This window comes from Notechis scutatus, chromosome 2 (genome assembly GCF_049901735.1).
Source record: "Notechis scutatus isolate UNSWTSFEM ecotype Mainland chromosome 2, rNotScu1.2, whole genome shotgun sequence".
In the NCBI taxonomy this organism is placed as follows: domain Eukaryota; kingdom Metazoa; phylum Chordata; class Lepidosauria; order Squamata; family Elapidae; genus Notechis; species Notechis scutatus.
Window position 1 is genome coordinate 40,714,548 of NC_142010.1, and position 576,716 is coordinate 41,291,263.

A 576,716-nucleotide genomic window follows, 5' to 3' on the forward strand; every position below is an offset into this window, starting at 1 on the left:
GATTGTTATATGATTTCATCTTCCCCCATTGACCTTGCTTGTCAGACGTTGGCTGAAACTGTTACAAATGGTGATCACATGACCCTGGAAACCATCATAAATACATGTCGGCTTCCAAACGTCCCAATTTTGATCATGTGACTGTGGGGATACTGCAATGGTTGCAACTGGGATGGCTAGTTTCATGTTTTCAGTGCTGTTGTAACATCAAATGCTTGCTTAATGAATGGTTATAAGTCAAGGACTACCTGTGGAGCTGTTGTGATAAAAGATCAGCCCACCAAATGGCCTTCTTTTTGGACACAGCAATTGCCTTGTGTTTTTGTTGAAATAGCATTTTTAATTATTCTGAAACTCAGATTGAAAAGTAGGTCCAAATTTCTGCTTGTTCATTTACCAGCCACTAGTCCTATTGCTGCTGCTTTCTTCTCCCTTTGAACACTTTGCAGAGTCTTTACCTGTGTTACGTGCGTGTGAAGAACTGCTTCTAGCTTTAGGAGTGCAGAATAATGTTGTGCATTTTAATTATGGATTGCATTGAGAAAATCCATGGAGGCTTCAGGGAAAGCTTTGAGACCTGTTGGTGAATTCAGTCCATTTTCTATGTTAGTCAGCTAAAAATTTCAGAACATATCTAATAAAGGGTTTAGCATTCTTCCCCCCCTCCCCATTATCAGTGACTTCAACATATTAGAACTCAGTAGCAATTTGTGTTAGCAGTAGCAATAGCACTTAGACTTATATACTGCTTTATAGTGCTCTACAGCCCTCTCTAAGCAGTTTATGGAGTCAGCATATTGCCCCCAACAATTTGGGTCGTCATTTTACCCACCTCGGAAGGATGGAAGGCTGAGTCAACCTTGAGCCTGGTGGGATTTGAACTACCAAATTATAGGCAGCTGGCTGCAGAAGTAGCTTGCAGTACTGCACTCTAACCACTGCGCCACAGAGGCTCCTTAGGTTGTATAGGGTGATATTTTGTGTGTTCTATTCTGCCAATAACATGCAAACTAAAACTGCTGAGTACCTACTAAATTGCATTTGCAAATATCTCAGGGAGATTAGTTGTCATTGAAAGCACAGCAATTAATGCCAATCATTAAAGCAGTGAAGTGCAGTTTCATGAATTGTAATCAAATTAGAACAGTGAGGATGCAAAATGCTATTTCTGAATAATATTTGGTTCCTTCTGTGGAGTATACTTTAAGGGGAATAGATGATTATTCCAGCAAGTATTCATTTATATCTGTTGGATATAAATTTATTTGACAGTAACTATTCTTATTAAGATACAATTCATTTTCTGTATTAAGATGCTCAGAAACTTTGCTTTCTTTGACATCTGACTTACTAATTTTAAGGTCAATAGCTTTCAGTTTATAGCTGTTCAACTATAATTCTAGGGCAGAGACTATTTTATGATAAACTAAAAAAAGATATCTGCAGTGTCTCCACTTTTTAAAAATTATAGTTTATTGAGGAAAATCACCCAAAATAGACAAGAGGTGTGTGTGTGTGTGTGTGTGTGTGTGTGTGTGTGTGTGTGTGTGTGTATGTATATGTATGTATGTATGTATGTATGTATGTATGTATGTATGTACACATACACATACACATACACATACACATACACATACACATATACATATACATATGTCTCACTCTTCCCAAATTTTCTTAAATGTTGGTAACTTGGAGAATTATTTTAGCAATCAGGATAAATTTCATACCACTGTGTTAACTGCACTCACGTCCTGACCCTTTGTAACAAGCAAAAAGATAAAAGTATTGTAGATGGGGATGTTCCTTGCAGATCAGTCGTGTCTTACAATAGATCAAAAAAAGACTTCTGTGTGGTAGCCATTAAATTACAGCAGCAAATAAAATCCCACATTCCTTCTAGGAAATTGAAATAAAGATAAATTGGGTTAAAGTAGAAATGGGTTTCTATATGTGAAATCTGAAAGCTCAATTCTAATAATGAAATTAAATTCACAGGCTAAACACGTGCCTAGAAATATCATCCAGTCCTTAGTTCTATTAAGCATATGCTTGTTCTAACAGGCAGATCTTAGCAATCTACAAAAAAAGTAAATCCCACTTGTCTGACATTGATCCTCTTCAATTTACTCAGTTCAAAATAATGTTCACTTATTGGTGAAATTATTATTGAAGTTTATGTTAAATATCTGGGTAGCAGACACTTATGCATGCTCTGCAAGTTTTGAGGAAATGAGCTAGGTGTCCATTGCAGGCCACATACCCCAGATATCATTTTTAATGCCACCACTTAGTTTTTCCTTGGCAACTGTTGAACTTCTTCTCTGTGTTCTTTTGCTTTCTCTGTTTTTGTGTTTCTGATTATCCCATTCTGATTCTTCAACTTGCCAAGTCATGATAGTGTTGGAAGAAATGTCCATCTGGGTTCAGTTCCAAGTGGGGAGAAAGGAACTGGAAACATGGAGGCTGCTTGGAAGGATGATTTAATGGAGCAGAACTATTAAGCACATGGTCCCGGTGCAGCTGAACACATGGAGTGGAGAGTGAGTGTTATTTATACCCTCTCTTGGACTTTGAACTTGAACTTCTTGTTCCTGTGGCAAGGGCATGTATCCTATTGGTTGTCAGACTCCCAGGGGTGGGGGTCTTAGCTAACTTTGTAGGCTGTCTGTGTCCCAGGCTTGGTTGAATCTTGCTGGTGCTTGGTTGTGCCATGTGGCGAGCTAGATAATCCTGGAGGATGAACGTCTTTTGTTTTGTAGATAGGCTGGCACCAAAATATAAACGGGGCAGGGAGCTGGGGCTGAGTCTCTGTTTCCTTTGAGATTTTTATTTCTCTTTTAGGGGAAATATTCTGCCTTTTTAATATTTCCTGGCATATTTTATTCTTCTAGGAGAGGTGGGTGCTAACTTTCTTCAGTATGGAATTGTGTCGCTTTATTAACACTGAGACAAACTGGTGCTTTATTATGCAGTCTGCTAGCACCTAGACCAGTGGTGGTTAAACATTTCGGCACTGAGTGCCAAAATGGGAGCGCACATGCAGGGAAGCACCGGAAACTGGAAGAGCAGCTCCCCGACATGCACACACGGCTGATGGCTGGTATGCCCAGAGAGATGGCTCTGCATGCCATTTCTGGCATGCGTGGCCTAGGTTCGTCATCACGGACCTAGACCTTTTACATACTATCTTTGTAGTAGAGGTGACACTTTAGTAGTAGACACTTTGTAGGACAGTTTCTGACAGAACAGTAAAATTGTTTCTTCTAATGGCTGCTGTTCATGAGTTTGCGGTTGTACAGTTGTTGATTTTTCTACCCTAAGAAATCCTTTCAAGTTTTACACTGTTGGTATTTAGTTGAAAAATAGACACAAATTCATAGAGTTGCCATGGAAATGAATCTTTAGAAGTCATATCAATTTTAAACATAGCCCACTGATTGGTGAAATTCCTCAGATGAGCTATAACCACATCTTTAGCCATCTTAGATTTTAGCTGGCTTGTTGTGACTTCAGAGTTTCAGTCAAGTGTTAGTGGCTGCAGACCTGAACTGCTGCAGGGACCTTGACATGTTCAGTCTGGTCTAAAAAGGAGGGGGATATTCAATTGCTGACTATCTCTGAGATCTATCTCTATCTCTGGAGGAAGTGAAGTGGCTGCTGGGCTCAACTGTTGCACTTTTTGCTGAAGCTTCCTCTTCTGCTGCTGTCCCATACTGCTGTGCCAGAGCCACTAAAACTTGAGAGCAGGCTAGTTTTTTTTTCCCCCCAAAGAAAGGCAGAATAAGTGTTGTTGTAAAATGTTCTTATCATTTAGCATCTAAACAGGTTGTTGTTGCTTTTTTCAAAAAAACAGAGTTCGGATTCTGGGGATATGTTATCTTACAAATGAACCAGAAGAGTAAGTTCCTAGGAATGATGGATTCTCCTAAATGCTGCTGCGAGAGCCCAGGATGGGTGTTCTTGACCTAAACTCGAGGCTTCCTTCACCCCCACTGCAGGCCTTCGCCCCCAGATCCATCATTTGGTGGCAGACCCAACTACATCCAAGATGTAGTCTCCATTGCCATCAGACAGGGCCCAGCAGAAGGGCTGCTATGAATTTTTTGATCCTCAAACAGGGCCCAGCCCCCCTTTGCTGGCCTACTACAAGCCAGATCCCCCAGAGGGGACTGCTTCACCCACATGAGCGCAAGGCCCCTTCTGGGGGGGGCACTAGAGCAGGGAGACTATACAGAACCATTGGAACATAGCCACTCTCCTTCTCTGCTTCTGAACGGGAGGAGGGAGAAATCTGGGACCCCAACCTCTCTGAGGAAGAGGAAGATCTGCTACCCGATCAACCCCCATCAGCCACAAACCAGCTTTATTCAAGCCTCCCCTCCACAAGGCACTGGTTACTGCCCAGTGTCCCCAGAGGAGGCTGCCCCCGAACCTCAGGTGGTACAGTCGGGATCCAGGGATTCCTTCTTCTCCAAAAACATAGTCCACTCGAAGGTCTTTCCATCACCCAGTTTTTCTGGATCTGATCAGAATTAATTCGCCTCTCCTGCCGCAGGCCCCTACCCATCTTCATATGACAGACAGTTTTACAATGTGGGCCCTTCCTTCCTGCTGCTCTTACAGTTCTCTCTGTAGACACTCCAATTGTGGCTTCCTTCTCCTTGGGCACTCCAACTGAGCCTGAGGATGTACTTTAGGCAGGGGACAAACGTGCCGAGCAGACATTAAAATGTAACCACCAGGCCTCTGCTTCGGCTCTCTGGACGTCGACTGCTGCATCGTTTTTCACAGGTCCTCTATCCGCTGGCTGCACCAGCTACAAGACCGTATATCTCCATCAGACTTGAGATCGCATCAAGATCTCAATAAGATTATAGCAGCAGCAGAATTCACGGGGACACCACCCTAACTTCCGCCAGTTCTCCTCCAGGGCCATGGCTTCGTCTGTGGCAGGAAGGAGACTGCTATGGTTACAAATTTGGCAGCAAAGCCTCAGTGCAAGTGGAAGCTGGCTTCAGACCCCAGCACCAGTGAGAAGCTGTTCGATGATGCTCTCGATCCATTCATCATCAAAACGAGGGTCAAAGGAAAAGTTCCTTCCTCGCCAGGCTGGAGGGCAGACTTCTATCCTGCCCCTTACCTGCCACCTCCATTTAGGCGCAAAATTACTTCTTGCTTCTCCAGGCTGCAGAGAGCATATTCCCAGCGCAAAGAGCAACCCGCCCTGACATACCGGACAGACAACAACAAACTGCAGGTAAACGGCTCTTTCGTGGGGGGAAGGGGTTGTTCATTCCGTCGCTCTAAATAATCCCTCGTTCTTCCCATCGGAGGTCATTTGGCCTTCTTCTCATCCAAATGGGAGGAGTCAACAACGGACGCCTGGGTACTCAATACAGTAAGGTCAAGGTTACAACTAAACTTTCTATCATCACCCCCAGGAAATGTTCTGCTCTGCCCCATCTCGCGGGACAATTAAAAAAAGGGGCCCTTATGGAATCGTCTATTCAACACCTAGTTGACATAACAGCCATTCAACCAGTCCCTGAACTCCAACGGGGACGTTGGTTTTATTCTCGGCTTTTTGTTGTCCCCAAGGCCTGGTGGGGGGGTGGCGAGCTATTCTCAACCTAACATTTCTGAATGCATTTATGCCATTCAGGCACCTTAAAATGCAGATGCTGCATTCTATTCTAGAGAGTGATCGGGAGGGCTATCTCCTCCCTTCCATTGAACTTACGACCCATTGGCAGCTCCTCAGGTTCTGTTATAATGAGGGACACTACCAATACAGGACCTTGGCCCTTGGCCTTTCTTCAGCCCCCCAGATCATTTACTAAGTTGGTGGCAACCTTGCCAGCCCTTATTAGGGCAATCCCAGTAAGAGTCCAGTGTTACCTGGATGATATACTGGTCCAGTCATCTTCCCCATCTAGGGCAGCAGAAGATTTGGATATCACCATTCAAGTTCTCCAAGAGCACGGCTTCTCTGTCAAAGAGGCCAAAAAAGCCACTTTACTCCCACCAATTTCTTACTCCATCTGGGAGTTGTATTAGATACTTTTTCCTGCAAGGTGTCCTTGTCCCAGGAATGTCAGGAGATATCAGTTAATTGGCCATATAAAAGCTAACCCTAGAGTGCCCCTGGCTACATTTTCCAAGCTCCTGGGGAAAATGATATCATGCATTAATACAGTGCCATGGGTGAGATTCCATTCCAGGTCGCTCCAATGGTTTCTTCTATCTTATCAGAAGACAGGTAGGAGTTGTTCCTCTTTTAGGTCAGATTAACTCCGTTGGTCCTTAAATCTTTTCGATGGGGGTCATCTGAGACGTTTTCCATGGGACTCTTCTTCAAGGAACTGGACAGATTAGTGCTGACCACAGATGCCAGTCTGTATGTCTGGGGAGCCCACCTTCAATCCAGGGTGGTCCAGGGACCATGGTCCCAGGCAAATAATATTAATTGGCTAGAGATTTGAGTGGTCCATTTGGCCCTGACACAATTAGAGGATGCTGTCTCAGATAGGGACATCCTGATCTTGACAAGGTGATAACCAAGGCACATTTTAACTGCCAAGGCGGGACACATTCAGGACCCCTGATGTTAGAGGCAGATCAACTCTGCTTATGGACAGAGATACACCAGGTATCGCTCAGAGCTGAGCTCATTGCAGGTGGGGCCAATGTTGAGACTGACTGGCTTAGCAGAGCCACCACTGACCAGGCAGAGTGGTGTTTGCACCCCAATTTATTTCAGGAGCTGTTGGAGTGCTTCGGATTGCCAGCAGTGGATCTCCTCGCTTCTCAGGACAACACGCAACTCCTGAGGTCCTACTCCAGGTGTGCGGTTCCGGGGGTGGAGGGAATGAACGCTTTACACAGCCCTTGGCCACGGGAACTCCTGTATGCCTTTCCTCCTCTGCCCCTGATTCCAAGGGTCTTCCAGAAACTGTGGGCAGAAGAGCAGAACTTATACTTGCAGCCCTCACTGTTCCAGGAGGCCATGGTTCGCAGACTTAGTAAACCGTTCCATCTCCAGTCCTGGGAGGATTCTGGTAGACAGAGTGTCGCTCAGACAGGGGCCAATATTGCTTCCAGAGCCCCAGTGGCTTTAGTTGGTCATCTGGAGATTGAGCGGGGATCCCTGCTCCGGAACTATCATTCCTCCAGAGTAATAAGAACTATCCAAGCCTCCAGGGGACCCTCCACCAACTGCATTTATGATGCAACCTGGAAGGCTTTCAGCGATTGGTGTCATAAGTATAACATTGCCCCTTCCGGGGCCTTAATTGCCAGATGTTGGACTTCCTCCAAGAGAGCCTAGACTTTCACCTAACACTCTGCGGAGGCAGGTTGCAGCCTTTCCCTCTGTTCTATCCTTGGGGGGAGTGGAATCTTTGTCTAGACATCCCATGGTCCACAGGTTTCTGAAACCTGAGGCCTCCAGTGGTCATTGAGATCCCACATGGGACTTCTTTAAAGTACTGCAGTTGCTGACTAAGGCCCCATTTGAACCACTGAGGTCAATTCCCTTGCAGTTTTTTGTCTTGTTAAGGTGGCATTTCTGGTAGCGATCACCCCTTCTAGAAGGATTTTGGTCCTGGCAGCCTTGTCTGTCAGGAAAGACATCTAGACCCTACCTGTTGTACCTAGATTAATACTGGGTTCCTAAAATCCCAACACATAATGTTACCTGATTTCTGTCCCCTTCCGTTCCACAACTTAGAGCGCAAGTGGCACTCCCTAGATATTAGCAGGGCACTTCAAATTTACATCAGACGTCCCTCTACTTTTAGCAAAACTGAGGCTATGTTTGTGTCCTTTCCCCTTCCCATTGGGGACAACAAAGCCTCTCCTCCCACCTTGAGTAGGTGGATCATGGCATGCATCACACAGGCCTTCTAACCAGAGCCCTTCCAGTACCCCAGGGCCTAATGACACACTCTGCTAGGAGTGCCTCGACTTCAGCTGCCTGGGCCACCCAGACACCCCTAGTGGAGAATTATAGAGCGGCTACATGGACCTCCCCATTTCTGTTCATCAGACATTACTGTCTGGACTCCTATGTCTCAAGGAGTGTGGCTTTTGGCAGATAGTTGCTTCAGTGAGTGGTTCCAACTTCGGAGAGACTTGCCAGATGAGGACTCTCCTGTGGACATGCGGGCTTTGGTATGTCCCATCCTGGGCTCTCGCAACAGCATTTAGGAGAATGGGTGTTGGTAAATTTACTTGAGAACGCACTTTCTATAGATGCTGCTAGAGAGCCCAGCCCCTCCCTTATTTCATCCGGACTATGGTAAAATGTGTTACTGTTAATGTTTAAAGTTTCTGTTTGGCTTTCAGAGACACTTCTTACAGTCTGTCAAGTACCTTCGCCAAAGTGGGGGGAAATTCCCACAGGCAGTCCTTTTTATACAAGACAGACCCAGCTTGATGATGTCATCAGGAGGAGTTAAACCCATCCTGGGCTCTCTAGCAGCATCTATAGAAAGGGCGTTCTCAGGTAAATTTACCAACGCCCATTATGCAAAAATAATCCAGTAACCTATGTAGCATCAGATTTTTTCAAGAGTTACATATAATGTAGCAATGATTAAGTCTGCCATTCAAGTAAGTTCAGTGGGATTTTCTATTGAGTAGACTTAAGGAAATTGAATTCCAAGGCAAATGATATTATAGCAATGTGCAGCTTTAATGTCATGAATAACAAACTAGTGAATCAAGCCAAGCAGTGATTTCTCTAGCGGCCGATTCCTAAAAGTAGAAACAGACTTGTTGCAGAATGATATATATACCTTCAGCTTCCTCTTACCTGACATTGAAAATGGATGTGTGATTCTGAGACTTGGCTTAAACAGCATGTCTTTATAATCATGATAAGTCGAAAGTGTTTTGGTGAAGGACTGCTCTCTGATTCATTCATTCTTCATAAAATCCACAAGAAGCCATTCAGCTGCGAACTCTTGGAAAATTTTATGACCTCCTTTCCCCTTCCTGCTGATGTAGCTTCCTGTGTAATCCATCTCTCTGCTTATTATTTAGCACAAGGGACTCGGAATCCCATGTGGAAGATCTGTACAACTGCAGAGTCAGCTTTATTATGGTCAGAATAAATATTACAAGACAAGGTCTCAAAGGGCTCTTATTACTTTGATTTGGCATTATCAGTGACAGAAATACTTGGGTTGCGCTCTTGCTCATTTTAGCATGTAATAAAACAAGCAAGCTAGGTATCTCAGGACTGACATATTGCCTATGCAAAAACCTCCTGCTGTTAACATCTGATTAATTTACTGGATCACACCTATAGAAAACTTCATTTGTTGGATTACTTATTTATGTGTGGCTATATGTAAACCACAGACTTTAGAGATGATAAAATATGAGTATAGAATTCTATATATTAATTATTTGCCATTACTTATTGCTTTTCTATTGCTTTACGATGCTTACCCTGGAAGGAAATAGTGTGGTTACTGTGTGTGCATGTGTGTATAATCAAAAGACTTAAATGCTTGCTGTGAATAATGTACATTCCATAAGTTTCAGTGGGTCTGTTCTAAATCTAGCTGCAAGCTATAACATTACATTTGAAAGGCTCACTAGCATAGTGATGGCTAACTATGGCACGCATGCCAGAGGTAGCACACAGAGCCCTCTCTGTGGGCACACGAGCCATTGCCCCAGCTCAGCTCTGCTGTGCATGCACATGCACCTCCTGCCGGCCAGCTGGTCTTCAGGTTAGGGGGGACATGGGGGACATGCGCGCATTGCATTTTGGGGATGCTTTGGGCACTCAGTGCTAAAAAGGTTAGCCATCACTGCACTGGCACAATGAAGTATAATCATGCAGTATAGCTCACTGCAAAAGTAATACAGTTAAAAAATAATTTTGAAATAATTGCACCCTTTATTTCTATTCTAGACAGTCATTTCAAAAGACTTTCATACTATTTTAAAAATCAAACAAAACATATACCTCCCTGTTTAGCCATCTTTTCCCTCAAACGTAGAAACAGCAGTGTAGTTTGAACTGAGTTTACCCCAATTGTCCTTTTCTCTGTCCTTGAAATTTGCAATGCCAAAGAAGAGAATCATCTAACAAGTACTTGAAAATATTTTTAAAAGATTTGCTCTTTTCCTCCCGTGATATTGGCAGCATGAATAGTGACAAGCTCAACAATGATAATGACTATCAATTTACAGTTCAATTCCAGACACACAGAAGTAATCAGTTCTGTGCCATTTGATTCAGTAATGACAGTAATTTACAGACAGTCTCACTTGTTTTGACAAATAGCATTGCACATCACATCAAGTCGTTCCTATCTGATTTTCACTTACAAATTTTCCTCCATATTTTAATTATTTTTGGTAACATGAAAAAAGAGGGGGGGAGGATTTTGCTTGTGTCTGCTTTTTAATCAGAACATATTGGTTAATAGCCTTTATAACATAATCCCTGTTTCAAATATCTTTGGAATACCATATCACATTAAATTTGTCAAGTCCAGCCCAGCCTTTCAGTAACTTTGAATGTGTCTGTTTTTTCTAATAAGCATACCATAATTTACTTTTTTTGCCTTTGTGTGGTATGATGGGGGAAATGTCTGCTGTTTCTTTTGTTTCCATAACATGGCTTGAGGAGTCTCTATTTCTCTCTCAAATCTTGTGCCAAAGGAAAAGTTTTACAAGCGGGAGGGCTTTTCAGCCAACATTATGCTCTTTGGAGATTCCTCTCTTGCTTACAGGTTCTTTAAACCACACCTTAAATGACATAAAGTTTCTCATTTCTGTCAAATTATTTGAAACTGTCAGAAAACTTGGAAAAAGAGATGGAAGGGGGGGAGAAGACTTATTCTTGATTTATTTGATTCAGAATCAGTCAGAATTAAGACTCTTTTTCTTTAGCGTTTCATATTTTATGGTCAACCCAAACTGGAATGGTTAGTGAAGATTTTTCATATCAGATCAGAAAAATCTGGCTGAGAACTTTCTGTACTTCCCCCACCCCAAGCAGTTCTCATAGCTTATGTGATCTACACGTATTAGAATGGCATGGTGACCTTGATGTATGCCACTGTTCTGTCTTTCATTATCCCATCTCCTGATTAGTGATCTGCATCCTCTCTGCCATCGACTGTGCAATTAAAAACCCAAGGGAAGACATAATTTGGGAAACTACTGCATAGAACCTTTTCACATCAGCTGGACAAACTGCAGAAGGATGGAGAAATACCTAAATGAAAACAAACAAACCCAACCTCAGCACTTTGTAGTGATAAGTTTCAAAAAATTCCAAAGAAATCTGAAGAAAATTTGACAGCATTCCAATAATGGAATGATAAATCCAAAGACTTTTTAATGGGTGAGGAGAAATTACAGATTTTGGTCTGTTACTAATAACAACAGATTTGTAGAATGTTCTATCTAGTTTCTCCATGCTGGTGGCATTTTTTTTATATGATGATTTTTTTTCCTAGTAATGCTCAATTTGTCATCTTTGACATTTTTTTTTTCTGGGCAAAATCCTTTTCCCCACCCCAAAACAAATCTTTGAAGATGAACGACTTTTTTTAACATGTTAAGAAATAATTGTGATTCACACAGATCATGAATAGTTAACTTATTCTAAATTTTCTCTGTAAAATGTCTCTCCTTATTGCTTTTGATTTGACTTTTTTTTTTTGCATTTCCTGTAACTTTTACTGTTTATTCAATCATTTTATTGTTCATTTTAAAACATATTAACAATTTATCATACATAAAAATAACAAAAAACTTTAAACAAAAATAAAATACATAAAAACCATATACAAAACAAGTTTAATTACAATTATAACCCAGGTTCACTTGATTTTGTAAAGTTTTTAAAAGAAAAACTTTACAAAAGCTTTGAATATTAACTAAGCCTGTCGAAAAAAATTTCTCAAATGGAAAGATAATGTGACAGTTTCTGATTAATCAGATATTTAACTTTCTGAAAAATGGCTAAAACTCTGAAACACAATCTTTTATATCTGGAATAATACTATGGTTCTTTTTATTTCCTAGGGATTTATTTTTTTGTGGGGGATAGGGTTTGTTAGAGCACAAACAATCTTTTTTTTTTTGAACATGTAAAATGTAATATCTCTTTTTTGTAATATATTTTATGGAACCGTTTTGTAATATTTTATGGAACCATTTAAAATATAAGTTAAAAGTTCACCAGTTAAGAGTTTCGGTTTGTCGGCCACGAGCGGTAGGGATTCGCGAAGCTGCGCGATCCCTCGCCGCTAGCCGCTTTGGGGCTCCGATCCGGACGGGTGTGGAGCAAGGCTGCCCTGCAGGGGTAGCTGAAGGTAAGGGGATCCGGAGGAAGGGTCTGGGGTGTTGCAGACCCCTCCCTGGCCGGCAGAACCCCTTTACCAGGACGGTGCAGCGGCGGTCCGTAATGGCCGCCACAAAGAAGTCGGCAGCCGGGCAAGTATGCGCAGGAGGAAGAAGGGAAAGTTATTAAAAGTGAAAGTTATTCTTGGTCGACCCAGGGCTTTGAGATTCATCTAATTTAATTCCTGGAAAAGATGGTTTTTTGATGATTTTTTCCACAAGAGAAAAAAGCGGCAATTTTTGAGGTGCTGAAAGGAAAGTTTACTCTCCTCCCGACGGAATTAAGCCGAAGGGAGAGGACAAAGAAAATATATAAATCTGGATCTTGTTGGAGGAGATGCCTTAAAGACTTGAGGACAGAAACATAATTTTAAAAAGGCTTTAAAATACACATTTGGACTCTCTTTTTTTTTGTTTGATACCACCCCTGGAAGAGGAAGGGGAAATTTGGCTTGCTTGGATTTATTGAGGATTGTGGACTTTGGGATTGTTTTACCTTTCTCTCTGAATATCTGGTTGGTGTAAGAAGAAAGAGGAATAAAGAAAAGTAAAGATTTATTTATAATGGCTTTTCCTTCTGAGGACCTGAGGGATGAATATGAGCAAACAAAAGCAGCCTGTAAAGATGGTATGGAAAAAGCTTTTCTATTTCTAGAAATGGCGCTGGTTAATTACCAACAGACAATGAAACAGATGGAAACAGAAGAACAACAACAAGAAAAAGACGAAGACGCCATCTTTATTGAATTTCAAAACTTATCTAAGAAAGAAGGAAGGAAGAGACCAGGGAAAATGAAGGACTTAAGATCTAAAAAACATTTGAGAAAGAGGAAAATATGATGCAAAGTAAATATAATGATAGCAAACAAGAGAGAAAGGGAACACAACAGAGAAGGGATCCCAGCAAGGCAGAGGTTAGAAGAAGAAGGGCGGGTAGGAAGATTTGGTGGGGGAAGAAAGAAAGGGAAAGGCGGAGAAAAGCCTCAAAGTTTTAAAATTGGATGGGAGAAGAGGAATTTTTTAGGGACAAAAGATGAAATATAAACTTCTGTAAGAAAGATTCTGCTAGGTACAGAAGATGGTATTGTAACATTTATATTTGAAATAGTAAATTAGAATGGTTTAAGATTTAATAAGAAATTAAAATGTTGAAGTTTTTGTAATAATGATTGATTTTTAAAATGTAATAAAATATTGAAGGAAAGGAGGATACAATGTATTTAAACATTTTTGGTGGATAGAATGTACCAAGCAGAACCGAATTGGGTATTTGTTATGTTGAATGTTAATTTTACTAACTAAGGGGGAGGATAGAAAGGCATCATACTCTGATTAGTGATTTCAGGAGAAATTCTTTTTATTATAAGAAGAGATAGAGGGATAATGAATGGGCAAAAGATATAAATATAATGATTTAATTAAGATGGATTAAATAAGATAGAATTGTGAAGAGTGAAATGCGCTGCCCATACAAAGAGAGGTAACTGGGGCCAAGGTACTTTACTAAAAGATTTTTATATGTTTGTTTGTGTTTGTTTGTGTTTTATGAGAATATTGGGGAAATTTTTGTGGAAATACAGGAAAGATTTAAATATGTAATGATTTGTTTGTTGTTGAAATTAATAAAACTTGTTTAAAAAAAAAAAAAGTTCACCAGTTAAAATATAAAAATCTCCTACATAATAAACTACACAGCATCTCTAGTTTTACTTATTTTACTACTCATTTTTAAAGTCACTTTAGTTATTTTTACCTATAAAATACTTTTAATACACCAAATAACAAAGCTGAGAAATAAAAGTTCATTTGGAAGCATACTTGAAATCGTTCTATGATGTCAAGTTACCTATTAGAATCAATCTGTGTTCTTTTGGTTTTAATTGTCTTCTCTATTATATTATCATTTACTTTATTATATTTTTTATTTAATAAGCAAATTTAAATATCCAATCATTTTTTATTTTGTTTACCATCTACAAGCATTTTTATTTGTTGTGGCATAGTTCGTCAAAATATCAACAGCTCACTTGATATCAGTATATCTATCATTGATGGTTTTGATTGATTTTGTTGTAATGCTCTATATTCTTTGAGGATGCAGCCATTGCCACTTTGAATTGTGTAACTGGATCACTGTAAAAGCACCTAATTGAATGATCAAAATAAGATTAAAGATACTAATCATAGTAATTAAATCAACAAAGAGCTCTTTAGAACACAATGCATTTAATGTTGAAAGGTGTTTGGGTGAATATGAAACTTCCAACTTTCTAAAACTCTTATTATTTACTTTTAGAAGTCAGAATCCTTCTTCCATTTCATTCATTTGATAAATCAAAACCCTGGTGAAAATCTTGCTTCTCTTCTTTGACCCAAAGAAATGACCTTTTTTTTTGCTTGTTGGCTTTGTCTTTCATGTGGTATTTATTACAATTAGAAATAACTTGAAATAACTTGAATTGAGTCCATTTATGTTATTATGTAAAAAAATACAATTGGAATTGAATCCCCTCGCTTTCATGATCATCAAAATAACTCAGTGCTATCAGTTGTCTGCAGTCAATAATAACTGAGGTTATTCAAAAAATAATACAACCAAGTTTCATAAGCTTATGAGAGCTGAAGAAATCCCCTTTTATACCTTCTTTGAAGAGTCCTTTTATAAACATAAATATCATGGGGTCAGGAACAGCTCAGCAGCAGTGATCTTGTGATATTTTCCCAGGTAGTCAGGTTTAATGACATTTGAAAGAGCTAACTGGACTGGGTAGTAAGAGAGAGAGATGGAGAGACAGACATATGGCAGCAAAGGTATGGGATTTGCTACCTACTGTGTTTGTTCATGTTTAATCTTGGCAAAATAAAAGGAAATAGTGCTTATAGGATAGCTTGTTTCCAATATCTTTTGCATCTGAATTCCTTCTCTCAAACAGGAAACCCAGCCTACCTTATTTATAAAATAACAAATATCTTTCAGAGCATGATTTCAAAGGCATAAAATACTTTTAATCACTTCATATAACAATGTAATTATTTTTCTCCTCATTCCTCAAAAATAATGTAGTCTAAAGAACAAAGACACAATATGATTATTTCAGTGAAGTTCTTAAAAGTAGTTTCAGATTGTGTCATATTGTATGGATAAAGCATATTAGCAAGTGACTTAACAGATACAGGTTGTTGTGCATCTCAGCTACTGAGAATAATGAGACTACCTAATAATAAATTGTATCTCTTTTCTGGAAACAGAAAGTTGTTATTTCTTCTCTCTTTTTCTCTTAAACTTTCTATTGTGTTCATTTCCAATATACAGTAAGTAACTTTGACACACAAGGTACTTCTTCTAAACCAGATGTCTCCTAGTTGAGAATAATGGAACCATACCTATTTAGGGTCTATAGTTATAATGAAAATTAGGCTGCAAAATAAATAAATAAATAAAATAACAATAGATGCTACTTTTCTCATAATTGAAAAGATTTCAAATAAAATTAAAAATAAATAAATAATTAAAATATATAAATTAATTTAAATTTTTAATTTAAAAGATTAAGCTTTTAAAAAGCCACCCCTATAATCAAGAAGTGTGATTACAGCAAGCATGTGCAACAAAATGTAGTCAAACATCACCAATATAATTATCCATAACTATAATGCATAAGAAAACATGTTATGTATAGGTCATCAGACTGAATAACCTATTAATGTATTAGTGAGAAAAGACTTAAGGTATATATATCAATACTGCCATTTTTAACACACATCCATGATAACTTACCTATAATGTGCACAAAACACAGATTTTGTTCCCCTTAAATTTAAAACAAAACAGTGCATCAGCTGTTTCAAGCAGGGGATGGTTTATCTGAAAAAATAACAAGAACCTAAGAGTATTTGGCTTGTTCAGGTATACTTTGGCTATCGGAAGACAGCAGAATTCAACAGCAGCTTCTTGGGTTGCAATAATTTGATGGCCTTTAGACAGAGGCAAAGAAATTCAGATGCCATCTAGGGGTCGTCCAAATTAATTTCAATCAATTCATTAAAAGAGTTATTTTAGAAAAAAAAAACATTTATAAATATTTTCTATATCTTTGTTCTCTGTTCTGAACTTAATCATGCATTTAGTCAGAGTATAGACCATCTCTTATGCCCACAGACTTAAAGGCTCACTTGTGAAATTAACTCTTTTTCTTGGCTACCTGCCCAAAACAATACAAAAATAAAAGAAGTTTCTGCTTGGCAAAATGAGCATTAGCCAAAGAAAGAAAGAGGTGCTGCCCAGAAGAGAGAGCCTACTTAGGAAACTATCTATCATCTACCTACCTACCTACCCATCCATCCATCCATCCATCTATCAATCATCTATCTGCCATAATTTATACTTAATTTGTATTAATTTTATCATCATACACAAAACAAAAGTGCAACCAAGAGTCATGTACCTTCTCTTGATCAGGAGCTCTTCTATTTATCCCTGAAGTGGTAAAAGGACAGAAGAATTGAAACAGGTTCCTCAAACCAAGAAATTCAACTACTTAGCCTGGAAAGACAGGAGGAGTGAGGGGGAAAAAAATATCTCATGGTTGATCTGTCAGTGTCTGTTTTGGATATAAGAGAGAGACAAGAGAAACTCTCCCATCCTTTCAAGATGGTTACTTTAGCTAGAATTCTACTATGTTTTGTGTCATCAGTTTGCTCACCTGGTTTGTTACAGCATTACCTTCATGGGAATGTGTGGTGTCCAGGCAGCAAGAGCTCCTTGAACCAGCTAGGTCAAGGACTGCATCTTAGCAATGTCCTGATTGGTTATGCAGGGAGATAAGGTGAGTGTGGGAATGGGATTTATGCAGAGCAGGAAGCTGTATGAAAACTGGCAGATGAATTGCACTGCAATTCAGATGTTAGAAGCAGCAGAGAAATTCACCTGGAGATCTGCAATGAACTGGGTCCATTACAGAACATTGTCAAGACTTTCTTCTTATTTTAGGAAAACAGGGAGAGCATCATTTGTCTGATAAAAATGGTACATGAAGAGTTCAACGGCCAACCAGAGGAAGGAGTTTCTAGAATTCAGCAACTTCCATCATGCTGAATATTTGGTCAACCAAACCCATCATTTTTATAACACATCAGATCTTATACTTTTGAATCTACATTGCTTCTAATTGGCTCCGTTGTCTACTGGGATGCCTAAACAAGTACTTCAGAATCGCCCAGACAAAATAATGTCTGATGTCCAATATCTTGCAGTGATTGTAGGCAGCTCAGATTTCAAATGCAAGCTAAAATGGTTACTGAACTATACAGCCCTTGAGCCCATGATGTGCTACTTTGGGGATGGCAGCAGTTTGCTAGTGCATCTTGGTCACAACTGCTATTACATGTCATGCCTAGGAAATATATACACAAACACACAGACAAAATACAGATGCAAACGCCCCTATGTACATAACTATAGAGTAGAAATGTCAAACTCAGGGCTTGCAGTCCAGATCTGGCCCACGGGATGCTTAGATCTGGTCCATGGGGCTGCCCTGGAGACAGTAAAGGACCAGCCTGCAGTGTCTATGCCAGCAAAAATGAAGCTCAGGAGGGCCACATGCAGCTCTCCCAAGCTCTGTTTTTGCTGGCAGAGGGTTGCAGGAGGCCGTTGCAGCTGAAAATTAAGATCAGGAGCCCATTTTCACTGGCAGAGCACTCGGGCCACCATTGGTGTCCACAACATGAGTGACGTCAAGCTGGTCACACCCACCCTGGCCACACCCACCCTGGCCAAGATCAAAGACAACCCTGATGGGGCCCTCAATGAAATCGAGTTTGACACCCCTGCTATAGTAAAAAGTCTCCCAAATAAGTAAGCAGGACTAAGTTGGAACAGATGTTCTTGGTCGATTGAAAAGGCAGTGGAAGTTGAGAGGGGGAATCCAACTTACTTTCTTTTTAAAATGGAGTCAAAGCTGAAATAATCTTTTAAAAAGATGATTGGATCTATAGAGGTTTTCCACCAATCACCACTTATTAGCCAAAGCAGCAGTCCAATATTCAGCTTAATGGTCCTTTGTGGTAGTTTTTTCCTTTCTTTTTCCATAGTGCATTCTCTGGTCTTTTATCCAATAGTAGTTAAATCCATAATGCTTCCTCTGCTGCTTAAATGCCTCTTGCTTTATTGCAGAACTCCACACAGATCATCCATCTATTCATAATTTAAATGCAAAAAATGATGCTTTTAAATCTTTCTAGGCCAGGATGTCAAACTAAGTTTCATTGAGGGCCGCATCAGGGCTGTGGTTGACCTTGGGAGGCCGGACGGGTATGGCCGACTGGGTGGATATGGCAACTGGGTGGGCATGGCTAGATTGATGCCATTCCCCAAACTGCTGGCATGTTTCCTCTATGCACTGAGTAGACCGAGCTGAAGCCATGCTGGCCTGATGTTTCCTCTTCGCACTGGGTAGACTGGGCTGAAGTCATGCAGGCCAGCCCTTAGATTTTCCAATATGGCCCCGTCGGCCAGATCTGACCACATCATGGGCTGCATCTGGCCTGCAGGCCTTCTTCTTTTACATCCCTGTTTTATTACATATAATTCAAACAATTGAACTAGAGATAAAATAAAACTTTCTAAATCTGATATAAAAGCATGGAAAAGTGTTCCACCAATCTAGAAATTGTTTTTTTTCTTAGCTCTTGATTGATGTTTAGCTATGTGGAAATTTGATAGATCTTGGTATAAGTTTTTAACATTTAGGTAGACTAATGTGGTAAATAGAGGTAAAGATCATTTTGGGCTTAAAGTTATGGAGCCCTTCAATAGAGGTGGAAAAATAACCCAAAACCAAAATCACTACTTGATTTTGTAATATAGATTTCTTAAAAGTGGTGGGATGTATTCCCTCAATTATCTTCTGCATTAACATGCTAAAACTGTATCTTGCTTATATATGTAAAGTTGGTAAAGATTGATGTGTTTCAATCTTAGGCAGCATTATTGTAAGAATGTTTCAATAACTCACATATAGTAGAAATCTTGGGAGATTGTTTATGTGAGTATATTTTATGGGTTTTACCCTTTACTGAATCTAAAGTTTTTCCTTTTATATAGGTAATTTCATTGTCTCTCAAACAGACTATAGGAACAGGAGCAGAAAATGAAATTTGCCTCGTGGGGACATTGATTTAGGTTTCACAGACCACTTAGGGAAGAAATTAGGATCCTGCACTTCTACAAGTCAAATAATATTGGATCACTATTTGCTACATGATTAAAATTGATTTGACTCATTTTTATTACTATTCGTTCCTCTCTCACTCTTTACCACAACCTCATCTTCTCAGGTTTCCCGTCTAGACTGATGTATTGAATGCTGATTATATGATAACTGATTCCTGTTTTTTTCATAGGATATTTTACTTCTTAGTAATACAAAAATACAAAAAAAAATATTTTCACAGTAGTTTTATTAAACATTTCAATTAAAAAGATAAAAAACTACTACGAACTTCAAAAAATAAATGAACAAAAGTAAAAAACAGAAATAAATAAAAATAGAAATAAATAAAAATTAAGAACATAATAAAGAAAAGGAGCTAAAGAAAAGGGTAAACCAGCATAATATTTCTTTTTTTTACTTTTAACAATCTTGATCTTTAATCACTTCACATAATGTCCTAGTACTTGATTTATTTTCATATTTGCTTTGTCCCTTCTCACAAAATTCTCTAAATATAACAAATCTCTTTCCTAAATGCAATGTAGGTTATCTTTTGTATTATTGTTTATATATTCATTTTAATGATTAAGACATCAGTTCATCTCATTTGTATATCCAAAGTAAGATTTCTTCCCCTTATCTATCACCTTTGTAGCCTGTTGATTTTAAACCCACTTTTGAATTAGTCTCAGTCAGAGGTGGTATTCAGCAGATTCTGACCAGTTCTGGAGAACTGGTAGCGGAAATTTCAGAGAACTGGCAAATACCACCTCTGACTGGCCCCGCCCCATCTATTCTCTGCCTCCCGAGTCCCAGCTGTTTGGTTGGGTCTTCTTTTGTTGCCCTGCAAAGGAGCTGGAAAGCAGGTTAGCGGGGTGGCAAGAAAATGGAGATTTTGCAGTATCCTTCCCCTACCATGCCTACCAAGCCATGCCACACCCACCAAGCCATGCCCACTCAGAACCGGTAGTAAAAAAATTTGAATCCCACCACTGGTCCCAGTGTTATCTAATATTATTTGTTCCTCTTTCATAACAGTTTTTAAACATAGTCTATCTATAATGGCTGACACTTTTAAAATTAACTTTAGGGTCTATTGTATAAAAATATAATTCTATGTTAGATGATGTTGTAATTGTCCTTATATTTGCTACAAAGAAAATCAGAAGCTGCTTTCTATTTCTTTTTCTTCTTTCTTTCTGCATTTTTTCTTTTTTCCACTTTCTATCAGTTTTGTTATTTTTCATGTTTTCGTGTTAAATATACACACAAACACACTCTGTGTGTGTGTGTGTGTGTGTGTGTGTGTACATGTGTGTGCATTTTTTTTAAATAAAAAGCATTTTCCCCATAGGAAAGATTGTTATAATTATTATCAACTTTTTATTTCAAATTTGTCTGTACCCTTAGTCTGTTTGTAATTTTCCAAAATTAGCATTTTCATCATGCTTTCGCCATTTAAAAAAAAAACTTTTGTTTAAAAGTTTGAAGGAAAAGATTGAAGGAAACTCACTCGGTTTTGTGAAACTTTTGTATCCTAAGTTCCTAATAACTCAAAAGCAGTTAATAAGCAATTTCCAAAAGTTATTAGAAAAGGAAGTATGTAATCCCTGTATCCATAAAGGTGTCCAACTGCACTTTGAACAGAGATGGTCATTCCCTTATCTCTGAGAACTTTAAATGTGTTGGAGATTGCTGTCTTGCAATCTCTTCACAAGGAATAACCAACTATTTTGAGTTCTTGTGAGTAATGTCAAGTCCTCGCCTCATCAGAGAAAAATTACAAAGACCCAATCTACTCTCCATCTCTTCATTCTGTCACGGCGATCAGCTTTGCTTCTGTTCATCATTCCTTCCACAGAAGACATGGTAGATGAGTTTCGTCAAATAGAAAATGTTAAGGTCTCTTTTTTACAAAGTAATATGTGGTTATTATTTTTATGAAGTCTGTCAGCTTGTGGTTGTATATCCATGCATTTAATTACTTTAAGCTTATTTTCTTCCCCCCCAAAAAAACCCCACTAATAATTTAATAAATGTATTTTCTTTTTCCATTCATAGACAAATATATGATACTAATACCTTGTGAGAAAGCCCGATATAAGAAGAAAGTTCTACACAGAGATAAAGAAGGTCAGAGACTGGTGAGTGGAAGCTAACTCTTGAGTAAAAAAGACTGAGGGTAACACTTTTCAAATCTCTAAAGAACTGTCACACATAGGAAAACCATGACCATTTTTTTTGCCATGTCAAAATGCAGAAAGGAATAATACTCTTAAACTGTACCGCACTGATTCTAATGGAATGTTAGAGAAAGCTTTCTAACAGAAATAGATATTCAGCAGTGGTTACTTAACGAGATGACAGTCTTCATACAGATTAAGTATGTTCAAATGAGTTAGACAGCTATTTCTCGTAGATATTTTGGGTTGAGTTACAACAGTGATCTATGAGTTGGCCATGCTGTTCTTCAGATTCTATGAAATTGTAAAGTGCTTTAAAGAATTCAGTATCTACTATTCTGGATAAGAGAGGAAATAATTTCAGTAATAAAATGGGCATTGCACAGAGCAGAATAGAACATGTTTTCGCATAGTATCAATTAAGAATTATATTACTTTCATGATATATCTCTTTCTGTAGGATCAGTTGGACTTTGATGTCAAGTCTGATTTCTGTCTCTCAGTAGGACTTGGATGTGCTATTCAACTTTCATTCAGTTTTCTTTATGTGATGCTTGGATTTTGTTGAGTTCTGTGGGCTTCTTCTTTTCAGGGTCTTTCCTGGTTGGAGACATTGCATCCTCAACCAGAAAGATTTATTTCCAATTGTAGGTTCATCCTGCTAAGGAAAGAAAGAAAAGTAGAAACTATTTTTCTTCATCATCTGAATAGCTTTGAATGTTACTGAAAGCTAGGATGACAGGGACACTTCAGAATGTAGAGTCACCTGTTTTATTTTTGCCTTGTCTTTGTTTTGTTTTTGTTTTATTTTTCTTCTGAGTCCTGTGAACACTGAGATTTTCCTTATGTGTCATTGTCTATGGCAGCAAATGTGATATTTAGACCACAGATTTACAGTGCAGAAGAGGGAGCAAGATTCCCCGTCTTTCATTTATCTTATAGTCATTATTAATAGATACATATGTAATTTAACTATTATATGTATAGATGAAGTACTGCAACCAAAGTAACATTATTTGTCATTCCTTCAAGCATTCTTCATGGACTTACATATGCAGTAAAGCTTTTATCCTTCTAATGGTGCCAAAAGAAATGTGACCGAATGGAATCTGAAAAGATTTGAAGATAAAACCTCTTTAAAGGTCAACCCAATTAAGACCAATTTTGACCAAGAGAAAATAGATGCTATTATTGGAAATATTCATTGCAGTGCAGTTAAGTGGCATTCTACTTACCATTTATATTTTGAAAAAACTAATTTGAGAAATGTCTAGTCTCTTAAATCTTAGTAATGACTACAGATATTATTTGGAAAAAGTAGTCTCTCAGTCACAAATTAGAGAACAATAATTAAGTAATAATGGACGTGGTTTTGAAAAGGGAAGAAGCAAACAAGAAATAATATATATTTAGCAGAGTCCTGCCCACCTAGCAGTTTGAAAGCATGCAAACACCAGTAGACTAATAGGTAACATTTCACTGGGAAGGTAACAGCATTCCATGCAATTTTGGCTATAGCCATGTTGGCCACATGACTGGAAATCTCTTGGACAATTTTGGCTCCCTCAGCCAAGAAACAAAGATGAGCATCATGTTTTACTTTTTTTTTTAGCAGAGTCTAAGCCAGAATAAAAACGTTTTAAAGATAATCTACAGTGTCTAAGATCCTATAGATTCTATATTCTATAAACCATCCTGGTTCTCACAGTTGCTTCCTTGATGCCTCCATAAACTAAATGTTGTTCAGCTTTCTTGCTTTTGCACCTGTTTTTGGAAGGTACCAAACCTTTTATATATTCATGTTTATTAATATTCATATTGTTTATCTAAAGGAATTGGTAGCTGCAAAATGTCTGGTAACAAACTTTGGTGCACACTGCTTATTTCACAGGGAACTATTTTTGAGGCATTAAATTGGAAAGAATTAGCTGAAACATGTACTCAAAAATGATTGCAAATATAATTAGCTCTACATGCATTCACATACCACAGGGCAGAATTACTTTGCAGATATTAATGTTTAAACAGATAAATGGTTCTGCGCTGACCAGTGAACAGAAACATCGAGTTACATTGTACCTCTTTTAACAAAGAATGTAAGAAAAGGAGTGAAAAGATATTATTGTGGTTCTTACATTCCATGCACGTTGCTGATCTGGATAAGTCTTTATGTTTGGTTAGTTTGTCTTTTCAGTGTTTTTGACAAATCAGTTCGCAGGTTCACCTTTAAGTGTTTATTGGGAACATAACGGCTTCTAATTAGATATGCTGTACACAATATACTTATTGTGGGATAGAGGGGACCAAGGATGGTAATTTGGGATGGAGAGGACCAAGAAAAAGAAAAAGAAATATCTGAACCAAAGTTACTGGTAACAATAAAATAAAATGAAAGGTTCAAATAAATATATAAACATAGTCAAGATGCTACAATCCATACTATTAATGTTCCTTTGATGTTTTCCAGGAACTGTCTGATACTTTCTATAGCCTTTTATGAAAAAGGAAAAAGGAAATTTATAAATTCCTAAAGTTTGCCACTCTATCTTGTAAATGAATACTAAATAGGCAAACAATAGAGAAACTTCCTCAGCTCAGCTAACATCCTGACCTTTGGTACACCTGGCCAGGTTTGTGTAGAAGATTGGCTCTCCATCCACAATTAAATAATCAATGAGAGTAACTCCATTATAAGCTGAATGTGCAATATAGGGAAACTGAGGCCACTGAAGCGCCAATGCTCAAACACTGGGGGCACAGCACAGGGATCAGGAACACAATATCAATATGAACACTAAGGCTGCTATCCCAAAGCCAAATTGCTCTGTCTCCTGCTATGACTTTGCCTTCCCATCAATAAAAAAATGACATTACCATTCTGGCTCCTCTTCCTTCCCACCACCACACCATCCTCTCTGATCCTGGTTAATTCAGTGTCAAGTCAGAAGACTTCATCATACCACAAGAAACCATATTTCTCTCAACCAAATGACTTCTGGAGCAGTTCTGCCTTATACTCCATTTATACTTATACTTATATCCAGCTCACATTCTTCCAATAATCTACTACTTTCCCCAGCCATCACTCCTCCTTCTCTTGAATGGTGAGAATAGGTGTGGTGCAAAATTCCTATAGAACATTCACTCAGTGGAACATAAACAGTAGAACATAAAAAGATAAAATGGACAAAATGACCATTGATCTTCATAACCAATCTCAAGGCAGTCACAGAATTAAGACCCACTCCGCCTGAAAGATTGCCAGCTCCCGCGTTGGCTCACAGATACACATAGTCTTCAAAAATCCAAATCAGACTGCATCTGATTACCAGCATCATCAACTTCCCAGCTGAAAGACCAGTCCAAAACAAGCACCCCATTATCATTTTTGTGGCTGTTGCCTGCATTAAAAACATCAAGTCCTCTGTGTTACTGAAGAATGTGCAGTAGCTGAGCAGTGATGATTCAGAGAAAGTCACTTCACAGTGCTTTTACATTCCTCTCTAAGCGGTTTACAGAGTCAACATATTGCCCCCAACAATTTGGGTCCTCATTTTTACCCACTTTGGAAGGATGGGAGGCTGAGTCAACCTTGAGCCTTGTGAGATTTGAACTGCCAAACTGCAGGCAGCCGGCAGTCAGCAGAAGTAGCCTGTGGTACTGCACTCTAACCACTGCGCCACCACGGCTCATGCTTTGTGGTCCACCAGAGTTGCACCAATCTCTGACACCAATCAAATCAAAAGGTTCCCAATCCAACAACAAAACCTCTGCAACTTATACCAACTCTCCCTAACACAGTGAAAACAAAATGTGCCCTGAGCCCTGCATAAAAAAACATTTACCTTCATTACCATAACTGGAAACTGGAAAAAAACGGAATAACACAGTTGTGATTTGGTGTTCAGATTAAGATGGTACTTTCAAGTGAATTTGACAGCCGCTGATTTAAAATGTTTTACAACAGCTTTGCTAATGTGAACCTGCATGGCTTTTGTGTTGTAAATATTTTAGATGCTGTAAATATTCCATTTACAGGCTTATCTTTGTTTCCTGGAAATATTACATTGCTTCTGTTGGTGCACATGCTCATCCAGTTCTAATTATGTCTGACCTAGATATGTTGACTGCAAAGGAGCAGCTGGTCTACACAGTCAGACTATTCCTCAGAAGTCTTTTTACTATTAACCTATTTTTGTGGCATACAGAAATGAGCCAAAATATTTTAGTGCATTTTGGTGGAAAATGAATCTTCATATTTACATGTATTTTCATGACCACAGTTAATACAGCAGCATGAATACCAAAGGCAACATTTATACTGCTGGCTATAAAAAGCAAAAGAACTTCATATGCTGTCAGGTTTTTGAATCATGGCAAAAAGTCAACTGCAAGTAACTGTTAAATCTTAAAATTAGTTTTTTCCTATCAGTCCTAATAAGATCCCACAATTGTGGGATCACAATTTAATTCTGGATTGTTTTTCCTGTAGCATTTTTTTCTATTGTACTGTAGCTACTCTGTAATTACAATTCATTTTTAACTCCATGCACTTACTGAATGTAGCCCATTGGCTATAAGAATTTCCTGTTGTAGTTCTGGGTATTCATTGACTTGTCTAGCAAATGAGGGGCCATGTATTTTGGAAGTTATGTGGAAATTGGATTGTTTTAAATAGAAAAATCCTTGTTTACAAAATGCTTGTTTCTTGTGGTGTGCTTTGTTCACATAATTCAGGAATTAAAAAAGAGCAGAAGCAAAAGGTTTGTTTAAGAAATGTTTTCTTTGTAGCAAGATTTCAAAGCAAAGACAAGTAAATTCCCTACAATTTCCTTGGAAAGAGTAACAAGATAACTGCTGGCAGTAAATATTGCCTTCATCTGCATTGTATTTCGGCCCTACTATAAATCTATACATATTTCCAAGCCAATTTAAAATATTAAATTTGGTAGAACTAAAGGAGGAGGATTTAAATTTGGTCAGGCAGTTTTTCTGTTTCCCATTGCATCTTTTCAGCCCTTCAGAGTAATTTGAGACTTTCAAGGACCTGAGATTATATCGAGTTCTGTCAAGCTCTCCATGATCCTTTGTGAGACACTTTTGCAGTTGGACTGTTTAATTTGTAGAAGAGTCTAGATCCTCTTGGATTACTTTAAGTTGTTCAGGACAAGGACAAAGAATGTAAACAAGGTGCTTGGAATAGTTTTCCAACCATCTCTTTGGTGAATTCCTTTAGTTTGCTAAAGGAGACTATATCAAGACGCCCCCCTAAAAAAAAAAAATATTGGACTCATTCAGTCTGAGTAGTCATGGGACTCTATCTAATGTCTCCTTCCTGGGCCATATGCCTAAGTATAAGTAGTAGCAATAGCACTTATACTTATATACCACTTTACAGTGCTTTACAGCCCCCTCTCTAAGCGGTTTACAGAGTTAGCATATTGTCCCTACAATTTGGGTCCTCATTTTACCCACCTCAGAAGGATGGGAGGCTGAGTCAACCTTGAGCCTGATGAGATTTGAACTGCCAAATTGCAGGCAGCCAGCAGTCAGCAGAAGTAGCCTGCACTACTGCACTCTAACCACTGGGCCACTGTGGCTCAAGATAGTAGCTCTTCTGATGCAGATATGATGAAATCTATAACTCATACAGCAGAGGTCTTCAAACTTGACAGCTTTAAGACTTGTGGACTTCAACTCCCAGAATTCCTCCTCCAGTCATGTTAGCTCAATGCTGAGTTGATAGATGACATCAACTCTCTGTGACTTACTAACTGGCCCATCTGTCCATGTGTAGTGGTTTCGTGAAAGGAAACTTTGTGAAGCTCACCTGGTTGACCTTCCATTCTTGAGCAGCTGCTGAGTAATTCTCACACAAAATAGGAGAGCCCTTATGATTCATTAGTGTGACATTCTACTAATTTCTGCAACATTTCAGTTTTAGTGAGAATCAGATATTTCCCTTCTATAGTTGCCTATCTTTCTTTAAAGGCTTAAAATAGACACCTTGATCACTTATTATTATGTTTCTTAATATGATTTGATTGCTTATTGTACCCTTTGACTACTATTAAGTATTATACCTATGATTCTTGACGAATGTATTTTTTTTCTTTTTTCTTTAATGTACACTGAGAACATTTGCACCAAAACAAATTCCTTGTGTGTCCAATCACACATGGCCAATAAATAATTCTATTCTATTCTATTCTATTCTATTCTATTCTATTCTATTCTATTCTATTCTATTCTATTCTATTCTATTCCCTGTCCCATTCTTTGCCCATTTTCATACACAGCCAATGATTACAATGCTGGGGTTTCAGTTAGAAAACCTAGCTGGATCAAACACAATATGCTTATACAAGCCCATATATAACATGCATGCCCCAAAAGCATACTACTGTTTTTCCTTAAAGAGTGTTATGTAGGTGGGTTTACAAAAGAAGATATAATGTACATAAGTAAAATGCAAAGGTGCACATGTATGCACAGCTGTGTTTCAAGCAAAGCTGTTGGTAATGTGGTTATACATTGAAAGAATGTTTATCCAGTACTGTTGGGCTTGTTGTATTTTTTTTTTTTGTAAACAATTTTATTGGTTTTTAAAGAAAACAAAACAAACAAAACATAAAAACATCCAGCTTTCTTCCATAAATATACAAGCAGTGTGTCGGTTGGTTTACCAATTTTTTTGTGCATCCATTTCGTAGTCTCAATTACAGTTACATCACATAATAACTCATATTATCAATCAAAGATTAAATACCCTAGTATCACTATTAAACAATCATTTGACTAGGGCTTGTTGTATTTCTATGTACATGCTTTGAATGCTGTTGGGCATGTAAATATGTCAGCTTAGTTCAGGGGTCCCCAACCACCGGTCCGCGGACCGGTCCCGGTCCGCGGAACAAGTCCTACCGGGCCGCTGGTTGCTGGGCGCCGCCATCTTTTTTTGATGAAAAAGTGCTTCCGGTGAGCTTTTCCGGGTAGAAAGCTCACCGGAAGCACTTTTTCATCAAAAAGAATGGCAGCGCCAGTGCTTCCGGTGAGCTTTTCCGGGTAGAAAGCCTTTTTTGACATCACCGGAAGCACTTTTTCATCAAAAAAAGATGGCGGCGCCCAGCTGATGCCGGTACCGGGCCGTGGCATAAAAAAGGTTGGGGATCACTGGCTTAGTTGGTAAAGATTTTAATACATTCTAAGTACGTTGTACATTGAAAAGCTTATTTTTGTCTTTTAACATTGATTCTTGTGTTTTGTTATTAATAGCAGATGCTGCCAAAAAAAACCCTATACAAGTAATCTTCATTTATTGGTCACTCATTCAGTGACTGTTCAAAGTCAGGACAGCGCTAACAAAATCAAGTTTAGGGTCAGTTCACAGTGGCCATGCTTCACAGTGCTTCACAGTGTTCCTCAGTCATATGATCACCATTACAGTCAGTATGTATACATGTTATTCTGACCTGTGGGGTCAGAGAAATTAGAATGGAAAGAATTGCAAGAGAGTACGCTGATTGCTCTTCTGCATATCAAAAGCAATGCCAGCAATCAAGACTGGGAGCCATGAATATGCTACAGTCTGTCTGCTATATGGAAGGGGTGGGTGGGGAGAAAAAAAAACAAGTGCAATTTGTAAGCAGCCTCTCCATTGCTTGTTTCTTTCTCCCCACAGGATAAAGGATTGGAGAGGAAGGGATTGCAAGAGAGTAACAATTCTAATTTCTGGGCACAATTTTTATATATTTTCCTATTCTATTACCATCCTGTTTCCTAATTGAAAAGATTTGTTCAGGTTTGGTTCAGCTTTGTTCAGAATGTTGCACAGTGGACTTTATAATCTGGAGAGGTCCTCCCAAATTTTAACGACCTAAGATCAAACCTTTCCCAGAAGCCTCATTTTTTGTTCCAACCTGAACAAAGTTCCTGTTCCTGCCTGAAGTCTTTTTAAATAAAATGGGATACAATGTTAACATTAAATACATTAATGTATTTCTCAGACATGATGTGATTTCTTGGGAGGAAATTGACTAAAATTCAAGATAGTAGTATATGGGATGTAATCCTATTGGGTTATTTTTATTGCCTGTTTCTAGTTATGAAAGTAATCAATCACCTCTCTCTCTTACATACACAGATACAATGAAATTATTGTATCAAATTGTACAGTGAAAATTTGTAATGTTTCAAGCTTCTTTTAAGAAGTGGTGTATGAAGTCCATTTTTTCATGGTAATTTTGCCACAGTGGCAAATACAGAAGTGCTCTAACAAATTACTCAAAACACCATTATGTGGTATCATTTCCCGATCATTAAAGAAAATATGGCTTACATGAGAAGAAGCTAAATAAAAGCAGGAATATCCTTTGTGGCAAAAAAAAAAAAAAGTGCTTAGACTTCAGTCTGGGGAAGTGATGGAAGAATCTATTATAATTTAATTTAAGTATGTTCTAGCAGTGTAATATGATTAGAGTCTCTCTTGACATTGGAACTTTGCTTCTTGATACCTTTATATAATCTATCATACTGGCTGCTCAACCCAGTGGTTCTGACAGCATGATCTGAATCTGGCAATAAGTTTCTTTTGGCTGCCTTGCTGACTTTGTATTGCTTCTCACTGTTATACTTCAGCTGTCCATCCTTTCCAGGGAAAGAGGTAGAAATGATGTAACATTACTACTGTTACTAAAATGGGAAAAGGAACTGCTGTAATGATCAGTTCCAGTGGTTTTAGCATGCATCAGATAAAGATTCCCCCCCACACACACACATGATAGCCTTGTTATCTGATAGGTTCTAAATGGAGCAGATAGTTCTCTAAGCTTCCTTAATGGAATTAGATAGTTGTGCATTAATGTAGCAAGCATTAATAAACTGCTCCGTGATGCTTATGTGATTGAGTATGTCTGCTTTTTCTTTTTAATTTTAGTCTTTCGGTCAGACCCATACTCAGAGTTTGTGATGGCTCTATGGTTACATAATGTTTGGCTGAGAAAGGTCAAAATGAGGCCTTGTTTTCCTCACATTGACTTTCTGTTAGATTTTCCAAAAGAACAAGCATATTTAGGCATAAATGTAAATTGCTGTAGGGAAAATGTCTGATTCTCTGCTTAGAGAAAAACATCTTTCTATTTAATAAGTACAAGATAGGAAAAACTGAATTGAACTGGCAGAGATTTGATCAAATTCCAATGGGCACTGAATGCAAAAGTGGTAGCTAGTATGCAAAGTGGATAACTAGTATGCACAAATACATGGAGATACTTGGAATGATAGTAATATATGTGATAGGTAATATATATGAGGAAACAATGATTAAATAAGAGTAAATGATTTGAAAGAATTCCAAACTATTGGAATATCATTAACGCACATTCATATCCTTAAATTCTAATTTCAGTGTAAGAATCTGGTCCACCATAGGAATAATTCCTAATCAGGAAGGCAACAATGGATATGCATATTAGGTCTTGTAATTTTAGTTGTGTTTTCAATTAAGAAGAATGACAAGCAACTTTAAAAAACTGAAGAGTCCAATAGACCCCTAAAAGATATTTTTGTTTAATTCAACTTTTTAAATCATACAAAATATTTTGTATTTTACAGTACTTTTTTTAAAAAAAATTAAGAACTTTTGATTTTGCAATAAAAGATACTTTGGTATTCTTTTTTCAGAGTTCTTCCAGCTTATTCAAGTATGTGTGTTTGTGTATTTGAATGCTATTCCTGAATTGCCGTTAAACAATGCAATTGTTAAGACCTAACTGGTATAATTGAGTCTTCTAGAGCAGCGGTCGTCAACTGGTGGGCCGCGGCCCACTGGTGGGCCATGGAAGAATTTTGGTGGGCCACAGAAAAAATGGCCCCCAAAAGCAATTAATCTAGGCCGCACAGTTCTTGCACTTCCCGGCTCTCCGAGGGACCCCGGAGTCAGGCCCCTGAGATGCACATGCCAACCAGTTCCTACACCCAGCGGCGGTGGCAACAGCAATCCCCCTGTCCCAGAGCCCGCTGTCAGCTCTTCCCCATTAGTTCTCCAGCTTTGAATTGCTCCCAGCTCTTTCTCTTTCCTCCCGCTCACCCACGTGCAGGCAGGAAAGGAAAGGGAGACGGAGCCATGCACAGCTCTCCCCTTTTCCAGCCCTTGCTGCCTCTCCCAACATCGAAGCCTCAGAGACGCAGGCAAAGCCGCTGCAGCGGTAGCATCCTGAGTTGCCTTAGCATGCCCGGTTAGTTAAGAATTGCCCTACCCAGAGAAGGAAGTGGTCACTGGAAGAGGACGAGGCAGTAGTGGAAAAGCAAGCAACTCGGGGCACTACTGCTGTGGCGGCTTTGCCTGCATTTCTGAGGCTTCAATGTTGGGAGAGGCAGAAAGGGCTGGAAAAGGGGAGGGCTGTGCACAGCTCTGTCTCCCTTTCCTGCCTGCATGTGGGCGTGGGGGAGGAGAGGAAAGAGAGAGAGCTGGGAGAAATTCAAACCTAGAAAACTAATGGGGAGAGCTGACAGTGGGCACTGGGGGAGGGGACTGTTGTTGCCGCCACCGCCGTGTATGGGAGCAAGCATCTCAGGGACCTGAACCGGGAGGCATGGGAACTGCAAGTGGGAGAATTTCATGATTTTGAAGAACTCCTGGAACACAGTAGATTGGTGTTTTGTAGGTCTCAGTGAAAGAGTGAGCTTTGTTTCATCTCCTTTCCTCCCCTGGTAATGTGAGAGGTGCTTTCTCTCTCCCCTCACCCCCAAATAATCACTGGCTGTGGCTAGATTTGGCAGCGAAGTGCTAAAGCAAGCAAAGTGCCCCCCAGGGACACCTTTCCTTGCCTGACTCCAGGTGATGCTGGAAGAGCCCCCCTCCCCAGCTTTTCCTCGGCTGCAGATCTGAGCCTCTCAATCCTCCACCCAGGATCTGAAAGGAGCTCCCACTTTCTCCCCCTCCCCTCCCCCAATTAATCACCAAGAACGGCAGTCTTTCTGCAGGCAGATGCCTGCTGAGAAGCCCCTGGAGTGGCAGCCAAGGGGTGCTGCCCCCCAAGGAGAGCAAAGTCCCCTTTCTGCCTCTGCTTCTCCCAGCGGCAGTTGCCACGAGGCCCCTCAGCTCAGACAGACACACACACACACACACACACACACACACACACCGCCCGCTCTTCTGTCTCTTTGGAAGGTGTTATGTGGGGGGAAGGCTTCCAGCCCGGAACATTATATTTTGTTATCATTAAGCACTTACATTTTTGTTACAATTAAATAAGTGTGTGTGTGTGTGTGTATCATGTATGTATGTATGTGTGTGTGTATATATATACATATATGTGTGTGTGTATATATATATATATATATATATATATATATATATATATATATATATATATATATATATATATATGTGTTTTCTGAGGTTCTCGCGGGTATTTGTATGTGGATCTTTGGTTATTCGGGTTTTCTCCGCGTAAGATTGGAAGTATCTAGGCAACGTTTCGATGATGAATGAGACTTCATCGAAACGTTGCCTAGATACTTCCAATCTTACGTGGGAGAAAACCCGAATAACCAAAGATCCATCCATATATATATATATATATATATATATATATATATATATATATATATATATATATATATATATATATATATATATTCTTAAGTTTCGGGTACTTACATGTATGTTATTCAGTTTTGTTCGATATTTTCCCACGCCATTATAGTTGTGCTTTTAAAGTTGTAGCAACGTTTCGGCAGAATCTCATCTGCCATCATCAGGCTTCTGTATAGTGTTCATCATGTATAGTGTTCTGTATAGTGTCCACAGATGAACACTATACAGAAGCCTGATGATGGCAGATAAGAAATTCTGCAGAATGCAGTGTATATAATATAATCACAACTACATATGACGTGGAAAATACCGTAATTAAATTAATGCCATACATGTAAGTATCATAATAATGTATATATAATACACACACACACACACACACACGTGTGTGTGTGTGTGTGTGTGTGTGTGTATAAAATATTTATATTTAACATAAAAATTATATTAAATATGTTAGCTTTTTTAAAAAATTCATATTAGTGGTCCTCGGGATTTAAAAGTATGAGTTTGGTGGTCCCTGAGATCCAAAAGTTTGGCGACCCCTGTTCTAGAGTTTTAAAAGCTTCTAATAATAAGGGTCAAGGGAAGAAAATAATGCTTTAACTGAATACATTTCTATTCTACTGTTGGGTACATTAAATTCCTTTTGTAATTTTTCAGTTTTGAAGATATCATTGAATATGAACTGGTCAAGACTCCCCTTTTCTCCTCATGACTTCTCTCTCTTTTCCTATTTAACATCTTGGATAAGGTGATCCACCAGATTGGGGTGAGATATCATCAATATGCAGATAACACCCAGTTTTATATCTTTACTCCAGGCCCCTTGAGTGATGGTGTGGATGTGCTACCCCTGTTCTGGAGGCTATTCTAGTCTGGATGGTGCAATGGGATGAAACAGATTCCAACTCCTAGGAAAATGGAGTAGATGCTGTTTGAACCTTCTGGAGACAAGGTTCTTTCATCTCTAGTTCTGCATGAAGCAGCACTACCCCAGACAGATATGTGTGCAATCTGAGTCCATCTAGACCAGGGCTGTCAAACTCCTGGTCCACGGGCTGGATGTGTCACACACTGACCATGCCCATGTCCAGTTTAGCGAAGGAGAAAAAAAGTCCCGATATGTCTCACATGATACCACCATGATGACATGAGTTTCACACCCCTGATCTAGACTCACAGATCCTGCTTGAAAAGTTGGTGGCAGTTGTGACTAGGAGAGACTATACTATAACACACTCCACATGGGGCTCTCCTTGAAGAGCATTCAACTGATACAAAATGTGGCTGCATGGGTAATGAATAGTGCCAGCTACATGGTGTATTTAACACCACTTACTCCATGAGCTGCACTAGTGGAGGATATATTTTCTATTACAATTCATGGTTCGGGTTATCACCATTAAAGACCTACATAGCTTGACACCTCATTACCTGAGGGACCATCTTTTTCCAAGAGTTTATACCCAACCAGCTCGATCCAAAAATCTAAAATTGGATATGTATTTTGTGTTGATTCAGTAGAATATTTGGAAGTGGTTTTCTTTTTTCATATTATGGGATCTTGAATCTATAACCTAGAGGATTTTTTTTAAAAAAATGTGTTTGGATGGAATTGATTAAATACTTTAAAAATGGTGAGAAATTTAAAGAACAAAAAGCAGTGAGAACTGGTATATGAACATGACAGAAACAAGCATCATTTGAAACGGTAGGAAAATTTTAAGACTATGGAGGAATATCCTGTATGATGTTGGTGAAAACTGGGTTTAGCAATATTTCCTTTTCTTTTTCTCATATCATGCCCTTTGTGTTTATTTGTTTTGGGCTTTATGTTTCTTATTCATTTTCTGAACTTTACATTATATTACCTTGAAAAGAAATATCATGTAAGGACTGTTATATAAGAATATATTTGCATTTTTGTAACTTAGGAAAAAGAGATTGTTCATATTATATAGAATGCCTTTTCAAAAAAAAGTTTATTTTAAGCCTTAAGTGTAGCTTATATTTTCTTTGCTCCAACTCTTCTACATTGTCTCATATTAATTAATGCAATGGAGGCGGGGGGAAGAAATCTAGTATAGGGGCTGCATCATTCCAGCCTGCAATTTGGGTCAATGAATTATTAATTATTTGACTAGTATAACATCAGCTCTTCAGAACTCAATATAAATGTAAAAAGCTCACCTTATCAGTCATAATCTAAGAAGCAGCAGTAATGCAATTCTTACCATTTAGCACTTTGTGGCATCATGAAAAGGAATAGGATATTTGTTCGCTAAACTCTGAAATGTAACACAAAGTAAGGAAGTGTTTTCCCTCTCATCTGCAGAAATGTTGTAAAAAAGACCAATTTTTGTGGGTTTCGCTAGGTATTAAAAGGTGGAGATTTGCAGAGAAAGATAGACTTGAGAAATGAGTAGACTTGTTTCTCTGAAGGAACCAAGTGCTTTGCAGCATCCTTACTACCCTATTTATGAAGAAAAAAAGAGATACAACCAAAGACTTCAGACATACTAAACAATAAGAATACTGACCATAGGGGGGAAAAAATCAATGCTATTGTAAGTAATTTGCAAATTTTCTTTTCGCTTTGGTAAGTTTTTTGTAAGATAAATTTTGCTTAGAGTTCTTGATATTTTCTGTAGCTAATCAAAATGGAAACTTCATTTCCACCTTCCTCTTATTAATAAAGTTTAGCAGAATCAAATTTTAGTCAAATTAGTTTAAGTACTAAAATTACACTTTCAAACAGGTTTGAAATATATAGTTTTTTAATTCCTTAATGTATTTAATTTCTTACATAGTAGTTCATAACAATAGTGAAATGCCTAAAAACTCATCATATTTCTAGCTTGTGTAAATATTTATTTGGAGATACACTGAGTTAAAAAAAAACCTTCTTTTTTAAAAGTTACTCTAAATTTAATTTTAAATTTCAAAGTTTGCAGGAATTTGTTATGAAGATAAAGAATTAAAATTACATTTACCCAAATACCATAAAGTATGTCCCATTAATTTCATTGGAACTATAAGATTGTAAGATAGTTGTCTAAGTAATCAGCATGTTTGCTTTCTTGTAAAATATAAAAAATAATTTAGTTTTTCACACTATCACACTTTTTATGTCAAAGTGTGATATGATAATATTGGGAGTGTTTTGAATTTTAAAGAGTAAAATGTTAATAGCATTCACTTTATGTTATTCGAATTGTATTTGTTTTTATGAAAGAACAGTCTAACAAATCTTACTATGTTTACAATAAAGCAGTTGTTAATACTTATAAAAATGCCCAAATATGAACCATATAAAATTTAACCAAGCATAGTAAAATACTCTGAAAACTCCCCCGATAAACAAATTTTCTTTTTCATTTTTGAGATCTTAAAGTGATACTCTTTCTATAACAGCTTTAGAATTTCCAATGAATGGAAATCCCAGTTCACCAAATAAAAAATATCAGATTTTTGAATTTTCATTTAAAAGCTCTATTTAGAAATGTGGCAAATTGAGAAAATTGTGCAGTTTGCTCAAACTTGGAATGTATGGGCTCATTTAGTTGAGCATATGACCATTACTATTCACTTCTTCCTCTGATTTTATAATGTATGGTCCTCCTCATTACAAGGTTTTAAAATAATGCTTAGTTTTATTACTATTTTTTAAACTTGGAACTGCTTTCTGTTTTTGGAAATCTTCACTCCATTGGAAAAGAAACTATTCTTTTTAATACATTGTTCTTCTGTATTTTCCCCAAAGCATTATGAGTTTATTTTTGGAATAAAAATCTTTCAAGTATTCTGCATTATTTTGCATTATTTTTCTACTCAATGAAACTGAAACACACAGCAGTCTGCTGCTTTCTCTTCTTTATATGTATAAAATGTCATTTTATATTTTAAAAGAAACAGGATTTGTAGAATCTCTTTTATTATTTGATTCTTGATATCATGATTTTTCAGTCATAATATTTAGCTTAAAATACAATGCAAACAGGTGTTCAGTCAGTATATGAAAAAAACACCTTTCTTTGTACATTTTTGACTTGACTGCATGTTTGTGTATGTGTGTTTGAGTGTGTGTTTTAGAAATGACAATTTTTCTTCTGAAGATAAGTAACAAATAATTTTTAAAAATTAAATTAGGTATTAGGATTATTTTAATACATTTTGAGAGAAAGACAAGACCACTGTAATTGAAATTACATTTCTTTTCCCCCCAGTCTATATACTTCTTACCTGAGGATATATAGTACTTTTTAGGCTAAAGAGCAGTACTTTTAGCTAAAGATATTATAAGCAAAAAAAAAATGAACAACAAAAAAAGTAAAGAAAACCACGATCAATTAATCAATGTTTATTTGGTCATGCAACAGTAAATAACAAAAACCCACAAAAGTTATATATCAGCTTTGTTTCCTGCAATCTAATTCAGCAGCAATTTGAACTCACTGAAAACATTGACTGCATTAGTCACTTTTAAGGAAGCTTTTTAGAGAATATAGTTCAGATTTAGTAAACTGCTGCATACAAATTACAAAAATTTGCCATGATAGATCGTAGCATACAAAATTTTGGAATATGGCATTAATGTTCTTTGACCTCAGAAAACACACATATTTGGATACAGGCTACATAGTTCAAATTATTGCCCTTCATGGGGAATGTAATGAGAAGATAATTATAATGAAATAACCATCAATTAACCAATTAATTATTATTTCTAAATTTACAACATGAGCAGAGAATATTTGTAAACCTATAGACATGCCTTTCCATGTTTCATTGGCATGTGACTGTCTAAAAACCCTGATAATTCCAAAATATGTCTTTTTAGAAGAACTGTTATTGAACAGAAAACCCTTTTCTTTTTCCAAGTGGAAATATCAAAAGGGGGGTATTTTGTCTATCCATTTAGTGTATAAGGAAGACTTATTTATAATATTAAGAATACTTTGTTATTTAAGAATGAATAAAAAAGATCTATTTTAAGCAGCAGAATAAAATAATCCTTTTGTTCTTGATAGTCAATAAAAAGAAAATTACATTATCTGAGAACTGGAATTTGATGTGTTTCTTCTACTTAAGGTAAATGTGGATAGGAAGATCTCAACATGAGCCAGAAAATGAATGTATCCATATTTTAGAAGAAGTAAAAGTAATGTTTGTTTTATAATGTAATTGTATGTATGGAGCAATTGTGAGCAATCCTGGCTTCTTCTTTGCTCCCGAGAAGAATTCAAATGGTTAATCCAATTGTCATTTGCTCTTTCTGCCATGCAAAGCCATTTTGCCCTCTATGCAAAGCCATTTTCAGTCAACTTTGCTTCAGCCACCACTGCATTCCCATCCATTTTCTGAAACATTTAAAAGATAAAGATCAACCTGACCTCGGGGCATGCTGTTCCAGAATAATGAGGCTGCTATGGGAATCTCATTCCAGGGATCCTGCCTACCTGTTCTCTTGCAAATTGGACACATATAACATCTGCTTCCGATAAGACAATATGTTGGGTGGTTGGATTCTATCCTAAATTATAAAGGCTAATCAAGATAACTACCAGCATCTTGAACTGAGTCCCAAAGTCTACTGACCATCAGTGCTGCTCCTCAAAATAGGAGGAATTATCTGGTGCCAGTTAGCAAATGACACCATCATTCTGTACCAGTTGAAGTATCCAAGTTATCGTCAAGAGAAATCCCACATAAAGTGAATGTGCTTAGCATGAATGACTGTCTTCAGCACCCTGAGCCAGGCAAACAAACAACTGCCTTTTCAAGTCAAAGCGTTCCCTGGTTTCTGTTCCCGTGGGAGTTGTAAATCCAGAATAACTCCATATTGTTTACCAATTTTTTCAAAGGATACAAAGTTCCCTGTAGAATACTTGATGAACATGTATGGAACCAAAGGGTTTTATTCCTTTCTGCTGGAATCCAGTTGGAATTATAATCAGAGAATAAGACATCCTAGAATATATCCTTGATTAAGTTTCTCTGGGACCTACTAATGTAATTTGCTGTATAACAAACCTATACTTTTGATATATTAAAATAGCTTATGTACCTGCAGAATCGCCTTTACTAAATATTTTCCTTGCTGGCAGTATCCAAGATATATCATCTTCCAGTTGTACTTTATCAATTTCTGCATAAGTAAATGTAGTAAAAATAATGGAGCATACAGTAAGTTAGTCCAAAGAAATTAATCCCTTGGACTTCACTAGGACTATTCAAAACAAGAGTGACAAATATGTCTCCTTGATTTCATTGAGTTTACCCCAAAACATGACTTCATTGATAAGTGGCTTTCCATTTCACTGTCACGTTTCCAAAATTAGACTGAAAGTCCTTGAAATGTTCTACAAAATACATTTAAAACTGATCAAGCACATAACACTTGTTCTTATTAGTGTCTGTCGCTTTTGATAGACTAAATATTATAATGCATCATGTTCTGTGAAAGAAAATTGTTTCTGTGGTTACTAAGTTTCTTCTCTCAAATTATCTTTTATGCTTGAAATAAATACAGTATATAGCAGATATTTGAAAGAAAAATAGTTTTATATATTGTTTTACAGGATTGTCAGGGAGCAAATAGTGACATATTAAAGGTATCTTTTATTGTATGTTTTCAAAATACTTTGTATAGTTTTGTTTTTATACTTTTGGAATTGTAAGCCACCCAAAGTCATTGAGTGAGATTGGCTGATATAGAAATTGTATAAATCAATCAATTTTTACTTTGGGTCCTCTTTTAGACAATTCTGCTATTTCAAGAATATTAATATGGAAGTGCATGCAGCCATCTTGATAGTAATTTTCAATAATGAAACTTTAAGTTGCCCTTTTGCTTTCTAATTCCTGTGAATGATAGAATTTGTGTCTCTATGTGTACAATATTTTCAACTTTTTAAAATTATTAGTTTGCAAATGAAAAAGATCATATCTTTAGTTCCTTTTATTTAATACATCATGTATCTTTTCAAAGCTACACATCTTGTGTGATCCTTACTGAGGTTTAACCATATCATAATTGCTTTGTGCACAGTATGATTTTGTCATGGTCAATTCTAAGAAAGAAACTTGAAAAGTTTTGAAGGTTTGAAAATGATAAAAACACCATTTTTGAAAGCTCTCGTCAGAGTTGTTATTTCATTAAAATGATCAACAGAAATTTACATTCTAATCTTTCTTTATAATATACAAGTTTACATTTTATTTTTTATGACAACTTACCAACAAATAATAAAAAGTCTCCCCACTGCATATATGAAATAGTGTGTAGATTGTATTTTTTAAAATAATACATGCTAGACTTTTTTTGTGTGTCTTTGAGTCTGTGTTGATGCTTGCCAAGTGCATGAACTAGATTCTGCAGTTTTCTTGGCAGTAATGGCAAAATGTAGCTTGTTCTTGCTTCTTTCTTCCTAGAGTTGAGAGAGAGAGATTCACCCAGGGTGAGAACTCAGAATGTTTCTAGCTTGGTGCCTTAATCGCTATACCATTACAGTCAGCCAAACTAAATTGGCATTCAATGCATTTTATTTTTTCATTTGATTTATATCCCACCTTTATTATTTTATGAAAAATTCAAGGCATTGAATGTAGCTAATATTCCTTCCTCCTCGTATTTGCCCCACAACAGTAAATGTGTGAGATGGGTTGAGCTGAGAGAGAGTGACTAGCCCAAAGTCACCCAGCCAACTTTCATGCCTAAGGCAGGACTAGAACTTGCTGTCTCCCACTTTCTAACTTGGAGTCTTAACCACTAGACCAAGCTGGCTTTTATACATATACAAATACGCACACATATACATATGTATTATATACATCTACAGTACATAAATATATACAGTACATATACATATACACATTCATACATACATACATACATACACTTACAGCCCCTCATTATATATTTCCTTGAAATTTCTAGAGGTCTTTTGACATTTACAGGAACTGTTTCTATTACTAATATTAATTTTCATAATTTTCTTTCACTTTTTTCAGCTTTAATGTAATATACATTTCCTCGATTGTTCCTACATCTTAGCTACAGATACTGAGTACAGTACTGGAAGCATAACTGAAAAGTTATAATCCTAGGAAATATCAATGGTCTTTTCTTTTTTTCTTTTCCTTTTGTTCTGCAAAAGAAAACAAGCTCTAGATGTAAAGTATTAGAACTTCACTGAGAGCGAAGAACATCTGCTTGACTATAATAATTGTATCAAGCCTACAGATTTTTCTCTCTGTGATAATATAACATCTGGTTTGGCACTAGGAGAAAGCATTTTCTGAGGGTTACAAATTATTTTGGGAATTGAAAGGGAAGGTAGGAGGCCCAGCTGCAAAACAGAAAGAAGAAAGCGCTATCGTTTATTCTTACGTTGTTACTTATATTAGGATAACCTTACAGACCATGTGTCTTAGTTGGCTTTGTATGAAGGTAGTTTACTTTGGAGTAGTGTGCAATATGGGGATGAAATTTGGAACTTTAAAATTTTTTGTTAACTTTAATCAATGGCACTGCATTGAAAATTAATTATCAGCATTTGGAAGGGCTATTTTGCAAAGCTCATTGTCATGAGAAAAGCATCCCACCTCGAAATAACTGGAGCTTCCAAAAGGCTTCATGTGGCTGTTTGCATAGCTTTTTAAGTTGTTTCACATTCCTGTTTGTTCCTAATCTCAATGGAAGTGTTACCTGTGCATGTATGTAATTTGTCCTGCTAAAGCAGGGGTCTCAAATTCAAGGCCTGTGGGCCAAATCAGGCCCACGATATGGTTGGATCTGGCCCACGGGGCTGTCCTGGTCTAACCAATGCAAAGAGGAAAGAGTGGGCCAACCTGGCTTCAGCCTAGTTTATCCAATGCAAAGAGAAAACTTGCCAGCAGTTTGGAGAGTGGCGTCAAACTAGCCACACCCACCCAGTTGGCCACTCCCACCCAGCCCACCAAGGTCAACCACAGCCCTGATGCGGCCCTCAATGAAATTGAGTTTAACACAGTCTGAGTTTAACACTAGTTCATTCAAATGTTGTTGCAGGATTTAATTTCATTTCTTTGTTATGTTGCACAGTATTAACATTCATGAATTTCGTGGTCCAGTGTGACCTACCTCAGAGGGCTGACATCTCCATGTTTTGAAATTAAAACAAATAAACATGAATATATCCCAGAAAGGAGAATAAAACAGAAAGAGAATGAAACAATGAGTCAGTATGACTGCAGATTGATATTTTAGTATTGAGACAGAGACACCACAGAGTTGAAATCTTGAAAGCTATAAAACTGAAAAATGGATGCAGAAAACAACTATTTTTTTTCCCCACAGCATTGAATAAATCCATCTGGTAACTATTTTGAAATTGGAGTATGTTTGCAGTTTTGACATTGTTTGTACTGTATTGTTGTGTTTTTTTAATTACTGTTCATTCTTTTATTTTTATGTTTATAACCATATGTCATCAGTCCAATGTCACTGTTTGTGAAATGGATGTCCAAATAAATCATCTAAATAAATAATGCTATTAAGAGAATTGCAGCAGGCTTTGCGTAATGCTGAAAGTTGTACTGAATTCAAGAGAAGCTATGGTTGTAGAAAAAGAAAAGGGATTAAATCACTGGAATTAAGAATTCTAGGTCAGCCAAAGAAAAAGATAACTGACTGTTTACTTTGAGTAGTTGCTTATCAGAATTAAGTAAGAGGCCATAGACAATAGCTCAAGATTTAGAATAGCATATTACAGGTATTCCTTGACTTACAACCACACCTGAGCCCAAAATTTCTGTTGCTAAGTGAGAGAGATGTTAATTGAGTTTCGCCCCATTTTATGACCTTTCTTGTCATTGTTTTAAATGAATCTGGCTTCCCCATTGTTGTTAACATGGTTGTTAAGTGAATCTGGCTTCCCCATTGACTTTGCTTATCAAAAAATCTCAAATGGTGGGACATTGCAAACACCATAAGTTTAAGTCAGTTGCCAAGCATCCAAATTTTAATCACATGACCATGCGGATGCTGCAGTGGTTTGTAAGTATGAAAAACAGTCACTTTTTTCAGTGCTATTGTAACTTCAAACGATCAGTAAATGAATGGTCAATTGTATTACTATATGCCTGTAGTAGTATAATGTTGCCTTGTTTTTCTTTCCTTTCTGTGGTCCAGAAAGTAAAAGATAGAATATTGTCTATGGAGACTCTCAGTCATTCAGGTCATGGCTGTCCCAAATACGCTTTTTTTTTCAAGAGGCAACTGGACTTCCTTGTTTTTTTCCTTTGAAAACTATTTGCTTCTCATCCAAGAAACTTCTTCAGCTCTGACTTGATGGATCCTTCCATTCCCCACCATTCAGTCAGAGCTGAAGAAGCTTCTTGGATGAGAAGCAAAATGTCTGCAAAAGGAAAAAAAACCCAAGAAAGTCCAGTTTGCCTCTTGAAAAAACACCTTTGACTGATTTTACAATTAAAAACAGATCTACAATACATACACAAAAAACAAGGCCTTGACAAGGCCAAGAAAAGAAAGAAAGAGAGAGATGTAAAAAGAAAGAGAAAGGGAAGAAAAAAGAAAGAGAAATGAAAAAGAAGCATTTAAAAATGTTTTTAATTGTAAAATTTAAAAGAAAAAAGAAAAAACACCTTTGGGACAAGGTAGAATATTGGCATATTTTAAAATAACACATTCGCTGCTGGAAATAGTCCTGCTATATTTCTTATTCTATTAACCCCATTATTTTTCCTTCAGTAGTTTTTTTTTTTTTGCTCAGAAGATGCAGTTTACAAACAATAACAATCTACTGTATGCATAATTAATTTGCTGTAGCTTTTCTATAGGAAAAATTTGAGCAAATTAGACTAAGTGATTCTTTAAAAAAATGGTGAAAAAAACAGAAACTTTGCAGGTAGGAGAATCTGACAATTACAATTGTAGATCCTTGGAGACAATGGCACTATGCTATCATTATGTGGCAGTAAAAATCCAAGAAGTAAACTTCTCTATTTGTTTCATCTAATGTTTCTTTCTTCTGGGTTTCCTCTTCCCCTCCACATCCTCCTTCACGTCCACCCACTCCTCCTCCTTTTTGCATTTTAAAGCTGAAAAAAATTAAGAAACCATGTTTTTGATGATTGTGATCATGTCATAAGGAAACACATAAAGGTTTCAGGATCTTTATCCCAAGTATTGGCTACCACAATGTAGTTGTTGAGTTGTTTCTTCCTGCACAGGACTGAACCTAGTAAGTTTCACTGAGCTTAGCAGGTCATACAAATAAAGTTTAGGGTTGTGCTGTGAAAATATTTTCAGGCTTAGTTTCTCAAGAGTAAATTCATATTTATCTGGTAACTCTGTTCTATAAAATCCTTTTATAGAATTTCAGGGCAAATAACAAATGACCTTCATATTTATGATAGTGATTCTTCTAGCCATATTATAATGTACAATAACGCTGTAATGTAATATTTAAAGGTAAAAATACTTAGAAGCTCAAATCCCTGAGCTATTAAAAATGTGGGGGGAAAACCTTTAAAAGTCCTTTACTTTCCCCAGTCATAACTCATATTACTAAATCCAGTGTCACTTTTAGCAGTTGTACTGTGAGGCATTGCACTCACAAGTTCATATAACAAAGTGTAGTACAAGGAGAAATGTGTTTTAGTTGGCTTTTTGCAGAGACTGACATTGATTAGGTCTGAGAGGTTGTGACTGGCCCAAAGTCATCCAGCTGGCCTTGTTTCTTAAAGGAGGACTAGAACCTGTATCTCCCTGCTTGAAGACCATCACCATGATGGTTCTCTACATTATAAAGTCCATTATACATTTAAAATAATGTTTTTGTTGTTTTAAAAACTGCTCAACATTGATATACATAAAATTAAAATGTACAAAGGTGTCAAGTATTATTTTGTGGTCTTGTCCAGAAAGTGCAAAATAAATGCAAATTTATGCAAACTGAGAATGTTATATGTGTGCTCACTCTTTCAACTGAAGAATATAAGAAAATCAATATTTGTTTTCCATTTTATAGAGCAAAGAATATAAAGGCAAAGAAAAGTAGACTAAAATGCAAAACAAAAAAATGAAATACAGTTTTTACAAGTCAACTAGGAAAATGGTAGTATCTTCAAAAAAGCTCTCTTGACTGAAAAAACGAAGGCGAGTATGTCATTGTTTTAAATAAGCAAAGATTATCCAATGACAAGAAGGTTTTCTCAAATTACAGACGTATGATCTCTCATGTAATAGCCAATCAGGAAGGCCAAGAATGATGAGTAAAAATTCTGGAAATTTTAGTCCTCACTTCTGAAGAGTATCAAAGTGGGGAAGTTTGAAGAAGACCCTTTAAAGGTTGCTTTTCTAGATCTTATTTTTGGTAAAGCAAAGAAAAATTTTATTCCAGATTTGACCTGGATGTCCTTAGCTTGTATTACATAAGCAGTATGCTGCTGTAAGTACTATGGTTCCTTGGACATCATATTCTTCCAATTTTTGTTTCTTTGATTGTTGCAGACCAGGTGGTTCATTTTTTATTGGGTTGAGTACAGAGGTGGTATTCAGCAAGTTCTGACCAGTTCTGGAGAACCGGTAGCGGAAATTTTGAGTAGTTCGGAGAACCGGCAAATACCACCTCTGACTGGAGATTTTACAGTATCCTTCCTCTGCCATGCCCACCAAGCCACACCCACAGAACTGGTAGTAAAAATAAATAAATGAATCTCACCATTGGTTGAGTATAAGTTTCAGTGAATCACCTTCCCCGTATTTCAGTCAAGTTTTCTTTGCAGCTGGTTGTTTGAATTTCAGAGCAATCAGTATGGAACTCCACATGGGCCATGCATGCAGATGCAACTTGCCACCCCAGTTGCAAAATCCTTTAGGTTAAGAATGGATAGAAGTAGTTTACATGCCATGTTAGAAACATGTACCTAGTGAGTTAATTAAAAAGTATTAAATCAGCTAACAACTTTTTGAAAAACTGTTGAGTTAACAATATTAGTAGTTTGAAACTAATCCTTCCACATACACCCCCCCAAAAAGGATCAAATTGAAGTAAATGGTATTTCCAATAATGTTCAAGATAGGGTGAAATTGACTATTATATCAAGAAGACTGAAAGGTCTCATTCTTTAGTTTCATGTCTGTTGGACATCTTCCAAGTGTCAGAGAAGAAAATGTATTCTCCCGATATGACTCAGACGTTTAATTACAGGTAATCCTCAACTTATGACAACAGTTGGGACCATAATTACTTTTATTAAGCAAGGCAGTTTTTAAATGAGTCATGCCTGATTTTACCACTGTTGTGGTAATTTTTTTTGCCACTGTTGTTAAAGAAATCACTGCACAAATCACTGAAGTTGTTAAGTGAAATATACAATCATCAAATGAATCCAGCTCTCCTCATTGACTTTGTTCTTGAGAAGCCAGCTGGGAAGCTCATAAATGGTGATTATATTATTCTGGAATTCTGTAGTTATTGCAAATATGTGCCAGTTACCACGTGCATGATTTTTGATTCCTGACCATGGGGATACTGTAATTGTCATAGCTATGATAACCAGTCATAACTCGCTTTTTTCAGTGCCGTTGTAACTTTGAACAATTGTGAAAATGAATAGTTGGTCCCAAGTTAAGCACTACCTGTGTTCTACATTGCTTGTAGAATCAACATATGTATGGCAATCTCTCTGTTCAAAAAAAATTCCTTTCAAAATAGAAAGAAGTGCAGACAAATGTGCTCATGCCATGCATATGTTGAATACCAAGGAGCTCTGCTTTGCCAAAAAATTGAGGAGTACAGAATATGGATATGAAATGTTGAGATAATACCTACCGACCTCTCCCTCTCTCTCTCCCTCTCCCTCTCTCTCTCTCTCTCTCTCCTCAAATTATTCAGCTTTGAAAAAAGCTAACTGACTTAACGTTTGCAAAGGAGAAATGATTATATTTTATTCCACTACTTTAATCTAAAAATTCACACTAATTTCCCAATGCTTATGGTGTTACTACTACTGATTTTGCAAAGCTGATATCAAAGCCTACAGAAGGTTGTGCTTCTTTTTAAATTTTGCACCAAGATTACAATGATCTCAAAGTTACATTTCCCTTGGGTCCAATTACAAAAGTTCATAGGGTTGCTTTTATTGTTCTTTCTCTTGATGCCTTTTTAATGAGGCCTCCCAATAACTAGCAAGCACTATACTTTTCTGGTACTCCTGTCTGCTGTCTTCAAGCATGCATTATTAAACCAAATGGGAATTGATTTATGAATTAAATATTAGAAAATATTGTATAAAATAAGATGTAGTGGGCATATATGACATATAATTTCCATTTGAAGGAGAAAAATAATGTTACTTGCTAATGGAAAAGCTTTGAAAAAAATGTTATGTGACTATGTTTAATAAAGATTGTAAAAGTGGTAGTGTTGATTGTAATAAAGTATGCTTAGAAAACTGCTCTTCCCCAAAAGTTCAGAATGTTCTATAAACTGAAATTCATTATTTTCCTGCCTAAAATCTACATTGTTGGGAAAGGAATCCCAATCCCAATGATCTTCATTGGAGTCACTCCTCACTTGATGGATTGATGTAGGAGTGCTAATGGTGAGAGGAGCAATAAATAAATATGTAGAAGGGTATTTTTGTTTTAAATGAGAAATACTGATGATACTTTGTGTTAATCTTTATTATAATTGTATTTGTCATACATTTGCTTCAGACATGTATGCTAATCTATTCTATTTTGTAAAACAATGAGAATTCCTTTGTCTCCTGTCTGAAGATGCAGTATCTAAAACAGTTTGAAAGCAACAGCAACATGAATAGCAATACAGAACTTTTTCCAACAGGGCTTACCTTTCTCAAGTACAAGGCATCACACAATTTCTAGAAAGTGATGTATTATGTAGACAGTGGCATGAAATAGTTGTTCTTTGATTTATTAATTTATTAGGCATATATGCCATCCAATCATGTCTGACTGAGTGTTTACAACCTATAAACAATAATGGAATTTCAAACAAATTTTTACTAAGATGAATAATTGCAAAAGTTCAACATGTCTCACAATGTTCCCGGCTCTGTGAAAAGACAGAGGTGAAAATTTCAGTTGTTAAACAAGAAGAAAGTTTGCAAGAATTGTATTTCTCTGTTTCCTGCCAAATGTATTACCTAACAGGATACTGATTTGGTCCCGTCAATCAGGCAACAAGGTATTGCTCTAGAGCTCGAGATTTTCTTCCTTCCCACTTCCGTTTGCATCATCACAGTATCATAACGGTCCTTTGGAAAGGATGGCAAAAGTTGTCACACTTATGACTGTTGCAAGACACCCATCAGGCTGTGGATGTGCTGCCCTTAAGTTATGTCTTTATAGTATGATCCAGAGGTTTCCTTCCAACTCTCACATCTGTGATTCTATAATTCAGTCTCTGTTGACTGAGATTTTTTTAAAAAAATCTATAATTATTCACCCAATTTCTTTTCCATTAAGGTTAATTATTGAAACTATAATTCTTTTTTAGAAAGAGAAAGCAGATTCTAAATGACATTCAGATCAAGGAATTTATGAATAATGCCCATGTTACAGGCTTTGGAGGGTTCTTGCATAGCATGTGAAACACTTCTTGTGATTCCTTCCCTTTTTTTCTTCAGGAAGCAAAGGAAAACAATCCTGTAATGCTGATTCTAAGCAGTATTCTACTCTGCCTGCTTTCCTTCCTTTTATTATTGATAAGCTGTAGGGAAAAAAACCATTTGTAAATCAGCAGCTGAACTGATATATGGCTGTTCTCATGTTTGTAAACTATGTATCTCTCTACTAGTTAAAGAAATGTTCCTGTTCCAGGAAAATTCTGTGTTGTTTTGTATATAATCTAAATTGCCAGCTACATACGACTATTACACTAGCCAGCATTTGTTCTGTTACTTGGGTTGGCAGCAAGTCTGTCATTTTTGGCAGAACATGGGCAAACATTTGTTTGGTTTATTTCACAGAAACCATCTCACTTTGTAGAACGATCTTACAGAACATACCAACTTTCAATTCTGTGTGCTCATTGAACCAGCAGCAAACCTCCTGGTGTCCATCTAAATATTAATTGGATTATCAGCCATTACACTGTTATTCCCCCTGACTCTTCGTGTCTTACTGCTTATTTACTGCTATTCAGCAGTAGTTCCCCTTTCCTAGGGAATATGTATATCCATTTTACTTTCAAGGCTTTGCATCAACTACAAAGAATAGTGTGTCTGACGGAATGCTAGTGAGTCAGATGTGACTGCATGATGTCACAGCAATACCTGAGAACATTTCCATCAACTAAAGGAGGTCATTTCTAATCCTATGGAAGTTTGAGCATCAACCTAGGCAAATGTCATCTGAGATATATCATTGGCCTGTAAGAAGTTAAGTCAGAAGACAAAAAGGTACAAACTATCCCACAAATGCAACCTCTAACCATCAAGAAGGAACAGTTGGCCAGTTCAATATAAACAGTTAATGTGTTGGCCTATGAGTGGAAAGATGAAGGTTCTAGTCTATCCTCAACCAAGGACATTCATGGATTATTTGGGATAAGTCATTCTCAGTCAGTCCAACTTATTTCAAAGAATTGTTCTTCTGGGGTAAAATAGTCTGAGGGACTGTTGTATTTGAGCTCTTGAAGGAAAGAAAAAATATAACTAACAAACATTTTTTTTAAAAAAAATCACCCCATTCTTATGAAATAATAGCTGCAAGGAAGCATTACAGTAAATATATTTAGCTACTTGACCCATGCTATTTTTTATTATCTGGAAGCAACATGCTTGTATAGAAGCTGCCCTAGGACAAATAAAATTGAATTGGTATAATAAATACATTTTGTGGTGAGAAACTAAGCATTCAGAGAAAGCATAAAAGGTCTCAAATTCTTCTAACAGAACAGAAAACTAAGCCATAGTTACCTATCAATGACTTAGCATGTACTCAATTATCCTACGTGATTTAAACTTATTCACTCTTCCTGTATAATACAATTAAATAGAAATTTGTGCTAAATTCATTATGTCATTCATGACAGCTTCAGTCTCTAATCCTCTAAAAATAGTTCGTTATTTTTATACCATTAAATATATTGTAAATTATGTAAAAGTGGATGATCTGTTATAAATTGCAAGCTGATTTGTTCTGTCGTGAGGTAAATAGCCATTTCTTGAAATTTCAACAATTCTCTGATTTGCTGTAGTTTAGATTTTGGTAAATATTTTACTTTTGATAAGCTATTTCAAAAGTGTATCTTTGATTACATTATCATATTCAGAGTGGGTGTATGATAGGTTTATTATACATCATGACATCTGTGAATTCTTCAAAGTGTCAATGTCAATTTCAATTTAATAGAGATAATCTCAATACATATCACTTTATGGAGAATGTAGCTTCAAACTTTTTGAAGTATGTTTGAGAATTTTTACTGCGGTAGCTTCATTGATTGAGGTCTAAAGTTGGAACAGCCTACTTGTACATGTAATTATAAAAATGATTTTGTTAAAAAGATAGTTTTCCCCACTTTATTTCAGGACTTTTAAACAGATTCATTGACTTTTATAAGGAAAATAAAGAAGTTAAGAATTTAATTTAAAATTTTATTGTTAGTAGCAGAACTTAGAAAAATGCATTGGTTAGACTGAGTGATTATAGTTACTTGGACTCCCTGCATCTAGGATCTTTTAATCTTTGGTCTGGGGTAGAGTTGCAACCATTTGATACTGGTGCATAATCTGGGGGTTGTCTTAGATTTACAATTCTGCTCAAAAAACAAGTGGCACTTGTAGGTAGAAGAGCCTTGCATAGAATCTTCTGTGCCAATTTCTAGATTGAGAGGGCCCTTCAGTAGTTACTCATACCCTTCAGTGTACTCTATATGGGACAGCCCTTGAAGATCTCTCATAAGCAACAACTGGTCCAGAATGCAGTAGCATAGTTTATGGGTTGCTCATACCATGATATGATTTTGTCTCAGCATAAGTCCACACAAAAATCATCACAACGATAAAATCCCCAATTATAACTTCAAAAAAGGCAACTATGATCTTATAAACAATGATCTCTCGACCCTTGATTGGCAATTTCTATTCACTGGATGCAATACTGTTGAAGACCATTACAACATATCTTTACTTGAAGTCAAAAGAGTCATCAAAGTATATGTATCATTAACAACTCCCAAAACCAGAAAAAACAAATTACCCATAACAATAAGGAAGCTTCAATCCCAAAAGAGATCATTTTGGTGGAAAAACAAATCTGGTCATGTTGCCAACTTCAAAAGCTGATACAAAAATGTATGCCACCAGATAAAAACTGAATGCACCAATTATCACATTAAACAAGAAGAAAACCTATGCACCAATTCCACCCGCGCTTTCTACAATTTTGTAAACAACAAACTAAAAGACTCAAGGTCCATCCCATCCCTGAAAGGACCTAATGGTAAAGGCTGCAACAATGACACTATTAAAGCCAACCTCTTTAACACCTTCTTTAGCTCAGTATTTTTAAAGCAATGGATCATGCCCAGTATTTCCTAGTCGAACCACAGACAACTACAACGATCTAATACATATCAATTTTACAGAAGACAATGTTTGAAAAGCACTGCACAATCTAAAACCATATCTATCTATTGGACCTACTTCTTAAATATGTACCTACTTCTTAAAAAAGCTATCCACTGCCATAGCCGAACCTATAAGGATAATCTTTGAAAAATCTTTCAGGACCAACTCCTTGCCAAAATTATGGTCACAAGCCATGGTCATCCCCATCTTCAAAAAGGGAGACCCCAGCCTAGTTGAAAATTACAGACCGATCTCTTTATTGTTGCATCACCTGTAAAGTCGTAGAATCAATTATAAACCAATCCATCATCCTCCACTTAGAAACAACCTACTCTCTAATAAACAATTTGGTTTCAGGAAAAAACTATCCTGCAATCTGCAACTCTTACACTGCAAAAACATATGGACTACACAACTCGATCAGGGGAAAGCAATAGACACAATCTACATAGACTTCTGTAAAGCCTTTGATTCAGTGGTACACAACAAACTACTCCTAAAACTAAAATCTCATGGTATCTCTGGACATCTTCATAACTGGATAGAAGCATTCCTGTCAAAAAGACAACAAATGGTCAAAATTTGGGAGCGTCCTATCAAATTCTGTACCTATCAACAGTGGAGTCCTCCAAGGCAGTGTTCTAGGACCAACTCTTTTCATACTCTACATAAATGACCTCTGTGATCATATCAAGAGCAACTGCGTTCTCTTTGCTAATGATGTAAAGCTATTCAACCCTACAGACAATACTGCTACCCTTCAAAAAGGCCTTGACTATGTATCAAAATGGTCAAACAAATGGCAACTTCAAATCTCAACAGATAAATGCTCTGTCCTACATGTTGCCAAAAAATATCAGAAAATAAAATACAGGCTGAATAGTTAAGACCATGTTGATGATCCAAACTCTGTCAAGGATCTTGGAGTACTCATCTCTAATGATCTAAGTGCTAGAGCCCACTGTAACTACATAGCCAAAAAGGCGTTAAGAGTTGTTAACCTAATGTTACATAGCTTTTTCTCTGGTAATATTACACTAATAACTAGAGCATACAAAATATTTTCTAGACCAATACTCGAATACAGCTCATCAGTCTGGAACCCACATTATGTATCTGATATTAACACAGTTGAGAAAGTTAAGAAATATTTCAAAAGAAGAGTTCTCCACTCCTCTACTCATTGCAGAATATCTTATGCCACCAGACTCGAAATTCTAGACCTAGAAAACCTAGAACTACACCGCCTTCGGTCCGATCTAAATATAGTATATAAAATCATACATTGCAATGTCCTACCTGTCAATGAATACTTCAGCTTCAACCATAACAATACAAGAGCAAACAATAGATACAAACTCAAGGTTAATGGCACCAAACTTGATTGCAAGAAATATGATTTCAGCAACAGAGTGGTCAATGTCTGGAATACTCTACCAGACTCTGTGGTTTCTTCCCCAAACCCCAAAAACTTTAACCTTAGACTGTCTACTGTTGACCTCACCCCTTTCCTAAGAGGTCTGTAGGGGGTGTGCATAAGCGCACCAATATGCCTACCATCCCTGTCCTATTGTTTCTTTTATTTTTTTATTTTTCTTTTATATATATAAAACACACACACATACATACATACATATATTTGTTTTCTGAGGTTTTCGCAGGTATTTGTATGTGGATCTTTGGTTATTCGGGTTTTCTCCCACGTAAAATTGGAAGTATCTAGGCGACGTTTCGATGAAGTCTCATTCATCATCTTCAGGCTTGTGTCTTCGGCTTTGTACTTCTCAGAGTAATGTGAGCTTGCAGCTGCTTCTTCCTTTTAACTGCTAGTGGGGGTGTGACTTGATTGGGTGGGGGCTTGGCTGTGTTCTGATTGGCTGGGGATGTGTTCTCATTGGTTGGGGGTTTGGCTGGTTCTGATTGGTTGGGGGGGTTGGCTGTGTTCTGATTGGCTGCGGGTGTGTTCTGTTCAGGTGGGGGCTTGGTTGTGCTCAGGTTAGTCTTAGTTGCTGGGGGATTTGAGCTGGTGAGCTGTGATCCTGCTGTTTGGCTTCGCGTTCATGGTCGTGCCACATCTTCATGGTGGGCATCAGTTCGCTTCATGTATGGGTCGGAGGGGTTTGAAGTGGGTAGTGATGCAGCTGCAGTACGGCTTCTGGTCCGTGGTCGTGTCTCATCTTCTGTGTGGGTGTGAGTCTGCTTTCTACGTGGAAATGTGGTAGCATCTTGTGTGGCCCTCGTGCATGTGGGTCTGGTGTCATTCTTCATGTTAGGTAGTCGTTTGTTCATGAGGGCGGGTTTCCAAATGGCTGGTAGGTGGGAGGTATCATCTCGTTTATTTATGCTGTGTGGGCGTTTTTCTATCTCTATGGCTTCTCTGATTATTCTGTTGTTGAAGTGTTCGGTTTTGGCAATAGTTCTGGTATTTTTAAAGTCAATGACTTTTAAACTCCCCAGAGCTACTTGACCTGTTTTTGGAGTTTTGACAGCCACGCACACACGCACGCGCACACACACACACACACACACACACACACACACACCCTTCTAACCCTGCTGGAGCAGGGGGTTGGACTAGAAGATGACCTCTGAGATCCCTTGCAGGCCAACCCTAGATTGCTGTGCTGTTTCAAAGAGTCTTCTGAAGTTTGTGTCCTTCCTCCTTTCTTTTTCTCTTTCCCTTGCTCCCTCCTTCCATGTATCTATCCATCCATATATCTCATTCACTTTGTCCTCTATGTTTCTTTCTCTCTCTCTCTCTCTTTCTGTCCCTTCCACCCCCCTCTTTCTTTGTCTATCCCTTTTCTTCCTTTCTCTTCCTTTCTCTCTCCTCTTTTCTTTCTTTCCCTTTTCTCTTTCTTTTTCTTGTCTCTTCCTTCTCTCTCTCTCTTTTTCTCTCCCTCCCTCCCTTCATATCCCATTCATTTTCTCCTCCCTCCCTCCCTCTTTCTTTCTCTCTCTTTCCCTCTCTTTCTGTCCCTTCCTTCCATCACCCTTTCTTTGTCTATTCCTTTTCTTCCTTTCTCTTCCTTCCTTTCTCTTTTTTCTTTCTTTCCTTTTTCTTTCTTTACTTTCTTGTCTGTTCCTTCTCTTTCTCTTTCCCTCTCTTTGTCTCTCTCTTTCCCCCTCTCTCTTTACCTCTCTCTCCCTCTTTGCCTCTCTCCCTTTTTTCCCTCTTTCTCTCTGTCTCTTTCTTTCTCTTTTCCTCTCTCTCTCTTCCTTTTTCTCTCTTTCCCTCTCTTTCTATCCCTTCCCTTCCTCCTCCCCTCTCTTCTTCTAAAGCTTGGAGAGGAGACCCATCTGAAACAAACACAACACACACACATGCTTCCAAGCACTTGATAGCATCGCTCGTTACGTGGTTTTTTTCCTGGCCAGTCTCCGATCCTGCATTGCCTGAAAAAGCCAGCAGGTCCAGCAAAGGAGACGTGGGCGCGACTTCCTCCCCTCCTGCTTTTAGGGAAAGTTAAGGGCTGGGAAATTCAAGCATGGCGTGTGCTGCAACCTCGCCTTGCTCCCCCGCTGGCATCTCTGGGCTAGGCAGCTTGTTTTTGGCTTTCCTGACTGCCTGAAACCTTACCTTCCTCTCGCCCTTGTCACAAGATGCCTGCAGCCACCATGTTTTTTCCCCTTGTGAATGGACTCCAGCTGCACCCCGCACCCCCCCCCCCAAAAAAAAACACCTGGCAGCTGCAGGCATTTGTGACAAGGGCAACAAGAAACCTCCAGACACCGCTGTTTTGCTGGCTGGAACTGAGCCGGGAGCGACGGCTGGAGGGTTCTCCTGCCAGCAAAAAGGTGGTGATTGGAGTCTTCGTGGTGGGGACATGGGGACATGGCGAAACTCAGAAGGCAGCTCCTGCACCCTGCCTGTCACTTTTTGGTCCCTCCCTCCACATTGAAGTACCTTAAAGAGACAGGCTGGGGTGGCTGCCTTCCGAGCAGCAGCAGAGCAAAGTGAAGGGAGGCAGAAAAGTTCACCCAAATCTTCTCCTCCTTCTCGGAAGAGCAATGCATCTCACAGTGCCACAGGGATTTGCCCATGTGCCATCTTCTCGCAGAAGGCCCCGTCCTCACGTGTGCACATGTGAGATCCCGGGACCTTCTGCTAGGAGATGGCACATGAGCTACTGGCTCAGTTCAAGCTGGGAAAGAAGCAGCTGGGACTCACTGCCCTGTTCTTTGCACTGGGGGTGCACCTCATTGCCTGCTGTGCCAGAGTGGAGGTGAGCCCAGTAGCTCTCAGCCCTGGCTTGCCTTCCCTGATGCTATGCCGCCTGGGTGATGCGAACCCAAGCAGCATAGCATTGTGCTCCCTGGTCGCCCCCCACCTCTGCTTCTAACAGGCAAGGCAGCTGCGGAGAATCCAGGTGGGACCTAAGCAGTGATGGGTCAGCCCCGGCTCAACTTCCTCTCAGCCACCAGGAAGCCAGGCAAGTGGAGTGGGGTGGGAGCTTGCTAGGCCATGAGTGCCATATGGAGTTGTGGTGTTGGTAGCTAAGCAAGCCAGGTAAGGGGGGGAAGTTTGCTAGGATGGGATCACTGAGGGCAGCGGTGGCATGGCAGAGGCAGCCTAGGCCGGCCTGGGAGTCAGGACTCATCCAGGGCTTGTGGCAGCAAGGGTGATGGTGGCGGTGGAGGCGTGGTGGTAGTGGCCTAGGCCAACCCAGGAGTTGGGACTAAACTGGGGCTGGTGGTAGCAGGGGCATGTAGGTGACCCGGGCTTGTAAAGCCTCACTCACCTAGGGAGATCAGATGGTGGAAGGCTGGCTGGCTGGCTGACTGGCTGCTGCTGCTGCTGCTGGAAGCGATGGCAGTGGGCGGGAAAATGTGGGAAATGATATAGCGCAGTGATCCCCAACCTTTTTTACGCCGCGGCCCGGTACTGGCATCAGCTGGCCGCCGCGGCCCGGTACCGGCATCAGCTGGGCGCCGCCATCTTTTTTTGATGAAAAAGTGCTTCCGGTGAGCTTTCTACCGGAAAAGCTCACGGAAGCGCTGGTGCTGCCATCTTTTTTGATGAAAACGTGCTTCCGGTGAGCTTTCTACCCGGAAAAGCTCACCGGAAGCACTTTTTAATCAAAAAAAGATGGCGGAGCCCAGCAAGCCAGCGGCCCGGTAGGACTTGTTCCGCGGACCGGTACCGGTCCGTGGACCGGTGGTTGGGGACCCCTGATATAGCGCACATGTGCTATAAGGAGTGACTTGGGTGGGGTAGGTGCAGGAGAATGCCATCAGTGATTGTCATGCATGCACACGATGTCATGAATGCGCAATAAGGACTGACTGGGCAGGGAATGGAGGAGCGGGTGGAGCGGGGCGCAACCTGCCAGGGGCCTGTTTTACTGGTTCTCTGAACTACCAGGAATCGTAACAACTGGTTCTAGTGAACCACTGCGAACCGGTCGAATCCCACCCCTGTATCTGATCAGTATTAGAATTGTTTAATTTATTTTTTAAGGTATCTCAATGACTAGTTTCACCCAGTTACCTGTGACCTAGCTTTTTTTTTTCTTATAGAACCATCCATATATTTCTAGGAATTGCACTTCATTAAAATATTTTCCTTATTTCTTCAGAATTTATGCAAAGGAAAATATTGTGAAGAAACCATTTTGCAGTCTCATCATTCGCATATGAACTAATCTGTATTAATTTCATATTCCTACACTTTTCTAACTTTTTAATAGTTTTTGTACATATTTATTCCTACATGAACACTGATTTGATTTTACACTCTCAATGTTCACTCATCCTAATTTATTACAGGCTACTCTATTCACCAGAACAATTTCCCTTTACTTCTTGAACAGTTAGATTAATATTGTAGGGATATTGGAGGTTTATCTAGAGACACATTTGAGATGCTATTCTAAGTCTAAGTGCTTTGTTGATAATCTTGAATCCATTTTTTGCTCAAAATACTTTGGTTGTGCAGTTGGCTGTTATGATTTACAACAAAGAGGCTATTTCCCAGTATTTACTACAATCTGTTATAGAGTACAGCAGTTTGTTGTTTATCTTGAATTTTATGAGTTGTACTGTAAATGCCTCTCTGCTTGCTGGAATCATTTTTGGTTTTTAAATAATTGACAATAATTCCTTTGAAATTAACTCTTGGGGTTGCTTACTGTTTTGTTCTCTTCAAAATTTGCAGTTCCCTGCTTTATTTATCACTAAAAGTTGTTTGTAATATTGATGTCTTTCTCATACTCATACAGATAGCTTGCAACCTTCATTGAGATTTCCATGTTTTCTTTATTGTGGTAGTGATTCTGTGTTTAGGACTACACCTAAACACAGAATCTACCTACCTCTCTGCCTCTCTCTTTGATCTTATTCTATTGTTTACAATATTTCTGATATCATAATTGGGAAGTAGTTAACTTCTCCAGAGGCAGTAGGAATTGTTAGGTCATGAAATTAAGCAGCTTCTCACTGTGCTGTTTGGGCTTCTTAATTTCTGTTTCTTCTTTTATTGTGTTATCTTGCTGTCCAATGTTAAGACTATAAAACTTCACAGATTCACTGCCAGTCATATTTAGAATACAATGCTACCTTAATTGAATGGATTCCCATGTGTTAGATTTGGGATGCAATGAACAATATTTGTAACTAAATGTAATGACTATTTTACATAATCCCAAAAATAAGATTATGTTAATTTTATAAGATTTACTATTAACAAATCCATGCTGATTTTTGTTTCAAATCTGCTTTCAGGGAGCTAGAGCATTCTCAGGAATTGATGTGGTTACATGAAAAGTGCTTTCACCACTTTTGAAAGACACAGACATTAGTTTCCCTAATACATCATTTTCCAGGAATTCTCAACAATAATCCATAGAAGTCTAACTTTCAATAAGTTATTTGATAAACTGTAGCTCATTCAAAGTATTTCTTGATTATGTTTGTCTTGGTCTGAAGATGGTTCTTTTGTTTGCTTGTCACAATTATCTGGTCAACGTATCCTTTTTATTATTATGAATACTATAAACCTGCTTTTTCTTTATGTTGATAAAGATTCTCAGTCATCCAGGTAGAGTTGTCTGGAAGTTGAGTCATGGCAACTGAATTTCTTTTCTTTTTTGGATAAGCAGCAAATCTTATCAATAGGAAAAGAAGTCTGATTCTTCTTTCTTTTAATTTGAACATACTTAATAGACAAGAAAAACTGGTTCCCTGCTAGAAACTGGGAGACAGAGTAGAAGCTGGCAGCCAAACTAGGCACTAAGGCAGCTGAGTGTCCTTGAGCTAGAGCTCAGCCTAGGAAGGAAGCACTGGCAAACCACTTCTGAAATCTTGCCAAGAAATCTCCAAAGATGTGTCTAGGAAGTTGCCAGAAGTCAGCACTTACTTGAAGGCACACACAGAATAAGTCATTTTTGTTACACTTATCCTTTACCACAGAGTCCCCCAATGTTTCTGGATTTGCGGACCAGCAGGTGGGGAGGGAATGGTTCGCACAAGTGATTGGCAAGCATGTGTGTGTGTACAGCTCCATTTGCATGAGTCACATGCCTGTGTGCCTGCCACACACACAAAATGAGCATGCGCACATGCGCTCGCCTGCTGCTTATGCAAGTGAGGATGTGCATGTATACGCTCATCGGTGGTTTCCTCAGTCCAATTGCAAACCCCTCATATCCACTAGTGGGCCATGGCCCACAAGTTGGGAGCCTCTGCTTTATCACATTAGAGTATTGTGAATTTAATTTTTTAACACAAAATGCACAACTTTAGGCAAGAATTTTTCCTTGATGACCTATATTTCTTTCCATCTCATGTCCTCTCCTGTTTTCCAATGTTCATTTTTTAGCAAGTGTTGCCTTCTGATTTTCATGTTAGGCTTGTTTGCAATAGTGCTTTTGGTAACTCCATTTTTAATAACCTCATAATCTTTAGCTCCTATTCCCATGGCTTCTACTACCATGGCATCTTAGTTTTCTTTGTTCTGCATTTATTAATATCAGCTATCGTGGTTGATTACACTTAGTGTTTGTTTCTCTTAAAAGGATGTATTATAGTATTAGATGGCCCCTTTTCTCAGTGTCCCTGCTGTTTCCACTTTCTCAGCCAAGTCTTCCCTACTAAGTGGTTTCAAATCATACTTAACCAACAGTTGTTTGCTTTCCCTGATCCTGTAAGAAAATTATTGCCAATAAACAAGTGAATATTTTTAGAAATCAATATGCTTTGCCAAGTTTGCCTCCCAACAGATGTTGACATAATTAAAGTCTCCCATTACAACTTGTTCCTCTCCTCTTCTCTCCACTTTTCCCATGGAAACAATGATTCCTGCCTAAGAAAACAGATCTTTAGAGGACATGCCCAAAAGGCCACTATCAAATATTGTTGGTAGGGAAAAATAGCACCACAATAGTTTTTCTTCTCTTTACCATTCAGCAGCAGTATTACAGCTTAGCAAAGTCATTTAATCTTACAAACTGTTGTTAGATGTTCTTTACCTCATCACATTTTATGTCACAAATGTTGAGTATTTAACCTAGTGTTGAATGTTGAACAGTCTTCAACTTAAGATATAATGGAGCCTAGAATTTTTATCATAATCATTCCAGTTATATGTTGAGGCACCATGTCACCAAACTCAATTTTTTATGATAGTTGCAATATGAGTCACCATGGATGTAAAGTGTATCATATGGTCATTAAGCAAGTACATTATTCTGAATAGGATTTTTTTATGGCCAGAAACTGGTAAAAGTCATTCATAACATCGTGTATAGTCATAACTTTGAGGATAGATTGTAAGTAGCTTTTTAAAAATCTGTCATAATTTCAGATGGTTGCTAAATGACCAGTCATCAGCTAAGGACTGCCTGTATCCCTTTCTCAATAGGAATGACCATGCCAGGACAAAAACTGTTTGTATTAATTTGACTGTCTTGCCTTGTAGAAGGTCTACATTATTCTACTTAGAGGAGAGTAAAATTCTCCCAAAGGGAGACTTTCTCAATTCTTATATATCACTACACTACATTGTGCAGTTCTATTTACATTGAAGCAATCTAATTCACTCACAGTATACATTTTAACAGTATGCAATCTTTGGTACTGCATTTTCCCTTTCTGAAAGGAATAATGGAAGCACTGGTTTATATTACCTTTTCTTTTAAGAAAAGTGGTTTTGATGGAGTTTATGAATGTTATTAACACGTATACCAAATTATGGTATGTCATGCTGTACTGTGGGTATTTTTTTTAACCTTGTAAATGGTTGGTATTTTTATAACAATATAATGCTATAAATTCAACTAATATAACAATTTTGGATTTTACTGAGGGAGAACAGTACAATAGATTTGATTGAGTTGACTTATAGTCTGGATACTGAAGTAGCAACTAAGGAAGAGTACAATGTTACTACCTTTCTCTTATTTACATGATGTATAATGCTTCCAGTTATTTTCTTTGTAAATTACCATGGGAAAATCAACCAACCACCAGGAATATTTATTTACATCTAGCTCTTACAAAGCTTATTTAGCACCTCTTTCCTTTTCTATCAGTTGTAATCTTTAGCTTCAGATGGCATCTCATGACAGATACTATGGAGCAACTAAGTCCCATACAATTCTGTTCCTGACTTAATGCTCCAACATTTTCTTTTGTTTGGTGAAGGCTTTCAAATCTAAAAGAATGCAAATGACCAGCTGGCTGCAAGGAATATAAATCTTTCCATTCCCAACCATCCAGTGAGAGCTGAGGAAGCTTCTTGGATGAGAAGCGAAACATCTTCAAAGAAAAATCTGAAACTCCAATTGCCTCTTGAAAAACACCTTTGGGACAACCACAACTTGGATGACTGAGAATCTGCATAGACAACTTTCAAATCTAAGCATACAAGGTTTCTCAGCTGGGTCAGCTTTTGAGAATTACAATAAGATAATTATTAGCATGCTTTGGGTGCTGTCAGCTAAGCGATGCTAGTTGGTAGGACTTAGAAGATATGCCTTTGGTGCCATACCAGTGCCCTTATGGAACATCCTCCCTCTGAAGAACAGGCCAGAACCTCTTTCGTATGGCCTTAAATACCTGGCTGTGTGCTCAGACCAGGGGCCTTGAATGTGTGAAGGACCTGTTTCTTAATTGTATTAGTGAGTATGAGTTATTTATTTATCATATTTAGAGCCTACCAATCTCCCTCAAAATGTGGACTCTACATAAAGCACACAATATTGTAAAATACATGAGTTGTATTTTAATTTTTTATTATTGCAATTGTTTTTACTTTATTTTAATTTTGTTTGCAGTCCAAAGTTTCCTGTTGAGGTGAGCAGCTATACAAATTGAATGAATTATCCATAAGCAAACAAAACATATACCATTTCATCAGAGGTGGTATTCAGCAGGTTCTGACCAGTTCTGGAGAACTGGTAGCAGAAATTTTGAGTAGTTCGGAGAACCAACAAACCACTTCTGACTGGAGATTTTACAGTATCCTTCCCCTGCCATGCCCACCAAGCCACGCCCATAGAACCGGTAGTAAAACAAATTGAATCCCACCACTGCATTTCATCCTTTCTGTGCAGCAATATTAAAGGAAAACAGTATGTAATCGGATAAGCGCACCAACGTGCCTACCGTCCCTGTCCTATTGTTTCTCTTATTCTTTTATTTTTCTTATATGTAACCATTTCATGTATTCACAACTATGTATACATTTATACTTATTATCTTGTAAACAATTGGCAAATCAAATAAATAAATAAATAAATAAATAAATAAATAAATAAATAAATAAATGTATACATACTCACATATGAATGAACATGCATGCACATGCTCCCACACACAAAATAAATACCCATATAGACATTTTTATACTATTATCCAATATACTTTGCAAATCAAAGTCACTGGATGAGGGAAGATGGATGGATGGAGCATCCTTCAAACAAATGTAGACAAATCTAGCCATCTTTATAATGTTATCAATACGCTCTATTTTATTTGTTTAAAACCTAATATCATTGGGTGTTGTGAGTATGCCATAATATTAGACTTTATTCCCCTTTAGATTTTTTCTTCTTTAAAGGCTCATATGGATATAATTTTATAATAGTATTCTTCAAAAAATACAGGCCTGATGGGAAAAGTTCTAAAAATCAGCCTTAAGATGTTATGTTGTCAGTCTGTGTCACTGCACTCATAGATCAAAAGGAAGTAATCTTTCTAGCAGTATCTTGGAAATGATATACCCAGTATGAGATGCAGTAACTTGTACACATATGTTTAATTGTTACACAGTGGGATGCCTAGTATTTGATAGGAAGGAAGGAAGACCACAATTCTTCTAAAATCCAAATGGAGAGATGGATTATGAAAAAAAAAATCTTGGTCTCAACTGAAATACTATAGCAAAAGTCAGAATGAAATATAAGTATCTGATAAAATTATTGTTTCATGTATAACCTTATTATAATAAAGTGAAAATTAGATTCTCTTGCTTAGGTGGAAGTTTGACTACATTAAAAAGCAATATAAATAGAATGTATATTAAATCTTTTCATACTTATTTAAAATATCAAACATCTATTGTTGAATATGATGGAAATAGGAAAGTGTTGTGGCTAATGGATTTTATAATATTGTAAATATGAATCTTCTTTACTTCCTCTTTTACCACATTGGGTGTTGAGAGAGTAAATATGAATACATACACAATTTCCTTTATATATTCATTGTCAATAATTCACACATCGATGCTATGAATATTTTTTTAAATGAAACAGCTGCTTTAATCTTAACCATAAATATTCCATTATTGTTTTGACTGTATTCTCTTTTGAAACTGTTCTTGAAGTATTCTGAACTTAAAATATATCCAGAATGTTTAGAAAAAGATTAGAATATTTCCAGTAAGGTAGAGGAGTAACCCATTTTGCAGAGCCAGAGAATTTGGTGGAGATATTGAAGGCTAATGACTGCCTACCTTTGAGAAAAAATTAGTCAGGACAGTTAAAATGTATTTAACAAAACAGCTCTGCACATTTTGAAGCTCCTTGAACAAAATCTGAAAAATGTAACCCAGCAAATAAAGAGGACAATAAATTTCATTCCACCTGTCCACCCACCTACCCAAAAAATCCTAGTTTTTGCAAAAACACACTTCTTTGGATATTTGCTTGAAGCTTCATTTTAATGCCATGGGCAGCTTTTGCAATCTGCAAAGTTCAGCAAACCAAAAGAAAAACCATCATAGTATTTGCATTTTAGCAGTCTGAACAGGTGCAGCAATGCTATCAGTTGGACCTGGCAGCTCTCCAGTTTTTTTTTTTTTAAAGAGATGACAGATTGGGGATACCAATATTACATTACAACATGTGGATGTTAACTTCTGTCTAGCAAAGACTTTAAAAGCAGCCATAAATTTGCTTTCCAGGTAGGCAGTAGTTAGTCTTAATTGACTTCCTCAGGCTCCTTCTCCTTTTCACAATTAGTATGAGCCAATGGAGGCAAAGATTTAATAATTTGATGGGTGCTGTTTTAATAACCAATGTGTTCTCCAAATTTTGTATAGCTTGGAAGAATTAAAATGGTATAAAAGACAATTGTGGAATGTTTGGAATACTTACAACAGCCATAAAAGAGATTGCGGTTTGGATGAGAAGGTCATTAAATTATGCATTTCTTGTTCTACCGATTAATCATCTGGAATTGTTTCATAAACCTTATTCATGGGAAGCAAAATGTTTCCTTACTATGAGCTGTAGAAATAGGGCCTTCCTATTTGCTTTCTTTGTGCTGAATATATACTGTAAAGGTGCGTATCTAGCATTCATAAATGCAAGTTCCAGACAAAGATCCCATAGGTTTTAGATTAATCGTGACTGCACCGTTTAGCATTCTCTTTCTCCACCTTTTAGATAATTTCACTTGTTATAATGAGACACGGAAGAGAATATTAAAATCAGGTAAATGCCTGTCAAAAGGCTTATAAAAATGTTCAACACAACATATTTTTTTAGTGTTACATCTTATTATTTTAGTGAACAAGGCTTTCCGTTGATCCTGTAATTTAGATATCCTAGAACTGGATAGGAGATGGAAAAGAGATCAGTTAATGAATGGAAATAATTAATGCCAGAGAGTATATAAAACTGTCAAGCCAAATGAAAAGAATATAGTTTACTTTTAAAAAAAATTAATCAGATGTGCATCTGCTGATTTTTTTTTTCAGTATGAAAATAACAGCTCTTCTATGTGTTAAGCTGAAAAGGCTTCTAATCTTTTACCTATTTGTTCAAATTACATGACTTGTTTGGGGAAAAAATGAAGTTTGGATCCACCTATGAACATTTCTTTTACTTAGTTATGTAACTTTCACAACAAATGGCAACATATAGCTGATCTTAGAAAAAGTAAGTTCAGATAGTCCTTAACTTACAGCAGTTCATATAGTGACTGTTTCAAATTACAATAACAGTAATTTATTACTATTTTCACACTTAAAACTGTTGCAGCATCCTCATTGTCAGATGATCAAAATGCAAACACATGGCAACTGAATTCATATTTATGATAGTTGCAATACTCCAGGTTCATGTGATCACCTTTTGCAGCCTCTGACAATGTCAATGGGGAAGCCAGATTCACACAACAATCACGCTACTAATCTAACAAGAACAATAATTCACTTAAGAGCTATGGTAAAAAAAGATCATAAAATGGGGCAAAATTCACTGAACAACTGTCTTGCTTAGTAACAGAAATTTTAGGCTGCATTGTGGTTGTATGTCAAGGACTATCTGTAATACTGGACTCAGGTGGTATTTAGTGAGATAACAACATGAAATCCCAAGTCTTTTACTATACTGGAAAATTGTGGCAAAAAAACCCTAACATTCTGGAAGAAAATAGTTGCAATTACTTTCATATTACAAAAGAAAATATTTTTATAGCAATAGCAAAACCTTTATCCAAGTTTTTTTTCACAAAATAGCAAAATCTTTATAGACTTCTATACCGCTTTATAGCCCTGTCTAAGCGGCTTACAGAGTCAGCATATTTCCCCCAACAATTTGGGTCCTCATTTTACCCACCTCAGAAGGATGGAAGGCTGAATTAACTTTGAGCCTGATGGGATTTGAACTGCCAAATTGTAGGCAGCTGGCTGCAGAAGTAGCTTGCAGTACTGCACTCTAACCACTGTGCCACAAAGGCTCCGTTTAGTCACCAGGAATCAAGGTGATAAATATAGCTGTCAGAGAAGAGACAAAAAATGGGAACTTCATTTGGAGGTAACTAAAATAATCAGATGAAAAATCCAATTTGTGGTAGGTAGTGCTAAAATTATTCTTGATTTTGTGAAAAAAAACTTGGATAAAGGTTTTGCAGAGCAATAAACTGATTAAATTGGGATATTTTAATGGCATAGAATTTAAATATTAGGCAAGCAAGTACATTCCACAGTTACACTTAAGTAGATTTCTTCCTCCATTGCTCCTATTTTTAACTATTTCAAAATAATGAATAAAATAAATTAGAATAAATTAGGAGAAAGATTGATAAAAATTATAGAAAATAATTCACTTTGCTAATTTTGGCACTGGTTTTAATTTGTAAAATTTCATTAGCAGACTCAGAATAAGGAATGCTATCACAGACTGTAACTTATTTTTAGGCAGGCTGTTCTCCAGAAACTGACATAAAAGCTCTTGAAGAAGACATTGCACAAATAAATACTATATCCATGTAAGTCTACCTCAGGAATGTATACAGGGATAAAGATATTTAATATTATACTTAATAGTTTTCTTAAACACTTCATTTGGCCTGATAGTAAAATGCATTATTGATTTAATTGTACTACACTAAACTAACTTTTAATGTATTGACTTGATTCCTTTCTGTATTTAAGAGAGAGAAAATATTTGATTCCGAGCTTAACTCAGAAGTCTATTTATGTCTATAAACCCAAAGATATTTTACAGTAAATAATTCAGCAAAAAACTGTAAAGAGAATCCGTATATTCTGTTTTATTATTATAATCCTTTCTAGTTTTTTTGTCCTGTTGATATGTGGGAGAGAAACTGCACTGATACATTAAGGGACAAGCAATTTTTGTTCAGATAAATATATTTAAACAAGGACAGGGCCATTCTGAAGAACTGCAACAAAAATCTTTGGCCATTCCTATTTTTCTCTTTGGTTATCTCTTCATCATTAATGCAACAATGAAGCTTCCTTCTTAAAAATATTGTATCTTCTTGTAGACCGAGTTACTTCTTTGCTAAGATAATTTAATTAAAAAAGACAAAGGTGAACAAAAAAAGAAACCACTTAAATATATTTATAGATTATTTAAAAAGTTTCAGTATTAAAAATATTAGGGAATTTTCAAATAATACATATTTTCTAATTCATTGTGGTGATCAAAACCATTGCATAAGGTTGGTTGCTATGTTACCAGTTGAAATGACTGGAGTTTTGTTATATAAATACATTTTATTTATTGTCTCTCTAAAGAATTATAAATGCATTTTTCCTCAACCTATTTTATTAAACTAACGGAAAAAAAACCCCATGCAGATCATAAAGGCATTTGTTCAATGACATACATATCAGCCTCCTGCATATAAAATGTATTCTGTTCAAGATATTCTTTTATTGTGTTAGGTGGTACTATGTTTTCCTGAAATTAAGATCTATCCTGAAAATAAGCTCTAGCATGCTTTTATATGTGGGCCTAATATAAGCCCTACCTCCCAAAATAAGCCCTACCTAAGAGCCTTCACAGCTGGCTGGTTGCTCGTGATGGTATGGCCATGAGGTGAGGGGGGGAGTGGTGGAGCTGCCCCCTACGCCCTGCACCAGCTTACCTCAAGGCCCCTGCAGCCAGGCCATCTATGCCTCAATACCTGCCTCATGGCAGCAGCACCATCTATATACAGCAGGAGCCCACATGGCCACCGGCCCACTTTTTCTGCTTGCTCGCACTGCGGTGATGCCACAGCAGCAAGGTGAGTCAGGTGTTGGGGCCTGAGATAAGCCAATGAGGGCTTTGAGATAAGCTGCTGAGGTTGCATGGAATAGCTGCACACTCCCACCTTTCCTCATGGCTGTGGCACTGGTGTGCTGCCTGTCCAATTGGGCCTCCTGCCCCATCACAAGCAAGCAGAAGTTGGTCTCCCATTCATGGGGGGAAATAAGACACTCCAGAAAATAAGCTCTAATTCTTATTTTGGGGCCTAAAAAAAAATAAGACCCAGTTTATTTTCAGGGAAACAGGTACTTAAATAGTTAGGGGGAAAAAAACATTTGCAGCTGAAATCCTCCAAAATTCTAAGCAAATTGGCAATGTTTAAACCAATGTTTGTTTATTTAAAATAGAGGAGGACTTTGGATGTATATTATTTATTGTTGCTTGTATACATTTTTAAAAATGTTTAATTTCCATAAGATGAACAGTTTGAAAAACAAGAAATTAGAAATTTAAGTTTCTATGGTATTTGTTTTTTTAGCCTGGATATTCAAGTTTTATATAGTCTTTGACATTTGAAATGCCTTTGAGATTTTTTTTTGAAAAAAACAAGGACCAAAAACCAAGATCCACAGCATGTCATATATAATAAGCAACAATATAGTATAAGTTGACAATATTTTTTTCATTCATTAAATTTGAAAATATAATTTACTTTATAGAAAAAAAGTATGTAGGTATATACTATAGGTATAACAGTTTTAAAATACTGTAACATTAGAAATTTTATAGGGGGGAAAACAGTTCATCATAGATTATAGATGCTTGTGTCCACACTTTTACCTTGCTTTCTTTGTTGTCATGGCTTATGTGACCTGGGTACAAGATGTAAAAATAAAACATGTTTAGGATTCTGCCAATCATAGCAAAACAACACTTATTAAAATAGTGCTTCTGTCGCTTCATGACTATTCAAAATGTATTAAGAATCAGTATATAAATATCAAGTACACTTTAGCATTTCTCTAACTGATTATATGCAAAGATTTTAGCATTATAAAATGTAACCTCAACATAAGTTACAAATGTGGAATAGGTGGCAAAACTTTTTTATTTACATTTGTAATTTCTATGCTTTAAAATATGTTTAAAGCCAGATTAGCACACAGTGTTACAAATATTTTCCCAATACCAGTATATTGATTCTGTAGAAGTGATGGGGAATTGTGATGGAATACAGATGGATTCCAAGCTTATTATGACTCTGATATATTGCTCTATCATTGTTAAAAATTAGAATTTAAAATCAATCCTGGAAATATTGCACTGTTTCAAATATTTCATCTGCATATCTTGGGGTTGAGATGTGGGGAAAAAAACCTCTCTTTCTATAATTACATGATCTATGGAGATGGATATAATGGGAAATACTGCTGCCATAATAAAATTTCTAAATTTAGTTCCCTTTAGAGGAAAGTATCATAGTTTACCTATAATTGTTCCCGTGCATCCTTAAATGTGTTATACAAAACTACATAGATACAAGATTCTAATGCTTCTGTGATTTTACTGCTCATATTTCAAGTTGAATAAATATACCAGATAGTGTTCCAAAGGTCAATAATTAATTAAATAAGGAAAGAAAAACTAATGTAATAATTTTATTCTTAACATCTATATTTGAAAAAGTGCAAAGGAATAAATATTAGAACTTGTTATTAAATTATCAGTAATATTTATTGTAGTAATAAGCACAAATAGCAGAGGAAATTAAAGCAATTGTGAATAAGGTGTATTATAGTGTAGCTATTGCTTTATTTTATTTTTTCTTAATGTACAAAATGATTTTCAAAGGCCTTATGATTGTATTACTAGGGCTCTGAAATTTAATTAGATGTTAAAGTATCTGTTAATGTATCTGCTAAGATTTTATAATTTAGAAACAATGTTAGCAAATTCCATCTTTTTCATTTTATTATATTTGGGGAAAAAATGAAATGTGGTATTTATTCTTTTGTAGCTTTCAACATTAATAAGATACAAGACCATATGCATGCCTGATTATCAATATACTTTTATTCATTTATTTTATTTTTGCAATTTATCCACCCAATCCTCATGCTCTTTGTATAAATAGTGTGTAGAATAATAAAATATATTCAAATATTTGAGATTAACTAGAGATTACATAGAGAATAACCAATGGTGTGTAATCTCTATCAAGTCTTTAAAAATCTAATTTAAAAAATAAACCATTTTTATCATCTTCTTTTATACATAAGATGATTCTATAGCTTATTAGATAAATACTATTTATATTACATGCTACTGAATGATTTTTAGACTCATCATGTTATTCACATTTGTAGTCCCGGCAGAATAGTTTCTTGGATTTCTTTCACAGTTTCCTACCATTTACTGGTAGTGAAATATGGGCAAAAAAAGGATGGTAGCTTTTTTCTGTCACGGTTACTCCAATTCCAGTTTATCTATTGTAGGTAGGTAGATAGGTAGGAAGAAAGAAAGAAGGAAGGAAGGAAGGAAGGAAGGAAGGAAGGAAGGAAGGAAGGAAGGAGGGAGGGAGGGAGGGAGGGAAGGAAGGAAGGAAGGAAGGATGAAAGGAAGGTTGCAAGCTATTTGTGATGACCCGGGGCATGGCACAAAGGTAACACAGCCAGAGAATAAGTAGAGATCCATTATTAGCTCCAACTTTGCCCCCAATGTTCCGGTTACCTTCCGGTCTGGAGAAAAACTCCCCCAGGAACCTGCAAGTACCTTTGGCTGCAGATATTACAATCCAAAATGGTGTAAACAGAAAACTTTAAACTATAGATCCAACAAAGCAAGATAAGGTAATAAATCCAGCAGAGTTCCAGAAGTGAAGTAACACAGCATTAAATCCAACCAGTTGGGAGGATGCCAGGAACTAAAATAACAGCAGCCAACATTAGATAAACTCAAGGTTTGTTCCCAACAAATGCCCCTCCCAATTGGTCCTTTAAACTCCCTTCCCAGGTGTGCCTTGCGAAGGGAATCAGAGCCCTTTCCCACCTTGAAAGCCACGCAACCCATGCTGCTCTCTTCTCTGTTCTTCCCTGCATGGCCTAGGATGAAGAGGGGGTGGGCCTTGGTCTTCCTATAAATCCTCTTCTCCCTTGTCTATCTCTCACCTGCTCCACCCAGCCAGACTTTGCCCTTCCCCAGTTTTCTCCAGAGTCAACAGAGCCATTCTCCCGCTCCCTGACAGCTGTTCATCTTCCTCCTCGGATTCAGACTCTGATGACACTATCCCAAAGATTTTTATAAAAGCCTAATGGAAGAATTTAAGCAGGCTAACATTTTACCAAACTGGAGTATGGCTAGGGTGACATGTTCCACTTGGGCAGGATGTTATTGCTCTACAAAAGTAATCTTCTCAATGGATCGTCCTTATTTCTTATAACGTTTGTGTATTTTGGCTGTAAGACTCTTCCTTAGTCTTTTATTTGTGAAATTTAGCAAGCAATTTGTTCTCTGCAGATTTATTTCTCCCTGTGAACATGAAAGGGAGAGAGTAGTAGTACAGAGAAAAAGAAAGGGTAACAGGCTTCAACAATGAGTTTTTTATTGAATTATCTTGTTTGGGAAGAACTTCTTAATTTTTTTAGATAAAACAATAGAGTAAATCTAAATACTTAATACTTTATATTATATATTATTTATTTATTTATTTATAATTTATATGTCAGGGAATTGCGCAGCCAGTATCCCAATGGAGTCAGAGACGCTAACGTGAACTTGCACTTTTATATAAATAAATAAATAAACAAAGAAATAAATAAATTTACAGAGAATAAGATAGCAAACAGGAGCATCAGGTAAATCAACACAGCAGGAACATCACAAGGTAAATTACAGAGAGCACACACAGAGGAAAAAGGTGGGAAACAAGGAAATTCCCCCTTTTCACTCACAGCAACCAATCACAGCAACCAATCACACCTCAGGTTGCCTCATGTAGTGACCAACCAATTAACTATAAATGTGTGTTCTTATTCATTGCATAACCCTTCACTGCTCCAGCTATTAAACTTTAGATATTAAATATATTAAATCTTAATATATTATTAATTCTATTTTTATACCATTTTCCCCATGTAGGAGCCTATAACAACATAGAAAACAACAACAAAAAGTCCAATAAAACAATTGAATATTATGATCAGCTATAGAAACAACTGTTCTAAAAGACAATGGAATATTAATGTTAAAATGATTTACAAAAGCATTTTATAATTCAATCTAGTTTTAGAGAAAGAATAATCATAACTTAGCTATTGCTTAAAACATGTGGGTGAGCTACTGTATTCCAAAGTCCATTATCAAGACACTGCCACAAGAAGGTCACATTCCTGGACACCACACCACTCCTAGACTTGACGCTAAGAGCTAAACCTATTGAAGAGGGAGGATTTGTTTTGATGTCAATGAAAATATTTACAAAATTGTCCCCTTTCTTTGACCAAATCTTATGGCTTTATGTTTGAAATTACTGCTTTAGAAACTTTAAAAAATCACAAATGTATTATTTTATCTGATGAATATTTCATCATATAGTCTGGCAGATTGGTTTGTCTCTTACCAAGAAATGCCTAACTGCAGCAGCTAAAACACATTGGATGTGTTACATCTGTCACCACTACAGAGACAAAAATAAAGCCTGTAATTACAATATGGAAGAAACAAATCATGCTGCAATTACTCACAAAAGGATATGTAACAGACTGTAAAACTGTTGGCATTTTTATTCTTTCATTTTTACAAACCATTGTGCTAGATCCAGTGAAGTATGAATAGCACTAGGCAAATTGGTCAGGAAACAACAAACTAATTATTTATCAGTAAGAAAAAGTAATCAGCTGCTGATAACCATTGTTCATCACTTCATGTTGTTGTTTTTTTTTTTACACAAGATGGTGATAACTTGTCCAGTGAAAGATTATTCTAAAATTCTATCTGAAGGATGATTTGGCTGAGAGGGCCATTAACCAGAAAAAAACTATATTAACTATGTAAAATGCTTTTAAGAGCTAGGGAAACAGAAGCAGACTTGTTTTTATGACTTGAGACTAGAATGTAATTCAAGCATCAGCCATTTAAAATCCACATGATAATACAGACACATTACATTAACTATGTTCATGTATATACACATTAACTACGTGAATACCTATTGATTTTTTTTAAAAAATGTTTGGTTTAGTTTGATATTAAAGCTAATTATAAAGAGAGGATAGTACATGAGTGATTGTGTTGTTTCAGGCAGTGCTTACTGTACTGCTTAAACCAGGTGTAGGTATAAAGGTAGTGAACAGTTTTCAATAAGGTGGATGGATTTGTTTAGGATATCAATGAATATATCAACTGAGATTTCTAAAAGGCCAAGTTGAAATGACATTAAAATCATCTTAAAAATTGTCCAGTGAGCCGTGATGGCACAGTGGTTAGAATGCAGTATTGCAAGCTAATTTTGCCACTGACAGCAGTTCAGTTCTGACCAACTCAAGATTGACTCAGCTTTCCATCCTTCCAAGGTCAGTAAAATGAGGGCCCAGGTTGTCGGAGGCAATATATTGACTCTGTAAACAGCTTAGAGAGGACTGTAAAGCACTATGAAGCAGTATATAAGTCTAAGTGCTATTGCTATTTACATCTATAAATATGCCTTCAGACCTATGTAATGTGTATGAAGAACAAATGTATACTCTTCACAATGAACAATTGCCTTATGAAGAATTTATTGAATGGAAGGGGTTTGAAGTTATAGTAATGAAAAAAATTGTTTGAACTAAGAGCACATAATGGATCCACTCCCCTCCATCCAAAAGAGACAGAATATAAGAATTCTATTGACATGGTATCATTAAGTTCAAAGTCTGACATGACAAGTTTGTTGTTCTTTCTCTAACTTTTTATGGATTATTCATTGTGATGAGTTGGCTTAGCATTGCCAGATTTTTTTAAAAAAAATGCCATTTCAATGTTTTTTTAATATATCTATTTATATGGAAAATGTAGACCTCCCATGCTTTGTAGCACTTACCCTTAAATTAGTTACAGTAAACATGAGGGAGTGGATAGTTTCTTAATTTGGTAAATAAATAAATAAAATAAATATATAGAAATAAATAAAAAGTAATAATGCTATAAAGATTTAAACAGATAATCCTTACTTAATGACCATTCATTCAGCCATTGCTTGAAATTTAATGGTACATATGCCCAGTCCCCAATTTATGGTTGTTGCAGCAGCCCCTGTAGTCGGATGATCAAAATTCATCCATATTATGACTGAAGGGGGTGCTTCAACTCCCCCAACCCCCAATTATCCTTCCGTCCCCATCTTTGCCCTTTTGGCCACCTTGTACAATGGAACTGTTCTGTGGTGGAGGTGCTGTGCCTGAAGTATTTGATACCTTCTAAAATATTGTGAGTAATCTGCTCACCATTTTCCAGATCTTATGCACCATTCTTGTGTTGCTTCAGAACTTCCAAGGCCTTCCAATGCATCATGAGAATGGCATGGATGATTTGGAGAATGGTGAGTGCTGTTTTCCCACCAGGTTTCAGATAGCTCAGAAGCCTTCTGAAACATCATGAGAATGATGCATATTATTTGGATGGTACAAGTTGAGAATTGAGAATAAGGCCTGGCGCAGTGAGCAGGTGCCTTACATAGGACCAGACCAGGCATGCTTCATGAGCAGTAGGAGGAAGATAGTAAAGTTCACCTAGATGCAGCATGGCCTGTGGAATGCAGGGTGGCAGGGACTTTGGCTGTGGCACTGGGTTGACTGGTTGTGGGTGGAGCTTCAAGCAACAGAAACTGCCACGATTGCCATCACTAAGCAATGCAGTCATGCGATATTGTGATTTGTAGCTACACGGTGAATTGATGGAAATTCTGGTCCCAATTACCATTGTAATTTGAGAACTATCTTTAGTGGATATAAACAAAGTAGCATTAAAATTACTTAGTTTGTAAACTAAAATGGCAAAAAAGTTATATAAAAGAGGAAGATTTTATGAGGAATGGAATTAAAGAGTTTCTACAAAGCTTCCATTACTGTTGGGAAATGGAGTTCTTAGAGAGGGTATTCTCATTTGATAATCTATCATATTGTTTCTCTAGCTTTTATGCGTTGTTCATTATGTTCATGTGTTGTTCATTATGTTCATGGGGTGAACGTATTAAAATTAGTAAGGCCTTAAAGTTCAAAGTTAAAATTCTGGATTATACCTAAGTATGAAGAAAACTTGGAAATTATCTGAAAGATTATCTGTGTGCATCCCCCATGCTAAGAGCCATAAAAATATGAAGATAAAATACAGGCATAGAATTTGTACTTGTTTTGTAAAGAAATGTTTTTTGTTTTTTAAAGAGAATATAATTGCTCTGACATATAACATTGTCACAATTTACTTAGTATAAAAGTAAAAAGTTAGGTGGTTAATTGGAGGCTTGCTAACAAACTTTACCAAGATGATTTGGGGGGAACTTTGGAGGATCTGTAATTTTCCAAACATTGATCTAGCAGCTTTCCAGCACCTCCAGAAGCTGGTAATTGGATTTGCAGACCGTCACATGAGATATAAACTAAACAAAATGAACACAACTTCATCACCTTTTAACAGTAACTGAAATGTGGCAGCCTTGAGTTTCAAGAACTGTTTTAAAAAAATCACAAGCCTTGCAAAGTAAGCAGAAAAATAATACCCTTTTCACAGGTATTTCACATAGCGACATAGAGTTTGCAATTTTTTGATCTTTCAAAAACAACAAAATCATTGTTTTTAAAAACCATTATTCTTCACCATTTAGATTTTCGGAGTTGTTTATTCTTAAAATCAGTTCCTTTAAGAGATTTTATACTCCAAAATCTCTTCATTAGAATAATACCACCAAACCAATTCTAGAGTGTCAGCACTTTTTTTTTAACCTTCTAAGTACCAATCGGATGAATGATATCCTGTGGTGAAGAAAATTACACATATTTAATACCTAAGGCAAGTGTATTGCAGTCTCAGCATCAGTTTAAATTATTATATTGTTTCTTTTAGCCAAAGGGAGTGTTAACACTTTTCTGTTATCAGCCAAAGTAATAAATTATTTCCTGCATCTGTACAAGGGCAAGCTCAAGAGATCATTTCATTTACAGAATTAAAGAATAAACAATCCACTTGCTGATTTATTGCATATTTATTGTTCCCCATTTTTATTACCTGTTTCATGGGATTGTATGTGAATTCCACACTTTAGACATTGTTATAGAGTTCTCAGATCAAAATATTTGTTGTTTGTTTAAAAATAAATTTAAAGCCAATCCTTGGTTGTATAAACAGAAGCATAGAATCAAAATCATGTGAATTATTAGTATGATTTATAAAGCCTTAGACCACACGTGGAATACTGCATCCAGTTTTGGTCACCACACTACAAAAATATGTTGGAACTTTGGAAAAAGTGCAGAGAAGAGCAACAAGATAATTAAAGGCCTGGGGACTAAAATCTATGAAGAACAGTTGAAGTATTTGGGTTTGGCTAGACTAGAGAAAAGGGATGAAGTTGGGGGTACTCAATCACTGGAGGTTTTTAAGAAGAGACTGAACTTGTCTGAAATGGTATTGGGTCTCCTGCTTGATCAGGGGGCTTGATTAGATAGACCTCCAAGGTCCCTTCCAACCCTATTCTATTCTTGTTCTATAATATAAATAAGGGAACGTTGTCTGTCATTTTCTGTATTTCTTAAAATACCTGAGCATCTGAACATTTCTCAGAAAATTTTTTAATGTTGAAAAGACACTGAGTTTTTGTAATGGAGGTCTAATGAAAATGTTTATTCTTACTTTGATGGATCTGGAGGGTGTTCTGAATGCCTGTGGATAGTTTTCCGTGTTGCCTGTTGGGAATATTATGAGCACCTGAGTTGATACGTGTAATACAGAGATGTGTTTCAGAATTGATATAATCACTGCCAGTTCTTAGAGCAAAATCATCCAGTTGTGTATCAGAGAGTTGCGAGTGATAAAAGAAATTGAAGTCAGCTGTAGCTCGTATTCTTGTAGAAATCCAGAAGATCCTGTTCATGTTGGCCTTTTGTAAGGAATTAAAGACCTTGCTGCTCCCCAAGATATTGGGGTCAAATAATTAGGTTCTGCTATTTTCTCTTTTTAATGAGTTCTGTAATGTTTGTAACCTTAAATAATGGCTATTATTGTTTTTAACCTATGACTTTTATGAGATAGGTGACCATATAAATCAATCAAATAAATAAAATGCAAGTGGATGAATTTTTAGGACAGGTCAGATTGAACTGACAGTGTGGATTATCCAGAATATATTTTAATTCTTAATCTATGGCAGTGGAGGCACTAAAGAATCCTTATTCATTTTTATTTGTTTGGCTCTCACATAGAATGATAGGCTTAGAGCTGGAAAGCTTTTAGTCCAACCTTCTGCCCAAGGCAGGAGACTTTAGTGTTGCTTTTCTCAGCTACATGGATCTCCTTCTCTTAATAGTGAGAAATAGAAACCAAAAGAATTGTGCATACAGGGAGTAATATGCATCTTTTTATAGAAGAAGTTTGCAAGATCCAATGATAGATACTCTAAATATAGAAAAGTTCATAATAATTTTGAAAGTTTAAAAAACGGGTCAAAGAGGCAATCTATGTCAAAATTGAACAGCCTTCTCTCAACAGTGGGGAAGGGATACAACATCATCTATCTCCAATCTGCAACACAGTCCTTTGAACAGTTCTAAGAAAGCTCTACACCCATTTGCACTGCTCAGGACACAGATAAACCTCCAAGTGTTTCAAGGACCCTCTAAAAGGATGCAAATTGCTGTCTGCAAGGAGTATAAATCCTTCCATTCCCATCATCCAGTCAGAGATGAAGAAGTTTCTTGAATGAGAAGTGAAATGTCTTCAAAGAAAAACCAGAAAGTCCAGTTGCCTCTTGAAAAGCACCTTTGGGAGAACCATGACCTGGATGACTGAGAAGCTCCATAGACATTCATAATAACCATTTTTCCTATTAAACTGGACTTTTTGGCACACAGGTCTTTGAGATGAAGACAGGATGTGTGGAGAGATTACCACCTACTTACTTGACCATTGTCCTAGTGAGGCTCCTTATTCTCTCCTTCAAAGCCATTCCCTGTGTCTTCTATATTGCCCAGGAGAAATTTACTCTTTTACAATGCCTTTTGTTCATTGTTTTTAGTATTTTAGTTCCATTTTAATTTAAGCTTTATTTACTTACTTACTTAGTAGTCCTTTGTATTACTACAATACAGTGAATGAATGTTTATATTCTAGTTTTTTTTAACTATCCTGAATACTTGCTGAAATATAAAGATTTGCTGGTGGCAATGATGATGATGATGGGTGATAGCAGTAGTAATAGCAATAATATTTGCTGGTGTCCACATGAGCATATTATTTTCATACAAATAATGATGATTGCTATTGTTTCATTTTTATTTTAAAAGTTAATTGCTGACATGTAGTAAATATGAGATTAATATATTTTGTATGTAAAGAGATTGGGGAAATCTCTGTTGAGCTTTTCACTGCACTATATTAAACACTGCTTCATTTTTTTTCTTCATTTTGTCACATACAACTTACATAATAATTGTTCTTGAATATGACACATTTATTCTCACACCTATTCCTCTTATTTTCTTACCTCTGCTCAAATTATCTTCGCTGTTTGCTGTTTTAATGATTTATTGAAGCTTTTCTAGAAGCAATAGAACAGGAAAAAATTAAATCCAACAAGCAAGAGTAACTTAAAATTAAATAGAGTTTAAAATCATAAAATGTTGCATGAAAAATAACTGCTACATAAATATGTGAACTATGTTTTTGAACTGATCGTCAATAAGGATGAATGATGAATCATCTACCCCTGAACAAAGCATTACAGAATACAGTCCTCAGCTAATTTTCTTGCTACTGGATTCAGGCTTTGTGCTGGAGATGTATTGTGTTCCTAACTTAGAATGTGTGTGTTCAAAAATATTTTAGGCCACCTTTAACAGTACAAGCCTCAACGATTCTCAGAAACAGTGTTAATGACCAGATGACTGCAAGGAATGTAAATCCTTCCATCTTCCATCATTCAGTCAAAACTGAAAAAGCTTCTTGGATGAGAAGTGAAACAACTTCAAGGAAAAGCAAAGAAAGTCCAGTTGCCTTTTGAAAATACACCTTTGGGACAACCATGACATGGATGTCTGAGAATCTCCATAGACATTTAACAATACAGCCTTCATAATTTGGATTTTATAACCATAAAACCTGAATATCTAAAAATCAATAAATGCCAGTAACAATGCCAATTACAGGCAATGTTGAATATTTAGCATTGTAAACAGTTACATATGAAATATAAGAAAACAATGGTGACAAGAAATTTTCAGAGGTTTCTTAAAGAGTTATGAGAAATTTATCGAAGCCAAAGGACTAATCTTTGTATTACGATTATCTTCAAGACAACTAATTGTACCTTTAATTCCTAATCTTAAAGATTAAGATAAAAGTTGGTGTAATCCTTTCTATTTCATTAGGAATAAAATAGCAGAGCAATGGAAAGCAGAATAGTTAAATAAATCAGTGTCAGCAAAATGCATCCTTTTCTTATCTTTGAACAGAATTCAGCTTGTAAATGGAACCATCAGAACACAGGAGAGATTCACTCTCTCTTATTGTAGCCATGGTAGTACATGCATAAAGGAGGGATTTACCATTTGTTGTTCTTTAAAATTAAAATTATTGCATTTTATAATAAAACATAATGCAGTATACAGTCCCATAAAACAAAAGCATAGAAAAAAAGGATTATTCATTTCAATGTATGTGTTTTTTAAATACCATATATTGCACAATATGATAGTTGTACTTTGTGAGATACTGTCCTAAAGTTAATATTACATGCCCTTCTTGGACTACTTTTAATTAGTTGATATATTTTAATAAATACTTTGGGCAGGGGGCAGAGTCATTTTTCTCTTTCTTCTCATTTTTCCCTATTTAAACCTAGGGTAGGGGAACTTGTTCCATGGTGTTGAGGGAAATAATTAAATAGTAACTGTCCAAAAGAGAGTTTTTAATACTACAAGATGTATTCTAAATCTGAGCAATTTGGGACTTTCTTAGCAACAGACTAAAAAGAAGGGATCTTACTAAGACAAAATATTCTGGTTATGAGAAAAATCATTTTTCATCAGTTACTTTCTTTCTTCAGTGCAACAGGCAGTAGTTTCAGGCTGAGCAAAGATTATTTTAATTTAGGGGATAAATGACTGCCACCTACCAAACCTGTAAAAAGAAAACCTGTAAAGTCTTGGTGCTCTCTGAGCTTGGTTGTTTGCTTGCAGGTGTTTTGTTACTTAACCAGGTAAACATCATCAAGTGCTAACAAGTTCAGTGCAAGCCCCACTCCTTTCTAGCACTGAAAATGTGTAATGATCAGCATAGGACTGTTTGAATCAAATTTGTAACAACATAAGAAAAAAATAATGTTTTTGTCTTGTCTGATATATTATCACTTATTCCATCCCATCATATCCAATCAACTGTTATTAAAGTTCTCTACATTTGCTACCATCTCCACATTGTGTGTATTTCAACTCTCTCTGATTTTCTCTTAACATCTCGTGCATGCAATATTTTTTCTCAGATACATTTCTTGAAAATCTTTATCATTTAAAATAGTACTTAATTTGATAAGTGAAACATTAACAAGATTTACTATGAACACTTTATTTGGAATGGGTGAGGGAGTGCTATTGGTAGAATCTGGCCTCATGCTTTTAGTGTTATTGATATATGGTACATGTATATGTACCAATGTCCTAAATAAAAAAAAGTTGAATAACGTAGAAGTAGTTCAGCTGTTTTTACATTACAATCGAAAAATAGAGTATTTGTACTCTTCCATGTCATGTGCCATAGCTCTTTTATATGGGATCTTGCAAGTTGTTTTTATGATAAATTTATCTCTGAATCTCAACAGCACCTGGCATTCCTTTACTTTGGGATATAATTTTCCTATGAAAAAACAGCTCCAAAAATAAAGACCTTCTGGTTATTGCTTAGGAGAGCATATTTTTGCTCCTTTGTACAGTCCACCATTCTCTTGTAGTAAGTGGTATAGAGAGATTAATGTTCATGGCTGTGTTATTCGGTGATAATTTATCACTTTGCTATCAGTTCTACATTGCCCTGAATTTTTGTTTACAAGATGTAACTAATAACAATCTAGATTCCTTGCATTTAGAAAAATATAGAGCACAAAAAGATCTTCTGTTCACATCTTTGTGAAAATTACCACCAAGTCTACAGGGCAATTCTTGAGTGGAGCAGAAAATAATGTTTCCTTCATGAACTAACATATAAATACAACCCAAAGCTGCCTGCCATGTTTTTACTTTTCACTGCCCAGTGTATCCATTGGTTTAGAAAGTCCTTTTTTGTATGCTGAGGTCTCATCAATTTATATGGAGAGCTAAGCTGCTCTGATATATTGAAGGAAATAAAAATCTGCAATAACAAGTTTTGAAGAACGGCACTGAAATACAGTCAAATCATGGCAATGTCTGAAAAGCTCAGTTTAGGGAGGGATCTGAAATCCTCCATTGTGTAGTTAGAGGCATCACCTGAACCTCTTTATGTTCAGGCTTGGCAAAAAATTATCAATATCCAGACACTAAATCCTTAGTTCAGTTCTTACCTTGACAGAAAACTCACCGACCCAGTTCTGCTAAATAAGAATTAAACCTTAGAGATAACAGATAATTGCTAATCACAAAGCAGAGACCTCAGAGATTTTCTGTATTCTTAAGGGTAAACTCTGAGTTTCTTCTTCCAGTCATTCCAAATTAACAGTTAGTTGACAGACATTTAGTGGCCTAGGTTACTGAAACATGTTTATAACATATCAGTCTCTAGATAGAGAACTGCTGGTTCCTGCCTCAGCAGTCTCAGGCCTTACACACCTTCATTTTCTGTTTAAGGAAGCCTAGCATGAAGCTACATAAACATTGTTGGAAGAAATGTCCATCTGGGTTCAGTTCCAAGTGAAGAAAGAAAGAAAGAAGAAAGACACTGGAAACATGGAGACTGTTGGGAGGATAGTTTTAATGGTGGAACACGACCACATGGTTTGAGGTTCTGGGCAAAAAAGGGCACATGGGTGAGAGAGGGAGAGAGATTTATACTCTCTGTTGGGCTTTGAACTTACTTCCTGTTCCTGTGCCAAGAAAAGTATCCTGATTGGTAGTCAAATTTCCATGGGGCCATGTAGGGATAACTTTGTAGGTAGTCTTGAGTCCCAAGCTTGGTTGAATCTTGCTGGGTGATGCAAACTTCTCAGGTGCCATGTGGTGAGATGGGTAGAGGGCTAATCCTATCATATCCTGAGGGCCATGTCTTAATCACATAACCCGTGAGCTGAAGAGGGGGCAGGGAACTGCAGGAAGCTGCTGGAAGCTGCTTTGTCTTTAAAAACATGTTTCTCCTTTTCTCATCCAGGGAAATATAATATTCTGCCTTTTTAATATTTCTAGAATATTTCATTCTTCTAGAGAGGGAGTGGGTGCTAATTTTCTACAACATTACCAAATCCGGGCCACATAGTCACATAAATTTAAACCATAATGTAGATATTTGCAGGATTGTTTAGACACTACGTCTAGCCTTGGTATTGAACAAACCCAGAATTGATTCTATCAGCAATTCAAAATTTAAAATTTATAAACTATGGATTATTGTTCAATTATGAGTTATATATAGAATTGCCCCAAAACATCTTGCTATAGATTAAACCAAAAATGTCCTTAACCCCTGACTTATTGATGAATGTAGTGCAAACTGTCCACAGGACAAGAAAGGTAATGAACTATTTTCACAATTGCTGGTAGAATAGAACACTATTTCAATCTAACAACATCTAATAAGTCTGCAATCAAACCTTACATTTTACTGTTTGTGGGATATAAATACATCCTTTCCAATGTTAAGAAAGAAGCAAGCACTAACTTCAAAGCACCTATCATTTTGTGGACCAGGGATCCTACATAAGTGTTTTCGTGTTCCACCCACTCAATTTCATTTTCAGTTTTTACTGCAGTCAGGAGCCAAGACTAATTACCTAATTATACCTGAACAGAGTATTGCAACCTATTTTTGTGATACATTGTTTAAATTACCAAAAATTCAGCATTAGCTGAGTTGAATATTATTTTTGTTCAATGTACAACTTTTCTAAATTATCCTTCAATGTATCTGCAGTTAGAATGTCTTGCTTGGCTTTCATTATCTGAGAGCATGAATGGATATCTATTGTTCATAAGGAAGTGCATGCTAATCACATGAAGATTTTTGATTGTACCTATAGTCTGGTTTTCAACTTTTTAATATTTTATAGATAATGAATTATTGCATGTTTATTCTGCTATAAGCAATACTTGCTTTTCATAAAATAAAACCCATTTCTTGTGCCTTTTGAAGCAATAGATCAAAAGCAGGAATAAAGAATATTGTAGGGGACAAATGTTATCATTTATTGAATGCATAATATACTTTATTTGTTGGGAAAATGAAATGCTCCTGTAAATAACTATTTTAAACTTTTATTACTCATATATCCCAATAACTTGAATGGTATCATGTCTTTGGTTAATAAAACCTTTTCTGTTCCTCTAATTTGGAGCTGGAAATTAAATACAAATTAAGAGCCTTTGTGTGCATAAAAAGAAAAGCACCTATTGTGTAGTAATTTGGAAGCAAGGGCAGTGATCAAGTGAGTGAATGGTTACAGAGTAAATGAGCTTCTGTTCTAAATACTGTTTATTGCAGCTAATTACAATGTTTCATGAAGACATCTCAGTGCAAATTAATGTGATGCCAGTAGCTCTCTTACTGCCTCAGCTCCTACACAGACAAGTATCCTCACTGTCCTTGTATTCAACCTTTATGTTAAGGAATTATGCAAGCTCCTAATTGTGAATTTCATTCTCTCTCCTCTCCTTGCTTCTTTACACTGACAACACTGTTAATTCTCACTCTAACCTGCCTTTGGTTTTCCTTGAAACCTCCTTTAGCTGAATCCCAACATTCAAAGAGATTGAAAATGAACTAAAATGGTGTCCTTTTTCACAGAGATGTTACCAGTGTAAATCCAAAATTAATGGTTTTTCAGAAGAACGTAATAAAGTATAAATAGTTTAAATAGTTAGGCATTTATTTTAATCCCTGACTTCCTGGATTTATAACAAGTGCAAAGTTATAGCCCAGACAATCAACAGATGTCTAGATAGTTAGACACTATTTGAGTCTGTTAAGCTAGCAAAGCATTTGAAAATCTGGATAATTTGTAACTATTCACTCAGTACCAACTATTCCTCTGGAATTTAAGTTGCTGCGAGACTTGATTTATAATATGGACACTAGGAGGAGTAAGAACCTCACACTAACAATTAAGTTCTTACCTTGGTACAATAGATTATAAAACATCTAAATTTTAGTCAATATAATTGCCTACAAAGCTCAGCAAGCCTTTTTAATCCTAAAATTGCAAAGTGTGCCCACAACAATGATAGAAAATAGATATCAACAAATCTCTGTTGAAAAAAGTTTTGCCCTCATGGTTACTCTCAGGTTCAGCATTTACTATGTTATCTTCCATTCTGCTCATTATATTTATAAATCCATGAGAAGTAGATTGAAAACAGGTGGGCAATCTCTCACCTCAGTTGAACTGCAGAAAAAATGCTTTATTTTATCTTATTTCACCAAGCATAGGTTGTTTTTTTTGTTGTTGTTTTTTTGCACATGCTGCTCAAGAGGGTCATCATGTGGAAATAGTACAAGATGTGGGGGGTAGATGAATTAAGAGTTGTATTTTTAATTTTTTTCTAATATTAATGGAAGTAACAGACTATGGTTATTCATATTTAATAAATAAACTTTCTAGATTTGCCAGTTGCAAAGGGAAAATTCCTACAGTCATTATATTGATTAATGCTAAAGAACCTTCTGTTGTTTGGCATTCACCTTTGCTGCATAGTGTTAACATGCTAACAAAGTCACAGAATCCATAGGATGCTAAGAGTTATCTGCGATCAACTGTATCCGTTATCAGATTTAAGGTGCCAGAGTTAAAACATTTTCAAAGGACTTTTTGGGGGTACTGGAAAAGATTCCCTTGTAGTTAATTTAAAAAAAAAAAAAACATTGTCACTTTACCAAGCCCCTGCATAATGCTTTATCACAGTCCTAAGACATGTCTGTATTATATACTGTCATCATTGTCTGAGTCCACTGGGAGACAGGGAAAATACCAATGGCATATTTTGTTTTGGTACTTTGAAACAGTAAGTATGTGAGAAGGGAAAGCAATTATAAAAGCAGAGCAATCACTTAAATATTGAAAATTTTAAGACTATGACTGTATTAAGAATTCTAAGTAATTGTTGATTCCAATGTGTCTTGCAAAAATATCTTTCAATAATATAACAATTAATTGATATATTGAATATTAATCAACCATTAATGATTGCCAGAATGTTTAAATCAGAACTTAAAAGTAACGAAGCATTAAAAAAAAGTCTCTTTTACTTTAGTTCAGTTTCTTAATGGCCATGGATATAAATTCAGAGATATTAAAGCTAGATATTGTAGCTAGTACATATTTCTTGTATCGTTTATTGAAAAATGAAATGTGAGAGTGTAAAACCAACAGTAGGTAAGTTATCTAGAAACAGACTCCTGATCATCACAAACTGAGGACATTGAGACTCCAGTCTTGTGATTAGATGGTTTATAAAACCACTAGAAGCTATAATTTTCTTAGTTTGTTGTTGGGAGATTATAACAGTGTAATTTAGCCATAGTTTCTGGTGTAAACCAGAGGTTGGGAAATTCTGGGGATTGAAGTCCATGCATCTTGAAGTAGCAAGATTAGGAATACCTGGCGTAGAGATATGCATTAAGATAAACTACTGGAGCTTAACAAATTATGGTTAATTAACAATTATTTTAAACAGGATGTACTGTATAGAATCACTTTTTTAAATTGTTACCTTTTGATTTTCTTTGTTTTAAACTATTTGATGCAAATGATTGGAATAATGCAGCAGCTTCTTTAATATTATTTACAGGATACAAAAACAAATTAATATAAATTGGTATATTTCTGTAACAGGATTTTTTTTAATGATACTTTAATAAAAGTTAAATGTGCCGTGATAATGTGTATCATTTTGGTTCAGAGACACTCTTTCCCTTGACATGGTTGATTGGCTCCAGAATACTTATGCCACTGAGGTTCTTGGTGATCTCTTGCTGATTCATTCACTGCGGAGACTTCAACAGCTTTTTCTGGAAGTGTGCTCTTCCAGGTTGATCCCTTGTAGTTGGAATTAAGAAGTCCATCTTGATTCTTCTCTCTTCCTCTCCCATATATGCTCTTCTAAACCTTATCCAAACAGCAGAGCACAGAGAAGATACTCCATGATCACAAACTCCCATGATCCTTTCTAGCCTTTCTAGTGAAAAGGTAGTTTAACCAGGGTAACTTGTTTTTGCTTTTGGCAAGTAGCATTTACACTTGTGGTTTCCGGGCTAGGAATAGGTCTTTGAAAAGCAAGGCCAGGGTGGGCTGCAACCAGTTTAACAACTGGTTCGGTGAACGCGCACTTCGAAGGACACAAATAAAGCAACAAATTTCTTAAGTATTTAATACATACTTTAAAAAAAAAAACTCCAAGAGAAATAAGGGAAAAAGACTAAACCAAGCTACATTTAGTTTCAAAATTGAAATAAGAAAATATTTACATCCAAAGGGCCACCAAAGATATAAACTGGTGGTGGAGATTATTTGACATGACTGAACTGCAATTCTGTCCAAATAAAAAGGAAATACAATTAATCACACATTCTTGAGAACTCAGTCTAGAGATATTGAACTTACAATGACAGAGTTGTGTTTCTCTGGAAACAGCAGATGTACTATTTCTTAATCACTGGATATATAAATAACTGCTGTGACAAAGGCAATTTGTCTTCTGGATAGTATTTCTGCTACACAAAATCACAGATTTGCTTTCTATGTTGGGCTATCTTTTATTATTATTTTACATCCAAATCTATTTCTGCTGAGCCCTTGAAGATTGGAATGTGTCAACATAATTTTAATTCATTTTTGTTGATTGCATATATTTCCTGCTTTTTAAAGTTATGGTATTGGCCTTCAAGAGGCTAAATGCTTTGGGATTGTTAAACTTCAAAACTCTTTTATATACTTTTTAATTTAAAATAAGCAAATAACCTAAGAAAGTATACAGTACAGGTTACAGATTGGCACTTCCTTTGAAATGAACCTCATCTTTTTTTATCTTGTATGGACCAAAAAAATGTCTTGGCCTTCTGACCCTGCAGAATTGCCAGGATTCCTCATTTTGATTTTGGAGCTGGAGGAGGCCATGGATCCACCCATAAAACTAGGGAGATTTCTGTCTAATCTATAGGAATCTCTCTAGCAAGGGCCATTAGGAGATAGATAGATAGATAGATAGATAGATAGATAGATAGATAGATAGATAGATAGATAGATAGATAGATGATAGATAGATAGATAGATAGATTTGTTTTCTTAAGTTTTCGCGGGTACTTACATGTATGGTATTCAGCTTTGTACGGGTATTTTCCCACGTCATTATAGTTGTGCTTTTAAAGTTGTAGCAATGTTTCGGCAGAATCTCATCTGCCATCATCAGGCTTCTGTATTGTGTCCGTCTGTGAGTCAGACTTTTACAGTTGTTTCAGTTTTAAATTTGGGGCTACCCTACTGCTGTGCCGGACTGGTTTTTTCTTCATCCTGATTGATTGGGAGTCTTGGTCTGTGTTTATTGGTCTTGGAGTTTGCTGTGTTCTGCTTGATTGGTGTTTCTAATATCTTCTGTCTGTGGCTTTTTTTGTGTTTTGATTGGCTGGCAACATTGTGTTCCTGTATTGGAGGCTTTTAGTGCAGCTTGGCTCCAAGTAAATGGACAGCTATCATTTCTTAGGAAGCTAGGTTTCATCTGGGTGCCTGGTTGGGGTGTGTTTGAGCTGGAGGTATCGGGGGGGGATCTGTTTGTGCCCAGGTGTTTGCCTGGCTAGTGGTGTGGAGATTTTTTTGTTTGTGAGTGCAGGCTTCCAAATAATTGACAGTCTGGTGGAATCATCTCTTCTATTCATGCTTCCAGGTCTTTTTTTCAATCTCTATGGATTCTCTGATAATTCTGTGGCTGGGGTTTTCTATAGTGGCTAGGGTTTTGGTGCCATTGAAGTTGATCCTATGACCTGTGGCTTTCATGTGTTGGACTAGTGAGGAAGTGTGTTCCAGCTTTTTTACTGCATTTTTGTATTCATCCAGGTGGGTACTTATTCTTCTATTGGTCTGTCCAATGTATGTGGCCGGGCATGATGCACAGGGGACTTCGTATATGCCTTGGTTTTCCAGGTCAATTTTATCTTTGGGGTTTCTAAGGACACACACACACACACACACACACACACACACACACAGTCTTGATGTGATACCTGTGTAGTATCTTACTGATTTTTTCTGTAGTACCTCTTATGTAGGGCAGGACAGCTGTTCCATAGGTCTGTTCATCTTCTATGTCTCAATTATGTCTCAGTGTGTTTTTGTGGATCAAACCGGTGATTTTGCTTTTGTGGAAGCTGTTGGCTGTCAGTACTTTAGTCAGGGTGCATAGTTCAGTCTTTATGTGTGTCTTGTCTGCCAGGTGTTTGGTTCTAGCAATTAGTGTTTTGGCCACGGAGTTTATCTGTGCTGGGTGGTGATGGGATTGGGCATTGAGGTAGCAGTTGGTGTGTGTTTTCTTCTGGTATATGGTGTGTCCTAGTGTGCAATCTGTTTTTTTGTAGATTAGCACATCTAGGAATGGTAGTTGTTTGTTTGTTTCCGTTTCCATAGTGAACTTGATTTTGGGGTGTGTGCTCTTTAGGTGTGTTAGGAAATTGTTTAGGTTTTCTTTTCCATGGGGCCAAATCACAAATGTGTCATCGATGTATCTTAACCATAGTTTGGGTTTGTGGGTGGCATTAGCCAGGGCTCTGGATTCAAATTCTTCCATGAACAGGTTTGCAATGACGGGTGACAGTGGTGATCCCATAGGGGCTCCTTCAATGCTTGTATCTTTGTCCTTTGTATATGAAATATGTGTTGGTTAAGCAGTGTTCTGTTAGTTTCATGAGGTGTTTAGCTGGTTGGTATTTATTTTTGATGATTTCAAGAGTTTCTTTTATCGGGACTTGAGTGAATAGTGAAACCACGTCGAAACTTACAAGCAGATCTTCTTGTTCCACGTGTAGATCTTTGATCATTTCCAAGAAGTGGTATGAGTTTTGTACATGTGAAGCTGCTGTTTCAGCATGGGGCTGTAGCTGTTTTGCTAAGTGTTTAGCTAGGTTTTGTAGTGGTGCTCCTCTGGAGCTGACTATGGGTCTGAGAGGTATGCCTTCTTTGTGTATTTTTGGGAGGCCATATAGTTTGGGGCATCTGGAAGATTTTTCTCTTGGGATGATCGTCTGTTGGATCTCTTTGCTCATGTGGCTGGTTATAATTTTCTTCTTGGTTAATTTTTCCAGATATGTGGTTGGGTCCATGTTTATGGGTTTGTATGTGGAGTCTTGGAGTAGGTCTGTCAATTTTGTTTCGTAGTCTTTTCTATCCATTACTACTGTGGCATTCCCTTTGTCTGCTGGAAGTATGATTATGCTGCTATCCTTTTTTAGGGCTTACAGCGCTTTTAGTTTTTCTTTGTGCAGGTTGCTTTTGGGTGGTTTGCTTGTGAATAGAATGTTAGTAACTTGGTGTCTTATTCTATCAGCTTCATCTGTATTTAATTTAGTTAGGCTGGATTCTACTGCGCATATGATGGATTCTGTGGGGATTTTTTTGGGTGCTATAGCATAATTGAATCCTTTGGTTAGGACATCTTTTTCTGTTTTGGTGAGTTCTCTGTTGGAAACGTTATATACTAATTGTTTCAGGTGTTGTTGTGAGTTGTTGGGGGCTTTCTTGTCATGTTCTAATTTCTTTAGTTTCTTCAAGAGTTTGTCATTTTTGTAAGTGGTTTCAGTTTCAGCTCTCCAAGTTGTAAGTTGTTTTATCTTGTCCCAAAGTAGAGGGTGGATTTTGCTGCTCAATTCCAGGTGTAGTGCTAGCAAATCTTTGTTTAACTGATCCAATTGGATTCTCTTTCTGTGGAGCTTGTTCCTGAGTAGAGCCATTTGAGTTCTTTTCAGGATACGTTTAGTAGCTACTGTGCTGTGATGAAATGTTAATTTGAAGCAGGTTGGTGTTGCATTGTTGTCTCTGCAGCTGCGTAGCAGTGTATATTCATTCTTAAGTTTTCGCGGGTATTTTTATGTATGGTATTCAGCTTTGTTCAGGTATTTTCCCACGTCATTATAGTTGTGCTTTTAAAGTTGTAGCGACGTTTCGGAAGAATCTCATCTGCCATCATCACAGATGAACACAATACACAAGACTGATGATGGCAGATGAGATTCTGCCAAAACATCGCTACAACTTTAAAAGCACAACTATAATGACGTGGGAAAATACCTGAACAAAGCTGAACGCCATACATACATACATACATACATACATACATAGTATATATCTCCCTATAAATATCTCCATATAGATATATATATGTATATGTATACATCCATATATATATATATCCACACATACACACACACACACTGTTCAAAAAAATAAAGGGAACACAAAAATAAGACATCCTAGATCTGAATGAATGAAATATTCCTATTAAATACTTTGTTCATTACATAGTTGAATGTGCTGACAACAAAATCACACAAAAATTATCAATGGAAATCAAATTTAGCAACCCATGGAGGTCTTGATTTGGAGTTACACTCAAAATTAAAGTGGAAAAAAACACTACAGGGTGATCCAACTTTGATGTAATGTCCTTAAAACAAGTCAAAATGAGGCTCAGTAGTGTGTGTGGCCTCCACGTACCTGTATGACCTTCCTACAATGCCTGGGCATGCTCCTGATGAGCTGGCAGATCATCTCCTGAAGGATCTCCTCCCACACCTGGACTAAAGCATCCCCCAACTCCTGGACAGTCTGTGGTGCAACGTGGCATTGGTGGATGGAGCAAGACATGATGTCCCAGATGTGCTCAATTAGATTCAGGTCTGGGGAACGGGCGGGCCAGTCCATAGCATCAGTGCCTTCGTCTTGCAGGAACTGCTGACACACTCCAGCCACATGAGGTCTAGCATTGTCGTGTATTAAAAGGAACCCAGGGCCAACCGTACCAGCATATGGTCTCACAAGGGGTCTGAGGATCTCATCTCGGTACCTAATGGCAGTCAGGCTTCCTCTGGTGAGCACATGGAGGGCTGTGCGGCCCCCTAAAGAAATGCCACCCCACACCATTACTGACCCACTGCCAAACCAGTCATGCTGGAGGATGTTGCAGGCAGTGGAACGTTCTCCACGGAGTCTCCAGACCCTGTCACGTCTGTCACATGTGCTCAGTGTGAACCTGCTTTGATCTATGAAGAGCACAGGGTGCCAGTGGTGAATTTGCCAATCTTGGTGTTCTCTGGCAAATGCCAAACGTCCTGCACGGTGTTGGGCTTTAAGCACCTGTGGACGTCGGGCCCTCATACCACCCTCATGGAGTCTGTTTCTGACCATTTGAGCAGCCACATGCACATTTGTGGCCCGCTGGAGGTCATTTTGCAGGGCTCTTGCAGTGCTCCTCCTGTCCCTCCTTGCACAAAGGTGGAGGTAGCGGTCCTGATGCTGGGTTGTTGCCTTCCTACAGCCTCCTCCATGTCTCCTGATGTACTGACCTGTCTCCTGGTAGCACCTCCATGCTCTGGACACTACGCTGACAGACACAGCAAACCTTCTTGCCACAGCTCGCATTGATGTGCCATCCTGGATGAGCTGCACTACCTGAGCCACTTGTGTGGGTTGTAGACTCTGTCTCAGGCTACCACTAGAATGAAAGCACCACCAGCATTCAAAAGTGACCAAACCATCAGCCAGAAAGCATAGGAACTGAGAAGTGGTCTGTGGTCACCACCTGCAGAACCACTCCTTTATTGGGGATGTCTTGCTAACTGCCTCTGCTTTCCACCTGTTGTCTATTCCATTTGCACAACAGCATGTGAAATTGATTGTCAATCAGTGTTGCTACCTAAGTGGACAGTTTGTTTTCACAGAAGTGTGATTGACTTGGAGTTACATTGTGTTGTTTAAGTGTTCCCTTTATTTTTTTGAGCAGTGTATATATATCCATATCTATATCCTTCTCTCACTCTCACTCTCTCTCGCTCTCTCTTACTTTCTTTCTCTCACTCTCGATACAAGGTAATCATTGTTTAAACATGCAGGATCTTATTTATTAAACTAAGACTGTAAATTGTGCTTTGAAAGTAAATAACTAAAAGAGTACTGTGTAAGAGAGATTGAACCAGAATGCCTTTGATAAGTTAATAACTTTGCTGCATTAGTTTGTTTATTACATTTGTGTGTACATCTTGTCTAGATTTTTGCACTAATTTAAGCTTCCATGCACTCTTCCAGAAACAAAATGCAAAGAATGTGTTGGTGTATAAAGTATACCAACATATGGTTAAGAATAGCAACACTTAGCACTTAGACTTGTGTATCGCTTTACAGTGCTTTATAGCCCTTTCTAAGCAGTTTACAGAGTCAGCATATTGCCCCCAACAATTTGGGTCCTCATTTTATTGACCACAGAAGGATGGAAGGCTGAGTCAACCTTGAGCCTGGTGAGATTTGAACTGCCAAATTGCAGTCAGCAGAAGTAGCCTGCAGTAATACACTTTAACCACTGCGCCACCATGGCTCATATGGCCACAACAAGCAGATCAAGTGTAATTGTACAGATGTATTACTACTTCCACCACCATTTCCAAAAGCAATGCTAAAATATAAAGGATTCCAAACTATGAATCTTTGTATTGTATTAAACAGGTTCTTTTTTTTTCTTCTAATGAATAACCATGGAATTGTTTTATATGAATTTAATTTCAGTTTATTTATGGTCATTGAAGACAATTTTTCTACCAACACCTTGTGTAGTAAGTGTTATTCCTTTACTATTATTTGTATAATACTCTTCATTTTACAGTAAAGAGACAGAAAGAAAAAAAATATAATTCAAATTTGAATATGATGTTGAATACAATAAACGAATATTGGTAACAAAAACAAAAAATCAATAGAATTGTTGAGTAAAATGTATACAAAATCTATTGATAAATACGCAAAGTATTCATAAATCATATTAGCCAGCCAAACCACTCTAAAATGTTTTGGATAATAAATACAATATAAAAAAAGGTAAACTCATGAAACTTTTTAATAATCAAGGCATCGTCAGAAAGCAAAATCTCTTCCTTGTCATATCATACACTGGATGTATGGAGAGAAAAAAAATTTTTTGCACTGTTTGATAGTGTCAAAAAATTGAGACTGATGATTTTAGTCTACAAGATTCCACTGATCAGGACATGAGTATAATTAATATTTAAAAATGATAAAATATTAAAATGTTTCCAGTCCAGCTCTATTTATATGGAATAACTGGAATAGCTGTTCTCCAATTTGTTACTGCATAGTACAGGACACAATACTAAGTACTAAGTACCTAAACAGGTTGTGCTTGTTTTCTTCGTTGCTGGATTTAACTCAATGTAAACACATGAAAATTTTAGACATTTATTTATTTGTTTGTTTGTTTGTTTGTTTGTTTTGTCAAACACTTACAATATAATAGAAATAAGAATAAACATAAATATAAATACATGAAATAGGAACTAATTATTGGGGACAATAGGACAGGGACAGTAGGCACAATTGTGCACTTATGCATGCCCCTTACAGACCTCTTAGGAATGGGGTAAGGTCAATAGAGATTAGTTTGAGGGTAAAGGAGTGGGGGTTTGAGCATGTGACAACAGAATCATGTAGTGAGTTGCTGACATTGACCACTCTGTTGCTGAAATCATACTTCCTGCAATCAAGTCATCCAAACCACCATCACTCAAAACTAGGCACGCATGTCCCTAACTACCTCATTTCCAACTACAACTGGCCTTAAATGCAAGCTACTCAATGCAAGAAGCCTTGTGAATATAATACCTGAATTTCTCCTCTTACTAAATATGGCTAAATTCGACATCATATTTGTGTGTGAAACATGGCTTAATGTATCTCTCCCTGACTCCATTACCACAGTAAGAGACTATCATGTTTACCGATCAAATTGTGAAATCCGTAGAGGAGGTGGTGTTGCTATCTTCTATAAAAAGTCCTTACATCTAAAAAACATCCAAGTTACCCAAGAGCTTGCTCTTCCTGAGACCATCATCTGTGAACTCTCCTTAAATAACACATTTTGATTCTTACTATGTTACAGAGCCCCTGATTATGACATCGAACATGTAAACAAGCTAAATTCACTACTAACAAAGGCAACATCCTGCCCATACGCTTTTATCTTTCTTGGTGACTTCAATCTACCTCACATTAATTGGACCCTAAACAAATGTAAAACTGAACCCATACATGCAACCTTCTACAATGCAGTAACAAACCTGGGACTGGAACAACTAGTAACCAAGAATACTAGACTTAACAACTGCCTCGATCTCATCTTCTGCAATAGTTTGAATTCAATTTGCGGAATACAAATTAACTCTTTTCCAACAGTGACTACAGCATGATTGACTTTTGTCTCAACATACGTCCACACAAAAATCAACACGACAATGTGATCCCCAATTATAACTTCAAAAAAGGCAACTATGATCTTATAGACAATAATCTCTCTTCTCTTGATTGGCAATATCTATTCACTGGATGCAATACTGTTGAAGACCATTACAACATATTTTTACTTGAAGTCAAAAGAGTCATCAAACTATTTTTACCAATAACAACTCCAAAAAACAGAAAAAACAGATTACCCATAACAATAAGGAAGCTTCAATCCAAAAAGAGATCACTTTGGCGGAAAAACAAATCTGGTCACATTGCCAACTTCAAAAGCCGGTACAAAAATTTATGCCACCAGATAAAGACTGAATGCACCAATTATCACATTAAACAAGAGGAAAACCTTCTATGCACCAATTCCACCCGCACTTTCTACAATTTTGTAAACACAAACTAAAAGACTCAAGGTCCATCCCATCCCTGAAAGGACCTAATGGTAAAGACTGTAATGATGACACCATTAAAGCCAACCTCTTTAACACATTCTTTGGCTCAGTATTTGTAAACAGCAATGGATCATGCCCAATATTTCCTAGTCAAACCACAGACAACTACAATGATCGAATACATATCGATTTTACAGAAGACAATTTTGAAAAAGCACTACGCAATCTAAAACCATCTCTATCTTTTGGACCAAGCGGAATATGTGCGTACTTCTTATAAAAGCTAATCGCTGCCATAGCCGAACCTCTAAGCATAATCTTTGAAAAATCTTTCAGGACCAGCTCCTTGCCAAAATTATGGTCACAAGCCATGGTCATCCCCATCTTCAAAAAGAGAGACCCCAGCCTAGTTGAAAATTATAGACCAATCTCTTTATGCTGCATCAGCTGTAAATTCATGGAATCAATTATTAACCAATCCATTATCCTCCACTTAGAGACAAACAACCTACTCTCTAATAAACAATTTGGTTTCAGTCCAGAAATATTTCACAAGAAGAGTTCTCCACTCCTCTACTCATTGCAGAATATCTTATGCCACCAGACTCGAAATTCTAGACCTAGAAAACCTAGAACTACGTCGCCTTCAGTCCAATCTAAGTATAGTATATAAAATCATACATTGCAATGTCCTACCTGTCAGTGAATACTTCAGCTTCAACCATAACAATACAAGAGCAAACAATAGATACAAACTCAAGGTTAATGGCACCAAACTTGATTGCAAGAAATATGACTTCAGCAACAGAGTGATCAATGTCTGGAATACTCTACCTGACTCTGTGGTTTCTTCCCCAAACCCCAAAAAAGTTAACCTTAGACTTTCTACTATTGACCTCACCCCTTTCCTAAGAGGTCTGTAGGGGACGTGTCTACTGTCCCTGTCCTATTTTTTATTTTATTTTTCTTATATGTATCCATGTATTCATAACTATGTTTTTACTTATGCCTATTATCTTGTAAGCAATTGACAAACCAAATAAAATAAAATAAAAAATAAAATAAAAAGTTTGGAGTGTTTTACATTAAGTTTACAATAGTGGAACAAATAGGAGAATACCATATATACAGTATATACACATTTATCATTATCTCACAATCCAAAATAACTCTAGTGATTTACAGTGCATAAATACCTTTACACTTTATTCTAATGCTTGTGGCTAATTGGGCCTATACAAATATTTCAATCCTTTTATTTTTCTTCTAGCATTCATCTTCTGTGTACCTTGTCAATTAATAAATCCAAAACAATTAACTCTCTGTAATTCTGTATTTGTTTTGTGGATATCTTCCAGAAGCATATTTTATAAATGCTTATGTTTTGAACACTGTAGTCATCACTGATTACTGGAAATATATTGGACAACAATTAGACATTCATTTCTGCTTACTGTGTCAAGTCAGCAAATAATTTCATACAACAAAGAGCACATTATTAAAGTTTGAAAACAACAGAAGTAGCAAATGTAGAGTAATAACTTTTGATTAAATTATTGGTGCTTTCATGAAATACAGAAACTTTTCCATCTCATAATTTTATCTAAATAGTTATCATTTTGGGGTAATGGATAGTTTAAATTCATAGGTAGGAAGATAATATAAATAATACAGAAGAGATCATTATTCATATTACCATTGGCTCGCACTGAGCTGCCAATATGCATTCAGTTTTATTTGGCATATGACCGTATTCTGCTTTTCATAATATGTTGCTATTAGTTATGAAACTGAAATATTTTTATGTTATTTGTACATTTGGTTCAGCTATAATTGAGCAAAATTAATACTCTTCCCATAAGCACAAAACTGCTTGGAAGTTTCCCAGGACCGGTGCAGCGGCGGTCCGTAATGGCCGCCACAAAGAAGCTGGCAGCCGGGTAAGAATGCGCAGGAGGAAGTGGAGAAAGTGCTTGAGAGGAGAAAGTTTTTCTTGGCTCCTAGGACTCTAAGACATATTTAATAAAATTCCTGAAAAGTATGACTTTCTGAATAATACCTGCCAGAAGAGGAAAAAGCGGCTGTTTGATGGTGCTGAAAGGATAGCTTTCCTCTTTTCCTACGGAATAAATAACTGGATATTAAGAAACCTATTTTTTTTAGGTGAAAATTGGTTTTAAGCGATGAGTGGGAAGAGAGAGGATTAAAAGAAAATATTTGTATGCTAAGATTTTGTTGGAGCAGATGCCTTAAGGATTTGAAGACTAGAATATATTGCAATAAGATTTTAAACAGATTTGGACTTTCTTTCTCTTTGATTGATACTACCCCAGAAGGAGAAAGTGAGAACTCTGCCTTGGTTTGGACTGACTGATAGCTTTGGGACTGTTTATTTATTTTATTTTATTTTCTTTTGAATATTCTGGTTGTTGTAAGAAGAAAGAAGGGGAAAAGAAAAGAAAAGATTTATAATGGCTCTTTCTGTTGAGGAACTAAGAAAAGAATATGAACAAGCAAAAAAAAATGGTAAAGATAGTGTGGAAGAAGCTTTCCTTTTTTAGAAATGGCGCTTACTAACTATCAACAAACATTACAACAGATGAAGACAGCAGAGGAACAAGAAAGAAAGGAAGGAGCCATTTTTAATGAATCTCAGAATTTGATCAAGAAAGAAGGAAGAGAGAAAAGAAGAAAACTAAAGGACTTAAGATCTAAAAAAACATTTAAGAAAGGGAAAATAAGGTGCAAAACCAATATGATGATAGTAAACAAAAGGAAAAGGAATACGAAGAGAAGGGAAGCCGGTAAGGCAGAGGCTAGAAGAAGGGGGGGTAGAAAGGTTTGTTGGGAGAAGAAAGAAAGGGAAAAGGTGGAGAAAAGCTACAATGTTTTGAAATTAAATGAAAAAAAGGAATTTTTATGGATAATGGATAAAGTATAATTTTTTTAAAAAAAAAGATTTTGCAAGGTACATAAGATGAGATGGTAGTATTGTAATGGTTTAAGAGTTGATAAGAAATTAAAATGTTAAAATGTTTAAAAATGATTGGCTTTAAAATTTAATAATAGAGGAGGTTTAGAATACTGTTTTAATTAAAGAGTTTAATAAGATTATGGTATTGATGTTATTATAAAATTTTTATTATAGTATCTTTTTTAATATTTGGATTTATTGTCTAATTATGTATTTAATTATTTTGGATGTATTAGTTAGATAGAATGTACCAAGCAAAATCGGATTGGGTATTGGATATTATTCTAAAGATTAATTTGATTAACTTAGGGGGAGATAGAAAGGCATCATACTCTGATTAATGATTTCAGGAGAAACTTATTTTCTTCTTTTTATAAGGAATGAGACAAAGGGATGATAAAAATGGACAAAAGATACAAATATAATGATTCAAACTAAGATGATTAATTAAGATAGAATTAAGAAGGGTGAAATATGTGGAGAAGTTAATATAGAAGGCTTAGAATGGTAAATAAAATAAGTAATGATATGTAAGATGAGCATGAATATAATTGAAGTCCATGAAGAGAGAGACACCTGGGTCCAAGTACTTTCCTAAAAGATTTTTTTTATGCTTTGTGTGTTGTGTGTATATGTTTTTTTGGGGGAGAATTAGTAAAAACTTGTAGAAATATAGAATGAGAATAATGGTAACTAAGTCAGAAAGAAATAGATGAAATAATAATAATGATATTGAATAAGAGTAAAGAGAAGTAAAGAGAAATTGAATAAGAGGTTTTGGTATGTTATATGGAAATGGTTTAAAACAGAATCATAATTTATCTGACTTGTTAAATTTACAATGAAAAAGGTTTAAACATGTAATGAATAATGATAATTTGTGTGTTTTAAAATTAATAAAACTTGTTTTTTTTTTTAAAAAAAACTGCTTGGAAGTCACAGTTCATTAAAAGATGTATGTTATATTTGAAAATTCATTCTAATATAACTATCGGGCTTTTTATTTCATATTTCATTTATACCACTGAAAATAGCTGACAGATTTGTGGCTTGCATCAGCCATCTTATTCAACCATGACATTATTTATGTAATACCTATACAGTAATACATGAAAAGAAAAGTTTTGCATTTGTGTTATATTATTCAAAGTTATGTTAGTCAGGGTACCATCATTTTTAGATTGAGTTTGTCAATACTCTCCACAGAGGTTTGGAAATCAAATTTCAAATTCAAATAAATGAAGAAGGAAATAGTACGCATTCATCTTTATGCCCACAGAAGTCTTTTCAAATTTAGATTACAATAAGCATTTTCTTGAAAGCTTCAAGAAAACAGAGCTACCTTGTCCAAAATTCTTGTTCATGTATTTCTTTGTAATTGGACAGCTAAACTGATGGATGAGTGAACAATTTATTACTTTTATAGGATTATTTGTTATTGTTTGTCAATATTAATACCAAATCCTAGAATCTGTATTATGCATAATGTTAGCATTTTAACAAATACATTTTAAGACAAAATACCATGGAGAACAATTATTATTCAGTAATAGCACAAGATCGTATTGTCTAAAGATTTGGCTCTGCTGTCTTGCTTGGGACTCACAAGGAGCAGACAGCTATGGGATTGATTTGTCACCTAAAAGCTCTACCGCTGCCTTTTAATTAATCATAATGTTGGAATTTAGCTATTTTTGCCTCTTGTAAACATTTTAATACAGTTTTTATGTCTGGATACTTTACTTGTACACCTCTCACAATTCCTTTGTGAGGGAGATGAGCAGTTTCAAAATTTGATGCATAAATGAATAGCAATATCACTTAGATTTATATACTGCTTCACAGCCTTCTCTAAGCAGTTTACAGAGTCAGCATATTGTCCCAACAATCTGGGTCCTCATTTTACCCACCTCGGAAGGATGGAAGGTTGAGTCAACCTTGAGGTGGTGAGACTGGAACAATCGGCAGTCAGCAGAAGTAGCCTGCAGTACTGTATTCTAACCACTGCGCCACCATGGATCATGGTGAATACCTGAATACCTTACAAGTTCATGAATATATTCTTAGAAACCCATTGGGATAAACATTGTTATATTTTCATATCTTGAACAGAAAAATATTTTTGAGTCTATAAATATTTTTTCTATAGAAATAGTTTAATGAACTGAATATTTAAGTAATAAATTATTATTATTGTTGTCATTTTTTATTTAGAAAACTTGTTTAAGAAGGTGACCAAATGTTTAATGTTGCTTCTAATATTTCATACTTTCCTATTTACTATTGATATCTCAGCAGATTCCTACAAGGCAATAATAACAATAGGACTTGTATTCACAACCTAATATTGCTAGCAAGTCATCTGTAATGGTTTCTCCAACAAAGATAAAACAATGAAATAATATAAAATACATGTTAAAGCTTCTATTTTAAAAAAATAGGTATCACATATCCAGCTTTCAGAGTGAAGACAATTCTGCTGACCATGAAGAAAAATAAATAGCGATATAAATAAATTCTGTCAAAGATCTTTCTTCATCTCTTTGTTTCAATAGATGCAATTTTGTTCTATGAAATTTTATATATTGCCACAATACTTTTCTATACAGCAGCATTCCCTTATCTATAACCTTCAGCCAGAATGAAAATATTCATTATAAGCTTGAGTGTGTGTGTGTGTGTGTGTGTGTGTGTGTGTGTGTGTGTGTGTTTATAGTCTTCTATTATACTGGAGCAATTGAATACAAAGTTCAGTACCTTAAAGAAAATAGGTTAGAGGAGTCTACTAAGATTTCCATCATTCTAAAATAAGTACCAAAAAAACCTGCAGTATTCCATTTTATTTGCATATGAGATTATACCAAGTAATGCCCATCTCCCTGCAAAAGATGAAAAATATAGTAAGGTACTATTATTCTTTCCAGCAATGGCTTTTCCTCCCAATTAGGTTCATGGAAATATATTGAGGCAAGCACAGTGAGACTTACTTTTAAAAAAAATCAGATTGAAATCATGTACATAACTTTAAACATGCAGTTTTTAAGAGAGTGCATTGATATGAAAGAAGTTATTTAAAAAAACTTCTCAGCAGCTGAAATTGTCTAAATTATAAGTGGATTTGAATCAATAGTGAGATTGGATTCAAAACTTATATTATGGATTTTATACCATGGTATTTTGTTTGTTGGATAGAATAGCATCTGTCTGTGGAACTGATAATTTAACCTGGAATTAAATCTCAGGACTGTTCCACAAGGTTGGCAGATTTGCTGGAGCAAATTTGGACTATGAGAGAACAGCAAAGGAAAATAATGGGACACATAGACAAAAAGGAAAGAAAGAAAAAAAGGAAAAGGAAGGAAGGAAGGAAGGAAGGAAGAAAGAAAGAAAGAAAGAAAGAAAGAAAGAAAGAAAGAAAGAAAGAAAGAAAGAAAGAAAGAAAGAAAGGAAAGGAAGGAAGGAAGGAAGGAAGGAAGGAAGGAAGAAAGAAAGAAAGAAAGAAAGAAAGAAAGAAAGAAAGAAAGAAAGAAAGAAAGAAAGAAAGAAAGAAAGAAAGAAAGAAAGAAAAGAGGGCATCTAACTGAGGTGATACAATTCACTTAGAAAGACTTATTACATCTGTCAAAACCAGGGTTGGGATTCAAATTTTTAACAACTGGTTCTGTGGGCATGGCTAAAGTGGTGGGTGTGGCTTGGTGGTCATGTTATTGGCTGGGTGTGGCCAACTCAATATCACTCACATCGAGGCACGCATCTCCTCTCCTGGCCTCTCATGACTGTGGGGATGCTGCAACAGTCATGTGAAAAATGGTTATGTCACTTTTTTCAGTGCCATTGTAACTTGAATGGTCACTCAACACAAGCAAAGTACCAGCAAAGGAGGGGGGAAAAACTCCAGAGACGTTCCTGAGACAGGAAGTCTAGTCCTGCCAAGAATGTAATAAGGGTTAACAGAGAGGCAGTTTCTTTAAGCAACACCATAATGTTTCCTTCCTGCCTTCCTTACAGGATTTGGCCAGTAATTTCTTCTAACAACCATTTCTCCGAACTGCTTAGAATGTTAACAACCGGTTCTAGCAAATAGGTGCAAACTGGTAGAATCCCACCCCTGGTCAAAACTGAGAGCCAGCATGGGGTAGTGGTTAAGGCACCAAGCTAGAAACCTGCAGACTGTGAGTTGTAGTCCTACCTTAGGCATGAAAACTGGCTGGGTCACTTTGGACCAGTCATTTTCTCTCAATCCAATCATTCTCATAGGATTGTGGATAAAAAAAGTAGGAAGAAGTATTATGAATGTTCACTATCTTGAGAGAAATAAAATATTACTTTTTTAATAAGAAATATTACTTTTTTAATAAAGTAATAATAAATCAAAATCAAAATATTTTTTTTAAAATGATACTTACAAACTGAGCATGAGTCCTTTATTGATTAATATCCTTTGCATTTGATGTTAGAAACAATATCAATATATACATAAATTCTTGTGGCAATAATTGTGATATAGTTTATTCTTTGTTCTTTTAAATAAGTAAGCTGTTCAGAAATATAAATACCTTCAATGCAGATGCTAAGCTGAGCTTCTTCAATTGAATTAGTACTAGGATTAAAATAGATGAATTGCTTTTGGGAACTAGGGATTATAGTAGCATAGAATGGGTATACATTTCTATTCATTGCCTAGATTGGAAGGATGGGAGGCTATATACATTTTTAAAATAAATAAAAAACAAAATATTTTTAAATAATCTTAGACTTTTGACTTGTAGTTTCCCCCTGTAAAGTTCAGTTAGAATTTTTTTCTAATGTAGGCAAATTAATCAGAAAGATGAGATTAATGTGGTTAATATGCTATTTCCAAAGGCTTAGTGTTTGAAAAGGAATTATACTGGGAATGGGGAGTGTGGGGATGGAAAGTAAGGCAGAATACACCTTAGTCACAAGGGAATGTAAACCATATTAAAGAGATGATGAGCTATTGATCTCCTCAGGGAATCTTCTGAAAACTCCATCTGAAAATGCTGTTAAAAAAACACTCTCTGTGTGTGTGAGAGAGAGAGGGAGGGAGGGAGAGAGGGAGGGAGAGGGGGCGCACAGTCTGTCAAAACTATCAGGCATCCTGAAACAAATTAAAACATTTCTTTCTTGGCCTTATTTTCTTCCATACTGAAAGGTTGGTTTTGTGTATGTGTGATGGAAGAGCAGAGAAGGAACAATGGAATGGCTTATTGACTGTCCTGATGACTATATTGGAAATACATGATGGGGCATCTGTTTTGAATAGTCATTCCACCATTTCTATATTCTATCTACAAACCACAAAGAAGCACTGGTCAGTGAGCTCTTATTCCTCCTATTCCAGCAATCTTACCAGAAGAAACCCTAATGGTAGGTGTTTTCTCATAGTCATTAGGGAAACAACAGGCAAATACTTTGAAAATATGTGATTTAAAACAAGCTCTTTCCAGTCTATATATTGCTCATTTGAATAATTTAACTTCAGCATCCATCAGGAAAGTGATTTTCTCAATGTCAAATTACAAAGCTATTGTATAATACAGAAAGATAATAAATTTCATCCTCTATGAGTCTGTAGAGTTTCTCAGTCATGGTTGTCCCAAAGGTGCTTTTTCAGGAGGAAACTGGATTTTCTTGTTTTTTCCTTTTGAAGATGTTTTCATCTTCTTGGATGAGAATCGAAACGTCTTTAAAAGAAAAAAAACAAGAAAGTCCAGTTGCCTCCTGAAAAAGCACCTTTGGGACTTCCATCCTCTATGAAAGCAGCATCTCTTCTGTTCCTTGCTCAACCCCCATCAAAGTTGAAAGCTACAGATCTTATTGATATTAATACTAAAGCCAACTCTATGGAAAAGTCAGATATTGCTCATTCCAATGATTTCTTTATTGACCATTGATCATATCCCACATAATTCAAATACATGGGATCTTTAGGATTAATCAATTAATTTGATCTTCAATCAAGGGACTGTCACCTAAACCAGGGGTCGCCAACCTTTTCAACTTCAGGGACCACCAAACTCTTAATTTTAGATCTTGAGGACCTCTAATACGATTTTTTTAAAAAAAAGATAATATATTTAATATAAAATTTTTATTTTTTATATTAAATATAAATTTAATGTTAAAAAATAATTTTTATTATACACACACACACACACACATATAAATGCTTACTTAATTATAACAAATTTGTAAATGCTTAATCATAACTATGGGGCAGAGCGAAGGGAAAGGAGGGGCCTCTTTTATCCTTTGGGGGAGAAGAGGGAGGATTTAAGAAGCCACATGGTGCCTGGAGGCTGGGAAGATCTGGACAGGGAGGAACAGGCTCCCGCTCAAATGGAAGAAAATCAGAGCCATCTCATATCTCCCCCAAGTCAGAGGAAACCTCTCCCTCCTTTGCCAGGTGTGGCTGCCTGGAGTTGGGGGAGGGAAGGAGGGCCGGGCTGGAATTGCCGACAGGCTCCTAATAACCAGGCAACACCCCCCTTCAGCCTCCACATAAGAAAAGGGCTCCCCGAGGCTAAGCCCCAGGTTTCTGCTATCGCTTCCAAGCAGAGAAGGATCCCTCCCTGTGTGGAGGCTGAAGGGGGGGGTATTGAGTCCAGAAAAGCTGGAGCTCTCACCTGCACAAACAGGTTGGTTATTAGGAGCCTGTCTTCCTCAGCGCTCTTTTGGTCTGGGCATTTGGTCTCTCCCCCCCACCCCATGCCAAAGAAAGCCAGCTGGGCTTCTCCTTCCCTCCTATCCTATCCTTCCCCCCATTCAATCTTACTTCGGGACAGAGGAGAGCGCACTGGAAACGTGTGTTGGCTTTTCCAACATGCCTTTCTCCAGCGCTCTCTCTCAATTCACATTCCACCAGGCCTGGCTTGCTGAGGGGGAAGAGCAGCCCTGATGTCACATGTGTCCCCTTCCTTATTTCTTTCATTTTTATTTTAACAATATTCTCCAGGCCCTTTTATGATCAACAGGATGAAGTTGTCCCCATATTCATCTGACTAATAGAAGAAGGTTATGAAAAAATGCCTTTTAGATATCTGCTAAAGGGTATCCAGTGATGATTTGGTATCAAAATGCCAGGAGTTCATTGTGAGAATGACCTAGGGACCAGTTTGGCCCTACAAGAGCCCTAACCAAAGCAGCCATGCACAACAAAGACATTAAACTCTCCTTGTGGTTCCACTAAAACAGGCTAATATATACACTTTCTGACAATTCTTGTGACCCTTTATCATAGCTTAATGTGAAATCCAAAAAGAATTAGGCACGCACTAGATCACTAAATCATATAATCACTTGTGCAGTTAGAAAGAAGTCAAGAATTTTCTGAATTACAGCAAGGCTGTCAAACTCAAAGCCTGCGGGTAAGATTTCGCCCTTGGGGTGCTTAGAACTTGCCCATGGGGCTGCCCTGGAAACAGTAAAGGACCAGCCCGCAGTGTCTCTGCCAGCGAAAATGGAGCTTGGGAGGGCTGTGCACTTCCTCCTTGAGCTCTGTTTTCATTGGCAGAAGGTTGCAGGAGGCCATCACAGCCAGAAACGGAGCTTGGGAGCCTGTTTTCCTAGCAGAGCCCTCAGTCCACCACAGGTGCTTCCAGAAAAAGTGACATCAAGCTGGTCATGCCCACCCTGGCCATGTGCCCCAGCCCCGCCCAAGGTCAAACACAACCCTGATGCGGCCCTTAATGAAATTGAGTTTGACACCTCTGGTTTACAATATACAGAAGAAAAGTCAGATTTGTACATAATATGTAACATAGTTCCCTCATGTAATTTTCTCAGATCTTGGATTGCATACAGCTTTTTAAGAGACAAATGAATAGATTCCACTAGGATGAAATCTGTAATAAAACTGCACTACATCATTCAAGACTTTAATAGATGATTGAAACATTTTTTTTTTGTCAAGAGGTTTCAGTTCTGTTTGATAATTACTTTTGTAAAGCTCAATCTGGAACATACCAGACTGAAGGCATTTGGACTGTTAATAGGAATCAAATATTATTTCATGGGCAGATGTCCTAAATATTTAGAGGGGAAGAAAGGGGGCATGCTAAAATGATGCAAAATATATGAGTCCATGTTATCCATATACTGTAATTTTCCATGGATTCTGTTTTCCATGGTTACTGCCATTTGTCAGAAATGGTGTAGGATCTCTCACTTGAGTGGGAAGTTGGACTAGATGACCTACAAGGTTCCTTCCAACTCTGATTATCTGTTATGTTATTAATATTATTTGGGGTTATATCCATTTTCCGCCTTTAAAGCATGGGAAATTATGCTTCCAATTTTTGCTTATATTTCATGTCTTTGATGTATCTGGCTTCAGAATTGGAAAGAGGTTTGTAGATTATAGAAGCCCTTGGTGCCTCACATCTCTGTTTATTTAACAACTTATTTTGCTTGTTTTGAAGCCAAAAGATATATAAAGATTTTAATAACCTAGGAGTATTCAGCACCAAAATAATAATCCAATCACCACTCATGTTGCTTAAGAAATCTTAGCCTTCTGCACCTATCCATGCATTGAACTCAGATGTCTGCAAGAATATTTTCATGTGTGAAATCAGTCTGGCAAGAAGCTTGACAATGGAAGAGCCCAGCTTAGGAGGAAGACAAGATTGGTCTAGTGGTTAAGGCACCAGGCTAAAAACCCAGATATGGTGAGTTCTAATTCCACCTTAGACATGAAGCTAGCTAGGTAACCTTGGGCCAATCATTTTCTCTCAGCCCTAGGAAGTAGGCAATGGCAAAACCACACCTGAATCTTGCCAAGCAAACTGCAACAGCAGTTGCCAGGAGTCAAGGCTATCTCAAAGGCACATATACACACAATTTGCATACACATATGCAAAAGCTTTGTCCAAGCAGACATCCAAATCAAATACCTGAATGTGAACATTCTGCTACATGTTTTTACAGCTGCCTTCCCTCAAGTAAAAAAAAGAATATCATAAAAGCATAGACACTCTTTGCCCTGACTCGAACTTCCTTCATACTATAGTTGTTTCATAGCAACCAAAAAACTATTTTCTCTTCCCCCTCTTCTTTTTGTCTAAATTGCACTCATCCACAAATTGGACTTTAGTTTTTATTTTGAAAAGTGACAATTTCCAGACAAATTGAATTTACCGTTTCTTCCACACAATTGCTGTCAGATCCTGACAGGAGTTAGAAACAGCTGGGCAATAGGTTTGAAAAGATTTTCACAAAGGAAGAAAAATAGTAAGAGGATGGATTTGACAATATTATACCACTGGGTTCATGGAAATACACAATACAGAATAACTTTATCTGATAATGATGATTACACTTTTATTAAAAGTAAGCTAATACATTATATAAATTAAAGTGGATGCTGATGAATTCCTTTTTTTTTTTTTTTTGCATTCTTTCCGCTTAGTTTGATAGAAAATTCATTGAATATTTTGCTTATCCTTAGCCCTAAGTTAAAGAATATGAACAAAAATACAAGCTTATTGCATAGAGGATTTCCAAATCTAGGGAGGGTCTATGTAAGTGCTATAAAGTCATTTGTAAGCTAGAAATACATCTATACATCTGTAGGTGTGTGTTTATCTGTAATGTAAGTACAGTTTTTGTTTTGAATTTGCAAATTGTGTTTGTGAGTTCCTTGGTGGTCTCTGAGTTTGGTTATTTTCTTGCAGATATGTCATTACTCAGCTATGTAACATCATCACTGTACACTGAAGGTATTAACTAATTGGATAATGACACATTAGAAAACAGACAGGCTCAGCGACCACCAAGGATTTTTATTTCAACCCAGAACTACAAATATTCTCCTCTATTGGTTAATTGTGCTTGTGTTTCAAAGTGGCAGAGAAAGTACTGTATGTGTGGGCTCCAACTTTTCTCCATACATTTGTGGATTCCCACTTGTAAGACAGTATTTCCTACTTTTTATTGTTCTGTTTTTAATTTTCTTGTCTTGATGTAAGTATTGCAAGTATGACAAAGTTGCTATGCATTCCTAAACAATACTATACTAAATAAATTATACTAGGACCATGTCTTGTTTTTTTTCTTCCTTCTTTTTATCCTACTTAAGTTTTCCAGGAACTAAATTGTTCACTTGAACCTCTTAGTAATCTTATTTAATCTCACATAATGTAAAACATTACCTGATGGATTTTATTTAGCAAATTCACTTTGGCTGTTATGTACAAGTGTCTTGAATTGAGGAAGTTAGTTGAATAATGCCTTACTTGGTGTCATTAAAAGAAACTTGTGAGCACTATTACTCTTATCACAATTAGAAACAATTGTTATATACATTTAGAAAACATGAGTGTTTCATAAAATCAAGAATGGGCCATGCTGTGCTTAGCATACATAATGAAATATTGTTGAAAGTGACTATAATAGGGGCAATAATAAACCAAATTATATTTAGTACTATCTGTCCCTAAATACCAAATTGCTTTTTAAATATTAACTAAGGCTTTGTACACCCCTGTGGAGTAGGTAATTATCACTGCTGCAACCATTTTGCACATGAGACAGAAGAGATTAATGGCCCTGTATGTTACAAATAGGAAACAAAGCAGACTGTTTATGTAAGGAGGTTCAAATTTCCTTTTTAATAAGATTTTTATAAAGGCCTCGGAATATTTTAAGTTGTGAATCTGTCCTTCCCCTATCTTTTTATTTTGAATTGGTAATTAAGCGAGGTGGGTTTGTGAGCTGCAGAGTCCTTGTAGGTTATTATCAATTTATGTAAATATTTCTAATTTCATTAAGAGATTTTTGTCAGAACAGCAGATACTGTTAAAATCTTTTAACAGTAAAATCTCACTGTTGCTTTACCCTCATATTAATGGTTCAGTTGTGCATTTATACTGAAAGAGACAAATAGAAGAGTCCAGCTTAGTCAGTTGTTCCAATTTTACTGAATTTCACTTTTATTTTTTTTCAGTTTAGTTTAGTTTACTTTATTGTCATTGCACCTCATGCAACGAAATTAAATACCATCTTCAGTGTACATTATGACTGAAAATAAACACAAATACACATCCTTCACATTCTATACATTGAATTGAAAACCCCTGATATTGCATTAATATTGCACTATACAGTAGAATTCAATAGAGTTACTGCCCTGGGATAGAAGCTGTTTTTCAGTCACCTCATTTCAACGTTAACTCAATTCTAATAATTTTCTTTTTTTCACCCAACAGACCTCAGTAGCAATTGGTATAAGTTTTAAAAATAAGTACATAAGTAAAATGATAATTATGCCTATGGTGACGTTGATGTATGGCTATATATCAGGTCTATGTATATCTACTTTGAACCCCACTATATTGGATCATTTATTATTACTGTCATAGATTCAATGTAACAAGCATACACAGTTTCCTTCTTAGCTTTTTATTATCTCTTTGAATAAAGTGTAAATGTGATTTATCTCTATGTGTTTATTGATTATTGATTCATCTGAATGCCAAGCTTTCTAGAATTTCTGAAATCCATATCCTTATAGTATTAGCTTCTTCAAGCATTATTTCTACTGTATAGGAGAGGAATACTAATTAAGCAGTAAAAATGAATCTTTACATAATATATAAGTGACCTATTTCAGTTCCAAGTCAGCAGAGATTATGTTCAGATCATCATTTCAAATTTGTGGTTTTTAATATTTTATTTTAACTGCATACATTTAGAAGTTGGTTGCCCAGTTTGGGAAAATCACCTTCAGTACAACTGTCAGATCATTTGGTAGATGAAACAGCAAAATTAAACAGGTGATATAAAGAGAAGTTCAAATTTGACTAATTGAAAACTATAATCGCCATGATTTTATTCAAGAATATGTCAAACACTGAGCCATGATTGTAATACTTCCTAAAATGAAACTGGAAAAAAAATCTAATTTAGCAAAAACTAATATCTACTAACTTATATCATCCTAATACACTGTTTCTGAAACTTGTCATTACTAATAATCCCATTTTTATGATATAATAATAGTCATTTTATGATATAATAATATTTCATTGAGTTAGGATTAGGCAAGCAATACAGTATATTTATTTATTGTTAATAGTCACATTGTAATGTATGTATTAACCAAAACAATGAGAGAACTTCACAACTTTATGAAATAAAATTATTACATTAGAAATAAAAATGAACTTTAAAACTATATATTTTATTGGCAAGAACAAGGTTACTTACTTTTGCATAAATCCTTTAGTCAGAATTAACATTTTTGAGGCAGCCATTTTCATATACTACTTACAGCTTTACCCATTTCAGTTGCATTAATAGCCTCAATACACAAAATATATTTTTATCAAAGCAAATTACAAACTTTATGAACATTTTTGACAATAATGGGTTTTAGAGCAGGGCTCACCAACCTTTTGGACCTCAGGGACCTCCAAACTCATAACTTTAAATCCCATAGACCAGAGACCCTGGGAAAATCCCCAAAAAAGTCTGCAGGAAAGTTCCCTACCCCATTTTCCTACCGATCAATCATTCTTTATTTGGGATCGCAGGATACCGTCTCCAGCTCCGGTCTTGTGGGGGAGAGAGAGTCTTTTGGCTTCATGCAAGGAAAGCAGCAGAAGCACGCAAGTAAAGCAGCACAAGTCTTTCTTTCTCTCCCCCAAACTCCACCAGAAATGAATCTTTGTGAGACTTGTTCTGCTGGCACAGCCTCTTGGAGCAGAATGCCTTGCAGGATCCCAAAGACTCATTTTTGGTGGAGTTTGGGGGAGAGAAAGAAAGACTTGTGCTGCTTTACTTGCGTGCAACCAAAAGCATAAGAAGAAAGAAGTGGAAAGAAGCAGCCCAATGGCCAGGCCAGGCACGTGGGGTGAGTGGGGCAAGTCCCCCCCTCTGCCCTTCCCCTTTCCCTCATTACCGAGTGTTGTTCACAATGCAAACGACGCAAGTCTTGTGTTCCCATGGGCCATGTGGGCGGCGCAGCCTTGTGTTTCCACATAGCCTGGATTAATTGCTTTGGGGGGTGTTTTGGGGTGCCATTTCTCTGCGGACCACCAAAATTTTCTCGCAGACCACCAGTGGTCACCAGCCCACTGGTTGGTGACCACTGTTTTAAAGGATAAATGTTTGTAAAAGAGATAGCTGTATATAGAAATGTCAGAAAGTAACGTTCTATTATACCAATAATACCTTATGGAATACAATATTGTTGGCATTTCAAAAAACTTTTGTGCCTCTGCTATAGAAGGGAAGGAAACAAAAGTCAATTTGTAAGTTTAGCAATATTCAAAAGTCTGCACTCAACTACCATGCCTAGGGCAATTTTGTGACTCCCCATAAGAGGATGGATATAGGTTTCATAACCACTGCCTTAGTGTGCTAAGTATTATATCATTGCAGTTTCTACCAGGGAATATTGGAAATGTGAATTATTAAAACTCTCACTATCAATCTGCAATCTCAATTGGTAAAAGCTTCTTGAGCTTCTTGACCCATTAGACTTATAAAGAATGTACCGTATTAAATACTGAAGCTTGAACAGATTTTGCTAATTTATTTTGTATCATTTAATTACACTGTTAATCACTTTATTCACTTAGTCTATCACTATATAAGTGTATACATGCCACACACAGAGAGACAAAAATAAAATTGAGTTCATTTGATTCACTTGGTTTTTCTATCTAACAATTTATGCTATAATCAATATCATTTAACTTTATCATATCCTCAAAATGACGCTATAGGGCAGAGGTGTCAAACTCAAGGATGTGGCCCACAGGGTGCTTAGATCTGGCCCATGGGTCCACCCTGGAAATAGCAAAGGACTGGCCCGCGGTGCCTCTGCCAGTAAAGAGGCTCCATTTTCAATGGCAGAGGGTTGCAGGAGGCCATTGCAGCTGAAAATGGAGCTCGCAAGCCTGTTTTCATTGACAGAGCACTCAGGCCCCCATAGGTTCCCCCAACATGAGTGATGTTGAGCTAACCATGCCCATCCTGGCCATCAAACACTATACCGAAGTGGCCCTCAATGAAATCGAGTTTGACATACCAGAACAACTAGACACAAGGACAGTGTTTTCCTCCATGCCATCACTCAGCTAAACAACTAATTCCCACAACACTGTCAAACTATTTATTAAGACTGTATTGCTATTATTCTTCTCATCTTTCTTATTACCTGTCTCCTTTCCTACTTATGACTATAACTTAGTTGTTTATATATTTACAATTTATACTGTTTTATTTAATTTCCTAGTATGATTTATGTTGAGTGCTTATTTAGTATCCTATGGCTATCATTAGGTGTTGTATCTTATGGTTTATGATGAATGCATTTTTATGATGACTATGGTCATGATTTATCCCTTATAGCTTTTATATACACTGAGCGTATGCACCAAAGGCAAATTCCAAGTGTGTCCAATCACACTTGGCCAATAAAGAATTCTATTCTATTCTATTCTATTCTATTCTATTCTATTCTATTCTATTCTATTCTATTCTATTCTATTCTATTCTATTCTATTTATAATTTGAGCCCAATATTCTATAATGATTTTGCCACAATAGTACAGCACCAAAAGCTCTAATGGTTTCTTGTTCATTTTCCAGTGTATTTTCTACAATGACAATCAGCTCATGGTTTATTCTAATATTTGTTTGTTCAATTAATTTTTATGCCACTCCTCCAGAATACTTGCAAATATAATTTTTAAACAGCCGAAGAATGCAAATAATAACATCAAGGCATTCTATTTTTTTCACAGCAATTGAAGAATTGTGGTAATATTTTCATTTTACTCCTGTTATATAAGGGTCCTTATTATTTTTATAGGCTACCAGATAAATATGTTCCACGTGCAGCTATCATTGTGCTCTTTCAACAACTATCCAATTTTTCTTTACTATCTTAATTGATATCTGAAAATTAAATTGAGTTGGAAACTTAAAATCTAACCAGAAATATATGTTTGATAGTAACCTCTTCCAAATTTAGCATTAATACTTCATTAGTGTTTTATTGCATTTTTACATTTTATCATTTTTTTAAAATCATGTTTGTTAATGCTTCAACTTTAACATTTGTTATTTGTCCTAATCCTAAGAATGAAAGATGATGATGATGATAGTGGTGGTGGTTTATTATACACTAACTCTTTTTCTAAAGAATGCAGTGTCAGGAAAAAAATAAACAAATGATAGGGCATTATTAGAATAAATGTTATTTCCATTTATAGAGTAAAATAAGTTTTTCTTAGTAAATTCTTACTACTCATCACCAAGACTCCACCCATTCTCAATTCAGGAAATAGTAAGATTGCATCATGCACATTTCAGGGGAAAATACCATGGAGAGTTCCCTGCAGTAGTTAAATCAGGCTAGAGAAAAGATAGTAAAGACAATATTCATTTTAATTTCAGAGATTTATATAATCAACTATTATATGTCCATAGCAAGATTACAATATTACTGAAATTCATTAGCTGTGCCCTATCTATCTATCTATCTATCTATCTATCTATCTCTTTGCAATGTGTTTGCTTTAATTAACAATCAGCCTTTTAAATTCTTGATCATTGAATGAGCCCTCTATTTGACTATCCCTTAACAGGGATTACAGTATATGTTTGTATGTGTGCAAGGTCTTCAAACGTGTGTTTTTGATTCATGTGCTAATTGTTCAGGTCCTTGGGGGAGGGGAAGGAGTACAGAGCAGCAGAGTACTGTATTTCCTGATTAATGCTGCTGTATGCTGAGACACACAGGACTCAGAAGAGAGCGGTTCGGCTTCTCCAGTCCCAGCTGAGAATATGGTTCCATTATCTCCCAGCTGCATAGACAATCCATAAGGGCCTGTTCTGCCTGGTTGATCAGGGAAGGGGAAGCAGTGGCTGAGTGCTGAGATCTTTGTTTGATTTGCTGGAACATGTAAAAGAGAAACTGGGACATTGTATTTTAGAGTTCTGTAAGTACAATTTTTTCCTTTGGAGCTGCACATGAATGTGATTTTTGCCTACTACGTTTAATGTTCTCCTCCACGGGACTTTGTGAAATTTAACAGGCATGATGGAAGGTAATCTGTTTACAAACTGTAACTTCCTTTGCCTGTGTGGGTATGAGACAATTGATTTATGTAAGCAGATAAGTTCAAACCCATTTTTAAAATGGATTTGTATATGAGAGAGAAAGTTTTATAGAATTGCATTATTTCGTGTTTTACTTTATAATATGGTTTGCATGTTTTCCACTCCAAACATCTGGATGGTCTTTTTTCCCCCCTCTGCTATTTATAAAGTAAGGAAATGACATTAAAAACACCTATTTTTGCAAATAGAAGAATCAGAAAGTCTTTGGCATGTCAATGGCCTGTAATTCCCCTAAAATAATATTAAACCTATTTCAGATTGAGGGAGGTAAAATATTGATAAACTTAATTGTTTTGATCAATACTATATAGCTAAATGTCAGAACAGTTATTGCATGCATTACTACACACGTGTAGTAGAAGTGTGTGAAATTGGGAACCATTGGTACAGCTGGAAAATGTTTTACTGTATAAAACAGAATAGTCAAAATAACAGTGTAACATGACTCTTGTATTTCATCTGCAATTTTAGCAGTCCATATGGGTAATTGATTTTTTTTTAAATGTGCCTCGTGCATTTTTTTCCCCACATTTTGCTGTTTCTCAACAGTAGTTGACCCTAAATTATGTGGTCTACTTATGTACTCAGTTCTGATACCGGAACTCAATTTGGTGAATAGAGTTCTAATCCAAGCCATTCCTGTTGAAAAAACCCGAGCATTTCAAATAAGAAGTTGAATGAAACCATGTGGTGTCTTTTTCCGCCTTTCTCGAATAGGTAGTAAGTTTCAAAAAGAGCAAAACCACAAGCTGTGAAGTATGAAAGTGCCTTACTGCTGAGGATAGAGTATGTTCTCATTAGATTTGGTTGATGTGAATTGTGTGTGAGAGAGAGCAGAATGCTGCAATAGATAGTTAACAATAGTTGTAAAGAAAACATCTTTCTAGCCTTGGGGTGTTGGGAGTAAAATAAAGGAATGGGAAGTGGAAGAAATGGCTCACAATGAGTACAGTTTCTCTCTTTTTGCTTTCAAGTTATTGCAGCTTTCAGGTTTATATTGATGTTTCAGTTTAGACCTCTGTCTTCATGGAAAGTGCTGGTCTGAATTAAGTTTGGAAAATTTATAGAAAGATACTCATGGAGTTTTCTCTTTTGATTTAAGTTTATAACAAATTCTAATTTGTTATATAACAAATTTTAATTATACTAGCATATCTGACTGGGTATCTCATCTGTGTCTATTAAGGAATAAATCCATCAGATTTAATAATGGAAATTATAATTACTAAACATGTATGGTATAGGTTGCTATGTTATTTTACTAGCCTTCACAAATCTGATTTCTGCTTTTTACCAGTATCTAGTTTTCTCGTTATATGGATGAAAAAGAATGTAGTGTATGTGGGTGAGAACACTACTAATGGTGACAAAAGCTGATAGAATGCTTCAGAGAGTACAAACAAAACTAATGACTTTTCATGACTTTTCATTATGTTTAAGCATAATTTCTTTTAATGAAAAGAGTAACACTGTTAGGGCTTTCAATGCATTTAGCCCAATGACCTTAAAAACTTTACATGGCTTTCTAATTGCTTGGAACAATTTGAAGATCTATGCTTCTGATTCCATTATTATATGAATGAAAATCTGATATAGGTGTCAGCTGCAAAGAACTACCCTAGAAAACACTGAATAGCTCTGATGGGATTAAAAGCTATGCTGTTCATTATGCATTGTGTATAAAATAGCTGACGTTAGAGACTGCCAGCAAAACCTTATTGTATCAGATAAAGGAAAACAGAACAATATTTGAATCAGCATCAAATACTGAGAAATGTATATCGGGCTGAGCAGTGATTTGAAAGAAAACTGTTGAATCAGCAGAATTTCAGAACGTTCTCCCCCATGGCAGGATCATATTAGCATGTGTATCAGTATAAATCTCTGCAGTAGCAGAAATAAATGTTTGCATATCTTAGTAGGAAAATGATCCAAGCAACCATTTTCAGATAACATAACCCTGTTATCACATGCTTGTAAAAACAACAGATTCTTGTGGCACCTTAAAGGCAAATACACTTATTATGGAATAAAACATGGTATGTGTCAATTCAAATAATTCACTCCAGCCCACAATAGCTTAAGCTGCATTTCTTATTCCTTTAAGATGCCACAATAATCATTTAGGTGGTAATTTTAACATAAGGAGAGGCCGGGGAATATGTATGGTCAAGAACAATGCTATTCATAGTGTTTTGTAAAATTTAACTTTTATCTTACATTTGGATTTCATATTCTATGTCTGCTATGTCTTTAATAACACCCCCCCCCAAAAAAAAAACCTGGGAATTTGTGTTGTTTATTAATCAACATTCCTCAGCATGATGGCTATAAAATTGAAGGTGTGCCTGCTGACTCCTACATTACATCACAGATGCCTATTTTTATTACTTTGTTCACAATTTAATATCAGCATTTGAACCTTTTAAATATAACAGTGCTGCTCCCAAGAAAAGTCTAATAGTTGTAGGAATTAAGTCACAATCCAATGGCCAGGCCTATAGAAATGGTAAAGAAGACCCATGAAAAGGATAGTGCATGCTTGATAACCTTCTCCCTAACACCCTATTTGCTTTATGCTGAACAAATTGTTATTTTTAATGGCCAATTTCTTTATAGCATGCTTTATAGACAAGTGTTATATGCAACTTTCAGTAATTCTTACTGTTACTTACATGTTGGTTTTCAAAAGAAACTTGAATTCTACACTTGCCAGAAAAGCATATCTCTTTATTTAAAGAAAAGCCCTAGCTTCTTTTCCTTCTTTCTAATGTCAGTGCAAATATGTAATGGCTTTTAGATGTCAACCCAACCTTAAAACAGCATGTTTGAGAATTCAGGACACAGAAGCAGAATGAATTGTTGTTCTTTAATGTTTTGCACTTCGGTTCATCTTATTGAAAAATTCTTCTATTCTCAGCTAAGTACACAGCTAAGGAGCTCTGCTTGCATTAAAACCTGAACTTGTAAGAGTTTGTGTTTTATTTATTGTAACGACCATGAGGAAAGAAAAATATTTTTCATTTATACTGTACCCAGATTATTTGGAAAAGAGAAACTGAAAAAAACAACAACCATATACTGTAGTGTAGTTTTATTTTTTAATGGCATATCAATATCTTCCAAAGTTCAAGATGCATATTACTTATGGAATTGATTTTGGAAATGATCTTTTACTCGTTCCTATGAAAAGAAGCTTTATTTTCCCAGTTCAGTAAATCAGATTTGTTCAGAATTCTAGCTTATGGCAAACAAGTATCAAACTAGTTTCCATTACCAATCATGCCTGCTTGCTTTTCTCTGCAAGAATATAAAGTTATATGAACCTCAAAAAGTCCCCTGTGTCTTGATTACCATGACAAGTAATCCAGGTTACCTTTCTTATCTATTATATATCCCTTTGAAAAAAATTAAGAAATATAATTGTGTCTTCTGGGTCTTTTTTGAAAGAGAGGGATTGGGGAGAGAAAGGAGCAAACACTAGAGCTCCTGGCTTGTAAATAATGGCAGAGGTCTTCTGTAGTCATTCCCTTGGGCTAAATGCTGTTCATTCAAAGTAGGCCATTTTAACTTGCTAGGATAAGCAATCCCATCTGTTGTTCAAATGAAAGTACTCTATGTGTGTATCATCATCATCATCAACAACAACAACAACAACAATCATCTCCATTTAATTACCCCATAATCACTTGTGGAGTGAATGGAGCTGAATGTTTACAGGCCAGATGCCCTTCCTGTCGCCAGTGCAGAGTTATATTCAGCAGATATAGTCTCATCCATGCCCAGAGAGAGAAATATCTGCCTCTACCTAGGATTGAACTCACAGCTTCCTGATTGTGAGGTGAGAGCTCCACCTTTAGGCCACCACACCACTCGTGTTACACCACTATGATTTATGGTTTATGTTAAATGTTGGACTTACAAGAAACAGAAATATGACTTACATTCATGTTCAAGTAGGAGAAGCTTCCTGGCTGACTTTGGGCCAGTCTTTTTCTCAGGGCAGCCTATCTCAGAGGACTGTTGTGAGGAAAAAACAGAAGGAGGAGGGCGAAGTGCATTTCTTTGTGTTGCTTAAGAAAGATGGGCTAGGCATCTAATAAGACAAGGAAAACATTTTTTGTATAATATTCGGAACATGATCATGAGCATTAGTTAGCACAGGGATGTCCAACTCAAAGTCAGGGGGCTGGATCTGGCCAGCGGGGTTTCCCTGGAAACAGTGAAGGACTGGCCCACGGTGACTCTGCCAGTGAAAATGGAGCTCATATCCTGACTATATCATACCCTCATTCTGAAGAAGGCATGGGCAAAAGGAAAAAGAGGAAGTTAATAGAATTTGAGGTGCAAATTAGTGCAATCATAAAGCTTGTGTCAGTCTTATTCCGCAGGGTTCTTCTGAAATTTGTTTTGGGTTGATTTTCAAATAAGGACATCAAAAGAACCTTGCTGGACTAGGGTTTAGCAAGCAAAGAAAACAAGCAAAGAAAACATGCAAATTTGGCATGAAGCATTTTGTACAGTCCAAAAATTAAGTGAATAGTCTGCCTGGTTCATTTATTTCAAATCCCTGGAATCCTTTGAAACTTGTAGTTGTTACAATTCTTTACATGTGTTTATGGCAGACCTATTTCTCGAAGCATCAGATGTAAAAATGCTAATATATCTCTTTGGACTCCTATTTCTAAGCACAATTTACTTTGAATTATATCAGTAGAAATTAGGAGAACATATGTTCCAAATGTATTTAAAGTTATATTACAAACATTTTTCCATGGAATGCATTATTGATGTAGAGAGAAAGAAAAAAGGCATGCACATCTGTTGATTAAAACAATGGGCACTCAAAATTGTGATTTTTCGAAAAAGGGAACACCTTCTTGAAGACAATAGCATTAATATAATGACCAAGAAAAGAATCCATTGCTTCCTACAAAAATAAATATTTCTAGAATTGTATCAGTATTATGAGCTACTAAAATGATTAGATTTCTCTCTTCCCTCCCTCTCTATTTTTGATGAGAATTACAAGGGCAAATAGTGTCCCTGATTATCCATGATATGATATCCATGCCATAATCTATCGAGCCAGGAGATAGTTAAATATTTTATGTAATACAGCATATGATTAGAATAGAATAGAATAGAATAGAATAGAATAGAATAGAATAGAATAGAATAGAATAGAATAGAATAGAATAGAATAGAATAGAATAGAATAACAGAGTTTGAAGGGACGTTGGAGATCTTTTAGTCCAACCCACTGCTTAGGCAGGAAACCCTACACCACTTCAGACGAATGGTTATCCAACATATTTTTAAAAACTTCCAGTGTTGGAGCATTCACAACTTCTGGAGGCAAGCTGTTCCACTGATATTAACATCATTTACTTGTGTTTTGTAAATATGAATATATTTGATGGGCAGTAGCCTACCAATTAAATGCAAGTACTGATTTAGGTTAATCTAGTAAGTTTTCTTTCTAATGCTTCTGTTCTTTCCATCAAATTAATTTTCATGATAACACACTTGTTTACATAGCAGTCTCCACATTCTTTAAACTATCATGTGCAAATCTGATTTCTTTAGATCTGTAGCTCTGGATTGAGAACTTTATATTGATTGCATTTTGTCTTGTGTCCTGAAACAATCACTCAAAATGTTTTCAGTATTGCTTAATATTTACCAACCAAGCATTTGTACTAAAATATCTAAAATAAAAGGTAAGGATCAGAATTAAGATCTCTATGTGGAAAATTGAGAAAAAAGTTTAACACCCTTTTTCTGTTCACATGCTTGCTTTCTAAAAGAAGGGAAGACTGAAAAGGAGCAAGTTAGAGGCTGTGCCTAGAATGTTTTTTTCCCCCCGCAAGAAAACACTTGTGATTTAATGTTGAGAAGAAAGAATAAGAAGTATTGCAAAGAAATAAGTTATCTGTTACGATGACACACAAAATGTGATGGAGCTCAAACAATTAGGAAATCCCATTATTTCAGACAATTGGCAAGGGAAAGTCAGGAAGATTTAAGATTCTCCAGAAAGAAGCCCTTATATCAATGGGGAAGGCCTTTAAATATTTGGCAGAACATTTGCTGCTGTCCAGTAAAATGTACTGGCACTGTAAACAAGATGTGAAGAAGGCCAAAAAAGCAAGCTCTCATTGTGACTGGATGAAATTCAGGAAAAACATTCCCAAAAATGAAAAGGATGTGTAATAGTGAAGGAAAAAAATATCAACAAAATTGCAGGACGAGCTGTCATGCTTTCTGGTAAGTGGCCAAATAAATTACTATAAAACTTAAAATAGCTCACAGTGTAAAAGAGATATTTGGAGATATTGTCACCTGTAGTGATTTTTGATGACTGAGCACCTTAATAGCATCACAATGCAAGCTTTAAAACAGACCGCTATTTTCTAGGAAATTATTAGAATCACAGTAGGAATATAAGAAAGTGTCAGTCTTCTTTCTGGGCCAAATGCTTGTTTCATAGTTTTTACTAAATGACAATTATTCAGTAAAGGAGAAGTTAGGAAAGTAGGTAATTGCATCCATGTATCTAATGCTGTTTTCATTGAAGTGTTGAATGCAGTTCTAAAAATTCAAGCAAAAGTGGAACACCTATAAGTTGTAGAGGTTTATCAAAACAATCCTTGTTTCTGTGCATGTGATGTGTTGTGAAAAACACTACGTGGATTCCTCTGGTCCCTAGGAACTGAATACGACTCGTGGGAATTTCCATCTTTTTTTAATTAGTTGTAGTCAAGGAAAAGCGGTTAGCTTACATTTTTCTGGGTATGTATGTTCAGGCACTACCCTTGGTTGAGTGAGGGTGATAAATTCAGGGTGGAGATAGGCCAGCTATTGTTTTGGGACCAGGAGCACTCCCCAAATAAACTTGCTTCTTAACTGAACAATGTGCTCTCTTATTTATTATCATTTTCTATTTGATATTTCCTGTTTCTATGCTCATGCTCTTTATCTATCATAACTTATCCTGGACCATATTTCTATATCCTAATTTTGCTGAATTTGCTAAATTCTTAATCTTGTATGATTGTATCTTGGTTCTAATCAAACACTACAATTTTCTAGTTTATACTCCAGTTCCATAACTTACGCTTACATGCCCAATTGACTCTAATCAAATCTAGCTGTTCTTAACCAATTCATCATTTAGTCTTCTATAATTCTTCATTATTCTACATCTCACCTTTGACCTATTCCCTTTATTCTTAATAGATGCCTGACTTCACATTGGCAGAAGTATGAATGAATTTTTTTTTTGTTATTATGGTCAATCACTGCAAAGGGCAATGCATCAACCTAGCTAGGAGAAATGGCCTGCATTGTTTATAATTTGTTAAGAATTGGCAGTAAACAACTGGTTTAGTAGGAAAAGTAAATTCCAAAACTCACCCTGTATTAAGAATCCTCTCCTTCAATATTAATTTTTCTTGATTGTATCCCAGAAAGGAGATAATAAATGAGTTTGCTTAAGAAAGATGTTTGGTAAATGACACAATGTTTTTACTTAATTTAATGCTGAAAATTAAGAGTTTGACCTCAGAATTATTTATTGATATAGAGAGTAAAAAGATACTCTTCTTTGAAATGATATTTTCTGTGACATAATCCAAGTAAACCAAAGGTAAATTATAGTTATTGAAATATTATCTTTTGTAACAAGGTCTGCTCTAGTCATTTGATAGACCTATTGAGTTCTAGACAACCTATTGGGTTGTTCTTTGGGGAATTGGTACATGATTCAACTGAAAGGTTGGTTACCACCTAAATAAGAGGACGAATGTGGTGTTGAATTGAATTGTGTCTGTACAATCTGTCTCTCTTGTGTGTCTCAGAAGCCCTCTGATTTTTGGAGGAGCCTTTGGTGATGAAATAGTATTAGAGATGTCTAGAACATTGGAGATAAACAAAAAATGAATATGAGCATGAGTAAGAACTTCCTTAACAATTTCTGCATGGTGATAAGGATGGCAAAACTGCTGTGGTTAGCTGGCAGCAGGTGTGGACAGCTGAGGAGAGTGAGGACTCAGATGAGGGGCCAGGACCATTAGGGAGTGGATTGCTGCCTTCAGAGATTGTGGGGGCTGGCAGCAGCGATGAGGAGGTTCCCGAGGAGCCTGTGCCAAATGCGTGTGCACTCAGGGCTGCTCATAGGAAAGAAAAGCTGCAGCAGCACGGGCAACTTGGGAGTAAGGCTGCAAGGTAATGGCCCCTCCTTCAAGAAGATAAAAGCCAGCTGTGAATCAGACGTTCTTTGTAGGCAAAAATATTTCGAAACTCCAGCCTCGTGGACATTGCAGTATCTTAAGTTGGTATTTGAAGACTCTTGTGTTGTAAAATATTTCTTATCTGTTATTCTTGGCAGCCTCGCACAGTTTTGGCAAGGCTTGTGTTTATCAAAGTTAATTAGTTTGCAGCAGCTTTTTAACCGGGGATTCGTAAGAATCATTAAAAGGTTTCTGTTCCCTTTGGTTCATGTTTGTTTTATTGGAAAAGGGTTTGGGTCAGAACAGAAACATAGCTATTTCTCTTATAGTATCCATAAGGAGCTAAACAATGGCCCTGTTTAGGGTGATCCAGTCCCTCCTGGATAAGGAGGAGCTATGTAAAGTCTTAACAGGGCCACTTGTGAAGTTTATTCTAGACACCTGAAGTTAAATTTGCTTGGATTCATTCTGATGAACAGGTCACTTGCAGTGCAGTTTTGTCTGGTTATCTGGGAGGAGATCAAACCTGTGGATCCTTGGAACTACAAGTTAGAATAGAATAACAGAGTTGGAAAGGACCTTGGAGATTTTCTAGTCCATCCCTGCTTAGGCAGGAAACCCTATACCACTTCAGACAAATGGTTGTTCAATCTCTTCTTAAAAACTTCCAGTGTTGGAAAATTTTTTATTTCTGGAGGCAAATTGTTCCACTGATTAATTGTTCTGTCAGGAAAATTCTTCTTAATTCTATGTTGCTTCTCTCCTTAATTAGTTTCCATCCATTACTTCTTGTCCTGCCCTCAGGTGCTTTGGAGAATAGTTTGACTCCCTCTTCTTTGTGGCAGCGCCTGAGATACTGGAACATTGCTATCATGTCACCCATAGTCCTTCTTTTCATTAAACTAGACATGCCCAATTCCAGCAGCTGTTTCTTTATATGTTTTAGCCTCCAGTCCTCTAATCATATTTGTTTTGTTTATGGTAGTTATCTGTGCTGTAGAACCTGTCCTACCTGGTTGATAAAGAACTCACGTAGATGGCAAATGGTTGGGTCTATGCAGTAGTCCCTATTTTGGGGGGCACCATGGATCAGTTCTGTGGAGGGTGGGTTTTCTGCAGACTGGGGGGAAAATAGTTTTGTGTGCTGTCTGGATCCCACATGTGCATAGATGGGGCTTTGCTTGCTTGTGCAGCCTGGTTCCTGGTGGGTTGCATCCACGGCCCAGGGATTGGGGACCTCTGCAGTAATGAATGCTTCTCTGGGGAGAGAAGAGACCCTGAGTCATTTTATTCATGAGATAGACAGCATATAAATTTAAAAAATAAAAATAAATGGTTCCATAAACCAAAAGGAGATACACCTTTATTTAAGAGACCTTTACTAGACCCAAGCAATCTTGACTTCTTCACAGTGACTCATGTCTTAGTAACATTCTCTTTGGATTTTTATTACATTCTCTACTTGGAGCTATCCTTAAAGAGTACTGGGAAATTGCAGCTGATTCAGAATGCAGCCACATGAGCAGTCTTTGTCATTCTTATTCAGCACTTCTGCTCTGTGAGTTGCACTGGCTCCAACTAGGCTTCTGAGTGTCCCAAAGGTGCTTTTTCAAGAGGCAACTGGACTTTCTTGTTTTTCTTTGAAGATGTTTCACTTCTCATCTAAGCTGAAGAAACTTCTTGGATGAGCAGTGAAACATCTTTAAACAAAAACAAAAAAGTCCAGTTGCCTCTCAAAAGAGCACCTTTGAACAACTATGAACTGGATGACTGAGAATCTCCATAAACATTTAGGCTTCTGTGTATGATCTGGTTATTACCTATAAAGCCCTACAAGGCAAAAAGTTACATCTTTCTCCTGTTTTTTTTTCCCCCAACCCACCAAGTCTAGTAGAGAGGATGTGCTTTGGGTCTCTTTTATCAAACAGTATCATATTGTTGGACTCTAGAATTGTGCCTTCTGAGTTACAGTACTTGCCTTATGAAACAGTACCTCCATGGAGATTTAGATGTCCCAACTGTGTTAGCCTTTTGTAATGTGCTGAACTTTTGCTGTTTCCAGGTTATGGCTTATCCTTGGATGAAACAGGAAATGTTGTGTGTTTTGTTTGTTTTTAATCCTGCCCATAGTCACTTGTATGAAATGGGCAGTTAGCTAGCTAAACAAACAAACAAACAAACAAACAAATAAATAAATAAATAAATCTTGAAACAAACTACAAGAGTATACAAACATTATATTTAGCATGATACAGCATTAGCAATAGCAATAGAATTTAGACTTGTATACTGCCCTATAGTGCTTTACAGCACTCTCTGGGCAGTGTACAAAGTCAGCATAATCTGGGTCCTCATTTTATTGACCTTGGAAGGGTGCAATATGAGTCAATCTCAAGCCTCCATCAGTATCGAACTCCAGGCTGTGGGCAGAGGTAGCCTACAATACTGCATTCCTACCCTTGTGCCTCCAGGACTCCATTAGAAAGCTGTTTGATGCCACATACATCTAAAGCACTGGCATATGTATTTCTTTGTGGGATAGTAATGCCCATGTACAAGATGTTTTATATTATGTGATTTCTTTAATTTAAGATGTGAGTATTAAAGCAAGAAACTCTGGTTCTTGACAGGTTTTATGTTATGTATGAAAAAAAAATAACAGTTGGTGAGTCTGACCAGTTTTCCATGAATGTTGGTTACTGAACTAGAAATAATAACTAAGAGCTCTAGGTTTGATTTGTTCAAACAAAAGAGAAAGAAAATGGAGCTATAGTTAATAAAGAGCTGGGGGGGGTCATCCCAATCTGTCAAATAATGTTCAGCAAACAGTTCAGTGAAGTAATCATGTTAAAGGTTACTGGTGTGGGGATAGCAAGCGAATTGTCTTGCTGAGCAGGGCAGGCTAAGTGGTACTGTACTGCTCTAAAAATAGAAATAGCATAATTATTGCTTGTCTGTACAAATCAAGTAGTGTTCCTGACAGAATAGAGGAAATAGAATGGCAAAGTTTCATTAAAGTCTGGCAAAAAAGTCCATCCTTCTATCTATACTTTTAAATTCTATTTTGTATAACTAAAATTAAATGCATTAATTGTTTTGATGCTAAAAATAAACATACAAACCTGTATAGCATTTCCTTCTTTCCTCTTAGCTATTCAGTAATGAGAACCTGTTTGGTGTAGTTGGTTAAGGCACTAGGCTAGAAACCAGGTGATTGAATTCTAGTCCTATCTTAGGCACGAAGCCAGCTGGGTGACCATAGTCACTCTTTGTTATTTGTAGGAAGCAGGCAATGGCAAAATCCTTCTGAAATCTTTTTTTTTTAAAACCTATAGGGGACAAATCCAGGTAATTGCCAAGAATCAGATTACAGATTAACAGAGTTGGAAGGGACCTTCTAGGTCATCAAGTGCAACCCCCTGCCCAAGCAGGAGACCCTACACCACTTCTGACAAATGGCAGTACAATCTTTTCTTGAAAACCTCCAGTGATGAAGCTCCCACAACTTGAAAAAGCAAGTCGTACCATTGGTCGATTGTTCTCACTGTCAGAAATTTTTTCCTTATTTTTAGGTTGAATCTTTCCTTGATCAGTTTCCATCCATTATTCCTTGTCTGGCCTTCAGGTGCCTTGGAAAATAGCTTGACCTCTTCCTCTCTCTGGCAGCCCAACAAATATTGGAAGACTGCTATCATGTCTCCCTCTTCAACTAGACTAGCCATGCGCGGTTCAACCCTGACAAAGACACAAACAAAGCATGTTAATATTATACATTTTATTTTCTGGTGTTAATGCATAATTTTAGATAATTTATTCTTTTAATAGATTAAGATGTATAATAGTTTTTGGTCAGGAAGTTTGTGCTGAAAAAATACATTTAAGCTGCAGTACCTAAGCATGAAGGAAAGGATTGTTTACTTGAACTTCCCATATAAATGAACTGCCAGTCAGAGCACAGCACCCTCTTCCTCAATCCTCTATAATTTGCATGGGAGAAAACATGTTCCTAACAATAGTATTGAAAAACAATCATGTGATATAATTAATGAAATAAAAAAAACTCAGAAGTTGCTCTCTCTGAGATATCCTGAATTTTGAGCATTAGTTTTGGATCTCACCCTTCTGGATTCTGGATTCTGTCCCATTCTTGTTTTTGTGGCCTGCTTTGTTTTAATAACTTCACATTGTCAAAATGGTTGGACAACTAAGTTCTTAATTTGATTTTCCCCCCATTTTTGAGACCTGATGGTATCTAGCCCATGTTAGAAATCTAATCTTTTCAAAAAGTGGAGGGAGATATGGAACTTGATTTGAAGATGGTGATCTACTGCTTCTAATGATTTCTTGCCTGCCTCAAGCCCAGTTTCTGTGCACTGTTTAGCCATTTTTTCCTCAAAGCATTGTGGTTCTTCTTTCAAAGGCAATGAATTTTGATCCACTTCAATGTTGTTCATAACATATTAACGTTGTATTTATATTCTGCTATATTCAGGTTATTGATGTCCTTGTTAGGTTTGAGAAATCTCATCTTAAGCACTCTGTTATTAAAGCAAGACTTACACTAATTTGCCCCGTTCAGTTATTTGCCTGCCCTATGTTATCCTTTGAGGCTGCTTTTCTTCTCAATGTAGGAAAGAATAATTAATGTCAAAGAGAAAACGAAGGAGAGAAAGCTCCTGCCATATCTATGGCTTTTTTATAGAGAAAAAACATAAGACATCCATATATTGCTAGTAATTGAACCATCTAGTGACATCTAGAATACTTTATTAATATATCACCTTATTAAGTTATACACAATATGAACAAACTCAGTATCTACTAGAGGCATGGTAGTTATTTATATAATGAGCTTACTATAAATGAATTGACTTCTCCGTGGTCTAATCGTGCTGCTCTTGTCAATGGTACCACATAAATTGGAATTTACATCCTTAGGGACTGTCAAGAGATGGGTAGAATTAAATGATCTGAATATGAACCCCTTTTTCCCAACCCACACCAATGGGAAAAAATGATGTTGACAACATTAAAAATAAACAGTGCTTGCATAAGTCAGATGGGAATGTCAGCATATGAAAATCAGATTACTTGTTTTGGAAGTTATTGCATCATTTATGTTGCTTGTGTAAAGATGGCAATTATCAGAAACTTTATCTCAAGAGATTTCACACAATACAACACCCAGGACACTAATATTATTCCTTGCAAGAGTTGTGGAGCACTTTCTTTTAAGGAGACACTTTGTCTAACCATCTTCCGCTGTTGTTTCAGCTGACATAATTTCGGAACTTTGTACCAAATCACATAGTTAATATGTCTGTTTTTCTTTTCTTTTTGCTATCTGAGAAGTGCTTTCTCTGTAGTTTTGGGAAAACTGTAGAATAAATTTCTTAGCAAGATATGCCATGCCTGATGCATATGAATAAGACTTTGTCATTGTGAGACCATATTAGGTGTTCACATTTTTTCTATTACATGTTGTCAGCACTGTAATATTAAATGCTATTGTTACAGATTAATAATCTAGGGATTCTCAACTTTCTAAAATGTAATATGGCATGAGGTAATATCCCTTTTCCTTGCCAGTCTGACTGTGCCAGAGTCTCTGCTCAGATCATATTTATGCTTAACAGAGAGAATTTTGGGGGTGGTGGGAGGAATAACTTGTAGTCTAATTATTCATCTCATCAACTATAATCAGAGGCAAGCTTTATAACAGAAAAAGATTCTCCATGTTCCCTTTAATATTCAGTAACATGGCAGTCTTTATGCTAAACTGAAATCAAGATTCTTCCCAGGCCTTACATTCTATATCAGGGGTGTCAAACTCATGTCATCATGGCATTGTCACGTGATGTATGACGACTTTTTTCCCTCTTTGCTAAACCGGGCATGGGCATGGGCGTCAGATGTCTGACTTTGAAATTTGTCATTTTTGTTCCCATCATAGATATATTCTCTGTAGGTAAAATAGTGTAAATATATTTGTTTTGTCTCCATATCACATATGAGATGACCTGCACCTGCTTGAGAATCTGCACTGTCAAGCTTCCCAATTAAAAAAAATATTTATTTTCCTTCTGCTGAAATACATATTTCATTGCCATAAGTGACAACTGAGAAGCTGGGTGTGACACTTCATTTCTTCCTTGTGCAATGATACAGTGACAGCTAGTTGTCGGTGGAAAGAAAAGTTTCCACTATTAAAATTCTTCCAGCATAATGGGAATAACCTCTGGGCAGAGGGAAATGCTGGGCCACCCAGTATTTTGCAGACTGTTATTATCTATGTTTAAAGAAATTCCTCTTAATTTACACTTCTTATTACACTGATAATAACTTTGTTAGAAATGTCACAAAAACTATATATGCTTTGAGTTATATACATGACTGTGTGGCTGTATTTCACTGAGAAGTTATGACTTGTAACTTGGAAATAATGAAAAGTTGCATTATTATGTTATATTTCTAAAACATGGTTTAACATAATAACAGCCCCTTGCTCAGGCAGGAATCCCTATACCATTTCATGCAAATGGTTGTCCAATCTCTTCTTTAAAACATCCAGTGTTGGAGCAACCACAACTTCTGGAGGCCAGTTGTTTCATTGATTAATTGTTCTACATTTCTCCCTAGGTTTAGGAACTGTGCTCACCTAACTCAGTAAGCTCTACTTGAACAAACTATATTATGGCTTTGCAAGTTGTCTCAACCCAGCCATTGAACAGTTTAGGTATTTTGGTCAGATCAGATAAGGATTGATTGTTCTTCCAAGCCAAATTTGTACCACAATGTATCCATATTACCAAAACAAATCAAAAGTTACCATTATTTTTCATCTGAGCATCCAACATCTTAGAACATGGGTGTCAAATTCACATCATCATGGCGGCATCACATGACGCATTGGGACTTTCATCCCATTTGCTAGACTCGGCGTGGGTGTGGCCAGCACGTGATGCATCCAGCCTGCAGGTCAGGAGTTTAACAGCCCTTTCATATAATAATGAGGTCAGAAAGCATATTTCAGACTAGTGTTCCTGGGTGAAGAAGTTTGAAAGTTGAAGTACATACAATTGGTTACCAAGATTGAAAAATACTGTTTTAAAGCATATTTTAGAGCTCAAATGCATATCCAGTACACTGAGTTCTAGTTTTCTGAGATGCATTACTTGATACACAGTATTGGATTTGAGAAAGAAATCAAATTAGTGCTTTCTTCCCCCCACCCCCGCTCCTCCTCCTCCTCCTCCTCCTCCTCCTCCTTTTTTGTTTAGTGTGGTAAGTTGGAGGTGCCACAATTTCATAATGTTTGAATAAACAGTTCTGTAACTTTCTCACTTAGGTTTCTTGGTCTTTTCATAAATAGGAAGACAGTTTGTTCCCTTTTAAAATAGAAATTGTTGGTTAGATGTTACATGGGTCAGGAATTCGGTTTCCATCTTTTGCTCTCTTGCACAAATGCAAATACTTTTTATACTATCTATATATACTGTCGTACTGTAAATTTTTACTATTTTGTTCTATGCCTTCTATATATTACACTTAATTTTGGTTAAAATTGTGAATTTTTTTGCAAAGTCTTTGCTGTCTGATAGTAAATGTAAGTTTAATTTCTTAATATTTTTTTCTTGCCGATTCTACTTTTTTATAAATGTCTATTTGTGTACCATGTAGAAGCAGAAACTACATTCTTGATATGCTTGCAGAATATTCTTTAATCCATAAAAGTTATGGTGCAGAGTCAGAAATGTGTATGGTTACTAACAAACTGCTGTGTCTTCTTTTGTTTTCCTTCATACATGATACTTCAAGTAGCTTCTTTGAAGGTCACAGTCATTTTAAATTAATATTCAATCTCCATCATTCCCTTATTTTTTTATTTTTTAATTAATTGTGTACATAATGTTCCAAGATAAACTGGAACATGTGCCTTGCTGTGGTCTTGTCCCAACTGTACTGATTACAAATTTCTTTCTCTTTTGCGCAGAAAATAAAAATGTAATTATGCAGGATAGTTGCATAGGTATAGTGGTTAAAGTGGTTACACATAGTTGATGTAGTGGTTAAAGACACAAGGCTAGAAACTGAGAGGCTGTGTCTTCTAATTCTGCCTAAGGTATGAAACCAGCTACTGCCTTTGGGTCAGTCATTCTCTCTCTGCCCTAGGAAGCAAGAAAGGCAAACTATTTCTGAAAAACCTTGCAAGAAAGCTGCATGATTAGATTGACCTGAAAGTGTGTTTGTGTAAGTAAATAAATAAATAAATAAATAAATAATACATACATACATACATACATACATACATACATAAATACATATATACATATATACACATACATACACATACATAAATACACACACACACACACACATATACACACACACTTATGCTTATACACGCAGCAAGTACTTGTACACATATCTCCCAAGATTTCTGGTACCAAACAAATGTAATATTTGATTGATTGATTGATTAAGGTACTGCCTGACTCTCAAAACATTGTGAACATCTTGCATTATCTCTGAATGCATTACAAATGAAAATAAAATAAAATACTACAAAATGGTTAAAGAAGACATAAGACATAAAGCATATAAAAAATATGAATAAAGACCCATCAGGGCTTCTCTGGAGCAACACCACGGTTACTTTAACACTTAAATAGTTATCATCCAATTAAATCCTAGCATGGGGCAAGACATTGCTGAAAGTGGAATGTTAACATAGATAACGTAATTTCTTGATGCGCATATACAAAATGAAGGAAGTCTCTCTTCTAATTTTGCTGTTAAAGTTTGCCATTTTTCCTTTTTCACTTTTCACTGCAGATGGATAGGCAAGTTTCAGTTGATGGGATGTTGTCTATCTCTGCTTCAGAAAGTAAAAGCAGGTGGGCTAATGATACTGTCACTGCTGAAGCAGAACTGGTGAGAAGATAATGAGAGCAGAATTGGAATAGAGATCACTCATATCTGCTGCATTGAAAACGTTTGTCAGCTAAACTAATCGTATTCCCAGATAATTCCATAATGTTAAATGAATGAAAAATGGGGAAAATATTTTGTTATATCTTGGTTTTTTTCCTCCTTACAAAGCATAGTAATTGGTTAAAATACTTTTTATCATCTGAACAGGTTGACTTTCAGGTGTCAACCTGCAAAGCACAGGAACCAATAAACAGATATGTTAAAATCTGGGTCTCTGAAATCTATAGCCTTTCTTTTCCCCTAAGTGAATAAGTACCGTATTTATCGGCGTATAACACGCACTTTTTCCCCCTGAAAATAGGGGGCAAATGATGTATGCGTGTTATACGCCGATATATATGTTAAGAAGCCTTCGGTGAATGCTGCTGGGATCGGGGATCAAGGACACAAATGAAAGAAGGGGAGGGAGGAAGCAACCGAAGCCTGTCCTTCTCTCTGGGTCAGCTCTCTCAGTCGCTGTCTCGCTCCTCCACCAGCACAGGAAGAAACTGCTTCAAAGAAGCGGGGGCTTTTCCTGTCGCCTTTCTCCCCCACCCCGTCCGCCCGCCCGCCCGCCCGCCGTGCTCCGTTCTGCCTGCCTGCCTGCCTTCGTTAATGGTTGAATCGGAACAGCTTCGGCTGAGTAAAGAGCGAATAGTTATTATTCTCAGCCGAAGCTGCTCCCAAACAACCAGAAACTAAGGCAGGCAGGCAGGCAGGCAGAATGGGACACTGTGGATTGAAGCGCCGCGCGTGGGGTGGGAGTGGGGTGAAATTTCCCTCTTAAAATGAAGATGCGTGTTATACGCCTGTGCGTGTTATACGCCGATAAATACGGTATATATGCATACGAACCAATCAATATTCAGTGACATTTTAAATCAAGAGTCATGGACAATATTTGTTTGGTCATATGGTAGCATTGTTTTTCAGTTCTGAGTATTGGAAATGTATTGCTGTCGATTGACTGATTGATTATATACCATCAAGTCTGTGACAACTCTTAGCAAGCCCATATAAAAGACCACGTCTGTGCTTATCTGTCTTCCAAGTGGCTCAATTGCCAATGAAATTCCCTGTCATTTCCAATCAGTCCTCTCTTCCCTTTTCCCTTTCCAATTGTATAGAAAAATTATTTTATCCCAGAATTTGCACTTAGAATAGATTATTATTGTACAAAAGAGTATCAACAGACTGAACATTATATGTAAATTTAGGACTAGGCATTTCTAGAGATATTTGCAACAGCTTAAATAGATTAACACTGACAATGCCTTGGAAAATAAAGTGTGAAGCAAAGGAACTGTTCAAATAATTTATTAAATTTATCAATCTTTTTATGTTGTTATTGTAGCTTTAAATACTTCTACCTCTGGGACATTTTAAATCTGATGTTTTTAAATTATATCATTTATTTGTTTACTTTTATTTGATTTATATTTAACATTGTATGGAATTTTGCCTGGAAAATCATTAGTTAATGTATCTTAGAAATAAACAACAAAATAGGTCAGTATTGATTTATTTTTAAAAAGGATTATCTAAAAAAGTTTTGTTTAGGTTAATACTACTAAACAGAAGTAAATACTACTATTTTTCAAAAATAGACTGGACAATGGTTTGACAAGGATGGTATAACATCTGAGGGCCTTTCCCTCCCTATGATTCTATGTCTTTATGTAGTTACATTTAGGATTAACATTCACCGCACTGTTTATATATTAAAATTTAGTAAGTGGAATATACTGAATGCAGGAACATTTTATTACATCACAAAATTAGATCATAAAACTTGATGCAATTTGAGAATACAGCAAAATCTCATATAATTGTATCAGCTACTTGTTTCATTGTCATTGTCTAAACATAGTTTGGATTTATAGCTTGGGCACAGGATTCAATAATTATATACGGTTTTAAGGGCCTTTGTCTTTTAGGAAAAAATTAAATACCGTTGGTCTGAATGCCCAGACAGTTTATTTATTAAGGATTGGATTACCTGGAAGGACAATACCTTGTAGAATCTACACCTTACAGGCAGTGGTGGGATTCAAAAATTTTTACTACCAGTTCTGTGGGTGTGGCTTAGTGGGCATGGCAAGGGAAGGATACTGTAAAATCTCTAGTCAGAGGTGGTATTTGCCGGTTTTCCAAACTATTCTAAATTTCTGCTACCGGTTCTCCAGAACTGGTCAAAACCTGCTGAATACCACCTCTGCTTACTGGGGTGTTAAACTGGTGGCCAGCGGGCCAGATGTATCACATACAGGACACACCCATCCCAGCTCCACAAAGGCAAAATATATCACAATACATCATGTGACGCGATCAAGTTTGACACCCATGCCTTAGAAAATCATGTTCCAAATCTTTCAATTTCATCAGTATTACAAGGCGTCATCTGTGCAAAAGGGTTATCTCATCACGTATACTATCCATGACTGCAGGAAAAAAGAACATTGAAATGTGTTCGAGAGAAAGTCCAGCAACATTGGGGAAGGATAACATATTGTAAATATTGTGCAGATTGCCGTTTCTTTCATTTAGTATATAGTCAGTGGGGCAGCACAAGGTTGCTCTGTAGTTCCATATTCTCTAAACTTTCCTGGTCTCCTGCTTATCAAATATCATGGTTAAAAGGATTAGAAGATATGTCCAGATGGAACAACATGGTTGGCTACATTATTGTACCATTTGCTTTGGAAGATGTGTCACAATGAAAAAAATGATATTGTAAGAAATACACTGATTTTGAACTAGAAAGATTCAATGAATTACCAAGCTCTGTTTTTTATGGTAGGTAGCCCAACCTCCAATCCGATTGTCTTCTTTAATATAAGTGAACATTTATATAGGCTACAGTGTCATTTAGAAAAGAAGCTAGACTGATATTTTCACAGCAAACAATTTAGTAGCTTTGAGTATAAAAATCCATTTGCCAAAATAAATGATTAATTTCTGAAGAATCTTTTTCAAAACATAATTTGATTTTTAAAGAACGAAAGGACCACAAAAAAAAGAAAATGAGAAATATATAATGGATGGAAACTAAAATATCAATAAATAAAGAAAATTTACAGTTCTCATAAAATTTTAGATTTGTTATTTCATTCTTTAAATAATTGAATATATAAAACTAAACTCATTATAACATATTGAGCAATAACTGTAAATCACCACAAACCTCTAAATATTAATATTTACATTGAATTGTCAACACTATTTCTCATAAAAATTGTTCATAAAATAAATGATCATGTTTTTATGAAAGAAAAAAAACATGCTAAAAGCAATCAATAAAGACAATATCAAGTTCCCTCTTGTTTTATCTGAACTGGTGATTACATCAAATACAGAATATAGAATAACAGAGTTGGAAGAGACCTTGGACAGCCTATGACAGCCTCTCAAATATTGGAAGACTGCTGTCATGTCACCTCTTGTTCTTCTGTTCATTAGACAAGACATACCCAATGCCCTTGCAAAACAACAGAGAAGTAATAATAATACTAACAGTATGCAGCCAGTAGAAGGAGAAATAAGCGATAATAAAAGGATAAATAATACTACAGCCATACTCAATGGGTTAATATATATATGTATTAGACAGAACTTAGTAGTCACCGTATATTGTCAAATACGAGAATTAGGTTTTCAGCTAAGTGATGACACAAGGGAAAAACTGTCTCTGTGCCGAGTTGTCTTGACGTGCAATGTCCTATAGTGCTGTCCTGAGGGAAGAAGTTGAAACAGTTTGTGTCCAAGATGTAAAGGGTATGCAGATATCTTCTCAGCCCTCCTGACCCACACAATATATCTATGGAAGGCAGGATGGTTGCAAATATTCTTTCTGCAGTCTTAACTATAAGTTGAAGTCTTTACCTGTCCTGCTTGCTTGCTGTAGAGAACCAGACAGTTATAGAAGTACAAATAAAAGACTCAATAATTCCTCTGTAAAACTATTATCAGCATTCTGGGGATCATTTGATGCAAGAAGAACATTCTTTGTTGTGTCTTTTTAATGATGGTTCTGGTGTTAAGCCTTCATTTCAAGTCCTGGGAGATTATAGAACCCCAAAACTTGAAGGGTTCCATTGCTGACACCGTACTGTTGAATATAGTTAGAGGGGGTAACATGGAAAGGCTCCTCCTAAAATACAGTTTTAAGCATATTCTGCTCCTGACTGTTACAACTGTACCACAGAAGATTAAAAAAAAACCCTATTCCCTAGGTATTTGAAGAACTAGTTTGTTTGTTAGATATTTATCTAAGAACCAATCCCGTTTTTTAGAAATTTTCTTAGAAAATGCCCCTATTTTGGATTTTTTAATAATTTATAAGGAATTGCTTTTCAATGCAAAATGGACTATGCACATCTGATTTGAATCAAGGAAAGGATCACTGCATCTTCCAAATATAATAAAATAGGAAGATTGTATGCTGTTTTGTGAGCATGTAGTACAGCTTCTCAAACATTTATTCAGATTTGATATACTGTAGATGGTATATAAATTTGGAGTCAAAATACCTCATATCACACTTTTTGCTTATGCTATTAGATTTGGATATACAACCCTCTAATCTCTACACTGTACTCTTCCTGTTATGTTCTTGTGCAGTGTATAGATTTGTAGCAACAACTCTCTATCCATGGTAGATTATTGGAGATTTTTCATATGTCGGATATTGATATAGTATCAAAGGTTGTTTTAAAGTCTACATATAATTGTGTGTATGAACTGTAGATATAGTTATCAACTAGATCAGGGGTGTCAACTCAAGGCCTGTGGGCCGGATCCGGTGGGCCCACCCTGGAAACAATGAAGGACCTTCCCACACTGCCTCTGCCAATGACGTGGCCCTCCCTGGCTCCATTTTCAGCTGCAACAGCCTCCTGCAACCCTCTGCCAGTGTCAACAAAGCCTGGGTAGGCCTCATGCGGGCTACTCAAGTTCTATTTTAGCTGGCAGATGGCTCCCGGAGGCTGTCGCAGCTGAAAACAGAGCTCGGGTGGGCCATTACGGCTGAAAACAGAGCCTCGATGAGTGTTGTGGTTTGCTGGCAGCAGGTGCGGATGGCTGAGGTCTTGGAGAGCAAGGACTCAGATGAGGGGCCTGCATGTGATGCAGGGATGGGGCCAGGACCATCAGGGAGTGCAATGCTGTCTTCAGAGATTATGGAGACTGGCAGCAGTGATGAAGAGGTCCCTGAGGAGCCTGTGCCCAGTGCACGTGCGCGCAGGGCTGCTCAAAGGAAAGAGCAGCTGCAGCAGCACAGGCAACTCAGGAGTAAGGCTGCAAGGTAATGGCCCCTTCCTTAAGAGATAAAAGCCAGCTGAAAAACTGGAGTTCTTTGCGGGAAGCAAAGAAGTTTTTGCACTCAAGCCTTGTGGACGTTTGGAGTATCTCGGTTGGTGTTTGGAGACTCTTTGTGTTTGAAATATTTCTTAGCAACTTTATCTAGTATTCTTGGCAGCCTTGCACAACCTTGGCAAGGCTCGTTCTTATCAGAGACAATTAGTTTGAAACAGCCTTTTAACTGTGAAGAAATGGAATTCATAAAGAATCATTACAAGGTTTTGCTGTTACCTCTGTTTCATGTTTGTTTCCTTGGAACAAGATTTGGGTCAGAACAATGAGTGACATCAAGCTGGCCATGCCTCCTGAGATCAAACATAACCCTGATGTGGCCCTCAATGAAATCAAGTTTGACACCCCTGAGCTAGATGTTGGGGGAGGATGCAGTGATATAAAGTTGATCTTCCTTCTCAAATGCCTGCTTCTCGAGCCAATTGTGTAGATTCCTGAAGGGATGCATTTTGAACCATGTATTGTTTATATATAGATGTATAAGTCTGTAATTGGTAGGAAATGGCCTATCACTTTTTAAAAAGATGGTCACAATAATTGCTTCACCCCAGTGCTCTGGAATCATCTGAGATATGATTAAAAGAAAGGAGATATCCATGGATTAGAATCCACTGATCTGTACTGATCTTAATTCTTTCGCCTGAAATTAAATTGTTTCGGGGGTTTGTTTTTTGTTTATTAATAAAGTAAGGGTTTTTTTGGGAAAGGGGGGAGTGGTGGGGATAGGTTGGGGGGGGGGGGGGGGGGGGGGGGGGGGGGGGGGGGTTTTGTTTTGTGGTTGGTGTGTGTTTGGCTGGTAACTTCCAGACATAACTGATTGGTCCATTTAAGGCTCAGGTTCCCATCAACAGCACTGGAAAACTGGAAAAACAATGCCCCGAATAAAGCAACTAAAAATAAGCAGTCAGTGCTCATTCTCCGTTTTGGTAATATTCCAGAATGATTAATGCTGAAGGACAGATTGGTTCATAATTGATTGTTTAGACTTTGGAGGCTGACCAAAATGTAAATTGTTCAAGGAGAGCTCCATGAAAAGCACCATTTAAAAGAGAGGTCCTTGTTTATAGGTCATTTGGGCCAAGCACAGGCCAGTTAAATTAAACAGGGAATCCCTGGAAATCAGTGGGAAGAGAGGTAGTGCCATTTATCATCAGGATATTGATGAAAGTGCCTATGTAGGTCATCCTAATTAGCTCCCAGGTGGGCATTAACATTCCTTCAGTTATTACTTGTTCCTGTGTATATTGGCCTATGAGATAGGTATTATACCCAACCACTACATTTAAAAGTTTTCCACTCTGTCTATAAAGATGTAAGGATACCAAATAAATACCAATTGATGCATAATATTACAGTTTGCTTTCAATTTAAAAGCACAGCTACCACAGCATAAAAAGGGATTTGAATTACATTAACATGTGTTTTGATTTAAGTAAATATACCTTCCATAGCCCAGCCCTCTCTTTTGCTTGCAAATCAATGTCACAATTAACAAGCAGGCCACCAGATCAGATATGTTTCAAGACCCATCTATGAAGGATGTGTATTTGGTGGAACCATAAAAGGGTTCTCTTGGTAGTGGCTCCTTCACTGTGAACCATAATTTCTCTCGATGTACAGCTGGACCCACTTTGCTGCTACTCCAAATCACCTGGTCTATGTGGTTTCGTCAGCAAGTTAAGGATCATTAATGAAAATAAATCTGATTGTGTTGCTGCTGCCATAGTGTATGTGTAATGGGTTATAGTTTCTATATAGGGGATTTTTAATGTTGTGAGCTACTCAGAGTCACCTGTGGAGAGTTTTATATGGGTGACCATATAATACATTTTGTTGATAAATAATCTGATTTCTACTCATCATTACTATGACTGTATAAAATGCTTTGTGTAAATTTGAAACCAAAAAGGAGACATCAAGGGAGTATATGTGTGTGTGTGTGTGTGTGTGTGTGTGTGTGTGTGTGTGTGTGTGTGTCATATTTGTAGATTTTCATGGATACAGGTATTTAGGTTTAGGTGTGTTCGGGTCTTTTTCCATGTAAGATTAAGAGTATCTTGGCGACGTTCGGCGAGGTCCCACTCGCCATCCTCAGGCTGGTGCTTTCGGCTTCGTGCCAGTGCAAGCAGTGTGTGATCGGAGCTGCCGTCTCTATAAATACTGATGGTGGGGGCTGGTGTGCTGGGCTGGTTGGGTGTGCTGCTGCCTCTGATTGGTTGATGGAGTTGATATTGGTATAATGGGCCTTGTGAGTTTTGTTGTGGAGATATCCTGGATCTTGTGCTGTAATCTCCTGGGTCGTTTGTTTTGTGGTGATCTTTTTTCCATTAGCCTCTCATGTTTTAACGGCTTGGGTAATGGGTTGTGTGATGGGCTTGCGAGTTCTTCTGTTGCGGTATCCTGGGTCCTGCATTGTAATCTCCTGGGTCATTTGTGTTTTGGTCTCTTTTCCATTAGCCTCCTGTGTAGTAACAGCTTGGGTAATGGGTTGTGTGATGACCTTGTGAGACTTATTGCTGTGGTATCCTTGGACTTGTGCTGTGATATCCTGGGTCATTTGCTGTGTTGCAACTTCTTGAGTTCTTGTGGTGTAATTTCCTGAGTTTTCTGATGTGATATCCTGAGCAGGTAGCTGTGATGTAGCATTCTGGGTTTTAGTCTGGCTTCGAGTTTGGGGTCTGGGACTGTGTTCTTCGCATGTGTCAGCTTGTTTGGTTTTGGGGTCGGGGGTGCGACAGCTGGTGAAGCAGCCGTGGTCTGTGTTCTGGATGGTGGTTGTCCTTCGTTTATAGGATGCGCTTGGGCCTGGGTCTGATGAGGGGGATTGGTGGTGGTGTCCCATGTTGCCACTATAGAAAACCCCAGCTACAGAATTATCAGAGAAGCCATAGAGATTGAAAAAAGACCTGAAAGCATGAATAGAAGAGATGACTCCACCAGACTGTCAATTATTTGGAAGCCTGCACTCACAAACAAAAAAATGTCCACACCACTAGCCAGGCAAACACCAGGGCGCAAACAGATCCCCCCTGATACCTCCAGCTCAAACATACCCCAACCAGGCACCCAGATGAAATCTAGCTTCCTGATAAATGATAGCTGTCCATTTACTCAGAGCCAAGCCACACTAAAAGCCTCAAATACAGGAAACACAATGTTGCCAGCCAATCAAGACAAAAAAAGCTACAAAACAGACAGAAGATATTAGAAACAATCAAGCAGAACACAGCAAACTCCAAGACCAATAAACACAGACCAAGACTCCCAACCAATCAGGATGAAGAAAAAACCATTCTGGCACAGCAGTAGGATAGCACCAAATTTAAAACAGAAATGGCTGTGAAAGCCTGACTCACAGACGAACACTATACAGAAGCCTGATGATGGCAGATGAGATTCTGCTGAAACGTTGCTACAACTTTAAAAGCACAACTATAATGACATGGGAAAATACCCAACAAATTTGAATACCATATATATATATATATATATATATATATATATATATATATATATATATATATATATATATATATATATATATGTGTGTGTGTGTGTGTGTGTGTGTGTGTGTGTGTGTGTGTATGTGTGTATATATATATATATATATATATATATATATATATATATATATATATATATATATATATATATATGTGTGTGTGTGTGTGTGTGTGTGTGTGTATGTCTATATATGTGTCTATGTCTATATATGTGTCTATGTATGTATGTATGTATGTATGTATGTATATATATATATATATTTGTTTTCTTAAGTTTTCGCGGTACTTACATGTATGGTGTTCGGCTTGGTTCGGGTATTTTCCCACGTCATTGTAGTTCTTTTAAAGTTGTAGCAACGTTTCAGCAGAATCTCATCTGCCATCATCAGGCTTCTGTATTGTGTCCGTCTGTGGGTCAGACTTTTACAGTGGTTTCAGATTTAAATTTGGGGCAGCCTATTGCTGTGCCAGAATGGTTTTTTCTTCATCCTGATTGGTTGGGAGTCTTGGTCTGTGTTTATTGGTCTCGAGTTTGCTGTGTTCTGCTTGATGGGTGTCTCTGATATCTTCTGTCTGTTTTTTGGCTCTTTTGTATCTTGATTGGCTGGCAGCATTGTGTTACTTTAATGGAGGCCTTTAGTGCAGCTTGGCTTCGGGTAAATGGACGGCTATCATTAGGCTATCATGTGTCCTAGATGTACTAATCTACAAAAAAACAGATGGCACACTAGAACACACCATATACCAGAAGAAAACACACACCAACCGCTACCTCAACGCCCAATCCCACCACCACCCAGCACAGATAAACTCCGTGGCTAAAACACTAATTACCAGAACCAAACGCCTGGCAGACAAGACACACATTAAGGCTGAACTATGCACCCTGACTAAAGTACTGACAGCCAACGGCTTCCACAAAAGCAAAATCACCAGCTTGATCCACAAAAACACACTGAAACATAATAGAGACCCAGAAGATGAACAGACCTATGGAACAGCTGTCCTGCCCTACATAAGAGGTACTACAGACAAAATTAGTAAGGTACTACACAGACATCACATCAGGACTGCCTTCAAAACAGACAGAAAAATAGCAGCCATCCTTAGCAACCCCAAAGATAAAATTGACCTGGAAAACCAAGGCATATCGAAGTCCCTGTGCATCATGCCCGGCCACATACATTGGACAGACCAATAGAAGAATAAGTACCCGCCTGGATGAACACAAAAATGCAGTCAAAAAGCTGGAACACACTTCCTCACTAGTCCAACACATGGAAGCTACAGGTCATAGCATCAACTTCAATGGCACCAAAACCCTGGCCACTATGGAAAACCCTAGCCACAGAGTCATCAGAGAAGCCATAGAGATTGAAAAAGACCAGAAAGCATGAACAGAAGAGATGATTCCACCAGGCTGTCAATCATTTGGAAGCCTGCACTCACAAACAAAAATCTCCACACCACAAGCCAGGCAAACACCTGGGCACAAACAGATCCCCCTGATACTTCCAGCTCAAACACACCCCCAACCAGGCACCCAGATGAAACCCAGCTTCCTAACTAATGATAGCCGTCCATTTAGCCGAAGCCAAGCTGCACTAAAGGCCTCCATTAAAGTAACACAATGCTGCCAGCCAATCAAGATACAAAAAGAGCCAAAAACAGACAGAAGATATCAGAGACACCCATCAAGCAGAACACAGCAAACTCCGAGACCAATAAACACAGACCAAGACTCCCAACCAATCAGGATGAAGAAAAACTATTCTGGCACAGCAATAGGCTGCCCCAAATTTAAATCTGAAACCACTGTAAAAGTCTGACCCACAGACGGACAACAATACAGAAGCCTGATGATGGCAGATGAGATTCTGCTGAAACGTTGCTACAACTTTAAAAGAACTACAATGACGTGGGAAAATACCCAAACCATGGCAGATGAGATTCTGCCGAAACGCTATGCGCTTTCGGATGCTTGTTGGATGCAGCGAAGGCGCCTCTGGCTTCCTGGATCCCCTGCGTCGCTCTCGCTTCATCCCGCCGCCTCGCTCCGCCCGAGGCTGCAGCCTTCCTGCTCTTCCCACGGCCCTGGCACTCTGCCCTGCCGCTGCAGCCCCGGGATTTCTGGAGGGCGTTTCCGGTGGTGGTGGGGGTCGCCTTATACGCCGGGTCGTCTTATACGCCGGCAAATACGGTATATGTGTGTGTGTGTGTGTGTGTGTGTGTGTGTGTGTGTGTATATATATATATATATATATATATATATATATATCTATATATATATATAGATATAGATATAGATAGATATAGATATAGATATATGTCTATTTATGTATATATATGTTTTCTGAGGTTTTCACGGGTATTTGTATGTGGATCTTTGGTTATTCGGGTTTTCTCCCACGTAAAATTGGAAGAGTCTTGGCGACATTTTGACGGTCTCATTCGTCATCTTCAGGCTTGTGTCTTCTGCTTTGTGCTTCTCGGAATAATGTGAGCTTGCAGCTGCTTCTTCCAAATCAGAACACAGCCAAACCCCCAACCAATGAGAACACACCCCCACCCAATCAGAACACAGCCAAGCCCCCACCCAATCAAGTCACACCCCCACTAGCAGTTAAAAGGAAGAAGCAGCTGCAAGCTCACACTACTCTGAGAAGCACAGAGCCGAAGACACAAGCCTGAAGATGATGAATGAGACTTCATCGAAACATTGCCTAGATACTTCCAATTTTACGCGGGAGAAAACCCGAATAACCAAAGATCCCCCCCCATATATGTGTGTGTGTGTGTGTGTGTGTGTGTGTGTGTGTGTGTTTTCTTAAGTTTTCGCGGGTACTTACATGTATGGCATTCAGCTTTGTTTGGGTATTTTCCCACGTCATTATAGTTTACTATAGTTTACATTATAGTTTACAAAGCTGAAGGCCATACATGTAAGTACCATGAAAACTTAAGAAAACAAATTATATATATATATATATATATATATATATATATATATATATATATATATATATATATATATATATATATATATCATATCATATCATATCATATCATATCATATCATATCATATCATATCATATCATATCCTATAGGTAGCCCAGAACTATAGGTAAAGTATTTAAGTAAGGTAAGACTTAGAATGAATTGATAGTGGCAAACAGTGCTAAAGTAACAAAAAGCTTCTTTAGATATGCTAAAAAATAAAAGAAAGGGGAAAAATCAGTATACCAGCACATATATTACCAGTGAAGATGGTAAAATGCTAATAAAGGAAGAAATGTGTTATTGAGCCTTAAGCAGGATTTAGACAAGCTGGAGCAGGTTCACAGATTGCCAGCAAAGAAGGGACTAGAAATCCTAAGTCCTATGAAGAAATTGAAGGAGCTTGCCTTCTTGAGAAGACCAAATAATGGTTTTATTTTAAGGAGAATCAATCCTTTTCAAATACCTGAAAGGATGTTACACAGAAGAAGGTCAGGATTTATTTTCTATAATTTGAGTTCAGGACATGGAACGATAGATTTAAGTTACAGGGAGGCAGATTCTTATTGAATGGTAGAAAGAAGAAAAAAAACCTCAGCAGTTCAACAGAATCAATTACTAAGGCAGGGATTTTCTGGATGTTCTCAAGGGTAGGAGATACAGCTTTCTTCCCCTCCATTCCCTCCTTTCTGTTTTAATTCTAGAGATCTCCCACTGCTCTGGAATTACAATGATTTAATAAGTGCTTTCCACATGTCTGGGTCCAGTTATCACCTCTCATCTAACTCTTGATTGACTCCAGCCAGATATTCAGAGGAGCTACTTGAAGATGTGATTACAGAAAAATAGATTTCTACCATGAGTATGAGTATGTATAAATGAATAAAAGGCATTGTATGCAGCAAATTGAAAGTACCCAGCTTCAGATCTCCTGTTTACTTAGCAGTTCGTGTAGATGCTGAAAAGCATTGAAGGCAGAATGGAATTGCCTTACAGGTGAAACTCGAAAAATTAGAATATCGTGCAAAATTCATTTATTTCAGTAATGCAACTTAAAAGGTGAAACTAATATATGAGATAGACTCATTACATGCAAAGCAAGATAGTTCAAGCCGTGATTTGTTGTAATTGAGATGATTGTGCTTTACAGCTTATGAAAAACCCAAATCCACAATCTCAGAAAATTAGAATATTGTGAAAAGGTTCAATATTCTAGGCTCAAAGTGTCCCACTCTAATCAGCTAATTAAGCCATAACACCTGCAAAGGGTTCCTGAGCCTTTAAATGGTCTTTCAGTCAGGTTCAGCAGGAATCACAATCATGGGAAAGACTGCTGACCTGACAGTTGTGCAGAAAACCATCATTGACACCCTCCATCAGGAGGGAAAGCCTTAAAAGGTAATTGCAAAATAAGTTGGATGTTCCCAAAGTGCTGTATCAAAGCATATTAACAGAAAGTTATGTGGAAAGGAAAAGTGTGGAAGAAAAAGGTGCACAAGCAGCAGGGATGACCGCAGCCTGGAGAGGATTGTCAGGAAAAGGCCATTCAAAAGTGTTGGGGACTTTCACAAGGAGTGGACTGAGGCTGGAGTCAGTGCATCAAGAACCACCACACGGATCCTGGACATGGGCTTCAAATGTCATATTCTTTTTGTCAAGCCACTCCTCAACAACAAACAACATCAGAAGTATCTTACCTGGGCTAAAGAAAAACAGAACTGGTCTGTTGTTCAGTGGTCCAAAGTCCTCTTTTCTGATGAGAGCAACTTTTGTATCTCATTTGGAAACCAAGGACCCAGAGTCTGGAGGAAGAATAGAGAGGCACATATTGCAAGATGCTTGAAGTCCAGTGTGAAGTTTCCACAGACTGTGTTGATTTGGGGAGCCATGTCATCTGCTGGTGTTGGTCCACTATGCTTCATTAAGTCCAGGGTCAACGCAGCCATCTACCAGGAGATTTTGGAGCACTTCATGCTTCCTTCCGCAGACGAGCTTTATGGGGATGCTGACTTCATTTTTCAGCAGGACTTGGCACCTGCTCGCACTGCCAAAAGCACCAAAACCTGGTTCAATGACCATGGGATTACTGTGCTTGATTGGCCAATAAACTCGTCTGACCTGAACCCCATAGAGAATCTATGGGGCATTGTCAAGAGAAGGAGGAGAGACATGAGACCGAACAATTCAGAAGAGCTGAAGGCTGCTATTGAAGCATTCTGGTCTTCCATAACACCTCAGCAGTGCCACAGGCTGATAGCTTCCATGCCACATTGAGGCAGTAATTGATGCAAAAGGGGCTTAAACCAAGTACTGAGTACATATGCATGCTTATACTTTTCAGAGGTCCGATATTGTTCTATGTACAATCCTTGTTTTATTGATTGCATGTCATATTCTAATTTTCTGACATTGTGGATTTCATGAACTATAAGCCATAGTCATCACAATTATGACAAATCACGGCTTGAACTATCTTGCTTTGCATGTAATGAGTCTATCTCATATATTAGGTTCACCTTTTAAGTTGCATTAGTGAAATAAATGAACTTTTGCATGATATTCTAATTTTTTGAGTTTCACCAGTGTAATGGTTCCTATTTTGAGTAATAACTGCATCCAAAAAGCATTATGTGAAATCTACCTGAAAGATAGGGACAGAATCACTGCAAAAAATATTATTTTGGTAATATCGCTCTTGCTGTTGTTATTATTTTCCTCTCCTACTTTGTTTTCATGATTTGGACTGTGAGTTGTTTTAATTCTGTTGTTTCTGCTGTAATATCATAACTGGGAGTAGCATGTTTACATCAGGATAAAAATCAAATAAACATCGCTCATGTCCTTAGTTCTCTACAGAAAGATACTACAGTCAAAGCTACAGAAAACTATTAAGAATTAGTAGTCACTTTCCTTCTATTGGTTCCCAACTAACCTCTGCTAGTGTCAGATTTTTTAAGCATTTATTAGTGTCAGACTTGAAACCAAAAGTCATTCTTTCCCAAGCATGATTTTTTACAGTATTCTCTTTAGTAAGATTTATAGAAATTGATCAACAGAGTTAAAAGAATTCAAGTAACTGAGTTACTTTTAATTAAGAAACAATATAACTCCATACAATAGGATGGAAGGATATGTGTTTGTGATGGTTGTTATTATTTCAACAGCCTTCTGAGGAACTGGAAAGGATGTGAGACTCTTTATGACAATGGGAGAAGTTTGTTTATAGAAGAGTCTTTTAAATCTCTATTTATCTGGGAACCATATATTACAAATAGAATGAGCAATTGCAGAATCCATCCTGTAGCCTTCCCAGGGCCAATTTGAATATGTCAAGTTTTCTTGATTCCTCCAGGGCTCCCTACAAGTTGAAAAGTCATCACTCCTTTTTACTAAGCATGGAAGGTTAGAGATTGACATTGACCTGTCCACTTCTGATATCACATGAACACTTCATTAGAAGAGGTCTAATAATACATGCATTCCCTCCGGATGGCATTAATGATTTGCTTCTTTGTGTACTTATATGTGTGTTCCTTCAAGCATATCTTGTCTCCTGGTGACTGCTTGGACTAGTCCCTGCATTATGCTTGACAAGATTTCAAAAGTGGGGTTTTCCTAAGAATGACTGGCTTAAAGTCACCCAACCATGCCAAAAGCAAGACTAGATCTCATGATCTCCAGGTGTCTATCCTAATGCCTTAATCACTGCACCAAACTGGCTCTATTTATGATAGAGACAACTCTAATAACATTGCAGTAAAAAGTTATAAGTCATTCAGAAAAGATCATCAGGGAATTTATCAAACTTACTTCTCCGATTAGCTTGTCCACATAACTCAGCTGACACAAATTGCAAAGGAAAACAGTTTAAGTTATCCAGAAAAGTTAGCAGACATTACCACTATGATCTCTATATTAAGGAAATGTTCATGCTGATCCCAGTGTAAGAGATTGCACATACATGCAAAGAAATAAAAATGATTAATATACATTACTTCAAAACCCAGGAAGTTATGTAATCAAATTTTTTTAAAGAGGAGATGTGACTATAAAATTATGCAGTGAAAAGACTTTCACTGCAACATGTATTATTGCACATATGGGCTTGTATTATTCCTTATCAGACTCAAATAAAATCATCTTCTACCTGTCCTCTAGCACAATCCTTGTTATTTTAGGTCTGGTATTCACCATAGACTACAAAGCCATCTCTGAAACAGGTTGGAAATTATGCTTAAGAGTGATTCTGTTAATTAACTCAGCAAGACTACCTCTTCCCTTTCCTAAATTTAATTTCAAATAAATATTCTTTAAAAACAAAATGTCATTTTTGTTCCCAGATCATAGTAACACAGTCCTGTCTGGGAGGCTATATGCTGTTGCTCACCACTGCTCTAAATTAGTGGGGAGATTTGAGACATCCCTCCCCATACCTTCCTGATCAGAATAAAGGAGCAAATGGATTACAGTATTTATGTTAATGGCTTACTTATAGCTGTTAAGCATCCATTATAGCCATCAGAGATGAAACATGACTTAATACCATCTTAAATCATAATGCTTTTCATGGCAGACAATGAACAGGTCAGGTACCGAATGCTGATGTATCAAATGCAAATGTAGAAATGGAAACAAATAGTAGAGTTGATCTTCCTAATTGCATATATCCTTCAACCAATTTTCTGATAGTTGTTGGGGAGACCTCTGTTACTGAGCAATTATTGTTTAAGAAATATTGAAAGCAGACTTCTCTAAATATAAAATTGCATTTTGCAATTGTGCATAAAATGAAGTCAAAGGAACCAAATTGTCCAGCTATTTGGACTAAACTTTACATTCTTTAAAATAAAACAATTATATAAATGCTTTCAAATGACAGATTTTGCAAGTATTATCAACTATACAAATTAAAATATTTGTAACATTACCCTGTTATCTTTAATATCACATTAGTGATAAGTACAAACTGTTATACTAGAATGCTGACAGAGATGACATACATGCACGCATACAGAGATATGAATATTATGAATTGTATATTTCTAAAGTAGAAATTAATGTTCTAATCATATTAAATTCTCTGTTTTTTTAAAAAAACTATAATGTTATTTGTACTCTTTCTGTTTAGTTCAACCTTTCTAATAATTCTATTTCCTTCCTTCTTTTCTGCTGCTGAATTTGTGTCTCATTTCTCTTGATTTCTATTTCCCTTTTTTCTATCTTCTCCCGTGTATATTTTTATCCAGCCTTTTAAATTATCTCTACCACAGGTTTCTATTCTGCTTCTAGATTTCCCTTTGATAATCTCCACTTCCTGTCTTCTTTAATATCGATTCTCACTCATGCCGCCCAGTCATTCCTAATGATTTTTGACATTTTTAAGAGTAGAATGCTTCCTCTTGCACACTACATTATGCGTCTCCCTTGGCAGGATACAAGTAACTCCCATTGAAATAATTGGGAGTTATTTGTAATCCTGTAAGGAGGAAAAACATTAAGCCATCTGAAATGGACGCAGAGATATTGGGCACAATGGGCTGCAGTTTAAAAGGCTAAGTAAGTTCTTTCTTGGGGACAAGTGAATGAATATAAAGTTGCTTCTATGCAAGAGTCTAACTAAATCAATCAATTTGAAAGCAAGGAGGGGGAATTCCTTGGTCAAATTACTTGGTGCCGTCCACACTGATTTTTCCCCTTCCTTCCTTTTTCCATGTGGCATTTGATATTTTTTGGTTGCTAGCTTTAGATGGCTTGATTTAATGGTACTTAAATTATTGACATCTTCACATACGGTGGGTATTCGTTTCTTTCAATTCTCACATTTTGTGCTTATTGGCAGAATGGCTTCTAACTGAAGATAAATTCATATTTGTGACAGTTTGATGTAGAAAAGAAAAAAAATAGTTTGATTTTTGTCATGTGTTGATGTTCTTTTATTCCAGCTAATTAGAAATTTATTTCACTGCCAGGGAAACACTTTGTGGTTGACCTCCTACATTGTTGTTTTGGTTTCGATCTACCAACAGAGATGAATCTATATAAATAGGTAACTTTACCGTAACACAGAGCCTTTGTATACCTGAGCTACAATTAATTTCTAAAAGGTGCAGTGTCCCCTATTTAAGATATGATGTCTAGTTCCTGAAATGGTGACTTCACAGGCCTTTTGTATGAAAATATGCTCTTTATTTGCAAGATGCCACCTTCTATATATAAAAAGAATATTCTATAATTTCTGTTCGAAATAATATTCTACTCCAATTTTCAGACATTTTATTGTTGGGTGTTTAAAAGAAGAAACCAAGAAATTACTGAAAATCTAGAATTGTGATATTGATGCAAGTTGTTTGAAATTTCTATGCAGTTCAGCAGATCATTACATGAATCAGCACCCACATTTTCTGGTCTTCTTTGAAAATGAGGTTGCAGTTTCTTTCCTTGTTCTGCTTGTCACTGACAGCTGACAAATTTTCAGCAGCTTGATAACTCATCTGTATTAGAAAGAGTTCTATGATAAAGTAAGCAAGCCAATTTGGTTTAGCAGTTAAAAAAATCAGACTGGAAGACCGTGAGTTCAAGTCCTGCCTTACCCATGAAAGCTGGCAGGGTGACTTTGGGCCAGTCAATTTCTCTCAGTCCAACCTACCACAAGGGATTGTGGTGGAGAAAATAAGATGAGGAAGGTGTGTTGAATATGTTCTTTCTGCCTTGAGCTATTTGTAAAAATAATAAAGGCGGGATACAAATAAATACATAACTTGCTTTATTCTTTGTATCATGCACAATCACATAGTGTACTTTGACTTTTTAACCAAATATTTTTTTCTCTACAAATGAAACAGATTTTAAAAATAATGCTACAAGGACTCAATTCATAATACTACAAAATCTGCATGCATAACATGAACATACTGAAGCATATTTTAAGCTTTATTGTAAAATGCATTTTGCTTCCATTTTGTAATTTCTTGTATTTTCTATGTATAAAACAATTCATTTATGCAAAGGACAAGGAAGTGGAAACGAAAACATTGGCTTTGTGGAATTAACGTGTTTATGGGCAGTTATGCATCATAAGCACATTTCTGCTTATTGTGTTTTGTTTTGTGCCGAGTATCTCAGATGAAATCAATTCCTAATGTGGTATATCAATCTGGATTCAAATTACAAAATATACTTCAGGCAGACTATACATTTTAGTAGCTCTTCTCTCTAGCTTTTTAAAGTAGCTGTATCTTTATCCAAGATTCTGAAGTTGCTTTCTGCAGCTGAGAAACTTTGTAGGAAGTGGGACAAAACTGAAGGACAGTGCAAGTTTTCAAGTGCTTTGACTCCAACTTAGATTGCAAGTTTATTCAGATAAAGCAGGAATACTCTCAAAATTTGATCTTGGCATTTTCCAAAGAACTTCTGATGTTTTCCTGCCCTTTTGTTTGGGCAAGCCCACTGTGGGCTGTTGTGGCACCACAACATTTGAGAATTGTGGTATACCAATTAACAATGTGGGATATTAATTTACATCAATTATTTACTATAATAATTACTTTTAGAAATATTAAATAAAACCACTCCTCCATCCCATGCACATTTTGCTACCTTGCTCTTCATCTTGATCAATTTTATTCTTTTTAATTTAAATTTAATGTCTCTATTGTTTTAATGTTTTATGAGTGGTGTGGTAGCCTAGTGGTAAAGACAGTGACCTCCTACTTGGAATGTTGAGAGTTCAATTCTAGATAGTGGTAGATATTTCTAAATAAATAGCCCTACCCTACTCCCAGTATTCTACCTACCTACCAGTTAAAAAGCATACAAATGCAAATACATAAATAAGTACCACTTCGGTAGGAAGGTAATAACGTTCTGTGCAACTTGGCATATAGCATCATGACCTTAGAAGCATCTTCAGACAATTGCCTAAGAAGCGGAGATGAATACCTCCCCCTACAGCTGGACACAACTGGATAGGGAAAACTTTTACCTTTACTTTTAAACCAAGTAAGTTATTATTAATTTATGTAATTTCTATGGCTGCCCATCTCCACCAAGTTAGTTGTATTCATGGGACAAATACATGTTAATGATTGTAGTTCTGCAATGTTTGAAAAGCTCTGAAAGAAAAAAGTATTTCGTTTTCTTTCCAATACTTTCTGAGTTGTAAGGTAATAAAATGCAAAAATTGTAAGTAAGAAGGGCAAGCTCATTATATAAATGTTCACTTGACTTTATATTTCAGTTAATGTGTCCATTTGATTTACTGTGGAAGCATAGAGTAATACTTATAACTCTCTGCTTAATGTGTAGGAGAGAAAGAATTCTATTAATGCCTAATTGCTATCAATTTGGGGATGATATGGCTCATCTAGAGAATTCAAAAAGTAGAAAACAAGTGCATATATTACTTTTGTTTTCTTTTCAAATCTAGTTTCCTGCTACAGTTGTAATAATTGACTTCATTCACTGGAGAAAGAAAAACTGCAATTGCTGATGAAATAGGCCTATTTTTCCAAATCTTATATCACTTATTTTTTGTGGGGAAAAAAACTTAGTAGGTTTGTGCATTAAATTATACATTTGTACTGAATAACTCAGTGCTTGTGCAAAGGAGAAACCACTGAGTCAAATAGTGCTGTTGATACTGAATGGTTTCACAGTTATATTAATGGTATGTTTTTTGTTCGATGACAAAACAGTGGTCTGTGTTGAACCAACATTTGTCCACCAAAATCTGGATTAATGTTGATGTTGCAAAAATTATTCTGCAGAATAAACATTGCACAATAGATAGGCCAAAGGATGCTGGGAGATAAATTCCAACAATTTACTTTTAATCTCCACTGCTCTGGAAAGCTTATTTTCTCAGTAAGAGGAAATACACAGATTTCTAAGTGCCATTAGTTTGAAAAATTAAGGGTGAATATCTTTTTGTGTAAGGCAAGTAAAACCTTAATGGCATCTGAGGATTAATAAAGAACTAAGCTTCTAGCAGAACCTTCAGTCTTTGATAAAATACAAAGTTTTCCTTCATTCTTTTCATTTGTTAGATACATGTCACTTTTCCTTTAAGAAGTCAAATCACTTTACATACCATGAGAATCTGAATTTAAATCACACAAATTAGGAGAGCTGTGAGAAGCAGATCTATATGTATGCATCTGTATGTACTGGTTGATAGCCTCATTGTGTCATGGGATCAAGACAAGTACAATAGTACTGTTCCTTTAATATTCTTTATAGAGTTCATTAATATACTTACGATCACAGTTGAGCCCAAAATTTCTGTTGCTAAGTGAGACATTTCTTGAGTGAATTTTGCCCCATCTTGCCACATTTGTTAAGTGAATCACTGAAGGTGTTCATTTGGTAGCACAGTTGTTAAGTGAATATGGCTTCCCCATTGACTTTGCTTGTCAGAAGGTTGGAAAAAGGGATCACATGACCTTGGAACATTGCAGTCATTTTGATCACCTGATGTGATGACCCATGGAAGCAACACAGCAGGAAAGAAGGCTTAGCTTCCTTTTATTGCTCCAACTTTCCCCAGAAGTCCCACCATTCACTGCAAGTCCAGAGCCCATTCTAAACATAGTTCCTGGTGCTATTAGTCCAGAAAACAGTTCTGAGAACAGCCACAGTTCAGGGAATTTGGTTCCATGGAATCTTCATCACAGGAAGAGTTCCCAGGGACTGTAGTACCATCTGGAGTAGAACTGTGTTGCTGTGAACTTGCATATAGCCAGGCCAGGCAAGCAGAGCAAGGCAGCCAAGGCAAGCAGGGCAAGGCACAGCAAAGTATCCAGACATCAGTAACAACACATAAGTCTGGAAAAAGGCAATGTTTGTTCCTGACAAGTGCCCCTTCCAATGGCATCTCTTTAAATTTCATTCTCCAGATTACCCTTGTGAAGAGGGCCATGGCGTCCTCCTCCCAAGTCATCAAGTCGCCCTGTCTGATCCCACATCTTCTCCATTCTTCATGATCGGTGATCAGGGGGAAGTAATTGCTTGGTGCCAGAGCTCCTTCACTCTACTGCCTGCCCTCTCCTCCCCACTTGCTTGGTCGTCCTGTGCCCTCTCTCCTTTGCTGGTGACCTTTCCCAGGCCTGAGGGACCTGGGACTGCCTCCTCCTCCTCCTCTGGTCATTCCTCCATTGGCCCTAACTCCGTCTTGTCCTCCTCCTCGGACCCAGGCTCTGAAGGGCCATAACAGATGTCCTTGGGGATATTGTAATGGTCGTAAGTGTGAAAACTAGTCACACTTTATAACACTTTACAAAATAGTCACACTGTTACAACAGTGTGGTTGTAATTCAAATAGCCAGTAAATGAACTGTTGGAAGTCAAGGACTACCTGTATTTGTGTGATTCTGCTTGATTGCAGTTGATATTCCATTTGCCATTCTTCAGATGTTTTATTGAAACTGTGGAGAACAATAAGAGACACATTCTCCTTAAATGTCCTACTTAGTAACCACAAACATTTTTTTCTTCCTAGTAATACAAAGTCAAATTTACCATATTCTGGGTTGCTTTTTGTAACCTTCTTTCCAACCCCAGCTATTTTACAACTGTGGAGCAGTAGTTGTTTCCCACTCCACCTTTATTCCAGAGCTATAGAATGACATTCCATGTGATCGAGACTTGATTCAAAAAGGAATGTCAGGAAAATAAGGGGAAGATTTAATCTTTGACTTTAAAAAAAATGAATTTAAATTTATTGCATTATTTACTTAAGTTACTTAATGTGAGACTGCATGATCAGTGGGATATCCTGTAAAAGCTGCCAGTTCCGCCCTAAACTTGTCAATTTTCTTTGAGTAGTTGGTTGTATTATAATATTAGAAGTTATTGCAATAGATGTCTCTAGAAATAAATAGAGGATCTGGACTTCTTTATGAAATCTGAAAGGATATTCTCAGCTTGACAAGTGTTGGAAACAACTGCAATATGCTTTTGCTTTTGGCAGCTGCCAACATACTGGAAATTCAGACTGACTTGAACAAGGGAAGCTTTCCTAGGTTTTAAAATAATTTCAAATTATTTATATACAGTATATTAAAAAATCATCGCTTTGTAGTTGGTTTTATTACCATGTCCTGTATTATAATTTGAAGAACTTCTGGATGCTACTTGATGCACAGCCTGTGTTTTAATACCAGTTTTGTAGATGAAAGGAATCTGGTATGGAATGTAAAGTTTTCTTTTGTGTTGTTCGGCGAGAGCTTTTTAGATAATTTCATCACTAACAGTCTTTCAAAGGAAACAAGGCAGTCTGTCTTATTATTATGTTTTTTATTACCACTGTTTGTTTTTTAGTTTCTGTAATGGAAAAAAATCTGAAAAGGAATAAAGCTGAGAGATATTTTTTTTTTTTAAATGGAAACAGTTTCCCATTTCCAATGGGAAAATAGCTTTTCCTTTATAAGAACTTTGAAGTTTTCCAGGATGGTGTATAAAGAAAGCTGATAAGAAGAAGTAAAAATAGTGAGTTTCTTTAAAAAAAATTGCTCATTTTTTTGCTTTGAATATGCACAATGGACATTCTATTACAGTATATAATTTTCTTCTTCATCCAAAGCTATTTTTTGCTTCATCATATTCACAGTATAACTCAATCATTTGTCTTCTTTCCAAGCAGCTTCCATATTCTTAACTAATGTCCATTTTTCCTGCTGGGATATGAATTTGTGGTCTCATTAGCTTTTGTATAGGACTTGATCTTTCCTTTATATATTCATCAGAAAAAAACAGATTCATTCTTTTTTCATGTTTTCTTCTTTCACTTTTATTTTCTTTCATCAGAAAAAAACAGATCAGTCATTAATTTAGATTTATGTTGATCTCATCTGTACCATTAGCCATTGACTTGACTCAAACCATCTAACCTTAATCATCCTTAAACCATAAGCAGTATTCCCTACTAAACTTAAAGATAGTTATATCATATTTTAGCCAGTATGCCATAAATGCAACAAAGTCCAGTTTTACGTCAAGCATATTCATGGTACACCATGCATTGCCTGACATATCAGTCTAGAAACTGCTGGTTGTTTGATCAGGATAACAGAATAATAATAATAGCAATTACACTCCATTCTGTCCATGGCTCATGAGATGAAACTACTTGGACCCAGTAGCAAACAAGAAGTCATAAAAATATAACAGAGTGGAGAAGAAAAATAAAGGCAGGTTTGGAAAACCTGACAACAGATAAGCAGGGAGAGGAAGGCAAGAGAGAGAAACTATAGTTGCAGAACAGAGATGAAAGACCAACGCAGGTGCAGTGGAGATTAGAAAAGATTGGATTTGTTGAGAAACTGGATAGAAGGCATTATGCATAAGGTAAGAAGAAAGAAAAACACAGTAATAACAGTCATGACAGCAGGCAGAAGAAACTTGATCAAGAAGTTACAAGGAAAGAGAATATTTTTTAAAAAAAAATAGAGTCATGGAACAGAAAAAGCAGTAGGGGAGCAGAATGGGGACATTTTTAGGTGCTATTGTGGAGTACATCCAAGCTTTTGTATCTGATTGTACACAGGCTAGAGATTGAACATTGCTTTCAATAGAATTAGTGATACCGAACAAATAGAAACTACTAGCCAGGCAAGGAAAAGAGATCAAGCAGGGAGTTAGCCCAGTGGTGGGATTCAATTTTTTTTACTACCGGTTCTGTGGGTGTGGCTTGGTGGGCATGGCAGGGGAAGGATACTGTAAAATGTCCAGTTCTCAGAACTACTCAAAATTTCCGCTGCCGGTTCTCCCGAACTGGTCAGAACCTGCTGAATACCACTCTGAGTTAACCTTGAATCTTTGCATAACCACAAAAGACCTATGGCTGACCTTCCCCACTGAGTTCCATGATACCTTTTCTGATTGTTCCCAAGAGAAGTCAGGCAGACTGAAAAGATTCTTGTATTATAGGAAGAATTCAATAAAGTAGTCAACTTGAACCCCTTGTGTGTGAATCTGGTTGCTTGCACCTAACCAAGAAGTACCTTTACGATGTAGCTGACAGAAAAATATAATATTTTGGAATACCTGATGTAAAATGAAAGCATCCTTGTCTAAAGTATGAATCAGAATCTAATATTAATACTTATATTCAATTAGTTCCACTTGTTGCATCTTTAAAGGGGGGGGAGTATATTTGGGGATAAATAGAACAAAGTACTTGTCTGCAGGACAGTTGATCTCTCCTGTTCTAGAAAAATAAACCACTTCTGTATCATGCCAGGAAAACATCTGAGATGTATCTATATTAGTGACAGAACTTAGTCAAACATGAAGGGGTTTTTCCCAATTTATTGCCCTCTGGAAGTTTTGAAATATTACTCCAATCATCCTCCAAGCAGATTCATGTTGAGTAAGACTAATGAGAATTGTAATTAAATACTTTTGGAATCAGATCTGAGCAATCTATAAATAACCATAACAAAATAGTATAGTAGTTATATACAAAAGAAAAATTAATTTTTAAATTGCCAGTTTGTTGTCAGTTTTGTCAATAAAGAACTTGGAAGAGATATTGGAAATATATGCATTGCAGGATCTTTTCTAGGATCTCATTGTTTCTAGCTTAGGACTGAATTTCATGACAACTGAAATTCAGCTAAGAAATGTCCTGCAATGAGAGGAAAAATTCCCATACTTAAAAATAAAGAATATGACATCCAAACTGAGTGGGAAATGAGTTTTGGCTGGTGTCTCTTAAATGTGGGGTCACAATAAAGTGAAATCATATTCTGGAATGAACAAGATGACCAATAATTTAGTAGATATTTTCATGAATGAAGGCAAATATATATATTTCCCAGGATAATGTTGCAAAATCCATTCTGGGTAGGTCAGCAGGACCAGAGGATTAGTCTTCCAAGCTTTCGAACCCATGATGCAGCCCATCCTCAGGGAACTTCTCTCTACCAGAGTGTGTTCTTTGGGTTATTCTCTGTGATATTTATATGGTGCCTTGTGTATCCCTTTTTAGTTGTTGATTGGGATGTTGATGGCCAGCTATTAAAGCAGGGGTGGGCTTCAAATTTTTTAGCAAGGAACTCTCTGCCCTAATGACTGGCTGGATGGTCATGTGACTGGATGGGTGTGGCCAACTCTACATCACTTCTTTGCCCTAATTACCTAAAAAAAGATATATACAAAAAATGTGTTTATTATTTCATGCATTTAATACTTAAATAAAAGACTGGGTGAAACCAGGTGTAATGGTGGTTGTGAGAGGGATCTTAGAGTCTTAGTGGAGTTTCTGGTGAGTTAAGTGATTCTAATTATTTGGGAATTAATCCCCTAGTGGTTATGTTGTCTGATTTTCTCAACGGCTGTCCCTCGAAAGCACTGAGTGAATGGTTTATCTAGCTAGCAACATTTTTACCAGGTGTGAAATGCTCTTGGTTGAATATCCAGAATTCAATTAAGCCTATTAAGAGCTTTCCCTTTCTGCTTGTCTTTCTGAGGTTATTGAGGGCTCTTTGAGACCTGCAGAGTCTTAACTAAAGGCTTTCCTGAGCCCCTGCAAGCCCCCAGCAGCCCACCCCTGAGTCATTGGCTGTTGTTTCCTTGTGCTGTCAAGCCTCCTAAAATAGTGGTAAATCAGTACTCTTGCTGATTGATGAGGGGCCTCCTATCCAGGCTTTAATCACTTCCCTGACTATGTTTGTATCTGCTCATCCAATAATCTTAGTACCTGCAAAATTGAATTTATGCCCTTTTTCTTTGCAATGTGTGTCTACCAATGAGTTTTGGTCTCCTTGTCTGACCACTTGCTTGTGTTCTTGCAATCCAATGGTTACTTCCTCCCCATCGGTTCTACATAGTCACTGGAGGAATCCATGCAGGGAATCTAGTAGATTACATTGGAAATATATTTCAGCTCCGAGCAATCTTTATAATGCATAATTTGTCCTCATATGACAGTTTCTGGGCAGTGTGTGATGTCTACCTGCAGATCTCAGAAGTTGCATTCTACTGCTTCCGAAATGTTTTTGATGTATGGCAGGGTGTGCCAAGTAGTGGTCTTGTACCTTGTTTCTTCCTTTCTCTCCCTACTATGTTGCACAAACATCTTGTAACAAATGCTTATCGTATATATTTTCTCCATTTAAATGTCTTCCTCTTTGCACAGCCTACAGAACTTAATAAAGGAAGCTGTTTATGTATAAATATGCTGTGCAATATTTAGCATCTCGGACACTTTCTTTGTGTATAATTTTGATTAAATGTAACTTGGAATAAGATAGTAAGCTATTTCATGACAATGAAAGTGACTCCAGGTTGATTCCAGAGTGCTCTATCTCTTGTGTGTTCTTTTTCCTTTCCTCTCCTTTCAAAAGAAATGTGAATGTAATTTTTGAAATGGCATTTTTAATGAAATTTTAATCTGTCAAATCTCTTAGAATACTTTCTCTAGGGTTGACTTAAAGTCAATTATTTTTTATAAAAGATGAAGAACTAATTATAGTACAATAAGGATACATTCTTTTTTGATATAATATGTACATGTGTCATAAAAACTCTGCAAATACTTACCTTTTAGAGAGTATAGTTCAAACTGAAAATGTGAATCTATTACCCTTTTAAAGATTACTTTGTAATATTACTACAGCTTTTCATTAAGAACACATTTTTAATTTCCCTAGAAAATACATAATACACCTTCTGCTTTTCAACGAACTCAGTGGAATAACAGAAGACTAAATTATGGCTTCATTCTTGGTTTCATGTGAGGATACAGTCATCGGGGATTTAAGATGGATTTAAATGGTCAGGATTAAATAGATAAGGGTGATATTAGTTCTTTGCTTTCTTTTTAATTGCCATATAACCAGAACTACATGGAACAAATCAAATTAAGTAGTGAAAAAAAGATTTCATTCTTAGTGGATGAAATGCAGCATTTTATAAGAAATCCAGGTAAAATAGTAGGACTCCTTCTCCTTTCTCCTACTTCCTGAAATTATTCCAATCTGTGTAGCAGATATTTGAGAGTGGTCAGGAGAGAGAAGCAGATATTCTCTTACTAGTTCTGCTAACAGAAGTAATTTCATCCATCGGTGGGGGGAAGCCTCTTTGAATTTCATCCAGTGTCTTCCCTACTGCTAGGCAAGAATCTCAGACCTGATCTTTCCTTCAGACATAGTCTGTAAGGATTGGTACCATTTTGATTTTTAAAGTACTGTGCATTTGTAATCATAACTTTTTGGTAAGTTATTAGCTTAATAACTAATTAATAATTAATGACCTCTGTGATCATATTAAGAGCAACTGCATTCTCTTCGCTGACTATGTAAAGCTATTCAACACCACAGACAATACTGTTACCCTTCAAAAAGACCTCAACTATGTATCAGAATGGTCAAACAAATGGCAACTTCAAATCTCAACAAATAAATGCTCTGTCTTACATATTGGCAAAAAAAATAATCACAAAATAAAATACTAGCTGAATAGTCAAGACCTTGTTGATGATCCAAACTCTGTCAAGGACCTTGGAGTACTCATCTCTAATGATCTAAGTGCTAGAGCCCACTGTAACTACATAGCCTAAAAGGCATTAAGAGTTGTTAACCTAATCTTACGTAGCTTTTTCTCTGGTAATATCACACTACTAACTAGAGCATAAAAAACATTTGCTAAACCAATACTCGAATACAGCTCATCAGTCTGGAACCCACATTACGTATCTGATATTAACATAATTGAGAAAGTCCAGAAATATTTCACAAGAAGAGTTCTACACTCCTCTACTCGTTGCAGAATACCTTATGCCACCAGACTTGAAATTCTAGACCTAGAAAACCTAGAACTACACCGCCTTTGGTCCGATCTAAGTATAGTATATAAAATCATACATTGCAATATCCTACCGGTCAATGAATACTTCAGCTTCAACCATAACAATACAAGAGCAAACAATAGATACAAGCTCAAGTGTTAATCGCACCAAACTTGATTGCAGGAAATATGATTTCAGCAACAGAGTAGTCAATGTCTGGAATACTCTACCTGCCTCTGGTTTCTTCCCCAAACCCCAAAAACTTTAACCTTAGACTGTCTACTATTGACCTCACCCCTTTCCTAAGAGGTCTGTAGGGGGCACGCAGAAGCACACCAACGTGCTTACCGTCCCTGTCCTATTGTTTCTTTTATTTTTCTTATTTGTATCCATGTATTCATAACTATGTTTTTACTTATACTTATTATCTTGTAAGCAATTGACAAACCAATTAAAATAAATAAAAAAATAAAATAAATAAAATAAATTTTGGTTGGTAAGTTATTAGCTTACTTAGTTGTGTGGCATACATGGTTTTCTTTCTCCCAACCAATTCTAAAACCCAAAGACAGTCTCTTTATTTCACGCATCCTCTTTAAAATCATTTCCAGCAAAGTGCTGGTGAAGAAGGGAGATTCAGCAATGAGTACCTGTCAAGTTCAAATGTCTGTTTTTCCTCAGTATTTAGAGCAGTGCTGGACAGGGATTTTGCTAACTGTTGTGTTAGCAGGTACTAGAGACAACAGCAACTAAAATATCTCTTCTTCCCTTATGTCTTATTAGACATTTCCTAATAAGACTAGTTGCACTACAACTTGTGTTATACTTTGATTACACATTTTGTCTTCTTTTCTACATGTGAGAAAAACCACTTGCTGGTTATTTTTAGAAATAGAAAAAGGAAAGAATTTTTTTAATATAACTTTTTATATTTTTAGCTTTGCTGAGCTAAAGAAGAGTTCCTTCTCCTTTGAACACCATCCATTAATGGAAAGGGGAGATGTCAATTGAATAAAGAATTGGCAGCATAAAACATTGAATCTCAAATGCTGCTAATGTGATTGCTGTACACATCCATATATATTTATCCTTTATGATTCTCTATAAAATGTTTATTTTGGCTATTTTAAAAAGAAAGGTGCCTCCATATTGTACCACGTGTGGTTTACATAATAAGTGTAATTGTTCATAAAAACCTTTGGAAATGGATGTTTTAAGGTCAGAGATGCAGAAAGTTTACACAAGGGAATAAATGCCATGTCAGCTTGAAATCCTTGCATGTGCTTTGTTCCCATTTCTTATCATCTTATAGATCAGAGCACCCAACATGGCAGGAAAATGTTGGGTCTGTTTTCCTTTAGATTTAAAACAATATATCAAAATTTCTGACGACAAATGTTGCTGCTCTTCCAACTACCTGCCATTTCAGCATATCTGAAATGACCTTGCCCTACATGGCTCCTAACTTTCTTGGAAAATAAACAAGGTTAGGACCATCAGCTCCTACTCTGTTTCCCCCGAAAAGAAGACATTCTAAAAATAAGGCCTAGCATGTTTTTACGTATGTGCCTAATATAAGCCTTATCCCCAAAATAATCCCTTCTTAAGAGCCTGCACAGCCGGCCCATTCAATCTGGTTGCTCATGGTGCCGCCTCCATGAGGCGGGGTGGTGGTGGAGCTGCCCCACAAGCCCCACATTGGCTTACCTCAGGGCCCCCGCAACCAGGCCATCCATACCCCGAGACCTACATTGCGGCAGCAGCACCGGCAGCCACGTGCAGCAGGACCCGGTAATTTTCTTAACAGCCCCTTGTCTGTTTTTTTTAACCACTTTTTTTTTTTTCTTTTAATGTGAAAGAAATGATCAGAGGAGAAATCCTCTTTCAAACTCCTGTTCTAGAGTTTACTGGCTCTATTCTGAGAGCAATCACAGTGATCAAGATTTTGAGAGGGCTACTTCACTATCTCTTGTCTACCCTAGGCATATCACAAGATTCAGGAAATGGGTGGTGATCAGCATTTAATTAAAACCCTGTTTGTGGCATGTTTGTAAAGCAAATGCAAACTAAGTTGAAATCCACTGATATTAGTGTAGTAGTTGCAATGAATTGGCAGTCTTCAGAACCCTAATATCTATAGGTAGGTATCACAATGATAAATTTAAACTGTTGCAGACTGCCAATATTGTTAATTTATCATTTTTTGGTTTTATAAGTCTCCGCATATGTATTCTGAAATCTGATCTCAGTGCTATCCAGACTACTCTAGAGGAGCCTTTTTCAACCTGTTTACCCTGGAGTTGCTTTTGAAATAATGTTTAGGGGGTCAGACAATTCCTGTATAAAAAAGTCACACAAAAATAAAAAGTCACCATAGAATTAACTTCTGGCCTGTACAATCCATATTTTACAAATTTTACGTTATGGCTTGTAAAATGTCCCACCACTGTGCTAACATTGTGAAGTGCAAAAAGACCTCCAAAATATAAAGTTTGTATCTCCCAAACATGATCTCTGGTAGAACCAGCAGCAATTTCTCAAGAGACCTTAGTGCATGTCTATGGAATACTAGAGAAAAGCTAGTGTAGAGGTTGAGAGGAGATTCAGCAAATTATCTCGTTCCAGAGACTATGTTCTGTCTTACAGAATTTGGCTGAACAGTCAGCAGAATGAAAGATGGAGAGAAGCAGGATCCTGGGATTAGAAATTGGCTTCAGTTGATCTGCAGTAATGGGGAAGGCTGACACTGCCCTTCTGATGGTTCTTACAGAAAACAGATGGCACACATTTCTTAATGTCATGGCAGTCCAAAAACTCACATGATTTTTTTTTCAGCTTAATCTTCAATAAACATCTGATTGAACAAATTGAAATGCTTCTCTCTTTCTCCTAATCCTCTTGGGCTAAAATTCTTTGCAAACCATTGGGAGATGACATTATTTAATTATTCTTTAATTTTCATGGAAGAAAATTTCATTGTTATCACTGGGATTTAGTTTTCTGTAAGCTTATAATAACAGAAATAGAACCACTTAATTATTCCTTAGAAAAGTGTGTAGAACATTTCAACGTTAACATGAGAAACATTATTAGTTTTATTTAGGCTGATCTTTTGCTTGTCTTCTAGTTAGATGGTTAATGTATTCTTTATTCTCTGCCATCCAAAGCATACTTCATTAAATGCTTCTTTATTTTGCATTTAGTAGAATTAGTACATCAGTGACCTCCAAAGGAAAACAAAGTAGACACGTAACAGCTGCTAAGAAACATATTCTCATTTTCAATTCTTTAGATGTGACTCTAAGCATAACTTATGGAATGATAGCAGAAATGGACAGGGCAAGCTCTAGACTATATATGCACAGATCTCCATGACAAACTGCTTTGCTTCTCTTTATAACTGGAAAAATAGAATTACCCATGTTGCTTCTTTCTGTGTCTTACGCTTCAAGTTCTTAGAGTCAACTTTCCTGATCAAAATCCAATTATAGACAAAGGTGCCTTTCAAAACAATTTGTTACAGCTGAATGGAATTGCCAAAAGGTTAGAAAACTATCGGCACAAGCATGAGAGCAGCTTTAGATTCAGATTGTATTTAGATCCTTTTTCAGCTCTTCAAATGATCTGTAAGTATAAAGACGTTGACTTCCCAGATTTAGAAAGTTTTAATCCCTGTCTTTGGCATTGTTCATAGTCACTACAGCTAGGTAGTGTGCTTTGGGATTCTTAAGTTATGAAAATCTGAAAAGAAAACCATGCATTGGTTATTGGTGGCTGTCTGGAAATTATTTAAGTAAAATTAAATTAAAACAAAAGTGTAATGTCTACTAAAATTGTAACAAGTGTACTGGCAATAGCAGTATTTTTTACTTGAAAAGAATGAGCATCTTTCTAAAAGAAATGTAAAGGAAACAATCTGGTATAAGTTGTACTTTAAAAATAATGGGTGAGGAGCTCTTGATTCATAGAAAAAATATGATTCAGGGCACGCATAGCCATTGAGATATTGTCAGAAATACCTTAAATCAAGCATTTATTTATTTACATCTAATCTTTATTATTTTTATAAATAACTCAAGGCAGTGAACATACCTAATACTCTTTTTTTCTCCTATTTTCCCCACAACAACTTGTGAGATGAATTGCGCTAAGAGAGAGTGCCTGCCATAAAGTCACCCAGTGGCTTTCATCCTTAAAGTAGGACTAGAACTCACAGTCTCCTGGTTCCTAGGCCAACACTTTAAACACACTGGCTATCCAGGGATCAGTCACCTGCTGTAGAAACCCCAGAGAAATAAGCAGTTGCCTTAAGGTGTTCCTGAGAAGTATCTTTATGTGCAACAACATATATTCCAAACCAGTGGTGTGATTCAAATTTTTTTACTACCGGTTCTGTGGGCGTGGCTTGATGGGCTTGGCAGAGGAAGGATACTATAAAATCTATAGGCAGAGGTGGTATTTGCCAGTTCTCTGAACTACTCAAAAATTCCGCTATTGGTTCTCCAGAACTGGTCAGAACCTGCTGAATACCACCTCTGTTCCAAACCACATTTTGCTTTTTATAGATACTGTAAATAACTTTATTAAGTAACTATATTAAATATGTCTAAGACTTGATACATGGCAAACAGTATCAAGATTGGGACTGTAGGCTATATGTATTTTTCCTTTGAATTGAAGTTCTGTGTCCTCCCAATTTCTAGGAGCTGAACCTTAATTTCAATTTTCTGTGTATATGTAATTTAAAAAAAAAGTAATTTTGGTTTAGTAATGAAATGATTTTTTTTCCATGGGTAGGACAAAAAGAAGCTTGTTAAACAGCCAACTGAGAGGAGCTAAATTGTTACAGAGAAGAGCTTTAATTAGAAAAAATAATGTCTTTTAAGAGGCCACAATTGCAACTTTTAATTGTTGAACTGTACACATTACTAATACACACACACACACACACACACACACACACTATACTGTACATGTGTTGAGCATTTTACTGTCAATTTTCCCACTAATGGTAAATCCAAAAATGGTAAATCCAAAAACTCAGGAGTGATGTGAAAGCAGTTCAGTGACTGAATGCAGTAATTCACAATTGTTTTCTTAGTAGAAGCCTGGATTGGGCCTCTCCAGTTGCATAAGCCTGAAACTGGCTTGTATAATTGTTCACAGTTTTTTCAGTCATGGTAAGGAGAATTCAGCAAAAAATGAAATCTGGTCTTAAAACCCAGTTAGGCTATCCCCAACTGTTTGCAGATAATAAGACTTGATTTCCATATACTAAGTACCCTTTTGCTTCATAGTCCAAAATTTTTTATATTGTTGAATCCTTCAAAATCAAATATTACACCATCTTTTAAAGAGAGGGAAATTCACTGGATGAATGCAGTAGTACTGTTCTAGTCTAAGTGTCTTAATCTCTCCAAGATGTGACTAATAAAATAATCCAAAATTAGCTAAGATATAAGACTTAGTCAAGTGTTGTATTTGTAAAGGCTGGAGCTTGGAAAATGTAAACCTTTACTCTCAGCCACTCCATTCATAAACCATCTATAAAAATAACACTGTCCATGGTCTACTAATAAGGAGAGGCTGTCTGGAGTATCAATAATTTTCCCTTCATTCTGGAGAGATTACACTGACTCAGATCCAGCATCCAGTGGTGATTCTGCTTACAAAGCTGTCAAAATCCAGAAAGGTGTCCACTCACCATGGAATATATAGGAAACATTGCTAAAATCAAGATTTAGTTGTGGGAATAAAAATTAATATTAAATAACAAAGGATTACTGTTCTACCAACATCAGCGACAATGTTTCGGAATCTCACATTTCTTGTACACCAAGGAAGCTTCTTTTTTAGAGATACATATGTCAGGTATTGTTTTCAAGAAGACATGAAAACCTGTGTTCCATCTTTTAAAAGTTTAACTCCTGATGTAATGTTACATGATTCTTTGATAATAATCTCGTTCAGCAATGGGATTGACTTAAATTCCTATATCACTGGATCCTGTGGTGATAATAGCTGTCAAAGAGATTCTGTCGGACTCATAATAGCTTGTGTCATATAACATACAGTATATTATTACAGTTAGGACTATTCCTACAGTAGTTCAATGACATTTGTGATGATAATTGCACTTTTGAAACATGTAAGTAATAACAGAATTGTGGCTTTTCAGCTGCGGAAGCGGAGAAATGGAAGTTCAACTCTTCCTTCCTGCTGTGATCATGACAGATATCTCACAAAATATTGTCTTTGGACAAAGACAGATGCTTTGAGTGGGAATTTTTTTTGATGGGGTCATATTTATTCCTACAGTTGCAATTTCTGCACTAAAAATGTTCATTTATACAAGTAATGCATATAGCCCTAAAATTTTGATGCCATTTGTTTTATTTATTTATTTATTTATTTGATTTGTCAATTGTTTACAAGATAATAAGTACAAGTGTATACATAGTTGTGAATATATGAAATGGGTACATATAAGAAAAATAAAAGAATAAGAGAAACAATAGGACAGGGACGGTAGGCACGTTGGTGCGCTTTATGCAGCCCCCTACAGACCTCTTAGGAAAGGGGTGAGGTCAATAGTAGACAGTCTAAGGTTAAAGTTTTTGGGGTTTGGGAAGAGACTACAGAGTCGGGTAGAGTATTCCAGACATTGACCACTCTATTGCTGAAGTCGTATTTCCTGCAATCAAGTTTGGTGCGGTTTACTTTGAGTTTGTATCTGTTGTGTGCTCTTGTGTTGTTATGGTTAAAGCTGAAGTATTCATTGACAGGTAGGACATTGCAATGTATGATTTTATATACCATGCTTAAGTCGGACCGAAGACGGCGAATTCGAGGTTTTCTAGTTTTAGAATTTCGAGTCTGGTGGCGTAAGGTATTCTATAACGGGTAGAAGAGTGGAGAACTCTTCTTGTGAAATACTTCTGGACTTTCTCAATTGTGTTAATATCACATACGTGATAAGGATTCCAGACTGATGAACTGTATTCGAGTATTGGTCTAGCAAATGTTTTGTATGCTCTGGTTAGTAGTGAGATATTACCAGAGAAAAAGCAACGTAGGATTAGGTTAACAACTCTTAATGCCTTTTTGGCTATGTAGTTGCAGTGAGCTCTAGCACTTAGATCATTAGAGGTGAGTATTCCCAGGTCCTTTACAGAGCTTGGGTCATCAACAAGATCTTGACTATTCAGCTTGTATTTTATTTTCTGATTTTTTTTACCAATATGTAAGACAGAGCATTTATTTGTTGAGATTTGGAGTTGCCATATGTTAGACCATTCAGATACATAGTCTAGATCTTTTTGAAGGGTAGTAGTATTGTCTGTGGTATTGAATAGCTTTACATCATCAGCGAAGAGAACGCAATTGCTCTTGATATGATCACAAAGGTCGTTTATGTAGATTATGAAGAGAGTTGGTCCTAGAACACTGCCTTGGGGAACACCACTATTGACAGGTACTGGATTTGATAGGGCGTTCCCAATTTTGACCATTTGTTGTCTGTTTGACAGGAATGCTTCTATCCAGTTATTCAGTTGTCCAGAGATACCATAAGATTTTATTTTTAGGAGTAGTTTGTCGTGTACCACTGAATCAAAGGCTTTGCAGAAGTCTATGTAGATTGCGTCTATTGCTTTGCCCTGGTCGAGTTGAGTAGTCCATATGTTTTTGCAGTGTAAGAGTTGCAGATTACAGGATAGTTTTTTTCTGAAACCAAATTGTTTATTGGAGAGTAGGTTGTTGGTCTCTAAATGGAGGATGATGGATTGGTTAATAATTGATTCCATGACTTTACAGGTGACGCAGCATAAGGAGATTGGTCTGTAATTTTCAACTAGGCTTGGGTCTCCCTTTTTGAAGATGGGAATGACTGTGGCTTGTAACCATAGGTTGGGCAAGGAGCTGGTTCTGAAAGATCTTTCAAAGATTATGCTTAGAGGTTTGGCTATGGCAGCGGATAGTTTTCTTAAGAAGTAGGCACATATTCCATCCGGTCCAATAGATAGAGATGGTTTTAGGTTGCGTAGTGCTTTTTCAACGTTGTCTACTGTAAAATCGATATGTATTAGATCATTATTGTTGTCTGTGGTACGGCTAGGAAACATTGGGCATGATCCATTACTGTTTACAAACACTGAGCCGAAGAATGTGTTAAAGATGTTGGCTTTAATGGTGTCGTCGCTGCAGTCTTTACCATCAGGTCCTATCAAGGGAGGGATGGACCTTGAGTCTTTTAGTTTGTTGTTTACAAAATTGTAAAAAGCACGGGTGGAATTGGTGCTTAGAAGGTTTTCCTCTTGTTTAATGTGGTAATTGGTGCATTCGGTCTTTATCTGGTGGCATAAATTTTTATATCGGTTTTTGAAATTAGCAACGTGACCAGATTTGTTTTTCCGCCAGAGTGATCTCTTTTGGATTGAAGTTTCCTTATTGATATGGGTAATCTGCTTTTTTGTTTTGTTTTTGGAGTTGTTGTTGGAACATATAGTTTGATGACTCTTTTGACTTCAAGTAAAAATATGTTGTAATGGTCTTCAACAGTATTGCATCCAGTGAATAGAGATTGCCAATCGAGGGATGAGAGATCGTTATCTATAAGATCATAGTTGCCTTTTTGAAGTTACAACTAGGGATGACATCATTGTGGTGATTTTTGTGTGGACGTATGTTGAGGCAAAAGTCAATCATATTGTGATCACTACTGGAAAAGGGTTCTTTGGTTTGTATTCGGTAAATTAAATTCAAACTATTGCAGAAGATGAGATCGAGGCAGTTGTTCAGTCTAGTGTTGTTGGTTACTAGTTGTTCAAGACCTAGATTTGTAATAGCATTGAAGAAGGTTGTGTGTATGATTTCAGTTGTACAATCATTTAGGGTCCAGTCAATATGAGGTAGATTGAAATCTCCAAGAAAGATAAAAGGGTATGGGCAGGATGTAGCCCATGTTAGTAGTGTATTTAGCTTGTTTACATGTTCGATGTCATAATCAGGTGCTCTGTAACATAGTAAGAATCGAATTGTGATATTTAAGGATAGTTCACAGATGATGGTTTCAGGAAGGGCAAGCTCCTGGGTAACTTGGATATTTTTAGATGTAAGGATTTTTTATAGAATATAGCAACACCACCTCCTCGACGATTTTCACGATCTGATCGGTAAACATGATAGTCTCTTACTGTGGTAATGGAGTCGGGAGAGATGCATTGAGCCATGTTTCACAGACAAATATAATGTCGAAGTTAGCCATATTTAAGAGGATGAGAAATTCAGGTATTTTATTCACGAGGCTTCTTGCATTGAGTAGTTTGCATTTAAGTCCGGGAGCAGTTGGGATTGAGGTAGTTGGGGCGTGCGTGCCTAGTCTTGAGTGATGGTGGGTGGTGGGTAGTTTTGGGTGATGGTGGGTGGTGGTAGGTGGTTGAGGTAGGGTAGTGGTTGAGGGTAAAAGTTGGGTATTGGGTTGCGTGTCTTACTTTTGATGCAGTCAGCATGGTAGTCAATGTACAGGTCCTTCTCTCCGTTGTCTAGACGGGTTTTGAGTTCGATGCGGAGTGCACGGGAGCGGGCACGTTGCTGTATGGTTAAGTCAGGCGGCAACGGAGGTTTTTGTGGTTGGTGTTGGTTTTGGCGAGTGAGTTTATAGTGTAAATGAGTTTACGTTTGCTTGATTCATTTTTGCAAATGATCCTGCACAAGCGTGGGGCCACAGAGCCGTCTCTATTTTTAAGCTCTCGGTCAATGCGGGAAATGTCAAGTATTTCATCGCCGGAGATGGTTGATGCTTGGTAATCTCTGATGATGTTTCGGACAGTTGTGATGTCATCATTGACAATGCTGTCTTCTAGTCCAAATAAGATGGCGTTTGGACGTTTCCGTTCACGCTCAACAGCTTCTCTGATGAGGATTGGGATATCAATATTTGTCTGGGTTGCGTTTATTTGTGGATTGGGTTTTGGATTGGATTGTGGTTGTTGGGTGGAGATGTGGTTTGTGGCTATTTGATGTTCAGGTTTTTGTGTTGTGTCTTTTTTTCAAGGTTGGTTATTCTTTCTTTTACGGCGTCCAGGGATGCTAATATGGTGTTGAGGGATGTTTTAATGGTTTCGATGGTTGAGGATGTTTCAATGGTTTCAATGTTTGGGGATGTTTTGATGGTTTCGGCGGTATCATCTCTTTTAGACAGATCTAGTTTGGATATGCATATTTTGCAGAAATATGGAAACTCATTGGATGATTCTAGGTATCGAATCATTTGCTCAGGTAATCCCAAGCAGTCATGGTGGGTGTATTTTTACACAGAGAACATTTGATGGAGTATTTATTATCTATTAGATTTTTGCAGCATTTAAGGCATGTGCAGGAGTCTTGAAGTTCATTGGTGCAGGAGTCTTGTAGTTCATTGGTGGGGATTGTCTTCTCATTGAGTTGTGGTTTGAGGTAGGATTTTCTTTTTGGCATGGTAATATTGGTAAAATAGTACGTTGATTGAATTAATTAAATGAACAATTTAGGGTAATCTATATAGTCAATATTACATCAAACAATATCAAACAATCTATTGTAGTAATCTCTCAAGTCAGATAGTATTTCTAAGCAACAATCAGCCTGGTCAATTAATTACTCTAATCACTAGTCAATTATTTACACTAATCATTACTCACACTGTTCATTTAAATCCACTAAATCAAAGATTTTACTATTCAATTAAATTGCATGGATTTTGGTCTTTTAAACTAGTCAGTAATCATACTATTTGTACTAAACACTCTAATCACACTAATTTGGTATGCCTGTTGCACTAAGAGTTGACAATTGCAGGCAGTTGCAGTCTTTAACAAGTTATCTATCCAACTCATAATATAGTATATTGTAATCATTATATTTAAAATGTCCATTTCTATTGATATACAATTTTCTGCTTATCTTCAGTCAGCTTAATTACTATAGATGGGAGAATACTGACATATATTGGGTTCTTTTCAAACAACTTCTCCAATTCTCAAGATAGGAAATATTTTCACATGTCAGGACATTGAACCCAACTTTAGCAGAGATTGAGCAATGTTAACATATAAAAGCAGGCAAGTTCCTCTCATAATATCATGCCACTTTCTATTAGATATGCTGTTTGTCTTAAACACCGGACATTAGGAAGATGGATTTCTAACAAGAACATAGGATTAGATTGTTTTATTTATTGTTAATCTAAACTTTCTTAACACAAATATTTTAAAAGATGTGTATGTTTTACGTCAAATATCATGCACACAATTTAATGCATTAAAAAGGATCTCCAGTTATGATGTTTGAAACAATGTCTAATGGATTTAATAGAGCAGGCATGCTGAAGTGAAGTGAAGTGAAGTGAAGACCATAAGAGGCAGGGAAAATATATACACACACACATATTCAAGACAATATGTATTCACAGTCACCCAGGGCTACAGAATAGAGTCATACTTTGCTGAAAATACATTATCTCCAGACAAATAGCTAAAACAATTCAAGTGATTTGCCACCTTGCTGAACCTTTCCCCTAGCTGCCCTGGAGGTCTACTGGACCGACAGCCAACTGTCATGCGAAAGGTTTTAGTTACAGTGGAGCGATTAATCTCAGGCTATCTCTGTAGCTTCAGACCATGAGCAATGAGGAGAGGACGCCCAAGCTCTCAGAGTGAAAAGGGAGGGATATAGAGCCACCCATAATTGCTCACCCTGAGGGGCATTTGTCATCCTGGAGGGACTTGCCATCTGTCCTTGTTAACATTTGTTTCCTGGAACAGTTAGCAAATTCAAAGGTGTCAAAAGATAAAAGAGGTAGAGATCAACATTTAGTGGATTTAACAATTAATTCTAGAATTGTTACTGGATCAGTGACTTGACCCAGAATTTAATAGTGCAGCTTTGAGGTCAGGAGCATGGCATGGGGTAGAGAGCTAATTCCAAAGAGCATCTAATTTTTTTTTTTTTTTAAATGTGATATTCTTTCTTCTATTCTCACAGTAACTCACAAATGCATTTTTTAAAAAGAAAAGTGACATGATTTGAGGGCTGTGGTTTCTTCTATAGCTCCAAGCAACTTGAAAGTAATTGATGTGTCTGCTGCAGTAAAATCTGTGTAAAATCTGTGGCAGATTTTACTTTTATTCCAGTTGTTTTCATCTCTTTTCCTTTAGGTGTAAATTTGTTTTAAATCAAGGGGAAAAGCAGAGAGTCTCAAAGAGCATAAGGAGCTGTAATCCTAAATCTTATTGTAATACTGCTCTTTCTATTCCTACAGATTAAAGATCGGATATAACTTAAAAGAAGCAGCATTCTAATCACTACATATTGGACGTGGGTCTCCTTTGACATCAGAAACCGAAAATGAGGTTGCCATGGGAACTACTCGTACTGCAATCGTTCATGTTGTGCCTTGCAGGTAATGTGTCATTTTTAAAACTTTTTCCCTCTCGTTTATTTCTGATTTTTAAATGCCACTGTAATATTACACATTCATTCCAAAGGCCACTGTGCTTTGTATGTGAATGATACAGCAGCAACAATAGCTGTCTTCCTAGCTTGCATTTAACTAAAATGGTTGAATTGATTCCACAATGCTTTTAACTTCTTTCTTTTATTACTGCTAGTATTTTCCATGCTTAGTTCAAGGTGCTTCAAAGTTCAACCATTCTATTTGGTTTTGTGTGTGTAAATTTAGAGTGGTTTGTTGATAGCAGCTGTTCTCTATCCCATCCTAAACACTCCAACTATAAGAAAGCACTTTTTAAAGAAACTAGAGTTTGACTGGTTTTTTTTATTATGTCTGATTGTGAATAGTGTAACTACAAAGTGAATAATAAAATACAGAAATGGAATCCCTGATCCTTGTTTTCTGTTAATTTGGAGACTTTGATATTTTTTTCTCTCTCAGCCTTCATCTCCCTTTTTATATAAAGCTTCCCTATACTTGCATGTGTTTGATGGAAATAAGGATTTATTAAAATTTTAATATGTGGTGTGCAGTTTTTACATAATGAGGGGTGAGATTCATGTGGTGGTCAGAAATGTTGATCCTTTAAGCTGCACTGGGTTTTTAAACTTCGCAAAAACAAATCAAAACAATTTTTGAGGGGGAAAAAGACTGAGTTAATTGTGATAGGTACCTGCAGCAAACCATGATTTCATTAAAAAGACATTACAGAGTGACAATGCAAGCTCCATCTCATATGTATTTGAAAAGAATATTGATGAAAAGAGCAGAATTACCATTATTTTGCTACACACAAAAATAGTTATAGCACTTAAACCTATATACCACTCCACAGTGCTTTACAGCCCTCTTTAAGTGGTTTACAGTCAGCAAATTGCCCACAACAATCTGGATCCTCATTTTATTGACCTTGGAAGGATAGAAGGCTGAGTCAACCTTGAGTCTGATGAGATTCAAACTGCTGGCAGCCAGCAGTCACCAGAAGTAGCCTGCAGTTCTGCATTCTAACCGTCTCCTGTCTAGACAGAAAAATAGCAGCCATCCTTAGAAACCCCAAAGATAAAATTGACCTGGAAAACCAAGGCATATACGAAGTCCCCTGTGCATCATGCCCGGCCACATACATTGGACAGACCAATAGAAGAATAAGTACCCGCCTGGATGAACACAAAAATGCAGTCAAAAAGCTGGAACACACTTCCTCACTAGTCCAACACATGGAAGCCACAGGTCATAGCATCAACTTCAATGGCACCAAAACCCTAGCCACTATAGAAAACCCCAGCCACAGAATCATCAGAGAAGCCATAGAGATTGAAAAAAGACCAGAAAGCATGAATAGAAGAGATGATTCCACCAGACTGTCAATCATTTGGAAGCCTGCACTCACAAACAAAAAAATCTCCACACCACTAGCCAGACAAGCACTTGGGCACAAACAGATCCCCCCTGATACCTCCAGCTCAAACACACCCCAACCAGGCACCCAGATGAAACCTAGCTTCCTAACTAATGATAGCCGTCCGTTTACCCGGAGCCAAGCTGCACTAAAGGCCTCCAATAAAGTAACACAATGTTGCCAGCCAATCAAGATACAAAAAGAGCCAAAAAACAGACAGAAGATATTAGAAACACCAATCAAGCAGAGCACAGCAAACTCCAAGACCAATAAACACAGACCAAGACTCCCAACCAATCAGGATAAAGAAAAAACCATTCTGGCACAGCAATAGGCTGCCCCAAATTTAAATCTGAAACCACTGTAAAAGTCTGACTCACAGATGAACACTATACAGAAGCCTGATGATGGCAGATGAGATTCTGCCGAAACGTTGCTACAACTTTAAAAGCACAACTACAATGACGTGGGAAAATACCCGAACAAAGCTGAATGACACACACACACACACACACACACACACACACACACACACAATACATACATATATATATATATATATATATATATATATATATATATATATATATATATATATCTTCTCTTTAAGAACTTAGTGTGTATTTTAAGAATGTACCAAGCAGAACTCGAGTGAGAGTTATGTGTTATATCGAATGTTATAATTGTAAAGGCATAATTGAAGTTTATATAAGAGTTGAATGGACAAAAATTAAAAGATACAAAGGTGTCATACTCCAATCAGTAACTACAGGGAAAATTTTTGCTTAATGAGAAAAGAAAATATGAAATTGAAACAGGATAGACAAAAGTATAAATATAATGATTAGAAAGATATTGAAGCTTAGAAAAAGATATATATAACTGAATTTAGAAAGGAATGAGATAATTCAAAGCAAAGTTGAGAAAACCAAGGGAAGCGAAAAATTATTGAGAAAATGTTAAAATAGTAATGAGATATGGAATAGAACACAAAGACGAATATGAAATTGAGTTTGTGTCTTTATGGAGAAGGGATTACCCAGGACCATGCTATTCTCAAAAAACATTGTTTTACTTGTATTATGTTTTGTGAAAACCCAAATAAAATTTTTACAAAAAAAAAAAAAAAAATGACATCAACTTTCTTCAAGAAGTCATACTTCTCTTTACAGCAAGCAAGCCAGTAACAACGTTTGAATGGAAAGATGGCACAAAAAGTTGATATTTGTCATAAAAAGCAAACTTTTAAAAACGGAAGCTCTGCCAAGCAGCCCTCTATAACTAACAAGTGGCTGGTTCATTGCTTATGCTGGTTCATTGCTTATTTGCTATGATATGGTTTTCAGATTGTAAATGGTTCAGTTAAAACTTGTGTTAAGCAAAAAAAAAAAGTATATTGTGTGTTTTACTACTTGATACTTAGCATTTGGGAAGGCAAGCAAATTGTTTATGAAGTTCATGAAGTGATAGCTGGGGTTTTTTTTGTACTGTCCAATGTGAGGCCCATCTGAGCAGTAATGACAAAAGTTTTTAAGAAGAGATTAGACAACCATGTGTCTGAAATGGTGTACAGTTTCTTGCTTGAGAAGGTTGGACTAGAAGATGTCCACAATCTCTTTCAACTCTGTTATTCTGTTCTGAACTGGTTTTGTGCTTTTTCTCTTTCATATTGTACTTAACAGTGCCTTTTCACATGAGCAAGTTTTTAAATATATTTTTCCTACCTTTTAAGCTACATTAAACATATTTTGCTAAATGCACATATGTAAATGAAAAATATAGTGATTTTATTAGTCTATTAAAGTTAACTGTCAACTTAAATTTAAAAAGAAATCCCCCCCTTAATCGCAAGTTGCTGCTTAGTATTTATATTAGTGGAACCAACATTTCTTCAATGTAGTTTTTAAAAAGAAAGATTCTGCTGTTCTCCATTCTGTCCATTTTGTAATATGTGATGGGGTTTTGCTAAGTGGTATTAATTTTTTTGCTTGACAGCAGTTCAAGTAGATAATTTGTTTAAAAGATGTCTTACAGCACAGAGAGGTTATGGTTATACTAACATTACAATTTCTAAAATTGTATGTCTCAACCTTCTGCATATATACACTAAGTAATTGTGTGGTTAAGTTTATACTCTAACAAAATCTGAGCATTTTTAACTATCTTTTCATTCCAAGATAAATGATTGAATGAATGATAGCATGGCAATTTTTTCTACATGGATTTTACTGTCTCATATTTTAGAAACATAAGCAAAATTTAAATAACTGACTGTCTTTCCAAGAGAAACAATTTCAAATTCATTTTTTTAATTAACTTTTAAATAATTGCAGAAACTATTTTGGTTTACAGAACTTTCATGATTTTACACAACTTTTCTGCATGTTACATATCTTTATTTTATTTTTTTATTTGTTTGTCAAACATGTACAAGATAACAAGTATAGGTATGAACATAAACATGAACAAAAGAACTAAATACAGAAAAATGGGGACAGTAAGACAGGGAAAGCAGGCACACTGGTGCGCTTATGCATGCCCCCTTTAAGGACCTCTTAAGAATGGGGTGAGGTCTATGGTAGACAGTTTGGCATTGACTACTCTGTTGCTGAAGTCATATTTTCTGTAATCGAGTTTGAAGTGGTTTACCTTGAGTTTGTATTGATTGTTTGCCCGTGTATTATTGTTATGTATTAAATACTAACTTTATGGTTTGTTGAACTATCCTTTTATATATAAACAGCAAACATTTATCTCCTTTTTGTGGACATCCTTATCATAGTTAGTATACTGTAAATTTAAAACTTAACCAAAAGTATAAAATATTTCCAGAAGTCCATTTACTACTGCCTTTTAATTACCGAGCATTTGAACACGAAAAATGCTTATGTCTCTGAATAAATGCTCTGTCTTTTCCCTTCTAATTAGAATATTAATATACATTTGCTTGTCCTAACAATACTTAATGCATAAATTAGTCTATAGTGAGAGGATATTTATCCAAGGCCATAGATCATTCCTTCATTGCTGGTTAGCATCCTCCTATTTCAGTGTTCAGTATTTCCAGACAGGAATTGTCTTCCTCCCTCCCTTGAATCTGACATACAATGCAACAAACTCTGTCACAAAGAGGTGATAGGGCAGGAGAGATACACCATGGAAGAAGCATTATACAAAGCGAAAGAACTATGACAGCTGCAGCTATAATGAATGTTCTGTGATTGGTTTCAAGTTCAGGCAGGTGAGATGGGAAGCTGTTCAGGGTGAGTTGTTAAATGGATAGATTTAAGCTCAGGCAGTGAAGGAAGAAGAAGAATGTTAGATTACTCAGGCAGGTGGCATATGAATGAGCTGAGGGATTTGCTTCTGGTTTCACTCTCTTTCAAAATCAGCAAATGGGAGAAGACTTTAATTATGAATCTGAAATAGGTTGGATCCTTGCTGCAAAAGGCTTTGTGTGTGTGTCAAGTACAACATTAAATAAAGCAAGCTTTAAAAAAAGTGAATAATCAAAACCTTTGCTTCCCCCCTCCCCCTGTGGGGTAGCACATTGAGAGGAAAAAATGCCTTCTGCAAGTACGTTATTACTTAAGTTTGTTCCTATAGAGGAGAAATGTAAAAATAAAGGCATATCCAAAGGGCACTATAAAATTCTAATTGCTGGCTTATTCATTTTAAATAATCAGTTTTAATTCCACTATTTGACCAAGCTCTGTTTAAAATTAGAAATGAATTATAAAAAAAACAATGCACTCAGTATTTCAAAGAGCAATAAAGTTAAGACTGTGAGCCCTAGCTTTAATTGCTTGTACTTTGCCCAAAAGAAGAAATGTTATTAAGGAGGCAAAGTGACTAGATTTAGAAACTAAAGAAAGGTGTCTTGCAAAGTTCAAATTAGCCAGTTTTGAAACCTTTGATATGTTCTAATAAAAATATTTTTCTTAGTATGGTTTTTGATTTTTTTTCTCATGGAAATCTGTGTGTCAAATTCAGGGAAATGTATCACTGATAGTTATGATTTAAAACAAAGTAGGGCAACTCTTTCTTTTGTCAAAGACCACATTCTATTTAGAGTAACCTGATAGGTCCTGTGTTAAAAAAAATAAAAATAAACTCCATGAAGGCACTTGTTATTTCTCTGACATTTGTTTTTTTCTCCTTCCCTTTTCCTTTTTTCCCTCTCATTCTCTTACTGACGTTCTCTTTCATGTAGCAAGCCACAGGAACAAGGAAAAACTGTTATCAAAGTCTCAATTGATCTCTTCATCTTTTTTTTCATAGGCAGAGTGCTCCATACAATTCCATAAACAGTTTTTTAGAGTTTCAGATTTCTTACCCTTTTCCCTGTCTTTAAACAGCATGGGTTGGATTTGTTTTTCCTCAGAGCCACTCCAGTATCAGGAAGAGTTCTGGGCTATGCAGCACATCAGATTCAATCTTCAAAAGGCACTTTAGCATATCTAGCAGCAAAACACCTGTCTACAGTGTCCTGGAATAGCATAGTGCTTTTTTTTTTTTTACACAGCTGCTTTAAAGGGTTGCAAACAGATGTGATCTTTTCATTCCTGTATGTTCTGAAGAATCTTTGGGAGATCATATCTCAAATATGCACAATACTTGTTTTAAATTAAATGGAGGAACTATTGGCTCATAAACCTTTCTTATGGTGATCTGGTGCTATCTTTTATGCTCTCCTGCCTGTGGTTTCTAGTTCAGCTTAGCAGCAGTCAGAGTGGTTTATACATTCTCTTGAAGTCTCATAGCAAAGTGCCACATTATATGTTCCCATGTACAGGGTTTTATAGAACTTGGAGGATGAGAAATTTCTCCTTTATCCCTTCCTGCAAGCTACTACTGGTAGTACCTAAAGCTAATTCAATAAAAGTAATGATCCAAGTGTGAAGATATATGAGTTCATTTCCTGGTAGAGGGTTTGAATCCCAGAAAATACCATCTGACTGCCTTTGATGATTCCTAATAAGGTTGAATGGAATAACAGGGTACCTCTTGGTGACAAGATTAATTTAGGTAGCATAATGTGTCAACTCATAAAACATTCCTATGCCTGTTTTAGTAGTTCCCATTAAAAAGGGGGGGAGAGGAAGAAAATATGGAACAGCAGTGCAGCATTTTGAAAGCGAAAATACATTCCAACTCTTATCTTTAAAATATTGTAACTAAAATACCAGAGCTTTTGCCCGCAAATATATTTAATTGGAGGATGTGAATGATGACACCCAGCCCATGAATGTGCTCAATTGGAGAATCTGGTTTATGAGACCCCCAGGGGGGAGGGGGAAAACAGGGTCACAGGTGACTGTAAATTATGTATGCCAGAGTTGGCTTCATACAGGTCAGTGCCAGTATGTCACCTCTAATAAATCCTTTGAAGTTTTTTGAAGTTTTTTGAAGTTTAGCTCGAGAATCATGATTTAATTAGGGCGATTGCTGGAATCCTGACATAATGAATATAAACTAAATGAACATTCACCCCAATTTCTTCTAGATGAGCATCCTGTGAATAGAATTTCACTAATGGGATCTCTTGTTCCAATCATAAATAGAGAAAGAAGATAAGACACATCCATTCTCACCAAAAAATGAACTTGTCATCCTAATCTTTTCTCTCTTTAATTTTGTATTTGAACATAATGTTCTGTTCCCTTGTTTAGCGCTTAATTAAAATGCATTCAACAGATTGTGTTCTTTGTTTAATGTATTTTAATGTGTGCATCAAATATTGTGGCACTTTCTGAAATTAAGCAATAGTTTTTTGCAGAGAATGTTGGCTCATAATTGCACTAACTTTCAAAAAGTTTTGTTGTAAATTATGATAAAACAAAACACAAATAATTCATTTAGATGTTTTTATTTTATGCTACTTTTGTTGATTAACAATAAAATGTAGTTTTGCCATCATAAATAATTTAGACACACCAGTAGTTAAACAGTCTATATCATATTAATTAGACTCCAAAGCAAGGCAGACATTGTAGCCATTTATAATTGAGTACTGCCTAAGTTGCTAATCAATGAAAGAGGCAACTAATTAACAAGCTAGCAGTCACCAGTGGAATAGAACTTGGAAATTTCTAACTTAATTAAGCATCTAAGGTGTCTAAGGCAAAAAAAAAAAAAAAAGAACTTCTTTGGAAAAAAGTATTATAATTTTAAAAGTATTAAAATTAAAGCAATAGCAGGTAAACTTATATATCACTTCACAGTGCTTTACAGCCCTTTCTAATAAGTTTACAGTCAGCATATTGCCTCCAATAATCTGGGTCCTCATTTTACCAACTTGGAAGGATGGAAGGCTGAGTCAACCTTGAGTTGGTGAGAATCGAATTGCCAAACTGTAGGCAATTAGTCGTCAGCAGAATTAGCCTGCAGTACTGCATTCTAACCACTGCATCACCAAACAGGGGACAGAATTATGAAAGGCTTTGCTATTTGAAAAGGACAATATGTATTTTGCATTCCTATTTCATTCTGTTTTGAAAATTAGAACAATTAAGATATATTGATACTGTACATCAGTATAATTAACTTAAACTATAACCCAACCGAAGTATGTCCAACTTAAGTACATTCTTTAGATGTATCATGTTTTGTATAATTCTACATGTGAATAAATATACTTATCTCATAAAAAACTTTTCTTAAGTAGTTTCATTGTAATTAAATGTCCAAAGGTTACTGTGGATAGTTGTATCCTTACAAGTATGAATTCATTTCTCTTAGCAACTGCAGATAGTTTTAAAGCAGTAGTAGTTATATAATAGGAGCGGTTTGATCTCTTTGTTCAGCAATCCCACAAGTCATTAAGAAAGATTTAAAATATTATGAATATAGAATATTGAAGAGTTAAAACTATGAATAATTGCTGCATATATATTGAAAATGGTTTGTTACCAGCCATGTCTTAAGTATGTATTTCTCCACTAACAGGCAGGCCACAAAATCTGTGCAAACAAGGTAGCATAATATTAAGAAACATAGAATGTTTTGAATCAAAAGAAAAATGGTCAGAAAATGTTTTTTTTTTTTAAGGTGGTAGTTTACACACACACACACACACACACACACACACACTTTTGGTTCTAACTAAAGGTATAAGTACAAATGGAGTTGTATATGTATCCGTTGAGGAAAGGCAGTGGTTTGTTAAGCAAATCAGAAAAGAATGGTGTGTGAAGAAATGTTTCTTTATGACAAAAGATAAAGGAACTTTTTTTTGTACATGCAGAGCTGTAGTTTAATATACTGGGGAAAGAGGATTTAAAATGCACAAGTACATTTTCTAACAAGCTGGGGACAACTCAGTGATAACAAAAAACACTGAATAATATTAGTCTGAGTTCTTTTATTACATTATTCTGGCTATCCTCTACAATATATAGAGAAATCCTCCCATATTTGTCCCAGACGTAGTGGAGAACGCTTGTGGTGAGATATAGTCACTTTTCTGTGCTTCTCCCAAATTATACAACACTTCTTTCAGGGTGCTGCTGTTCTGGCCAGTTGCCTTATGGAACAGTTTTATTGTTCAACAGGGTTTATTTTATCTTTTATGGCTGCTTTATCAATTTGCTGTATTTTATTTATTTGATAACTATGCCTAGCAGCAAAATATTAATTTACAGTAAACAATGGTCTTTATTTTGCCTTTGACTCTTTCTGTTTTGCAAAGTCTGGTCATTCAATCACTTTAGTTTTGCTATTAATTTAGAATCGCAACATCTCTGGAAATGATATCTTGAAAATAATATTTTGGATGGGAAAACTAAAGATATATAAACATATAATCAATATTCATTTTGGCACAGTGGTTTGCTACATTGACATCACTTTATTGCAATCATTTCCTTGCATATATTCTTATAAATAGGTTCTTTTTTCATAAATTATCATGTTTGGTATAATAAGTGTGTAGGTGTAATTTGACAGACAGTAATTATAACACATTTATATGAAATGTTTTTAAAACTTTGGTGCAAGATAGTTTTTTAGTAATTATTATTGTATATGTTGAAGCTGAATCAAGAACAGCTCTACCAATATTTAGACAAAAGGTCATAAATAGGTTCTTTATAATAGTTCTAGTACTATGGGAATGTATACTATAGGAATATAGAACAAAGGGTTATTTGCAGCTTCACTGTGCATTTTCTAAATTAACAGCTTTAAATTTTTCACTCTTATCACACACATTGACATAGAGACATGTACGTGAATTCTCCCATGCACACACATCTACACATAGCCCAACTCAAAGACTAGGTTGGAGTGAGTAAGCAAGTGCGTAAATAAATAAATAAATACATACATACATACATACATACATACATACATACATACATACATACATACATACATACATACATAAATGTGTCTGTGTAAATAAAAAGAAATAAATACCATAAATCATTACAATGAACAAGAAGGCCTGAATGGAAGGTCTGGAGAAGTGATTCAGATAAAGAAGTGTCAGCCCTCCCAAGTAAACCAGAAAGGAGACATAACTAAATGAACTAATTCTACTTTACTGTAAGTCTACATTAACAGAATCTTGCAAGTTTAAAAATTGCACTTTTTCCTTTACCACTTTTAACTGCTTTTTCCTGTAAGGTGGACTCTTCCTAAGTTTCTTTCTATGGCTTAAGCAGCTTGGAGGCTCCTATCTGTTTTGTCTGATTATTTCCTAGACAGTATCTCTTCCCCTCATTCCCCAAAGTCATTTACACATTCCATTACAGGAAGAGAATGAAAGAAGTATCTTCCATCTGATGAGAGCCAGGAAAAGATTCTTCTCTGTAATGGCACTTACCCTTTGAAACTTCATCCTCCCTGAGGTTAGATTGGCCCCAGCTCTAATGGCCTTTAAGAAGTCATTAAAGAAATGGTGGTGCCATTAGGCTTAGAGATCCAGTGGAGGTGGGGAGCCTGTAAGATGACTGTATTGTTTGTCAACTGTTGGTTGGCACTCTCTCATGTTTTTAAATGTTTTGGGTTAATTTTTCCTTTAATTGTTTTACATTCATTTGAGTTTGTGGTTTTGTTGTTATTAACTTGTGGGTAACTTGGAATCATATATATGAGTGGGCATCTATATAAATTGAAATAAATAAATGCCTATTTTGATCCCATGTCTATCAAATCTACTTATATAGAAAATATGCTCTAGGCAGGATTGATAAAAATGAAGCAAGAAAATTGAAAGTTTCAAATTTCGTTATAAAGTGAAAATTGTTTTGTTAGCTAACAATAAAGAACACTTTAAAAAACCCTATTGAAAGTTAAAAAAAGATCAAGGTTATGATTAAATATTAAGAGAAAGATAATGTCAGTCTGTATGCCCAATTGATTTATGATTGATGGAGAAATATGAAAGTGGTAGATAGCTTTGTTTTCTTTGGCTCATTAATATATAAAGGTAGAAAAATGTTGGAAGATTAATTTGTGGGGGAAAAAATAATGACAAATATACAGAAGATAATTAAAGTAGCGGCCTTTCTTACATAGTGTACAACTATGAAAAGTGGACACTGAGAAAGAATAACAAAAGGTATGACTTTGAACTATGGATTTGAAAAGGGTTCATAATGTTGCTGTAGACTACAAGAAGGCCCATTAATCAATCCTGGGCCAAATAAAGACTAATTGTCTTCTCTCAAGGCATTGATCAACAAGTGGAAACTAACATACCTTGGGTATATGAAGTGAACAGATGATTAATTGCATCAAGAAAAACAATTATGCTTAACAGGTTCAAGGGAAGTAAAAGAAGAGGAAGGCAGATGGATGGAATCAAAAAGATTATTGCAAGGTCCTTTGAATTGCTCTAGATTATTATTAGAGATAGGTCAATGTGGAAACTTATAGATGGAACAGGATGACTACCGGATCCCAAAGAAAAGAGAAAATGGAAACTAATACTCTTTCTGAATTACAGTAAAAAAAAAAAAAAAAAAAACAAGAACAGGAAGATAATAATTAAGCACAAGGCCATGCACATAATACACAACATGCTAAAACTTTTTTAAAAATTGCCCCATGAAGCAGTGATGCTGATTGACTTTCTCATCTAAAAGGGCCTTCTCCATGGTGGCTCCCTCTCTCTGGAACATCATTCCCCCAGAGATTAGAATGGTCCCCACTCTAATACTCTTCCAGAAGACGCTGAAGACCTGGTTCTGCCAACAGGCATGGGGAACCCAGAGTGGGATGGAGCCCATTAAATGGCTCATGTGATATGCTGTCGCCAGGGCAGGGGGTGGCGGGTAGGGGATAATTTTATTATATTAATTTATTTTATTCTTTTTTATTAATTTTATTGTTTTAAATGAGGTTTTATATTCTAAGCCGCCTTGAGTAGCCATGTGCTATATAGGTGGCAATAGAAATTCAATAAATGAATAAAATGAATAAATAAATAAAAAGAATGTCTACTTATTTGAAGAGGACAGGTATGTGGCCCACCAATAATGGTTATTTGTTTGTTGACCTCTGTTTCTTCCTTTAGTACAAAAGAGTGTTTAAGATATTGGACTAGAACCTGGAAAGTTTAACTCCCCAGCAAAAATTCAAGCTCAGTGGGTGACTTTGGAACAATAAATCTCTCCTAGCCTAATCTATGTCAAAGGGTGTGGTAGGGAAAAATAAGGGAATGTATGTTATATGTATTTTGCCTTGAGCTTTTGAATAAAAGGCAGAATATAAATTAGATAGTAGGTGAGATAGGTAGATGGAATGATTGGAAAGATCTGATCACAATATTTAGTATTATTTCAGATTATTTAAGTAGGAGATTTGGGAGTGTATTGTACAACACAATTAGACTGGGGATACTTCACATTTGTTCATTATTGTTCGAGTCATTTGCAGTCATTCAAAGAGAAACTCTTGAAGTTATGCAGCACAAATGCATTTATTCCTGTGGCAGTGAAATAAAAGATGCACAGTGTATTCCATTGTAGTTGATGAGTTAAATTATTTAAATTATGCTTAAAGTTAACAGAAAGTTTGTTTAAAATGAATTGTTATGCCAGTAGCTGCCTCTGGTTTTATTTCCAGTGATAGAAATTACAGGATCACACAATGTATTTCCCCCCCTCTAAGTTAAAGCTGAATGGAAATGGAATAAGTTTTATAACAAAACTGCACTTCTTGGTTATTTTAGAAAATACAGAAGTTCAAATGAATGTTTAAATATTTAGAAATTTACTGAAAGACCAATGACATAGAAATAATATAATTACATGTATTACTAGGTTACATTCTAGGAATCTACTAATATTATATTTAGAAATATACCAGAGCTGATAAAATGAAGATGTTTGTAGAAACAAAAATATCTCTAGAACCCTCCTTATAATATATTTCAGAAAATTCCCAAAGTTGTTATAATATTAAAGAAGTTTCTGATGAATTTTTTTTTTCAAGCTCAGGAATTATAAGTAGTTTTCATACTGCCAAACCCAGTGAATGTTTTCAAGCTTCGTATCTTTATTTCTTGAAATATCAACCCTTTAACCAAACAGTTATAATTTATTTCTGTTACAGTGAAATGAAAGATGCATAGTATATTAATTAAGTTATGATTAATTGCTTGATTTCAAAATTTGAACTAAGACCAGTGACAAGGATTGTACCTTGCAAAACTATATCGGTGTTTGTATCTTTGAATTCTCTGAGCCTATACCAAAGGGACAGCTTACAACATTAAACAGCATGGGGCTGGGCAACCTTTTATGCTTTAAACTTTAAATAACTAAAACTGATGAAATGGGACCAAGAGGTTATGTTCATGAAAGTGGCAAAAGAGATAAGACAGGATATTGCCTTCCTGCCCCCTGATTGTCATAGAAATAAGATCCTCTGTACTATCTAGCTTTCCAGAGTGACCTTGATAGATTATTCACCTTCAGCACTACAGTAAAAAAGGGGTTATACAAGATACAAATTGAGGACAAGAGGAAGTTCGTGTCCATGAATACACAACAATAACTTCAGGGTTTCCTATCCTGCCCTTCATTTTATTTAAAAATAAGAGCAATAAGTTTAGAACAAAATTCTAACATTCCTAGGTACAAATGGAATGTGTTTTTTTTTTAAAACAAATTTTATTGATTTTAAAGACAAACAAAACATAAAACATCAAAGTATAAAACCTCCTTTCTCAAAAATTACTTATAAGTTTTAACAAGGCAAATAAGGCATTGTTTTTTAAAGCATAGTTCCACATTATCACATTTCCATTTAAACACATATATATCTTTTCCAAATTTCTCATTATTTCTCCCTTCACTTTTATTCAATTATATTTCTTTCTATCAAGGTTTTATTAATTCTCCATCAAGCATAAACACACAAAATACAGAACATAAAACAAAACATAAAAAGATAAAACCTTCTTAATTATTATTTATACATGTCTTTTCCAAATTTCTCTAGCTTTATTCCTCCAAGGTTTTATTAATTCACGATCAAAACATAGCTAACCAAAACACAAAACATAAAACATAAAACTTCTTTTGAAAAGTGGCTTAGCCCCGGGTTACATCTTTTTTGACAGACCTAAATCAAGTTCGTGCTCACCTTATATACCATTCATATCTTATTAACCATTCTATATTTTCTATATAACTTCTCCCTTCTTTTCACTCTCTTAGTTATATTTTGTTTATTTCATCTTATTTCAGAATCATTATGTTTGTATCTTTTGTCTGTTCTTTTCCAATCATCTATTTATCTCTTCTCTTTAGCAAAAAAATTTCCCCTATAATCACTTTTAAGGTGTGACGCCTTTCCCTAAAGTAACACTTAAAATAATACATAATTTCTATCCTGATTCTGCTTAGTACATTCTACATGTTGCATTTTGAAAAGAAAAAGAATAATAAACTTATAATATAATTAAATATATAATTTCCATTCTAATTCTAATTCTATTAATAGTATAACTAAACATTAATCATTTTACACATTCTCTTTGATATTTTATTAAATATTGAAATCTATCATTATAAAACATTTTAATATTTTAATATTTTGTTAAATCTTATAATATTCCAATGGACTATTTCAAATGCAAATACTACAATACTATCTTATGTACTCTTGCAGAATCTTTCTTAAATTATACATCGTTTATCCTTTATCTCTAAAAAAAATATCTTGTTCCAGACCGTGGCTTTTTTTCCTTTTTTCCCTCCCTTTCTTCTCCAGTCTGATCTCCCCCCCCCCTTCTTCTAACCTCTACCTTTTTAGCTTCCCCTCTCTGTTGTAATTCTCTTTTCAATTGCTTTCTAACATTATACCTTTTTTTCACCTTATTTTTCTTTTTCTTGGTTGTTTTATTGAATCTTAAATTCTCATTTTTCCTTCCTCTCTTCCTATTTTCTTTCTTAATTAAATTTTTTGTCCATTAAAAATGGCTTCCTTTTCTTCTTCTTCTCCTTCTCCTTCTTCATCAAGTATTTGCTGGTACGTAGAAACCGCCATTTCTAAAAAGTGGAAGACAGCTCCCAATGAATTCTTGCCATTTGGTTCTCTTTCTTTTAATTTTTCATATTCCATTTTTAGTTGATCCAGAGATGGTGCCATTGTAAATTTTTAAGAACAACCCAGATGTTTTTAGTCTTAAGGTAATTTGCAAATGTCAAAGTTATCAAACAATCCAAACAGCCAGAAATTATTTCCTCTTCTTCTCTTTGCAACTTTTCCTCCTGGGGCAAAATCCCAAATATATTTTAAAGCCGTATTACAATTAGTTGTTGGTCTTATAATCTTCAAAGCGTCTCCTCCAACCAGTTTTAAAAGATTTTTTTTTTTTTTAGTCCTCTCCTTCCCACTTATAACAAAGAGCTTGTTTTTACCTTAAAGCAGCAGGTTTTCCAGTGCTCATTTGCTTTCTCCGTAAGGAAGGGGAGTGAACTTTCCTTCAGCACTTTCGCCGTTTTAAGAACTTCTTTTGGAAACAAATGTATCAATCCAAAAGTCAGGTTTCCAGGGTGTTTAAAAGTATCTTAATGTCCTGGTTCAGCCAAGAAAACTTCTCCTTCTGATTCTTCCTCCTGCACAACTCTTATCCGGTTGAAGATTCCTATGTGGCTGCCATCTCTGACAGCCGCTCCACCGCCTCAGGAAAAAGGAGTCTAGCCGGCTGGGGAAAGGGGGTGCGATATCCCCAGACCCCTGCCCGGATCTCCTCTGTCTTCCGCTGCCTCTTCGGGGCAGCGACAACCCCCAAATCCAATTGGATCGGGGGTACCTCAGCGGCGAGCGCAGCAGGGACCTGCAGAGAAGCGGATTCCTGCCGCCGCCGAAGCCTTGCAACCGGAAGAGTGGAATGTGTGTTTTAAAGGCAACATGCACGAGCATGTGTAGATTGTGCACACCACCTAGGCTATGTTTGCTAATTTTAATTTTTTGTTACTGTTTTGTGTGACTGAATGCCCCAATTGTTTAGTTAGCACCTGATTAAATAAAAAGTGAAGCTAATTCCATCATCATTAAACATACTGAGCAAATCCAGTTGTATTTTGTGTGGTAACAGCTGGGGAAGAAATACAAAACCTCAAATCTACTAGCTTTAAGCTGAAGATATGGGTGAGGGAGGGATGTTTTTTAAGCAGCATGAGCACAAATCTATGACCTCACACCATTCACATTATTTCAGCACTATATTTGTTAGGATCAAAAAAATGAGAAGACTGTGGAAAAGGTCCAGTTGAAGAACAATTTATTTTATTTATTTATCTATTTATGTCCTGCCTTTATTATTTTTATAAATAACTCAAGGTGGCGAACACAAATAATATTCTTTCCTCCTCCTATTTTTCATCACAAAATAAAAACCCCAACTCTGTGAGGTGAATTGGGCTGAGAGAGGATGATTAGTCCAAAGTCACCCAGCTGGATTTCATAATAGGGGGGGAAATCTTCTGTCAATTATGGGAAAAGAGATATTCCTGTCATTACCTCACATCATCCACTGCCTCTATAAAATTTTACGTCCAGAGTCACCTTACTGGTGACTTGGGCAGCATATAAATTTAATAAGTAAATACTAATTTCTGTTTGATATGCCATAATTTACATTGCTAGGTATTCTCAACAGCCACTAAATACTGAATGAAAAATGCAATAATATTGATGAAAAAAGTTTTGATTACTATATATATGATTGTATAGTCAGCAGGTAATTAGGTTCAGCTAGAAAAGGAAAAGAGATATCTGGTGGAGACAGAGGAGTTTCTGAAGATAAATTGAAGAACATATCCCATTTGTACTACAAGTCTTATAAACTCCACGGTTGCAGACAAAATCAAGTTGTTAATGAAATAAGCTTAGAGCAATAAGTGAGTAAAATAAGTGTAAAAAAAAGAAAGAACTGAAATACGAATGTTCATTTCAACTCAAAATGAGGTATGGGTTATTTTCAAAAGATGTTAATAAAATATACGGAAAGCGTTCAGAAAAGTATTTCATAGGTGGTATATGTATAAATGTCACTACTTTAATCTCTGAGGATATTTTAAATTGAATCAAGGATTTATAAAACCATAGTTTCAAGCAGTGCTTTCTTCTGTAAAACAGAAGGGATTATTATATAGGTCACCTTGTGGCCTTCAAATAAATAAATACTCTAGTCTATATTTTTAGTATGCCTTTATTTCCCACTTCCAGGTCTGAAGTCTCTTCTAATATATGTTAACCTCCCTGCCCAATTAAGAGAAATAGAACATCACTTTTTTTGCTCAAGTGTTAAAGATGCTTGCTGTGCTTAGGTTTTGGTCAGAAGTATGAATGAAATGTAGCCTTTGATTGTAGGTTTTTAGATGTGTGTGTCATGAAGTTATTTTATGTCTGAATACTTGCTGTTAGCAGTCTGAAATACTTAAGAAAAGTTTATTCCGTATAAAATAAGCCATGTGAAGAGAGGAAGAACAGACTCTCTGTAGCATCCAGCAGTTAATCATCCTAGGAAATAGGATGGAACCAAAATAGGAGGAAACCAAGGTTTGTGCAATTCAGATAATATGATTCAAGGTCAATTAGTTACCTCCAGTATAATTGATCATTAGATCAAAAGCACATGTACACATGTAGGTCACTGAATGAGTTGTAATATTGCATGCACTGTGTTTTAATAATTCATTACAGTGTTGATCTTCCTTCTGTGGAAGTAAAACAATCAGCAAGTAAAAATTATGCTAGGTTTCTTTTCAGACAATGCTGTACTAGCTGGAACACTCAATTGCTCAGCCATCTGTGAACTGACCCACAATGGACTTAGCTCATCAAGAGAAAACAATAAAATGGAATACCATAGATATTTGCTGACTTCAACAGTTTTTGCATATCATTGTGCTGATAAGAAAAAAAAACCCCACAAGTTTGATTTGGATAACCTGAAAAATCAGCCTAAGGAAGACAGGATAAAATCTTGTTCTACACATATAGAGGCCTCTTGGCAAGACTGCTAGTACATTCCTTTGAATTGAAGGTTATCACTCTAGTAGAGCTGATAACTCATATTTATATAAGCATCCAATTTAGGAGGGTTTAAAATTATGCTTAAATTATGTTGTAGATTCTTGAAGATGCTTGGACAGTACCCCTTTGATACTTGTCTGAAATAGGAATCGACACATCATACTTCAAGTTCACATACAATTGGTTTCAAAGTTGTGTAGTTAAAAATATATTTAAAAAGATAAAAACACAAACTTGGTGAGATTGAAAGAGTTAGAGTCACATATGTGGTCCATAAGAAGAAAAAGGCATTAAAGGAAGTATATAAGGCAGCAGGGAAAAAGCCATTGTGAGTACAGAAGATAAAAAGATGAGATTTGAGTTTGAAGAAGATGACTTCATTGATGTAGCATATGTAGCAAAAGCTTGAAGCAGACAAGAAGAAACAAAGCATTAGAAATACAGGAGAATTTTAAGCAGTTTTCAAACTCTCTGCTCCAAGTTAATACCCAGGATTTCACTTGCATGCCCACTGCTTTCCTTAGCAAGATGAAAATGCAAAATAAAAGTTTCTAAGTTTTATTTAAGCAAGATAATACTTACATCTTGAATGTACCATTTATTTAAAAAAATTCATTCATTTTGGTTTTATATCCCATATGCAGATAATCCTTGACTTACAACAGTTCACTTAGTGACCATTCAAAGTTACAATGGCAACTGAAGAAAGTTACTTATGACCATTGTTCACACTTATGACCATTGCAGCATCTCCATGGTCATGTAATTTACATTCGGGTGCTTGACAACTGGTTCACATTTATGATGGTTGCAGTGTCCTGGAGTCATGTGATCACCTTTTGCAACCCTCTGATGAGCAAACTCAATGGGGAAGCCAGGTTCATTTAACAACCATGTTACTAATTGAACAACTGCAGTTATTCACTTAACAAATGTGGCAAGAAAAGTTGTAAAATGGAGCAAAGTTCACTTAACAAATGTTTCACTAAAGCAACAGAAATTTTTAGCTCAATTGTGGTTGCAAATTGAGGACTACCTGTATAGAGGAGAACTGTGTTAGACTCTGGTAGGCAAAAATCAGGAGAAGTCTGATCATATATTATCCGACTAAGACATTTTATGGTGTGGCAGAAGCTTTTGTGACCAACAGCTCAGGTTCATGGAGTTGTTAACATGATTTAAACTGGAAGAAAACAAGGGAGAGGGTGGAATAGAAGACAGCAATATGCATATATTCAAACATATTTAGGCATCTGATGAATTACCATTTATTAAATGTTAAAACCCATTGAATTTTATTAAGACATTTTGTGAAAGTCTGAAACCTTTCTATGTTTATGAGTTCATCAATCACTTGCTTTGTTGTGTTGTTAAAAAACCTTTCCTCCCCAAAAAATGTTCCCTTTGAGATCTGCAGTAGAGGGTCCTGGGAGGATGAAATACAACAATATTACTTTGTCCTTGTTTTTAGTTTTAATGTCAAATCTGAATCCATTAATTATTTTGTGAAAAGTTATACTCTCTCCTCTGCAGAATCTAGATTGCTGGCAGATGATAACATGTACCACAATAGAGAAAGAACATGGTGTGTGTGTGTGTGTGTGTGTGTGTGTGTGTGTGTGTGTATCTCTGTGTGTCTGTGTGATTGTTGGGACCTATGTGCTGCTGTTGGTGTGGATGCAGGGACAAGGAAACATCTGAGTAGATTTGTGTCCGGATTTGGTTTCCATATAGGCATCATTGTCTTGTTTCTTGTTTCTTTGGGAACCCTGCTTCAAGTTGGATGGTTGTACAAAAATAACATGTGATTTTACCAAATAAGCCTAATCCCTGAAACAGTTGTAGTTTCTACCATCATTTATTTCATCAAGTTTTTATTTGCATTTAAAGAGCTGAAATCATAAGATTTAGCCCTTCGAGAGCAAAACTGGATAAAGACATTTCCACTTAAGGAAAGCAAGCAAAACTGTAGCCCCAGTCCTTGTCGAAGATTAATAATATGAGAAGGTGCTCAGAGGCCAAGAGATTCGAGCAAAACACTGAGGTGTGCAGAAAGGAAAAAATGAAATGGAGACAAGGCACATAATATTTGTAACACCACATCAGCAGTTACATCATCATTTACTTTCCTCAACCTAATGCAAGATAATCTCCCAATTGAGCACTTTGTGGTTTCGGTGAAAATTAGAAGTTTCCAGACTTTTGCATTGAAAATTGTCCTCAATGAAAATATGAAGAGGAAAGAAAGGTAAATGTTATATCAAAACAGCAGTTTCCACCCAAATCAAAACAGAGTAATTGACTGCAGTGTTCAGAGAAGGATTGGACAAAAACAAAAAAAAAGAAACATGGCTTGGGGATTTAACTTCTGCACCTGTGTCAGTACTCTGTAGTTATGGCTGTTATTTAAAAGTCAGCCACATGACCACAGCACCGTCATGTCACATTCACACTTTTAAGAAATATAGTTGCTGTATCAACTGTTTTACAGTTGTATACATCAAATTCCAGGACATGTCATTTGGCATACAGTGTTGCAGCTGCAGTTGGAACTGGTTCTGTTGTGGGAACAGAATGCTGTTAACAGACAGTATATGTGCAGTTCAAAATGACAGAATAATGTGTTGCAGAATTTACAGTTGCCAGAACTTATTCTATCACATTATTCATTGTGTTTCTGTAGGTAGTGAGCGTGGAATTCTTGGCCTCCTTTCTTTTATGTGTTCCTCTAATATAGAGTAAATTTTTTGATAAATACCACATTTTTAAGAAATAAGATTTTGTTATCACTGTCCTTATATATACAGTAGTCCTCACTTACTGACGATTGGTTCAGCAACCATTCAAAATTATTAATAAGGAGACTTAACAATCAATCCTCAAAGTTGCAGCTATTGCAGCATGCCTATGGTCACATGATGGTGATTTGAGCACTTGGCAACGAGCATACATTTACAATGGTTATAATGTCCCTTGGTCATGTGATCACTATCTGTCATCTTTCAGTAGGCTTCTGACAAAGTCAATGGGGAAAGCTGGCAGGAAGTTGCAAATCACAGTCATGCGATGTTGTGTTTAATGATCCACATAGGTGTGTTTTTTCACGTTAAAGTTGTCTTATTCAAAAGTAAAAATATTCATTGAATTATTTTTTTTGGTATTTCTACTTTTGCCTTCATAAATATGATTAAAGCTTGTGGATTCTTTGGTTTAATTGTTTCTTTTTTTTTTTTTTTTGTAAATTTTATTTGAGTTTTCACAAAGAGAAAAAAAATACAAATAAAACATCTCTTTTGAGAGCAGCATAATCCCGGGTTACATTTCTTCGTACAGACACAAATTCAGGTTCATGCTCATTTTTATATTCTATTCCATATCTTATTACTATTTTACATTTTCTGCATAGCTTCTCCCCTCTTTTAATTTTCTCAATTTTATTTTAATTATCTCATCTCAATTCAAATCATTGTATTTATATTTTTTATCTGTCCTGTTTCAATTATCTATTATCTTTTCTCATTAAACAAAATTTCTCCTGTAGTTACTGATTGGAGTATGACGCCTTTATGTCTTTTCCCTAAAATTGTAACATTCAATATAATACATAACTTCCATTCGGATTCTGCTTGGTATATTCTTAAAATACACACTGTATTCTTAAAAAAAGAAAAAAAATATATAAATGTATATAATTAAAACAACATTCCATTCCAATTCAATTCTATCATTAATTAATATTCATTAAAGTCTTAACATCTTTAACATTACTTTTCAATTAAATATCATACTTCTATGGGAACAATTATAAGCTTTCCATAGTTAATCCCCCCCCCCTTCACTTATACTTTATAAAACATTAACTAATTAAAATGTTCCCGTTCCTTCCTAATTCAATTTTCTCATTTATTTTATTTCACTTATTTTATTCACAAACATTTCACTAAATTACACTAATTATTTTATCCCTCATTTTAATCATACGTTGTTTCCAATTTTCTAAAGTTATTTCTATTACTAATATAACAATACAATCTTATGTACCTTTACAGAATCCCTTTTTCAGTTAGATTTTCACCCATTATCTCTAAATAGGTCCTGTTTCTCTATATCTTGCTCCGGTCCTTTGTAACTTCTTTTCCTTTCCTTCTTCCCTCTCTTCTTCTCTCTCCCCTTTTTACCCCCTTGTCTCTCTACCTCTATTTCTCTCTTCTGTATTCCCCTTTTCTGTTGCTTTCCAGTATTATACTTATTTTTCAAATTATTTTTCTTTTCTTTGGTTGTTTTTTTAAGTCTTAAATTCTCCATTCTCTTTCCCCCCCTTTCCTTTTTCTTCCCCACATAGAATTACTTGTTCATTAAAGATGGCTTCTTCTTTGTCCCAGTTTCTTGTTTTGCAGTCTTTTCTTGTTGTTTCTCATAGTTCCAAATCTCCATTTCTAAGAATTGAAAGACGAAGCCAAAAGAACCCTTCCCTTCTTGTGCATCTTCTTTGTACTTTTTAAGTTCCATTTTCAATTCATCCAGCAGTGGTGCCATTGTATAAATTTTTAAACAACCACCCGATTGATTTTAGTCATTCAAATATAATAACCAAAAATCCAAAGATCACCAAATAATCCAAATACATGCAAACTGTTTCTTTTTTGCTCTTTTTTTCCCACTTTCTCTTCCTGGGGTTACTATTTAGTTGCAAAGTTTCAGTTAAAATGTATCTTTTAGAAGTCTTGTTGAAGTTTTACTTTAGATTCTTTTTAATTCCAGGCAGTCTCCTCCCTCTTCCAGATCCTGCCCTTATTCTTTTTCTCTCCTTTCCTGCTTATGAAAAAGAAAGTTTTTAATGTCCAAAAATCTATTATCCCTTTGGCATTTTGTTTTATTTTCAGCTTAATTGCCTATTGATGTCAAAGTGGATTTTTCCGATTTCTTATTTAAGTCTCTTAGTTGTCAGTGTAGGGAAGGAGAGAGAAGAAAAAAAAAAGCCAAACCTTTCCCTTTTCACTTTCCTTCGCTGCTTCTGACTCTTCTTTGGGAGCGATGTTATTTTTTGTAAGTTTAAATTCCAGGATACCTTAGTTGTTGCTTTTACAATTTAACCCGGTCAGCCAAAACTTTCACTTCTTATCTTCCTCCTGCACATTCTTTTCCGGTCGAGTTCTTCTTTCTGGTGGCCATTTCTGACCACCGCTACAACCGCCTTCGGGAAAGGGAGTAATGTCCAGCTGAGGAGGAGAGATGCGGCTCTCCTCAACCCTGCTGGCAGTCTCCCCCCTCTTCACCTCCTCTATGGGGTGGCTTAGCCCTGAAACCAGCCGGCTCGGGGCGCTCCAGCGGCGAGCCCAGACAGAAACTGCACACAATCGCAGATTTCTGTCTGTCGCCGAAGCCCTTCAAACCAGAAGTCGGTTTAATTGTTTCTAATATGGACAGTGAAGAAGCCCATGCCAAGAAGATGGAATTGTTGCTTGCCTAAAGACATCTTGGCTCAGCGGCAGTCCCAGGATTAGCTGGATGGGATCATTCTCTGAAATATGCCTGTTGTTTTAGATCAGGGGTCCTCAAACTACAGCCCCTGGCCTGGATACAGCAATTTATCCAGGTTGTGCATCATTCAGAGCTGGGACACACGCTGAGCTGTGTGTCGGAGTGCCAGTCTGTCTGTCTGTCTGCCTGCTGATGTCAGTGGGAAAGTTGGTTCCATATTACATGGCTTTAATCACAGGACTGGTCCATTGGTTGTCTCAGAGCAGCTCCTCCACCTGGGTGCACCTGCCTGCTGGAGAGGTGGGGCTGGAAATCTCTGCCATAAAGGGTGGTACAAGAAGTGGTGAAAGGAGTATAACTATAACTTTTATAACTGGGCTGCCATGTTCACTATGATGATAATTACAATTTTGATATGATATATTGTATTGATCTTATTTGTTTAATGTGTTTGAATTCTGTAATTGCAAACTGCCCTGGAATTGGAGCAACTAGCCAGTATATAACTAGGTGAAAATAAATAAATGAATAAAGTTGTCCTTATGTTTGGTAGAACATCAGAGTGGGCCACAAAATTTAAGTCTAGGTTGCAATTAAAGAGATAGGGTTTCTTACTTGAAAAGCACATTCAAGATCCTCATCCATTTGTTTCTTTTTGAAAAGAAAAAAAAAACCCTCCAAAAATTCAGATAACAGATAAACAGAGTTGGAAGGGACTTTGTAGGTCATCTAGTCATCTAGTTAGCGCTATTGAGCCTTGTTTCACCCAGTCTATATGTGTGTACTTTTGGTTTTTCTTGCCTAAGTGTAGGACTTTACTTTTCTCTACATTGAATTTCATTTTGTTCAATATGGCCCAGTGTTCTAGTCTGTCAAGATCCATCTGGATCTTGAGCCTATCTTCTTGGGTGTTAGCTATTCCTGCCAGCTTAGTATTAACTGCAAATTTGGTAAGTTCCCCTTCTATTCCCTCATCTAAGTCCTTAATGACGATATTGAAGAGTACTGGGCCTAAGACAGAACCTTGTGGTTCCCCACTGCCTACTTCCCTCCATGTAGACTTAGACCCATTAAGGACGACTGATTGAGTACGGTTTGTCAGCCAGTTGCAAATCCATCTGGTGGTGGTATTTTTCTTTCAGCTTTTTAAGTTGGGCAGGCAATATTTTACTGAGTGAGGATTTCTCTAAATTCTAAAATTTCAGTATGTCTCCCTTGGTCAATAGGTGAGAGAAAATATTGCTGTAGTTTTTTCAATTTTCAAGTATAATTATTGTACTTTGAAATTATTCAGCAACTATAGGTAGTGAAAATATTCTCCATTTTCTGGCAGAAGTATATTGCTGTTAAGTTCTTTTAAAAGCTTCCATTCATTCTTCAACTGCTCAGCTACCTTTTCATTCTCTCTCCACTCACTATTGAGTTTTCTGCTTTCAGCTCCAAGCAAATGATTGGAAAATAGGTGTTGTTACCAAACTGAACTGAATGTGTTTGGATTTGTTTTTCTTTGCTTAATCAATCTGCTCTAATTTTATAGACCATAAAGTCTCTCCTTGAGCAGCAGCATCTTTTGTGGCTGAGAAGGCTTGCAGGCATTATGTGGGAAAAGGGGTGGGTACTGAAATTACCAATGCCCAGAATGCCTCTGAATAGCTTTATGTGATTCACACACATTATTTTAAATTAAGAAGGCAAACCTATGCCTACCTTATTTATTATAGTTGCTTGGACTGCCAGGTTATAAACCAAAATTATTATACTAAAATGAAGCAAAACTGGTATTAGTTATCATTAGTTACTCATTTTCCAGATTAAATATGAGTACCAGTATTTGACTCCAGTAGTGGATGAATAAATAAGCTGTAAGGAGTAACAAACTTGCTAATTCTGGACAGATAAAGATTTGGTGTAGAACAGGGTATCAAGCTCAATTTCATTGAGGGCTGCATCAGGGTTGTGTTTGACCTTGGGTAGCCAGGGAGGGCATGGCCAGCTCAACATCACTTGTGTTAGGGGAAACTGCAGGGCTCCTGCAGTGCTCTGCCTGTGAAAAATGGAATTTGGAAGGGCCACAAGCGACCCTCCTGAGCTCCATTTTCACTAGCAGAGGCACCACGGGCTGGTCCTTCACTGTTTCAATGGTGACCCCCGCAGGCCAGATATGATATACGGATTCAGCCCATGGGACTTGTGTTTGCCACCCCTGGGGTAGAGATTAGGCTAGAAAACAGGGCACTCTGAGTTCTAAACCTGCATTAATCACAAGGCCAGCTGAGTGATCTTGGGCTTTCAGTCTCTCAGTCCTAAGAAAGAGGCAATAGCAATCATTTCTGAAAATTTGCAAAGAAAACTTTAGGGACTACTCCCAGCAGCTGCCAGGAATCAACAATGACTTGAAAGGACAAAAAAAAACAAAAACCTACCAGACTTCTGCCATAGTTCTTCTGCCATAGTTCTCAGTTGAGACAATGATAGATAATAGGATAACATGAAATTTAGGATGCATTTCAGATATGAGAAACCCAGTATATTTACATAAACTGTTTTGGCTGGGTATATTTATATGTATCAAATGCTTCCAGCTCAATATAGGGTAGAATCCTATAAATCAAGATATTTTGTCAATCTAAAGTCCAGTAAAATAAAGCATGCAGAATTTACTGCAATTGTGTTCCTGCAAAAATAAAATTTTTGTGATTACTTGTAGTTCATACTTGATCAAATAGATCAGGACTGGAAGCTGGCTTCCTTTTTAGAACAGCCTTTGACATATTTTTGAATAGTACATATTACTATTATCAGAATGGCTGCATTCAAAATACAACTTCAACATATTATTTCATTGTGCTACAGGTAGTTATTTAATACCATCAATTTACAAAAGGCAATTTATTCTTTTTCTCATGCTGTTAAAGCAAATTGGGATGTAATTAGATTTATATATTGAATAATCTCATTTGCATATCCAATTAATTCTTCCTGTTTTAATTTGCTAAGCTTGAACTCACATTAGTAGTAAAAATAATATTTAAATGATCAAGAATTCATCCTACCTTTTTTATAATTCATTCAAGATTGTAATTTGAACTCTAATTCTTCTATTGCCCCTTTTTTCTAAATCTTGAAAGTTATTATACAATAAGTGAAAATAATTTTAAAAATTAAAGAAGTAATTTAACCTGACCAAAACTAATATATTATAAATTATATTATTTAAACCATCAGCCTTCATGTAATTATGATTCAAGCATACAACATGTCTCATTTTATTTAACAAGTATAATGTCCAACTTGCCTATTTTATGCTCACACTGCAGTAGGTATTTTTCTTCACATATAAAAGTTGTATTAGTTATACATTTCATAATAGTGATATTTTGCACTTAAAAACAAAACACAATAAATATGTTTTATTACATTATCCTACAGTATCTGACCCAAGATTTTTATCAAAGTCAGGAAGTAACCCATTGAATTTCTTGTCTTAATCTCTATTTGAAGATGGCCCAGTATCAATAAATAAAAATTTAGTAGTTTTTTCAGTTAGTCAGAAAAGATCAATTTTGATCCTCTGTACAGTCCTTAATAGTGTTTCTTAACTTCAGCAAATGTAAGATGTGTGGACTTAAACTTCAAGAATTCCGCAGACAACCATCCTGCTGGGGAATTCTGGAAGTTGAAGTCAACAAATCTTAAACTTGCTAAGTTGGGCAGCCATATAAATTTGTTTAATAAATAAATACTGTTTTCACATATCTGTTCAGGATAATATATTTGTTTGGCAGAACAGTGCATGTATCTGCTAGTTGGTTAGTTGCAGGCATCTTTTTTGGTTTGAAAATTATCTCTAGAGTAGATATTTTAGCTTGCATAGAATCACAAACATATATGTTGTATAAAAGACTGCTTCAATTGTATTTGATACCCATTAGTCTGAAAGAAAAAGGAAGTACATAAGAGCCCTGGTGGCGCAGTAATTAGAATGAAGTACTGCAGGCTACTTCTGCTGACTGTCACTTGCCTGCAATTTGGCTCACCAGGCTCAAGGTTGACTCAGCCTTCCATCTTTCCAAGATCGGTAAAATGAGGACCCAAATTGTTGGGGCAATATGTTGGTTCTGTAAACCGCTTAGAGAGGGCTATAAAAGCACTGTGAAGTGTTATATAAGTCTAAATGCTATTGCTATATATTATATCTTAATGAACATGATCTGACCAGTGGATTGGAATTGATGGATATATGCATGGAAGTTAAGAGGTACAATTATTGATGTCGTCTAGGTGGTGTCACATGTAGATATGTGTGAAGGTAGGGATTATTTTGATGATAAAATAGATGTCTGAACCTAACCATGATGATGCCAATGACAAAATCTTCATTGTGATATAATGATGGCAGCTCCACCTTTTATAATTGCTCTGCTGTCTCTCTGCCTCTGCCTGTCTCTGTCTGTCTGTCTGTCACACACACACACACACACACACACACACACACACAAAAAAAAAACCAACATTAAGTTTTGCATCATGTTGCAACATACATTTTGTTAGCTAGACTCTAGATGCCCATGGACGGTAGTAGTTTTATATACACTCTAGTGAACACGCTAATGAATGGCAGAGATAAATTGAGGGAAAGAACATATTACATTCTGAATGAATGTGATCCACTGGGACAGATTACTCTATTGTCTGACCTAAATGGATAGATGTAAACCATATCAAAGTTACAGAAAAAAGTCTGTGGCCTATTTGGCCAGAAATGTGTGAGAATGAAAGTTGCTCTCTGGTGACTCAAACATAATAGTTACAGAAAACCAAGGCAAAGGTGGGAAAAAGAAATGTAACATTATGCAAATACAAAATATTACAAGTGTATTTGCAGTTTAAATGTGACTCCTATATATGTAATTGACAGAGTTCAAAAAATTAAAATCATTGCTGCTTTATGTCCCACCTTTTTCAGAGTTCACCTTTTTTTCTCTGATCTTACTTCAATTTTGTTTCTGTTGCCTTTACTTTAGGTGTTAATGATGATACGGGTATCCTTTGTGTGGAAATTCTTAGCAAATAAAAAGGAATATGGAGCTTCCTAAATGATAAGGTTGTGTTGAGAGCCAGATTTAAGGGCTAAATATCATTTTGAACATACATGGGCACTCACATTGCACCTGGAGTCTTGAGGCATTCCTGACAGGTATGCCTGCTAGCCCACATCCAGTTTGAATCCCATGTTACTCTTCAAATCTGAAACTCTTCACATTTCTAATAAATAATTAGCATAAGGCAAACAGAAGAACCTGCTCTTGGCAAACGAGAATTACAATATCTCTGAACCTGGCTTCAGGGAATGGTATAGAACAGAAAGAGGAATAGTGTTTTTAATCTGAAAAGAAATCTATCTCATTGTTTCAGTGGAAATAAATCTTTTAATTAAATTAACCCTAGGAATCCATTGGTGGTTTGCAGAGTGTCTAGAAATCTAAAATTCTCTTATTCTAACCATCATCTCTTTTTTATTCTGATGTTTAATAGAGCCAGTCATAGAAACTCTGGAGACAGGAACTTGAGTACAAAATATTCTTGGCAAGCTCAGTGAGATGTTAGGAGTCCCTTGAAAGTAATTAATGTTGAGAAACTGCAACTAGTAGTTTTAAGTAACCATCAACAGCTATCTGTAATGTTGGAAGTGATCATTTATAGAACTGTACAGTATTTTTTTCCATTTAGTACCCTAGATATTTTTATATCCCGTTTTACTGTCTATCATAGACTGATAATAACAAACTCAGCAACAATAAAATAAAATAAAATGGAATAAAATAGAACTTCAATTCAAAATAAATTCTACGCTTTAAGAAACACTAGCAGAGAAAGTATTCCCCTAGTATTTCCTTAGTTTTAAGCTTCATGTTTTGAAAAATTACACATGTAATTCCACTTTAACTAGATTTCATTAGACTAGAGCAAGTATAATCCAACATAAAAACATAAGTGGTGCCGTGCTTAAATCATACCACTCAACCACCTACTCCAGTAGGCTGTTCTCACTGTAGCCAACACAAGAAGGTTCAGTACCTTCCCAATGGATGGTCTTGAGAGGTAGTCATCACGGCTAAGAGCCATTCATCTTCATGTCTTCCATCAATCAATCAAAGCCTTTTTTGAAGCCAGCCAAGTGAGTAGCCAACATCTTTTGTTAGTGAGTTCAAGCTTTTATCTGCTTGTCACAAGAATATACAAATTCCAAAATTTGTCTGTATTTTAATTGGATAGACATAATCTGAACACATCCATTTCACTCCTATCTCCCTTGACTAATGTCTTGCTTTCTCTTAAAACATTTATAAAATAAATAATAAAAGTACTTGTGCACTATTATCAGATAAAAACCATTTTCAGTTAATTGCTGGAAGGGACATAAATATATCAATTTATGTGCATACAATGTCATTCTAGGCCTGTAAGGACAAGGAACTATAACACACTCATAAAATTAGGGATGTGTCATATCCTAAAAATAATTTGAGTGTTTAGATGTATTTATTTTTAAGATATTTTGAGAAATTACTTCATAGGAATTGCAGTTACCCAGTCAGCATAGTTTCCATATGTAAATTAGGTTATTTCATTGTAATAAAAATAATTGAAGCTGAAAATAAACTATCATGAGTTTTCCCTCATATAGAAGTGAAGGTGGGATTAAATTACCTCTTTCAAATACTCATTTTCTTAGTTTCCATTTTTAAAAAAAGAAAAGGAAAAGTGCACTTTTTCCCCCCCTCAAAGACATGATATTTTTAAATTGTCTTATGTTTATATGTTAAGCACTATGCAGAAGCATAAACACTCAGACCAGAAACATATATTGAGAATCCCATGCTTTATTTCCATGCTAATTTTTTCCCCTTGAGCTACTCCTACTCAAATACATCAAAGGACAATATTTATTACTTTTGATTGAAATTCGAGTCCATGGCTTCTGAGAAATTGGAAACCTGCTGATTTACCTCCAAGTATGCATTATTTAACTGTTACTTCATTTTAGAAGGGTGATATGCAGCACATGTGAAAATAAAATACACACTTATTACTGTTTCAATGAAAATGGTGCATTGTTTTCAAACCGTGTTTGGTATTTTCTAAAGAAATATGCCAACTCCTATGCATTGGATCCTTTAATAGGCAGCCTCTTAAGGTTTAGTCTGATCGCTATCTGTGCTTTGCATTTCAATATCAATGTGTTTTATTTACTAAGGTTCTTATATTTGAGCATTTCCCAGCTCAACATCTCTCACCGTAGCATCAAAACAAACTTTTCCTCAAGAGAACAACTAGCTACACTTCATCTCCTGAGATGCAATTATTCCATGTTTGTCCTTAATACCCTTGGGATATGATGATGCAGCAGACTCCCTTTGTTCAGCCAAACACAGTCATCTCTTTGTTTGTTAGTGCTGTAAATACTAATTCATGCAGGTTTGCATCACACCTAAATGTACTTTGACAGCCTGCTAGCTGTGCTGAGCAAATTTCTCTATAAAAGTTCTTTTAGCTATCTACTTGCAACTATAACTGTGAAGGCTGAGAAAGGCGGATATGAAGATGTGTGACAATTTCTGTATCTAGAGTTGATTTTTCAAGGGTTCTGTTACATGTAATACTCAACTTACAGCAGTTCATTTAGTGACCATTCAGAGTTACAACAGCACCAGTGGTGGTATTCAGTGAACTGGTAGCAAGAATTTGGTGTGGGTCACCGAACCAGTAGTAAGTTCTGGCTGGCCATGCTCCACCACCCGGTCGCCCTCCCACCCAATGCTCGCTCACCCCGCCCTCCTGACATTCGCCTAAGGTATTTCTTTCTCTTTTTTTCCCTCCCGACAATCAGCTGTAGATAAGATCAGCTTTGCCGGGATTTCCCTTGCTGAGGCCCAGGAAGGCAAAAAATGGAGGGAGGAGCTCAGCCCCCCCCCCCTCCATTTTTTGCCTTCCAGAGCCCCAGAGGTGCCTTAGGGGAGCAAAAATGCCCCCAGAGGCTTCTCTGAGGCTAGGAAGCTCCCAAAACGGAGCTTGGAGGGGTGCTGCGTGCCCCTCCCATGCTCTTTTCCTTTTCTTCCAGAGTCCCAGAGGAGGTTTAGGGAGCAAAAACGACCCCCAGAGGCTTCTCTGAGGCTAGGAAGCTCCCAAAATGGAGCTCTGGAGGGGTGTTACGTGCCCCTCCCATGCTCTGTTCCTTTTCTTCCAGAGCCCCAGAGGAGCTTTAGGGGAGCAAAAACAACACACCCAGAGGCTCCTCTATGGCTAGGAAGCTCCCCAAAATGGGTTGGGGCTGCAAAAAAAGCCACGCCCACCCAGTCACATGGCCATGCCCACCAAACCATGCCCACAGAACCGGTAGTAAAAGTTTTTGAATCCTACCACTGAACAGCACTGAAAACAAAAACTTGTGACTTTTTTTCATACTTAACGTCCATTGCAGCATCCCCATGGTCACGTGATCAAAATTCAGATGCTTGGCAACTTGCTCATATTTATGAGCCAGGGTCATGTAATCCCATTTTGTAATCTTCTCACAAGCAAAGAAAATGGGAAACTCAGATTCACTTAATAGTGATTCACTTAACAACTGCGACAACAAAGGTAATAAAATGGGGCAAAACTCACTTAGTAAATGTCCCACTTAGCAACAGAGATGTGAGACTCAAGTGTGATCCCAGGAGATGTGCCTTCTCTGCCGTGGTATCTCCCTTATGGAATATTATTCCCTCCCAAAATTACTTTAGTTCCATCTCTTTGCAAAAAGCCCTCAAGGCCTTTCTGTGTAATCAGGCCTGAGGCTCCCAGGCAACTTGCTTAGAGAATATCCTTAAATGACAAAATTGACAGTATACATATATCCACAATAGAACTTTAATTAAATTCAAACAAGAATGGCTCCCTTATGTACAATTTATCACAGAGAAAGGCTGATTTAAACATCTGAAATATGTTTTTATGACTCATATAAGAACTACCAGCTATTACTAATGTTTCAATTGCTAATTTCGAGTATCTAAACTCTGGCTGGTATTTGGGGCTATAAATGGAAATCTTTCAGTAAAAAGCACTTTACTTTTTCGTTTTTTATTCAAATGTAGCAGTCCTTTTTGTATCAACTTGCACTTGCTTTGTTTTTTTCAATATTTTAACAATAAACACATAGACAAAAAGTTAAAGAATATAGCAATAAACAAATTGGTGTAACATGTATTTATTTTAAAAGTGAAGAACAACACCTTGAAACTGCTGAGTACTCTAGTTCTTAGGTAAAATGAATGAAACAAAAACAGAAAAGAATTATTCAGAGAGTGGGTATTCTTACCGAATTGTCTTACTCTATTCTGCTGATGAATTCATAAAGCATATCACAGAAGCATTAACAATTACAAATGCTTTCATCTGCTTGTCACAAGAACATGAAAATGAAAAGAGTCCATGGTACTTCAAAGAGAAGATTAATGTTATAGTCGGTAATAAACTAAAGTCTAGAATAATAATCCAATGTTTGAAAGAAAACATTTAACTGTATGGAGTGTCTTATGTTAAGTGGAAATATAAAGTAAGAAAACCCAGAAACAAGAAGCAGAAACAAAGGTGGCTTTTAGGACAGAGTAAACTGTCTTGGTAGAGAAATAGTAGAGAGGTACTACTTCATCTTAGTAAAGTTTGAGTTGGATTTAGAAATCAACAGGGAGCTATTTATTCAATATATTATATATAAACAAAGCTTACTTTTACAAATATTTTGCAGAAAAGTAATAGCATATTCCCAGAATAATTCCCAGAATTTATTTAGTTTTATGTCTGTATGGTGAAGTCCACTACTTAACTACAGGCAAAGTTCTATAGAGATTCTCAGTCATCCAGGACATGGTTGTCCCAAAAGTGCTTTTTCAAGGGGCAACTAGACTTTTGCCTCTTCCAGTTGCCTCTTGAAATAGCACCTTTGTGACTGCAGATGATGTTCTTCTGCACTCTGAATACATTTATAAACAAAAACATTGTGACAAAGACTAACATTATCCTTCTTATTCTATTTTAATGTTTATACTTCCAACTCTGCCCTTGCTTATAGATAATGCAAATATTGAACATCAGACCAAACAATAATTTCAGCCTTTGAAAATGCTGAGTAGTCTATTTGGCAAAAAAATAAATAAGCAAAAACAAAGAAAAGAATTACCCTTTGTGTTGTGCTTGATGCAACATGATGCACCATATTGTCTAAAGCAGGGGTGTCGAACTGGATTTCTTCAAGGGCCAGCTCCACGGGCCCGGGGGGGAGATGGGATGGATGACTCTTGCAGCACTTTGCTGGCAAAAACGGGGCACACATCACAAAGTGCTGCAGGAGGCTGTCCAAGCCAAAAATGGGCCATGGGGAGACTGTGCACACCCCCACAACCTATTCTGGCTGCCAGAGGCACCATGAGCTGGTCCTTTGTTGTTTCCAGGCCGGCCTGAGGGCCAGATTTAAGCACCCCACTGGCCGAATCCATCCTTCAGGCCTTGAGTTTGACAACCCTGGTCTAAGGTCTATAAAGGGCTGCAATTAATGATAATTTAATTTGGTGAAATAATAAAATAAGTTTTGAGCTGCATGTTAATACTGCCTTGTCATCAATAATGAGCACGTTAAAGGAAAAGCTGCAATACATTTCTTGTAAAAATGTGGCAGTGTGGAGAAATCCTTTTTTTTTTTTGCCTTTTTAAAACAATTATCCATAAATATGTCCTGGTAGAAATAGGTCATTGCCATTGATTTATATACCAAAGACTTTGTTGCTTTTTTCTCCAGCGGGTTTCTTTGTTCTATATCCTGAAAAATGCGAGTAGCTTTGTAAGGATATTTCTTTTAAAAAAAAATCTATTCATATATAATCTGGGACAGGAGAAAAATTATAAAAATAGGTCAGTGTTCCCCAATTATCTCAGAATATAATGAATGATATATACCTAATAATAGATATAAGTGTCTGTTATTTTATCAATAATAAATGTTATTATAAAATTGTTCTTAATTGTTATTCCCAATTTAGAGTTGAAATGAGGGGATAAATCTGAAATTCCAAAAGCAGAAAACAATTAAGGGTACAAAGCCTGATTTTAAAACTATTCAAACTGTTGCTGTTTTTCTGTGGACTATAATTCTTATGTGAGATTTAGGGCAGTTCTACAACATCACTGTGTCTTTTAAAAGCAATTTAAGGTTGGTCAGCTTTTGTTCCTCGAAATGATGTCGAAATGCAATAGATACCATTTTTATTCTCTCTCCTTGAGCAACAGGGAAGCACAAAGATTGACATGCAGTCAGTTTTATTCTTTTGGGTGTTAACTTCTGTGATGATTCTGCCCCAAAGCCAGAATGCTGCAAAGTCACACAGCTGCCATCCTTAAGCAGTGGTGGGATTAAAAAAAAATTTTTTACTGCTGTTTCTGTGGGTGTGGCTTGATGGGCATGGTGTGGCTTAGTGGGCATGGCTTGGTGGGCGTGGCAGAGGAAGGATACTGCAAAATCTCCATTCCCTCCCCACCCCACCCCACTAACCTGCTTTCCAGCTCTGTTCTCCTGTGCAGAGCAACAAAAGAAGACCCAGCCGATCAGCTGGGACTCGGGAGGCAGACAATCGATAGGGGTGGGGCCAGTCAGAAGTGGTATTTGCTGGTTTTCTGAACTACTCAAAATTTCCGCTACTGGTTCTCCAGAACAGGTCAGAACCTGCTGAATACCACCTCTGCCCTTAAGCTACATTTTATTTATTTATTTGTTTGTTTGTTTGTTTATTCGAGTGGTTATTAGATAATATTAATACATGAAATGGATACATATAAGAAATAAAAAGAAACAATAGGACAGGGATGGTAGGCACGTTGGTGTGCTTATGCACGCCCCCTACAGACCTCTTAGGAAAGGGGTGAGGTCAATAGTAGACAGTTTAAGGTTAAAGTTTTCGGGTTTGGGGAAGAAACCACAGAGTCAGGTAGAGTATTTCAGACATTGACCACTCTGTTGCTGAAGTCGTATTTCCTGCAATCAAGTTTGGTGTGGTTTACCTTGAGTTTGTATCTGTTGTATGCTCTTGTATTGTTATGGTTGAAGCTGAAGTATTCATTGAAGGGTAGGACATTGCAATATATAATTTTATGTACTATACTTAGATCGGACCGAAGACGGCATAATTCAAGGTTGTCTAGGTCTAAAATTTCAAGTTTGGTGGCATAAGGTATTCTGCAACAAGTAGAGGAGTGTAGAACTATTCTTGTGAAATATTTCTGGACTCAACTGTATTAATATCAGATATGTAATGCGGGTTCCAGACTGATGAGCTGTATTGGAGTATTGGTCTAGCAAATGTTTTGTATGCTCTAGTTAGTAGTGTAATATTACCAGAGAAAAAGCCACATAAGATTAGGTTAACAACTCTTAATGCCTTTTTGGCTATGTAGTTACAGTGGACTTGTTAGTGTTTGGGGATTAACCCCTAGCAGAGTATTGCAGCAGTAGTCAAACCAGGCAGCCAAAACGAGAGTGGAAGGGCCCCAGAGTATACACACACTGAACACAAACACTTCTTTGTAGTTTAAATAGTTTTTAATCCATTTAGAGTTTAAAGCATTGTCATTCAGTCCATTAAGTCATTCACAGTATTTCCATCCAGTAAGACTCACTAGTATAGTCCAAGTTAAGAGTCCTTGCAATATCTTTATCAGCCGATAAAGATATCTTCTCCTCCTCCGGTGCCTCTCTCCAGAGGAACAATCGCTGGATATTCAACAAGACGCTCAAACAGTAGAACAGTTGAATTCAGCAGTAAATCAGCAAAACAGTAGCAGACAGGAACATCTCAGTCACAGGCACAGTCACAGTAACACAGAGGCAGTCGCAGTAAGACACAGTTAGTCACAGCAAGCTTTCCAGCTTCTAATGCTTCCTTATATTGTAACTTCTAACCGCACCCTTAATCGGCTAATGCCTGCAGCATTGTGCTTAAAGTGATAAGCACTTAAACCATGATATCTAAGTTTTATATATTTATTCACCCAAACCATATTTGGTATCAATGTTATACCTAACAGGACTCTAGCACTTAGATCATTAGAGATGAGTACTCCAAGGTCCTTGACAGAGTTTGGATCATCAACAAGGTCTTGACTCTTCAGCTTGTATTTTATTTTGTGATATTTTTTTTTGCCAATATGTAAGACAGAGCATTTATTTGTTGAGATTTGAAGTTGCCATTTGTTTGACCATTCTGATACATAGTCGAGGTCTTTTTGAAGGGTAGCAGTATTGCCAGTGGTGTTGAATAGCTTTACATCATCAGCGAAGAGAACACAGTTGCTCTTGATATGATCACAGAGGTCATTTATGTAGAGTATGAAGAGAGTTGGTCCTAGAACACTGCCTTGGGGGACACCATTGTTAACAGGTACAGGATTTGATAGGACACTCCCAATTTTGACCATTTGTTGTCTGTTTGACAGGAATGCTTCTATCCAGTTATGCAGGTGTCCAGAGATACCATAAGATTTTAGTTTTAGTAGTAGCTTGTCATGTACCACTGAATCAAAGGCTTTACAGAAGTCTATGTAGATTGCGTCTATTGCTTTGCCCTGATCGAGTTGTGTAGTCCATATGTTTTTGCAGTGTAAGAGTTGCAGATTACAGGATAGTTTTTTTCTGAAACCAAATTGTTTGTTAGAACAATTTAAAAGAGACCCAATGCATTGAGTCTCTAAGGAAATGAGAAAGGCTGATTAGAGTGCAGGAATCAGGTTAAGACACAATGGGGAAAAGCCTTCCCCTCAAATTCTATATCCCATTCTATAGAATATTGTCTCCTTTATTATTCTGGATGGGCCTGAATGAGCAGAAATCAGTTACACAGTGGTAAACATTGTAGGCTAACTCTGCCCTACTGTCAGGAGTTTGATCCTGATGGGGCTGAAGGTTGACTCAGCCTTCCATCTTTCTGAGGTCAGTAGAATGAGGACCTAGATTATGGGGGGAGGGGGCAATATGCTGACTTTGTAAACCACTTGGAGAGTGCTATAAAACAACCTTGAGCGGTATTTAAGTCTAAGTGCCATTGTCATTGCCTAAGTGTCAAGTGAGGCAGTTGGGATATGGAACAGCCTGCATTCAGCCATGGCTTTCTAGATCCATACCAAACCAATTAGTTTGGATGTTTTCACTGTTTTTATTGTTTGTACTGTTTTATTTTACAGTTTTTAAACATTTTTAATATTTTAATTGTAATATTTTTTTGAATTGTAAGCCATCCAAGGTAATTGCCTGAGATTTGCTGCCATAGAAATTGAACAAATAAATAAATAAATATTCTTTCTGTTACCTAATAAGACAATCTGGCCCATAGAAAAATAATCCTATAGGAGAAAGAAAGGTGTTTAAGCTGGAAATCTTAAAATTACCTGAAAACTTAGAAGAATTGGAGAGGATTTTGAGAGAGGAGGTGCAATCGCCAAAATAACCTAAGATAGATCTAACTAGCAGTGAGGATTTGCATAGATTTATTTAGTAAAGAGCAATATTGGCTGGTTATCCTAATATGAACTGAGCAGTTTTTTCCCCTTTTCTATTGCGTTGTTATGTCGCGTCGAGCGACCGGTCTGTTGTTTCGATCTTCTGGCTTGATTGCTGAATTCCCCTCAGGAAGCGATTTGACAGGACCCTCTCAAGGGTGAAACTTGGCGTAGCCCTCGCAAGGGCGAAATTTAGCATAACCTTAGAAAGGGTAAGGTTAGGCAGGACTCTCGCAAGAGTGAGTGCCAAGCACAAAGAAAGAAAACACGAAACAAAAGATTTCTTCAGGTGAGGCAGCACATCGCCTGGGGCAGATGGAATTGTCCCGGCTGCGCCTGAGACAGATGGGATTGTTCAGGCAGCCCCGATTGCTTTGCGCTGTCCCCTTTTATTGTACTGAATCAAAGAGGGGGTGCAGGGGGATAGCAGGAAGACAAAGAAGTTACAAAGTTAATCTTTGAGACCAGGCTACGTGATACAAGTAACGAACTTTGTGACTGATAAACATGTTTTTTACTGAATACACATCTTTTATCTGACACAGACCTCTGTGAAATTATTCTTATCAGCTCCTTTTTCCTGTCAGCTTAGTGAACTTTGCTCTGAGAGGTATACGTGTTAGGCAAGATTTGTTTTATGGAAAAATACCAAGACAGAATAGCCACAATTCCTCCTTTTCTTTATTTTTGTGCTCAAGATTCTAGGTAGAGTCCTTTCTCCTCTTGAGTAGTCCCATAAGGTGGCAACAAACCCTTCGGTTTGTTGATGCCTTGCAGAACCAACTCATACGAGGAAAAGTCCTCATCCCCCAAATCATGGCTTGGCAGAGTTAACAAAACTTCTTTGGGAGAAAAGGAGTTATTAGTGTCTATTTCTTCCTCTGACTCTTGGTCAGAGTACCATTCCAGCAAAGGTTTTTTGACAAGGTCTTTTGATTCAATGATAGATGTGAGAAAGCTAACTGATTTTTGAGTATTGTTAACTTCATTATCAAGTGTATTCAAACGATCAGTTTTAGATGAATCATTAAGTGTAATTGCTAGCAATGTGTAAGAAGAATTGACCAACTGTACTAATGGATTCACCTGAATATTGGGTTTTTGTAGAAAGGTTGATTTTAAATTGGGATTGGGACCAACATCATAATTAGACATGGATATCGAGAGACGAATTGTAAAAATATTCCCTTCATCTCCTTGACCATCCCACTGACGTCCTCCCCAAGTAAACCCAACCATCCATTGTTTTTTTTGCAAGTGTCTTTCCTTGTGCAGTAAAAGTGATTCTGAGTGGATTTATTCTCTGTCCACAACAAGGCCATGAAGAGCAGGAATGCTTTGCTTGGGCACGGGTAATATGAATATAGTCATTTTTGGTAGGTGCTTCCCACCAGATATGACCTGTGGATACACAACTCCATTTTTTACAATATCTGTCAACTACCCCACCGCAGGCAGAACGAGAAGTACCAGTATTGTGAGCAGGGCAAAAATATAGTCTATAGTTGTCAGCAGGTGCTGGAGAACAGGAGCCTTGCTTGTCCCATGTATCAGCTTGCAATTTTTTGTCTGCAAATTTTTCTACTTCTGTTCCCATTTCAGCAAAATCCATGAAAAGCTGAGGAAACCATGGCCATCGAGTATAGTTAGTGGTGGTATTTAAAATTTTTCCTTGAAAGTCAAGGATAGTCCATGTATAAGTTTGAGGTTGATGTTCATTTGTAGAAGATGGTTGTATGCTTCGAGGAGTGCGATGATAGCCAAATCGTGGAATAGCATGAGATGCAGACTGCTTAGAGATGGAGTTGTCAGCAATGAAGGCAGGATACCGAAGATGGCGAGCTCGAATGAGAGCTGTAGTCTTGCGATGAGTGTCATCATGGATGAGGTAGCGTCTTCGCACAACAGGTGGTTTGTAGCGATCAGGAACCCAGGAAAATGGATGATGCCAAATGCAGTTGGTGACATCACAGGGTGGAAAGCAGCAACGAAGATGCCATCGTAGTTTGTCTCCAGGAAAAGTTGTCTCAGAATTAGCTTGAGATGGCAATGTAAGTAAAACAGAAGATAGTGGAGAAGATGCCACTGAAGGAGTGGAAAGCAATATAACAGTGTGATTGAAATAGGTATGATTGTGAAAAAATCCTAAGCAAGAATAGGAACCTATAGTAAGCTGAGTGACATGTATAGTTAAAAATATTAAACAAGGAGAATAGTAATAGTGAACAGTTATGTCAGAAGTAGGAGAAAGGAAACTACCGTTGTGTTGGAAAACATAATTACATGCAGGAATGAGATTATCTTTAAAAACAAAGGTAACAGTGTCAGCAAGGAAAGCAAAAATAGCATCAGGAGATGCCCTAAATTGAGAAAAGACAGGAAGTATTGATATCAGAAGAAAGATTAGGGTTAGAGTCAGGTTTGCCATGGTAAGGTCTGACACAGCGAGCAGGAACCCAAAGCACTCGATCAGGAAGTTGGACAGCAGCGTAACCTTTTCCCCAGGTGATGAGCTGTGCAGGACCTTTCCACGCAGGATCTGGAAGCTGTCTGAAATAAACAAGAGGACGGGAAGAGGGAACTACTGGCTTGGTGAAGTGGCGAGAAGCCGCCGTGGCAGGAGGAGAGCCAGTAATATTGAGAAAGTTAAGAGTATACAGACAAACATTTAAGATATTTTGCAACGTTGGGAGGTTCGGGGGGCCTGAGCCTTTTTTCCCCAAATGCCGATCAAGGGCTTGTTTCAAAGTTAGGTGCGATCTCTCCACAATCGCTTGACCTTGGCTGTTGAAGGGCAAGCCAAACTTATGTGTGATGGCCCACTTATGACAAAACTCAGCAAAGGGAGAACTGACAGAAGCAGGACCATTATCTGTTTTGAGAATTTTTGGACATCCCAACGTTACGAATGATCGAATACAGTGATTAATAACATTTTTTGTAGCCTCTCCTCTTTGCAATGTTGCTATAATAAACCCTGAATAAGTATCTACTGATACATGAATGTATTTCCAGGGAGCAAAGGGAGGATAATGAGTGACATCCATTTGCCACGTATCACAGGCTTGAGTACCCCTAGGATTAACGCCTTCAGGGATACCTTTGGCCTGCAAGCTACATGTTGGACATTGTTGAATTATTGCTGTGGCTTCTTGATATGTAATTCCAAATTGTCGCACTAGGGCTTTCCTGTTTTGATGAAAATAATCATGACTCTCCCCAGGTGAAAGCTGTTGGAGAAGGGGAGAGGAGGCCATAATTTTACAAGCCTCGTCTGCCATATGATTGCCTTCTGCTAGGAATCCAGGCAATTGCTGATGACTTCTGATATGGGCTACAAATAAAGGTTTCTCTCGCTTTTTCAGCAGTGTCTGAAGCTGTAAAAAAAGTGTCATGAGAGAGGGAGGGGTAACAGGAGAAATATATGCATCAAAAATATGAGCAACCATCTGAGTAACATACATGCTATCAGATATTACATTTAAAGATTGTTGTGAAAAAAGAGACAACACCAATAAGAAAGCAGCTAATTCAGCTTGTTGTGCTGATGATTGTGAAGTAGTTAAACGTTTATGCCATTGAGCATTTTCATACCATGTACATGCTCCAATATTTTTTGAACCATCAGTAAATACAGTTAAGCCTTCCTTCAATGGCTGTTGGACAAAAGGTGATTGTAAAACAAAAGGAACTGTCCTCAACACCTGCAATCGTGAATCAGAGGGAAGGTGGCACGACACTTGGCCACACCAATCTTCCAACGTGTCCTGCAGTGTTGTGGAAGTCTGAAAAAGAGGTTCCCATTGAGTGATCTTAAAAGGAATATACAATGTAAAAATATCCATTCCCATCAAGGCTTTGGTTCTCTTACGCCCTTTTTCTATAAGAGAAGCCATTTGCGCTGCTCTAGTAAAAATAGATGTTTTTGGAGTGTGTGGTAGGTGTAGCCATTCCAAGATATGAAGATTTTTTGTATTAGATATTTGAACAATTATTGCAGTCAGTAGTTGATGAGTAGAAAGGATAGCAAGAGAAGGTGGTGTGTCTGTGAGTGCACGGTTTACCCATTGGGTTGCTAGGGCTGTGTTTACTTGTTTTAAAGCTTCTAGATGCTGATCTGAAAGATAGACCTTATCTGCAGGATTTTTCAATCCTACTAGTGCTTGAAAGAGTGGTGATAGCATCTGTGTGGTTAGAGCAAGATATGGTCTAGCCCAGTTAATAACCCCCAAGCACTGCTGTAATTGAACCAGCGTTGTTGGCTGTGGAAGTGTGAGTGAAGGAATGTGTGGAGATGCTGTAGAAGCTAAAACCTTGTGACCTAAATATTGCATTGGGTAGTGAGACTGGATTTTTTCAGGTGCTATATGTAACCCTGCTTTTGCTAATGTGGTCAAGAGGATCGGGAAAGTTTTTTGAACCGTCCCCTTTGGCCCATCAGCAGCAATTAAGATATCATCCATGTAATGATATACAAGAAAATTTGGAAATTGAGATCTATAAGGACGCAGAGCCTCATTGACAAAAAATTGACACATAGTTGGTGAATTCAGCATACCTTGTGGAAGAACTTTCCATTGATACCTAGATGTGGGTTTAGAGTTGTTAAACTCTGGTACTGTAAATGCAAAAATGATCCTATCTTTTTGTGCTAGAGGTATGGAAAAGAAACAGTCCTTTAAATCTATTATTATGAGATCAAATCCAGCTGGGATCAAATTAGGATTAGGCAGACCACACTGCAGTGGTCCCATGGGTTGAATAATAAAATTTATGGCTCTGAGATCATTAAGGAGACGCCATTTGCCAGATTTCTTTTTAATTACAAAGACTGGGGTGTTATAAGGACTGGTGGATGGTTCAATATGTCCTTCTATTAACTGTTGATGGACAAGAAGATGTAAAGCCTCCAATTTTTCTTTGGTGAGAGGCCATTGATCCACCCAAACAGGAATAGAGGTTTTAAGAGTAAGAGATAAAGGAGAAATAGACATTTGGATAGAAAAACTATGGTATCTGAATATAAGCCTGAAATTGAGAAAGTAAATCACGTCCCCAGAGATTGCATTGTAGAGGAAGAATATAGGGTTTAAGATAAGCAGTTAAGGTAGAATGCTCAGTAGAAGCAGAAAGCCAATGAGAGCTGACCTTAGCAGCTTGTGCCCCACCTACGCCCTGCACTGAAGAAGCTTCTGTGAGAGACCAAGAAGAGGGCCATTCAGAGGAACGAATAACAGAAACATCTGCACTGGTGTCAATCAGACCTTCAAAAATTCGACCATTGAGTGTAACAGAAAGAGTTGGTTTTGAAGCTTGAACAGGCTGCTGTAATGCAAACAAAGAAAGAGGTTCAAAAAGAGGCAAAATTATAAGTGTTGCCACTACTGTCCCCTTTTTTAAAGAAAAGCAACGATCTCCTATTGCAGCCAAAGCAAGATTATTAAGAGCAGAAGAATCATATAAGTAAGGAGCTGCAACCACACCCTCTATTGTAAGAGAAGAATTGGGAATAAGCAAGACAGGTGTGGAAGGAGGTAGAGGTTTGAGAAGCGTTGTAGTTAAAGGAAGAGTAAGAACAGCACCAGGATCATCATACACAAGATCCTCTAACAGCACCACAGGAAATGTTGTGACAGGTAATTCAGCCTTTGTGGCGGGGCTAGCTGAAGACCCCTCAATTAGTTTCCCGAAGGCTGAGAGGGAGAAGGATTAGAACGACATTGTGAAGCCCAATGATAGCCTTTCCTGCAGCGAGGACAGATAGTTTTTGGCTTAGATAAGGAAGATGGACCTCTGGTTTGGCCACGAAGAACAGCTCCACCTCCTGGCATACGACATTGATTTTTAAAATGTCCTGGCTTGCCACAGTTAAAACAATTGCCATTGCGTGTTACAGCAAAAGCATCAGGAGGAGAAGTGGAAACAGAATTAGAATTTGGTAATGAAGCAGTGATTGCAGTAGCAAGCATATCCATTTTATGAGTAGTTGTTCCTACAATTCTACAGAGTTGTAAAAACTCAGCCAATGTCACTCCTGGCTTATTAGCGACTGGCTGTAGAATTTTTTGACAATCCTGATTTGCATTAGAAAAAGCCAATTTTATAAGTAATTCTTGTTTAGCAACAGAATTATCTATCTGTCTATCTAGGGCTGTCTGAAGCCGACTGATGAATGAAGCATATGGCTCATCAGGACCTTGCATAATTTTTAAAAATGCTTGAGTGGACTGCGAATCTGAATCATCCACTCGCTTTAAAGCATTCATAGCACACATATGAATAATGGCAAAACTGCGACGGGGAGAATTTTGTTGTTGTGCTAGAGTGGAGGATTGACCTTTCCCCAGTAAATGATCTACAGTTACTCCAGCAGGCAAACCCCTACGAATTTCAGTCTCAATACCTTTTTCATATTCAGATTGCCACACAACATATTGCGCTGGAGTCATAAGCATAGAAAAAAGCATTTTCCAATCATACAATAACATAACTGTATTAGCTGTAACCAAAGAATCAAGTATTCCCCTAGTAAAAGGAGAATGTAATCCATAAGTTGTAACTGCATCTTTTATATTTTTTAAAACTTTAAACTCAATGTTACTATGAACATTGCCTCCTGCTGCTCCAGGGATGATAGTCATAGGATAAGCAGAAGGATCTTCTGTTTCTAAAGACAGAGGTGATGACAGAAGATTAGTTATAATTCCTCCCACAGGTTTCATAGGGGAAGAGTCAGGAAGAGAAGAAGGAGAGGAAGGAGGAGGGGAAGAAATGTCAGGATAAGGAGGTGGTAAAGAAGAAATTGTATCAAGATGAGCCTCAAGAGGCTTAGAAGTTTTTGAATGAGAAGAAGGGGAATCAGAGGAAACAGGAGAAAAAGATGTTTCAGGAAGACTAGAAGAAGGATAAACAATTGTTATAGCAGCCATTATCACTCTCCAAGAGATAAGTATATCCATGGGAGCTCTGGGAATTTCATGTAAATATTTTCCTGATTTTTCCCATAAAGAATGGCTAAGAGTTCCAACAGATGGATAGGCTGGACAGTGCGCCTCAATGTAAATTATAAATTTATTTAAAGATTTTTTTGAAATAGGGTACACAGTGGTACCATTGATTTTCTGAAAGGAATTAGCCTTCTTCACTAAATTATAAAAGATCGTCCCTTTGCCCTGACGAAACTTTGAAGTGAGGAGCCCATTACTTACGTCGTACGAAACCTATGCCAGGTGCGTAGAAATGGGAGTGAAGGCGATGCACCTCTAGACAGAAGTCACACCGTGGAACCAGAAAATCGAAGAGATCCCGGACGAATCAAGGGATCCTGGACGAGCCCCCAGCTGTCGCGTCGAGCGACCGGTCTGTTGTTTCGATCTTCTGGCTTGATTGCTGAATTCCCCTCAGGAAGCGATTTGACAGGACCCTCTCAAGGGTGAAACTTGGCGTAGCCCTCGCAAGGGCGAAATTTAGCATAACCTTAGAAAGGGTAAGGTTAGGCAGGACTCTCGCAAGAGTGAGTGCCAAGCACAAAGAAAGAAAACACGAAACAAAAGATTTCTTCAGGTGAGGCAGCACATCACCTGGGGCAGATGGAATTGTCCCGGCTGCGCCTGAGACAGATGGGATTGTTCAGGCAGCCCCGATTGCTTTGCGCTGTCCCCTTTTATTGTACTGAATCAAAGAGGGGGTGCAGGGGGATAGCAGGAAGACAAAAAAGTTACAAAGTTAATCTTTGAGACCAGGCTACGTGATACAAGTAACGAACTTTGTGACTGATAAACATGTTTTTACTGAATACACATCTTTTATCTGACACAGACCTCTGTGAAATTTGTCTTATCAGCTCCTTTTTCCTGTCAGCTTAGTGAACTTTGCTCTGAGAGGTATACGTGTTAGGCAAGATTTGTTTTATGGAAAAATACCAAGACAGAATAGCCACATTGTTATACATCTTGATTTCAATACAGTGGTGTTAACATAATTAAAAATTATTGACATTTAGATATTTAGAGAAGAAAAAAAGATAGACTATCAATATTACATTTTGGATATCAGTACTGCAAGTGATGAAATGATGCAAGGCTGAGTCAATTTTCAGCCAGTGAGAATTGAACTGCCAAACTGCAGTCAGCTGGCAGTCAGCAGAAGTAGCCTGCAGTGTACTGAATTCTAACCAATGCGCCCTCATGGCTCAAAAATGGGGGAGGGGGAATCATTTTTTTCTCCATTGTACTATGTATGTCTTTTCAATATTTGAGGGAGGGAGTTCATAATTTTCCTTTAGGATATAACTTGGTATAAGTTTATAAATTTCATCAATAATTATTCTCACTGTTATGTTGTAACCATTCTTCAAAGTTTTGCATCCCTTTTATCATATAGGGTTTTTTTGTGTGTGTTTCTGTGCCATAACTAAGTAAAAGTTTATATATGAGGCTGCGCAGTTCTGATGTATACCATATAGTTAATTCAAAGGGAGCTTGAAAACTCTTGAAGTGTTCCAGGACAAGTCCAAAGAACATTGCCCAAGAGAAGCCCAGGTTTGAGTGTAGCCAAGACCATAAAGAAGACATGGTGCCATGGGATATTTTCTACTCCGTACAAATGAAACTTCAGGTTTCAGGTTGAAGATGACAAAAAACAGCTCATTCTGCTTTCTAAGGAAGAGGGTGGAATCTTGTTCTAGGCTGGGGAAAAAGTTAGTATAGAATTCTTTGGGAGTAAATCTGTTTTTGGAGTATTGCTAAAATAGTGGGACTTTATTTTTAATATATAAATTGCAAGGTGAATTCCAAGAGTATTGTACAATACTTGTGGCGGTGGGGGAAAATAGGATTGTTTTATGCACTGAATATTTCCTAATCTTGGTAGTCCTGGTAAACCTCTTTCTTTCTTTGAGCTCATCTGTCTGCAAACTGATTAATAATAACTGTAAACATCTTCTCCCCTAGTATATTTGATCATCTAAAAAGGATCAGATCACATAATCTGTACAGTGCTACTGGGGTATCCATAATTGTCATTTCTTTCTTATTCTTGTTTTGCCTAGGGTACTAATTGATGCAAAACAAATTGGTATAGATCAAGAAAAAAAAATGGATAGGTGTAGAACATAGTCAGTGATTATAAAATCTACATCTGCTTATTCTCCGTACCCTAAGGTAATAAAAAATTAAAACTCTGTGTAATTATATCCACATTGATCTATGCAGCAATACTAAAAAGTTTTACACTAAGTGGCAGTAACAATTGAGCAAATTTTCCTAGAAGTCATCATTGACTTAGCAGTTAAAAAGGGAATGAAGGAGTCTTCTCAAGAATCATCATGGCCGTCAGTTAACATAGACATAATTAAAATTTTTCCATGTTAGGTCCTTTGAGGTAGGCAAGGCCAGAAAATCAATTCTACAAGTGTGATTGGAAGTATGTTTATTGATATAGATTATAATAGAGAATCCTGAAAGCCTGAGTTTTGATTCCCTTCCCTTCCTCTTATATTCCAGGAAGTTAGTCAGAGCCAGTCTGATTTTTCCGTTAATGTTTCCTTTATTTGCCCGGCTTAAAGAATGCTTCTTTACAAGTTGTGACCATACCTGCATATTTTTTCCCAATCCTTAGTTTTTCTACATTGTGCCAGATTAAATGAAATGAGCAGTAGAAAAGGACAAGATTCAACTTACTCCAGTGGGAAAACAATGTTTTGGGACACCAGTCAATTTCCTTTCTAATAATGATGAACAGAGCACATCAGAGTGGCTAAAGCAGAAATTCTTCTATATGTTGAATGAAGGTTTTGAGGAAGGTAGGAACCTGCTGAAAATGACCTTCCAAGTAAACCTGAACTAGATAGTGCATGGATCTTTTCATAAATTCAGATAAAAACCCACTGTTTCAGCTTTGATGTGGCTATCAAACCATTTGTGCTCGGATTTTGAATGAAAACAGCTAAAGGAATTTATCCTTGTTATTCATAAAGATGTAAAGTTATCCACAAGGCTCCTGAAACAGATTACATTTTAAATTAACATTTTAGGCAATAGAGCCCAATTCATTCATTCATTCTTTCTTTCATTCAATTTGTGTGGTGAAGTAAGAGGCTCAAAGAGACCCTACCTTGCTTTGGGAATGGGTGGAAGTATTTTCTGACTTTCAAGATTGATATCAGCCAGATAATCTAGAATCAACAGAAAACACAACAAGATGGATTAATTCCTCTTTAAGATTACATTAACATTAAGGAGAAACTCTCTGACAGTAAGAACAATCAACCAATGGAACACCTTGCCCTTGGAAGTTGTGGGAGCGCCATCACTTGATACTTTCAAGAAGAGATTGGACTGCCATTTGTCAGAAATTTTGTAGGGTCTCCTGCTTTGGGGGAGGGGGGGTGGACTAGATGACCTACAAGGTACCTTCCAACTCTGATTATCTGTTATCTGTTATCTAACAGAATCCTGCAAGCCTGAGAGGTATTTCTCTCTCTCCATCCTAACCCCTTTGAATCCCCAAAATTAATTAGGGACAATTCTGGCCCTATTGTCCTACCTGTGGATGTCAGATCCCTGTTCCTGATACTGTCATTCAGCTGGGGGGAAAGGGGGAATGTAGTATTTAGATGTATTATGTGGTTTATTGCTTTCTTCCTTGCTTGTAACTTTTCATTTTATAACATTTATCCTGGTGCCTGGGCACCTTGAGATTTTCTCACCTTTTGAGGAATATGAAGGGAGGGGGAGGCCACTGTGGATTGTTTCATTCTGAAAGGCAGCAGAAGATGACCCTGGGAACGCTGGCTTATCAGGATCCCAGGACTGCCATTACAATAACATCTCAACATCTGTAGATTGTTCGTATCCATATCGGGACTGAAGGGAGGGGTCTCTAATTCCTATTATTCTAGCTGTATTGCCTGAGGGAGCTCAGACTCGGCTTTTCCTTTGTCTTGCTATCACTCCTGCTCAATAAAAGGTTATTTATTGAAATGCCAGAGTTTCAAGAGTCTTTACTTTCTTGAGTAAGGAGAAGAGGCAGGACTTTACAGTGGGTTAAGCTGTCTTTTATCTGACTGTTTCTTTGGTTGTGTCTCATTGCATGATGACTCAAGGTCATTCCCACATACCATTCATTATTACATTGCCTCTTCTACTGGATCTAACTGGTCAAGTAGATAAAATGAGTAGATGGTCCTAAAAGTAACATGGTCCCAAGGAAAACTTTAAACCAGTACCTTGCATTGAACCTGAAAGCACGCTGGCAACCAATGCATTAACTGTATTGGTTCAATAGACATAGGTTGTACAAAAGTCCTTCTAGCCACAACTGCCATCCACTCTTTGAGCAAAGGGAACTTGAGAAGGGAACTTCTGCCCAGCCCAGTCAGGTTCATGATGGCCTCTTGAAAAAGTGATGAAATACCATCTCTTTAACCCAGGAAGCTTTATTTATTTATTTTTATTTATTTATTTATTTATTTTTGTCAAAAACTTACAATATAACAGAAACAAGAATAAACATAAGTTTAAATACAAGAAATAGGAACTAATAATTGGGGACAATAGGACAGGGACGGTAGGCACGATTGTGCGCTTATGCACGCCCCTTACAGACCTCTTAGGAATGGGCTGAGGTCAATAGAGGTTAGTTTGAGGGTAAAGGAGTGGGGGTTTGAGCAGGTGACAACAGAATCAGGTAGTGAGTTCCAGACATTGACCACTCTGTTGCTCAAATCATACTTCCTGCAATCGAGTTTGGAGTGGTTTACATTTAGTTTATATCTATTGTGTGCTCTTGTGTTGTTGTGTTTAAAGCTGAAATATTCATTAACTGGTAAGACATTGTAACATATGATTTTACATACTATGCTTAAGTCTAATCTTAGTCGGCGTAGTTCAAGGTTGTCTAAGCCAAGAATCTCAAGTCTGGTGCTGTTGTGAACAGAGAAATGTTCTTCTGGTAAAATACTTTTGGACTCCCACAATTGTATTTATGTCAGATATACAGTGCGGATTCTAGACAGCAGAGCTGAATTCAAGTGTTGGTCTAGCAAAGGTTTTGAATGCCCTAGTTAGCAAAACAGTATTACCAGAGGAGAAGCTTCGTAAAATTAAATTTACAACTCTTAAAGCCTTTTTGGCAATACTGTTGCAGTGATCTTTGGAGCTTAGATCATTCAATATAAGAACACCAAAGTCCCTGACAAAGTAAAGGTCATCGACAAGGTCCTATCTGCCTAGATTGTATTTGGTATATAGATTTTTTTTACCAATGTGTAGGACAGAGCATTTGTTAGTAGATATTTGGAGTTGCCGATTGTTAGACCATTCAAACACATGATCAAGGTCTTTTTGAAGGACGGTAGTGTTGACGGTGGTGTTGAATAGTTTTACATCATGAGAGAAGAGGACGCAGTTGCTAATAAGGTGATTACAAAGGTCATTTATATAGAGTGTAAAGAGTGTGGGTCCTAGAACGCTCCCTTGTGGGACACCGCTGATAACTGGTGCCGGGTTTGATAGGGCATTTCCTATTCTTACTATTTGTTGCCTGTTTGACAGGAAGGCAATAATCCACTTGTGAAGGGATCTAGAAATGCTGTAAGAATTTAATTTTAATTGTAGTTTGTCATGTACTACTGAGTCAAATGTTTTGCAGAAGTCAATGTAAATTACATCTATTGCTTTACCCTGGTCAAGAAATGTAGTCCATATGTTTTTGCAGTGTAGAAGTTGCGAATTGAAGGACAATTTTTTTTCTGAAACCAAATTGTTTATTGGAGAGTAAGTTGTTAGATTCTAGGTGGAAGGTAATGCATTGAATAATAATTGATTCCATAACTTTGCACATGACACAACACAATGAGATTGGTCTGTAGTTTCCAAACAAGCAAGGGTCATCTTTTTTAAAAATAGGGATGACCGTTGCTAAAGACCATAGGTATGGTAAAGAGCTGGTTCTGAATGACAACTCATATATTATGCTTAGTGGTTCTGCTATGGTAGTAGAGAGCTTTTTTAAGAAGAATGCACATAAGCCATCAGCGCCAATAGATAAGGATGGTTTAAGGTGGTGTAGTGCATTTTCTACATTATCTTCAGTAAAATCAATGTGTAGATTGTTGCAGTTAGTTGTTGTACAATTAGGAAATGTGGGGCATGAGCCATTACTGTTAACAAAGACTGAACTGAGGAATGTGTTGAAGAGGCTTGCCTTAACAGCTTCATCGCTATAGTCTTTCCCATTAGGACCTTTTAGAGGTGGGATGGTTTTTGAGTCTTTAAGTTTGGTGTTTACAAAGTTGTATGAGTGTTGTATGAAAGGATTGTCTGCAATAAAAAGCAAGTTTCTGAGGCATTGTCCTAAGCCTCTCATAGGGAATCCCAAGCCCAGCCACAGCGTCTGCCAACAACAGGCACTGAAGTTGGAAGGTCCAAAAATGGTAACACAGAGTTCTCTGCAAGATAGAGAAGCCTCCAGTTGACTTGAAGGAAGAAGACTAGAACATTAATGCAAGTCTAGATGTGCAGTGCTTGCCTAAGACACAGGGAAATATGTGTTGTAAGGTAAATATTGTCTGATGCTGGAAATAATTATTTTGCTTCTGGTTTGATTCCCTGTATCTGTCTATACTATTTGCCTCTTAGACGGATTTCAGTCTTCATTTTTTTACTTGACTTGGTTGTCATGTACTACATGATTGAATTTCTGGCTAGACCTGTTGAACTGCCATTAACTCAGTTTAAGAAACCCATTAGACTGTTGCTGTCTCTTTGCTTATGGTGAATATTTGAAGACTGCAGGATAACTCTGCTATAGTTTTAATCTTTCATTTGCCTACTCAGTTTTGACATCTTTCCCTGAGACGAATGGGTCAGCCAATACATAGATCTTTGTTTCAATGAAAACATTACAATTTCCTTACCCTCATCATCTTTTTAATCTGTTTTCTATAGCCTGCCACTCCCCCCATCTTTGCTACCAATTCACCACTTTCCCTTGTCACTTCTACATCTTCCCCTTCCCTTAACCTTGTTTCTCCACCTCTTCACTGTTGCAGGATGTCTGCTTCTCCCAAAACAAAGAGGTAGGTCAGTTACATGTGTACCAATGGGTCAGTGGAATATGCAAATTTGAGGCATTTTTTTTAGTCTAGACACTACTAATGAACATAATTGATTGGCCAAGAAAGTAAAAACTAGCTTTAAATCATTTTTATCCTTTAAAAATTGAGTCTTCTGGAGGCAAAATCATACATAGCACCCATGGCTTCTACTTCACTGATCTGATTTTATATTTGCTCAAGATCTAGTTCAGATCTTTTACTGAAGAGTGAAAGCTCAGATAATTCACTGGTATCTTTTTCATGCAAGTCAAAACAAATCAAAACACTAGAAAGAATAAATCAGTATACTCTCTGGAGCTAAGACATAAATGGTGTCACATGGGAAACATTTTTGTCTAGGGACAGAAATACTTTTCAAAGTCAGTATCTTTATCTAGACAGATAATCCTATCCTGCCCTTGTTAGATGCATCTACAGTTTATTCCTGGTTATTCTTGGTTGTGTTTTTCAACCTACTGTCTTCTACTACTTGTAAACTGGAGATATGTTTTTAATGATCCAGATTAAATGCAGAGGTTCCAAAATCCTAATCCCAAAGGAGATGTCCCATTTCTGCAAAGTTAATTTGCTTCTTGCTAGAAAAGTACAGAACAAGATGAAGTGTTTGAATGCTTTTGATTTTCCTCTAGATTGCAAAAATGTTGGTCAGTGAATTAAGTTAGTTTCCTGACAATATTAGGGTGTAGTATTTCCATGAATGAATCTTCCATAGAGAGCATCAAGGACTCTGATTTCACCCTGCAGGTTTGTGCTAATTCTCTCCCAGCTGGGCTGTGGCAATCTTTTAACCCTGCAGCTTGACAGTTTGCCAAAAGCCAGCCCTGCCTGCTGGCTCAGTGTCTTTTCTGCCATCCTGAAGCTGTGAAACCTCCAGAGCCTTGCCCAGGGCTCAGAGTCTCTTGCAAGCAGACTTGCTTTTTTCTCTTCTCTTTCTTCTCACAAAAATAAATGTGATAAAGCAAGGATGTGGGGGGGATGCAGGCAGGAGGTTGATCTGTAAGTTCCTTGGTCAACCATGGAGACCTCAGGCTGACTGCTCAACTGTATAATCTGCCATGTGGATGGTTACAGCCTATAGTCCTAGCTCTGAGGGTTTGAAAAATAGCAAACATGGTTGCATGGGAGGATCTTTATTTATTTACACATATGTATGTTTTGAAAAAAAAAGTTATTACCCTTCAGTTTGGGGTGGGGCAATTTTCAACAGACTGTAACACTGATTGTCATGGCTGTATCTTACCTATCCAAGTTTCATGTGCTGGAAAAGCAAAAGCAGTTTACTTTTCCCCCCCTAGAATTGTGGCAGTAGTATTAATTAATTTTCACAGTGCTAATGACAAGCATAAACAGTGTTATTATTTTGCATCACTGAGAACAGTACTTTCAAGAAGAAATTAAAACCAGGAACAAGTCTGCTGTTCTCCTTTTTAGTATTATATTGTAAATATATTGGATACTGTAGATTAAAAAATATTCTCTTATTGCCACATTAGAAAACAAGCAAGTGTTTATAATGATTGTGGTTATTATTTGTTAGCAAAGTGACATAAATACTGGTGCATCAGCACTACTAAAATAATTTCATCTGACTTTCATTACTGTGTTTGCAGAAATAATTCTATAAAAACTAACCTGTAGCTGAAGATAAAATCGGGCAATATGTCCAAATCGATAGAAGTGTGCAACTTGCTTTTTAATTGTGAGGTGAAATAGGATAATTATATTTGTATGTGTTGATCAAATAAAATGCCTTTGGATGCTTAAGATTTGTTCTATTACAATCTTCTTGGACAAAAAGAAAAATGGGTTGAATTAAAGGTTATGGAATATTGCTTAAGGTAACATCTTGTTATTACATATTTTCATTACGTCTTAACATGTTTATGCTGAAATAAATTTCCATCATGTAAAGGCATTAACTTTTCCATTTTGCCCAAGTATAAAATCATTCATTGTCAGCTTACTTCTTCTTCCTTCCAATCTATCATGGTTTGCCAATGCCTGCTTCCTAGAGCTAAGAAAAAGTGACTGGGCCGTGGTTACCCAGCTAGCTTCATCTCTAAGGCAGAACTCACAGTCTTCTTTTTTCTAACTTGATGACTTAACCACTACACCAAACTGTTTTTTTTCCCAATGATAAGCACAATCTTAAGTGAGCTAAAGTTCACTTTATGAGAGGCAGGGAGTAACTAGAGATATGCAGAAGTTAACAATGACTAGAAGAAAGAAATAAACTAATTTGTTTGAATTTTTTAAATATAATGTTATATAGTGTGTTGTTTTCTTGAGAATTCTATATCTTATATTGTGAAGGTCTTAACAATTGTTCCTGTTTGAAACCTCTCATGAATATGTGTGTATCCATGTCTTAGCTATGAATTAATGTTTTAAAGAACTGAAAAAAATTGCAATTTCTCTCATTCTTTATCTTTGTGTGGAATTCACAGAACAATTTTACATAATTCATTCATATGTGATGTTTTGACTTCTTCACGCCAGATGGCTAACAGGTGCATGTCGTGTAAGATTTTATGTTTAATACTGATTCTCACCATCTGAGATTTTTAAATCCCCAAATAGATAGAATAATGTACCAGCTTTTCTTGCAAAAGGACTGTATGGCTGCCGATTAAACAAATTATGAACTTGGTTATCTCAAACACACAGTGGTAGTAATTAGAGAGGCTGGGAAAAGGAGAAGAATAATCAATTAAATAATGCTAATTGGACATTGTTATCATTTATCCTCTTTTTCCTTTTTCCTTTATTCTAACAGCTGCTGTAGGATTTTTCATATATGTTAGATGATGCAGTTTGTTTGCTTAAAACAAAGTAATAGGTTCTTTCTATATTAAGAAAATAATTCTGTTGTTTTTTAAAAGGGTATGCGTCAGTGGTATTTTAATGGCTAATCTGCTAACATGTCAGACTCAAATGAGTTTGATTATTTTAATTTTTCCTCTTTTTTAGCTATTTATGTTCGTGATGAGTATCTTTGTCACAACTGCCAATATTTTTTTTGAATCCTAAATCTTTTATCTATGGTATGTCTATAGTATTCAGATTTGAAACAATTTCTGCTATGTCTTTCAAGTGAAATTTGGTCTCCATTAGATAAGTGTTATTGTTATAATTCACCAATTGTAATATGCTACATGCAACTGATACACAACCTGATATTTGTGTGCAAAGCTAGGGAATTATCTTATTTTTAAAATAATTGTCTGTTCTAATAATGGTATGTTGTTGTTATACATAAAAATAATACCTTGATTTTATCCTGAAACTCTCAGTTCATTGCAGCAAAAAAAGAAAAAAAGAAACTATAAAGAAAAATGATATAAAACCTTGCTCCAATGGATCCCTTTTTCTTCTATTTTGCAAATATTGCCTTATTCCAGTTATGACAGCCCTCTGGGTATTTCCTCTACAACTAGTTGACAAAAGCAAGAGATATTCATTTTTATTACTGTGCTTTTCTGATACAGTCAGCCATCTGTTATGGATGCTTCTAGACAGGCAAACCTCAAGTGGTCCTCAGTAGATCGCAATGTACACACCAATAACTATAACCTAATATATTTTCCTCTGATACAGAAGGAACATTTGACTCCATTCCTGAACAAAACCCAACTCCTTCTTTCCCTTGAGATTAAATAACCAGGAAAGAGTTTGTTCTAGTCTTTTGGTTTTTTTTAAATAATCCCTGGGAAACAAAAAGAGAAGTTTCATATTCCAGAATCAATCACATATAGACCTTTAGGTGCCTGAGTAGGTCAGACTGAATGTGTCAGTTTACTATATTTTACTTTGGATGTGCTCAAAGCCATGTCTGATTTCTTTCAAACAATTTACTCTGAAAATGTGTCTTTTGTACACCATGAATTAATTGTGATTTATAAGAAATACAGTATATTGTTTTACTACACCTAAATGTTGGAACCCAAAAGTTGTCTAAATCTGAAGGGTGCAATTGTTTTATTTATAGTTATTTGCATAATAAGCAGTAGTACTTATGCTTTAAGTCCATAAAATCTAAATGCCAGTACTCTGTTTATTGTAGATGATAACATACTGCATGGACCAGTTTTTATCCAGGAACCAAGCAGCGTGATTTTTGCACTTGACTCTGAGGAAAAAAAAGTTAAACTGAACTGCGAAGTAAAAGGAAATCCTAAGCCAACCATAAGGTAAACTGTAACTTTATCAACAATTTTGTCAATATCCTACAGCATCCAATAATGTGTCTATGCCAATCAGGCCTCCATGAAGCAGCCCTATTTTTTATACAATCCTACTTTTTATAAAATAAAATCTGAAATCTTATGTTACTGTGAAATGCCATAAGAGATTCACAGAAATGACAACAACTCCTATGACTGCTGGAATTCAATGACATTTTGTCAGTCTCACACAATATCTCAAGAGTTCAATAATATTTTAGCTATCAGTTGGAAGTGTGCCCAGATTTTCCCAACCCATTGAGGTATTTTACAGTTGACTAGAATCAAGTTTCCAGTTGATAAGAAAAGTTTGCTCATTTCTGTTCTATAGTAATCAAGAGAGATTCTATTACTTAAGTAGCTCCTGCTGGTAGGAGTAGATACTAGGATTAACTGAGCATCTGCAAATTTGCTCCTTTCCTTGTTTCCGTGTCTTATATGCACAATTTTGATCCTATATAGTGTTTTATTCTTTTGCTGAAGTCATGTTCTTAATGACACATTTTTAGTGAAATCTAAAGTCTTTAGGAGAGCATTTTGCTATAGTGGTTATGTTACCAGGATAGAAACCAGGGATCTGAGAGTTTTAGTCCTGTTTTAGGCATGAAAGTCAGTTGGGTGACTTTGGGCCTGCCCATAATGTCAGGCTCAGGCAACAGGCTAGTCAGGCAGTTCCTGTTCAACCAATGGGTCAACACTCAGGAAATCCAAAAATGTTGATCCTGCATTTGTGGGGAAATGTTAGAAAGGGAAAAAAACTGTTTTATTCTTTTGCTGAAGTCATGTTCTAATGGCAGGATTTTAGACACTAATGTGAAAGGGACAAACTTGATTTTAAATAAAACAAATGTATGTAAATGACAACATAATGAGGTAGTAGATATAAAGAATTTATTTCTTAATATGTGGTATTGGGCTAGGATATTTAGTTCTAGAATGGTACAACAGTGGTGTAAATAATATTTCAGCTATTGTAATGTGTAACATTTTAGATTTTAGGAAATCATAATTGCCTGCTTGTTAGGAAGTAAAAAATGCATTTTTGTTGTATGTCTTCTTTTTGAATACACAAACAAATATTTAAGTGAAAAAATTTAAATTACCGTCTCTTTTGGAATATAGGTGGAAGTTAAATGGAACCATTGTTGACATTGGTATGGATTACCGCTACAGTGTGGTTGAAGGCAGCTTGTTGATCAATAATCCCAATAAAACTCAAGATGCTGGAACATACCAGTGCATAGCAACAAATTCATTTGGAACAATTGTTAGCCAAGAAACTAAACTGCAATTTGCTTGTAAGTAGAAATTATATAATATGTCATATACTGCTTTATTATAACATAATATTGGGAAAAGCTATAACATTAGCTATGTTGGAATAATATTTGTTATTTTATTTAGAATGTGTCCTGATTTGGAGAATAAATTCTTAAATTGGTTCAGAAATATATTTTGATAGGTTTTATTTTGGCTAAAAGAGTAGTAAATGTTGATAATTTTTTTAGTTGGGTAGAAAAGAAGAAAGATCTATCACTATAGATCTGATAAGCTTGTACTGTTTAACATCTTAAGCTTCTGAAGATTTCAAATGTGCATGAGTGCTCTCTCTCATTCTCTCCCCCCCCTCTCAATTTACACAATACTTCATAAAATTACCAACAATTCAGTGATAATAATTTGGGCCTTTAGTAGGTCACTTAAAGGTTATCTCTTTCAAATGTCTTCTCTGCTGTCCCAAGGTGTAATTATATTATAGGGGATAGATATAATCAACTTACAGAGGAAATGGGATGCATAAATATTTAATAAAGTAAGAAAAATAAAGAAAAGTATTGAACTATAAATACTGTGTTGATTTTCAATGAGGAAAGTAGGAATCAAAAGAGGCTGTTTTTTTAAATGTTGAATCAAGCTTAGAGGTATGGAACTGAATAATATGTTCAGGAGATATGCCCAATAAATAGAACAGTACAGATAGTGTAATGAAATGTCTTGTTTTATACTTCAAGGAGAGCAAATTAATGAATGCTATCTCCATTAAGTAGAATTTTAGATAGGTTCAGATTCAGAATGTTGTAGAGATTCATTATATCACATTAAGCTGCAATAGATTTGTTAGATACAAATTATATGAATACAACAATTTCATCTTCTTATACCATTTACAGTTTAGTGTTGTGTTAACCTAGCCATTTAGTAATTTAAAAATAATAAATATCTGAGGCACCATTTACATAGTGTTTATGTAGTTTGAGCACGAATTCTAAGACCTTGCTAGAAGAGGAAAAGGAGAAGAAGCAGCAGCAGCTAAAATGCTCTTGGACTTCAGAAAACAAACAAGCACTTTCCACATAACATCCCAGGTGTTGATAAGAAAGGCAAAAAGTATGTATAGTGGACTTTACAGTACTTGGAGACATCAGAATAGAAGAGGAGGACCTGGAGAAAATCACAAAATACAAATACTTGCAAATAGAAGTAGAACAAAAGAAAGCAAAATTAATACCAATAGTAATAGGTGTCTTGAGTGCAATCCAAAAACTTCTGGAATACCACCTGAACACCATTGGCATTGACAAAATCACCCTCAGTCAATTTGCAAATGGCAGCTTTATTCAGAACAGCTTGCATCATGCAACAATACCTTTAAACACCAAATAATAATTCTGCCTATCCCAGGCCCTAAGGATGGACTGAATAAGTGAATAAAAATGCCAGATAGAATACAATAGAATAGAATTCTTTATTGGTCAAGTGTGATTGGACACACAAGAAATTTGTCTTGGTGCAAATGCTCTGAGTGTACATAAAAGAAAAGATACATTCGTCAAGAGTCAAGAATCATAAGGTACAACACTTAATAATAGTCATCGGGGACAATAAGCAAACAAATCATACTAGGAAACAATCAATATAAATCATAAGGATACAAGCGTCAAAGTTACAGTCATACAGTCACAAGTGGGAAGGGATGGGTGATAAGGAATGATGAGAAGATTAATACTAATAGTAGTGCAGACTTAGTAAATAGTGTTTACTAACACTATTTTGACAGTGTTGAGGGAATTATTTGTTTAGCAGAGTGATAGCATTCAGGGAAAAAACTGTTCTTGTGTCTAGTTCTGGTGTGCAGTGCTCTATAGCGTCATTTTGAGGGAAGGAGTTGAAACAGTTTATGTCCGGGATGTGAGGGGTCTGTAAATATTTTCACAGCCCTCTTTTTGACTCGTGCAGTGTACAGGTCCTTAATAGAAGGCAGAGTGGTGGTAATTGTTTTTTCTACCAAACCAGACAGTTATAGAGGTGCAGATGACATACTCAATAATTCCTCTGTAGAACTGTATCAGCAGCTCCTTGGGCAGTTTGAGTTTTCTGAATTGGCGCAGAAAGAACATTCTTTTTTGTGCTTTTCTGATGATGTTTTTGATGTTAGGTGTCCATTTTAGGTCGTGTGATATAATAGAACCTAGAAATTTGAAGGTCTGTACTGTTGATACTGTGTTGTCTAAGAGGTGGTAGTATGGGAGAGTTTCTCCTAAAGTCTACCACCATTTCTACGGTTTTGAGTGTGTTCAGCTCCAGATTGTTCCAGTTACACCACGAGGCAAGTTGTACAACCTCCTATCTGTATGCAGATTCATCGGTGTCTCGAATAAGACAAATCACTGTTGTATCATTTAAATCTGGTCTAAACATCTGGCTAACTGTGACTAACCATAACAGTTCATCTTTTTATAGTATTTTAAGGCATAAAAATCACACAATTTATTTATTTTTTCTATATTTTATTAAAGAAAAAGAAGCTTAGCTAAAAACCAACCCACCAGATGCCCAGAATGACTAAGGATCTTTTTTCATACATTTTGATGATGAAAATATGCTAAAATCAATTTTACACAATTGTTTCACTGCTGGTAAATGTTTGGAGACATTATGCTTCCTGTGCTTATATATTCTTACGCTGAAATTGCTGTCAATAATCACTATGTGATATGATTGATTGATTGATTATGTGCCATCAAGTCAGTATTGAATTTTAGTGATAACATAGATCGATTTTCTCCATGATGATCTGTCCTAGCCTAATCTTTCTGGACTTCCAGTGGTGCACCCAACATTCCTCTAAGTCTGTCAAAGTGAATGGAAGCAATTCTCATACTGCATGAATTATATTAACTTAATAATTAAAATTATCATTTCATTTTTAAATAATTTCCTTAACTATTTATTGAAATAAATAAACATAGATAAACAGCTTCATGTGAGGAGCCAGGTATTTTTTCTAGAAAAAGGAAGAAGTAATCTAAAATAGTAGCAACATCTGAGGAGGAAGACATGAGAAGATCATCAGTGCATCTTCTGATTGCATGTAAATTTTGTGATCTTTGCATCCTTTCATTTTTGGGGGGCTTTGCTCCCTAGAGAAAGGAGAAAGGGCAGAATTGGGGTATGCAAAGTCCTTGGGTCTAGTAATCTATTCTCCCTTCAGGGTAACAGAAAATAAAAGTTATTATGGCACTATCACCTTTGGAGCTTCAGGTTCATCTGACAGATTTACAAAAGGACACATCTTTTTCATCTTACACACATTCTATGAAACTAAATGAGACTGAAGGACCTGGTAATGCTTAGCCTTGAGAAAAGATGATTCAGATAGCACTTTTCAAATACCTCATACAGAAAAGGTCAAGACCATTTCAATTTTGTTTCAGAGCCCAGGTAATGGAACAATGGATTTAAACTGAAGGAAAACAGATTGTGATTGGATATTAGGGATTTTTTTTTCTAATAATAAGAGCATTCATTAAGTGGAACCAGTTACCCATCGAACCCTTTATTGTCTGTGTTCAAGTTGACACTGAACAACTGTCTGTCTGAGATGCTTTAATCAGGGTTAGGACTCACTGGGCAAGATTCCCGTTTTTGACTTGATTGCCCCTCTGCTTGGAAGTTAAAGGATTGCAGCCTAAAGATCTGGGTAGTTGTGGAGAATTCATAAAGTTGCAGATTTCCCTTGAGACATGGATGGTTTATTACATGGTTTCTGAATGATATACTTTAATTTGTCCTTGGTAAAAATAATTTTATGAAGAAGATAACCTTATAACATTAATACTGCAGCTTCAAGGCTGGCACTTTCTGGTGAAGAGACCTATTTTGTTTACTTTTTTCCTTGCTTGATGATGTCAGGCTGCTAACTGCCTTATGACAGAAATCACAGAGTTGGAAGCTAAGCTTGTTTTAATTTGTGAGCACTGCTCACTGAAGTCTCTCTTATTCTTAACTGTGGTACTGTTTTAGTCCAAGATCTCTGATAGCTGACCAAATATCTACTGTTTAATTTTATTTTAATTAAGAAAATTGTCTTTTATAAGCAACAATATTTTAGTTTCCTAGTAATGAAGTAGCAAGTGGCAACTCTTATGACCAACAAAACATTTAACCAAAGTAACACATCTTGATTTAAATTAGTATGGGGGAGATAAATAACTCTTTTGAAGTTTGCTCTGTTCCTTCCTCCAAGAAAAAGCAAAAACGGGATAACATAAACGTAACAAGAGAAATGTCTGAAGCATTCTATATGGACTGCATGTATTTCATACATTTTGCTTTTAAAAAGCAAAGGTAATAAGGTCTCATAATGCATCCTTTCCTCACTGACTCACAAGTTAGATATAACCAACATTACTAAAATGAAATCAGCTGTAAATGATGTTTTGTAGAAGGCATTGCAAGTCGAAGCTGACTTCTAAAGGGAAAGTTTTTCCTTGCAGAACTGCAATTTTACAGGCTTAGCATTGAGGAAACCCAAACCCTTCCCATAAAGGCATCCAGTACAAATTGTAAAATGGAAAAATAATGAAATTTGTGTCACAATGCAAAAGTCAGCCTTTAATACTGCATCCCGTTGCTAGGTACAATTACTGAAATCATGGACTTTGTATTGTGATATCATGCTTGTACGTTTTGTTATTTGCCGACCTTGGATGCCTGTGATTTCCTACTGTTAGCTTGAAATAGGACACTATGACTTCCTACGGTTAGCTTGAAATAGTTTTGACAATGTTGTTTATCTTTAATAACTGTCCATGGATTTTTATTTCTATTTTTACAAAAACACTGAATTCTTTTACTGCTACTCAGGATGATCTTCACTGGCTGTTGTTAATCAACCCTGACCTATTGAAACAGTCAGGCATTGTTTCCACCATGACTTAGTTTATCCATGAAGTTTGAAAAATAAGAATTCGTTTTGGCTTAGAATCAGTGCTTTTTTGTTATTTTCTCCTAAGACTAAATGGTTCCATTTTGAAGGCAAGGGTTTCATTTGGCATATTGACACTGTGCCTTTTAAACTGTTGCTGTCCCACCTCCATGACGGCTGGCGTCAAACCAGCCTAAGAAAATTCTATTTTGATTGAAATGCTTTGGCAGCAACTTGTCAAGTGTTCAATCCAAATTGTTTGCTGCTATGGTTCTCCATTGCTGGGAAACGTGACATTCTGAAGCATCTGTTTGCAAAGAAATCAGAATAGCTTAGCAATCTATTCCTGATATATGTTCAGGTTACAAACTAATGTTAGTGCAAATGCTAAATTTCTGCCTCCAAGTTGTTGCCACGTCCTAACAATGTTTTTTTTTCCATTGCTGCTTGACATGATAGTTGCCCTTTAAAATAGAATCAAATGTTATAATGCATTTTCCTTTCTTTCTTTTTTTTTTTTTTTTTTTGAGTTTTGTATTTTAACTTTCTGAATAAAAATAAAAAGTTGATAGCAAAAAAAAGTTACATGCAAAAAGTAATGAATTACTTTTTGTAATGAAAAAGTAATGAATTACCTATGAATTTGAAAGTAAAAAGGTCTAGTATTTCTTGCCGTGCTAAAAATACTATTGCTAATCAGAAGTACATGGAAAAAAGAATTCATATCTAATTCATTGGTTTGATATTTACTGAGAATCTAAAACATAAAAGCATTGTTTTTAGTTGGATAAACTACTGTATTTCAGAAATAAAACCTAGATAAATTATGCATAGAAGTGGACTGCTTAAAACCCAGGCTAACAGCAAGTCAAAATGGACTGAACTTCATTTGTTCTGAGTTATGTACTGTCCATCTTATATAGTAAGATGATTGCTGGAACTATAAATTATACACAGAAAACCAGGGGTGGGATGCTACTGGTTCGGCCCAGTTCTATAGAACCGGTAGCTGCGAAGAGCAGCTGACACCGAACCAGTTCAGTGTTTGGCCCACCCACCTGCCCAGGCTCTAGGCTATCCTTTATTCCCTGCTTTTCCCTCCTCAGCTGCTTTTCACAGCACAGCTGAGGTTGAAGAAGGAGGAAACAAGAGGATTTTCAAACACTGTGCATCCGCGTGGAGCGCTTGTCAGCTGTCCAGGCAGCACAACTGATTTCTTGCAAAGGCTGCATACACACGTAGTTCGGAGAACCGGAAAATCGCTCCACTGGATGGCCCCTCCCCTCCCTGCCCACTCATTCCTCACCTGGCATGCCAGCCATCCAACTTGCCTAGTTTGGTAAGCTGCTATTTTTCCTTTTGTTTTCCTAACCATCAGCTGTTCTGCTCTGCCAGGAGATATAGATTAGCTAGAAAGCAGGAGATCCTTGGATTTCTTGCTTTCTAGCTAATCTAAAAGCAGAGCAAACCTTCCTTAGGACTGAAGATTCTACTTTGCAGTGCAAACTCAGGTAGCCGATTCGAGATAGATAGATCTCTAAGTGAATCTGTGATTCTGGGAGCAACTCAAACTGCCTGCCTGCTTTGCCTAGTTTTGGGTAAAAGTTGCTTTTTTTAATAAAAAAAAATTCAATATTTACATACATGGTGTGTAGTGAGTTAATTTGTGAGTTTGGTTGCTAGCAAATTTTATGTGGCAGACTCAGGTAGCCAATTGGAGAAAGATAGATCTCTAAGTGAATCTGAGATTCTGTGAGCAATTCAATCTGCCTGCCTGCTTTGCCTGCTTTTGGGTAAAAGTTGCTTTTTTTAAAAAAAATCAATATTTACATAAATATTTATAATATTTACATAGAAGCCATGGCCACCAAGTCACATGACCACCAAGCCACACTCACAAATTAGGCCACACCCACAGAACCGGTTGTTAAGAAATTTGAATCCCACCCCTGCAGAAAACCGATTGGCAAATTCGTTCTTGTAAAGAACTATGCAATTTTGAATTGCCTCTTTTCTTTGCATCATTTTCTGCATTTTCTGCCAGAGTTCCTGATGTGCATACTGACAATTGTGCATATTTGTCTGATCCTGAAAAACATACTGCCTGACAATGCATTTCAACATATTGTAACTATTTAAAACTGTATAGTTATACTGGACAGTGATTCAGTTAAGTTCATGCTAAAGCATTGTTGTCCCAAAGGTGCTTTTTCAAAGGGCAAATGGACTTTGTTTCCTTCAAGATGGTTCACTTCTCATCCAAGAAGCTTCTTCAGTTCTTTGTTTCTCCAAAACAAATTTTGAAAAGCACTACCATGGTTTTGGGGGTTTTGTTTTTCACTGGGCCTTTCTCGCTCCGCCCGTAATCAGTATTATTTTTCGAATGGAACAACTATAACCTGAGGGCTGGGTGCGGGGGCCGGGCCTGGGGGGGGGGGGGCTTTTTTAGTTTTCTTTTTTTTTGGTTCACAACACTGGTTGAAAATCTCTATAGACTTGGCCCCTATGTATAGACCCAATCTATAGAGAATCACTGTAGACATAGACACTGGCCCAATGTCTGATTTTTTTTTCAACACAGACCGCCCTGCCCTTGAATGGCTGGGTGGACGGGACATTAACATTTGAACCGCTATAACTCCATGTATTTGCCATATGCTAAGTAAAATAAATAAATCTATAGACATAAAGTATTGTTAGCATATTTGAAGCAAGATTTATGCTAATTTAATATTTTAGCTGATTCACGCTCTTTGAACTGGCATACAACTATTCTCTTTGGCTTGGCCTTTTATCTGTTGTGAGAGTGAATACTGCCTGTTGGTATTGCAGCACAATTTCTCTATAGCTCTATAATTGTTGGCTTTATTCTAGGGCAAGTATGTCAAACTCAAGGCCCAGGGGCCGGATCCGGCCCACGGGGTGCTTAGATTTGGCCCACAGGGCCACACTGGAAACAGCAAAGGACTGGCCCGCAGGGCCTCTGCCAGTGAAAATGGAGCTTGGGAGGGCTACATGCAACCCTCCCAAGCTCTATTTTCACTGGCAGAGGGTTGCAGGAGACCGTCACAGTTGAAAACGGAGCTTGGGAGCTCATTTTTTATGGCAGAGCACTTGGGCAACCACAGAGCCCCTGACATGAGTGACGTCGAGCTGGCCATGCCTACCCTTGCCCCCCCAAGGTCAAACACAAACCCTGATGTGGCCCTCAATGAAATTGAGTTTGACACTCCTATTCTAGGGGGATTATTCATCAACTGGTAGTGTTTGTTTAGAAACATATGAGGTTAGATATAGACTGTGTTTATGTGTCTGCCTGAAAAAGTCCTTGCAATCTTTTGGGACTTCAGAAGTGGTTTGCCACTGTTTTCTTCCTAAAGCTGAAAGAGAGTGACTGGCTCAAGGTCACTGAGCTGGCTTTGCAACTAAAGGGGGATTATAATTCAGTTTCCTGGGTTCTAGTCTAGTGTGTTTAAAGTTTGATTTTTTTTAATTACAAAAGGAAGTTGTTGGTTTAAATTTATTGGCAGATTTTCCAGAATACACACACACACACACACACACACACACACACACACACACACAACTATATAAAACTATATACAGGGGTGGGATTCTACCAGTTCACACCTATTCGCTAGAACCGGTTGTTAACATTCTAAGCAGTTCGGAGAACCGATCGTTAGAAGAAATTACTGGCCTAATCCTGTAAGGAAGGCAGGAAGGAAACATTCTGGTGTTGCTTACAGAAACTGCCTCTCCGTTAACCCTTCTTACATGACTAGACTTCCTGTCTCTGGAACGTCTCTGGAGTTTTTTCCCCTTCCTTTGCTGGTACTTTGCTTGTGTGGAGTGACCATTCAAAGTTACAATGGCACTGAAAAAAGTGACTTATGACCATTTTTCACACTGTTGCAGCATCCCCACAGTCATGAGAGGCCAGGTGAGGAGATGCATGCCTCGATGTGAGTGATATTGAGTTGGCCACGCCCAGCCAATAACATGACCACCAAGCCATGTCCACCCAGTCACATGACCACCAAGCCATGCCCACCAACTAAGCCACGCCCACAGAACCAGTTGTTAAAAAATTGAATCCCACTCCTGACTATATATAAGTTGTAGCAACGTTTCGGCAGAATCTCATCTGCCATAATCAGGCTTCTGTATTGTGTTCGTCTGTTCGTCTGACTCACAGACAACGTCGCTACAACTTTAAAAGCACAACTATAATGATGTGGGAAAAAACTTAAGAAAACTATATATAACTATATATAACTATAATAAATTATATAACTATAACTTTAACTACACTATAACGATAACTATACACACAGAATGCCCAGGAAGAACAAAATGCTGATACAAATGATAATTTAGTAGTCTAAATAAAAAGCTAATTGGAGAAAAAATGATTTCCACATTCTTACTTTAAAAACAGGCACACCCATGCAGAGAAGAAAATAACAGCCAACAATGCACTTTGCTTTAAACTATAAGATAGTTCATCCATACATAATGAAAAAAATATCCTGATTCAAAGACAAAGTATCACAAACTTGGTAGGACTACTGAAATGCTAGTATTGATTCATCTAATGATTTCTTTTGAAAAATTTTATTATTGTGGATGATTGACATTGGCTTATTTGTTTTATCTGATGAATGTTGTCGGTGCAAAATTTTGTTCATCACTGTTTATTGAGCTGTCATTGTTTGAGAGACTTGATTGAAAAAGCTACTGAACTTTTTGAAGTACTGTTCTCTGGAACTAGCATGTTTCAAAGGCTAAACAACTGATCTAGGAACATTTTGCAAATTACAAATGCAGTTGATAAGCAAAGGGTTCACCAAAACAGTTTTTATAGGAAACAACCCCATCCCCACGTTATTACGTAGCCTTGGAGAAAGATAAATTTATTGCAAACTGACAAGATTTGCCATGAAGAGCTAAGAAATTAATTCATATGTTAGAAATGTGGACATTCAGTGTAGTAAATGGAAAGAATTAGGAATAGGGGAAACAAGATTGTTGCAAATATAAGGAAATAATAAGGCTAAATAGACTGTGAGGAAGATAGTGCAAGAACTGTGGAGTCCTTGGTATTTTCTAAGTGGTTGTTTGCTTGTGGATGTTTCATTAGTCAACTAGGTAACATCATCAGAGTGTTTGGCATTTGATAATGAAACATCAAATAACCAAGTTAAAACAACCAGGAATTCCCAAGGAAGAAGGGCCGGTAGGCAACGGAGAGCGTCCCGTAGCTCCGGAAGCAGCCTAGAGACGCGCCCGGGAAGAGGCGCAGATGCTGCCTTGTAGTCCCCAAACCAACTCCAAACGCGAACGTGTTCCAAAAGCGAAGCCGGTCCCTAAAGAGCCAGAAAGCAGCAAGGGCGCCAGGTGGAAAGGACAGGGTCACGATCACACGGAGATGCCCAGAGAGCGGAGCGCACATAACTAAAGGCGGCGCACGCAGTTGGTTTGGGGACTACAAGGCAGCATCTGCGCCTCTTCCCAGGCGCGTCTCTAGGCTGCTTCCGGAGCTACGGGACGCTCTCCGTTGCCTACCGGCCCTTCTTCCTTGGGCTCCCTGCCATGGGGTACACCCACTTCCTCCTGCAAATTACGCCTCGCAACTCTTCTCTCCCTTTCCTCTCGCTCCAAAAAGATTGCCATCATATCCCGCCGATTTGGGCTTCCAGCCACGTTGTGATCCACGAGTGAGGTTGCCATCTCGGATGGAGGCATCGCAGTCTCCCTCTCTTGCTCGCTCTGAACTTCGCGCGGACCAAAATAAAAAGATTGCCCGCCGTCATGTTTGGAGCTGCCACTTTCACGTTTGGAGCTCCAAATGGCGGCACTCCAAACACGGAAGCGGCAGCTCCAAACGTGGCAGCGGAATGGGCAGAAGGGAAAGCAACAGCGGCGGGTGCCAAAGATGTCTGCAGCAAAGGTGGGAGTAGGGAGCTCTCTGCGCTTCGCCATGATCACCCGTTAGGAGCGGCTGTTGGCAAGGATGCAAGGGGAGGAATTAAGTCACCCCCCGAAAAGACGGCCTAGCCGTTTTTTCAGGGCTCAAAAAACAATAAGGCCCAGCCTTATTATGTGAGAAACACGGTAGATGGGAGAACCTGGTCCATGACAATGCAAGGTAGGAAAGGGAAAGAGTTGAATTGCTTTTTTGAAGTACATTTTTAAGGAACCTTTCCAGCTGGTGTGTGTATGTTTGTTTGTGAGTGAGGGGAGAGGGAAACTGATTTGTTAGCTAGCCTGTCAGGACAGTGGAGTTCATTTCACTTGAGTTCTGTCCTACAGTTGTGCTGTTTTAAGTCTGAGCAGTTGTATGGTTATTGTGTCAGTGTGCAATAAAGCGAGCCTCTTTCTATCTATCGCTAACCAAAGTCTTATACTTTTATTACAGTATTAAATTCAGGGAGGAGAGAAGTTCTCTCCTGGTGAAAAGTTTAGCTTACAAGGTTATTTGAAGTGATTTGAATAGAAGCTTTGGGAAGTTCTCTAGAGAACCAGCTTCTTCAGTTTAGGATGAAATACTATATGAAACAAACCAGGGTTATTAAGGACAAGATTATTAAGGGCAAACCGAGGACAATTAACCAGTGAAACAGCTTGCCTTCAGACATTGTGGGTGCTTGCTTCATGACTGGAGGTTTTTAAGAAGAGAGTAGATAATCACTTGTCTGAAATGGTATAGGATCTCCTGCTTGAGCAGGGGTGTGGAGTAGAAGACCCCCAAGTTCCCTTCCAGTTCTGTTCTACTCTACTCTATTCTGGAACAATTATTTCATTGAAATAAAATTAACCCTGTTATCCTCATGCATTTGTAGACAATAACTATGGAAAGTGGTAAAGATGACTTTTAATAACAATTCCCTGCTATTTATGCTTATATTGTGACCCTAATTAAGACAATGTCCTTTTTAAATATACTGATCATTGGAGGAAATATCTACTTGCCAGGTATTTTCACATTTACTCCAGAGATTATTTCATAGTCAGATCAAAATACATATCAAATTCTGTACCTGTCAACAGTGGTGTCCCCAAGGCAGTGTTCTAGGACCAACTCTCTTCATACTCTACATAAATGACCTCTGTGATCATATTAAGAGCAACTGCGTTCTCTTCGCTGATGATGTAAAGCTATTCAACACCACAGACGATACTGCTACCCTCCAAAAAGACCTTGACTATGTATCAGAATGGTCAATCAAATGGCAACTTCAAATCTCAACAAATAAATGCTCTGTCTTACATATTGGCAAAAAAAATCAGAAAATAAAATACAAGCTAAATAATCAAGACCTTGTTGAGGATCCAAACTTTGTCAAGGATCTTGGAGTACTCATCTCTCATGATCTAAGTGCTAGAGCCCACTGTAACTACATAGCCAAAAAGGCATTAAGAGTTGTTAATCCAATCCTACGTAGCTTCTTCTCTGTTAATATCACACTACTAACTAGAGCATACAAAACTTTTGCTAGACCTATACTCCAATACAGCTCATCAGTATGGAACCCATATCATGTATCTGATATTAACTCAATTGAAAAAGTCCAGAAATATTTCACAAGAAGAGTTCTCTGCTCCTCTACTCATTGCAGAATACCTTATGCCACCAGACTTGAAACTCTAGACCTAGAAAACCTAGAACTACGCCGCCTCCGGTCGGATCTAAATATAGTATATAAAATCATACATTGCAATGTCCTACCTGCAAATAAAGACTTCAGCTTCAATCATAACAATACAAGAGCACACAATAGATACAAACTCAAGGTTAACCAAACCAAAATTGACTGCAGAAAATACGACTTCAGCAACAGAGTGGTCAATGTCTGGAATACTCTACCTGACTCTGTGGTTTCTTCTTCAAACCCCAAAAACTTTAACCTTAGACTGTCTACTATTGACCTCATCCCCTTCCTAAGAGGGCGTGCATAAGTGCAGCAATTGTGCCTACCGTCCCTGTCCTATTGTTTCTTTTTATTTTTCTTATAAGTATCTATCTCATGTATTCAAAACTATGTTTATTCTTAAAGCTGTATCTTGTAAGCGATTGACAAATCAAATAAATTCTAAATATAAAAGTACGCAATGGCTTTATTTGGAATATACTGTATTTGCCTTGTATGTGAATATCCAAAAGAAAAAGGAGAATGGAGAAAGGTGTTTTTCCTCAGGTTATTCATCATTTGTTTGTCTGTGAAGATTGAGAGTAGCTTCAGAGAAAATATAGTGTAGTTTGGCTCTGTGTGGTATGTTTTGCAATCTCTCTTAAATGTTATAATAACTATTGTAATAAAAACTTGCTTGTATAAGCATTTGCTGATGATATAGTATTTTTCTTAGAGGAACCAGATGAAACTGGGATTGCGTTAATAAAAGAAATAGAAGAATTTGGCATTATAGCGGGGCTTAAAATAAATAAAAACAAAATGAAGATATTAACTAAAAATATGACAGATAAACAAAAAAAGGAATTAGAAGAAAGATTGGGAATGCAAATAGTTAAAAAAGTAAAATATCTTGGTATTTGGCTAACATCAAGATGTTCCTCAATTAAAGAAAATAACTACAACAAATTAATGATACAAAAAAAAGGAATTAGAAATATGGGGAAAACTTCAAATTTTATTAATGGGAAGAATTGCAGCAGTTAAAATGTCTATACTACAAAAAATACTATATCTATTCCAAACTGTACCAGTAAAATTAGATAATTTTTTTTTTGGGGGGGGGAATTGGATAAAATAATAGCTAAATTTGTTTGGGCTGGGGAAAATCTAGAATTAAAATGAAATTGTTGCCAGATAAAAGAGAGAGGGGTGGTTTTGGACTTCAAGATTGGGAAACGTATTATCAGGCGGCAGCTATGGTATGGATAAAAGATTGGATCAATTTAGAGAACAAAAGAATACTATTAATAGAAGGACATGATCTGCAAAGAGGGTGGCATAGTTTTTTATGGGAAGGGAAAAATAAACAACATGCTATTTTTAAAGGCACCAAATTAGGAATGCACCTATCCAAATTTGGAATAAAATCAAGAGGAACCACTATACTAAAATACCAGGTTGGCTGTCAACAATGGAGGCATTAATATACCCGAATACAATGGAACTGGCTAAAATGAGGAAATTGCTCGACAAACCAAACAAGGAAGATTAAAAACAATACAGGAGTTAAAACAACAGAACAGATACATATGGTGGCCATATATGCAAATACAGGCATGGTATAGAAAAGACAAAGAAGAATATGGATTTCATTTGGACAAACAACAATTAGATAAAAGTTTACAAGGAACAGAAAAAAGATGATATCCAAATTATATAACTTCCTTTTAAATTTCAAAATGGAAGAAAAAATAGTTAAAGAAATGATGGAAGCCTGGGAGAAAAATAATATAGAACTGGAACATTGGGAAAGAATGTTAGGGACACATTATAGTCTAACACTATCTACAGCATATAGAGAAAATACGTATAAAATGTTTTATAGGTGGCATCTATCCCCCGCCAGACTGGCAAAAATGTTTGTAAATCAAAATCTGGAATGCTGGAAATGCAAGAAAGAAAGAGGTACATACTTTCATATGTGGTGGACCTGCCCGAAAGTTTAAAAATATTGGAATAAGATTCGAATTTGGCTGGAAGAAATAATAAAACAAAAAATTGAATTTCAACCAGAATTATTTTTATTGGGCATAATAAAAGGAAAATATAGTAAAACCGATAGATATATCATTCTACATATAATAACTGCTGCTAGGATCTCATATGCACAACACTGGAAACAGGGAGATACACCACAAGAGGGAGCAGTGATAAAGAAAATATTAGATTGCACAGAAATGGCAGGCTGACCTTAGAATTAAAAGATAAGAGGAATCGATATATTACTCAGTCTGGGACACCTGGTATGCATGGTTTGAGAATAGGGGGAAAAGTAGTATTGTAATTAAGTAAAGGATATTAAGTTATATATACTGAATGTAGAATCAACAGAAAATATATTATGTAATGAGTGGTATAAATATGGAATAAGAACTAGTGACTTAATAGGAAAAGTAATATGTAATAATTGTAATGTAATAGGAAACTAACTATAAGAATAAGATTAAGAAATGTAAATAATGTCTTCAATTGTGTATTTTTTCTGTTTTTAAACTGTTTAAAAAAACCAAATAGCTTGTTTTAAAAAAACGTGCTTGTATAAATAATCAAATCAAAATGTATGAACAGACTTCTGCTAATTAATTGAGACACCTTTGCACCAATTTCTGTTCACTCTCTTGAAATGTGAGCTGTCCCAAGCTTATGTTGACAGCATTTAAGTGACTGTTCAAATGATATTCATCCAATTTAAGTTTTTAATATTTTCACCTGTTAACTTGCTCTTCCTAGTAGTGGTGCATGCAGCAATGTAGCCAGCTATACCATAAATAAGACCAATGCATTACAGATATGACCCAGCATCTAAAATCTATCTGTCTGCCTGCCTGTCTGTCTGTATATCCATCCATCCATCCATCTATCCATCTATCCATCCATCCATCTATCTTCAGGTAACTAAATGTGGTAAATTAGGTATGATTACTCCTTCCTCTTCCTATTTTCCTCACAACAACCTGTGAGGTGAGCTGAGAGAAAGTGACTGGTCCAAAGTCATGCAGCCGAGACTTTCATGCCTAAGGCAGGACTAGACCTCACAATCTTCTGTTTTCTATCCTGGAGCCTTAAGTACCAGGCCAAACTAAACTATTTAATTCTTAGTTTTGCAAGCCAGTTCTGACAATATTCCTGTTTCACAGCAACAACAATAAGTAGTATAGACTCAAGTTTCCATTCAACTGAAAAGGAAGGTCATACTTGCAAATAAGGTTTAGCTAATTACTGCTGTTATAATTACTCATTTCCTTTTTCATTAGTTAATACAGACAGTTATTATGGATAAGAAAAAATAAATAAACGGTTAAGTGCTTTTCTCTGGGATAATGTTCTTTTCAAATAAAACCATGCTCAGTTAATATTAAAAAGAATAATGTGTAGAAGCAGCATTGTGCAGTAAATAAGGGTTCAAGTCAAATAATAACTTTTGTGAACAGAAGGCATTCATAAACTGGCGTTTTTTCACAGAAGTTGATTTATGGCACTATACATGTTTCATTGCTTGTGCCAGTAATCTCTTTCTGTATCTCAATAGTCAAATATACTCAGCAATTTGACCTTTTGTGACCTACCAGCATTTGTCACTTGCTCAATTTCTATTTATCAACTGTATTTATGAATTATCCATTGGTCTCTATAGCATCTCAAAAATCATTTCTGTAAGCCCCGAGCTATAGCATCATTATGAATGCTGAGTAAAAGGCAGCTTGCATCTAAATTCCCACATACACATGGTAATTAAAAGGCTATGATTCTTCTCCCTCCTTCTCTAGGGAATATAATAAAATGTGACATCTCCGTGTATAAATGGAAGTGACTGGGAAATCCAAACAGCCTGGACTATGCAAGTCAGTGTGGTCAGGAATAGAGCAGCTTATATACTTCTGCACAATGTGACTACTACTATCACCATTATTACCATATCAATTTCTATTCTACCAATAAGTTAGTCAAGACAGTCCGCTGTACTTACAAGAATAATTTTGTTTAGCTTGATTTAATCTGAAAAAAACCCTCTTAAATAACTCAATGCATCAAAAGTGATATGCTGATAAAAATAACACACTGCATTAAAAAACAGAGTCTGAATGGATTATTCTTGTTTTGATAAGATATTTATGTTGAAAAGGAGGAAAAGCCTCTAAGAAGCCTCTGGACAAGTCAATTATTTTCTGAAAATCAGATCATTTCTTAAATTTGATAAAAAGAGAGTTACTTGCATTGTTAGAAAAACACAATTAACTCTTGTTTCACAGTATCGTTTAAAAAGGGGGGGAGAATCCACAATGGAAATATATTTGAAACACATATTTCTTTTTGTTGTTGTTGTTGTTTTCAAAAAGACCCTCAAGTAGAATAAAAAGCTGATGCGATCAAGCAAGATGGGAAAAGGTGTAAAACACTTACCTATTTGATGTGGTAGCAACAGTTTCATAACTGGGTCAAAGACATCAATTTGAGGTGAAATTGGAACTTATAATGATCAATCATTGGACAAATAATAGTCATGAACAAAGAGTAAGAGTAGCAGAACACCTTAGGACCTAGGAGAAAGAAACAAGGATCAAAATATTAAGACTGAAGACTTGTGTCAGAATTAAGGAAGAAATTGAGGATTGGATGTAGAAACAAAACAGAAGACAGAGTAAAAGGCCAATGAAAACATAAACAAAGTTTCTCAGTGGCAGCAAATTTTAAGAGGTATGGTCTCCAATGGATTATGAAAGAGAAAGAGAAGAAGAAAAAGATTTTTTATAATCATTTTTGTCAAGAAGGTTGTTTCTATATTTCCTCTAACTATAGAAATCTCAATACTATATAAAAATATTGCAAAATAATCATTGTAGGCAGGGGCTTGTCAAGACCAGCACACAAAGTTTCACTGATTATTACAAAAAAAAAAGCAGCAATAAAAGTAGAAGAATCAGTCTCAGAATCTGAATAATGAATAAACTTCCCAGACATATTCATTCATTCATTCATTCATTCATTCATTCATTCAAATATTTCTGGCTGAAGGCCCAATATCTTCAGAGCAGGTATGAAAAATATTTCCAGGACTGACCTCAAAAACCAGTGAGAGACAATGGAGAGAATATTTATCCTGCTGTTTAGAAATATATTGAAAGGCAGGGAGAGTTTTGTGGACATTTAAAAACACATTTTCTTTCATGCTGTAATTTACATGTCCTTTGTCTGTTGCACAATGTAAAACCACTTTGAATACATCACCAAGGAAAAGGAAGGGTTAGAGGAGAAAAAGATCATAAGTTTCTTGCATTTTGCCGAAAGAACCACTTTGTTGCTGCTCCTTTCACAATTTCTCTATTTTCTTTAAACTGAGGCATTATATAAAAACACAAGTATGAACTGGATTTTCAAAATGTCTTTTATTTAGCCTGGCACAACAGATAATAAACTTTTGTAACTGCTAGCAAGTTTCTCTTTTTCTGTATCACTGAATTGATTCTTTTGCTTCTTTGGCTCCAAGAAATAAATGTAGCATTGAGAAGAAGGCAGAATATGTTGAGCTAATCACTCTTGTCCTAGAATAGAGGTGTCAAACTCAAGGTGCTTAGATCTGGCTCGCGGGACCAGACTGGAAATATCAAAGGATTGGCCCGTGGTGCCTCAGCCAGCCAAAATGGGGCACAGGGGGGCTATGCGTTGCTCCTGTGGCCTGTTTTTGAGTGCTGCAAGAGGCATCCATCCTGTCCATCCCATCCTCCCTTCACCCCACCCAGAAGATGATCTGGCCCTTGAAGAAATCCAGTTTGAAATCCCTGACATAGAGTTTCAGCTTGTTCCTCTAACTAATAGACAACATAAGTTAGTTTCTTCTATTCATTATGAATTGTAACTATAGAGATTGGTTCATCTTGATATCATGGACCATGAATTATGGACTTCCTAGAACTGTTGGGTTGTTTTCCTCATCTTGGTTACCATGCCATAGGCATGTAAATAACAAGTTGGTTGGTTAGTTGGTTGGTTACATTCAATAGATTATCTTCATTGGGACCCTGTTTTATTTACTCCGACTGTTATAAGAGTCATGGTGGTACAATGATTAGAATGCAGTACTGCAGACTACTTCTGCTGACTGCCAGCTGCCAGCAGTTTGGCAGTTCAAATCTCACCAGGCTCAAGGTTGACTCAGCCTTCTATCCTTCTGAGGTGGGTAAAATGAAGACCCAAATTGTTGGAGGCAGTATGCTGACTCTGTAAATTGCTTAGAGAAGGCTGTAAAGTACTGTGTCATGGTATATACAGTAAGTCTAAATGCTATTGCTATAAATCATACATTAATGCTTATTTCTAAAGAGAAAAGAAAACATTACAAATCATCAAAACCATTGGTCCCCAACCTTTTTTGTACCAGGGACCAGTTTCACGCAGAAACACTTTTTCAAGGACCGGGGGAGGAGTCCGAGTTTGGTGGTTTGCTTGCAGACATTTCATTACCTGACTAGTAACATCTGATGTTGTTACCTAGTCGGGTAATAAAACCTCTGCCAGCAAACCACCAAATTCAGGGAGCGCCAATGCCTCCTCATTGCAACCCTGAGCGACAGATATTCTCTTCTATTGGGACATTTAAAACGGAGGGTTTCAGCTGCAGATTCAGGAACTGCGCCGGGCTGAGGAGTGCCTTCAAAACTGAGCACTGGGCGGCGGCGGCCCACGGCTGTCTCCGTGGCTCAGGACAAGTCCCTGCAGGACGGCTGAAAAGCCCCACCTCTCGGCCCTGCCTCCTTCAGCCCCATCCCTCAGGTGTCTCCCTCCCTCCCTCAGCTTCATCCCTCAGGTGTCTGCCTCGTTCCTCAGTCGCTCTCTCGCTCCTCCACCAGCCCAGGAAGAAACTGCTTCAAAGAAGCCGGCAGGGTGGCTTTTCCTGTTGGCGCAGCTCTTCTGAAGCTCCCGTTCACCCCCACCCCGCCACCCTCGGTTCAATCCAGTGCTCCGTTCTGCCTGCCTGCCTGCCTTGGTTTCTGATTGTTTCGGAGCAGCTTCGGCTGAGTAAAAGAGGCGAATAGTTATTATTCTCAGCCAAAGCTGCTCCGAAACTACCAGAAACGAAGGCAGGCAGGCAGGCAGAACGGAGCACTGGATTGAACCGAGGGCGGCGGGGTGGGGGTGAACGGGCGCTTCGGAGGAGCTGCGCCGACAGGAAAAGCCACCCTGCCAGCTTCTTTGAAGCAGTTTCTTCCTGGGCTGGTGGAGGAGCGAGAGAGCGACTGAGAGAGGAACGAGGCGGGAGGAAACCGAAGCCACTGAGCCGGAGAGTAGGACAGGCTTTGGTTGCTTCCTCCCTCCCCTTCTTTCATTTGTGTCCTTGATCCCTGATCCCAGCAGCATTCACCGAAGGCGAAGAAAGCCGCCTTTTTTTTTTTAATTTTCTTTGCGGCCCGGTACAAAGTGATCCACGGACCGGTACCGGTCCGCGGCCTGGTGGTTGGGGACCCCTGATCTAAACTACTAAACTGTGTTAAATGTCTATGGAGATTCTCAATCATCCAGGTCATGGTTGTGCAAAGGTGCTTTTTCGAGAGGCAACTGGACTTTGTTTTTCCTTGAAGATGTTTCGCTTCACATTCAAGAAGCTTCTTCAGTTCTGACTGAATGGTGGGGAATGAAAGGATTTATAGAGTGCTAACAACCAGATGACTACAAAGAATATAAATTCTTCCATTCCTCACTATTCAGTCAGAACTGAAGAAGTGTCTTGGATTTGTTGTCTTCAAGGAAAGAAAAAGTCCAGTTGCCTCTTGAAAAAGCATATTTGGGACTAAACTATGCTAATGCAATTTGACTGCCATCCTGGTATAATCATTCTATAATGTTAAATGACTAAAGCAGAGGTTCATTTGGCCCTGTTGTGGTCCGCCAGCAGCCTGCAGAGCTGGCAGCAGAGTCGGACAGTGGGGAGGGATCTGTATCTGACACAGAAATAAGGCCAGGGCCATCTGAGAGTTATGTACTGACTCCGGAGCCTCCAGAATCTTACATCAGTGAGGCAGAGGAACAGGGGGAGCCTGTTCCTAGTGCACGCTTGCGCAAAGCTGGTAGAAGGCAAGAACATTTAAGACAAAAGGGGCAACTCGGGAGTAAGGCTTGGAGATGATTGGCTCCTCCCATAAGACATTAAGGAGGAGCAAAGGGACATGAGCCTTTGCAGGAGGCAACTTTGTTCATTCTAGTCAATTTAATCTTTGAAGTTCTGTGTTGACTTTGTGCTCCGTTTGGCCTTGTACAGCTAATTGGCAATTTAGTCTTTGGCAGCATTTCAAGGGAGATAAAGGTGGGTGCTTATCAGCCTTATCCCGGAAGACTGTGGCAGACTTCTGTTGGACTATTCATAAACTGTTTGGGACTCATTACCAGCTGTGAATGCATATAATTCACAGCTGTTGAAATAAAAAAGAAGGTTTTTGGGAACAGCGTGTGTTTGTTACTGTCTCAGGAAGCCTTGGTCAGAACAGTCCCCGAGAAATAAACATAGCATTGAGCATGGAAACTAATCAAGAAGAAAACCAACCTAGAAGAAAGGAGAAATTTCCTGACTGAACAATTAATCAGTGGAACATGTTGCATCCAGAAGTTGTGGGTGCTCTAACACTGGAGATTTTTAAGAAGAGATTAGACAGCCATTTGTCTGAAATGGTACAGAATTTCCTGCTTGAGCAGGAGATTGGACTAGAAGACCTCCAAGGTCCCTTCCAACTCTGTTATTCTGTAAGTAGGTAGAATATATTGAACTTTTACAGAGTTTTATTTGCTACATATATGTTTTCCTTGGCAAATGTCCCTTAGTCCAACTGGTTAAGACAGAAGATGATACCCACCAATTTCATGTCCTGAAAATTAGAGCCACAACAGTAGAGCAAAGCCAACTAATTTAATTCCAAATAAATATAGCTAAGTAGGGGTACTGTCTAATGTCTTTATATAAGCTTACAAAACACCTCCCCAGATGTTCAGGTACAATTTTGTAGTTTAATGAAGTTCTTTAACCTCCATTAAAATGTAAAACATGATACAACTCTTCCAAAAAAGGTTTGTCCCTTGCGATAGGGTGCTGTCGTAAATCATTTGAAGGATCAAGTCCCTCTGAGCCTTTCCAAAAATTGCTTGCTGCAAACTGTAAAATGAAATCAAGATTGGGGAAAATATAGTTTTATCCCAAGATTTTTTTTTCTCAGTGTTGTCTAGGAAACATTTATTCAGGATTCATTCATTATTCATGTATCATCACACAGGCATTTTGAAGATTAAATGCAGAGAAAGACAAAGCTCATGGTAGCACAGATGGCACAGGTGAAATGTGAACAGCTAAGGAGTTGTAAAGAACATGTGAGAATGAATTGTGCTTGGAAATCAGCTGCTTTGGGAATTCCAGGAGTCCAAAACTAACACTTAGTTAATAGCATAATGCCAAGAGAGACCTGTGTTGTTAGCAATGCATAACATCAGGGATTACACACTATCACAAACGTGCTTGATAGAAACAGGCAGACAAGGCAAAGTTTTGTTTTGCTGTTGAAAGCCTTTTAAAGAGTTTACAAAGGAGATTGGGAAAAGGCAAGTTGAAAAAAAAAAGAAAATTAACATCTGAAGCCTTTTGTTCTATTACAAAGAAGGGCAAAAACAGAGAAACTTGATCTCAGCTGTACTGTACTGTAGCATATCTCCCATCTCTGCCATGAAAAGAATCCCACGTGGTTCTAAAGAGTATGTGCAACAAAGGGACAAACTGTATTTTTAGGTGATACACAATCAGTAGGTTTTGCCTATAAAATTAATTTCACTATAATATTCCAATTAGTATTCAGTCAGATTCAGCTTTATTCTTCTTAATACAGAATGTGGAGATAATATCACTGGCCTATTTTGCAGTCAGAACTCCTGAGGTTAAGATGTTAGGTCAACAAATGGCGCAGGGTACTCTTAATTAAGAATTGGATAATTACTGGGCTAAATCAATTTTGAGTGTCCTCAGACAAAAGAACATTTCTTCCTGTTCATGAATTAATCTGCAGTTTTTAAACAGTCACCAAAATGTGAACTGAAAGTATGTGTTTATGTATTTATGAGAGTTACATGTGGCCTATTTTATGCACAATAATTTATATAGCTCGCTATGAGCGCCAATAAAAATATACAGATAAAACAATAGATCCACAAAACAGCATCACATTTACCACAATGACACCATGACATTGCTCATTTGCTTGGGCCTTCATGACTTCCAGAAGGCAAAAATATAGAAGGTCTCCAAAACTTAGGAGACACAGGTCATCCACAGAGAAGACACATTTCTTAAGCCCCATCAGATGACAGCATTTCGGAAAAGGGTACAGGAAAGAAAGGAAAACCTTCTTCCCCTTCAAACTGTGTATTTATAAGTCCCTTTCACATATAATAAATATGACCTACACTCTGCATTAAACTTAAGAACATTAAATCCTTCAGATATCCCTATAATATTCTGTAATTCTCTATACTTCAAAGTTACCATTCTGATCAACAAAAGTTTTCCTGGTTTTTTCCCCATTATTTTCCTTAAAAGCATTTCACGGACAACTTGAAATCAGGAGAACATTTATGCTGTTCCATAAGTTGATTTCTAAGCTGCGCAATTGCAATGATATATATTGCTGTTGAGGATCCCTTTGGAATAATCATAGTAATTTTATGTGACATGTCATTATAATGCAAAAGAGAAATGTGTTTTCTCTACTCTTTTCAACTATATTGGCATATTCCACCATATTGAAAATATAATTTTCATTTATGTAGAGATATGTAATCTTAACATTTTATTGTTCAGGGTATAATAAGAGAATCTTGAAAGACCAACGGAGGCTCTTACTCTCCTCCTTTATACCAAAAGTATCAAGTGGGGAAATCTTGACTTTTTCCCTAATCTCCTCTTGTCATTGTTTCCATAAATGGTTGAATTCCTTATCCAACGCTATATGCATACTTTTCTGCAAGGTCATTGAGCCATATATAATAATAAAGTTCAGTATGTAAAAGTAAAAACCACAGCATTCATAATGGTGACTACAGCAACCATGTCAAACACGCATCTCTATTAAATTGAATTTAGGTATTTTGTATGCAACATTCACATTAGAATAAGCAATGCATGTAACATCCCCTTTGTTCAAGATTATTTCCAAAATTTCAAAAAGCTGCTCTCAAAATTAAAGTTGTAGCATGAGAGGAATGGATTGATGTTCCCTACAGTTCTTGCCCCAAAATAACATTCAGAATATGGCATTCTCATATATAGTATCTCCTTTCAAATATAGCAAAAGGTTGGGCATCATAACTAACCATATAAATGCACTCTAATATTAAAAGTAATCTGCTAATTTGGAAAGTGCATGCACATTGAATGTGAGAATTATCTAGTAAAATCATGATGATTAACTCATCTCTGAAAAAAATAAATTAAGCCAATAACTGAAGTTTAAGGCCATAACTGAGGTTTGTTTTTTCAAACCTAACCTCCAGTCTTAAATTTGTACTAGAAACACATTTGGCTAGTTGTATTATAAAATTGCCCAAAGAAACTTTGATTGTAGCATTTCTGCTGAATTCGTTTATATATGGAACCAGTCAAGAGCTATATAATATGTGTTATAGTTTTGTTTCAAATAATTCCAGGGATTGCAGGAATAAACTATCAATTTTAAACTGGTAATGGGAATGAATGGTCATTGTGTTTATATGTGCTATTTGAGATACATAGCCTAAATGGGATTTCTTTGTCCAGTATCATAAAAGCAAAGCTGCAAATACTTGAAGTATTTTGGTGTGCATGGTTATCAAAAAAAAAAAAAAAAAACCCGCAAAAAACAACAATGTGATTTATGTCTCTCTCTCTGTAAAAATCACAACTTTAGCTTTGTGAAAGTTTAACTCCAATCAGAAAATTTGACAAACAAATTTAAGACTAACATCTCTTTCACAAGGCAGCAGAAAAGTGTCATTGGCTTGTCTGGGAGTCTGCATAAAAATGTAGCATTGAAAAATGCTGACTATAGTTTCAACCTGCACTCTGTCTCTGCTATGAAGCTAAGTAGAAGTTTTATCTGTGTGAGAAATTGCAGAGGAGAAAGACAGAATAGGGGGATGCCTCCTTTGGTTCCAGTAACTGGCAGCAGAAGACCTGGGTGGTTTCTCCTGTTCCTTTTCCAATCACATTGTGTGTTCATGTCGTGGAATCAAAGGATTCATACTAAAAGTTTCTCCCACTTTTCTCCCTAAATTTAATTTTCTACCCATAGCAAAAAAAAAAAAAAAAAGGCAGAGAGAAAAAATATATTGCCCTATACTTTTCTTGCAATGGAGAATAGGATAAGTAGGTTTTAGCTGTCAATTATCTGATCCCACCATGGATCAGAGAATTCACACAATGGAATTGGAAAACTGGCATGCATAGGCAGAAGAACTGCCAATGGCTTCAGGGAGGAGGTTTATGATAATTCATCCAGGCCAACTCACTATGGGACTACTCACTGCGAGACAACAGTTACACTAATATCAAAGAAATGGTGAAATAGAATCATTAAAAAAAAGAATGCAAAAGGAGGGACAATGAAATGTGCATGACAAAAATTAATATATATTAATTTTTATATACAATTGAATTTAATTGAAATAATTAAATTCAATTGTTAACTTGTCCTGCAACAAGAACAACAATTATCCCATGGTGACTTGGCCATGTCAAGTTGTCCCACAGCAAGTTGGCCATGGTGAATTGGCCATGATGAATTGGCGGCTCTGATGAGTTGGACACAGAAAGTTGGCTATGGCAAGTTGTCCCATTCTGTCAGGGGAGGAGGGTTAGAAGAAGACTCGTGGGTCTTCTGTGGTAATGTTATTTACTGTGGTAATCTTATTTACAGTTCATTTGCTGTCAAAGAGCAAATGGCCCTGACAATCAGTAGCCAGGCCCCCTTTGGAAATTGAAAAAATAATCTCATTTTCTAAGCAATAGCAAGAAAGAGGTGTCTGCCTTCGTAGTGCCTTCATAGTGTTCTGGAAGCAGGTTGAAGATGTGCACATGTTCATGTTTATTTATTTATTAGAATTTGTCAAAAATGAGAACAAGAATAAATGAATAAAAATACAATTACAGGGTTGATAGGCACGTTAGTGCACTTATGCACGCCCCCTCTACTAACCACTTAAGAATGATGTAGGGTCCACAGAAGTCAATTTGTGACTGGAACTCTGAAAATTTGTAGTTGAAACAACTGAATCAGGTAGAGCATTCCAGACTTTGACTACTCTATTACAGAAATCATATCTTTTTTACAATCAAGTTTAGAACAATTTATATTGAGTTTAAAGCGGTTGTTAGTGCACATAGCATTGCGATTAAAGCAGAAAAAAGTCATTTATAGGTAAAACATTAGGTTTTACTGCAAGTGACATAGTTCTAAATTATCCAAATCGAGAATTTCGAGTCTAGCAGCAGAAGGAATTATATTGTGTACAGAAGAGTGCAAGACTTTTTTCATGAAATAATTCTGAAACCACTCAAGTGTACTGATGTCAGATACACACATGAAACTGTTTCCATGACCCATGCTTTCCCTCCCAAGACCAGAAAGCCATGCTGTTCCCAAGTCATACCAATCATGATAAAACTTATGGGGGCTATCAGGAACCACAAAACAGAATGATCACTGCTTCTGTATTTATACTTTATATTTAACCTCAAAGAAAGGAATTCCTCAGAGGGTTTTCACAGTTCCTGTCTTTATCAACTAATATTCCCTCAAAGAAAATTAATCAAGGCACTCTGAGATTTCCATTGCCTTTGGCTATTTCTGCTTGCTTTCTTGCACTTATTTAGTAGAAACAGATTTGATTGTCATTTGATTTTTATAAAAATACTGACTTTCAGGACTTTGTAGGGTTTGGGTGATGACCAAATTAATTAATTTTGGTATAGCAATTGCTAATACATTTTCTCAATTAACAAATATATTTGGAAACAAATAAAGGTGGGTGTAAGAGTTATTCTTAGTTACTTTGGATATTGGAACTGTTATCCATGTAATTGAAGTTAACAAATCTCCCAAAATAGGTTTTCCTATTTTTACTCCAACATATTATTTCTCTTTTTTTAATACATATCTAAAATGTAGCCTGATGGTAGCCTGATAGCGAGTTTAGATTTGCTTAGTAACTCAGTGGGAGATTTCCAGGAAATTCCTGTAGAATGGGTACTGATAAAATATCCCAGGAGAAATCCATGGCAAACCACATCCATATTCTTGCCAAGAAAAAAAAAAAACCTGCGGGAATGTGCTCATATATTTACCAGAAGTCAAGCTTGTCTTGGAAGAAAGTTTACTTTATACAAATGGTTTATTTTTATTTATTTATTTTTTGTAACATGGGATTCTGCTGAAATTTTCAGTTAAACAAATTGCCATCACTTATAGGAAAAGATGGATTTAGTTCACCACATATTTAACCTTGTATTTGAACAAAGCTTTTAGGCTCAGCTAGAGATTGGGATAAAGCGTTTCAAAATCCAGTTGCCTACTGGGTTCAATTTGAGTGTAATTGGTTGATTGCACTAAAACCTTGGCAAGTCTTTCTTTCCTCAGGGGTCTATTTCATTGTCAACTGTTAACACTACAAAATACCTAAGGAAAGAAGAGATGTGTAAAATATTTCAAATTCAGAACAAGTTGTTCTGGTTCCACTGAGTACTAGAAAAGCCATTTTTAGCTTGGAACCCTTCCATTAAAGTTAAAACAATGTCAAAACATCTCCAGTGAGATTGGAACAACCTGTTTCAACCATGAAGCCTCTGTTTGAGGTGTGAAATATTTTGCACATCTTTTATATAAAGTATTAAGTTGTACACACTAGGACATGAGCAAGGAAAAACATACGAGAGTCTTGCTTTTAAAATAGTATGTAAGTAATGTGGCTATATATATGAAGAATATATGTCAGCTCAATTCATATTCAATAAGAAACATGTTTAATTTATATAATTTAAGTTTGTGTGTGTGTGTGTGTGTGTGTGTGTGTGTGTGTATGCTGTCTGAGCTTAGTTATTTGCTTGAAGACCTTTCATTACCCAACTGTGTAACATCATCAGTGAATGTAGGATTATTGGCTTGAAGAAACTGATAAATCACTGTGATGCTTCATTTTGGTTTCCTAGTTCATACAGTCAGGGGTGGGATTCAAATTTCTTAACAACCGGTTCTGTGGGCATGGCTTAATTTGTGGGTGTGGCTTGCTGGCTGGGTGTAGCTTGGTGGTCATGTGACTGGCTGGGCATGGCTTGGTCATGTAATTGTGTGGGCATGACCAACTCAATGTCACTCACATCAAGGAATGCCTTGCCTGGCCCCTTCCCTCCCAGCCATTCGTTGTCACACCCAGCCTCAACTTTATAGTTCTGTAAAAATGTTGTTCACCATTTTTTGACTTTATTATCTACATCAGTGGTTGCCAACTGATGGGCTGCGGCCCACTGGTGGGCCATGAGAAAATGTTGGTGGGCTGCAGAGAAATCTCACCCCCAGAGCACCCCCCAAAGCAATTAATCCAGGCTGCGCAGAAACACAAGGCTGCGCAGCCCACATGGCCTGCAGGAACCCTCCCCACCCACTCACTCCTTGCCTGGCAAACTTGCTTGCTAAATTGATATTTTTCCTTTTTACGACCATCAGCTGTTCTGCTGTGCTGGGAAATTTAGCTTAGTTAGGAAACAGAAAATGGTTGGATTTCTTGCTTTCTAGCTAGTCTTTAGATCTTCAGCTCTGCTTTTAAGCACAGCCAAACCTCCCTTAGCACTGAAGGTTCTATTATTCAATGCAGACTCATGGCAAGCATATTTGAGAGACTGAGCTAGCCGATGGAAAATAGATAGATCACTGAATGATTCTGTGAGCAACTCAATCTGCCTGCCTGCTTTGCCTGATTTTGGGTAAAAGTTGCTCTTTTTATATATAAAAAATTAAATATTTATATAAATATTTATAATATTTACATACAAGCCATGCCCAGCCAGTCACATGACCATCAAGCCACATCCACAAATTTGGCCATGCCCACAGAACTGGTTAGTGGTCCCTGGGATTTAAAATTATGAGTTTGGTGGTCCCTGAGGTCCAAAAGGTTGGTGACCCCAGATCTACATACTTTAGATGTACTTTCATGGACCACTGAAAGGAGGAAATGGCTCGCATGCTTTGCTTAAGAATGTGATAGGCAACAGGCTTTTAAGGGGCTACCAGAAAGAAGGGTGGCAAACTCATGTTTTCCAAAGCACCAGAAGGCAAACAAGAAGCAATGGATGGAAACTGAACAAAGAGAGAAGCAACCTAAAACTAAGAAGAAACTTCCTGACAGTGAGAACAATTAACCAATGGAACTACCTGTCTCCAGAAGTTATGGGTGCTCAATCACTGGAAGTTTTTAAGAAAAGACTGGACAGCCATTTCTCTGAAATGGTATAGGGTTCACCCAAGGCTCCTTATAAGTGTTGTTCTGTTATTCTGACACCTCTCCCAGGACCTCTACTCAGAGTTTGGCATCCTCAGTTTTCCTGCCTGAAGTCCCTTTCAACTCTGTTAAACACACATGTATTTATGCTCTGGACTATAGACATGTAAACCCTGAAAAATACCTGGGCAAAAGAAATGCAATAAAATCACTCTAAGTGTAGGGTCAGTGCAAAATATTAATATATGGTAAATAATGGTACAATTAAAAATAATATCACTTTTTTTTCTCTTCCCTCCTTCCTTCCTATTTCTTTTTCTTTTTCTTTCTCTCTCTCTCTCTCTCTCTCTTTCCTTTCTTTCTTCCTTCCTTCCTTTCTCTCCCGCTTTCTTTCTTGCTCTTTCTTTCTCTCTCCTTCCTTCCTTCCTTCCTTCCTTCCTTCCTTCCTTCCTTCCTTCCTTCCTTCCTTTCTTTCTTTCTTTCTTTCTTTCTTTCTTTCTTTCTTTCTTTCTTTCTTTCTTTCTTTCTTTCTTTCTCTCTTTCTTTCTTTCTCTTTCTTTGTTTCTCTCCCTTCCTCTTTCTTTCTTTCTCTTTCTTCTCTCTCTCTCTCTCTCTCTCTCTCTCTCTCTCACACACACACACACACACACACACACACAGAGGGGGGAGAGAGAGTGCATCCTGAAAACGCATCAGTGGTGGGGAATTTCCTTGGGCAGCTTCGGGGGCAGCGGCACCGGGGTCTTCCCCCAGCCAGATTTAGCAGCATCCGGGGGAGAAAGAGAATGTTCCCTCTCCCTATCTTCCCCTCACTCTCCCCCTCTCTGACTCTGTCTCTCTGTCTCTCTCTCTCTTTTTTCTCTTTCTCTCTCTCTCTTTCTCAAAGTTACAGCTGGGCCAAGCCAGCAATCTCTCCTTTCTCTCCTTTCTTCATTTTGGAATCCAGACTGAGCGATCCTTCTCCACCTTCTCCTTTCATAACTGGCGGCTTTGAGGGGTGGGGTTACACATGCACGGGGAAACAAATACTCCTCAAGTGAGTAGATGCCCACCTCGCGCCCGGTTTTTCTGTGCTTTGGCATTCACTTGAGGAGCATTTCCCCATGCATGTGCAGCTCCCACCACAGCTGCCGGTCATGAGAGGAGGAGGAGGAGAAGGGTTGCCCGAAGGGACACTTCCACCGTGGCTGGCGATCGTTGTTCAGCCAGTCTGGATTCCAAAATGAAGAAATGAAAGAAGTAGTGAAGAACACCAAGGAGAGCTTGCTCTCTGGCTTGGCCCACCAGCGGCTTTGAGGGACACACACACACACACACACACACACACACACAGGAGGGGAGAGAGATGGCATTGCATCCTGGAAACGTGCCAGTGGTGGGGAATTTCCTTGGGCAGCTTCGGAAGCAGGCAGCAGAGCACACCAGGATGTTCCCCTAGCCGGATCCAGCAGCACCAGGGGGAGAAAGAGAACGTTCCCTTCTCTCCCGGCCAGCGCTGCCATGGCCTTGCAGTGGGGGGGGCAGCTAGCTAGGTTGCGGCGAAGCAATCCAGGCAAGCCCAGGGAGTGGAGGAGGGACAGTGCAGCAGCCTAGGCTGGTCCAGGAGTCGACTCGACCGGGGCTTGCTTGTAGGCTCACTCACCCAGTGAGATCAGGGCCGCGGTGGAATGCAGTCAGCAATGGCAGGCAAAGGCTGGTTAGCAATGGCGGACGAGATGAGGAATAACTGGGCAGGGTGTGGGTGGGAAGGAAGGGGTGGGGACAGCCAGATTTACCATTTCTCTGAACTGCACAGAATCATAACAACTGGTTCTGCCGAACCGGTCCAATCCCACCCCTGCATACAGTCCAATTATGTTTTCCTTTTTAATATTATCAGATTTGCCATTCCAGTCTCCCATCATAAGCTGTACATCTTTCTTAAACATCCTGTAAATTTCAGGTTTAAGTTGACTATATAAAAGTCATCTCCCCTTCTGCATTAGTGGTTGGAGCATCAATTTGGGTAATTGGTTGTTCACAGTGTTCAGCTAATATTATTTGGTAATTGGTTGCACTATGCCTAACTATTGTCCTTGCTATATCCTTCCTGACCATAAAAGCAGTATATTCCTTCTTCAATTTTAATGCACAAGTAGTAAGCAGTATCATTTTTGTTTTGAAAGTGTTCAGTTCAAATCCATTTCAATCTGCTCATATGTAAGATGTCCATTTGTAGTTGATCCATCTTTCACTCTGCTGAGCTATTTTCATGTTTCTTCCCATAGTAACTCTCTTTCCAGTTTCAGTTTTTTTCCTATATAGCAACATCAGTAACTAGGCATCCTGAAGGCTTTAACTCATCCATGTCATAAATATCATTAATAATCTAAAAGGTCTTAGCTCCTTCTCAGTACCATATTAAGGGCCATCCAACCTTAGGGGCCCACCATCCAATACTATATCATCAATTGTTTTATTTGTTTTATCCATATGGTTTTCTTGGTAAAATACAGGAGTCATTTATTATTGCTCTCTCCCATGTATTCTCCCATGGAGTATGAAATGAAGTTTTTGGCTACAGTGATCATCTGTCTCCACCATGTTCTTATTTCTTTGTTGTCTGATTTAGGTTCCTTCCTATTTTAGTTAGGATCCTATCTGCTGGAATTCTGTATTTGTGTCATATACTCCCAAAATTGATAAAGTAGAATATTTCTAACTCAGGGTTGAAATAGGGTGTCCTTGTGCCCTCTAAAGTGTTTGTTTACTTGCAGACATTTCATTATCCAAACTAAGTAATATCATCAGTGCTGATAGGAAGTGTGGTTTGCTTTCATTTTATATTCTAATGACTTGCCCAGTTAGTATTGATGGGAACGATCTTGGTGATTCTTTGAGGGGTTGTTTACTGATAGCTTGTTTTGAATGGGGCATTGTTTACTTCTTGATTGTTGGATTGATGTTAATCTTGGTGTTAATCTATGCTCATTTGAGTGTTGATTGCTGGTGGGAGCTGTTTTGGTGTTTTTGTTTCCTTTCTAGCTTGTTGATTGTCTCTTTTGCATCACCCAGAGATGTTGTTTATATCTGTGTTTATTGGTGGCCAATTAGTCTGAGTTCCAAGCTTCCAGGAATTTTTTTAGAGTTTTTGGACATGGCTTGGTCTAGGATCTTCACAGTTTCCTGTTTGAAAATATGGTTAAGTCTATCTATATGTTGTAAAATTAAAGAATTTTCCTCATTCATTCTTCTGAACTGCTAGTTGATGTTCATGTTTGTTCTATGTAGTGGCTGTTGCAGGCTTTACACTGTATGTTGTAGATGATTCCTGGTTTTTTCCCCCTTCTGAAGCATTCTTTGCTCATCCCTATTATGAACTCTCTCATTACCACAATGAGACAGCAGAGCAGGACTCGGGGAAGTAGATTTTCCACAACTTGTACCAAAATTTGTAGTTATTTTTCTCTGAAACAGAAACATCTTGATAATATTATTATTGTTTGTATGACATTTGAAAACCTAAACTTGAGTGTAACTATTTAAATCAGTGTGAAGTTTATTGGTAATCAGTGAAAAAAATACATTTTAAAATGATATCAGAGATTTTTACTTTGCACTTTTGAACAACTCAGAAAGGACTGGACATGGAAAATGTAGTTCAGGAATGAGCTTATTTAAAATATCAGTCTAAAATTCAAAGACTAAACAAAGAAAGGACAAGGAGTTAAAGATGAAGACAATTTTTAGGCTGTTTCTAATTCATTGCATTACACACTAAGAATTGTGTAAAGACTTGAAAAGGAAAGACCTTGGGAAATAATTTACATAATTATTATACAATATTATATTCGTTGCATCTCTGGATTCTTGACATGTCTATGGATTCTTATGTCATGTCCTGTCAGTTTCAACTTTTTTGATAGGCAAGGAAGGTAATTTCCAATAGATAATCATTTTTTCTCAAGTGTTTATATTTATGATGTTAGGTTTTTTTAAATTTAACTCTGTTCTCTTTATAAATCCTACTGTTTTCTAATAGTTTTAATTGTATTTTTATGTAATTGTAGTCAGCCATTACCTGAATTCTAGTTATACACTAGAATTCAAAGGGTTATCCCAATACAGATTTGGCACTGATGTTCTACATTCTGGTTAACTACTTCTCTATTTCTAATCAGACTAATGCAGAATCTTTTTCTCTCTTCCTACTCAGCAAAGGTTCTGTGGAGAATGTCCTCATTCTGCCATTGCTGTTTTGTGATAAAGAAATCCTTGTTCTTGTATTAAAAAGTAATAAACACCTTGAGTCAAGCTTGACTCCAGGTGAGTACACGAACACATTCATGCAGTTTTCTTGGCAACAGTAAATTCTATTTTCCAGGGTTTCAATAAATCCATGTGGGACATAGATTTTATCTCAAACAGAATGTATTTAATTTATCTTTGTAGGCTTTTTTTGTTTTTAAATTGACATACATCATCCAATAAATAAGGAAAGTAAAATATTTCTATGAAACACAAAAATAAAATAAGATTATAAGATAAATGAAACAAAATGAAATAGAGAAAGATGAATTGAAAATGACTAGTTCAGGTGAAATATTATTATTCCAAGTAAACCATTTTGAATATTGAGATTATTAGGATTAAGTTTCCTGTGATGAAACCATCTCATATTATAGCTAGAAATAGATAAACAGGAGAGTTAATGTTTATGGTTATTACTTAACTTGGACAAATGTCATCATAAACTATCTTTACATCTTTTGGAAATTAAACAGAATCTAGCAACACCCTAAGAGAGTACATCATTCTGATCATATGAAAGATAGTTGAGGTAAAAAGAGTCAGTATGGCCTGGTTATTGAGTCAATAAAATACATTTGACCTGCAGATTCCAACAAGATTGACAGGGAAGAAGCCTGTGGGGTGTTGTTTCAATGACTCCTAAATTAGAGTGACAAACCCTTTGCAGAGCATTATAGCATGCCAGCATCAAAACTCTTGGAAAATTTGGTATGGTGATATCTAACAGGCTGGCGACTGGCAATATGGTTGCTGAGAAGACATCATGTATAATTTGGTGTACCATATATCACACAAGTACCTTCCTGCATAAGCAATATTTCAGTTTTTATATTTTATTATCTTTACTGGCTAATTTTATTGATAACACATATAAGAAATGCCCACAAAATATCATAGAAAAGATTATGAAACAAGAAAATGCTTTAGATATATAACTGTGAAATTAAGAAATGAAGGGGCATTGAATCTAATTTTGATACCTTGGTATTTTATTTTCCCATTCTTAGGGGAAAATATGTACATTTGCTTAATGTGGATAGAATTTCCCATTCAATCAACTGAAACTGTGATAAACTTACATCCCCAGTAATAAAGGAAATCAAAGAAATCTTCCAGAGATTAAATATAGAGTTTCTGGTTCCTACATATATGTTATCTGGTTTTAATTATTTAATGCAACTATATTATTTATTACTTGATTTTAATATCTGTAAAAAGAAATGCATATAGAAATGAATCTATAAAATAATTTTAATGTCCTTAAATTTATCTTTTTTTTTTTTTTAATATTAAAGGAATTTCAACCAGTGCAGTTACAAAACTTGTGGATCAAGAGTTTTTAATAGTGGAAAAGTAATTCATGATAAATAATTTCCAAAAGTGAGGTGGAATTTCTTAAAAACTTTGTGTCAATAAGTTACTTTGAGTTTGGTGGAATCCCTTAACTCCAAACTGCTCCACTTGTGAGTTTGTTGCAGAAACATCAGCCCCTGCAGTTTACTCATGAGGAGCACAAGTGGGAAATTTCCAGAGCTGCCAACAGTTATTGAGAGTTGGGTAGCATTCAACTTTAATAAATTATTATTATATTTATTATCTGTTTACAACAATGCAAAATCACACCTGCCAGTTTTTAAGCTGGTATTGGCCTTCATTATGCATTGAGCTCTTCCTAAGAATCTTGGATGTCAGAATATATTGGTGTAGAATATGTCCAGATCCAAACTGCATAGCATTTTATAATTGACAGATGGAGATGTTATGTAATAAAATAAAATAAATGCAATCCATTGAAAATAGAAAACTAATCACAGGAATGTCTGGCCAATTGACAATGTTTTTTAAAATGTGCTAAAAGTTAGGGAGACTGAAAAGAACATGAATTAATATTTTATGTTCATAGGGCAGACATTAATATATGAGCTAGCTTGTTCAGGAGATGAATTAACTAAACTTAGATAAATAGCATTAAGATGAAGTTATAGGTCTGCTGAACATATTTTTTTTTAATTCAAGAATCTGACTATTACTGATTTTCTGACAAAAATAATGCCTCTGAGGACCGAGATATAACCATTAAAAATAGTAATACTAATAGAAGGGGGAAATCAACAGAGATCCAGGAAAATATAGGCCAGATGGTACAACATCTGTTATGGAAAAAATGGTAAAAAGTGTTATTAATGAGAAAATAATTACATGTCGAAGAGCAAGCTTTCTTGAAAAAGAATCAATGTATGTTTTCAATGGTACATCATATTTTACAAACTTTCTAGACATTTTTAGAGTTTCATCAAGTATGTGTACAAAAATGATCCCAATAGACTTTGGATGCTCAAAAAAATCTTTGACAAAAATTCTCTCACAAAAGTGTCTTTAATTCAGAGATAAGAATTCCAGGGTCAGCCAGCTGGTTTTGTACTTGAGTCAGAACTAGAATTCACAGCCTCTGGGATTCTGGCCAAGTGCCAATATAGATAGCCCTTCTTTTTGCAACTGTATTGTTCGTTTGTAGTTACGATGGTGGTGAAAAAGTAACTTTATGATCAATTCTCACATATGTGATCTTTGAAGTATGTAAAGCAAGGAAAATCTGAAGTAAGATCATAAGGTTACAATCACGGTTTGACTTAGTAACCACTTCACTTAATGACAAAGGTGTTTGTCATAATTGATTGCTAAATGAGGACTATATGTACACCAAACTGGTATTCTCTCTCTCTCTAAATCTAGATAATTTAAACTGCAAATAGCAATAGAGCATGCAAATGATACAATTCTGTATGTACAAATTACAATGTTCCAAATGTATGTTTCTTTTCAAATATTAGTGAAAACTTCCATAGAGTTTGGAAAAATTAGGCCAGTAAATTAACTTGAGAAGTGCTTTATGTTGATAATAAAATCAGACCCTTTGGGTAATATCCTTTGCAGAGACAATGTTCTTTTCATTAAGTCTATTACAAGTTAATCTTCGATAGTGCTATTATGTATTTAGGTGAGCAATTATGTGAATGTGTCAATTTACCTTTGCTAAAGTTAATATGTTGTTCACATAACTTATTACTTATTAATGTGTCCGTTCTTAGAATTTGGAAGTCGTGGTTTATATTTTAGCAGATTTTCTGGAGCCAGAAATTATTTTAAACAAACCTTTGCTTAGTGCAGTGTGTGATTGAACTTCCTGCCCCATCCCTTGTGATTAGTAATTTTATCCTAATTCCTTTTAATATGTCAAAAAGCAGGAAAAAAAAAGGGAAAGAGTCTTTTTAGACAAGCACATGGTGTTCTTTAAATTTCAGTGGTTTGGGTGTTTTTTTAGTTACAATGCTTTTTTTTTTTTTGTAAATTAAGTTGTGTTTGTTGACAATATATACAGTAAACGTAAAGGTTCCCCTCGCACATACGTGCCAGTCGTTTCCGGATCTAGGGGGTGGTGCTCATCTCCGTTACAAAGCTGAAGAGCCAGCGCTGTCCAAAGACGTCTCCATGGTCATGTGGCCGGTATGACTAACCACCAAAAGCAAATGGAATGCTGTTACCTACTAAAGTGGTCCCTATTTTTCCACTTGCATTTTTGCATGCTTTCAAACTGCTAGGTTGGCAGAAGCTGGGAGAAGTAACTGGAGCTCACTCCATTATGAGGCACTACGGATTCAAACCGCTGACCTGCTGACCTTTCTGATCGACAAGTTCAGCATCTTAGCCACTGAGCCACCCTAACCCTAACCCTAACCCTAACTCTTTCTATATATCTATCTTGTAATATATACCGTAAACTTAGCTTAAGAAGCTGCACAAAGATTTCTATACAGATTTTGTCCATAAGGACTTGGCTAAACTATCACCCTCCTTTTCCTTCTGATTCATACAGGTGCTCTCTATCTCAACTTTGATATGTTCCCTCTCTTTGATACTTACAATACTTTCATTACTCAGACTTGTTTTTGACCTAGAGAAAAGAAAAAAAACAGAAAAGAAAACAACTTTGTTTGTTTGTTTGTTTGCCCAGTCTGTGATTTCCAAATGCTGTCGCCTTTATCTACTAGGAGTTTCTCTGCACAGCTGTCTTTCAAATCGTTCTTGATTCAGCTGCAGATGCCTTACCCTGTTATGCTTAGATTCTCAAGGACTTCCACACCACACAGCATATATACATCACCAGCAATGTTCATTGACCAGTAATAACTTCTGTTATTACTTCTGTTGCCCAGCACTCTTTTATATATATATATATATATACATAGTTCCACAAAAAGGCAAATATATTTGCTGTCAAATGGCTTAAATAAGCAGGAAGTTTCTAGGTCGGGGCTGTCAAACATGCAGCCTGGATACGTCACATGCCAGCCATGCACCCACCCGATTTAGCATAGGGGGAAAAAGTCGTGATACGTAACATGATGCCACCATGATGACATGAGTTTGACACCCCTATTCTAGGTTGTATAACAGTTTTCCTGATGCTGTCAAGAAGGGGGGGGGAGTGTAATTTTGAGATCATTTTGTAACATACATTTTCATCAGTTATCTCATCCTACCTCATATCCAGAGACAGAGGATTATAAATGAACATTTATTTATTTATTTTATTTGTTTTTGTCAAGTAATTATAAGATAACAGGTATAAGTATAACACAGTTATGAATACATGAAATGGATACATATAAGAAAAATAAAAAGAAACAATAGGACAGGGACGGTAGGCACATTGGTGCGCTTATGCACGCCCCCTACAGACCTCTTAGGAAAGGGTTGAGGTCAATAGTAGATGCATCTTCCTTTACCTCTGTTGAATGTAGACTTTCCTACAACTTAAAGGTTAACCAAATCTTTGGGCTAGTTTCAAAATTGCAAGCTTTTCTAGTATCTTTAAAATCAACTTTTGGACATCTCTGACTGAACACCAATTAAGATCTTAAGAAACAGAAAGTCAGTTGATTGGCTTGTGGTTTTCTTAATTGTTCCACTATAGCTTATATATAAATCTGTACACTTCAATAAAATAATTATTTTTATTAGAATAAACTTCAGATACACCCTCTAGGTTTACTTACACAGGTAAGTTTCTATCACTTCTCAACATCAGAGTCAAAAACTTTTTTTTTTTTTAATTAGAGGTAACAATTTTTCATGGAAGATTTTTATAACTCCAAGATCTCTGGTATTAGAGAATATTGCTCTTTTGAGATTATAATTCCATTGTATATCATTCCAATTATAAACCACTTGTATCTCATGCGACAAATTTTGAATTAGAAATAGCAGGGTAATAATATCTAATATTTTTGCTGTAAGGCAGAATATTAATCATGTTTGCTTTCATAAATCTGGATTTAACAATGTGTAAAGAATTGATCTATCTCAGTTTTCTCTCTTAGGGTACTAACATGATGTATAATTATCTGCTATTTAAGCATATAAGAATATAAGGAACTCAATTTATAATACAGTTGGAATACATAAGAATGGAGTAGTTCAAGCATGAATGTATAAGTTCTTGTACAGCAAGCCTCTTTAAATATGTATAAAGAATTGTTCATGCATAGTGGCCCTTGTTTCTTTTACAATAACATAATTTTATTAAGGATTATATTAAACATATAACAGAAATACAAAATACAAAAATACAAAAAAAACAAAATACAAAAAACTATTACAATAATGCATAAAAGAATAAAGAAGAAAATTAAAAAGTGAAAACCTCCCTAAAAAAAAAGAAATGTGAAATATAAGAATAAGCTTCTCCCTTTATCCCCATCAAGTATATTCAACATTAACAACTTATTGTTTCTTGAAATACAACCAAATACCTCTTCATTCCATACCTCACCCCATTTTCTATTAACTGGTCTCTAATTTTTCACCTCTCCTTATTAGTCAACAGAGATCCAGGAGAAATTATCAAAAATACTAATGACATAAGTGTGCAATCCTCCTTTCCATTTGGTTTCCCTTATATCTCTCTTAACAATTAAACATTGTAAAAAAGACATTAAAAACTATTAAGTATTACCAGAAATAAATAAGTCCTTTTTAGAAATAAAAAAAATCAATCCATTACACCATTAGATGTTTCCAAACTAAAAATTACTCAGTGGCATTTGTTTTCCTTTGCAAAATAAATGTTGCTATAGAATGTGCAGCAGATACCTTTGAAAACAAATTCATCATGTAATCCAGGTAAACATATCTACTAAGAACCGTATCCTACCCAATTCAGTTGGGCTTACTTCTGCTGACAGTTCAAGTCTCACTGGCTCAAGGTTGACTTGGCCTTCCATCCTTTTGAGGTCGATAAAATAAGGACCCAGATTGTTGGGGGCAATATGCTGTCTGTAAACCACTCAGAGAGGGCTGAAAAGCACAGTGAAGTGGCATATAAGTCTAAGTGCTATTGCTATGACTTGTGAATATAGGATTTTGACACGAATAGCTAATCCACACACAATTTCCCTTAATATCTATAGTTCTGATCACTGAATTACTTCTGTAGTTCTGATCACTGAATTACTTTAATAACTTGGTTATCAAAGAATATAATTCAATATACTAGAAGTTCTTGTCAACCAAATGATTTCATTCCATGTTTTTGTTTTGGTCATGCATTGATACCTTTAAACATGCAGTTTTCATATGCTTCTAAGCTAATTCCCTGCCTTTTTTCTTTTCCCTACATTTAACCCCTCACTCCTGTTAACCTACTTAGGAAATTTAAACTATAATATGGAATATTATATCTTATAGGAAGGACAGTCTTGCTCTCAGTTATTGCTCCCTGTATCTTGAAATGCAGTTATTTAGTTCAACAACTTTAATATTTCCTGCCTGTACCAACTTTACTGTGACTCCTAGGCTGCATAATACTAGAAAATCAAATTAAAATCATTAAGACTGAAGACCTATAATCAAATATTGAAAACCTATAATCAAATATCTTCCAAATTGCATTATTCATCAGAATCACTATTAAATAGTAAGGTAAAACATGGCTAAGGATGCTGAATGTATTTTGGCAAATTATATTTTCTGATTGGCAAGCAATGAAATGTTTTTGTTTTTTTTTAGGATACCCATAGTTTGACAACTATACTTAGTTTGTTAAATATGGTGTAGTAAAAAGCCAGAATTACACTACCTGAGGAGATGGTAAATTAAAGCAGAAATTGGCTATAAGCTATTGGGGGTATTTTGTAATATCCAGTCATAGTTTGATTTTTAAGCTTGCCAGAAACCATGATCTAACGCCAAAGAATTTTTCAGTAAGACTAACTACTCTCTTATATCCTGTATAAATTTGTTACTGTTACAAGAGGTGTAACATTCAAAAATAATTCCCAACTTTCTATAAAATATTTTCATAGATGTTTTTTTTTTTTTTACCAAAAAACCCCCTATGAAAATATTTTATAGAAGGTTGGGAATAATTTTAGCAAAGTATATGCGGACATTAACAGGATCATAATAGAAAGAAAAAAAGAAGCAAGGAAACTGGAGTTTATCAGTTTCCCCTTAAGTATGAACCAGGAACCAGGTTGATGCTGTCAGCTTAATAACTTTCAGACAAAAGAAAATATGAAGCCATGAAATAAAGTTGGCATTTGAATTCCAGCTGCTGTCAATTTAATAACTCCTCTTAAGAAAAGACAACAGAAAGAAGAAAATGTTTTATGCTCTAGGAATAGCTGATGGTAAATACCGCAACATTCAAATTAAAATGTAGTAGTTTCTCAATCCAACAGAAGTAAACAAAATAAAATTTATAAACTGTTCTAAATGCAATAGTAAAATACTAAGAAATCTTATTAAAACTAATTAATAAGGAATATGAGTCTCCAGCCCTACTTTATTACTGAATTCGTTAACCTGGGGATCTTTTTAAAGGATTTGCTTTTTCCCCCCTAGTCTGTTCGCATGATAGGCTGATAATTTGTTTCTAGTAAACCATGAATATTTGCATTCCTCCTCCACTCCTCACATCACAGTCCTGCTTTGCCTATTTTGCGAGTGTGTTATGACTTTGCACATACATATGGAAGGGGCAGGGCTTATTTTGCAATAGTGAATTAGGTGACGAAATTATTCAATTAGTGCTTCTGAACAAAACATCCATAGTCAGCAACATCACATGAGTGGCTGGTTGTATTAAGTTTAATTTCTTTCTTTCTCTGAACTCCTACAGTGACACATCTGAAAATTTAGAATAAATCCTATATCAGCCAAAGTAAATGCTATTTTTTTTACTGTTCAAGCTGCAACTGGCAATTATTATTTTCACAGAAAGATATCTATACAGAGATTTTAATCAAGGATGATCTATTTCAGTCCAGGAAATATCTGAGGAATAATAAGAGTACTTGCTGCAAAGTCAAGAATTTTTGAGTTGACTTTATAACAAAAGTAACTTAAATAAGTCATCTAGAGAAGTTTGATGGAAATATGCAGAAAATGTTAACCTAGGCAAAAGGGGCTGAAACTGGTTTTAAATCCAGACTAACAAGATAATATGTGGAAGTGGGTGAAGTAGGGAGAAGGAGGAAGGGAGGGAGGGAGGAAGAGGAGGACAATCAGACTTGCAACATTTTATTATTATAGCCAATGTCAATAAAAGTAGTTTTAGCTTTCTTGTGGAGTCTATTTCCTGACCTGATCTATCCAATGTGGCTGAGAACAAGAGAAAATAAGAGTTTCTAGTCAAAAGAGGATTCAACTTCACATGAGTACAATATAAACCTTTGCAGCAATGTACTCTTATACCTTTCATCATAAAGTTATAAAGCTCTTATAAATTAATTAACTTGGCCTCTTCAGAGGCAGTAATAGTTAGAGCATCATTACACTCATCATTTGAAATGAGCAAACCTTGACCCAGAAAAGTAAAATAACTTACCTAGGTCAGATATCAGTCAATTGAGTAAATCAATGGTTTTTCTGACTGCACCTATATCATAGTCTCTGACAGCTTCAGGTAAAATACTGATAACTTGCATGATAAGTATGAACAGCCATAATACAACTTTTCAGAATAACTAAAAATGCTTCATCATAGCTTTAATTAATAGCATAGAAAATATATTTGAATTTAAATTCAATCCTCTAATTTAGAGTGAAATCAAGTGTTTATACTTCAATAATAAATTAGTGCCAAGGGCGGCTTCTTACAGTATAATTTTGTACATCGGTAAATGTACTAAAGTATAGCTGTAGCTAAAGTGAGGATCAAGGGCAGGCAATCTCATCTTTCTATTTCACTAAACTTTTCCAAGGTTATATAAGGACAAAAGGAGAAAGAAAAAAGTTAGGCCATCAGCTGCATGTGTTATGTGACATATTGAAATTATTATTTAAAAAAAATGTGGAATTCATTGTGACAGGTACAATTTTTTTCCTTGCAAAAATTGCTGGCAAAATAACCGCCCCCCTATTTTTATTGTACATAACTAGGTCAATTAAAGATCAGATAAAGTTATATAAAGATGTATGGGTGGATTATTTTTTTTTATCATCTCATACAGTTCTTCATTCAAAGTAAAATTGGAGTGTTTAATTCTCAATTTTTGTTCAAGAGGTACTCAATGAAAGAGAAGGATTTTATGGTTGTTTTTCAAATGATAGTGGGTATCAGTTAGCTGAAGCCCCAAATTTTCTTATATTTAGAAAAAATAATCTAACCTAATACATTTCAACCTTGGAGGTTGATGTTTGACAAAGCAAAACAGCACTGGAGTGGTTTAACATAAAGTCTTGATGACTGTGATTCTGAATTGGATTAGTGTTACACTGCTGGTTTGGATATAAGGTTTGGATTAGTGTTACACTGCTGAAGAATATAAGATTTGAAGAGGCTGTATCCCAATATTAAGTGGGCTACATTTGGAATCATGTATTCAGGTCTGGTCACTACATAGAGTGCTGAGGCACTAGAAAGATTGAGGTAACATGAAATGGCAATTTCCCAGAAAGGAGAGATCACATTTCAAGGAGCAAAGAGAAAAGAAGAAATACAAGTTGGAGCTGGAGAAGATGAGAGTTAGGATAGCCACACTCTATAAATTCTCTGGGTATATCCATCAGGGTGATAGTAGTAAAGATTTAGTCTGGCAAGATTCTGCCTTTAGTATGTGATGTTCTATGTCAACTCACATCGTCATGGCGGCATCACAATTCCCCCCCCCTTTGTTTAAACCAGGCATGGGCATGGCCAGTGTGTGATGCATCTGGCCTGTGGGCCACAAGTTTGACAGCCCTGTTCGATGTCATTCTTGGACTGGGCCTGACATTTGAGCAGCAACAAAGAAGATAAGGGGTCTGGAGCTTAATATCAACACATAAAACATTCCTATGCCTATTTTAGTAGTTGCCATAAAAAGGAGGAAAGCAAAACTGACATTCCAACCCTTATCTTTAAAAGATTGTAACTAAAACACCAGAGTTTTTGCCCCCAAATATATTTAATTGGAGAACATAAATGATGACACCAGCCTGTGAACGTGCTCAATTGGGGAATCTGGTTTATGAGACACCCAGAGGGGAGGGGGAAAACAGGGTTACAGATAACTGTAAATTACATATGCCAGAGTTGGCTTCATACAGGGCAGTACCAGTATGTCACCTCTAATGAATCCTTTGAAGTTTATTGAAGTTTGGCTGGAGAATCATGATTTAATTAGAGCAATTGTTGGAATCCTGACATTTAAATCCTATGAATAATGGCTAAACTATGTTTAGCTTAATGAAGAGAAGACTGAGTGGAGACATGATAGTAGTCTTCTAGTACTTGAAAGGTTGCCACAGGCAAGAGGGTGATGATTTAGTCTCCATAACATCTGAAGGCAGAACAAGAAGCAATGGGTGGAAACTCATCAGAAGGAGATCCAACTTGGAAATAAGGAAGAATTAACTGAGAACTATTAAACAGTGGAATAGCCTGTTTCCCAAAACTATATTCCACCCCTGGAAGTTTTCAACAAAAAAATGGACAACCATTTATCTGAGATGGTATGAAGACTCCTGTCTTTAGCACAGAATTGGCTTCCAAGGTCCATTCCAGCCCTATAATTCTATTACTCTTACTGAAATGGTTGCACTTTATTGATTATATATTTAGCTTGGCTTGCTCAGTTACTTTTCTTTATTTCCTTCCCTGCTCCACTATTTTGTACTTTATTAAACATCTTTCTGTATAATTCATATTTTCCAATTTACCTTAAAGAAATCCCACTTCTGCTGTGTACCTTCCTTGATGAATACTCTTGAGAAGTGCCTCTCTCTCAGCTTCAGTCCCCCAGCAGCAATATGGGGATAATAGCATTGACTTACCTTTAAGCCTGCTGTAAGATTACTGAGTTAATGAATATGAAGTGTTCTTCTCTCTCTTAAGTGCCATTCAAATGTTAATTATTATTATTGCACTGTGTCAGCTACTGCTCCGTTTATTTATTTATTTTTGTTTCATATTAAGTTTTATAAACTCATTGTATTGCATCTGGTGTATCATTTCATAACACAAACAACAGCAACAAATGCAGTAAATTTCTCCTCTACAAATTCCCACAGCATCAAAAATATGCATCAATTTGGAAGATTCCCTGCAGTAAACATTCTGGTCATGGATAGATGTGGAATTTGTGGGTAGAGAAAAACAATTGGTCTTGAGAAACTAGCAGTCTCCTTCTGGACAGCTCCCATTGCTTACTTTTGCTGTCCTTGATAAGCTATGTTTGCCTTCATCTATTTCTGCTTTCTCTAAATGCATTATAGATCTTTCAAAATGTACAATGATCTGTTCAGTCTGAGGTCTACTACTATATTTTATGGCTTTGATGACACTTCTTCATTCACTTTCTAGTCTGTTTGAGAAATATGTCCTTGGTTCGGTTTCTTCCTTGCGTGTTTTATCAACTCTTACAGGTAGTCCTCGACTTACGATCACAGTTGAGCCCAAAATTTCTGTTCCTAAATGAGACATTTGTTAAGTGAGTTTTGCCTCATTTTATGACATTTCTTGCCATGGTTGTTAAGTGAATTACAGCAGTTGATAAATTAGTACCACTGTTGTTAAGTGAATCTGGCTTCCCCATTGATTTTGCTTATCAAAAGATTGCAAAAGGTGATCACATGACCTTGGGACACAGCAGTGGTCATAAGTATGGACTAGTTGCAAGCATCTGAATTTTATAACTTTAAACGGTCACTAAATGAACTGTTGTAAGTCAAGGACTACCTGTACTATGTCTGTTATTAGTAAGTCAATAATATTGGTAGTGTGTTGCCCTATCCTCTTTTTGTGCTGATGGTAGCTACTGTTATTGTTCTGTTTAGGTAGTGTATACTTCTATAAACTTAATGTTCTTTGAGTTTTTTCTTTGTACTGACAATAGTAGTTCATTAAACTCTTTATTCTCTGTCCACAAATATTATTTTTATAGTGCTGTTGGTATATAACTAATCTTTGCTTGATATCCCATTGTTTTAATCTTTACCTGCATTTTTATTGATCTTTTCTACATTGAGTATTACATTCAGTAGTGGTGATTTTCTTTTTTTGTTTCTTTTTCAATGTTTAAGTGTTGGAGTTATATTTGTTATTATTCTGACTTGCTTAGTCAAACACATTTTTAACCATAGAATGGAAAATCCTAGATCTACTTAGGAGAAAAGAAGATTTCTTTGATCTTTATCTAGGTACTTCTAAAATTTTCCAGACTTTGCTTGAAGTCACCAATATAGTCACCAATTGTTTATTATAGATTCTCCTCTTCTCTACTTTCTGGTATGCCCAGTTTCCACATTTTATTTTGAATTTTACTATCAGTAAAATCATCCTAGCATGAATTTGCTTGTTCTTTCCTGTTCACTCCTTAAGTACAAAAACTGGACTTTTGGAGAAGCAGTGACACTTTATCCATGGAATCTTTGGTGTTCTCTGAGTCTTGTTCTTGCAGACATTTCATTATCCAACTAGGTAACATCTTCAGTGCTAGAAGGGAGTAGAGTTTGCTGTCTATTTATATGCAATGGCTTGTCCTATCATTCATAGAAAGAGTATTGTTCTTGGAAGTTCCTTGATTAAGTTGTTGATTACTGTTGTACTGTTATAACAGCTTAATGTAGATATGACCAAGAAGAAAACAACACTTCCATCAATACTGATAGGGCAAGGCACTATCTATAAATAGAGAACAAACCACTTTCAGCACTGAAGATGTTACCTAGTTGGGTAATGAAGCATCTGTATAATAAAACAACCAAGCTCAGAGAGCACCAAGGACTCCATGTTCAAACCTCAGTTACAGGTATTCACTTGTGTTGGACTCTATCTTTCATCTTTTAATTAAAGGATTGTATTGATAGCTTTGCTTCTTGCTTTTGATTAGCTGTCCCTCCCCTTTCTTGTGTGATTCATGGAACATGGGACAGCAACAGACTTTCTCAGTTGTAGCCCCCTCTGTATGGGGCATTCTCCTCCTGCAAGTTTGGATGGCTCCTCCTCTACAAGTATTTGAAAAATTAATCCAAGCAACGTTTTTCTGGTGAGTGTGTGTTCCTTAGCTAAATTGAACAGTGCGTGTTTAAGTGTGTGTGTGTGTGTGTGTGTGTGTGTGTTTTAGTACACCCCTCTGGATTTCTTGTACCCTTCCAAGAATCCATTTATATTGCAGAATATAAACTGTATATAATATATAACTATTGTAAGTAAATAAATAAATAAAAATATTGTGTAGCCTGGCTGCAGGTTTTATATTGCCTCTGATTGTTTACCACATCCTTTTTCTGCTTTTCTCATTACTCCTGACAGTTGTCCTCCAATACTTTGCTCTTTATTAATTCTACCACCCTATTTTTCTCTGCCTTAACCTTGATTTGTTTCACTTACTATGTGTGCATCTATGTATTATAGTTATATCCATCTGGACTCCCTTTGTGTGTTAAGCTTTGAGTTAATTGGCTTGATTTGATCTCAGCATGTTGCTGAATTCTGGCACAATGACCTATAAACCATAGTTGATAGCTTTCATTTTGGCTGAACTCAGTCAATTATACTTTATTTCAATAATTTTTGCTTACAAAATAAAGCATAATCTTTTCCCCCCATAGTTGGCCTGGACTTTCTGTCTGTCATCTCTCTCTCTCTCTCTCTCTCTCTCTCTATCTATCTATCTATCTATCTATCTATCTATCTATCTATCTATCTATCTATCTATCTCACTTACTTACTTACTTACTTACTTACTTACTTACTTACTTACTTATCTATCACATTTATAAAACTGCTCATCATACAGAACATAACTTTGGCTGGTATACAATAAAAACAGATCATTAAAAGGAATCTAACAATTTAAAAAAGCATTCAACAATTAAAAACACCAGTCAAAGTTACCAATAACAGAGTAGCAGAGAGAGTAGCATCATAGGTAATGCAACAGTCTCACTAACTCACCACTTCCTTGAGTGTCCCAAGCCTGATGACACAGCCATTTTTAAGGGACTTCCAGAAGGATGCGGGCGATGGGGCCAATCTCACTTTGGGGAAAATAATGTTCCACGAGGTCAGAATCACAGCAGAAAAAGCCCATCTTGAAGGTCCAACCAATGTAACCCCTTAGCAGACAAGACCCATAGTGGAGTCCTAATGGGACAGGAAAATGTAATTGTGTGAAGGTGGTCCCTCAAGTAATCTGGCCCCGTGCCATGAAGCACTATAAAATTCAGAAACAGCATCTTGAATTGGACTCAAAAGCAAACTGACAACTAAGGCAATTCATGGAACAGAGGTATAATGGGTGCTATTCTAGTAGCCCACACCACTCTATTTTGTACCATCTGAATATTCAAAATACTCTGCAAGGGCAACCCCAAATACAGTGTAAAGTTTTACCTCCCGTAGATTTTCTGTGAGAGGTCTAATCCAATTAAACCTTTATCAACCCTCTTGTTCCAAGCAGCCACCAAGGTATGCAGGAGACTAGCAGGAACAATCGTCAGACCCCTCTGAAGCCCAACAGGTCCACCTGATTAAAAAAAAGGTAAAGATGAAATGGTAAAGATCATCCTGTGGGAGTAAAATGATTCAAATCAAGTCATATCATTTATTATTGCAGTCTAAGAACAATACACTGTATATACACAATAAATAATTAAATTAAATTAAATTAAACCAGCAGCAAGGTGGGTAGACTCAATAAAAAATATGATCACTGCACCGTTGGAGGCACCAAAGATCCAGGTTAGGGATAGATAATTATGGAGAAAATCCATCTATGTTGTCACTAAGAGTAGACAACAACTTGATATAGAATCAGTTTTTCAAACTAGAGGAAGACTAGTGCAGACTAGAAGCCTAAGTGCTGAAAGTGAACAATAGAAAGCTATACAAAACAGCAAAGTTTGAAAGTGCTCAAAACAACTTGAATACATAAAATCCCGAGCCATAAAAGATCTAAAATTAGTGCTAAATTAAAGGGAGAAAATAGCTTATAAGCACTAAGAGTCATCTAATTAGAAAATAGAAATTAAGACTCATAGGTTAAAATTTAGAATTAAAGGTTGGGATAAAAATAGCGGTTTCAAGTTACTCTATTTAAAATGTTTACAAGTCCGCACACAGACAAATTTGTCTCTGGGGTGGTCATACATACACATATGTATACCTAATACCATTTCAGACTCTGAATAAATATAGAAAGGCTACGTAGCCTGGAACTCCATCAATATCCTGAAGTTGGCACAGCATTAACTACAAGCTACATGAATATAAATTGCTATCTAGCTGGGCCAGAATCCATCCTGTTTTATATGATACACAAAATTTCACAATGCTGTGCATTGTCATTTGAAGGGAATCAAGAAGTATGCAAACAGCAACCAGGATACTCATGCAAAAACCTAGCAATGAAATCATCATGCGCATTTTAATAAAATGGGAAGTAGAGATAGACATGTGTTATAGTTTCAACCTGCCCAGTAGCATATGGGCACTATCTCTCTACCAAAGAGAGTTTCTTATATATCAAGAATAACCAAGCCAAAATAAAACCTGAGCTGTCAGCTTTCCAGCTGGCAAACTCAGAGTTTTTAATGGCTGAACCATTGCACCCCTTTTTAGGGTATAGAGCCAATGGGAGAGAAAAGCTTGACTGTAAAGGAGCTGGGCTAAAGGCTTGGGTTCAAATACTTTAAGTAATGAGCGCTACTGGGATGTGTGTGAGAATAAAAAAAAAGGAGAAATTGAGAATAGAACTTGAGAATAAGAGACAAGCTGCCCCGTGCAATCTGAGCGAAGTGATCCACATGGACCTTTCTGGAGGTAGAAGTCTTGAGGATTTCACAGGTTTGCCTTCTGATAATTGATACCAATGTTTTGTAATTGGAATTGTCTACTATAGCTGAAATTGTGGAAGAGTCATCAATAGCAATAGCGCTTAGACTTATATACCGCTTCACTGTGCTTTACAGCCCTCTCTGAGCAGTTTATAGAATCAACATATTACTCCTAACAATCTGGGTTCTCATTTTACCGAACTTGGAAGAATGGAAAGCTGAGTCAACCTTGAGCCACTTTGAATCTAACTGCTGGCAGCTGGCAGAAGTAGCCTGCAGTACTGCATTCGAACCCCTGTGACACCACAGCTCAGACTACTATTATTATAGGTTACATAATATTGAATCTCTAAATATTCTAACCATCATTCCCAAAACTTGAGACTATTACATTAATTAATGGTTCTTAGTTTAGTGTGATGTATGAATCTAGCAAAATAATATAATGTGAAAATATTTCTAAGGTAGATTGATTGTTGAAAGTTGGAAAATGAATGTTTTGGCTAATTTTTTCATCTATAAAATAGGGGAAATAAACTCCTGCTTCACAGCAATATTATAAAGATGAAAATGAAAAAAACAGTAAAATACATTTGTAAATTAAACATTTACATATTTATATTAGGAAATGCTATTTTCAGTAGCTTCAGAAGAGGTTAACAGATGAGAACTTAAACCAAACACAAAGAATTGTAAAGACTCAGTTTGTGTTCCATAATTACAAATTGTAAAAGAATAAGCTGTCTGTATATGTGAGGTTGTTTACTGAGAAATTGTTGGTCTACAAAGAAAGCACAATTAGGCTCATACAGATATTGTCCTGTCAAAAATCAATATTAACTGTGTTTTTATTTCAGCAGTATGATTCCTAATTGCAAAGTTCTAAAAGAACACAATCCTAAACTATTATAAAACAGAAACCATGCTAGAGTGCTCAAGATACACACATATTTTTCTTCAATCAAAGCAGGTGGTTTTTTTTGCATTAACTGTCTAAAATATCTATTTTTATCTTAATTTCAGGCTATAAAGAGTTTTCTGCTTCTAAAGCTAGTTTTTACTTGTTTGGTTGTTTGATCACTTTCAATCTCCATTAGCTGATGGAAGTTGTTTTTACAGGACTGTTTGGAAGTAACTGTTTCTTAGAGCAGGGGTCCCCAACCGCCGGTCCGCGGACCGGTACCGGGCCGCGGAACAACCCTTACCGGGCCGCTGGTTGCTGGGCGCCGCCATCTTTTTTGTAAAAAGCGCTTCTGGTGAGCTTTTCCGGGTAGAAAGCTCACCGGAAGCGCTGTTTCGTCATAAAAGATGGCGGCGCCAGCGCTGGTGAGCTTTTCCGGTAGAAAGCCATTTCTACCCGAAAAAGCTCACCAGAAGCGCTGCGCTATCTTTTTATGACGAAACAGCTCTTCCGGTGACGCCACCGGAGCGCCTTTTCGCCATAAAAGATGGCGGCGCCCAGTTGACGCTGGGCCGGTCAGCGCGCCCAGCTGATGTCGGAACCGGGCCGCGGCATCGAAAAGGTTGGGGATCCCTGTCTTAGAGTTCCTGTAAGTTCATGCTGGTGTCATCAGTGATAGTACCTAGATATTGTGTCTTCCATGAACTTTTTTTTCAATTACTTTCAATTTTTCCAAACATCAGGCTTTTTTCAGTGACTCTTTCCTTCACATTATATAAAATAAATCCATTGTTACTGCTTCCAGTGAGTAGTCTGGTTAAACTTAGTGGGGTTTTTTTTCTCTCAGTCTAAGATGTTACCAACAATTTTCTCCAGCATCTTAGTGTATCTTTGACAGCCATTATATTTCAGTTGGAAAAATCATGGCTTTGACATTATGTACAATCTTTGTTGGTATCTCTGAAGTTTAATATATCTATTGTCATAGCCTTTCTATCAAATATCAACTCTTTCATGTTGTCTGTACATTTTGGTAGGCTTAAGAAAATCAAGTCTGTTAGTATCTCCCCCTTTTTCTTCTTTTGTATTCAGTTGATATAATCTTAGATTTTGTTTTTAAAATTGAGCACTAGCTTGGATTTTGCATTCTTTTCTTTCACTTTCAGGAAGACATTTTAAGTCAATTGGGACCATGAAATCAGTATTCATACTATAGCTGAGATTGCTAATATTTCTTCCAGGAATTTTAATTCTAACCTACATTTCTTCTAGGCTAACTTTCTTTTTTGTATTTTAAGTAAATAAGACAATATGTAAACTTGCAAGGGGGCATAATGGCTCAACAGTTCCTGCCAACCTAGCAGTTCAAACATATGCAAATGTAAGTAGATAAATAGGTATCATTTCAGTGGGAAGGTAACAGCATTCTGTGTGCCTCAGCGTATAATCTGGGCAGCCACATGACCATGGAAATGTCTTCAGACAGTGCTGGCTCCCTCGGCTAAGAAATAGAGATAAACACTATCTCCCAGAGTTAGACATGACTGAGGAAACAATTATCTTTTACGTAAACTTGCTACATTTGTTTTTCAATGCTGACCTATTTAGCTGCTTATTCTACAGTGAGTGTTGTATCTTGCTAAACATGCAAATTCTTCAGTGGCCCACATTTTAAGGAACTATTCATTATTTACTGTAGTCTACATAGACAAAGGCCTTTGTCTAATCAGTAAAATATCTTTTGATTTTTCGTGACACAACTCGTAAGCCTTTTTCTTCATTTATTATTCTTAAAATTATTCTTCAATAATTTTCCATATTCTACTTCTCCATATCATTTCAACATACAGTTAAATGATCACAATAACACCTGTTGGTTTGCCTTGAATTCAGATTGAGATTATTTTATTGTGAGTTGGGTTGGGCTCGGTTGGATTGGGTCAGATCAGATCAGGTTGGACTTGACTTGGTTTTATCCCAGCACCAACTTTTTATTTATTTATTTATTTATTTATTTGATTTGCCAATTGTTTACAAGATAATAAGTATAAGTGTATACATAGTTAGTTAGTTAGTTAGTTAGTTAGTTATTTGATTTACCAATTGTTTACAAGATAATAAGTATAAGTGTATACATAGTTAGTTAGTTAACTTAGTTAGCTATACATTTATTTTATTTATTTTATTATTTTATTTTACTTTATTTTGCCTTGACATTTACATTCTGATAACATTGATTCATGGTATGTGTGTGAGAGAGGGAGGGAGGGAGGGAGGGAGGGAGGGAGATCAGGCCAACTACAGGGAAAAAAGAGAATCAAACTTTCTTTTTTCTTCTGTATTGCATTATATCCTAATAGTTATGACTAGATAATAGAACCATAAACTAATAGAAAAGTGGACCACGTTTGCTTTCTAAGAACCAAATTAATTTTAAATAAAGCCTTTCTCTTCCTTATAAGAACATATAATAATATTTTATTATACAGGTGAAACTCAAAAAATTAGAATATTGTGTAAAAGTTCATTTATTTCAGTAATGCAACTTAAAAGGTGAAACTAACATATGAGATAGGCTCATTACATGCAAAGCACGATAGTTCAAGCCGTGATTTGTCATAATTGAGATGATTATGCCCTACAGCTCATGAAAACCCAAAATCCACAATCTCAGAAAATTAGAATATTACATGCAATCAATAAAACAAGGATTGTACATAGAACAATATCGGACCTCTGAAAAGTATAAGCATGCCTATGTACTCAGTACTTGGTTTGGGCCCCTTTTGCAGCAATTACTGCCTCAATGCGGCGTGGCATACAAGCTATCAGCTTGTGGCACTGCTGAGGTGTTATGGAAGATCAGGATGCTTCAATAGCGGCCTTCAGCTCTTCTGCATTGTTCGGTCTCATGTCTCTCATCTTTCTCTTGGCAATGCCCCATAGATTCCCTATGGGATTCAGGTCAGGTGAGTTTGCTGGCCAATCAAGCACAATAATCCCATGGTCATTGAACCAGGTTTTGGTGCTTTTGGCAGTGTGGGCAGGTGCCAAGTCCTGCTGGAAAATGAAGTCAGCATCCACATAAAGCTCATCTGCAGAAGGAAGCATGAAGTGCTCCAAAATCTGCTGGTAGACGGCTGTGTTGACTCTGGACTTAATGAAGCACAGTGGACCAACACCAGCAGATGACACGGCTCCCCAAATCAACACAGACTGTGGAAACTTCACACTGGACTTCAAGCATCTTGCAGTATGTGCCTCTCCATTCTTCCTCCAGACTCTGGATCCTTGGTTTCCAAATGAGATGCAAAAGTTGCTCTCATCAGAAAAGAGAACTTTGGACCACTGAGCAACAGACCAGTTCTTTGTTTCTTTAGCCCAGGTAAGATGCTTCTGACATTATTGTTGTTCAGGAGCGGCTTGACAAGAGGAATACGACATTTGAAGCCCATGTCCAGGATCCGTCTGTGTGTGGTGGCTCTTGATGCACTGACTGCAGCCTCAGTCCACTCCTTGTGAAAGTCCCCAACACTTTTGAATGGCCTTTTCTTGACAATCCTTTCCAGGCTGCGGTCATCCCTGCTGTTTGTGCACCTTTTTCTTCCACACTTTTCTCTTCCACATAACTTTCTATTAATGTGCTTTGATACAGCACTTTGGGAACACCCAACTTCATTTGCAATTACCTTTTGAGGCTTTCCCTCGTTATGGAGGGTGTCAATGATGGTTTTCTTCACAACTGTCAGGTCAGCAGTCTTTCCATGATTGTGATTCCTACTGAACCAGACTGAAAGACCATTTAAAGGCTCAGGAACCCTTTGCAGGTGTTACGGTTTAATTAGCTGATTAGAGTGGGACACTTTGAGCCTAGAATATTGAACCTTTTCACAATATTCTAATTTTCTGAGATTGTGGATTTGGGGTTTTCATGAGCTGTAAGCCACAATCATCTCAATTATGACAAATCACAGCTTGAACTAGCTTGTTTTGCATGTAATGAGTCTATCTCATATATTAGGTTCACCTTTTAAGTTGCATTACTGAAATAAATGAACTTTTGCACGATATTCTAATTTTTTGAGTTTCACCTGTACTATAAGGAAGAGAAAGGAGTCAGTTGAACTAAAGATAGGTCAATTTTATCTACCTACCTTCCTCTGGGACATTGTCATGGGGGGCGGGGAAGCCTCCTCTTTCCTTATAAAACTCTTTAAATTAAATTAAATTGCCTCAGAGGAAAAATGAAGCTTGGGAGTTGGAGATCTTTTCATTGAGTGAGCAGTTGGCAGGTAAAAGATTAATCAGTTTGTGCTTCCACCCACCCACCTTCTTTCTGCAAAAGAAAACAAGATGCAGCTACAGCATTCATATTAGCATAACTTAGAGACCCTATTTTCAGATCACATTAATATCCTTGTATGTGATTAATTATAAGCAAAGAACCATTGTGAATTCTAAAAAAAAAACCAAAATGTTCTCGTTCAGAGGGGGAAAGTACATGGAATGATGGTGTGGGTTTTTGATGTTATTATAAGGGCAATTTTTAATAAATTTTTAATAAGAAAAAATAGAAAGGGGTGAAAATCAAACTGTAATATTTCACCTTTGTAACTATATAATTGCTTTCCAGCTGTTTGGTATATTTATCTCTTGTATGTTTTCTGGGTTTTCTGCTAGGCTGAACAACAATTTTGCAATCAGCAACAATAGCTTGGATGCTCTGTTTTTTTAACTGTAAATGTAAAATTAAGTTATTGTATATGATAGTTGCTTGAGTTGTAGAAATTCTTACTTTGAATTTTCTTGGCAGCTCAGGTTGCTGATCAATGGGCTGGTGAGCCATGGGCTGGTTCACCAGTTATAACCTAAGCAATTAATAACCATAAGCTTAATGCTCAACAAGAAGGAGAAGAAATCTCTTCAAATACCTAATGTTGGGGAGTGGAGATTGTTGTTGAATATCAAGTTTACCATCTTGCATGTTATTAAAGGTGGGAAAGATACGTGTAGTATAACAGGTTTCTAACTGCATCAACTCATCAAACTTACAATGGATCGAAAGTATGAACACATAACTTTTTTGTTGTGGCTGTGAATTCTTGGGGCCATTTTCTGATGATAAAGCACAAAGGAACTTGAATTTCAACCTTTTCTTTTATATGCAGTTAACTTGACATTAGTGTTCATTTTCAGGCTTTTTAAAGTTCTGCTATATACAGATAACCATTTTCATAAGCCCGTTAACCATCACAGAAAGGTAATTTTCTATGAGTTCCACTTTCAAGTGATAAACAACAAAAACATTCAACATAAGACATTAGAGGCTGAAATAGCTAATAACACCTAAGTAGATTAAATTGCTATTTACTATTATTATATTCAATTAGAAGCTTGAACAGAGCTTTGTTTGGTTTCTAAGGTATCCTTATATTTTTGATGTGTTGAGGATATTCTTGTGGGGAAAGAAGTAGAAAAGTCCATCAATAGAAATTGCCAAACTGCCAGTTATTATCATTGAATTGGCTTCTGAGTTGGGTTATGAGCCAGTTCAGATTTGATATACACCTTGCATTTGACAGTTATGAAATCACTGTTCTATACTAATCACAGCTCATCTAGAACTTCATAGAATAGAAGAGGTCAATAAAGATGGACAGTGATACTGAAAATACACTTCTGTTAGAAATTGCTAGAGCAAATATGTAGTTAAGAAAGGAAAAAGGCATGGGATATGCTTTCAAACACTTGTGCAATTTTATGTGGAAGACATTCCTTATCTGCTGCTGAATAGAATGATTCTAAATTTATTTATTCTAATCCTAAATTAATTTATATATGATTTATATAGCCACCCATCACAGACAAGTGACTCTATGTAGCTTACAAAAATTAAAATACAGAAAAGCCATCACACATAACACCCTGGTGCCCAAGGATAAATAATAATCCCACTCTCAGACATCCCCAAATTAATAAAACAGTGTAAATTTGAATTGAGCATTCATGAAACTTCTGAATAGCAATATCCAGATCATCACTATGCAATTAGACAAGAGCTATAATGCAATCTTGCACAATATTGAGAGAATATTTATTTTTGTTGGTTGCATAGTCAGCCAGATGCTTAGACTGGATTTGGCATTTTTATCTATTAAGCCCTTCCCAAACACCTGGGATATGCAGATGTTGTTGCTTATGTGTGTTAAAAGCATTGTTGCAGGATGTAAACTGTTCCAAGTAATGCAACTGATGGTGATTTTGTCAGTGCTGGTGGTATTTATTATTTTGGTTGGTCTCACAGACAGATGTTTAGATTGGATTTGGCATTTTTATCTATCTATTGAGTCCTTCCCAAGGATCTGGGATAGACAGGAGTTGTTATTATTATGATTGGTCACCCAGATAATCAGATGTTTAGTCAGAATTTGGATTTTTTATTCACCTGTTATTACAGTCACAAAAATATGACATGACAGCTGCCAGTTCTTTAGCTGGTGTTTGCCTCCATACCCATCACGTTCTTCCCAAGAACCTAGAATTTCATAATTCAGCATAACATATCTGCATATCCAAGCACTGTGGCTTTTTCAATTGACAGATAGAAATTTTGTCAATGCACAGATTTTCTAAGTGCTGTCTAAGATTTTTGGTATGACAGCCAGTGTGCCAATATTATTATCCTCAGTGTGCTACTTGTATGCTCTGAAAAAAGATAAGAGCTATGCCAGAAGTTCATACATGACATGTCTCATCAGAGGAGCTGGATGAAGAATCTCTCTCTCAGAAATAATATGAGGAGATGACAATTTACAGAAACCCAGAAATTAGTAATCACCTGGGTCAACAAGGATCACGCTAGCTTTTGGCGTTCCAAGACATCTATTGATAAATGTGCTACAGGATTCAGGATTGCTGGCTGAGCAATCAAAGCCAGCCAGATGCAGGACCATTGGAAGAAAAGATGTCTTACGTGTTGCAAATATTCAACAATTGAATACAAAGAAATAATGATCTAGCCCAATGAGAAAAATAAAAAATGAAGGCCAATGAGAAGAGGATATCTGAAATAAATTTTGCGCAGAGTACTGTGATCTGGAAAAAAAATAGAAAAATTTAGAAAATACTGAAACATTTCTATAATAGGGAATATTGTAATTCTGGATTTCCTGAATTAAACATGATGTCTTCAAGATCCCATCAAAATATACTGGTATGTTTACAAAATACTTTAAACTTAGTGATCAAATGAGGCAGAAAACATAACTGTTTATCACAGAAGCCAGTTGAAATGAACTGATCAGAGAGAAGACCCTGGATTAGAGGACATCCTTCTGGAAAGAAGATCTACTCCCACATTGTGCACAGATGTAATTCAGTGTAAACAATATTCTGCCCTTCTTATTTTGAAACTGATTGTAATAACATGTAATCATATATTTATTTGTCTGTCCCTAACAGATCTTGAAAATTTCAAAACCAGGACAAGGAGTACAGTTTCAGTCCGACAAGGACAGGGAATGGTGTTGCTTTGTGGGCCACCACCACATTCCGGAGGTGAGGAACCAAATTGTTTTCGATCTAAACTATTCAAGTTTTTCAAAAGCAGAACATGCAAGTTCATATGGTAATTCTACATATTAATCATGTGCAGTTAAGGCTTATTTAAAGGAATAAGCTTTACTTATCTGTAAATTGTGTCCTCATATTGACATTGGTTCAGTAGGAATAAGGTTGAGAAGGTTTGGATTCAAATGTGGACAGATCTCAGCAGACATCTTAACTTTTTATATGAACCAGATTGTTAGTGCAATAATATGTATGCTTTGTATGAGCGTAGTGTCATACATGGATGTAAATATTGTGTTTTGTTATATTATATGAATCTAGTTATTAAATAATGATAAATGTAGTATTCTTAGGAGTAAAAACCTTTAATTCTATTCAGTGATGCTTTGTAATAATATGTATTCATATTTCTAGCATTTTGACCATTACTATTTATTTGACTTAGTGTATGGGATGCAGTATTTTAGGTGTTAGTATCTGGTATCTGACCTCATGATTTAACCAGATAATCAATTGTACAAATATTTAGTCAAATGGTGGGGTGCAGTTTAGCAGCAGAAACAAATCTGTTAATAATTATTTGAGTTGCACTCAAGTTGGGTTGGTTTTTTTTTAAAAGCATCACTTCCAAATACATGTATCTTCATAATTGATGATACTCTTGTCTTCCTTCACCTTTTCACTGATGAGTTTTCTTAACTGCAGGACTGTTTATAATTCCACAATCTTTTACTTCTTTTTCTACTGTAAACTTCCCTTTGATATCTTTTGCCATTGACATTTGTCAAGTGGACAGAATATTCATGCCTCTCTACTACTAACATGTTTTTGATGTTATGTAGAAAACCTTTTATTTTGTATTCATCATTTCCCACTAGACTATTTTTGTATAATTATTACACTGCTTTTAAAGATATGCTAATAGTTTCTTTGCTACTCATATAAAAAGAGCAAGGTAAAATGAGGTCTTTAAAATGGACGTCCTGAGAGAGTTGTACATAAAGGTATGGTATAACTACAGGTTCTGTTGCTCTGTGTCATGCGCACAAGTCGCACAAGTGCAATTTACAACCTGCTGAGCTGCCCAGATAGCTGAGCGCTACGTGCATGTGCGCAGTGGTTAGAAAAGCCCCTTTTTTCCTACTTTTTCAACTGTAGCTGTGTCACGCAAAACAGCTGCAGTTGAAAAAACAGGAAATAAAGGTCAGGTAACAGCCCGGGCAGGCGGGTGGGCCAAAATAGCAGCAGACATAGAACCGGTTCTATGAATGCTCTCTGTCTGCTGCTCTTCAGAACTACCGGTTCTACAGAGGTGGACAGAACCGGTAGAATCCCACCCTTGTGAACATACCTTTGTTATTAACTTACTAGCAAGTAATCAGCCTTTGGTTTCTAAAATTGAGCAAGCAAGTATATATATTTATATGAACTTCCTGTTTAAATACTTGTTTCTGAAACAAGTAAATATATTGGTGATTCTGCAATTTTTTCCTCTCTTTTAAATACAGTCTGTGCTGCAAACTGACTTTGAACCATCCGGCATGGCAGAAACTTTTCTTTTGACCATTGTTATGAGGAAGTCTATATAAGTGTGTATATACTTAAAAATCAGTTAAGCTGACAAATTTTGTATAGAGTCAGGTTCCAGTATTTAGGTTCCAATCAACAATATGATATATATTCATAAATCATTATTCTTCTGCTATTAGTTATTAATTATTTATTGCACATGAGTTTTTGTCTTAAAAACAAAAAACAGTTAAGTAAAATACTAAAATGTTTTCAAGAACAGGAAAAAAATCAAAATGCAGGAAGGGAGGGAGGGAGGAATGATTTCTGATGCTCTCCGTCAGCTTTGCACAAGAAAATTGGGGAAGCCAGCAGGAAATTGGAAGTTACTTTTGCTCCAACTCCTTTTCTGCATATCTATTTCCCTTTTTAGGTAAGGAAGTATCTCTGAAACAATGATCCAATGAATCATGGGTTCTTTATTATATCTATCTATACTCTAATATATCTATTCCAAATATGACTGTGGTTTCTTTGTTGCAGAGATAACTTGGAAGATTAGATGATAGATGGATGGATGGATAGATGGATGGATGGATGGATGGATGGATGGGACAAGAAAGACAGACAGACACACCGACCGACCAGGCCAACTATGGGGAAGAATATGTTTTATTTTGAAAGCAAAAATTATTGAAATAAAATATAATTGACAGAGTTCAGCCAACATGAAAGCTATCAAATAGATACTGTAGATAGAGAGATAGATAGGTAAAATTTATGTATATAATATACATGATTAACATAAATTGTTGGTCTATTGGCAGATGGGGAAAGGTTTTTCTCTACATTCATAGAGATGTAATTGTGCTGCAACTATAAACGTCATTGAAAATAGGAAGAAAGCAGATTTCTGCATTAGTGAAAGGAAGCTGAGAAGTTTTGGTTCTTGTGGTTTTCTTGTGGTAGCAAAATTACTTTCTATTTTTGAAGTGAAAAGCTGTGCAGTGTAAATTGAGCTTGTGCATGGCCTGTTGTTACTGCTGTTTAGGTGTTGTGAGAAGAAATATTAAGTGTAAATTTATTCCAACTGATAACTCAGTAACACCAGCACAACGTGCCTGATTTTTTTTCTCCCTAACATGGCTTGGCAGTTGTGAAATAAGTATCAATCTTTCCAGAAAGGAAATCCACTGGATTACACCTTTAACTGTCTCCTCATTGCATGCAAAATCTGACCATATCCTCTTGCATCTAACTCTGACACAAACATGACCTGCTGATATTTTTTTTTCTGCCTTCTCTATAACATTGCCCTACCGGTGGAAGAAATAGTAATAAAATGATACCATTTGCCTGCAAGCAAGAACTGGTGGGACTACAAAATGGACAAAGTAATAGAAAATGAAGAAGTTAATGTTCTCTGGGACATTAATATTCAAACAGACAGGTACCTGCTATATAACACCCTAGGTATAACAATTCTTGATAAGAATGGCAAAATGTGTGGATAGTTCATGTGGAGTATCTGTAGACAACAGAATAGAAGTGAAAGAACTGGAGAAGATCCCAAAATGCAAAGGTCTGCAGATAGAAGTAGAATGAATGTGGCAAAAGAAAGCAAAATGGTACCAATAATAATAGGTACTTTCGATACAAAACACATAGAGCATTACCTGAATATCATCAGGATTGACAAAATTAACATCAGTCAATTACAAAAGGCAACTTTACTTGGAATAACTTACATCCTTTGTGTCTATACCTTTAACACCATCAAACATCATCAAATTGGGAAGGACTAGCAATAGCACTAGATTTATATACTGCTTCACAGTGCTTTATAGCACTGTCTGGGTGATTTACAGAGTCAGCATATCATCGCCAAGAGTCTGGGTCCTCATTTTACCAACCTTGAAAGGATGGAAGGCTGAGTCAACCTTGAGACAGTCAGACATTGTTGAAAAAGCACTGCACAATCTAAAACCATCTCTAGCTATTGGACCAGACGGAATATGTGCCTACTTCTTAAAAAAGCTACCCACTGCCATAGCCGAACCTCTAAGCATAATCTTTGAAAAATCTTTCAGGATCGTCTTCTTGCCAAAACTATGGTCACAAGCCACAGTCATCCCCATCTTCAAAAAGGGAGACCCCAGCCTAGTTGAAAATTACAGACCAATCTCCTTATGCTGCATCACCTGTAAAGTCATGGAATCAATTATTAACCAATCCATCATCCTCCACTTAGAAACAAACAACCTACTCTCTAATAAACAATTTGGTTTCAGAAAAAAAACTATCCTGCAATCTGCAACTCTTACACTGCAAAAACACATGGACTACACAACTCGATCAGGGCAAAGCAATAGGTGTAATATACATAGACTTCTGTAAAGCCTTTGATTCAGTGGTACACAACAAACTACTAAAACTAAAATCTGATGGTATCTCTGGACACCTGCATTACTGGATAGAAGCATTCCTGTCAAACAGACAACAAATGGTCAAAATTTGAAGCGTCCTATCAAATTCTGTACCTGTCAACAGTAGTGTCCCCCAAGGCAGTGTTCTAGGACCAACACTTTTCATACTCTACATAAATGACCTCTGTGATCATATCAAGAGCAACTGCGTTCTCTTCACTGATGATGTAAAGCTATTCAACACCACAGACAATACTGCTACCTTCAAAAAGACCTTGAATATGTATCAGAATGGTCAAACAAATGGCAACTTCAAATCTCAAAAATAAATGCTCTGTCCTACATATTGGCAAAAAAATAATAATCAGAAAATAAAATACAGGCTGAATAGTCAAGACCTTGTTGATGATCCAAACTCTGTCAAGGATCTTGGAGTACTCATCTCTAATGACCTAAGTGCTAGAGTCCACTGTAACTACATAGCCAAAAAGGTGTTAAGAGTTGTTAACCTAATCTTACGTAGCTTTTTCCCTGGTAATATTACACTAATAACTAGAGCATACAAACATTTGCTCGACCAATACTCGAATACAGCTCATCAGTCTGGAACCCACATTACATATCTGATATTAACACAGTTGAAAAAGTCCACAAATATTTAACAAGATGAGTTCTCCACTCCTCTACTCATTGCAGAATACCTTATGCGATCAGACTCGAAATTCTAGACCTAGGAAACCTAGAACTACGCCGCCTTTGGTCCGATCTAAGTATAGTATAAAAAATCATACATTGCAATGTCCTACCTGTCAATGAATACTTCAGCTTCAAACATAACAACACTAGAGCAAACAGTAGATACAAACTCAAGGTTAATCGCATCAAACTTGATTGCAGGAAATACGACTTCAGCAACAGAGTGGTCAATGGAATACTCTACCTGACTCTGTGGTTTCTTCCCCAAACCCCAAAAACTTTAACCTTAGACTTTCTACTGTTGACCTCACTCCTTTCCTAAGAGGTCTGTAGGGGGTGTGCATAAGCACACCAACGTGCCTACCGTCCCTCTCCTATTGTTTCTTTTATATATATTTTTATTTTCATTTTTTATTTTTCTTATATGTATCCATGTATTCATAACTATGTTTTTACTTATACCTATTATCTTGTAAGCAATTGACAAATACAAATAAATAAATAAATAAATAAAAATAAAGAATGGAACTCCTGGCAGTGGGCAGAATTAACCTGCAATTCTGCATTCTAACCAGTGCACCACCTGGCCTCTAGATAGGTGGCTAAAAAAGTCAGATCCAGTCTAAACATCTGGCTGAAGGTAGGCTTATATTAATATTTTGTAAAACTGGAATCAAATGCAACCCACTAAAATATGTAACTACACTGGCATGATAACTATCAAAATGTATATTTATATATTGAGTTGTTGTTATTTAATGTTGTGTGAGGTTTTTTTTTCTGTGTGCAATTTTTGCTCTTGTTGTAGTTGTAGCTGATGTTGTATTGTAGTTACAATAGTTTTTCTGAGGCAATTCTTACTACCCTTAAAAACCATAGCATAGTAACCCAAACTATTTGAAATAATGCCAGCCATTTGACCAGGATTTCTGGGAATCCTCAAGTGAGATAGAGGATTTCTGTTCATCAGGATCTGTATTAAAGGTCTAAGAACAACTTTTAGAGCTCGTACAGTTTCTTCTGAAAGGAGCTAGAATTTCTTCCCAGAAGTCTGTGAAACAGCAAAAGATATAAATATAAGCTAAACAACGACAGTGGTCCCCAAAGTGTCCAAATGTTACTACAGGAAGTTCTCAGATTATGACAGCAATTGGAATGGAATTTCCTTAGATAGTTGTAAAGTGTAACATCACATGAGTCTAATGGATTTATTCATTTATAAAATTTATATGCTGCCAGTAGCACTAACCAACGCAATTTTGGGTGGGTTACCATACATCTAAATTTACAACCCCATCCAAGCCAGTGATCACCCAAAATCACAACCAATATCATTTCCATCCCACACTGGGGCAGAATCCTGACTGAAAAAAATCCAAATAATCCACTTCATCCAAGGCTTTCTGAAGCAGTTCAATTCTCACCAGCTCAAGGTTGACTCCGTCTCCCCTCCTTCCGAGGTCAGTAAATGAGGACCCAGATTATTGGGGGCAATATGCTGACTCTGTAAACCGGGTAGAGAGGGCTGTAAAGCACTATGAAGCGGTATATAAGTCTAAGTGCTATTGCTACCTGCCCCAAAATGTGAGGCTAGATACTTAGTGAAAATTGTCCTGTATGATGGGGTCCAGCCATGGCTTCTTGAGAAGAGGATGAACCAAATCCTCTTTAAGAGATAAAAAAACAACCCTCTCCCTCAAAGAAGAATTAACCACTTCTAGAACACATTCACACTACACCCCCTGGACACTTTCACCACTCAAGTGGAACATTGGTTTATAAGCAGATAACTGAGCTGACAGTCCTAAAGACCCTGTTGATTTCTTCAGGTACAGCAGATTCAGGGAATACTGACACTACACCACTCTTACTGTCAACAGGTAGGCCTTAATAGTGGCTGTAAATCATGTTTGTTCGTGTTTGTCCTTAGTTGAGCGCCAGCAGTGCTCTAAATATATATTTTGTTTCATGTCTTTCAAATCCTCCAGAAATCACAGGGAGTGATGGGGATCTCTGAGAAGGGATAGGTTGCATGAGGGTGATCTCATGCAACACCTCAGCCATCACCAAACACAGTCTAAAACACTAGAGTTAGAAGAAGGTTTATCTGAAATATAAAAGATCAGAGGTGTCTTGCATTCTTGTTTTAGGCTGGAAGAGCTTTGTTTTTGGTACAGAATGGCCAGGGCTGGGCACTGACTTTCTGTTGAAGGTCTGACTGAACAGAGATCCTTTTATTTCAGCTTTATATTCCACAAAGGATAAGTGTGTGACTGCCATATTTCTGTGCAGGCACTTTCCGTAATAATGTATATACCCTTAACTTCTGAATATATTTGCTCAAAGGTATACTAGAAGTGTAAATGGAAGAGTCGTAAAAAAACTTCAGCAATTTTCTAATTTCTGGATCCCAGATTGCATACTATTAACCTTGTGGTAGAAGACTTTTATAACATTTGCACATTACAGCAATGTGGGCTTTTCTGTCTTATGGCTCTGAAACAGTGGCATTCTTTGATTATCCAGGATCAAAATTTAATTTGCCTGCCTTTGCTTCATTCAGCATCTTCATAATAGCTTGAGAGTTGCTACATTATGAAGTTATTTCACTAGCATTCTTTTTTGCCAGTTCCTTTGCTAATAACCCCTAAATGTACATGCAGGTGAATAAATATTAGGGTGTACTCTCCAGACCTCGTATGTGCCTTCTCAATTGTTACCTCTTAATCACTTGACTTAACTTGTCACATTGTCAAATGATCTCCTTCTGAATGTTTAGCCTGGTTGCTGCTCTGTCTTCAAGACATCTGTCACCATGTCTGTCCTTAGGGATTTGCACAAAAGTGTGAAACTCTGACACATGAGCATTAACTACCTAAAGACTTTCTCTATTAATAACTGTCTAAAACTTTGAAAAAAAGTTTTCCACCATACATCTAGTACTTTACCTTCAGATGCCAGGTGGGCTGCCAGTTGATAGACAGCTAGAGAAAAGACATCTGGCATTTGTAACTCACACAGTATTCATGCAAACAACATTTTAATAATAACACCACTCCGCAGAGTCCCTGGGAACAATGAAATTACATAAAAGATGTCATTAATTATGTGGCTTTCCTGATAGAGGCTTTGTGGTATGCAAATGAAATATTAAATTAGGCCCTTGAGCAACTTGAGCGATGTATACTTGGGTTTATAAATGTTATTCTTCAAATTTTCTTAACTATCTGTAGAGATAATATTTCAAGTAAGTGGATCAGTTTGGGCACTCTGTCACAGTAGTAACACCTAATATGCCACCAGGCTACTAAGTTCTTTTACAACAATAGGAATATATTGTCACTTCATTATAGGTAGTGCTCGATTAACAACCATTTCTTTAACAATCATTTATTTATTTATTTATTTATTTGATTTGCCAATTGTTTACAAGATAATAAGTATAAGTGTATACATAGTTGTGAATACATGAAATGGGTACATATAAGAAAAATAAAAGAAGAATAAGAGAAACAATAGGACAGGGACGGTAGGCACGTTGGTGCGCTTATGCACGCCCCCTACAGACCTCTTAGGAAAGGGGTGAGGTCAATAGTAGACAGTCTAAGGTTAAAGTTTTTGGGGTTTGGGGAAGAAACTACAGAGTCGGGTAGAGTATTCCAGACATTGACCACTCTGTTGCTGAAGTCGTATTTCCTGCAATCAAGTTTGGTGCGGTTTACTTTGAGTTTGTATCTATTGTGTGCTCTTGTGTTGTTATGGTTGAAGCTGAAGTATTCATTGAGAGGTAGGACATTGCAATGTATGATTTTATATACCATGCTTAAATCAGACCGAAGACGGCGTAATTCAAGGTTTTCTAGTTCTAGAATTTCAAGTCTGGTGGCATAAGGTATTCTACAACAGTAGAGGAGTGGAGAACTCTTCTTGTGAAATATTTCTGGACTTTCTCAATTGTGCTAATATCAGATACGTAATGTGGGTTCCAGACTGATGAACTGTATTCGAGTATTGGTCTAGCAAATGTTTTGTATGCTCTGGTTAGTAGTGTGATATTACCAGAGAAAAAGCTACGTAGGATTAGGTTAACAACTCTTAATGCCTTTTTGGCTATGTAGTTGCAGTGGGCTCTAGCACTTAGATCATTAGAGGTGAGTATTCCAAGGTCCTTTACAGAGCTTGGGTCATCAACAAGATCTTGACTATTCAGCTTGTATTTTATTTTCTGATTTTTTTTGCCAATATGTAAGACAGAGCATTTATTTGTTGAGATTTGAAGTTGCCATTTGTTTGACCATTCTGATACATAGTCAAGATCTTTTTGTAGGGTAGCAGTATTGTCTGTGGTATTGAACAGCTTTACATCATCAGCGAAAAGAACGCAATTGCTCTTAATATGATCACAGAGGTCATTTATGTAGAGTATGAAGAGAGTTGGTCCTAGAACACTGCCTTGGGGGACACCACTATTGACAGGTACAGAATTTGATAGGACGCTCCCAATTTTGACCATTTGTTGTCTGTTTGCCAGGAATGCTTCTATCCAGTTATTCAGTTGTCCAGAGATACCATAGGATTTTATTTTTAGGAGTAGTTTGTTGTGTACCACTGAATCAAAGGCTTTACAGAAGTCTATGTAGATTGCGTCTATTGCTTTGCCCTGGTCGAGTTGTGTCGTCCATATGTTTTTGCAGTGTAAGAGTTGCAGATTACAGGATAGTTTTTTTCTGAAACCAAATTGTTTATTGGAGAGTAGGTTGTTTGTCTCTAAGTGGAGGATGATGGATTGGTTAATAATTGATTCCATGACTTTACAGGTGACGCAGCATAAGGAGATTGGCCTGTAATTTTCAACTAGGCTTGGGTCTCCCTTTGAAGATGGGGATGACTGTGGCTTGTGACCATAGGTTAGGCAAGGAGCTGGTCCTGAAAGATTTTTCAAAGATTATGCTTAGAGGTTTGGCTATGGCAGTGGATAGCTTTTTTAAGAAGTAGGCACATATTCCATCCGGTCCAATAGATAGAGATGGTTTTAGATTGCGTAGTGCTTTTTCAACATTGTCTTCTGTAAAATCGATATGTATTAGATCATTGTTGTTATCTGTGGTACGGCTAGGAAATACTGGGCATGATCCATTGCTGTTTACAAATACTGAGCTGAAGAATGTGTTAAAGATGTTGGCTTTAATGGTGTCGTCGTTGCAGTCTTTATCATCAGGTCCTATCAAGGGTGGGATAGACCTTGAGTCTTTTAGTTTGTTGTTTACAAAATTGCAAAAAGCATGGGTGGAATTGGTGCTTAGAAGGTTTTCCTCTTGTTTAATGTGATAATTGATGCATTCGGTCTTTATCTGGTGGCATAAATTTTTGTATCGGCTTTTGAAATTGGCAACGTGACCAGATTTGTTTTTCCGCCAGAGTGATCTCTTTTTGGATTGAAGTTTCCTTATTGTTATGGGTAATCTGCTTTTTTGTTTTGTTTTGGGAGTTGTTGTTGGTACATATAGTTTGATGACTCTTTTGACTTCAAGTAAAAATATGTTGTAATGGTCTTCAACAGTATTGCATCCAGTGAATAGAGATTGCCAATCAAGGGATGAGAGATCGTTGTCTATAAGATCATAGTTGCCTTTTTGAAGTTACAATTGGGGATTACATCATTGTGGTGATTTTTGTGTGGGCGTATGTTGAGACAAAAGTCAATCATATTGTGGTCACTGCTGGAAAAGGGTTCTTTAGTTTGTATTCCGTAAATTAAATTCAAACTATTGCAGAAGATGAGATCGAGGCAGTTGTTTAGTCTAGTGTTGTTGGTTACTAGTTGTTCCAGTCCCAGATTTGTAATAGCATTGTAGAAGGTTGTGTGTATGATTTCAGTTGTACATTCATTTAGGGTCCAGTCAATATGAGGTAGATTGAAATCACCAAGAAAGATAAAAGGGTATGGGCAGGATGCAGCCCATGTTAGTAATGTATTTAACTTGTTTACATGTTCGATGTCATAATCAGGTGCTCTGTAACATAGTAAGAATCGAATTGTGATATTTAAGGATAGTTCACAGATGATGGTCTCAGGAAGAGCAAGCTCCTGGGTAACTTGGATATTTTTTAGATGTAAGGACTTTTTATAGAAGATAGCAACACCACCTCCTCTACAATTTCACGATCTGATCGGTAAACATGATAGTCTCTTACTGTGGTAATGGAGTCAGGGAGAGATGCATTGAGCCATGTTTCACAGACAAATATAATGTCGAATTTAGCCATATTTAGTAGGAGGAAAAATTCAGGTATTTTATTCACGAGGCTTCTTGCATTGAGTAGTTTGCATTTAAGGCCAGTAGTAGTTGGAATTGAGGTAGTTAGGGCGTGCATGCCTAGTCTTGGGTGATGGTGGATCGGTTGAGGTAGGGTTGTGGTTGAGGGTTAAAGCTGAGTTGCGGGTTGTATGGCTTACTTTTGATACAGTCAGCATGGTAGTCAATGTACAGGTCCTTCTCTCCATTGTCTAGACGTTTTTTGAGTTCAGTGCGAGTACACGGGAGCGGGCACGTTGCTGTATGGTTAGGTCAGGGCGACAACGGAGGTTCTTATGGTTGGTGTTGGTTTTGGCGAGTGAATTTATAGTGTAAATGAATTTACGTTTGCTTGATTCATTTTGCAAATGACCCTGCACAAGCGTGGGGCCACAGAGCCGTCTCTAAGTTACAACAGCACTCAAAACAAGTGACTTATGACCGATCCTCCCATGTACAACTTTCAAAGCATCCCCACAGTCACATGATCAAAATTTGGCATGTATTTACAAAGATTGCAGCATCCTGTAGGAGCCAAGGTGGTGCAGTGGTAAGAGTGCAGTACTACAGGCTACTTCTGCTGACTGCCGGCTGACTGCAATTTGAATCTCACCAGGCTCAAGGGTGACTCAGCTTTCCATCCTTCTGAGGTCAGTAAAATAAGGACCCGATTGTTGGGGGCAACATGCTGACTCTGTAAACTGCCTAGAGAGGGCTGTAAAAGCCCTGTGAAGTAGTATATAAGTCTAAGTGCTATTGCTATTGCCATCCTGGAGTCATATTTGCAACCTTCCAAGCCAACGTCCAACAAGCAAAGTCAGTGGGGGAAGTCAGATTTGCTTAACAACCCTGGCAAAAAAGAAAATGTCATAAAATTGGGTGCAGCTCAGTAACCCTCTTGCTTAGCAATGGAAATTTTGGTTCCAATTGTGGTTGTAAGTTGATGGCCGACTATCTTTTGCATTCCAAGCCAGGTTTACAGTAAATTGCAAGGAGAAAGAAGGAGGACATGGTGCAGATGTAACTCTGTCAATTGATATTAATTGTGATTTCGATATTGTGCATTCTGGAGACTTACTTTCAGCTAATCTTTTGGAGACATCTAGCTGGGAGCTTGGAAGTTACATCTGCTGTTGCCTTTTCATTCATAAAAATTTGATCCAGTAGAGGTTTCCATAAATAGAATGGAGAGGAAGGCATTATTCACATCTTCCTGTTACATTGGGTTATGCCATATCCTATATTAATCTAGAATACATTTGGAGGACAGGTGTAGATAGAATGGGAAATCATCTAAAATTGCTTTTTTTGCTACTGTTCACAGAAATAACTACTGGATAAAATATCTGGCAAATAAAAAGAGACATTTTTATACAATTCTGTATTTCCTATGTTTTTATACTATGAAAGTACATAATGTGTAAGAATACATGTATTGACTACTCTCACATTACGGGATATAATTTCAAAAATATATGTTTGTGTGTTTATTCCACTGATTTATTATTAACTAAAGGGCTTCCATTTTCAGATCCTTATAGGAGTTGTATTTGTTGAAAGATCAATGTGTCTTACTTAAATTCAATTTCAGTAGGTATTCTCCCTATTTCTCAGGATATTTATATATTTTCTACATAACACTTTGCATCCAGGTCCAAATACACATTATCACTTCACTATATTGTTGATTTATAGGAATTGTTTGAATAATATTTCTCTAAAGTTTAGTTATGCTGAATCATGCAGTAATATTAAGGAACAAATGAAAAGTTATTTGCATTGTCTTAAAGGGTCATCTTAATTCAATAACATTCCACTATAAATAAATGCACTCCATAGGAAAGTTCATAAACATTTTTTCTTTTTTCTAAAAAACAAACTAATCTCTTCTAGGTAAAATAAAAGGCTGATCAGAGGTTGTTAAAAGCATGGTATTAATGGATTAGCTGGGTCACACTGAAAAATGTTTCCAAACAAACAAAGAGTTCTTTAGCTTTTTTGGAGCAAATATCACAGCAGGCTTTTAGCTTAACTTGACATGAGATTTAAACAAAAAACAACTGAGAAGTTAAATCTCCCCTCGTTCTTAGTATGATATGGATAATATTATACTAAGCGAGTGCATTAAAATGTCATTAACTAAAGTTCAAGTTATATACTGGGGATTCATAGAGATATTTCAAAGATGAAATACATTGTCTTTATGATACATGTTTATGCCTGAAAGCTGGGAACAGGTAATGAGCAGTAATGTCTGGTCAACATAATGTTTTATTCTGTGATTTCCTATCTATCAGGTTTTTTTTTCTACTGACAAGATGAGCCACTAAGATGTGTTATCTCAACTTTGCAGCTTGTGTTGAGTCATTTAAAAAAAAAAGTCTGTCACTATTGCTCCATGGACAGCATTAGCTGTGATGTTTTGTTTTTAAATGGGGAACTTCTCACTTATCTCCAGGCATAATAGCTGGCATGTAATAAGTGACACAATGTGTTACTTTTATTATTTCATAAATATTTGTAGAAATTTTGAAGAGATTATTCATTTATGACATTTTTATTTGCTGAGCATTTCTATACTGTCCCTTGAACCAAATGGGGAAAAATACAATAATAACATTAGATATATTAAAGGAAATGTTATTTTTAAATGTGTTATATAATAGATCAGTTGTTTACTGAAATATATTGTAGATGTATTAAACATTGGTGATTGATATATCAATTTGGTTAACATAATTCAGCATATTTTAGATTTAAAAGTTCTAAAGCATTCAGTTCCATTTCTCTGCTGTCGTTTTTGCTCTATTATTTAAAATGAAGTAAATGTAGAAAACCAACTATAAGTGCAACATTTGATCTGTCATAGCTGACCTTGGAAAGCTAGGATTGGACCTAGCTGGTGTTTGAGTAGACTAGGGTTTCTCAAACTTGGTGACTAAGATATGAGGACTTCAACTCCCAGAATTCCCCAGCCAAGTGTTGGCTAGGAATTCTGGGAGTTGAAGTCCACACATCTTAAAATTGCCAAGAAACACTGGAGTAAACTGAAAAGAAAATAAACAAAATTTTGGAAGAAATTGTCAAACTACTTCTATATTATGCCTAGAAAATTATATGGACATAGACATGAAGTCATCAGATGTCAGTTTCTTACCCTGGTTTATTCAGTAAAGTTGTTATTTTTGCCTTAGTTAGGCATATGTCACTTACAGGGAGGCATTGATCCCTTCACCAAGCTTCCAATACTTCACACACTCAGTTCACTCTGTAAGATGTACAAGCCGGAATAATCCAACAGTTTGTCTAAGTGGCACCCATGTGAACTGTCTCATCACCAGAGTCCAAGCTGACATTTTCTCCACAAAGAATAATGCAAATTTCTCACAGTGAGCAACCAACTATTTCTTTTTTTGTTGTTGTAAATTTTATTTGAGTTTTCACAAAGAGAAAAAAAATACAAATAAAACATCTTTTTTGAAAGTAGAATAATCCCGGGTTACATTTCTTCGTACAGACACAAATTCAGGTTCATGCTCATTTTTATATTCTATTCCATATCTTATTACTATTTTACATTTTCTGCATAGCTTCTCCTCTCTTTTAATTTTCTCAATTTTATTTTAATTATCTCATCTCAATTCAAATCATTGTATTTATATTTTTTGTCTGTCCTGTTTCAATTATCTATTATCTTTTCTCATTAAACAAAATTTCTCCTGTAGTTACTGATTGGAGTATGACACCTTTATATCTTTTCCGTAAAGTTGTAACATTCAATATAATACATAACTTCCATTCGGATTCTGCTTGGTACATTCTTAAAATACACACTGTATTCTTAAAAAAATATATAAATGTATATAATTAAAACAACATTCCATTCCAATTCAATTCTATCATTAATATTAATATCCATTAAAGTCTTAACATCTTTAACATTACTTTTCAATTAAATATCATACTTCTATGGGAACAATTATAAGCTTTCCATAGTTAATTCTCCCCCTTCACTTATATTTTATAAAACATTAACTAATTAAAATGTTCCTGTTCCTTCCTAATTCAATTTTCTCATTTATTTTATTTCACTTATTTTATTCACAAACATTTCACTAAATTACACTAACTATTTTATCCCTCATTTTAATCATACGTTGTTTCCAATTTTCTAAAGTTATTTATATTACTAATATAACAATACAGTCTTACGTACCTTTACAGAATCCCTTTTTCAGTTAAATTTTCACCCATTATCTCTAAATAGGCCCTATCTCTCTATATCTTGCTCCGGTCCTTTGTAACTTATTTTCCTTTCCTTCTTCCCTCTCTTCTTCTCTCTCCCCTTTTTACCCCCTTGTCTCTCTACCTCTATTTCTCTCTTCTGTATTCCCCTCTTCTGTTGCTTTCCAGTATTATACTTATTTTTTGAATTATTTTTCTTTTCTTTGGTTGTTTTTTTAAGTCTTAAATTCTCCATTCTCTTTTCCCCCTTTCCTTTTTCTTCCCCACATAAAATTGCTTGTTCATTAAAGATGGCTTCTTCTTTGTACCCAATCTTCTTGTTTTGCAGTTGTTTTTTGTTGTTTCTCATAGTTCCAAATCTCCATTTCTAAGAATTGAAAAACGAAGCCAAAAGAACCCTTCCCTTCTTGTGCATCTTCTTTGTACTTTTTAAGTACCATTTTCAATTCATCCAGAAGTGGTGCCATTGTATAAATTTTTAAACAACCACCCGATTGATTTTAGTCATTCAAATATAATAACCAAGAATCCAAAGATCACCAAATAATCCAAATACACGCAAGCTGTTTCTTTTTTGCTCTTTTTTTTCACTTTCTCTTCCTGGGGTTACTATTTAGTTGCAAAGTTTCAGTTAAAATGTATCTTTTAGAAGTCTTGTTGAAGTTTTACTGTAGATTCCTTTTAATTCCAGGCAGTCTCCTCCCTCTTCCAGATCCTGCCCTTATTCTTTTTCTCTCCCTTCCTGCTTATGAAAAAGAAAAATTTTAATGTCCAGAAATCTTTATTATCCCTTTGGCATTTTGTTTTATTTTCAGCTTAATTGCCTATTGATGTCAAAGCGGATTTTTCCGATTTCTTATTTAAGTCTCTTAGTTGTCAGTATAGGGAAGGAGAGAGAAGAAAAAAAAAAGCCAAACCTTTCCCTTTTCACTTTCCTTCACTGCTTCCGACTCTTCTTTGGGAGCTATGTTATTTTTTGTAAGTTTAAATTCCAGGGTACCTTAGTTGTTGCTTTTACAATTTAACTCGGTCAGCCAAAACTTTCACTTCTTATCTTCCTCCTGCACATTCTTTTCCGGTCGAGTTCTTCTTTGGCCATTTCTGACCACCGCTGCAACCGCCTTCGGGAAAGGGAGTAATGGCCAGCTGAGGAGGAGAGATGCAGCTCTCTTCGACCCTGCTGGCGGTCTCCCCCCTCTTCACCACCTCTACGGGGTGGCTTAGCCCCGAAACCAGCCGGCTCGGGGCGCTCCAGAGGCAAGCCCAGACAGAAACCGCGCACGATCGCGGATTTCTGTCTGTCGCCGAAGCCCTTCAAACCGGATGTTCCAGCAGCAACCAACTATTTCTATTCCTTCCCCCCAATATCTTAATGGAGAAATCTACACAGTGGAGAAAAGTAGTAACAAGAAGAATCACAAACTGCTGGTGCCATCACATTCCTTTTAGTATGTATTCCTCATCGTGTACCTGCTTACTCTCTTGTAATCCTCTCTTCTCCATTGAATATAAATACAAACATTATTTTTCTTTGCACTAATTGTACCACCTCCAAGGTGAACATTTGGTGGCACAGTGGTTAGAGTACAGTACTGCAGGCTAATTCTGCTGACGGCCTGCAATTTAGCAGTTCAAATCTCACCAGGCTCAAGGTTGACTTCAGCCTTCTATCCTTCCAAGGTGAATAAAATGAGGAGCCAGATTGTTGGGGGCAATATGCTGACTCTGTAAACCACTTAGAGAGGGCTGTAAAGCACTGTAAAGTGGTATAGAAGTCTAAGTGCTATTGTTATTACTATTCTAAAGGGTGAGGAATGAGGGAGGGGGAGAAAAGCAGAAGTAAAAAAGTAAAAACCGTTGTGATCATGATGTTCCACTTAGCAACCACATCCTAATTATGGCCGCTAAATGAGGATCACCTGTACACCTCACAGTTTGAGAAAACCTGTTTTGATCGTATGGATGATTCTGATTGTTCCTTTAGTTTCTTACCCCAACAGCCATAGTCATCCAGTACATTGAACACATTTTTAAAAATTATATAAGGGCATTGTGAACTGTGTAAGCTTACATAATCGAGCATTTTTGCTATTTTTGTTACAGATTCCAGTTTTATGAAAATATATTTATGACAAGATCTATTTATCAAAATACAAAACTCAGTAAGCCTCATTTCTCTTGTGACAATCGGAATTAGATCCAGAAACAAACAGGCAACCAATGTAGCTCCTGCTAGAGAAGTAATACATGTGCAAATCTAGATACAGTAGATAGGTTTGGTTGGATTATACCAACATGCTATAGTAAAAATACATTAGAAACAGTTTTAGGGAACCTTACATTTGGGCAGCTGAGTAGTCTCTCAAACCTAGGTAGCCTTTTCAAGAAACTTTCCCTCCACTATATAACATTGGCTATTACAGCACTGCCCAAACTAACATACCTACCATAAGAGCTGCTTCTTTTAAGGCCCCATATAAATGCTAAATAGGCAAGGGTTACAGTAAGAGTGATTATTTGGATGAATCATATTATCTGTGTAAATAAACAACCAGTTGCCCAAAGCAGTACCAGTAGCTGAGCAATTAGGATACTGGAGTGACAGGAGATAGCACTAGTTCTAATTTATTTATTTATTACTTTTTTACTTGGTGAAAATATACAGACATATAGTTATAATCCAACCAAACCTATCAGCTTCTTTTTTGGGAGACAGGTTTGGGTTTAACTGCCATAAACAGGAAAACTGCTGGATTTCAGTCTTACACTATCTCCTCTTCTGTCATAGATAGAAACTGCTGGTAATTTTCCCCCCAAGCAATTTGAGTTAAGAATGTGCTGAATTCCCCAATAGCGTGTTTGGGTAATCATTAATGTTTACAGTTGCTATAGCAACAGTGATAACTAGCAATTGACTGGGAAGGGAACCTGTTTATAAGAGATAAGCTGGGGCAATTATTGAACAGCTGTCAAATCTTTAACAGTTTTAAAGATAGAAGAGGCAAAGCAACAGAAGGGGAAGATGGTTGATTTTGAAGACATCTAGTACCAGCCCCAAACAGAATAATGATGCCTTGATAAAAATAAATAAAATGAATTTAAGTTTTGAAACATCACCATTTAAAATATAATAGGATGTGTTCGATAAGAATTCTGGGTGAATGATAAGTTTTCTCCTGCAAAAACATATACAGTGCCTGCTGTATATTATTTTATAAACATACCATTTCTGATAAAGTTTCTCTCATTGCTCATAATAATCCACTAATTTCATATATTCACAAGCACTAAATAATATGGATAATGTCTTTAATAACCCAGACATGATCCACAGTGTAATGAAGAAACCACCTTGCAGTTTTCTTCTGTTTAAACATGCAAACTAGAATTTGGTTCCTCCATTCCCCACCTACTTGCATAATAATGCTTCTGTGGAAAAGATCCAATTTTTTAGATTTATGTCCCCTACACCTTCGGTTAAAAGCAATAGCAATAGCACTTAAATTTATATACATCTTCACAGTGCTTTACAGCCCTCTCTAAGTAGTTTACAGTGTCAGCATATAGCCCCAACAATCTGGATCCTCATTTTACCCACCTCAGAAGGAAGGAAAACTGAGTTAACCTTGAGCCTGGTAGGATTCAAATTGCCAAATTGCAGGCAGCCGGCAGTCAGCAGAAGTAGCCTGCAGTACTGCATTCTAACCACTGTGCCACCGAGGCTCATAACATAAACAATGCTGTTTGTATATATTGCCACTCCTACATAATATTTGAAGAGTATCTGAATAACCCTTGTTTCTAAATACTGTGAAGATTATGTGCCATTATATTTATGATATATTCAAGTCTCTAAACAATAGAAAAAGGAACTAACTTCCAAGAATCTTACATGTCCCATGCCATCTTTGTTAAGCAAAAAAGAAAAAGCAGGCAAGTTGCTTGGCAAATTCTGTTTGCTCTGTTAAATTATTAACTCTACATTTAAGAGCAAGAATTTTTTTTTTTGCTTTTTTAATAGTGTTTTTAGACACTGAAAACAGCTTTTTTATGATTTCTGAAGAAAGATGTGAACTAAGTAAAATCACAGCAAGTAATATGCAAAAATGAATAATTTAACATGTGATACCTTCACACATAATATTAATAATATTAATATTAATATTTCTCACCATAATATCAATAACATTCTCTGATTTATTTATTTATTTATCAATTGGGAATGAATTCAAGCAACTTTCTCTAATAGGTGCGGCACAAATTTCACCTCAGCACTTGTAAAAGTTTCTCTGATCCCAGGAGGGACTCCAAGTGAAACAGGACTGTGGGGTGATAGTCTGCAGTGCAATAATAAGGATAGAGAAGTACCGGTGCTTCTTACTGTCACAAGATAGATCTTAATAGTTGTAACTCAGATTTGGTCATGTTTGTCCCTTATTAAATACCAGCAATGCTCTGGATGTCTCTTCTCCCTGTTTCATCTCTCTCAACTCCTCCTCCTGGGGAATGCCAGGATCCCTGAGAAAGGAGAGGTTGTCTGGGCACAATCTGATCCAAGATCTTAGCCACCTCCTTGGTTCTAAGCATCAACCAGGTTTTCAGATGGAACATGTGACAGAACAACATGGATAATCCCCATCTTCATCTGAAACCACTCAGATTCCATCAGTCGCTGGAACCTATGACAATCTAGTGGGTCCAACCTCCCTGTGGTATTTTGTGGCATTGGAGAATCTCAAAGAAATCAGACCATCACAAAGGGGACAATTCCAGATCACAATGTCATTCCTCTGATAGGAAAACTAAATCTGGATTATGCCCGCTATCCTGAGTTGGGCTCTGGATGATCTGAGACAAGCTTATGGCTGACATGGAAGTCATGAAGACCTGTCAACTTCAGACTCCGTTCATGGGGAAGACAAATTAAAGTTCTCCAGAACCATAAATATGGAAAACTTAACTGCCACTTCAGAAATGGAGACAAGGGGATCAAACAGCTAAGTTGCTAGGCATCAGGGAGGTCAGTACAATAACAAGCCCAACTAATCCGTAAAGTCCAACTTAATTCCACAAGGAAGTCCCTGATAACAATTATCACACCTCTAACCATGCCCCAGAATCTCAAAATGCCACACTTAAAACCAACCCAGCAAATTTCAGAAAGGGCAATTCCCTTTTCTAAAATAGGCCAGCCAGGTCTCAATAATATATGCCTGGTCAGCCCTTTCATCCATAATCAAATTACAGATGAGGGGAAACTTATTACAGACCAACCTGGAACCTAGCAGTAGCTGATAGCCAGGGCCATTGAAGATCTGCTGCTGCAGTATCAGAGCTGAGATCAAGGAACTGGAATGCAGAACTGTTACAAAACTATTTTGTGGTCTATGAAAGCATCCAGGTCCTTGTCATCACCATAATACTTTGGTCCCCCTCCACCTTCTGAATGTTTTTATTTTTTATTTTATTTATTTGGTTTGTCAATTGCTTACAAGATAATAGGTATAAGTAAAAACATAGTTATGAATACGTGGATACATATAAGAAAAATAAAAAATAAAAGAAACAATAGGACAGGGACCTACCGGCACATTGGTGCGCTTATGCACGCCCCCTACAGACCTCTTAGGAAAGGGTTGAGGTCAATAGTAGAAAGTCTAAGGTTAAAGTTTTTGGGGTTTGGGGAAGAAACCACAGAGTCAGGTAAAGTATTCCAGACATTGACCACTCTGTTGCTGAAGTCATATTTCCTGCAATCAAGTTCCATCCCTATAACTGAGCTCCTCAGGCCTGGAAACAACCCACTTGTTGTCAACCATCCTTAAGAGGGGAAGCTGAACATCCAATAGGCTACATACAGCTTTACCATTTCTCAGCACCCAGCAATTGCCTCCCCACTCCTCCACAACATACACCCTTCATACAAAGAGTTCCCTGCTCCCAACCATCAGGCAGAACTTCCTCATTCACCCCCAGCAATTCTGCCTTTGACATTCACTCAAAGGAAGTATCACACATTTATATCCATTCACACCCATTGGCATTCAAGGATATCCTTCCCCTGCTACTCCCACCAGCTAGGAGAAGCCACCATCTCGCTTACCTCACCAATACCATATCCATCCTGACTCCCACTCAGAGGAAAAAAGGGGAGGAATCCCCCAGATTGCAGTGAAAAAATCCAAGCCCAGCCCTCAAGCATTTCAGTCAATTGGCTATGGGGGAAAGCAGAAAGGCCTCTTCAGGGAAAGTAGTCCACAGAAGTCTTCAATTCTACCACAACCCCTGCCCTGCCTGGCAACCCCCACATCCCCAAAGCTCCAAAGTCCAACAACAAGCTGGTGATAAAACAAGTGAAAAAAGGGTGGGGACTCTTCTGCCACCATAGCCCATCATTGGAAACTTGATGAGGAAACTGTGGGCAATCAACAATCTACTTAATCATAATCATAATCATAATGTGTTTCAATTACTAGGATAGGTCTTTGGTGGAGTCCCTTCCACAATCAGTCACAGTATAACTTTTCTAAATATCTAATAGTGTGTTATGGCAGCAGAACTATCTGTTACTGTCTCATTATTAACTTCAAATGCAGCTATTTTGAGGGGTGACTATTCTGATGAATCTCACCAAACTTTGGGTGAAAACTGACAGTCATTTTAAAGCATTGTGGAAGTGGTTGGAACATACATTATAATCTGCCTTCAACACTACTGCTTTGGCATGCTTCTGATATATAATTTTTCAAATTACCTCCACCACACTTCAGAATGTTTCCACTATGAAAATCTAATTTCTACAAAGATGAGTTTGCAATTCAATGTGCTGGGAAAATTGCCAATATTACATTAAATTTGAGGTCTGTCATTTCAGATAAATATTTGGAGTATGAAATATCAGCAGCTCAGCTCTTGCCCTGTTCTTCTGCATTGGTTCCAAACACAAGAGCCCAAATTAATGTATATGTTCCAAGCTGTTGTGGGCATCTGAGTTAAATTAGTAAAGTATTATACTACTTTTGTTCAATAACAAGGAAATTGCCTTAAATGGCAATATTTCAAAAAAGTAATTACCTTATATCTGTTTGTGAATATAGATCAGTGAAGACCACTCAGAAGTAAATCCTTACTCTAACAGATTTAGGTTTAATAGGAAATAATAACTCCACACATAGCAGAGGTTTATAACCTTCAAGCAGGAAACCTTAATATATCCTACTCCCAAATTGCAATATTTTAATTTGTTGTCATTTTAAAGCAGGTGGAGGAGGCAGGGTAAACCTATAGTATAAATCTAAAATAGCTTCATCTTGGTTTCAAAATAAAAGTGTCAGTTGTCCTTTCAAAATATCAAAATTTTAGCCCTGCTCACACACACAACATGTCATCTATTTTACAGCATGGCTTGGCCACTATGGTCTTTATATATTTATGAGAAACTAGCAGGAGTATATCCAAAGGTGCTTTTTCCAAAAGGCAACTAGACTTTTTCTTCTTCTTTGGAAACATTTCACTTATTATCCAAGAAACTTCTTCAGTTCTAACTGAATTCACCTGTATTCCATATGTGCTATGCTGAACTTCTGCCTAACTTTCACCCATTTCAAATACAATTAAGATTTCTACAGACAAAAACACGGCTGCACCATGGGTTCACCTGTGTCCCCCAGAAATAGAAACCAAAGCACTAAACTTACTTACAGGAATTCCACAGGATAATACTATAAAACTGGATTTCTTACAGGATAATACTATAAAACTGGTGCAGGTATGTGGATAATACTATAAAATTAAAACATAGGAAGTGGAAGCCTTCACTGAACATATCAATACTGTGAACAGCAACAATAAGAAGAGGTTAAGGAAAATAGTCTGGGCTTCCTGGACTGTGCAGTATTTACATTTTGATTCCCCCCACCCATTGTAGTACAAATTGGGAGTAATCATAACCCTATCCCACCGGGCTGAAAGTCTGCCTACCAGCAAAGAAGGAAAGGAAAAGAACAAAAAGAAAAGAACAAAAACACATCAAGGAAGTCCTCAGATAGCCCTTGTGGCTATCTTAACTGGGTTTTCATCAAATCCACAAAAAGATCCAGCAGAAGCTCCTTCATAGTGAACAAAGAAGACAACAGCAAATGGAGGAATGTTATCATTCCATACGTTGCAGGGATATCTTAAAAGCTCAGCAGGATTTTCAACATTCATGTACACTTTAAACCCAAGAATACATTGAGACAGCAGCTTGGCCACCCAAGGACAAAACACCCAGACACAAACAGAGTAATGCTGTATATTCAGGTCAATGCAGCAAGACATGTGCAGACCTGTACATTGGGAAAACAAAACAACCATTTCACAAACATATGGTACCACACAGGACAACATATAGTACCACACAGGACAACAAACTCATCAGGACAGGATTTAGCAGGCCATCTGCATCTTCACTCTTTTGAAAACAGCAAACTTCACATTCTGGATAGAGAGGGCCACTAGTTTGAAAAAGGAATCAAAGAGGCCATCTATGTGAGAATTGAACAGTCCTTCCTCAACAGTGGGTATGATGCCATCCCCAAGAAAGTTCCACAACCATTTACACTCTGATTCAGATGACTCTGAAGATACAGATAAACACCCAAGTGTCCTCAACAACCCTCAGAGTGCTAACAATCAAATGGCTACAAAGAATATAAATCTTTCCATTCCACAACAGTCAATTAAAACTGGAAAAGTTTATTAGATGAGAAGTGAAACATTTTCAAAGGAAAAAACAAAGAAAGAGTTGCCTTCCAGAAAAGCACCTTTGGGACAATGATGATCTGGATGATTGAAAATCTTTATAGATGGCAGGCATATACTTTTATTCTATTTAACTTTGTAAGAGTAAGTGAATGTGTATGGAAGTAAATATAAGGTGGGTGGGTGGGTGGGTGGGGAGAGAGAGAGAGAGAGAGATGATATGATATGATATGATATGATATGATATGATATGATATGATATGATATGATATGATATGATGGAAAACAAAGAGTTTGTTTTAAAGCTTTGTTAGCTAGGTGTAGTGTTGTCAGAGCTGAACTATTCTGAAGGAAATACACAAAAATTTTCCTTTGCCAGGAAAAGCCAGGCCCTTAATAAATAGTTTTGTCTTGTAGTTTAGACACCTAACAAAGCAGGCTGCAAATAAAAGTGAAACATAGTGGCATTTCAGAAAGAAAAAGATAGAAGCTGTTGTGATTGACATTTAAAATGGATATGATGTGTTCTCTTGTTGCTAGAGAAAGTAATAAAAAACATCAGTTCCTTTTTAAGTTGCCAGGTAAATCTCTGTGGAAATTAACACTGGAAATCTGCAAATAGATGACATTAAATTCTGGGCAAAGAATCTGTCTTTCCTGCTCTGTAACTGGATAAACCTAGTATAGCTGGTTACATCTGGCCTCTTTGAGACATTGCCCTGACAGCCTACCATACAGGATAGAGTGGTCTGTCAAATCCAGCTCCATACTTTACAATGTGGAGAGCAGCAATATGCTTTTTTTATATAGTTCTTATTGTGTAGAACATATCACTTAATCACAGCATGTGCTGTTCTATCCTCTGCCTATGGTGCAGGGTAATAAAGTTGTTACCTATATTTATATTCATAAAGTTCCACTATAATCCACTGTATTCCACTATAAACTAACTATAATCAAATCATAAAACAAAAATGAGCAACAGCAGTGCTGAGCTGGGGAAGTGGGCTAAAACAAGCTTTATATTAAGGTTATTAATCTAGGCCACTAAACATCCTGAGGAAACATGCTAAGCAAATCTGAACCTATGTATCCTTCTAGGAAATCATTGGGATTTAAAAGCAACCATGTTTCGTTATTTCATTGTGGCCTGCAGAATTATAGGTTTACTTAATTTTACTGTGTATAAGGAAGTTACAAAATTTACTTCTCTTCCACTAACATAGGGTATAAAAATAAAAGTCATAATGTATGGTTGCTTGGTTTCACCTAGGATTCATTTTATTTTTCTTTTGTATTAACTTAAGGGAAGCTTATGTCCCATGGATTGTACCACTCCCCCAACCAGTCTATCACAGTCAAAAATCAACACAAATCACAGATTTTGTGCACCCCCATTTTTTAAACAATTAGATGGCAAATTCTGGAAACAAGCGACACCCTTTTTTGTGCTTCTGAGTGCCATTGCAGCAGGTATGCAACAATATGGCTGCTACTATCATGGCAGGCCGTGGAACAGTCTCAGGCTTCAGAGAAACTCTCTAATCAAGTTATTGGTCTGGTCTCTCCTCCACTCAACGCACCACCTTTGCCCACTGGGAATAAGCCATTATAGCCAAAAATTTCACCATTTGGAAGAATAAAGCCCTCTCTGCCAACAACGCCAACATTTTATTTATAAGCTGCCCAGAGTCATTGGGAGTGAGTTGGGCAGCCATATAAATCAGGGGTGTCAAATTCGCGGTGTCATATTGTCACGTGATGTATGGTGACTTTCCCCCTGATGCATCTGGCCTGCGAGATTGACACCCCTGATATAAATTATCTTAAATAATTAAATAAAAATAAATAAACTGCTAAATCTTCATCAGAGAAATAGAGCTGCCTCTGTGCAAATACTAATTCATTTTATAATATAGACAAAAAGACAAAGAAATCTCAAAGAAACCTTAAACCTTAAAGCATGTAATAGATGTAATTCTGTCAGTTGTTCTTCAAGACTGATGATAAGCAGATATAGAATTTTAATGAATTTACTTTCAAACCCATGTCTTTGTTTCAGCTAAGTTATTGCCGTTGTATAAAGTTATATGTTTCTGTATGTAAGATAGCATACATTTTGACACTTTTGGAAAGTGAAATATTGGATTATAGTATCAATGAAAAAAATTATTAATATGTTGATTTATCTTTTTTCACTTTGAGAGACTTCATAAATCTGAAATCTTGTATTGCAATACATTTTTAATAAATTGTGAATGTTCTCATTTTCATAATAATAATTTTATGCCTTGAATTATATTTTATAATGGCTGTAAGTCATGTGTTATAATGGCTTTTTCTATCATTGTGTTTCAGTCCTTTTATATTTGCTTAGTGATATGCCTCTGTTTATGAGAATGTGGTTTTTTCTTGTCTTTGAGTCAGTCAGTGTATTCCTAGCATTTATACAAAGAAGTCCCCACTTCTTTTGTTTGCCAATTAAATCTTTCTATGGATGAGAGAGAGAGAGCAACAGGCCGCAAATCAGCATGTTTCCTCAGTCCTAGTGCAGAATCTTCATCACTAGAGCAAATTAGCTGCAGATAGTCCTTGTTTAGCATCTGCTTGTTGTTAAGACAGTGATCAACATGTATCTTTATGACCCATCATCATTTCTGACCTTCACAGTTTTATAAAGCCAAACATAGCTAAAGTAAGACAATAATTTATTGAAAGCTGCCTAGAGTCTCCTCTAGGCAAGATGGATGGCATAAAAGGTAGATAAATAGACAGACAGACAGACAGACAGACAGATGAAAAATAAAATAGCAGTTTCATTTAGCAACTGCTTCACTTAATGACTGAATTGCCAGTCCTAATTCTGGTCACTAAACAAGGACTATCTGTATTATAAATAACAAGTGATTCAGAAAAACTTGGCTCTAGCTAGATTGTACCTCTGTCCTTGCAGCAGGCAGGCAGACAGTTGAAAGACATGCCAAATTAACTTTATATATCCCAGCAGCTAGGTGCTATAATATCTCCTTTACTGGGAACAATAGATTTTAATTTTTTAACCCTTGGAAATATCTATGCAATAATTCATTATGCACATTTTTAAAAAATCATAGAAGTACAGACATTTCAGTAAATATTTTAGGCAGATGCTACATCAGAATCAAGTTTGTGAGAATGAAGAAAGAATAATGCTAATATTTTGCCCATGGATCTTGGCAGCAAAGGAAATCCAAATGATTTTGTTTTCTTTTTTATTGCTTTAATATTTATTTACTTACTTATTATATTTATATCCTGCCCCCAATCAGATGACTCTCACCAGTTAACACAATAAAAAAACAGTTTCAAACATTCCCAGCAGGAATAAAATTAGCATAACATCACAATAAATCAACAATGAAACAACTCATAAAATATAATAGTGAAGGCCCAAATCTAATTAGAATGACCCTTGGAACAATTCTATTTTTATTTTCTTTCTAAATGCAACCAAGGAAGAATAGCTTTGTAATCAAAGAGACACAGAGTAAAGAAAATAAAAATAAAAAGGAAAAACAAACAAGTAGGGAAAAGACATATTTACATATAGAAAATTATTCAGCCCTATTTTTAAATACTTCAGTAAATTTTGACCACACAGTATATTTACTAGTCTTCGGGTTATATAGCTAGAGAAACAGTTGATAAGCAGAAGAATGTACCTGTAAAAGAGAAAATCTGTAGCTCATAATTGAACTATGGAGATTTATTTATTTATTTATTTGATTTGCCAATTGTTTACAAGATAATAAGTATAAGTGTATACATAGTTGTGAATACATGAAATGGGTACATATAAGAAAAATAAAAGAATAAGAGAAACAATAGGACAGGGACGGTAGGCACGTTGGTGCGCTTATGCACGCCCCTACAGACCTCTTAGGAAAGGGGTGAGGTCAATAGTAGACAGTCTAAGGTTAAAGTTTTTGGGGTTTGGGGAAGAAACTACAGAGTCGGGTAGAGTATTCCAGACATTGACCACTCTATTGCTGAAGTCGTATTTCCTGCAATCAAGTTTGGTGCGGTTTACTTTGAGTTTGTATCTATTGTGTGCTCTTGTGTTGTTATGGTTGAAGCTGAAGTATTCATTGACAGGTAGGACATTGCAATGTATGATTTTATATACCATGCTTAAGTCAGACCGAAGACGGCGTAATTCAAGGTTTTCTAGTTCTAGAATTTCAAGTCTGGTGGCATAAGGTATTCTACAACGAGTAGAGGAGTGGAGAACTCTTCTTGTGAAATATTTCTGGACTTTCTCAATTGTGCTAATATCAGATACGTAATGTGGGTTCCAGACTGATGAACTTATTCGAGTATTGGTCTAGCAATGTTTTGTATGCTCTGGTTAGTAGTGGATATTACCAGAGAAAAAGCTACGTAGGATTAGGTTAACAACTCTTAATGCCTTTTGGCTATGTAGTTGCAGTGGCTCTAGCACTTAGATCATTAGAGGTGAGTATTCCAAGGTCCTTTACAGAGCTTGGGTCATCAACAAGTTCTTGACTATTCAGCTTGTATTTTATTTTCTGATTTTTTTGCCAATATGTAAGACAGAGCATTTATTTGTTGAGATTTGAAGTTGCCATTTGTTTGACCATTCTGATACATAGTCAAGATCTTTTGTAGGGTATCAGTATTGTCTGTGGTATTGAACAGCTTTACATCATCAGCGAAGAGAACGCAATTGCTCTTAATATGATCACAGAGGTCGTTTATGTAGAGTATGAAGAGAGTTGGTCCTAGAACACTGCCTTGGGGGACACCACTATTGACAGGTACTGGATTTGATAGGACGCTCCCGATTTTGACCATTTGTTGTCTGTTTGACAGGAATGCTTCTATCCAGTTATTCAGTTGTCCAGAGATACCATAGGATTTTATTTTTAGGAGTAGTTTGTCGTGTACCACTGAATCAAAGGCTTTACAGAAGTCTATGTAGATTGCGTCTATTGCTTTGCCCTGGTCGAGTTGTGTAGTCCATATGTTTTTGCAGTGTAAGAGTTGTAGATTACAGGATAGTTTTTTTCTGAAACCAAATTGTTTATTGGAGAGTAGGTTATTTGTCTCTAAGTGGAGGATGATGGATTGGTTAATAATTGATTCCATGACTTTACAGGTGACGCAGCATAAGGAGATTGGCCTTTAATTTTCAACTAGGCTTGGGTCTCCTTTTTGAAGATGGGGATGACTGTGGCTTGTTACCATAGGTTAGGCAAGGAGCTGGTCCTGAAAGATTTTTCAAAGATTATGCTTAGAGGTTTGGCTATGGCAGTGGATAGCTTTCTTAAGAAGTAGGCACATATTCCATCCGGTCCAATAGATAGAGATGGTTTTAGATTGCGTAGTGATTTTTCAACATTGTCTTCTGTGAAATCGATATGTATTAGATCATTATTGTTATCTGTGGTACGGCTAGGAAATACTGGGCATGATCCATTGCTGTTTACAAATACTGAGCCAAGAATGTGTTAAAGATGTTGGCTTTAATGGTGTCGTGCTGTAGCGTCTTTACCATCAGGTCCTATCAAGGGAGGGATGGACCTTGAGTCTTTTAGTTTGTTGTTTACAAAATTGTAAAAAGCACGGGTGGAATTGGTGCTTAGAAGGTTTTCCTCTTGTTTAATGTGATAATTGGTGCATTCGGTCTTTATCTGGTGGCATAAATTTTTGTATCGGTTTTTGAAATTGGCAACGTGACCAGATTTGTTTTTCCGCCAGAGTGATCTCTTTTTGGATTGAAGTTTCCTTATTGATATGGGTAATCTGCTTTTTTGTTTTGTTTTGGGAGTTGTTGTTGGTACATATAGTTTGATGACTCTTTTGACTTCAAGTAAAAATATGTTGTAATGGTCTTCAACAGTATTGCATCCAGTAAATAGAGATTGCCAATCCAGGGATGAGATATCGTTGTCTATAAGATCATAGTTGCCTTTTTGAAGTTACAATTGGGGATTATATCATTGTGGTGATTTTTGTGTGGACATATGTTGAGACAAAAGTCAATCATATTGTGATCACTACTGAAAAGGGTTCTTTAGTTTGTATTCCGTAAATTAAATTCAAACTATTGCAGAAGATGAGATCGAGGCAGTTGTTTAGTCTAGTGTTGTTGGTTACTAGTTGTTCCAGTCCCAGATTTGTAATAGTATTGTAGAAGGTTGTGTGTATGATTTCAGTTGTACAATCATTTAGGGTCCAGTCAATATGAGGTAGATTGAAATCACCAAGAAAGATAAAAGGGTATGGGCAGGATGCAGCCCATGTTAGTAATGTATTTAGCTTGTTTACATGTTCGATGTCATAATCAGGTGCTCTGTAACATAGTAAGAATCGAATTGTGATATTTAAGGATAGTTCACAGATGATGGTCTCAGGAAGAGCAAGCTCCTGGGTAACTTGGATATTTTTAGATGTAAGGATTTTTATAGAATATAGCAACACCACCTCCTCGACGATTTTCACGATCTGATCGGTAAACATGATAGTCTCTTACTGTGGTAATGGAGTCGGGAGAGATGCATTGAGCCATGTTTCACAGACAAATATAATGTCGAAGTTAGCCATATTTAGGAGGATGAGAAATTCAGGTATTTTATTCACGAGGCTTCTTGCATTGAGTAGTTTGCATTTAAGGCGGCAGTAGTTGGAATTGAGGTAGTTGGGGGCGTGCGTGCCTAGTATTGGGTGATGGTGGATCGGTTGAGGTAGGGTTGTGGTTGAGTGTAGAAGCTGAGTATTGGGTTGCGTGGCTTACTTTTGATACAGTCAGCATGGTAGTCAATGTACAGGTCCTTCTCTCCATTGTCTAGACGGTTTTTGAGTTCAATGCGGAGTGCACGGGAGCGGGCACGTTGCTGTATGGTTAGGTCAGGGCGGCAATGGAGGTTCTTATGGTTGGTGTTGGTTTTGGCGAGTGAGTTTATAGTATAAATGAATTTACGTTTGCTTGATTCATTTTTGCGAATGACCCTGCACAAGCGTGGGGCACAGAGCCGTCTCTATTTTTGAGCTCTCGGTCGATGCGGAAAATGTCAAGTATTTCATCAGCGGAGATGGTTGATGCTTGATAATCTCTGATGATGTTTTGGACAGTTGTGATGTCATCATTGACATTGATGTCCTCTAGACCAAATAAGATGGCGTTTGACGTTTCCGTTCACGCTCAACGGCTTCTCTGATGAGGATTGGGATATCAATATTTGTCTGGGTTGTGTTTATTTGTGGATTGGGTTTTGGATCGGATTGTGGTTGTTGGGTAGAGATGTGGTTTGTAGCTATTGGATGTTCAGGTTTTTGCGTTGTGTCTTTTTTTTCAAGGTTGGATATTTTTTTTTTACGGCGTCCAGGGATGCTACTATGGTGTTAAGGGATGTTTCAATGGTTTCGATGGTAGGGGATGTTTCAATGGTTTCGATGGTATCAACTCTTTCAGACAAATCCAGTTTGGGTCTGCATGATTTGCAGAAATATGGAAACTCATTGGATGATTCTAGGTATTGAATCATTTGCTCAGGTAATCCCAAGCAGTCATGATGAGTGTATTTTTACACAGAGAACATTTGATGGAGTTTTCATTATCCTTTAGATTTTTGTAGCATTTAAGGCATGTGCAGGAGTCTTGTGGTTCATTGGTGGGGATTATCTTCTCTTTAGGTTGTGGTTTGGCGTAGGATTTTCTTTTGGCATGGTAGGTTTGTTAAAATAGTACGTTGATTGAATTAATTAAAGGAACAATTTTGGGTAATCTATATAGGCAATATTATATCAAACAATCAATTGCAGTAATCTCTCAAGTCAGATAATATTCCTGAGCAACAATCAGTCTGATCAAGTCAGATAATATTCCTGAGCAACAGTCAGCCTGATCAATTAATTACTCTAATCACTAATCAATTAAATACACTAATCATTAATCACACTGTTCATTTAAATTCACTAAATCATTGATTTTACTATTCAATTAAATTACATGAATATTGATCTTTTAAACTAGTCAGTAATCACACTATTTGCACTAAACACTCTAATCACACTAATCAATTAAAACAATAAATCAATTAAACCATTAATAAAATATTTTATAGAAATTGATTATCTAATCGTTGATATAGGTGCTGAGGTAGAAAAGTTGAAAGTTTTGAGGTAGTGAATTAATCAGTGTTTGAGGTAGTATTAAGAGTCTGCAAGGAACGCGGTTAATTGTTTTACTAGCAGCTGTAGTTGACTGAATGAGAGGAATTTATTGCTCTTTGAATAGCAGATCGCTATTACTCTGTAAACAGGAAGTTGTGACACAATGTTCAAAGGGTTTTTATCCGAGTGAAGGAAAGGGCTTCACTTCTAAGAACAGAGGAAACCAATCAATCTTCTCTCCTTTTTGCAAGCAGACCTTGATTCAGCAGAGACAAATTGAACAGCTCACAGGAAACTATTTGTTTTTGTTTTCCTTGATGAATGAGATTTCTGGGCCCCTCCTAGTTAACTGAATACACTTTCAAAGTTTGTTGCTTTTAAGAGAAAGAGGCACGTCTTGCACTGGTAATTCTAACAGTTTATATTTTTACTGTGTAGACTCAGATTTGTATTGAGCATTCACTCCTGGCTTCAATATACCTCTGCTTCTATCACTCCTGGCCTCAATATACTTCTGCTTCTATCACAGGGAATAAAATTGTTTCCAATCTTCTCAGGAGTTCAGTTATCACAATACTTCCCTACTTATTGGAAGTCCAAAGTTACTGTCCTTCCAAAAGATGGAGTCCGGATTAGCAACTTGGCGAAGAGAAAAGAGGGAAGGGGGACGTGGGGGCGGGGGAGGAGGCAGTCTGCCCCACACCCTGGCTGCAAGCCTCCGGGACTGAGTCACAGCTCCCAGTGCTCACCGCCCTGTAAGGATGGGATTAATCTCACCGACTCCAAGGATGATCGCTCTCTGGGCTGGGTCGCTCCTGGGAAAAGTCAGATTCCCACTCAGCAGTCGAGGGAAAACCCTCAAGTTGAGGGAAAAAGCCACAGTTGGAGCGCTCTCGCTCAGCGATCCTCCCAGCCGGCGCTCCTCAGGCTTTCCTCCCTCTCTCTCCGGAGCGAAGCGGTAGCAGCAGCAGCGGCAGCGGCGCTCCTCCAGCCAGATTCCCACTCAGCAGTCGAGGGGAAAACACTCAAGTCGAGGAAAAAGCCACAGCTGGAGCGCTCGCTCAGCGATCCTCCCGGCCGGCGCTCCTCGGGCTTTCCTCCTCTCTCTCCGGAGCGAAGCGGCAGCAGCGGCAGCAGCAGCGGCGTCTCCTCCAGTCAGATTCCCACTCAGCAGTCGAGGGGAAAACACTCGAGTCGAGGGAAAAAGCCACAGTTGGAGCGCCTCGCTCAGCGATCCTCCCGGCCGTTGATCCTCGGGCTTTCCTCCCTCTCTCTCCGGAGCGAAGCGGTAGCAGCGGCAGCGGCAGCGGCGTCTCCTCCGACTTTTTTCCCTCGCTGCCCGTCGTGTCCTCCCGGCAGGATCCCCTCACTCCAGATCGGCTGGCTGCCCCCGTCCGAATCCTTACGCTGCTACTTTGTAGATCCCGAGGACCTAATCTATGTATTTTTGTTACTTTTGTTACCTCTATTCCTGTATCTGAATTTAGTCACTGGCACTTTTCTCTCCTTCGGGCTCCCAGCGGCGTGACTATGCAGCTGCCTTGGTCGCCATCTTCCCAGGTATGATCTTGGTACTCTCTGAACCAAAACTGGATGCAGTGACAAAAAGTCCAGAAGTGGTTTCCAATTAGAAACAAAAGTTATTTTCTTTAATTAGAACAGTTAGTTGTGCCATTTCTACCAGCCCCATCACTTTCCATCGTGGGAATTGAAAGGTCTTTCCATTTTTGCACATATAGGATTCTCACTATGAACATATATAGTAAAAAAGTTCATTTTTTTCCTCAAATTCTTTATCCAATAATCCTAAAAAAACTTTTGGTTTTAATTTTATATTTGGTCTAAGAATCTTCTAAGATCTGGCACCAGTATTTCTTTGTTTTATCACAAATCCACCAAAAGTGATAAAAAGTACCTTTTTTGTAATTATATTTTCAACAGACATTTGAAATTCCATTATATTTCTTTGACAGTTTCTCGCATTAAGTACCAACAATATATCATTTTATAAAAATGTTCTTTTCAACTTATAATTCAGTGTGAATTTCAATCCATTCATCCACATATTTTCTCACTGCTCAAGCATTATATTATAACCAGTATATTTGGCCCATTGAATCATACTGTATTTAACATATTCATTTTCCAGGTTCAACTTCAGCAACATTTTATAAACCTTAGTTCATCATTGTCAATGATGCAATTTGAAATTCATTTCTACAGATTTAAAAGTATAATTTTTTAAATCTAAGTCATAACTTTATTTTAATTATAAGTATGTGAACCAGTGACAGACACTTCTGATTCCAATACTTCTTTTTTTCTTAAGATTAGATTCACTATGAGTAAAAGATATTATTTCACCATAGGTCCACCAATTTCATCTCACCATCATTTCTTTTCTATAACCTTTTCTATAAAAGGTTTCCTATGATGATAGCCAAACAGGTCTATCAGCCTTATTTTATATTTGTTCTAAATTCTGCCATGCCAAAAATCTTGTGTTAATCTGATCATACTATAGATAGATGTGCCTTCCATATCTAAATTCGTGGCCCTCCAAATCTAATAACCTCTTGTTTTTTAAAGTTACCCAGTCTGTCAGCTGCTACCTTATGCTTACTTGTCCTTCACTATTATTCGGTGACAAACTGCCATGAACTCTGGGGAGGGGGAAAATGTAACAGGGGAGGTTTGGGGGAAAACAAAAATAAGTGCTGTATCTCCTTGAGATCCTGCTTCAAGGTCACCCAGCACACCAGCTGCATACCAAATTGTGCCTGGACTCTCCATTATGAAAATATCTTGCCTGAACCTCATTGGTTGCCTGGAGTTGGATAATGGGAGATAGTTGAGGGGGGCATTTGTGATGTCTCCTGTGGCTGATGACTTCTCAACTTCTTCCTTAGACGCCAGCTCGAGGGTGAATGGGATCACTCATTTCATACTTTCAACATAATGAAGTTGACATGTAAAACATTCTTTGGGGTATCCAGTAAATCTGAAGAAGAATCTTTGGTTGAGTGAGTCTCCTCTTAAATGATAATATATATATAATCTTTGGTTGAGTGAGTCTCCTCTTAAGTGATAATACATACATACATACATACATACATACATACATACATACATACATACATACATATATATATATATATATATATATATATATATATATATATATTCTTAAGTTTTCGCGGGTACTTACATGTATGGTATTCAGCTTTGTTCGGGTATTTTCCCACGTCATTATAGTTGTGCTTTTAAAGTTGTAGCAATGTTTCGGCAGAATCTCATCTGCCATCATCAGGCTTCTGTATTGTGTTTGTCTATGAGTCAGACTTTTACAGTTGTTATACTTATATTTAAGTATATACTTAATATTTAAAGCCTTAGCCATGGATTTATTAAAATAGGACTTTTCATTTTAGGATTCATGTAAACAATTAGTAATATTTAATTGTTTCTTTAAAAAGGATACTAGAAATTTAGAATCATCTGAAATACATTTCAAAAGGGATAGTAATCCAAAGGTTTTAGATGTGGTAATGCATCTGCAAAACACTGTAAAATAATATTACTTCATTGGATATCCTATCATTTCTACATCCAACAAAAAACCTCCACCACCACCCCCAAACTTAAATATATTGAAGCAATCCAGAAAATGTCATGTTCTCAGAATATAATAATTTCATGTCTTCGTGATGTTTATTGATGAACAGTTATATTTTACTTAAATATTCATGTGTTAGGTATAATGGGTTTTCTAATGTGCTATAACAAATAGATTTCTCAGCATTTTTGAGCTTTGACAGTCCCTAATAAAATTTTAACAATAAATTCATCTTGCAAACATGTGCTTTACATAACCAGATGATTATCAGTGTTGCATATTATACAAGGTATTTATTATATAAATGGACCAAATTATTTTGTAATGATCTAGATTTCTGAATATTCTTTAACTTGGCTGCTAATTTACTGGATAACATTATTATCTAATGACAGAAGCAGAATTTCTGGACATTTCTAGTATGAGTTCAAGGAACTTGCGCTTCTACATTGTTTTCAAATCCAACAGTGCCTCATTTTTGCTTTATTACTCTGCAGTTTAATATGTCATAATAGCTTCTGACATTGAACACAAAGACTTTGGCAAACACAAATGTGAGTAATAGTCTTCACTACTCTATGTTAGTAAAGAAATGCTCAAAATAAGGTACATAAAACAATCAAACCAATTAGGGCCCAATTAGCTTTATAGAAAGAGCCTATTATTTTACAGACATAATTATTTGTATCAGCTAGTGTGTGTGTGTGTGTGTGTGTATGTGTGTGTGTGTGTGTGTGTGTGTAGGCAGCTTCTGCAAGATACCGGTATATATTCAGCAGTGTCTTTGGGATAGGACAAGGGGAATCAGACTTACTAAAGCAGCATCATGACATAAGCTCTGTCTCTTTTCTACACGTATCAAGGTGTCATAGTATTGGACACCTTTTTGGATGTGGATCAGAGTGGATACAGGTTAGATAGAGACACAAACAATCATGCACACAGGAATACATATAAAAGTATTACATATTTTTGTTAAGGACAAATTTTGCAAGATGGAAATCATCTGAAGTTTGCAACAACATGGTACAATAGTCATTTTGATAGGAGTTGGCTTAAGTTCAGGGTTACCTTCATTTTCATAAATAGAATATTTTATTCCTAGAAGGCCACCTTCTGTAAGTACACCTGTTTATTAAAGTGGCATTGTTAATATAGAAAAAATGCTGCAGAAGAAGAATGGAATAGAAAGTATAAATAAACATTTAAAAATTTTAAGAGATTACAACCAGTTGCTAGATTTAAAAATGCCTTAATTAGAGTAGGGCAGAGCTGAAATGTGTGGGACACAAACAGTGAAAATAATATAACAATTATCTACAGGAACCATGTTCATATTTAGGAAATAGACTTTAGGAAGGCTACTTTTGAAAAAAAACAATATTGAAAAATGGGAAAGTTCAACAATGATGTTTTAAAAACAAACCAACTAGTTCTAATGAGCATATTTTATAAGATACAAGGAATATTTGTATTAGTTAAAAATCCTAAATCTTTCTAAGAACTTTTGACATTTTATCTGGTATCTCTATTTCAGAACTATGAATTGCCCTATTACCATGCAGATATCCTCCATACTGCCAAATATCTTGTTATAAATTCTAATCCTATTTTTTGTTACTCAACTAACTGGCTCAAAGTCATTTCATGCTGTATATTAAGAGGCCGTTTACTCAGTTGTTATAAATTGCCTAAGGAACTGCAATTGTCACTTTCAAACCAATTAGCAGGTGAAGCCTTATTAGAAGAAATCTGCCAAATTTGAGACAGATACAAATAGTGCACAGGCATCCCTATAGAACTCAAATTGCACAATTTGCATTTATATTTAGAGCATTGTCCTATTCTGTTGTACTTTACCTTGAACATTTCTGCATTTCTTGTGTATTGAATAATATACTACCATTATTTTAACTACCAAAATTGTATGTACAAATGAAACTGCTGCCTAGAAAAACTGTATGTAAGATTATAGTCAAATAATTAAAATAATTAAAAATGTCAACTGTGGGGAAATGGAGGAAATCGAGGAAGTATGAAATCTAGCATCAAATTAAGACAATTTATTCATAAATGGGTCTGTTGTCCCAGTTTAGGCTCAGGGTTTTCATTTGTCTCCATCGATACCCATCTCTACTTGGAATTATCATTTCTCCACCATCTCCATGCACGAGCTGTGGTGGTGCAGTGGTAAGGGTGCAGTACTGCGGGCTACTTCTGCTGACTGCCAGCTGACTGCAATTTGGCAGTTCAAATCTCAACAGGCTCAAGGTTGACTCAGCCTTCCAAAGTCAGTAAAATGATGACCCAGATTGTTGGGGGCAATATGCTGACTCTATAAACCACTTAAAGAGGGCTGTAAAGCACTTTAAAGCAGTATATAAGTTTAAATGCTATTGCTGTTGCTATCTGGTAAACTTTTGACCTCAACGCAATGATGATCTGCCCACTGACTGAGGACTGTCAGCTGCATGTTTTCTGGGTATATTTCTACCACCAAGGAAGTGATGATAGTCTGTAAATAACTTCTGCCTGTAAATGAAGATTGTTAGTTGCCTACTGCTACTACTGAGGGACTACTATTTTTCTGCTTACTGAAAGGGAACTTCTTTCACTCTACAATTGCTTCCTACCCCTGTATATTACATTCCATTTGATAGTCCCCATATAACTAAGCTCTGTGCATTAGGCTTAGGATTCAGCTAAGTTTCATTCTTTTGGGGTCTTGACTTAGTTTGGAGAGTCCCAAATCTTGTGCCACAGTACCCCAGAGTGTCACAGTGAACTCACAAAGGTGTCATAGGACTTTTTACTATTTAATAAATCAAACTGTTCATGAGTTGCTGCACTGACTTTGAATATATGTAATTTGGGCACCATGAAAAATGGTGACACTCAGGGTGCCATGAACTGAGAAAGTTTGGGAATGTTTGACCTAGCTGCATAAGATATTACAATATTTGGAATTTGACTCAATCATTGAAAATAAATAAAAATGAGATTGGAAGGGAAGAGGAGGGGGAAATGGGGAAAAGGATAGTGACTTAAGGCCTTCCCAATATAGGCTGATGTTAAAATTTCATCATATTGTAAAGTCACTTTGATCTCTCAGAAGTGCAGGTGAGTTAGAGGAGAAGTGGTTGAAGAAAGCAAGAATCAATGGTTGATTCAGGAGGCAAAATATGGAATAATTATTCTCATTCCGAATTCATTTCTCCTTTCTAAAATTTGGTATGCAACACCATAACTCATCTGTCAATCCATCCTCTCATCTATTCTTCACTTTTCTATAGCTTGCTTGTTTCTTTAAAACATCATGTTTTAACTATCTGCACAGATATTTTTTTAGCAATTGTCTGTGGTCAGCTCTTTGGGTTTTTTTTTTTCCTGTTCTTAGGTATTGTAGCTAAATGATGGTTAGCTAGCACCTTGTCACATACCTGCAAGGAAGATACAAGGGACTAAGGCAAATCAGGGTCCCTATTTGCCAAGTAATGTCAAAGCAAAGCAAGAATCAACTCTTCTCAGGCATAGATGTTTGTTCAAAGAAAAAGAAAACTATTTTCAACATCTGTATTAGCACACTTTTAATTTGGATTCATGAAGAAAAATCTTAAGGGTTTGCCTTTGAAAATTTATACCGCATGCTCACTTTATCAATCTTCACAGAATCTTTATTGAAGATCGCCCCCTAAAAATAAGGGGGGGGGGATAATGCAATGATTTGAGGTGATTCATGATGTTTACAGAGTCTGCAAGCAGAATCAGCAGTATATCTTCACTTAAAACAAAAAGGATATTCTTTTGAGGACAATAATGTTCACATTTTGGACAGGGAGGATATATGATTTAGAGAGGAGCAAAGGAATCCATTTATGGTAAAGTGGAAAGTCCTTCCTTCAGTAGAGGTGGAGGCCTCAGACATAACCTGTCCCCCATTTTTTATGCTGCTCTTGTATCAGTCCCTAGGAAGATCAAGACCACATCATAGGTTCACCTATGAGGTCACACTTAACAACACACCTGAGAGTAATGACCCTTATTGGCTCTCTTTAGGAGCAATGACCCTTATCGGCTTTCTGCCTATTCACCTAAGAACCTATTTAGATTTGGTGAGAAATAAAATCACTCTGGAGGACATATATGGAGTCTCCTTAACCAATTTGCTCAGATTGAAAAAGCTACTTGTATAAGCAGTCCAGTTGCCATGACTCAACTTCCAGACAGTCACAGACAAGCTACTTTATTGTCTATCTGTTATTTACCCATCGATGATCTAGTAATCACAGAGCTGAACTAGGAGCAGAGGTATCCATATTCCAGTCCATCCTCATCCACAGAAGTTCATTGGGGGACTATGAGCCAGTCACTCTCTCTCACCCAACCTTTCTCACAGGATCAAAATAAAACAAGAGCATTCTGTTTACTTCAGGGCTCTTGGGATTATAGATAGCCTCTTGGCACTTTTGAATCATCAACTTTAAATGCCTTTTGGTGCAGAACCACATGGGTTTACAAAAGCCATCTATGAGTGGAACTAACTCCCTGCTTTGCCAAGTTTCATGGGAGAGACTGGATCAATCTACATTGTCACTGTTTTCTAACAAGCTCCCTTATGATGCAGGCACATAAGTGGCATCTGTTAATTCACAGTACAAGAATTATTTAAAATTCTTTATGATCGCTGGGGAATATGGAAAGGAAAACAACAGCAACAACAAAAAATCACATGTACTCAGTCTGAAGTACAGTGTCTGTAAACAGTTACCTTCATTTAAAGGAAAGAAAATTAATTTGTAAATTTAAGTAAAAAATGGTTTAGGGACACAGGTTGTTTTTACCCTGAAATGTGTTATACCTGCTGAGAAATGCTACCTTGTTCATTAGAAGCATCCACATGACAATAGCGTAGGGTTATTTATAATTAGATGCCCATGTCTAAATACAATTATTAGATAAGCCATATAAACATAATTATTGTATCTTCTAAAAAGCCAGTAAGTATGGTTTCCATTGGGGAGTGATTATTAAAGTATAACTATCTCATCTTTTGTTAGTAAACATTTTAATATTACGTGTTCATGTAAAGTAAATAATTATTGTGAGGGGGCAAATCTGTTTGGTGGATTGAGCCCTTATATCTTAAAAAGTGGAGGTCAATTACAGTGATGACTCATTAAAAGGAATTAGAATACTCCTATAAAGCTGCAACAGATGGTTCTCTAATTCTTTTAATAGTCTTCTTAAGATGTTTAGGGTAACAGTCTTGCATTAATATAACAAGATTATGGTGAAACCTAAATGCTGGAAATTGCCTGCAAAGTATGTCCCTGTTGTTGTATAATTTCCAAAGATAAAGTATAAATTGGGAATATTGTTGAATTAGTCATAATACCCTTGAATACTTAATTTAATATTCATTTTTTCTCCTCCCCAAATCTTCAGGGTATATGAAGTCATAACTGTAGAAGAAAACGATTAGACAAATCAAAGAGAAAAGAAATATATATGATTTGTTCTTAAACCCAGCATGATGAATTACAATCAGCTGGAGAGTTAAAACATTTTTAATGGGAAATGTTTTATATTTACAGAAAACGTGACAAATTTCCAAATGATATATAGAGTGGAATCCTCGGTGTTCTCCAAGCTTGGTTGTTTCCTTGCAAATATTTTATTACCCAACTAGGTGATATCATTATGAGTATGAGGTTTGTCATTGTTTATTTACAATAGCTTGTCCTGCCCAATGGTGGGGGTGTGGTTTTCTTCTTAGCAGTTACTATAGCTACTATATATAAACAGGGAGCAAGCCCCACACTCACTCACACTGATGATATTATCTAGTTGGGTAATGAAACAAGCAAAAAGCCAAGCTCAGAGAGCACCAAGGACTTCCCAGTTCAGTCCTGAGCTACATATTATATACTCTCTTCTACTGGAACATATAGAGTGCCTAGGTGGTAAATGTTTCCAGATAGTTAGTTTTAGGGAACTTGTGGCTCTGTTTACTTTCTGTAATCATGCACTGATTTCTGATGTAATATATTAAGCAGCTAACAATCCAGAGTTCCTGTCCGATTCTTCCAAAAAAGAAAGCATTGGTATGTGATGCTGAAGTATTGCCCAGGTTTTAGAGTTCTCCACACAAAGATTCCTTTATTTGCCTTTATATAGATATAGGGTCAGATTAAGGCCAGTTTATGTCCCAAATATAAATGAACAATGGTGCCCTCAGTGGAAACAAAACTCTCACACCACGAGATGGAAACAAATGTGATATCTGACAACATTTTGAAATCAAATGTTTAAACTGGAATCACTCACCTTGCCAAAGAATTTTTTTTTTAAAAAAATAGCAGATTAAAGTTTAACACAACAGATTAGGATTCTGAAAAAGTCATATAAAATTGAGCACGTAAGTGAAAGGGTTAAGAGCATGATAACTGGGGGGGTGACCTCTGGGGTGCCCCTCCCTTGCATGTTGCTCTAAGCATATGCTTATTTTGCTGAAAGATTCCCCCAGGGTTGTATAAATGCATATTTTTACCTTGTTGGTGGCAACTGAAAACCAGAGTTGGTGTCTGAAAATCAGAATGACTTCAAATTAATAACTCTTTTCTCAAGTTATAGTTTGAAAGTGCATGTCTAGAAAGAGAGTTGATGTTTGCTCCTTTTATGACCTAGTCTTCTACTTTTCACAAGTATATTCTATAATATTATTAATATTATTGCTTTACTTTCAGAATTGATCTATGCCTGGATTTTCAATGAATATCCAACTTTTGTGCACCAGGATAATCGCCGCTTTGTTTCCCAAGAGACTGGGAACTTATACATAGCTAAAGTAGAGAAATCGGATGTGGGAAATTATACGTGTGTCGTGACAAACAGAGTCACAAATACCAGAGTGCGAGGGCCTCCTACGCCTTTAATCCTGAGAAATGATGGTAAGACTTCTATTACATTCTAATAAGATTCATAAGAAATGGTAAAAGGATAAAATTCTAAAGGATAATACTAAAATTTTACATTTTGTACAGATACAATGAAAAGTAATTATTAAGAATTGACCCTGAATAAGAGTCAAATTATCATTCATTTTAAATATTTGAATAATAATATGCTTGCGATGCTTTCTTAGGTAATAAACTAAATTTAACAGGACTTCTATTAGTATAAACTAGCCACAAAATTAGCAATCTAGTCTCTAATACCTAGATCTAATTCTGTAAAAGGTCGGATGCTACCCCTTCTCTGGCTTTGTGGGCATGGCTGGAAGATTTGCAGACCAAGAAGCATGGTAGCCATTGGATGGTATCAGCCCACTAGTAAGAAGGCCACTGATATGCTGCTGCTACCACCCAGAATGTCCCACCCACTCTTCCTTCCCTCATCCTGAGAGCTTGGGTGAAAATTGTAGTTAGAAATCTGCCACCTATACCCCCATTATAAGCTCATGGGCCATAAAAATCAGGTGGCGGTCCATTGAGTTCTGTAGTAGCAGTCTAAATGAACATTAAATGAAATATGATAAGATTTGAGGCTTGAAGTAGTAATGTAATATAGTAAATTTGTATGTTAAAATTAGGCATCATAAAATAGCCCTTCTATTTATAGTCTTCATTTTCCTGTTCTACATTTCCTATAATCCATCTATTTAAATGCAATTCATTCATCAATATTCATATGTTAAGGCAGTTAATATAAAGGACCACTCTTTTGGGATGCAAAAAAGTAAATTAAAGGGCAATGAATGCAAACAAAAATAATATATGTTATACGAGTATGACAGCTGTATTTGGATCCCTTTTTGAAAAACTGACATTTGCATGGCCAGTATATTTCAATATATAAGAGGAATTCGTTTCATTATATAGAGCATATGGTTATTAAATTAGTAGATTAAGTGGCAAATTCATCCATTTTTAATGTCCTGATTACATAAATAAGAACTATATAATCTAAAATGTTGGTGCTAGACCTATTGCAACACTTAACACTCCTTATAAGCAAGATGAATAACAAAAAGACAAAATTGCTATTCTTTGAGGAAAAAAAATCAAACTTAAAGAGATACTTAGACATCTCCATGGAAATATGACTTGATATCTGGAAAGTTATTAAAACTGTTATATATTACAGCTCTTGAGTAGTTGTCCCTGTTTTCGGTATCCATTCTTGAATGACTGTGCAAGACTCTAAATACTATTTATAGTATATAAATGCATTTATTTATCTATCAATAATATTTCATATCTGCATTTCATTTTTCATTCTGCTTCCAAACCAGCTTCTCAGAGACCCTAGAAAGTATAACTTTACCTGTTTCTTTGCACTTTTTTGAAAACAATATTTATGTTTCTTTTTATTTTATGGCAGATTCAAAAATAATTTCCTTAATCCATTGGTCAAGCTATTACAATATCAGGTGGCATTTTCTCCATGGGGAACTAAAATGTATCAAAACTGGACATTGCCAGGCAATGGTAAAAGTAGACTTATTGTTTTAGACAATTCCTGGATCAATATAAGACCAGTTTGTGGCTTCTGTGCCGAGATGGTGTTTATCTAATTGCCCAAGTGCAAGATAAAGGGCCATCTGTGTGGCATAGAATTTGTCAGAAAATAGTCTTTGCTCTGGTCTTTCCATAGTAAGAATTGTCTTCAAATTTAGGCTTGTCTTCCACAATCTTTTCTAAGTATACTTTCAGCCAGTCCTCAATTAGCCTGTAAGTGCTGGGAGTAATCGGAGTGCAGAGAAAGAGTAACAATGGCAACAGGGGAGCCATAGCTTTAAAAATGGCTTACAACTGATCACCCATTTCCTTCAATTGAAGTAGTTCCATTACTTTTCTCTGCAGAGAACAACTTGTTGGCAAAGTCCCTTTTTTATTTCCTGGGCAGCCTGAAATAGCAGACCTGTTTGGTGTCTCCTTTGTGCTAAAGAAAGAACCAAAACTTTAACTTTAGCTTTGTGACTACAGGGTCTCATCCAGATCAGGATTCTCTGGTGGTGTGAATGTAGACAGCTTAGCTATGTGTTTTGTGTATTATGTCAACTAACACCATTTATGGCATTAAACCATGCGCAGCCATTGAACAACCTGTTGACAAAAGATGAAAAGATATTGAAACTAAACAATGACAAGTTAATAGGGTGAATAAGAAAAGCAAGGTCTCAAGGCTGTACAAGAGATAAACATGTAGATGGAGTAAATTGAGTGGAAAATCCACAACAGGACAGCCTGCCTGGCTCATTTGAGAAACTGGAGTAAGCCAGCATTAGGCCCTGAAATAGTGCTGCCAAACTCATGGGTAAGCAAAAACAGTCAGTGAGGAACAATGCAACCTGTGTGACTATAGCATAACACAGTATCTTTGCCAGTGAGATACTGCTCTATGAAATGTGTAAGATAAGGTATAGTTATACAGAGATACAAAAATGAAACAGTCTTAGAATGTTACACAGAAACACCATAGCAATAGTCAAGAAATCAGCATTGTTGTTATACGTTGCTATCCATAGCTTAAACACTACATAATGACAGGATAAGAGATGATCCTACCCATGAAACAGATAAAGAACAAACATTTGAGGACCAGTCACCATGAAGACAATTTCATTTCAAAACAGCTGAGCAACAGCAGGACTCCTTGTTTTTTGTTCTTCAAAAGCCATTTGATCAGTGTGAATCTCTGTGTGTGAGAGAATGAATAGGAAACGTATATAATGCTTTAAGCACCAAATTACAAAGAATTGTGAAAAGGGAACATTCTCTGAGCCAGTTATAGCCTCTGTGTGTGTGTGTGTGTGTGTGTGTGTGTGTGTGTGTGTGTGTGTGTGTGTGTGATGAGTATACTTTAATCATAAAATTGTAACATATTTGATGTTGTTATGATATTTGTCTTGCGTAATATTTATTGATTCCCAAAACAGACCCGATCTTTCAGCATTGGGGGAATAAAAAAATTAAATTTCAATGTTTTGAAATTCTGAAAGCTTCTCAAACTTAGATATGTGAGGCTCCCACATAATCAGAGATTTATCTAGACGGCTCCATTGTTAGGGTGCCTTTTTTTTTCTTCACTTAGAGTTTGGTATTTGGAGTTTTTAGAAGATTTATTAGTATGGGTTTTTATATTTGCATTTGCTGTTTTTATATTTTTTTGTTTTATCAAATATTGTGGACCACCCAAAGTTATCTTTTGTGAGATGAGTGGCTATATACCCTTGATTGATAAATAAACAAATACATAAACAAACAAAAAAATAAATATGAATCTTCTTGAACTGGAAAATATCAACATGATCGTTTCTGAATATGTTAGTGGAAGTTATAGCTTATTGTAATCTTAGTGTAATTCTATGTTATTCACTCGATGTACACCTATTAGAGTAACAGTTATATGAGTTAGTTTCTAAGAAATACACATTCCATAAACAAACAAACAAATAAATGAATAAGGCAATAGGAATTGCAATAAAAACAGCACTAAATATTGATAGACTTACACATCGTATGATCTTTACTTGACATTTATTTTATACTTTGTCACGCTTCAGTTTTTGGGGTTTTTTGGTTTTTTTGGTAACTCTTGTGGCATGTCAATTTTCAACAAACAAGATAGAAAAAAAATGTTTTGTTCTTAGTTATTATTTTTTTCTTTATTCAAATTCAGTCTTGTTTTTAGCTGTTTTACTGGTTCCCTTTCTGCAGCTGAAGTAGCTTTGCATTCTGCATAGTTCTAGGGTTAACATTCCATGCAGGAGGCAGCTGCTGTTATCTGTTTCCATGGATAAAACATCAACAGATCACTTTAGAGTATAAGCCAGCCAACAGGGGAGCATCCTCCATAAGCAGTCATAATGGCTCAAAATCAAAGATGCAGGGATTCCAGCTGTCTGAAAACTGTACTTTGGAAAATGATACTTTTGAATCTTAATTCCATATTCAATGCCTTACAATTGCAGTTTTCCTATTATACTTAATCTTGAATTGATCCCTATAGGTGGACAAGAATAAATACAAAGGATGCCCCCTAAAATTTATAATGTAATGCTCATGAGTTTATTCTCTAGGAAATCACATGAACCCCTAGTGGAATCAGTTTCAGCTTATGTTGACTGAGCATAAACACAACTTCTTATGCAAACCAATATTTAGATATATTTTATTCATGCAAAAGAATGAATATGATCAGTGATTTACAAAGGCAGTAAAACCTGTATAACTCCATTGAAGATAATTTGTCTCTTGGTATTATTTGGATCTCTGGTGGCCTACAGTTCTTCATTAGGTCTTCAAAAGGCACCGATTATATTTTATTAGCACTTTGCTGTTCATAGAAAGTGTGTGTGTGTGTGTGTGTGTGTGTATACTTTCTATGAACAACAAAACGCTAATGAAGTATAATCAGTGCCTTTTGAAAACCTAATGATTGATTGATACACACACACACACACACACACACACACACACACATACACATGAGGAGATCTAATCATTGACAGATTGCTAAGAGCTACAGGCCAATTTTTTCTCTAGCCAATAAATGGGAGACGAAGCCCTCACTGAGTGGCTGTTAGGTCCTCTTTGAAGTTAATAGATAAACTGTCATGTAATGATATATAAAATGCTCCCAGTTAACTCTGGAATACTTGAGAATATGAACTGCAGAAATCAACCCAGTTTAGCATCTATTTTATATTCACAGGAGTGATGGGTGAATATGAGCCAAAAATCGAAGTGCAATTTCCAGAAACGGTTCCATCTGCCAAAGGAACAACTGTGAGGCTGGAGTGTTTTGCACTGGGAAAGTAAGTTTTTGCCAACCACACAGTGATACTGAAATTATTTTCAGACAGTTACACAGTCTACCAAATTGGGAGATTTTTGTTTGACACAATTTATGTTTGCTCCAGGACCCTTTCAACAAATTGCTCATTTTCCAGTGCTATACAAATTGTCACTTCAAATGGTATAATCTTCCTGGAATCAAATTAAAGATCTACCTGCTTTATTACATCTAATCCATCAACCATTTAATCTAATAACAAAAGTTATTGATGTATGATCCTTTTCTAGATAGGCCACACAAACCAATTCAAAATATTATATAAATTGGATGCACAAAATAAATATTGAGGACCTGATGAATTGTATGCTAAAAATAACTTTGCAGAATTCCACACCAGTGAGAAAATTCAGTGTCAGAAATTAACACAAAAATGATTTATTATAAGGGAACTATAGTGCTGTTTGTCTACAATACAGACCTGGTATGTTGTGTCCCATTTCGATAAATCAATTCAGAATGTCTCCTTTCATGGTTATGCTTGATGGATCTATGATCTGTAATAAAAAATCAAATTCAGTGTATTCTATCACCTGCTGTTAATAAAATCAGAGACTTTCATTTTTGTAGCCTGTCATTGAGCTCCTAAACATATCATCTGGACAAATACATGATTGTTAGTTTAATTCCACAATATTGTCTTATATATGTAATGAAATTTAAAGTATATTTAATCACAATAATCTGTTTATACTTCTATTTATACATTTTGAAACAATTTAGGTGAAATCAAGTTTTTATTACAATTTAAATTAATCATTGGTGACTTAGTGCCACTGCTTCAAGTAGATCTATTCTATGTAGAATCTTATATATACAAAATAGCCAATTTTATGACAGGAATAAAACTTGTAAGTATGTTTTCAATGGAAAGGATACTTATCGTATTTCTGCAGGTGCTTAGCCCTACTCCTAGTCACCAGTTTGTCCAACTCTGAAATATGTTCCATCATATCCCACACTTATTACTATATTTCAAATTTCTCTCTCAGCAAGGTTGCATTTATATTTTGTAGCCTGTCATTAGTTTCTTATTGGAGAAGCTGGTCCATATTTTATAGGTTACAGGTTTCAAATAAGTTGAATGATGGATTAGGGATAGATTTTGGAAAAAAAATTATTCTGTTTGAAAAAGGCAATAGATATCTTTATGTCCAAATATATCACATTTCTGTTTATTGGAAAAATGTTATTATAGAAATGTTTAATTAATGTTATATGTCCCCAGAAAGAATAAAATAAATGCAGAATTGTATATGTAGTGGATAGAACCCTCTCACATAAATGTCAGCAAAGTACAGGCCCACAGGACATGCCCATTGGACACACCACTAAATATTTTGAGCTATGTGATTATAGGCAAAAATCATGACAAAGATAAAGATACATGACAATACATGTATACATGTCATTTAAAATTACATAGTCTTTACCATCATATTTCCCCCTTTATTGTTCATAAATAGCCCAGTTCCTACAATCAGCTGGAGAAGAACAGATGGAAAGCAAATCCCCAAAAAAGCTCGGAGACACAAATCAAGCAGCATTCTCGAAATCCCCAACTTTCAGCAGGAAGATGCTGGCATGTACGAATGCGTAGCTGAAAATGTGAGAGGAAAGAACGTGGCCAGAGGCCAGCTAACATTTTATGGTATCCAGATTATTTATTTACCTGATTTTCATTATAGCTGAGGCCAAAATGCGGTAAATGCTTTGTTGCAATGTCAATGTTGATATTTCTCTTCACATTTTCTATTGTAAATAGGTTTGCTCAGCAAGTGTAATTTTACATAAAATAAAAACCTCTGAGACAGGCATATTGATTGAGGCTATGAAGTGTGGAAGAAGTAAAACGTATGTCATGAGACAGAAATTGGCCTAGTAAAAAAACCCAAAATGCTATTGTAAAGCAATTTATTCTGTTTTTCTTCATCATCTGTTAGAAAACATGCTGTTTTGAATAATCTTGGCAGTTCTGCCTTTAAACAAAATTAGGACTGCTTGTTTATTTCATTGCTCAAATCCTTATTTCTGACTGATCTTTCATTGGTACCAGGTTTTCATGTCAAGATCCAAATGTTACTCTTATACCAACTTTTATTAATCAAGTACTTGTTATGATGAAAAGCTAATGAACTCTATATCTATCTTAAAGTTATGGTAGAACTCATTTCAGCAGTCCAGGATATTATAAGATGCTTATGACACGAACATACAAATGTTTGTGTTGTGAAAGTAAGTTAAGGGTAAAAACAGGCCTCAAGGCCAGATATGTTTCATCCCTCCCAGCTAAAAATGGCATTAGAAGGTTTTCTATAATCTGAAGCTATTTCTTCCCCTCCTTTCCAAAAGGAAAGAACTGTATATGTATTTAGCCTATTGAAGTTTAGCTTACCTATTTTATCTCTAATTTTAAAGAAATTAGAGATAAAATTTGCTAAAACTGTTGGATAGCCAATAGCTTTATACAGAAGAAATAATGAATGAAAAAGAAAACAGCCAGAAATATTTTTTAAAAAGGATTCTTCAGGTTGGTTCTTGTGTGAAAAATGGGCATGCTTTATTTTGGAAATAATTTATTTATTTTTTATTTATTTATTTTGATTTATCAAACTCTTACAAGATAATAGGTATAAGTGTATACATAGTTCTGAATACATGAAATGGGTACATATAAGAAAAATAAAAGAAACAATAGGACAGGGACAGTAGGCACATTGGTGCGCTTATGCACGCCCCCTACAGACCTCTTAGGAAAGGGGTGAGGTCAATAGTAGACAGTCTAAGGTTAAAAGTTTGGGGGTTTGGGGAAGAAACCACAGAGTCAGGTAGAGTATTCCAGACATTGACCACTCTGTTGCTGAAGTCATATTTCCTGCAATCAAGTTTGGTGCAATTAACCTTGAGTTTGTATCTATTGTGCGCTCTTGTGTTGTTATGATTGAAGCTGAAGTATTCATTGACAGGTAAGTCATTGCAATGTATGATTTTATATACCATACTTAGATCAGATCGAAGACGGTGTAATTCAAGGTTTTCTAGGTCTAGAATTTCAAGTCTGGTGGCATAAAGTATTCTACAATGAGTAGAGGAGTGGAGAACTCTTCTTGTGAAATATTTCTGGACTTTCTCAACTGTGCTAATAATCAGATACGTAATGTGGGTTCCAGACTGATGAGCTGTATTCGAGTATTGGTCTAGCAAATGTTTTGTATGCTCTAGTTAGTAGTGTGATATTACCAGAGAAAAAGCTATGTAGGATTAGGTTAACAACTCTTAATGCCTTTTTGGCTATGTAGTTACAGTGGGCTCTAGCTCTTAGATCATTAGAGATGAGTATTCCAAGGTCGTTTACAGAGCTTGGATCATCAAGAAGGTCTTGACTATTCAGCTTGTATTTTATTTTCTGATTTTTTTGCCAATATGTAAGACAGAGCATTTATTTGTTGATATTTGAAGTTGCCATTTGCTTGACCATTCTTATACATAGTAGAATACTATGTAGAATACCTTATGCCACCAGACTTGAAATTCTAGAACTAGAAAACCTTGAATTACGCCGTCTTCGGTCTGACTTAAGCATGGTATATAAAACCATACATTGCAATGTCCTACCTGTCAATGAATACTTCAGCTTCAACCATAACAACATAAGAGCACACAATAGATACAAACTCAAAGTAAACCGCACCAAACTTGATTGCAGGAAATACGACTTCAGCAATAGAGTGGTCAATGTCTGGAATACTCTACCCGACTCTGTAGTCTCTTCCCCAAACCCCAAAAACTTTAACCTTAGACTGTCTACTATTGACCTCACCCCTTTCCTAAGAGGTCTGTAGGGGGCGTGCATAAGCGCACCAACGTGCCTACCGTCCCTGTCCTATTGTTTCTCTTATTCTTTTATTTTTCTTATATGTACCCATTTCTTGTATTCACAACTATGTATACACTTATACTTATTATCTTGTAAACAATTGGCAAATCAAATAAATAAATAAATAAAATAAAATAGTCAAGGTCTTTTTGAAGGGTAGCAGTATTGTCTGTGGTATTAAACAGCTTTACATCATCAGCGAAGAGAACGCAGTTGCTCTTAATATGATCACAGAGGTCATTTATGTAGAGTATGAAGAGAGTTGGTCCTAGAACACTGCCTTGGGGGACATCACTGTTGACAGGTACAGAATTTGATAGGACATTCCCAATTTTGACCATTTGTTGTCTGTTTGACAGGAATGCTTCTATCCAGTTATGCAGTTGCCCAGAGATACCATAAGATTTTGTTTTAGGAGTAGTTTGTTGTGTACCACTGAATCAAAGGCTTTACAGAAGTCTATGTAGATTGCGTCTATTGCTTTGCCCTGATCGAGTTATGTAGTCCATATGTTTTTGCAGTGTAAGAGTTGCAGATTGCAGGATAGTTTTTTTCTGAAACCAAATTGTTTATTAGAGAGTAGGTTGTTTGTCTCTAAGTGGAGGATAATGGATTGGTTAATAATTGATTCCATGACTTTACAGGTGACACAGCATAAGGAGATTGGTCTGTAATTTTCAACTAGGCTGGGGTCTCCCTTTTTGAAGATGGGGATGACTGTGGCTTGTGACCATAGGTTAGGCAAGGAGCTGGTCCTGAAAGATTTTTCAAAGATTATGCTTAGAGGTTCTGCTATGGCAGTGGATAGCCTTTTTAAGAAGTAGGCACATATTCCATCCGGTCCAATAGATAGAGATGGTTTTAGATTGCGTAGTGCATTATTGTTTGCGTAGTAAATTACTTGTAGTGCTTTTTCAACATTGTCTTCTGTAAAATTGATATGTATTAGATCATTGAGCCAAAGAATGTATTAAAGAGGTTGGCTTTAATGGTGTCGTCGTTGCAGTCTTTTCCATTAGGTCCTATCAGGGGTGGGATGGACCTTGAGTCTTTTAGTTTGTTGTTTACAAAATTGTAAAAAGCGTGGGTGGAATTGGTGCATAGAAGGTTTTCCTCTTGTTTAATGTGATAATTGATGCATTCAGTCTTTATCTGGTGGCATAAATTTTTGTATCGGATTTTGAAGTTGGCAATGTGACCAGATTTGTTTTTCCGCCAGAGTGATCTCTTTTTGGATTGAAGTTTCCTTATTGTTATGGATAATCTGTTGGTTTTTTTTGGTTTTTGTTTTGGGAGTTGTTATTGGTACATATAGTTTGATGACTCTTTTGACTTGAAGTAAAAATATGTTGTAATGGTCTTCAACAGTATTGCATCCAGTGAATAGAGATTGCCAATCAAGGAATGAGAGATCGTTGTCTATAAGATCATAGTTGCCTTTTTTGAAGTTATAATTGGGGATTACATCATTGTGATGATTTTTGTGTGGGCGTATGTTGAGACAAAATCAATCATATTGTAGTCACTGTTGGAAAAGGGTTCTTTAGTTTGTATTCCATAAATTAAATTCAAACTATTGCAGAAGATGAGATTAAGGCAATTGTTAAGTCTAGTATTGTTAGTTACTAGTTGTTCCAGTCCCAGATTTGTAACACCATTGTAGAAGGTTGCATGTATGGGTTCAGTTGTACATTCATTTAGGGTCCACTTAATATGAGGTAGATTGAAGTCACCAAGAAAGATAAAAGTGCGAGGGCAGGATGTTGCCCATGTTAGTAGTGAATTTAGCTTGTTTACATGTTCAATATCATAATCAGGGGCTCTGTAACATAGTAAGAATCGAAATGTGATATTTAAGGATAGTTCACAGATGATGGTCTCAGGAAGAACAAGCTCCTGGGTAACTTGGATGATATAATGTGTAAGCTTGTCTATAGCTAAGTGTCTCCTTCCATTATGGAGAAAGAGCAAGTCAGGTAAGGATTTGAATTACACAGGTTAGAGTAAAAGAAAGAAAAATAAGATTAAACTGAGGAAAACAATGATAGAAAACAAGGAAATGTCTACCTGACCAACATGAGGGATGTTACATACAGAAATGCAAAGCTTGCTTTAGAGGTGAGATAAGAACATTAAACCTCTCTACTAGAATTTTTCAACTTCCACTCTTCAAAATCAGTGGATGTAAAGGCACAGAAAAGGGTGTGTGTGGCTGAAATCCAAAGAAAATCAAACATTTGCAAGATTATTATTTTTTTTTGCTAAAATTGGGCAATGTAATTTCAGAAGTTCCAAGAACACAAAAACAAAAGCCAAACTTAGATATGCCTGAGGAAATAAGGAATTTTCTCATTCTCTTACAATTTTTGCATTGTTTTTTTTTTTAAACCTGATACATACTTGTTTTCAAGGGCAATTCCCATTGACCCCAGTGGAGGATTGCTTTGAAAAGCAAAGAACATTAGAAAGGCTTTAGGAGTAGAACTACAATTTCAGCTTGAAAGAATCATAATCAGGAAGTACTTACTTACCGGGATGTATACCTGTCAGATTAGCAAGCCACTTAAATAATGGGTTGATAACATCCATAGGCAGTTTGAAAACATGTTTGTGACATTTATAAGTAGCTTGAAAACCAAACTAAAGAGTGCTCAGAAACAACTCCTTATAAAATCAGACTGTGATGCTAAAAGTGATACCATAAGATTCATTTCTGGATCCAATACTCTTTAACATTTCATTAATGACTAATAATCACAAAGTGATGGGAAAAACTCAAAAGTATAGGATGGGGAATATCTGGCTTTATAACAATTTGAAGGACCTCCAAATTGGAATTGATCTGAACCTTAATTTGAGTTACTAGAAACCCTGCAGTAAGCAAAAAGGTAAATGCAGTTTTAGATGTATACTTTCCAAATCACAGAAAGTAACAGTTTTATTTTGTTTTCCATTGATTGGATTAAAGATTCAGACAAACTGGTACAGAAAAGACCTCCACCATTCTAGCTTCCTTTCCTTCCTATTCTTAATTCAGAAGTCTTAATTTCAATGTTTATAAATGCCAAAAAGGAGCTACCATTTTGCAAAATGCAAAATCTTGCCAAAAGGGGGGGAAGAGTGGTCAAGTTAAAATAGACCCGAAAGAATAACATTTTAATGATCAATTTGGACCAATAAATAATTTTGTCCTAGTTGGAATAGCAATGCTTACAACTTACACCAAATTTAGCCCACTGGCAATGCAACCCTCCAGTTTCATTTTTCTCATTAGTTTCACAGCCAGTCTTTTAGTAACCATCATTGAGAATGTCTAGGAACATATTTCTTTTCATTTATTGAGACTGCATGAGATTGATCAAAGGCATCCATCATTACAGCATTTTTTTTTTAGCTTTGAATGCCTTCATGATTTCTTTCTCCATGGAAATTGTACCATAAAATTGCTCGTTTTCAGCCATATGGCTAGGATGCCAATTCTGTGTCTCCAGCTTTGGATGAATTTTAGGCCTAGCACTGCTACTCACAAAGGTGCCACAAAGATTGTTTTTCTTCTCCGATGTCTTCAGACTTAAAGATATTATGAAATCTGATCTTTCCCTAGAATATAAATGAGTTACTATAGTATTCTAAAGTTTTACTTTTTCACTTTAGTATTTTTTTTTTATTGTTGATGTGAATAACACTTTTTTTTCATGCAGGCCAAATTTCATCTTTTATACTATAGTTATAAATAAATGACACTAACCCAAATTCTAGTTTTAGTCTCCTTAAACTTAAAAGTCAGTGACAAAGATTTGTATTTCAGCTAGAACTACAGTGGGAACGCTTATGAGTCCCATGGAAATGATTTGAGCTAATTTTGGAAGACCTGATCCTGAACTTTTGAAACTGCATCAAGAGTGATTTTGAACGACTGCAATTGTATACATTCCAAAAGGGGGAAAAAACTGATTGCATCTCTAGCCAGAGCTTCAGAAAAGTCAAAGTAGCTCATTCTACATTCCTTTGGTGTGAATGTGTGCATAATGAGAGTATTGAACATTATGAAGTGTGACTGATATGGTAAAATTTTCTGTGAGCACAGTGTATATAAATTGAGACACTGTGAAGCAATCAAGTACCATGAACAGAATGCTTTTTAGTATTTAATTTAGTAGCAGATCAGAAAGTAGAGAGATAGTAGTGTTATTTCAAAAAGCTAAAGTCTTGCTGGACTGTTGCCATACGAAAAGATCCTTTACCTAAACATTAAATGTCCACTTTTAGGCTGCCTAAACACTATTGGTCAATTAATTTTGCCTAACGTTCATATACTTGTAAGGAAGACATAACAATATTGATTCAAGTCAAGGCATGATTAAGGTCACCACAAAAATCTTATTAGCTGTCTGTCAGCAATCAGACATAAAACTTATTTTACTCTTTAACATTGCCATTCCTCCTCCTTGCAGGCTAATTTTTAAATCATTTTAATAGATCATGTTTATTTTTAACAAACAAGAGAGACCAATGGCCCTTGGCTTTTCTTGATTGCAGAAGATTAAACAAATTGAATAAATAAATACCTGGCTTAATGGAGCCAAGTAAACAAGAAGAAAGTGAAACCCAAGTATTTTAAAGCAGAATTTCTATAGTACACTAGCCAATTCCAAGGAAGATAAAAAATAAATTAAATTTTGTGAGAGTCCATAGATGCAAAATAACAATTCAGTCCAAAATTAAGATGATAATACAAAATTATAATAATCAAATTAGTTGTGAACAAAAGGTCTTAAACTTTTCTTTATGATATATTTTTCTTGTTGCTTGCATCTGTCTAGCATGTGATAAAAAGTGTTATGAGTATTGTTAAGAGTTACAGAACTATTAAAATGTATTTTTGTTGTTTGAGAATTATTGTTATCCAACAAGAAATGTTGAAAACAGAGATGGATTTAAAATTATAGCTTCATGTTGATAAAATTTAAGTTGTTAATTTGGCATTCTTTTATCTGGTTAAATACAGATGTAATAATATAAAATATCCAGTTTATTGGAGACCTCTGCTGGTATTATACATATATCCTCATATTTTTGTTATGGATTACAAATATTTATATGGACCTTAATTATTTCCCATTTTATAGAATAATTAATTGTCTAGTTGTTTTAAAATACCCCATATTATTCATCAGGATTTGTGTTGCTTGCAATCAAGGTAATGATAGTCTTTTAATTTTAAGATACATGTTTCCGAAACCTACTTTATATTATTTACCTGCAAATAGTTAGATACAGTGTATAATGGAACTATAAAATATAACCAACCACAAGAGTAGCCATGTAAATCCACAGGAAAAAAAAAGTCTGTTGATTTTAAAGTGGCTTGATTTTGCCCATTTATTTACAATTCAGATTCACAGAAAGTATTTTCTGATTTTGTTCTAAGTTCTACTTTGACCTTATGAGTAGTACAGTGGCCTAGAGGTAGAGCTCTTGCCTCACAATTAGGAGCCTGTGAGTTCAATCCTAGGTAGAGGCAGATATTCCTCTCTCTGGGGATGATGAGAATATATATCTGCTGAATATAACTCTGCATTGGCAACAGGAAGGGCATCCAGCCAGTAAACACTTAGCTCCATTCAGTTGCCCATATTCCACCCCACAAGGAATTATGCAGTCATTAAAAGAAGATGACTTAATTTGATCCTATGATTGTGTATTTTCACAATTCTTATCGCTGTTTTTGGGTTTGCACAATCCAATTTAATTTTTTATCACATTTAAACTGCTGTTTTCTTCTAATGCTAAATTAGTTTTTACTATTTTTTTCCACATCCATACTACTCTTCTATTGTTTATGTTTGCCTGTACAAATTATAATTTTGAGATTGAAACAACTGTTGAAAATAACAGTTTAATAAACACAACAGTTTAATAAACACATTCTGTTACTTACAACCTAAATATAGCCTCGCAAATCATTTTTCAAGGGGCTCTATTGTTGTCTTAATATTTCCAGTTTAATAATAATATTCTAAAGGATTTGATCCATGTATGATATATTGCAATATAGATTTCAGAGGGAGCTTTATTCCCCCTCATATAATGAAATATTTTGTACTTTTGTGCACTCTTTATCTTGCAAATCATATGCATAACAAAAAAATTATCTGTAGAAATAATTGACATGTATAGATAACGTTAATAAAGCAAGACAAATGTTTACTGGTTCAACAGATTTGGTTTTTTCCCCTCAGATATCTCAGAGATTCTGCTTTATTGCATTATTACAAATATCATTATAGATTATTAGATTAATTGCTTGTATACAGTAGATATACCCATGAAAGCCAGTTTGGGACAGTGGTTAAGGCACCATGTTAGAAACCAAGGGAATGTGAGTTTTAGTCCCAACTTAGGCACAAAACCAGCTAAGTGAACTTGGCCAAACATTCTCTCTTAGTCCTAGGAAGAGAGCAGTGGTAAGCTACTTTAAAAATCTTGCCAATAAAACTGCAGACTTGTCCAGCCAGTTAGCAGGCATCAAAGCTGATATACCCAGGTTAAACAATCCCACTACACCATTGCAGTCTTCATGCTGTATATCTTCAATGTATAGAAGTGACTAAAGTCATTTTTTTAAGATTATATATAAACTGTTTTCATGGAAAAATAGCAATCTGACCTTAAGCTCACATTTCTTTTCTTTAAGAAAAGCATCCATTGGAATAGATTTATTTGTACAATCATAGAAGAGAAGAAATAAATGTTACTCAGATAAATACCCCTGTACTCTTCCTTACAGCTCCTCCCAACTGGAATCAGAAAATAAGTGATATTCAGGTGGCTATAGAAGAAAGTATCTATTGGGAATGTAAGGCAAATGGCAGACCGAAGCCTTCTTATAGCTGGCTGAAGGATGGTGAACTTCTTCTCCCTCAGGTACAAGCAATCTTCCAAATATGGATGCTCTGAGGTTGGGGATTAAGTTGCAAGGATTTGTTTTCAACATTACTAAAAAATAAAAACAGCAGAAACCACATAGTCTTAAGGTTCCATCTGTCCCATTGCAAGACTTGTTGTCGTGCTGAGTGAATGTCACAAGATTACCTTGAGCTTTCCATATAGTTAAAACAATGTCATTCAAGTCATACTTTTTGAAAGACAAGAATCACTCTGGAGCACCTAATTTTCAACCAATGTTCAGCAAATGTTAGGTATTTAAGTGCCATTTTCTCCCTTTGACAAACATTTCACAGAATCAATTGGAACTGAGAAGCTGTGGGATTCCTTTCCAGGGCATATTTGCTTTGAGGAGAAGAAAGATACATAAAATGGCTGCACATTTTTCAATTGCTGTGACGCCACAGGCAAACGAAATATCGCCTGGAACAAAACCTCTCTTAAGTGCTAACTGTGAAAAGCAAAAATGGGAATATAGCTATTCAGGCTATAAACCTTTTTTCCTCTCCTGTTTTTTAGCATGTAAGTTTTAATTGAACTTTATGGAATGTAAACAAGCTCTCTAGTCTGTATCCGTTTCACTTCTATGGACCTCTGCTGACATGGCCAAGGAGGGAATTGACTTACCATTAGCAGTGTCACACAGAACTATCTAAGGATTAATGAGCTATAGAAAGAAAGGAAAAGATTTCATCGGCGCCCGTCTATTTCTAATCTCACCAAAGGAGATCATTCCAGCCCTTGATTGTCTCAATTTTAAGGGCAAAAACTAAACAAATTGCAAATTGCTGTCACCTGCATGTTGTGAAACTGTTGTTGCCTAGATTCAATAAAATAAAGACTATACAACATTACATTTCAACTCCACCTGTGAGAAGGAGCCCAACATCTTTTAAAGATTATATTTGTTACATGTTAAGATTTGCTAAAACACACATTCCTATTGTGTAGAGAAGCACTCTGCTGCTTTTATTGTTGTTGTTGGTATTGTGAGTTCTTTATCCTTTAGGCTGAACCCTGATTGCCCATTCTTTTGTGCCATGTGCTAATGTGACTTTCTTCATGCTGATCACTAGCAGATGGTTCTGAATTTAAACCACATTAAACTGAAATAAGGGTTATTAAAAGATTATTATTTATATCTTTGGGGTATAAAAATTTTAATCTAGTGGGGTGCATACAACTGCTTTGCCCCACTGAACCTGCTTACTTTCCCATTAACCTTCAAGGGAAAAGAAAGCTGAATTTCTAAAGAATATGTCAGGCTGAGTTAGGCTATAACATGCCATAGGACCACTGTAGTTTTAGATTCAGGTAAATGGGCTTCAAAGAATTATTAATCAAAAATAGTTCAGATGCCCCATTACTGAGAACAAGAACGAACTTTTGTATTAATCACAATTCAGTATTGCTTTTCCCCTTTAAGATGATTTGAATTTTGTTAGCAAAGATTCCATTACACCAATTATTTATGAATTTGGTTTTTTTTTCAACTTTAGTATTGACACCACCTACCTGTTTGACATTTAAAGTAATGTCATTGCAGGAATATATAAATGCCTAAGAACATTTTTTTTTACATTTATGTTATTCATTTAACTATTTTGCAGGAAAGACTTCAGATAGAACATGGAACACTTACCATTCCCAGCGTGAATCTCTCCGACACTGGCATGTATCAATGTGTGGCAGAAAATAGATATGGAGTCATCTATGTCAGCGCAGAACTGAGCGTAATTGGTGGGCTCCTTTTACTTAAAAGCTATTGAAAAGTTTCTATTGCATTAAATTGTTTTATTACCTCTAATAAAGTCATTAATTAATGTAATATTAACTAAATTGCAGAAAAGTTGATCCAAAGCATTTTTTGAAAGTTAGTGGGAATGATTGCTTCTATATGTGAAATGTTTTATATCATATTTTACTACTATTTATTTTTAGAACAACGATTTGCTTCTTTGCAACAAAAGAAGTTTATTGTATATTATTATCTAACATAAAGATGGACATGTGGGATCCACTGCATGTGAACACAGATACAAACACATATACAAACTCAGTTTTAGAACATATGCTGACATTTGATTAATGTGATACACATATCTATAGTTTCCCCTTTTCTATTTTATTTGTTTGCTTGCTTATCTTTTTTGTTTGTAGTTTTTATGGAATCTTTCTTTCTTCTTTCTTTTCTTCTTTTCTTCTTTCTTTTCTTTTTTCCTTTCCTTTTTTCTTTTCTTTCTTTTTGCATTTTGCAATTATTTTATTACTTACTGTAAAACTTTCTAATAACTCAATAATAAAAGATTTGAATTGATTATATTTAATTCACTTAAAAACAATTATTTGATTGTTCCCTGTGTATAGCAATTATTAATCAGTCTCTTCTGTTGCATTCATAAACACAATTTTAATATTAAATTATAGATACGATGACAACTTTTAGAGATGCTTAAGAGTTGCATATAGCCTTATGGTCTCTGTTCTATCTTTATGTGATTACTGAAGCCTGAGTTGAGTGTAGTGTTTATCTGGACAGCAATAATTCAATGATGGATTATTAAACGACTAGAGTAAAACCTCAACAGGTTCTGGCAAGGGATCAATTGACACTTTAGTGGATTTATCCTAATTGGGCAAGATCTTTTTTATCTAATTTATCTAACTGGGCAAGGACAAGATCTTTTCTTACAACCTGGTGAGTTTGTTTTACATGCTTTGAAATACCAAACAAGAATTATTGTAATTTTGTGTCTGCATATTTGCAAATTGTTTGAAATATTTATCCTGCTATAGCTAAAAATGATACTGGAGGATGGGAGGATCAGCAAAAATGGACCCATCTGGGTAGAGTTTGATCACGGAATTGGTTCTCTGCACACTTCAAATATGATCCATAAAAGGGATCATATCCCTCTATCCCCTAAAGTGGTTTGACTTTTTTCAGACTTCTTTGTGAATCCCCAAAACAGCTCTGCTGCTTAAAGAGTCAGGATGACTTTATTTAATTTATTCCTTAAAATAATAGCACCTCTTTATTTCCTAAAAAGAGCGGTGCTATTTTAAGGAATAGCAGAGAGGTCCTGTTGTCATACAGCAGGGGTGTCGAACCTTGGCAACTTTAAGACTTGTGGACTTCAACTCCCAGAATTCCTCAGCCAGCAAAGTTCACCTGGGAGTTGAAGTCCACAAGTCTTAAAGTTGCCAAGGTTGGACACTCCTGTCATACAGCATCCAAAACTTCTTAGGTGACAATTTATTCCAAATGATTTTTGAAGCCTTCAGAACATGAAAGGTTTTTTAGAAGGCTTTAGTGCAATTATGGCAAACCTTTTGGGCTTGGAGTGCCAAAATTCAGAAAATGCTAACTTCTTGTATTTGGGGGAGAATAGTTGTGGCCTAGTGCAAGTAAATGCTGGTATGTCAACCATTGACATGTTTGTCATAGACTCGCCACTATTATGTAAGCACATAATATGTAAATTTTATGTAAATTTTCTGCATTTGGCCACAAACAATCTATCTACCAGTTGTTTAAGAATCATTTGAGAAAACGATTGCTAGGATGGGCTTCAGCATGAGTCCGAAATCTCAGGTGAATAAAAAATTCTGGTCCCAGTGACTGACCCAGATTGGATCCTTTAATATGTCTCATTTTTAAAAGAAATTTTAAAAATTTTATCTGCTCAGAAGATTTAAAATCAATACAAAAGATCTGAGCCCGCTGGCTCATTCTGCAACCTCACTTTATTAATTTTACCCTCTTTTTGCTTTTACGCCTATTAACAATTGTTAAATATGGTTGTGTTACTTGTGCCGCTGTGAGAAACCTATTAGGTGAAACAAACCTAAGATTCAATAAAAAGGCCACCATGTCAATACCATACAGAGAACAGCCCAAAGCAGCGGTCACCAACCGGTGGGCCGTGGCCCACTGGTGGCTGTGGAAAATTTTTGGTGGGCCACAGAATGGCCCCCAAAATCAATTAATCTGGGCCACGTAGTTCATGCGCCTCCCGGCTCTCCAAGGGATCGTGGAGTCAGGCCCCTGAGATGCACGCGCCAACCAGCTCCTACACCCGCTGTCAGCTCTTCCCCATTAGTTCTCTAGCTTTGAATTGCTCCTGGCTCTTTCCTCTTTCCCCCCGCCCACATGCAGGCAGGAAAGGAAAGGGAGACGGAGCCGTGCACAGATGCCAAGATGCTCTCAATCTTACATGGGAAAAGACCCGAACACGCCAAGACTTGCATACCTGTACCCGTGAAAATCTACGAAAACATATGTGTGTGTGTGTGTGTGTTTGTTTGTTTTCGTGGGTATTTATATGTATGGTATTCAGCTTTGTTCGGGTATTTTCCCACGTCATTATACTTGTGCTTTTAAAGTTGTAGCAACGTTTTGGCAGAAACTTAAGAAAACATATGTGTATATATATAAAAATATATTAATTTTTTTATACACATAAAAAATATATTAAATATATTAGCTTTTTAAAAAAATTCGTATTAGTGGTCCTCGGGATTTAAAAGTATGAGTTTGGTGGTCCCTGAGATCCAAAAGGTTGGCGACCCTTGGTCCAAAGCATACAGAGAAGTTCCTTGAGGATGGGCTTCAGCATGAGTCCGAAATCTCAGGTGAATAAAAAATTCTGGTCCCAGTGACTGACCCAGATTGGATCCTCTAATATGTCTCATTTTTAAAATTTTGAGTAGATTTTTAAGTTTGAAAAAGAATGTTCAGCAGCATAAATTTTATCTGCTCAGAAGATTTAAAATATTTAAAATATTTCATAAGCAGAATTTTAATTTTTGCTCATTTTTTTTAAACCAATAGATGTTTTCAGGGAAAAACACATCTTTCCACTTCTTTGGGAAGGAAGAGCAATAGAGTTCAGCAAAATAGGATCCATACTGGAAAGTTTTATCTCATATAAGATTATTTCATATAAAAGGAATCTAAAGAAAACTCTGGATGCCTTCAAAATCTATTAAGTTACTCCAGGGAGTTCTCATTTAGTAACCATGATTGGAAGGGGCAACTCTTTTGCTGAATGAAGTGTTCACTAAGTGTGAAATCACGTTGTCCCAACTGTGTTCTCCTTTTCCCCATTGCTAGACCCCTTAGACAGCACAGGGATAGCTGGCTTAAAACTGACAAGACCAATCATTTTACACCTTTAGCTTTTATTTTCCTCTAAACCATTCTTCACCCTTTTGAATGCTTACTCTAGCACTGGGATAATTAACAAGAAAGAAAATTATATTTGTTTTTGCATTCATTGGAGAGGAAGGGATTGTAAAAGAGTATGCAGGCACATAATGGGGAATATCCATCGAAAGCAATGTGTTGGGGTTGACAGTCACAAACCACTATGCAAACAGGCTGGTGTAGTCCATACTCTCTGCCTACTTGTTCTCTTCTAATTCCTTCTTATCAAATATCCCTGTTTGGGGTGGGGTGGGGTGGGGATCAAGCACAAGAGAGATTGCCTATAAAACTTGCTTGTTTTTTATGCCTTCATTTCAAGGAGAGAGATTGGAGAAAAAATGGATTAGAAGAGAATAAGCAAGAACAGAATTAAGAGTTCACTAGGCTGTTTGCATATTCATGTTTGTATAAACTCATAGCTACCAGTGCCAGCCCTTTTAATATCTCTAGTGGACCTTCTTCCTCTCTTTTAAGCTCTTCTTATCCAGTCTCTTTCTCTGCAGGGGGAAAAAAAACAAAGGTCAGACACAGGTCAGTTTGTACTGACTATAATAATAATCATATGACTAAGAGATAACACCGTTGTAACTTTGAATAGTCAATGAATGAGACAGTATGTAAGTCAGGACTACCTATAGTATATTATTGTACAGTATACTTATAGAAATACAAATTATGTATAATGTAAAAGTGTTCAATTTTGTCTTGTGTTAAATTGTTTCTAGTACCTATAAATTTTTTTGTCTAAGCATAAAGACATAACAATGAAAATTAGAAGAATATTTCTACATTTATTGTTACAAAGGTAACACGATATACACAACAGTTCCTAATTAGTTGAAAAAAAATTAAACATACTAGAATGAGTGGATAAAATGCACAACATTTTTCCAGACATCCATATTAAAGAAATCAGTCTTGTGGAAGTCTTAAGGAAGATAAGATAAGACTGTGCAATCACAGAGCTGCAGTAGCTAGATCTTGCTATGATCCAATTATTTAAGATATATACTAACTTGAAAAGGATAGGCCATTTTCATCTGATCTCAAACTTTCCCAACTTGATGTAGTTTTTGCTTAGAAAACAAAACCAGGAAATGAAATGTATTCAAACCCCGGGGGAGGGGGGAAATTTCACATATTAATGGTATTTTGAAAGTGAAATTGTCAAGAGGAAGAGGTCTGCATTTTAAAAAAGTCACAATGATCCACAGCTCTAGAAATAATTTCATTTTAATGTATATTCATAGGCAAATATTCCTTTGAAAAAGGTATGGTTTTCAAAGCACAATCAATTTGTGCAACTAGCTTTTTATTTTTCTCTATTGTGTGCAAGCTATTGAAGTCCCAAATATAATGATTGTAACTATAGTTTTTGATAAAATGCAACTTAGGAAAAAAAACATTAAAAAGCAGTCAATAATTCTTTACCTTCTTTAGAAACCGTTTGCAAACACAATAGTAATTTAAAAAAAAAAACATTTCCCAACCAATGCATACACTTATGACTAAATTTGATGTGCCTGACACCAGATTGCGAGTACTTCTGGCATAGCTGCCCAAGAGAGCTTTATCTAAATGAAATGGCAGCAATAACACGTAGACTCATATAGTCAGCATATTACTCCCAACAATCTGGATCCTCCCTCACTCTCTCACTCTCTCTCTCCCATCCTCCCTCCCTCCCTCCCTCCCTCCTATTTCATTTAGTAACAAAATTGCTGGAATGGGCAATGATTGCTAAATGAGGAGAAGGTCTATAGGTTCTTAATATAATGAGATAGACCTGAAAGTATTTTTTCCCATACAGATCAATCTTTTGTTATAAAAGATGTATCTTTAAGGAATTATTTTTAAATGAAATAATCATTCAACGAAACTACGGTATGTGCACAAATACCATTTGTCCAATATGATATATTCTGTATTGCATAACAAAGTAAAGGGAAATTGGAGCCTAATTTAATTTTGTTAGGAGATAGCCATCATTATTATTTGATATTTGAGCCACTGGCAATCTAAAAATCTTAGTTCTTGTCAAACAAATGTGCATATATTCTCCATATATCCAAATCTTACAATGGATTTCTTTTAAACACATTGATTTGGTAGTCTGCTCAGTACTAATAGTTTCCATTTTACATTCATCTTTTTCCAGGATTTTTTATGATTCTCACTAGAGTACCATGCATTGGAATACAGGTAGCCTTTGACTTACAACAGTTTGTTTAGTAACCAATTAAAGTTACAAGGCACTGGGAAAAGTGATTTGTGACCCTTTTTCACACAATCGTTGCAGCATCCTTATAGTCATATAATCCAAATTCAGATGTTTGGCAGATGCTGGTTATTTACGACAGTTGCAGTGTCCTGGGGTCATGTAATAATCTTTTGCAATCTTTTGACAAGCAAATTCAGTTTCACTTTAAAGCCGGGGTTACTAACTTAACACTTTCAGTCATTCACTTAACAACTGTCTCACTTAGCAAGAATTTCTAACTCATTTAGAAATTCTGGACTCAATTGTAGTCATAAAAAATTGAGGAATTGCTATGTATCACTTAAAGAATTCCTTTTGAAGCCTAGTATTGGAAATAAAATTCAAGTTTTTATCTGATACTAAATGAGGCTAAAGATGTATTCTTGAGATAACAAAACTAGGTTTTTTTTATTAGAAAACTATGCTTGAGAAAATTATTGCACAAGCTAGATAGGTCTATCAGTTTAAATATTTTCAAAATGCAACATCTCCATGCAATATCAATATTGTCCTAGTTTTGCCATTATGTCTGCCACAAAAGAAAAGTAGTTGCTAAGGAACAACCATTGAAGGAGATCCATTATAATGAAAATATAGTGCTGATTTGCTAGTTGCAGAGAAGGTATGTCCCCTTATTAAACAAAATGATTTTGAACATAAGTTTGCATTTTGTTTGTACAGGGAGACTTACAGCAGTTCGTTTAGTGACCATTCAAAGTTGCAACGGCACTGAAAAAAGTGACTTATGACCATTTTTTTACAGTTACAACCTTTATTGTATCCCCATGATCATGTGATCAAAATTCAAACACTTGGCAACTGGTTCATACATATGACCATTGCTGTGTCCCAAGGTCATGTGATCACCTTTTACAATCTTTTGACAGGCAACATCAATGGGGAAGACAGATACACTTAACAACTGTGTTTCTAACTTAACTGCAGTGATTCACTTAACAACTGTGGCAAGAAAGGTCATAAATGGGGCAAAATTCACTTAACAAATGTCTCACTTAACACATTTGGGGCTCAGTTGTGGTTGTCAGTTAATTTGGAGAAAAAAATTGTATTTGGACTTTTAGAGAGCACATGAATTTAATTCTACTGAGGGCAATAAAGGTTTGAGGCACATTTTGCCAGCCTCTCCTCAGTGGAAATAAGAATTCTGTCCCCATCTATGAATACCCCCAAATATCAAAAGTATAAATTGAAGGAAATGTTCATACTGAAGGGCTACTTTGCATCTGTTGTTACTGTTCTATGATAACATAGATTTTTTTTTCTAGAAGACAGGCCTTTTTAGATTTGGTTCAGTTTGATTTTTTTTCCCTAGATGCTGAATTAAGTGGCATTCTATATTAGGAAATCATTTTTAAGTGTTTTAATCATTGGTTATTGAGCCATGGTATAAAGCTCCCAGAAATATATTTCCATCTTGCAAAAAAAAAAATCCCTGAAATGATTAGATGACCTGACGTTATTAAATATTAAATATAAAGATGTACAGTGAAAGCACAGCAGGGAAAAAGACTATTATATTTAGAAGATTTTTAATTAGAGAGCACATACAACGACATACTCTACTTCACTTTGAATGAAGTAACTACAGTCTCTCTGGTAATACTGGTGTCTGCCTTTTTCCTAATACAGAAAAAAAGACTTAATTGTAATTCTTTTCTATGATATCTTTCTGTCTCCTCATTCACAACATTATTCACAGCTTTTATCTTGCCACTTGATGTTCAGGCATAATGTCTTCCAATCTCCTAAGTGATTCTGTGATGGTGTGATGGATCACTTATACTGTGAGCCCGTAAATCTGATGGAAAACATCCTTGAGCTCATGTTTTTCAGTGGCTGTTTAAATCATTATTACTACTCAATGCTAGACCAGTTTTCTCTCGCTAGATGCTTGATATGATAAACGTTCATTTGCCATTGTGGACCCTGCAGCTATTGAAGAAAAGTTGATTCATATTACATCAGGGAAAATAAAGAATAGATCTCTTACTAATCACCTAGAAACAAATTATGGAGAAAAGTTTTTCTCCAAACCTCGGCCCCAGAAGCTACCCAACTCATTTATTGCCTCACTACCTTATAACTCTTTAGGAGCTAAGCTACTGTGCAGTCAGCTTCTGAAAAATCAGTTTTGGATAGGAGAAAGGAATGAACAATTTCCCCTTCTCCACCTCAACAAAATTGAATGGAAAAATGCTTCCTATGGGCGTATTAAATAATTGTTAATTTGCGAAACCATAAGGTAAAGGTACTCATCTCCATTACAAAGCTAAAGAACCAGCACTGTCTGAAGATGTCTCCGTGGTCATGTGGCCGGCATGACTAAACACCGAAGGCGCACAGAATGCTGTTTGCTTCCCACTGAGGTGGCCCCTATTTTTCTACTTGCAGTTTTACATGCTTTGGAACTGCTAGGTTGGCAGAAGCTGGGACAAGTGACAGGAGCTTACTCCTTTACATGGCTCTGGGGTTTCAAACCACCAAACTGCTGACCTTTCTGATCAACAAGCTCAGTGTCTTAGCCACTGAACCATCACGTCCTTTGTGAAACCATATTTAGATATAAAAGTGAATAAGATGGCACAATGCAGACATTAACTGGATATGGGAAAAGGATCATATAGAGGTATAGGACTAGTATGCATTTAAAAAGGGAATGTGGAAGATTTAATAATACTAGATGAATCACATCATTTTAATCCTAGGGGTGACTATGGGTTTAGGGTTAAAAAAAATGAAGATGAAGGAAGCTTCATGCCTTTTAAATATGCATCACAAGCATGTAAAAAGGGTCAAGGCTTTAATTCTGTAGTCCATCTACCATTTTGTTTCATTCATTCATTCATAGGTGTTATTTGTCATCTCCTAATCTGTAATTTTATTTGCAAGGATGGAGGCAAAGCACAGAGATATGAATTGCTATTGTGGAGGTGGGGGAATTTCAAGTGGGACTGATGAAAGTTCTGGCTGTATTATTTGATTTGTGATACGCAAGTTCATAAGCAAGTTATTATCATAAGCAACCATGAAGGTCATGAAATTCCTAGGGAACCACATCCAATGTTTACTATCACGGAATTTAACATGTATTTCATAATCACATTGTTTTCCATCCAACATTTAATTGGTGCAAGATTACAACCCTTTTCAGTGATTATTCGGAACACAATGTTCATTGTCCTAGCTGATTTGTCAACCTCTGGAATACCTTTTCAGGAATAGAGAGAATGTACCAAACGAATTAGTTAATGAAAACTGATGTCCTACTTGTTTTATTTATCTCTTTTAACTATGGTTTGGGGATATTCTAAAGGTTAATTATGTAAACTGTTAGGAATCTGTACACCAATTAGTTGAGTTGGCAATATATAAACCAACAATGTATGTTTGTAGCTTTAAGACAAAATCACTGTATTGATTTATACTATATTCCAATTGGTTGATTATATTGCAAATTACCATAAGAGGGAGCTAGAGATCATAGCTTGCTCTCTGTGACATTCTGTTGCTGTCTAAGATTCTCTGTTGTATGTATGCTGTGCTTATACTTTGATATTTTTGTTTACTGTAAATGACAAAGGCAACCAGTAAGAAGACTTTGTAATTGGATATTCTTTGGACTGGTAAAAGTATATGACCTGGACCATTTATTGGACTGTGCTATTTCTTAAAGTAAACTTTAACTCAATTTAGTGTATCTGTGTGTGGCTGAATAAATTATTCATAACTACTCTCATAAACGTTTCTATGTGCATATCCTTGTTACTCAAGGGTTATTCTGTACATATCATAACATAAACCAATAATGATACATTCTAAGAGAATTCAGAATAAATTCAGCATTTATTTCAAGACAATTTGATGGCAGTTTTCACTAATTCTGAGTTCTCTGTTATCTTTCAGCTGTCGGTCCAGATTTCTCCAAAAACTTCTTAAAAAAAATAACTTTTGTTAAAGTTGGTAGTGATGCAACCATTGAATGTAAGCCTAAAGCTTCTCCAAGGCCAACTTTTACTTGGAAGAAAGGAAAAGAGATCATAAAGGAAAGTGAGAGGTAATGTATGAAAATACAACTTCTGTTGCTATTGAGTTTTGTGTGACTTTAAAAAAATGTAATCAGGAACAACTTCTAGATAAACAACTTCTAGATAAAACAAACAAACTTACACATAGTATGTGTTTCATTCTTCAGGGTTTGTTTTTTTTTGAAGATCACTTTTTATTTGAAATCTTTTCATAAATTATCAGAATGCAATCTCTCTGGAACTTTGCAGCTACTCGTCATTATTATTCAGCTTTCTAAAATTAATTATTGAGTAACATATTATAAAGAAATGATTGGCAGCTGTAAAGTCCTGCAATCGTACTCCAAAATCAATCAAAATCTTTCAGATAATTATTTATAATGTGCACAAAGAAGTAAATAGACTAGATATATTTATTAATTTGTTCAAGTAAATGTTTCTTAAAGGGATTTATTTTTCTCCCAGGACCACTGTTCACTTTAAAAAAACTATGGAAGAATCCAAAAGAACTTTTGTTTGTTTGGAACTATATTAATTGAAATTTAGAGTATCAAAATTGATGTTGACAGGTCCAAAAGATCAGGTCCATAGGTGAAGGTCCAATTAAATTGATTTATACCTATCCACAGGAATATTTTCAATTAAAGGTTAGCACCTTCTAGGAGTTAGATAAGGTTCAACAGAATTTTGTTTTGGGGAGGATTGGACTAAGCTCATTTGTGGCTACATTGAGATTCTAGGCTGATCCCTCTTTTAACTCCACTCCTAGGTTCTGCCAATCCTTACCCTATAGATGCATCCACTCCCAATATTGCTTCTTACGATTGTTTGATAGGATTTTAATATTTTATTATTTTTCAAAATAGGCTGCCAATTAATTGTAATTTCATGAAACTTTGAGAAAGTCTTGGAGGACTCACAGGGGTTTAGGACCACAATTTAATAAACAATGAACTAAATAATGCCAAAAATACTGTACCCTCAACATGTTTCATAACTACCCTGGAAAGCAGCTATTTCTATTCATGTTTCATATAATATGTACATTTATTTCATAAATTGTGCCTACCTGAGATACTGCTTCAGGAATTCTAGGACTTGCCAAACCATGTTATATATATTAATATATTATAATAATAATAACGAATTAAAAATATTACATGTAAATCTGACACCCAATTTAAACATTGAAAAACAAGATGTTTTCCCAATCTATGTAGTTTTTAGGAAAACAAATAATAGATCTTTAATAGCACCACTTTTATTTAGGAATAATAGTCACGATGGTCACAATCATGTAGGCAAAGTTGTACAACTATTATTAATAGATTAATGATCTCACTATTCCATTCCACTGAACAGCCAGATGAGATAAATTTGTGCATTAATTATTTAATGAGCCATGGATAATTAAATGTATACTCGGTCTTCAATCTAAAAAGTTTTAAAAATGTTAAAAAACTTAGTGAAAGATAAACATCTGCACAGATTTTCTAAATGCAAAGTGTATTGAGGTCAAATAAATGGAGAGGGAGCCATATATTAGCCTATCTGATGATGTGTCTTGATTCAAAAATGGTTGCCCTGTGATGCACATAGATAAAACTTTTAAAACTTAAGCAAAACTGAAGTTGATAAGGCTTTACCAAAACAGAATATCCTTGTGGAATTGTTGGGAAAATATAACTAAGCTGTAATAGAAATATTAAAACAACAGATGAAAATATTCCCCTTAAAGGGCTAAAAAAATTATTCCTATCATCCTCAAACCAATGCTGTTTTCCTTTTTAAGTGAGTAATTCTTAAACTATTATAAGAAATTATGTTACTTGAATAAGATATTTTAAAAGTTTCTTTCAATACCAAAAGCTCTTTTAATATTCAGTTCTGAAAAAAAGGATTGAAAATATATTTCAATATATTTCAAACCATGTACTCATGGTTGTGCAAGTTAATTTTGAAAAGGCATCCATGCAAAACGGAGAAAAAAGGCTGTTGTGCATTGTGCTTTAATTCTAGGAGGTCCTAGAGATGTACAGAATTTCATTATTCGATGAAAACACCTAAGTGATTTGCCTGTAATATTTGCAGCAGAGTGTCATATTTGAACTGAGTGTCTAGACAAAGTAATAACATTAATTTTATGGCGCATCTAGGTCTTCTTTTCTAGAAGCTGCCAAAGATAGCAAAGTAGAATCATGTCTGATCAATACTTTCTCAAGATGCAGATATTATCTTGCATAGATAGATAGATGATAGATAGAGATGGATGGATGGATGGATGATTTTAGATTTTGGATTACTTTCATCAAGTAGAATTACTGTTTCTTGTAAAATAGCTAAAGGTATCTCTTAATGGTACTTGAAAGCTATACTTTTGCATGAAGTATTTTTCCCTAGAGTACAGTTACACAATTGTACTCATTAAAGATACTTCATCACCATAATAATGGCAATCATCTCTTGGAGAAGTAAGTGCCATAAATACTGCAGAAAATAAATTATTTAATGCTATGAAACAGATTTACATATATTATAATTCAGAACTTTGGTTCAAGAAATAAAGAGTAATTATTCATAAGCATTCATTTAGATCTTAGTCTCAGTTGCTGGATGTTTAGCCTGTACTTTCTTCATTTTCTCAGTAATTTCATTAGGTATTATATAATACAAGTAAAACTTATAAAAAGATAAAAATAGAAAAGAAAAAAAATAAATCTTCCCCTTCAGCCCCACTAACATTAAGACCATATCACTAACTCTTAAAATAAAAGCAAACATTTCTTCATTCCCTATCTTCCCCAGTTTCTATAAACCCATCCTCTAAAACCCCACCCCTCCTTTTTTATATTATGCAAATAAAACTTATACAGCTACAAAATAAAGAGATACATTAAAGAAACTTTCCAAAGCCAACAGCTATCATCCTCTTGCTGTATAACCCCCCCCCAAAAAATACAAATCTTTAAACTTATACAGTGCTTAAATCTTTAAACTGTATTTTTAAAAAAAGGATTGGAAGACATTCAACCTAGTGAATTCAATAAAATTTGCCAGTGTTAAGGTTCTTAAAGTTTAAACAAAGCCAGAAAATAAAAACTTAAATCCAAAGTGATTAATCTCCTTATGCTGCGTCACCTGTAAAGTCATGGAATCAATTATTAACCAATCCATCATCCTCCACTTAGAGACAAACAACCTACTCTCCAATAAACAATTTGGTTTAAAAAAAAACAACTATCCTGTAATCTGCAACTCTTACACTGCAAAAACATATGGACGACACAACTCGATCAGGGCAAAGCAATAGATGCAATCTACATAGACTTCTGTAAAGCCTTTGATTCAGTGGTACACGACAAACTACTCCTAAAAATAAAATCCTATGGTATCTCTGGACAACTGCATAACTGGATAGAAGCATTCCTGGCAAACAGACAACAAATGGTCAAAATTGGGAGCGTCCTATCAAATTCTGTACCTGTCAATAGTGGTGTCCCCCAAGGCAGTGTTCTAGGACCAACTCTCTTCATACTCTACATAAATGACCTCTGTGATCATATTAAGAGCAATTGCGTTCTTTTCGCTGATGATGTAAAGCTGTTCAATACCACAGACAATACTGATACCCTACAAAAAGATCTTGACTATGTATCAGAATGGTCAAACAAATGGCAACTTCAAATCTCAACAAATAAATGCTCTGTCTTACATATTGGCAAAAAAAAAATCAGAAAATAAAATACAAGCTGAATAGTCAAGATCTTGTTGATGACCCAAGCTCTAAAGGACCTTGGAATACTCACCTCTAATGATCTAAGTGCTAGAGCCCACTGCAACTACATAGCCAAAAAGGCATTAAGAGTTGTTAACCTAATCCTACGTAGCTTTTTCTCTGGTAATATCACACTACTAACCAGAGCATACAAAACATTTGCTAGACCAATACTCGAATACAGTTCATCAGTCTGGAACCCACATTACGTATCTGATATTAGCACAATTGAGAAAGTCCAGAAATATTTCACAAGAAGAGTTCTCCACTCCTCTACTCGTTGTAGAATACCTTATGCCACCAGACTTGAAATTCTAGAACTAGAAAACCTTGAATTACGCCGCCTTCGGTCTGATTTAAGCATGGTATATAAAATCATACATTGCAATGTCCTACCTGTCAATGAATACTTCAGCTTCAACCATAACAACACAAGAGCACACAATAGATACAAACTCAAAGTTAACCGCACCAAACTTAATTGCAGGAAATACGACTTCAGCAACAGAGTGGTCAATGTCTGGAATACTCTACCCGACTCTGTAGTTTCTTCCCCAAACCCCAAAAACTTTAACCTTAGACTGTCTACTATTGACCTCACCCCTTTCCTAAGAGGTCTGTAGGGGGCGTGCATAAGCGCACCAACGTGCCTACCGTCCCTGTCCTATTGTTTCTCTTATTCTTCTTTTATTTTTCTTATATGTACCCATTTCATGTATTCACAACTATGTATACACTTATACTTATTATCTTGTAAACAATTGGCAAATCAAATAAATAAATAAATAAATAAATAAATAAATAAATAAATAAATAAATAAATAAATAAATAAATAAATAAGAAATGAGCCAGTTAGTCTTAAGAGTTCAGTCGATATTAGCAGCTATGAGCACAATGGAAACCTGCAACTCTCAGCCAATCGTAAGCTAACCATAAAACAAGTTTGACTTAGTTTATTATTTTTCTTTCAACTTTCTAGTCTTTCATCTTTCCAAATACTCAGGTACTGTTAAAATGTTTTAAAATCTAAACTAGAGGTAATGTCAGTTTCTTTATATACTTAACAATATTTTATACTACCCCAATCAAATCTGAATGGTTAAAAGTAAAGTCATTGTTACCTTCTATAAAACTTAAGACCCACTGGCTGATATTAATTGGCTAAACTGCTTAGTTACTATCAGTTCAGATCAAGTATTGCCTTATAATTGAGTATTATAAAAATAATATAATGTAATGTAACATAATTATATGAAAAGTAATACTGGAAACCCCTGTTCTAACCAATTCTGTTTCAGACAAAAGATCATTGTACAATGCAGATGAGTGAAAAAAAAAGTCTTTATTTTCAGACTACCTCATTATGTGTTATTTGATGCTAAATCTTTTCTCATTGTTGTGATTTATTTCTTTTCTCCAGATATAACTTAGTTTTCACTGAGCCCAAGAGTTTACCATTAATTATCCCCTTTCCTGTCAAAATCATTGTGCCATTTTTCTAAAGCAAGAAGTATTTTAAACACACAAAGAATCTGATGTGGCTTTCTATTTTAACAAAATATATTCTCTGTAATAAATTTTTTTTTTCACATCATTGTTCTTTTGCTCCTTTATAGTTAATAATCTTGCGATCTTCGTCTTGCACATAATGTGGTGTTTTTTTTAATTCTTTCTTACAATTAAAGATAATAGAATTATCAGACTGATGATACAACCAGGTTTTCAGGGGCTTCTGGAAAAATTCAAAGGGCTGAAGCAAATCACACTTTGGGAATGAAGATATTGCATAAAGGCCACAGCATAGAAGGCCTTCCTGCTGAGACTAACCAACTGTAGCTTCATAGCAGATAGGATTGAGTAGCATGTCTCTTCTGCTGGATCTGATGGTCTTTCTTTCTTTCTTTCTTTCTTTCTTTCTTTCTTTCTTTCTTTCTTTCTTTCTTTCTTTCTTTCTTTCTTTCTTTCTTTCTTTCTTTCTTTCTTTCTTTCTTTCTTTCTTTCTTTCTTCTTTCTTCCCTTCCTTCCTTCCTTCCTTCCTTCCTTCCTTCCTTCCTTCCTTCCTTCCTTCCTTCTTCCTTCTTCCTCTTTCTTTCTTTCTTTCTTTCTTTCTTTCTTTCTTTCTTTCTTTCTTTCTTTTTCTTTCTTTCTGGCATGGTTTTTATATTTTTATATTTTTGTATTTTTCCACAGATATTAAGTGATATTAAGTTAGTAACACGTTTGTTAAGTGAATTGGGCTTCCACATTGACTTTGCTTGTCACAAGGTTGCAAAAAGTGATCACATGACCCTGGAACACTGCAACCATCATAAATACACACCTGTTGCCAAGCATCCAAATTTTGATTAGTTGTCCATAGAGATGCTGCAAATGTCATAAGTGTGAAAAACACAACCGCACTTTTTTAGTGCCGTTGTAACTTCAGTCATTAAACAAATGGTGGTAAGTTGAGGACTACCTATATATACAGTATTATATATGTTTATTACATAATATTGTATAATGCAATATATAGTAATTGTTTTATGTTATATATCTTATACTTTGGAATATAATATACTAGCTCTATACCTGTGCTTCGCTACAGAACTATGTGATCGGGCTTAGTTTTGGGGGACAAAAAGATTTGAGGGCTGTTTGGAAACTGAAACATGGAAACTGAAACAGTATTTGCTGTGTGAGTAAAAAGGAGACAGCAAGGAGCCTGGGCATAGCTTAGCTCAACTGTTCTGTACTAAAGCTGGTTGCTGCCATGAAACTCCTATCCTCTGCTTGTGTTTTGCATTTGGAACAGATTTTTTTTCAGGTGGGGTGGGGAAGTAGAACTCCTTAGAATCAGAGCGTGTTAATAATATAGGAAATACTAATGCTCTGATGGTCATTTAGAAAAATCCTTTCTTAGTGAGCACCTAGAAGCCAAAATTTCAAGTTTGTAGGCTTTACGGTTGTGGAGATTTTGTGATGATATCTGAGTAGTATTTCGTGTGTGTGTGTGTGTGTGTGTGTGCGTATATATATATATATATATATATATATATATATATATATATATATATATATATATATATATATATATATATATATATGGCATTCAGCTTTGTTCGGGTATTTTCCCACGTCATTGTAGTTGTGCTTTTAAAGTTGTAGCACGTTTCGGCAGAATCTCATCTGCCATCATCAGGCTTCTGTATATGTATATACACTATACAGAAGCCTGATGATGGCAGATGAGATTCTGCCGAAATGTTGCTACAACTCTAAAAGCACAACTACAATGACATGGGAAAATACCCGAACAAAGCTGAATGCCATACATGTAAGTACCCGCGAAAACTTAAGAAATATATATATATCTATATCTATATACACAATACAGTATATACACAATACAGAAGCCTGATGATGGCAGATGAGATTCTGCTGAAACGTTGCTACAACTTTAAAAGCACCACTACTATGACGTGGGAAAATACCCGAACAAAGCTGAAGGCCATATAATTTACCCCCAGGTAAATTGTGTTTGAGACCCCTGCTATAGATAGATAGATAGATAGATATAGATATAGATAGATATATAGATATTGTGTGTGTGTGTGTAGAGAGAGAGAGAGAGAGATTTAATATATATAATATATTTAATATAATATATTATATAATATTTTATACACTGGAATATATTTTTGTTGGGATGGTTTTTGTATTCTCAGATGTGGAAATCGTCAGATGACAGGAAAACATGGTATTTCTTACATGTCCTTTATATTTGAAGTCTATAGCAATGAAGATGATTGCAAATTGAGTTTCAAACTACTTTGAAGGGATTTGGGATAGTGAGAATGGGAATAATGCTTCCATCTGCATCATTCAAAGTGGTAATAAATGAAGAATAATAAAAGAATAGCTAGGTTGACTGTTTTGATTTTATTGGAGTTCTTTACATGCTATTTTTACCCTCCCTTTTCCCCTTACACTCTGTTTTATGTTTAGAGACTTGCTTCATACTTTAATGATAATATTTGTCATTGAGATTTTTTTCCACCTGGCAAAAAAAATGGCCTCACTTTATTTTAGGTTGACACATAGTTTATATATTTCTAGGCTGGAAGGTCCAAAACACGTTTCTTTATATTTTCCTACAATTAAAAATAATAAATTGTTGATACATTTTTACAGCTGGATAGAATAGAATTATAACGAGGCAGGCTACCCTAGTGATCTATACTGGTTGTAAGTATGATATGTTATGCTCAGGGCAATTTAGATAAGGCTCACAGTAAAATGATGGGAAAACTTTATTTTTGTTTTGTTTACCCTCTTTTGAATTTTTAAAATCCAGGATGGGGGAAGGATGGCTTTGTAGTCTATAGAGATTATCAGTGATTCAAATCATGGTTGTCCCACAGGTGGTTTTTCAGGAGGCAACTGGACTTTCTTGTTTGTTCTTTTGAAGATGTTCCACTTCTCATCCAATGGCTGGCTTTGTAGTTGTTGCTGAATGGCACATCCCAGATTCACTTGCAATTATTAGGTGGATTGGCTAGAAAATGGAAAGTTCAGCAACATCTAAAAGGCCACATCTTTCATTTCCATATATTAACATATAATGCAAAGTTCAAATTAATGTTGGAATATAAGATTCACACAAGGGATTTTCTTCTCTTAAAACATAAGGCTTTGTCACTGATAAATGCAAGGACTAGGAACAGGTTCACCATGTTTAATTTCTGCATACAAGAATCTGAAGAGCTAAAGCAAGATATGAAAACCAAATCCTATCTCCCCATGGGGAAAAAATCAGGTATCAGAAAGAAAAAGATCTAGGTTTCCAGTGTAAGCTGTTCTGATAACCAAGGAAACATGGAGGATGGATGCCCCGAGCAAGTAGAAGTTGAATGCAGGCTTCTGATTTCAAACAAGGAAGGTCAAGGAAGGTATCTCCAGTGAAAGTGTTATTAAAGAAAGGAATATAAGAACAAAAGGAAAATCAGAGCACAGTTTAGGAGCAGAGAAAACATAGGTTAATATACAACAAAGGTAGGAAGAGTCAAGAAAAGACAAAGCTTTTAAAACAATAAGGTTCATTCTTTCAATCATTTGCAAATGAGATTACATAATGATAGAAATATTTGTAGAGGGAGAAGACAATCGTGACCTAACTTCAGTAGAAACTGAGGTAAAAAAAGCTGTAAATTGACTGTCAAAGAGAAAATAGATGACATGTTGATTGATAAGAGACAAGTAAAGTCATAATAGACTATGTCAACAAGATTTGCTTAGACTATTAAGCAAATGTATGTGCCCAGAATTTGGGATAATTAAGTAAATATTTGGAAGATAATGTGCATTTAATAGAAGCTTTACACTAATTACTCAAGGAAGCTATGTTTTGATTAAGATGGTATAAAGCCAGAGCCCCAGGGGAGAGGAGTGTAAAATGTTATACAAACTTACACTTAGTTAAGAAAGAGAGGAGGTAAGATAGATGGTATAAGTGGTTAATGAAAAGGACCAGAAAATACTAGAAAATTTACATTTTCTTCATACATTATAATAAAGTCCTTATTTTGTAGATCATGCCAAATGCATAACATATTAAATCTAATGGGAATGACAGAACACTTCATTGTTCTAATATGGAAGTTTTAGAAGGATAAAAAGTTATTCTAATAATTATAATAGTAGTCTGAAGAGAGAAAGAAGTGAGACAAAACAGATATTGTCCCAGATTTTCAAATGTGTACAGTAAATATATAAAAAGAATGGCAGGGTGAGTAGAAATGAAATGAAACCTGAAGCAAAACTGAAAATTGAAACACTTACATTTGAGAAATGTAGATAAGACCACTTTGTTGATTGGATGAAGAAAAATCTAGACCACTTATGAACATAAAAATGAAAAATAAAAATTCTGAATTAATGTTCAATAATTAAAAGACAAATAGTGGAAATCTGCATGCTTAGTAAATTTACAGTTGATGGTAAAAATGTCAATAGACAAAAGTTTTGTGGATTTAGGAAGAAATAAAGATAGACAGTGGGCTGGTGAAATAAAGAAGAGGCTAATAGGAGGAAGGGAATATGAACATGATAGATAAAAACATTTAATTGACAATAAAAATCAGAGAGCGTTTTTTTTTAAATGATAATGACCAGTTATGAAATCTGGACAGAAATATATATTTGGAGTTGGTTAATAAATGAACCATTATGTTAGTTATGGACTAATTAAGAACAGAGCATTGTAACATTAACTCATGAGAAGACACCTGAGCAATAATTTATAATCAGCTTCTACAGACCTAATTTATTTTATTTTCATTTGTATACTGAACAAATTTAATAAGTCTGTTCTTTCTGTTTTTAGCATTAATTTATTTTCTTTTGGAATTTCTTTTCAGATTAACTTTATTAGCATATGAGAACATTGTCTTCTTAGACAATCTGCATGTATTTTCACACTTAGATCTGACTTCAGTAATCTTGTAAATATATGAAAATTATTAATACATCTTTCTCTTGGCTTTCTCAAAAATGTCATCTAGTTTATGTTTACCTTGAAAATATGAAATTAAACTACAAGGAAAAATTAAGTGGAGAACAAATGTTGCTTTCTAGTATACACATATTAATAAAAGCTAGTACAAAGCATTTCTTTATGCAAAATAATATTGTAAAAAAACAATGACTTTTTCACTAGAACAAATCATCCCTTTTATTTTATAGGAAATATTAGCCTTTATAACCTGACAAAAATCTAGTTCATGTCTATCTCAAACCTGCGTATAGGATTCCTGGTGAGAATACAAGAAATACATTTCCAACAGCAATTTGCTTTTTTGAATGAAGTACATTTAACATTCCACATCATTAATATTAAGAATTAGGTATGAACTAGAGAGATGAAAAAAATCTAATTGCTCATTTTTCATAAGCAATAGGCTAAATGAAGCTCAGTGTGATTGGCAATTATAAAGACCTCCTGAAGTTTCATTTTATTACAACCTTGTCCTTCTCCTGGGACCAAAGTATATTCCCCAAGCCACCTTCCTCCTAATCATAGTAGAATCTGTTCACCTTTGAGTTTTCTAAGCAATTTATCTCTTACAAAATTGAATTGTTCTTCCAAGTAATTGCAATTCACAGTTGCTAATTATACCAGGAGTTTGTCCATTGCAATTGTCATTCAAAAGTGGTCTAAGTGATAATAGATTTCCATGTCAGGTTTTGGAATCCTATGTTAGAATGCATGCTTTTTGAAATGGAGGGGAGCAGTTCTTTTTATTTTATTTATTTTTAGATCTGGTATAGATTTGATCGTTAGGGTATGTGTGTGTGTGTGTGTGAGAGAGAGAGAGAGAGAGAGAAACTAACAATTTGTGTGTTTATTGTAGGATTTTACACCATGTTCAATACATTTGTTTGCTTCAGTCCAGGATATCAGAGTTGAAACAAAACTGTATTTGTAAATCTCTTCTATTATCTTTTCCACATAAATGATGATATATCAGCTACAAAGAAATGTCAGGGTACCTATATATACCTGGGAGTAAGCTACATTAAATTTAATAGAATGAACTTATATTTTGTTTACCTCATTTAACAGCTCATCAGCACTGTGGGAACTGTTAACTACACTGCCTTGTATTGCAATACACACCAACATTCAGAATATTGTTCTTTTAAACTTGAACACTTATGCTGGGAGAAATTGCTACATAGAAATGTGTACAATTCTATTTACAAGTCTCTCTTTTGTATAATTTGGAGGTACAGTACTATGAATAGTGTAGGATAATCTATTTTTTAAAATTGTACATGGACATTTGAAGGGTTTGTTCTTTGTTCTTTTTTTTTTGTAGAAACTCCCTTGCATTACAGCTATCAATTTAAAATAAAATCCTTCCCATTTGTTTCTGCAGCAGAACACATTTATTTTTTGTTGTGTTAAAAATGCCCTTGGCTAAATCACTCCTATCCACTGTAAGGTACCATATTTCTTGAAGAATATCACAACGCTGCTGTTATGTTAATGCTGAAAGACATATACATTGCCTTTCTATATACAATTTAAGAAGTTGTTTCTTATCTTCAAAGATATGAAATTTCTTATAGACAACTCTCTTGGGGACAGCCTATCTTGTTCTGAAGCTATTTAGATATTAAGCCAGACAAGTGCCCTTTTGAAGTTTTGATGTTTTTCACACACTCGTGTTTAATAAAATAAGATAGGATAATTTCCTGTATTGTTCCTAGGCTAGACAAAATATTCTTGGGGGTGGTGGTGATATTCTTTTTGTTTTTAATGTTGTAAACCATCCAGAGTCACTTATGGCAAGATGGGGAGCAAATAAATACCTATTATCATCATCATCTAGTCTTTAGAATCACTAGTTTAACCATTTTGTAGCATTAAACTAGTTTTCTGACAGTCCACATATTTACTTTTAATAATAACTTTACACTAGATTCTTGACTACTTCCTCAGTATATACTTGGTGATCAAAAAGTGATTGTATTAAAAAAATCTGTACACAAGCATCCATTATTTCCAATAGTTGACTATAAATCAAATACATTATATAGGAGCCTTGGTGGTACAGTGGTTAGAGTGCAGTATTGCAAGCTACTCCTACTGCAATTTGGCAGATCGAATCCCACCAGGCTCAAGGTTGACTCAGCCTTCCACCCTTCCGAGGTGTGTAAAATGAGGACCCAAATTGTTGAGGGTAATATGCTGACTCTGTAAACTGCTTTGAGAAGGCTGTAAAGCACTATAAAGCGGTATATAAGTCTAAGTGCTATTGCCATTGCTATTATTCACACAATGGATACAAACAACCTCAACTTATCAACCTCTTTCTGAAACTTATCATTCAATATTTGAAAAAAGTCATAATTTTTTTTTAATTTGATGCACATTTTACTATCAGAAAGTTACTGTATGCTATCTCCAAATATATTCCTTTTAACTGAATGAAATATTTAGATCCAGTTTTTAAATATTGGCAATTCCTTTACAAACATTCATATTCCATATAGGTAAACCAGAATCATTTAAAAACTGAAGTGATTGATTTAACCACTGGGTAAGAAAGGTCATAAAATGGGGCAAAACTCACTTATAAAATGTTTTTCTTAGTAACAGAAATTTTGCACTCATACATTGAGGACTACCCCTATAACAGCCTCCTCTTCCTTTAAATATTTGTCATTTAAAACTACTTGCATTTATTCAGATTAGTCTCATGAGGAAAACCTCTCCTCAGCTCATGCAGATGATTTAGTCATTAATACATATTACCTGGCTGATTTCACAGCCATCTCCAGACTGTTTGTTAGTCCCTGAAAAAGCTTCTGTGAAGAAAAGAAAAAAAAAGGAACATTATCTTGAAGGTGATTAGAAAAACCCATTAAAATTGGCATTTTTCCATATGATTTATGTATATTTTTAAAAGATGAACACAATATTAAAAGAGAACAACTATAATCATGCTGTTTATACTAAGTATTAGTTATAATTTATTTGTGTCCTTCCTCCAGAGCTTTCTATTGGTTGAATTTTCTTTTTATCAGCATTATCAATGAGATCAATTCATATTTTTTCATTGAAATTTCATTAAAAACTCTTGAAACACAGATAATGTTCCTTTAATTTCTTGGTTAAAAATACTTTGCTACCAAGCAAAGAAACTTCAGCCATTAAGAGTTATGCCTTGAGAGTAGTAGAACCAGAGATGACCCAATAAAATTGAACTGTGGAAAAATCATCCTTCTGCTTAAACATGATCTATATTTCTTACATATGCTTAAACAGTCTGTATGATGTACTCATAATTTATGTCCTCATTGCAGCATGATGTAACCTTTACCACAGTAATAACAATATTCATAAGTATACTTCGCACTAAAAAAAGCTATTTATAATGACATTTGATTAAGACATTTTTTGTGAAGATATGTGAAGGATGAACAAACTTGATGTTAATGAAACGCTGCTTACTGTGAAGTTCAGCTATGAGAATGGAAAGGGAACACCTATTTGTTTCCCACCTGGCTTTAATAAACTGTAGTGTAGGAACCTGTAAATAGCATCTGCATATAAGGCTAAGACTTAGCCTTAGGGAGCATACCTCTTTCACCTGCTTCTGCTTTATTTATCAAATTTATACAGCTGCCCAGCTCACCCAAGGTGACTCTGGCCAGCACACTGCAATAAATATTATAAAAGAATATAGAAACAGCAAATTCAAATATAAAAAGCACAATAATAAATATCCTAACAACCCAAAATATCAAATGCTACATTAAAGGAGAATAAATAAATTACTGGTTCAATGGAAGCCCAAGGCATGGCCACATAACTGGTCATGAAGATTTTTTTGAATATCTAAAGGGGATTGATAACAGACAGGTTGTCAGTGAAGGTCACAAATAAGTTTATTCATTACAGGCTTGCCGCAATATTCTACAACCTTTTAAAAATCTTTTTCCAACATTCTTCCATCTTTTATATTTCTGTTAATCTGTTCCAACTAGAGCATGGCACAAAACAAAAATCTGGTGTTGTAGTCTTGTGTGGTATTATGTCACATTATTAGAGCATAAAGTACTCAGAATATTGTTTTAATCCAGTCAGAATGTCACTAAAACATAAACTGAGGCTACTTATTCGTGTATAGCAGGAGTGTCAAACTTGATTTCATTGAGGGCTACATCAGGGTTGCGTTTGACCTCGGGGCCAGAGTGGGCATGGCCAGCTTGATGTCACTTGTGTTGGGGACTCCTGTGGTGGCCCGAGTGCTCTGCCAGCTCTGTTTCCTGGGCTCCCAAGCTCCGTTTCCAGCTACGATGGCCTCTTGTAACCTCTTGCCACTAAAAATGGAGCTCGCAAGAGCCACATGCAGCCCTCCCAAGCTGCATTTTTGCTGGCAGAGGCACCATGGGCCAGTCCTTTGCTGTTTCCAAGGTGGCCCTGCAGGCCAGATCTAAGCATCAGGCCCATGGGCCTTGAGTTTGATATCCCTGCTGTACAGGGATGCTAGCTGGTCATTTTTTAAAACATACTGAAAGGTATTGATTTTTTTTCTTCAATATTCTATTGGTACATTTTATAGGTAAGAGTGACTCTTTAAATGAATCATAGGTCAGGGACAAATCAATATTTCAAAGTCATCCAAAGCTGAAAAGCATGGAGTGACAATAGATTTAACAGATCCATGGAAATTTCATAGGCAGGGTGATTCAGTAAAACACATTCAAAATTGCTTCCTGAAACCATGTTTGTAAATATGTCTATATGATTAACATTGTCCTACTTTCTGATTGACATAACTTTAAAATGCGAAATTCTATTACATTTATGTAATTTTCTAAAGGTCTGATTTAGCTACACAGCTCTGTAACATGGAAGCACCCATCACATTTTAAAGTCTTTGAAGTTAAAAATGCTTTTACTTTTAATAAAAAGAGCATTGATTTATCTCCTAAACCCAGAAGCATTCTAAGTCACAGTGGCTTTGAAATACCTTGTCTGCCACAAAGATCAACTGCTACTGTATTTTACAGATAATGTAATACATAATAGATAAGATGACCTATCTCTATAGCAAAGGAAGAATACTTCATTATCAGTTTCATTTTTCCCAGTGCTCAATTATCACTTTCTTTTTTATGGCAGATAAAAAAACATAACTAAAAAGCAGTCCAGATGTAACTCATTTGTGTTAACCTAGCTTCTATATTGTATCAGCAGATTTACATCTCCAATTTTTTTATTCAGGGTTGTCAGAATTCATAGATATTAAAGGGAGCCCACTGCTCTATAAAAGATTAATGGCTCGTGAAAAAACATTTTGAAGCATCTTGATATTGGAGCCCAGCAAAGCTATATTCCAAGTTTAGCTCAGAAGACAAAGACTATGAACTATTTTCATATAGGTAGTCCTCAACTTACATTTAGTGATTTTTCAATGTTACATCACTGAAAAAGTGACTTATGACTATAAGTCACATGATCAAAATTCAGACAATTAGCAACTGATTCGTGATGGTGACAGTGTCTCAGGCAAAGCAAAGTCAAACAGGAAACCAGATTCACTTAACAACCATGTTACTAACTTAGCAGTTGCAATGATTCACTTAATAACTGTGGCAAGAAAGTTCATAAAATGGGGCAAGTCTCACTCAGCTAGATAAATTTTTGGCTCAATTGTGGTCGTATGTCTATCAGTATTATTTGTTGATAAAGTATTATTTGGTTATAAAAATATGTAAAATGTAGTTTCTTCATACTGCTGAAGAAAATTGTTATATTCAGAACCCTATGGATTCTAATCTTCTTAAAAGATCCCATTAGATCTTTATGTCTATACTGTATATTTATTGACTAAATATTTATTTTATGTAAACTGCCAGAATTTTCCACATTGATTTTTTAGATGTATTCTTTCAAGAAAACCAAAATAATTTTTCATTAAACTGCAGCCTACTCTTGTTTTTGAAATCAAATAGTTATCCAGCTTAGTACATAACTCACTAACAATTTACTTTATGATTCAAACATTTAACACCATGTGTAATGCCATTCCAAGATGATGTGTATCTAAGGAATTGAAAGTGAAACTTAACAGTATTTTAACCGATTAATGATAAAGTTTAAAATAATTAAAAATTATTGAACTAAAAATCTGAACAAATTTTATTAAACCCAATGTAAATGTGGCATAAGTAAATCTTATAACAAGAAATCATTAGGTTCTACTGAGTTGAGTTCATCTTGTTTACACTATGGTCCACCTTGGCCTGCCTTTGATAATAACTCATAGTACTTCAAAGAAGATTCCAGTAATCTCTGTCAGGCTTTATCCAGTCATGGCAATAAATCCCTGCTCAAAACTCAACCCCATATTCATTGATTAGTTAACAGCCAGCAGTGCAAAATATGTTGCTTTATTGCAGACAAGAAGGAAGTAATATTACACACTGTAGAGCAGTGGATATGGCCTTCAAGGGAATATTCAGAAGACATAAGAGAATCAACATGGGCAAAAGCATTCCTTATGTCCTGAAAAAGAAACATTATTGGGAAGAGGCTTAGACTGGTCCCTTCCTGAAATAAAAAATTAGAGAAGCAAAATACAAGGAACTTTCCAGATTCTGTCACTATAACCTAATTCAGTATACTGAATTATAGCCTTAGAGTGGAATTGCTTTCTTGAGCTAGAATACCAAGATTGATATCCCATCTTTTTTCCTCCTGCCCTTTCAAGTCAACATCCCCTCAAGGAAACAGAGTATGGATGTCAAATTTGATCGCATCACATGACATATTGTGATGTATTGTGGCGGTTTTGCCTTTGCGGACCCAGGGCAGATGTGGCCTGTGCATGACGTATCTGGCCTGCATGACACCAGTTTAATAGGCCCGAGTTAGAGCAACTGGTTGGTTGACTCTTAACATAGCCCATTTCCCCCAAATTCATAATAAAGGCATCTTCTTTCTATTGTTCTTTTGCAATCATCCTATTAGCCCTTTCTCTTTCCTATTAAATAGTGCTTATTTATGAAAGACATTTAGAAAAGGAATTCTGAAGGTAATATGGATACATGTTGGGTATGAACATAGTATATATATTGCAGAAGCAAATTTTTTTGAGGTAGAGAGTCCCCAAACAATTTATGGGATAAAAGGTATGGCTAGAAATTTAAACTGTTTTTGGAAAGAGGTTAGCAGGTAGAATTCATGGATATAGTAACATCCTCACAGCAAGTCCCAGGAAAGAATGTGTAATTCTTAAAGTTATAAAACATATCTGTTTTGAAATTGTGTAAAAGCAATGAGAGCACGTGGTGAACATTTTGTACCTTGAAGAAATCTCTACCAGACTTTTCTGACAAATGATAGCCTTGTGCTCCTGAAAAGTAAGAATAGTTTGAATAACATTAGGTTACCTTTGGGAATATGTGCTTCTGTTTGTGTGTACACTCATTAATTGACTATTAATTTCCTAAGGATAATTTCAACTCAATGAAAGTTCAATTAAGTTCACCAAAGTCTATTAGAAATAGTTCATTTGGTATTAAAATAAACTACAAATGGTCTGTTGTCTAAGATATTTTTAAATTACCAAACTAGCAAATGAATTTTCACCAGAAAATCCATATCCTAAATAATACATTTACATAAAAATCATGTAGACGGCATTAATAAGAACTTTAGAAAAGATGTCATGGATCAAAACAAATTTGATTAGTTCCCCATCTATCCCCTTGTCCAAATCATTTGATGAAAATATTGAAGAGTACTGGACCTAAGGCGGAACCTTGTGGTACCCCACTGCTTACTTCCCTCCATGTAGATGTAGTACCATTAAGGACCCATATCATTGAATATGGTTTGTCAGCCAGTTACAAATCTATCTGATGGTGATGCTGTTTATCCCATATCTTTCTAGTTTACCAAGAAGTAGGTTGAGGGCTACTTTGTTGAATGACTTGCTGAAGTCTAAGTATATTATGTCCACAGCATTGTACTGCTTTACTAATTGAGTCACTCTGTCAAAGAATGAAATAAGATTAGTTTGGCATGATCTGTTTTTAACAGACTTCTACTGGCTACCAGTTAGAACTTGGCAAATATTCCATGGATGAAAATCCTAAAGGGGAAAACCACTTAAGAATCTTGGGAAACTCTAAAAAGTATAATCATAGAAGCCCCGACCAGCACAATACCACTGAGAAAGAAAAACAAGAAATCCAAGAAGAAACCAGCATGGCTGCACAAAGATCTCTCTGGCAAATTGAAAGAAAAAAAGAACAAGTACAAAAAATGGAAAGAAGAACACACAACTAAGACAGAATATCAGCAGATAGCCAGAGTTTGCAAAGACGAAGTCAGGATAGCAAAGGCTCTGAATGAACAAAGACTTGTAACGAAAGTCAAAGATAATTTAAAAAGTGTCTTCCAACATATAAATAACAAGAAAAAAAAATCAAGGAAACAGTCGGTCCACTAAAGAGAGAAGATGGCAAGGAAGTAACAGGCAACAGAGAGAAAGCATAACTGCTTAACTCATTCTTTGCATCCGTCTTCACGCAAAAAGAAACTATAGCTCAACCCACCCAAAACATAACTGTAAAAGACAGACCAGGAATAAAAGTTAAAATAGCAAAAAAATAGTAAGAGAACACCTGTCTGATCTTGATGAACACAAATCACCGAAGCCTGATGGATAACATCCCAGAGTTTTAAAGGAGCTGGCAGAGGTCAGCTCAGAACCACTGCACCATATCTTACAAAAATCCTGGAGCACCAGGGAACTACCAGAGGACTGGAAAAGAGCAGATGTGATTCCCATCTTCAAAAAAGAAAAAAAAACAGACCCAGGAAACTATAGACCAATCAGCCTAACATCAATACCTGGGAAGATACTGGAAAAAATAAAAAACAGATCTGCCAACATCTAGAAACAACTAAAGTAATAACTAGCAGTCAGCACGGGTTTGTTAAGAACAGATCATGCCTAACCAATCTTATTTCATTTTTCAACATAGTGACTAAACTAGTAGACCAGCAAAATACTGTGGACATAATATACACTGCTCAAAAAAATAAAGGGAACACAAAAATAAGACATCCTAGATGTGAAAGAATGAAATATTCTTATTAAATACTTTGTTCATTACATAGTTGAATGTGCTGACAACAAAATCACACAAAAAATATCAATGGAAATCAAATTTAGCAACCCATGGAGGTCTGGATTTGGAGTTACACTCAAAATTAAAGTGGAAAAAAACACTACAGGCTGATCCAACTTTGTTGTAATGTCCTTAAAACAAGTCAAAATGAGGCTCAGTAGTGTGTGGCCTCCACGTGCCTGTATGACCTCCCTACAACGCCTGGGCATGCTCCTAATGAGGTGGCGGATGGTCTCCTGAGGGATCTCCTCCCACACCTGGACTAAAGCATCCCCCAACTCCTGGACAGTCTGTGGTGCAATGTGGCGTTGGTGGATGGAGCGAGACATGATGTCCCAGATGTGCTCAATTGGATTCAGGTCTGGGGAACGGGCAGGCCAGTCCATAGCATCAATGCCTTCGTCTTGCAGGAACTGCTGACACACTCCAGCCACATGAGGTCTAGCATTGTCGTGTATTAAAAGGAACCCAGGGCCAACCGCACCAGCATATGGTCTCACAAGGGTCTGAGGATCTCATCTCGGTACCTAATTGCAGTCAGGCTACCTCTGGCGAGCACATGGAGGGCTGTGCGGCCCCCTAAAGAAATGCCACCCCACACCATTACTGACCCACTGCCAAACTGGTCATGCTGGAGGATGTTGCAGGCAGCAGAACGTTCTCCACGGCGTCTCCAGACCCTGTCACGTCTGTCACATGTGCTCAGTGTGAACCTGCTTTCATCTGTGAAGAGCACAGGGCGCCCGTGGCGAATTTGCCAATCTTGGTGTTCTCTGGCAAATGCCAAACGTCTTGCACGGTGTTGGGCTGTAAGCACAACCCCCACTGTGGATGTCAAGCCCTCATACCACCCTCATGGAGTCTGTTTCTGACCGTTTGAGCAGCCGCATGCACATTTGTGGCCCGCTGGACGTCATTTTGCAGGGGTCTGGCAGTGCTCCTCCTGTCCCTCCTTGCACAAAGGCGGAAATAGTGGTCCTGATGCTGGGTTGTTGTCCTCCTATGGCCTCCTCCATGTCTCCTGATGTACTGGCCTGTCTCCTGGTAGCGCCTCCATGCTCTGGACACTACGCTGACAGACACAGAAAACCTTCTTGCCACAGCTCGCATTGATGTGCCATCCTGGATGAGCTACACTACCTGAGCCACTTGTGTGGGTTGTAGACTCTGTCTCATGCTACCACTATAGTGAAAGCACTGCCAGCATTCAAAAGTGACCAAACCATCAGCCAGAAAGCATAGGAACTGAGAAGTGGTCTGTGGTCACCACCTGCAAAACCACTCCTTTATTGGGGATGTCTTGCTAACTGTCTATGCTTTCCACCTGTTGTCTATTCCATTTGCAAAAGAGCATGTAAAATTGATTGTCAATCAGTGTTGCTACCTAAGTGGACAGTTTGATTTCACAGAAGTGTGATTGACTTGGAGTTACATTGTGTTGTTTAAGTGTTCCCTTTATTTTTTTGAGCAGTGTATTTAGATTTCAGCAAGGCATTCAACAAAGTAGACCACAACCTGCTTCTTAGTAAGCTAGAAAAAAGCAGAATAGATAGCACCACCACTAGATGGACTCACAACTGGCTGACAAACCGTACTCAATGAGTAGTCCTTAATGGCTCAAAGTCTACATGGAGGGAAGTAAGCAGTGGGGTGCCACAAGGTTCCATCTCAGGCCCTGTACTCTTCAATATCTTCATTAACGACTTAGATGAGGGAACTTACCAAATTTGCAGATGATACTAAGCTGGCAGGAATAGCTAACACCCAAGAAGATAAGCTCAAGATCCAAATGGATCTTGACAGATTAGAACACTGAGCCGTATCTAACAAAATGAAATTCAATGTAGAGAAAAGTAAAGTCCTACACTTAGGCAAGAAAAACCAAAAGTACACATACAGACTGGGTGAAACCAGGCTCAATAGCAGTAACTGTGAGAGGGATCTTGGAGTCTTAGTGGACAACCAGTTAAATATGAGCCAGCAGTGTGCAGCAGCAGCCAAAAAAGCTAATGCAATCCTAAATTGTATTAACGGAGAGATACAACCAAGATCAAGGGAAGTACTAATTCTACTCTATAAAGCCTTAGTAAGACCACACCTAGAGTACTGCATCCAATTTTGTTCACCATATTATAAAAAAGATGTTGAGACTCTAGAAAAAGTACAGAGAAGAGCAACCAGGATGATTAGGGGACTGGAGACTAAAACATACGAAGAACGGTTACAGGAACTGGGTTTGGCTAGTCTAGTAAAGAGAAGGACCAGGGGAGACATGATTGCAGTCTTCCAATATTTGAGGGGCTGCCACAGAGGAAGGGATCAAGCTATTTTCTAAAGCACCTGTAGGCCAGACAAGGAATAATGGATGGAAACTGAACTAGGAGAGATTTAACCTGGAAATAAGGAGAAACTTTCTGACAGTGAGAACAATCAACCAATGGAACAGCTTGCCCTCAGAAGTTGTGGGAGCGCCATCACTTGAGACTTTCAAGAAGAGATTGGACTGTCATTTGTCAGAAATGGTGTATGGTCTCTCACTTGGGTGGAGGGGTTGGACTAGATGACCTACAAGTTCCCTTCCAACTCTGATTATCTGTTATCTGTTATTTATTTGTTTCTAGATGTTTACCTATCTGTTTTTGATTATTTTTTCAAGTATCTTCTCAGGTATTGATGTCAGGCTGATTAGTCTGTAGTTTCCTGGATCTGATTCCCCCCCCCCCCCTTTTTTGAAGATGGGAACCACATCTGCTCTTTTCCAACGCTCAGTTTCCAAATGGTCCATGATTTTTTAAAAATATGGTACAATGGTTCTGAGGTAACATCTGCCAGCTCCTTCAGAATTCTGCGATGTAATCCATCAGGTCCTGGTGATTTATATATCAAGATCAGACAGGGGTTCTCTTATCATTCTCTTGCTTATTTTAATTTTTATTTCTAGTCTGTCTTTTACAATTATGTTTTTGATAGGTTGGACTATAGTTTCTTTTTGCATGAAGACTGATGCAAAGAATGAGTTAAGCAGCTCTCTACTGTCTGTTACCTTCCTGCTATCTTTTCTCTTTAGTGGACCAACTGTTTCCTTGACTTTTTTCTTGTCATTAATAAGTTGAAAGAAGCTTTTTTTATTATCTTTGACTTTTGTTGCAAGTCTTTGTTCATTCTGAGCCTTTGCTTTCCTGACTTCATTTGCAGATTTGGGCTATTGGCTGATAGTCTGCTTTAGTTATGTGTCCCTCTTTCCATTTTTTGTACTTATCCTTTTTTTCTTTAATAAAAGAAAAAAGGTCCTTGGAAGTTTTTTAATTCAACCCTTGTTGAAGAATGTGACCCTTTATCATTCTGGACAAATGGCTACCCAATCTCTTCTTAAAAATCTCCAGTGAGGGAGCACCCACAACTTCTAGAGGCCAGCCATTCCACTAATTAAGTTTTCTCATTGTCGGGAAATTTCTCCTTAGTTATAGGTCAGATCTCTCTTTTATAAGTTTCCACCCATTACTTCTTCTCCTGCCCTCAAGTGTTTTGTAGAATAGATCTTAATTAATTTTGGTAGAAGATCTTTGTGATCCGAGCTACAATCAGCAGAGGTCTTACTGATTTAATCAATCTCCATCTTTTTTGCAAAATATATAGTCAATTTGATTTTGGTATTATCCATTCAGTGTTCAACTATAAAGTAATCTTTTAAGTTTTGGAAAGAAGACATTTACCATAAACTCAGAGCGATCTCAGCAGACCACTACTAGTCTGTCTCTAGATTCTTTTTATACGTCATTTCCCCCCATTATTCCACATGCTGTTTCACTTCAAACTTGTATTTAACATGGCATTTGTTCTTGATGTGTCAATAAAATGCTGCAAGTCATCATAGAAGTGTTCAAATTTCATTTCTTGTGCATCTGTAGTTTAGAGCATTGAATGGATTGTCATGTTATTTGGCTTGACTTGGACTTGAATTGAGTTCATTCTATCATTTTGGGGGTTCATCCAATCAATGACTTTGACACTCTTTTGTTAATAATAATAGTTACTCAACTTTTTCTATTATTTGCTTGTCTGCAGTAGATCCAATATTCCTCTCATGTGAAGCAACTTATTTCAGTCCGTCTCAGTTTGCTGGTTCTCAGAAAGTCAATGTTCAGTCTTACATTTCTATTCTAACAAATGTCTATCATAGTTCATAGTTCTATCATATCATATTTGCACATATCTTTTGCCTCTCACACATCAGAAGCTGAAGTCTCACACATCAGGAGCTGAATATCATAAATATCAACGCTACTTATACTTTTGGGCGATTGAATTGATCGCTCTATGAATTGGAAGTCATGGTGTAGAAAGAAAATGCATATAGATTATATCATGTTAAAAAGAATGGACTATTGATTTATGCAACATGATTGTTAAACGTGATCCTTAAAGCCAATCACATTCTATGTGCATCATAAATTTGCTGTAATAATCTAGAACTCATCCAAAATTAAGCAACACTAAGTAAGCTATTCTCCATTATAATAGAACAATTTTAAGGTTCTTAACTGATAGTCTCAATTTTTCCAGTGACTTGTGCATTATATAGGGTTGCCAAACCAATATAGGAAGAAGTTATATAAATGGTATTTTATATTAATGCTTTGCAGCCTCCAGAAAATTCTTACAAATCAACTTCCATAAAAATGTCAATTGTTCCTTAAATGTTTAAACTGTTTTAAAATATATGCTTTATTCTATTTGCTGAAGTATTACTTGCATTTATCCATTTACAGACATACTATTTTGGAAGATGGAACTCTAAAAATTGCCAATGTTACCAAAGCAGATGCTGGGAGTTATACATGTATAGCAACAAATCATTTTGGCATAGCCAGCAGCACTGGGAACCTGATAGTAAAAGGTAAGATGTTACCTTCACCAGATAGTTCCTTAGGCTGAGTTCCAGTAAGATATCTGTCAATTTGTACTTCTTGGAAAGTTTGTAAAAATGATTAAATTTGCATGTAGATTTCTGAAAAGCTACTTTTCTGAAATATATATGAAAACAGAGAGAAAGATAAAGAGAGAGAGAGAGTATATATATACAGATATGAATTAAGTACTTCAAAAATATAATTGCCATATTTGTTATTTTATTTTTTAGAGGAAAATCCTTACACTCACAATTATTTTTCTTCATGCTAATTATTCTTCCTCAGGTTTCATACCAGGTGAGAAATTCCTTTCTCATCTACACAAAAATAGTGTTAATAAAAAAAAGACTCACTGAAAATAATAAAGTGAATGCCATATTCACACATATACTTCAAGGTTTGTAAAACTCTTAAACTAGATGCATTGTTTTTGTTTCAAAAACATTTGCTTTTGCATCTCTTTTGTTCAGAAAATGTGCCTTATTATGATAATAGTGCAGGTGTTTGTGTCAGAAAACCACAGACCACTCGGCAGAGTAAGCAGAAAAGTGAACAAAACAGCACTGCGAAGGAAATAATACAAAATTCTTACTAAAGATGATCCTCTGTAACAGATTGGGAGCAAGACTAAAAAAAGATTGGCTGCAATTAAATACACCACACTATTCCAGAATGTAAAGCCACCCAAATGTTAATAGCTTTGGATTCCTTTTATCAATACAATTTTATATTAGTTTTATTTCTTTATCTTCTGAAGAATGTGTGGTGTTGCCTATGCAATATTTGAAACCTCCTTTGAGTGTTCTCTCTTCATCAAGCTAATTTTTTGTTCCATGTGTTTGTTCTTTTTTTAAACTAGCATATACATTTTTCAATTGGTTTTGCATTTTATTGCCCGTTTTAATCCCACAAGCAAATAATGGTTTTTCTGCAGAACCCCAATAGTCTCCCATTCAGCAGTTATCTTACAGGGCAAGCTCTGCTTAGTTTCAACAACCCAACTCTCATCATGTGTCTGTAATCTCTAGGCACATATATGCTTGGGTAGCATTTTATAGACAAACATATAAAACTTCCTTTATGAGAGAAGCTAACCAAGAACTGCATGTGGTTTAATCAGTTTCACCAATTCATTGATTTTTATGGAACTAGAGAGAACAGCTGCAATAAGGAAAACCAAGTGAACATATTTTGTTTTACTTCCTCTTCCTGCTGTGAGGTTTCCCCATTCCTTCCGTGCTCCATTACATTGATGCATTTATCAAGCTATTGATGCTATAACAGAAATGCTGCTATTGTGTTCACAAAGAGAATGTTGCTTGTGTATGCTCCCAAATAATTTCCTGTAAGCAATAAAGCCTGCAAGTTTGTACACAGTTAAACTGATTTAGGATGATGGTGTTCAAGGAGGCAAAAGTGTGGTCCTTTTTTAATAACTATTAAATAAGCACTAAAAATGGGTTATTAGGGCTTTATAATAGTGATAGAAGTAGTGAGTCTTTAATCAAGCAAAAAATCATAGTTTCAATTTGTGATCTATTATATTCTGCTGAACAACATTGCTGGTTGTTTGATTATTTTAGCCCTTAACTTTATTAATTTAAGAGAATCCACCCCACAAAAATAAGTGCTTCAACTGATGTAAGTTTTTTAAAGAAAATCCTTCAAAAATACATAAATGTAATCTATCTTGTTGAGATAAAATTAGTACATATTATATTTTCCTTGCAATAATAGTCCTATTTTTTCTCCAAGATATAACCAATGCATAATTGTAACACTATAGCCAATATTCTTCTTTTAACGTACCTCAAGGCTCCATAATTTATATATAAAAACGCTCTTTTACCAAATTAAATGGAATAGTAAAATGTCAGTTGTAGCATTTCTAATTGAGCAGATGTGCTGATACTGACAAATGTTTTAAATTAAATTATACACTTTTGATGAGTAGTCTTGCATCTGATATAGTAAGTCTTTATAAATCTGATAAACACTTTCATCTCCCTCTTCTTGAGGAAGGGAGCAGGAGTGGAAAAAAACATGTATTGGAAAACAGATTAAAATGTATTGATGTACTGCTTTGTAATTAATCATAGTTTTATAACCCAGTCAGTTTAATTCTGCCAGACTGAAGTGAAAGGGGCCCCATTTTGTTTTCTTGGCTATATATCTATTTTTCAGTGTATATTGCACTATTAAAGGCATACTAACTTTGGTCAAACCTGAAAACTCTACATGTACAGTCATGATGCATTAGAAAATATATATATAATAAATCACAATTGTATAACTGTAAAATTTGGGAAATGAATTTATTTTTGAAATAATGACAATGCTTTTAAATAATAGCAGGAATAATATCAGCAACAACAATCAGCACTTTTCACTGATACAGCAGCTCACTTGTGATACATTTAATTTGTTTAATTTTCAGTTTTTCTTGTCTTATCTTTGCATTTTTCCTCTAGTATTCATAGATGTGCATTATAGAAATAAGCACTATGTATATTGACTCTTGCTCACATATATAGCATGAATTATTGGCAGACAGGGAGTTTTTATACTTAGAATCATTAAATGGACATTTCAGTGTCTGCTGACTTATATAGAATGACTTTTTCCTACAAAGTATAGGTGCTTAACTGATGTTTTGTTAACATAGCTTAAGAATTCCTTCACTTTGTCATAAGTTGAAAGTGATTGATTCTGACTCAATTCTATTATTGGTTGCTTACGTGCCATCAGATTGGTGTCAACTCTTAGATACGACATAGGTAGATTTTCACAATAACTTCCAAGTTTTCCAATGGTGCACAATCAATTCTGTAATTGAACTGATCCACTTTTGCCAGCATTAGAGAGAGCCAAAACTTTGCATAATGTGTCCAAACTCAAGGCCTGCAGGCTGAATCTGGCCCACAGGGTACTTAAATACAGCCCGTGGAACTGGCCTGGAAATATCAAAAGACTGTCCCATGATACTGTCACCAGCTACTGGTGGCTAAAATGAGCGGCCCCTGTGCATCTCATTTTCACTGTCCATGGCCTCTTGAAGCACTCTGCTGGCCAAAAACAGCCCAAAAATGGGCTGAAAAGGGGGCCGAAAATAGACCTGAAAATGGGCAAAAAATGGCCCCAAATGGGCAGGAAAACAGCCTATAAATGGGCCGAAAACATGCTGGAAAATGGCCTGGAAAACAGCCCCCAAAACAGGCCTAAAAGGCCTGAAAATGGGCTGAAAAACGGGCCAGAAATGGGTTGAAAAACAGCCTTGAAAACGGCCAGCAGAGTGCTACAGGAGTCCATGGAGAGTGAAAACTAGGTGCAAGGGGCCATGTGCAGACCCTCTGCACCCTGTTTTGGCCAGCAGGGTGCTGCAGGAGGCAATCACCCCTCCCTACCTCCCCACTGGCCTGCAGAGGAGAACTACATTGCTAATGTGGCCCTCAAAGAAACCTAGTTTGACACCCCTGTTCTAGTCTATTGAGGGTATTCTCAGACATTTTCTTTAACAACAACTTTCAAAAGCATCAATATTCTATCCAACTTCTTGAAGGTCAAACTTTGACTTCCATAATGTCATGTGCACATTGGTTACATTATTCTGATCTTTGTAGGTATAAATGCATCATGGCATCTGTATATATCTTTTCTATGGACATATTGAGATGTGCTAGTCTGTGGTGTATTTCTTGACTGCTTGTTTCTGTAGTGTTGATGGTAGATCCTAAAAGACAAAATCTTTAGCATCTTCATTGCCGGATCTATTACTGGTTGTTCTACTTGTTATCATTAGTTTAGTCTTTATTTTTAATTTATATCCACTTTTTCATTGTGATCCTTGACTTTTATTACTTGAGCTTGCAGGTCTTTTGCACTTTCAGCTATCAAAGCACCATTACCATTGATGGGAGCAATATGCTGCATGGAGCAGAGAATACACCAGAAGGCAAAAAGCCTGGACATTGACTCTAATCCAAATTATTTACATCTATCCCATAATATGGCCTATACAATGAAAAAAACTCTTCGGAAGTCTAAACAAACCATAAAAGTACTTTCATTTTATGCTGATATTAGTGAGTATCTATGTCCAGAACAAACATAAGCATATCCACAGATATTCATCACACTATTCTTTCTAAAGCAATATTACACACGGTACAGAATGGGAATAAGAAATAATAAGCTAAAGAAATCAAAGATAGAAAAATAAAAGGGAAATATGGCTACATCTAGGTTATAAAAAACATTCATTCATTATACCTTTCCATAACTCTGCTGTCCATTATGGGTTTTTACCCTTTGTACAAGAGAAATTAAGCACGTTAGTGAAAAGTTTAAAATCCTTCATACTAGAATTTTGCCGCTAATGCTTTACAAATAAATATGTATTTTTATTTATTTATTTTTCTTCAGGGCTAGTACAGGGTCTGATTCATGGAATTTGCAAGTTAAAATGTTTTAGTGAAAGAAATATTCTAGGATTGAAAAGGAAGTTAAATTCTCTTTCTGCATCTTTATCCTTCTGAGTCTTATAGCAACAATAACAAGAGTGCCATAATGCTAGTGTTTATTTAGCAAAATAAGCAATGCAGCTACTTCGTTTCCTTTCTTCTTCATATGAGTGATATCTTAAAAATTCCATGTGTTATTCTGTTCCAGATAATAGTCACTTCAAAAATAGCTTTGAAGCAAGTACTGAAATTCCCTGGGATATTTTCTACAGTCTTAACGGAACTTATTTTAATACAATTGTCTGAGTCAAAAAATGTATTTTCCATTTGTATTTATTACAAAGTAAAATAGACAAAACTGTATCAATAGACCCCAATAGTAGTTTTTCATGACATTTATTTTTCTTCAACGCAATAAAATGCACTAGATTTCTATATCAAGACTACTAAATAAATGTTTAAAAAAATGTCTGAATGACACAAAAGTAAGCTAAACAAACAGCTGAAGTAGCTTCATCATGAATTCTATTTTTATATTCTTCCTATTGTCATATGTACTTAATAGTTTTTGCCATACTTGACAAATAATTACAAATCCATAACCTGAAATAACACCCACGTTCTCTTCCATACTGTAGAACAGGGCTGTCATAACTCGCGCCATCATGTCATATATTGCAACTTTTTTTCCCTTCACTAAACTGAGGGTGGGCGTGGCCAGCATGTGATGCGTCCTGCCTGCCAGCCACCAGTTTGACACCCTGATGTAGAATATTCTTACAATATTCAAACATATTTATTCATTCCTGTGGTAACTTAAGTAAACATAGGTGAAACCAGACTTGCAGCTTCTTGAATATTGCCAACAATTTACTGTTAACTTTCTGGAAGTCTGTTTATTTAAAAAGCAAAGAATTTCTGACTCTGACAGAATTTTATGGTCCTTCTTAGTTCTGTGACTAATCCTCTAAAGAACTCCACATCAGCTCTTCAATAGTGTAGCTCCCTTGTGGGATTGTTGCATTCAAAAGCATGCTTCAAATATGTGTTATCTTCACAAGGTTCCAAATCTATAAGGATACTTAAAGCTCACTTTTCTTTGCACCAGCTGCATGTAATATTAGCCCTCACCTTAGCTAAATGCATTATAATGTCATGTAAGGGGGGGAATTATTACCATATTCGTACTTCCTGTAAATCCAAGAGAGCTATTTCTGCTGAGTAGTATATCTTACAAGTCCTTCTGAGGAAGCTGTAAGAACTTTCCAAGCTTTGCATCTACTGAGTTTCATGTGGAGAAACTTTAGTAGCAGTAGTTGTAAAATGTCCTCAAGATTGTCCTTCTATGGCATGATTGGGCAATTTTACACATATTTATACTGTGTTTAAATGACAGTATTTATCATTTTGCGAGATAAAGTGCACATTGGACTATCTGGAGATAATTAGTATCCTTCCAGAAATCATAATCACCTGTTTTTAAACCTGTAGCATGTAAAGAAGATTTTCTAGACTGATCATTAATTGCTGTATCATTCGACAGCAGGAACACTTTTGCTTTGAAGCTAGTGTTAGCGGCACTCAGCAATCTGTTAAACACATAATTTGTTTTTTGCTATTATTCCATTTACCTGCCTTTTTCCAACAGATTGTTTTCTTTTTTGCAAATCTTTAACTGCTGATCCTTTTTTCTTCTAAGGATGCTCTTATCCATTATTGTTTCTAATTAGCCTGTTTATTTTCCTGAGCTTTCCTGTATCTCTATCTCTGCACACTTCCTCTTGCTTGCATCTCTCTCAGACCTCCTAAGCAGCTTGCAAACATAAATGAAACACAGCCACCTGTTTTTTTTTTCCCTTCAAGGCAGGCTTATCCGCTTTACTGTATTTTGCAAATAATTGTTTTGTGTATTGCAATCTTTCCCACTGAGAGACTGGCAAAACTTGTACCTCCTTCCTTTGGACAGAATGAACCACCCATGCTATTTATTGCTCATGTAGCCTTTGCTATAACACTATAACCCATCCTGAGTGTGAGAGCTGCTTTCCTGCAGAGATGTTCCAAGCAGAATCTTTTCCAACACCTCTAAAAACAACAGTGTTCAACAAGCTCTACTGCTTAACAAATCTGTTCTGTAATGTAGCAGTCTGCCTACACTTAGAAGCTTTGTAGTCTCTCTGTGCATGGAGCTGGCAAATAGTCAAGAAAACTTAACCATGAGAACAATGTGCAGAACTCATTTCCATTCATCAGTAGGGAAATAGGCAAAGAGAGTGACATGCTTCTGCTTTGGCCATAGCAGCTGGGCACAAAAGGCAAAATGTTGGTGCAGGGAACTGAGAGAGAAGGCAGCTGGGCACATGAATACTTGGTATGCTGGGGTGGGGTGGCTGAGATTTCCCAGGACATGGCACCAGGCCTAGAGCCGTGCAATTGTGGAGCAGCTTGCTATCCTGCAAGGCAGGGTGCAGGAGAGTCAAAAGGGCATAGATGAAGGGAGATAGATGGAGGTAGTGACTTGAAGCACCCTGCGGACATAAGTGTGGCCAGACTGCCAATACCCAAATTTTAACTGCAAGACCATGGGGCCACTGCACTGCATATAACTTGGAGCATGTAAGTCTATTTTTTTCAGTACCATCAAAACTTCAAATCCCAACCTTAACTTCAAAAATGGACACTGAACGAATGGCCATAAATCAAGGGCTATCTGTACTCATTATCAGTGATATTGTTACTGAAGGATTCCATTATTATTCTAAGTTTGTAAATAAACTCTTAGTTATAGGTACCAAACCAGGAGCCTTACCCCAAGAATCTTTTATAATGTAGCTTTATAAAAGGAGCCTTCCAGATTGTTGAGGGCAATAGTATGTACATCCCAGGGTTTCAGATATTTAGATCAGACAGAACTGAAGAGACATCAGGTAAAACAAAGGGTGGAGGATTATGTTTATATATCAACAACAGCTGGTCTCAGGATATAACTATAATATATAAATTCTGTGATGAGAATTTAGAGTCTTACATATCAACTGCAAGTCATTTTATTCTCCACATGAGTTCTCCTCATTTCTCCTAATAGCTGTGTATGTTCCTCCACAAGCTTGTGTAAAAAAGGCATTATGAACTCTAACTGATCAAATTATGGAGATTGAAGCCAAACACCCAGATTCCCTTCCCATCATTTTAGGAGATTTCAATCAAGCAAATTTAAGGAAAGAGCTCCCAAAATATTTCCAGCATGTAATTGTGCCACCAGAGGCAAAAAATACTTTATACCACTGCTATACAACTGTAAAAGATGCTTATAGGTCTTTACCACGAGCAGCTGTGGGACACTCTGATCACTGCATGATTCATGCCTACAGACAAAGAATTAAAACCATGAAACCAACAATTAAATCAGTGAGGACTTGGTCTGATGAGGCAAAACTAAAGCTCCAGGCTTGCCTTGATTACACTGATTAGAATGTTTTTGAAGATGCCTCTGCAGACCTAGATGAGCTGGATACTGTAACATCATATGTCAGCTTCTGCGAAGACTTATGTGTACCAACAAGGAACCTGCAAATATATAGTAACAATAAACCTTGGTTCACAGTTAAACTTAAGCAGCTACATCATTCCAAAGAGGAAGCCTACAGAAAAGGTGACAGAATGCTATACAATCAGGCCAGAAACATATTAACAAGAGAGATAAGAGCAGCAAAAAGAAACTATTCCGAAAAGTTAAGGAATCAGTTCTCAACAAATGAACCAGCAAACATGTGGAAAACTCTTAATAACATCACTGGCTACAGCAAACCTCCTTCCCAGGCAAAAGGAAATCAACAACTAGCAGATGACCTGAATGTGTTTTACTGCAGGTTTGAAAGGAAACTACAGCCACCTATCTCCACAACCCCCATCTCAAACACACCAACAACAACCAAGCCTCCTACAACTGGCCCCAATCCATTGGGCTCACAACCTCTGGTGATCACAAGAAAAGAAGTGCAAGATCTATTTCACAGACAAAAGCCAGGAAAAGCACCAGGATCAGACAAGATAATTCCTTCTTGCTTAAAAGTCTGTGCTGACCAATTGGCCCCCATCTTCACCCGAATCTTCAATAAATCGCTAGAGATGTGCTATGTTCCTTTTTGCTTCAAATGCTCTACTATCATCCCAGTGCCAAAGAAGCCCTCCATCAAGGAACTGAATGATTACAGACCAGTTGCTCTAACATCTGTAGTTATGAAAATCTTTGAAAGACTAGTGCTGTCCCACCTGAAAACCAACATGGATCCACTGTTAGATCCCATGCAGTTTACATACTGAGCAAATGCCATCACTCTGCTAAATAAATAATTACCTCAACATTGTCCAACCATTTACAAAGTCTGCACTACTATTACTATTAATCTTCTCATCGCTCCTTATTACCCATCCCCTTCCACTTGTGGTTATATGACTGTAACTTTGTCGCTTGTATACTTACGATGTATATTGACTGTTCCCTAGTATGATTTGACCGCTTATTGTACCCTATGACTATTAAGTGTTGTACCTTATGATTCTTGACTCTTGACGAATGTATCTTTTCTTTTATGTATACTGAGAGCATTTGCACCAAGACAAATTCCTTGTTTGTCCAATAAACTTGCCCAATAAAGAATTTTATTCTGTTCTGTTCTGTTCTATTCTATTCTGTTCTGTTCTGTTCTAGTCAAATAATACTTATGTTGTAAACTTCCCAGAGAGTGCTGTAAAGCACTGTAGAATGATATGTAAGCCTAAATGCTATTGCTATTCGTTTAAGAAGCAAGCAGTAAAGAAGAATAGTAAAAGTAACTGAATGTAACACAATTCAGTTTGGATGCAGTTTTGTTCCTGTTTTACTTGAAACATACTTCTTTCACATTTCCAGCATATAGGCATTTAATGTTTCAGGTATTTGTCATATATAACCTAAAGCCTGTGTATTATTATGTCTAGAACAATTATGCTCATACATTCAACATGCAAATGAAATTGCATTTGTGACAGAAAATGCAGTTCCCTCTTCTATAATATTCTGTTGAATTTATTTGTAGTTGAGCAATTATCATAAAGCTGTAATTCAACAATGAAAGTGATTGATTTATAAACAAATAAAATAAAATACCCTGTTTCTCCAACAATACGGCCTCCACCAATAGGAAGGCCCAGCATGATTTCTAGGCATGAGGTGAAATTAAACCCTACCCCCAAAATTTAGGCCTATTTAATCCATGCGTTTCCCCACCATTTCTCACATCGTTCATTAAAATTACACGAGGTGAAGAGAAACGGGGGGAACGGGGGGAGAAAATTTGCCTTTAGGGAGCACCCTGCACATAGAATACCCCAATCTACTACCTATAGAACATCGGTCAATAGAAGCTCCACGAAGGCAGAGTCACCAGCCACTTCTATCGGCCGGTAGAAGCGGCCTCGGGGCAAACGCCCACATGCACTCCCCTCACCACAGAGCTGTTTCTATTGGCCGATGGAAGCTCCCCGAAGGCAGAGACACCAGCTGCTTCTATTGGCCAGTAGAAGCAGCCTCAGGGCGAGTGCCCCACGCACACTTCCTTTGCCACGAACCCGCTTCTACCAGCCGATAGAAGCAGCTGGTGACTCTGCCTTTGGGGAGCTTCCATTGGCCGATAGAAACGGCTTCGTAGCGAGGGGAGTGAATGTGGGCACACGCCCCAAGGCTGTTTCTACCGGCCGATAGATTTCCTCCTCCATGTGCACCCCCACCTAGAGCGGCCCATGCGCACTCAACTCTCCACAAGGCCACTTCTACCAGCTGATAGAAGCGGCTGGTGACTCTGCCTTTGGGGAGCTTCCATCAGCCGATAGAAGTGGCGTCATGGAGAGGTGACTGCGCATGGAGCACTCTAGGTTGGAGTGTGTGTGTGGGAGGAAATTAAGACACCCCTGAAAAGACGTCCTAGCTGTTTTTTCGGGGCTCAAAAAAAAATAAGACCCGGCCTTATTTTATGAGAAACACGGTAATATAAATGAAAAAAGATAAAATTTATAAATTCCTGGATTTTCATGATATATAATTACACCCAAATAGGTGTTAAAATGTAACCATTTAATTATTTGAGTAGATTAGAGGAATTGTGTGTTTCACTGTAAAAAGCCAACTAGAAAGCATATTTTTGTTTTGATGGCTAAAAAGATACTATAGCATTTTAAAGACAGCTCTGTATCCTTTCACACTGCATGCTGAGAATGCATAGAAACAATTTACAAATATTATATAATAAGTGAATATAGAACATTCTCAGAATCTAAGCGGAAGATATTTGAATTAAGATGCACAACAAACTCTGTTACAAGCCATTTTGTTTTCCCAAGGGAATTAAAATCAAATTTTGGAAATCCTATCTTTTGTTTTAAGCTACTGTTACTTGTCCTTGTGGAACACTTTAAGAAAAAATATTAAATTTTATACTCCATTTGGTAACTCATCTTCACAGACTAAGGAAAGCAAACAGAGAGTGCATGTTGTTGTTTTTTTAAAAAAACTTTTAAAAGTATTTTATGCACCATCCATGATGCTATTTATTCAGTTTGTATAGCCGCTCATCTCAAATCAGTAACTTTGATGGTGACTACTCATAAAAAATAATCAAAACAATTAAAGCACACTACAAAAAGATAATTACATACAAATTAACAAATTAAAATAACCTGTCAATGTCAGCATAACCAAAAAAGGGGGCCCTTTACACATTCAGGACTCCAGACCCAGGCACACATTAGGTGTTCAAAGCCAGCAGGTTGGATGAAATGATGGAAGAAGATGGTCCCTCGGGTCCTGATCCTAAGCCACGAAGGGCTTCAAAGGGGACCCTCATCCTGCTCCTACCGGAAGTCAACTAATGTTTCTCAATCCCATATCTCGACCTGAATCTGGATCAAAAGGGGTCCAAATAATCTGCTTCCTCCAGAGTCAGAAGCTGCCATGCAATGACTTTTTCTACAGCCTTCCTAAAAAAAGGAAAGTTTGGAAACTGAATGAAAGTTGTCCAAATTAGTTGGGTTGAGTGATGACCCCTTGAGGAAGGGAAGTACCACCACCTCCTTAAGAGCCAACAGGACTTCCCCTCCCCCAAAGAAGAATTAACAACTACCCAGATCCAAACATTTGTCCTCTCCTGAGCAGCTTTGATCATGATACAGAATCAAGGAGAGAAAATGTGAAAGAGTGAGAAATTGAGTATGAGTATGATTTCTTATTCAAGTCTTCTGATGATTTTGTTCTAAATATTTAAAATGTTGGCAAAATAAAAGTTAGTGCAGCTAATATATGAACTGTAACCTCTTTCCATTCACCAGTATATAAACTGTAATCTCTCACCCATCCATCCATTGACCAATTTTTACTCAGAAACAGATTCTGATTAAGTGAATATCCAACATATGATCCTGCCAACCTAGAACTTCAAAAGCATGCAAATGAAAGTAGAAAAATAGTTACCACTTCAGTGAGAAGGTAACAGCATTCTGGGCACCTTGGCATATAGTCATGCCAGCCACATGATCACAGAAGCATCTTTGGCTGTGAATCAGAGATGAGCACTGCCCCTAGTGTCAGATATGAGTGGACAGGGGAAACTTTTAACTTTACCTTTTCAACATTCCTTTAGTGTTATAACCATACTATACATTCTGGCTTTAAAACTACTTGTTATTCCCTCAAATAAATCAGAATATCACAATGCATGTATGTATGTCTGCTGTTGAGGAGACCTGTCATGATGTCAGTGACAATGCAGACATCCTATGCTGCTCTCTGAAATTATTTCCTCTGTCAGAAAGTGGATGGAATTTTTCACATGATGGATCACTTATAACCCTTTAAAAAAAAGAGAGAGAAAGCCTTTGATACAGCAATGTACTAATCATTCTTTCAGCAACAATTCTCACAGAAAATTGTAAAGAATCCTCTGGTCCAAACAAATTTGTCACAGGAAGACTATCACTATTCCACTGTATATCACAGCACTTTGATCAGTTGAAGCATGTGCCTTCTGTAAAATAGAATTATTGCTATCTTTATTCGAACTATGACATCTACTATGGCATCATACATAAAAAATATTCACTGGAGAGTACCAGAGTTGCCCAACTTGAGATCTGAGCTACTCAATATATATTGATTACCCCCATTCATAGATGAGGCTCCAGAGAGTTTCTACCCAAGACTGTAGCCTTCAGCTTATTAATTTTGCAGCAACTTATGTTCTTATGCCATAAGGTTTTCTGTCTTCTCTTACTATTTATTTGCATCTCTGCTTAAGATGGCTGTTTCTACTCCCTGCTGTCTAGCTCTTTTTATACTTATAATTTTAACCTTATAGCTTGCTGTTGTGTTTTTCTGCTGGATTCATCCTTTGTTCCTTGCAGATTTTGTTTTCCCCTAAACTTTAATTTTAGAGGTTATCATTATGTCTCTTTGTTGGTCCATTTTATTTCCCCTTTATTGGTCTAGTAAGATTTAATTAAAAGAGCAGAGAAAATGAAGATTATTTTGATGGGAATTAAAAAAAATACTTTTGGTTATGGGTGAAGAAGGCTAAACAAATTAAATGGAATTAAAATTATAAAGCAATGAAATGTTTGGGGATGAAACTGAAATGAGGAGATTCTGGAATAATTTTTTAGAAGTCTGTATGAGAGTGACCATCATGTGACTAAGTGTAGAATGAAAGAAATGCTATTAATGTTAGTGTTCACAGTTATAAAAAAGAAGCATATTATGACATTGTTGAAAAATGATAAGAGTGCAAGAACTGATGATATTACAGGAGTAATGTAGGTGTGCCTGATTATGAAGTTATTATTTGTTTAAAGTTTGTGCTGCATTTGTGCTCGGTGACTGGAAAAATGCTATTCTGGCTCCCCTGTATTTTCCTACAGAAAAATGTGAGCAGCCAGTCCATGGATTCAAATGCTACAAATACACAAATCAAGTAGAAGCTGACAGATTTATTGAACAAAGGAAAACAAAAGAATAACTTTAACTGCACATTATAAGACAGACAGGAAATGCTGAGAAACAAGACAATAAATGAGACACAGCAATGTTCAGTAGAGAACTATAAATGCAGGACAGAACCTTACACTACTGAGGCAGGTGGGAGGCCCCACCACCACAACCTATCAAAGGCAGCTAAAGATGCTGCCCAGATGATTCCTGTAAATGGAGGCACCTTTTCTAGGCAGCCCTATGCTCAGATCCATTCATAGGAAGATCATCTGAGCTTACTGAAGCACAGCTATTAAATCTATTTCTTGCCTAGTCATTATCAAAATTATCTCATCTGGGGTCCCCTCCTTGCACTGGTGATTGGCCTCACAAAGTACTTTGAAAAGAAAGAGATAACACTTGTCAGTTAAGCTGCGAGATGAGCAACTAGATGAGGTTTGCTTTTAAAAATCTCAGACAGTCTTGTTTTTGTTGTTGTTCAAATGATTTTCCTGAGTACTGATTCACTGCAATTTAGCATAACACCATAAACAGATAACAAGAAATATATTGAAGATATCAATCTGGTTTGTATTGAATTGCTCATTCATTTCATTCTCCATGGTTTGTCATTGGCTTTACTAATTATCTCATTACAACAACTTTACAAACAGTACAATTTAGTCATTAATTTGATGAAAGCCTTGCTGAAAAGCAACTAGATATTAAAAAGCATACATCTCTGACCTACAGTTTCTGAAGATTGCAGAACATACCTCTAATTTAGTGCCCAGTTGATACAGAAAAAAAGCTGAAATTGCATTTAATACAGGGCTTCATAGTATTTACTTACACCATGTTTGTTACCTGGCTTATAGATACCCCTTTCAACAGGAAACTGGCTATTCTGAAATAATTTATAAAAGACTAACATTTCATCTTTTATTTATCTCATGAAGCAATTTTCAAGGATGCAATTGATCATATAAAAAGAAATATTTGTTTCACTAGGAAAAATGTGACAAAATAATCTCTTTTTAAAATGTGTGAACTCCCTGCAGAAAGAAACCTTTTTATTCTAGGGATTGCACGTTTTCTTATTTCTTTCCTCTATAAATCAACAAATACAGAATATATTTTCCAACTTTTTCTCCATCATACATTTGTCACATTTTGGCACACACCCTGCCCAGCATAAAACCTCACTGCATACTCCAAATTTTCTTCCTCGTCACCTTTTGTATTTTTTCTATGAGAATTCTTTCAACATTTTCCCAATTATACCTAACAAAATAATCCCTCTGAAATGGCCATATTCATTCTTGTTGCTTTCCCATTTGTGAAGGGGAACAATAACAGTATCCTTCCAATCCTCTGTGCAGATACAATACTCATAGGCACATTAAACAAGTCACACAACTCTTCCACAGCAAAACCAATCCATATTTTAATATTTCTCTGGTTTCATAATCAGCACTTCCAGCCTTACCATTTTTCCACATTTTTAGAACATCTGTGACTTCCTTTTTGCCAATTTCATCATCTGTTTTCATCAGTAGTAGTTTGCATTTGCATTGTCTTTTTAAACTTAACTCTTCCTTTTCAATTTCATTCTTTTTTTTGCAACTATAGTTTTTCTATATATGCAGTACCTTTATGTCTTCCTCATTTTTTGCATTTTCTTACATGCCTTTTTTCTATTCCACAGTTTCCTTCAATTTATCATCCCACCAAGAATCTTCTATAAATATCATTTGTGTAACTTAACACACTTCCATTAGGCATTCTGTAATATAATTATTTATAATTCCAGTTTCCAATATCCACTTTTTATGTCCATATTTCATTTTTTAAATTGGATAGATGAACCTATTTTCTAATCTTTACCTTTCAAGACAGTGATGGCGAACTTTTTTGGCACCGAGTGCCCAAAGTGTGTGCATACCCAAAATACAACGTGTGTGCCGCCCATGCATGCCCCCTGCCCCTTGTGCATGCACCCCGCCCCCTGCACATTCATGGCAGAGACCCAAAGACTAGCTGGCCAGCGGGAGACATGCACGCATGCATGGCAGAACCAAGTTGGGGCAACGGCGCACGTGCCCACAGAGTGGGCTCTGCATGCCATCTATAGCATGCTTGCCATAGGTTCACCACCATGGTTCTATGACTTGTATTTTTACTTTCTGAAGTCATTTTCTTTTTTCACAGTTGTTTCTTTTAGGTTTTTTTCTCCAATATCTTTTGTCAAGATCCATTCTTGACATAACCAAAAAGTGATCTGCCTTGCATTTAAAACATCTAATGATTGAATCCTGTATTTAAAAATGCTTACATGGATGACTGCATGGAAATATCAAAAGTTGTTAACTAGATAAAGCTGTTCAAAAAGTAATTCTTCTAAGCTGCCACAAAGCCTAGATTTATATGTCCATAAAATCATCAGGAGCAAACTTTGAAATAAGCATTACTTCACACAAAAAGCAGATTTATACTTTGTTGCTTCTTTAATTTTAGTGTCATCATACCCAGATGATATGATATTTTCCCAGCATACTGAAGATGAATTGAAGTGGTGGCATAGTGGTTAGAATGCAGTACTGCAGGCTACTTCTGCTTACTGCCGGCTGTCAGAAGTTTGACAGTTCAAATCTTACTGGCTTCCATCCTTCTGAGGTCAATAAATGAGGACCCAGATAGTTGGGAGCAATATTCTGACTGGGTAAACTGCTTAGAAAGGTCTGTAAAGTACTGTGAAGCAGTATATAAATCTAAGTGTTATTGCTATCCTGAGGTTTTGCAATAAAAACAAAATGGCAGCTAACATGCCAAATTTTAGTGGTACAGTTTAAGTCTTTTTTAATATGAGCAGGTTACTTCTCTGAGGACCCTATTTCCACTATTCACAAAAACTGAAAGCCAAAGTAAACCCCCCACAAATCAAAAAGATTAACTATCATAAAAAAGTAATAGCATTTACCTAATATGGTGAAGAAATAAGTTTTAGAGAAATTCGAAGGTTTAAAGGTGAGCTGCATCCTGGACTGAAAAAATCTATGTCACTATGTCGCTGATGGAAATAATAAACAACAATAAACTTTATCCCCAAAGTCCACTGTTGGTAGTATAGTTGCTATGCTTGATAGTATATTTGCTAGTATGACATGTACTTTATGACAATATTGATATTTAAGTCGAAAATGCTATTATGCCAGCAAATATTCAATCTGACCTCCTGCTATCCTACTTCAGTGACTATGTAACAACAAACCAGTATCTTTTTGTATAACATCAAAGCAAATTTGCAACAACTGCAAATTACTTTATTGTTGCTACTCAAATGTTTGAAGGACTTGCAATAGTTAAGAGAGGGAAGGTTTAAGGCAGTGGTTCCCAAAGTGGGTGGTACCGCCCCCTGGGGGACGGTGAGATGCATTAGGGGGGCGCTGAGAGGCAAAGGGGCCGGTAGAGGGGCGCTAAGAGGCGGCAGGGGGCGCTGGAAGTGAGCGGCAGGGCACAATTCAGGGGTGAGAAAAAATCCCGCTGCCGACGCATTCATCACAAGGCCCCGCAGGATCATCCCATTGACTTGCACGCTCTGGTGCAAGGAGCTCTGCCCCCCCCCCAAATGCAGCATTGGGAAAGGAGAACAAAGCCAGAGTGACTTTGCTCTCCTTTTCAAACATCCCACCGCCATGTTCAGGGTGGCGAGGTGTTGCCCCGAACGCAGCATTGGGAAAGGAGAGCAAAGCCAGAGTGGCTTTGATCTCCTTTTCAAACATCCCTCCGCCGCCGCCATGTTCCACCCCATTGAGCCCATTGCATTGGAGGCAAATGGAGCTGTGCCCGAAGTCAATGGGGTGAGCCTGAGAAAGGGAAAGAGAGAAAGAAGAAGAGAAAGAAAGGGGAAAGAAAGAAAAAGGGACAAAGAAGGAGGGGGGATGGAAGGAAGGGACAGAAAGAAAAAGAAATAAAGGAGGGAGGGAGGGAGAAGAAAGATATTGAGATATCTATTCTAGTCCAATCACCTGCTCCAGCAGGGTTAGAAGGGTGTGTGTGTGTGTGTGTGTGTGTGTGTGTGTGTGTTAATTAACCTTTAATTAATAGAAGCCAAAGATGTTTCAATGTGCTGGCAAAGATGCTGGCAAAGATGTTTCAATATGGAAAAGGGCCTCTAAACTAGGCCTCATTTCAATCTGATGCATCAGGTCTCTCTCTCACCCTCTCTCACCCTCCCCTCCATGCCCCCCTTTCTTTATCCCTTTTTCTTTCTTTCCCTTTTCTTTCTTTTCTTCCTTCTCTCTTTCTCTTTTCTCTCTCTCTCTTTCCCTCTCTCAGGCTCACCCCATTGATTTGGTGCACCCCTCCGCTTGGACTTGCTTGGGCAGGTCCCTCCAGTGCAGCGGGCTCAATGGGGTGGACCTGCAGGGCTGGCACCTAGAACGCGGCAGTGTTGGCACATTTGAAAAGTAGAGCAAAGCCAGAGGTCAGTAATTTTTGCTGCAAAGAATCACAAAAGCTTCTGGGTTGTGCACAAGGGGCACACATGTTAATGCAATTCAGCAACATAAAATAAAGAAATACAAATAAAACAAATCAACAAGAATCGGCAAAGCACCTCTGATTAGATTTTATTCACTACTAGAATCTAATCAGAGATGCTTTGCCGATTCTAGCCAATGACCTGCTCCAGCAGGGTTGGAAGCAGGGGTGGGATTCAAATTTTTTAACAAACGGTTATGTGGGCATGGCTTAGTTGGTGGGCGTGGCTTGGTGGTCATGTTATTGGCTGGGTGTGGCCAACTCAATATCACTCACATCGAGGCATGCATCTCCTCGCCTGGCCTCTCATGACTGTGGGGATGCTGCAACAGTTGTAAGTGTGAAAAATGGTATAAGTCACTTTTTTCAGTGCCATTGTAAGTTTGAATGGTCACTCCACACAAGCAAAGTACCAGCAAAGGAGGGGAAAAACACTCTAGAGACATTCCTGAGACAGGAAGTCTAGTCCTGCCAAGAATGTAATAAGGGTTAACGGAGAGGCAGTTTCTGTAAGCAACACCAGAATGTTTCCTTCCTGCCTTCCTTACAGGATTAGGCCAGTAATTTCTTCTAACAACCAGTTCTCCAAACTGCGTAGAATGTTAACAACCGCTTCTAGCGAATAAGCACGAACTGGTAGAATCCCACCCCGGTTGGAAGGGAGTATGTGTACATGTGTGTGAATGGCTGTCAAAACTCCAGAAACAGGTCAAGTAGTTCTGGGGAGGCCAGTCATAAATTAGAACACTTGCTAAGCAACCGGCCATTAAGTGAGGACCACTTGTATTTGGTTTGCCAGTCACCAAACTACACTCACCCAGTCACGTGACCAGCAAGCCACCACCAGTCATGTGACCAGCAAGCCACACCCTCAAATTAGGCCACGCCCACAGAAATTTGAATCGCACCCCTGGGTGAGGGGCATTGAGGATGAGTTTGTAGCACCAAGGGGGCAGTGGACTGAAAAAGTTTGGGAACCACTGGTTTAAGGGAAAGCTTAAACTGCACTTTTAATATATGTATCTTCATTATAGAATACCAGGACAGCTGCTGCTTTTAGTGAAATTCTTTGGTTTTAGGGCAATGGTGAAGATTCTCCTATCTATTAAATTAGCAAGCAGAATGCCTCAACCAGCAGCAAAAGTGCTGACATTCTTCATACAAAACAAATACGGTTATTTTCTCCCCTGATGGGAAGTAACTGGGTTCCCCTTTCTTTAATGGGTTTGTTTCTCTTTCTTTTGCGCTCCATCTGGTATATTTCTTTGCAGCTTCAAGCTGTTTAACAACACGGAGAATTTGGTTTGCAGTAAAAAAAAATCAGTGAAGCCTAATGGTCCACTTACCATTTGAAGAGGGTTTTAGAAACTCTTGCAGAAATGGCATGTTTTCATTTTGGTACTGTTCATTTTAATGCTGTGAACTATAAATTATAACATATTGGGGCCATCTTGAAAGATGCTTCAAGTTTTAGCTTGAAAAATGTTCAGTGTATTTGAAAAACATGCTGTGTTTTCACCACTTTTTGTCTTCTCAAGGAAAATAAGTGCTACAAATATGGAAATAGTATCCATATAGTATGGTTTGTTTTTGTTCCTACTAATGAATTCCTTCCACCATATATTTCGAGACTTGCCTTTAAGTCCTTCTGGTTAAGATTTACCTCAAATCTTTCTGTCCTTCATACCAATGATAGGGCAAAAAATAAAAGAAGGCACTTGAAATTTATTTGCCTAAACCACAGAAGAGAACACTTTTTACGTACAACATTTGGAGACCACAAAAGCTGTGTGTGTATATGTGTGTCTGTATTCACAGTATCTATGCTCTTTGCATTTTGGGAAGGTTTTAATAAAAGATTTAAATAAAAGGAGAAAGTAGAAACTAAGAAAGGTAGCAATCACACAGAGAGAGAATTTTAATTAACAGTCAAGTCAACATACCGGTAGGATAGTGCCTTAGAACAGAGACATAAGCATGAACAGAGTTTCTGCAAAAAAGGGATACAAATCAGAATATGTATCTTTGGACTTTAGGTTTGGTGCTACTTGAAGACAACACTAAGTATTAAGTTTTATATGATAGTGACATGTGAATCTAGCTGGGCGCTTAACCAAAAATAGACTGTAGTTAGTCTAGTGCTGAGTTTGCAGTATTTTTAATTTCAGTAATGTAACTAGCAAACAAGAAAACTTGCCTTCTTAAGGAGACCAAATATACACTATAAAATGGTGGATGGCTCAGATTTACCAGGTTTAGTACATGAAGAAAAATGCACTCTGCAGAAATGCATTGGTGAACAAAACCTTTGATATTATCTAAGCACGCTAGTACTCTAGAGCAGTGGTCCCCAACCTTTTTGTACCAGGGACCGGTTTCAAGCAGAAACATTTTTCAAGGACCGGGGGCGGGGGAGAGAATCCGAGTTTGGTAGTTTGCTTGCAGACGTTTCATTACCTGACTAGGTAACATCTGATGTTGTTACCTAGTCGGGTAATAAACGTCTGCCAGCAAACTCACCAAGTTCAGGGAGCGCCTCGGCCCTGCCTCCCTCAGCCCCATCCCTCAGGTGTCTCCCTCCCTCCCTCCCTCAGGTGTCTGCCTCGTTCCTCTCTCAGTCACTCTATCGCTCCTCCAGCAGCCCAAGAAGCCGGGGGGTGGCTTTTCCTGTCGCCACAGCTTCCCGAGCGCCCGTTTCACCACCCCGCCCGCCCGCCCGCTCGCGGTTCAATCCCACAGTGCTCCGTTCTACCTGCCTGCCTGCCTTCTTCGTTTCGGAGCAGCTTCGGCTGATAAAAAGAGGCGAATAGTTATTATTCTCAGCGAAGCTGCTCCCAAACAACCAGACAGGCAGGCAGGCAGAACGGAGCACTGTGGATTGAACCGTGAGCGGGCGGGCGGGCGGGTGGGGTAAGCAGTGCTGCGGGAAGCTGCGGCGACAGAAACCCCGCTTCTTTGAAGCAGTTTCTTCCTGGGCTGGTGGAGGAGCGAGAAAGCGACTGAGAGAGCTGACCCAGAGAGAAGGACAGGCTTCGGTTGCTTCCTCCCTCCCCTTCTTTCATTTGTGTCCTTGATCCCGATCCCAGCAGCATTCACCGAGGCGAAGAAAGCCGCCATTTTTAATATATTTTTCTTTGCGGCCCGGTAAAGAGTGCTCCACGGCCCGGTACCAGTCCGCGGCCCGGTGGTTGGGGACCCCTGCTCTAGAGGCCCCGAATCACAGATGCTGCACACAGAAGTGTTGGTCTCTTCAGAACACATAGGTTTATTCATTATTTTAATGAATATTAAAAAAAATCCTCAGATACGTATTTCCATATCCTTTATACTTAGGTGGGAGACATTGTTCTGACTTTGTGCTTTTTCTCTGGAAGAAGTCAGTCCCAGAATAGTAATGAAGGTAGTGATGCATTGAATAACCTCATCTGCGGTAGGTAGCATTCTCCTGACTTTCTGTTTCATTAATGATCTAATCTGATAGAGATAATAGAAGATTTACTACTCCTAATGGAAGGATTTCATAGATCAAAAGTGAATCATACAAAGATACAACATGCAATTTTCCCTTTTGGAACTTATTTAGCTGGGCCTTAGAGTTTAATTTTCTCCCCTTCTTACCGTTTGGATAGGTTATGCATAAGGGCTATTTCTGTAATTATAGAATCATAGAGTAGGAAGGTACCACTAAAATCATATAGTTTAACACCACCCCCATCATCAGCTCAGTGCAAGCTCTTCTAAAGCATTACAGATAGGTCTAGTTTCTATTTAAGGAGCTCTTGTGAATGGGAACATATAATTTAATGAAGCAAACTGATCCTGTGACTGAGAATAACAAAACAGAAAGTTCACTTACTCCTCTGTATGGCAACCATTTAGATATCTGAAGACTGCTATTGTATACCTCTCAATCTTCTGTTCTGCATACTGAATATATAGGATTATATAATTTATTATTTAATCATTCTCTATAGACATTATTGCCTGGTACTCTCTGATCATGACCTTCTCCCAATCTAGTAAAGTTGTAATTCAGAGAAAAAAGGAGATGTGACATGACTTTTTTGTGACAAATCCTTGGTGGCTCTTATAATTATTGTATTCCTATCCAGGTACTAACAAATATGTTATATTTACATTGAGTAATTTTCCAGGAACTCCTTATTTATTTTTGTAACATTTCCTGTACTCTAGGTTTCTGAGAATTTGCCCATTCTGTTAATCACTAAGTGATTAACTCATCTCTATACTTTTCTGTCTCCAGCATTTTTGTATCTAAATAAAGGTACAATAGAACTCATTTCCCTCTGATCTTAAAAGGAAACATCTTTGTTAGGATTAAATAATGGATTGTAAAACAGAAGCATTAAATTAGAAAGATCTATTTAAGCAATAAGGAACCATTTTGGTATAATGGTTAAGATATTAGGCTGGAAACCAGAAATTTATAAGTTATATTCCTGCCTTTGGCACAAACTCAGCTAGGTGACTTTAGGCTAGTCATTCTCTCTCAACCTTAGGAAGAAGGCAATGAAAACCCACTTCTGAAAAATCTTGCCAAGGAAGGTGCCGGGACTAGTGAAGGTAGTTGCCATGAATTAAGACTTGAAAATCTTTCTTCAAGGAGAAGCAACTTTGAGTAAAAGGCAGAGAGCAGTACATCCAACCACCTTTCTTTCTCTCCGCAAAGAACTGCTCCTGCTGCCACATCCGAGGCATCAGTCCATACTATGAATTAGCTGAGCCGTGATTATGAACTGAACAGCTCTTTCAATTCTTGAACGCTTTTTGCTCTTGAACAACCCATATGAGCTTACAATTCTTTTTTAGAAGTTGAAACAGTGCCTGTTTCAACTTCTAAACATTAGGTATGAACTGCCAAAAAGAGTCAGGAAAGAACAGGAAAAAATGCATATCACCCACATTACTAAATCCATGTGTGTGTCTTAGATACTATATCCTGAATAGTTGAATTTTTAAAAAAAGCTTATCTTCATAGAGCCTTTTAAAGATGCTTTGAGACACATATATCCACCTTCAATCATGAAATCAATGTGTCAACTAAATATATCACTACATACTTGTCTAAAATGTCCAAAACTATTTCATTCATGAAACTGGAAAATATAGCCCCACAATTAACTAAACCATGTACTCAAATTTGCCATTCAAATGCAGTTAAGTATTCATGTCCCTTCATTCTGATCAAATTGTGATTTTAAGTAAAACTTAATTTTCTTTTAACTTTAATTTTAAAACATTTTCAGCAGTTCCAGTAAGATTCCACACCCATTTGCACTATTCAGATGATCCTAAGGGTACAAATAAACCTCCAAATGGCCTCAACAACTCTCAAGAGAGAGTGCTAATGACCAGGAATGTAAACTCTTCAATTCTCCATCATCCAGTCAGAACTAAAAATGCTTCTTGAATGAGAAATGAAAAGTCTTCAAGGAAAAACAAGGCAAAAGCACCTTTGGGATATACACCAGTAGCTAAGTGTATTAAAACAGCAACACTCTTGAGTACTACAGCCAAAAGGGGTAAAAACACTACTTAAATATTGTGAAGTTAAAACAGAATTCTTCCACAAAGATCTGAGAAATAAATATGTATCAACACTATGCAGAATTTAGAGACAAACAGTAGTCAGAATGCTTATATAAATTGCAAATATATATTTACTGACCAAAACAAAGTATAACATACAAGAAGCAAAATATTTTTTATTGTCAGGTTCCAGCAGTAATGTTCATATTCAAAGAAATTGAAAAACTTGATTATTCTGATTTAGGCAGATGAGAGGGGGATGAACATTTGATGAAAATATTGTCAGTTTAAAATAAGGGCTGGGGATGTATAACTATCCCACTTGGAAATACTGATCAAGATGAAACAAGGACATGACATGGAGAAATTTTATAAAAATAAGATATTCCTGTTATACAGAACCCTCTACAACATGGGTGTGCAACCTTTTGGCTTGCCTGGGCTGCACTGAATCAAAGGAATTGTTTTGGGCTGCATATAAATATATATAGTTAATTTATATAAATATTGATAAAATACATAATATTAAATATTAATATTATAAGTTTACAATCTTGTGGGACTGCATCACCAGCTGTCTAGGGCCACATGTGCATATGCTTTCTCTACAGTATTTCTACAAAATTGCTTCTCTACAATATTACTACTAAATTACCTAAATATATGCACAAGACTTCAGTATGTGATGTGGTAGAATCTTCCTCCATTGAATAAATCAATGCCAAACCACCTTTGTTCTACCTTGCTAAAAAATACACATCAAAAGGTTTTCCATGTCTCCATTTGTTGAAGTTCAGTTATTAAAAAGTGCATCAGAGGAAAATGGAAAGTTGCAGTGCAAATCTTTAAAACAGATAGTCAGTGATGCCAAGAAACCAACACCAACAAAAAAACAGAAGCTTCACTCGGCAGACACCAATTCTCCCAGCTAAAGTACCTGTCCTTTCTCAGGCTGAATAATGAAATGAAGGTTAATTTCAACTGAAAAAGACATTCAGAAATGAAATGGCGTCAGAAGCTGTCAGGGGGAAAGGCTCAGAGGAAGTTCCATGAAGGCTAAACAAATAAAATTTCATCAGCTTTACAGAGAAGGAAAAATGTTTGTTTTTCCACGTAAACAGCAGAGCAGCAGTGTAATGTCTTGTTTTAATCACTGTAGAATAGATTGCAGTTTTATTAAAACAAGGTTTTTACACACACAAATGTGACAAAAAGATTAATATCAAATAGGCTTTGGAAGTGGCAATAAAATCTGTCATTTGACAAAACTTTTATTTGGTCTCTTATAGCAGCTGCACTATCTGATTTTTCTACAAAAATGCAGTTTTACCGTTCTGTGTCACAATGCATTTAGCAACAAAACAAGAGCACACATCATTTCAGGATACTTTAAATTAAGCTGGCATGCTTAAAAACGCGGAAGTGTCTGGCTGATAAAAAGAGTAGCCAGATGATTCAAAGTATCATCCTTTGCAAGCTATTGATTACACCCAGCCAATATTCATCTCTTCAAAAATGGAATAAATCTGTTGTCACTACAGAAACAATGGTCATCTTACAGAGAAGGTTAATCAGATACAGAAGAAACCATCTATGGCCTTTGATAAATTAGAATCAATCATCATATACATTGCATTGCATTAGGATCAGTCATCACATGCTATTAGCACACTGCATTTGTCATCGTACCCCCCCGCACACATTTCCATTCTGCATTTCTAAATACGGTGCCTCACTGAGCCACAGAACTTTTTATATTGTGGAAATGAAGATAAGCAATTTCTTACACTTTGTAAGTAACAAAGATGGTCTAGTCCATCCTGATAATAAATCCTTATATTTAAAATGTTTATCCAATTTGTGTATTTTCAGTTTAGTGTATTTATCCAGTTTGTGTATTTCCAGTTGTGTAGTCTGAGGCTGGAAAAAGTGCCAAAAATAATGTAAATACCATGTTAAGTATATAGTGTGTGTATGGCTAAAATGTATACATGCAAAGTTTTAAAGAAGTTAAAAAAAATAGCACATCTTCAAGATAGTCTGGTAAATTGTTCTTGTTGCTATTGTATAGAATTTTTTTAAAAAAAATTTCTCAAATAAGGTACCGTCCATCTCATACTCAGAGTGACTCTGGGTAGTTTACCACTAAAAGTATGAAAACATGTAAAAAGGGACCCCATAAAAACGGAGATAAAATAAATTAAATGTTAAAAAGGCATGGGGAATGCCTTCAAGATCCTAATTATCCCCAGGGTTCCATGCCACTGTGTGAGCCCCACGTAAGTTGGAAGAGCCCAGTCTTCCAAAAGGCCAGGAGAGCCAGGGCCTGCCTCATCTCCACAGCAGGGGTGACAATCTGGCAGCCGGGACGCCGGATGCATCATGCACATGCCACACCCACCCCTGATGTGGAATATTCTTCCCCCAGAGGTGAGGCAGGCCCTGGCTCTCCTGGCCTTTTGGAAGAGCCTCATTGGACATGATCGAGTTTGACACCTGTGTTCCAGAGGATGGGGGACTATGACAGAATAGGCTGTCTACCTGGACCTCAACAATTGGAATTCTTTGGATGTTTAACATATCTTCACATACACAGATAATAGTATAAATTGTAATATCTGGAATATAGCATTTCATCATATAGATTAACACTAGCCTGCACATAATTTAAAAATATGCAGATATAGCAATTAAAGGAATCTATGATATATCTATATATAGTATCTGACTAGTTATTGTATGCTACAGAGAATTCTTCTCATTTCTCTTTACCTCTTTTCTTAACAATTTAATTTATCAAGGCATCAGTCCTATACCCAATTATATATTATGGTAATCATCATTAGTTATTTTTCTTTTTTTGACATGTACAAAATTACATTATTACCAACTAATTTGTTATTCCCAACTATTTCCAAATCAGCTATTTTTATCTAGCATAGTTTTAAGTTAGCGTTAAGTATAGCAGCATAACATGAAGGATTCTCTATTCAGACTCAGAAATGTATGCTTTTAATCTTCAGCATTCTAGTGCTTGTCCAATTTGTCATCCAAATTGTTATCATAGCCATTTTAATAGTAGTTATTATACATATCACTCCATGAATGAGTTTCTTCTGTCTTGGCAAAAACACTGCCCTGTCTCTTCTCTTCTAGATTCAAACTTTGGATTTGACATTAATTTTACTTTATTTGTTTCTTCTCCCCCACAACAAGTGTAAACAATTCTAATAATTTATCATCAAAACAAGTTTCTTTTATAAATCCAATATAGGAAATTTATCTAGATCAGTCCACATCTCTTTAAATTATTAAGACATTTCCAGTTTTCATTTGTATAATTAATGTACTTTATTTTACCATATCATTTTTATAAACTGTCATTTTTAAATTTACTTTGAGATCAGTCTTAGTTTTGTCTGATAAAGCTTGTTCTTCTTTTATAACATATTTCAATCTATCTATAATGATAGACACTTAAAATTAACTTCTGAGTCCCGTGTTCACAAATACCCTTCAATATGTCCAAAGCCCATTTTGATCCATTCTGTATTGATGTCATATTTAAATGCTCTTCTCCTTTAATTATAATGTTTGGTTCTTTTGGTTCCCTCCCTGTATCCAACTTTCAAAGTCCCATCCTATCGTTTTTAAGAGTTTAAAATAACAACATTTTCCCATGGGAAGGATTTTATAAATAATTTCAAAATCTTATTTCAAATCCATTTTGATCTTTTGTCCACTTATATCTTTTCAAAAACAACTTTCTAAATATCCTTTTGCAATTTATTAAAAAAAGAAAAAGTACTTAAAATGGTGTTTAAAAGTCCTTTTCCAAAACTTGTGCTATAAAACTTGAGTATCTGAAGGTCTTAAAAGCAGTTAACAAGCAATTTCCAAAATTAGAAAAGGAAGATTGAAAACTCAGTGTCTTTTTGAAGGCTCCGACAATAGTTTGGGTAAAAATGGCATTCCCGCATCTCCCAGAATTCTAACCTACCAGTGACTGCTGTTTTGCTGTCATGAGGAGCAACAGTTGGGAGCCCTTGTGAGCAGTCCCAAGTTCTCCTTGTCTGAAGGAGAATCCCAAAGAGCTGGTCCACTTGCCAGGTCATTATTCTTCCATAGTCTCCATTGAGAATGAAGGCGTCTTCAGTTTGCCATTTCTTCCCTGGAAATTCAGTTTGCCATTTCTTCTCCCGGGAGATCTTGGGACAACAATATGAATTAGGAAAATTGTTGCTTCTCCTTTTCCTTTTTCCTGTTATGTGAAAAGTGGTGAGAAGCAAGAAAAGCAACATGAAAAACAATGGAGGCAAAGCTCTTCCTGATTTTCTCAACTCAAAATTTAGATGTCCCAACACTTCAAGTTAAATCAATCTAATTAACCTTCCCAGACTTGAATGACTGTGAATGCTCATTCTTCAGTTATGATCTTGTATTTTACCAAGACTACTTCTGCATCCCACCAGTAACGTTTGTACCATGATTGGCAAAATGTGATTTAGAGGAAAGAGGCTTGACTTTGGAGTTGAGTAATATTGAAGCACAGTCCAAATATCAGCTGTTGGCAGAACAAAAGTAGCCATAAAATAAATAATAAAATATATTTAGAACTGTTTCACCATCATTATAGAATATATAGAATAACAAGAGTTGGAAGGGACCTTCAAAGTCTCCTCATTCAACCCCCTGCTCAACCAGGAGATCCCATACCATCTCAGACAAATAGCTGTCCAAACCCTTCATTCTGTGTTCCTGATTTCCTTGAATCTTACTAACTGGACAATAAATCAGAAAGAATGTTGACTATAACAAAAATTTAATTCACTGTTTATCATGCTCTAAAATTTGACAGCAACTTTGTTACAGGCCTTTTATATCTTCTTTCCTCCTAGATATATCTAGCATGTGCTTTTCATTCATTCACTTTTAAAATTGCATTTTTAAAGTTGGGTTGGGGAAGAAATGCCATCTGCCTTTCGACTGTCAGACTGTAATTTATTTTATGTTGCTTCATTTCAGGCTACAGCAGATAGTGTCCCATTGTATCATGCGCTCTAGATTAACATGACACAACATGACATTGTTTAATCTACAAGCAAATAAAACAGTGCTGAGCTGCTTGTTGAGAACAGTGGATCCTAATGGACACAACAATCAATAAAAATCAGAGTAGTTTTGTTTTCAAATGGGATAATTTTTTACTCAAAGACGTATGCAGCTAAATGGCTTGTAAATTCTAAAACATTTCTTACAGCTTTGTGACAATATTGTGGCAAACAGAAAAAACTCTTTGCACTTTGGAAAACAAAAGTTTGACAAACTAAGTAAACCTATTTGAGTAATCTAGAAATATATTTGCAAGATGTTGTGTAACTTGCTTAGTTAAGTATATATCCTGTAATAAGAAAGGAAAACTACTAGGAAACTTGCCCCTTACTTGAAAACTGGCCTCTTATAAAAATAAAAACAATCTGTTCTTGTTCAGCATATCTGAAAGCACTAGAATAGATAGAATAGAATAGAATACTTCATTGGCCAAATATGATTGGACACACAAGGAATTTGTCTTGGTGTAAATACTTCAGTATACATAAAGAAAAGGTACATTCATTAAGAATCAAGAATCATAACGTACAACACTTAATGTCATAGTCATAGGGTACAATCAACAATCAAATCATACTAGGAAACAGTCAAGTGGGAGGGGATGGGTGATAAGGAGTGGTGAGAAGATTAACAGTAATAGTGTATAATTTGTAAATAGTTGAACAGTGTTGAGGGAATTATTTATTTAGCAGAGTGATGGCTTTCGGGAAAAAACTGTTCTTGTGTCTAGTTGTTCTGGTGTGCAGTGCTCTATAGTGTTGTTTTGAGGGAAGGAGTTGAAACCGTTTATGTCTGGGATGTGAGGGGTCTGTAAATATTTTCACAGCCCTCTTTTTGTCTCGTGCACTATACAGGTCCTCAATTGAAGGCAGGTGGGTAGTAATTGTTTTTTCTGCACTCCTAATTATCCTCTGAAGTCTGTGTCTGTCCTGTTGGGTTGCAGAACCAAACCAGACAGTTATAGAGGTGCAGATGACAGACTCAATAATTCCTTTGTAGAACTGTATCAGCAGCTCCTTGGACAGTTTGAGCTTTCTGAGTTGGTGCAGAAAGAACATTTTTATTCTGCTTTTTTAAAGATGTTATTGATGTTAGGTGTCCATTTTAGGTCATGTGATATAGTAGAACCTAGAAATTTGAAGGTCTCAACTGTTGATACTGTGTTGTCTAGTATTGTAAGAGGTGGTAGTATGGAGGGTTTCTTCTAAAGTCTACCATCATTTCTATGGTTTTGAGTGTGTTCAGTTCTAGATTATTCCGGTTACACCACGAGGCAAGTTGTATAACCTCCTGTCTATATGCAGATTCATCGTTGTCTCGAATGAGACCAATCACTGTTGTGTCATTAGCAAACATCAGTAGTTTAACAGATGGATCATTTGAGATGCAGTCATCGGTATATAGGGAGAAAAGAAGTGAAGATAGCATACAGCCTTGCCCCCCCGTGCTGATTGTACAGGTATTGGATGTGATTCCGCCTAGCTTCATCTGCTGCTTCCCGTTTGTTAGGAAGCTTATGATCCACTTACAAGTGTGTTCAGGTAAAATTTTCTTAGAAGAGTGTCTGGAATGATGGTATTGAATGCTGAACTGAAGTCTACAAAGAGGACCCTAGCATAGGTATTTGGAGATTCAAGGTGTTGTAGGATGTAATGCAGAGCCATGTTAACAGAATCATCTGTCGATCTATTTGCTCAGTATGCAAACTGCATGGGATCTAACAGCAGATCCATGATGGTTTTCAGGTGGGACAGCACAAGCCTTTCAAAGATTTTCATAACTACAGATGTTAGAGCAACTGGTCTGTAGTCATTCAGTTCCTTGATGCAGGGCTTCTTTGGCACTGGGATGATGGTAGAACATTTGAAGCAGGAAGGAACATAGCACATCTCTAGTGATCTATTGAAGATTCGGGTGAAGATGGGGGCCAATTGGTCAGCACAAACTTTTAAGCAAGAAGGAGTTATCTTGCCTGGCCCTGGTGCTTTTCCTGGCTTCTGTCTGTGTAATAGATCTTGCACTTCTTTTTCTGTGATCACCAGAGGTTGTGAGCCCAATGGATTGGGGCCAGTTGTAGGAGGCTTGGCTGTTGTTGGTGTGTTTGAGATGTGGGTTGTGGAGATAGGTGGCTGTAGTTTCTTTTCATACCTGCAGTAAAACACATTCAAGTCATCTGCTAGTTGTTGATTTCCTTCTGCCTGGGAAGGAGGTTTGCTGAAGCCAGTGATGTTTTTAAGAGTTTTCCACATGTTTGCTGGTTCATTTGTTGAGAATTGATTCTTTAACTTTTCAGAGTAGCTTCTTTTTGCTGCTCTAATCTCTCTTGTTGATATGTTTCTGGCCTGGTTGTATAGCATTCTGTCACCTTTTCTGTAGGCTTCCTCTTTGGAATGACGTAGCTGCTTAAGTTTAGCTGTGAACCAAGGTTTATTGTTACTATATCATAACATAGTTATAACTATAACATAGTCATAATACCACAATGGTGTGTGAAAGATGAAAACTGGTACATGCAATGATAAGACACAACACCAAGTCCAAAGATTGCTCTATTGTATTTTTTAGGGTTGAGGTGAGTGCATCTTCTGGCTACAATAAATTTAAATGGCTTTCTGTCTCCTCCCATTCACTTTTTTCTGGATTTGTCCAATAGATTTACTGGTAGTCCTTGACTTAACAGTTCATTTAGAAACCGTTCAGTTACAAGAGCACTGAAAAAAGTAACTTATGACCATTTTTCACACTTACGACTGTTGCAGCATCCCCATGGCCACATAATCAAAATTCAGATGCATAGCAACTGGTTCATATTGATGAAGGTTTGCAGTGTCCCAAAGTCAAGTGATCACCTTTTGTGACTGTCAAGCCCGATATTGACATATGTGTAGCCATTTTAGTTAGGCTTAATATATATTCTTTTTCTTACTTTCTCTTTGGCAGTCATGGGGGAAGGGTTTCGGGCTTGCCACATTCCTAAGTGGGGAGGAGTGGAGATAGAGAGTTGTTTAGGCTAGGTGATCATTCTTCCCGTGGGAACCTGAGCTGTCTGGTGCCTAGGCATTGGAGGTGGAGATTTATGACATCAAGCAAAGTTGAATTACTTCTATTGAAGAATGTAAATGGGGGGTTGTTTCTAACTTCTAATATGTGGGGTAATTCTGGGTTGTGTGAGATCCAGAATTACCATGGATTTTGCCAATTTGATGCTTTCCTAAATAAAAGAAATAGTTTTGGAAGACGGACTTTGTGCTTTCCTTTTTAAAATGGATTTCATCACTTGGAAACCTGACAGTGACCTTCTGACAAGCAAAATCAGTGAGGAAGTCAGATTCACTTAACAACCATGTTACTAACTTAACAAGTACAGTCATTCACTTAACAACTGTGGCAAGAAAGATCGTAAATCAGGCAAAACTCACTTAACAACTGTCTCACTTAGCAACAGAAATTTGGAACGCAATTGCGGTCATAAATTGAGGACTACCTGTATTCAGCGAAGAATGCAAACATTTTCTTAAACTTGCTGTCATTAACAACAGGGAGAAGCAGCCAAGTTGGGCCAGCAGTCAGCTTCTTTGCCAAAAGATTTTGCCTTAAGTCTGTGCACATACTTTAAAATGCTGCATCTTCACACTAGACTTGGTAGAAAGCTGAGTAAAATGGAGAATAAGATTTAACCAATCAGATTATCTGCATGTCTTCCTTTGCTAGATAGGCATAGCTCTGAAGCTTCCTGAAGACATAAGATGAAAAATAGGGTGGTAAAGCAGTCCTAGGATTAAACATCATCCCAACCCTTGGATTAATTATATGAAGATAAATTGAGAAAAGAAAGATGAAAGAATCCACATCCTTTCTCCAGAATGGAGACTGTATTAAGGCCACCTGCAGTGCTGCTGTTTCCTTTGTCATGTCTATATCCCTATTTATAACAGCAAAGAAGTAATGACTTTTACCAAAAAGTAATGTGTAATGCCTGCTTGAAGGATCTCAGGCTTCAGCGCTATCAGTAGATATTCAATTCATGTGTTGTTACATACGTAAATAGCAAAAATATTTCTGTTTCTTGTTCGGGAAAAGAACTACAGCTTCAGTACAAAAAACTGCTGATAGGAACAGAAATCCCTATCCTCTGATCTTGCAGTGACTCCTACAGTTAAAAATGTTTCAGACTACTTTTGTAAAATGGAAATTGTCAGGACCCCTTACAAATCAGTTTGATTCGGGGCTTATCCTACAAAGGAGATACTTTATTCTGTATAGGCGTTCCTCTGAGATATTGTGGTTCCAGACCACTATAATAAAGCAAATATATTGCAATAAAGTGAGTCATATGAATGTTTGGCTTTCCCAGTGTATATAAAGGTTATGTTCACATTGTGCTGTTGCCTATTCATTGGGTAATAGCATTATATCTAAAAAATATACACATCTTAATTAAAGAAATACTTTATTGCTCAAACATGCTCATCATCAAAGCCTTCAGTAATTTGTGATCTTTTTGCTGGTGGAGGGTTTTGTGGGAAAAAACCTCACAGTATTTATGAAGTATTTATGAACAGTGTCAGGAGGACCTTGAAGGTCTTCTAGTCCAATCCCCTGCTTAGGCAGGAAGTCCTACACCATTTCAGACAAACGGTTATCCAACCTCTTCTTAAAAACTTCCAGTGTTGGAGCATTCACAATTTCTGGAGGCAACTTGTTCCACTGATTAATTGTTCTGTCAGGAAATTTCTCCTTAATTCTAAGTTGTTTCTCTCCTTGACTAGTTTCCACCCATTGCTTCTTGTCCTATCCTCAGGTGCTTTGGGGAATAGCTTGACTCCCTCTTCTGTGTGGTAACCCCTGAGATATTGGAACACTGCTATCATGTCATCCCTAATCCTTCTTTTCATCAAACCAGACATACCAGTTCCAGAAACCGTTTTAGCGTCCAGTCTCCTAATCAACTTTGTTGTTCTTCTCTTTAAAAAGAGAGACTCTGTATCAAAAATGCACATAAAAATATGTTGGGTAGATTTGATTATCTACCATCAAGGCAGTGTCAACTCTTAGTGATCACATAGATTTTTTCCCATGACAATTGATCCCTAACTTAGTCCTTCGGGTCTTCCACAGTGCACTCATCACCACTGTAAGTGACTCCCATCCACCTTGCTACTGGTCATCCTACTCTTCTCTTTCCTTCTCCTTTTCCCAGCATTAAGCCTTCTCCAGAGAAGTAGGCTCTTCATGAAATGTGTCTGGAATAGGGTCATTTCAGCCTGGTCATTTGTGCTTTAAGTAATAACTTTGGGAGGATTTGTTCAATGATCCATCTGTTTGTTTTGTTGCACTAAGTCCAACTTTACTTCCTTAGAATGTCACAGGAAATACCTGTCCTTGCACTATATCCTGAACTATTGAACCGCTCTTAATTCATGCTTACTTAAAACATAAATTTTCCCTAAACATTATTTGCCAAGCAATATGCTTGGGAAAAGGGGAGGAGAGGGCAGAAAACAGATCACACATCTGATAGAACAGAGTTGGGAAGAACAAGAATCTCTGATCAGCAATAACAGCAACTAAAATAACTTCTGAAACAAGAATTACACTGCCAGACCTAAGACAATATGAAGAAGAAGAAGAAGGAAGAAGAGGAGAAGAGGAGAGAGGAGGAGGAGGAGGAGGAGGAGGAGGAGGAGGAGGAGGAGGAGGAGGAGGAGGAGGAGGAGGAGGAGGAGGAGGAGGAGGAGGAATGGATTTGTATTTGGAGAGTAATTCTGGCATTTAAATTATTATTTTTTTCAGTACAACTGTGCTTAGAAACTCCGTCCAGGTTTGTGTCTACTGCCTGACCTGTTTTGCATTGGTAGATCATGAGATTCTACTAAGAAGTAGATTCTGAAATTTGGAAATAGGCTTAATGCCATACAGAATGCCTAAACAAATTATCAAGCCTTCTTTAAGCAAAAATGTGCATGTATACACATATTAAATGTAGCTTAATTTTTACTGATATTTCTATTTCTATACACTTAAATGTACACGAAAATAACATTAAGTCGAAGCTGATTTTATAATTAAATGAACATTTTTGAAAAGTCGGATTGGATATGTTTGACTGGTAATCAGTTTCATTATATGAAGACAGCCCTACCTGCCAGCAGAGTGAGTGTGTGTGTGTGTGTGTGTGTGTGTGTGTGTTTTATACTACACTTTTCACTTGCTGCTGCAATGTCATTAAATAGAACTTTTTACTTCTTGAAGTCCTTGAAAAGAGATTAGTAAGCTTTCTCCTTGGGGGTGATTTGTCAATTGCTTTGCAGAGGGCTTAAGCTCATGATGAATATAGGTAGAAAAAGTTTCATCAGAGTTGCATTTGGGTGTCATTTTTTATCAGATTTGTTTCAACCACTTACAGAATACAATATATCAAAGTATATCCCTGGTTTATTTTATTTTTTACAGAACATTATTGGTTTTAAAAACTGATGCTTTTCCAGATAATGGGCATTTATGGATTTCAACTGGATGAGATGTTTCAAGACTCATTCATAATTTTTTTTTTAAAAAGGGAAGATTGGCAATATTTGCAGATATTATTGATTTTTTTTTCTCCTTTACAACCAAAGTCAATATAACTTTAGGGGATGCACAGATTGTGTTTAACATATTTGCCTGATGAATAAATTTACATATATGCAAAACATAGGAAACAAGAATATATATAGATGTACATAAATACATACACACATATACACACACTCACAGATGTACCCATCATTCTATTTCCTTTTGGGGAAGCAACAGTATGTCAAGTGTATAAAAGTAATTAAAATAAGTAAATAAAATAAAAAGTAATTAAAATTATTAAATAATTTAATTATTTAATAATTAAAAAAGAGTATTAGAGACATTTGGCAAGGGGAAAAAAAGAAAATAACTAATTTCAAACAATTCCATTCTCCAGAGGACCAGTTTAGTCTAGTGATTAAGGCATCAGGCTAGAACATGGGAGACTGTGAGTTCAGGTCTTGCTTTAGTCATGAAAGCCAAATGGGTGACTCGAGCCAGTTACTCTTTCTCTCAGCCCACCCATCTCAGAGGGTTGTGGTTGTGGGTAAAATAGGAGGAGGGAGGTGTGTTGGATATTCAAAATAAAAGTTTCACATCTTTCATGTTTTTGACCTCTGATTCTTTCTCTGAACCTGGTTCATTTTGTTACCCAACTACATAACATCAATGATGCTAGAAAGAAATAGGGTTTTTTTGTCTGTTTATATGCAGTATCTTCTCCATGAACAAAGGCAAATACAAGTGTCCCAGGATAATGTTGCAGGATTCAATCTGGGCTGGTCCCTGGGACCAGTAGTTTTGTCTTCCAAGTTTCCGGAGCCCATCCTCAGGGAACTTTTCTATGTTCTGTGTTGTGATATTTATATGGTGGCTGTTGTATGTAGCTTTTTAGATGTAGATTGCTTTTTAGATGTAGCCAGCCATTTTTCTCTTTTGAATGGTATGTAAATGTTGTTTACTTCTATATACTTGTTGATGGCCAATTTGCCTGAGTGCCAAGGTTCCAGAAATTTTCAGTATAGCTTGGTGTTTTTCAATATAGCTTGGTCTACAATGTTCACAATTTTCCATTTGAAACTATGGTAAGTCTATTCATGTGTTATGAAATTATGGAGTTGTCATCATGTCTTCTAGCTGCTAATAGGTGTTTATGGAAGCATTCTTCTAGCATAGAGTAACAGCTGCTATCTCAAGGACTCTACAGTTCAACCTTGGGCTACAAATATTCTCCTCTTTTAATTTGACCTTCATTCATTATCCCATATGACCAAGCAATCTCAGCAAAGTTTGGATGGATTTCTGTTGCATTGTTAATTCATTTTTGTATATTCCACATTTGTTCATTGTTCTTTCTTTCTTCTACAACATACACTTAAGTACCCTGGGATCATTACATTTCACTTATATTTCTCTTGACATATCCAGCTCTTATTGCCATGTAACAAATTGGACAGAAGCACATATACAATAGAAGCTATTCCCCTATTTCAATAAACATTCATTCCTCACAATGGATCACAGACTACTCACTACAAGTGTTCCTTGTACGTATCAGCAGAAAAGCCATTAAACAAATTAGGAAATATCATCATTATTTTCTTACTTAAGGTTCAATGCTGAACCACTTGCTAAGCATCTCATTTATTTTTATTTTCATGCATGCCTTGCTTCCATATAGACTATTTCTGTATTCACAATCAGCCTTGCTCAAATCTACACTTGCACATCATTTTTACTTTCTTTTTCCAGGTTTTTCTTGGATACTTGCATTCATAGCATTCATTTCAATTCCATTCTTTGAAATACCACTATCATTCTCATTCAAATAAAATTACTATTTCTAGCATGCCCTCACTTCAGTTTCATTCCAAATTGTTCATCACTTTTATTTTTAATTCCATTCACTCTGTTGAAGCCGGCTTGTTTAGCACTTTTCATCCATTTCCCAAGCAATATTTTATTCCCCCCAAAATAGCTCTGTATTTCCTCTCCCCTTTTTAATCTTCACTCATTTTTTACAGCTATCTTTTCTCCTGCACATACACAATATACAGGATCCTTCCCTCATCTCCAGTTTTTGCAGCTATCATTCTCCTGTATGCATTTTTTTCTCATTCAAGCTTCTTGACTTTTTCACTCCACCAAACAAGCTGTTTTATATTTTGCATCAGAATAACTTCACATGCTTCTGACTCAGTCTTGCATAATTATTTACACTCCATTTCACATTTCTTCTAGTTCTTCTTTATAACAATTTCTGTTCATTCAATTGTGAGATCAAATATATTTTTAACACTTTTCCATACAGGATTCCTGGATTAACTCTCCTTCTAACCTAGTGTCTTTACCTACTTTTGTATTTAATTTACTTAAATCTCTCAATATTTCATCATGCATTCATAGGCTTACATTTAAACTACATATTCAAAAGCAGATTTTTTTTAACTACCCAGTTACTAAAGTATCACCATTCTTATGTTTCTAAATGGCCCTCTACTTTCTAATCTCAATCCTAACCATCTTTTCATGTAATCTATTTCTTCTGGATTTCATTCATTCAGAACACTGAACAGCTCGTCCTTGATCATTCAATTAACACTGCTCAGTGGAGCATAATATGTAACTATCACTGCCTTTAGATATCTATTTTCATATGCACCCAGAACAATGTAGATAGTTTTAATTTATACTTTTTAATAGATCTTGCTAACGTACCAATACTACTGACATACTATGAAATGAAGTCTGAACTAAAGACTAACATAGTTATGGATAAATGGAATTCATTTAAATTAGTGTGTCATTTTCTAATCAGATCTGAAGGTTTTCAATGTTCAATGAGAGAGAGAGAAAAAAATCAGACAATATTATCATAAACATGGGCATTGTGTAGACATACATTTTTAAACATACATTTTGGAAATATATATTGAAGACAAAAGAAGATGAATATGTAACTTTAGCAAAGGTCAAAATTTGACAAAGTGATAGCTGGGCAAGACTAACCATTTACTGATGTAGACTTTGTGAGAGAAAATATGATTGAAACAGAGACAGATTTCTGGGATTGGGAGAAAAATTATATCATCTAGGCAGCAAGCTCTAGGGAATAAATCAAAACAAAAATGCAATCAGAACAAGGCAGCACCAATTTTTCAAAGACAGAATGGTTTAAATATTTTGCATGTAACCAATAATGAAAAGGGAAGAAGAACATACTTGTACTGTCAGAAAACCATGGATAGAACACCTGAGTTAGAATTGTTGCAATCAGCAACAGAAATAAATAAATTGTTTTTAAGACATATTCTTGAAACTTAAATAATAAGACTGAGAGTAAGTGTAACTCAATAAAGGCATTAGGAAAAAAGCTTGCAATATAGAAACAAACAATTAAAATTTTAAATGTATATAAAAATGTCAGAATTAGCTGTAAAAGCAGAAGATATTGTATTTCCTTCCTCTGAAAAAAATAAAACATGCAATAGTGTGTCCCCAAAAAATAGGCTGAGCAAGCCTAAGGATAGATCTCAACTTTTAATATATTAGAAATGCAAATGTTTAGAATAATTCCCATGAAAACATTGAGACAATTCCTAAATTCTGAGGAAGAGAAACAAATAGCATTTCGATTTATCTGCCATTCCACAGTACTTTACTGCACTTCCTGAATGGTTTACAATGTCAGCATATTGTCCCCAACAATCTGGATCCTCATTGTACCAATCTTGGACAAATGGAAGGCTGAGTTAACCTTGAGCCCCATCAGGATCGAACTCCAGGCTGTGGGCAAAGTTAGCCTGCAATACTACATTCTAATCATTAGAATGGGCAGAATTCTTGGGTGCCAGATGGAATAACACTGACTTTTCCATTAATTAAGAAAGGGTGACTCATATTAACTAGGAAAAAGTTAGAAATGTTTGAAAGGACAAGAGTTGAGATTTGCCCTGTAACAATAATTGACCAACATGAGGATCAGCCATGTTGTTGAAAAACTTTTAAACTGAATTGAATTTTCATCAACTTCTGTTCTGGGTATTCACACTACCCATTTGAGCTTTTGCAATTCATTAAATAAGTTTCTTACTCTGTCATTTTTTATTAAATGTAATTTACTAATTCATGTTAGATAGCTAACTGTCACTTTTTGTGGTACAAGTGAAACTGAGGAGTTCTCCATTTAATATGTTTGCTGCAAGTTATGTCATGAAATATTTAAAGAGTTAGAATTCATCAGTACATTTGTCCTTACATTTTCCTAAACTTGAATGAGGATCCTATATTCAAGAATTCTTACTGACATATTTCTTTTTTTCCACTGTTCATTTATAAATACTATAATTAATATCAAATTGGTTAATATTGGTTTTTAGTTCTGATTAAGAAGTAGCCTCTAAAGGGTTATTGATATAAGAAATTCTGGTACAATAGAAGTGATTTGAGAAAGGTGGGTGGGGACCCAGATGTTCCATTGTAAGTGTACCATGCTTTCCAGCTGTTGCTGGCAGGGTTGGAGAGATTTACAGACTTATGAAATCAGGTATGTTGGATGAAAATTAAAGAGAAATCAACTTAACATAGACCTGTCATTTAGATTAGAAGCACAATAAGCCAGTGAGCATTTTCTCCTAACATTTGATTTAATCCATTAATAATTAATGGTAAATAGGAAAACTCTTGGAGCTTTTCCATACTGCTACTTTAAGCTTCTTGAATTCTATCCAAAATCCAGCTAGAAATAAAGCTGACATAAGTACCTCATTTCTAGACTTCATCTTGTGCTGACCCAGCTCCCCAAACATGACAACCCTCTGACGTGAACTCAAAAGATTCCTTTATTAGGAGTGCTGGCAGCCCCAGCAAAACGTTTCTCTTGCAGGCCGACAAGTCTGTCCGTCTGGAAGACAAATAGCTGTCTGCCACACTTATTCATCTCCGCCCCCTGCTTTTTATCCCCCAGAGGTGGGGCCTCATTAGTAGCAGTGGCTCTTCCTTCTCCAGGATCGGCCTACAGCTTTCCACTGCTCTCCTTTTCTCTGCCTTCTGCTCAGCCGCACGTCAGGCACTGGACCCAGCTGTTCCTCCTCTTCTTCATTAACCACCTCCACACCTGAGGGCTGTTGACTCTCTATCTGAGGGCTGACAGACAGCCCAGGCTCCACCTCTTGTTTCTCTCTGCCAGATCCATTCCCTCTTCCCCCTGATGCTGACCCTGACTCCCACGCCGCTGCCTCCTCTGATTCAGCTGCTGGAGGGGCCAGCGGCTGACAGGCCACAACACATCTCCTCTTCCTCATTGAACTAGATGCTTTACATTCTTGCTCTTTAACATGATATCATTATGATTCTAATACCAGAAGTAATGAAATGTTACTTCTGTCCTCCAGATTCCTAACCTAGGTATTCGTCATTGTATGGAAAATACAACAATGAAATCATTTCAGAAGAAAAAAAATGGTGTGGAGCTCCGGAGCTGGGCAGGCGCTTCCCTGCTTCCGTGTTTCCTTTGCAACTTTTAAGCATGGGGGTAATCGGAAGCAGAAAAGTTCTTGCATGAGGATATATTTTTTCCTTTTTAACTGTTTTTAGGGGGGAAAGACCCACCGTCATGTGAGAATGCTCAGACACGAAATCTATCCGCCCGAAAATAAGTGTGGGGGGGAATTTTAACAGAGGGAAGATGTAGGGAGAAGGCAAAGCGACGGAAGATCCTTCAGGGGAAACTGAGGGGGAGACTCACCCTTGGTCCAGATGAGCCCCTTCCCGCCCCTAAGGAAGCAGAGGCAGCCAGCAAGGGCAGGCAAGCCCCACTTCACAGACTCTGTCCGTCCTCGCTCCCACCCAAAGCCACGAAGTCCCCAATCGCGCAGGCCAGAATCGCCCTCCCTCAGGGGCAGCAACGACGCCCGGTTTTCCCGAGACAAGAAGCTCCGCCGTGCAATGAAAGCGCCCTGGCTCTAGGCTCGCGGGCTCAGAAAACAACGCGAGCCGAGGTCGCCCGGCTCCGCCGGCTTCTCCAACATCCGGCACCGCCCTGTTCTATGTGCCGGGCCCGGCAAATCCGAGCAGCCAGCACGTGGAGCAGGACGGCGCAGGACATCGTTGGCTGCCTCTTCGCAGCACGGAGGCCTCCCCGGCTGGCCAGCTGCTCTCCTCCTTCTCTGCCTGGGGAGGCTTCTTGTGCTGCAAAAGAGGCGGCTAATGATCCCGGCTCGCTCGGCTTCTCCAACATCTGGCACTGCCCTGTTCTATGTGCTGGGCCCGGCAAGTCCGAGCAGCCAACGCGTGGAGCAGGACGGCGCCGGACATCGTTGGCTGCCTCTTTCGCAGCAGGGAGGCCTCCCGGCTGGCCAGCTGCTCTCCTCCTTCTCTGCCTGTTTGTTCTGTGTGACTGAGGAGGAGGAGACCGGCCGGCTGGTTGGGGAGGCTTTCTGCGCCGAGGGAGGCGGCTGCTGGTGTCCGGCTTTGCTCCGCTTCTCCGATGGTCCGGCGCGGCCCTGTTCTTTACTTGGGCAGCCAGGCGCCCGCAACGGCGCCCACGGCGGCAACAGGCAGTTCTGCCCGGCTCTGCTCAGGTGTCCGGCTGGGGCTGTTGGGAGTTGCTGCCGCCGGTGCGGCCCCAGTCCCGCGTCGCCTCGGGAAGGGAAAGGCAAAGCGCTTTTGCCTTTCCCTTCCGGCTGGGGCTGTCGGAGTTGCTGCCGCCGGTTGCGCCCCAGTCCTGCGTCGCCTCGGGAAGGGAAAGGCGGGCGCCCGGCTGCCTAAGTAAAGAACAGGGCCGCGCCGGACCATCAGAGAAGCGGGCAAAGCCGGACACCAGCAGCCGCCCTCGGCGCAGAAAGCCTCCCCAACCAGCCGGCCGGTCTCTCCTCCTCGGTCACACAGAACAAACAGGCAGAGAAGGAGGAGAGCAGCTGGCCAGCCGGGAGGCCTCCGTGCTGCGAAAGAGGCAGCCAACGATGTCCGGCGCCGTCCTGCTCCACGCGCTGGCTGCTCGGACTTGCCGGGCCCAGCACATAGAACAGGGCAGTGCCGGATGTTGGAGAAGCCGAGCGGAGCCGGGATCATTAGCCGCCTCTTTGCAGCACAAGAAGCCTCCCCAGGCAGAGAAGGAGGAGAGCAGCTGGCCAGCCGGGAGGCCTCCCGTGCTGCGAAAGAGGCAGCCAACGATGTCCGCGCCGTCCTGCTCCACGCGCTGGTTGCTCGGACTTGCCGGGTCCGGCACATAGAACAGGGCGGTGCCAGATGTTGGAGAAGCCGAAGCGGAGCCGGTGACTCTCGGCTTGCCTTGTTTTCTGAGCCTAGAGCCAGGGCGCTTTCATTGCACGGCGGAGCTTGTCTCGGGAAAACCTGGCGTGCGTTGCTGCCCCTGAGGGGAGGGCGATTCTGGGCTGCGCGATTGGGGGACTTCGTGGCTTTGGGTGGGTGGGAGTGAGGACGGACGGAGTCTGTGAAGCGGGCTTGCCTGCCCTTGCTGGCTGCCTCTGCTTCCTTAGGGGCGGGAAGGGGCTCATCTGGACCAAGGGTGAGTCTCCCCTCAGTTTTCCCTGAAGAATCTTCCGTCGCTTTGCCTTCTCCCTACATCTCCGCTCAGGTGTCCGGCTGGGGCTGTCAGGAGTTGCTGCCGCCAGTGCGGCTCCGGTCCCGCGTTGCCTTGGGAAGGGTGGGGCAAAACCAGGAGCCGCTGAGCCTGAGCCTCCGGTGCCGCTGCTGCTGTTGCAAGCGCTGCCGCGGCTCTTCCTTTTGCCTTTCCCTTCCCGAGGCGACGCGGGACTGGGGCCGCACCAGCGGTAGCGACTCCTGACTCAGGGGGCCTCCAAGGGAGGGGAAGAGAGTGACTCCTGCCTCCCGCTGTCATCATCATCTTCTTCTTTGGGTTAGTGAATCAATTAAACCTTTCATGATAGGGAGATCGTTTCCCAAATTAATTATTTTTATTTTTGAAATTTACCAGTAGGTGCTGCATTTCCCACCCTCGGCTTATACTGAGTCAATAAGTTTTCCCAGTTTTTTGTGTAAAATTAGGTGCCTCGGCTTATATTGGTCGACTTATACTCGAGTATATACAGTATATGGTATTCAGCTTTGTTCGGTATTTTTACATCATTAGTAGTTGTGCTTTTAAAGTTGTAGCGTTTCGCCGGCAGAATCTCATCTGCCATCATCAGGCCTGAGAGATTCTGCCGAAATGTTGCTACAACTTTAAAAGCACAACTACAATGATGTGGGAAAATACCCGAACAAAGCTGAATACCATACATGTAAGTACCGCGAAAACTTTAATATATATATATATATATATATATATATATATATATATATATATATATATATAGTTAAGACAACTGCATTAAATTGACTTTTAAAAATTATGCTGAGCAAATACCATGCAAATATTATTTCAAGCTTTTAAACTATACTTTTAAAAATCTGATCATTTATTCTTTGATATTATTTATAGATCCAACACGATTTGTGGTGGCACCTACCAGCATGGATGTCACTGCTGGTGAAAGTATTCTTCTGCCTTGCCAAGTATCTCATGATCATCCACTAGACATTGTCTTTACTTGGTCATTTAATGGACATCTCATAGACTTTGAAAAAGATGGAGATCACTTTGAAAGAGTTGGAGGGGTAAATATTATTATTAGTAATTGTAGCAGACTTCATGACTGTTCAGTAATAAAGTATTGGATAGTTTGATAATATGTTTATAGAAAAGAGACCAATTGTATTGTCTGCAAGCTCACTTGTTAATCCTAAGTCTGTACACACGTATGTTCTCAAATCATAGTAGTTTATAATTCCAGCAATAAAATATTTGACTTATCTAAATTCTATATTACCATGTTATCTCCTTCATCAGATGATCCAAGTACTTATTTCTTGGAATACTCTGCTTTCCAAAAGTAGCAGATCATTAACAAAACGTAATAAATGTACAACTATGCATTCGGGAAGAATCAGATGGGTAATTATTCCTTCAGTATTTGTCAACATTGTCAATAAAATTAATTGCCATTTTGTTTAAAAAAATACTACAAACGACAGCTAAATCAGTAGCTCAGTGTCTAAGACGCTGAGCTTGTTGATCAGAAGATTGACAGTTCAATGGTTCAAATCCCTAAAGCCACGTAACGTACTTGTCCCAGCTTCTGCCATCCTAGCAGTTCAAAAGCAAGTAGAAATGCAAGTAGAAAAATAGGGACCACTTTGGTGGGAAGGTAACAGCGTTCTGTGCACCTTTGGCATTTTGTCATGCCGGTCACATGACCACTGAGACATCTTCGGACAGCACTGGCTCTTTGGCTTTGTAACAGAGATGAGCACCACCCCCTAGAGCTGGAAACAACTAGCACATATGTGCAAGGGGAACCGTCACCTAATATATAGGACAGCTCTACCAAAGTCTAAAATGAGAGACAAAGCTGTTCTCTGAACAGAAAGTCAGAACAGAAAACTGTACCTAAACCTAGTTGCCACTTTGCAGGAATGTTCAGCTCTGCAGAACATTCAGTTCTGCAGAATGTTCCCTGCTCCTTCTTTGTCTTTAGAACAAAGTTTTCAAACACCTTAAGGTTTTGCAAGATCTGAATGGAATTCCATGAGAGATAATGGAAGAGAAAGAGAGAGAAAGACAGAGAATGAGTGTTTTTGAGGGGCATCATAGCAATTTATTTGCAGTACAACCGAACCATTGGGATATCTCAGTTGACATTCAGAAGCTTCCGCACCCTCCCTCAGGGATGTTTGGAAGACCCTCGTGTTGTGGGGCTCTCAAAGGCAAGCAGCAGAGATTCTGGGTTTTATCTTGTAACAAACAGGCTTTCTGACCTGAAAAAAAGGCAGACATCCATTTTAGGGTCTGCAAACATATCCACAACCTTACACTAGATGTTGTCTACAAAGTCAGGCATTTTTAAAATACTTTGCTTGCAGTTATCTTCCACTGTCAGGCTTTTAGCCAAGTTTCTGGCCCAATGAAAAGAAAAAAAAACAACTACCTACTAAAGTTCAAACAATTTGCATCTCCCCTTAGTTTTCCTCTACAGGACTCTGTCATTCTGCAAATTGGAAACTATGGTCAACATTCTTAGAACATAAACCTAATCCCTTCCAGGAAAGCAGCAATTTCAAACACACCACAAAATAAGTTCTTTCTTTATGCAGGAGGCATTTCAAGCATCCTTTAGGTTAAGACATATAAATTAAATGTACAGAATAGCCATTATTTAAAAAAGTGGACGGGTCAGAACTTCCTATTAGTTCATGCAAAAGGCTCTAATACTGAGAAGGAATATAATGCTAATCAATATAATTCTAGATCAGATAGAAATATTTGCTTTATCTTCTAAAGTAACCCAAGTTCATTATTGAACCCAATGGTAGTTTATCGTATGCCAAAGGTATCATTTTATATAAATGTATAATTTCAGGTACTATTGCATGGACCCACTCAGATGTTTACACAAGTACACAAAATAATTCTGATGCTGCACAACCACACAGAAGCCATCATTGAATCTATACATTTGCTAATTGGTTACAGATATTTTGCAAATTATATTGTTCCATGCCAAGTAATGCAAACATTTCTAGATTGTAGTCCTTGTAACCTTATACAAATATGTGATCCATCTAAACTGTCAAACTCCCGGCCTGCTGTCCATGCCCACATCTGGTTTAGTGAAGGGGGAAAAACTCCCAATACATCACATGATGCTGCCATGACGATGTGAATTTGACACCTTGATCTAATTCATGGCTGTGCTACAAGACTCTGAAAACTAATGTAGATGTCTCATCTTTGGGATGACCTAATTAGACAAAGATATTCAGAAAACAGATATCCAAATACTAATGAAGGTTGTAAACTGGACATTTAGGTAGAACATTAAAAAACAACAACCCTTTTTTGCATACCACATTTATGGTAAACTGCTTGACTGACCTGAATTTCTGTTATCCTTTACAAGGAGCCATATTTTCCTGTTCATACATTTTACATTATTTATTTTAATTGATTTAATTTTGATTTGTAGACCACCATATCCTCAGTAGAATCCAGGTAGTTTAAATAAGTCATGTCTCGCATTTTCATCTGTTGATGTAAAAGTAAAATCCATTAGCCAAGTGGTTGTCATATGATAATGCTATTTAGAGCACTTTATAAAGTAGTTGTAACATTTTTCCTTACTTTATCAGCAGGATTCAGCTGGTGATTTGATGATCAGAAGCATCCAGCTGAATCATGCTGGAAAATACGTCTGCATGGTGCAAACAAGCGTGGACAAACTATCAGCTGCTGCAGACCTGATTGTAAGAGGTATTTGAATTTTGTTTGCTGTTGTTGTTGTTGCAAAACTACTGCAATTAATACCATAAAGCACAGCTCTAAAGGTTTTTTGTGCCTTCAACTAGCAATCCAAAAAAACCCCACAGATTGCCTGTGAAAGTATGAGAGAGAAATGTTTAACATATGTTAATAATTATTATAGTTAGGTAAAGAACTAAAATATTGTTCAAATATGGAGGCATGAAGTGTCTCCATTTTAATATGGGTGTGTGTGTGTTGTTTTATTTTATTTTTTATTTTTTTTAATGGCATGCATTGTACGTATGAGGTTACAATCTGGGAAGAAAACAACATGCATGCTTCAGTTGCTTTGGCAGCAATAATTTGCCTGTAGCCTTTTTGCCCTCTCTTTTATTCTTTCCATATCATGCTCTCCACATCGGACTTCTGGTGACCTCTTGGTCATGTTACTGTGACCAAGAACCAAGTACTGCAGTCACATTACTGTGGCAGAGGAACTCAGCTCTGTTGTTCTCCACCTTTTAAGCACTGCTTCGTAAATATACTGCTACTAGAAAATGCAAATGATGGCGCTTAAAAAAATATCAGTGTGACCCCAAATCACTGACCTCAGCGCCCTATGTTGGCTACATCCATTATGCAGTCACCTCAGGGCAAACCCTGACTATTGTGCTTGATTCTTGCAGGTACTTTAGTTTGCTTATTTGACCAATATAGTCAAGAGGCAACATTAGTCAGAAAGAGATTTACACTCTAAAAGCTATACATTAATCTGGTGGCAATTTATTATTGTCCCAGTGGAAGGTTAATGTAGCTTGGATATTTGGGAGAAAGCTGTAAAAGTATTTGTTCTTAGAATCTAATTTTCCTGATTGCCATTTCTATCAAATGCCTCTTTTCTGGATAGTCCGATCTCACAGCATCAAACATCCATGGAGAGGGCAAGGTGGACAAGTAGTAAACACATGTCACAATATTGCAATGCAAAATCTTCCCCCTCACTTGGATGAGACACTGCAATGCGATGATGAAAGGGCAGAACTCATGTGATATTATAATATGCGGTCCATCCTTTTAGCATCAATGTGCTAAGGCACGGCTGCACATTTCTCAGTTATGTAAACATTGTATATTGTCTTTTGATCACGTAAAAGCATTGTAATGAAGAAATTGAACCCCATCAGTTGCAGCAAAAAACAAAAACTGAATAATACAGGTTGTCCTCTTCTTATGACCATGGTTGCGACTGGTTAAGCAGTGCATTCATTAAGTGAGGCACCATATGATGGTGTCTAATTTTGCAATCTTTTTTGTCACTGTCACATTAGATAGCACCTGACCACAACTTGCAACCATTCCTTTTGGCTTCCCTATTGATTTGCTTGTCAAAAGCTGGCTGGGGAAATTACAAATGGTGATCAGGTGACTGCAGGATGCATGGATGCTGCCAGTGGTGGGATTCAAAAAAATTTACTACCAGTTGTATGGGCGCAGCTTGGTGGGCGTGGTATGGCTTGGTGGGCGTGACTTGGTGGGCGTGGCAGGGGAAGGATACTGTAAAATCTCCATTCCTACCCCACTCCTGGAGGAAGGTTACTGCCGGTTCTCCAAGCTACTCAAAATTTCCGCTACTGGTTTTCCAGAACTGGTCAGAATCTGCTGAATACCACCTCTGTGTGGTGCCATGGTCATAAGTGTGAGGATCAGCCATGTCACTTTTTTCAGCATGTCATATTTTCAAACAAATGGTCATAAGTTGATGACTATATGTAGAAGAAGCAAAGAATCAAATCAATATGCCGATTCTCACTGTAGTCCAAAGACTTGTATAAAAAAACCATATTTTTCATTGCTCAGAGATTGGTTATCTGAGGAACCATCTATTTCAGGAAGAATTGACATACACAAGGTTCCATCCATTAAACCAGGGGTAAGGAACCTTTTATGACTTGTGGACTTCAACTCCCAAAATTCCTGAGCCAGCCCAGGAATTCTGGGAGTTGAAGTCCAGAAGTCAGAAAGGGGCCATAGTTCTCTACCTCATTAAACAGTGTCATCTGATAGAATCTAGATTTTTTTCTTTCCGTACTGCAGTACCCATCCATTGGAATAATGTATCTCAGAGTTTTGTTTGGCCCTCACCCTGATCTCTTTTAAAAGATTCCTTAAAATCTAACACTTCCTCAGACCATGTGGTTAGGCCCCTTGTATATTATATGATTTTAAAAAACATTAGTATGTTTTTTCCCCAGATGCCTGTTATTCTTTTGTCTGTATTTTAAAACTTTTAATACTATAGATTGTCTAGATTCAGGTAGCTCTAAAAATTTAAGCAATGAAATGAAACAAAGCAGCCAACTGAACCTCTTTTAGAAGAGTCTTATATTGTTGAGGTGACCCTATTAAGAAGACATCTTTTGTAATCCCATCCACAATATTTGAAACAATAAATAATGAAGCATCCATTGCTGATTGCAAACTACTGTTCACCTCATATGGAAAGAGACAGTTCCTAAGTACAAGTAGTCCTCAACTTATGAACATTTGTTCAGTAAGACCATTCATGGTTATTGTAGTGCTAAACGAAGGGATTTATGAGTTATGAGTAGCCAAAGTTATGGCTACTGCAGTACCCCTGCAGTTACATGATCAAAATCCAGGCATTTGGCAGCCTGGATTTACAATCACAGAGGTGCTTCAACTCTACCTATTTAACTCAAATCTATGTCCTTTTTGCCCCCTCATTCCATGGCCCCCGATGCCCTCCCTGACCTTTGCCATTTTTTTTTGCTTCCAATGCTCACCAAGCATGCCCAGCCTGGCCCCTTCACAAGGCAGCTACTGGCTATACAAGGCTTTCTTTTGCCAGGTTGCTCATGGTAGTTTCTTCAAGAGACCTGGGAAAGATGGCTTACATGGTCAGCAGCTGAATTGCAAAGGGCAGGAGAGGCACACCTCATCAGCAGCGGAAGCAAGATGATAAAAGTCAGATGTGGCAGCAGAGCAAGGTCAGTAGAGGCCTCAGTTCAGCGTGAAGAGGAAGGACAGCTGTGGCTGGGACTTGGTTGGCGTGGCTGCAGCTTTGTGTTGTGCTGCTAGTCGAGCTCTGGCTGGGTTTCATGCTGCAAAGGCCTTCGCACTGCACTGTTGCACAGAGGCTTCTTACACTGGAGCCATGGTGTGCCAAAAAGCCCCTTTCTGTTACATTTCTGGGGCAGCTGAGACTTCCAGACATGGCTGCAGCTTTTCACACTATGCTATAGCTCAGGGGCTTCTTGCAAGAAGCTCCTGGATGGGAGTTGGGCAAACACCTCCAAAGCTGCACGATTCTGAGCTACCTTGCAAGGTAGGAGGTAGGGTGACCAAAAGGGAAGAGATGGGGAGAGAGATAAGCAGATGAGGGAATTTGGGGAAGCTCCTTACCTTGAGGCTTGAGGAACATTGACCAGAATGGCTTGGATTGGGGTGAGTTCTCCAGTAATAGAATTAGTTTAAAGTTGGCAATGGGAAGTGCCAGGAAAACCTTTGCTAAGATAAGTGGTGAGGCGATATCCGACCTTATAACTACATCACTCAGCAATGGAAATTTTGATCTCAATCATGGTTATGGGGTGAGGATTACCTGTATGAGACTCCAGGTAATGTTTTCTACTTCCTTAATATAACAAAACTAGTCTAGGTGTTGACGACATAGAACTGTGGGCCTCCTGTGCTCAGCCCTGGAATAAAATTATTGATTCTTATTAAATGCAATCCATTACCCTGTATCAATCAGGCAAATACCCTGATCAGATTTTACTCACGTTTATTTTGTAATGGCAGCTAACCTGTATAATGCTTCTGCTTTAATTCAGTGTATTTATGTTATATATTTTTCCCTTGAAAAACATAATGGAAGTCTTCCTAGTCTAGTCTAACTATTCTAGAGTAGCTGGAAGTTTATCAGCTGGTCCCTCATGGAATTAAGATATATTGTAGCTTTAGTAAATGCATGTTCCACTTAATGAGAACAAGGTTCAATGAACAGTTTAAATACTCAGAAATTAGGCTGCTAAATATTTAAAATCTATAATACTTGAAGTTCTTAAGTATACAGATCATTTTGGAGGAAATAATCTTACATTTTATTAGGAGTCTTTTAGAAGAAAATACATTACAGAGTTCCGTGAACATAGTGAATTTCTTTTTTCTGGCATCTGGAGTTGTAGGGACTTTTTTTAGTGCTACATTTTGTAGCCAAGCTGCACCATCTAGTGGATAAAAGGAAACACCAGCCAAACTTTCCTTTCAGTTACTGATGTTCATTCATGTTGGAAAAACATACATTTGCTTAATCAAATAAATGAGTTAGAGCCTAACTTAGTCTAAAACTCACTTGTCATTGTAATTGACATTTAAGTGTGCGAATTTAGTTGCACCATCATATTTGGCAAAATAAACTGGCAGATGATTAAAAAACAAAGGACTAAGGAGAAATTTCCTAATAGTGAGAACAATTAACCAATGGAATGGCTTGCCTTCAGAAGTTGTGGGTGCTCCATCACTGGAGGCTATTAAGAAGAGATTTGACAGCCATTTGTCTGGAATGGGCAGGGGTGTCAAACTGGCGGCCTGTGGGCCAGATGCGTCACATATCACATGCTGGCAATGTGATGCCGCGAGTTTGACACAAGTGGTATAGGGTCTCTTGCTTGAGCAGAGGGTTGGATTAAAAGACCTCCAAGGTCTCTTCCAACTCTACTCTACTAAAGCACTCTGTAGCACCTTACTAGAAGCTAAGTTCTATAGTTAAGCAAAGGCTTTCTATTAATGTCAAATCATTTTGTTTTTGTTTTAATTACAGTCTTCAGCACAAATCCCATTTGATTGTATTTTTACATTTCACATTTCATGTGTTACTGTGGAATCTACTCTTGGAAAGACTGTGCTAGGTGCTTCCAGCAAACACATTTCAAATTATTCATTCTTACAGCTGGTGAATCTTCTTTAAGCAGCCATTGTTAAAAACAGCAGGGTGAAAGATATAAGATTATGAACCATAATATATTATAGACACATCTCTAATGATCAATAGAGAGAACTTTTATAGGAAAAGAATCATGAGGAAAACTTACTATGATCATAATTTAGTGTATGCTTACTTAAAGAGTCAGTCCCATTAAATTCAAAGGGTTTATTTTTGAGTAAGTACAACCTAAGGTGACATTTAGAGCATTTCAGAATGTTATTATTGAAATTAAATAATATGTCTTTTGCAAGCAGAGTCCAACATATATATTTAGTAAACTAAATATGTGTTATTTAGTAAACTAAATATGTTACATAACAATTTGTGTTCCTACTAACAGCCAGAATTATTAGAAAACCTTGAGAAATTGCATGCTTGTCAATAACTGATTTTTGGAATATGTATGTACAGTTCAAGCTGTATTGTTAAGACTTATTTAATCTGTATATCAAAGTTCCTAACAGTATAGCCTGTAGTATAAAATAAATAAATAAAAATTTAAATGTTAAATCTACTTTATTTTTAAAGTTTCATTTTCAATATCATTTTGAAAAGAGCAGCTAAAATTGTGACTTCAATTCTCAGTCATCACTATGATTTCACCCTTAAAACAGAGATTTCCCATCTATTTCCTGAGGAATGGAAGACCTCCAGAATATGGGATATGGGGAAAAGGAATGTAAAAAAACAAAAACAAGGTACCAAATAGAGGGGAATGGGATGAAGCCTCCATGGGCACCGAAGTACAATTATTGGGCTAATAAACTTACATCATTCTTCAGGGGTATGGTTTGGTGTAACAAATATTATTCCCAGCTATGTTATTTATGGAGGGCAATTGGCAAACAAGCGATAAGAAGTAGAGAAAATGAGAAATTCTTATTGCTTCTCATATGCTGATCCTTAATCAGTATTTTTTCCTAATAAAGTCTTCTACTCAGAAAGGCATTCTGTTGGTTTTTGATGAATATCTGAAATGAGAATATTCCAGATCTGGGGAAATCCTCAGTGAATAGATTTCTCTGCCTTCATTGCTCAGACTTGCTCTAATCATATGACCAATTGGGCAATAGTCCATCTCCTAATAAAAAGTACAGGGCTACAGGTCAATAATGAGAGTGTACAATGGATCAGCAGTTAAAGACGCTGAGCTTGTTAGCTGGAGAGTTGATAGCCCAGGTTCGAGACCCAAGCTCCATGCAATGGGTGAGTTCCCGTTGCTTGCCTCAGCTCATGCCTACCCTAGCAATTAGAAAGTATAAAGATGAGAGTAGATACATTGATGCCATTTTGGTGGAAAGGTGTTTCATGCACCTTTGGCCTATAGCCACGCAGGCCACATGAACACGGAAATTGTCTTTGGACAATGCTGGCTCCCTTAGCCAAGAAACGGAGGTCAGCATCATGCCCTAAAGCTGGACATGACTAATAGGGAAACCTTTACCTTTTTACAGGTCAGCAGAAGGTCCCCAGGTCAGACAAGACAGCATCCACATCACAGCTTTCATGCAAAAACAAACAAACAAAACTGATTCTGTGAAATAACTCATGAAATCATTTTGCCTCTCCCCAAATATTAACCATTTTTAATCTCATTGCCATATTGCACAAAGAGATAATTTAAGGATGTCATTGAAACTCTCCATTTCCAAGAAGACATGCAAAGATTGCACCAGATAAGTGTTTCAGGTTAAGGCACACTTATTTGAAAAGATAAACCACTGAGCCTTTAGGGCTTAATTCCCTATGAATGTGAATAACATTATATTGAAAGTCTATAGCATTCTTACTGATAACATTCTATGTTCAGATTAGAAAGATTTTAGGAATTTAAACATTTTGTCTTTTTCACCATTCCAAATATTCTTTTTTACATTTATTTTTTAAAAAATTTCTTAAATATCCTTTTTAAAAACTGAGCTACTATATAAGAAAGGATTTTCTGAGTCCTCTTACATGGGCAAAAATAATAATTCTTGTGTCTCTTGTGATAAAGAACACATATCTCTGCTAAAAAATAACTTTAGTAACTGTATTTAAAGCTTACCTATGTCAGAATAAACTTAGAATGCAAAAAAAGTTTTATAACAGAAGTTGTCCCATAGTGCCAAGAATTTCAACTGATCCAAATCAAAAAGATAATGCCCAAAATATCCCAAACATTTCAAGTTTGTTATAGTTTACATCACCATCATGGGCACTGAAAACTCTTTTTTTAACAAGTTAACAGAGTTGGAAGGGACCATGTAGGTCATCTAGTCCAACTCTGCGGACAGAGTAGACAGTGTAGAATGGATCAAACACTGAAATCATTGGGCTACTTTGGGCAGTATATTTTGCATCTGGATCTCCCACAGTTCCTTCTACAAAGAACAGATTTTTATAATATCTTTTTTTTTTTCTTAGAATTGAACAGGAAAGTCTTGCAACTTCTTCATCTTAAATGTGGACTACTTCTGCAGGCTATTATTTGCTATGTATTTCTCGCTGAGGGGAACCAAAACGTATTTTTGTTTATTTTGGATGTTTCATAACAGGTCCCCCAGGTCCTCCTGAAGCTGTGACAATTGATGAGATAACAGACACTACAGCTCAGGTTTCTTGGAGACCAGGAGCAGATAATCGCAGTCCCATTACAACGTATGTTATTCAAGCAAGGACCCCATTTTCTGTTGGATGGCAAGGAGTAAATACAGGTACACAAGCACTTTAAAGCATATAGAATGTGATTTTTAAACTTTTCTATATACACAAAATGGTCAAGTCAGCATGAATCTATAAAAAGTAATATTGATAAATAGAACATACAGTATATACGATGATCTTCAAAGAGAAAGTAAGAAAATCAATAATTCCTACAAGTTCATATTCATCATGTTGTTCCCTTTCATGGTAAGCAATATTGTACAGTGCAAAGAATAAGAAAAAGAGAAAGAACTATAAATAATTTATATCAATTCACTCAATCAAGTTAATTCTTTTTGTATTTTATCCATATTCGTTCACCACACATTCTTTCTTTACTGTCCTAAAGGTGCTTTTTCCAGAGGCAACTGGAGTTTCTTTATTTTTCCTTGAAAGGAAAGGAAAAACAAAGTCCATTTGCCTCTGGAAAAAGCACCTTTGGGACAACCATAACCTGGATGACTGAGAATCTCTGTAAACATTCTTTCTTTACCTTAAGTACCATATTATTGCTCCATTCAGCTTTTTGTTTTTCCTGACGCAGCCAACTTTCCTTGTAACAAACTGGGCAGAAGGATGTTTTTATACCCAACTCTTCTTGCTTCTTTTGAAACATATTCATTTCTCTTAACAAACCATGTACTTTCCACTAACATTAACTGGCATTTATACACCTTAAAAATTCTCCGTAAAGTTTATATAATCTTTAGTAAATGTCCTTCCATTACATTTATTTCTCTAGTTTTGGATTTGTTTTTTATCATGTATATATAACTCGCAATCATTCGCCATACTTTGACCCAGCCTTGTTCCATCTTAATTTTCAGGTCCACGTTCCTTGTATTATATGTTTTATATAATATTTACAATGAATCATTCGAGTTCTCATCCCAAAAACACAGCATCTCTTATATGCAAAATTAGATACACATTTAGACAATTAATGAACATACTTCTAATTTCACTAAAGCATTCTTTAATGAATACATTAAGCAAGGAGCTAATACACATCCTTGTCCTATTCCATTTGTAGTTGAATCATCCTGTTTAGTGTCATACATGTTTTATATCCATGAGATGTACACTTACTATGTGCCTTATCCAAGCATTCCACGACTGAAGCCTATTCACTTTATTAAATTAAGAAGCATACAATAGACATTTCCCAATCATACATGTCTTAATTGCCTGCTAAACAGCAAAATTTAATCTGCACCCTTTGTGCCTGGAATAAAACTGTACTGCTCTTATCAAATTTTGTTTATTGTTAACATAACATCTTTTTTAGTCAGAATTCTGCCAGTCATCCTCGGATGAGCAAGCTACCTTTGATTCTGAACAGAAAACAATGCCATTCTTCCTATGTTAAGCAAAAATGCAGTCTTCACACTTGGGTTAGACAAGTGATAATGCTGCTCAACAGGCAAACCACATTCATATTTTAATATTTTTCCAGTATCACTACCATCTATACCTAAAGATTTACCATTTTCAATATTTTTACAGCATTTTTTACATTTCTTTTTTAGAATTTTTTCTTGAGCATTAGTACTGTACTTATAGCATTCGTTTAGATTCTACAATTCTATTACAAACCTCACACACATATCTTAATAGTGATCCCTTACTTCATAGCTTCATTTCAAAATATTCATTCTTTTGTTTGAATTTTATTCAGTCTGGTGACTGCTGTGTATTTAGCCCTTGCACCCATTCCCCAAACCATGTTTTTATGTCAAATTAGTTATAACTAATCAATTATGGTAATCAATTGATTAGCAACTCTTCCGCCCTGATTTTAACCATAAATTCAGTTGTGATGAAAAATAAGACCAGCCAACCCATAGTTAAATTCTGTAGCCTAAGAGTCTATTATTTCCACTCAGTTTGTGTTTTATTGTCCTGCTTGCTGTGTTTCTTCAGCATAAAATTTTGAATCTTTAAAATTACATGTATGTAATGGCTTTTCAATTATACAGTAATTATCAGGCATACTTTTTTTTTTCATTCTCTTTCCTGACCTTTCTTCCTGACATTTCTTCCAGTGCCTGATGTCATTGATGGAAATACATTTACAGCAACGGTGGTAGGCTTAAACCCATGGGTTGAATATGAATTCCGAATAGTAGCTGCCAGCCTTATTGGAATTGGGGAGCCAAGCAAACCATCAGAGAAACGAAGAACTGAAGAGGCCCGTAAGTAAGATTAGAAAAAGAAACAATATTTCAATCAATATTTCTTGATACTCAATAAAGCACGTATTTGGCATAAATAGATTCACAAGTAAGGGAGAAATGTATTTAATATAAAAATGAACCTAGTTATGACCATAATGGAGCCATCACAGTCATAAGTGGTAACAGTTCTAAAATGGGTCAGTCACATTGATGGTTAAATAAACCAATAGTTTTGAATGGGAGTGGTTTTAGTTATTTTTAAATCGTTTTCAAACTAAAATTTAATAATTTTTACATTTAAAAATCATCGATAAAAAAATTAAAATTCACTTGTAAGTACACCTAATATGTACACTTTTATGGAGCATATGAAACATCATGACAGGCAGCAGATATACCAAAAAACATAACAATATGTCAAGAATATATGGTTTCACAGAATCCTCATACTTTTGTTAGAAAAGGAAGCTCCTATAAAAAAAATGGTTTCTAAATTTAGCAATACTCAGAAGTCCAAGGTTCAATCTGTCCCTAATAGAGTTTTTTTTTATAAAACAAGTTTTATTGGTTTTAAAGACAAACAAAACATAAAGACATCAAAGTATAAAACCTCCTTTCTCAAAAATTACTTATAAGTTTTAACAAGGCAAATAAAGCATTATTTTTTAAGGCATAGTTCCACATTATCACATTTCCATTTAAACACGTATATATCTTTTCCAAATTTCTCATTGTTTCTCCCTTCACTTTTATTCAATTATATTTCTTTCTATCAAGGTTTTGTTAATACTCAATCAAGCATAAACACACAAAATACAGAACATAAAACAAAACATAAAAAGATAAAACCTTCTTAATTATTATTTATACATGTCTTTTCCAAATTTCTCTAGCTTTATTCCTCCAAGGTTTTATTAATTCACGATCAAAACATAGCTAACCAAAACACAAAACATAAAACATAAAACTTCTTTTGAAAAGTGGCTTAGCCCCGGGTTACATCTTTTTTGACAGACCTAAATCAAGTTCGTGCTCACCTTATATACCATTCATATCTTATTAACCATTCTATATTTTCTATATAACTTCTCCCTTCTTTTCACTCTCTTAATTATATTTTATTTATTTCATCTTATTTCAAAATCATTATGTTTGTATCTTTTGTCCGTTCTTTTCCAATCATCTATTTATCTCTTCTCTTTAGCAAAGAATTTCCCCTGTAATCACTTTTCAGGTGTGACGCCTTTCCCTAAAGTAACACTTAAAATAATACATAATTTCTATCCTGATTCTGCTTAGTACATTCTACATATTGTATTTTGAAAAAAAAGAATAATAAACTTATAATATAGTTAAGTATGTAATTTCCATTCTAATTCTAATTAATAGTATAACTAAGCATTAATCATTTTACACATTCTCTTTAATATTTTATTAAATATTGAAATCTATCATTATAAAACATTTTAATATTTTAATATTTTGTTAAATCTTATAATATTCCAATAGACTATTTCAAATGCAAATACTACAATACTATCTTGCAGAATGTTTCTTAAATTATACACTGTCCTTTATCCTTTATCTCTAAAAAAGATATCTTGTTTCAGACCGTGGCTTTTTTTCCCTCCCCCCTTTCTTCTCCAGTCTCATCTTTTTGCCCCCCCTCTCCTAACCTCCACCTTTTAGCTTCCCTCTCTGTTGTAATTCTCTTTTCAATTGCTTTCTAACATTATACCTTTTTTTCACCTTATTTTTCTTTTTCTTGGTTGTTTTATTGAATCTTAAATTCTCATTTTTCCTTCCTCTCTTCCTATTTTCTTTCTTAATCGAACTTTTTTGTCCATTAAAAATGGCTTCCTTTTCTTCTTCTTCTTCTCGTTCTCCTTCTTCCTCAAGTATTTACTGGTACGTAGAAACTGCCATTTCTAAAAAGTGGAAGACAGCTCCCAATGAATTCTTGCCATTTTGTTATCTTTCTTTTAATTTTTCATATTCCATTTTTAGTTGATCCACAGATGGTGCCATTGTAAATTTTTAAGAACAACCCAGATGTTTTTAATCTTAAAGTAATTTGCAAATGTCAAAGTTATCATACAATCCAAACAGACAGAAATTATTTCCTCTTCTCTTTGCAACTTTTCCTCCTGGGGCAAAATCCCAAATATATTTTAAAGCCGTATTACAAGCGTCTCCTCCAACAAGTTTTTAAAGATGTTTTTTTAGTCCTCTCCTTCCCACTTATAACAAAGAGCTTGTTTTTACCTCAAAGCAGCAGGTTTTTCTGTGCTCATTTGCTTTCTCCGTAAGGAAGGGGAGTGAACTTTCCTTCAGCACTTTCACCGCCCGTAACAAACTTCTTTTGGAAACAAATGTATCAATCCGAAAGTCAGGCTTCCAGGGTGTTTTAAAAGTAACTTAATGTCCCGGTTCAGCCAAGAAAACTTCTCCTTCTGTCTTCCTCCTGCACAGTCTTATCCGGTTGAAGATTCCTTTGTGGCTGCCATTTCTGACAGCCGCTCCACCGCCTCAGGAAAAAGGAGTCTAGCTGGCTGGGGAAAGGGGGTGCGATATCCCCAGACCCCTGCCCGGATCTCCTCTGTCTTCCGCTGCCTCTTTGGGGCAGCGACAACCCCCAAATCCAGTTGGATCGGGGGTACCTCAGCGGCGAGCACAGCAGGGACCCGCAGAGAAGCGGATTCCTGCCGCCGCCAAAGCCTTGCAACCGGAAGTTCCAATAGAGTTTTTTTTTTAATTAAAACCTCCCTCACTGTTCCTTCCTACCTGAGGTCATGAACCACAGTTTGAGAAAACTGACCGAAGCCATTAGTTGCAAGAAGATTCGGGACATTTGTAGCAATTCAGGAAAAGCACAATAAATAATATTGCATTGAAAAGCAAGCTCATCCTAATTAAAAATATACAATATACAAAAAAAAATCTGAAAAAAATTAGAAAAAGCAAATTTAGTTAGCAAATTGCCTTGAAATTTCAAACAACTGAGTTTTTCTTAAGTCCTGACAAACTTATGTCTAAAATCATTACAATAAGTTATTATAGCATCAGATTTACATTTTGGCTTGGTTGCTACAGTTCAGTATGTTTCTTCCCTTTTGCAGTTCCTGAAATCACTCCAGCCAATGTCAGTGGAGGTGGTGGTACTAAATCTGAATTGGTTATAACATGGGAGGTAAGTGATGTATGGCTTCAATATGAGGGTAATCATTTGTTCAGTTGACTGTGACTTGAAATGGTTACATCATTACTTCCTAAGTAATCCTTGGGAAGCATCATTTCAAGTGCTGGGTCCTTGGACAAAGAAATTGACTCCAGGATCAACAAGACCAACCAGACACTGAGGTGGCTTCATAATAAAGTGCTCAATAACACAGCATCTTATATCCACAAAGTGAAAAATCTACAGAGCTCAGAGCTGTAATTATCGCTAAATTATTATATGGATTTATATGTAATTATCTATATGGATAGGAATCCTGGTCTCTTTAGTAAAGGCACATCAAACACAAATTTCTTGAAGGCACATCAAACACACATTTCACATGAACACTCTCTGCTCTAATGTTGGTATTTGTTCACAAGGCATGTCTCCAACCTAGAGATCTTGGATCATGTGGAGTCTACTAGCAGTGAGTCCCTGAATTTCAGAGCCCAGTTGAAATGGGTGGATCACATCATCAGAATGAATACTGCAAAAATACTGCTTCGTAGTGCTTTACAGCCCTCTCTAAGTGGTTTACAGAGTCAGCATATTGCCCCCCCCAAAATATGGGTCCTCATTTAACTGACCTTGGAAGGATGGAAGGCGGAATCAAACTTGAGCCAGTCAAAATTGAACTCCTGACAATTGGCAGAATTAGCCTACAATGCTGCATTCTAACCCCTGCACCACTACAACTCTTTTATACGATATACTATATGCATTTATATATAGAGATAGATAGATAGATAGATAGATAGATAGATAGATAGATAGATAGATAGATAGATCGATCGATCTTTGGTTATTCGGGTTTTCTCCCGCGTAAGATTGGAAGTATCTAGGCAACGTTTCGATGAAGTCTCATTCATCATCTTCAGGCTTGTGTCTTCAGCTCTGTGCTTCTCAGAGTGAAGACACAAGCCTGAAGATGATGAATGAGACTTCATCGCGTGCCTAGATACTTCTAATCTTACGCAGGAGAAAACCCGAATAACCAAAGATCCACATACAAATACCCGCGAGAACCTCAGAAAATTATATATATATATATACACATATATATACATATACATACATATATACATATATATATATATATATATATATATATATATATATATATATATATATATATATATATATATATATATATATATATATATATATATATATATATATATATATGTGGATCTTTGGTTATTCGGGTTCTCTCCCGCGTAAGATTCAAAGTATCTAGGCAACGTTTCGGCGAGGTCCCACTCGCCATCTTCAGGCTGGTGCTTTCGGCTTAGTGCCAGTGCAAGCAGTGTGTGACCGGAGCTGCCATCTCTATATATACAAGTGGTGGGGGATGGTGTGCTGGGCTGGTTGGCTGTGCTGCAGCCTCTTGATTGGTTGATGGAGTTGATGTTGGTATAATGGGCTGTGTAATGGCCTTTTGTTGTAGAGATATCCTGGATCTTGTGCTGTCATCTCCTGGGTCGTTAGCCTCTTGTGTTTTAACGGCTTGGGTAATGGGTTGTGTGATGGGCTTGTGAGTTCTTTTGTTGTGGTATCCTGGGTCTTGCGTTGTAATCTCCTGGGTCGTTTGTGTTTTGATCTCTTTTCGATTAGCCTCCTGTGTAGTAACAGCTTGGGTAATGGGTTGTGTGATGACCTTGTGAGATTTATTGCTGTGGTATCCTTGGTCTTGTGCTGTGATATCCTGGGTCATTTGCTGTGTTGTGACTTCTTGAGTTCTTGAGGTGTAATTTCTTGAGTTTTCTGATGTGATGTCCTGAGCGGGTGGCTGTGATGTAGCATTTTGGGTTTTTAATATGGCTTTGAGTTTGGGGTCTGGGTCTGTGTTCGTTTGGCTTCGAGTTCGTGGTCGTGCCACATCTTCATGGTGGGGGTCAGTTCGCTTCATGTATGGTTCAGAGGAGTTTGAAGTGGGTAGTGATGCAGCTGCAGTGCGGCTTCTGGTCTGTGGTCGTGTCTCATCTTCTGTGTGGGTGTGAGTCTGATTTTTACGTGGAAGTGTGGTGGTGGCATCTTGTGTGGCCCTCATGGGTGTGGGTCTGGTGTCATTTATCATGTTGGGTACTCGTCTGTTCATGAGGGCGGGTTTCCAAATGGCTGGTAAGCGGGAGGTGTCATCTCTTTTATTCATGCTGTGTGGGCGTTTTTCTATCTCTATGGCTTCTCTGATTATTCTGCTGCTGTGGTGTTCAGTTTTGGCGATAGTTCTGGTATTTTTAAGATCAATCTCATGTCCTGTGGCTTTGAGGTGTTGGACCAGGGAAGAGGTTGGTTCTTCTTTTTGATTGAGTTCTTATGTTCTTCAACGCGTGCACTTATTCTTCTGTTAGTTTGTCCAATGTATGTGGTGAGGCAGGCAGTGCAGGGATTTCATATACTCCTTGGTTTTCTAACTCGATTTTGTCTTTAGGGTTTCTTAGGATGGTGGATATTTTTCTGTTTGTGCAGAATGCTGTTTTAATGTTGTGTTTTTGGAGGATCTTGCTGATTTTGTCTGTAGTGCCTTTTATATATGGGAGGAGGGCTTTGCCGTTCTCTTGTTCTCTGTCTTGGATTTTGGTTGGGGTTTCTTTTTGGATTAGGTGGGTGATCTTCTTTCTTTGAAATCCATTGGCTGTTAGTACGTTGGTGAGAGTGTTTAGTTCGGTTTTTAGGTGTTGTTCATCAGCTAAGCATTTTGTTCTGGAGATGAGTGTCTCAGCTACGGAATTGATCTGTGCTGGGTGGTGGTGTGAGAGTGCGTGTAGATAGCGGTTTGTATGTGTTTTCTTTTGGTAGATGGTGTGTCCTAGGGAGCCATTGGGTTTTTGTATACCAAGACATCTAGGAAGGGAAGTTGATTGTTAGCTTCTGTTTCCATGGTGAATTGTATTTTGGGGTGTAGGCTGTTGAGGTGTGTGAGGAAGTTGTTCAGTTTTTCTTTCCCGTGTGGCCAGATTATGAAGGTGTCATCTACGTATCTGAGCCAGAGTTTGGGTTTGTGATCATATTTTTCTAGAGCTTGTGTTTCAAAGTGTTCCATGTAGAGGTTTGCGATGACAGGTGAGAGGGGTGATCCCATGGGTGCTCCTTCTATTTGTTTGTATTTTTGTCCATTGTAGGTGAAGTATGTATTGGATAGACAGTGGTTGGTCAGATCTAGGATGTGCTTGGGGGTTGTATTTGTTTTGGATGGCTGTCAAGGCTTCTTTTATTGGCACTTGGGTGAAGAGGGATATGACATCGAAGCTAACTAGTAGGTCGCTGGGTTGTAAGTTTTGTTTCTTTATGATCTCGATGAACTGGAATGAGTTTCTTACATGTGAGTTGATGGATTCTGCATAGGGCTGTAGTTGTTTGGCGAGAAATTTGGCTAGGTTTTGTAGAGGTGAGCCTATGGAGCTGACTATTGGTCTAAGTGGAGTTCCTTCTTTGTGTATCTTGGGGAGACCATAAAGCTTAGGGCATCTGGATGATTTCTCTCTGGGTATGATTCTTTGCTGGATTTCTTCACTGATGGGGGAGGCTTTTATTTTTGATCTGGTGGTTTTTTCTAGGTAGGTGGTGGGGTCTGTCTTTAGGGGTTTGTATGTGGGGTCTAGGAGTAGGTTGGTTAACTTGGTTTGGTAGTCAGATGTGTTCATAACCACTGTTGCGTTGCCCTTGTCTGCTGGTAGGATTATTATGCTGGTGTCTTCTTTCAGGTTACGTAGTGCAGTTTGTTCTTCTTTGGATAAGTTGCTTTTGGGTGGTTTGCTAGTGCAGAGGATGTTGGTGATTTCTAGTCTGATTCTATTAGCCTCATCAGGGTTGGTTTTGGTCAGGCTGGTTTCAACTCCGCATATGATGGTTTCTGTGGGGATGTGTTTGGGAGCAACAGCAAAGTTGAATCCTTTTGAAAGGACCTTGGTTTCGGCTTCGGTGAGGATTTTGTCTGAGATGTTGTGCACTGTTTGTTTCATGTGTGGCTGTGAGGGGGAGTTGGTTTCTGGCATTGTTGTAGTTTTCTGAGTTTGTTGGTGTGTGTGTCTGTCTTGAGGGTGGTCTGTGTTTCGGCTCTCCAGACAGCGAGTTGTTTGGATTTGTCCCAAAGTAAGGGTGAATCTTGTTGCTGAGTCTGAGGTGAAGTGTAAGAAGATCTTTGTTGATTTGGTCTAGGAGAAATCTTTTTGTGTGAAGTTCATTTCTAATTAGGGCCAATTCTGTTCTTTTTAGGATGCGTTTGGTGGCTGCTGTGTTGGTGTGGAATTTCAATTGGAAGCTTGTGGGAATTAAATTTTGATCTCGGCAGTTGCATAGGAATGCGAGGTCACATAAAATGGAAGCTCTTTGGACTTCAAGTTTTTCATAAGTCCTGGTCAGATGGTGGGTTTCCTCCCCGTAGAGGTGCAATATTTGTTTTCTGAGGTTCTCGCGGGTATTTGTATGTGGATCTTTGGTTATTCGGGTTCTCTCCCGCGTAAGATTCAAAGTATCTAGATTCAAAGTATCTAACCAAAGATCCACATACAAATACCCGCGAGAACCTCAGAAAACAAATATTGCACCTCTACGGGGAGGAAACCCACCATCTGACCAGGACTTATGAAAAACTTGAAGTCCAAAGAGCTTCCATTTTATGTGACCTCGCATTCCTATGCAACTGCCGAGATCAAAATTTAATTCCCACAAGCTTCCAATTGAAATTCCACACCAACACAGCAGCCACCAAACGCATCCTAAAAAGAACAGAATTGGCCCTAATTAGAAATGAACTTCACACAAAAAGATTTCTCCTAGACCAAATCAACAAAGATCTTCTTACACTTCACCTCAGACTCAGCAACAAGATTCACCCCTTACTTTGGGACAAATCCAAACAACTCGCTGTCTGGAGAGCCGAAACACAGACCACCCTCAAGACAGACACACACACCAACAAACTCAGAAAACTACAACAATGCCAGAAACCAACTCCCCCCTCACAGCCACACATGAAACAAACAGTGCACAACATCTCAGACAAAATCCTCACCGAAGCCGAAACCAAGGTCCTTTCAAAAGGATTCAACTTTGCTGTTGCTCCCAAACACATCCCCACAGAAACCATCATATGCGGAGTTGAAACCAGCCTGACCAAAACCAACCCTGATGAGGCTAATAGAATCAGACTAGAAATCACCAACATCCTCTGCACTAGCAAACCACCCAAAAGCAACTTATCCAAAGAAGAACAAACTGCACTACGTAACCTGAAAGAAGACACCAGCATAATAATCCTACCAGCAGACAAGGGCAACGCAACAGTGGTTATGAACACATCTGACTACCAAACCAAGTTAACCAACCTACTCCTAGACCCCACATACAAACCCCTAAAGACAGACCCCACCACCTACCTAGAAAAAACCACCAGATCAAAAATAAAAGCCTCCCCATCAGTGAAGAAATCCAGCAAAGAATCATACCCAGAGAGAAATCATCCAGATGCCCTAAGCTTTATGGTCTCCCCAAGATACACAAAGAAGGAACTCCACTTAGACCAATAGTCAGCTCCATAGGCTCACCTCTACAAAACCTAGCCAAATTTCTCGCCAAACAACTACAGCCCTATGCAGAATCCATCAACTCACATGTAAGAAACTCATTCCAGTTCATCGAGATCATAAAGAAACAAAACTTACAACCCAGCGACCTACTAGTTAGCTTCGATGTCATATCCTCTTCACCCAAGTGCCAATAAAAGAAGCCTTGACAGCCATCCAAAACAAATACAACCCCCCAAGCACATCCTAGATCTGACCAACCACTGTCTATCCAATACATACTTCACCTACAATGGACAAAAATACAAACAAATAGAAGGAGCACCCATGGGATCACCCTCTCACCTGTCATCGCAAACCTCTACATGGAACACTTTGAAACACAAGCTCTAGAAAAATATGATCACAAACCCAAACTCTGGCTCAGATACGTAGATGACACCTTCATAATCTGGCCACACGGAAAGAAAAACTGAACAACTTCCTCACACACCTCAACAGCCTACACCCCAAAATACAATTCACCATGGAAACAGAAGCTAACAATCAACTTCCTTCCTAGATGTCTTGGTATACAAAAACCCAATGGCTCCCTAGGACACACCATCTACCAAAAGAAAACACATACAAACCGCTATCTACACGCACTCTCACACCACCACCCAGCACAGATCAATTCCGTAGCTGAGACACTCATCTCCAGAACAAAATGCTTAGCTGATGAACAACACCTAAAAACCGAACTAAACACTCTCACCAACGTACTAACAGCCAATGGATTTCAAAGAAAGAAGATCACCCACCTAATCCAAAAAGAAACCCCAACCAAAATCCAAGACAGAGAACAAGAGAACGGCAAAGCCCTCCTCCCATATATAAAAGGCACTACAGACAAAATCAGCAAGATCCTCCAAAAACACAACATTAAAACAGCATTCTGCACAAACAGAAAAATATCCACCATCCTAAGAAACCCTAAAGACAAAATCGAGTTAGAAAACCAAGGAGTATATGAAATCCCTGCACTGCCTGCCTCACCACATACATTGGACAAACTAACAGAAGAATAAGTGCACGCGTTGAAGAACATAAGAACTCAATCAAAAAGAAGAACCAACCTCTTCCCTGGTCCAACACCTCAAAGCCACAGGACATGAGATTGATCTTAAAAATACCAGAACTATCGCCAAAACTGAACACCACAGCAGCAGAATAATCAGAGAAGCCATAGAGATAGAAAAACGCCCACACAGCATGAATAAAAGAGATGACACCTCCCGCTTACCAGCCATTTGGAAACCCGCCCTCATGAACAGACGAGTACCCAACATGATAAATGACACCAGACCCACACCCATGAGGGCCACACAAGATGCCACCACCACACTTCCACGTAAAAATCAGACTCACACCCACACAGAAGATGAGACACGACCACAGACCAGAAGCCGCACTGCAGCTGCATCACTACCCACTTCAAACTCCTCTGAACCATACATGAAGCGAACTGACCCCCACCATGAAGATGTGGCACGACCACGAACTCAAAGCCAAACGAACACAGACCCAGACCCCAAACTCAAAGCCATATTAAAAACCCAAAATGCTACATCACAGCCACCCGCTCAGGACATCACATCAGAAAACTCAAGAAATTACACCTCAAGAACTCAAGAAGTCACAACACAGCAAATGACCCAGGATATCACAGCACAAGACCAAGGATACCACAGCAATAAATCTCACAAGGTCATCACACAACCCATTACCCAAGCTGTTACTACACAGGAGGCTAATCGAAAAGAGATCAAAACACAAACGACCCAGGAGATTACAACGCAAGACCCAGGATACCACAACAAAAGAACTCACAAGCCCATCACACAACCCATTACCCAAGCCGTTAAAACACAAGAGGCTAACGACCCAGGAGATGACAGCACAAGATCCAGGATATCTCTACAACAAAAGGCCATTACACAGCCCATTATACCAACATCAACTCCATCAACCAATCAAGAGGCTGCAGCACAGCCAACCAGCCCAGCACACCATCCCCCACCACTTGTATATATAGAGAGATGGCAGCTCCGGTCACACACTGCTTGCACTGGCACTAAGCCGAAAGCACCAGCCTGAAGATGGCGAGTGGGACCTCGCCGAAACGTTGCCTAGATACTTTGAATCTTACGCGGGAGAGAACCCGAATAACCAAAGATCCACATACAAATACCATGAGAACCTCAGAAAACAAATATATATATATATATATATATATACATACATATATATATACATATACATATACATATACATATACATATACATATACATATACATATACATATACATATACATATACATATACATATACATATACATATACATATATATATATATATATATATATATATATATATATATATATATATATATATATATATTTCATGTTTCCAAATAGACTATAGCATTGGAACCTGGCAAATAAGAGTGGAAGTAAGCTAGGAATGTTTTAGGATTTTATTTGCTCCACTTTTTAAAGATGTTAGATTTATCATTCTAACTCAGAGCTGACTTAGAATAGAATAACTGAATTGGAAGGGACCTTGGAGGTCTTCTAGTCCAACCCCCTACTCAGGCAGGAAACCCTATACAATTTCAGTCAGATGGTTGTCCAAACTTCTTTATAATTTCCAGTGTTGGAGCATTCACAACTTCTGGAGGCAAGTTGTTCCACTGATTAATTGTGCTAAATGTGAGAGCCAATGTGACATAATGGTTAACTTGATGGAATATCAAGTATCAGCTTGGGTCACAAATATCAGCTTGGGTGTTAGGGTGGTTATATATGCATTTGTGATGGATTAATACCTTTCTATCACTCTCTCTCTTTCTTCCAACTATGATCAAGGAGGAAGACAATTTTAGACAATTATCTCTTGGGAGAGATTGCAAGCCAGCTAGAACTCTCCTTTCACCATTGTCATAGCCAACTTATTTTCTTCTTCTTTCCAACAGTCAAATTTATGTAAAGGGTTTGTCAGGAACAGTGTTTATGAAAGAAATATAATGATAATGATGAAAATTAATAAACTTAGAAACTTTGCAAACAGGCCTTTTGTCAGGTAATTGCCTTGAGATTAGACTGTTTGCTTGCTAGTAGTTTACACCATACTTCAATACACAGGCTAGTGTTCACATTTTTGTTAGAATAGTCATGTTCTTTGCTTCAAAATTTACACTGTATATTTCATCTGCAAAAATAGAAACAGCACACAAATGTGTGGAGAGATATATTGGTGAAAAGCTGGAGGTCTGTGATCCAATAGTTTGAATAGTTTCAAAGACCTAGGCTTTAGAACTTCTGAGAACTATATTTGAGCATGAAATAAATGTACTTTAAAAGTTTTACTGAGAAAGAGAAGAAAAAAGTGAACATTACAATATTGATACCTTTCTAAGAATTTTTTCTGATATCTTCAGTGCTACTTATTCTTATTATTCAGAGAATGTGAATACATAAAAACAAATGTGGCTATAGCTTTGGTTTTCCACTCTCTGAGCTAAAAGCTTTAATCCTTGACTCTCATTCTTTCTCTTCCACATACAAACACACACACACAAACACATATGTACGCACACACACTTTCCATAATGCAGTCTAGCTGGCCAGTCTAGACTTGAGGTCCAAAAAAGTTAAGGTGGAAAATGTATCATAACTCTGTATAATAGCTCAGAAACACTATGGATCCAGGCTATTTTTATAAATTCTTGCAAGTTTGGGCAATTATAGGCAGATTTTTTTTCATGCTTCTGTATTTATTGATTGATTAATCAAATTTGTAAGGCTGCATTTCTCTGACAAAACTCTCGGTGGTGCACGTGTCATATAAAACTTCAGCAATAATAAAACAAAATCACACACAAAAAATGGGCCTCTCACTAAAAGCACAAAATAGCTATGCTATACATTCACAGTGGAGTTCCTAAGATAACAGCCTGCCTCCAGTCTCTGGGGAAAGGGCCAACTTCCATAAGCCCAGCAAAGTTGGAGCTGTCCATACTTTGGAGGCGGGTTATATAGGAGACATGGCAGAGAAATCCCACTTCTAGGACCCAATAGATGACATTACTCACTGACAGATCTGCTGGCATAGGCAGAAACCGTTGGGGAAAAAAAGCCCTGCAAGTAGACTGATAGGATGAAAATTCTATATGAATTGCATATAGAAGCTTACTGGAAGCCAATGCAGTTCACACGGCGGTGGCGTTCTGTGAGTAGTGAATCTAGTGCTGCATATGACTCTGTTATTTTTCCACTTGCATTGCCTTAATCAGTTCACTTGAGAGCCTCTTTTTCTTCTCCAAATTACTTGTTGATTAATGTTCTAAGAAATTGTCATTCTGGTATTTTTCCAAATTGTCATTCTGGTATTTTTCCAAATGTTGTACAGCACAGATCTACTAAGCCCCTTAACCTGCCTTGAATAAGTCTCGTGTATTCCATCTTTTACGCATGTCATTCCTTTGTACAAATGCATGGCACAAGGTACACAAAACAGGATATAGGAACCAAACAACTATGAGTAAGTGGGTAACTAGTGACATTTACCAGCCATTGCAACTCAGAAAAGCATTCAGGTATAATGCAACACAGCAGAAAACCTTTATTGGTAGCTGTTTGACTGTGAGCTCAAAAATGAGCACAAGAATCGTAACTGTCCAAACATAAAGTCCAAAGGAAAAATTATTACATCCCACCCACAGAACAAAACATTTTAAGCGGCATTCCGGGTTTTGCAAGGCTTTGGCGGCAGCAGGAATTCGCGATCCTCTGCGATTCCTGCTGCGCTCTCTGCCGAGGTTCCTCCGATCCAGACGGATCCGGAGGATAAGGCTGCCCCGTAGAGGCAGCCGAAGAGAGAGGGGATCCGGATTTGGGTTTGGGGGTATCGCAAACCCCCTCCTCAGCCGGCAAAACCCCTTTTTCCCAAGGTGGTGGAGCGGCAGTCAGCAATGGCCGCCACAAAGAAGCCTGCAGCTGGGTAAGATTTGTGCAGGAGGAAGTAGGTGAAGGCGAAAGTTTTGGCTGAACCGGGACTACAAGAAATCTCTAAATACCCTGGAAACTAAATTGTTTGAAGGATACATTGTCTCCCAAGGAAGATCGTAAAAGCGGCGGAAAAAAGCTGAAAGGGAAAGTTACTTTCTTTCACTCTCCCTTCCCACAGAAACAGCAGTTGGAAATCTGGAAAACCTGCTTGGGCATAGAAGGTAAACTTGAAATTTAAAGTCAAGGCGATAAACGATTTCTGGACATTGGAATTAAAAACTTAAAACTCTTTTTATTTGCTATAAGTGGAAGGGAAGAAGTAAAGATTTATTTTAAGATTGTACTGAAGGAGACTGCTTTGAGTTTATAAGATCAGAAATAAAAGGTATTATGACTTCTAGAAGATTACTTTGGAACTGTGTATTTGAATTCTACCCCAGGAAGAGAAAATATAAAAAGAAGAAAGTGCTAAATGAAACTGTTTGCTTTGATTTGGTTTGCTTTGTGAACTATTTCTTGAAAGATTAAAGATATTTGGGTTGTTTTAAAAAAAAGGGAAAAAATGGCACTATCTTTTGAAGAATTACAAATGGAATTTCAAAAATTGAAGGAAGACGAACAGGAAGGCATGGGCTCTTCTGGATCTATTTTCCACTTTTTAGAAATGGCGATTTCTACCTATCAAGAATTACAACAGCGACAGGAAGGCTGGGATCAAGAAGAAGAAGCCATCTTTAATGGACAAATACTCTTAGTGGAGGAAGAAAAGCATAAGGGGGGCAAAGAAATTCAGGACTTAAAAAAGCAACCAAGAAAAAGAAAAATAAGATGAAAAATCGATATGATGTCAGAAAGCAACAGAAAAGAGAAATACAACAGAGAGGGAAGATAGAGAGTGAAACTTGAGAGATGGGGGGGTCAAAAAGCTAGAATTGATAAGAAAGAAAGGGAAAAAGGAAAGAGAAGTCATAAAAGCTTTAAACAAGATGTTAAAAAACAGGTTTTTTTCAGAGATAAGGGGTAAGATATAATTTTATAAAAATGATTCTGCAAAAGTACATAAGATTGTATGGTAGATATTAGTATTTGAAATTGAATTAGAAAATTAAAATATTATATGAATTAATAATGCATTAAAGGGAAGTTATGAAAATGTTTAAGATTTGATAATAGAGTTTAATTTACTATGAAATATTGCTCTTATTATATTATAAACTCAATATTCCTTTTTTCTTGGTTTTATTATTACTTATTAAATTTAATATTGTTTGCTTGTTTTATTATTTTGAAATGTAGTACTTAGAATGTACGAAGCAGAATCAGTATGGAAAGTATGTATTATTTTAAGTGTAAAATTTAGGGGAAAGATAAAAAGTTGTCATACTTCAACCAGTGGTTACAAGAGAAATATTGTATTAGAAAGAAAGGAAAAATAGATGATTGAAAGAGAACGGACAAAAGATGCAAGTATAATTATTTAAATTGAGATGAAATAAATAAAATAGAATTAAAAGAATGAATAGGAGAGAGAAAATATATAGAAAATATAGAATGTTAAATAAGATATGAAATAGCATATTATGTGAGCACGAATTTGATTTATGTCTGTACAAAAAAATTTAACCCGGGGTAAGCCGCTTTCCAAAAAGAAGTTTTATGTACTTATGTTTTGTGTAATGTTTGTTTGTTTGAAAGGATTTTGGAAGAGAATTAATGAAACTATATATAATGAATATATATAATTTAAGGCAAAAGAAATACAATTAAACAGAAGGAAAGGGAGCAGTAAAGAGAAGTTGGGAAAGGATATGAAGTTGAACAGATAAGATAAATATATATATTAAATTGTGTTTGTATAGAAATGTGATAATTTGGAATTATCTTATTTTTAAATAAGATATTCTATGTGTTTTTTAGAAAAAGATATTTTATGTTACAACATCCTATGTTTTGTTTGTTTGTGTATGTTTTTTTAAAAAATTAATAAAATTTGTTAAAAAAAAACAACATTTTAAGCGGAAGACTTAGCTGCTCACAGTTAATAATCTCTGCCGGCATTTTCTCTTAATGATATGAAGAGCAGACTTATGTGTGTTCAATTAAACAACAATAAATCAATGATGCATAAAGATAACCATCAAAATATTGAGGTCTATATTTCCATTTTATCCTTGTGTAATTCATAGAATTAGGTCTTTGCTCTTGGGGCAAACGTAATAACTCTTTTGATAGAGACGAATAAAATAGCAATATCCTACACCAAATATGGGATGACCATGTCAGTCTTATCATATTCCAGAACAGCCAGCACTGTTTTAATCTTAAGAGGAACACTTTATTAGACTTCTTCTTTCTGTCATCTGCTTCCAATTTTTCACATTTGATTGGACCTCATGGAATTCCAGCAAACCTACTGACTATTCCTTGTTTACAGGATTAATCATGCTTTAAAATGACAAGATTATTTGTTCCTCAATATCAGTTCTTTCTAGATCAAGGCTATAGAAGGACAAGATGAGAATTATAAATGTTTTGTAAGGTCGCCCTTCTACAGGAGGCAAAGAACAAGGTGGTATACTCTCCTCTTAAATTCTGTGCTATAAATTTATTGGGTAGACCAATATTTCTCAACTTTAACAACTTTAAGCTGTGCAGATTTCAACTCCCAGAATTCCCAGGGATGCAGGCAGTTGATATAGACAGCATAAAGACTAAATTAGAGTTGATGGTTGCTATTTTTCATAATCTATCATCCTAAAGTGGTTCTCCCCTTCTGCCTAATAGTTCAGCCAACCTTGATTATGTACAGTAGATCTTCATATCAAAGATGAACTAGCATATACTTCATGGGAACATAACATAGAATTAGGGGGGGGGGGGGTAAGGTGTAACATTTCCATTTATAGTAATACTAAAGAACCAGAAACATTCCTAAGCTCCACCAAGATGCTTTTAGAAAAACTTAAGAAGTTGCTAAAGCTCTTTTCTTATTCTGCTTCAAAAATACTGTAATAGAAGCCTTTCTCACGTTTGTGACTCGGAGCTAAAGAAGGATTCTATTCAGCTATTGTTGTCAAGAATTGTAGCTGCTATATAAAGCAAAAAGTAATCTTCCATCTGCATAAGCACTTCATTCGATTCTTGAGTATAACTTTTACTTGGATAAAACCACAGTTAGTGCATTTATGGGAGACAATAAACTTACAATTGTCTCTTTGTAGGTGTTAGGTGCTTCGGTCTTGATTATTAATTGTCTGTAATGTTTATAAGTATAGTTTGTTCTTCTTCTAACTTACACTATTTTAGGACTAAAGGTTTTTCAAAAAGCAAATAGACTATTAAAAGGACATGAACAGTCTGAAACAAATTAGCAATAAAACATAGGATGTTTTTAAAATTGAGTGCTTATTTCCTTTGCCAGGAAAAAGTGTTCCACAGTGGGTGGATAACTGCTTTGGGATAACTGCTGTGCCTCTTAATAAACACAAGCTATTCATCAACCTGTTTCCATGTTTCTTCTCTTGGTACAGACAGTGCCAGAAGAGTTACAGAATGGAGGAGGCTTTGGCTATGTTGTTGCCTTCCGTCCAGTTGGTACAATAAGCTGGATGCAGACTGTAGTGGTTTCACCAGATGCCTCCAAATATGTGTTTCGGAATGAGAGTTTACCTCCATTTTCACCATACGAAGTTAAAGTTGGAGTGTACAACAACAAAGGAGAAGGTCCTTTCAGCTCTATCACAGTTGTTTATTCGGCCGATGAAGGTAAGCATACCCAAATAATCTGGCAGTATATGATAAACTGGTTGTTTTTGAAATGGCCTTGCGTCCCTCTTATTGTTAATGTCCACATATGCTGCTAAGAAATGGCATGTATCCAATTTTAGGTTTCATTCTCTTGTAAATTAATATTAATCATGGTGACATTTTGTTTGAAGAATGAGATAATTCATTTGAGACATGCATTATGTTACACTGCTCATTGAGAGGTTTAAGAGGACCTTTTGGGTCAAAATATTTTAACAAATTAAAATGTTAATTTCTCATTTTAATGCTTAATGGCACTATTATCAGTGTTGGCAGCTCATGCAGTAGCATGTTTGCATATTAAGTTTAAACCTATTCCAAAATTACATTAGGATTGTGATAATGTTTTGTAAAGCCTTTTGATAATTGCTAACCCTATTTTATGTGTATGTATGTGTACATATAAACAGATATGCATAATTAATGTCTGTTGCGCATTTATTCTCTGAAGAATGGTACTGAAATTTAGCATGAATTAGTCTTGTCTAATTATAAACTATTCCCTTATCTCACTAAAGCAGTACATTTTTCTCTAAATTAATTTTAGCAATAAAATCTTAGTTGATTTTTTGAACATAATTGGATAATCCACACAATGGAGATAATCATACTCAGCTGTGAATCATAATCTGTGAAGGTTCAGTCTTTAAAGACCTGAGTCTAATCATCAGAGTTTCAAATTAATCTCAAATACAGTTTTGTCTAAACTCAAAGTCAGGTTTTGCCTAAAATTATAAAGATCGGCTGGCAGTCAGATTTAAAAACAGGCCAGTTCGCCCGTTTTTTTTTTTTTTTTTTTTTTTTTTTTATTTTTTTTTGTTTGCCATGTTTACAAGAAATAAGAAAGGTATACATAGGTGAAAACAAGGAGAAAAAGAAAAAGAAAAAGGGTCAGCCATAGTTCAGCCTGATTATAACCATGTTCAAAAGATCTGAAAGCTGAAAATAATTAGGACTTACCAGCTCCTCTTCCTGAAAGAAATCAACCCTGACTGTTCTTTGGAAGGACAGATACTGAAGCTGAAGCTTAAATACTTTGGCCACCAAATTGTTCTGACCCGGCTCCCAAACACAACAAACCCTCTGTGGTTAAACAAATGTTCCCTCTATTAGGAGCACCAGCAGCCCCGGTAAAAAGTCTCTCTCTCTCACACACACACACAGCAGGTTAACAAGTCTGTCCAGCAGAGAAATGAATAGTTGTCTGCCACACCTATTGATCTCCGCCCCCTGCTTTTTATCCCCAGAGCTAAGTTGGGGCTTCGCTAGCAGCAGTGGCTCTTCCATCCCAAGGATCAACCCATAGATTTCCACTGTCTCCTCTCCTCTGCCTTCTGTGTATCCATGCATCAGGCACTAGACCCAGCTATTCTTCCTCTTCCTCACCAGCCACCTTCAGACCTGGGGGTTGTTGATTTGAGAGCTGATGGATGGTCCAGGCTCCACCTCTGTGTCTATCTCTGACAGCTCCCTCTTCCCCCTTGGAGCTCTAAGGTTGCCCTGACTCCTACACCACTTCCTCATCTGATTCGGCTGCTGGAGGGGCCAGCGGCTGACAGGCCACAACACAAATGAGAAGAGAGGAATCACTGGAAGAGACTCTGATGTTGGGAAAGATTAAAGGAAAAATGAAAAAAGGGATGGCAGTGGATGAGATGTTTAGATAGTATCATCAACACAATTAACATGAATTTAGGCAACAAACTCCAGGAGACAGTGTAGGGCAAAAGGGCCTGTTATCCTTGATCCTTGATGCCACAAAGAGTCAACACAACTTAGGAACTAAACAACACTAACTCCTCTTTCAGTTGTTTGCCATTTTTTGTTTGTCTCTATAGCCACATAATTTCTAAATGCCTATGAATTCAATCATAGGATCTATACATTTCCCTCAACAATAGCTGTTTTTAAAACATCTTAACATCCACCTAAAAAGGTAGATTTCAGATATAAATATATAGATATAAAAGATATAAAAGTGTAACTGCTAAATAATGTGATATTATTCTCTACTCCAGTGTTCACCAACCGGTGGGCCGCTGAGAAATCTCACCTCCAGAGCAGCCCCGAAAGCAATTAATCTAGGCTGCGCAGAAACACGAGACTGCGCCACCCACATGGCCCGTGGGAACCCTCCCTGCCCACTCACTCCTTACCTGGCAAATTTGCTTGCTAAATTGCTATTTTTCCTTTTTCTGACCATCAGCTGTTCTGCTGTGTCGGGAGATTTAGATTAGGTAGTAAGCAGGAAATGGTTGGATTTCTTGCTTTCTAGCTAGTCTTTAGATCTTCAGCTCTGCTTTTAAGCACAGCTGAACCTCCCTTAGGACTGAAGGTTTGCTTGCAAGCAAATTCAGTGCAGACTCACGGCAAGCAAATTTGAGAGATTGAGCTAGCCGATGGCAGATAGATAGATCACTGAATGATTCTGTGAGCAACTCAATCTGCCTGCCTGCTTTGCCTGATTTTGGGTAAAAGTTGCTCTTTTTATAAAAAATTCAATATTTATATAAATATTTATAATATTTACATACAAGCCATGCCCAGCCACTCACATGACCACTAAGCCACACCCACAAATTAGGCTACGCCCACAGAACTGGTTAGTGGTCCTTGGGATTTAAAATTATGAGTTTGATGGTCCTTGAGGTCCAAAAGGTTGGCGACCCCTGCTCTACTCTACTGTTATGTAACATTTACACAGCATTTAATGTGATTGATAGTGAATACAAAAGTTAGTTACATCCAAAAGATGGGTAGGGTTAGGGTAACAAGTCTAACTTGACTTATAAATTATGTTAGAGATGATGCCACCATTAAAATAAGAGGCAACCCTATAGAGATTTTTTTTTTTGGCCATCTTTCCTCATCAAACCAATGCAAATATTAACTAGAGTAGAAGCAAAGAAACATTCAAAATTATTTCTATCCTCCTAAGAGTAAGAACGAATCACTTTGTTCTTACTCTTAGGATAGAAGTAATTTGTTCTTGGCCTCATAGTCTGTAAATTAGACTCCAGATTAAATATTACATAAGTTTAATATAGCTTGATTAGAAGTTCCTTCTAGTACAGCAATGCCCAACTTTTCTGGTACCAGGGACTGGTGTCAGAAGAAAAGTTGTCTTCTGCAGACTGGAGAAGATGATTTTGTTCACAATCTAGATCCCGCACATATGCAGGTGGAACTTCACTCACTTGCACACTACTTGTGCAGCCCAATTCCTATGGACAGGTACCAGGTTAGATGACTGGGTACTGTGCATAAGCACAATTTCCAGAGTTCTCAGTAAATCAGGTTCTTAGGTAGCCTAAGGCCATCTATACCCGATTTTATCTTATGGATTCCCAAATTGGTGATATTTATAGGTGTCATTTATAGGCATGATACTACAGCTAATTATTGTGCTTGTTTTTTTAGAACCCACCAAAGCTCCCACCAATGTCTTTGCCAAAAGCCTTTCTGCTTCAGATATAGAAGTCTTTTGGTCTTTGCTGCCAGAGACCCAGAGCAAAGGAAGAATACAGGGCTATGAGGTAGGCTTATAATGTTTATTGGTTTTAAATGCATGAAAAAATCAATTAACCAATGAAATACAAATCCAATTGCTATGAATGAGCTTCAGGACCATATGGCTACAGTTCTTAATGCATCATACTGCAGCTAAAAATCGTCAATGTTTCAAGAAATGCATAAATAATCAGCCATTTGCTACCTCCACAAAGTCCTTGAATTGTGTAACAAATCGTCTAAATCCCATTTTGTTACATTACAAATGTTGTGTTTCTTCTCATGACCACAGGAACACTAAACAAATATTTTTTAATTAGATTAAAATAAAAGAATTAACTAGAAGTTAAAATGGGACGTTTTTACTTCTACATTATGTTGAAAACAAGTACTTAAACAGAACATCAAGTGATATAGACAAGTAAGTTGTTGGTTGTAAAATTTTCTGGAAAGGGATTATTTACTTCATGCATGAAATAAATATTTAGAATGCCTCCTGCCTCCTGATGTACAGGCCCTACGAACATTTAGGAAGAGCTGAGAAAGTACTAAAAATACATTCTTCAGTAACTAAGGTGCTGTTGTTTATATTAAAGTTATATTATTGTATAAAAATTGAATTATGGCAAAACCTCTTGGTGAAAAAGGTATTAAGAGCACATATCTCACTTGATATAAAATAAAAAATGTTCATCCCTAATTTTAACCATCAAGAATCTAAGCAAATATGGAAAGGAAGTTCTTTGCTTACAGGGGACATATAAACATTGGAACAGTGCGACTACTTGGCCCAAAACAGATTTGCCCCAAGGAAATGATCATCTTTCAATGATGACGATGATGATGATGATGATGATGATGATGATAGCAATGTTAAAAAGAGATGAATTTTAGCAATTGGTATTTTATCAATTACAAACTTAGTAGCATCAATTTAAACCTACATAATGGACATATGTGTGTTCCTTTAAACTTAAAGACACATTTCAGGGAAACTTTCATTATTTGGAATTGTAATGCAGATGGTATAAACTTATATAGCTGTAGATTTCAATAAGGATACATTTGAATATGTGTACATAGGTTAGATATTGGAAACATGGAGATAAAGAAGAGCAGGCTGGAAGAATGAAAACTATGACCAATCAGACTTTTGCAAAAATCAGCAACTTGAAGAGCAGTGCTTTATACCATTTGGCTGTCAAAGCTTACAACACAGCAGGGATGGGACCATCCAGCGCGGTAGTCAATGTGACAACCAAAAAGCCACGTGAGTATGGTGCATGGATAAAGACAGGATTTTTATTTCAATGTACAGATTGTTCTCTCTTAACAAGTGTTATTGGGACCAGCAACTCTGTCGCTAAGCAACACGGTTGTTAAGTGCAACCTTGTGTGATCATGCTATCTGTCTATAATCACCATTGCAGAAATCCCAGTGGCCATTATTAAATGAATGCTATCCAGTTTCCAAATCCGGTGGTCACGCCGTTACCATTTGCAATCTCCTGTCAGCTTCCCTAATGATATTGCTTGTTGAAAGCCAGCAGTGAAGATTGCAAATGGTGATTAGATGATTGCAGGACACTATAATGGTTGCCACTCTACGATGATCCATTCTTAAGTCCTCATTCCGCATCATCATAATTTTGAGCAGTTCAATTAGCACGACTTTGTTTTAATTGATTATACTTCTGTGAGTGCTGCTATTCATTCAGCCTTAATTTTATAATAGGGACACAGAAAATTAAAAGCTGGCCTGGGAAAATATTTGTTTTCTGATCAGAACAAGACTTGCTCCCAACTGTTGGACATGCTGGTGAATTTTAATACATTCATCTATTTGTTATAAAATATACATCTTCGACTTAGAGCACCTGAAATACATTTTAGACAAATCTATGTTATGTAAGAAAAATGTTGCTTCTTAATAATACTCAAACTTCTTTGTTTTGAATTCAGCTCCAAGTCAGCCTCCTGGAAACATTATATGGAATTCATCAGACTCTAAGATTATACTGAACTGGGATCAAGTTAAAGCACAGAATAATGAATCTGAAGTGAAAGGATACAAAGTAGGTAATAGGCAGGAAAACATATGGTTATTTGTAGAATTAATGTGAATTAACTGCAAAAAATAAATCTCATAAAAGAATCACAACGAGTCAGAATCACTTGAGCTGTAATCCCTATGTCCATTACTAACTTTCTACTTAAATAATTTGAAAAAGATAAAAGGTAAAAATTTCACCTATTCAGTCATGTTCGATTTTAGGGGTCAGTGCTCATCTCTGATTCACAGCCAAAGAACCAGATATTTCTGTGGCTGGCATGACTATGTGCCAAGGACACACAGAATGCAGTTATCTTCCCACCAAAGTGGTACCTATTTATCTACTTGCATTCACATGCTTTTTAAACTGCTAGGTTGGCAGAAGTTGGGGCAAGTAACAGAAGTTCACTCCATCATGTGATATTTAGGTCTCATGGCCAACCTTCCAGACAAGCCCAGCATTGCCGCCATGCCCCTTATTAAAATAATTGCCATTAAATATATCTAGAAACATAGTGGCCCCTTAGCAATTAGTATTTGGTAGTTTGTACAGCAAGTACAAATCCTACAAAATAAAGTTGCCTAAACTAATCTCAACTTTGTGTCATGGAAGCAGCTTTCTAATCAGCCTACAAAATTCCATAAGATGAGGGATGTCTCCTGGAACTCCCGACCTTTCAAAGCTAAATGAAGATAAGAACAGCTTTAAAAAATAAAAGCATGTGTCAGAAGTGTCTTCTGATCTACAGGAAGAAATAATTCCCTATTTTTTAAAAAAGTCATTTGCATTAGAGAACTTAAGATGCTTTGTACCTAAAAAAAGAAATTATTTCTTTTATAGTGTAATTCTTTTTATATAGTAATTTCCCTTAACTAAATATATGTTGCAGGTGTTCTATAGATGGAATAGACAAAAGAGTATGTCTATTATAGAAACAAACAAAACATCTGTGGAGCTTTCATTGCCCTTTGATGAAGATTATATCATAGAAATAAAGCCAATCAGTGATGGAGGGGATGGCAACAGCAGTGAACAGATTCGAATTCCAAAGATAACAAGTAAGAGTATTTTGTTTATGGTATTGGTTTACCTAAGTATAAAGTGCATGAGTTTAAAAAAAAACACCATACATTTCTACTTTTTCCTTTCTACTTTTGCAACTGACTAAGGAGATAAAATCTGTTTTATCTCCAATATCTTTAAAATGCTAAATGGCTCTGACTAAAAAGGTGCCTGAACAACTAGAACTATTGTTGTTTCTTATCAGATTTTGACTTCAGGCTGTCCTGGAATAAATCTGTAGGCTTCTAGAGAACCAGACGTGTTCCAAAGATGTAGCATAGTTTCAGAGTTCAATTGGTAGGGATTAACATAAGACAATATCTTCTTGCTGGAAGCAATACAGATGTGAAACAGCTCCAACTATTGTTTTAAAGCATAATGACTTTGGATTACAATTTTACGTGTGTGTGTCATTAAAAATCATAGTATATAAAGTTGATGAAATTGATGAAATTGATAACTACATTCTTTTGATTTTGGTGTTAGATGTAACACACAAATTTATTAGAGAAATAAATTTCAGTGGCCATCTTGTCTGATAGCAAAAGCAATAGCACTTAGACTTATATGCCATGGCAGTTTGTACAGCCAACATATAGTGTCCCCAACAATCTGGGAATTCATTTTACTGACCTCGGAAGGATGGAAGGATGAGTCAACCTTGAGCAGGTTAGGATTGAACTCCCAGCTGTGGGCAGGGAACCTGCAACATTGCATTCTAACCACTGTACCACCACTGCTCCATATAATTGTTGCTTTTCCACCGCATGAAGTGGAATATGAAGATATCAATTTTAAATTGTATGCTAAAGCAGGGGTGCATGAGAAATAAGCCTCACCTCCTTCCTCCTAGCTAAAAAAAAACAAACTGAAATATTCTTGAAACACCACACAACTCAACATTTCAATTTGTGTTAGAGGTAGTCCTCGACCTATGACAATTGAGCCCAAAACTTATGTTGCTAAATGAGATGTTTGTTAAGTGAGTTTTGCCCCACTTTATAACCTTGTCACAATTGTTAAGTGCAGTTGTTTAGTAGCACAGTTAAGTGGATTTGCCCCTCCCCATTGACTTCCCTTGTCAGTTGTAAAAGGTGATCACATAATCCTATGACATTGCAAAGATCATAAAAATGAGTCATTTGCCAAGCATCTGAATTTTGATCATGCAACCATGAGAATGCTGTTACAGTCATAAGTGTGAAAAATAGTCATAAATCACTTTTTTAAATGATGGTGTAACTTCAAGTGGTCTCCAAATTAACTGTTGTAAGTCAAGGACTATCTGTATTTGTTTCATTTGTCATTAATTGTGTAAGATTGGTATTTTAACTGGGGATGAAACTATTCATTGGACCAGAGTATTTTTATGCAAGGACAGAATACTGCCTGTTTTAGGGAAAATAAGAAAGTATCTAAAATAATACTGCCAGAAGAAAATTAAAATGAAATAGGATCCTTTAAACACACTGTCCCTTTTGCCTCCAACAAGGGACTCTGCAGGTATTCAAGTGTGCACATTGAGCTACTTCCTTACTCATAGATTTGATTTCATAATGATTAGAAGTTTATTGTATTTTGAAATTCCCGAATTCATTGATAAGATTTTGTGAACTAGAAACATTTTCATCAGATCTGTGAAAAATACAGGTCATGTATGAAAGATGATGCAGAATCTATTCTTGCAATTACTTCTTTTTTTAAAACAAATTTTATTCAGTTTTTCACATAAAAACAAAAAACTCTTTTTAGTGGACAACATTTTTCCGGGTCATCACTTTTACATACAAATATGACAATAGTTCATATATGCATACTTAATTCTATTATTACCTTTTCCATTCCAAACTTTCAGAAAGGAGAGAAACAAGCAAATTAATTCTAGTCTCTTACATTAATCTCAATCCAAACATCCTTTCGTTTCATTTCAATTATTTCAAATATAATCCTTTGATATTTATTTTAAAAACAAAAAGTAACAATATATGTTTGCCTAATAAAAAAAAGTTACCAATGTCTCTCCTTCCTTTTAATAGTCTATATTAGCTTATTAATTTAAATAGTTCTTTAATCTGTTATATTTTCTTTCCATCACACATTCTTTCTATAAATTCTAGATTAATACAAGTTTTAACACAAAAGAAAAAGAAACAAGCATAGGTTTCCCCCCTTTTACTGCTTTGAGTGTGACACCTTAGTGGTTAAAATATACCTTTATTCCCTCATCTTAATTCCCAATAAACCTTTATTTTTAAGTAGTTACACTAATAATCATTACATCTTTTCATTTGGATTCTGCAATATATTTTCCTCCCTTAATTTTATTTCTAATTTCAAAAAGGTAAAAGGGAAAGATTGACTATTTAATTCCTGGTCACTGATATTGACCTCATTTTTAAACATCTTCACATTCATTTCAATTATTACAATTTCTTCAATAGACCTTAACTTTTCTTTTTAAAAAATAAAAATGTATATTCATCTAATAAGAGTTATCATTATCTATTCCTCCATTAATAATCTATATTACCCTATTTTCTAAGTATTTTTTAACTGCAAATATATTCTTGTTAGCCCTTGTCATCCTGCAGAATCCCCCTTTTAATTCATCAACCATTATCTCTGAAAAAACCATTTCTTTTCATCATTTTACTATTTCCATGTTTATTTCCTGCACCTGTCTCTTACTGCCTCTCCTCCCCCTTTTTCTCCCATATCTTTTCTCATTCTGGTTTATATCCCTCTCTTTCTTGATATCTTCCTTTCCCCTTTTCTGCTGCGCCTTTCTACCTCTCCTGATTTCACAGGTATTCCTTTTTTTTAATTATCTTCTTAAATCTCAACCTTTTAGCCTTCCTTCTTTCCCCTCGTCTTTGTAGTGTTCTTTGTGTTGTCTATTTAAAATGCCTTCTCCTTGAGTCGACTCCTCCTCCTCTGAAGTTCTTTCTTCTTGTTCTTCAATCGCCCTTTCCATTTCTTCTAACACAGAGCAAAGTGATTCGCCTCTTTCCTGTAGTAATTCTCTCATATTTTTAAGTTCCATTCTTAATTCCCGAAGAGATATCATCATTACACACTCTTATATTTTATAATCGTTGAAGTCCACAAAAAATACTTTTATTTTCCTTCTTTCTTCTTCAAGTTTTCTAAAGTTTTCAATTGTTCCAACCCAGAATCTATACCAAAACCATCAATCAATCCCACAGGCAGTCTTTCCTTGCTTCTTTCCTTATTCTGGTTCCACTTTCACTTTCTAAATTTTTTACTTTGTTTCAATATTTCTTTAACATTATATCGACATAAGTTCATACAGAAACAGGATGATTTCCCTTTTGTTTAAGATTAAATTGTCAGAAGATGGCACTCTCCGTTATACAAAGTCTTTACCTTTTCCCCCTATTTTATTATTTAGGGTTTTTCAAACCTCAATATTCCAGCACAGTCCAGTCTCCAATTTGTAAACTTTATTATTATTATTTTTTGGCAATCTTAAGTCCAGCTTTATTTTATGTCTTTTTATTGCCAAAATATTTTAGTCCAATTTAACTAAGTCTTTAGTTCCAGCTTCTTCCTTTCCCAGTTCGAAGCCCTGCTTAGCTGTCAAAATTATTTTCTTATATTTTTCCTGTCCCTTTGTATTTTCGCCATGCACTTTTCTTTTCTTAAAAGTTCCATGTTACTTTAATCCTGGGGTACTTTTGTTTAGTTGTTTCACCCAATTGTCCCGGCTCAGATGTTATCCACCTCTTTCTTCACTCCTGCACAAATCTTAGTCCAGCTGAGTCCTCCTCTTTGGGGTGGCCATTTTGGACCACCACTTCAGTCATCTTCGGGGGGAAAAAGACCAAGCCAAGGAGGGGAGATGTGGCTCCCCTCAACCTGGCTTGTGGCTTCCCCTTACTCCACCACCCCTCCAAGGCAGCTTCAGCCCCTAATTGCAATGATCAGGGCTCTCCAACGAAAGAGCACGGACCATAGTGGTGGACAGTCACGATCTATGGTCCATCAGCAAGGAGGGCTCAACCCGGAAGTCCTTGTGGTTACTTCTTAAGAGAAAAGTAGGAGTAAACTATTGTCCCAATGCTGCTAGCAGAATTGTGTGGATGGATCTCTCCTTGAAATCAAAAGACCTCAAGACTGACTTCAAACTCTTTACCTTATAGAGTGAAAATAGTGAAAATGACAAAAAAATATGGAAAGCTGTACAAGCTGTACCTTAATTGGGATGAAAAAGGGTAGCAGTGGAAGTTTGAAATAATCTTTTCCCATTTAGACATAATATGCATGTTTTGCAGTCTTTACATAAAAGCATTTTATCTGAAACAGCTGTGCGGAAAAATGTGCATGACATCTGAGGCAGACGCTTCATTCATTTTTCCGGTTAAGCTCTGATATATTAAACATCTTGATTTCTTTCTTCTCTTAGATGCATATGCGAGAGGGTCAGGAGCTTCAACTTCAAATGCTTGTACATTGTCAGCCATCAGCACAATAATGATTTCCCTCACAGCGAGATCAAGTTTATGACAAAAAATACTGAAAGGACTTCCTGTTTATAATATAACTAAGCAACATTTAGCTAGTTGTTTTGAAGCCACCCAGTACTAAGTAATATTGTTGTTCAAGTACATCTTACTACTGGAAAAAAATGTTTTATGCTTCTCTAGGAATGGCATTATACAGTACTTCCTCAAAGCAAATATATCTTTGTCTGAAGTTTCCTTGGAAACTCTGCAATGCACTGAAAACATCTGAAATATGATGTTACCAAAGCAGTTTACATATGTCCTTATATGCATATTTTTATTATATATTTAGTGTTTTATAGACTTTTTTAAAGTTAATATATGATGTAGATACTGATTTGTTTTCCCCCTCTGCTATGAAATGCTATTGATGACATTATCATTGCATAAATATATAGTTTGGAATGTTTCCGGCCAGATGGCCATAACTGTCAGTAACTGATTTCAAATTGATTGTATAGGTTGACAAGAATGCACAATGAATTATTTTAGCTTCAGTCCATCTTTCCAGGGGTATGTGTACATGTGTATGTCTATTTGGGCATGGAAAAGATTCCCACAGGTATTTGATGAAGCCTGCTTTCTCCTTCAGGCCTAAATTTGCTGCACTATGCACAATGCATTACAATGCTTAAAAAAAACACTTATAACTCAAAGCTTCCATTGTGGTTCACTCTAATTCCATCTAAAGAAGAAAGATAACTAGATGCTAGATAACCACAACGAAGCATAAACTTTATGATCCTTGCCAACTGGGATAGGTATCTAGAGGATGGGGCAGGGCAAGAGACAGATGGAGAGAAGAGAAAAATTCAGCATAGTAACTTTTCAGGATCTCCATATATGCAGAATGGGATGAATCATGCCACTGTGGACATACAAGACTGCCTTTTTTATCACATAAATAAACTACAAGTAAAACATGCTATGCTTTTAGGTTTTGTGAAAGTTCATAGCATTCTTTCCTTTGCGATAATGTTTTGGTAACAAATAACATGGTTTTTTACCTGAATGTACTGATTTACATTTCTATAAAATTGAACGAACATTACATTATCATTCATTCCTCTTAGTGTCAGCACTCTTAATGTAATGAATGCCAGACATTGCTGCTGTATAGCAAAGAACAAAATTCTGAGTGTGGTGAAAATCTGAAAGTTATCAGTTCAACCATTTTTGTTAATCTTTTATTTAAATAAATGAATGAAATTCTGCATTTTCACCATTTTAATCATGAAATCTTGAAGACTTTAAATGCTGCTTTCTTTACTAAATAAATTTATTTTGACAGGTACATGTAACCTACAATTCTTTACAGATTGATTTCATAAACTATATGTGTTCTATATTGATAGGATCTTGCTTGGATAGGGGTCATTTTAAAAATCTGATAAATAATATTCTACATAATTCTTCTCTAAAATTAATTTTCTTTCTAAAAACTATGTGTATGTCATTGAATTTCAAATAGTTTAATTCTGGGTGTTCTGAATATCAAGGTTTAACTTTCAGGGTCTGTCACATCTATCAAGTTGATAAACCCCAATTAAAATCTGACAAATGAATTCAAATCTTCATAATGCTTTTTTCATGCTATAGCCATTCATTGCAGTAAAACCAGTACTGGAGCAGAGTTTATTAATGCTAATCCAGTGGCTTGTAAATGCATGTAGTTGCTGTATTGCATCTACAAGACTACTTGTGCAGAATTGTCTTCATGCACAAGAACACTAGATAATTTGTCAAAAATTGCAAAAAAATATATTAATAGAAAAAGATTTTTGTTACTATGGGAAATATTTTGTAATTATGCTCAGATGAAACAATAATAATTAAAATTAAAATGACTTTAAATTATTTTCCCTAATTTTAAAAATATTCTACTGAAGTTTATAATTTATCCTTCTTGATAGTTTAAATTTTCCTCTAATTTGTTTCTTTTGCTTCCAAAACATGCAAAGTAACTTTTAAAACATTCAAAATATATTTATTAAGTAATTCATAATCAGGTTTCCACTTGTGTAACTTAGGGATGTTAATCAGAGAAATATTGTCAGTATTTCAAGCTGTGTTCCTTTCTTTGTTTGATATGGTTACTTCTATGTAAAAACAAAAACAAAACAAAAAAAACCCATAAAAGAAAGAAAAAAGAAAAAAAGCCTATGTAGTTTTTTCTCCCCAGTGTAAATGATATTTATCAGTGATCTAGGAGATGTAATCTTTTTTAAAGTTATTGGTAATAAATATCCTGTTATTTGTAAAGATTCTTGTCTCTGTTGATATGTTGCTTGCATTCTTACTGGTTTCAGTAAGGTTCCATGGCACCTTGTTTTCAAAAACTTACAAAAAGTGCTTGAAATATTTCTCACTTAAATATTTCTCTATAAACTGAATTGTGAAAATGCATTACACAGTGGGTTGTACTCAATGTTTGTCAAAGCAATTCTAACTACAAACACACACGGAGAGCTGAGGTCCCTTTTCCTCACTGAAAAGCCATGGTAATAACATCAAGAGGCAATCCAGAAACATTCACACATAATCATTTACCAGAGGCTTCTCTCTGGAAAATTGTTCTGCTATAAACTAGAATAATCTGCATGCAGATTTTGCAGATGATGATACGGATTCTTTGCAGAGGTGACCAGGGGTATCAAACTGACGGCCCGTGGGCCAGATGCATCACACGCAGGCCATGCCCACCCCGGTTCCAGATCAGCAAAAAGTGTGATGTCATGTGACACGATCGAGTTTGACACCTGTGGTGTAAACACACACACTCCCCTAGTCCCGAGGCTACTTCTACCGGCTGATTGAAGTGGCTGGTGACTGCATTTGGGGAGCTTCCATCACCCAAAAGAGACTGCCTAAAGGCGAGGGGACATGGGCAACCACACCTCACCCTGAAGCGGCTGGGGACTCTGCCTTCAAGGGAGCTTTTGTCTGCCGATAGAAGCAGCCTCGCGGCGAGGGGAGTATGTGTATGTGTGCTCGCCCCAAGGCCGCTTCTACCGGCCAATCGAAGTGGCTAATGACTGCACTTGGGGAGCTTCCATCGCCCAAAAGAGACTGCCTAAAGGCGAGTGGACATGGGCAGCCACGCCACGCCCTGAAGCACCTGGGGACTCTGCCTTCAAGGAGCTTTCGTCAGCCAATAGAAGCAGCCTCGCAGCGAGGTACGTGCGTATGGGCCGCTCTAGGTGGGGGAGGAAATTAAGTCACCCCCAAAGAGACGGCCTAGCCGTTTTTTTATTGGTCAAAAAAAAATAAGGCCCGGCCTTATTTTGTGAGAAACATGGTATTAAAAATATTTGCTTTTTACCAATGATCACAGCAATAGAGTTTGTAGATGTCAAGAGAGTTTTTTAGTATTGAGTTGCAAAAATTTCCTGCTGAAGCAAAGTCTTTGGCTATTGTCAAAACTCGTAAAATTCCAGAATTTGTGCCACTTTTATCTACAAGACATTATACAAAAAAAGACACATTTGTCCAGTCATGTTGAGGTAATATATGTAACCTTCATGTTTAATTATATTCTATGGGCCTGCAGCCAGTTTAACATAAAATGATAAAACTTACTTTGTCTTTTATTGCAATTTCAGGATCATTTTATGATGCTATATTTGTGTGCACGCACATGCACACACAGAGAGTGCCGTTTACAGTTCCTTAAGTTGCTAACTCAAATGGTTTTCGTTCCAACATGGATTACCAATCTACAAAACAATACATAAAACATACTGAAATACTGTATATTCACATCATTAACTTTATGACATATACGTTACAAAAGTCAACATTATTTAAGACAAAGTGAACAGTACACTGTGCTATTTCTAAGGGATATCAGAATCCTAGAACATTTATGTGTTTAGGGATTCGGGCTACAAAAACACAGAATAGTAAATATATCTTCACTCAGTCTTGGTATCAGTATGAACCAGGTCTTTTGTATCCTATTGTATGGACAGTCTAATTTACTATCTTCTTTTCCACAACAAGAAATCAAGGAAAACCAGTTGACTCTGGAAGCGATTCACTCTGTAGAGGAAATAGCTGATATTTTTTCCCAGTTCCAGTTTGTCTGACTGTGTACTAAATGACCCTGAAGCCAAAAGTATTTGCACAGAGTATTAATTGCTTTTAATGGAGCAATGCCATAACTTAATCAGTGACACATTGGCTGCATTCTAGTAATTAGAAAAGAATAACAATGCCAAAGGAATTGGCTGGATAAGATCAAAGGTCCATGGAGTTTAGCATTCCATTTTCCATAATCACCATCAAGAAACCTACATATTTCATAAAAGCACTGGTCCATTTTATAGTCACTTCCAAGTGAATGCCCCACAAAGGCATCATGCTAACTAAATAAGAACTCTGAAGTTGTTTATTCCTCTTTTAAAACCATCTAACTTGCTAAGTTACACTCCATTTGTGGAAGCAAAGTAAATTACACATTTGCAGTGGCTTTACTTGAATTGTTTACAAAGACAACTTGGAAATTGATCCAGAATATGGTAGCCCATATACATGCTGTCTCTCCCAACTTTGGGAACACGAAGGATGGAATTCTACAGAGCCCACACTTTCCGTCACATACAATTTAAAGTGCTGGTGTTAAGCCTGTTAAAGTTCATTGCAAATTCTCCTGAATCAGCCTGATCCATAACATTATATTGATACAATCTGTTTATAGTCCCACATTTCCAAAATGTGCCCAGGTTGAACCTAGAAGGTACTGCTTTTCTGTTCTGCCACAGATTTGAACTGCAAAGCACTCCCTCCCCGCTATGCAGATCAAGTTTTCAGCTGATCTCTGGGGAAATTATGACAATGGAGTTATTCCAGACAATATTCTCTTATACCCTGAAACATTTTTTTCTTTTCATTTGTTATCATTGCAGCATCTTAAGAGGTTTTATTATGAAATTGTCATAGTTTTATCATGGATGTCTATATTATTTACATTGTAAGCTATTAAAAAGTCATCATTATGGCATGATATATGTTTGATAAATATTTAGTTTTTATTTTATATATTTGAATTTATCAGTTAACAAATGGACTCTGGGTACCACATGAAATGAGAAAAAATATAAAAACATCAAAACAGATATGACAGCTCAGACTATAATAGCTTTATAAACAGGAAAAATCAAATAAAACAAAATAATGCAACATCAAGACAAATAATGCAACATCAAGAATTATTGTTAATAATTGATAATAAAAATAACTGCATATTTTACATCATTAGCTATGTTACTGATTTTTCATTGCTTGACTCATAAGCATGTATTGGTGACATTTTGATCACTTTACTGATAAAGTGTGTTGTTTGTTGTACTGTTTCTACTCACAGGTATCATACAGACCGGTAATCCAAAACAACACCATATACCACTATTCCTTGAACACTTGGCATCTCAAAAGATGTGCAGACTTGAACTCCCAACATTCTCCAGATAGTCTGGCTGGGGAATTCTAGGACTTGAAGTATAGGTATCTTCAAGCTGCCAAGATTGAGAAATGCTACACTATAGAATTAAGACTTTCTTGATCATGTGTGGCTTCCCAGCACCAAAAAAAAAAATGCTGTTGTAACTGGTATCTATATTGAGATCATACATCCTTCCAAAAAGAGGCCAATAACAAGGAATCTGGCACTGAACAACCTAATTTATCATGTTCAAATGAAGATTAATTTCATTATAGAACTACAAGTAAGAATATATTAAAACAATTTTTCTTCAGTTGTTTAAAGCTATTTGACCTAGTTCTCAAGATCATTTATTTTGGGTTCAGTTGTTTTCAATCCTAACCCCTGAAATATATATTTGGCTCCAGTGAACACACTGGCATGTATTTATGTATAGTTCACATACTCAAATCATAGTCTTAACAACTTGCCTCCACAAGTCCTAAACGCTCCAACACTGGAAGTTTTTAAGAAGAGATTGAACAACCATTTGACTGAAACGATATCTTGCCAAAGCAGGGGGTTAAACTAGAAAACCTCCAAGGTCTCTTCCAACTGTTATTGTTCTGTTCTATTCTGTCTAAAGGAGCCAGAAGCTATTTTAGTGCAGAAGTCAAAGATATAATCATTCGTTATAGACTGAAGTAACAAAATTAGCTTTCATTTGTCCTAGTGAAACCACAAAGGGGAATTAAAAAAAATACAAACAGTAGAACCATAATATCTCAGTGATCACCTACTAAATTTTATCCTTGGGTGGAACACAAAGTACATCCCATGTCAGGATTTGGTTGCAAACTCTGGCACAATTGATATGTGGGATCCTATAACACGCTAGTTGCTGTGTAGGAAATTAGCACCCACCCCTCTCCTAGAAAATTGTAATATTCTAGGAAATATTAAAAAGGCAGAATATTTCCTCTAAAAAGAGCAGAAACTCAGAAGCAGAAGCTCACTCTCATCTTTATTAATGGGTGGGCCATTAAGACCTGGGCCAGAATACTTTCCATTACAAAGATCTCCAGGTAAACCTATAGCAATTGCTCAAAAACCCTTTCAGTGCATCATCATCCAGCAAGGCTCAACCAAGCCTGGAACTCAGGACAGCCTACAGAGTTGCCCCTGCATGTCCTCATGGAGCTGGACAACCAATCAGAATACAAGCTCCAATTCAAATCCCAACAAAGGTTATAAAACCCAGGCACTCTCAGCACCTCAGCCCCTTCTTGATCTCTTCCTTCACCTTGAAGCATGTGATCATCCTTCCTTTTCACTCTGGAGCTCCAGGCCATGTGGTCCTGTCCACCATTAAACCTTCCAAACAGTCTCCGTGTTTCCAGTGTCTTTTTCCCCACTTGGAACTGAACCCAGAAGGATTTTTCTTCCAATAGCTGCCTGCTAATTTGTAGTTCATGCAAACCCATTCAGTCTCAAAAAGACTGCTTAAGCTGCATGTCAAGGTATTGGCATGTCATGCCAATACCTTCTCCCATAGTTTTCCCATGGGGGGGAGGGGTGGCATGTCCAGACAGTATTCTCTTAAATTCTACAGGCTGCGAAAATCTAAGCTAGTAGCAGAATTTTAGGGAAAAACCAAATTTTGTTTTCCTAGCAAATTTCCCGCATTCACTTGCATGGAAGAGACCGCAGACCTTCAGTTCCACTGAGATGGTTGAATGGGATTCACACATCTCACTTAACCATGTGGAAAGGGAACTTCACAAAGACAGTAGTGTCACAAGAAAAAAAACCAGGAAAAGCCAAAGGGGAACATCAGGCCAGCCAAAAAACAAACTTACATAGGAAAAGGAATGAAACAAAAAGTATTAAAGAATCCCTATAGACAAAAGCCTAAGTAATTAAGAAAACTAGACAAATAGAAAAAAGGAAACAAAAGATAATTTAGAAAACCCTTACAAACACAGGACATACCAAATAAGCAAAACAAACAGACAAAAGACACAAAATATAAATTACAAAAGGGACAGACAGGAGATTGCCACAGAACAAATATGAAAAACTATCTTAAAGCTAAAAGAGAATACAGAAAACCAATAATACAATCTGGCCACCCCGCGGAGTTAGCCCTCCGGCAGAAATAAAGACAAATTCAAACAGGATTTGAAACATTAGGCACAAATACAAACACTCACACAAAATCAACTTACAAAGGGAGAAAAGGGTATAAAAAACCAGGGACTTACCATAAGAAGCTAGCTAGCCCAGGAACGCTGTTCTCCGCCTTCCTGAAAAATAAAAAGATCCAGCTTTCAAGCAGTTGTCCGAATCCTTGCACCGGAGCTCTCCCAGCGGGAAAATCGAATCCTCGAAAGAAAGGCATTTTGACACCTTTCAACAATTGGCGACCATGAAGGTTTCCCAGCCAACCCCGCCACCGGACCGGGCCCGTGGATCCAAACCCAGCCAGCATGGACCTTCTTTGTCCAGGGACAACATCCACGGGCCCAGCCCGGAAGGTATAGGGTAGTAAAGGGAGTCCTTGGGCTTTTCCACTCAACAGCTGCTTGAAAGCAGGTGAGTACCGCTTCAAATTTATAATCTTACCAGTGAGGGGAGTGGAAACGTGAATGGACCAGGTGTGTGATTGTGGGTTTTCTCTGCGGAAACAGCGGGACCTCACCTCCTCTGTGATTGCCAGCCACACCCCAGCCAGCTGCTAGCTCAAACACGAGCTGTGACCGGCTGGATTTGGGAATGCAAGGGGTGATCACGGAGTGTGAGTCCTTCTGAAGGACGTAAGAAAAACCAAGCGGGCTGCAAAAGGAACTGGTGTTAGGAAATAAATAAAAAGCAGAGGAAAAATAATCCAGGTGCATCCCACAAGCAAAGCCCTGTGCATTCAGAAGGGGCCCGTACCGGCTGCTTGCAAACAAAATTGGAAATAGTTTGTCTAAAAAAAGCAGAAAAGGTCCTTCCAGATCCCCACCTTTAACGGAGATCTGAAAACTGACGGCTGAGTGTAGGGAGGGGCCTGTACTGAAGCTGCTAGGGGGCAGACTGTCCTCCGAGATCCCTGTTTTTTAAGGGGGGGGGGTCTTAAAACTGACAGCTGAGTTTCCCTAAAAGAAAGGGGCCTGTAGTCCGTGTGTAGGGAAACCGGAGTCCTTTCCAGACCTTTTTTGTCTGAAAACTTGCAGTAATAAAGCAGCTTCAATAGTTTCGGTACATACCAGGCCTCAAGGCCTCACGTAGGCTGAAAGCATGTACCAGGAACAAAGAACGTCAATCAACAACACGTCATCATGGGCTAATAACTGGACTGCAAACGCTGACTGGCTACTTTGTACCTTTCAAACTGACCATGTAACTGTAATTGGATGCTGCTATGTGTCCACTAATATTTCTGCTCATGTAACATAATGATTGGATAGAATTCACCGCTTATGACATATCACTATGTGTTTTTAATAAAAGAGCTTCCCTGAACTTGTGATCGGGGCAGCTCACCCAAGATAGAGCCGGCCTGGTGTCTTTCTTGATGCATTCGACCACCCAGTGAGAAGCCTTCCTAATGCGGAGCAAAGCCGCATCTGGTGACCCCGACATGATCCGTTAAAAGAAATGGGTGCATCTGTCTTCGACTGCTTATCTCACCCGGCCGGACGAGCCAGTTGCAACCCAGGGATGCCGTTTCGTGTCACGGATCCCTCCCCAGGAATCTTCCTTAAAGAAGACATCCTCCCTTCAGGTGAGTATGGGCGGAAAGTTCTCCAAAGCGCAGATAGCACATTTGCAGGAATTAGGAGAATTAACGAAGAGCTCAATTCTTATTCTTAGGAATCAGGGCAAAACGCTCCCGGTTCCAACTAAGAAGGACCTTATCACCCTTTTGACTTACATTTACACACAATGCCCGGCTTATCCAGAGAAAGGGTCCTTGAAAGTCTCCACATGGCAATGTTTGGGTGACTGTTTTCAGGATAACCCCAGGGCTCCGCCAAAGATTCTGACCACATGGCGAATAATCATGGAATGTTTAAAAATCCATAGTTTAGCACTGACCAAAGCCCCCTCCCCTAAGGAGGGTCCTCCTCCCTATACAGCTGAAACCAAGACCAAGGACGCTCTCCCGTTAGAAGCTTCCTCCCCCACTGCTCCTAAACCCATAAATCCTCCTAACTCAAATTCAGCGGAGGATCAAACACCCATGGGAGCGATCGCACAAGCCATGGCGCAGGGACGCAGGGAGGGCTCTCTTACCCTGGAGGAGCTCTCTCTGTCCTGTTGAATATATAGGGGATGGAGCCGGAAATTTGGTGCCTAGACTTGAACCTTTACCCATGAAATTAATCAGAGATTTAAAACAAGCCGTGGCCATGTACGGCATCCAGGCACCATATGTCAGAGGCTTCATTAACACCATCAGCACCTCCTTTTTCATGTTACCCCAAGATTGGAAAGATCTTTTCCATATGATAATGACTGGACCACAGTATGTTGTTTGGGAGTCAGACTTTTGCGCCGAAGCTGAGAAATTTGCCCGCAATCGTGGCGCAGCCGCGAGAGCGGATCAAATCTTCGGTGCGGGCGATATATGGACTTAGCAGCTCAGATGGCACTCCCACAACGTATTCTTGCCTTTATCAGTATCATAGCGGTCAAAGCCCTTGACAAAGTCGATGATCCTACCTCTGGCATCGTAGGATCTTTTCAAAAATCACTCAAGGCTCACATCAGCCTTATGCTGAGTTCATAGAGGAACTTCAGAAAGCCATTCACAGACAAATCTCGAATGAAGAAGCCCGTAAAGAGCTTCTGTTGAAACTGGCTGTTGAGGATTGCAAGAGGATTCTGCAGCCTCTATCTGCCCGAGGGGGGGCTTCCCTCTTGGACTATCTAAAGGCTTGCAGAATCGTGGGAACTGTCTCCTACAATATAGAGCATCTGGCCATGGCCTTGCAGCAAGCAATTCTCAAAACAGGCCAGCCGGAAATTGCTTCAATTGTGGGAAGCCAGGCCATTTCAAAGCATAATGCAGAGCCAGAGACAATACACAAAACAACACCAAACCTAAAACAATATGCCCAAGGTGCAAGAAAGGGTACCACTGGGCAAATCAGTGTCAGCAGCAGCACTCCTCAGCCACAGGGAAACTAGAGGAGGGGCAATCAGCCAGCCCCGCTCCAAAGGCTGACTCCATATCTTTCCAACTAATTGCCTCAGAAGATATGGAGATTGACATTCCAGGCACTGTTTACTTTCTCCCCACATGCCTGAAAACAATCCCTCCTGCCATGACGCCCCTCATAATTTATCCCATCCGGGACCTCATGGCAAAGGGAATCATTGCTTCTCCGTTTCTGAGAGATTCTGATGACTTTTCATCAGTGGCCATGGCAGTAATTGGAAATACTCCCACAAAATTTAGCAAGGGAGAATTAGTAGCAACCATTGTTCCGGTGCCTGTTAAAATGGCTGATGCATGGGCATTTACTGTCCATCAAACAGTGGAACATGCCAGGCCTGTGTTACAATTCACAATCTGTAACAAAGTCTTTTCGGGTCTCTTAGATACTGGAGCTGGCGTAGTGTCATCCGAACGGCTGAGTGGCCGGACGATTGGCCTTTGGAAACTGCCCCAGCCGTTCGGGAGTGGGAGGAGTTCAGCACGCTCACCGTAGCAAACACTGGATACCGGTGAGTTCCTCTGATATTTCTCGCACTGCCTACCTCCAACCCTTGGTTCTTCCATTACATACTAACCTGTGGGGCCGTGATCTTATGTCTCAACTTAACACAAAACTCATTATTGATTAATGGAATCTTTTACTAGAACTCCACTGCGGCTACAATTAAAAACCACAGAACCTGTTTGGGTAGACCAATGGCCCCTCACTATAGATAAACTAGAGGCCCTGCAATCACTTGTCCAGGACCAAATTGTCAAAGGGCACGTTGAACCATCTGTTAGCCCATACAACACCCCCATTTTTGTCATAAAGAAAAAGTCAGGAAAATGGAGGCTCTTACAGGATCTAAGAGCCGTTAATTTAATAATAAAACCAATGGGGGCGTTACAATGCGGTCTTCCAAATCCCAACATCATCCCTGAGAAATTTGATCTCATGGTTATTGATTTAAAGGACCGCTTTTTTCCTATCCCTTTGCATGAACAAGATCTCGCCTTATTCGCTTTTACACTGCCTCGTTTAAACAACTCCTCTCCCTCCTCCCGCTTTCAGTGGAAAGTTCTACCTCAAGGTATGCTCAATAGCCCCACCATGTGTCAACACTATGTCAATAATGTCTTGCTACCCTATCGTTCTGCTTTTCCAAACTTTCTGGTGTATCACTACATGGACGATATCCTTGTTGCCGCTCCCGGGCCACCGGGTACGGTATTCACTTCATTTTCCTTCCTGAAAGTCATTCTTGCAAAAGGAGGTTTGCATATAGCACCTGAAAAGGTACAAGTACTAATTCCATATGCATATCTGGGCTATAAAATGCTTTCAACTACTGCCTATCCTTCACTACCCTCTCTGTCTCTGCCTTCTCAACCCACTCTGGTTCAACTTCAGCAATATCTGGGTACCATAAACTGGGCTCGACCTTTCCTGTATTTAACCACTGATATTCTTTCTTCATTGTTTGAAGCCCTTACTTGGGGGAAAAAGCCTGCTGACATAATATCCTTGCAGCAACCTCAGCTTCAAGCAATAACTCAAATAGAAGAGAATATCCGAAAAATATGGGTAGACAGAGCTGCTGCCAATACTCCCCTATATATGGTCATTTTAGCCACCCCGAGGCTTATGACCGCAGCAGTAACTCTAAAAGACCAAAAACTCCACATCATAGAGTGGATCCATCTTTCCCATATGCCACGATGCTCCATCACTTCCAAATCAGCTCAATTGGCTCAATTGATCATAAAAGGCAGGAGCCGTGCAAAATTACTTATGGGAATAGATATCTCCACACTTTTTATCCCTTTTTCGCTACAAATATGGGCATCTCTATTCCAAAACTCCCAGGAAATTCAATTTGCCTTAGCCGACTGGCCTGGACTAGTTTTCTGCCACCCGCCCGCTGATCCACGTTTTCAAATCATTCGGACAATACCCATCTCTTTCTCCTCTCCCATCAGCAAAGGACCTTTGGTCAATGCTTTGACTATATTTGCTGATGGCAGTAGAGAACGAGGGGCATGCGCTTGGCAAAGGAATGGGGTGTGGCACACTAAAACCACCCCTGTGCAGATATCACCACAAAGGGCTGAGCTTGCTGCAACCATATTAGTCCTCCAGAATTTTAACGAACCCCTCAACTTGATCTTAGACAGCCTATATGTTACCCAAATAGTCTCTACTATTCACGATTCTTACCTCTCTCCCGCTATTGATAAAAACCTTCTCTCTCTCTTTGTTACATTGCAACACCTTGTTGCACAGCGCCAACACCCCTCTTTGTAGCACACATTCGTAGCCACCAGCCCTTCCCAGGAATCCTCCAGGAAGGCAATGATGTGGCTGATCAAGCAGCTGCAGGTATCATGACCTCACACACATTGACTCCTTGGGAGAGCCATTCATACTTCCATCAAACACTAAAGCTCTCATGAAACATTTCAACCTTACTATGGCCGAAGCCTCAGCCATTAGACAGCAATGCCCCACCTGCAGTCAACAAGCCCATTCCATTCCCTTAGGGGTAAATCCCCGCGGGTTGAAAACCTGTGAAATATGGCAGATGGACGTTACTCAGTTTCCTCTGTTTGCCCCCTGGAAGTATCTGCATGTCACAATTGATACTTATTCAGGGTTCATAATGGCAACCCCGCAAAGAGGAGAAGCCTCCAAACATGTCATCAATCATTGCATTTGCACCTTTGCATCGTTGGGACGCCCAAATGAAATAAAAACAGATAATGGTCCTGCATACACTAGCACAGCAATGTCAGAATTTTGCGCTAAGTGGCAAATTACCTGTTAGGGATAACATTGTTTTACCCTAACTGTTTTGGGTAAAGATAATAAAATGATGAATCATGGTTTGTCACATAAAGTGTATGTGACTTTAAGCTAAAGGAATGTAATTAAGGGTGCAGCTGTAAAAGTACTATATAAGCAGCAAGGCACTCTCTGACTCTTACTGGCTGGCTTATTGAAGACTGCGTTCTTGCTGAAACGGGGAGTGAAGAAGTGTGTTGATATTTCTCAACGGAGAGAAGATTGGACTGATTTATTGTAAGTGTACTGACATTGGCTATTCAACACGGACTTTGCAAATAGAGTATCCCTGACAAGACTTGACTGAAATTGATATATGACTACTGGACTGTTTACATGACTATGCTATAATTCTTAAATGGAATAAATTATAATTTTGATAGCACAAGCGTATCTGTATTTTTACTGCGTGTTAACGAGAAGGCTTATCTCACACATTTACCTGTCTTCCTATCTGACTTCGCTGCACGTTCTGTTTAGTTTGCTTTCCTTAACACCTGTTGGGGAATCCAGGCTTAACACTGGTTATGGGCCCAGAGAGACTGCAAAGTCAGTTTAACTTGGATAAAAACAGGTTTATGTAAAAAGTGAGATTTTGTGTTGTTACACGTTACAGTAAACAGACAGCTGTGTTTTTATCAATTATAGTTTTATATCCATATAGTGAAACATGGCACAAGTCAGTCTACAAAGTTTGTCCCTTATATCCAAGCTGGATGGAACAAACTATGTTTCATGGTCTATGAAATGTAGTCTACTTCTACGAAGAGAAGGTCTGTGGAACATAATTGAAAATCCACCAAATGTAGAAGAATGGGATCCTGAAGATGAGGAAGATAGTAAAAAGATAGAAGAATTTAAACAGAAAAATGAACAAGCACTTTGCATCATAGGACTATCATTAACTGATCAGCAGCTTGTTCATATACGTGGAGAGCAAACTGCAGTTGGGTGTTGGCAAAAACTGAGGAGGATTTATGTCAGAGATAACATTGGTGCTCACATAAATCTAACACGGAAGCTTTTCTGGACGTATCTCCAAAAGAATGGTGATATGCTGAGTCATTTGAACACTATGAAAAGCATTTTCCAAGAACTTCATGAGAAGGAGTTAATTTTCTCTGAGCTACACCAGGTCTACATAATTCTATCTTCATTAGACGAAAGTTTTGATGACTACGTAACTTCCCTTGAAATATTGCCTAAAGAAAGCCTAAATTTAACTGATATCACTGGCAGATTGATTGAAGAGGCCAGAAGAAGGCTTGAAAGAGATCAGTTAAGGAGGGAGCAACCTCAAAAGGAAAATAATGAATCTCCTACTGCATTCGCAATTAAAAAGTGTTTTAATTGTGGAGGGAGAGGACATTTTGCAAGATTTTGTAAGAAACCAAAGTGCAAGAATGCAAGCCAGAATACTGGAAGACATCAAAGAAGAAATAAGAATTATGAGTTAGCAATGTATAGTAATGGAGTTGTAAAAATAATTTATGGGTGGTTGACAGTGGTGCGTCCCACTGTATTACAAATGATAACAAAAAATTTGTAAAAATGTCCATGAGTTCACAGCATATCTCATTGGCAAACGGATGGAAACTTAAAGCAAAAGGTGAAGGTATAGCTCATTGTTCTAGTATAAATGAGAACATAAAAATGTTATATGTACCTCAACTTAAATTTAATTTGCTTTCTGTTAGAATGTTGGTTAGATTAGGATACATAGTTACCTTTAGGGGAGATACTTGTTTAATTGAAAAGAAGGTAAGAAAATTACTGCATCTTTAAGAGGTGATTTATATGTGTTAAATGATAATGGTTTAAAAGTGGCTAACACAGTTTATGAAAATAAGAAACCTCATGATGAATGTATTCACTTGTTACACCGAAGGCTAGGTCATTTAAATTTTAAAATGATTAAGAGAACTGTTCAGCTATCTAAAGGAATAAGTTTGAAACCTTGTAATAAGTATTTGCAATGTTCTGCTTGTAATCAAAACAAAAGCAAAGTTATACCGGCAAATAGAGTTGATGGATTTACTACCATAGAGCCTTTAGAGGTAGTATTTGCCGATATAATAGGTCCTAAAAAGCCAAGTGTAGGTGGTGCTAGATACATATTAAGCATAATGGACCACTATAATAATGGACCACTATAATGGACCACTATGGTTTCTGTTTTTTAATGAAGAGAAAAACTGAAACGTATACAAATTTCTTTAATTGGTTAAAATTTGCAGAGAGGAAAACTAAAAAGAAATTAGTAACTCTTATAACAGAGAATGGTGCGGAATTTACAAATAATAAATTCCAGAGTAGACTTAGAATGGCAGGTATTCAACATAAAAAGTCTGCACCATATAGGCCTCAACATAATGCATTTATAGAGAGACGAGGTCAAACACTGCAATCAATGGGAAGAACAATGTTATCTGATTCTGGATTACCTGACAATTTGTGGGGAGAAGCTATAATGTGTGGTAATCACATATTAAACAATGTTGTTAATTCAACAACAGGTGAATTACCATTCACTCTGTGGCATGGTAGGAAACCTGATTTGAGTTATATTCACACATTTGGTGCACCAGCATGGGTGCATATCCCTACACAACTCAGGCACAAAGGACAACATAGAGCTAAAAGATTAATTTTTGTTGGATATCAAGCAAACCATAGATCTTATAGATTCTGGGAACCAGGTACATCTAGAGTATACTGCAGTGCTAGTGCACAATTCCTAGAACATATAGGATGGAATAGATTAGAGCAGGATTCAGATAATGATGTTATTATAGAACCCTACAAGAGGCAGAAAGAAATGACTAGTTATAAGAAAAGTCCAATTAAAGAAGAAGTCCACGAAGAGCAAATAGAACCAGATCAAGAGGAAATAATTGATCAAGAAGAGATAAATAGTCAAGAACAGGAAATAAAGGAAAGTCCACCTGTAAGTCCTGTTATACCTAGACGCACAAAGCGTATAACCAGACCACCTGATAGATACCAGGCAAGTATTGTTTGCCAAGTAAATAAAGTTCCTACTAGCATAGATGAACTTAAGATGTATCCTGCTAAGGATCAGGTGAATTGGCAAAAGGCAATGGAAAAAGAGTTAAATTCTTTAAAGGAAATGAAGGTTTATGAAGAAACCAAATTACCTCCAGGAGAAAAATCCATTGGGTGCAAATGGATATTTAAAGTAAAGACTGGAAATAATGGGAAAGTAACTTATAAGGCTAGATTAGTAGCACAAGGATTTAACCAAAATGTATTTGATTATGATGAGGTATTTGCACCAAATCTTAAGGCTACAACTTTAAGAGCAGCGTTAGTATGGGCAGCTAAGAAGAATTATATAGTTAACCATTTAGACGTAGAAACTGCATATCTGCATGCACCATTGCAGCATACAATATATTTGAAAAAACCAGTTGGTATAAATGATAATAATGTAAATAGCAATGATTGTTGGAAACTCAAGAAGAGTTTATATGGATTGAAACAATCTGGCTATGAATGGAACCAATATATTGTGAAAGAATTAAACAATATAGGGTTTAAATCTGGTTTAGCAGATCCATGTATGTTTAAAAGAGAAAATAATGGAACGGTGTCATTATTGTTATTATTTACAGATGATATTGCTTAGATTACTAAGACCAATAATGAAGCTACTGAGATTATTTCATTATTAGCCAAAAGGATAAAATTAAAGCATTTAGGTGAAATTAAAAAGTATCTAGGATTGACAATTAATAAAACCACAAAAGGATTTAAGATATCTCAAGAGGATAAAATTTGCCAATTAATTAAATTGTATAAAATGGAACTTTGTAAGCCTGCAAAGACTCCAATGAGTCAGGAAATTTGCAAAAATGATGCTCAAAGTCCCAAATTTGATAAGACCATATATCAATCTTTGATTGGTAGCTTATCATATATAAGCAATTGGTCTAGGCCAGATATAGCTTATAGTATTAATCAGCTGGCACGATTTAATAATGATCCACATCAATGTCATTGGCAAGCACTAAAGAGAATTTTAAGATATCTTAAAGGAACAATGCACCATGCATTGTATCTAGAGCCAAAAGGTGATTTGAATCTTAGTGCCTATGCAGATGCAAGTTTTGCAACTGACATAAACACTAGAAAATCAACATCTGGGATGGCTATATTATTTGGTAAGACATTAATAGGGTGGAGGTCAATCAGGCAACAGCATATTAGCTTATCAACGATGGAAGCAGAATTTTCATGTCTGTCATTACTATGCACTGACTTAATTCTGTACAAACAGTTATTATTAGACATGGGTATAACTGTTAAAGATTCCATTATTGTGTACGAGGACAACCAGGCAGCTATACAATTAGCTACTAATATTGCTGTAAAGACTAGATCAAAGCATACTGATTTAAGATACTTAAATGTTAGAGAATCTGTGAAAAATGGTCTAATTAAACTTGAGTACTGCATGACGGAAGAAAATATTGCAGACCAGTTTACAAAAGCTCAAGGTGTTGTAAAATTTAAAGAGAGTTGTGACAATTATGATTTAAAGGTGTAAATGATATATTATTGTAATATTTATTATTATTATTACCCAAAAGGGGAGAATGTTAGGGATAACATTGTTTTACCCTAACTGTTTTGGGTAAAGATAATAAAATGATGAATCATGGTTTGTCACATAAAGTGTATGTGACTTTAAGCTAAAGGAATGTAATTAAGGGTGCAGCTGTAAAAGTACTATATAAGCAGCAAGGCACTCTCTGACTCTTACTGGCTGGCTTATTGAAGACTGCGTTCTTGCTGAAACGGGGAGTGAAGAAGTGTGTTGATATTTCTCAACGGAGAGAAGATTGGACTGATTTATTGTAAGTGTACTGACATTGGCTATTCAACACGGACTTTGCAAATAGAGTATCCCTGACAAGACTTGACTGAAATTGATATATGACTACTGGACTGTTTACATGACTATGCTATAATTCTTAAATGGAATAAATTATAATTTTGATAGCACAAGCGTATCTGTATTTTTACTGCGTGTTAACGAGAAGGCTTATCTCACACATTTACCTGTCTTCCTATCTGACTTCGCTGCACGTTCTGTTTAGTTTGTTTTCCTTAACACCTGTTGGGGAATCCAGGCTTAACATTACCCACAAATTTGGGATTCCTTATAACAATCAAGGACAAGCCCTGGTAGAGAGAGCTAACCTAATGCTAAAAACAGCGTTAGAATGACATTTGATCAAAGGGAAAAAAAACCTTGGCCTCCCGGCGATGCAAGACACTCTTAATCTCTGTCTTTATACTCTCAACTGCCTCAATCTCTCAGGCACCCCCTGCTATGACGGCAGCGGAGCGACATTTTCCTCCCCTTCCCTGATTCTCCCAAACCACAGGTATACTACTGCCAACTGCCAGACCCTACTTTGAAGGGCCCTGCTGGTCTCCTCACCTGGGGTCGCGGCTACGCAGCTATCCAGCTTCCAGATCGTGTCCTGTGGGTTCCTGGACGACACGTCAGACCATACCACCCCAAGGCAGAAAAATCACCACCTGCAGACATATCAACATGATTCCTCCCGTTGCCTTGCCGACCCTCTTCCACCTTCTTGCCGCACATGCTTCCAAGGTCTCCATCCCGTCTCGAGTGATGTACTTCACGCCAGGCACCCCCTCCTGCTGACCTGCACCGCTGGGGACATCTTTCCCCTTATCTCAGATGGTCGACACTCCTCAGCCATGGCTCCATATCTCCAGCAATGCCTCTTTCCAGATCAACACCTTTGAACACCCTCCTCGGACTACACTCCTCATACTTCATCCTACCACCACCGCCTATTATTGCTCCGGTCGACGCCCTATGATTCCATACGTAACATCTATGACTCCTGGACAGTCCTCAGACCCCGTTCACCTCATCTTCATCACAGACAATTCACGAATCAGCCTGACATTCATGTTCAGCCCCCCTTTCTACATCGGGTGAAGAGATCGCAGAACTCCACCAGCGTGTCAGATGGCTGCACCCCTGCCTGACTAAAACCACGCAAGCAGGCTTCATTCAACTAACTCTCATCTACCATACCCAACAACCACAGAAGTGCCTTCCCACCGGAAAAACCTGCCAAAAGATGAACTCAAAAACCATTTGCTACGATCCCAAGACGGCTGTACGTCTCAACGTTACCTTATGGGCGGACTTCCAAGAACCTCCAGCAGATCTGATCCTGAGGGGGAGGGAAAACTTTATTACCTAAACCACACCACCATGCTCAAGGATGGTACTAACCCAATTGTTTTAACCTTTGATGTTTGTGCTGCTTGTTCTAAACCAGGGGGCATTCATGCGGTCGGTTGACTGGAAAACAACATACGCTCACAATCATAAATATTTGTGTCCTACACCCATTAACTGGGCCATAGGGAACCCCAATCAATGGATCCCTTGTGGAGGTTCCGTCGAGTGCTCAGGTTGGTCTTGTGTCTGTGATTATACCGGGGAGGGTACTCAGGCTGCAATCATCTGTCACATTTCAAACGAATATCAGGGTCTACCACAGACAATAAGGTAGAAATCACCATCTCCAGACAACACCCTGCCTTGGATAGTTATGGTATAGGGATTGATGGCACAGGATCGGATCCAAACACTTACATTACCATAAAAACCGAAATAATATATGATGGTAAGGAAACATCATTAGGCTGGTTGGTATATAATAATTTAAGAAAATAAGAAAAAGCCCCTGATACCAGTGTAATTGCAAAAAACTTGTTCATGGATATGGCAGAAAAAATTGCAAAAACAACTTGCAATAACCAATTGTTTTGTCTGTGGGGAACCACCACAGGAGAACAGTGGCCGTGGTAAGCCTTAGAAGCCTCACCATCACTGTTCAACAACAGGTCTTCTATAGGAAACATAACAGCTAGAACAGCTTCCGATCCACTTATCTGGACAATCACCACCAACTTAATTGGTAGAAAGTGCTTTTCCCGAAATGGGTCCACTCCAGTAGGACACCTCCTTTGCTTAGGTACATGGGATAACTCCTACCAGACTTGGACAGCACCTGACAATGCTACCACCACACCTGCCAAATTCAACACCTCCTCCTCCCTTATCTCAATGACACAACATCTTCCCAAGACTGGACAGCCCCAAATAATATGCATTGGATTTGTAGTAACCTAGCCCAGTGATCCCCAACCTTTTGACGCCACGGCCCGGTACCGGCATCAGCTGGGCGCCGCGCCCGGTCAGCTGGCGCCGCCATCTTTTTGATGAAACGTGCTTCCGGTGAGCTTTCTACCGGAAAAGCTCACCGGAAGCACTTTTTCATGAAAAAAAAGATGGCGGCGCCCAGCAAGCCAGCGGGCCAGTAGGAGTTGTTCCGCGGCCCGGTACCGGTCCCCGGACTGGTGGTTGGGGACCCCTGACCTAGACTATCCGTCCCTTCCTGCAGATTGGCAAGGATCATGTGCATTGGGGTGGATAAGACCTTCCTTTTTCCTCCTACCGATCTCCATTAAGCAAGAACTAGGCATCCCTGTGTATGATACATTATCCCGCAGGAAAAGAAACACCGATAATGCCTTTGCAGGCTTCCCGTCAATCAGAATATACAGGGGATACCTGGACCCAACCCTCATATACATGATTAATAGAATCATTCGTTTACAAGCTGTTTTAGTTTTAGCAGGCCAACGAATAGATAAGGCTCTAAACACTCTAGCAACTGCTACATACAAATCACACACAGCTGTCTACCAAAATCACTTAGCTTTAGATTACATACTAGCCAAAGAAGGAGGGGTATGTGGTAGGTTCAATCTTACAAATTGTTGTCTTCAAATTGATAAAGTTGGCAAAGTAGTAGCACAATTAACAACTGAAATGCGACAATTAACCTATAATCCTGATCAAGTATGGCAAGGTATTGATCTTAAAAATATTTTTAGTTCCTGGTTCCCAAAACTACCAGGATTACAAGCTATAGTAGCTCTCATAGGTATGATTGCTGCAGGATGGGTTATTCTTCCATGTGTGTTACCAAATTTTATTCGCACTATCTCCAATAGTCTCTCCTTGTTAGCTGAAAAGCGCGCTATTGCACAGGTTAATGCCCTCTGGGAAAAGGAACCTCTGTACAAAGTCATACCCTCAGAACACCCTGATGGGTACGCTCGCACAGATTTTCACATGGGCAGTGACGAAGATCCAGAAGAAATTTCTCTATAAAACTAAAACAGAGGAGATGCAGTAATAAATCAGCTTCAATAGTTTCGGTACATACCAGGCCTCAAGGCCTCAAGGCCTCACGTAGGCTGAAAGCATGTACCAGGAACAAAGAACGTCAATCAACAACACGTCATCATGGGCTAATAACTGGACTGCAAACGCTGACTGGCTACTTTGTACCTTTCAAACTGACCATGTAACTGTAATTGGATGCTGCTATGTGTCCACTAATATTTCTGCTCATGTAACATAATGATTGGATAGAATTCACCGATTATGACGTATCACTATGTGTTTTTAATAAAAGAGCTTCCCTGAACTCGTGATCGGGGCAGCTCACCCAAGATAGAGCTGGCCTGGTGTCTTTCTTGATGCATTCAACCACCCAGTGAGAAGCCTTCCTAATGCGGAGCAAAGCCGCAAAAACTGACGGCTGTAGCCCGGCTAAACCAAAGTAATCCCCACATCAAGCAGGGAATATGGGAAGTTGTAGCTCGAGGGCAATGGAAGAGACCCCCTTGGATAAATTACTTGAGGCTTGGGACGAAAGGCAAGTGCCTGTCCTGACTGGAATGAATAAAAAAAGAAGCAAAAGGAATTTGCAAAAAGTGGGCTTTATTGCGAGATGACACGGGTAGACAAATTTGGCCTGATAGCGGTACTTTAGATTATAAAACCCTGAAAGCACTTAGAACATGCATTAAACCCAGCCAAATACCCTATTGGTACTGCTGGGCTGAAATGGCTAGGACCAAAGACCTGACCGAGGGAAAAGATCAGGAAAAAACCTGAAACCCATTCCCTGGAAGGAAAGACTGAGGCACGGATTATGGCTCCCCTTTTAAGCAAACCAGTGCCAGGCAGAAATAGGGGACAATTAGAATACGTTTTTACCCACACTCCCTTCTCTGCCTCTGATTTGGTCATCTGGAAAAAGGATACCCCAGCTTTCAGGGCTGATCCTCAAACAGTAATTCAAACCCTGAAATTTATCATAGACAGCCTTAATCCATCCTGGGGTGATATGACCCAGCTGCTACAAGTCTTTCTAACTAAAGATGAACTATTAAAACTATTTGAAAAAACAGACCAAATAGCTAAACTACCAACTATCCCTGGACAGGCAGCCCCAGCCCGCATTGCATGGCCAGTACATCGTCCTAACTGGGACTACAATGATACCAATCACTGGGATGAATACACAAGAGCAAAAAATAACTTACTAGAAGCTTTAGAGGAAATAGGTAAAAAGCCTTTAAACTGGGCAGAATTTCAGAAAACAACACAAAGAGAAAAAGAAAACCCTGTTGCCTTTTGGGTCCGCCTGTCAGAAGCAGCTATTGCATATGCCCATCTAGACCTTAGCTGCCTGATAGACCAAAGGATTTTAGCTTCAGCCTTCGTGGGCCAGTCCACCGTGGATATCAAAGAGCATTTCCACTGCTTTGTCTCTAACTGGGCAACCTTAGAAATAGCAGAGTTGCGCAGGATCGCTAACTTTGTCGATGATCAAAGAGACAAACTGAAAGAGGAAGAGAAAGATAGGAAAAGGAGGATAGAAAGACATGAGGACTTAAAAATGTTTGCTGTAATGCAACATGATGCCAGATAAATGTCAGGTAAAACCCCCTATAATTCAAGGAAATGCTGGCAATGTGATAAAGCAGGATGGTCGCAAGGCAAATGCCAGCATTGCTATAGGTGCGGACAGGAAGGGCATTTCAGCAGGCAATGTAGGCAACACCTTTCCCGCAACCAGTATCACCCAACACCTAGAAACATGAAGCCAGGCAATAATCCAGTCCATTACACTGAACAACAAAGCTTTAATCATCATGCACCACCCAGCACTCCTTTTCCTCAAATAAATCATAACAATGGACCTCAATGGGAGCAAAGAAGGGGAAATGACCTGCCCCTTTCCTGACTAGAACATGAGAATGAAAACACTGAATTCATGGCTACCTTTAATGGGCTGGCTATTCCCCTAAAAAACGGCCCTGAAGGGGAACCCATTGTCACCATTCTTATAGGAGGAAAAAAAATACAATTGCTTAGTTGACACTGGAGCCACCTCCTCATTACTTACTGAACCACCATATAAAGCTTCAGTGGCTGAAGGGGCTCGGGATAGCATAATGGGAGTGGGGGGGGGAATAATCCCTGTAGAATTTACCCACAACATAACAGTAGAACTAGGACCTTTCACATTAGACCTTCCTTCACTATTTGCCCCCAGTCCCCACTATCCCTACTAGGAAGGGATCTCCTATGTAAAATGGGAGCTACCATAACATGTGGAAAACAGGGGCTGCAATTGGAGATCCCAGGAAAAAGGCACACACAAGACAATCATGCTGATAACCAGCAACACAGGGCTTCATGAAGATTTAAAAAGCCTGCCACCCTCCTTATGGGGCTGGGATGCATCAGAAGTGGGACTACTTAAAGGAGCAACACCTATTACTATCCAAGTGAAACATGGACCACCTCCATGCATGCCCCTCATAGCACAAGTCCTCACACATATATTCCAGGCCCTGGGCATTACCCAAAACCTCTATGTGCCCTATTCTCCGACATCATCAGGAGCCGTGGAGAGAGCAAACAAAGAGGTGAAGATCCTACTGGGCAAGCTCTGTCAGGAGACACACCTCTCCTGGCTACAAGTGCTCCCAATTGCCTTCTTTTATATCAGAACTAGACCAAGACAAGATATAGGTATTTCCCCCTTTGAAATCCTTTTTGGTCGCCCCCCCGATACCCTACAAGGCCTAGATCCTCATTCCCTTTGCTTAGATAGGGGGGATAGGGTTCTCTCTTCTTATCTTACAGCCCTGCAAAAGAGACTACAGACCCTCTGGACTCAGAGTGCGCTGACACAGACCTTACCCCTGGAAGAAGCCCTGCATCCATATGAGCCAGGAGATTGGGTGTGGATCAAGTTCTTCACCAGAACCTCACCTTTACAACCCAGGTGGAAAGGACCCTACCAAGTCTTACTAACTACACACACCGCCATAAAGGTTGCAGAACAAGACTCTTGGATACATTGGACACATGCAAAGCCAGCAGTCATAGACCATAGCCAAACTCCACCACAATCAATCCCACCCATCAAACTCAAGAAAAATCTGGACACAGATCAATGGATGCTTGCAGCATTCTTCAACACCATTGAACCACACAACTGTGAGGAACCAAGTACAAACGTTGAATTACACAAAACTGGACTCCCAGGTGCTGAGTTATAAAACTCTATTTTTTTTTTAATTTTTCTCTCACCTTCTCAATTTTTTTTATTTTTTTTCCCTTTTTTTTCCTTCGTATTTTTTTTTAACAAGGAAGAGACTTCAGCCATACCTTTTAGTAATTTTTGAGACTTGACCTATACCTTTTTTTTTTACATTTTATTGTTACCTTTTTTTACATTGTAAAAAAAAGGGGGATGGGGAGGGAAGAAAAGGAATCTAGCAATGGGAAACATGAAATGCAATATATACTATGTATTATTATCTGTAACAATTGTAACACTTGTAACACAAGCAACTGCGTTCCTGGAACCAAACTTATCCCAGAGAAAGGAAACGTATGGGAATATTTAGCAAGGGAAATACTCAACACCACTAACTTTTGCTTAGCAGGAGGAAAATCAGTCAAGGACATCTTAACCACATGCCTAATGGGAGTGGCAACTAGACCACATAACACCATTAACTACACCACATTTAGAAACCTTCCTGACTCCTAGGAAAGCATTTTTAGCTGGGGCCACTCTACAAAAACCAAAGACCACACCATGTACACCCTACACATCGCTGCAGTAACCACCTCTGAGAGATGCTTTAATGTCACTGGGTGCAGCACACTTAGGGTCACAGAATGCACCAGCCTTAGCAACACAGAACTAAAATGCAACTACACAGAGACCATATCATTCTCATATAGTTACCTGAAGCTCCCACCAGGGTGGTTTTTCCTTTGTGGCTTAAAAACCTACTCATACCTTCCTGCAAATGCCACCAACGGCCTCTGCACCTTGGGAAGGTTAACCATGCTTATGCCATCCTTACAGAGACGGCACAGGAGAGCCTTCCAAACCCTAGACTCAGACTGTGACTCCAAAGTCTCCCTTCTCATCAAAGCAGAATATGTCTCATTGGCAATATGGGGGGTACCTGGATTGGCAGTGCGAAATTCTAGAAATTTGAATAGCCTAGCATGTACCCTAGCAAAAGGCTTGAATTTGACCTCCCATGCCCTGGATGCCCTTAACAGAGAACTGAGGGAGGTCAGAGAAGCCACCCTGGAGAATAGGGCAGCAATAGACTTAATCCTCTTGAAGCATAATTATGGCTGCAAAACATTCCATGGGATGTGTTGCTTCAACCTAGACGAAACCTCAGGACTCGTAGAGAGGGACATCCACCACCTGAAAGAGCTAGCTCAAAATATTGATCATGAGCAATCATTCCTAGACTTTTCATGGCTCTTCTCGTGGATACCAGAACTCCATTGGCTCAAAATCCTTATAACAACCATAGTCACTATTTGTGTCTTTGGGGCCCTCATGTGCTGCCTCTGTCGATGCATACCACCCTGCCTTAGCTGCCTAAAGGCCTGTATCCCCTCTCAGAAGAGAAAATCGAAGGGGAGACAGGCGGCCATGATGATGATCCAGATTGATCACGAACACCAAGTATACCCAGACACTCAATCAGAGACCGCCCTCTAGAAAAAAAATGAAGGATTGTGGAAAGGGAACTTCACGAAGACAGTAGTGTCACACAAAAAAACAGGAAAAGCCAAAGGGGAACATCAGGCCAGCCAGAAAACAAACTTACATAGGAAAAGGAATCAAATAAAAAGTATTAAAGAATCCCTATAGACAAAAGCCTAAGTAATTAAGAAAACTAGACAAATAGAAAAAAGGAAACAAAAGATAATTTAGAAAACCCTTACAAACACAGGACATACCAAATAAGCAAAACAAACAGACAAAAGACACAAAATATAAATTACAAAAGGGACAAACAGGAGATTGCCACAGAACAAATATGAAAAACTATCTTAAAGCTAAAAGAGATTACAGAAAACCAATAATACAATCTGGCCACTCCGCGGAGTTCGCCCTCCGGCGGAAATAAAGACAAACTCAAATAGGATTTGAAACATTAGGCACAAATACAAACACTCACACAAAATCAACTTACAAAGGGAGAAAAGGGTATAAAAAGCCAGGGACTTACCATAAGAAGCTAGCTAGCCCAGGAACGCTGTTCTCCGCCTTCCTGAAAAATAAAAAGATCCAGCTTTCAAGCAGTTGTCCGAATCCTTGCACCGGAGCTCTCCCAGCGGGAAAATTGAATCCTCAAAAGAAAGGCATTTTGACACCTTTCAACAACCATTAAAACCTGTTATATGGATCCAGCCTTTCCAGTGTTCACTGTGATTTTTAGCTTACCATACTGTGGAAACCTAGCCAGTTGTGTTTAACAAAGTAGGGATAAAGCACATGGCTCATTGCATTTTGTGGACCAAGACTTAAACTTAGAATAACTTTATTATCATTTTAAATGTGCACCAATCGGCATACATTAAAATGAAATTTCGTTGCATACAGTTTTCAAAGGGTCACCACCCCTTCAATATACATAAACATGGAAAGAGAGAGAGAGAGAGAGAGAGAGAGAGAGAATACCCACATATATCCCACATATATTAAAGATAAAAATACCCTTAAAGATAACGACCTTTAAAAAGGCCATTTCTTTCGGACATAAGCAAAATATCAATTTCGGGAGGCCTTTTAATGCCGGAGAAAAGCTCTTGAATACAAAAGGCCTAGAAAAACCCCGCACATCAATAGCTGAATATACTCCACAAGGCGGCGAACTATCCGGCAGCCCGCTTTTAAAAAGCGCGCACAGCTGCTGAGTAAAGCGGCACAGCCACCGGCGGGTTTCTAGACAAATAAAAGCGCCGCCCTCGAATAGGAAGGACGCGGAGGAGGAGTTACTCCGTTGTCGCGCCGGTCTCCTATTCGTGCTTCTGGGACTCCCACCCTTCCTTTCCTTTCATTTTTTTTTTCCTGCAGCAATTGGGCTGCGGGGCTGCTGGGTCCGCACGCTTAAGCCGCGGCGACCCCCCAAGTTCGTAGGTGAGTCAGGCTGCCCTTTCTCTTGCCAGCGCAGGTTGACCAGCAAAGGCCTTAGGAACGGGAAAAAGGGGGAATGGGACTGAAAAGCCCGGCCGGTGCGGGGATTCCTTGCAGGCCGCGGAAACCGAGCGTGGCGTGAGGTTTATTTTTATTTTTTTTCGGCGGCTCACTCCACCTTTGTGGCGGCCGCTATTTTTCGAAGGCCGTTCCTAGCTGTTCCTAGGCTTTGTCCCCAACCACCACCCACGTAATAGCTATATCTGCCGGGCCTCTGAGCTGTCTGCACCATGCTTGCCTTGCGTGTTCATTAACTCGTGGTTTCGTTTCGCTGTTTTTCTTTTTTAAAAGATGTGGAGTCGTTTCGTTCTTCTGGGCTGTAAAGCAGTTGAAATCCTTGCTCCCCGCAACAGAGTAGGGCTTGCGAGCTTTTGTCGGAATTTCAGAACCATGAAGATCGAGTCTTCCGAATTTCAGTCCCTTTTCACACCAGGACTGAAGGGCATAGCAGGTACAGGTGCCTCGTTTTCTTGGGAGGTGGCTTGGGAGCTGGGAAGGACAACCTGCCGGACTCCAGCTGTTTGCTTGAACATCTAAACACCATGGGTCTTCAAACTTGGGAAGTTTAAGACTTGTGGACTTCAACTGCCAGAATTCCTCCTCCGGTCATGTTAGCCCAGGAATTCTGGGAGTTGAAGTCCACAAGTCTTAAACTTCCCAAGTTTGAAGACACTTGATCTACACTCTTGAGTATCCCTTACCATTGTTGGGTATGTCTAGTTTAATGAAAAGAAGGACTTAGAGGTGACATAGTCTTCTAGTATCTCAGGGCTTGCCACAAAGAAGAGCTATTCTCAAAGCCACTGGAGGCAGGACAAAAAGCAATGGGTGGAAACTAATCAAGGAGAGAAACAACTAAGGAGAAATTCCCTGATAGAACAGTTAATGGAACAACTTGCCTCCAGAAGTTGTAATTGCTCCAACACTGGAGGTTTTTAAGAAGAGATTGGGCAACAGTTTGTCTGAAATGGAATAGGGTTTCCTGCCTAAGCAGAGGATCGGACTAGAAGATTTCCAAGTCCCTTCCAACTTTGTAATTATTAGATTGTTTTATTTCTTCAAGGTGATGTAGTTCTGCAATACCTGGGGGAAGGCAGGTTTCTCAGCCCTGTTAAGTACTAAAATTCCTGATAAATTGTGAAAACAACAATGAACAAGAACTCTTGATTTATTACTATTAGTGCTTCTGTTTCACTATGAATAATAATAATTTTATTCTGGTAATTCCAGCAATAAAACACCACATACTGGTGCATACCAAGATAGCAACATAAACTAGTAGGTTACTCTCTTTTGCATTGGGATTATAACTAATATAACAGCCAGATTTCTTTTAACAACTGTTCAAAAGGCTCTACAGTAGTGTTTCTCAACCTGGGCAACTTTTAAGGCACATGGATGCTGGCTGGAGAATTCTGGGAGTTGAAGTCCACATGTCTTAAAGTTGCAGAGGTTGAGAAACACTGGTCTACAATAGTATCTGAATGTCTTTCTCACTCAAATACAGTTTACCAAAAAGTACTCATCAATGGGCCACCGAGATACAAATGTTTCTCAAACTATCAAACAGATTTGAGACTTTTAAGAATCAAACATAAGTTTCACTGCAAGACTGCAAACTAGTCCTGCTTACTTTTCAGTTGCATTATTTAGAAGGACAAATTTGATTCTTTTCATTCGTCATATCTGAGAGATGGGTGTATCAAACATTTGGTCACTGTTTCCAATGTAGTGTCATGTTCCAAGGATATGTGCTACTTGTAGATGTTATATTGAACTACCTTCATTTCATTTATGTTAAACTGAGATTTTCCAGACTTGCTGAGGTAAATTTGGAGAAGTGTTTTAAAATGCTTAATCCAGACATATAACTTACATGAAATGTTTCATTTTACAATATGGTTTAGATTTTTTGGCTGCTTCTGTGATTTGTTAGAATGCCTGCCTGAGTGACAGCAATAGCACTTAAGACTTATATACCACTTTACAGTGCTTTATAGCCCTCTCTAAGAAGTTTATAGAGTCAGCATATTGCCCCCAACAATCTAGGTCCTCATTTTACCGACCTCAGAAGGATAGAAGGCTGAGTCAACCTAATATCAGACATACCAAACACGTTTGTATCAATAGCTATAAGAAATACGGGAAGATCTATATTTAAGCCCTTTTAATGATACAAGTGAAAATAGAGGCCACTTCTGCAGTATTTGATTGGTCTTAATCCTGATCAAGACTATTCTGCATGTGGTCGAATGCACATGACTTTTTGAAAAGAAGAAAAAAATCTTAAATGCTATTCAGTAGTTTCTTTTTTTTTCTAAGTTGCAGCACAGAAATAAGGGATTTTTAAAAAGCTAAACTATTATTTAAATTTTCTCCAGCTATGAGCAATGTCTTGTTCAGGATGGAGTACATCTTTGCACGAATGCATGCACACACAAGGCCAAAAGACAACCAAATAGTAAATAAATAACACATTTTGTAACTGAGCCAATGCAGCCCCATTCTATTAAATTTACAAAATTAAATTGTAACTTGTGAATTAAAAGTTAGGCTAGAGCATTATTTGTCTTGGACAAACCTAGCATAAATCAAAAGTTGTCATGCTATAATTTCTCTTACTTGGCTTCCTTCATGTACCATTCTTACTAGTAGAGTTAATGGGATTGTCCATTTTGTCATCTTCAGAATTTGTTTCTCTTTACAATTTTTTCCCATTTCTACTTACAGAAATATTTGATAAAGAAAATTATGAACTAAGAATAGCAGGAGGTGCTGTAAGGGATTTACTCAGTGGAATAAAACCACAAGATGTCGATTTTGCCACTACTGCAACTCCTAGTCAGATGAAAGAAATGTTCCAGGCCATGGGTGTCCGTATGATCAACAACCGAGGAGAAAAACATGGAACTATCACTGCTCGGGTAAAAGGATTTTGCAAACTTTTAAAATGCAAAATAGATAGAAAAAGTATTTTAGTAGAAGAGGAACTTCTATAGATTTATATTCCTAAGGTTATTAAAAAATGAAGTCCAAATTGTTCTCATGTTGAGCTTGAAAGCTAGTAAATATAGTTTAGATTTGCTTTTTGTTATTAGTAAATAGAAAAATATAGACATTGTTGCAATGAGGCAACTTTATTTCCCCCTTCCCGTAAGCCGATCTCATTGCTGATTGACTATAATATCAGCAAATGTTGGAGAATATTAGAAGAGAAAGAGAAATGGGCTGTATGCAGACTCTGATGATACTTGCTTGTAATGAAAGATAGCTGTACTATACTTTTTCACCACAATGTCTGGGAATTGCAGAAATGCCATTTTGGAGAAGGAAGGCCTAGAACCCTATGCCCAAACTACCAGAACATAAGGCACGTGGGGCAAGATGAAATGTCTCTGAGTCTAGTTGTGGCTAAGTCATTGTCTCCAGTCCTACAAACTAGAAGCTAATTTAATCCAAAACAGAGAATAATCAAAGCATTAGCATTACCTGTTTTTTTGGAATACTATGGCATTTGTAACTATTTTTTAAAAGTTATAAATTTGATAGAAAATATTTGTCACTAATGTACAAAGAAGAATAAGACATGTACTTGAGTGCAAAAAAAGATGACAATTACCTTGAATGCTGTGTGGGAAGAAATTCCAGATAAGACATTGGTGCAAGTGGAAACAGACTTGATTGCATGAAGGGAAATACTCTAAAAAAGAGAGTTGTCTGCTTTTTTTTATTAAGAAAATTTATATGGCCACCAACTGACTCAAGGTAACTCCAGGCAGCTTACAGAAATAAAACTCCCAATACAATAAACCCAATAAACCCTCACCCTCAATTTTAAGCTGTAAAAGGAAAAAGGAAATAAAAAACAGGCAAAGAAATGTTTTCATGCAGGAAACAAAATGGATGGATGGATATTTTTTTCAAAATTGTATTCTATTCATCTAATACGAGGTTTTAAAAGGGATTTAAAAGGGTAGCCAAATGAGTTTTTTTTCTTTTTGCTGCAGCTCCATGAGGAGAACTTTGAAATTACCACACTGAGAATTGATTTGCATACTGATGGGAGACATGCAGAAGTAGAATTCACAACTGACTGGGAAAAAGATGCAGCAAGAAGAGATCTCACCATTAATTCTATGTTCCTAGGTAAGCTATTTTTACATCTTAAAAGATGGCGTGGCGGTCCTATAAGTGGGGACTGTTCTCTCACCTAAATGTTTTCCTTCAACTTTATCTTTTGTGGTTCTAGGTTTAGGCCAAAGTAGGAGTTGGAAGCTAACTGGAAAATCATCTTACATGGAATGTATATGTCTAAAGTTCTTGGGACGTGGTTCAGAAGTTAATATAAAATTAGTGCCTAATATTTTTTAACTTTGGCCTTCTAAAATGAACGTTTCACCCTACTATCTGCCAAGTTTGGTGGTAATCTTTCTCTGGCCTTGGTAAAATGCTAAAGATGGAGTTTTCGAAAGTGCCTTTTAAAATGAAGTTCTAAGTAATTTCTATTAAAATAATTGCACTTACGCAATCTAAAACCATCTATATTGGACCAGACGGAATATGTGCCTGCTTCTTAAAAAAGCTATACACTGCCATAGTCGAAACCTCTAAGCATAATCTTTGAAAAATCTTTCAGGACCAGCTTCTTGTCAAACCTATGGTCAATAGCCATGGTCACCCCCATTTTCAAAATGGGAGACCCTAGCCCAGTTGAAAATTACAGACCAATCTCCTTATGCTGCGTCACCTGTAAAGTCATAGAATCAATTATTAACCAATCCATTATCCTCCACTTAGAGACAAACAACCTACTCTCTAATAAACAATTTGGTTTCAGAAAAAAACAATCCTGTAATCTGCAACTCTTACACTGTAAAAACATATGGACTACACAACTCAATCAGTGCAAAATGTAGACGCAATCTACATAGACTTCTGTAAAGCCTTTGATTCAGTGGTACACGACAAACTACGATTAAAACTAAAATCTTATGATATCTCTAGACACCTGCATGACCGGATAGAAGCATTCCTGTCAAACAGACAACAAATGGTCAAAATTGGAAACGTCCTATCAAATTCTGTACCTGTCAACAGTGGTGTCCCCCAAGGCAGTGTTCTAGAACCAACTTTCTGCATACTCTACATAAATGACCTCTGTGATCATATTAAGAGTAATTGTGTTCTCTTCACTGATGATGTAAAGCTATTCAACACCACAGATAATTCTGCTACCCTTCAAAAAGACCTTGATTATGTATCAGAATGGTTAAGCAAATGGCAAGTTCAAATCTCAACAAATAAATGCTCTGTCTTACATATTGGCAAAGGATAGAAGGCTGAGTCAACTTAATATCAGACATAAATGCTCTGTCTTACATTTTTTTTATCAGAAAATAAAATATAAGCTGAATAGTCAAGACCTTGTTGATGATCCAAACTCTGTCAAGGACCTTGGAGTACTCATCTCAAATGATCTAAGTGCTAGAGCCCACTGTAACTACATAGCCAAAAAGGCATTAAGAGTTGTTAACCTAATCCTACGTAGCTTTTTCTCTGGTAATATCACACTACTAATTAAAGCATACAAAACAATTACTAGACCAATATTTGAATACAGCTCATCAGTCTGGAACCCACATTACGTATCTGATATTAACACAGAGAAAGTCCAGAAATATTTCACAAGAAGAGTTCTCCACTCCTCTACTCGTTGCAGAATACCTTATGCCACCAGGCTTGTAATTCTAGACCTAGAAAACCTAGAACTACACCACCTTCAGTCCGATCTAAGTATAGTATATAAAATCATACATTGCAATGTCCTACCTGTCAATGAATACTTCAGCTTCAACCATAACAATACAAGAGCACACAATAGATACAAACTCATGGTTAACCGCACCAAATTTGATTGCAGGAAATATGACTTCAGCAACAGAGTGGTCAATGTCTGGAATACTCTACCTGACTCTGGTTTCTTCCCCAAACCCCAAAAACTTTAATCTTAGACTGTCTACTAGTGACCTCACCCCTTTCCTAAGAGATCTGTAGGGGGCATGCATAAGCACACCAACATGCCTACCGTCCCTGTCCTATTGTTTCTTTTTTTCCCCTCTTATATGTATCCATGTATTCATAACTATGTTTATACTTATACCTATTATCTTGTAAGCAACTGACAAATAAATAAATAAAATATTCCACTTGTTTGATAGGTTTGGATGGCACTCTTTATGATTACTTCAGTGGTTACAATGACTTAAAGAACAAGAATATCAGATTCGTAGGAGAAGCCAACCAGAGAATTAAAGAAGATTTTTTACGCATTCTACGCTACTTCCGGTAAATAGCTTTATATTTCTACATGATAAGAGCAATTTGCAGAGAACTGGAGGCTCTTTTGTTTATTCCTTAATTACATTTCACTTGTAGATCACTTACAGAGCTCTGACTTCCTGGTTTGTGTATGGCACTCAGTATTAATGGTATTTGGACATCAGATCTCTGCCCTTTCCACTTTGGTGGTCAGTTTGCCTGAATATATTTGCATTTATAAAAACAATTGTATTCCAAGTCTTTACAGTGACAGTATTGAGTTAATATAGAGTGAATTTTGTTTGCGTATGAACACTTCGATATATACTGTTACATTGTTCTGCCATCCTATCCAGTTCCCAACTTCTTGAAAATCAAGTTGTGAGTAGTGGGGTTGGTAATTATGATGCCTATTTCATGCATATTAAGTGATTTTATTTTAATTCATTTAATTTTTATTAAATAAATTCCATTAAATGAAGATTATCAGACTGAAAAAAATTTTCCTTAGATTTTACGGGAGGATAGCTGAAAAGCCTGATGACCATGATGCCCAAACTTTGGAAGCCATTAAAGAAAACGCCAAAGGTTTGGCTGGAATATCTGGCGAAAGGATTTGGACTGAATTGAAAAAAATTATTGTTGGAAAATATGTAAATCAACTCATTCATCTGATGTATGAACTTACAGTAACTGATTATATAGGTAAAAAGCTTAATATATGTTAATTTCTATACAAATGTGAATATTGGAGACAGAGAATATCCCAAAGGTGCTTTTTCCAAAAGACAACTGGACTTTCTTGGCATTTTTTTCTTTGAAAATGTTTTGCTTCTCATTCAAGAAGCTTCTTCAGTTCTAATTGACTGGTGTGGATTTTATTTGGGACAACCATTATTTGGATGATTGAGAATCTCCATAGAGAGATTGAGAATATTATTATCTGAGTGACATATCCTTGAGTAACTAGTTACATCTTTTATTTTTCAATAACAGGCCATAGTAATTGTCCTTCAAAGATCTTTGGAGTTCCTCAGTAAATCTGGCTTGAGAATTGTAGAGTCTGAAATCTCAAAACTGCAGGGCTCTCAGATTTGGCATATTAACTTCTGAAATGAGTTTAATCTCTGCATTACTTAGGACAGTGTGGACAGTCGGGGGAATTCTGGGAGTTGAAGTCACACAACTTTGTCAAAGTTGAAATATTAGAACATTGGGATACTACTGTTGCTTGCTAGGCCTAAAAAGCTTTGTATCTGTAGCCCTGTTCTACACTGGTTCTATACTGGCAGGGCACTAGCGTTTTGATGTTGCCATCACTTGTAATGATACTGTTAGCCATTCTGCTTGTCTAGCAATTCCACATACTGCTTTGTTTGTAATCTTAGTTGATTTCTTGTCAATTTCTAATAGTTAAGTTATCTTATTCTCAAAAGCCTTCTTTATATGTATCCCCTCAGGATTACCTGTTAATGGGAACTTACAGGAATTTGACACAGTCTGTAAAAATGTTCAGAATCTCTTTCCAAAACCAATGACCATTCTAACGTCATTGTTAAAGGTTCCATGTGATCTTTCAAAACTGGATTTAAGACTGAAACTATCAAAAGATGAAAAAAACCTTGGGCTATTTCTGTTGAAGCACAGGAGAGACTTGACCAAAGCTTCCGATACTTCAATGCCTCTTAAACCATACCAGGATTTCGTTTTAGATGTAAGTATTGATTTTTGTTTATCTTTTAATTTGATCTGTTGGGAGCCATCTTTTTCCTCATTAATTAATCTCAGATACATAAGCCAGGAGTTAAGAAGGCTGTGAGAGCATCAATGCTGACTCCTTAAATACAGACTGGGTTCCTCTTTGTATGTAGCCACAAACAAATCATTTAATGCATAAGCACCGAAAAAAATAGTTATTGTTTTTAAAAATGGTGCCAAGTAAAGTTTGAACTTAAGAAGATTGAGGATTGATCTGGTTTGAAGTATTTTGTGTATAAAAATAGTAACTTAGCCATGAATGCTTTGTGCTCAGGTTTCTCATTTTCTGTATTTGTGAAGGCAAGGGAGGCTTCTGCAACATCCAGAATCCATGAACTTCTGAAGTACCAAGGAGAAGAACAACTTCTGAAAGAAATGCAAGAGTGGTCTATGCCTTTTTTTCCTGTAACTGGTCATGACTTAAGACAAATGGGAATCTCATCAGGCAAAGACATTGGGCCCCTCCTGCAACAATTACGAGAACAGTGGAAAAAAAGTGATTACCAAATGAATAAAGAAGAGCTATTAAGCTACGTAAAGAAGGCATGAAAGCAAATGGTGATGAAACTGAACAATTTTGTATGAAGTTCCACATATTTCATTGGGTACATTTTCATTTCTGAATGTTAAGATTATTTGTATTTCAGTTCTAAAACATAAACAGGGTTGTTTTTGGTGTCCATCTGGTAATACATGAATAACTTTCATATGTTTTTACTCAACTATTAAATAACCCCAAAATGTACACTTCAAGTTGCAGTGGCTCACAAACTTGTGTGTAGATTGACTGACTACCTTGGTTGTTCAAAAAGATTATTTGGATTGAGTTGACTTTAAAAAGCAAGGGAAATTGATTTAAGATAATTAACATTGCAATTGTATTCATGTTTATCCAAAATCCATTCAGTGGGGCTTACAATTAGCAACCATGTATTATCTTGAAACTCAGTCAGATTTTAGCCACATCGGATAATATCAAGCAGTATCATTTTACTGAAACTCAAATTACATTATGGACAACAACCTCAAGTTTTAAATACTGAAAAAGTTTACTTGTTATCCCAAACAGGCTTTTAAGTAAAAGGATAATATTTCTAATATTTAAATTGAGTTGGACACTTTTCATTCATTTTATTTTCCATGGCTCTGAAAAGATTCCGAGTACTAATAAAAATTGATTTTTTAAATACAAATTATGCAATGGCCCAACTTGGCTCATTTTTAACTTACAGCATGTTACAAAAGCCTATAATAGGTTTATAAACTGATCCTATATGTCCTACCTAATGTTGCAAAATGAGTTACATAAACTAAGTGGGATTAGTTCTTGGCAATGTATTTAGGATTGCAGTGAAAATTTTCTTACTGGGTTGACGAATTTGGATAATGACAAGTTTATATCCACTAGGTGGCAACCATAGGAGCCAATTTTATATTACAAACAATATAGTACAGAAGACTTGCTCAAGATCTCTGGGTGATAATTAGTTCCAAATTCTAATTTCAAATTCTCTGAGGGAGATGGGCAGTTTAGAAATGGGAAATACAAATAATTATGACTACTTCTTCAGTTTGGACCTCATGAGGGCTAACTTCTAATAATAGAAAATTTAATATTTAATTTGATCATAATGCTGTCAGGATACCCTCTGTAACTTAATATGTGTTAGGTTTTATCCTATGTACTGTATTTTCTCTATCCTTGCTTCTGAGAAATTGTGCCTTCCCTTAAGAACTCAGGACATGAAGGACATTGATTGAGAAATATGAACATTGGAGGGTACAATTATAACCCTAATTAATGCATTATAGGTCAGGAGTGTCAAACTCAAGACCCGTGGGCCGCATCCAGCCCGCAGGGTGCTTAGATCTGGCCCATGTTGCTGGCCTGGAAACAGCAAAGGACCAGCCCGCAGTGCTTCTGCCAGCAAGAACGAAACTGGGAGGGGGAGTGCATGTGCCCCCCCGGCTCCATTTTTGTTGGCAGAGGGCTATCAAAACAAACTAAAAACAAAACGAGAAATGTTTCCCCTTTTGTATTTGAGCATGCAAGAAGGGACAGGAATGGGGAAAGGGAAACAGGAAAGACAAAAAGATGGGAAATGGGAATAGAGCAAGGAAGGAAAAATAAGGAAAAAGAAGAAGATGAAGAGGAAAGGAAGGAAGGAAGATTATAATGAATAAGTGTGGGTCTCGGGGGAGTCCTGCCTTAGCACTTGGCCACCACAGGTGCCCCTCTGACATGAGTGATGTTGAGCTGGCCATGCCCACCATGGCCATGCTCCTCCCCAGCCCTCCGAAGTCAAGCACAATCCAGATGTGGCCCTTAATGAAATTGAGTTTCATTGTTATAGGTAGTCTTCAACTTAAAGTCATTTGTTTAGTGACCATTCAAAGTTATAATGGCACTGAAAAGCGTGATATACAACTTGATCTTTACACTTAATGACTGCCATCGCATTCTCACAGTCACCTGGTCAGAATTCGGGTGCATGGTGACTGGCATATACTGTATTTACCATGGTGGCAGCATCCTGGGTTCACATGATCACCATTTGCGACCTTCCAAGCAGGATTAATTTAATATCTGCAATTATTCACTTAATAATGACAAAAAAGGATAGCTAACTGGGCACAATTCACTTAAGAACTGCCTTGCTTAGCAATGGAAATTCTTGTCATAAGTTGAGGACTTAGCTCTTGTAGTTACATGATACTTTTCTGCATCCCTTAACCTGGAAAACTAGAGACTTGATTGTTGTTACTGTTTTAAGTTTTATTTGGGTTTTCACACACACACACAAAAACATAATACAAGTAAAACATCTTTTTTGAAAATAGCATGGTCCCGGGTTACACTTCTTTATACAGACACAAACTCAATTTCATGCTCATTTTTGTGTTCTATTCCATATGTTATTACTATTTTGCATTTTCTATATAGTTTTCCCCTCTTTTAATTTTCTCAACTTTATTTTGATTATCGCATCTCAATTCAAATCATTATATTTATACTTTTGTCTGTCCTGTTTCAATTTCATATTGTCTTTTCTCATTAAACAAATTTTCTTCTGTAGCTACTAATTGGAGTATGACACCTTTATATCTTTTAATTTTATCCATTCAACTCTTATTTGAACTTCAATGTATACCTTAAGGTTATAACATTCAATATAATACATAATAATTTTGCTTGGTACATTCTTAAAATACACACTATATTCTTTAAAAAAGGATTATAAATATATGTAATTAAAACCCTCACTCCATTCCAATTCAGTTCTATCATTAATATTCATTAAAGTCTTAACATCTTTAACATTTCTTTTCAATTAAATATCATACTTCCTTGGGGACACGTATAATCTTTCCATAATTAATTTTTCCCCTATTTCTCTTCACTTATGTTTTATAAATCATTAAATATTCATTTTATTACATTTATTTATTAACAAACATTCCACTAAATTACGATAACTATTTTATCCATTTTAATCATACATTGTTTCATATTTTCTGAAATTATTTCTATTTCTAATATAACAATACTATCTTATGTACCTTTGCAGAATCCCTTTTTTCAATTAGATTTTCACCCATTATCTCTAAATAGGCCCTGTTTCTCTATATCTTGTTTCTGTCCTTTATAACTTCTTTTCCTTTCTTTCTTCCCTCTCTTCTTCTCCCTCCCCTTTTTACCCCCTTGTCTCTCTACTTCTAATTCTCTCTTCTGCATTTCCCTCTTCTGTTGCTTTCTAATTTTATACTTATTTTTCAAACTATTCTTTTTTGGGGTTGTTTTTCCAAATCTTAAACTTTTCATTTTCTTTCCCCCCTTTCCTTTTTTTCCCCCACATAAAATTATTTGTTCATTAAAGATGGCTTCTTCTTTGTCCCAATCTTCTTGTTCTGCAGGCGTTTCTTGTTGTTTCTCATAGTTCCAAATCTCCATTTCTAAGAATTGAAATACGAAGCCAAAAGAACCTCTCCCGTCTTGTGCATCTTCTTTGTACTTTTAAAGTTCCATTTTCAGTTCTTCTAAAAGTGGTGCCATTTTAAACACTTTTAAACAACCACCAGATTGATTTTAGTCATTCAAACGCAGTAACCAAAAATCCAGAAGTCACCAAGTAATCCAAATACTCCCAAGCTGTTTCTTCTTACTTCTTTTTTCACTTTCTCTTCCTGGGGTTTTACTATTTTGTTGCCATGTTTCAGTTAAAATGTATCTTTTAGAAGTCTTGTTGAGATTTTACTGTAAGTTCTTTTTAATTCCAGGCAGTCTCCTCCCTTCCAGATCCTGCCCTTTTATTCTTTTTCATTTTTTTCATTTTATTTTCACCTTAAATGTCTATTGATATCAAAGTGGATTTTTTTTCCAATTTCTTGCTTAAGGCTCTTAGCTGTCAGTATAGGGAAAGGAAGAGGAGAAAAAAAGACCAAATCCTTTCCCTTTTCTCTCTCCTTCGCTGCTTGAAAATCTTTGGGAACTGTTATTTTTTTTTATAGTTTAAATTCCAGGGTACTTTATTTGTTGCTTTTGCTGTTTGACCCAGTCAACCAAAACTTTCTCCTCTTATCTTCCTCCTGCACATTCTTTTCCGGTCAAGTTCTTCTTTGGGGTGGCCATTTCTGACCACCGCTACAACCTCCTTCGGGAAAGGGAGTAATGGCCAGCTGAGGAGGAGAGATGCGACTCTCCTCAACCCTGCAGGTAGTCTCCCCCCTCTTCACCACCTCTACAGGGTGGCTTAACCTCGAAACCAGCCAGCTCGGGGCGCTCCAGCGGCAAGCACGGATCAAAACCGTGTCAGAGTCGCAGTTTCGGTCTGTCGCTGAAGCTCAAACTGGAAGTCCGCGAGACTTGATTGTTTTTAATTTGCTTTTCTTCTGGAATTCACTTTAGATTGCCTATGTTTTATAGGCATGGTTAGAAAGTCTGTTACCACTATGCTATTGGGATTGTAGGAGTTGGTCGACATGACAGTTTAACCTGCAAAAGGGTTCAAGTGTATGTTGCTCTAATTAATGAAAAAGCTTGAGTTTGATCTTGTTCAATTCTGGAATGAAAATACACAATAGATGTGGGCATTTTGTATATGATGGATTGCAACCTGAAAAAGCCAATTGCGATTGGATTGCAGGATGATTGTTACTGTACAAATCTATTTATGATCAGAGACCCCCATTTACTGACAAACACAAATTAATACAAAATATAATTAGAGATCTGAGCACAATAGGCCAAATCGTTCCTAAACTTTGCTGTATAGACTTTTGTGCTGATATGCTGTGTTTGATTTTCAACAAACATAGCACTGTGCATTATGGCCAAACAACTCCACTTTGGTCTCGTCTATCCAAAGGGCAGTATCCTAGACATCTTGTGATTTGTTCAGATGCAACTTTGCAAACCTAAGCTGTGCTGCCGTTTTCTTTTTAGTTTGTTTGGCAACACTTCCAAATAACCATACTTGCTCAGTCTTTTTTGAATTGTACTGTCATGAACTTCAATGTTTAACATGTTGTAAATCAGGGGTGCCAAACTGGCAGCCCAAGGGCCGGATGCGTCATACACAGGCCACATCCATCCAGGCTCCGCAAAGGCAAAAAAGTCATGATACGTTGCGATATGTCATGTGGCGTGATTGAGTTTAACACCGGTGCTGTAGAGCAGGGGTCCCCAACCACCGGTCCGCGGACCGGTACCGGTCCGTGGAACAAGTCCTACCGGGCCGCTGGTTTGCTGGGCGCCGCCATCTTTTTTTGATGAAAAAGTGCTTCTGGTGAGCTTTTCCAGGTAGAAAGCTCACTGGAAGCACTTTTTCATCAAAAAAAGATGGCGGCGCCCAGCTAATGCCGGTACCAGGCCGCGCCATAAAAAAAGTTGGGGATACCAGGCCGCGGCATAAGAAAGGTTGGGGATCACTGCTGTAGAGTCTCAGATGTAACCCTTGGGATTATCTGAGCATTGCATGGTTTGATCTTGGGGTGCATTTGCTGAGATGTCCAGTCTTGGGAAGATTGGCAACTGTCTTGAATAATGTGAATAATTTTCCTCACTGTAGAATGATGGACTTTACATTGTTTGGAAATGGCCTTATAATCCTTACCAGATTTACCATGGTGGCAGCAACAGATAGACAGCAACAATTGCTTCTCTTAAGATCTTTGCTGGTGTCATTACTCTTTAATATTGTGTTAACACATACTTCAATGCTGGAGAACAGCAAAATCTTAAAACTTCAGCTTTTATAGAGGTAGTCACACTTTCTGATGATCAGTTGATCAAGGGCACTTGATTACTAGCACCTAGCTGCTACTTAGCCTCTTCATTATCTATGGAAGCAGTAAGGGTGTACTTAGTTTTTCCACATATGGCTTCTCCATTTTGCCTCTTTTTGTAAAATAAATGATGACATGGTGCTGTCAAGTGTTATTATATTTACCTACTTTTAAAGACCTGCTAAGGAGCAGGTGATTTGTATTACGGTCTGAATTTTATGATTTTGAGTGTACAGTAATCAGACTTAGAACTGAAGCAAGATTCAGTTTGAAAGAAGCAATACTGTTTCTTTATAAAAGCCCAGGACCTATGATGAAGCTGACAAAGCAAAAACAATGAATTTATGAAAATGAATTTCAAAAGGTAAATCAAGGTGAGGTATAAAAATATATAGGTAGCATCATCACATAGGGAAAAATAGTATTAATGAGATTAATAGAATTTAGATTCGATCTAAGTCGAATTTAGTAATGTGAAGCTCTTTAAAAAGCTGATGGCTTCACACGCTATCAAAAATGTGTGGTTTTCTCAGCCCTTGAGATTTTATTTGTCCTGAATTTTATTTTTTCATTTATTTATTTGTATTCTGCCTTTTATTATTTTTACAAATAACTCAAAGGCAGCAAACATACCTAAGATGCCTATTTTCCCTACAACAATCTCTTTGTGAGATGAGTTTGGCTAAAGGAGATTGACTGGCCCAAGTCATCCAGTTGGCTTTCATGGATAAAACGGCATTAGAACTTAAGTCTCCACTTTGCAGCTTGATGCTTTAACCACTAGACCCAACTGAAAAAATATTGATGGCAATATACAAAGTTATGAATCTACTTGAGTCAAAAAGAAAATGCAAGTTCAATTCAGATATATTCACTAGTGCTATTGAAGTATTAGTTTGAAAATCACAGCTAGAATTACCAAATGTCTGATTTAGAAATTTAATAGGAATAAATGATGTAAAAGTACTTTTGAAATTGCAGCAGCTTTCGTTTCAATTCTTGGTTTCCGTCCAAGAAAAAGAGTTTGTTTTTAAAAAAGATAAGTGACAACCAAAATAAAAACTTTTATGATGCGGAAATAAATTTTGATTTAAAATCTTATGGGCCTTATGTTTGACACTCCTGCTTAGGCTATTTGTGGGAAAATTGGTATCAATGAAAAGTGAAGCTAAAGCTCTTTCACCTTTATGAACATCATAGTCAAGAACAGATCTTAGTGATAATCTACACACCTAGTGAGGTACTGAACCAAGACTGATCGAAAAATAGGACTTCACACTTCCATCTGAATTGTGGAGAATAAAAGGCTTGTTCTATATCATATTTATTAAGATGGACATTCCAATGTAAGCATTGTTTTATTCATGACAGAAAAATGAAGTGGGTTAAGTGTTATAGTGATTGATTTTACTAGTCAACAGTTACAATGGGTTAAAATTAATTATTGTGCATCACCCAGAGTGACTTTTTGAGATGGGCAGCTGGGTAAGTTCAATAAAATAAATTAATAAAAATGATACACTTTTAATATGGAAAATTATAGACTGGAGTCGAAAATTCTATTCCTTGGCCATCAGTTTATTCATAGCAGAATAAAACTGAAAGGATCCAGAACTTCAGGAACTTCACTATAATAACTTTAATTATGAGAAGTTACTCCTTCTTTGTTGCAATAAACCTCCAACTCATGGCTTCTACAGATCTTACACTGAGTTATATAGTCCACCCATATCTAGAAGTGAGTAGTAGTGTGATTTTGTTCAGTATAGTCTGACCCTCAAATCCAGTGCTTTCAATAAATTTTTATAACACAAGAAAAATAAATTAAAAATAATTAAAGTTTTCATTCAGTAAGATGCCCTTATCTTGCTATTCAAAATAGATGACGGCTAATATTGCTTTTGACTAGGAGAGAGACAGTGTTGAAACACAAAAAAAGAAAAAGACAGTTCAGTTTTAACTGTGATGAGAAATAAAAAAATGTCCTTGCATCATAGAAGTAGAAAAATTTAGCTCTGGGTCACACACAAAAAGATAGTTCAATTGTAACTGTGATGAGAAATAACAAATGCCATTGGGCCACTGAAGTAGAAAGAATTAGCCCTGAGTCACAAAACTTTTTTTGCTGGTGTACATTAAGTCTTGGAGGTGAATGACACTGATACTCAGAACATGTTTTCAACTCATACAATAAATGCCATCATTAAAGTTAGGTGTTTGCTTCAAAATAACATCTTACAAAGAAATGTGATGGGTATGTATGAAATTACCAAAATGTTTCAGCAAAGTTTTTATTTCAGCAAGGTAATTCAACACATATTAATAACAAGCTCACTACATATTTCTATGAAATGAATCTGATACCTGTAAGTGCATTCTGGAAAAAACAAGATATTAAGTCTTTATTCCTTCTTTTTTGGCACCTATTTCTATACTGTGATATCTCCTGAAAACAAGTTTCTATCGGAAGCATTATTACCTCACAATCCCTCAGGTTCAGATAAGAAATTACAAAGAGTAGTAAGCTGTCTGCTGCTTTCCAATACCAAATATATAGTTTATGAACAACTGCGATGCCAAGCCCCTAGACATGTAAAAAGATACATACTGTTTCAAAATGTTTAATTACAAACATTTGTGATATAATTAAGTGAAATGTATTTGAGAGATTCAATTTCAAAAAATCATACCCTTCATTACGCTGCTAGAGGCATAAACAGCTAGCCTACGTTTCTACTGTTTAAAAAAAGGAAGTCTGAAAATGCCAAATGGAGTGAAAATCCTGTAAGGGAGATACAGCAAACACAAACAGCCTGGCTGGATTTTTTTTAACAGAGGAGTTGCATTCCATAGATTCTCTGATCAGCAGGCTTCAATGCGTGCTTCTATAGTAGCTGGAGTCTGATCTTAGGCAGCTGAACACTCCTTTCAGAAGACTGGGTCTCCTTGTCTTTTTAAGGCTTATTGAAGCAAATAGTTTCCCTGGAAACTATTTCATACAGGTAGCAAACAGGTATTCTAGTAAATTCACCACAATCTACAGGAAAATACCTTAAAATAGCAGGCAATAGGTTATAGCTATCATTACGCACACTTTTACAGTCTTCGTGTCACTTCTACTCAGCTTTTAGCTCCTCAACGCTTGATGTCTTTTTACATTATTAAAGAGCAACTGCAAATCCGAGCTGTTCAATTCAGTACATGCCAGAAAACACGAAACTGTGTTTTCTCAAGTTCCATTTCACATTCTGTACATCTTCAAAATATTAAATTTTTCAGGATCTTCGTAAAACAACAGTGCCTTTTTCATGAAGTTCAAATATACGACCAGATAGATCCCAGAGGTGGAATTTAATACTTTTCTCTTCAAGACACAAACTGCTTTTTATTTGTTCAGAGTAAAGGTGCCCAGATCAAAGGCAAAGCAAGAGAGATCTTTCTTGCCCAGATTCATTTTCTTTTTCTGGAATTCTTGGCAGCAGAGCAGAACGGGTCAATCCCCAGAATTTTTGAGGTGACAACTCCTTCTTGGTGGCAGTAAACTTCCAGCCCATATGGCTTCCACAGATCTTACACTGAGCTATAGTCCATGCGTATCTAGAAGTGGATAGCATTTATGTTAGACTTTATGAATGACAAATATATTTACAAGGCAGCAAAACGCTTATTACAGTCCTAAAATCATATAAAGCAGAGTTCAAAATATGAACATTGATTATAGCATTTTAAATAAGGGATTCATATGTAGGCATATTAGCATAATGGCAGGACTGAATGTGAACAATAAAATTGCAGAAATGGCCTCAAACTGCTTTGTCGAGGATTTTCCTAAAACACAGAAACCTGTTCTAATATAAAGCATCAGATTCCTAAATGGCACTTTTTCAAACAACTGACATTCTAATAATATATGGGGATTGAAAGTACTTCCCCATAAATGTCAAAATTGGTTAAACCACATATGGCTGGCACAAATTAAACATGTACTTGAGTCATAAATTTTTTTATGATGGCTTAAAAATATTCTCTACTTAGACAAACAAGCCAGGCTATTTTTCCTTTCCTTCTGTCTACACTTGGCTCTGAGGAGACAAGAGGTAATAAACTTTCCATTTTCTTTCTATTTCCATTTTTATTCATTTGAGGGCTGAGCACATGCAAGGCAGTTTCTGCTTCAGCAATGGAGAAATAATGCAAATGGCAACTGAAGGTATACAAAGCCTTGTCTGGACTCTGTTGATTGAGGAATTTCAGGTACTGGGGTCAAGGAGAAGAGCCTTCTCTGCTATGGTCCCTGCCCTCTGGAATATCTTGCCTCCAGAGGTGAGATCCACCTTCACGCTTCTCTCTTTCCAGAAATGCCTTAAAACTTGGCTCTGACAGTTGACTTGAGGCCCCAATAGAGTGGAGGTGGTTGACAGAATGAGAAAGAAACATCTACCCCTGTACTATCTTGGTTTAAACTTTTTATTTATTTAGCTGTTGTTAAAATAAATTGTAATATTTCATATGTATCTATAGCCCTGTATTTTTTTAGTGCTTTATATCAGGGGTCCCCTACCTGTGGGCCATGAGTTTGCAACTGGGCTGTGGAAACCGCCGGCAAGCACACTCACATGTGGATCCTCACTTGCACGAGCGAGCACGTATGCTCAATTTGTTTGAGCAGCAGGCATGCATGCACGCTGCTTGTGGAAATGGAGCTTGCCGGCCACTTGTGTGAACCAGCCCCTCCGACTGGTTCGCAAAAGCCAGAAATGTTGGGGAACTCTGTTTTATAATGCCATAAACTACCAATTCAAAACAGTGAGGTGGGCAGCATAAACAAAATAAAAAAAATAATAAAATGAAATGAATAAAAGAAAAAAAAAAGAAATGAAAAAATGAAATGAAATAAAATGAAATGAAATGAGACTTACCCAGGAAACCAGCTGTGCTGTGTGGAAGAGTTGCCATTCAGATTCAGATTGCAGGCCTTGTAGACAGTAAGGGTTTCGTGCACATAGCCATGAGGGTTCACATAGGCTGCCATAGGTCCACATAGGGATAAACTGCAAACAATTTTAAAACATGATTATCGCAAAAGCACAAAAGTGAACTATTTCTGAGAACTGTATCTCCAATTAAGTATTTTCTTTAACAGATACATCTGCCATGCTTGAAAAAGCCCTCCACACATGGGTTATTACAAAAGCTAGGTACTGGCAAGAATAATGGAAGCCAAAAATAATAATTGCCGTTTTGCATATTTCTGGAGTTATCTTTGTCAGGTCAACTTCTATCATTAATGCACCGTAGAATTTTTCAGAAGTAGAATTTTTTCACAAAGTTCCTCCAATTTTCACCTGTATATATTGGAGAGGCTCGTGGGAGGCTTTTTGGCAAACGGGAGGAAAATGGGGAGAGGGCATTTTCCTGCCTGTAATCTATTCCTCAAGCTCAGCACAGACTGAGCTAGGGTAGCATTCGGAATTCGGAATGGACTGAGCTAGGATAGCCTTCAGCATTCAGAATGGAGACTTTTGGGCAAACTGGAGGAAAATGGGGAGGGGGTCTTATTTTCTGAGAAACATAGTATGAATTCCTTTATCTGGGAATTAATGAGGCTAGCTACCCTAGATGGATTGGAGTTATCTTTAAAGGAGGTAGTACAGAGACTGAGTTACTTCTAAATCATATTTACCACCTAAGGTTCAAGCAGGTTTCATAGGTAACATTTGCCCCCAATCTCCAATCTTCCTATGGAAATTTCTAAGTGGTACATCCTTGAACTTAATTAAATCAATTAGGATTTTGACCAAGAGGTTGTGTTTTGGGATTATGTTAATAAACCAACCATCTTTCCCCAAAGATAGTTGGCTTATTAACATAATTCCAAAACACAACCACTTGGTCAAAATCCTAATTGATTTAATTAAGTTCAAGGATGTACCACTTAGAAATTTCCATGGGAAGATTGGAGATTGGCTCAGAAGCTACAACAAGTGCAAAACATTATATCCGGACTGCCAATGCAATCCACCTACCGGGAAATTGCCTCTGTCCTACAGGAGCTGCATTGAATATTACCGTATATACTCGGTATAAGCCGAGTTTTCAGCCCATTTTTTGTGCTGAAAAATCCCCCGGCTTATACTCGAGTCAGATTCCCTCTGGAAAAAATGGTGTGGAGTCGCTGCCGCCGAGCAGCCCCAGTCCCGCTGCCTCGGGAAGGGAAGGCAAAGCGCTTTTTGCCTTTCCTTCCGGCTGGGGCTGTTGGGAGTCGCTGCCGCCTTCCCAACAGCCCCCAGCCGGGAAGGGAAAGGCAAAAGCGCTTTGCCTTTCCCTTCCCGAGGCGGCGAGATTGGGCGCGCGGGCGCAGCGACCCAACAGTTAGCCGGGAAGGGAAAGGCAAAAAGCACTTTGCCTTTCCCTTCCCGAGGCGGCGGACTGGTGCCGCTCCGGCGGCAGCGACTCCCAACAGCCCCAGCCGGGAAGGGAAAGGCAAAAGCGCTTTGCCTTCCCTTCCCGAGGCGGCGGGACTGGGGCCGCGCCGGCGGTAGTGACTCCTGACTCAGGGGCCTCCGAGGGAGGGGAAGAGAGTGACTCCTGCCTCCCGCTGTCATCATCATCTTCTTCTTTTGGGTTAGTGAATCAATTAAACCTTTCATGATAGTGAGATCGCTTCCCAAATTAATTATTTTTATTTTTGAAATTTACCAGTAGCTGCTGCATTTCCCACCCTCGGCTTATACTCGAGTCAATAGGTTTTCCCAGTTTTTTTGTGTAAAATTAGGTGCCTCGGCTTATATTCGGGTCGACTTATACTCGAGTATATACGGTAATATCCAACCAAGTCAAGTTCAAAGAGCTCATGATGATATATCAAGCCCTATATAACTTCAAATCTAAATGGTATGCTTTCTTATAAATCTCGACTACAAATGAGATTGAGCAAGGAAAGCTTTAGCATGCCTACTCTTGTGAATAAATCACTAGGCAGATACTCAAGACAGGCTATTTTAGACACTGGATCCCAATTGTGGAATTCTTCTCTTCCTTAGTCACAACTTTCACTACTAGCTTCAGATCCTAACCAAAACTTTTACTGCATTGTTTCAGGTGTGGCTGTTATTTTTGTGGTCACATTTCAGTTTTAAAATCAGTAATGTTATATTAATTTAGATTTTCATTGTGTCATGGTCAGGGCTTAATTTAATCTGAAACCATATGACCTGAAAACAGCTAAAGGTTTTATGAATTAATATATATTACTCAACTCCTAAACATCTGGATAACTGCTAGGTAATTATTTTACATGTCTTTGTCTTTACTAAAAGGTAACCTGCTTTTCCCCCCAAAAAGCTCATGATGGCATAGTTTATGAGGCAATGCAACTAAGAGATGTACAGAATAACTTTAAAATCTCACCTGAATATTTCATTTTTAGTAGTTATTTCTGTATCTTGGCAATGCTTGCAGCAAAGAGAGGTACACTACAAACAAAAAAGAAAGAGAAAAAGAAAAAGAAAACTGAGATTCTGATCAATAAGCTCAACTTTTTACTTATAAAATATTTTAGATATAAATTGTCATTCTATAATTCAAATAACACTAAGTATTTTATTAATGTTCTTTATTAATTTAATTTTATCCTACCTTTATTACATTATAAGTAACTTAAGGTGGTAAACATACATAATACTCATTCCTCCTATTTTTGTACAATAACTATATTAATTCTTATTCTATACAAATATTAAAGACAAATAAACAGGGTTATATCAAATTTAACATTTATTCCAATTGAAATCACTGCAAAATATATGTTTATATTATGGAATATACAATTCTTGCCATGAAGACTAGAACCAGATGACTGAAAAATTATTTCAGCAAAAGTATAAATTGCTTTGGAGGGGGATCATTTCATTAGAATTAATATTATTATTATCTGGAAATGATCCAGAAACACATGGTAATCTCTGCTCCCATCCCACAGCCCCCCAACCCTTCGGTAAACTACATGCAAAATTTTAGTCTGCTCTTCAGATGAGTTTTTTGATGAAAAATAAAATAAAATTACACTTGTACATGATTCACTTGTTCAAACTATCACATGAAAGCTAAACCATCACTGAGTAGCAAAGTTGAAATTGTTAATTTAAGAGCCTTATGCAGAAATTGCCTCACTAATAAATATTCACATGGCCACAATAATGTGGGATAGCCCATCTTCTTTGAACATTGATCATATCTGTAAAAGCTAGAACAATATTACTTTGAATATAATAATTCAAAGGACACAATCAATATATTGGATAATTGTTTTCAGCATACATTTCAGATTTAAGTCTCCTCAAAAGTAAGTCCCAGTAGGATGAATCTTTTAAGCATAACATGACTGAAGGAAGTTAAGACTTACTCACTCACTTTGTTCATAATATCTAGTTCACAGCGCAGTCGCTGAACAGCACTACCAATTTTAAGCAGCTGAATTCTCAAAACATCATCAATTGGTAGGCATGCTGCAACTCTATATGAAAAATCTGAAAGAAAAACAAGGTTCATTCTCAGAGACACAATAGACTTAACCAAGCTACATTTAGGCAGAGTACTAAAAAGAAACTGTCACTATTCATAATTAATTTCTCTTAACTTCAGATCAGCTGGAACAAATCAGATTGCTTTCTCCAGGTAGATATTAACTATGCTTAGTTTTATTATAGTTGGATGCTATAAATGTAATAGTATCTCAAGGAATAATACCACTATAATAAACAAGCAAATCTGCAATTTTGACAGAGTGATGCTACTGTCTTCTGATACAATTCTATAAAGCCACATTACACATACAGCAAATTAGGGCAAATGTATAATAATAACCATGTTAAAGAAAGGAATAACAAAGTCACAGTAAACATACAAAGCTGCAGAAGGCTGCTGTAACTCAGTTGTGACATAGGATCAGTTAAATAATAAACTAATAAACTGATTTGATGAAGACTATTACCAACAATACAACTCATTATTTAATAAATAATGTACCTATTGGGTTTTCTGGAAGTGATTCATCTTTAAGATTTTCATCCCACTCATGAAGCTGTTGCTTGACTCGTTCCATCAAGGTTTCCTTGTGTTATAAGAAAAACCTAATTTAAACATAAAAACTTCTTTTTTTGTTAACAAAATAAGAAAAAAGGAATTGTCGAGAAAAAGCATTTCTCAATAGAACTGCAGTTTAAGCTCCTTAAAACTAAAATGCTGTATTTTGAACATCAGGAAAAATATTAACAAACAACATTAATACGAATCATTCAGCAGCAATAAGGATCACTTCCTCCCTTTTTTGAAAAATTCAGGCTTTGTCCCTCTTCCAAGTACTTGACACAAATCTCTTCTGTATGTATGCAACTTCTCTTAGAGAAGGTACTGACACCTCACCTCATTAAAGAGCCACTGTGGGCCTAAAAATCTTGGAGAACTGCCTAGCCATGGTGAAGCAGTGGTAAAATACAGTACTGCAGGCTCGATTCTCACCGGCTCAAGGTTGACTCAGCCTTCCATCCATCTGAGGTCGGTAAAATGAGGACCCAGTTTGTTGAGGGCAATATGCTGACTCTGTAAACCACTTAGAGAGGGCTGTAAAGCACTGTGAAGTGGTATATAAGTCTAAGTGCTATTGCTAGCCTTCAGCCATCATTTTCTTGAGAAAGTTGTTGGAGTGGGGAACTGTCAGCCAAAAACAAACTTCAAAGTAGCAGATTTTCTACATTTAAAGAGCCCTAAATAGCACTGACTGCTCTCGCCAGTCCTCGATTGGGAGACGCCCTAGCCACAGTAATTCATGTACTTATTGTCCCAAGTCATGATTTCAGCAATATATTCTATATGGGTTGCCACTGGAGACTACACTCATTGTATGGGTACTGCATTGGTTACCAATAGGTTTATAGGTAGAATTCAAAATACCTATAAATATAAATTGAAGCTGTAAGGGACTCATATAGCTCGGCACTTAGATAGCTCAGAATTGCCTCTCTTGTATGGAAATGGCCATTTCAGCGCTTCTTTTGCATATCCCTTCTCAAAGTGCCAATGCACACATCCCATTGTTTTTAAAAAGATTCCTAGGGCCTTGTTATATGAGGAATGTGCAGACAATGCTTCTTAGATGCACTCCTCATATTAGTAACCCCCCTCCTCAGATCAAGCCAAGCCCCTCATTGTGGCACTTCTGGAAGTTAATCAACCTAGTTGTTCTGCAAGACATGTTTAGAATGGTCACTGTTTGCTTATTGTATTATTATTTAATGATTTATTTTGTAGTTATGTCAGTATATCTTTATGACGTAAACTCAGCTGGGGGTTGCTTTCTGCATGCAAATAAAGTTAATAAACCAAGCAGAGTAACAGAACAATTCAAATCACAGGAATGCACAAAAACACTATCCGTACACCAGCTTATTGGACAATCCGAAAGAACACACAAGAGTGCAAAAAGTTGAACACAATAAGCAGGCCGGAAATCTCCGTTGATACTTACAGCGTCATATAAAGAATACAACCACGATGGCCAGGAAGTCAGACTAGCACAGTGAAACTTGCGCTGTTAATACAAACACATTTTCTTTATTATAGATCTATACTTTTGTCATAACTATGGTAAGAAAGTGGTCCTCTAAAAAGTCAGCCAATTTAAAATATTTCGTATAATAATGTCCTTCCTGCTCACAATTTATCTTGCAGTGGCATTGCTATTCACCTCTGCTCTCTATTACCAGGAACAAACATGTTTTTGGTATTTCAGAACATCTAATTGGAAGCAGAAGAAATTTGCTTTAAAATGAATGAATCGCATTCCCAAGCACATATACTGTATATACTGTATATATCTGAATTAAAAATGACATACGTATACTAACTTGAGGCACCATTAAATTAGTTTGCTCAGTATTAATTCCAAGGATTGTAATTTACTCACACATCATCATTATTATTTTAGAATTGTAGTAATTTCTACAAATTCTAGCAATCAAATCCAAGGAAGATTGGACAGAATAATCCTAAACGTACATTGTCCTTTTTTCATCTACTAAATTCTGTCTCTTTAACTAACGGTGAACCATGACACTCCTCAATTAGCAGTTACCTTGTACCTTAATAATAGTAATAATAAAAAAATTAAAAACTTCAAGCAATGCTGACACTTGCAACCAGATTTCTGCAATTGACAAGAATGCATGCCAAAGTGAGAGTAACACTGGCATTGCTGCATGAAATAACTTTATCTGAATAAGTTGGCAGCAACCAGTGATCTTTGGAAAATCTCTTTGTCTTCATCATGTGTTCACTTAGCGACCATTTCACTTCTAATTTATGGAATGGATTGTGGTCACTAAACAAAGAAAGGGTGTACAAGATAGGTAGCCCTTGACTTATGATCATAAATAAAATCTGATACAAATAGCTTCCAACTTATGACCGAGTTTGAGCCCAACATTTATGTTGCTAAATGAAAAATTTGTTAAAGTGAGTTTTGTCCCATTTTACAACTTTTCATGCCACGTTTGTTAGTTGAATCACTGCAATTGTTAAATTAGTACCACGGTTGTTAAGTGAATCCAGTTTCCCCATTGACTTTGCTTGTCAGAAGGTCACAAAAGGGGATTACGTGACCCTGGGGCACTGCAACCGTAATACATGTGAGTCAGTTGTCAAGCACCCGAATGTAAATCATGTGACCATACGGGTGCTACAACGTTCGTAAATGTGAAAAATGGTCAGAATTCGCTTTTTTCAGTGCCGTTGTAACTTTGAGCAGTTACTAAACAAACTGTTCTATGTTGAGGACTACTTGTATACCAGCAGCGTGTGATGCAAATGGATTAGAGAAAAAAATACTGTTTGGCTAAGTTGAATGAAAGGAAAGAAAATCCGATATTAGATTGCCAGGTTCAAGGAGTATCCCATTAACCCATCTGCCTTCTGAGAAGTCAATCATCAAATACAAAGGCAGCAGTCTTTTCATTTGTTTTCCAGTAGTTAGCATTGAAAGATCCATTGCCTCTAAATAAACAAATAAATAGCCTTTATACAGTACAATTTACAGTACTGATCATGCAAAATGCCAAGAATGAGGATACTGAATTCTTTTCATGAAAGCAGCGCCCGTTTCAATCTTTTTCAGCCAAGCTAGATTGTATCTCTCATCTTCCCCAACCATGACTAGGTTAGCAGGGAATGAGAGTTAAAGCCCACCATATCACAAGAGAAACAAGTTACCTTTCATTAACAAAGATAAACAAGTTATCTTTCATCAACAAAGATAAACCAGAAAGTCATTACAGGGAGGTCAGGGGAAAGGCCTGCCTTTCTAATCATAAACAGAGCATTGAAGAATCTGGCACTGGAAGATTATTCTAATACTTTTAATAAGTTAATTAAACTAGTGCTTTGGGGAATAATTGCATTTTAAACTCTGAACTGAAAAAAATTGTCCCAGCAGGTGCACAAACAAGTCAAGATTATTATGAAAGCATGCCTTTACAATAATATATGATTGCTTTATGCTGACAGGGAAACAAATTTTAGGGATAACTGGCTAGAAACAGATAAAGACAAAAATGCAGAAAGATAGAAATTGTCACTACACACCCCTAAAAGGCATAAGAAACTCATTAAAATATACATGACATGACTGATATATGGAAGACTATGCAGTCACAAATGCCAAGGAAAGCAGCACAAGTTTCAAAATTCAAAACCCTTTATCTATTTTTATATATCTAGGAAGATAACACATTTCTTTCCATTCTTCTCATCAAAGAATAGGTCATAGTTCCAGTTTTATACATTTTTACTTTTAATATATTTGAATTTGAATTTGGGACAAGAGAAAGTTTTTGTAAAGCTTTAATGTTCTTGGTTTTCCAATCCATTTTTAAACTTCTTTTATTGCTTTGCCCTACTTTGGTAGGGTTTTATATGAATATGCTTTAGCATCTTATTCTCCAGAGAATTTTAAATGTCAATTTAAGTTCTACTTATCTTTAAATATATAATACAGTTCTAGAAGTGCTAATTATCAGGATAAGCTCTATTCCTGAAGACTTCATCAAACACTTTTGTACCTTTTTGTCATTGTTGACTTTTGGTGACTACCTAATCTAATCCTTGCAGTTTTCTTGCCAATATTTTAAAAGTGGTTTGCCATTGCATCCTTCTTAGGGCTGACTGAGAATGACTAGCCCAAGATCACCCAACTGGTTTCATGCCCCAAGATATGACTAGAACTCATGGTTTCCTAGTTTTAGCCTTGTGCCTTAACCTCTACACACTGGCTCTCTTGCTAAACACTATACATGATCAGAATATTTGCTGTGGCTTCTCTTAAGAGTTTTTTTTAAATGTCAGCAAATAACCTGAATTTCTGTGGAGAAATTCATTTATCCATTCTCCTTTAGCCTTGGAGTGATGTTTGAATATATGGTATATTCATCTTCTCATCACCCAAAATGCTGGCCTGGCCTACTAAACCTATATGCAAAGGTCTGTACAAAGAACAAGAGCTCTTTCTAAAGCATCTTTGAAATATTACAAGCATTATATCCTAAAAAGAACTTGGCTGATTTGAAAGGTGTGCGTGTGTGTGTCTGTGTGTGTGTGTGTGAGAGAGAGGGAGGGAGGGAGGGTGTGGGGAAGAAATATGTATTGGGACATGGTACAAAAGTGTAGTAATGATCATTATGGATTCCATTCTTGTCTTTCAAATATGAGGACTTCAGATGGATTCAGAAGCTCAACTCCCAGCCCTGTAGAAATAAAGAGCAATTGCCTGCAGTCTATAAGCTATAATTAGAGGGAAAATGTCAAGAAATAATCAGGAGTAAAATATGGAGATTCTAGATGCAAAATGTAGAATGCTCGCTTAATATTTAGGTCAGTTTTGAATCTAGTTGTGTTCTAATTAAATACTGTTGAATTAAACTAAACTTACAATGCTATTATTTCATAAAACAGACTAATCCTGCACATTTGCATGCATGAGGCGTACAGCCTGGAAGCTAAATGTCAGTACTATCAACCTACCATCTTCCCTCAGTCTATATAAAAACATTTTAAATCAAAGAAACAGGAAAATTATTCTCGTGGGGTTAATATATCTCAAACATCACAACTACATTCTGCATTCAGGTCAAAACTGCCAGCCAACCTGACCTTGTATAACTATCCCTGAGAAAATTACATAAATGAAAACTTCCACAAATGCATTGTACAATGACCTTGTTCCATTAACACCAAGGCCTTCCATTATATCTCTCTTATCCTTGCCACTCCCATTCTCTACATGCTCTGAATACGCATTGGTTATTGTAGGTATATACAAGTTTTCCTAAGATGGTTTAAACATTTCTGCATTTCTTACGCCTGTTGTTGTTCTAGCCATTAATTAATAAGCCTGCTGTGAATATATGAAATACAGTACATACTCTTGAATTTGTCAGTGATTCACCACTTTCATGGCCTGGTTTTTAGGCTTTGCACTGTAGGCTACAAATCCAGTTGAGCTACTGATCTTTGTTCTACCAATTCCTACTGAACGACATGATGGCTAGCATCTTCCCTGCTGCAACTCTTCCAAACTGGTTGTCCAGTTGCAGATCCTAAAAGTGTTCCACTTGCTAGTCCATACTGCTTCACAATCCTGGAAGCTGTACTCAACAATCATCCAGAAGATGCTAGGTTGGGGAATAAGTTTAACCCCCCACCCTGTCATCACCTTCTTTAGTTTTCAAATGTGTTGTTTCATATCTTGACTTTCTAATGTAAAAAATATGTTACCAAGCGCTGGTTTCAACAGATAAGCCACCAACACAAACTAAAAACAGAAGCAGCACTAGCAGAGGGTGGATAGATGCCATCACTTTTTTTTTAAAAGACATACAGAGATGGAATTTTTATTGATTTTTGAAATGTCACAAAAGAACATAATTAGCTTCTGACCTTTTGGTATTTCTGTCGCCATTGATGTATCTGTTGATCCTGAAATGCTGGAGGCTTAGAAGAAGGAAAAATGTGACATCTGCTGTGGGATTCCAGCTGCACTGCAGACATAGTTGAAGGAAGCACCTTCTCAGGAAGGATTTGTACTTTGGCCTGCTGTAGGCTGATTTAAAAAAAAGTCATGCAATATGAAAATTGCACCTATTCACTTCTATGGGAGACACAAGTATGTTTAGTTATTTACATCTTTTAAATGCATAAACATCTGGGAAAGCACAGCAGGACATTGCATATTTAATTCAATATTTTCTAAAAATTATCTCTATTTTATGATTTCATATAAATACTCTCCACCCATATTTTTGACTTACATGACTTCAGAGGTTCCACGGCTATGCTTCAGTAGTTTCACATTAGACCTTTGCCTGTTCTTTTAAAATTTTAAAGCCAAATGGTAGTTTTGGTTCCAACTTTTTTTGACCTTTGACTTGCTTCATTCGGTTAATTTTGGTATTATTCAGTAAATATTTGACCATATGAAATGCATTTTTACCTGAGTAGCCATTTAAGACACATGTGAAATAAAATTAGACCTAGCTCAAAATCAGCAGAAATGGAAAGTAACCTGCAATCTTGAGAAAACATTTCTTTCCATCCCTTCAATCATGTCCGATTCTCAAAGATTGCTTGGACAAGTCCCTGCAAGTTTTCTTGGTAAGGTTCTTCAGAAGTAGTGGCTGGCCCAAGGTCACCTTGTTGGCTTTGTGCCCTAGACAGGACTAGAATTCACAATGTCTTAGATGTACCACCACTTTGGGACTATGCAAGGATCAATGTTGTTCTTGTTATTTTTTTTACATTTTCATATAATGAATGTTGGTGGTGGGTTAATGAAAAACCTGAAATTTCATGAGGGGTTGATTTTAATGAGTTTCAATCTTCCATTATGATTTATGATCCATAAATGGTGTGGAATCATAAGGAAAAATTTGCAGTCAGTCTCATTCACTATTCATCACAGACCATGGTGAATCTATCATTGAAACATGGTCTTGCTATTAAAATAATTTTTGCCCAATTTTAGCAGCTTGTTTGTTTGTTTTGTTTTATTTATTTTCTATAGCTACCCAACTTGACCAAGTTACTAAGTAGTTTACCATTCTAAAATTATAAAACAATTAAAAACATTAAAACAATAAAAACATCCACAAAATAAATACGAGCAGCAGCTGTGATGGCTAATCAACTAACAGTAAAGTGAAATAACAGGACTTCTTAACGCATTCCAGGTCCTAGGCCCAGACAGATAGTCAAGTTTTCTAAAGCCTTGTGAAAAGCCAACAGGACCTAGATTTCCAGATGAGAGTTCTTCATCTAAAGTGCACTATATAACCAAGGAGAGAGTTTGGCATTTGAGTAAAATTATTATTATTTTTTTGAGGAGGGGAACAGTGAGCCAAGAACAAGTATTAATCTGATTTAATTAATTTTTTAATCTAAATAAAAATTAAGAACTCTAAATCCAATAATAATTTTGCTATGAAATAGGAACAGATAATATATTATATCCCGTGTTTAATAATTTTCCATACGTCATATTCAGAAGTACAATTCAGCAGCAACATTTTGAGGGAGTTTGGAGGCATTCCTTGCAAATTTATAAGGATAACAGAGCAAAGTTCTCTTCAGCAATCTACATTTTTAAAATATCAGAACAGCTGCACAGTATTCAACATTAGGCCTATTCCAGATGATTAGCTTCATCATGACCAATCATGTGCCAACGGGATACCACACAAACACACAAACACAACTCTCCTGGTTTAATTCTGGCTGCATGTTTTATCTGGATGAAGATGACTACAAGTGTTACAAAAGATTTATCAATCTTATTTCAAAACATTTTCCTAACACATACAGCTACTCGTGACGTTAATATATGCTGCCATCTTGTGTTCCATTGGCTATGCTCCTAGGATTCCCCCCCCACCAAAACTGGAGAAAATACGTACATTATTTTCAATACATTGTACAAAGGAAATGATAGCTCACTCATCACATTTTAGTCAGAGCTTCCTTTTCAGAAAGTGTGCTCTAAATTCCCATCAAATTTCACCTTGTGTGTGTGCATATATATCCTCCTGTATAAATCTTTTAATGTAAATGTTTGAGTGCACATTTCATTAGGATACAAAGTCTTCTTAAACTATAATTCCCCTAATATGTTTTATATACAATCTTTGTACTGTTGATTCAATATTTGCTTATTTGCATTTTATCTTTTAATGCATTCCAATTCATATATAGTTTAGGAAGAACAAACTGAGTAAGTCTGAGGTAATTCATAAAACAAGCTCATTCCTCAGTCAACCTTAATTAATTTTAAAACACTATAAAGGCTCTCAACTGGTAAATATATGAAAGAATGTCTACAAACAGAAACCCAAGGTTGAGGTCACACAAAATCCTGAAAAAAATACATTGGCATCGACTTCCCTGTTTCTAAAACAACCCTGCATAGTTGTGTCTGTATAGTCAATAGATCCTCCTCATTTCTTATTAACACTAAAATAAAGTTATTAAATTTAAATGTTACCGTCATGAGTTCCATAGGCTAATATTTTTATGTCTCCATTTAAATTAAATAAATGGGATAATGGATAGTGACATTAATAGATTTTTGTTTGAAGATACTTAAACAGTGTTAAGATATTTAAGGTGATTATTATTAAATGCTTCAGCCATAAAAGCAAACACAATTACCCAGGATCAGGACCGTACAAGATTTCAAACTAGTATAAGCAGCTTGTAAATAGAAATTCCTGAAGATTAAAAGTTGGTTATTTCACACTAATAAAATAGTTTGGATGTTAAAAGATTCTCCTGCTTAACAAGAATAAATAGCTCCTTTCTTACCCATCAGCTTGAGTTCTCAGCTCAAGTACTTTAAACCGCTGCCTTCCCACAGCTTTTACTTTGACGGTTTCAATTCCATACTCCTGTTCTTCCCGATAGGCATAAATTTCAGCTGTTGTTCCAAAATGTGCTTCTCTTTCAAGTATGTTGCTAAAAAATATATATTAGAATAAGCGATAAAGGAACAACTTGTAGTATAATGTATTCACTGCACACACATCCCCAATATTATCAGAATTTATTAATCCTTAAGAACTATGACATTGTAGGGCAGGAATTACAAAAATTATTTACTTACAAGGATGGTGACAGGTTTTAACTGTCACCAGCAGTGGTCTGGCAAAAAAAAAACCCTTACAGCAAATGAAAGTATACTCAAAATCAATGAGAACTTAAGTGTATTACAGAAACTTATGGACAGAAATGGTATTATAAATGATTGAATACAAGAAATACTACAAACAAAAGTTTGACATGCTTTACTCAAGGAATAGGAAACAAAGTTTGGCTCTTTTTTGACTTATCACAGCAGAAAATCCTTAAAAAAAATGACTCTCAATATTTTTGCTTTGACATTCAGCAGAGACGTTGGATAATACTGCATCGCTAAATCCCCTCAAAATCACAATTATATAAGCTTTGCTGAAGGGGTTTATATAATGAACCTTCGCTCTGCCCCAAAGCATGGGAGAAAATATTTTTACAATAAGGACTGCTTAGATGAGTCATATTAATATCTAGTCATGCAATATATAAGTTCAAATAATTTCTTCATTATTAAATTAAGTGGGACAATTCTTGTTAGGTCTGAGATCATAGTATGTACTCCAGACCTTGGAACTACAAATTTATATATATATATATATTTACCTGTATGCAAGAACAGCAAAGGTTCTGTCTCTTTGTATTAAGTTCCGCACCATGCTAACCTCTTGGGGACGAAAAAGCTGAAGAGGTAATGTTTGCCCAGGAATCAGCATTACCATCACTTGAGGTAAAACTGGAATTGTTTGACAGCTATCATCATCATGGACAGTCCTTCCATGAAATTCTTCCATGTCTGATCCTAAATACTTCCATTTTAAAAAAAAAAATCACAATTAAGCAGTAATTAGCAGTTTTGTTTGCAATGTATATATACAAAAACCTAAAGAGAATGCTGGAATAACCTCAGAGCAACACAATATAAAAATATTGACACTTGACAGCAGGGCAGTTACTAGTAGTTTTGAGCAACACTACTGAAAAAGAATACACCAAGTAGTAACATAAATGTCTACGGAGAGTTTGAATCATCCAGGCCATGGTTGTCCCAAAAGTACTTTTTCTAAAAAACAACTGGACTTTCTTGATTTTTTTTTTCCTTTGAAAACGTTTAGCTTCTTATCCATGAAGCTTCTTCAGTTCTAACTGACTGGTAGGGAACAGAAGAAGCTTCTTGGATGAGAAGTGAAATATTTTCAAACAAAAAACCCAAGAAAGTTACCTTTTGGAAAAAGCACCTTTGGGACAGTAACCAAAATATTTCATAAAACAGCTTGTGATTGTCTAAAAATGTACATAATAAAACAAACATTAAGTGTGCTTAGCCTCAATTTCTTGTCTTATTTTTTAGCGGTGAACATTCTGGGTTCACTCTGTACGCAATAAGTTAGAATATATAGAATATTCCAAGATAGGAAACACGTTTGCATATTCAATTCTCCTGCTTACATATTTACTTTGGTCAAAATATTGTCTGTTTAGTCACCACGCGTCTGCAATTGTTTATACTGGAAAATAAATGTTATATAAAAATAAATAAATCCGCTTGCTAAATAATAATCCTGAGCATGTGCACAAGCAAAAAGGATATTGCTAACTATAAACAAAGTAGTTTTTACCTAAAATATTAAGCTGCTAGCATTATGAATTTAGGTATGCTTATTCAAAAGAAACAGACTGTTTTAAGTTCAATAAGCCTAGAAAAAGGCAAGCAGATATTCTATGACAGTGTTGTTCACATACCATATGAGAGGTTGGCAGGCTAGTGTCAAAATTAATGATGTTTGGTTTTTCAGCATCCTTGCTGTCTTGATCTTCAACTTCCATTTCAACATCATCCTCTTCCTCACTCTCGGCTAACAAGATCAAAAGTTTAAACATATTTTTAAAGCTCATAAAAGTATCATAACCCAAACATTAAACCAAAAAAATTAGTACATCTTTTTCAGTCGACCATACACTAAAAAACTACCTTGTTATTTGTATGAAACTATGTGGCTGGAACATCAAGAGAAATATTGTTATTGTATGTTTAGAAATGGAGAAATATGTTAGCACAAAAACAGGCTTTCCTCCTATGGAGTCATCTGAACGTTATTCTGTTCCTCGTGACCTGTTACAGCCCATATTTGAGAGTGATTTTTGAACTTTGAAAAAATTGTTTCAGTATAGCTAGGATAGCATTAAGCTCGATTATTAATTATTAAGTTCACAATTATCACTACTTCTTACATATTTCATCAAAGTGGGTCAGCTTTTATTTCATGCGTAGTGTTAAGTAAACAAAGAATGATTTGTATGTTCTATTTAACCCCTTCAATAACTGATTCATTAGTGGGAGTAATTTTCTAAAATACAGGCTGTTGACATTCACTCTTAATTCTAAGATATGGTTCATTCTTTACCTCAAAATTGGTCTGTTTGGATTCCATACATCGGGGTCCCCAATCCTTGAACCACAGCCAACTACCAGGCCATGGCCTATTTGCAACCAGGCCACAAAAATGGCAGGCTGGTGCACACGCGCACACACATGCAGCTCATCTCACGCAAGCTGGTACCCCATTGCTTTACCAAGATGTAAAGTTTGGGCACTGCTGCCCTACCTTGTCTCTCTTTTTAAAAATAACAAGGAAAGAAAGCAGTAGATGAACTTGCACTGTATATTGGCTGAGGAATTAAAGGTTCTTAGAAGGATGAGTCATTTCACTGCAGTAACACCATGGAAAAACCCCCCAAGAGACTTCAATCTCCTTTCAGCAATATCTCCGAGGGATGCACATACTCTTTCCCCGTATTACCCAAAGATCTGAAATGCCTTAAAATTAGCTAACATAAAAATAACACAGTATTTATTTCCATGCTACAAGGACACGACAAAAAGAAAAAGAAAACAGTATTTCTCTTTTCATTTTTAAGGATTGCATCAGGGCAGATCCATCTTCCTTCACTGAAGCATGTTTCAACCCCCAATGCTTGCAACTAGTTCAGATCTAACCAGATGTCTGCATTTTTTCCCACCTCTTAAGGAATTTTGTTATAAATATAAATAAGGAATAATGTAAATGTAATGCAATGTAAAGGACAAAGAATTTTTCAGGAAATCAGGGTGACGATCTGGAAGGTATATAGATAATCCTCAACATATAACCATTCATTTGGTGATCATTCGAAGTTATAACGGTGAAAAAAGTAACTTAGGATAATTTTTCACATTTATGATCATTGCAGCACCCCCGTGGTCACAGGATCAAAATTCGAAAGCTTGACAACTGGCATGTATTTATAAGAGTTGCAGTGTCCTGGGCTCATGTGATTACTTTTTGTGACCCTCTCACAAGCAAGGTCAATGGGGAAATTTAATAACCATGTCATTTAACAACTATGTTACTAACTTAACAATGGCAGTGATTCAGTTAACAAATGTGGCAACACAGGTCATAAAAATGGGGCAAAACTCACTTAACCACTGTCTTGCTTTGCAATGGAGGTTTTGGGCTCAATTGTGATTGTACGCTGAGGACTATCTGTAATGTTACGGTACCAGTTTAGTAGCAAGGAGACCCAGGTTCTAGTCCTCCTATAGACAGGGAAGTCAGCTGGGTGACCTTGGGCGAGCCACTCCCCCTTAGCATCAGGCTCTACAACAAGCCAACTAGAAAGGAAAACCCCTTGTCAAATTATGCAGGGATGGCTGTGTGCAAGCTAAACACAGAAAGAAAGAAAAAGCAGAAAACCAGGAATAACTTATATTTCAGGAAATGAAGCTATTCAACAAGATGCAACTTTTACTCAATGCAGTTAATTAGTAATAATACATTGTCATATTTAGCTTTCGCCAAGAGCCGTGGTGGCGCAGTGGTTAGAATGCAGTATATTTCATGCAGGATATATCTGCTGATTGTTGGCTGACAGAAGTTTGGCAATTCGAATTTCATTGGCTCTAAGTTGACTTAGCCTTTCATCCTTCAGAGGTTGTAAAATGAGGACCCAGATTGTTGGGGGAAATAGGCTGACTCTGCAAACCGCTTAGAGAGGGCTGTAAAGTCTTGTGAAGTGGTATATAAGTCTAAGTGCTATTGCTACTTCTAAGCAACACAGAGAACAGTTTTGATCATGCTTTATTGCAGTCTCTCTATTCAATTTATATGAATCCCTTTACGTTTGCATTACACAACCAATTCTATATTCAGATCCCTCCACACACACACACACACATATTATAATCTGCACCAACTGATCTTCTGGAATTTAAAGTGAAGATGTGCAACCTTCCTTCTAAGAATTAGCAGCTGGCTGGCTGTTTCACAACTGCAAGGGGGGAAAAGCACCTTGGGAAACCATTGAAGGAGGATTCCTGGAAAGTTGCTGAATACTGCAGTTTAAATCCTTTAGCATTACATGAAATCTGCAAAGTCAGCAGGCCTTAAATTATGCAGTGTCAAAGTGACACAGATATGGCCCCATTATGACACCAAACAGCAGTGGCAATGGAAATAGAAGTTTTGTTTCCCAAAATACACAGGTGCAAAGCAAAAGCCAGGCATTCATCTTGAAGACAGTAGGAAACTTAATTCTACTTAATGTGTTATGATGCAGTTGTGTCAGTTTGGCTCTTGCACCAATATGGAATTCAGACAGAAGAAAAACAGAACACCAATTAACAGAGACAGGTCAGGATTCAGCAGAGGTGTCAAATTCAAAGCCCGCAGGCCAAATGCATCACACGCTGGCCACGCCCACCTGTTTTAGCGAAGAGGGGAAAAGTCATGATATGTCATGTGATGACAAAATGAAGACAAAAGTTTGATATCCCTGAGATACAATGATTTTCCATCTACAAGCAAAATTCAAGAACCCCACTTCAGTCAGCCTATCTTTCCCTTACTCATACAACATATGGGAATCTCTATTTTTTAACTTTTATCTATACAACATGAAGCTACTTACTCTTTTCTCATTTTAAAATGCAAAAAAATGTTACTACACCCTACTATTGAAGATTATGTGACTCCTTCCCAAAAGAAGAACATTGCCTCCATTGACACAACGTCCTGGGGACAATGCGAGGTTAAGGTTTCCATTTATGCAGAAGACTAATGGGTTTCTCCCTCTTCAAGCATAGAAGCTTCTGCTACAAATATCTGTTTCTGAAAAAAATTAATTGCTCCAATATGTATTTGACATTAATCAGAGAAAGAGGAAAATGGGCAGGATAAATCCATATAGCCTTCAATATAGCAAGATGTTCTTGAGTCAAGCTTGATTCCTAGTGAATATGTCTCTGTAGTTTTTTTAACAGTAATGGGGAAATGGTTTGGTTTGTTATTGCTTTCTTCCCAATTGGGTTTTGTTTTTGTTTTTTTGGCTTCCAGGCCTAGCCCAGGCCTACTATCTGTTAGTGGTCTCCAATCTAAGTATTAAGTAAGCACAGTTTTGGCTTAACATTTACAGGCAAAAATTCTAGTTTGAAGAAACCATATAAATCTTCCCTCCCTTCCTCTTTTCAGATGGATGTTGTCAATCAGAAAATATTCAGGCCCTTATATGTTTAGAAAAATGTTGCAAATGATCCCTTATGATCTTACAATATATTAACTTTCCTGCAAGAAACATGTTCACTTTAAAATTCAGTAATCAAGTCCTCATTAGACTGGGATGCCAACACAGAAGCACTAGAGTTATCTGTAGGCTTCTAATATACAATATAAAATCCCGGAAAATTTGCTGAAGAATTTTAAATTTTAAGATGACAAATGAAAAAAATTAAGTATATACAAAGTAATCTTTAACTGTAGTTGATTAATTAAAACTAATATTGAATCAAATTTGGGGGGTTTTCTGCCTTGCCGGTTTGTTTGAGTACCATTTACCTTCTCAATTCAATCATTGCTACTAGTATTTGGTCTGAAAAATGTTGTTCATTTCTAATTTATTTCTTCAGCCAAAACAACAGTCTTTCTCATAACTCTTAAATCAAACACTTAAAGCACTACTTGTATGATCAATAAATTGCCTAATAGCACAGATCAAGGAAGCACATCTGTTGTAGGTGAGGAAAAAGCCCCATTTGTTTATCAGTACTCAGGCTGGTAACTAAGAAAGCAAAACCTCTAAGCAATTATGTTAATACTCTGTGGACTAAATCTAGTAATTGTTTGTACAAACTATCCAGGAATTGCATGCATTGACCCTAAATTTCATGGAGGAAAAAAAAGAATTTGAATCTGATAAACTTTATAGCCTTCAATGAAATATGACTTGTATGGGAGTAAGCCAACTATTATGGATGCTTGCTATTCAGATTGCATTTCACTAGTGCTGAATGTGGGTTCCTAATATAGCATTATCCAAAAATTTCCCTGGGCAGGGACAATGGGGAATCTGAGAGACCCTTACAACTTTAAGAAACACTGCCCCACACAGAGTTGGCTATGAGTCTCTGCTAAGATTAAAACTCTAGGGATATGGGACCACCGCTTCTATACCAACCTCCTGCTACATGGTGACCTCCTCACCAGAGCTCCTTGAGCCTCTATCAGGGTTGATGTTGAAATTACCCAAATTAATAGTACTATAAAATGTTAATGCTTTTTCTGAGCATGGAAGCTCATGATTACCCAGACAACCATGATAGAAGTTGTTATAGGATCAAGTTACAGAAGTGTTCAGTAGTTATTGCAGTAGTTTGTATTTCACAGCATTATCTAGAACTGCAGACATCACCCTCATTTCTTGCAAATCACTCTATGTTTATATTAAGTTTTCTATAACCACTTCCTGCTATTGGACCAGTCTGTACCAGGAACTCAGTGGACTAATGGGGTTTCAAAAGGAAGTTTGGGGTTATTTCTGAAGCTTTGATGTTCATCACTGAACATCACTAATAATCATCTAAGGTATTCATTATTGTTGGACTGAGGGGATAGTCATATCCTTGGACTGAATCACAACTTTGCACCTTCTCTCTGTGCTTAGATAGCTGAAAGTTCCTTGATCCTCTGAGGAACAAAAGAAAAGGCAGAGGAGGAACCTGGAACACTGCTGGAGGAACACAAGGAATGAATCTAATCAACACAGGTAAGATCCTTTCTTAATAATTATCTTGTGGCAGTAAAAGCATCAAAACACAATTCTTCCCCTCCCGTTACATATAGCAACAGACTTTCAGTGGTCTTGTTCAGATTAACCCAATCCCCCCGGGAAAGAAGAGAACTCTGTGAAATGCTTCCTTGACTGAAGAAAGTTTACTTCCAGCTTTCAAAGAGGCTGTGGTCCAACCCTTCTCAATAAATCTTCCCTAGTTCTAACAATACTGCACAATTTTCAATTTGGTCTCTACCCTTCTTTTTTTGGGAAAGTTTGTTCAGAAGATGGCTGGCTTGAAGCTTCACAGGGTTCTAGAGGAAATGGATTATCTAGATCCCTTCCAGTCAGGCTTCACACTGGGATAAGAACAATACGTCCATTGTGGCCCTTCTTGAACTCTTGGCACTTCTGGTACCATTGAAGACACTGGCTTTGAGTTTAACAGTGGGAAGTACAGCATTGTGTTGGTTCTCCTCCTTTCTCCACAATTATTTCCAGTTAGTGTTGAAAGGGGAAAAAAGATGTAATCTAAGACCCTTGCTTTATGGGATATTCCAGGGTTCTATTCTTACTTTGGTCTTAAATTTAATCTCTACATGAGACTGATGGGCAAAGTCACTACAGAATCAGGCATCATCAATATGTCAATGATACTCAGTTATGTATCTCCACACTAGTTCAATGCCACCAAGAAATGCCACCAAGATTCTTTCTTGTGTCTGAAACTGTAGGGTCTGGATAGAGAAAAACAGGTTTTGGCTCAATCTAGCAAAACAGAATGACTAGGGCTTTTGGGTTCCTTGACTCTGGAAACTCCACCTTTGGTCCTTGAAGAGGTCATACTCCCCTAAACATAACTGATACACACTTTGGTAATCCTTATGGACTCTCAGTTCCTGCTGGAAGAAGTGGGAACATGGACACGAGAACTGTATCTCAATCAGGAGGACCTAACCCTAAAACATATCTAAATTGTTGCAATATAGGGCTGTCCCTGAAGTTTTTGAAAACTACCCAGAAATGGAAACTGATTCAGAATATAGTGGAGTTAAAACTTATGCATTCATGTAAAACCATTTTTTCACAAGTTGCACTGGTTCCCTACTGTATAAGCTTCTGGGTGCAATTCAAGATGTGTGACTTGTATGTCTTCAACTGTCTCTACTTATCCCACAAGAATCAGAACACTGACATGCTTCAAGTGTCTTCCATGAAACATCATCATCTAGTGGGATTCAGGACCATTCTCTGTTGCAGGGCCTGCCCTATGGAAACATCATTCTCCTTGAGGTTTGGATGGCCCCAATCCTTCTATCCCTTCCCAAGGTCCTAAAGGCTCTCAAATGACCTATGGATTGACTGGCCTGAGTTGTTCCTGTTATTGTAATTATTTCCATTATGCTATTTTCCTGTTCTTTCAAGTTCCAAAGGCGTATTCAGTTTATAAACACTCATTCTGTTTTCATAGGGACATCAGAGATACAATGTTTTTATAACTTTCTGCTCCTCTACAGTTACCTGAATGGAGAAGGAGCAACTACCTTACAAGGTAATTTGTGACACACATAAACAATTAGTTTTGAAATTACAGTGAATATTCAGGAAAAAATATTTGTACCATATCATCTGGGTCAACTGTTAAGCTGAAAGTGTAAATTATAATTTATAAACATAGTTTATAATTATAATATCAGGTATGGGATAAAGGGCAATCAAAATCATAATACAAAAGTATGTACCATCTATATGCAGAAAAAAAATCAAACCATTTTTTGTTTAGAAAATAAGATGACTAATGCAATAAAAGGGTGCACAAAATAATGTAAAAATAGGGGAAAAAGTCTAAGTGGGCATTTCTAAAGTCATGTAATGAAATTGTCGGAGATAAGTCTTGGGAGAGACATAATACTTTCAAGCAACCAGTGGTGTTTTCCAAAAATCAGGTATGCTATTAATCACTGACTTAAAGGATTATAAAAAAAAAAAAAAGCTAAATAAATTCATGAAAATGTCGAGGATTTCCAGGCAGGCAACTGAGGCGGCCAGCAAAAGAGTTTTTTAGTTGCTTATTGGAAGTAGGGAAACTTTTTCCTAGAAAAACAGCAGAGGGCTGTCTGTCTACGTTTTCTGTGTTAAACAGCTTAGAGAGGCCTGTGTTCCATGCTGACCAAAATGACAAATTGCCTTTTCTGCATCCAATGTAAATAGAAAGGCTACCAACTTTACAAGGGTCTGTAATACGGTAGTTTGCTGAAATGTCCATGTTCAACCATTTTGGGTGTCCAAAATAATCAAAAACTAATTGATTGGGCACATCTAAGTCAAAGCATTATTTTATTTTATTTTTTGCTTTTTAATTCATTTTATACTGCACCCCCCTAAACAGCAACTCTCCTTATTTTCTTAGACTATTATACCTTTGAAAAAGAGATTTTAATATTGTGTCCTTACAAGTCTCTGTACTCCAGCTCCTTATATCATTGACACCCACATTTGTCTCTAGCACAATGTTGTCTCTAGCACAAAGTATCCTAGTTAGTAGCAGCTTAATTCCTTTCCCCCTTGCCGTAACTCTCCAAGAGATGTCATGCAGTTTCCTGGCAAGATTCCTGTGCATTTGACAGCAGTGGAGTCAGGAAACCCCCACGCCACCCAGTTCCAGACCTCTCTTCTAAGATATACAGGAACTGCTGAATAGGAGCAGTTCCCTTCAGACATAGTGTCACTTCCCCTATCCCGCATCCTGTCTTTTCTTTAATTCGTCCTGGTTGCAAAATTCTGTCTTGGTCCATCCCTCTTCGCCATCTCGGTACTACAATCCCTTAAGAGTTCATGGCGGCAAAAAAACAGCCCAGGATGAAAAATGTTCCCTGATCTCATTTCCCTGACTGTCAAAGCAAATCAAACATCCTTCCTCCCACCCCCAACCCCCCACTCCCCGCTCATTCACAGACCCACCTCTTCCCTTCTCTGGATTTAGACGCATCAGCTCCCTAACGCAGGACTTCGATCCCTAACCGTCCATGATTCAGCTCGGGATCGCCCTCTTTCAGGCCCAGACTTTGCCCCTTCGCTTCTTCCCTTTGCTCCCGCCTGGCCTGAAACCCAAATTGCGCCCAATCCAAGCCCGTGCCCACGCCTTCCAGAGGTTCAGCCTTTTCTCCCTAATCTGTCAGGAGGACAAACTGGCGGGTCTCCCCATTCCCTTCTTCCCTCTCTGCCCCGGTTCCCCGATCCCCTCCTAAAACCCCCGACCTCCCCTCGATCTCCTCCCCATCCCCTTCGTCCACCCCAAGCGCTCGCCGCCGCGCTCCGGAGGCTCCCCGTTTCCCATCGGCGCAAAGCAGGAACGGCTATTACCGGGGAGGATCTGCAAGTGGTTTCCCATGTTGTTATCCTGTTCTCCGCCTCCTTCATCTGCGGCCATCGCTGTTTACCCGGAGAGGAGTCTGGGAAGACGCCGCCGGCAGGGGCGGAGGAGGAGGCGGAGGCGAAGGCCCCTGGGAGAATTGCTCCGCGGCTCCCGCTGCTGCCCCCAGCGGCTCGTCTCGCTCGGGAGCTTCCTGAGAAAGTGCATCTCCCGAGAATGGAAACAGCGGCCGCGTCTTTATAAAGAGGGCGCGCCGGGGGTTTGGCCGCTCCATTTCCAGATGTCCTTTTTTGGCCTGGAAAAAGGACCAACCGAGGAGGTTCTTAACTCCTGCTAACCGTCAGTGGACTGAGTCTCATAAACCCTGCAAACAGCCGCTTGTGGATTGATTCTCACGGGTGCTGCAGCCCCTGAAAATGGAAACCGAGGGGATTTCTCTCTAGTTTTCTACCTGGGGGCGGGGGGTTGTGGCCTCTCCCACTTTGTAATCAGAAATATTGGGGTAAGAAAAGGTGAAAAGTATCAAAAAGTTTGACTGGTTCTGCTTATGATTGATTGATTCATATTTCTTAACCGCCCATCTCCATCGCATAAATTGTTTAGAATTACAGAGTGGGAAAGGACTTTGGAGGTCTTCTAGTAGGGGACGTGCATAAGCATACCAACGTGCCTACCGTCCCTGTCCTATTGTTTCTTTTATTTTTTTATTTTTCTTATATGTATCCATGTATTCATAACTACGTTTTTACTTATATCTATTATCTTGTAAGCAATTGACAAACCAAAAAAATAAATAAATAGTCCAACCCCCTGGTTTAATAAATTGTAGCTTTAAAAAAGTCTAGATTTTTAAATGCTAGCCAAGGTTAAGTTGCAGGCTTGTGATGCAGTGGGTGAAGGGTAGAAAAATGGATGCTAAATCTGTGGAAGCAGCAGAATTGGAGATGGGTGAGTGTGTCAAGCCTGGAAGTTTGGAAAACAGGCTGTTTTGAATGAGGTCGCCTTCCCTCCAAAGGAGAAAGGGCATTATGAAGGATTCTGTGGAATGGTCCAACCTTTTGTAAGAAGGACAGACATGGGAAGGGGGAGCAGGGGTTTGGATGGTAGATGCAACTTTAATTGCAAAGCTGCCCCTGCCAAGACATTTTGATTGTTCAGCAGATACTTCTGTGCTGGGTGCTAGTTTGATTGGTACATTTTTATTATATTATTATATATAAATCCTATTTTTTTCATTTATTCAACACAACATATTTTCATGAATGAAGGCAAATAAGTATACATGTCCCAGGATAATGTTGCAGGATCCAATCTGGCTCAGCCACCAGGACCAGAACTGTAGTCTTAATGCACACATTTTGGTAGGAGAGAATGGGCTCCAGCATGAGTTCAAAAGCTCAGAAGACTAAACCTCTGGTCTTGGTGACTGACCCAGATTAGATCCTACAAAAATAGTGCCTGTCTGTCTGTCTATTATCTGTCTGTCTGTCTATCTATCTATCTATCTATCTATCTATCTATCTATCTATCTATCTATCTATCTATCTATCTATCTATCTATCTATCTATGGTTACAGGAACTGGGCATGGCTAGTCTAGTGAAGAGAAGGACCAGGGGAGACATGATAGCAATCTTCCAATATTTGAGGGGCTGCCACAGAGATGAAGGGGTCAACTATTTTCCAAGGCACCTGAAGGACAGACAAGGAATAATGGATGGAAACTGATCAAGGAGAGATTCAACCTAGAAATAAGGAGAGATTTTCTGACAGTGAGAACAATCAACCAATGGAACAAAAGTTGCCTTCAGAAGTTGTGGGAGCTTCATCACTGGAAGCTTTCAAGAAGAACCTGGACTGCCATTTGTCAGAAACAGTGTAGGATCTCCTGCTTGGGCAGAGGGTTGGACTAGATTATCTATAAGGTCCCTTCCAACTCTGTTTATCTAACTATCTAATAGCAATAGTAACAGCACTTAGATTTATATACCATCTCACAGTGCCCTACAGCCCTCTCTAAGTAGTCTACAGAATCAGCCTATTGCGCCCAACAATCTGGATCCTCACCCCACCGACCCGGAAAGGATGGAAGGCTGAATCAACCCCAAGCCAGTCAGAATCGAACTGCTGGCAGTGGGCAGGTTCACTCTGCGATACATCTAGTGACATCATGGGAGGGGGGGAGCTGGCTCTATATTTTGGCTGGCCTAACAGTTAAGAATACAGCCCGGGGTCAGTAGTCCAGATTCTCATCTTGATTGGATTGCTGCAATGCACTGTACAAAATGACCTGAACCACTGCAACAGATACAATGTACACCTACCCAATTATTATTGACTACTTAATAGTAGGCTACTACAGGGTGGCAGGCCAAATTTCAAATGTTGCTATTAGTCTATAAATCTTTAGTGGCTTAGAACTCAGATATTCAAACGATCTCCTTACCCAAATCACCCAACACATACAATAAGTATGATTGGAGAGGTTCTGCTTATGTTTAATCAGATTTAGATTTAGCAAATAATGACTAGGAATAAGAACTTTCCCATGACATTTCCATAAGTATGGAACTCCCTCCTATGAGATGATCAAGTTTTCTCTTAACTAAGTTATCTCATTTGAGGAAGGAAGGCATACTTGTTCACTTGGTACTGATAGGATTTCTATTGCAGGACCACCCTACCTACTTACTTTGAGTTAATGATACTGAAAAAAGGATGCCTTGATTTAAGTCTTAAATGTCATGTTCCTTCATTTTCTGAAAACCCAATGATCTATCAATATGTTTTATGATTACAAAGCTTTAGTAAGTCATCTCAAATAACTTACTTGCTGATGTAGTTTCTGTAATGCTATTGTTCCCTTTATATAAGCCTTATTATTTATTGTGACATCAGCCTAATGTGAGCTTTTACTCTGTCATATTTTGTTTCCTTGTAGTTCTTTTAGATGTATATATATATTTTTATATTATATTAGCTGATAACCAGGCATTGCCCAGGTATTTAATAAAATCCTGGGATAAATAAATACCCGGTCAATGCCTGGAAAATCCAGGAAAATCCTGTCGTCAGGACTCACGCTGTTGTACTGTCTCTCACGCAGTGTCACAAGTCTTCTATTCCTCTCCTTAGGAGTTTCTTGTCTACGCTGATATTTCATTTTTTTTTTATTGCCTTGGCCAATCGCCTGACATTTCCTTGGAGGGCTGAGAGGGAGCCCCCTTGTGGAGTCCTGGCCGTTACCATGGCAAGTCCACTGTGCTGTACAGTAGAAGCTATTTTAAGGCACACACACACACACACACACACACACACACACCGATGGGTGTTAGGGGCGTCTTACCCCCCACAGTATTTGTTCCCAGAGGGTAAGTCATCTGTGTACCTAGTTTGGTTGAAATTGCTTGAGGCGTTCCAGAGTTAGACTGGAAAACACACGCACACACACACACACATATTTAGAGATAGAGATAGATGATAGATAGATAGATAGATAGATAGATAGATAGATAGATAGATAGATAGATAGATAGATAGATAGATAGATAGATAGATAGATAGATAGACAGACAGACAGACAGACAGACAGACAGACAGACAGACAGACATGTCTTAATCCAGAAGAAAGCAGGTCTGGAGATATATTTTTAGAAACAAGGCTTTATACCTAAAATTCCTGAATTCTCATTCACTAATTCATTTTTGTTAACATTACCAAAGAATGCATTAAAGGATTTGCTGTTTTTAAAAGAACAGAATTTTATGTAATGATGTAGTGTTTTGCAATGTTAATATAGATCGTAATGAAACAATACACTACAATGTTTGTCTGCCCTTTCCATTTGTCACTCAAAAAGTGCTCTGTCTCTTAAAGTGCTCTTGCATCCTTTTTTTAAAATAGCATGAATTAGAGTAACTCATGAGAAAGGAAAGGAAAACTATAAATTTGTGTACTATAAAGATATACAGAAGGCATCTTTTAAGAAGAGAGAACAAATGGCTTCAGAGAATCAACTCTTTCAATTTTTTTTCCTTCAACTATCTATCTTAACTCTTAAATTCTTCCATTGACTGTTATCTTGGTGAGGAAATTGGCTGGCCATCAGGGTTTTTTTCTAATTTTATTTGCTGCCCATCTCACTATTGAAGTGATTCTGGTCAACTTACATCCATATTTCAGGCAAGCTGCTTGACAACAACTTCTATTGCTTTCATGATTTTTGATCAGAGACAATTAGACAATAAATTCAAGATCATGACTGATGTATGTATGTATGTATTATGTAACCTCTAAATAAAATTAGAGGTTAAAAGTACAGGTTGTCCTTACTTAGCAACCACAATTGGGGCCCGCAAATCTGTCACTAAGTGTCATGGTCACATAGTGGAAAATCACATGATCATGATAGGCTTACAACCTCACTTCCCATTCAGTCATTAAGCCAAGCCACCACGATTGTTAAAATCACATGCTCACAACTTGAGATTTTACTTTTGCATTCTCCTTTAACTGTTTGTCAGAAACCATTTGTGAAGAATGGTAATGTGACCATAGGAAGCTGCACTGATTGTAAATGTGTACCAGTTGCAATGCAGCCAAATAGCTAAATGTGACTAGCAAAAGCTGTGACAGTTGTAAGTGTGAGGAATGATCACATAGCTGCTTTCATTGCACCCTCTTAATTTTGAACAGAATGTGGCATTTGATAAGCCGTAAAGCTATATAGAAGGGACATGGTGGCTCAGTGGCTAAGAAGCTGAGCTTATTGATCAGAAAGGTCAGCAGTTCAGCGGTTTGAATCCCTAGCACCACATAACGGAGTAAGCTTCCGTTACTTGTCCCAGCTTCTGCCAACCTAGCAGTTCAAAAGCATATAAAAATGCAAGTAGAAAAATAGGGAACACTTTGGTGGGAAAGTAACAGCGTTCTGTGCGCCTTCGGCATTTAGTCATGCCAGCCACATGACCAGGGAAATGTCTTCAGACAGCACTGGCTCTTCGGCTTTGTAACTGAGATGAGCACCACCTCCTAGAGCCAGAAATGACTAATACGTATGTTTGACGGGAACCTTTACCTTTAAAGCTACATAAACAGGATAAATGCAAACAATTACTATAGGGAGTCGTGTATGTGAGTGAGATATGTGATGCACAAGTAGGAACTGGAGAAGAAAATATGAACCACAGTTTTCATTAAACTATATGAGGTGGAGATAATTTATCAACTCTGAACATTAGGATTCCAGCACAGAATGAATATAATAAGCTGAGTTGGATGGACAGGATTGTGACTTACACAAGAAGTTCTATTACACTTCAGATGTCACTGGTGTTCATTTGCTTGGTTTTTCAGTGTAAATATACAGGTAGTCCTCAACTTATGACCACAATTGATCCCAGAATTTATGTTGCTAAGTGAGAAATTTGTTTGGTGATTTTGCCCCATTTTACGATTTTTCTGGCCACATTTGTTCAGTGAATCACTGCAATTGTTAAATTAATAACACAGTAGTCAAGTGAATCTGGTTTCCCCATTGAGTTTGCTTGTCAGAAGTTCACAAAAAATAATCACATAACCCCGGGATAACCATCATAAATATGAACCAGTTGTCCAGCATCCAAATGTAAATCACATGACCATGTTGATGCTGCAAGAGCCATAAGTGTGAAAAATGGTCATAAGTGACTTTTTTCCAGTGCCATTGTAACTTCAAACAGTCACTAAATGAACTGCCATATGTTGAAGACCATCTGTACAAAGGTGGCAGTAGCCTTGTGAACCATTTGTCCAATGGCATGTTTATTCCAAAAATGTATAGAAGGGAACTATTGAGCAAGAATGAATTAATTACTTCCTATGCTTTTGTTCTACACTTAAAATATCCTTAGAAAAGGAGTATAGGTAGTCCTTGACTTATGTCCATTATTGAGCCCAAAATTTCTGTTTTTTAAGTGACACAATCATTAAGTGAGTTTTACCCCATTTTACAACATTCATGTGAAAAACGGTCATAAGTCACTTTTTTCAGTGCCCTTGCCATTTCGAATAGTCACTAATTGAATGGTTGTAAGTCGAGGAATACCTGTATAACAAATCGTCTTCCTAGTCACTTCAATTAGAACACAGGATCTTCCCTGTTTAGCCTAATGGGTAACCATTGTTGATTTGCTATCTTTAGTGCTTAGTGCTAGAGCGCGCAAAAGGGACTCACTTTGAGGATAACATGAACAAATGAATCCACAATGCTTTCCTAACATTATACTGTACATTCTCCATTAAATGAGTCGCGGTGGTGCAGTGGTTAGAGTGCAGTACTGCAGGCTACTTTTGCTGCCTGCTGGCTGCCTGCAATTTGGCAATTCAAATCTAACGAGGCTCAGGGTTGACTCAGCCTTCCATCCTTCTGAGGTAAGTAAAATGAGGACCCAGATTGTTGAGGGCAACAGGCTGTAAAGCGCTTAGAGAGGGCTGTAAAGCACTGTAAAGCAGTCTAAGCGCTAGTGCTAAATCTATAAAGAGAGCTTCACTTATTAATAAACTTCCTGGTGATTGTGTATAAACAAAGAAGCAAAATGCTTATAGTAACAAGTACATTTATTTTTCTTGGGGTCTAAGTGTGTGTGTGTGTGTGTGTGTGTGTACATTCAAATAAAAGTCAGACACATATGGTCTCCCTTCTATGTGTAAAATCGTGATGCTGATGGGCATAGCTAGAATTTGGAACCATGTTGTAAATAATCTCAAATAGTTGCTATAATCAGTGAGAAAAGATTTAAATTCGTGCAAAATGGTGCATCCCATTGCATTTTTAAATTTAAAAAAAAATTAAAGAAGGAAAGAAAGGAAACTTGACAGGCACTTGTAGAATTCTCAATGGATGCATGAATATCTAGATCAATACCAACTCCTATTCTGAAAACTCAAAGTTTAAGTAATTAAAGTTTTATATTGCAAAAGATAATGTAGGCTATATGGTTTGAGAAATCACAGTCTAACACAAAAAGACCAAATTTTTTAACTTTGAAGGAATAATAAGTAACATTGCCCCCAAATTTCTAAATGATGTTTCTGAAAAATTTCTTTGTCTTTCTTTAATTTGGATTGCCTCAAATATTTGGAAATCATGGATATTTTTGTTTAGATCGCAGCCAAATATTCTGGTATTCTCTGTAGTTTAAAATTCATCACTTTTTTATTTTGTGAAGTGTTAGAGATGTCAGTAGATAAATTAATATTTAAATATAAAAATGTACTATAAGCATATCAATGAATGATTTATAATTGTAAGAATTGAAAGTTTGGTTCCTAAACAGGAAAAAATGCAAAGTCCATAAATAAATCTTCAGATCTGTCCAAATTAAAAAATTTCAGGTATTGATTTAAATGCTTCAGAAACGTTCTTTTTCTTTAAAATTGCTTTGCTTTCTATATTAATGTGGATTCAAGTTAGAAGTAGAAATTGAATAAAGAACTGGATTTGAAATAACATCTTTTGCCTTTCAGGAGTCAATTGACAAAAAATATTGATTAATTCCAACATTTATACTATTTCTACTATTCTCAAGAGTTGTTGGTTTTCACACCTACTGGGTAATTGGCAAAGGAATTTTATGATAGATTTGGTCTATATAAAAGGCTTGAGATCTGATTTTTCTATATACAGGCATTATTATACAGGCAGTATCACTGGTTACCATATTGATTTTATCTAACTGAATGGGTGTCTTCAAATTTATAGTTACATTATTAATGTCTATATTTTTCTATGTAAATGATGAATTTTTTGTACATTTTTAATTGATATATTTAAATTAATGAGCAACTTATATCCTCATGTACCTGAAACATGCACAACAGGTCAATAGTAAATGCTTGAGAGGACTGAGAAAATGGAAATGATTTCTCATAAATTAGAACACTCCACAGCATATATTCAGACATGGACAGAAACTATTGATTCACAATTATGTGAATATGGAAAGACAGAATAATGTAGTTCAGAAGTGCTTTTTACACAGATCAAACTCTGCAAATCAAAGGGCATTTTACTTATGACTGATGATATGCTAGAAGAAGAAAAAAGTTGCACTGCTTTAATCAGGTACAAGCTTACAATATTTGAAAAACCTGAAATATAATGGCATTGCATCTGAATATTTAGCCACCAGATGGTGCCTGTGCATTTTGGCTTAGTTTGAAGAGCCTTTGAATGGTTGCCATGTTATTTAGAGAAGTGCTATGCCATAAACATTTCAAATAGAGACATTTATCAAACAAATCAGTAAAGTGCAAAAACAATAATCACAGTTCTGATAGCATTATTCCTTCTATCATATGTTACTACAATTCTTGAAGAAATTGTTATGAACATCCACTAAGTATAAATTTGTTTTTCACTTAATCAGAAAGGATCCTGCAATATTTTAATATGTTTGGGGGAAAATAATGCATATTGGTGCCTGTTGCCAAGGACCATTTGTAAACATGAGTCACAATGTTTAATACTAAATTCTACCAGTCAGGAGAGAATTTACTCTAGAGGTAAAATTTGCAAGTTCATGCAAGCTATAAAAGGAGGATGGAATCATAAGAGTTAATAAAAGACTTCTGACTCAAATTACCTATCTCCTGCACATAGCATCCTTTCCTAAAACCCTAACTCAGTGTTTCTTAACCTTAGCAACTTTAAGATAAGTGGACTTCAATTCCTAGAATTGTCCAGCCAGCATGGTGGGCTAGAGAGAATCCTGGGAATTAAAATCTTAGATTTGTCAAGGTTGAGAAACACTGCACTAACCAATGCATAACCAGCCTGGTTAGGGAACTTATGAAAGAGTGAGTGAAGACAAGAACAAATAGGAATTGATTATTGAAATAAAATCCAATTTTACCACTTCTGTCTTGTGCCTATAATCTCATCTCTTGTTGCATAAGATCCCAAGTGTTTCAGCTTTGGTTTGGTCCCTGAGAACAGCCACTCATGGTTTCTGACAGCAGAAGGCAAGGATGCTTAGATTAGACCCTAGAAATTTTGTGACATTGATTATATCCATTTTCAAAGCTGATGTTAGCATAGATTCAGCTTTGGTATCCTTAATAGATTATTTATGCTAGAAAATAGTTTCTTGCCTTTTTTCTATAATATTTAATATGATCAATTGTGGGTTTTTTTGGAGGCTGCATTTAAAATTACTGTGTCCTACTGGAAGTGATCCTATTTGGTCATTTTAATTATTTTGAGTCTGCCATTCAGGCAGTTCACTGCCTACTGCTGAGCCTAAGCCAAAGGATGCCATTACATATGCAACACATTTAATTAATTGGTTTGTTGTAATATATGAACAGTGGTCCAAATTTCCTTTCTTAATGGAGTTCAACCTTTGATGGTGGATAAAAAAAATAACCTGCAAATATTGGCAAGTTTTACAGCAGTTTGAGTTCATGGATGAATGGATAAATTCAGAAAATCTGTTGGAACCAGATATATATTGGAAATGTAATATCTATGCACTGGGAAACCTGGAAGCTGTACCTGTTTTACTCTGAGGACCACAATTGCACAGTGGGAAATAGTTGTGTATGTGCAAGCTGAATGAGAAAGTATGGTGCATACATACAACAAGGTGATAGGTCATATATCATAGATCTTAGTTACAGTCATTAATCATAATATACAAAACAACAACAATATGGTGCAATATGTGATGATGTGATGTTTGTGAATAGAGCAAACATATGTATGTAATCCAGCCTATATCCTTTATTAATTTTGAGGCTGCAAAAAATCAGTGCATTCCAATATATTTCTCAATTCCTTTGATTTTGGTAATGTGGGTGGTCCTTAACTTATGACCACAACTGAGCGCAAAATTTATGTTGCTAAGTGATATATTAGTTGAGTTTTGCCCCATTTTATGACCTTTGTTGTTACAGTTGTTAAATGAATCGTTGTAGTTAAGATAGTAACATGATTGTTAAGTAAATCTGGCTTCCCCATTGACTATACTTATCAGAAGATCGGAAGAGATGATCACATGACCCTGGGACCAAGAACAACGATCATAAATATGTCAGTTGCCAAGCATCTAAATTTTGATCACGTGACCAAGTATGAAAAATGGGCATAAATCACTTTTTCCGTGATGATGTAACTTTGAACAGCAACTAAATGAACTGTTGTAAGTTGAATACTACCTGTATTAAGAGATCCTGTCTACAAAGGGAACATTCTTCATTATTCTACCCTGAAGTCATAATCTTAATTGTTGGAATTTTTTTTAATGATGATTCTTTTCTTGGCATTGATCATGCATTTCTTTGCTTCAGGGTTGTCCCAAATTCCTTGCCATCTGGCTTCAGAGTGAACAGTTTCACAATGGTAACCCGTGTCTCTCAAAAGATATTGGAAACCAGCTGAATCAGAATTTTATTAGCACAGTTTATGTTCCATCTTTGTTTTTGCCTCTTCCTTCCTGTTGACCTCTTAATATTTTTCTATGGAAGGTATTTACCATTTTCTGAATAGAATATTTTCACAATTTTGCAATCCTGTTAATTGCACCAGAGATAATTTGCTGGTTCCATGTTTATAAGAAAGTAAGAAAGCAAACGGGAAAAGGACATGGATTTTAAATATTCAACCAGTTTGGCCATTTTTTGCTTTAATTTTAAAAGTAGCTGAGCTGGATGAGAAAGTTGACAGCTTATCTGCTTAGATCTAATTAGAGAAGGCAGGTCAGCTGGTGTGCATCCAGCTTCTCCAAACTGGGTGACTCTAGTAGAATAAGCTAGAGGAAATAGGCAGAGATAAGATCAATATCTGCTTTATGCAGAAGAGAAGTAATCCAGGTTAAACATGTATCTCAGTCTAAAGACCAGGGATAGAGATTCTGTTTGAATACTGATGAAATTCCTGCCTGAGCTGGCAGGCTGATCTCAGAAATGTTGTTAGAGATCCTAAGAGTGATGGCTCTAGGACAAGGGTGTCAAACTCATGTCATCACAGCGGCATCACGTGATGTATCGGGACTTTTTTCCCCCTTCGCTAAACCAGGTATAGGCATGGCCAACATGTGATGCATCCTGCCCTAGGAGATTTCAGTAACCATTCTGAGGTTGATTTTTTATTATTATTATTTTGGGAGTTAAGAAGAGCCATGATAGAAAGGTCCATAGGCCAATACCCAATGCAGGACATGTGTTCAGTTTGGTATTTGGTTCTGATGAGGGAAATGTACTATGGGTGGGATGCCTCAAATTTTTCCACTGTTGTGGGTGACCATTTTCTATTTAAGAAATCAGGGACTGGAGCAGAACAGATAAATCAGAGGTAGAAGACCCAGCCTAAAATCTGATCAGTTGTTGTCTAAAGCCTATCAGAAGGAAAACTTGTTTTTCTCCTGAGTTCATGGTGGCTGAGTGGCATCAAGGTGATGAGGAGGTTGAATTGTACCTCTGCTGCTGTTGCATCCCAGACTTCTGTTCTAGAACTCCAAGAAACTTGTTACAACACCTTCAATAATAATAATAAAACGCAGATAAAATCCTCTTGTTTGTCCTGATGTTACATCATGTAGAGTCAATTATGGGTTTCTGCTAACTTTTCTTGTATGAACCTGAGCCTCTCTCTCCCTCCGCCCCACACACACTTGTCATTCTTAGTGCTGCTTATTGTGGTGACCTTAGTTCCCTAAATTTCCAAAAATAACAAACATACAGATTAGAACTCCTGGCTTAAATTATAAATAACATTTGTAGCAGAGGTAGTATTCAGCAGGTTCTGACCAGTTCTGGAGAACCGGTAGCAGAAGTTTTGAGTTGTTCGAGAACCAGCAAATACCACTTCTTACTGGCCCCATCCCCATCTATTCTCTACCTCCCGAGTCCCAGCTGATCAGCTGGGTCTTCTTTGGTTGCCCTGCACAGGAGAACAGAGCTGGAAAGCAAGTTAGTGGAGTAGGGAGGGAATGGGGATTTTGCACTAACCTTCCCCCAGGAGTGGGAATTTTGCACTAACCTTCCCCAGGAGTGGGGTGGGAATGGAGATTTTGTAGTATCCTTCCCCTGCCATGCCCACGAAGCCATGCCCACAGAACCGGTAGTAAAATTTTTGAATCCCACCACTAATTTGCAGACAATCAACTTAAAATACTAATATAATAATCAATCCTGGGATTCTTTCCAAATTGTCTAAATCACCTACCACTCTTTATAGATAAATTAATTATATTATATGGCTCTTTAAAGATTGTTAAATACATCTGACATTATTGACAAATTATTTGTTCTTCAAACAATTAAGCAGATAGCAAAGTTGGTCAATAAGCCTCTACATCCTATGTTGATTGCTTAATTTGTCCTAAGTGTGTAGTTTGAAATAGCAAACTCAACTACAACAATGTAGTTGTGAATAGCAATGCTCCGTTGTTTATATATGTTGAAAAGAAAAGATCCAAGTCTATGGCTTACTCATATTATCCCGATGAAGTTCTTCTAATGCAGCATTTTCATGTAACCCCTCTATTAAACTGCTTCCATCTTGTAAATCTCAGCTGGGTTTTAGTGGCCACAAAGGGCTTCCCATCAGTCGTCTATTTTAATTAATTTCAGTTTGTCTGAGATGACTGAGAATCATTCCTGATAAGTTGATCAATGAGTACTCCAAGGAAAAACATGGCCCATTTATTTACATTTCTCCCAGTTACTGACTCTCTCTATTGAGAATTGCAGTTTATCTTCCTCTTTGGGCTAAGAAAGGCAAGGAGAACAATAAAATACTAATGAGAGATTTTGATTGCTTTATTGTCAGTTTAAGTATTTTATTCCAGCAAGTTAAGTAAGAAGTAAATTTGAAATCACAGCTTTGGTACAAATATGACAGTTATGAGCACATCATTTATTTATATAAAATTGTGTGGTATGAGGAAGAGGATTTACTGGGGAATGGTCAAAGTGACCGCTATATATACTGCACAAAGTAACAATGCAGATAGTCCTCGGCTTAAGACCACAACTGAGACCAATTTTTTTGTTCCTAAGCAAGGTAGGTGTTAAGCGAGTTATGCCTCATTTTACCACCTTTTTTGCCACAACTAAGCAAACTGCTGCAGTTATTAAGTGAATCGTGGTCATTAAACGAATCCGATGTCACCTATTGATTTTGCTTGTTGGAAGCTGGCTGGGAACATTATGAATAATGATCACATGACCCTGAGACAATGCAACAGTCATCAATACATGCCAGTTGCCAAGCACGTGAATTTTCATCATGTGACCATGGGGATGCTGCAAAGCTTGTGAAAGTGTGAAAAACTATCATGAGTCACTTTTCTCAGTGGTGTTGTAATTTCGAATGGGTCACTAAAATGATTGTAAGTATAGGATTACCTATATTTCTTAACTGAGCTGTGGTGATGCAGTGGTTAGAATGCAGGCTATTTCTGCTTGCTGCTACAATTTGGCAGTTCAAATCTCACCAGGCTCAAGGTTGACTCAGCCTTCCATTTTATTTATTTATTTTATTTTTTTATTTTTATTTGTCAATTGCTTACAAGATAATAGGTATAAGTAAAAACAGTTATGAATACATGGATACATATAAGAAAAAAATATATAAAAGAAACAATAGGACAGGGATGGTAGGCACATTGGTGCACTTATGCACGCCCCCTACATACCTCTTAGGAAAGGGGTGAGGTCAATAGTAGACAGTCTAAGGTTAAAGTTTTTGGGGTTTGGGGAAGAAACCCAGAGTCAGAGTATTCCAGACATTGACCACTCTGTTGCTGAAGTCGTTTTTCCTGCAATCAAGTTTGGTGCGATTAACCTTGGGTTTGTATCTATTGTTTGCTCTAGTGTTGTTATGGTTGAAGCTGAAGTATTCATTGATAGGTAGGACATTGCAATGTATGATTTTATATACTATACTTATATTGGACCGAAGGTGGCGTAGTTCTAGATTTTCTAGGTCTAGAATTTTGAGTCTGGTGGCATAAGGTATTCTGCAACGAGTAGATGAGTGGAGAACTCTTCTTGTGAAATATTTCTGGACTTTCTCAACTGTGTTAATATCAGATACGAAATGTGGGTTCCAGACTGATGAGCTGTATTCGAATATTGGTCTAGCAAATGTTTTGTATGCTCTAGTTATTAGTGTAATATTACCAGAGGAAAAGCTACATAAGATTAGGTTAACAACTCTTGATGCCTTTTTGGCTATGTAGTTACAGTGGGGTCTAGCACTTAGGTCATTTGAGATGAGTACTCCAAAATCCTTGACAGAGTTTGGATCATCAACAAGGTCTTGACTATTCAGCTTATATTTTATTTTCTGATATTTTTTGCCAATATGTAGGACAGAGCATTTATTTGTTGAGATTTGAAGTTGCCATTTGTTTGACCATTCTGATACATAGTCAAGGCCTTTTTGAAGGGTAGCAGTATTGTCTGTGGTGTTGAATAGCTTTACATCATAAGAGAAGAGAACGCAGTTGCTCTTGATATGATCACAGAGGTCATTTATGTAGAGTATGAAGATAGTTTGTCCTACAACACTGCCTTGGGGGACACCACTGTTGACAGGTACAGAATTTGATAGGATGCTCCCAATTTTGACCATTTGTTGTCTGTTTGACAGGAATGCTTCTATCCAGTAATGCAGGTGTCCAGAGATACTGTAAGATTTTAGTTTTAGGAGTAGTTTGTTGTGTACCACTGAATCAAAGGCTTTACAGAAGTCTATGTAGATTGCGGTCTCCCAGAATAGCAAGTTCCTGGGATACTTGGATGTTTTTTTAATGTAGGGACTTTTTATAGAAGATAGCAACACCACCTCCTCTACAGATTTCATGATCTGATCGGTAAACATGATAGTCTCTTACTGTAGTAATGGAGTCAGGGAGATATACATTGAGCCATGTTTCACAGACAAATATAATGTCGAATTTTGCCGTATTTAGTAAGAGGAGGCTTCTGCATTGAGTAGCTTGCATTTAAGGCTAGTTGTGGTTGGAATAGAGGTAGTTAGGGGCGTACATGCCTACTTTTGAGTGTTGTTGGATTGGATGGGGTGGGGTTGGATGTGGAGTTGTGTGTTCTGTGACTTTCTTTTGATGCAATCAGCTCTGTAGTCAATGTATAGATCCTTTTCTCCATTGTCTAGATGGTTTTTGAGTTCTTCACGGAGTTCACGGGAGCGGATTCTTTGCAGTATGGATAAGTCTGGTCTTGAGCGAAGTTTTTTGTGGTTGGGATTGGTTTTTGCAATGGCATTTATTGTATGAATGAATATGCATTTGCTGGACTTATTTTTGCAAGCAACTCTACAAAATCTTGGGGCCACAGAGCCGGCATTGTATTTGTACCCATGGCCATCTCTGGTTAATTCAATGATATCTTCAGGAGAGATGTTTGTTGTATTTGAGTTGCTTATTATATTGCGAACTTTGGTGATGTTGCCTGATTCATTGGTGTCTTCGAGACCAAATAAAATGGCATTTGGACGTTTCTGTTCACGTTCCATGGTGTCTCTGATGAGTAAGGAGATATTATTTGTGGAATTATTTGAAGGGATAGTAATTGTTTGTGGCTGTGGTTTGGTGGTTATATTTGGTTGTAGTTGTGATTGTAATTGAGGTAGTAGTTGTGGTTGTTGGATTTGATTTTGAGCTGATAGGTACTCACTTATCTGTGCTGTATTTTTTTTTCAAGAGAAATTAGGTTTGCTTGTATAGTTGTTGCTAAGCATTCTTCTATTGAGTGAATGAGTGATTCTATGCTTTCAACTCTGTCAGGTAGGGTACAGGAGAACATGATGGACATAGAAAAAAGAATGTATCTGAATTTTTAACCATATCAGCTAGGTTTTTGTTTGTGTTTAAGCAGGCAGGGTGGGCTAGATTATCGCATAGGTGGCATTTGATGTAAATTTTGCTTTCATTGATGGTTTCAAGACATTTGAAAAATGTGCAGGAGTCTGGGAGGTCATTGGTAGAGATATTTTACTTTTGTTTTGGTTTGGAATTTTTGGCTGGCATGGTCAATGGCAATAGTACAGTAATAAATTACAATAGCTAGTTAATGTGATAGGTAGACAGTTACTTAATGAATATTGGTAATTAATAAATGTTAATTGATATGTTAGAGAACAAATCAAAAGTAAGGTTGCTTATTACTAAAAATCAATCAATCAATCAATTGGTTATTCAAATCACTCTAATCAAATTTTGCTAAGCAATAAACAGCCTAATTTATTACAGTAATTACTAAACACACTGGTCAATTAAATTCACTAAATCACTGATTTTACTTATCAGATATTCAGTAATTACACTATATGCACTAAACATTCAATCATACTAAGCAAAAAAACAATAAATCAATTGATCATTTGATAAAAATTAATTATTTTAAAGAAATTGATTTTTTTCAGATAATGAATGTAAGTAGTATGAAGTAGTATTGAGAGTTGGTAAGTAAAGGGTTAATGCTTTCCTTTGTTTTGCTTAGCTGTTGCTGATATCTGAGAATAGGTTTATAACCCTTTATAAACTGGCAGAAGGTCTCTTTTCCTGGGCTGTTTGAAAACAATCAATGAGCAAGGGTTTACACTCTCTTTCTTGTTTTGTATATTGAGTTTTTGAGATAGTATTGTGGTCACTGCTGGAAAAGGGTTCTTTAGTTTGTATTCCGTAAATTAAATTCAAACTATTGCAGAAGATGAGATCAAGGCAGTTGTTTAGTCTAGTGTTGTTGGTTACTAGTTGTTCCAGTCCCAGATTTGTAATAGCATTGTAGAAGGTTGTGTGTATGATTTCAGTTGTATATTCATTTAGGGTCCAGTCAATATGAGGTAGATTGAAATCACCAAGAAAGATAAAAGGGTATGGGCAGGATGCAGCCCATGTTAGTAATGTATTTAACTTGTTTACATGTTCGATGTCATAATCAGGTGCTCTGTAACATAGTAAGAATCGAATTGTGATATTTAAGGATAGTTCACAGATGATGGTCTCAGGAAGAGCAAGCTCCTGGGTAACTTGGATATTTTTTAGATGTAAGGACTTTTTATAGAAGATAGCAACACCACCTCCTCTACGAATTTCACGATCTGATCGGTAAACATGATAGTCATATTTAGTAGGAGGAAAAATTCAGGTATTTTATTCACGAGGCTTCTTGCATTGAGTAGTTTGCATTTAAGGCCAGTAGTAGTTGGAATTGAGGTAGGTAGTAGTTGGAACAGTCTGACTGTTATTGGGACTGATGCATTACTTGATTCAACCAACCCTGTTATGGAAAGAAATAAAATCTGCTCGGACCATAATTGCATGGAAGATTTGGTGAATTACAAATTGTATCTCAACATGTCCTCAAGCATAGAAAATCAGAATGCACAGATTTGGAATATTCATGGAACACTAACATGAACAATTTTTGATCAAGGGATATTCTATGAGACAAAACCAAACCATTAAAATAGACTTTCTTAAAACACAATAGATGTTCAAATAGAATTAAAGCCAAACTAGGCAGCTGCTTGTTTTAAACTCTGATTGTAGAAATGTGTGATTGATATTTTTTTCTGGATAATATATAGATATATAGATATATATTAATGTTACTCCAGAAACATGTGTATGTGTGTGTGTATACATACATATATACATACATACATACATACATACATACATACATACATACATACATATATTATACACACATATATATGTGTTTACGTGTGTGTGTGTGTGTGTGTGTGTGTGTGTATAGATATATAGATGTGGGTGTTTGGGTGTATATATGAGAGAGATTACACACTAAGACTCAATACCAACTTGATAGCATATGATAGCATATATTCAAAACTGTGTTTTATGATGAAACAAAGCTACCTCACCTTTTCATGTTTATCTTCTGAGGGGTTTTTCTTCTAGTTGTGTGTCTGATTCTCAGAGATTGCCTGGATAAGTCCTTGCAGTTTTGTTGGCAAGGTTTTTCAGTAGTGGTTTGCTATCCTCTCTTTCCTAGGGCTGAGAGAAAGTAACAGTTCCAAGGTCACTCACTCAGTTGGCTTCCAGCCCAAGGTGAGACCAGAGCTCATGGTTTCTTAATTTGTAGCCTGATGCCTTAACTCAGAGGTTTCTAAAATTGGCAACTTTAAGACTTGTGGACTTCAACTCCCAGACTGCCTTAACTACTAACCAAACTGACTCTCACCTTCTGAAGTTAATAATAAAGAAAGTCATGCTGAGAACCATCTAAATGCATCCTCCCAACCGAAGATATTTTTAAAACATGTATTTATTAGTTTGATTTCTATTTCAATAAGTGACACTGGGCAGCACAGAGAAGCTGCAATTCATTTATATCATCCTATTCATGATTTTTTTTCATCTGCTGTCTTCCAAGTGAGATGGCCAGCATCCAGTCAAGAAATCTTCTTTACTGAAACAAATAAGTGAAAATTAGTTTTTAAAATTTAGATTTATATCATGCTGCGATGTATTGATGGGATATTTGCTTAGAAGAGTATGCGTGTATTTAATTATAGTCTGTAATCACATCATCTTTAATTCTGACATGCTAATTAGAAAAGAGACTATTTAGACTATCCAGTGGAGTTATTATAGGTATTTATGGGCAATGGGGGAGAGAGGGTAGTAACATAAGGGCTATGTCACAAAATGTACATAATTGGAATACAAAAATGAAAGGGCAAGATTTGCAGTGTGATAGCTTGCACATTTGACCTTTTTTGCATCATGAAGGTTGCTTGCAGCTGCTTGTTTTCAACATTCATGAATAAAGCTTTATGCTTATTCCTGTAAACATGTAAACAACCCATCCCACATTCAGTGACTGCTAGTTACATCTGAGTTGAATCAACATTAAAGCCAACTAAAATAGGTCTTTGAATTATGTCCTTAGAGATTAGCCTTTTCTTCCTTTCTCTTAAATGCTACCTTGTCTATGTACACATATGTAGCTATAAGGGATGGGAAATTAATGTGGATAGACCTGGAGGAGATGGCTTAAAATTTAAATCTTTCAACCATTCACTTCAAACAACAGTGTCAGACTCTTATCTTACTGAGGCTTGGGACTGGGAGAGATGAAGCCTGCAATGGCTTTGGATTGGGGTATCGGCTAATAACCAGTAAAATTTGCTTAATAATGGCTTAACAATGACAACAGGTTAGTGCCATTGCTGTTGCTAAGTGATGAAGTCATGTGATAGCCCACTTCATGCTTTTCTTTTTACACTCTTCAACAATTTCTTCTTTCTGTAACAACTCTTCATTTCATCTGAAATAAATACATTTTCTTTTACAAACCACACTAGCAGGATTATGACATGAAAATGTCTTTAGTAAAATCTATAATTTGGAAATTTTAGTAGCCAAGTTTCATGAAATTCAAATCATGTCATTTATTGAAAAATAATGTGTTACTTTCAGTATTTTCAAATAATGATTTTTTTCCCTTTCAAGGAACATGTCAGGTGATGCTCCATTCAAAATTCAAGAAAGAAAACTTAGACTCTTTAGATTAGAGCAAAGATGTCTTTTACTGAAAATGAAGTGGTAACATCAGTAGAATTCTGAATCTGAGAAATAAGGCGCGCAAATCAGATATACAAAGGGATGGAATTGTTCCCACCCCCCATAGTTCAAAAGATTCTTCCAATTAAAAGTTCTGAATATGATCATGTGGACATCTTCAGGTGGTGATGAGGCCTCTGTCCATTGACCTTGGCATATTTTGATAAAGGTTTGCAGCTGCGCAGAGAAAAGAAAGCCAAGCGAGAAATAGAAACCTAAGAGCAAGAATTTATACTCCCCCCCCACTCCTCATTTACACAACACAAGAATGTAACACCTCCAGCTCTCTTCCCAGACATTATCCCCCCTCCTCCCCCCGTTACTTATGGCAGCCAAAAGATGCAAAGCAGTAGTAGAAGATCTTGAAGGCTGACAGAACATTTGCTCCATTTATCTATGGAGCAGTGGTGGGATTCAAATTTTTTACTACCAGTTCTGTGGGCATGGCTGGGTGGGCATGGTGTGGCATGGTGGGTGTGGCTTGGTGGGCATGGCGGGGGAAGAATACTACAAAATTTCCATTCCCACCCCACTCCAAGGGAAGGTTACTGCAAAATCCCATTCCCTCCCCACCCCACTAACTTGCTTCGTTCTCCTGTACAGGGCAACAAAGAAGACCCAGCTGATCAGCTGGGACTCGGGAGGCAGAGAACAGTGTGGGCAGGGCCGGTCAGAGGTGGTATTTGCCAGTTCTCCGAACTACTCAAAATTTCCGTTACCTGTTCTTCAAAACTGGTCAGAACCTGATGAATATCACCTCTGCTATGGAAATTCTCAGTCATGCAAGGTATAATTGTCACAGAGGGGCTTTTTCAAGAGGCAACTAGACTTTCTTTTTCTTTGAAGACATTTCACTTCTCATTCATGAAGTTGCTTCAGTTCTGACTGACACTATTCATAGTCAGAACTGAAGAAGCTTCTTGGATGAGAAGCAAGATGTCTTCAAGGAAAAAACAAAGTCCAGTTGCCTTTTGAAAAAGCACCTTTGTGACATTTGCTCCAGTTATATTCCATGTTAAAAATTTGTAATCCATACTCAGTCCAACACTTTTAGAAAATTCCATACTGTAGCTTAAGTAAAATTATTGAAACAGTCATACATGTTAGGGATAACATTGTTTTACCCTAACTGTTTTGGGTAAAGATAATAAAATGATGAATCATGGTTTGTCAGATAAAGTGTATGTGACTTTAAGCTAAAGGAATGTAATTAAGGGTGCAGCTGTAAAAGTACTATATAAGCAGCAAGGCACTCTCTGGCTTACTGATCCCTAATTACTGGCTGGCTTATTGAAGACTGCGTTCTTGCTGGATCGGGGAGGAGAAGAAGTGTTGGATTACTTTGAAGATATTTCTCAACGGAGAGAAGATAAGTTTTGGACAGATTTATTATATGTGTACTGACACTGGCTATTCGACACGGACTTTGCAATTAGAGTATCCTCGACAAGACTTGACTGAATTTGGTATATGACTAATGGACTGTTTATAATGACTATGCTATAATTCTTAAATGGAATAAACTATAATTTTTGATAGCACAAGCGTATCTGTATTTTTACTGCGTGTTAACTAGAAAACTTATCTCACACATTTACCTGTCTTCCTATCTGACTTCGCTGCACATTCTGTTTAGTTTGTTTTCCTTAACACCCGTTGGGGAATCCAGGCTTAACACTGGTTATGGGCCCAGAGAGACTGCAAAGTCAGTTTAACTAGGATAAAAACAGGTTTATGTAAAAAGTGAGATTTTGTGTTGTTACACGTTACAGTAAACAGACAGCTGTGTTTTATCAATTATAGTTTTATATCCATATAGTGAAACATGGCACAAGTCAGTCTACAAAGTTTGTCCCTTATATCCAAGCTGGATGGAACAAACTATGTTTCATGGTCTATGAAATGTAGTCTACTTCTACGAAGAGAAGGTTTGTGGAACATAATTGAAAATCCACCTAACGTAGAAGAATGGGATCCTGAAGATGAGGAAGATAGTCTAAAGATAGAAGAATTTAAACAGAAAAATGAGCAAGCACTTTGCATCATAGGACTATCATTAACTGATCAGCAGCTTGCTCATATACACGGAGAACAAACAGCTGTTGGGTGTTGGCAAAAACTGAGGAGGATTTATGTCCGAGATAACGTTGGTGCTCACATAAATCTAACACGGAAGCTTTTCCGCACGTATCTTCAAAAGAATGGTGATATGCTGAGTCATTTGAATACTATGAAAAGCATTTTTCAAGAACTTCATGAGAAGGAGTTAATTTTCTCTGAGCTACACCAGGTCTACATAATTCTATCTTCATTAGACGAAAGTTTTGATGACTACGTAACTTCCCTTGAAATATTGCCTAAAGAAAGCCTAAATTTAACTGATATCACTGGCAGATTGATTGAAGAGGCCAGAAGAAGACTTGAAAGAGATCAGTTAAGGAGGGAGCAACCTCAAAAGGAAAATAATGAATCTCCTACTGCATTCGCAATTAAAAAGTGTTTTAATTGTGGGGGGAGAGGACATTTTGCAAGATTTTGTAAGAAACCAAAGCGCAAAAATGCAAGCCAGAATGCTGTAAGCCATCAAAGAAGAAATAAGAATTATGAGTTAGCCATGTATAGTAATGGATTTGTAAAAAATAATTTATGGGTGGTTGACAGTGGTGCGTCCCACTGTATTACAAATGATAACAAAAAATTTGTAAAAATCTCCATGAGTTCACAACATATCTCATTAGCAAACGGATGGAAAATGAAGGCAAAAGGTCAAGGTATAGCTCATTGTTCTAGTATAAAAGAGAACATAAAAATGTTATATGTACCTCAACTTAAATTTAATTTGCTTTCTGTTAGAATGTTGGTTAGATTAGGATACATAATTACCTTTAGGGGAGATACTTGTTTAATTGAAAAAGAAGGTAAGAAAATTACTGCATCTTTAAGAGGTGATTTATATGTGTTAAATGATAATGGTTTAGAAGTGGCTAACACAGTTTATGAAAATAAGAAACCTCATAATGAATGTATTCACTTGTTACACCGAAGGCTAGGTCATTTAAATTTTAAAATGATTAAGAGAACTGTTCAACTATCTAAAGGAATAAGTTTAAAACCTTGTAATAAGTATTTGCAATGTTCTGCTTGTAATCAAAACAAAAGCAAAGTTATACCGGCAAATAGAGTTGATGGATTTACTACCAAAGAGCCTTTAGAGGTAGTATTTGCCGATATAATAGGTCCTAAAAAGCCAAGTGTAGGTGGTGCTAGATACATTTTAAGCATTATGGACCACTATTCTAGGTATGGTTTCTGTTTTCTAATGAAGAGAAAAACTGAAACGTATACAAATTTCTTTAATTGGTTAAAATTTGCAGAGAGGAAAACTAAAAAGAAATTAGTAACTCTTATAACAGATAATGGTACGGAATTTACAAATAATAAATTCCAGAGTAGACTTAGAATGGCAGGTATTCAACATAAAAGGTCTGCACCATATAGGCCTCAACATAATGCATTTATAGAGAGACGAGGCCAAACACTGCAATCAATGGGAAGGACAATGTTATCTGATTCTGGATTACCTGACAATTTGTGGGGAGAAGCTATAATGTGTGGTAATCACATATTAAACAATGTTGTTAATTCAACAACAGGTGAATTACCATTCACTCTCTGGCATGGTAGGAAACCTGATTTGAGTTATATTCACACATTTGGTGCACCAGCATGGGTGCATATCCCTACACAACTCAGGCACAAAGGACAACATAGAGCTAAAAGATTAATTTTTGTTGGATATCAAGCAAACCATAGATCTTATAGATTCTGGGAACCAGGTACATCTAGAGTATACTGCAGTGCTAGTGCACAATTCCTAGAACATATAGGATGGAATAGATTAGAGCAGGATTCAGATAATGATGTTATTATAGAACCCTATAAGAGGCAGAAAGATAAGACTAGTTATAAGAAAAGTCCAATTAAAGAAGAAGTCCATGAAGAGCAAATAGAATCAGATCAAGAGGAAATAATTGATCAAGAAGAGATCGATAGTCAAGAACAGGAAATAAAGGAAAGTCCACCTGTAAGTCCTGTTATACCTAGACGCACAACGCGTATAACTAGACCACCTGAAAGATATCAGGCGAGTATTGTTTGCCAAGTAAATAAAGTTCCTACTAGCATAGATGAACTTAAGATGTATCCTGCTAAGGATCAGGTGAATTGGCAAAAAGCAATGGAAAAAGAGTTAAATTCATTAAAGGAAATGAAGGTTTATGAAGAAACCAAATTACCTCCAGGAGAAAAATACATTGGGTGCAAATGGATATTTAAAGTAAAGACTGGAAATAATGGGAAAGTAACTTATAAAGCTAGATTAGTAGCACAAGGATTTAACCAAAATGTATTTGATTATGATGAGGTATTTGCACCAAATCTTAAGGCTACAACTTTAAGAGCCGCTTTAGTATGGGCAGCTAAGAAGGATTATATTGTTAACCATTTAGACGTAGAAACTGCATATCTACATGCACCATTGCAGCATACAATATATTTGAAAAAACCAGTTGGTATAAAAGATAATAAAGCAAATAGCAATGATTGTTGGAAACTCAAGAAGAGTTTATATGGATTGAAACAATCTGGCTATGAATGGAACCAATATATTGTGAAAGAATTAAACAATATAGGGTTTAAATCTGGTTTAGCAGATCCATGTATGTTTAAAAGAGAAAATAATGGAACATTGTCATTATTGTTATTATTTACAGATGATATTGCTTTGATTACTAAGACCAATAATGAAGCTACTGAGATTATTTCATTATTAGCCAAAAGGATAAAATTAAAGCATTTAGGTGAAATCAAAAAGTATCTAGGATTGACAATTAATAAAACCACAAAAGGATTTAAGATATCTCAAGAGGATAAAATTTGCCAATTAATTAAATTGTATAAAATGGAACTTTGTAAGCCTGCAAAGACTCCAATGAGTCAAGAAATTTGCAAAATGGATGCTCAAAGTCCCAAATTTGATAAGACCATATATCAATCTTTGATTGGTAGCTTATCATATATAAGCAATTGGTCTAGGCCAGATATAGCTTATAGTGTGAATCAGCTGGCACGATATAATAATGATCCACATCAATGTCATTGGCAAGCATTAAAGAGAATTTTAAGATATCTTAAAGGAACAATGCACCATGCATTGTATCTAGAGCCAAAAGGTGATTTGATTCTTAGTGCCTATGCAGATGCAAGTTTTGCAACTGACATAAACACTAGAAAATCAACATCTGGGATGGTTATATTATTTGGTAAGACTTTAATAGGGTGGAGGTCAATCAGGCAACAGCATATTAGCTTGTCAACGATGGAAGCAGAATATTCATGTCTGTCATTACTATGCACTGACTTAATTCTGTTCAAACAGTTATTATTAGACATGGGTATAACTGTTAAAGATTCTATTATTGTGTACGAAGACAACCAGGCAGCTATACAATTAGCTACTAATATTGCTGTAAAGACTAGATCAAAGCATACTGATTTAAGATACTTAAATGTTAGAGAATCTGTAAAAAATGGTCTAATTAAACTTGAGTACTGCATGACGGAAAAAAAATATTGCAGACCAGTTTACAAAAGCACAAGGTGTTGTAAAATTTAAAGAGAGTTGTGACTTATGATTTGAAAGTGTAAATGGATATATTATTGTAATATTTATTATTATTACCCAAAAGGGGAGAATGTTAGGGATAACATTGTTTTACCCTAACTGTTTTGGGTAAAGATAATAAAATGATGAATCATGGTTTGTCAGATAAAGTGTATGTGACTTTAAGCTAAAGGAATGTAATTAAGGGTGCAGCTGTAAAAGTACTATATAAGCAGCAAGGCACTCTCTGGCTTACTGATCCCTAATTACTGGCTGGCTTATTGAAGACTGTGTTCTTGCTGGATCGGGGAGGAGAAGAAGTGTTGGATTACTTTGAAGATATTTCTCAACGGAGAGAAGATAAGTTTTGGACAGATTTATTATATGTGTACTGACACTGGCTATTCGACACGGACTTTGCAATTAGAGTATCCTCGACAAGACTTGACTGAATTTGGTATATGACTAATGGACTGTTTATAATGACTATGCTATAATTCTTAAATGGAATAAACTATAATTTTTGATAGCACAAGCGTATCTGTATTTTTACTGCGTGTTAACTAGAAAACTTATCTCACACATTTACCTGTCTTCCTATCTGACTTCGCTGCACATTCTGTTTAGTTTGTTTTCCTTAACACCCGTTGGGGAATCCAGGCTTAACAATACAGAATAGCAAATGCAAGTCTCTGCTTAGCAGAAGAATTCAGATTAAGGGGAGCTTACCACATTCTTCGATAAGCGGTACCTTGTAAATTGCTATGAGTATTTTTTCTACTCTTCTACCTGAAGCTGCCTTCCTGTAAGATCATAATTTAAAACCATTATTCTGTGACATGCATTCTGAGTTCATAGAGAAGAGATTTAAACTTTCCTTTGCATAATAATTCTTGAGATACTTGAAACCTATACTCCTATCCTTCATTGATGGTCTTTTTAAAAAACTGAACTCACATAGTTCTCTCCATTTCTTCTTATAAAGACTTTGCTTCTAACAACTTGCTTCTAACTCACAACTTGCTTCTAACTCACTTACCTTCTTTGTACCTGTTCTGCTTTAAATCTTTCTTAACTAAGCATTCAAGGCAATATCTGTACTGTGCAGAATCAAGTGGAATTTACTCCACTGTAATTTTACGATGCTTTCCTTTGTGCAGATATATCTGCATCCTTATGTAACAGTGAAATACCAAGAAAAATATATTAAAGCCTTACAACAATTGCTGCTTAGAGAAATTGTTCATAGTTAAAAACAAATTCTTTTGGCAAGGATTTTGGCAAAAATTGTAAGAACTTGTAAGAGAAATATACTGAATACATCGTTCACTTTTAAAATCAATCATAGTCATAAACAATAAATGAAAATAGTTCAAACTAGGAAATATTTCTGGTGATAACAGAGCAGCATAATTGACAGATAAAATTGGCAGACTAGAAATTAGTTTTTAGTTTTAGTTTACTTTATTGTCATTACACCTCGTACAACGAAATTAAATGCCATCTTCAGTGTACATTACGACTATGAAAATAAACACAAACATGCATCCTTCACATTCTATACATTGAATTGAAAACCCCTGATATTGCATTAATATTGCACTATACAGTAGAATTCAATAGAGTGACTGCCCTGGGATAGAAGCTGTTTCTCAGCCTATTTGTCCTTGTTTTTATTATTCTGTACCATCTCCCAGATGGTAATAGTTCAAAAAAGGGTGCCCAGGATGAGATGGATCTTTGAGAATGTTTTGAACTTTCTAAAGGCAGTGGGAGCTATAAAGCTCTTCCAAAGAGTGGAGAGGGCAACTAATGATCCTCTGGGCAATGATATTAAGCCTCTGGAGTGCTGTCCTATCTGCCACTGTGCAATTGGCAAACCATACACAGGTGCAGTAAGTTAAAATGCTGTCTATGGTGCAGCGGTAGAAGGTCACCAGCAGTTTTTCATTCAGTTGTTTTCTGAGAAGTCTCAGATAGTATAATTGATAAGCTTGCCTAATCTGCAGGATTAATGTGGCAAAAAGCTAACCAATAGGGTGTGTTTACCTGTCTTTTGGCTTTAGTGTTATTTTTGCTAGAGAACAGGCCTAGCTTCTCTTATTTAGGCCAGACTGTTCCATCATAAGCTGCTGATGATATATCTGTATATTTGGAATTGCTTAAATTATGTAAATTATATAAAGTTATGTCAGTTACATATAGGGAGTACTTGACATACAACAATTCATTTAGTGATCGTTCAAGGTTCCAATGGCACTGAAAAAAGTGATTTAGGACTATTTTTCACACGTACGACCATTGCAGTATCTCCTTGGTCATGTGGTCAAACTTCATATACCTGGTGACTGTTTATGACAGCTGCGTTTTTCCAGGGTTGTCATTTTTTCTGATCTTCTGACAAGCAAAGTCAAAACAGGGAAGCCATATTCAATTAACAACTGTGTTACTAAGTTTCGCTTAACAGTTGTGGCAAGAACGTTCGTTAAATGAAACAAAACTCACTTACCAAATGTTTCCCTTAGCAACAGAAATGTTGGGCTCTATTGCGGTTGTAAGTCAAGGGCTACCTGTAAAACCATTGCTGCAGCTTCCTTGAATACTACTAGTGGTTAATTTAGAATAGCAAATTTTGCTTGTTGCTAGGTTGTGGGCCCTTTCTTTGACAAAACATTTTAAATTTATTATTTATTTCTGTATTTTGTGCTCACTAATTATTTAGCAAAAGAAATGATGACACCGAGAAATTAGAACATCATTGTTCCTGTATATTTGCAAGTCGAACCAAAAGCACAAAAAAAAAAATTGCATTGGCATCATTATTACCTTAATTTTCCTCTCCTTCCTCCTTTTAAGTTTTGGAGGCACTGAGTTACAAAAAAATGTACTACAGAAACAAAAGAGATTGCTTCTGAGAAAATAATTTGGCTAACATTAGCATATAAACATAACTGAAATTGAACGGTTCACTCAGTATAGCCAGATTTAGACACACTGAGAATATCAATACACAAAAGTAACATTTATGATGAATAAATTGATTTTCTTGCTTCTGTGCATCAGGTAAAAAATGATTTGATTATGTGTTTATCTCCTAAATGGAAACTCGTTAGCAGAATTTCATTTCATGCTTGCTTGCATCTGCAAACTTTTTTCTCCAATGGAAAAAGTGTTTCATTTAATTTTATTTGTTGTTGGCAACCATTGTGTTTATTTTGAAAAAAAAGGTTATCATACAGAATGCATACCTAAAGTATATCTGGGGCATTATCTTCAATTATGATGATACAGATTTAGATTTTTTTCCCATTTAAAATTGAGCCTTGATAAGCTTTTAAATGTTAGCATATTGGTTATAATGTTTCTGTCTCTTTGGCAATGGATTCTAATAGCTGATGAGAGGTTTCATACATTTTCTCTCAATAAGGATTGAAAGAGGTTATTCTATCTGTGAGTTTGTCTTTCTCTAGTGCACACGCACATGTACACACATGCACACACATTGTCTAGTCACACAGACCTTACAGATAGGTACAATTGTATCTATTCTGCATCTCCTCCAGCTCATTTCAGAGGGACTTGTACAGAAGTTGTTACTGATGAATCCTTGTTCAAATCCATGCATTTATATTTAAAGCCATTTAACTTTGCATTACAAATACAAATTTATTCCAGTACATTTCTATGGTGGACTGGCTAATTGTTTCCTTGGTCTGGAAGACTTAATTTATGTACTGTAAAGATGTCTATGGAAATTCTCAATCATCCAGGTTTGTCCCAAAGATGCTTTTTCAAGAGGCCACTGGACTTTGTTCTTCCTTGAAGACGTTTCGCTTCTCATCCAAGAAGCTTCTTCATTTCTGACTGAATGGTGGGGAATGGAAGGATTTATATTCCTTGCAACCACTTGGTCATTACCATTCTTTCTGAGGGTTGTTGAGGCCACTTGAAGGTTTATCTGTGCCCTGAGGGTCACCTGAATAGAAAAGGCGTGGAACCTTTTGGAACTACTGAAAGGACTGTGTTGTAAACAAGAGATAGGTGGTATCTCCTCCTTCTCTGTTGAGCCTTTTTGGGTTCTGTATGGAGGTGGCCACTTGACAAATTAGCATATTCCCACCTCTCCCCTGAGCTTTCTGTTTCTATTTTATTGCTTTTTTATTGTTATGTTTACATTTATATTGTTGTTGTGTTATCATGACATACTGTATTTTCGCATGCATAATTTTAATTTACTATTATAGTGAATTATTGTATCGATTCAAGTAAACTCTAAATTCTAGACCTAGAAAACCTAGAACGACACTGCCTTCGGTCCGATCTAAGTATAGTGTATAAAATCATACATTGCAATGTCCTATCTGTCAATGAATACTTCAGCTTCAACCATAACAATACAAGAGCACACAATAGATACAAACTCAAGGTAAACCGTACCAAACTTGATTGCAGGAAATACGACTTCAGCAACAGAGTGGTCAATGTCTAGAATACTGTACCTGACTCTGTGGTTTCGTCCCCAAACCCCAAAAACTTTAACCTTAGACTGTCTACTATTGACCTTTCCTAAGAGGTCTGTAGGGGTCCTATTGTTTCTTTTTATTTTTCTTATATGTATCCATGTATTCATAATTATGTTTTTACTTATACCTATTATCTTGTAAGCAATTGACAAACAAATTAAAAAAAAATAAAAAAAATATATTCAAAATAATAATATAATTATTTTACACTAATGTAGAGAAGCTTTTTCACTGATGGTAAATTGATGTGAAGGTTTTCTTAAAAAGCAAATGTAAGTAGATAGGAGGTTATATGGATGGCTACAGTGGGCAAATTAACTGTCTTCCATATCTCCCAATAAGTTGAATTCTGACTAAAATGACTTGGTATGATGGAAAAATAATTAGATATGGAAAAATAGAAAAAGTTAAAATTATTTTTTTGCTGTTTCTAGGAAATCTAAATTTAAAGCTGTTACTTTACAATTGTGTTCATTTTATTGATGATACATTCCATAAGTTGAAGAAAATTTTTGTTTGTTTATCATGATAGGAACAGTTATTAAATACATGTTCCTTAGGAATAATATGAGAACATTAAAGGAGACTGTCTAATACTTAAAACAATGAGCAATGTTACTGAGAATGTCTTTCCATATTTAACTCATGCTGCTGTGTCATTCTGTTATGTGTTTTTAATATTACGCACAATCTCATTTGAAGCATTCCCATGCAGAAAATTCTTTAATGCTTTTTCTTCTTGTAATGTTTATTCTGTATTTGAAAAATCCATATTTTTATAATGTGAAGCCTAGTGCTCTAGCCATATTTGATGGTTGTCTGTACAGAGTTTTTGTTTTGAATTTGGGATTGGCATAAAGTTGGTTGCAAAATGAATTTGGTTTTGAGAAGGCAGCAAATACCTACTTGTCTTTATCCATTGTCCACTACTGAAAAGAAGTTACTCCTGTGGGATTGCAAATATATGCAGAAGCTTACTTGACTAGCAAATGTTTATCCTAGCCAGGACCCATGAGTTTAGCTCTAAAATAATCAGTCTACAGCTTTTGTAAATTGTCAGCGTCTCAGGACTGACCAGTTAGTTAGAGTGCTAACAGTATCTGGAGACTTCTAATAATAATTGTGTTATTTAATTGGCTCCTTATTTGTTAATTTATTAGCTTATCATATCTTTATGCTGCCCATTTTCATAGGAAATTTGTCTGCCAGTATGGCTAGAACCGTGCCAGAGAATTACCACCTTGTTGTGGCTGAAAGTCTTAATAGCTCCAGTGACCCTGAAAATAATGTGATCTCTTGGTAGGATCACTCTTTTTTTGTAAAAGTCATGGAGGAGAATGAAGTGAAGCAAAATTTCGAGGTAATCTCCAGCAGTATAAGAACAGTTAACAGGCATAAATGAGAGCAACCCACCTTCCTTGGAACTCTGAAATCATAAATAGAAGAAATTATAATAAATCACTTATTTATAGTTGTGAGGAAAGTTGAGTAGACACTAAAACATTGGGTGTTGGATAATGAGAATTTCTGCTCAGCAAATACTTCTCTAGTTCTTCAGGAAGAATATCAGAACTTTCTGAGTAAAATTGGAAATGATGACTCAACTAAACTGAAATGTAATCCATTTTGGAACTAGTACTTAAAGAAGAGTTCTTTGGTTTACAAAGAACAATTGAAACATGGAACATATTATAAGCATGAATCAAGGAGGATCTGATGTCATAAAAATGGAACTGAAGCATACTATGTATTTTAGAGATAAATGAATTTAGATGAACAAGAATAGATCACACATATAGTGCAGAGCTGAGATATTAAAATCAGTGGTGGTATGCTGCCGGTTCACACCAGTTCTAGCAATCTGGTAGTGCTGGTCAGCGGTTGACCCTGCCCATCCTCACCCACCCTTTCCTGTCCTATATTGCCTTTGTTTGTAGCTCAGCTGATTTGCGCAGCAGAGCGGATTGCTGTGCCTCAGCTGTTTTACACACCAGTGCTGACGGTAAGGTAAGTTTTCAAGCTTAAAGTTGCCCGTTTTAGAATGCTCAGCGTGCGCCCACAGAACCAATAATAAAAAAGTTTGAATCCCACCACTGATTAAAACCATGAATTATGTTTATCCGTTATACAGATTGATGTTTGAAGATTTAAGATACTACATGTGTCAGAAAAATCGTAAAATCAATGTAAGGAACAGATTTAAAAAGAACCTGAGAAGTTTTGGGGTACAGGTAAGAAGCACTGTAAAAACTGAAGCAGAAAGCAATATTTTTTTGAGGGGGGGGGGGAATCCAAGTTACTTTCAGACCTTGCAGTTATGAAAACAAGAGAAACAAAGTAAGATGACTGAGTACAGATTCTCAGTGTGTAAAAAGAATGGGCAAATAATACCAATATTATAAGCAGAGGAAAATAATAAAAGAAAATGTTTTAAGAATATTAAAGAAATCACAAGAAAATAGGGGCAAGGTAGGGCAATTCCAGAAGTGTGGGAAAGATGTAATGGAGACAGAAGTCCATTTACAAATGGGATAATGGAGCAACACAAACATTTTCAGAGACAAGATCAATTCAAGAATCCAATCTACTATAAAACAAGGCAAACAAATGCTAAACCATGCATCAAATAAAAAAGTTCTGTGTATGAAATTTAACTCAGCTGTTAAAGCCACATGAGAAAAGACTAACTGCTTTATGTCAACAAATATGGAACAAGACTTCTGTGTGGCCAAGAGATTGAAAAGATTGATGTATTTATCTTTACTGAAGAAGGGAGTTGTAACAGAGTATGAACATTATCTTCCTATTGCATAAATCCTCAGACAAGGATGGTTTGCTTGACATATTACAAAGAAGAATAGAGCAGTACAGGTGAAACTCAAAAAATTAGAATGTCGTGCAAAAGTTCATTTATTTCAGTAACGCAACTTAAAAGGTGAACCTAAAATATGAGATAGATTCATTACATGCAAAGCAAGATAGTTCAAGCCGTGATGTGTCATAACTGAGATGATTATACAGAAACCAAGGACCCAGATGATTATACAGCTCATGAAAGCCCCAAATCCACAATATCAGAAAATTAGAATATTACATGCAATCAATAAAACAAGGATTGTACACAGAATGATATCAGACCTCTGAAAATTATAAGCATGCATATGTACTCAGTACTTGGTTTGGGCCCCTTTTGCAGCAATTACTGCCTCAATGCGGCATGGCATGGAAACTATCAGCCTGTGGTACTGCTGAGGTGTTATGGAAGACCAGAATGCTTCAATAGCAGCCTTCCGCTCTTCTGCATTGTTCTGTCTCATGTCTCTCATCTTTTCTCTTGGCAATGCCCCATAGATTCTCTATGGGGTTCAGGTCAGGCGAGTTTGCTGGCCAATCAACCACAGTAATCCCACGGTCATTGAACCAGGTTTTGGTGCTTTTGGCAGTGTGGGCTGGTGCCAAGTCCTGCTGGAAAATGAAGTCAGCATCCCCATAAAGCTTGTCTGCGGAAGGAAGCATGAAGTGCTCCAAAATCTCCTGGTAGACGGCTGCGTTGACCCTGGACTTAATGAAGCACAGTGGACCAACACCAGCAGATGACATGGCTCCCCAAATCAACATAGACTGTGGAAACTTCACGCTGGACTTCAAGCATCTTGCAGTGTGTGCCTCTCCATTCTTCCTCCAGACTCTGGGTCCTTGGTTTCTAAATGAAATGCAAAAGTTGCTGTCATCAGAAAAGAGGACTTTGGACCACTGAGCAACAGGCCACTTCTGTTGTTCTTTAGCCCAGGTAAGACGCTTCTGACATTGTTTGTTGTTCAGGAGCAGCTTGACAACAGGAATACGACATTGAAGCCCATGTCCAGGATCCGTCTGTGTGTGGTGGCTGTTGATGCACTGACTCCAGCCTCAGTCCACTCCTTGTGAAAGTCCCCAATACTTTTGAATGGCCTTTTCCTGACAATCCTCTCCAGGCTGCAGTCATCCCTGCTGCTTGTGCACCTTTTTCTTCCACACTTTTCCCTTCCACATAACTTTCTATTAATGTGCTTTGATACAGCACTTTGGGAACATCCAACTTCATTTGCAATTACTTTTTGAGAAATGAACTTTTGCGCGATATTCTAAGTTTTTGAGTTTCACCTGTATATGGGGAGAGAAATGGCAAATATACAGTTTCAGGAATGTGGGCAAAACCAGTTTAAATTTTTAAAAAATCCTAGAAAAAGGGAAAAGTAATGTTCATCCATACTGCCCTTTCTTTGAAACCACAACTTACAATGGTTTTTGGTGTATGCAAATGTGTCCTATCAAGTTTTTTTAATTAATTTTTATTAAAAGATGTTTTTTACAGAATCAAAACATTAAAAGAAAAAAGAAAATAAATGAAAGTAAAAGAAAGGTGAAAAAAGAATGAAGAAATTGAAGAGAAAGGAGAAAAACAGAAAACAAAGTGAAAGACAAAATATAAAGAAATGACTTTTGTTCTCCTTTACAGCAGTTATAAATGTATTCAAATTTTATCCCTTCTATCTAAAGTTACATCATAACTCCCTTCTTTACAATCATCTACCCACAAATCATCAAACCCATAAAGACTCAAATCCAAGTGCAAATAATAGATATAAAATTAATTCTAAAACTATGGAACTTGAGTGTTGGAATGTTGTAATAGTATTCTGTTCAGGGATCCTAGCAAAATTCTCCCACATCAGACCCGGATCTCCCTCTGTCTGTGGCTTACAAATCTACCTGCATCCATCCCATTTCTTCGTAGTAACCTGTCATCCATTACTCCCCTTATTATATATTGTGATCAACATTTTGATTAGCAAATATATGTTGAGATTTGCTAGCAAAAGATGGCAACTTTATGAAAACTGGCCTAAATTTGTATTTTATTGCTGGTAGAAGAAGAATATTATAGCAGTGACATGTAATTCTAAATATACTAATCCGTTTCCATTTATATTTTAACATCTCTCAAATGTGATTGCTTCTATTTAAATACACATTTGCAGTGGGTAAAGACAATTGCTTAGTTTATTAGGCTCTCAAAAGTCAAATGTAGAGGCTCTATACAGCAACAACAGCTGCTGCATGACTCCACATAGAGTGTTAGCAGAGACAAAGAAGTGAATTTTAGCAATTAGTCATAATTTGCATGCCTTCCTCCAGATAACCAAGATGACAAGCTAAGCAGACCAGCCTCTTAACAATATGAAATCTTAATTGAAGTTCAAAGATGTATTCGCCTACAGCTTTTAATTTCTATGAAGATGTAAGCAAGATATAGAAATGTGCATAACTCTTTCTGTTAGTTTGCATCCAATTATTTCTATTCTAAGCTAATAATTGTCATATTATTTAAATTGGTTTGAAAAAAAAGATGCAGAAGAGATAAATGTAGTAAGGACACGAATTCTGCCTAATTAAACTCTGCAGTATATGTATATTGTGAAACCTAATTGCATGTAGACTGGAGTGTTGGAAGAGTTTCTCTCTTTGATCTTATGACTACACAAGAGAATGACAAAGGAAGTGCAAAATAATGTGTAGGGCAGAAAAACAAACATCTCAAAGCAAAAATACTGACAATGAATCCCAAAGGTGCTTTTTCAAGAGACAACTCATAAGAAGCAAAACATCTTCAAAGAAAAACAAGAAGGTCCAGTTGCCTCTTGAAAATGCATCTTTGAGACAACTATGACCTGGGTTCACTTAACATTTGCAGTAATTCACTTAACAACCATGGCCAAAAAAGGTCATAAAGCTGGGTGCAAATCACTAAACAGCCTTGCTTAGCAAAGTCCCAATTGTGTCGAGGATTACTTATAGATCTCTTCTGTTAGCTTACAAACAAAAACATAATGGGCTCTATAAATTCATAAATAACATGGACAAAACGTGCAAAAAATTACATTTCCATGATCCTTTTCTTCTTTCACCTTTCATGCCTTGCTAAAACTCATAGTCATTCAATAAAATTGATTGTGCTAGAAAGTTCAAGATAAAGGGAAAGAATACATATATAAAACCAATTTCTTCTAGATATGGCAATAACCTTTACTTTATTAAAATGAGGGCTGCTGACTTATTCATTTGAAAAATCAAAGTTGCAGCAATTTTTTAAAAGTTATGATTATTTATGCAGACTTCCAGACTGATACTTTTTGGATAATCTATAGACTATCTCCAACAGAGCTGAAAACCGCATCGAAACCATAACAGAGTAAGGAAGATCTTTTTACTTACTTTTCAATCAGGATGAAGGAGTTTTAGCTCTTTTTATTCTGGAGGGCATATCAAACAATTTATTCAAAGCCTGAGAATATTTCACAGCTAGGATATAGCGATAGCTTGCTTGGAGTATAATAGCTTATCACAATGGGTAGTTCCTGTAGAAGTTAACTCCAGGAGCATCTTTTCCGATATTCAATAGGAATGTTGGTTTATAAGAACCTTATAAAAATTGGGCATTTAACTGTTGGCTACTGAAAAATATTATCATAGTTCATGAGAAATGAAATGCAAATTGCTCCTGTGGAATTCGTGTTCATCCAATTGTATATGCCAGTACTTCTTTACAGTGTTCCTAACAGAATAGCAAAGTTGGAATGTATCATGGAGGTCTTCTCATCCAACCTCCTATAACCGTATATCATTTCAGACAAATGGCTGTCCAACCTTTTCTTAAAGCCCATGACTTCTGAAGGCAAGCCATTCCTCTGATTAATTGTTCTAACTGTCAGGAAATGTCTTCTTAGTTCTAGGGTGGGTTTCTCTTTGATTAGTTTCCATCCATTGCTTCTTGTTCTGCCTTCAGGTGCTTTGGAAATAGATTGATCTTGTGGAAGCTACTGGATACTGGAATACTGCTATCATGTCACTTCTAGTCCTTCTTTTCATTAAAGTAGATATACCCAATTCCTGCAACTGCTCTTCATATGGTTTAAACCCCCTTCTCCTAATCAACTTTGTTGTTCTTCTCTGGGTTCTTTCTAGAGTCTCAACATCTGTTTTATATCATGGTGAAAAAAATGGATGCAATATTCCAAGTATGGTCTTACCAAGGCATTACGTATAAATGACCTTCAAGTGATCTTGATTCTATCCTTCTGTCAATGCAGCCTAGGACTGTGTTAGTTTATGGGGGGTCTGCAAGATATCACTGGCTGATATTTAAGTGATTGTATACTAGAACTCCAAGATCCCTCTCATAATTACTACTATTTTGCCAGGTACCACCTATTCTACACCTTTCCATTTGATCTTAGAAATACTTCATTACTGTCTCAACATTGAAATCCATTTAAGCGGTTTACAGAATCAGCATATTGCCTCCAATAATCTGGGTCCTCATTTTACTGACCTCAGAAGGATGGAAGGCTGAGTCAACCTTGAGCCACTCAGAATTGAACTCCCAGAGTGAGCAATGAGCTAGCCCTGCATTACTGTATTCTAACCACTGCACCACCCAGGCACAATGGTACCAGGAATGTGTTTGCTAAAAATGTGGGCTCCAGATGGCTACCTTGTGCTCTTCAAGTTATTGTATTTTGCTTAAGATGCTATCTGATCATCCACAGTATACTGAATGAATTTGTTCAGCTTCAGTAAATGACAAGAGATGCTATCCTGCTCTTTGACTCTGCAGAAAGACTAGTTTTGAATTTAGTTAACCATCCTTCTTTTATATCCTTTAGAAATCAAATCAGCACATCTGGCAATAGAAGTGGAATAATGATTATACTAAATGCTTTGAAACTAATGCACCAGCCTGGAAAAAAAAAGGAGTATTTCTCTTCCAAGTATTTTATCTTTATAAAATACATGATTAACATCTATTTCCAGTATTTATTTCAGAATCTAGACATGTTTAGTGAGTATTCAACACATGGGCAGTTTTATAGGTAGCAAACCTTGGTAAAGATCCCTCCAGGATTTTTTTTTCCCTTCCCCATTTGGACTGTTCTTTGCTGTCTGTAATCTTTCTTTAAAATTCCAGTGTGTTTAGAGGCTCATCTGGTTTCATA

The 576,716-nt window shown here is 36.9% G+C and overlaps 3 protein-coding genes and 1 long non-coding RNA gene across 9 annotated transcripts; 2 read left to right on the plus strand and 2 right to left on the minus strand.

Annotated features, from left to right (window-relative positions):
* Positions 1–113,971: 113,971 nt before the first annotated feature.
* LOC113418127 (contactin-4-like) lies at positions 113,972–470,230 on the plus strand. 5 transcript variants are annotated; one of them, XM_087954600.1, is made up of 24 exons: positions 113,972–114,301; positions 172,537–172,677; positions 228,877–229,003; positions 230,159–230,334; positions 288,411–288,506; positions 330,970–331,173; positions 335,942–336,044; positions 337,549–337,733; positions 346,750–346,886; positions 348,518–348,647; positions 358,301–358,451; positions 382,667–382,794; positions 426,489–426,664; positions 429,236–429,356; positions 434,970–435,053; positions 436,893–437,051; positions 439,086–439,235; positions 442,337–442,407; positions 456,546–456,780; positions 460,243–460,358; positions 461,416–461,602; positions 462,295–462,407; positions 463,276–463,444; positions 467,875–470,230. In XM_087954600.1, the coding sequence occupies exons 2-24, from the start codon at positions 172,623–172,625 to the stop codon at positions 467,973–467,975; spliced, it is 3,174 nt and encodes a 1,057-aa protein (XP_087810726.1). In that variant the 5' UTR covers positions 113,972–114,301; positions 172,537–172,622; the 3' UTR covers positions 467,976–470,230. The 5 variants fall into 5 exon arrangements, with proteins under 5 accessions (XP_087810726.1, XP_087810725.1, XP_087810727.1 ...); XM_087954599.1 differs by having other exon boundaries at positions 113,972–114,193; XM_087954601.1 differs by having other exon boundaries at positions 113,972–114,193; positions 429,239–429,356.
* Positions 371,522–383,124, minus strand: LOC148132005 (uncharacterized). Its single transcript, XR_015747488.1, has 3 exons — positions 383,058–383,124; positions 376,062–376,111; positions 371,522–371,552 (listed from the first exon to the last, which is right to left on the minus strand). It is a non-coding gene; the product is annotated as an uncharacterized LOC148132005 (long non-coding RNA).
* Positions 470,231–495,684: 25,454 nt separating the features above from the next.
* TRNT1 (tRNA nucleotidyl transferase 1) lies at positions 495,685–505,092 on the plus strand. 2 transcript variants are annotated; one of them, XR_015747487.1, is made up of 8 exons: positions 495,685–495,849; positions 496,198–496,357; positions 498,637–498,830; positions 499,914–500,052; positions 502,125–502,251; positions 502,736–502,929; positions 503,786–503,938; positions 504,283–505,092. XR_015747487.1 is itself a non-coding variant. In XM_026678939.2 (8 exons), the coding sequence occupies exons 2-8, from the start codon at positions 496,198–496,200 to the stop codon at positions 504,529–504,531; spliced, it is 1,317 nt and encodes a 438-aa protein (XP_026534724.1). In that variant the 5' UTR covers positions 495,698–495,849; the 3' UTR covers positions 504,532–505,092. The 2 variants fall into 2 exon arrangements, 1 of the variants encoding a protein (XP_026534724.1); XM_026678939.2 differs by having other exon boundaries at positions 495,698–495,849; positions 503,685–503,938.
* Positions 505,093–512,544: 7,452 nt separating this feature from the next.
* Positions 512,545–539,098, minus strand: CRBN (cereblon). The gene is made up of 11 exons (XM_026678926.2): positions 538,882–539,098; positions 530,176–530,288; positions 529,039–529,241; positions 528,169–528,318; positions 525,253–525,415; positions 520,793–520,855; positions 519,295–519,379; positions 518,680–518,795; positions 517,678–517,742; positions 515,187–515,318; positions 512,545–513,864 (listed from the first exon to the last, which is right to left on the minus strand). Exons 1-11 carry the CDS (start codon positions 538,946–538,948, stop codon positions 513,681–513,683), a joined length of 1,341 nt encoding a protein of 446 aa, XP_026534711.1. The 5' UTR covers positions 538,949–539,098; the 3' UTR covers positions 512,545–513,680.
* Between the last annotated feature and the right edge of the window lie 37,618 nt (positions 539,099–576,716).

What these genes read in the sequence shown, in the direction of transcription:
- CRBN (XM_026678926.2), bottom strand. Translation starts at nt 538,948, where the DNA reads ATGGCCGCAGATGAAGGAGGCGGAGAACAGGATAACAACATGGGAAAC. An exon ending in GCCTGCCAACCTCTCATATG is followed by an intron (nt 529,242 to 530,175) that starts GTATGTGAACAA and finishes TTAAAATGGAAG; the next exon opens with TATTTAGGATCAGACATGGA. An exon ending in CAGCACAGCTGGTTTCCTGG is followed by an intron (nt 513,865 to 515,186) that starts GTAAGTCTCATT and finishes ATCCACTTCTAG; the next exon opens with ATACGCATGGACTATAGCTC.
- TRNT1 (XM_026678939.2), top strand. Translation starts at nt 496,198, where the DNA reads ATGTGGAGTCGTTTCGTTCTTCTGGGCTGTAAAGCAGTTGAAATCCTT. An exon ending in AGGACTGAAGGGCATAGCAG is followed by an intron (nt 496,358 to 498,636) that starts GTACAGGTGCCT and finishes TTCTACTTACAG; the next exon opens with AAATATTTGATAAAGAAAAT. An exon ending in CATTAATTCTATGTTCCTAG is followed by an intron (nt 500,053 to 502,124) that starts GTAAGCTATTTT and finishes CTTGTTTGATAG; the next exon opens with GTTTGGATGGCACTCTTTAT.
- LOC113418127 (XM_087954600.1), top strand. Translation starts at nt 172,623, where the DNA reads ATGAGGTTGCCATGGGAACTACTCGTACTGCAATCGTTCATGTTGTGC. An exon ending in GTTCATGTTGTGCCTTGCAG is followed by an intron (nt 172,678 to 228,876) that starts GTAATGTGTCAT and finishes TGTTTATTGTAG; the next exon opens with ATGATAACATACTGCATGGA. An exon ending in ACTTTGAAAGAGTTGGAGGG is followed by an intron (nt 426,665 to 429,235) that starts GTAAATATTATT and finishes TTACTTTATCAG; the next exon opens with CAGGATTCAGCTGGTGATTT.